Raw genomic sequence first — 576,716 nt, forward strand, 5'->3', positions numbered from 1 at the left:
AGCCCATCAAGAGGCCCGCAGGGGTGGGCAATCAGGAGAAGCACAGAGAAGCCGTACAGTAATGTGGGGGAGTGATCCGGGTAACCCACAGGCTAGCAGTCAATGTTCGTTCTCTGGGGCCGCATCCTCCTCATCAGGCCGGTCACAACGCGTTTTCCGCAGGGATTTCAAAAAGTCCTCCACCTGCTGCGGGTTCGTGAAGAAATGTTGCTTCGCTTGATGGGTGACACGCAGCTTCGCCGGATAAAGCAACGCATAGTCGATTTGGAGAGCTCGCAGCTTTTTCTTAACATCAACGAATTTACGACGCTGTTCCTGCACAACAGGCGTGAAGTCTGGGAAGACGGTGAAGCTGACACCTTCGCATGACAGATTCTGGTTCATACGCGCAGCCCGCAGCGCAGCATCTCGGTCGCGGTAGTTTAGAAGCCGCGCGATGATGGGCCGGGCTGGGGCGCCGGCACGCGGTCGCGGGCCAAGTGACCGGTGCGCCCTCTCCACGATGAACTGTTTAGAGAAGGCGTCCGCGCCAATAGAGGCAATGAGAATCCTCTCCACATAATCCTCCATGCGCCCTGTATTGGTGGACTCTGGCACACCCACCACGCGAATATTATTACGGCGGCTGCGGGCTTCTAACTCCTCATTCTTAGCTGCTATAATGCGCAGGACATTGTCCATTTTTGTGAGCTGTGTAGAGTGGGAAGCAGTCGTATCTTCGTTCTCCGAGATCCGCCGTTCGGTCTCATTAAGGCGCTCCTCATGGGCATCAATACTTCTGCTTGACCTCCTTAATGGGGTTATAAATACAGGTTTAATCCCTGAGTCATGGATGAACACCAATATAGTGGTGTTTCATAAAAAAGGTAAGCCCACGGAAAATCCGGGCTCATACAGACCCATATCCTTAATAAATGCCGATAATAAATTATATGCTAAGATCTTGGCAACCCGCCTAGGACGGATCGTTGGGTCCCTGGTCTCCCCTTGGCAGCACGGTTTCATTCCTGGTAGGGGAACCACAGATCATATAAGACGAGCTATTACGCTGTTTGATATCCATGCTGCCGGGGAAGGAGGGGTCGCAATGATCCTCCTAGATGCGGAGAAAGCTTTCGACCGCGTCAGATGGGAATTCTTGTGGAGTGTGCTCGTCGAATTGGGGTTTGGACCAAGGTTTATGAAGGCTATTCAAGCCATGTATGCCACCCCAGTGGCGAAAATTCAAATGATGGGCGAGAGTTCAGATAAGATCTTTATCACGAGGGGGACAAGGCAGGGCTGTCCATGCTCACCCATACTATTTGCACTATATATCGACCCCCTAATACGCCAAATAACCAACAACACAGCAATTAAACCGGTAGTTACAAATGGATTTCAAACAAAAATTTTGGCATATGCAGACGATCTTGCTGTCATTACTACTGATCCCGAAACTGCTATGCGAGAAGTAGTGGGTACCACGAGTAAGTTCGGCGAACAATCCGGCTATCGTCTAAATGTGGGCAAGACACAGGTACTCTGTTCCAAGAACATAAATAAGCTAGACGCCAGATTTGTTGACTCTGTGGTTTATTTGGGGATAACGATCAACGCACAGCCAGAGTTAATAATTAGAGACAACTTCATCCCTCTCATGGAATCCATGAAGGAGAATCTGAAAAGAATGGACACATTACAACTCTCAATAATAGGTCGCGTCAATGTAATCAAAATGACCATGCTTCCCAAGGTGTTATACAAATTTCGGTTGATTCCCTTTAAAATAGAGGGGAAAATCATTAAGGAAATAGAATCCATCTTTATGAATTTCCTGTGGCAATATGGTAAGGTCAGAAGATCTTTGAAATATATGTCACTACCTCAGGAAAGGGGCGGTCTGGGAATGCCAAACGTTAGATACTATCATTGGTCTTGTCTTCTTACACAGATGGCCATCTTATTTGAACCAGTGGGAAGAAGCTCAAACTTCCCGAGAAGACAAGACGCGATTCCATCTATCTTTGAATTATTACTTGGCAGCGAGGCCACTGGTGTCCTACTAAGAAGAACTGAAAGGAAATATTATAGTAAGTCGAGACTTAAGACACTCGAAGGAATATGGGGGGTCTGGGCCGCAACTCAGAAAGTATTTTCAATCTCCAAATACAATCACCATACCCCACTCTGGAATTCAGGCCTCTTTCCCAATCTAAGCAACGATGGGTCCTGGAGACACTGGGCAGGAAAAGGTATCCTGACACTGGGGCAAGTAATTCTCAGAGATGAGTGTAGAACTCTGGAAGAATTAAGACTTAGGTACTCCCTTCAGGGTATACAAGATTATAAATACGCTCAGGTGGTCAGCACTATCAGATCAATAAGGCCCTGAATCGTTTTAAGGGAGAGGTGTAAGGTATTGGATTAGCTGAAGGTTGATGATCCTAGTATCAACGGTGTGTACAGGCTGTTTCTGCAGGAATTCCAGGACGATATCGGTAAAACCGAGGCAGCCTGGGCTGCAAAGTTGGAGGATCCGGATATTGACCTGGATAGAGCTCTTGAGTTGGATAGAAGATTCTTACGCTCCTCTAATTTAAGAGCTCAACATTTTAAAACATTATTTAATCTCTATTACACCCCCTCTAAACTTCACGACTGGGACAAGAGGGAGAACAGCAATTGTCCCAGATGCTGTAAAGGCCCAGCCGACATTACTCACATGTTTTACAAGTGCGAGAAATTAGAATCCATTAGAATAGAGATCGAATCATTCTGGTCAGGACTGCTGGATGCACAGATAACCTTGTCTCCGACACTAATGATTATCGGATGTCAAAGTCAATTGAAACTAAATACTGAGACCGAAGCCCTAATTTTTATCTCTACTGCTGTATTTCGAATCTTAATCTCAGCAGCTTGGAAAGATACACAGGCCCCAACCTTTCAAATGTGGCTATCCAGATTTCTGGGTATACATAATGTGGAGGCGGCTCTGTATCAACTTAAGGGAAAAAAATTAAGAGAACTGGGGTTGAAGATTTGGGCACCAGTGGCCGCTTGGCGCACTAGTAGATTGTCGTAACCTCACCGATCTTCAGAATATGGCTATGACTATACCCTAATATTTATACTTTCATTAGCTATACCTTCATTCTCTCTCTCTTTCCTCCTTTGATTGTGGCAGCTGGCATGATGTTTATCATATGAATTTCAATTTCATTATCATATTTATGCCACACCATTTAATGATTTACAACCTCCAATTTCAATTAGATTTTAGAAATGTAATTTGTCAACCGACTTCCACATGCCTTGTTCTAGCTTTATCCATATTTTCTTGCTACTTCTGTAATCTGTTTATATGTCATTCAGCCTTCTTATTTAGTTAAATTTATTTCATTTTGTGTTGATATAATGTAACATGAATTCTCAATAAAAAATATTTAAAAAAAAAAAAAAAAGGCGCTCCTCATGGGCATCGATTTTCTGTGCGTACGCATCCATACGGGAAGTAAGACGGTCCACCTTATCCGTACATCAAAGAGAAGGGGGGGGACCGGGAGCTAGTTATGGTCCAGTGTCTGTGCTCCGTGTTATATCTATAATACTCAAATGGAGACACTGTTCCTAAAGAGGGAAAGGGCAAAAGAGACCAGTTCGGAAAGAGATAAGAAAGAGGAAAGGCCTAGGCTAGTATTAGGCCCAAACAAGTTTAGATCAGGAGGGAGGGCATACCTTAGTTTCTCTTGTTGCCCTCACACACCCCGAAGGATGTCATGCTTCATCATTGGGCGTTTGCTCCTCGTCGGGCCGGCGCTGCAATGCCCTACGGGTCCCCCGAAGGGTCACTTTAGCGGAGATCTTTTAGAGAAAACGCCGTTTGGTGCATGCGGGTGTGTGGTTTGGGTCCTAATAAAAAGATATGTGGTGATGGGGTGTGTCAGTGACGAGGTAGCCTAAAAATGTCTAAGGGTTGCTGAAAAAATAAGGTTTAATGTAAATAGCACCCTTGACATACTAAAAAACCCGTAGGTTGGGTGTTACCTTATTGGAAATAATGTGCCATTAGGTAACTAGTGTGTGGTCATGTGGTCGACATGTTTCGCGCCCCAATGGTCCAAAAAAGGATCCTTGGCGCTTCCTCAGGACCAAAAAAGAATAATAGTGAATGTGGACTGAGGGATACTACCCACAGTTACTATCCGGGCGTACAGGTCAAGATAGTGCTGCTCTCTGTGTGAGAGTCTAGTCGCTCCAGGATAAAAGCCTAGGTAAACATAAAGAGAAAGAGAAAGGAGAACATCCTGCATATTAAAGAATGTTCACCTGTCCAAGGGATTCTAAAACGAGTACATAGTAAAATCATTCAAAAGGGATGTCACCTCCACTCACGGGTGGTGGCGTGATGGGGTCTCAACGATAAGCTGCCGGGCGCCTGGGCCAGGGAAAGAGACCTGGAATGGAGACAGCCCGTCGCCGATCGGAGTCGCCCATTAGTCCAGGCACTAACCGTGGTAGAGATCAAAACAGATGTACAAGTCCTCATGCGGTATACAGTGAGTCGGTCTATATCATTAGGGTTCGTACACTAGTATGTTACAACACTCACCTAAAAACGGGGAGAATAATGCTCCATAGATTAGGGGACGAGCGTACACACCTTCTAGTGCTGTAAAGAAGGAATAAATGACAGGCAACTGCTAGTAAACCTTACTCGTAATAATTCCAAAACTCGTCTGAGCTGTCATATAAACTTTGTTTGAGTAAAAGGCCGCTCTCCTCAGCACCTATACATGCGTTTTACTTACAGTTTAGCTCCGGCGTGGCCTCTTAACCACCTACCCCAGTCGTCCTCCTATCTGGAATGGAGACGAGGACTTCTCCGGGTTTCTTTTGTAGTTCCCGCGTAGGCTAATTGGGGCGATACCCGTGTCCGGTCATCTACGAGGAGCAGCTGTGTTTGCATCGTTATTGTGTGTTGATGCGCATGTGCAAGAGATAGACAGGCGAACTACGCGCCTGCGTGTGTCAAGTAATGGCTCCGGCTGGCGTTCTGCTGTTGCCATGGTAATGTGCCTGTGCAGTTCTCAATGGTGCGTGCATATCGCTGAGTAATGTGAGCAATGTATCTTCACAGTTTGAAATGGCTGATCTCGCGCGGTAAATGCGGCGCTCTATTGTGGAAAGACTGTGTAATTGATGAATCAATGTGGTGCCCGTGTATGTACACTCAATCGTAGACTCGTAGGAGTGTTTCTTGTTGGATGAGTCTCGGGGGCATCGGGGAGAGGGGGGGAAGAAAATACGTAACCACATAACCAACCCTTAATGATTTATCGGGTCGTTGCCTGCCCGATTGACCAAAGCTTCGGAAGGGAAGGTAGAGTTACGTGAGTAGGGTGCTCCTAGTTACGACATACCCCCATAGAGAGGGGCGGATGGTGCCTCAGTGTTAATGTCATTGTATGACAGGTGACTCAGGGAAGCATGTGCTAGAGCCTATTGTCTTTTTAAATCAGAGTTACTCAAAAAGGGAGGCATTACAAAGACAAAGGTGGCCCTGGGCATGTTATGGCTTGGTATGAACTCGTTATAATGTAGGTGGGGGTGTGTGTTGATTATTTGACTCTCATCCCCTCAAGCTGGGTTATAATTCAGTCCATGGTATATCATCGTTCAAGCCCACCTCATTGGTCCGGAGACGATGTACCCAGCGTTGTTCTCTGCGCAGTAGGGTGTTGTTATTCCAATGCTGGCTGTTTTCCAATACTGTCCACTTGATATCATCACATGTATGCCCTTTTTCAATGTAATGATTCGTTAGTCTGGTTGCTGTTCTCCCCCGTCGGATCGTACTCCTATGTTCGCTTATCCTCAGTTTCACTTGTCTTGTGGTCATCCCCACGTAGCGAAGTGCACAGGGGCAGGTGATGAGGTACACACAGTTTTTTGTGTTGCAGTTCGTGTGGCTCCGTTGGTCCCACGTGATCTTGTCCAGCTCCAAGTGTGTAGTGTGTTTGGTAAAGGGACATGCACTACAACTGCCACATGGGTAATGGCCTTTCACAGCAGGGAGGGACCATAGCGTGGACTCCCGACGATTGGTCTTCGCGCGGGGTCTCGTGTTGATCAGTTGGTCCCGTAAGTTGGTGGTCCTCTTGAACGCAAACCTGGGGCGCTCTAACATGAGGTTCCCCGTGTTCAGAATTTTCCAGTTACGGTTCACAATGTTTTTGATTTGGTTTGACAGAGGGGTAAAGGTAGTGACACAAGTGATGGTATTACCGGTTTCCTTAGTCTTGTCTTCTAGTAGCGCCTGGCGGTTGTTGTTCCTGGCTCGTTTGCATGCTCGTTGTATAATCCTCTCTGGGTAATGTCTTTGTTTTAGATTTGATGTGAGGGAATTTGCTTGAATGTCATATTCATGGGTGTCACTACAATTCCTGCGAATCCGCAGGAATTGTCCGAAGGGCAAATTTTCCCTCAGTGCTTTGGGGTGATGGCTGTGAAAATCAAGTAGACTGTTGCAATCAGTCGTTTTTCTGTAGACGGTAGTGTTGAGTTTTCCCCCTTCAAGGGCGATCAATAAATCCAGGAAAGGAATTTCTTTTTCACTCTCTGTTTTGGTAAAGCGTAGATGAGGGTTCAAGTTGTTTATCCATGTGTAGAATTCCTGGCAGGTCTCCACACTACCCTTCCATAGGATGAGCACATCATCGATGTATCGTTTCCAAGTTACCATGTTCTCTCTGTAGGGGTTATTCTCAGTAAAGATGTTATTAGCCTCAAAGTGCGCCATGTACAGCCCTGCCAGACTCGGCGCGAATGTACTCCCCATGCTGGTCCCTTGTATCTGATGGTAGATGGTAGTCTTGTACATAAAGAAGTTGTTCTTAAGGGCCAGCATGATAAGTTCTGTGATGAAGCTCGCAGGTGTACTGGTGGGTAGGTCTGTCTCGAGTAGGAGTTGTTCTACTACTTCAATCGTAGCATCTTGCGGGATATTCGTATACAATGCCTCTACGTCTAAAGTTAAGAGGAGGTTGATGGTCTCGGTATTGTTGTCGTTAATCTCTTGTATCAGATTCAAGACGTCCCTGGTGTCTTTTAGATAGGCCGGAGTGGCTTGGACCATAGGGCGGAGGAAGAAGTCACTGAACTTGCCATTTCAAACTGTGAAGATACATTGCTCACATTACTCAGCGATATGCACGCACCATTGAGAACTGCACAGGCACATTACCATGGCAACAGCAGAACGCCAGCCGGAGCCATTACTTGACACACGCAGGCGCGTAGTTCGCCTGTCTATCTCTTGCACATGCGCATCAACACACAATAACGATGCAAACACAGCTGCTCCTCGTAGATGACCGGACACGGGTATCGCCCCAATTAGCCTACGCGGGAACTACAAAAGAAACCCGGAGAAGTCCTCGTCTCCATTCCAGATAGGAGGACGACTGGGGTAGGTGGTTAAGAGGCCACGCCGGAGCTAAACTGTAAGTAAAACGCATGTATAGGTGCTGAGGAGAGCGGCCTTTTACTCAAACAAAGTTTATATGACAGCTCAGACGAGTTTTGGAATTATTACGAGTAAGGTTTACTAGCAGTTGCCTGTCATTTATTCCTTCTTTACAGCACTAGAAGGTGTGTACGCTCGTCCCCTAATCTATGGAGCATTATTCTCCCCGTTTTTAGGTGAGTGTTGTAACATACTAGTGTACGAACCCTAATGATATAGACCGACTCACTGTATACCGCATGAGGACTTGTACATCTGTTTTGATCTCTACCACGGTTAGTGCCTGGACTAATGGGCGACTCCGATCGGCGACGGGCTGTCTCCATTCCAGGTCTCTTTCCCTGGCCCAGGCGCCCGGCAGCTTATCGTTGAGACCCCATCACGCCACCACCCGTGAGTGGAGGTGACATCCCTTTTGAATGATTTTACTATGTACTCGTTTTAGAATCCCTTGGACAGGTGAACATTCTTTAATATGCAGGATGTTCTCCTTTCTCTTTCTCTTTATGTTTACCTAGGCTTTTATCCTGGAGCGACTTGACTCTCACACAGAGAGCAGCACTATCTTTACCTGTACGCCCGGATAGTAACTGTGGGTAGTATCCCTCAGTCCACATTCACTATTATTCTTTTTTGGTCCTGAGGAAGCGCCAAGGATCCTTTTTTGGACCATTGGGGCGCGAAACATGTCGACCACATGACCACACACTAGTTACCTAATGGCACATTATTTCCAATAAGGTAACACCCAACCTACGGGTTTTTTAGTATGTCAAGGGTGCTATTTACATTAAACCTTATTTTTTCAGCAACCCTTAGACATTTTTAGGCTACCTCGTCACTGACACACCCCATCACCACATATCTTTTTATTAGGACCCAAACCACACACCCGCATGCACCAAACGGCGTTTTCTCTAAAAGATCTCCGCTAAAGTGACCCTTCGGGGGACCCGTAGGGCATTGCAGCGCCGGCCCGACGAGGAGCAAACGCCCAATGATGAAGCATGACATCCTTCGGGGTGTGTGAGGGCAACAAGAGAAACTAAGGTATGCCCTCCCTCCTGATCTAAACTTGTTTGGGCCTAATACTAGCCTAGGCCTTTCCTCTTTCTTATCTCTTTCCGAACTGGTCTCTTTTGCCATTTCCCTCTTTAGGAACAGTGTCTCCATTTGAGTATTATAGATATAACACGGAGCACAGACACTGGACCATAACTAGCTCCCGGTCCCCCCCCTTCTCTTTGATGTACAGATAATTAGCACGGCAGCGTAGCCGAGGGACCCAACCTTACTTTTCTTTCCTACTCCTTTTTCCCATTGAGTACGTAAAATGTCAACCTCTAACATGGGGGATAATCTGGGACTCGGGTTTGATGATGACATCGTGGCGGAAATCCTGAGAACCCCCTCACTACTGGATAGTGAGGGTAATATGGCCAGTACGTCATCACAAGGTGACTGGAACTCCCTGGCATCACTTAAGAAATTACAAGTAAAAGTTGCCATGCATGGCACAATCATGACTGAATATTTGAGAGCAAATGCTGCACCCAATGGTCTGGTTGTTCGCACGGCACCAAGAATCTTCCTGGAAGATCTCATTTTCCGCAAAGAATGGAGCCAGATCGCATGGAAATGCTCCCGCGACTGGCTCATCCTGATTATTGGCACCGCTAAACGTCTCTCCGAAGCATTAATTATCAAGATCAATATCGCAGAGAATGGACTGAAAACTGGGATCAGTATTTCAGCCTACAAAACCCGTCTAGCAGAAATTAACGCGGAGATGACTGACCATCGAGATTATTTATTACAGCAAAAAGTGTCGAAACTACAAAAAGATATTAAAAGATTCGACAGAGAGAAGATATACCCGTATATCAAAGAGGAATACAGACCATCAGACAGTGATGCGGGCTCAGATGACGGCTCTACATCATCTACGAACTCAGGACGATCCATGTACAGCAATTCCAGCAATAGCAGCTGGGGTAGGAACGTTAACAAACCAGGCCTACTCCCTCAACCTCCGATGCCACCTATGTACGGCTATGCACACCAACCTTTTCCTCAACAAGGCCCGATGTGGTTTCCAGCCTTTCCGGGTCAACATCCAGGTTTCCAACAACCATTCTTCCCCAATGCACCTCCTCCTTTTCAGAACAGAGGCAGGGGACGAGGCAGAGGCAGAAGAAGAGGGCAAAAACAAGTCCAGTGGCAAGATCAAGAGACACAACAGAGAACAACGAGGAGCTCAACACTCCCAAGACCCTGATAGTGAACCTCACAGATAGACACCTGAACACAGATGAAACGGCCGTCCTGGAACTGGGCTTAGGATTTGTACCCACCCCCAAGGAGGATAACTTCCGCTTGAACGAGGAGCTACAACAACTATTCCGAAAGATCCGCATCAAATCCTTTTTCAACAATAACCCTACTCCTGACCGCCAGGATACTGGACTTAGACCACCGTCCAAATTTACTCCATCAGCGGGCATGGTCCCAAGTGAAGTACTGACATTTGAAAAAGCAGTCCTCAAGGAGGCCAACAACCTGAGAAGTCAGCATGTCTTTGACAACTTACCCAAGAAACTCCGTGAGGCAGTACTGTCACTCACCGATGACGAAACCATCATTATAAAACCGGCGGATAAGGGTGGAGCCACCGTCATACTGTCAGTAGATGACTACGAAAGAGAATGTGTAAAACAACTCGGGAGAACTGAGTACTACAAGAAGTTGGAGACTGATCCCACCGAGAGACTTCTATCACGCATACGCATCCTTGTCAACGAAGCTACCAATGAGGGCTGGATCACATCTCACGAGGCGGCATTCCTTATTAATGAGAACCCCAGGATGCCGTACTTCTACCTACTACCCAAAATACACAAGGGCATCACTCCACCACCAGGACGACCGATCGTCTCTGGAATAGGCTCGCTATTGGAACCACTGAGCAAGTTCAGTGACTTCTTCCTCCGCCCTATGGTCCAAGCCACTCCGGCCTATCTAAAAGACACCAGGGACGTCTTGAATCTGATACAAGAGATTAACGACAACAATACCGAGACCATCAACCTCCTCTTAACTTTAGACGTAGAGGCATTGTATACGAATATCCCGCAAGATGCTACGATTGAAGTAGTAGAACAACTCCTACTCGAGACAGACCTACCCACCAGTACACCTGCGAGCTTCATCACAGAACTTATCATGCTGGCCCTTAAGAACAACTTCTTTATGTACAAGACTACCATCTACCATCAGATACAAGGGACCAGCATGGGGAGTACATTCGCGCCGAGTCTGGCAGGGCTGTACATGGCGCACTTTGAGGCTAATAACATCTTTACTGAGAATAACCCCTACAGAGAGAACATGGTAACTTGGAAATGATACATCGATGATGTGCTCATCCTATGGAAGGGTAGTGTGGAGACCTGCCAGGAATTCTACACATGGATAAACAACTTGAACCCTCATCTACGCTTTACCAAAACAGAGAGTGAAAAAGAAATTCCTTTCCTGGATTTATTGATCGCCCTTGAAGGGGGAAAACTCAACACTACCGTCTACAGAAAAACGACTGATTGCAACAGTCTACTGGATTTTCACAGCCATCACCCCAAAGCACTGAGGGAAAATTTGCCCTTCGGACAATTCCTGGGGATTCGCAGGAATTGTAGTGACACCCATGAATATGACATTCAAGCAAATTCCCTCACATCAAATCTAAAACAAAGACATTACCCAGAGAGGATTATACAACGAGCATGCAAACGAGCCAGGAACAACAACCGCCAGGCGCTACTAGAAGACAAGACTAAGGAAACCGGTAATACCATCACTTGTGTCACTACCTTTACCCCTCTGTCAAACCAAATCAAAAACATTGTGAACCGTAACTGGAAAATTCTGAACACGGGGAACCTCATGTTAGAGCGCCCCAGGTTTGCGTTCAAGAGGACCACCAACTTACGGGACCAACTGATCAACACGAGACCCCGCGCGAAGACCAATCGTCGGGAGTCCACGCTATGGTCCCTCCCTGCTGTGAAAGGCCATTACCCATGTGGCAGTTGTAGTGCATGTCCCTTTACCAAACACACTACACACTTGGAGCTGGACAAGATCACGTGGGACCAACGGAGCCACACGAACTGCAACACAAAAAACTGTGTGTACCTCATCACCTGCCCCTGTGCACTTCGCTACGTGGGGATGACCACAAGACAAGTGAAACTGAGGATAAGCGAACATAGGAGTACGATCCGACGGGGGAGAACAGCAACCAGACTAACGAATCATTACATTGAAAAAGGGCATACATGTGATGATATCAAGTGGACAGTATTGGAAAACAGCCAGCATTGGAATAACAACACCCTACTGCGCAGAGAACAACGCTGGGTACATCGTCTCCGGACCAATGAGGTGGGCTTGAACGATGATATACCATGGACTGAATTATAACCCAGCTTGAGGGGATGAGAGTCAAATAATCAACACACACCCCCACCTACATTATAACGAGTTCATACCAAGCCATAACATGCCCAGGGCCACCTTTGTCTTTGTAATGCCTCCCTTTTTGAGTAACTCTGATTTAAAAAGACAATAGGCTCTAGCACATGCTTCCCTGAGTCACCTGTCATACAATGACATTAACACTGAGGCACCATCCGCCCCTCTCTATGGGGGTATGTCGTAACTAGGAGCACCCTACTCACGTAACTCTACCTTCCCTTCCGAAGCTTTGGTCAATCGGGCAGGCAACGACCCGATAAATCATTAAGGGTTGGTTATGTGGTTACGTATTTTCTTCCCCCCCTCTCCCCGATGCCCCCGAGACTCATCCAACAAGAAACACTCCTACGAGTCTACGATTGAGTGTACATACACGGGCACCACATTGATTCATCAATTACACAGTCTTTCCACAATAGAGCGCCGCATTTACCGCGCGAGATCAGCCATTTCAAACTGTGAAGATACATTGCTCACATTACTCAGCGATATGCACGCACCATTGAGAACTGCACAGGCACATTACCATGGCAACAGCAGAACGCCAGCCGGAGCCATTACTTGACACACGCAGGCGCGTAGTTCGCCTGTCTATCTCTTGCACATGCGCATCAACACACAATAACGATGCAAACACAGCTGCTCCTCGTAGATGACCGGACACGGGTATCGCCCCAATTAGCCTACGCGGGAACTACAAAAGAAACCCGGAGAAGTCCTCGTCTCCATTCCAGATAGGAGGACGACTGGGGTAGGTGGTTAAGAGGCCACGCCGGAGCTAAACTGTAAGTAAAACGCATGTATAGGTGCTGAGGAGAGCGGCCTTTTACTCAAACAAAGTTTATATGACAGCTCAGACGAGTTTTGGAATTATTACGAGTAAGGTTTACTAGCAGTTGCCTGTCATTTATTCCTTCTTTACAGCACTAGAAGGTGTGTACGCTCGTCCCCTAATCTATGGAGCATTATTCTCCCCGTTTTTAGGTGAGTGTTGTAACATACTAGTGTACGAACCCTAATGATATAGACCGACTCACTGTATACCGCATGAGGACTTGTACATCTGTTTTGATCTCTACCACGGTTAGTGCCTGGACTAATGGGCGACTCCGATCGGCGACGGGCTGTCTCCATTCCAGGTCTCTTTCCCTGGCCCAGGCGCCCGGCAGCTTATCGTTGAGACCCCATCACGCCACCACCCGTGAGTGGAGGTGACATCCCTTTTGAATGATTTTACTATGTACTCGTTTTAGAATCCCTTGGACAGGTGAACATTCTTTAATATGCAGGATGTTCTCCTTTCTCTTTCTCTTTATGTTTACCTAGGCTTTTATCCTGGAGCGACTTGACTCTCACACAGAGAGCAGCACTATCTTGACCTGTACGCCCGGATAGTAACTGTGGGTAGTATCCCTCAGTCCACATTCACTATTATTCTTTTTTGGTCCTGAGGAAGCGCCAAGGATCCTTTTTTGGACCATTGGGGCGCGAAACATGTCGACCACATGACCACACACTAGTTACCTAATGGCACATTATTTCCAATAAGGTAACACCCAACCTACGGGTTTTTTAGTATGTCAAGGGTGCTATTTACATTAAACCTTATTTTTTCAGCAACCCTTAGACATTTTTAGGCTACCTCGTCACTGACACACCCCATCACCACATATCTTTTTATTAGGACCCAAACCACACACCCGCATGCACCAAACGGCGTTTTCTCTAAAAGATCTCCGCTAAAGTGACCCTTCGGGGGACCCGTAGGGCATTGCAGCGCCGGCCCGACGAGGAGCAAACGCCCAATGATGAAGCATGACATCCTTCGGGGTGTGTGAGGGCAACAAGAGAAACTAAGGTATGCCCTCCCTCCTGATCTAAACTTGTTTGGGCCTAATACTAGCCTAGGCCTTTCCTCTTTCTTATCTCTTTCCGAACTGGTCTCTTTTGCCCTTTCCCTCTTTAGGAACAGTGTCTCCATTTGAGTATTATAGGTCCACCTTATCCACCACGGTGGCAAAGCCCTGCCTCATCTCCCGCATCATCTGTTGCAGATCCAGTGGCGGCGGGGCCGCGTCCGCGTCCGGCACCAGGGGGGCCCGCGCGCCCCCATCATCCGGCGCACTCCGCAGCCCGGTTTTCGCAGCTGGGGCAGCAAACGACAGCTTCGCCTGTTTAGCGTCATGCTTGCCCATCTTGGGCACTTGGTAGGGGGCCGCCACACACCCCAGAGTAGCCAAGGTCGCCCCCGTCGCCGGCAGGTCAGAAACAGGGGCTTGCAAAGGGCAGTTCAGCCCCGGTCGGCGCCGGTGCAGACGACGGACCCACCCGGCAACGCAGGAGCAGCCCAGGAAGGGAGCCTCACGACAGCCCGCACCGTCCCAAGGGCGGAATCAGTCAGCGCTCCGCTGCGGGCCCCTGCCGCCCGTGCACAGGAAGGAGGCAAGCCCACGAAGAGTAATCCCCACGTCAGGGACACCAGCAGAGCACCAGCAGGGGGGCCTCCAGGCCACAGCGAGGGGAGGCGAGGGGAGTCGTTCAGGAGCAAGCCCTAGGGGTCTCCAGCAGCAGTGAAGTCTCGGTCCGTGCAGCACTAGGCCATCGCGGCGTATCACTCTTCCGCCATCAGCCCCGCCGAAGTCACGGCTCAGCGCCACCTCCGTCAGGCCTCAGAGTCCCATCGCAGCGAATTCAGCAGGAGGGATGCGGGGAGTCCGGAGCACCCTCGGCGGCGAGTCAACAGGGCCCAGGTAAAGCACGGGGGGGGAGGGGGCATCCATCCGCCACAGCCCCAAACAGCGCAGTCCGTCCAGTCCACGATGGGGGGGGGGCGGTTCACCTCTGGCGCCACGCAGAGAGACCCCTCCGGCCACCAAAGCGCAGGATCACTTCACTCCGCCGCCGGGCACAGGCAAGTCACACGGCAGCGGGGGGTGGTGGGGGGGCCAAGCCAAGTACAAGAAGAGTCCGGAGCCCCTCCGCTCTTCACCGCCTCTGTCCCCCGTGCAGCCTCCTCGATCCCCCCCGCAACGGTCGCCGCAACAGCCAGGGGCAGGCCGGGGCCTACCTGCCTCGTGGACAGCACCGGGAGCGCGTAGCTCCAGATCCCGGCCGCCGCCACCAACACGCCTCAGCCACTGGTCCGGCGGACCTTGCAGCACCTCGCACTCAGTCCTCGAGGGTCTCTCGGCTCCCAAACTTCCGTCGGGGCCGCCGGGGACCAGCAGCCACAGGTACACCCGGTCTCGGTCCGGCAGGCGATCAGTTAAGTAGGATAATTGTAGGATAGTGTGTCCAGGCAGCAGGAGCCTCACCGAAGTGCGGCCATACTGCGTGCGCACCCTCTAGCGCCCCCCGTGACCGTCAATATCTGCTTCCACAAAGGGTCCCCTCTGATCTACCTCTAGGACAGCTCCAAGCGCGCAATCCTCTTCCCCTCTCGAGCAGGGTCGTGCCAATTGGTCTAGATCATTTTCCTCACTCCCCTCAAACATAGGCATCTGCAAATATGTCCGAGCTCCCTGTTGCATGTTCTGTATCTTGGGTGGTTGGGGAATCTGCATCTGCGGAACACCCGTCCCCCTTTGACCATCTTAGGTCGAGTCACTGTGGGGACCACGTCCGCCACCGGAACCTGGTCTAACTCTCCTTCCTGTTGTATCTGGTTCAACGGGTTCAGAGGACACTCGCGTCTCCAGTGTCCAATCTGGTGACACAGATGACATGCTATAGTCTTTTTCAATGTCGCCACATCCATTCCTGTCTTAGGGTCTATTGACTTTGGCCTTCCCTGACCTTGGGCATTCTGCCCTCCCCCTTGATTATTTCCCTGTCTTCTTCCCAATGTTCCCCCATTAGGCTGTCCCTGGGCTGTTTGCATCTGCACTAGCATCAATTTATCCTTCAACTTCCTGTGCTTGGATTCTATTTCATCACTACAGTATCTGGCATATCGTAAAATCTCATCCACAGGCTTGTTCTGCCAACAAATCAAATGCTGCTGTATCATGAGACTAACCTCTGGTCTCAGTCCCAACACAAACTTAGAGACAAACTGTCCCATGTCTTTCGTATCCAACACATCTAGACCACTGTACTGTTTAAAAGCCTGCAAAAGTCTCTCATAAAACTCATGCACAGTCTCCTTAGGCTCTTGCAAGGTCCTATCTATCTTCACCCAATCGATGTCCTGAGGTGAGATCTTCGACTTCAACCAAGTAATCACCTTGTTCAAACTTTTTCATCACTATAGGCGACGGACCATTCGAAACCGGGTCCCTGCCAGGCTCCGAAGTCGGCCACTCAACAGCAATTTTGCATGCCGACCACAAATCACCCGGAACCACAATGTCAAACAAAGTGTTCAGATCAATCCACAATACCTTTGAAATTTTGACAAAGCGATCAACTTGCTTATACCACTCTACAGGTTTCTCCCTAAGTCGGGGAAAATCATTTGTGAAGGCAGCCAAATCACCCCTACTCCAAGGTACATGGACGTATCCTCCATTCTGCACCTCCCGTAAAGGGTAATTCCCTATCTCCGTAATCCCTCCACCCGGAGGTGGGGTCTCTCCGATCGTTCTCTTAGAGCTTTTCTTCTTGGACCATCTTTCCTCCCACTTGTCAAGCATAACTCATGCACGCATTGCTATGATGAGATCCTTGATATGGGTTCTCAATCCCATAATTTTTTTCTCTTCCAGTTCCATGTTCACCGCACTGCAACCTATGACTTTCTTGTTTTGATTTTGTGATTTAGACAAATACACCTCAAACCGCTTGGACAAATCTGACAATTTCTCATGAGCAGTTCGTGCTTTGCGAGTCACATCTTTCGCTACAAAAAGTAGTTCATCTTGTTCATACATTAAAATTCTCTCAAGAGGTAGATTCCCACTTATTATCTCGTCCACCTCTGCCTTCAATCTTACAACATCTAACATCCTCCCTTTCAGGGCTCCCTTCAGTACTTCTCGACAAACCACGCCATCCCTTTCGTCATACCTACATTCCCGTTCCGATGACCTACTCTCTTCTGACATACTCATAGGAACAGAACGATTCACTATTGTGTCTCGTTCGCTCTCTGCTGTCATCACACTCTGGCTCTGGTTTCTCACTGGTGGTGTCCACATTCGCAAATCGGTCTCACTGGTCTCGGCTCTCCCTGTCCCCTCGAGGAATCTGCTGTGGCTGGCAGTGGCGTACTCCATTCTATAGGCTTTGGAGTCTGCTCCATCCCACTCACTGACCCACTTCCCTCGGTCACACTCCTCACGCCTACATCTGACTGTACTGAGCTTTCGACCTTCTCTTGATCTGGGTCGTAAACAGAAACAATGGGTCCAATAGTGACCGGTACCCTTAGAGCATCCGGCAACCTTGCACCTCTCTCAACCTCTGCGCTAGCCACAGACTGATTTCTAGTGCCCTCAGCTCCTGTCAAGATCTTTCCTTCCACTCTCACCTCTGACTGAGTTGGTACTCCCCCAATCCCTTCCATCGGGGCTGACCTCCCTTTCGGGGCATCTGGGTTGTATGGAGGTGGTCTCTCAGACAATAACCTATCTAGTAGGCTATCATCAGTGTCACTGTCATCCTCATCATCCGCTGGCTTTACCTTTGAGCCATCAGTCTTTACCAATAAGGGATACAATCTGTGTCCTTCTATTGCCTGTACTCTCCATCTTTTCTCTTCTGCATCCCATCTGGCATCCTGGAACGCCTTAATTGACTTTTTCACCCTTTCCTGGCTTCTATCTCGTTTCCTATAATGCGCTGCTCTAATCCACGCATGCAATGCCTCAAATTGTGTTGGCCTCGGCAGAGGTCGTAAAGCCGCCATAACGGACTTCAACTGGTACAACACGTCCAACTTGAATGAACCATATCTCGGGAAAGCTAATTCTCCTTCTCCTTGGGTAACTTTATGCCAATTTTCAAGCCAAATTATAGTATGCAACCCCACATTTCTTGCCATATAATGTGCTGGAGTATCCTCCGGAGGGGCTTCTTCTCCCCCACGAGTAACCACATGTTTGTCACCTCTACACAACTCTCGGAACACTTTAAAGTACTTCATTATGACCAAATTTTGAATGCACACAATATTTTCGTTTACTTCCTGGTATTAATCCACCAATGACAACGCGGCTCACCCCAACCAACCTATCGCAGCGCGACACCCTCTGACGTCACTTTTTCCTCCACTCGCAGCAGCTCCCCTCCTTCACAACTCACGTCTCACCCTTGCATTCGTCCCATTCATACGCTGAAATAACCGTTTGTCCCAAACAATTTACTTCTCTGACTGTACGTCCACAGTCTCTCGAAGTTGTCGACCTTGGTTGGCAACTGTCTGTCCCCGTCCGGCCAAACAAATCGCCTCTGATAGGTTACAAATACTCAAATCCACATACAACAACCCACGACCAGCGTCGGTTTGTCATGCACTCACACAATCGCTCCCCCTATCTCGGTCCAGGTGATCGATGGCGCCTCACGATCTCCTTAGGGTGGTCAACAAAATCTACTGCGGGTGTCTTCTACACCCAATCGCTTAAGCTACTCGTCGAGCCTAAGACTTTCCCGGGCTGCGCGCGCTCACAGCCTGATCTCACAATCACTCAACATTCGCACCAACTCTGTCAGACATCACACAACAAATCAACACCGCAATCTACAACATCTCGCCCTGTTCATACTCACTCCTCGAACCGATGCTTTCTGCCGCACTGCTACCCTCCGTCGATGTCCATCAGCCGCCGCCGTCCGCTGCTCACCATCTGATGATTCACCATCACTTAGCGTCTATGGGCCTCAAGGATCACTTATCCTAATCTAGATCTTCCCTCGCTATCGGAAATAACCATCCGTCTCTGCTACCAACTGCTAGGGCCGGATTTTTGTCTACCCAATTATCTACAAGAACCCTTTCTGGTCGCCAGGATCTTTTTACTTGCCAAATAGCGTAGAGGGAATAAACACAATTATCAACAGATAACTACCACAGGTTGACATCATTAAAGGACTAAGGACTCAAGATCTAAAATGTTGAGATTTTATTATGAGCAAAAACATCTGAACATAAAGGCACCTTAATACAAGGCACAAAAGATAAATGGGCACTAACACAAAAACTAGCCTACGAAGAATTCGCATTCGACTAAAATTTACAGATTCTAAAAGCATCAGATAGAAAATCGAAACACTTAAGTCAATACTGGGAATCATCAGTCAAAGTCTTTCTGTCCCTACTCCATTCTAAAGTGGCATCCCTACTTAGCATTCCCTCCCATGCAAGAGAATCACTGGAAAAAGGTGTCAGAAGTGAAACTCCCTAAGAAGTCCTCACTTAGTGAGAGCTCGATCTTCGATGCTCCTTCTAGCTTCCCATCGAAGCCTCGTCTGATCCACCCACGGGGCACTGTCCCTAATACAAAACCCCAATAATTCAGAACATGCCCTTTGACACCCCTCTTCAGCCAGGTCTTCCTCCGGTAATTTTCCATCCACAGCTGTCCATCTTCCATCGTCCGTTAGCTCGTCCTTGGGTCCCAGGCACCTTCCATACCAAGAGTTACAGTTGCACATTCCAATGCACTCCCCTGTTGGCTCCACACCGTATCTCAACTCCTAAAACAAAGACTTATTCTCACTAACGAGCTAAATGTCCTTGCACCTGCAACAGAAACATGGGAACGAAAAAGAAAACTCTTCGCATCTTGAAGTTTTACTCTTCGCTGCAACTCAAGCCTTAACCAAGAAAACCCTGCAGGCCTACAACATAGCTAAAAAAAGAAATAAACAGGCCTTCTCTTCTACATATGCGGTTAGGCCTTACGAAATTAAACACACTACGAACTTACATTCTAGGCATTAATTCGACATTACCATCATGTAAATAAGCAACCTACTCTTTAATTCTAACATGACACACATTAAATTTGCGTTACATTGATTGTGAAACCTAATCAGCTACGCTATACTGAATACATTCACGATAACTTGCAACGTTAAACTTCACAAAACGTTATTACATTCTAACACTTCTATGTTATATGATTATAGCAAATACATTTCTATAACGCTTCTAAATATACATTGATTATATGCGGGTGCCGACTAACAGTGAATATGGTGCACCCCTACAAATCTTAGAATCACATGGCGCTCTATCAAAGACGTACCCACTGAATGTACTCCGGGCCAAGTCCCAGTTTCGCCAGAACTGCTCACAAGTATGGCCACTCAATGGTATCGAAGGCCATGGTTGCATCCAACGACACAATCACAGCAGGCTCCCGAAGGGTATGGACTCTGTCAATCACCCCATGAACTCTGCACAAGTTCAGGGCTGTATTTCTATGCGGCATAAAACCGGATTGATCCGGGTGCACTAAGCCACCAATCACCTTCACCAAGCGGTTAGCTAAGAGTTTGGCCAGAATCTTAGGTTCGGCGTTTAAAAGAGAGATGGACCTGTACGAGACACAGTCTGTTTTGGCCTTCCCTTCCTTGTGGATGGTAACAATAGTAGCCATTCTTTGTTCCCGGGGCATTATTCCCACTTCCCTAGATTCTTCAAACATAGACTTTAAATAGGGGGCTAGTTTATCGGGTCTCAGCTTGTAGAGCTCAATGGAAAGTCCATTTGGGCCCAAAGCTTTCCCAGAATACAAGGAGCGGATCGCTTGTGCGATTTCATCGTTTGTAAGAGGGCTATCCATATATTTCCGGTCATCGAGGGAGAGACAGGGAAGCTTGATATCTCGCAGTAGGTCCTGAGAGTCTGCTTCAGTGTGGGAGGACACCGCCGTATCTACGGAGTGGAAATGTTCCGCAAACCTGTCTACTATTTCCTGTGGCTCCGTGATTGAGATACCTCCCTGTATTTTGAGCTCCGGAACTTGTCGACTCGCCCATTCCTTTTTGTCCAGCCACGCTATGAGCTTCCCGGCCTTGTCTCCCAAATCATAAAGTCTGCCCTGCTGCTCTCTACTCAGAGTCTTGGCTCTATCTGTGGCCAGTGCTTTATAGTTGTGCTGTTGCAGACTCAGCAGATGGAGCTTCTCCGGCGTTACACCCAGCTCCAGTTCCCCCTCCAGTCTATATATGTCTGCCTCAAGCTCGAGGACCTCTTTTTGTTTGTCTCTCTTGGAGCCAGATATCAATGACAGGGCTTGTCCCCAAATTACAGCTTTAAATGCTTCCCACAAGGACTGTGAAGAGGACATTGACCCCTCATTGTCGGAAAAATAGTTGTCAATAGCTTTAATTAGCTCTTTACGAATCTTGGGGTTACGAAGATACCAAGGGTTAATTGGGGCCAATCTACCAACTCCACCCACACTTACGAGCAGGTGAACCCAGACAGGCAAGTGGTCAGAGATACCTCTAGCTAAGTGTTTAATTTCATTGATATATGTGGCATGCGCGACTGGCACAAGACAATAGTCTAGACGGGAGAGACTGTTGTGAGCCCCGGAGTGAAAGGTGTGCTGAACCTGATCTGGATGATATACTCTCCAGCCATCGACCAGTCCCATCGCCTCAAGGAAGTCTGGAAGCCAACGGGCAGACGGTCTCACCTCTCGAGGGGGATATCTATCCAATGTACCCGAGACCACTGCATTAAAGTCCCTCCCCCAGGACCAGAAGCCCATCCGGAATAGTGAGCAAGGCCGCGCCAAAATCGGCAAATGTTGTACCCTGTAAGCCCGGGGGAACATAAACAGACATAAAGGTGATGAGCCGGCCCTCCCACATCCTGGATATACCGACATATCTGCCTCTATCATCCACCCATGTGGAGTCAACTGCCAATCATAGTGATAATGTTGAAGCAAAAGAGCTTGTGAGGAAGTTTATCACAGCTGCATAACCCAGACCGCTGCACACTGACACTGCAGGGATGGCCTTGTAGCTGAGCAGTAACTCTCACACTACAGCTCTCGGCTCCTCTCCGGCAAGCTGTGCTCTTTGAAGTTGTTGTAGGGCTGCTGGCACCATCTTGACAGGCAGCCTTTCTGCTGTGGTGTCTCTCTCCCACATCAGGTAAGGGATGCAGTCACAACCCGCCTATTCTCCAGGACGGGGACAAACGACGTGGCTGAAGGGTTTCAATGGTAAGTGTGAAATTCAAATCCCTCCGTCCGGTCGACTATGTCCACATGGGCTGAAGGGGGCAGCTGCAGGTAGGGAGAACAACCTGTGCCCAGTCGGCTCCCCCTACACAAACTCGCAGCTCAGACCAACGTAAGTGTCATGCATGGCGGGTCTATTGGCAGGCACCAAGGGGAAAATGCTAAGTATTGTTTTCATATACATTGCCACCACACATAATGAAAAGCGACGGCATGCCAAAACTAGCTCTGCATGACGATTGCACAGGACCAGTAACAAGAGGACGAGGCATTTGTTAATCGTCATTCAGCATTCCCGAAGCTAATGGCCCTACCGGGAAACGCAGCTGAAATGAACTTTGTGCAGACTGAGTGTGACTCTTCTGCACATCGCTCAGGGCTTAACTTTTACTTGAAGGGGCTGAATTAAATTAGGAAGCAGATTAGTACAGTGACACTTACTTTGTGTCAACGAGCGCTATGAGGGTACGGGCGGGACCAGCAGCGACAACTCCTCCTGGCTCTGACCCGGGTGGTCTGGGGCGGGCAGCGCCATGGTCCAGGACACTGACTAACTTGCACAACATTGCTCTTTATCACAGCTGCTGAGTACTGCACCATCACTCTCCTGCGGCTGCTGCAGTCCGGGTCAGTCTGCAGCATGATTACACCGGGCCGCCCCGTGGACGCTGCAGCGGGCGGTTACTGGCTCACACTGGGTCAGGCTACGCAGCCAAAGAACTTAAACTGTGGTGCGCTTGCACCACGGGTGACCAGGCCCGCCTATTGTTGATTGCTCAAAACAACATGGAAGGCTCTCGTGAGGTGACGTCGTTAGTCAAATTTAGTTTATGGCGGTATCGGGTGAAACATTGTAGCCACTGCTGCTAGCCCAGAGCTGAGCCAGCCCACATCCTGCCTCAAGCGGCACGCAGATGTCAGTGAAAGCTTTGCCTACTAGTGGATATGCGAAATAGCAGCGCTCAGGCAGGCAGCTGAGGCGCTATAAATGTGTGACAATGCATTTCAGTGTGGTGATGTGGACCACCACACCATGGCAGTGAGGCCAGGGGAGGGGGCCCCGTAAATTGGCGCACTTGCAAGATGGCACCTTTCATGCCGTGGCCGGACTGTGTCGCATTGCTGCGAGGCCCCAAGTTGGAGGGCTGACTGCGGGCCCTGGTCAGCGGTCAACACTGCCCATCCCCAGCGCCGGCCCTGGAGATTAAGGATATTGGGTTGTAATGCGGAGGCCGACCCGAACAGTCTCTCGCCAATTTCACTCTCCTCCACCTGAGTCATTCTATTCTACTGTATGGAGACTCGCCGCCAGCACCCAGGCTCCTAACTCCCTCACGCCAAACGTTTTCACTGCAACCAGGGTCAGACTGTTAAGATGGGCACTCAGGAAATGGCCGATGGCCGATAGCTGAGTTCTAGCCGTGGGCTGCTTTTATGGGCAACCTGGGGGATCTCCGTGCTGTTAGGATGCCGCCAGCGGCCCAGTGGGTGCTTGAGTGGCTTTTCTAGAGGTAGATGGGCAGAGGTATCACTCCTTTTCTCTCGCTGGGCCGGCCCATTTATGTATGCTCATTGAACGGGGGCAAAGGGCCTGAGCAGAAGTGGTCTCACTTGCATTCATGTGTGGCTCAGCAATGTGAACTAATCTGTGCATATTTTTTTTTATCTAAGTGAAGTTAATAAAACATGCCCCCACCCCCTTTCTTTCCATAAAACTTCGCTGAAGCAGTGTTTTGCGGAAATGCGACACGCAAATGTGGACCACTTTTTTGGGTGTGCCGAGGCCGATTTTTGATCCCAATCCAACCCTGACTGCTACCCTGCCTTCTCATCATGGCACCACCCGCTTGTCAAAAGCATGGATTCCGCTATTATCTCCTTAGTCAACTTAGAGGGAAAGGAGAACTGTTCCATGTAGGAGGCCAGCCTCAGGTGAATGAGCCAGAGGGAGGGGCAGAGTACAAATGATGGCGCAGGAATAAAGACGGCGAAACTCAATGAGATCTGGTTAGGCCAATGACACCTGTAAAGAGGTACAGGGGGGGCTCTCACACGATTATGTGGAAAATGCCATGCCAGAACCATGCTGGCCTTAGAGAGGAGGCGAGCTGAGGTACAGGAGGCCGGGCCGAGGTACTTGATGCCGCCCCGCGGGGGGCGGGGCTCCTCGGCCTAGAACGGGGGCGGTCCCGGGCTCCGGGACACTCAGTTCCGGACACTCGCTCCCCGGAGCAAACGTCGCAGCTGGAGCCTAGCGCTACGGCAGTGCCCGGGGGACAGCAACATGCAGCCTCCACCAAGAAAAGTAAGTCGCGAGGAGGCTCGGAATCGAGGGAGTGAGTGGACCTGCGAGAGTTTCGGGAAGAGAGAGGACGGGAGAGTTATCTCTTATCAGCTTAGAAAGACGCGAAGAGAGGTGTTCCAGGTGCAGTCCCAGTGCAGAGGCAGCGCGAGGGAGAGATAACACGGGCTCCTCTCTGCGGACGCAGGGAGCCCTTTCCCCAGCTCCAGAGTAAATACAGAGGCATGGATGTCCCCAGGGGGAGAGAGCTGTCACAGAGTGAAGAGACTGGTTTCGTAGAGAGGGACGGAGGTACACTCCTTTCAAGCCCTTGGGTTTATTCTTCCAGGGGCAGAAAAGAGACCATCTCGAAAGCATTACATACACCTCTGAAGAATGACTCACGCCGATCATTGCATTGAGAGAGAGCTGATCTGGAAGAGGGGGCGGGGGAGCGCGAGAGGAGGATGAAGAGAGAGAGAGATACAGGGGCTATTAACACAGAGGCACTCTGATATTACCGACTCCCTGAACTGAACCGGTAACATTTTTAAAGCTGAAAATCCATTCCACGCGACTGATGGCTCCTGTCCCAGCTTGAACATTGGGACACATTTTGCACATCTAAGTCAGTGAGGAGAGACGCCTGTCCGTACCTGGGCTGTCCGCTGCTCTGACGACCCCCTGTCTTAGTTACAACAAGACGGAAGCGGACTTCTCCTTCCAGACAGACAGGGACAGCCCACCTGCAGAGGCTGCTGGAAGAGACAGTACTTATGTGCACCTGCCACACTGTACGGTGGTAGGCACAGGGGGCTTACATCTTCTTTCTACCCATTACAAATTAGGCAGTTGTTTCTTTCTGAAGTAAGCGCACAGAAGGAACAAACTTGTTCTGTGGTTAACAAGAAATTCGAGAATCTGTCAATGTTGTACACAATAGGAGAATAATTTTCCATCCAAATAAGAAAGTGGCAGTGCAAGGAAGGTCAGGCGGTGCCGCTTGATTTCACTAACTGAGATATATGTAGGAGTGTAAAAATTTTGGATCAGGAGGGTAATTCGAAGGAACCCTTATTTACTAAGATATGTCAGTGTTAGTTAATGTTCTGCCTATTTCTTTAATGGGTTCGAGAGGCTCGGCCTGTTTCCTAGGGTGGAGGCCGCCACCACTGTTACCCTCCATCTTACATTCGGTGGGTGTCCACCTCTGAGCATCCCATCCATACTTGTGTGTTTTTTTTCTCCGGATCGGTTTGCTATGTACAAAACTCTCAGGTATAGTTTTGATTGTTTTTGCGTTAGTATTATTGGGCAGCTGTGGTGCCTGGCCAGAGGACAGAATGGGCAGGAGAGGAGATGACCTTCCATGGCTCAGTGAGCTCTTTCTTTCAGCCTTGCTTTTGTGTTTAAGGTGTACAGAGAGCTTTTCTGCAACGTTTGAGAAGGTTTACAGAAAACTTTGCATAGTTTGCACCGGTTTTACTCTGGAACACCCGTATGAAAATTGTGACCCTTGCAGGTATTGATGTTACATATAAGAGAAAAATATAGTTCTTTGGAAGATAGGCTTGGTAAAAAAAGTGAGGGCTTCATTACAGTATCCCTTGTACTTTCATTAGGGCTGGTAATGGGGGTTAGTGGCCCATTGCCATTATGACTCTACAAAAGTGGGGTCTTTCGCCCGAAGACTACGCCTGCTCAAAGCAAGTCGAGCTCTTGAGTGAAAATCTAGGGGGAAGTGAGGAAGGACAAACCGTGGGAACCTGCACCGAAAGAACAGAATCCCCAGAAATTGCTCACTTCTAAGAGCCCTCAGAGTCCCACTTGTCATAGTGAGTAAGTCTGCTCCCGCCTCCGGTGTCTGTAACGCTTGGGGGCTGGGGAGAGTTCCCAGCCGGGGGCCTCAGAGTGAGGTCCTTAGTAGTGTGCTCCTTCTCATTGCCTTGTGTAGGGAAAGGCTTTGCTAAACGTGAACCTCCAGAGAAAGCTTCATTTTGCAGCATGGAATTGTGAAACAAAGCTGCAGGTAGAGAATCGTATCCCTGGGAGGTATGTGGTTTGACTTCGCTCCCTATACAGAGATACAACTTTGCATGGGGAAAGCAGACGTTCACAACCTTTTTAAGGGCAAAAGTCAGTGCCATTGCAATTTTGTGGGCAGAGAAATATCTTCCTACACTCCGAAGGCCTTTAGCCTGTACTTACTATCCTCCATCCTCACACTCCCTTACACACCCCTGTGTTGCTTGTTTGCTCGTTAAGACCCAAGAACTATTGGGCAGTGGTATTTCTTATAAACAACAGTAGATGTCAGGCCATCCAAATTGACCTCATTGTGGTGCGTTTCTAGGGATGTACGTCTGCCCTATCACTATTACTAAACTTCCTACAAGCCTGAGGGTGGCAAAGGGAGACATCTGAATGCAGGAGAGGCCCCCTCTCTCTTCTGTGCCTCAGGAGTTTGAGATTTCAATCCTAGGCACCAAGTCAACTTGAAATAAAGGCAATGGCTAAAATGTGCTGGGAACTGTGAGTCAGATACACATGGGGCCATTCAGCATTGAGCTACGCAGGACATTTGTTCAACTTCTCATGACGTGAAAAGGTTCTATCAAACCATTTTTGAAGAGCACTATCTACACCAACTCTGGTGAAAAACTACAGCTAGCATTCAAGTAAGCGCAAACATTGTACTGCATTTACCATAATGCTAAGAGGCAAACTGTGCTCTGGTGTGAGGCAGTGTGCTCTCATCCCACTTGTGTTTAAAAAGGCTCCCTTGAGCCAGCGAGCTGACGAGCTTTTGGGGATGCACCTGTGTGCCAGTGAGAGGTACTGAGAACTGAGAGGACTGTGGTAGCATTCTCAGCATCCCCTGTTGTAATTCATTTTTCTGATCTCTACTGATGAAGGATAAAATCTAGAAACACGTGTCTAGAGATGAACAGCACTATCTGCACCAACTGGTAAAAAACTACAGCTAATACTGGAGTAAGCGCATGCATTGTACTGCATGTACCATAATGTTATGGGGCGAACTGTGCTGTGAGGTGAGGCAGTGTGCTCCCATCCCTGTTCCATTTTTAGTAGTTGTTTCATCTTTCTTTTGTATTTTCCCCACAATGCACAAAACCAAGTATGGTATTGTATTGTATTTGCATTTGTATAGCGCTTATTACCCCATACGAGGCGTCAAAGCGCTTTTCGGCGAGTAGCACGCTACTCGGGGACCCATAGAGGATTAATGTTGAATTAGTATAGTGAAACATGCAAGTAAATTTTAAGTGGTGGATATGTTAGTCAGTTATTTGGATTCGGAAGGATAGCAAAAGGATAGAAGAGGAAAAAAGGTTTGTATTTATATAGCGCTTCTTACCCCTGATGTGTTGTCGAAGCGCTTTTTTTTGGCGAGTAGCACGCTACTCCGGAAGCCCATAAATGATTAGTGGTGAATTAGTATGGTGAAATATGAAAGTAATTTGAGTGGTGGATATTAGTCAGTTATTTGGAGTGAGAAGGATAGTGGAGGGATAGAAGGGAAATAAAGGCTTGCATTCATATAGCGCCTGTTACCCCTGATGGGGTGTTGAAGTGCATTTCTGGCGAGTAGCAGGCTACTGCGGAACCCATAAAGGATTAGTGTTGAAAATTTGTATTGTGAAATATGAAGTAATTTGAGTGGTGGCTATGTTAGTCAGTTATTTGGATTGAGAAGGTTGGGGAGGGGTAAAAAAGGGAGAAAGGTTTGCATTTATATAGCGCTTGTAACCCTGATGATGTGTAGAAACGCTTTGTTGGCGAGTAGCACACTACTCTGGCACCCATAAAGGATTAGTGGTGAATTAGTATAGTGGAATATGGAATTAGAGAAGTGAACATGTTAGTCTGTTATTTTGATTGTAAAGGATAGTGGAGGGATAGAAGAGTGAAGGATTTATGTTTTTTCGGTCATAGCAGTAGGAGGAGGCTTTTGGATGAGTAAAAAGGGTTTTTGGAGGGGAAAAGTCAAAGGGAAGAGTTTAGAAAGGTTTGTTGTGGGGGATCGGTATAGTAAAATAAGTGTCAGATGATGCAAGGAGGGGTAGAGTATGAAAGAGTCAAGAAAGGGTTATTTTGGAGGAAATAGTAGTGGTATGGGGTTTGGGATAAATGAGAGAGTGGGTGTAGAGGATGTAATGATAGATGTATAGGGTGAGAGATAGGGTAGTGCATTGGAAAGAGTAGTAGAAAGAAGTTTGAGATGAGTCAGAAAGTTGGGCTAGCTTTGAACAGCGCCTGACACTGATTCACAGACCTTTTTGTGGTCATGAGTCCAAGTTCAGAGAATAGGAATTTGAGTCACTTTCTGACCGTAAATCACACTAACGGCCTTGGAAAATAAACCATTACAGCAGATTATTCACTGTCATAAGTTCATGGTCAGGGCTGGGTACATAGGTGTGGCCAGGAGAGGAGCCCTGTGGGCAGCGAGAATGTGATGAACAACAACACACTCTTCCAGAATGTATCGTGCTCTCTTAAATATGTACTGCTTTTCAGACATAGGCTATACGTAGAGTTTACTGCTCCCGGGCGTTGACATATGCCCCTTCGTATTACTTCATCTTCATCACGCAAAGTGTTTCTCACCTCTGTCCTGTTCATTGTCCAAGTAAGAACTGTGACGAGGAGGCAATAGTCTGATTACTTCTAAATAATCTTCATGAACCAGGTCTTCCTCACCCAAGTCTTTTTCATGCTTTAAGGGTTCGGGGCTCCAAGGGGCTACAGGTGGGCTCTGTCCCTGTGTGTGGAGATGGGACAGAGCTCTTGGAACACCCGCTCAGAGTACAGGCGGACAGAGCACATCTCTGAGTGTGGAAGTGGTGGGCACTGAGCCCTTGGGGATGTTGAGGCATCTGTTCTATTTATGAGGGATACTGAAAGCGACGGGACCCATGCTGGGGTCCTCATGACGAGGCACGCGACGTAGACTCAGGTGCAGAGTGAGGGCGGACCAGCAGTGTCCTGGTACAGGAGGAAAGGATTGACACGTTACGCATGGGTTACACAATGAGATATAATAATGGACACATGTCCTTCTGAAGAAAAGCGAAAACCAGCGACTTCGAATGAGGGGGGCAAAGCGGCAGACACCTGACTCTCGGGTAGGAGTAAGTAGATTAAGTAGACATACAGTGCTCAAACATACACGAGTATGCACCGGAAACAAAGACGTTTCCCCCCGGACCCGCATTACGCTGAAGGAAAATACCTCCACCTTTCATAGGATGAAGTAACATTAAACAGACACTTCTCCGACACTTCCCCTAGGCATAGGATGAAGTAACATGAAACAGACACTTCTCCAGGCATAGGATGAAGTAACATGAAACAGACACTTCTCCGACACTTCCCCTAGGCATAGGATGAAGTAACATGAAACAGACACTTCTCCAGGCATAGGATGAAGTAACATGAAACAGACACTTCTCCAACACTTCCCCTAGGCATAGGATGAAGTAACATGAAACAGACACTTCTCCAGGCATAGGATGAAGTAACATGAAACAGACACTTCTCCGACACTTCCCCTAGGCATAGGATGAAGTAACATGAAACAGACACTTCTCCAGGCATAGGATGAAGTAACATGAAACAGACACTTCTCCGACACTTCCCCTAGGCATAGGATGAAGTAACATGAAACAGACACTTCTCCAGGCATAGGATGAAGTAACATGAAACAGACACTTCTCCAGGCATAGGATGAAGTAACATGAAACAGACACTTCTCCGACACTTCCCCTAGCCATATGATGAAGTAACATGAAACATACATGCATTATCCCAGGCATAGGGTGAAGTAACATGAATCAGAGAGACATCTCTCTCAAGTGTGGGATAAAGTAACATGGAACATACAGACGCCACTCTTTGGCAGAGATCAAGAAACATGAAACAGACAGGCACCTGTCCCAGAAATAGGTTCAAGTATCAGAAAACAGACGGACAACTCCAGGAATAGGAAGAAGTAATATTAAAGAGACATCTCTCCCAGTAATAAGAGGAATTACCATGAAACAAACGGATATCTCCATGCAAAGGATGAAATAACATGAAGCATATATCCCACTCATGCATAGGATGAAGGAACATGAAACAGAAAAACACCCCTATCAGTCTTTGGGAAGAAATATGGAAGAGTCAGACACTTCACTGGTGCACAGAATGAAGTAACATGATAAAGACAGGCATTTCTCTCAGGCATAGGTAGAAATATCAGGAAAGCCAGACACCTCCCTCTGAACTAGAAAGAAGTAGGATGAACTACAAGACACACCCCACACACCAGACAGGGGAAGAAGGAATTACAGATCCCACTCCAGAATCTTGAAGATGTGGAACTGTCCTCTGTATCTGCAGAAGGGGAGTGCGTCAGTAACAGACAGACACCCGCCCTCGAGGGAAGGAGGGGAAGTGGCCACAGGCCCTGCTGGGGGCCCCTCCAGGCTGAGGGGTGCCCCACATCCCCCTGATGTGAACCAGACACGGCCTGTCCTTTGTGCTGAGTGCTGTTCATTTCCTGTGACTGCACCGTAAACAAGACCTGTGCATAACTGATTGAAATGATGTCCAATTTTAGCCCAGCGGCTTTTACCTTTATAGACCTCTCGAGCCGGCGGGATGCAGCAGAACCTGGCGTGCCAGTCAGCGCTGAAGGACGTGTCCTCCGCAGAGGCAGCCTCGGAGCCGGCCTTGGGTCGGGGAGGGGGGGGGGGGGGCGGGGGGGGGGGAGGGACGTATCCTGAGAGGTCTGTGGACGTAATACCGCAGGCCGTTCACCTGTGGCCCGGGCAGTGCAGTGATTAGTCTAAACCCCAATCCCACCTATCGAAGTCTTTTATTGTTTATTTAGTGGTAGATTAACAGTATTAACAATAGATTAACAGTATAATACATTTGTCACAAGGAGTGGTGCAAAGCAAGCTATAACTCTCCCCAAAATAACAGGTTTGCTAGGCACCAAAAAAAGACAACATTCATAAAAATTACTATTTACTCGAAAATCTTGCCCCACCACAGTTAGAGGACGATATCTATAAACTTTTTTAAAATTGCGAAGTAACAATCAATCAATCAATCACATAATTTGTAAAGCGCACTACATACCCGTAGGGTTTCAAGGTGCTGGGAGGGGGGAAGCGGGGGGAGGTGCTGCTACTGGTCGAAGAGCCAGGTCTTGAGTTGTCTCCTGAAAGACAGCAGGTCTTCGGTTTGTCGCAGGTCGAGGGGGAGGGCGTTCTAGTTCTTGGCGGCGTGATGGGAGAAGGACCTGCCTCCGGAAGTGGTTCTCCGGATGCGTGGGACCGTGGCCAGGGCGTGGTCAGCGGAGCGGTGGTTCCTGTTGGGTACGTAGAAGGAGAGTCGACTGTTGAGATAGGCTGGGCCAGTTTTGTGGAGTGCTTTGTGTGCGTGGATCAGGAGTTTGAAGGAGATTCTTTTGTCGACGGGGAGCCAGTGCAGGTTCCTCAGGTGGGGGGTGATGTGGTCACGACGCGGGACGTCGAGGATCAGGCGTGCGGAGGCATTCTGGATTCTCTGTAGTCTGCTGATGAGCTTAGACGGGGCTCCGGCGTAGAGGGCATTTCCGTAGTCGAGTCTGCTGCTGACTAGGGCCTGGGTGACTGTTTTCTTCGTGCTGGTCGGAATCTATCTGTAGATCTTGCGGAGCATGCGGAGGGTGTAGAAGCAGGTGGAGGAGACTGCGTTGACTTGTTTGGTCATGGAGAGTTTCGAGTCGAGGATGACTCCCAGGTTGCGTGCATGGTCGGTGGGGGCCGGGGGGGATCCCAGTGAAGTGGGCCACCAAGAGTCGTCCCATGCAGAGGGGTTGGATCCGAGGATGAGGACTTGCGTCTTGTCTGTGTTCAGTTTGAGGCGGCTGTCCTCCATCCAGTCGGCGACGGCCTTCATTCCCTGGTGGAGGTTGGATTTGACGGTGAAGGGGTCCTTTGTGAGGGAGAGGATCAGCTGAGTGTCGTTGGCGTATTAGATTATGTTGAGGTCGTGCTGTCGGGCGATGCGTGCTAGAGGTGCCATGTAGACGTTGAACAGTGTCGGGTTGAGGGAGGATCCTTGAGGGACGCCACAGATGATCTTGGAGGCCTCGGAACGGAACGGGGGGAGGCGGACTCTCTGCGTTCTGCCAGAGAGCTAGGAGGTGGTCCAGTCCAGGGCCTTGTTACGGATCCCTGCGTCAATAATCTAGAAATAGTTCAAAGGCATGACGTTAAAGGTCTTAATTCATTAAAAAAAGATACTTGATCGGTTAGTTGTACACATATAAAGTGCAAAGTGAAGAAATGCAATAAAGCCGCAGAACTGTTAAGGGCACAATTTTAACCTGCTCAAAATAAGCAGGGAAAGCTTTAACCGCATAGTCAAAATGTAGTCACTTTAAAGCAGTCGGGCACAGTGCAATGTAAAATGTGGAAAACTGCTTAAAAAGTACAAAAGAGCAATACAAAAATAGCTCGAAGCAGCTACCAGAGATAAAATCGCAATACCAACAAAAACCTATTTTAGTCTGTGCTCACATATCATTATCCCCCGCTGTACAGCGGTAAATAACAGCACAACTGCTCAAATTTATTGGTTTGGTTAATTCTCTTGGCATACATATATTCTACTTTCCGTACCCTGCTCATTTTGGTTTGTCATTGGCAAAACGATGGGCATCTTGAAGATTACCAGCACTGTAAAATGAGTGACTTAGCAACTGAAGCAGAGATTGAGATGAACTTCGCGTGAGAGCTTCAGCGTCAGTCAGTACCCCAAAAAGTGCCACTAATAAGCCTGGCTCCTCCTTTTAGATACTCTTAGAGATAAAAAAAACAAAAAGTACATATCTGGTGCCAAAACAAATACAGTGCTGTACAAGTAAAAAAAAAATGTGCCCTATCTACCTGTGCAATTATGGTGCATCTAAAGCAAAGCAATAGTAAACGCAAAAGCCACGGTTCAGTCATTCACATAGCCAGGCTGGTTGAGCGCCTGTTGCAAAAACCTTTGTCCAACCTGGAAGTCTATGGGCAAATCACCAAAGGCCAAATCAGCTCTTCCTCCTTCCGATGACAAAAGAAGACGTGCCATTGAGTTGAAGAATTATCTCACCAATAGTTTTAGCACCATAGTGCTGCAGTCGAGTGCTGTGAACTCTACACGTGATCTTGCATTATTTGGGGAGAATGTCTGCATTGTCAGCATTCCGTCCATCATTTGTTTGTTGTAACGCTTTTCGCCCTAAGTGGGATGGGTATTCCCACACGTGGGACCCGTGCTCACTACGCCACTGGAGTCAAGCTATCCTGGCTGATGACGGCTGATAGCCAGAAACCGGTCCTAGGATGCTTGATTCCGGTCCAGGTAAGACATGGCTTGGCAGTTCGGGCTGGACTGTTCCCATGAGGCACAGGGTCAAGACTGATTTGCATATGGCCATGTCTGAACTGGGGTGGCGTAGTGGGCAAAAGAACGATGGATTTAACCCAGATCTCTTGACTGGGGGAGAATGTCTGCATTGTCAGCATTCCGTCCATCATTTGTTTGTTGTACAGCGGTAAATAACAGCACAACTGCTCAAATTTATTGGTTTGGTTAATTCTCTTGGCATACATATATTCTACTTTCCGTACCCTGCTCATTTTGGTTTGTCATTGGCAAAACGATGGGCATCTTGAAGATTACCAGCACTGTAAAATGAGTGACTTAGCAACTGAAGCAGAGATTGAGATGAACTTCGCGTGAGAGCTTCATCGTCAGTCAGTACCCCAAAAAGTGCTACCAATAAGCCTGGCTCCTCCTTTTAGATACTCTTAGAGATAAAAAAAAAAGTACATATCTGGTTCCAAAACAAATACAGTGCTGTACAAGTAAAAAAAAATGTGCCCTATCTACCTGTGCAATTATGGTGCATCTAAAGCAAAGCAATAGTAAACGCAAAAGCCACGGTTCAGTCATTCACATAGCCAGGCTGGTTGAGCGCCTGTTGCAAAAACCTTTGTCCAACCTGGAAGTCTATGGGCAAATCACCAAAGGCCAACTCAGCTCTTCCTCCTTCCGATGACAAAAGAAGACGTGCCATTGAGTTGAAGAATTAGCTCACCAATAGTTTTAGCACCATAGTGCTGCAGTCGAGTGCTGTGAACTCTACACGTGATCTTGCATTATTTCATGGGTTACACTTGAACAGCTTCAATTCCCAGCACACTTCTAGGAAATATGCTCATGCCTCAGGATCCTCCAGTCCCAAACCCTATAGCGCCAAGTCTCCTAATGAGACATGTAAATGTAATATTGATAATAATGAAGTGGTGAACATTTCTTTGTTGTGCCTTTAAATTACACATTCTGCTGCAGTTGCCACCACAAGTGAAATGTGGTCCAATTAATAGGATCATATGTTACCCCTGCTTTGTGTTACTCATCAGTTGAGATCACGTGGACGCCCCAATAAACATTGCAAGTGGTAACAGACAGTGGGCATAGCCCTCAGATGTGAAAAATTAGGCCCTAGGTACTCTAAAATACAGTTATACCTTCTATGGAATTTTGAGGATTGCGCAGCCAATCGAGATGCTTATAATAATTGCTGCTGTTTTCCTACATTCTGAAACCCAAGTCTGCTGCAGGGATGTGAGCATACAGGCACAGCTGACTTGTTAGTCCGCAGAAGGTGAAATGTATGGAATGGATGTGAATAGCGGCATTCCCACACACTGTGGGCCATAACCAGCAGTTAATATCTGCATTTGCTCATTACGAGCCTTTGGCTGGTGATGAGATGAATTCATAATTGTGAGCCAGGCAATAAACAGGGATCTTACTCTTAACTACTCTTGTGTGCCCCCCTTCCAGTTTATGTAATAATGAGTAAAATTTGAAAAACAGAGATATCTTGAAATTGTGTGCTATGCATCTCTTAATACCCTCAACTGAGGGTTATTACACCTTACAAATCATATATGCCTCGACGTGGCATGATGATGTAAGTGACAACACTTGCAAGCCGAGATCACTTGAAGTAGCATTTTTTTCAACGCTAGACTAGGCACACTAGAGAATGCTGTGATTTTTTTTTTTACTCCTGTGAAACAAAGCATACAAAAGACATGACTTACGGTACGGTACACCTATGAGAAAAGACTCCAGAATAGCATGGTGTACAGGTTGGGGAAAATTAAGTAGTTGCTAATTTGAACTCAACTTGAAGGCACAAGCAACAAGTTCTCAATGGAAGAGTGCTCCAGAGGCCATGCTTCATGCATGGGTTGATGTAGGCAACAATGCCATTTTTGGAGTTTGTTGATACACCGATGGACATTCTAGTCACCCCCGATGGACATTCTAGTCACCCCCAAGTCATTAAGTTCTACTGACCATTGGTCAGAACCTAGATGATTTGTTAATGGTCCACTTTACAACTTGGTCTATTCCTGAAGCCTCATGTCACCAGTAACCTCCCGATCCACTTATTGCTCAGGATTCTCTGCCTTCAATAATCGACCCATGTTCCACCTGATTCCGTTTTCAAGTTGTCCTAAAAACGTTTACCCGCCTTTGTTAAGGTGAAGTTGCATGAACTTTTAGATTTTAGCCACTGGTCTAACCAAATGTCTAGTGATGGTGTTAGTTGAGTATTGATCCAAGTGGCATCAGTAGAGTTTTGTGTAGGGGCACAAGCAAGCCGATACCTTTTACAATGGTACACAGTTAGAGGCCCCCTGGCCACAATTGAAGGTCCTGCATGTAACCACAAATCTGCCTCTCTTTTACTCTCTTCTTGCTATAACATCACTCCTAGTTCTCCTGTTAATCCTGCATCCTTTCTAACATGTTGTTATAATTCACCACTGCAGCTTTTATACAGCCATTCAACCCACAATCAGACGTGTACAAGGTTGCATGGAATGTTAACTCTCCATCATTGGACGCAGTGTAGTGCGGTACATCCAGAGCATCTACATTTAAAACCTTGGCCTTGATACATCTGCTCATTAATGCTCTCTTTGAGCACTCTTTGCCAGACAGTTGATACTTTCAACAAGGCTGTTTGCCTAAAGGCTATGCATTGCACCCCGCCAGTGAAAAACATATGTTTGCATTTCCCATGAACAAAACTGAATGCAATTGTGCTTAACTAACTTCTCAGGCTGACTTCCCCCTCAAACATTTCCTCCAAACTCTGGTATTAAGCAGTCTAGTTCAACTTTAGAGACACTGGCTGGGGCACCATGTGAATATTTGATTGTCCAAGATGGATCATGAGCTCCGGATCCTACTGGAAAAGTGCACGGTAACCACTAGACTGGGTTGGAGAATGGGCTGGGGGCGGATCTTCCTTGATCAGGCAGGGGCTGGAAGATTCTGTTAATCTGAGGGAAGAGATTGCACCAACCCAACTCTTCAGCTAAGTATTGTCCATACAGAGACAAATACCAAAGTATGTGCAGGATGACGTGGTATCCAGGCCACTGTTACCGGCGACGTAGAGCAATATCTGAATTTGCACACGCTTTGCAATAATGTATCTGGGTTTTGCGGAAATGTGAATGTAATTTTGTAGAAGGGTAACTATTAGTAAATTATCAGTGCAGCAGGTGTGTAAATCATGAATGTAACATACAGAGAGAGAGTGGGCTACGCTGTGGTGTAAAGTGTCACCTGCCTCAGAGCATATAAAGTAAGGTTTGTTTGCATGCTTTGAGAAACCACTTCATGACGAGGGGATGCGCTCAAAGTGTTGACTCCTATTGAAAATGAACTAGGAGTTAATCTGTACACGGCAGCCTGAGTCCCATCTCTAGCAGCCCCAACAGGTACCCCCAGAACACCACGCCCAATCTGCATCTTAACTTTTATTACTCCCTTCATCTAACGCTCTATATGAAAATACAGATCTTGAACACCAGTCCCTCTTCCTGAACCACTCACTAGTCCTCATGAGCCCTTCACTGACCCTCCTTTGCACCACACTGTCCCTCCTGAGCCCCTCACTGGCCTTCCTGTACCCCTTGATACTCCTGTGCTCCACACTGTCCCTTTTGTTGTGCCTGTCACTGACCTGCCTCTACACCACACTGACTCTCCCGCACTCCTCACTTTCCGTCCAGTATACCGCACTGGCCTCTCGTTGCTTCTTACTGGCCCTCTTGGGCCCATCACTCACCACCTTGTGTGTCTCAATGAGTTTTCTGTGCTCGCTAGAGTAGCCCATATGGCTCTGTAGCATCTCAATACCCTCAGTTTGTCCTAGCTGGTCCTACTTAGGCCCCACAATTGCCCCTGTATCCTTCCAGTTTTTTGCTGTCACCCTATTTCCTTTGTTGCCCTTCTGGGGCCCCCTCCACTCCCTTCCCCCACTCCTCCTCTTGTGGCCCCAGTGGCCCTTTGGCGCTTCTTTAGCACCTTCCACACCATTGCAGATGCTCTGGCTGTCTTCATCTCCTGGTTTTAAGTGACCAATACCAGATTCTCTACCTCTGCAGGTAAAGGCGACACAAGAGGTGAAGCTGCGCTTCGCGGAGCAGATGTCAAGCCTCCAAAACAAGCAGCAACAGGAGACCGAGCTCTTGGAGGACATCAGGTAAGGGGGATAGAGCAGCCTCTCAGGAGGCAGGAAAATATTGAAAACTGGGTCCCTTAGGAGCAGAATCTCAAATAACTTAGACCTTCTGTGAGGAGGATAGTAAAGGACCTGGAGCCCTGTGGAGCAGCATAGAGGAAGCCCGGGTCCCTATGAGGTGATTACATGGGAAATTATTCTGGGTGTGTGTGATGAAGGATGGAAGACAGCCAGAGGAAAACATAGTAACATAAGAAGACATGGTAGCGAATCTCCCTGCAAATAGGAAAACAAGAGAGAACTGGGCCCAAGTTGAAGCATAGAAAAAAGGGAGGTCTTGTGCCCCTTTGTAGGGGTTTGAATGAGAACCTAGTACCCTACAGAGAAAGAGAATGGAGGGAAAGCAAGTCCCCAAAGGGGGTGGTTTGAAGAATTCCTGGGGCCTGGAAGAGGGAGGATAGGTGGGACCCACATTTCTGTGGAGTAAACGTAGGTGTAAGTAGGAAAACAACCAAAATGGCTACGAACAACTGGCTTAAACAGGGCAGTGTGCTGGCCCCTATCCTTTTTAATTTGTACACTGCGGACCTGGGGGACTCTCTGAAAGGAGCTAATCTAGTAGCACCTAGGCTAGGCAGTGTGAGGCTGTCGGTATTACAATATGTTGATGATACAGCTATATTGGACCATACAAAAGTGGGCCTACAAAGAGCCCTAAATGCACTAAATCGTTTTAACAAGGATAACTTTCAGACAGGGAACCAGGGGAAGACCAAGGTAATCATTTTCGGGAGCTACAATCTCAAAAGGAAAACACTGTGGCTATTGGGAGAACTGCAAATCAGCACAGTGGCTTCATACAGTTATCTGGGGGTTTTGCTCACAGAACGGGCCAAGGCAAACACCAATCAGAAACACCTGACCTCCAAGGCCAGCAACGTCACGCATCTGTTATAACAACTGAGCCAACACCTGATAAGCCCTTCCGCCGGACCAATATTGACTGCCCTAAAAGCGAAGCTGCTTCCAGCTATTAGATATGGCCACCCGGCCTTCCCAGAGTCGCTGGATACCTTTTTTAATTTAGCTCAAGCTAAAACATATAAATCAGTGCTCCATATCCCGAGGTCAGCCAGGAAATCAAGGATGAGATTGGAGCTAGGCCTCGCGAGGCCTGATCTGATGTGTCAGGGGGAGCTCATTAAGTTACATCTAAGGATCTTGAGGGCTCCAGTCGACTCTTTAAGACACCAGCTGAGATCTATCTTCGAGGAGACGGGTTCAGTTTGGCAAACCGGCCTTGGCAGCACCATCAACACACTGAAGATAGAGGAAGCAAGTCTACAGTCACTGGAAATTCCAATTAATGCTTTGAAAAAAGGGATAAATAGACAAGTGTTCGAAACATCGTTTGCTCAATACATCAAGTCTCTCCGCTCAAGCTCTAATCTTGATCCACTAAATAATTCATACACGTCAGGCAAAGCTCAACCCTACCTAAGCGAAGCCCTAACACCACAAGCTTGTAGCAAAATACTCTTCATGAGACTTATCACATTAGGTATCGCTGATTTTAATCCAGCATGGGCTCGCAAGGGGGAAAACACAAAATGCAGGGTGTGTTCCTACATGAGGTAATTCTGGTTGCACCTCCTATGCTGCTGCCCCAATTTTAACAATGAACGTCTGCAACTCCTGCGCCCAATCTGTGTTATTAACGGAACAAAGACCTGCAGTGAAGCGTCAGCCTTGTGCTTTTCCAAAACAAATGCTATGACCTTTAGCAAGACTGGGGAAATTTACGCATCTGATCAGAGTTGCCTTAAAGGCCTCGATTGAATGTAGTCCGACTTTGGCGATGGGTACACCAAACCCTGCCGAAGCAAGCGGACTGGCCCTGACAGGCACTGAGGAAAGTGTCCCCTTTTTCTACAAGTCATTTGAAGACTGTGTTTTTAAATTTCTAATGAGGTGTTTTAATCAATATGAGTTTTAAAGAACATTGGGGACTGCAAAAGTGTGTTTAAGGACACATGGTCAACTACAAATCCAGGTATGGGTTGGATCGGGAGGGTGCCGGGGAAAGGAGGGTGGTATTTTAGCTAAGTACAATTACGATCCTTTTAATGGCGTCTGTTCTTACTGTAATGACTTTAATTAATCAAGCAGTTAATGAATTCATTCAAAAGTAGGAACCTGGGCAAGGCGGAGGTGGAAGTGAGCCCCCGTGAAAGAACAGGCATGAACATACGCACTTGCACATATGTTTTGTGAGGAAAACCTGGGAGCTGTGGATGGAGGTTATTGGGAATCAGTTCCCTTGTTGGAGTGGGATGGGAGCTCCAATCCCTTTGGAGAACAGCAAGAAGACCTGATGCTCCTGTTTTATGCTTTTCTTTCCTTTGGTGCCAGCTGCCCACCCTGCTGTTCAGAGTGGGTTCAGCCTCCTGGGGTTCAAATCAATATATTCCACAGTTGAAATTCCCAGTCTAGTCATAGGGTTCCGTCTATCTTTCTCCATTACCCTCCTTGCAGAGACCCACCAGTTGTCCATCAATATTCCTGTGCCACACTCACACTTATTCCTGCCTATCAGCGGCATTATACGTAACTCATGCAGTCAGGCCACGAACCCCTTCTTCTGACATTGCTGAGACAGCTTGTGGAGTAAAATAGCTGCAGATTTTATCAATAAAAGCCCAATAAAAAACTCTGGTCACAGGCAGTAAATCATTCAGCAGTTTTCACAAAGTTCACATTATTCAGCTAAGTCGCTGTCATTTAGCCTCTTTTGCTCCATAGTCTTTCAGACCCTGATCTAAGGTCCTTTTAGGGTCACTTCTCCCTAACCGATTCCTGTATTAACTTGCGATCCAAAAGCTTGTCTGGGATTGCCAGCCTCTAGCAAGGCCTCGGCTGCAGGTCCTGCCTCTACTTTGGAAAGTAACCCAGTTGTCTTCTCCAGAGTCCTGCCATTGTGTGTCCCAAAGCCTGCTGAGTTAAAGCTGAATTGTTTTGCTACTGGCAGATCTTCATTTTGGGACATCTGATTGTCTCCTCTGTTACTAGGCTTCTGCCACGTAAAGTGCAGTATTTCATGGAATAAATGATATGTTGAACACCCAGCTAACAAGTGAGTGAATAAATGAATGAATGAATGAAATGTTTTTCTAGAGCACGCAAACGCCCAAAGACGTCTTGGCGCTTGGGTCTGTTATGGAACCAGAGTGAATCCTACTAGGGCGAAAAGTATTAAAACAACCAGGTCTTAAACAGTTTTCTAAATTTCGTTAAATTGGGCTGAGCTTTAAGGTGCAGACGCAAAGAGTTCCACATTTTGCAGGGGGGAGAAATGAAGCTTCTGCACTCCCAGGATGCCTTGTTTGGTTTAGGGATCCCAACGTTTTTGGCAGAGGTGGGCTGAAGCATTCTCTGGGGAGTGCACCATTGCAATTTCCTCCTTAGATATACTGTGCCAGCATCATGAAGGGCTTTGTGAGCTAAACAGAGCGCTTTAAAGGTGACTTGTTTTCTGACTGGTTGCAAGTGTAAATTAGCAATTGCTTTAGAAAGTGAGTTAAATGTAGGTATCCTCAGGAGAAGGCGTGCCGCCGCATTTTGGGGGACCTGAAGTTTATTCAACAGTCGGTGCTGGATGTTAACATAAAGGGCTTTACAGTATCAATCCTAGATATTACAAGAGCAATGATTACCTTTTTATTGAGCTCAGACAGGATAAAGAGGAAAGCTTTTCGCTGGGTTCTTAAAAGAAAAAACCAAGAGGCGGTAACGTGTTGGATCTGATCAGCAAAAGTTCGCTTTTCATCAAAAAGTACTCCCAGGTTTTTTTTCTTTTTTGACCGAAAAGAGGGAAGAGAACCGAGGTCCAGGGGCCACCAGATGGAGGAGGGGTTTCTGAACAGAAGAGCCTCGGTTTTATCACAGTTTAAGCTAACTTTCTCAACCATGCAATTGTTAAAGAGTTTAGCTACCTCATAGAAATCGCTAAAGACTGAATATACAGTCTGTGTACCACCTGCGTATGAGAGTATAGAAAGTCTGAAAGAGCTGATCAGTCTTGCCACTGGAGTAACATATATATTGAGTAGCGTAGGGCTTTAGAGAGGACCCCTGGGGGACTCTGCAGGGACGAGTGAAGGGTTTAGGTGGTCTCGCTTGGCCTAGCTGCAGCCCCACCAAATGACTGCAATACTGGACGCTACTGTGCCCTCTGTACTGCACTTCAGTGGGTGGCGCTAACCATGTGGGCCGTTTTGATTTGTTTGGAAGTTAGACCACCTGTGTGGGTCCAGTGGATTAAAGATCAGTCTGTCATGTCACCTCACAAAAACATCAAATATGAGTCTCACCTTGGAGGACACGACTACGCCGGAGACCAAAAACATCTGACTATCGGCGCGGGGTGCAGCCTTGAGGAGACCTAAGAAGGTGCTGTGCGCGGCGCCTTCAGGTGCACCTGTAGTCAGGATAGATACATGACTGTATCTCCGAAGCCGAGCGCACGAGCCTCTGGGAGGAGCAGCTAATCCGAGAGGGTAGAGCTCACTGTGGTGCAGGGGCCAGGCCAGGATATTTGTCCCTTGGGCCTATAAATCCCCCTCACGGTCAACAGCCTCCTTTCTCTGACGCTTATCAGCTCCCGCACGGTACCAGCATGGACTCTTGGCCAGGGCATGCTTTCACCCGAGAGAATATGCTTGTCTTTTCTTCTCCTCGTCTGCCTATGGTGGCACCGCCCGTATTCATCAATATCTGCCAATCTGAAGCTGCTCTAAGCCAGGGCAGTGGACGTCTCTCCTTTGAATGGGTGGGAGACAAATGGCCTCCGCAAGGGCCTGACGGTCAAACTCCAGTCCATCTTGGGGCTCCTGAATTCCTCTGGCTGCCTCCAGCCTTCCAGCTAAATTGGCACATTAAAAATAAACACTCGAGAATAGACACGCACGGTATTAGTCCGTTATTTGGACTGAGAAGGGTAACGGAGGGATAGACGAGGGGGAAAGGTTTGCATTGATATAGCGCTTGTTACCCCCGATGGGAGCTACGCCGCAGCCTCGGCCTCTGTCAGAGGAATGAGCGGGACAGGACAGCAGAGCTACCTCACAAGATTCAGACCTCACAGAGTACTCATTAAAGCTCCGCTTCGCCCTCTAATTATAAAACGCTGTCAAGTGAAACATAAATCTTGAACATAGTTCCTGAGTGGAATTTAAGGAGTGCAACAAGGCATCCCACGCGTAATTGGCGCTGTCGTTTCCTGTTTTTAAAGTAAATGAGATTCGTGCTTAAACAAACAAATACATTCACTGGATATTCCCTGCGAGTCATGAATGAAATGTCAACGCGGCTCCACAGAAACATAACAAGTATGTGTCCGTGAGTCCACTGTGGCTGCGGACGAGCGGGGGCCGTGCGGATGAATGGACGGGTCTGGGGGCGCGTGGAGACTGGTCTGGAGCGCAGCGTGTTGTAACGATGGAGGGGGGCGAAGGGTGGGGGGCGATATTTTCAGGCTCCTGCAATCCCAGGTCAGAGGTCCTGGCAGAGGTCCTGGTGCAAATATTTGGCGGGAATTCTCACTTCATTGCAGAAGGAAATGGAACTGAGAGAACCTCAGTCTGCAGGAATGAATGCGTGGGTGTTTATGGTGGCAGGGTGGACTAGGCGGGCTGGGTACCAGCCTCGCATCCGGGCAGCAAAGCTCTGGGGCTTGCGCACAGCTGGGCAGGGTGCCTCGAGTGGGTAGTTTTTTCTGAACGAAGAGTGTATGCGCCTACCAGGAGGCCTCTGGAGCTACTAGCACTCTGCACCCTAAAGTCTCACCACAAACGTGACCGCTTCTCATTCTGAAAGCGATTGTGTCCTTAACACAGCCTGTAAATGAGACGAGAACGTATGCGCATCCGATCCTTGGTCCCTCTGCTGAGATTGATAACTTGTACCTGGTGTGAAGAAGGTGTTTATGTTTAGTTGGCACAAGTCCACTTGCAGTTTAGCTAAAAACAGCAAACCATGTCATCCGGGGTACTGAACAAGTCTCCAGATGTAAATTATTCGAGTGAACGACCTGGCAGGGAAAAGTTCTGGGCCCCGTGCCGAACTGTTGCACAATCAGTTTCCCCATCCGTTCGGCATAGCATGGGATGCCAAATAAAGCGCTCTGGTTCTTGTGTTTTTTGTAAAGCTATCCGACCAGCAGGAGCAGTTTCCAAGATATTTCTGAATTAAAGGAAACTGGCACAAGATCACTCGGGGTGCACGTGAGAAGTAGACGCAGGCCGTCACACCAGACCTACAAATACACATGAAGGACGTCGAGCAGTGTACCGACTCAGTGTGTTGTTGCCAGTGTGCCACGAGCCCCAGGCACCGTCTCTCAAGCTTCAGGGAAGGATGGTGTGAGTGTGTGTGTTTTTCTTTACCTGCATAATCCTCTGGGGGATTTCGTTCTTCATTAAGATACCACAGCAGGTGGAGACGGTAGATGGGTGCAAACAGAGGCGCAATTAGAGCCAAATTTCGGGTGGGGAGGGGCTACAGAAATTTAGGAGGGGGGGAGGGAGGGGGGGGTTGAGCCTTCCAGCAATATGCAGAGTGGAGATGTAGGGGCTCTTAGAAGGGGTGAAAACACAACAAAGCCTCGCTAGCAAGTAAATGGTCTTTTAACCCCTTCGCTGCTAGGCCTTTTCCCCTCCTGTGCTAAGCCCTTTTTGGGCTATTTGAGGTAGTGCGCGCTTAGGCCCCTGTAACTTTTTGACCACATTAGGTATCCACGCCAAATTTGCGTCCTTTTCTTCCAACATCTTGGGGATTCTAAAGGTACCCAGGGTTTGTGGATTCTCCTAGAGGGGTCACAGAAATTAGTCAAAATACAGCAATTTTTTTTTTTTTTTGTGAAAAATGTGAAAAACGGGCTGCAAATGAAAGCTTCTGGGTTTTTCTCTGCAAATGGTATCAAAAAAGGGTTTGTGGGGCTGAAATCACAATTTCTCCAGCTTTTAGGGAATGACAGACTTTTGTTAGAAAACCAACATTTTTTACACAGTTTTGGCATTTTTCTGGGACATACCCTATTTTTGCTATTTTTTGTGCTTTCAACCTCCTTCCAGTTAACGGTAGAAAAGGGTAACAAAACAATAATGGATCCTGGAAAGCTATACATTTTTGAAAAGTAGACAAAATTCTGAATTCAGCAAGGGGTCATTTGCGTAGATCCATCAAGGTTTCTTTATAGAAATTTACAGGCAAATATAGGAGAAATTAAAAATTTGTTGAAAAAAGCAGCCTCTTGAGTCAACGTTTTTACCTGTAACTTCTTCGAATTATGACATCTCTTTGAAAGCAATGTACCGTTACATCCGGTAGACCTTCCTGGTTGTGGGGACATATAGGACTTGTAGGTTCATCAAGAGCCCAACGAACCCAGAGTAGAAAAATGAGCAGCATTTTGTAATGTTTTTTTTTTTTGGTCCGGGTATATAGCAATTATTGTGGGAAAATGTATACTTGGAAAAATCGGTATGAAAGTCACCTATGTATTTCTGAAATGGGAACAAATTACAGAGTTCAGAAACAGTGCATATTTGCACATTTTCGAAATTGGGAATACTCATATTTGCATGACAATTATTGGTCATTTTTCAAAATGACTTTTTTTTTACACAATGTCTTTCATTTGGAAGGGAGAAATGCATCAAAAATCAACAGGTAATAACAGTTGCTTTACAAATTTGAACTACCCTAAGTCTCCCGAGAAAAATGGTACCTCACTTGTGTGGGTAGGCATAGTGCCCACGACAGGAAGTGGCTCAAAACCTAAGGTGAACACACCACATTTTCACACTGAAAATTTACACTTTTTTTGCAAAGAGTCTAGCTGTAGTTTTTGAACCCTAGCCCTGCCGGCACCTAGGGAAACCTAGCAAACCTATACATTTTTGAAAACTAGACACCCAGGGGAATCCAGGATGGGGTGACTTGACTGCCTCCCACCATGGTCTGTTACCCAGAATCCCTTGCAAACGTAAAAAATTGACAAAAAAAACACATTTTCCCCACATTTCTGTGATGGAAAGTTCTGGAATCTGCGTGGATCCACAAATTTCCACCCACCCCGCGTTCCCCAAAGTCCTACGAGAAAAATGGTACCTCACTTGTGCGGGTCGGCCTAGTGCCCGCGACAGGAAACGGCGCAAAACGCAACGTGGTTTTGGAGTGAAAAATGACCCTTTTTTTGGCAAAGTGACTAGCTGTAGATTTTGTACCCTAGCCCTGCCGGCACCTAGGGAAACCTAGCAAACCTATACATTTCTGAAAACTAGACACCCAGGGGAATCCAGGATGGGGTGACTTGACTGCCTCCCACCATGGTCTGTTACCCAGAATCCCTAGCAAACGTAAAGAATTGACAAAAAAAACACATTTTCCCCACATTTCTGTGATGGAAAGTTCTGGAATCTGCGTGGATCCACAAATTTCCACCCACCCCACGTTCCCCAAAGTCCTACGAGAAAAATGGTACCTCACTTGTGCGGGTCGGCCTAGTGCCCGCGACAGGAAACGGCGCAAAACGCAACGTGGTTTTGGAGTGAAAAATGACCCTTTTTTTGGCAAAGTGACTAGCTGTAGATTTTGTACCCTAGCCCTGCCGGCACCTAGGGAAACCTAGCAAACCTATACATTTCTGAAAACTAGACACCCAGGGGAATCCAGGATGGGGTGACTTGACTGCCTCCCACCATGGTCTGTTACCCAGAATCCCTTGCAAACGTAAAAAATTGAAAAAAAAAACACATTTTCCCCACATTTCTGTGATGGAAAGTTCTGGAATCTGCGTGGATCCACAAATTTCCACCCACCCCGCGTTCCCCAAAGTCCTACGAGAAAAATGGTACCTCACTTGTGCGGGTCGGCCTAGTGCCCGCGACAGGAAACGGCGCAAAACGCAACGTGGTTTTGGAGTGAAAAATGACCCTTTTTTTGGCAAAGTGACTAGCTGTAGATTTTGTACCCTAGCCCTGCCGGCACCTAGGGAAACCTAGCAAACCTATACATTTCTGAAAACTAGACACCCAGGGGAATCCAGGATGGGGTGACTTGACTGCCTCCCACCATGGTCTGTTACCCAGAATCCCTTGCAAACGTAAAAAATTGAAAAAAAAACCACATTTTCCCCACATTTCTGTGATGGAAAGTTCTGGAATCTGCGTGGATCCACAAATTTCCACCCACCCCGCGTTCCCCAAAGTCCTACGAGAAAAATGGTACCTCACTTGTGCGGGTCGGCCTAGTGCCCGCGACAGGAAACGGCGCAAAACGCAACGTGGTTTTGGATTGAAAAATGACCCTTTTTTTGGCAAAGTGACTAGCTGTAGATTTTGTACCCTAGCCCTGCCGGCACCTAGGGAAACCTAGCAAACCTATACATTTCTGAAAACTAGACACCCAGGGGAATCCAGGATGGGGTGACTTGACTGCCTCCCACCATGGTCTGTTACCCAGAATCCTTTGTAAACGTAAAAAATTGACAAAAAAAACACATTTTCCCCACATTTCTGTGATGGAAAGTTCTGGAACCTGCGTGGATCCACAAATTTCCACCCACCCCGCGATCCCCAAAGTCCTACGAGAAAAATGGTACCTCACTTGTGCGGGTCGGCCTAGTGCCCGCGACAGGAAACGGCGCAAAACGCAACGTGGTTTTGGAGTGAAAAATGACCCTTTTTTTGGCAAAGTGACTAGCTGTAGATTTTGTACCCTAGCCCTGCCGGCACCTAGGGAAACCTAGCAAACCTATACATTTCTGAAAACTAGACACCCAGGGGAATCCAGGATGGGGTGACTTGACTGCCTCCCACCATGGTCTGTTACCCAGAATCCCTAGCAAACGTAAAAAATTGACAAAAAAAACACATTTTCCCCACATTTCTGTGATGGAAAGTTCTGGAATCTGCGTGGATCCACAAATTTCCACCCACCCCGCGTATAGCAAACCTATACATTTTTGAAAACTAGACACCCAGGGGAATCCAGGATGGGGTGACTTGACTGCCTCCCACCATGGTCTGTTACCCAGAATCCCTTGCAAACGTAAAAAATTGACAAAAAAAACACATTTTCCCCACATTTCTGTGATGGAAAGTTCTGGAATCTGCGTGGATCCACAAATTTCCACCCACCCCGCGTTCCCCAAAGTCCTACGAGAAAAATGGTACCTCACTTGTGCGGGTCGGCCTAGTGCCCGCGACAGGAAACGGCGCAAAACGCAACGTGGTTTTGGAGTGAAAAATGACCCTTTTTTGGCAAAGTGACTAGCTGTAGATTTTGTACCCTAGCCCTGCCGGCACCTAGGGAAACCTAGCAAACCTATACATTTCTGAAAACTAGACACCCAGGGGAATCCAGGATGGGGTGACTTGACTGCCTCCCACCATGGTCTGTTACCCAGAATCCCTTGCAAACGTAAAAAATTGAAAAAAAAAACACATTTTCCCCACATTTCTGTGATGGAAAGTTCTGGAATCTGCGTGGATCCACAAATTTCCACCCACCCCGCGTTCCCCAAAGTCCTACGAGAAAAATGGTACCTCACTTGTGCGGGTCGGCCTAGTGCCCGCGACAGGAAACGGCGCAAAACGCAACGTGGTTTTGGAGTGAAAAATGACCCTTTTTTTGGCAAAGTGACTAGCTGTAGATTTTGTACCCTAGCCCTGCCGGCACCTAGGGAAACCTAGCAAACCTATACATTTTTGAAAACTAGACACCCAGGGGAATCCAGGATGGGGTGACTTGACTGCCTCCCACCATGGTCTGTTACCCAGAATCCCTTGCAAACGTAAAAAATTGACAAAAAAAACACATTTTCCCCACATTTCTTTGATGGAAAGTTCTGGAATCTGCGTGGATCCACAAATTTCTACCCACCCCGCGTTCCCCAAAGTCCTACGAGAAAAATGGTACCTCACTTGTGCGGGTTGGCCTAGTGCCCGCGACAGGAAATGGCGCAAAACGCAACGTGGTTTTGGAGTGAAAAATGACCCTTTTTTTGGCAAAGTGACTAGCTGTAGATTTTGTACCCTAGCCCTGCCGGCACCTAGGGAAACCTAGCAAACCTATACATTTCTGAAAACTAGACACCCAGGGGAATCCAGGATGGGGTGACTTGACTGCCTCCCACCATGGTCTGTTACCCAGAATCCCTTGCAAACGTAAAAAATTGACAAAAAAAACACATTTTCCCCACATTTCTGTGATGGAAAGTTCTGGAATCTGCGTGGATCCACAAATTTCCACCCACCCCGCGTTCCCCAAAGTCCTACGAGAAAAATGGTACCTCACTTGTGCGGGTCGGCCTAGTGCCCGCGACAGGAAACGGCGCAAAACGCAACGTGGTTTTGGAGTGAAAAATGACCCTTTTTTTGGCAAAGTGACTAGCTGTAGATTTTGTACCCTAGCCCTGCCGGCACCTAGGGAAACCTAGCAAACCTATACATTTCTGAAAACTAGACACCCAGGGGAATCCAGGATGGGGTGACTTGACTGCCTCCCACCATGGTCTGTTACCCAGAATCCCTTGCAAACGTAAAAAATTGACAAAAAAAACACATTTTCCCCACATTTCTGTGATGGAAAGTTCTGGAATCTGCGTGGATCCACAAATTTCCACCCACCCCGCGTTCCCCAAAGTCCTACGAGAAAAATGGTACCTCACTTGTGCGGGTCGGCCTAGTGCCCGCGACAGGAAACGGCGCAAAACGCAACGTGGTTTTGGAGTGAAAAATGACCCTTTTTTTGGCAAAGTGACTAGCTGTAGATTTTGTACCCTAGCCCTTCCGGCACCTAGGGAAACCTAGCAAACCTATACATTTCTGAAAACTAGACACCCAGGGGAATCCAGGATGGGGTGACTTGACTGCCTCCCACCATGGTCTGTTACCCAGAATCCCTAGCAAACGTAAAAAATTGACAAAAAAAACACATTTTCCCCACATTTCTGTGATGGAAAGTTCTGGAATCTGCGTGGATCCACAAATTTCCACCCACCCCGCGTATAGCAAACCTATACATTTTTGAAAACTAGACACCCAGGGGAATCCAGGATGGGGTGACTTGACTGCCTCCCACCATGGTCTGTTACCCAGAATCCCTTGCAAACGTAAAAAATTGACAAAAAAAACACATTTTCCCCACATTTCTGTGATGGAAAGTTCTGGAATATGCGTGGATCCACAAATTTCCACCCACCCCGCGTTCCCCAAAGTCCTACGAGAAAAATGGTACCTCACTTGTGCGGGTCGGCCTAGTGCCCGCGACAGGAAACGGCGCAAAACGCAACGTGGTTTTGGAGTGAAAAATGACCCTTTTTTGGCAAAGTGACTAGCTGTAGATTTTGTACCCTAGCCCTGCCGGCACCTAGGGAAACCTAGCAAACCTATACATTTCTGAAAACTAGACACCCAGGGGAATCCAGGATGGGGTGACTTGACTGCCTCCCACCATGGTCTGTTACCCAGAATCCCTTGCAAACGTAAAAAATTGAAAAAAAAAACACATTTTCCCCACATTTCTGTGATGGAAAGTTCTGGAATCTGCGTGGATCCACAAATTTCCACCCACCCCGCGTTCCCCAAAGTCCTACGAGAAAAATGGTACCTCACTTGTGCGGGTCGGCCTAGTGCCCGCGACAGGAAACGGCGCAAAACGCAACGTGGTTTTGGAGTGAAAAATGACCCTTTTTTTGGCAAAGTGACTAGCTGTAGATTTTGTACCCTAGCCCTGCCGGCACCTAGGGAAACCTAGCAAACCTATACATTTTTGAAAACTAGACACCCAGGGGAATCCAGGATGGGGTGACTTGACTGCCTCCCACCATGGTCTGTTACCCAGAATCCCTTGCAAACGTAAAAAATTGAAAAAAAAAACACATTTTCCCCACATTTCTGTGATGGAAAGTTCTGGAATCTGCGTGGATCCACAAATTTCCACCCACCCCGCGTTCCCCAAAGTCCTACGAGAAAAATGGTACCTCACTTGTGCGGGTCGGCCTAGTGCCCGCGACAGGAAACGGCGCAAAACGCAACGTGGTTTTGGAGTGAAAAATGACCCTTTTTTTGGCAAAGTGACTAGCTGTAGATTTTGTACCCTAGCCCTGCCGGCACCTAGGGAAACCTAGCAAACCTATACATTTTTGAAAACTAGACACCCAGGGGAATCCAGGATGGGGTGACTTGACTGCCTCCCACCATGGTCTGTTACCCAGAATCCCTTGCAAACGTAAAAAATTGACAAAAAAAACACATTTTCCCCACATTTCTGTGATGGAAAGTTCTGGAATCTGCGTGGATCCACAAATTTCCACCCACCCCGCGTTCCCCAAAGTCCTACGAGAAAAATGGTACCTCACTTGTGCGGGTCGGCCTAGTGCCCGCGACAGGAAACGGCGCAAAACGCAACGTGGTTTTGGAGTGAAAAATGACCCTTTTTTTGGCAAAGTGACTAGCTGTAGATTTTGTACCCTAGCCCTGCCGGCACCTAGGGAAACCTAGCAAACCTATACATTTCTGAAAATTAGACACCCAGGGGAATCCAGGATGGGGTGACTTGACTGCCTCCCACCATGGTCTGTTACCCAGAATCCCTTGCAAACGTAAAAAATTGACAAAAAAAACACATTTTCCCCACATTTCTGTGATGGAAAGTTCTGGAATCTGCGTGGATCCACAAATTTCCACCCACCCCCCGATTTTTGGAGCAAAAATTGAGGTTTGCAGGGGATTCTGGGTAAGGAAACGTTGGGGGATCCACGCAAGCCATACCTCCCTGGAAGCCGCCGGGTGTCTAGTTTTCAAAAATGCCTGGGTTTGGTAGGTTTCCCTAGATGGCCGCCGCGCACCGGGCCAAAAACCAAAGTGACCCCCCTTGCAAAACCAGGTGGTTGGGCGATAGGCCATCTTGAGGTCGCCTCACTACGTTTGGGGCCCTTGCCTGCCGCGGGTACTTGGGCCTCCCACACAAGTGAGGCACCATTTTTACCGGGAGACCTGGGGGAACGCTGGGTGGTGGTAAATTTGTGTGAGCCCGGTGATGCCACTACTTTCCCACCCCAAAATGTGTGAAAAAAGTGATTTTTTGAGCAAAAATTGAGGTTTGTAGGGGATTCTGGGTAAGGAAACGTTGGGGGATCCACGCAAGCCATACCTCCCTGGAAGCCGCCCGGTGTCTAGTTTTCAAAAATGCCTGGGTTTGGTAGGTTTCCCTAGATGGCCGCCGCGCACCGGGCCAAAAACCAAAGTGACCCCCCTTGCAAAACCAGGTGGTTTGGCGATAGGCCATCTTGAGGTCGCCTCACTACGTTTGGGGCCCTTGCCTGCCGCGGGTACTTGGGCCTCCCACACAAGTGAGGCACCATTTTTACCGGGAGACCTGGGGGAACGCTGGGTGGTGGTAAATTTGTGTGAGCCCGGTGATGCCACTACTTTCCCACCCCAAAATGTGTGAAAAAAGTGATTTTTTGAGCAAAAATTGAGGTTTGCAGGGGATTCTGGGTAAGGAAACGTTGGGGGATCCACGCAAGCCATACCTCCCCTGGAAGCCGCCGGGTGTCTAGTTTTCAAAAATGCCTGGGTTTGGTAGGTTTCCCTAGATGGCCGCCGCGCACCGGGCCAAAAACCAAAGTGACCCCCCTTGCAAAACCAGGTGGTTTGGCGATAGGCCATCTTGAGGTCGCCTCACTACGTTTGGGGCCCTTGCCTGCCGCGGGTACTTGGGCCTCCCACACAAGTGAGGCACCATTTTTACCGGGAGACCTGGGGGAACGCTGGGTGGTGGTAAATTTGTGTGAGCCCGGTGATGCCACTACTTTCCCACCCCAAAATGTGTGAAAAAAGTGATTTTTTGAGCAAAAATTGAGGTTTGCAGGGGATTCTGGGTAAGGAAACGTTGGGGGATCCACGCAAGCCATACCTCCCTGGAAGCCGCCGGGTGTCTAGTTTTCAAAAATGCCTGGGTTTGGTAGGTTTCCCTACATGGCCGCCGCGCACCGGGCCAAAAACCAAAGTGACCCCCCTTGCAAAACCAGGTGGTTTGGCGATAGGCCATCTTGAGGTCGCCTCACTACGTTTGGGGCCCTTGCCTGCCGCGGGTACTTGGGCCTCCCACACAAGTGAGGCACCATTTTTACCGGGAGACCTGGGGGAACGCTGGGTGGTGGTAAATTTGTGTGAGCCCGGTGATGCCACTACTTTCCCACCCCAAAATGTGTGAAAAAAGTGATTTTTTGAGCAAAAATTGAGGTTTGCAGGGGATTCTGGGTAAGGAAACGTTGGGGTATCCACGCAAGCCATACCTCCCTGGAAGCCGCCGGGTGTCTAGTTTTCAAAAATGCCTGGGTTTGGTAGGTTTCCCTAGATGGCCGCCGCGCACCGGGCCAAAAACCAAAGTGACCCCCCTTGCAAAACCAGGTGGTTGGGCGATAGGCCATCTTGAGGTCGCCTCACTACGTTTGGGGCCCTTGCCTGCCGCGGGTACTTGGGCCTCCCACACAAGTGAGGCACCATTTTTACCGGGAGACCTGGGGGAACGCTGGGTGGTGGTAAATTTGTGTGAGCCCGATGATGCCACTACTTTCCCACCCCAAAATGTGTGAAAAAAGTGATTTTTTGAGCAAAAATTGAGGTTTGCAGGGGATTCTGGGAAAGGAAACGTTGGGGGATCCACGCAAGCCATACCTCCCTGGAAGCCGCCGGGTGTCTAGTTTTCAAAAATGCCTGGGTTTGGTAGGTTTCCCTAGATGGCCGCCGCGCACCGTGCCAAAAACCAAAGTGACCCCCCTTGCAAAACCAGGTGGTTGGGCGATAGGCCATCTTGAGGTCGCCTCACTACGTTTGGGGCCCTTGCCTGCCGCGGGTACTTGGGCCTCCCACACAAGTGAGGCACCATTTTTACCGGGAGACCTGGGGGAACGCTGGGTGGTGGTAAATTTGTGTGAGCCCGGTGATGCCACTACTTTCCCACCCCAAAATGTGTGAAAAAAGTGATTTTTGGAGCAAAAATTGAGGTTTGCAGGGGATTCTGGGTAAGGAAACGTTGGGGGATCCACGCAAGCCATACCTCCCTGGAAGCCGCCGGGTGTCTAGTTTTCAAAAATGCCTGGGTTTGGTAGGTTTCCCTAGATGGCCGCCGCGCACCGGGCCAAAAACCAAAGTGACCCCCCTTGCAAAACCAGGTGGTTTGGCGATAGGCCATCTTGAGGTCGCCTCACTACGTTTGGGGCCCTTGCCTGCCGCGGGTACTTGGGCCTCCCACACAAGTGAGGCACCATTTTTACCGGGAGACCTGGGGGAACGCTGGGTGGTGGTAAATTTGTGTGAGCCCGGTGATGCCACTACTTTCCCACCCCAAAATGTGTGAAAAAAGTGATTTTTGGAGCAAAAATTGAGGTTTGCAGGGGATTCTGGGTAAGGAAACGTTGGGGGATCCACGCAAGCCATACCTCCCTGGAAGCCGCCGGGTGTCTAGTTTTCAAAAATGCCTGGGTTTGGTAGGTTTCCCTAGATGGCCGCCGCGCACCGGGCCAAAAACCAAAGTGACCCCCCTTGCAAAACCAGGTGGTTGGGCGATAGGCCATCTTGAGGTCGCCTCACTACGTTTGGGGCCCTTGCCTGCCGCGGGTACTTGGGCCTCCCACACAAGTGAGGCACCATTTTTACCGGGAGACCTGGGGGAACGCTGGGTGGTGGTAAATTTGTGTGAGCCCGGTGATGCCACTACTTTCCCACCCCAAAATGTGTGAAAAAAGTGATTTTTGGAGCAAAAATTGAGGTTTGCAGGGGATTCTGGGTAAGGAAACGTTGGGGGATCCATGCAAGCCATACCTCCCTGGAAGCCGCCGGGTGTCTAGTTTTCAAAAATGCCTGGGTTTGGTAGGTTTCCCTAGATGGCCGCCGCGCACCGGGCCAAAAACCAAAGTGACCCCCCTTGCAAAACCAGGTGGTTGGGCGATAGGCCATCTTGAGGTCGCCTCACTACGTTTGGGGCCCTTGCCTGCCGCGGGTACTTGGGCCTCCCACACAAGTGAGGCACCATTTTTACCGGGAGACCTGGGGGAACGCTGGGTGGTGGTAAATTTGTGTGAGCCCGGTGATGCCACTACTTTCCCACCCCAAAATGTGTGAAAAAAGTGATTTTTTGGGCAAAAATTGAGGTTTGCAGGGGATTCTGGGTAAGGAAACGTTGGGGGATCCACGCAAGCCATACCTCCCTGGAAGCCGCCGGGTGTCTAGTTTTCAAAAATGCCTGGGTTTGGTAGGTTTCCCTAGATGGCCGCCGCGCACCGGGCCAAAAACCAAAGTGACCCCCCTTGCAAAACCAGGTGGTTTGGCGATAGGCCATCTTGAGGTCGCCTCACTACGTTTGGGGCCCTTGCCTGCCGCGGGTACTTGGGCCTCCCACACAAGTGAGGCACCATTTTTACCGGGAGACCTGGGGGAACGCTGGGTGGTGGTAAATTTGTATGAGCCCGGTGATGCCACTACTTTCCCACCCCAAAATTTGTGAAAAAAGTGATTTTTTTGGGCAAAATTTGAGGTTTGCAGGGGATTCTGGGTAAGGAAACGTTGGGGGATCCACGCAAGCCATACCTCCCTGGAAGCCGCCGGGTGTCTAGTTTTCAAAAATGCCTGGGTTTGGTAGGTTTCCCTAGATGGCCGCCGCGCACCGGGCCAAAAACCAAAGTGACCCCCCTTGCAAAACCAGGTGGTTTGGCGATAGGCCATCTTGAGGTCGCCTCACTACGTTTGGGGCCCTTGCCTGCCGCGGGTACTTGGGCCTCCCACACAAGTGAGGCACCATTTTTACCGGGAGACCTGGGGGAACGCTGGGTGGTGGTAAATTTGTGTGAGCCCGGTGATGCCACTACTTTCCCACCCCAAAATGTGTGAAAAAAGTGATTTTTTGGGCAAAAATTGAGGTTTGCAGGGGATTCTAGGTAAGGAAACGTTGGGGGATCCACGCAAGCCATACCTCCCTGGAAGCCGCCGGGTGTCTACTTTTCAGAAATGCGTGGGTTGGAAAGGTTTCCCTAGATGGCCGCCGAGCCCTGGGCAAAAAACCAAAGTAACCCCCCTTGCAAAACCAGATTACCTATTGTTACTACAGCGTGAGAATTTAGGAATAATACTGCAAAGAAAATGTGGCAGACAATTTGAGGTTTACAGGACAATGGGGATAAAAAATATTTTTCAAATCACTAGAGAGACATCACCATGAACTCCCAAAGGTTTTCGACAATATCTACAGTTGGTGGGTTATTCTTACATGGAAAGTGTACCTTGGCAGAGAAACAAAAAACAAAGATTCCTGCACAACCATCTATTCCTCAAACACACACACATACTGGTTGGATTTGGCACGAGGGCAAGTCATGGTTCAGTGTATTAAATTTTATTAACAAGAGATTTCACAAAAATGAAATACACTGTCAATAATTAAATTCACAAAAAACCAAACCAATGACTTGCAGCTCGTGAGCTGTAAAGCCACGTCAAGGCACCAACCGCTTTACAGGCCATTCACACACCTTTCATACGTGATACAAACAAGACCATTCGCACCACCAGGTACAAAAGCAACACAGTACAAAAATCACCAAAAAGGGACAAGGTACACCCTGCTTCAGAAAGACAAATATTACTGCACAGTCATCTAACCCGCAAGCACACACACATACTGGTTGGATTTGGCACGAGGGTGAGTGATGGTTCAGTAGATAAAATTGTATTACCAAGTGATTTCACAAAACATGAAATGCACTGGTAATAATTGAAAGGGCAAGAAACTGAACCATTGACTCACAGCTCGTGAGCTGTAAAGCCACGACAAGGCACCAACCTCTTTACAGGCCATTCATACACCTTTCATACGTGTGAGACATACAAAACCATTCACACCGCCAGCCGCGGGCCCATCACATAACAAAACTCACACCGGCACACAGCGCCATTCAAGGGCCCATCACTTTCACACGCCCACAATCCAGACACAGCAACTACACAGGCTGAAGGATTGCGTGGAGTGGCACTCAGCTAGCAGTGTGTGTAGTGACCAGCATAAAGTCACTACTCACACACAGCCAGCCAAGCACCGGTCGACACACACCGCTAGCCAAACGCCAGTCCACGCACACCGCTAGCCAAGCGCCAGTCCAGGCACACCGCCATCCAATCGCCAGTCCAGGCACACCGGCAGCCAATCCACCTACACCGCCAGCCAAGCTCCAGTCCACGGACACCACCAGACAAGCACCATTCCACGCACACCGCCAGCCAAGCTCCAGTCCACACACACCACCAGACAAGCTCCAGTCCACGGACACCACCAGCCAAGCTCCAGTCCACGGACACCACCAGACAAGCACCATTCCACGCACACCGCCAGCCAAGCTCCAGTCCACACACACCACCAGACAAGCTCCAGTCCACGGACACCACCAGCCAAGCTCCAGTCCACGGACACCACCAGCCAAACACCAGTCCGCACACACCACCAGTCCACACACACTGCCAGCCAAGTACCAGTCCACGCACAGCGCCAGCCAAGCACCATTCCACGCACACCACCAGCCAAGCACCATTCCACGCACACCGCCAGCCAAGCACCATTCCACGCACACCACCAGCCACGCACCAGTCCACGCACACCGCCAGCCAAGCACCATTCCACGCACACCACCAGCCACGCACCAGTCCACGCACACCGCCAGTCCATGCACACCGCCAGTCCACGCACACCGTCAGCCAAGCACCATTCCACGCACACCACCAACCAAGTGCCAGTCCACACACACCAACAGCCAAGCGCAAGCCTACACACACCGCCATCACATTTTGGATTTTTTTAGAAAAAAATAAAAACACAAACAAATTGCAAATAGATACAAATCTTCTAACAGAAAATCAGCAACTAAATACATTGCACTAACACCAACATTGAAACAGAATCAAATTATCCAAAGAATACAGACCAGGCAGTTCACTTTACCACTCAAGAATCCTCCCAAAAATTCTTTCGCGTGTGGTACGCTCTAAAACAAGCAGAGAGACACAGTGCAGGATGAGAGGGACAATCGGGGCAGTACATACGACTCTCCTTCCGCAAACCTCTTCGCCAACAGACTCTACATCTCCTACTGGGAAAATCTTTTGCGGGTGTGGGAGGAATGTGATCTGGAAAGTGGCGTTCTTTCAATCTAGCAACATCCTCCACCAGTCCAACTCTAGGAACACTTGCCTGTTCCACTACAACAAGGCTGCCTATTACAGACTCCTGAAACTTAACAAAAGTCATCTTTGACTCAGGGCAAGAATCCTGGAACACAACAAAAGCATTAAACATTGCCAAGTGGAAAAGATGGATAGCCAACTTCTTGTACCAAATGTAAGCCTTACGAAGAGCAGTGTAAGGTTCCAACCTCTGATCTACTCTGTCAACACCACCCATGTACCTATTATAGTCTAAAACACATACAGGTTTGCGCGCTTCAGCGACCTGACCCCAAACAGTCACAGGTGCAGTGCTTTCATCATGGATGGAAGTCAGCATGTAGACATCTCTCCTGTCTGTAAACTTCACAGCAAGAAGCTCCTGGCAACGCAACGCACTGCACTGTCCTCGCACAAGCTTTTGACAAACAAGTTCTTTCGGAAAACCTTTACGGTTACAGCGGACTGTGCCACAAGCAAAAGTGTCCACTTTGGCCAATTCCCTGAACAACCGTACACCAGTGTAGAAGTTATCTACATATAAATGGTGGCCTTTGTTAAAAAATCCTCTTCCAAGTTCCCAAACAATTTTCTCAGTCACTCCAAAAGTGGACGGACAACCAGGGAGGTTAAACCTAGATTCCTTACCGGTGTACACCCTGAAATTAGAGACATATCCAGTCCTACTGTCACACAGCATATACAGCTTTATTCCATAGCGTGCCCTCTTACTAGGAATGTATTGCCTAAAAACCAAGCGGCCCTTGAACAACACCAAAGACTCATCCACTGCAATTTCTCTACCAGGGGCATAAATCTCAGAAAATCGATCAACAAAGTGATCAAGGACAGGCCTAATCTTAAAAAGACGATCACAATCAGGGTGATCTCGTGGCAACGCTAAACCATTATCTACAAAGTGCATCATCCGAAGCAGAAGCAAATACCTGTCACGACTCATGACTGCCGGAAAAATAGACGTTGCCATCAAGGGACTGCTAGACCAATATGAAGCCAATGATGGCTTCCTTAGCAAGCCCATCAAAAAAGTTAAACCCAAGAACTTCTTCATCTCTTCAACATTTGTGGGAGTCCACCGGGTAGCTCTAGAGTGTGGCTTAAGACTGGCACTGTTGTCCCTCAAAAACTGTTCGGCATACAAATTAGTCTGCTCAACAATCTCTGCCAAAAACACATCGTCCATAAACAACTGAAAAAAATTTACAGGCAAAAAGTTCTCGGTATTCACTCTAGACCCTGGAACACCAGTAAACTCAGGAAATTCCGGCTGCACCATGCCAGGGGCAACCCAGAGGTCATCACTTTCAACGGGAAGACTTGCAGCCCCAGCCTGCAGCCCAGATGTCTCTTGCCGCACTACACCAACGGAAAGGCTTGCAGCCCCAGCCTGCAGCCCAGATGCCTCTTGCCGCACTACACCAACGGGAAGCCTTGCAGTCCCAGCCTGCAGCCCAGATGTCTCTTGCCGCACTACACCAACGGGAAGCCTTGCAGCCGCAGGCTGCAGCCCAGATGCCTCTTGCCGCACTATCGGCACATCAGTCTCCTCCTCTAACACAGGCACTTCATCCGCACTAAGAGTATCTTCATCATCCGATGACCCCATACGGAGAGAAAACTCACTGCCAGAATCGTCCCCTGCCCCCTCTCCCTCAGAAGCAGAGTCAGTCTCTGACCCAATATCAGAGGAAGACTCAAACAGCAAACCAACAACCTGCTGAGCAGTCATCCTGCGGCTAGCCATTATACCTACTAAGATGGAAGACTGCACAAACAAGTCAACAACAACCAACAATGTGCAAACCAAGTAAGTAAAGAAATGTGTACCTTATATCAATAAGATCAATGTACTCAAAAACTATACAATCCAAAATCAAAAGAGACAGCTACACTCACCAGAAACAAACTCTGCAGTGACACAGCAAAGACCAACGATATCAAACTAGAAAGAAGAAAAAAAAACAAATTACTCACAAGACAACAAAATACACATCGTGCACCAATGCAAAAAGTTTTTGAAACTCAAAAACCAAACATACTGCTATTATTACACCATTTGCAAAAAAAAACAGGCAGAGAAATCAAACACATTTGCATTGTACAAAAAAACAGTCTCTTACCAAACTACACAAACAGCAAAACCACCAGAACCAAAACGTCACCGTGAACAGAAGAAAAGCCTTCACCTAGAACAAAAAAGTAAACAAAAAAAACATTACAATTGGAAATCACAAAAAATATAACAATAAACATTATAACATGCCATGTCACTACCCAAATGGTCAATCGGTTTGTGTGCCAGGTCAGGCAGAAAACAGCAGGAAAAAAAAGGCTATTCAGTCCCGGGGCAGGTGAGCCAAATACATATAACAAATTGCACCCTGGAAGCGAGGGGTCACTTCTATTTCTAATTGAACTAATTCCCTGGTGTCTAGTGGGCTTTTCTGCCTCCAATGGGAGCAGAAACGGCAAAAAAATAAAACCGATCTGCCCACAGAGGGGGCAGAAAAGTCTTCAAAACATTTAGGGGCCCAAGGAAGCGACCCTTGCCCAAGGGGTCGCTTCCTACAATAATATTTATATCCCTGGTGTCTAGTGGGCTTTTCTGCCCCCCCCCAAGGAGCAGAAACGGACAGAAAGACGACCAATCTGCCCCCAGGGGGGGCAGAAAAGTATTCTAAATAATTAGGCCGCAAAGGAAGCGACCCTTGCCCAAGGGGTCGCTTCCTACATAAAGAAAAAGACATCCCTGGTGTCTAGTGGGCTTTTCTGCCCCCCCTGGGGGCAGAAACGGGCAGAAAGACGACCGATCTGCCCCCAGGGGGGGCAGAAAAGTCTCCTAATCACTTTACCACCCTAGGAAGCGACCCTTGCCCAAGGGGTCGCTTCCTACATAACGAAATAGACATCCCTGGTGTCTAGTGGGCTTTTCTGCCCCCCCTAGGGGCAGAAACGGGCAGAAAGAAGACCGATCTGCCCCCAGGGGGGGCAGAAAAGTCTTCAAATTATTTGGCCCCCCAAGGAAGCGACCCTTGCCTAAGGGGTCGCTTCCTACATAGCATAAACGATATCCCTGGTGTCTAGTGGGCTTTTCTGCCCCCCCCTGGGGGCAGAAACGCGCAGAAAGCGGACCGATCTGCCCCCAGGGGGGGCAGAAAAGACTTCCACAAATTTTGCCCCCAAGGAAGCGACCCTTGCCCAAGGGGTCGCTTCCTACATAGTAAAAACAACATCCCTGGTGTCTAGGGGGCAGAAACGCGCAGAAAGCGGGCCGATCTGCCCCCAGGGGGGGCAGAAAAGACTTTGCCAAATTTTCGTCCCCAAGGAAGCGACCCTTGCCTAAGGGGTCGCTTCCCAAACTCAAAATACAAAATCCCTGGTGTCTAGTGGGGCATCCCTACTCCACGATCGCGACGCTGTGCGCGATCGTGGAGCAGGAATGCCCTGTATTGAGACATCGGGGGAGAGGAAATACTCTTTCCTCTCCCCCGATGCCTCAATACTAGAGATTTCACCGCCGCGGCCCCCACCAGACGCCAAACACCTACCTCTGCTCCCCTTGGACGCGCTGGAAGAAATGGATTCCAGCGCGTCCAACGCTTCCTGATGACGCCGGCGCGCGCTGTGCGCGCTGACGTCATCAGAAAGCGTGGGGGGGCTCGGGGGGGGGGTCGGGGGTGGCAGCGGAAGCTCTTCCGCTGCCACCCCCGTAAAGGGGGGCAAGATCGAGGCACAAGGGGGGGAGCGCCAGCGCTTCCCCCGGGGGCTGTCCTCATGACGGAACGGTTCCGTCATGAGCACAGCCCAACCGATGCTCATGACGGAACCGTTCCGTCATGAGCATCGAAGGGGTTAAAGACCTGTGAAGTGCTCGGGTGCGGCTGTGTGTGTGCCCAGGAAGATGTCTCAGCCCAGGCTGCCACACACGATGAGGGGGGTGGGAGGTGGAGGGGGGGGGGGGTTTGGGGCTGAAGCCCTTTGAGTAGAGTGACCAGAATTTTAAAGCAAAAAACCGAGACATTTCTCAAAAATAGAGGAAGGACTACAACTTTACTTCAAGCAAGTGCACAGAATGACAGCGCTCCTCAGCAGAGAATTACAGAACAGGCAGTAAGAACATACATAAAACGCAATTTTTGAACCCAGAAGTTTACCTGTTAATTAAACTGCTTTCTTGAAATAACTGCTAACTATCCCTGCTTTGTAAAACATAAAAAAGCGCCTCCCTCCGTTTTCAGTTGACCCTCTTTAAAAACCCGGACATAAGCTAAATTTCTTGAAATCTGCCAGGACAGCTGGTGAAAAACAGGGACCGTCCTGGCAAATCCGTGACGCCTGGTCACCCTACCTTTGAGCCCAATGGGCATTGTGCGCCTGGGTGGAATACCGTTCCCGTGTCTTGAGCCCTCGCTGGCAAGGTAAGGTCTGTACCCTGCATGCAGTGGGACTCCGGATGCCCTGACTGTTACTTCAGGTACAGCATGGTTGGTTGAGCTGTGACCAAGGTCACTACTCTCCTCCAGGTCATTATGAACACTATTTCCAGTCCTGTGGTTTTCCGTGGTAGCCTAATGCATTCTGGGTGTTGCAGTCTTGTTTTGCTTCCATTGAACTAGTTAGATTAACACACGTCAAATGAATGATTAATAGGTGAAATGTTCAGGACTGGAGACTGACGAGGTCAGTGCCACCCTCTCTGTGGCCAGAGGAAACCTTACCCCTTGCCCAGCTCATCCTGTGCTTTTCACCCTGCAGGTCTTTCAGCAAGCAGCGATCAGTCATTGAGAAGGAGTATGGACAGGTATGTTCACTCTTTGAAGCCGCGCTCTCATCTCATGGAGGGATCATGCTGTAATGATGCATTGTCTGGTGGGGGCTCGGTGCTGTCCATTCAGTGCAGTGTATCTGAGAAAGGGTCTGTTACTTGTACTGAACATTCTTCCGCTCCTGGTGCTGTACACCAGCGCTCTCCACCGTAAAACCAGAAGCTGTTTCACACTCACCTCCGCTTTTCTCACACACATAACAACATATCGTACATATTATTATGAGAACTGGCCATTGACCCTACTGAAGTGCGTCTTTACTATTCTAACTCCATGCGCACTTTGAGAGCAGGGTAGCTTATAAAGCAGACCGAGGCAAATATAACTGCACTTTCAGTTTTTTGATGCACTCACTCGAAAGTACCTAAACACACTGCCGGTCCTACTAAAGCACCGGTCATCACAAAGATGGTGTTTGTCTGCTTCCGTCAGGGTTTACCCACGCTATGAGGACTGAACCGGTCCTCACAGAGTGGGTTCCTCTCCTTCCCTCTCCCAGGTCGGTTGTTATTGCGTTTGTTGTTGAAGAGATCGCCTGCTGTCTTCAGAGGCCTCACCGAGTTCATGGGTTGATAAAGTCAACGGTGCTGTGGGTTTCGTACATATAAGTGACTCATGAGCTGCAGCACTTCACAAAGTCCTTAACCGATGTTGCAGGAAAATGTGGGAGACATTAGCAGTAACTGGGTGTCAAGAACAGAACAAACACCGATAAGAGTAATCCTGGGTGGCCGGTGTGCTGAAGCAGTGGTAGGAAGGGATGGGGACTTGTAGACTTGAATCGCTTGTCTTCTTTTGGGGATAGGCAAGCTAGACACTATAATAAAAACGTAAGGATTTTCATGGTGCGATCATTGCTGAGAAATCCTTAAGTTGACACATGTGCTTCCACGTCATTACGCGGACACGTGGCCAACTTACATTGCTGGCGTTTTAAAAATGTGCTCCTCTGCGTAACAATAAAATGTCATTTCTGTGAGTTTCATCCCTTCCAAGTATATTCTAATCTTCCATATGAGTTCATGGCCTCTACAGCTTTCATTTTTCTGAACATAGGCTCTTGGCTCATCCTTTTGGGCGCAGTGCAGACCACGCCTGGAAAGGGTGCAAGGGTGATCTTTTCTTTCAAAGCCCGCACCTTAAGTTGGGAGGGTCTGCTCGGCCTATTTGCCATTGAGCGGACCAGCCACCACACCTGAGGAAGCGTCGACACTGGCTTCGTGGGTCTCCCGACAGCCCGTCCTACAATATTAGAGGTGCCTAAAGAATAGGTTGGACATATTCCCTGGAAGTATTTCCGCAAACACAGTAGGGACCCTTTAGGTGAAACTGCCTAGTTCCCCCTGGCCCACTACAACATGGTGGACCAGGAGGTGTTTGTGTTGTTTATTTTTCAAAGACAGACCCCCAAAGCAGGAGTTGCATTTTTGGAGAAAAGAATATTTGCCTCTGACGCACTGAGCATTTTCTCTCAGCATGTGGGAAACATTGTTTACTGCCATCAACTGCCATACAATGTGGTCCATGCCGGAAAAAAACACATCATAAGGCCCCATACACAGGGAGGGCTTTCCAACACAATGAACCCGCTGGGTCTCTAGTGCAGGCCCGCCACAAAGAGGTCACTGATGACGGAGCCGGCTGAGGCTCCACCCTAGAAACAAAGCGCTCCTCCGATGTGTGACGGCGGCGGAGAACTGAGAGGCGGGTGGACAGGAAATCCGTGATATTAGGTGAACATTCCAAAACGGCTGTCTTCTTAATAATGCCCAGGGCTTTAATTGGGGCGGGTCCCTCCGGGTCCAAGACCCGCTAGTAATTAAAAACGGACATTGAAGCGAGTCCTATATTCATGTCCTTAACATTACTGGCAGACTTCACTGACAACAACGCTCTCTCCCTTGCCTTCCTTTCTTCTTCCATTCATCACTTCTCTTTTCTTCGCCTTACTACCCCTGCCTCTTCCCCCTCCTTGTTTCCCTTTTCTGTTTTCTCGCTCCCTTGCCTCTTTCATTCTTCCTTTTTTTCGATCCCTATCTTTCCCTTTTTTCATTCTCATTCTCCTTTCCCTTTCTTGATTTCATCTAACGCCCTCCCATCCTCACTTCTTCCATGGCTTCCTCCCTTCCTGCCCTTTCTTTCTTTCCCTCCCTCCATATTTGCTCACCTCACTCGTTCTCGCTCTTGAATCTTTCCTGCCTGCGGTGTCCTCCCCAGCCTGCGCTCCGGCTTCATGTCTCTCCCTGTCCCCAGCCAGGGGTACTCGGCGTGTGCACGTTCTGTGCAGAGCGGGGCAGTGTGCGGACAAAGTGTTCCTGTTCTGTTACAGTGATGCGGCCCCTGATGGAGAAGCAATGAGGTCAGTCAAAACCCTTTGTAACTTCTCGCAGGACTGCGAGGGAATACAGAAGTGAATCCAATAGCCACAAAGTCTTTACTCGTGGCCCAGAGAGAACCCCAAAACCTCGCATATTCTGTCCCTCAGAGGCACCTTGTGTGCCCTGAAAATAATCCCTCTGAACCTCACACAACTTGTGTCGCCAGATGCAATAAAATCCTCAGACATGCTGTACCATCTGATGCTGTAGGAACTCACCCAGTCTGCGCTGTCAGGGACTGCAGTAGCATCTTCCATCAGATGGTGTGGGACCTCGCAGATCCTGTGTCATCAAATGCTACATAATTTTATTCACCCTGTGTCATCAAATACCTATACAACAGTACACACTGCACTGTCAGATGCTATAAAACCCTATTCAGACTGTGCCATTATATGCAGTAGAACCTCAAACATCCCGGACTGTCAGATGCTATAGAACTCTGCACATTCTGCACTGTCGCAAGCTTTAGAACCTCACACAACTTGAACCCAGAAGCTCCTTGTTTGCCATCTGATGCTATTATGACCTCACACATCCTGTGGCATTTGATGCAACAGAGATACTCCTGGAGTCTGTGCTACCACATACAGTACTCTATTGTGTCATCAGATGCTGTAGAACCTCACACATCCCGTGTTGTCAGACGCTATAGGATCTTACGCTTCCTGTGCTGCTTCATGCTATAGAATTTTATTCATCCTGTGTTGTCAGATGCTATAGGACCTCACACTTCCTGTGCTGCTTCATCCTATAGAACCTCACACATCCTATGTTGTCAGATGCTATAGGACCTCACACTTCCTGTGCTGCTTCATCCTATAGAACCTCACACATCCTGTGTTGTCAGATGCTATAGGACCATGCGCTTCCTGTGCTGCTTCTTCCTGTGCTGCTTCATGCTATAGAACCTCACACATCCTGTGTTATCAGATGCTATAGGACCTCACGCTTCCTGTGCTGCTTCATGCTATAGAACCTCACACATCCTGTGTTGTCAGATGCTATAGGACCTCCGCTTCCTGTGCTGCTTCATGCTATAGAACCTCACACATCCTGTGTTATCAGATGCTATAGGACCTCTGCTTCCTGTGCTGCTTCATGCTATAGAACCTCACACATCCTGTGTTATCAGATGCTATAGGACCTCACGCTTCCTGTGCTGCTTCATGCTATAGAACCTCACACATCCTGTGTTGTCAGATGCTATAGGACCTCACGCTTCCTGTGCTGCTTCATGCTATAGAACCTCACACACCCCGTGTTGTCAAATGCTATAGGACCTCACGCTTCCTGTGCTGCTTCATGCTATAGAACCTCACACATCCTGTGTTGTCAGATGCTATAGGACCTCACGCTTCCTGTGCTGCTTCATGCTATAGAACCTCACACACCCCGTGTTGTCAAATGCTATAGGACCTCACACTTCCTGTGCTGCTTCATTCTATAGAACCTTATTCATCCTGGGCTGCCAGATGCTTTGGAACCGCTGTAGAACCTCACCCACTCTGTGCTGTTAGATTCTATAGATCGACTGCTCTGCTCTTACGCCTGATGACATTTGGAACTTAAACTGTTAATGATTTCCACAGAACTTGCTGCTACCTTAAATTCCCAAGGGATCTTAGCAAAGCCCTCATGTACAACACAGGGTTCGACTGACACTTCTGGGCAAACTAAACTAGACCGACTTACACCAATTAAGTATTCGTTGTCCAAAGCGTTGATGAGCTTATTTGAATATATACTTCCTAATTAAACATAGACTGAAACATACATTGAGCGCACTAAACCAGACTTAATGCTGATTAGTGGTAGGTAGGTAGTTACTTTATTTGTTGATTAATTAAAATCATTACAATCAGGAATAAAACACAATAGGTTTAGAACATTATTGTTGCCGATAAAATACATATACAGTTTTATACTGGAAAGTTAGCAGCAATGATAAAAAGCAGCAATGAATAAAGTGCATTTGTGCTAATGGCTGGAGGACAATTCCAAAGATTATTATAAAAAAAAAAAAAAAAAAAATCTTCTTGGCAGGCCTACAAAATACAATTAATTGTGCATTTTAACCATTTATCTTAAATCTCAAATTTGTTTATCCAATCACTGTAACAATTTGAAACCTTTTGAAACTTCAATTCGGAGTTGTGTACAGAACTTTTAGGAGCAGATTATCATTTTAGCATTAAAGACTTTTACAACATGTCCCTGCAATAACAATCATTATCAGTTTTGGTTAATAATTTTTTTCCGACAATATAAATAAACGTTACAAATTGTGAGATCAAGCATGGCATATTCCCAGTGAGACAGATAATAATGGCATGTCGACCTGTTCTCAGCCCTACTTTATTAAAAATGGGTCTCAAAAGAGTCTTCCGCTCTTCTAACAGTTGAGTGCACATAGTTACAATATGTGTTAAAGATTCGTCATAGGAGCCACATAACCTACAAGTGTTGGTGGGCCAGTTTTTTCCCATTTGGGTATTCCGTCCTTTGTGGGGTATCTCCCAAACCGCAGTAACATGAATTTGTTCCTTAGGAATGGTTTTAAGTGGGTCATCCGGTATGATTGAGGTTCTAATTTATTAGATGAGTTGATAACTGACCAGGAGTGATTCTTTTTTGTGAGCTCATCCTTGTCTAGAAGACTCGATAAAAGAGTGACTGAACGATTTATTGTTTGTTTATAAACTGCTTTGCTCCTAACTTCTTCTTCAAAAGCTGGGCACTTAAAATTGTGTAAACTCTCTCTTCAATAGGCTCTCCAACTCCTAGCATGCTCATACCTCATTATCTCCTGCCAACATTGGTTTGCAAGGGTACCCTGTTCTGAGCGAAACAGAGAATATAGCATTTTTAAAAAGGCAGATTGCCGTACTAGAGTTTGCCTTTTCAGACCAAATTCTAATCTGGCATTAGCGTGTCCTATATACCTAGGGATCACAAAGACTGATTTGAAGACTTTTATTTTTAGGTCATCAAGGATTTTCATGTCTTTACCACGAAAAATCATTGAGCCGTAAGCCAAAGAGGGGATCAGCTTTGCTTTCATGACCTTTAATAGATGTTAATGGTTTGGACATGACAACTTGTCCCTCAACTTTCTAAAAGCAAAGGACAAGGCCGTTGCCTTTGCTTTGAGGTTAATGAAATGCTGTCTAAAGGACATATTATCGTCGAATGTTATTCCTAGGTATTTATAATATTTCACGGTTTCGATATGTAACCCGTTAATCTTCCATTCTTTCTTATCTGTTTTTGTACCACCTATCGTCATTATTTTTGTCTTTTTGGTATTGATTTGCAAACCATTAAGGGTGATATAATGATTAACAGAATCAACTAGTCTTCTTAGGCCTATGACAGAATGGTTTAACAATATGGTGTCATCAGCGTATTGTAAGTATTAGATGTCTTTGCCTAAGAAGGTAGGTGAGTGAGCATTAACTTCTTTAAAATGTATTGGTAGGTCGGCCATAAAATAATAAAAAAGGCATGGAGCCAGAACACAACCTTGTTTCAGACCACTCGTAGTTTCAAATCGGCGGATTGTACTTCTGATCTCCGACTTTGATCTGAACCCATGTGTTAGTATATAGCAATTTGCTCATGTCGAGCAATTTTTTTTTTGCATCTTTTATATAGCGCGAACTCGACCCGAAGGTATTGGAGCGCTGTACATGAGCACCGTATTTACATTACATATTCAGGCACGGGTAGATTAAGTGATTTGCCCAGAATTACAGGATGTGGACGCGACCTCGAGGCTCGAACCCTGGTTTCCTGCACCAAAGTCGGCAGCGCAGCCGACGGACCACATCCCCTTTGGTTTGGGATAACCCATTCCAAAAGTTTGGCCCAAAATAGATTACGGGGAACAGAATCAAAAGCGGCTTTAAGATCGACATAACAGATATATAACTTTTGCTTTCTACATTTTGCCCTTTCGGCCAATAAAGTCAGTAAGGTAAAATTTGTGCGAGTTGATTCGCCTCTTCTAAAGCCGGTTTGGAAAGCTGGAATTAGATTGTTTTTGTGGCCCATTCTTCCAAGTCTTCAAGCAGGCAGCTCGCAAAGATCTTTTTGCCTCCACGTCTGTTAGGGCGATTAGCCGATAATTTGTAGGATTGTCTTGTGGACCACTTTTGTATAATGACTGAATTATTCTTCCTTGTCATAACTCAGGGACCTATCCAGATTTAATAACATCATTAAATAAAATTGTTAAAACCTCTGGCCAATGCTCAAGTTTTGCTTTAAAAATTGAATTTGGAATTCCGTTAGTGCCGGGCGCTCCATTCGATCTGATCCTGCTTATTGCCATGTTTAACTTGCTCTGTAGGCCATGACTCCTTAACTTGTGGCTCAGCTTGGGCAATGTGCTGGACATTCCCATATTTTCTACCTTATTCTCTGCTTGACATGTATGTCTTTTGACAAACAGTATTGGTGTCAAGCTGTGGGTCCGAAGGTGCACCGTAAAGATTATAAATGAAAGATGCCCAGCAAGATTCAGTGATATTAGCACTATTCCCTCTTTTACTACCATTTCCGAGATTGTTTATTATGCCCCAGAATAGTTTTGGATTTTGAGTTTACATGAGAAATGTAGCTTGGACCATATTCCCTCATAACAGGATTGTTTGGCTTTCCATATTTAATTTTTATATTGTTTTCTGAGCCTTTTTAATTTATTAAGTTCCAAAGTTTAATGCTCCATTCTGCTTTCTGAAAGTCTCCCTTATAGCTCTATTAAGTTCTCTTTTTAGGTGGAGCAGCCAATTGGTGTACCATCCTGATCTTTTTGTTATCATGATGGAGCCTTTTGATGTCATAGAAGGGGGAAAACGATCCAAAAGGGAAACACACAAACAAGGCCAAATATCAACCAAGGACTTCCCTTCTTTTTTCTCCATCAGTGCTTTGGTGATTGTGAGTTCTAGGAAATTCAATATTTCCTTTTGGTTTCTCAGGTTCCACACTAGCCTTTTAAGGCTAAAGGCTGTTGGGACAATTTTCATGGATCTTGCTTCCGGCAGATGAACAAGTGATAAAGCCAGGGAGATTGATTGTGGATTGTGATCGCTTTCTATCCTGGGTATTACTTGATACTTGTATAGGGAGGATGTCGGGCCCCATTGAGATGATGGAATAATCAATGATGGAAAATTGGCCTGTTTTTTTTTTAATGTGGGTATTTGGCCGGCATCCTGTAGTAACACGAGGTTATATTATTAAGCTGGGAACGGCACATTTGTGTCAGTGCTTTGCTTGGTTTATTAACACAGCTTCGATTAAGGAGGTGCATATTAAAATCTCCTGAGATGATTATCATTGCGTCTAAGTGGTTTTGGTATAGCACTTTGACTATTTCCCATAGAGCAGTAAATTGAGAAGACTTGTCAAAGTTTTTTGAACTTAGGTAGACGTTTAGGAGTATTATGGGTTGTTAAAGAGCTAGTTTGATACACAAAAGCCACGCCAGTTGAAAGTCAATTTCATAATGTTTGACGTCCAAACTCAAAGAAACGTAGATAGATAGGCCTCCACTTGCGCGACCAAAGACTGCCTTACGGGTTGCAAGGTTCAAATACTCATAATAACCAATAAGGGGTTCCTTTTCCATGTTCCATGTTTCCTGGAACATTAAAACATCAAAATCCCTAAAAAAGGTTACTGTATCAGGATCCTCTGTAAGGGTTTTCAGACCGTTGGTGTTCCACGAGCAAATAATAAAGGGTTTTATGTCTTTATTTGAGCTCTTGCAGCATCATTCGTGCATGTCAGCTCTCCCTTTTGTTAGTATTTTAGGGAGCCAGCTCCAGTAATCACTGAGGGCTGTATCTTTCTTTAGCTCTTCACATACACGAGTGCCCGGGTTGCAGCTTGTAATCTTGATCCCGGATGACAGATCTAGATTTGTCAGTGGCCCTGAGGCTCCTTTCAAAACCCTGGAATGTCCTCTTAATCTTGAACTTGTAGCAGGATCCCTTGAGGCCGGACTGTTAATTGATAACGTCGGGATCAGCAGAGTAGGATATTGACTTTCGCTGATTTTCCATATTTGATGCCCCATTTCTCAAATTGTGATTTATTTGCTAACATTTTTCTAACTGTGTATTCTCGATGCCAAGTTGTAAGAGTCATCTCTTTGTTGGGGTTTTTATGATCTTATCTGAATTCAACTGAATCTAAGTCTTCTGATTTTAGATCTTTGAACTCAGGGATTGCGTTTACCAGTTTCAAAATATTACCGCGATTCAAAATATCATGTGGACCTCTTGAAGTATACCATGGGCAAAATGCTAATTTCATAGCTGTATCTGAGAATTCATTATTCTTTCTTTTCTTTTTTTATATTACCAGTGATCTCAGAGGACAGCTGCATGTCTTGAATGACCCCATTGCCTAGCACATTGTCATCCACAATTGTTTGTTCGGAGGATGCTGTACGCTTGATGTTAGTTAAAAGGATTTCTGAAAAGTCAACATTGTTTCAACTTTTCCGTTTAACAACATTTTGCTCTTCACATTGATGATCACTTCCTCTTTGGACCTGATCTTGTCTACTTACTTGTGTATTGGATGTTACAGTAATTTGCGACCTTGTGCAGTCATGGAACACTTCGGTGGGAGATCGTATTGGGGCTGGACCAGTTAGGCCAGCCGTAATTTCGCTCCGACGAGATTCCAAGGGTCTGAAGATTGGATAGATTTCTTTCGTAATGAGCTCAGTTGGCAAGTCAGTGATTGCTGATTTTAATTTTTTATTTTTATTTTGTTGTGAGCTTTCCTTAGTCTTTTTCTTGCTCTTTTAGTTAGACCATTTGAGTTTATATTAATAGTTAGTGCCTGGTTTGGGGTAATTTGTGAGGCATTAACTTCGTCTGCCGATGTTAGAACCATGGATTTGTTTCCTTCATTCAAGACCTGGGATTTCTGTGGCATATTTGGTGGGGTCTCTTCCTTTGGGGATTGGTATTCCCTTACTGCAACATTTCTTTTTGATGTAGCTATATTATGTTGCTGAGTTTTACTAATATTAGAGCTATTTTTATTTTTTATTGATTTTCTTCTTATCGTGGTTTTTGCCTTTGTACTCCCAGTTTCATCAGATAATCCCACAGTTGTGGCTTTAGTATCCGGGTGAGAACCATGCTTATGTTCGGTCAAGACTGTTTTGTTTTGTACAATTCTGTCTCACATCGCCTTGACCTCTTGCACCATGGATCTCACAATAGTCGGCAACTCTGAGATTTTATCAATCATTTGCACACAAGTGCATGTTAACAGTTGATTGTCTTTGTCTGATTGGGCTTTGGCTACCAGGTTTTATAGGTGAAGCAATTTAGCATCTATCCCAGATACGTAGAGAGCCAATGTGTTTAGTAAATCCACTTGAATGTTCAGTTTGACTGAGTGAAATGTGAGAGCATTGGTGATGTTATCCATTGTGTTAAGCAAACTACCCCATATTCCGCTTTCCGGGCTATTTAGTTTATTTTCTAAAGGACAGGTTCCATCCCGAAAATTGTCATCATATTTGGCTAGCAATGATAGGTCAGCTGAACTAAGCGGATTAATCAAAGAATCAGCTTGCACGAGCTTGCTTTGGTCGTTTAAAGAAGGCACGTTCTCCATGGTAACTTTGCCTGGGACCAGGTTTGACTTATTGTCGTTGTTAATGATACTGGTTTCCAAGATTATGCTTGGTGGAGCCATTTTAAATGAATTTTTACTGCCATTTGGGCTGGAGAATGCCTCTGATAGCTTGATTTGGCAACTCCTTGTGGTTTCTGACTTAGGCAGAGCAAGGTAGGGTATCCGAACGAGGGGGGAAATTAAGACCTCGTCACTTGAGTTTTGGCTAGGGCCAGACGATATATTGGTCACGAAATTGGTCTCGGTTTGACTAAAACCTTGTGGTATTTGCGTAATTGCACCTTTGCGCCCACCGGATATTGCCGTAGAAGCCATAGAAGCGTGAACTTGAGCTTTTACCAGAAGCGGGCAAATAGTTTGTGGTGTTGTTGATGAGAGGGTCACGGTAGCCACTGTAGGACAGATCCCAGTGTTATTGACTGCTAATTGATAATCACTGCTGACTTTTTTTGTCTCTGGGCAAAGTAGGGCGTTATCAAACATGCACCCTGAGTCTGGGCCTGAGCCATGCGTGAACGCTATGTTGATCTCAGTTATTTGATCGCCATTATCGCCAATGGCTGTTCCATTATCCTTATTTACAGATTTTTGCTGCTTGAAAAATCCTGTGATGGGTGGTTGACTAGTCCTACTACTGGGCCTGTTACGGGCTCCAGAGTATCGAGCGTCTGCAGGAGAAGTTGTATTTGATGAAAATACTACTAAATTAGCTAGTTCTCGAGCTTTATCAGCTATAGGATTGCTCAGACTGCTATGCAAAAGATCATCCCCAGTCTCTAGACTCTCCTCATTCTTTTGCCGTCGCTTTAATTGGGGTTGTGGCAATGTCCCACGCAGGCGACCTGACCTCATTATGTGGCGTGAGAGACCGCACGTCTTATACTGCCTTAAACTGCCTTATACGGCGGCTGCTGCAAGATCTCTTATGAAGTGACGTGCCTGTGTTACAGCGCCACTCACCTTTTATTTTGTAAAAATTTTTTTAGCTTCTGGAGCGGCGGTCAGGTCAGTAGGTATTAGCAGTGTTTCTCTGCTTCTTGCTTCTTTCCTTGTCTCTGGGTACAGGGTTCTTTCCTGGGTGTCGCTGGGTACTGGGTGCTGAGAAAAGCAGGGTGCAGTTGAGGGGGAGCGCCGCTCACCTCTGCTTCCCTCCTTATCACTGAGTGTTCAGCTGTCACTGGAAGCAGGAGCAGAACTCAGGCTCTCACCGCTCACCTCCGCACCCCTCCTTATCCCTCCTTATCTCTGCTCACTTCTGCTGTTGCTTGGTGCTGGGTGCTGGGTGCTAGGTGCTGGGTGGTGAGAAGGCAAGGTGCAGTTGCTTGGGAGCAGGAGCAGAAGCGGACTCACCACTGTCACTGCTCACTTCTGATTTTCCTCCTGCTTCTCCTTGTCGCTTCTGCCTTGGGAGCCGGCCTCTCAACCACTCGGCCGCTCACCGCTCTCCCATCTCCAACAGGCACCAGCGGTGTGAGCAAAAAAACCACAGCTGTGACCACTGTGCACTGAGTTCTGAGAAACAAGGCTTGGTCGCGTGGAAGCGGGAGTGGACTCAAGCTCTCACCGCTCACCTCTGCTTTCCTCCGAGCTCACCTCTGCTTCCTCTGTGCCGGTGCCTGGGGGCACTCAAAAGATCAAGAGCTTGGACTCTGACTTCACTGACCGCATGCCGCACACTTCCACACCGCCCTGCCTCGCCTCCGTCGGTATGCTTACCGCTCAACGCTGCTCAATACTCAATGCTCAATCGCCTGGAGCATGGATCACCGCTACCGCCGCTACCACTGTCTGCAGTCCACGGCCCACCGCCGACTGCTAATGAAAGCGGGGGCCTAGCTGAAGCGGGCCTGCGGCAGGAATGAAGCAGGTTGCCGTTAGCCGTTAGCAGGAGCGGGAGCAGGGAGCAGGGGCCGGCCGGCGTCTTCCGCGTCTTTCAGCTGCTGCTGCTGCTACCAGTCACTGCAAAACCACGAACTGGATCCAAATTCCATTTATGTAATGCCGTGGTTCCCAAACTGTGCGCCGCGGCACCCCGGTGCGCCGTAATTAGTTGCCAGGGGCGCCGCGGCACGATGTGGGAAATTGCAGCCGGCAGCGCTAGAAATGCCACCTGCATTATCATGGAAAATCCGCCGCAAGGCAGAGTGAGACAGGCGTACCAGGGCAATAGACAAGACAATCCCAGCACACAAGAAACCAGGCCCGGCATAGAGACAGATGCAGGTGAAGTTACACATGACACAGGGATACAGGCATGCACAAAGACTGACAGGCACGTGGAGCTATGCATGGCACAGGGATACAGGCACGGCACAGCGGGAGTGGAGGTTCTGATTGTCCTCTTCGGTCTGCCACTCACTCATCATTAAACGCAGCAGCACCTGTGCAGGTAAGAGCGGTGGGGGTGGGGGGGTTCGACAGACAAGGACGAGTGGAAATTATTAATTTAAACAGGCTCTTGAGCTGTTTTGTGCCGACGTAATTGTGTTACTCTCATATTCAGCTCAGGCATGGAGGAAAGGGGCAGTCTTAGGGCACGAAGGGAGAAGGTATGGACAGACTAGGTAGTCTGAGAGCACGAAGGAGGCTGGGATGGACAGAAGGGGAAGTCTGAAATCACGGTGGGAGCAGGCATTGCCAGATGGGTCAATCAAGGGGCACAAATGGAGCAGTCATGGACACAAGGAGCAGACTGAGTGCGCGAAGGGAGGAGGCATGCACAGAAGGGGCACTCTGAGGGTGCGGGGGCAGGCATGGACAGAGGGGGTAGTCAGGGGGTTTGGGGGCAGGCACGGACAGAAGGGTAGTCTGAGTGCGCGAAGGGAGCAGGCATGGAGAGAAGGGTAGTCTGAGGACACAAAGGGAGCAGCATGGATAGAAGACACAGTCAGAGGACACGAAGGGAGCAGGCATGGGAAGAAGTGACAGTCTCAAGACACGAAGGGGGACAGACCTGGGTAGAGGGGGCAGGAGAGGTCACGAAGGGAGCAAGCATGGGCAGAACGGGCACTCCTAGCGCAGGGCCAGCCACAAGGCATAACACAAGAGACAGGGGAGACATCTGCGGGCAGGGGGAGAGGGATGGCAGGGTTCTGGCAGGCAGGGGGAGTGGGTTGACAGGGGTGTATTAAATGAATTTCGGCATGCGTGTTTGCCTGTTGGGTGCATTTTTCCTCCAGTATGCAATGATAACACCGAGTGGCTCCGTCTTAACTTGGTGGAATTTAACTACAGATTAACCGAGAGTTCTACTGGGTTTGGTCTAGAGTAGATTAGAAAAATGACGATGGCCCTGTCTGTAAACGCACATTTGAAGATGTTTTTTAAACGAAATACACTTTTTTTAAAATGTCATTGTAAATGCATATTCCATATATTCAATAGAGAATATGCATTTACAATTAAATTAAAAAAAGTGTTTTTTGTTTAAAAAACATCTTCAAATGTGCGTTTACAGACAGGGCCATCGTCATTTTTCTAATCTATTCTAGACCAAACCCAGTAGAACTCTCAGATGGTCCCTGAAAGGGGAATACATTCAAATATTACTGAAACATCAGTATGGTCACTGGCTTCAATACAGCCTCCCACGCCTGAGTTCACGTCGCATTTACATTCTCGATGAGAGAAAACGTATCAGCACATAAAACAAAAGTGTGTTTTTCCCCTTTTACAACTGTTATCTTTTTATTTTGTTACAACTATGATTAAATAAATGCCTTCATTGCATGCCAATTAATTTAAGGAAGACAACAGGAAGTACTCCTGCGGTCGGGCTTACATCCCCACCCACCCGCCCTACGGTAAAAAAAATGGGGGGGAGCCACGGTCGACAGCCAATTAGGTCAAGGGAGCCACGGGTCAAAAAAGTTTGGGAACCACTGATGTAATGGGATTAGTGAGACTTGGTTGATAGAATAGTCCACACCTGAATTGTGTGAAGCAATCTCATAAGACTACTTACTCATTCACAAAAATTAGATTAAGACAAAAAAAGGGGCAGCGTCGCTGCTATTGTCAATAAATGTTTAATGATTTCCCAGCTGCTGTGTAATTTAACTGATAATGTGGATTTTCTATTACTTAAAATTTAATTGAGAAATTGCACAGTGACTTGTTTATTAGTGTATTGGCAACCCCAATATATGTTAAACTTCAGTCGAGAACTATCGAGCTAATCTGCCCTCTTTCGATCCAGTTCTCAAAATTAATGTTTTTTGTCCAGCGCCTTGAGACCCTAAAGGGTGAGTAGTCGTGTTTTACAAGAACCCTGATTGATTGAAGGGCCATCTACTAGATCGAGTGCGGACACTAGAGTTAGAATTAATGGATCTTAATTTACAGCCTTGCATTTGTTCTGATCATACATAGATCAAAGGTAACCCCTAAAGTTAATTATGAGGTCTGAGAGAAAGGGTGAAAAAACTAAAATGTATATATGAAAAAGCCCCCCACTCGACCTGCATTTGTACATCAATGGCGAAAACTAGCTCGATGGGCCATCCCATGCTATAAGAATCAGTGAATTCAACAATAATGCAATTATTGATATCTTTGTTTATTGCAGATCCTTTTTTAGGTATAAAACATTTTTTGTCATATATTTTTATATTTTAAAGCATGAGGACATAACTTTAGTGTTCAATACAGTGCAATTCATGAATAATTCAACATGTTGCTCTGATCATTACATGACTGAATTTTCTACTCCCAGTCGGAGAAAATTTGGCACGCAGCCTACTGAGGTTACAATATTGAGAAATTGAGACCATGGTTTCCCACACAACCCGACTGTAGGGGAATGAGTGTTGGCGGCAGAAAGAGAGTACAGTCACCGGCTAAAAGCTGCAGCAGATTACTTTGCACAAGTGCAAAAACAACGCATAGCTAAATGAGCAAAGTTGACTCTCTGATTTAATAACTACAGGAAGCTAAACCTAAACTGAGTCAGAGTGAGCACCAGTGGCATGAAGATTATATGGACGAGCTTAAAACCAAATATAAAGAGGGGCAAAAAGAATATAAATTCAAGCTTCAATTGGTAAAATCCAAATACTATAGTGACCGGATTTCAAAAGCTGCCAATAATCAGAAGGAAACTTTCTGATCTTAGATTAGCTTATCTCTTTGAAGAAAAAGCATCCCACCAACCTATGAGTCCAGCTTAACATTTTTCCATAGAAACAATTAAGTCCTCATCACTGTTTGGAGTTCAAGGGCTAAACTATTGGCACCATTTTAACTGCTTCCCAGATCTCGATGAGCCCAGACTAATGGCACTTCTAACTAGAGTCAAATCAGGCTCACCTAATAATCCTTGCCCAACAAGGGCCATATTATGTATGCGGCGCATTCTCCTAGAGTGCGCTGGGCGCACCTTTCAAAAGGTCTGCAATCCAGGAAAATGCGCCTCATTATAGTAAATGCACTGCCCCCAGGGCAGCCACGAATTTGTGCTGCCCGGGGTCAGCACGTTCAGGTAAAAAACAGAGCGCCTGCTTTGAAGCTGCTCTTTGTTTTTGCTGTGCAGGCGGCAACTCGCCTGCCCTTTTAAAGGGGATTAGAGATCTGCTTGCAGACGGGTGCAGTGAGTGACTGCACCAACCTGCAAGGGGATGTTTGAGGGGTCCATGCCTCCCGGCCGGGTGGGCTGAAATCAGGGGGCGCACTGACAGTGCGCCTCCTAAGGGCTTCTTTGCCTCCACGCCCGCGTCTGTAATACGTCCATGCCCCCATGCAAATGAGGGAACGCCCTCTTGAGGAATCGCTAGCGCTGTTTGTTCTCCACAGCTTTCAGTATTACAGAAGGGGACGCACAAGCATCTTCGGCCCCCTCTGTAATATCAAAGAGCCCCTGGGGCGTGCAAAGCGGGCACAAACACCTTTTGTGCCCCCGGGGCACCTTGTACAATCTGGCTCCAGTTATTTTAAATGGCATGCCTATGACAATAATTGCCCTTTTACAATTGATACTGAACAAATCACTTCAACAAGGTCTGGTGCTTACCTCTGCTGCAATATGCAATATGCTATAGAAAATTATTCATTCTGCACCATCACATGCCATAGAAGCTCCCATAACCTGTGCCGTCAGATGCTGTAGAACCTCACATAGCCTGTGACATCAGAATCTATAGAACCTCATGCATCCTATATCGTCTAATGTTAGAAAATCACACACCACCGTGCCATCAGTCAGCCTGTGCAGTCAGCTACTGCAGGTCCATCCTGTGCTGCTAGATGCTGTAGAACTGTGCACCTATGATACACTATGGCAAGAAACAAACTCATCCGTGCCATAAGCTGCTAGAGAACCTCATACATCGCGTGGCATCAATGCAATAGACCTTCATTCCTTCTATATGCGGCCAGAGGCTATATAACTTCACACATCCTGTGATGTGAAATTCTATAGACCATCACACATTCTTTGCCATCAGATACTATAGAACCTTAAGTATTCTGTACATCATTTGCGATAGAACCTAAACTAACCTGCTCCGTCAGATGCTGTAGAACCTTGTACATCCACTGTCATCAGAAGCTGTAGAACCTCACTCTTCTTATGCCTTCAGAGGCTGTCGGGCCCTCACGCATCCTGTGCCATTAGATGCCGTAGAACTTCCTACATCCTGCACTGTCGGATTCACTAGAACCTCAGATGTCTTGTAGCATCCGATGTTATAGCAACCTTAAATTCGTACTTGCACCATCAAACATTCTTCCAAATCTCTCTGCTTGCAACCTATGTTTCAGGTTCTGCCCCTTCCAGTGCCACCAAAGGTCACAACTGTGTTCTCTGAGCTACCACCATAATCACTACCCTACACCTGCAGATTCCACTGAGCCTCACACATCCTGTGCCATAAGATGTTATTGAACCTTACACAGCTTCTGCTGATACCACAAAACATCACACATAATAACACCCTACTAACGCCACCGCTCTTGTGCCCTTGAAGAAAACCAAACATCACACATCCTTGAGCCATAAGAAGGCACGGATCCTGCTTTTCAAGATGCTCTGTGTTATCTAACGGCGCTGAACCCTCTCCATTTTTCACCATCGAATACAACAGAATATCCCACATTCTGGACCCACATACCACCTAAAAGCAGTACATTTCGGACTCTTAAAGAACCACCAAACGCCATGCCTCTTGTGCCCTCAAGTGCCACTGTATCCCATAAATTCTACACTCTCAGGTGCCTCGGATGTTAAAAAACACATGCTCTCAGAAGTACACTGCACGACTGACCACCTGTACACGAAATACTAACAAATTGCACGCACCATATTCGCTCAGATGTACCAAATATCAACCGGTCTCACGTCACAGTCTGTGCCCTCTAATGTCTAATACACACTAAATTCCAACCGTCTTCATATGGCATTACACATCAGGGCCTGCAGATGGGGTAGCCCACCATTGAGTGGACCATGAGACACGGGAAGCCGGTGGACACTAGGGGTACAACATAGGGTCTTTTGGCATGGATACTATGGCCCCAAAACCCCAAGACAGGAAACGCATTTAGCTTCTTGAGGCATCTTTTTCCATGTAATCCTCCTTGAAATTCATCGGAAGTGCAGCTGTCCAGCGGTGGAGGGCCATGACTGTGCCAGGTGTTCAGAGCAGCTACATGATGTTCTGTCTAGTTTTCTTGTGTGCACATCTGGCTTGTGGAAATCATGAAGTCCTGGCATGAATTCAGCCTTTCCGGACTAAAGTTCTTCATTCGTGGTCTAATGAGAGTTGCAACACAATCGAGCACTTGCAAGTTCAGCCTGCCTTGTACACAGGGCCACTGAAATTCTGCAGCATTCTTGGACAAAATGATGTTGCAAGGATACAAAATGATGTGACAATGTAAAGACAAACTGTGAGGAAAATGATACAAATATAGACAAACCTTACAGGCAGATTATGTGGCATTATCTAGCTAGTTTACCAATGTAACACCAATTCATGCAAACTAAAGCCCAGTCCTCTATTAAATACATAGGTTTCCTAAGAAAGAAAAATACATACATTCAGCAGGCCCTTTTAAAATATGTTATTCACTAGCAATTTGTATTGAATGGCAGACTCGGGAATGCCATTTTATTTACACTGCCTCTTTAATGAGGTAAATACTCCGTCTAAAATATATATATAATGTTGAACTCAGCAAAAAAGTACACATTTAGAAATAAAAGGTGTGCCTCTTATTCTGCACGTCCTGAAGTCATTTAAAATTCATGTTCAGTTTTGGATTTCCTCCATAGCCACACTATAAAGCGCGTGAGAACACCTGTTTCCAGTAGGTAGAAGCCTCACAAAATACGGCTGGAAGTTGCATATTAATTATTTACGTCTTTTGGGGAAGCTGGGTTGCTCAGAGGGCACATTCTACTCCTCTGTGAAAAAGTAGCTCCTTGTCAGTTAAAACACTTTTTCTTTAAAACAATCTAATAATCTATGGTAGTACAGAAACTAGACAGAAGACTACTTTGGAAAATGTGTGTATTGGCTTAGCAGTACCAAAGCGAAACCTCTATCAAGAAACAAATCGGTGAAGTTCCCAGACCAATGTAGTAAAAAGAATAATTATTGTATGTTCAAAATAAGGCCAAACCGACAAAAAGTGCACCAGTCATTGCAAAGTCATAGAACTGTATGTAACAGAAGGAACAGCTCAGCTCTACATCATTTATCTCTTCTGCATAGATAGTCAATGAAGGTTCCTCCATAGTACTCTCAAGTGGCCACTGGAGGCTTCTTCCCCCTTCCAGTCATGGAACACGCCTCCCAACTCCACGCAGCCTCTTCCTACAGTCGGGCCAGAGGGGCTGGGTGAGAGTCAGCCTTGTATTTTAGGCAGGCACAGTTTGCAGCTTCCAAACTTCACAAAGCTCCTGTGGGCATTTCTTTGGCTGGTGTCTCTAGGGCAGACAGAGGGCTCTAATGGTCCTTCCAAGTCTGTCTCAGCCAGCAGAGGGTACCTCCTCCTCCGTCTCAGTTATCAGTTCATTCCTTGGAGTTGACACCAAAGCCCTCTCCCTCTTCCTTCTGAATACCAATCAGCCATGAGTGTTAGATGGCGTTGTCCCTCACTTTCCATTTCTAACAAAGAATGTTCACCAAGCCCACTGCCAGACCAGTTACTGCTGGTCTGCTCCACAAGAGTGTTTCTGGGGCTCCGGTGTTACTCTGAGAGCTACCCGGAGATCCTGCGGACACTCATCCTTTCATAGAGCAAAGCATGCAAGGCTTGATCTGGGGGATCACATTCCCGCCCCCGCTTCAGCAGCCTCATCTGCTTCCAAGTCCCGCACTGCGCATGTTCACGGTTCTGTCTTTTTCCCTCAGTGGTTCTACCTCCAGCGGTGTTCACAAGAGGCCACACACAACCTTCCACTGCTTCTTTGATCATGAAGGCCTGTACCCCAGAGATGCAGGTGCCTCTGTAAACTCTTGTCTCTTTTAACTGAAATAGCATCAGATATAGCGCCTAGGACAGGTGGGAGGAAATGCTCCTACCCTTGTTCCCTCTACTCACACTTTGCCACGGTCTCTGTCTTATGCTGAAAACTCTGTTATGGGAGTGATCAGTTCGAAGATTTCAAAAGGTTACTCTAGTAACGTTTGAAAACTGGGCACCCTTGCATTTATTTTTACCTTCCAGGGTAAACCAAGAGTGGTCTTAGCCAAAGTGGTTTGGTGATGACTGATGTAGGCTTCCATATAAGAACAGGCCAGAACTATATTTCTCGTCTGGTCATTTGTAGCTTCCCAGGAGCAGTGGGTCTACGCCCTCCTTTCACATTTCCCTCTTCCTAGGAAGGTGGATGTCAGCCCCTCCTCCAGCTTAAGACTATTGACCCCTGTGAGGTCCTGCAAAGTGAATCAGCCCTTCGGCATCCCTCCCATGCAAGAAACAGTCTGGATACACATCAGTGGCTGAGACTCTACATACAATAAATGATGCACCATAAAGAAAACTCACGCACTTAGAAATCAGTTCGTGTTTCTTAATGGGTGGGGAATAACAGCAGCTGTAACTAGCAGTGGAGAAGGGAGAGAACTATGTGAAACAGTGAATTTCCTACAGTCTTATTGAGAGACACATGAAGATTCAAGACACGACCTCCAGAAGTGATGCAGAATGTTTGAAATTCTTCTCTCTGAGTCCTCTGGCCAAGTAACTGCAGCTTTGAGAATAGTGTGTGGGGAAAGACTGCAGCTTTGAGAATAGTGTGTGGGGAAAGACTGCAGCTTTGATAACAGTATGTGATGTAAACATGATTTTGCATAATTAGTGCACTAAAATTCTTTCATGTCAAAAATGAAGCCTTCGCCTGATGTATATAATCTACAGCAGATGAAAAGCCATGGCATGTCTATCATCTAGGAAATAGAATCACCGTTTTATCCCTAGATAGAACAATCTACAGATAGAAGGTGACCAGCTAACCTTTGTAACATTCTTGGCATTGTGCTGCACTCCTTGTATAACTTACTTTAATAATTTGTGATAAAGTTAAGCTAGAAATTGATTTTGCTTAAATCTCAATTCCAGTGGGCATGTCCAGGCAATATTTGTAGATATGAACAGAGGAAAAGCATGTGCCCGCCGTCGTGTATTACCCACAAATCCCACACTGGAGGGAGTTTCCTGTTTAATGTTACAACACACATCTGTTATTTCAATATCAACTTAAATATTCATTGTGAAATACAAATGTGAAACACAAACCATAACATATAACTACTTAGTTGCATAAAACTAAACATTCCTTTAATTAGTTATGGGTCACTGTTTACATGTGTAAAAGAAAAATAATAGCCAGTAACATTTCTTTGGTAGGATGAGCCTTGCCACAATAGCCACTTATGAATTCCATGGGCAAAAAATCTGCAGATTTGAGAAATAAATGATAATTCAAGAGCAAAATACAATTCTGGGATGTCCATAACATTGGTATTTATGCTGGAGAAAATTCCATTGGCGGATTCTCCTCTGTCTCTGGTTTAGCTAATTTTCCTGAAATGTGGATTCAGTACATTCCTAGCCATCTATAGACGAGGCCCTTGAGCTTATAAAATTTCCATCTATGTCAGACATGGTTGGCAGGATTTTGAGAATCTGAAATAATTATTGTTGTTGTGTTGTATTATGTTAGTGTTTTATTGTGGTGTGTTGGGGTGTTAGCTCGGTTTTCTTGGACATTTAAAAACGAAACAAAAAAAATGCCAGTGGCGCCGTGGTGGGAAGGAAATGCCTTGAGGCTGTGACCTTTTTTGGTGTCTATGAAGGAGGAGCATTGGCAAGAGTGGAGGGGTAGGTGGGGGGGGGGAGGGTACAAACTACAAAAAACACTTACCTCCTCGCTGCGTCTCTCCTGCGTAGTCCCTCATCGTCTCTCCGTGGCTACGACCAGGAGTGTGCTCATCACTCCTCTCCCTGTGCCACTATCCCTGCCCCACCCTCCCCCAGCCCTAAACCTACGAAAAATATAATGATAATAACGACTTTATTATCATTTTTGTTTCCTGCTGAGAGCAGTGGGGAGATGCTCCTCCGCCTTAGCGGAGGAGCCGGCCCTGATTGGACACCCTTAGCCTAATGCAGGCCATGCATTATGGTGGTAGTATTTTGAATACTCTGGAAACCCATGACATGATGGTGAACACTTTAGGGATTATGCTGGTCATGGCATTATGGAGTCAATTCTTGACAGAATGTGACAATCAATGGTATATTCAAGCCCTCCACCTGTACAATGTTGGCCATTGTGTGATAGCAGTAATTCTTGACGGTCTGTTGATACACTTAGCTTGCGGAAACCAATTTCTGCCTAATGCTTGTAATTGTAATTGTTATTTGTAAAGCGCGTTATCACCGTACGGTCTCTGAGCGCTTGTAGTGGCACAAGTGTGGCAAGCTTATTTATATTTTGAGCACTGTTCCCAGGCCTGGTGTATTGTTTTCACTGGTATATTATTATAGATTCTTAAAAAATGTAATAACATTAGGACATCTGTTGAGCCCTCGGTCTATAAAATTGGTGTCATCTTCTGGGAATTCGTGCATGCAATCCCTCATTAATTTATCAAGCTATCCCTCCACTCACCTATTAAACCATTTATCTATGCGATCACCCTTTCAACAATTCATCCATGCACTCAGCCATTAATTAATCAGCGACATATTCAACCACTCGGTCATCCAGCTATGCAAGTGTTTAGGCATTTTCACAGTTGCCCATTCATCTATTCAATGGATCTGTGCTGCAACGGATACTTAAAAGTGCAAGCCCAGCCCTTTACCTCCATGGTACGCCAAAGACTTCGCTGATAGCAAATGCTTAAATGCAGACATGAATTTGTAATTTTATTTTACATTTACATTTTATATTTTATGAATTAAAATAAATGTAAAACACAGCCCCTGACAACACACACTACTGAAGACCCTCTGCACATCATGCAAACAGCTCAACACATCAGCTAAAGTCAAGTAGTACTCTATCATCATCATCAATGAGGTTTTCAATAGAAGCAGAAAAAACTGTTTATAATGATCAAGCACTGCATCAATACACCGCCTGGCCCTCCTATCCCACACTCCAGAGACCAGTGCAATCCCATCAATCAGTTACTCTATGATAATTATAGAAGATAATACACCACATCACAACAAACCTGCTTCTCCTTTGACACCCTCTCCTTTGCATTCTTCAAACCTTGTTTCTCAACAACTTCATCAACATACTCCTCTCCCTCAAAGTCAGTGTCTATGAAGATGATGGCTTACCCGCATTCATCATTAGACCATTTCCAGATAAGCTCTCTCACCGGTACTCATCATCATCAATCCCTTCCTCAATTAAGACCTCTTCCCTGAAGTTGTCAAGACAAGTCAGATCCTCCAGATTTTGACTCTGCTGCCCTTGCCAACTACTGGCTGATCACTCAAAATCAGTTTATGCACAACTTCAAGATCACATCAACGCCATACATCTCCTGTACAACTATCAATCCGGCATCAGATCATGTTCCAGCAATGAGTCAGCTACCTTATGGATAATAGGTGATGCCCTCCTGACCACAGATAAGGAGGAATCATGTCTCCCGATATTACAAGACATCTCAGGTGCCTTTGACTCCGGCGCCCACCCCACCCTCCTCCACAGCGTGAAGTGTTGAGTGGGATTCAGTGAAAATGTCCTTCACTGGTTCACGTCCTAGATTTCCAATCAACACCAGTTCATTCCTATATGCACCTCCATGTCCCAGAACATCCAGATAACCTGCAGAGTTCCCCAAAGTTCCATGTTGCCTTCCGTCATCTGCCACCTTTACATGGATCCCTTTGGAGTTCTACTCACAGATAACTTCAAAATCCATCCATATGCTGACAGCACACACCTTTATCGAAAGTCTATTCTACTCCAGACATCCCGCCCCTCAAACACTGCATGCACTTATTCCAGGCTTGTATGTCCAGCACCTGAAGCTTAACCTCATCAAATCAAAATGTCTGCTATTCACCAAGAACAAAAAGCAATAACTAGTCTAAACCAGGTTCAATAGCATGAACCTGGGCGGATTCAAACACAAATTTTTACTCACAGCCAAGGCACTTAGATTTCCTTTGCTGCAGATCTCACCCGCAAGGAGCACATCACCAGCTAAAACCGAGAAGGCCTGGCACCAGCTCTTTTTACTTAAGAACGTGAAAATATTCTTCTCAGCAAGCACCTTCAAAACAGCTGTTCTAGCCCTCCCACTCTCACATATGGATGGTGGAAATGACCTTCTTTGCCTCCTAGACTCCACACTGGCCCCCCTCAAAGGCATCACACATACTGCAGCAGTCATCATTAATGGTCTGAAGAATTATATACACATCACCCCACCCTGATGGAACACTAATGGATCCCCTTGCCATCCTGCACCGCCTTCAAACCAGCTGCAACATCTACAAAGCCATGTCTAACTTGGCTATCAAGCTCACGATGTGTGGTTATCAGCACACTTGCAGCCAGGACACTATTAGACTGGAGAAGAATAAGGGCAGAAAAAATAAAATAATACAACAGGCCTATGCACCCAGATTTGGAAACTATATCCCTGAATCCATCAAGACTGCCCTGATCCTGCTCCAATTTAGGAAATAACTCAATATCATGATGCAGTAACAGTACACAAACTAGCTATCCCTCCTACCACCTGTTGACTGTCTTTAACCCTGTAAAGCTCTCTGGTGCCTCTTGGCTAGGCTTGCACTATATAAATACTGCACACAAACTTACTAATATATGAAGAAGTAATTTCACTTAGATTATAGACTGGCATTGGTGTGGCCAATACTTGTTCGCATGGGGTTATTGTTAATTAGTATTCGTGTGGCATACAACCTGCTCCCGTGCTCTCCATGCCACTGGAGTCAAGCTATCCTGGCTGATGAGGGGTGATACCCTGAAACTGGTCCTAGGATGCTTGTTTCCAGTCCAGGGAGGACCTGGCCTGGCAGTTCGGGCTGGACTGTTCACATTGAGTAGGGAGCTTGTGGTGTAAAGACAAAGTGTGAGGAGCTTGTTGCGCAAGCACAAACAGTGTGAATAGCTTGTGGCGCAAGGACAGTGTGAGGAGCTTCTATGGCAAAGACAGACAGCGTGAGGAGCTTGTGGTGCAAGGACAGGCAGTGTGAGGAGCTTGTGGTGCAAGGACATGTTAACAGGCTGAGGAGAACATTGTGCATGGATCCCCCGCAAGAGGCCTGAGACAAAATAATGAATAGAGTAGGGAGCTTGTGGTGTAAAGACAAAGTGTGAGGAGCTTGTTGCGCAAGCACAAACAGTGTGAATAGCTTGTGGTGCAAGGACAGTGTGAGGAGCTTCTATGGCAAGGACAGACAGTGTGAGGAGCTTCTGTGGCAAGGACAGACAGCGTGAGGAGCTTGTGGTGCAAGGACAGACAGTGTGAGGAGCTTGTGGTGCAAGGACAATGTGAGGAGCTTGTGGTGCAAGGACAATATGAGGAGCTTGTGGTGCAAGGGCAGTGTGAGGCGCTGGTTGTGCAAGGACAAACAGTGTGAGGAGCTTGTGGTGCAAGGACAATGTGAGGAGCTTGTGGTGCAAGGACAAACAGTGTGAGGAGCTTTTGGTGCAAGGAAAAAGTGTAAGGTGCTTGTTGCGCAAGCGCAAGCAGTGTGAGTAGCTTGTGGTGCAAGGACAATGTGAGGAGCTTGTGGTTCAAAGACAAACAGTGTGAGGAGCTTGTGGTGCAAGGACAGTGTGAGGAGCTTGTGGTGCAAGGACAAAGTGTGAGGAGCTTGTTGCACAGGTGCAAACAGAGCTTGTGGTGCAAGGACAATGTGAGGAGCTTGTGGTGCAAGGGCAAACAGTGTGAGGAGTCGGTGGTGCAAGGGCAAACAGTGTGAGGAGCTTGTAGTGCAAGGGCAGTGTGAGGAGCTTGTTGTGCAAGGACAAACAGTGTGAGGAGCTTGTGGTGCAAGGACAGACAGTGTGAGGAGCTTGTGGTGCAAGTACAATGTGAGGAGCTTGTGGTGCAAGGGCAAACAGTGTGAGGAGTCGGTGGTGCAGGGGCAGTGTGGGGAGCTTGTAGTGCAAGGGAAGTGTGAGGAGCTTATGGTGCAAGGACAATGTGAGGAGCTTGTGGTGCAAGGGCAAACAGTGTGAGGAGTCGGTGGTGCAAGGGCAAACAGTGTGAATAGCTTGTAGTGCAAGGGCAGTGTGAGGAGCTTGTTGTGCAAGGACAAATAATGTGAGAAGCTTCTGGTGCAAGGAGAGACAGTGTGAGGAGCTTGTAATGCAAAGACAGTGGGAGGAGCTTGTGGTGCAAGGACAATGTGAGGTGCTTGTGGTGCAAGGGCAAACAGTGTGAGGAGACTGTGGTGCAAGGGCAAACAGTGTGAGGAGCTTGTAATGCAAGGACAAATAGTGTGAGAAGCTTATGGTGCAAGGGAAAACAGTGTGAGGAGCTTGTGGTGCAAGGACAGACAGTGTGAGGAGCATGTGGTGCAAGGACAGACAGTGTGAGGAGCTTGTGGTGTAAGGACAGTGTGAGGAGCTTGTAGTGTAAGGGCAAACAGTCTGAGGAGCTTGTGGTGCAAGGGAAAACAGTGTGAGGAGCTTGTGGTTCAAGGACAAATAGTGTGAGGAGCTTGTTTCATATGAACAGGCTGTGAGACACTTGGAGCACACACATAGTGTGAGGTGCTTATGGTGCAAGGACAATGTGAGGTGCTTGTGGTGCAAGGGCAGACAGTGTGAGGAGCTTGCGGTGCTAGGGCAGACAGTGTGAGGAGCTTGCGGTGCTAGGGCAAACAGTGTGAGGAGCTTGCGGTGCTAGGGCAAACAGTGTGAGGAGCTTGCGGTGCTAGGGCAAACAGTGTGAGGAGCTTGCGGTGCTAGGGCAAACAGTGTGAGGAGCTTGCGGTGCAAGGGCAAACAGTGTGAGGAGTCTGTGGTGCAAGGGCAAACAGTGTGAGGAGCTTGAGTTGCAAGGACAAACCGTGTGAGAAGCATGTGGCATTTAACAGACAGCGTGAGAAGCGTGGCTGTCAGAAACCCGAGAGAAGTCAACAAACATTAGGCTCGTAATCCAAACAACACTCTTTTTGGTTGATTAATTCGCCAGATGCAAAAATCTGAAACTAAGCAAACGTTCAAGTATCTGGTCCAAATCCTGCTTATAAAATACTTACCATATACGTGGGTAATAATAATATTTATTAATCGTGCTAGAGACAATTCATGCTGTATCCCGTGTGGTAAATAAACAGCCTCTGTTAATGATTACCATCTGAGGCTGTGCACGACAAAGGTCTGGGCTGCCAGACGCCAGAGTGCAGTCACCTGTCTGTGTCTGAGGAAGGCAGGCCTGTCTGTTAAGAGGCAGGACGAGTCGCATAGCTCAGTGGGCTGCAGCACAAACTGTAGTCGTAAGCACCACATAGTGATCGAGTTATTGTTTTAACACGAGTAATCATTCTAAATTGATGCTATGTCAGTGCAGGTCCCTCTATTTCGCCGAGGTCGCAAAGCACCAGCTCAAGCTTTTGTTTTACAAATCATAGCCTTTAAGCCTTTTAGTTAATTTAAATCCGTTGAAGCATACCAAGACTACAGCTCCCAGAATGCACTTTTCTAACAAAAATTTCATGACAGGTAGTCATTCGCAACCTTAGATGCTGGGCACCTCCCTACATTCTCCCGATAACTTAGGGGCATAAAAAATTATCGCCGCTTTTGCGGCCGTTTTCGGCCGAAAAGCGGCGATAATTTTATCGCCTAATTAGCAAGGCCACGCTAACGCGTGAAACCTTGCTTTAGCGTGGGGATTCCTAATGCCCAGTTTTGCATCTCTAATGAGATGCAAAGTGGGCGTTCCTGACCTGACCTGACAAGGAGAAATGTCTCTAAGCGGCATTTCTCCTATCATCAAGCCCCACGCTATGAAGCATAGTGTCAGGAAAAGTAGCGATAACCCCTGTTATCGCTAATTTCCTTACGCCTGCTTCAGGACTGACTTAGCCATGATATCCTATGGAAGGAGGATATCATGGCTAAGTTTGTGAGTCCCTATCAACAAGCTAACGCCACATTGCGTGAGATTATCGCGGGGTTTCCAGCGATAATCTCACGTTAGGCAGTTAGCGGGAGGATTTTTATCGCTGAGGAGATAAGCGTTGCTAATAGCACGCTATCGCAGCGATAAAAATCAACGTTACCCGGCAATAATTATCCTCACACTAAGAGCGCTGAGCGGTGATTATCGCCTGTTGTTGCTGATATGCCCCCATGTCCATGAGGTGGTTGAGCGTAGACCGAGTGCTGGCAGCTGTGCATTGAAGCTGCAGGTGAGGGCAGCAGTGAAACCTTCTTACACCGCATTCCGCCAGGGGGCGGAGGGCTGTGGGCTTTTTGGTATCACAGTCTCCAGTGGCCTAACGCAAAATGACGTGGCCTCCCTGCAGAATGCGATGAGGGGCCCCTGAGTGTCACATGTCTCACAAATATTCATTGGCCTTGGCCTGAATGGGCCCCTCTTGAAGGGTTGGCCCCTCCCCTTCACCGCAGGGACGTCTGTTAGGGCCCTGCCAGTCCCATCCCCTGAAGACAGAGAGCCGCTGTCTCGTTGGACCTTTGAGCGCCGGCTTTCAGTCGGTGTAGGCAGGTGTGCGGCAGACTGCTTGCGGCCGTCTCTGCTTCCTGTGTGAGACAGGATGAGTTTGCCTGTGTCTGGCCTCCGCGGGAGGACGGGGGCTGAGATGATTTACAGAGTGCGCCGTTCACAGGCCCCAGAGAGATGAGCGCTGCATCGACCGCTGAAGGGAGCGCATTCAGACGCTGACAGCCATGATTGTTCTGACGGGAGTCTGCTAAAGGGCACCTGGAATGACCGCGGTAAGGAAACGGGGCAGAAACAGTGAGAGGAAGGACCAGCTGGCGGCCGTCTTCACCAGAATTGATTGATCTACCCATCTCAGTCACAGAGCTCCCACGTTCCCTGTTCCATGCGTGAATATCCAAGTCAGTCCCGGATTTTTTTTTAATTCTGGTACTCCGCCTCCTGTTTTTTAATATTGGTTAAACAGAACTACAAGTCCCAGCATGCAATGAAAAAAATACTGGCTGAGCTACTCACAGACGAACAGGGTTACTTGAGCGCTCTCTACATTTGTCATCCTTCACCACCCTGCTTTGAAGAAGAGTGCATACAGGCAGTCACCACATCAATTGACCCAATCACATGTGCTGTGTGTGCCCTGCGCTGGTCCCCTCGTTTACTTTTAGCACCGCAGCCCCAGCGTCACCCTCTATCCTCCTTGGATGATGTAATAACGTATCGTTTCTGGTTTCTCTTGTGTGAAAGGAAAGGGGATGGTGTAGTCATGTGACCTTTCTCTCTATGCAGGGGCATGCTGTAGAATGTTGAGTGGATGCTGTAAGGCTGTGATGATATATGGAATGTTGGTGTGTGTGTGTGTGTGTGTGTGTGTGTGTGTGTGTGTGTGTGTGTGCTGGGTGAAGCCCGGGAGTTGATTGCAGCTGAAGGGACAGTGGAGCCCCTTGCAGGATCTACCTGTGTGACTGTAAGTTAAGGCCCCAAAAAGGAATAACGAATGTACCTACTACTTGAATGACTCCAGACGCTTCTATGAAGGCCCTGCCGTCCAACTGCAACATTTTGGCGGTGAGGCTGGGATGGCGTGTGTTGCCCCTGTGGCCATGCGTGAGTTGCTTGTAGAAGAAGGGGCAGGAGTTTGCCTTGTCTCCGAGTCATCGATGCATCGCTTTGATGCTTGCCTTTTGTGTAAGGAAAGAGGATGATGTAGTGACGTGATGTGTGTCTGTAAACATGGGGGAGGGGGAATGCTGTAGAATGGTGAGTGTGGATGTTGTGTGAATATGATGGTACACGGCATGTTTGGGTTTGGTGAAGCCCAGGAGAGGATCACAGTTGAAGAGTGAATAGAGCCCTAACAGGACCCACCTGCTGTGACTGTACCCAAGAGGCACAGCACGGAATAGAGACACCACTTCCTGCCAGAATGGCCCCTGACTGTTGTGTGATGACGTTTCCCTCAAGCTGCAACTCGCCCATAAATTCTTCCTTGGGAATCGGGTACATTATCTCAGGACAGTCCGCTATACCTCTGTGACAGTGCTACTCTTCAACTTTGGTTCAGGTTCGTGACCATTAATGCTTTTATTATTCATGTAGCGTGCCTCTTGCCCACCCAGAGATTCGGGTCTCCCACATCTATGTGGACCATGGCATGACCCTGCTTTGTAAAAAACACTCCTCTCAGGGAAAAACAGTCCAGTCCCTGAAATGCTTTCTTGTTGAATAAAGAGGGAGGTGCATGAGAGTCACTCTAAACATGCCTGTGGTTTTAGGCCCTGCAGAGGCTGTCCAGCCAGTACTTGAAGAAAGATTGGCATCGAGGCAAAAACGAGACCAACGGAAACAGGTGAGAGCCAACAATATTCTCTTGTCTTTGTTGTGGTGGGTGCTTAGAGCTGTGTGTTGTGGTGTATTTAGGCCTCAACTTCACTGGAGACAAAAACAGGAATGAGTATTGCTACCCAGTGTCACCCCTGTGGATGGTGGGGTGATGCTGGTATGCCGACTCTCCCGCTCGAGCCTCATGGTGCAAGCTTCTTTAAGCCCTGCTATCCATGTTCCTTGCAGGAGTGTCTTTGCAGTGTGGAAATCGGTGGTAGAAGGCACAGCTTCCCACGGTCAAGCTAGAGTGGCTGCTTCAGAAAACTACCGCAACTTGACGACAGAAGCTGCGAAAACGGCGCGGACTGCGAAGGAGCACCTGCTGAAGAAGGTAGGTTGAGGTGAGCAGGAAGATGCTGGCAGCTGGCTTGGGATAAACCTGATGGGGAATACACCATTACATCTCAGAATAGACTGCTGACATTCTTCAGTTGAAATATAACCAGCAGGGTGAATAAGCTGAATGAATAATTGAACAGTGTCTGTTAGAGCATCAAGCGTTTCACTTTCCCTGGATATTACTAACTAGCTCCTATTTGGATCGACTGCATCATTGGGCGGAAAACTTCTCCATTGTATGTAATAGCAAGCAGATGGTAAATGTGAGAGTTCAGCGTAGAAAATGCGGGCTCCAGAGGGTGGCATTTTAAGGGACGCCCGCCCCAGGGTTGCCTCGGGCAGGTAGCGCAGTCTAGGCCATAGATGGCCTCGGATTGGCGGTGGGTCCTCAGGGAGGAGCTTAGGTGGCAGTTAGGCTGGTTGAATCCAGTTTGGGATTCCAGTGGCGTATGCTGTGGTCCTGTTAGCAGGGTAGTGGTTGGTCATATTTGGCCCCCTCCCTATGGTTTCTTAATATTAATGATGACTCTTTCAGGCACACTTTATTGGTTTGTGGGGTGTAGCTGGGGACTTTTGTTGTCACTTGGGACAGGTGGCATAAAATCATAGGGATAATGAAATGGGGTGCACGGGTTGGGGCATGGGAGGGCAGGCCTTGGCAGAGGGTGTACAGGGGAGTGATGGTTGAAGCTCGTGTGAATGGATGGAGAATTAAATGATAGGGGGATGGTGAGAAAGGTTTGGATGGTTGTTGGGGATTTTGTTCATGTTGGGGAGCCTTAAGGGTGTCGGGAGTTAGTTTGAATATTGTATTAGTGAGGTTGGGCAAGTTAATTTATATTGTAATATAAGTTTCTATCTGCATACCTGTCCCAATGAAGCGGCCTTTGCTCTGAACTGGCCTGATTATTGTGCCTTCTTGCCCGAGTCCCTTTGGCCATTTTGATGATGCCTCTGGTGCTTGCTTGTCTCCCATGTTGATGACTATAGGGCAGATTGTTGTTCACTGTCACCAGCCAGTACTAAGCAAAGCTCTTGAACAGATTTTAAGTTTTGGTCAAAGATTTAGACAACAGTAAAAAAAAAAGAAAATCAATTATGTGGCTATTCAATGCAAAAAGCTTTATTGCACAACATTGTGTGGTAAAACATAGGTTTGTTTGAGATAAGTGTTGCATGTTAAAATGTAAAACATTAAAGGCTGCTCTAAATTATTTGTATGTTTCGGATTCTAACACAGGTTTTAATTAAGTGTACATTGTGTTTACAAATTCATTTGTAATCATATTGTTTATGCTAAATAATTTTTGACTTACATAAAGTATGGTTCAAAACAAAGAAAGATTTGATGTGACCTGGAGTCGAACAATCTGTTGTGAAAAAACAGAATAGTGATTATTGTATGGCGGGATGGCGGAGTCTAGATCACGGTGATGCAGGCGTCTCTTTCCTCTGCCTGGGCCTGAAGGAGGTTGCTGCCTGGGGAGCCATTTTGGAGCCTTCCTGGGTCCTTTGGGAGAACTGGGGGCGGGTCCAGCATCGTGGGGCTCTTTCTGGTGGCCCCCTCTCGTCGCACTGATGGCACTACAGCACTGAGCACTGTAGTGTATATGAAGCCACTTGCTGATTTTTATTTGTTTTGTGATTTTTATATAGTGCCGACATGACGCATGACCCGGAGGCATCCGAGTGCTTTATTGTCTGGCTGATTTGACTGAGTAGTGTCGGCTGCAAACATTTCTCGGTCTCCAATGACGTGGAGCTGCGGTCTCCAATGCCGTGGAGCTGCGGTCTCCAATGCCGTGGAGCTGCGGTCTCCAATTGACGTGGAGCTGACCTCCTTCTTGGGATGAAGCCAGAGCAGACCTTGCCTGGAGCCCTGTAGACTGTCCCATTCCGGCCAAAGATAGGGGCAATGCCTGCCCCGGAGGTGGGGCCGGTGCCCCATGATAACGCGTCTAGGCCTCTGTGGGGGTGCCTGTTTATGAAAGGGTAGCACAGGTGTAAGAGTGGAAGGTGCCCCTACTGATTTCCTGAAGTAAAGGGCCCAATGAGGTTACTCTGAAGATCGGACCGTGGGTGAAGTGGAGCGACTCCTGTCCTTGAGAGGGGGGGCACAGGGATCTTTTGAGTGGAGCGGGGTTGGTTAGTAGGGGCGCTTGGACCCCTGGAGAGTGCTCCTTAGCCGGATTGTAGGTATGGCCGCATCTAAAAAATAAGATATTTAAACCCGTCAGATATTTTAACCAGCCTTTATTACTTCCGACAAAAGGAGGCTATTATGTCAGCACCCCGGGAATCGGGTCATATTACTTTCAAAGGGCATGTCATTAACATATATGGAGGCCTTTCTGCAGTCACCTTTCAGAAGAGAAGAGAATTTAAGTCAATTACTTCCTTTTGGAGAAGTATTGGGGTCAAGTACTCATGGAGCTTATCCCTTCAGAATAATTTTTCCATGCGAAGGATCCTGTCATCAAGTTTGCTTCCTGTTGGAAGTACAAGAAACATTGGGATTGGATGTTGCTGAGGGAGTTAACTGATCCGCTTCGCCGGGGATATAACGTACTGATTCCAGCAAGGCTAGATCCTCTAGATGGCAGACTGTGCCGCATAGGAGGAATAAGGTCAAACCCACAGCATAAGTCAGTGTGCCAGAGAGGAGAGCGGCAATCTCACAGCTTTTGGAGGCGTGTTTGTAACCAGATACCCAAGAGACATGAAGGACTCCACAAGTGTGTAAAGAACTATGCCTGGTGAGACGGCGAAGCGAGGCGGGGCTCTGTGATGGCATGATTCCTCCTTTTTTTCTTTACCGGTGCATGAGTCCGGGCATCGGTGGGGACCACTCATACGAGCATGATGCTGGCAGTGAAGACGATTCTTATTACTCGCAATGGAGAAAGGTTGAATCAACTGAACATGACTGAGCTCCCAATCCCATTGGGATGTGGACAGATTATGTTCACTGATTTTAGTTATGGGCTTACTTGAATAATGTTGTGGGAATTTGGGTTTGAGGGAAGGTAGGAGGCCGATGCGCACTTGTCGCTAGAATATCTGCATCCCTTACTCTGCCATATTTTTCAGTCAGCTGTGTTATGCGATATATCTAGATATACTGACTCTGCTCATTGGATAGCACAATGGGTGACTCAATAAAGATCATAAGCTTGAATATAAGAGGCCTTAGCGGCCTGGCTAAGAGACTTGCTGTGCTCTCTTTCCTGAAGGATTCGAAGAATCATATATTCTTACGGCAAGAGACCTACCTAATCAAAAAAGGCTTGCCCCCATTACGATCTAAATGGTTGCTGCATCAATACCTTTCCTTCTACCACATGAAGAGCGGGGCGATGGCCATACTCCTATCTTCTGCTTTTACAGGGGAGGTTAATGATATGTTTATTGATCTTAATTGAAGAGCTTTGGCTCTTAGAATGGTCATGAGAGGGTAAATATTTACAGTAGTCCATATATGCAACCAATGAAGGCCAAGATATAGTTTTGAGAACAACTCTTCCCCTGACGTCTTAGTCTCAGGACAAAGATCTCCTAACAGGCACAGAACTGAACACAGTCATGGAGAATAAGATTGATAGATCTGTGCCGAGAATGGATTACACTGCAGAGGTTTCACAGGGAACAAAAGCGTGGCTGCAAAACATTAGAGGAGACAACAAGATCCACATACTATGGGACACCTTAAGACCTTTATTCGAGGGCACCTAATTTTCGTTTCAGCTAAGCTTAACAAAGACAGGAAAGAAAAAAGAGAAGTACTTGAAGCACATATTCGAGAACTAGAAGAGGTCCACAAACGAACATGATCAAGAACTATCAGATTAACTAGAAAGAGTTGGTTTAACTTTAGAGGTTTAAAATTAAGTTCCAGAAATCCCAACTCGTGAATCTGACCACTCCAGTTGATCAGGAGACCTACCTACGTTTAAAGGTCCCTTTAGCCTGGGGAGAGAAACATATTACATATTTTGGGGTTAAAATATAGCCTTCCTTAGAAGACCCGGCCCATGAAACTATACCAAGCTTCTGTGCTCCCTTAGGTCAGACCTGCAAAATTGGCATTTAGCGGACTTTTCGTAACTAGGGAGAATTGAAAATGAATACATTGCCCAGAGATCTATATATATATATATTGTTTTTTAAACTTTATTTACCAGTTTGACTTACAAAAACAAAACAATATCCATAGGTACATCTTCATATTTCAACTAAATTCCAAAAAGAAATACAGCACAACACTCACAATTTGTAGTTAACGACGTTGTATCATAATTGCATCATCTCTGTCTTTAACCCTCCCCCTTGTTTGTGACTAACAACTGAACATTATATCTTACATATTCAAATGGTATTTCAGGTGACGGTGAAACTCTCACGCCACCCCTGTAGGGACTATCCCAGCTGGAGAGGGGGGGGGGGGGGGGAGAGGACTGCTCCAATTCTAACAGGTAGGCTTTCAGGGGGCCCCAAACGTCTCTAGGTCTAGAGGTAACCCGTAGTGTGGACGAATATATGTCACTGATTTTGTTGCAATAATTTAGACTATTTAACCAGGCTTTAACAGTAGGGGTACACTTGCTCCCCCAGACCACTGCCCTGTCCCTCTAGGCTAACAGCAATGCAAAAGATGTGTATCAATGAAGGAGCTTAGGAATATTATGAACATTCCCCAGCAGGGCTATCTGTGAGGTAGGCTGGAGATCCAAGCCCTTCATCCAACACAGTTCCACATAGACTGCCCTCCAATAATTAGCCACTGTCATGCAGTTCCAGGTCATGTGTGCAAAGTCTGCATATTGCGTCCCATATTTGGGACACTCATGTGCCAGACATTTATATTTGACTCAAAAGTTACTCCTCCGTCCCCCAAACGATCCCTAAAGGAAGTCCAACATATAGTTAATCATTTTATCTGGGGAGGGAAGAAGGCAAAATGTTAAAACAGACGACGGAGGAGTGCCTTGGTGTCCCTCACATAGTCATTTATTATCATGCACCACATCTGCACTACATCCTCGAGTGGGTTATGAAAGCGAGTGAACAGCTGCAGTGCTTCATGGATCAGCTGATTGCTGGGGAGCATATTTAGAAGGTTGTCTGACTACCCAAAAAATACAGATCGCATGGTTTGTATTCTTCACCTGTTAGGAGTGCTATGGTAGCCTCACCGGATCTAGTAATGGTGAAGAAGGGACTTTCCTCCTAATCATCCCCGCTTACTCCCTTCATAGGTAACTCTTACGTCCCTCTGAGTATTGAATAGGGTCAATGTTATAAAACACTGCTTGAAAAACAGTTCCTTGATGTCAATATCTCCGTCCGGGGCTATCACAGCGTCGTGAGCAAACAAATCCAAACCGTTCTGGCTGACCACGGTGTCGCGGGCCAGCTACGGTGTCGGGAAGACCCTCAAACAGTACCTTTTAGAAATGCAGGGCGTCAGCGACCTCTCGTTGAGCTTCCGAGAGCACGGCGTCCGCAGGCGTCGGTTCCGGAGGTTGGTGCAGGAGTTGTCAGGGCCCTCGAAGTCAACACGAGTTTCAGATCGAACTCCTCTCGGTTGAAGTCAGGAGCGCTGACGTCAACAGGCATCGGGGGCTGCAGTGAGAAGTGCAGTGATGCGGCGTGCCCACAGGTCGCGGTGCGAGCAGCGGCTCGGGGGCAGCATCAGCAGGCTTCGTCGGTGAGACCAGGGTTGTGGTGCGGCATTGCAGCGGTGCCCTCTGCGGTGCCTTCAGGCCACGAAGTCGGCAGCGGCGTCGTAGACGTCGCCGAGTTCCTTTTTCTTCTGTTGCAGCACAAAACACACAGTCCCCAGTGCTGAGGGCAGGAAAGCTTGAAGTATTTGCTGTTCCTGAGACTTCTTGAACAGTGGGCAAGCTCTACCTCATGCCCTTGGAGAAACCCACAAATATAGATTGCAGAAAGTCCAGTCCAGTCCTTTCACTGCCCAAGACAGAAGCAGCCACTGCAGGCCAACACAGCAAAGCACACAGCAAAGTGGTAGTTCCTCCTCACAGCTTCTCCAGCTCTTCTTCTTGGCAGTCTTCTTGGTCCCAAAGAATTCTAAAGTTCCGGGGATCTGGGCCCCAATATTTATTATCCCCAAATCCTTTGATGTCTTAGGCAGAGAGTTTCTGTGCCCAGCCAGAACCAGTTCTGCCTTCTCTGGTGTGACTTCCTGGCAGGAGGTGGAGATGGCATGGTCAGAGGCAGACCAGGCCCTTTGAGGTGCAAGGAATTCTCCCCCCCCCTTCTCCAATTGCAGCCCAGGTCTATTCAGCCCTTTCCTGACCTACCTAGACTATCGGAAGCCACTCCTGCTCCCCAGCTTTCTGTCATCCAAAACCCAGACAGGCAATCCATATTCCAGCAGCGGCACACGGGATGACTGAGCAAGAACATACCTACTTTCTATAAGTGGTATTTTCAAACACAGAATGTAAAAATCACCTTCATAAAAGATGCATCTTTAGATTCTGAGTTCAGGCATACTAAACTTTGTTTTCCTACCTAATTCCCGGGCCAGTTATGTTTATAAGATGTTATAAACAAACTCCCCATTCTGTCCTATGGAGAACAGGTAGCCTTGCAATAGCGAAAAACGAAATTGGCCGTAATTCGCTATCAGGACATGCCACACACACCAAGGCATGTCCTGCCTTTCACATTCACTGCACCCGGCCCACAGGGGTACCGTGGGTCTACCTTAGGGGTGGCTGAGATGTAAGAAAAGGGAAGGTGAGGGACTGGCAAGTGTGTGCACTGGCCAAGTTGACATGGCAGTTACAAACTGTGCGCAGACTCCGCAATAGCGAGTCTGAGTTACCTTTTCAGGGCTACTCACGTGGTTGACAGAATCAGTGCCGCAGGCCCACTAGTAGCATTTGATTCACAGGCCCTTGCACACTCCGTGGACTTTACTAGGGACTAAGAAGTAAATCAAATATCCAATCATGGAAACACCAATCCATAACACAATTTACCACAGGAGCACTTGCACTTTACCACTGATCAGCAGTGAGAAAAGTGCGCAGAAACACTACGCCAGCAAAAACAGAGTCAAAACCGGGAGGTCAGAAAGCAAAAACTCAGGGGAAACTAGATCTTCCAACTCTAATGGGTGACCCGGTGTTATTTCTGTAAATAGCGTAGTTTTTCATTATCAGGAATTATCAGGGGAAACACGCCAAAATGTCAATATGTACCCTGGCACAAGGAAGGCTGTAAGAAAGTGGGGAGCGTTTGTGAAACTGAAGGTCTTAAATAACTCGAGCTAGTTATGAATGAATTTGGAGTTCCTGATAATGAAAAACTACGCTATTTACAGAAATAACACCGGGTCACCCATTAGAGTTGAAAGATCTAGTATGCAGATCAATGACCGTATGCAAGATCGTTCCTGACCATATCTGATGATAACCACTTCCAAGTCTACAAGGTCCTTATTAGGGAGACCTTCCATCTATGATGGCAGGCCAGACAGGACAGGACGCTGAGCTTGGAGAGCACTGAGGGGAGAGTTTCTCTAGACACAGAACAGTTGTGTTTAGCTCAGCCATGAAGGAAACATTGATTGAAATAGTTACTTATTGGTATTACACGCCAAGCAGGATATTTAGTTGGGACAGTCATACGGCTGAGGTCCTTTGGAGGATATGTGGGAATATTGACTCCTGCCTCCATTTATTGCGGCATTGTCTCAAACTCCTGAAATATTAGTAGCAAGTTCTAGATGACATTGACCTGATGTTCTACACCAAGTTTACTAGAATCCCGGCATCATAATAGGAGCGGCCAATCAACTTTCATTTCTTGTAAGATCACTGAAGGATCATCAGATTACTGTGTGCCCCCAAACAAGCGATTCTGAGACTGTGAGATAAAGAAGGTGTACCCAGCAACACAGCATGGCTTTATCACATGTGGGTTCTGTTGAGTATGGAAAGATAACAATGATGCTGGCTGGACGGGGTGAAAACTTTGGACTAGTATGGAAACTGTGCTTGTCCCTGTGAGCATATGAATATAAGAAATCACCCATATTACCAAGTACTTGTGAGTGTTACAAATCACGTATCTACTCTCACAACTAAATTTGGCTTGAAGGCTTGTCTGACTTTACGCACTCTTGGGCGGGGAGGTGATGGAGGTACACATACTGAGCTGCTATCTGTAGGAAGAGATCTGGAACTAAGAAAGAGCATCTTTGTTGGTGGGAGGGTTAGGGGTATTTCATGTTGGATGTGTTGTTTTTTGTTTTTGGATGGACTGTTTTTATGCCTCTTGTTGGAGGAGGCCAATGGTGGTTTCTCCAAACAGCAGGCAAAGATGCTTCTTAGCGCTCTGATTGACCACAGGATGTGCGGAGGTGTATGTGCTTTCTTTTAAACATAAACATAATGGATCTCATAGAGGAGTGTCCGCATACGCATTATAGTAATCCTTCCTATAACAAAAAGTGCCAGCAAGACCGGAGTATCAACACATCTGTGCTTTCAAAAGGACCCCAGACACTTGATTAATGCAACCATACTCTGTTATCAATGATAAACTACACGAAGAGGGGTCAAGTTAAACTCTCCCCATAGCAAACAGAAAGAAATCTATATATATTGTAAGGAGTAAGCCCTAAGGTACCTGGCTACACAAGAGGAGCAGGGTAGTAGGGTGGGAGGCCACCTATAGTCTCTGGTATTGTTTTTCCCTGAGGTCTCACTAGGCTAAGCAGCCTTCTGGTCTCTGTAGTGTTGATGCATCATTGTGCGGAGGGAAACCGTGCTTGTAAATCAGCATAAGTTCCCCGCTGCGTTATAGCATGCACCACTCCAAAGCGTGCAGGTGTGTCCCAAGCCTTGTTAGCCTCATCACCCCCAGAGGAGCTTTATTGATACTTGGGGGAAATTGGCAGGTGGGGGGGGAGCACAATGCTGGCAAATCAGCATTTGGTCCCCATTGCATTATGGTAATATATTTAGCCACAATCAAGGAAGTGTTCACCATCAGCTGGGACCGCCAGTGCTGGTATTTCTGTGTATTTCTTGACATGTGTTTCTGGGTCATTGTTGGACGTCAACAGGAAGTAGCTCAGATTGGACTGCTTGAAATGCTGCTTGTATTTCATCAGGTTAGGACCACTGCAAAGGGTGTGGCGGCGTCCCAATGCTCGTCGGTTTAATCACTACCAGCAATACTTTAACAATACTTGTGAGGAGGGAGCACACTCCTGGCAGATCAGCTTAGGTTCCCCATTGTTCCCTTCCCCCACTGTTGACATTTCCAGAAAGATGTTGGGTTGGCAAACTCTGACTGCATCTGTGGGCTTCGAGTGGTACCATATCTGAGCTACTGAACATGGCTTGAAAAGCACCCCCAAACTAGTAGACTGCTAGTTAGCACAAAACACGCGTCCAAAGATATTTAGCGCTAGATGTTCCAATACTGGGTGGCAAACACTTGCTTAATTGAGAATATGAGCACTACTGAAGACTCAATCTACCACAACACACTGGAAGGACTCATGCATGCATGCTGTGTGCTCCCTCCCACACCGTTGACATCACCTGAAGGATGTTGGGTTGACAGACCCTGTTGGTGCACCTGTGAGGTTTGAGTGATACAGAACCAGATATACTGAAAACTGCTGCTAAGCATCTCCACGCTAATAATTGCTCCATATCAATGAGTGGCGACTAGCACTAAATACATCTCAAGGACAGCCAGAAGCTGTGCCAATACTGGGGGGATATGCTTGTGTAATTGTCAGTACAAACACTATGGAGGACCGCATGTACCAGAACGCATTGATGGAACTCTTGCCTGCAGGAAGGTAGTATGCTCCCTTTCTCCACTGTTTAAACTTCTGTCTGGGCACACCCACAAGTTAGGCCTGTTTGGGAAAAATCTCGTGGAAGATGCAAGGCAGGTTTATCCACACCTGCAAGGAAAATGCTTTTCCCATCTCTAGTGGTCTGACATTTCGGAATAGGCTACCCGATGGACGCAGACAGTCAGGAGTGGAGATGACATCCATTGTGTGCAACATTTATCTGATCTGGTTACTGACCCATGAGCAGGGTTTGTGGTCCTAATGGCAAACTGCATGTCTGGGCCCCTTAATCATCTCTTCCTGTGGTAATTGGATCGTGGTGTTAATCAGATCTGGGACCTTTTCTACTCTGAGAAATGAGGAAGAGGACCAAACCACCACAAAGAATCACTCCCCAGGAGAATCTGTCCAACTACCTTCGCATACCACCCATTGGCACCCATCCCAGACAAGCTTACCCACAAGGGTGCGCCCCTTGGAGCAAAGAGCACCTTACTGTCTAAAAGCGTCCGCTCATCCCAGCCATGAGATGCAAACTCTCTCCACATGACTCATTTTCACAGGCACATCTGACTCAGGAGGGCGACAGGCCAGTGGTGTTACAAAAGCCCCCAGGGTGCAGGGGCCCTTGAGCTCCAGGCGCCCCCCTGTGGCACTGTGCATGGGTTGGGCCCCCCTGGCCAGAGAAATCCTGACTAGGTCTGGAGTGTGGGGGGCCCCCGTCCATGTACTTTGCAGGAGGGCCCTCAAGTTTTGTTACACCACTGCTACAGGCACATTCACCCACTTGCCCAGTCACACTCTGATATCTGTCCCAGTGGCCCTCTGGCATGCCTTGCCCACACAGACCATCAGAAAACCCTCTGAATGCTACGGGAGGTCTATCAGTTATCTCTGCTCCACTTGGCCTTGTACTGCACTGCACCTCTGGGGATTTACATAAGCACGCACCCCTCTTGTGAAGACATGCCCGCAGTGATTCAATCACAGCATGTAGTCGCTTAATCATTGTTTCAGAAGGCACCCCTTCTGTATGTTTTGTAAGAGAAACCAGTCTCTTCAGCCTTCTTTGGTGCTTCAGTTGACGTTGTAGTGCCCAACAGCACTACTCTTGCTCAATAAATGCAAGGATATTTCTCCTCGTTATGCCTAACCTCGGGAGGCTTAAAGATTTGGCGCTTCCTAGGTTTACATGATCTTCTAAATCTGGAGCAGCGTCAAAATCCATGGGTGTTGTGTGGGAAAACCCACCGCAGTGCCTCCTGAGTGCAGAGTAAGGCAACGCAGCGATTTGCGCTGCCTTGTTTTACTCCATATCCATGAGGCTATCCAAAGCCATACATAGTGGCTTTACCTGGCCTCCTAGATATGGTTAGTATTCTGCACTGCCGAAGCGTCACAAAAAGTGATGCTCCGGCAGCACAAGAGGCTCGTAAATAAGCCCATTGAAGTGCTAGTTTTATCCCAGTGTTACAGCCACTTCAAGATCACATGCCTTAGTGTAGGGGTGTGTAGAGACTGACTGAGAATAACATCCGACCCTGTATATATCTTACTGCCAACCACAGTGATTTACACAGTAGTTTTTTGTGCACATTGTATTTGTAGTGTCCCGAGTGATACCCCTTTGGAGCTCGACGAACATCACTACAGTGTGTGCTGCTGTTTTTCAGTCTATCAGCGCCATAATGCTTATGTAGAGCTGTTTTGATTTTCTTGGCGGAACCTTTATGAACCTAATTCTTACAAAAGTCTGTGCCTTTCCGCTGATCACATATTGGTAGTAAATTCAACCGGATTACGCAGAAAATGACATTAAGGTCTGCTGACTCGCAGTGCAGAAACAGCTTCCCTGTCTCAGAATCTGAAGAGTGGGTTCAGTAATGCAAGATTTTCAAAGTTCTCCTGAACGCTGCTCAATGAGATAGTAACATTGACAGTAGGACTAGAATGTAAAGTGGCCATACGCGCCTATCAATCTAAAACTATATAGATCTCAACGTAGCTCCTCTCCACCAACCTCCTCATCCCAGCCACTCACTCCTCTCACAGTTCGGAGCTGCTATTTACAAACTTTCTCCCATGTTCCTATGTTGTAGATATTGAGTCTGGTAAACCAGCCTTCATACTCTCAATGTCTATGGACAGGGAAGGTTCCTGTGATCCTTATTTAGATACCCAGTCGCCGTACCCTGTACCTTCTGGGATTTCACTTGCTTTTCGCCCAGATCAGAGGCAAAATTTTAACACCATAGTAAACAACATGGTCTTTGTAACCAGTGGAGACGAGTTAGAGGTTCCATTTGGCCCCAGTGTGACTGAATCGTAACTTTGGCCCCTAGAAGTAGCTGAGATAATATTCATCCTCTTGTAGTGTGAAGAGGGTATGCGTTGTCGACTGGCCTGCACAAGACGATTGTTGCCGGAGTTATTCGAGTTATGCCTGTCAATACTTCATCCCAAAAGTGTATTGTTTGGGGCATGCCCCCAATAAGTGTGAGATTGCACCTGCCTCCCCGCAGAACCTCCAGCATTCTTGTTGCTTTTTTTAGGGCTAGGTTTTAGAATATCTAGTGCATAGACACAATAAAAATATGTCGGTGATAGAAACACCTGTGTTTTTGTTGTGTGTCATAATTATAAATGTTCTGTTTGCTGATTGGGTAAATGCAATTCCTGGTCTTCTGTGAAGAATAAACACTTGTTGGACAATGAGTTTGGGTGCTATTTACATTATGATGCTGTGTAATAAAACTGCGTCCATGTCCTTGCATAAGCCTTGACCGTTCGACCTCGTTACCCCGGAGAGTCAAGAACCTAAATGAAGTGACTTGGTTGTCACAAAGAGCAAATTGGTCACTGAGTCAAAGACAGAGATACTGCAGCTGACGGTGGATGCACTGTCCTCACTTTTTCTTTTCTTGAAGTAATTGGACAAACTCCACAAATAGCAGTTTTGGAAATTCAATCATAAGCACCTCCTGAAGAAAACAATTACTGAGGTGGCAAAAATCTGCAACTGTCTATGTAAACTGGCCAAGAACATCTTGCCTTAACTTGCCATTACACGGAGGTTGCTAAAAGTGGTGGCCCTGCCCATATCAAGGTGTCTGATCATCGAGCTAAACAAGTATTGGCATAGCCAATAGGTCTCGCCTTTGGGACCTTATAAGTGTTTTGCCATGCAACAGTTGTTGTTGCACTAAGGATATTGTGCTGCATAACTAAATACTTATAAGGTCCCAAAAGCGAGACCTATGCCAATGCTTGTTTCTCAGCTATTCATTTTCAGGCCACAGGGCAGAGGTTATCGCTGTTCCTGTAGGGTTCCACAGATATGTTTTCAAGCGTGGGCTGGGCCCGCTTTATTCTGTGTTGGCTTTAATTGCAGGGGAGCATCAAATGTTTTGGGTCGGATGTGCCCGCTGGCTCCAGGCAACTTTGTGATAAAAAATCAACCCAAAGCCTTCTGATGTGGGAGGCAAGCCACAGAAACTGATCTCCCATAAGGGAATGACTGCCTTGAGAGCAAAGTCCCCGCGCAAACCCACAAACTAGTCTTCTATCAAAATAAAAAAAGACATTTTCTTTCAGTTTTTATTATAATTTAGATGAGATTCTAATTGCAATGCAAGAGCCAAATATAGCCAAGACCGGAAGTGTGCAAAAACGCACAACACAGACAAAAACACCATCTACTCCACACAACTCTGGTTTTTAATGTGACAGTAAGGTATGGGGAGGAGGGTGTTAAAAATGCTGGAGGGACAGCTCAGATGCTAAGAATTAAAGGCCCAGATTTATTACGGATTTAAGTTGTCCGTGCAGGACGCAAGTCGTCACAAGGCGGGGGGAGGGGCGGAGGCAGGGAGCAAGCAAGAGGAAAGACAGATGGCTCGCGTGAACACAAGCTTGTCGCCAGCCAGCAGCACTTTGAAAACTCACCTACTAAAGTCTCTCCGAGCAGCGCATGCGCGCTGACTCAGCGAGACCTAAAAAACACAAGACCACATCAGGCTGTCATTAATCAGGCTGCATTGCCTGCCTATGAGGTCACAAGCAAATTCAAGGTATTCGTCTTGGATTATTGTCACTTTTAAATCATGTTCATTGTTACATAATATACAACTTAAGCAGTAACAGGCCAAGTGGAATGTGGAGGTCAAGTTCTAGAAGCAAACTTATCTTGGGCACGCAGAGTGGTCCCATTTCGCCAAAGACTTCAGCTTTGGTCTACCCTGTTTCTTGAAGCAACTGGTAGGACACGAGGGCCCCATGTACAAGTTCCACGGAGCGTATTTCCCATGTGGACTTCTGCTCCTCACAGTTATCAGTGGTCTGAAACTGATTTTACCGACTGACAAATCTGTCTGGTAAAATCTCTTCGACAAAGAGCTGCATTGCAGCCCAGACCTGTTCCCTGCCCGATGCCTGCCTTTCTGCCAAGGAATAAGGGGGGCATTTAATGTTGCCACCATGCTAGAAGCATCTTCCCCTAACCTCTTCCACCCTCCCACCAGACTCGTTCTCGCTACACTGCACAGAAGGGCTTTCAGACCTTTATCACCTGGTCAGAAAAGGTGATAAATATCCACGTTAAACCCCCCAGAATAAGGAACATTTTGAGGTATTCTGCAGAGCAAATTCCAGCCTTCAGTCATTTTCCATTTTGAGGAGTCTAACGCCAACTGTTATCAGTGATTCTGTCCACCCAGAATCTTCACGTTGATTCCTCACAACAGTGTATCAGTACATATTAACACGAGCACAGTCGCATTTAGTGACAGTAAACTCACTGCAGCAGCAGACTCATCACGGTCAACTCAACACAAAAACAGATAATGACATTATACTCCACACCTCTGCACTCAGTGAGAAGGAGCTCAGCATATCAGTAACACAGAGAAAACAATGACAGGCCAACAGCAAATACTTGTGCCCTTGGCTCAGCAATAGGTCAGACGTTGCATGTCAGTAGCCGGTGAGATCAGGTTTAACCTCTGCTCTTACCAGCCATGACTCTAGACTATGGCCTCCATTGTGGTCCTTCTAGTCCAGCACACTCTGGAAGGCTTGACCATATCACTCCCAGTCATTTTTATTACTGGTCACATTTAGGATTTTGCTTTAGCTCACATTTAACTCTTTCTGTCCTCAGAGTATGGAACAGCTTCTGAGGGTGCAGGCAGAACTTCTTGAGACTGTAAGAGAAGTGACCAAGAACAAGAAGCGCTATGGACAGCTGGAGCGTGTCAGCGAAGTCGCCCGTGAGAAGGCTTCTGATGCTGAGGCCAGGTGAAGACCACCTTTTCCACGCTATTGGCCATCACAGACTAGTCGAGGTTGATTTTTCAGCATGAAACTTTTATCATGTAGTGGCTAATGATCTATGACTATTTCAGAACGTTGAGGTGCATGGTTGTGTACTTGAATGTGGAGGGATTCAAGGTATGTGCCCAGTATCAGAATGTTGTTGTGTATAAGCACAGTATCTGAATGTAGAGAAACTAGGTACCCTCACATAGTATAAAAACATGATGTTAGGATGCAGTGACCTGAGTGTAGAGAAATAAGTGTCCTCATACTGTATCAAACCCTTGTGGTTTATGTATACAGTGTATAAATGTTCACTGTAAAAAGAAGGTTGTGATGTATGAATGTAGTACCTGAATGTAAAGGCACTACAGATATTTGCACAGCATAAGTCAATTGTGGGATATGGGTGAGATACCTGAATGTAGAGGGAGTAGTGGTCCATGAAATGTATCAAATATTGTGGTGTGTTATGCAAACAATTTTTTTCTTTGTAAGTTGTTGATGTACTAGGTGTTGAAAAGAATACTCTGAATAAAGTTCTCTCTATCTCTCTCTCTCTCTCCCTCCCTCTCCCTCTCTCCCTCTCTCTCACTCTTCCACCCCCTCTCCTTTTTACCCATAGGCTGAAGAAAAGCGATCACGGAATCTTTCACTCTAAAACCAGTCTGCAGAAGCTGAGTGCCAAGGTAGACACCTGAACGCCACAATAAAACATGCACCAGTACAATGGCGATAGGGGACGATGATGGGACTCTTGCGGAATCTCACTCCTCCCGCTAGGTGCAGGGCACCTGGCTTTGTCAATCCTCTGTAGAGACACTATCTTTCTCTATGCCATACCCTCAGTGCATGCACGCTCTTGTTCACTTGGGTCTCTCCAAAACTTGCTCCTGCTCAATCCTGTTATGAAAGAGCCCTGTATTTTTCTGTTCCTTTCTGTTCCTGTTGTCTGTTCTACTGATTCAGGCTCTTATCCACATTGTTCACCGTACTACAAAGTCCTGCACTTTCTCACCATCTATATCATAAATAATGTCTCAAATCCCAGCACTTTCCCACTGCGCTTCTTCCAGGGATCTCTTACTCCGTGTATACTGTACCAGAAAATCCATCACATTCCTATCTTGTGTACTCCGCAATGCATATCCTGCACTAAACTATCCTGTGTGCAAAGTATGACCAATCCTAACACGCTCTCACCTTGTGTAACATGTACTGTGTATTCTACAACGTTAGCACTCGATGTGCCCTGTACTGCTGAGTACCAGACGTTCCTGCCTTGTGCACATCGTCTAGTTTTATGTCACCCAGTGTGCAGAGTTCTTCAGGTTCCATCACTTTGCCATCCTGTGTATGCAGCAGTGAGATGCAGATTTTAGCACTTTAGCACTTTAAGACTGGGCATACACTAGACAGCATGTTCTTGTTTATTTCCACACATGAGCATAATACTGCATGACACGCCTTTTTCCACCCTTGCCACACTTGAGTACTAAAGTCATCAGTTCGATTTTTCTCACCGATTGCATGCTGTGGTGTGCATTTTAAAACTGTCTAATGTAGAGCAGCTGCTTTCTAACAGCCTGTGACATCCCCAGTTGTTTGGTGTGGTGTATTTTCTACCATTGGCTTCCAAGGTAGCTGCAGGTGGTGTATTACATGTGTGCCCTGCACTTTTACAGTGAGCCTATTTCAAAGGGGTACATTTTCATGTGATCAGCTGTATCACCATGCACAGCCAAGTAGAAAGCCAGAGTTTCAGAACGTATCCAGCTAGAAGATTGTACACCTTAACACCTTAGTAGGTACACACGGAGATAGCATGGGGTCCCCTTTCAGCGCTGCACACTGCGGTGTATGATATCTGTTGTTTTTCATCTGTCTTCGATGCGCTCCAATGATGCTATTATAACTGACACTAGTAGTATTGAGTAGTAAGGAGCACACAGAGTCTATAGGACTAAGTAGTGGACCCAAACACGCTATAAGAAAGCATCGTGATATGACTGTTAACTGAGCGTTTATACTTGTTCCTAGTTATTTCCAGCTGCATCTTCTAGCGCTACAAACTTACCCGTTTTCCTGCTTCATTCTCATATGGGTTCAAAATGAGCTTACAGGGAAACAAGTCCATGCCCCCAAATGCAGAACACCCGTTTGTTAGTGTCTTTTGAGAATATTGTTCAGGGGTGCTTGCCCACCCCGAGCAATCCATCACTGCTGGGGCACCTTGTGAAGTCCTGCCCTGCGATGGACGATTGTCGAGAAGCCCTGTGCTGATTCCACAACCAGCAGGTGTATCCTATGGCGTGATAACAAAGTGCACTGTAATGATCAAACCTCAGCAACATCCATTCAGTGATTCACGTAAATGTTCACATATATCAAGAAGAATTTAATAATCCTCAACGTGACGGGTCGGGTCTCAAGCATACACGGAATCTAATGGTCTATGTTTGGAGTATCATTGATATTGGACTGCAGACTGGTAGACCCTCCAAACGAGGAATTCTCTCTCGGCTGTAGAAGGGATGCACTTTTCTCAGCAGATCTCCACCTTGATGAATTGTCTCGCTACACTTCTACAGAACCCTTAATTAGGGCCAATTGCTTTCCTACAGACTTCATATTTAAAATGTTTGTCTCTTCAAAACTCCCCAAAACCTGGAGCAGTGTGCACATACACAATGCATCGTAGTGCCCGTGAACTACAGTGAGCGCACTCTTATCGTCCTCTATGCCCAGGTATACTCTCACTGGAATAGTTTCTTCCAGCAGATAAGGGCACCAGTCTTGTTTTCCTGTTACACCCTTGTGACTGTTTACTTTCCTGATCAATGTACTCCCTACCATGGCACTTGCCCTCTTTACACCTGGCATTCATAATCGCACTGTCTGAGCAGTGGGCATCTCAGGGGCATGGTTGTAGTTGCAAAGGAACACTCTTTTTAAATGTATCAACATTTCATACATTTTCACCATCATGGGAGCACTGGTGGAAGTAGTCCGAGCACAGTAGCCAGCGCACACATATGAACACAAAGATCTATGTGGTGTGCCTTTTGTTCTGTTGCACAGCAGCCTGGCTTTACACCATAAAACGCTAGCAGCTACTCACAAAGTCTGTGAAGCTCCATTAAAGCGAGCCTCTGGTCTGCAGCCTCGGGAGCATCGTTTAGTGATCTTTGCTCAGAGCTGGTTCGCACCTGAAGAACGTGGTCCCCAGGAGACACAGCAAGAAACTTCCCCTCATTCATTGCCACAGAGAGAGGAGGAGGGCCCACTCCCACACCCCACTCACCGTGCCCATGGGACTTTTTAAAACCCAGCTCCCTTAAAATAATTCTATCCTTTCCCTTCTTCCTATACTCCATGTGGGACACTCCGGCTCCCCGGGCTGCACTAAGGGGGCATCTCTGGCTCCACCTCATCCATTTATCTAGAGGTCAATGGGAATTTCTTCGCAATCTGCCGTCCCTCCTCTCCATTTACCCTCCGCTGCCAGTTACCCTTCCTCCAAACGAGTCTTCCCTTGACTGTGGGTGAAGTCACCTTTGCAGCAGATGGGGATAGATATAAGACAATGCTAAGCACAATTGCATGCCATTTGTGCTGCAAATTTCAATCATGGCAAGAAAGAAGCATGCCAAATTCTCCTAGCGCGGCTGCTGACTGTAATATTCAATATCACAGGTTTTCTCTTATTTCTTACGCCGACGAGACTCAAATAGTAGTGTCGGTCTCATCTAATGTCAAAGAGGTGGCCAATAAGTTTAACGACTGCTTGGCACAATAGTGATATTGATGCAGGAAAACTGTCTTAAATTAAACTCCGAGAATACGAAGGTGCTCCTATTGGGAAATAATGCCACCTTCTGGAACATCTCCTGGTGGCCTTCTAATCTTGGCCCACTCCCCACACCAGTGGAGAAAGCTAAGAATTTAGGAGTCCTGTTCCACGGAAAGCTCTGCTTTTCCAATCAAATTAATCAAGTTACATCTTAATACTTCTATCTGCTCAGGATCCTGAAAAAGGTTTTTCCCAACATTCACTCAGAATTTCAGAAAATGATCATCGTGGCTCTTGTCATTTCAAGGATCGACTATTGTAATGCATTGTTCAATGGCATACAGCAGTGTTTGCTGCAAAAGCTTCAATCCCTTCAAAAATGTAGCAGTGAAGCTGCTCGTGAAAATCCCAAAAGTTAGTTCTGGTTCTCAAAGCATCTCTGGCCTTCACTGGCTTCCAATTTGCAAGAGGATCAAATGTAAGGCCCTCTGCCTGGTCCACGAAACGCTTCATAAGAATGGCCCTAAATACTTCCAAAAAATCTTCTGTTGGCATGTGCCCAGCTGTGATCTTCGGTCCAGCTCAGCTAAGCTGGTAGCCATCCCTAGAATTAATAAAGAGAGATTGGTAAGTAAATTGTGAATTGTGGAGCTCTATGTCCTCCTATCTAAGTTCCTAACCAAAACTGACAGAATTCAGGAAGATGTTAAAAACCTGGCTTTTCTAACTCCTTTCCAAACAGGGCTCTACTGTAGGGCCTCTTTTCAGGGCGTTAGCGCCAAGACACCATCAGGCATTCGCATGCTGTATAAGCTTTTACTGACTTACTTACTATTGAGGTGTGCCCAGACTCATTTACAGGAGTGGACGACTCTCTTCTCCTCTGCTCACTGACTCTTCTCGATCTCATAGGAATGTCTGGATATGTTTATATATCTATATATATATATCTTGATAAGACAGCTCCATATATAATGCCCTTGTCATGGAAAGGTTCTACACGAGCCCTGGCAGCTTGGTGCATGCCCCTGAGCAGTCGCAAATGGCCATCTTCCAACATGCAGACACTGTTGGCCAAACCACCATACTGTAAGTGTACATTACTCATCCATTAGTCTAAACAAAGTGCAGCAAAGTATAGTGAGGTACATAGCAACACAATTCAAAGGGAGCAAAAGTGACAATATTAACCTTTGTACATGCATTGTCTGCTCCAGGTAGTAAAGTGAAGCATTTCACAATTGGCGATAGATCTTACAGAATCACAGACCTCATGCCAATTCCAGCCTTTGGGTGAGATGTGGCCATCATGTATTTTTCTGGAACGTGCTGACTTCAAACACATCAGAGACCCAGATCTACACCATTAATGTTCTGTATTGATATATGTGAGTGGTGATGAATGTGACCTTCTTTCTAAGAAGCATGCAAGGAGCTTAGCAAGGGAATGATGACTTTTGAGTGAATCTGTGGTTCAATGCGAATATGTATTCCATGGCAACGAGTTCACTCATTTGAGAGTCATGTGATGCTTTCTTGTACTTCACTCTCAGTGTGGTGATGGCTGTCTCTTCTGTCACCCCTAGTTCTCTACACAGCTTGCTGACTGCACCCAGCAGCTGACAGAGGCCCGGAATGAGTATTTACTGACCCTGGCAGCAGCAAACGTGCATCTGGAACACTACTACCTCACAGACCTGCCTGCAGTGATGAAGGTAAATGCCTTAAAATGCTCTTTCACTAAAGTGACATTTGAATGACTGAATCTTCCTGTGGCCAGAGGCCACCAGTGATCTGGACTCTCGAAGGTCAGGCCAGCTGTTGTACTGCATGGATGACGCCAAAGCCCACACTGCCACAGTACAGAAATGTGAGCAAGCAGTCGTACCAGCAATAAAGAGCCCACCAAATCCCTAAAGCTTAGCCACAAAGATGAGGGACCTGACATGACCACTGCAATGAGGGTAAACACTTGCTTCCACTCTAAGTGCTTAATTTGAGCTGGTGTTTAAAGGTTGTGCTGACCAGCACTCATTATTTGGGACCAACACATATTTTTCTTCATCAAACTTTGACCCAGAGCAAGAGTGAAATCACAAGGGGGGGAAGGAGGAAGATAAAGATGTAAAAACCATGACAAAGAGAGAGAGAGCAGGAATCTGTGCTGGAGGGGTAGGGAGTGTCTGCAGAGGATTAAAAAGAGATGAGTTGGGGTTAATACTATGCAGCCTTGGTTCGACATGCTGACATTCAGTAGCACCCACTGCCGGTTTCTGAGTAAAACACTGGGCTTCAGCACTTATTCTTTTCCAAATTTAGCACTGCTCAGACTGTCTGTAGTAAGGCAACAGCTCAGGGTCTAGCCACTTCCCTGCCCATCACATGTCTAAAGTGCTGGAGTAGGTGAGAGACTCAAGCCGCTAACCTGCCCATTACGGAGCTTTAGCAAAGAGGTCTCACATATCTAAGTAATAGTTGTGATCATCCTACATTATAGCACCAGCACTTCTGAAAAATTGGATAGTAAGTTGGCTGTTTCTTCACTTCTATAGAAAATCAAAAGGAACTAGCCCCACGGGCGAGGGGGATATGTGTATGTAGATATGAAGAAACAGAATAGTCTCTTTATTCAAGGGAAACCATTTAGGTTTTTAAGAAAGGCCTCACCCACCAACCTAGTTGGTGGCATGCTTCATCATCGGCCCCCACTAGGGGTACCGAATGTACCCCAAGTGTGCTGCGACGCCTGCAATTGCAGCGGAGCTGGTTTATTGTCAAGGTGAGTGTGCAGTGATGGTGTAGTGCGTGTATATTTAAAAGCTGTCCCTCTGGTCTCAAAAACCAATTAGAATTATTTAATAATGGGCCATGGGCAGCATTAAAAGGAGGCAGGGGATGGCTAAGGAGGTATCAATGGCCGCCACCATCCAGTGGGGTCAACATGTTTCAGCCAGTGCCTGGAAACTGGGGCTGGCTTTCATCAGGACCAAGAAAGTGGAAGGTGAGAGGACAGGTCTAACAGAGTGTGTAAAGCCGTCTATGTGCGGCGCACACTAATGCACCTTAACTGGCAGAGGGGGTATTCCTCTTATTTCCAATCACCAAAGATTAAAGGGACAGGCTTCATGAGTCAGGAGTAGGGGTTTTCTGTCACAGCTACCATTTGTAGCTGACAGAGCTCATACCGCAAACCTGTATGGCCTCTCTCTGACTCCGTGGTATGTGACAGAATACCCCTAATCCTGACTCATGGAGCCTGTCCGTTTAATCTTTGGTGATTGGAAATAAGAGGAATACCCCCTCTGCCAGTTAAGGCGACTTAGCATGCGCCACACATAGACGGCTATACACACTCTGTTAGACCTGTCCTCTCACCTTCCACTTTCTTGGTCCTGATGAAAGCCAGCCCCAGTTTCCAGGCACTGGCTGAAACATGTTGACCCCACTGGATGGTGGCGGCCATTGATACCTCCTTAGCCATCCCCTGCCTCCTTTTATTGCTGCCCATGGCCCATTATTAAATAATTCTAATTGGTTTTTGGGACCAGAGGGACAGATTTTAAATATACACGCACTACACCATCACTGCACACTCACCTTGACAATAAACCAGCTCCGCTGCAATTGCAGGCGTTGCAGCACACTTGGGGTGCATTCGGTACCCCTAGTGGGGGCCGATGATGAAGCATGCCACCAACTAGGTTGGTGGGTGAGGCCTTTCTTAAAAACTTAAATGGTTTCCCTTGACTAAAGAGACTATTCTGTTTCTTCATATCTACATACACATATCCCCCTCGACCGTGGGGCTGGTTCCATTAGATTTTCTACATTTGTACTCAGGGGAATTGAACCAGCTTCCTTTTTTCCTCTCTCTCTCTTTGATTTATATAATGTTTCTTCACTTCGCCAGTCCCTTTCCTTCTTTCAGCTCTGACGTTCTGGACCCATATCTGTCACATCCAACTTTCCCAGAAAGAGTGCCTACTTGATTCACAAGTTCTATACATTTAAAAAAAAAGATTTCTTTGTATAGTTTTTTAAAAAGTGTTAAGATTTTTCTTTTTTTCTGCGAGATTGATTCACTAATATTTATTTTGAGCAATCACTGAAGTGGTTATTTTTTCAGCACTTTAAGATTTTCTCGTCTGCAAAAATGGTAAACATACTATGCAGATGTGAAGTTTTTAAAGGTTGAAGTGTTCCTGTAGAAAATGCAGTTTTGGTCATGACAATAGTTGAAATCTGCAAACAAGAAAGGCGACCAAACTCCTTCACATGAGGTCCTTTTGAGAGCTATACCTTGTCTGTCTCTTGCCGAACAACGTTAACAAGTTCTGGAAAAACCAAGCTTATTTTAAGGTTGGTTTGCTACATTGTGATATATATTTAGGTTTTGCTTCCACTTTGTTATTAACCGTTGCTTCCAGTTTTCCTACTACCGCCATTAAAGGCAAAGTATACATGAGTGTTTTGATGCTGCTGTCAAAAGGACATTTCTTGTGTAGTCTAAATTTGCAGTCTGCCAGCTATTGCCCTCTATTTGATCTGCTGTGTGTTGTAGAATTGTGCGATACATTTTGTCTCGTTAAGCACTAGGCACATGCCATGATGGTTTGTTTTCATTTTGTGATGGTGGAATTTTGCTACTTTTTCAAGTAAGCTTTTAGGCCTTGCACGTGGTTCGGATATTTAAGGGGACTGGTGAAGTGAAATAAAGTGAGCTGGAAGTCAACTAAATGTTGGGTATATTGAACTGCTGCATGTTGGACTGGAGATGTGAAGTTTGATGGTGTGGCATGCAGATGAAGATCGAGTGGAAGTTTTTATCACTAGTATTGGTTGTTCCTCCGAGGTTCAATGTCAAGGGATGCTACATGCAATTAGATCTAATCAGTGATGTCATGTGCTGACCACAGATACAAGATGGGCATTGAGGATGATACCCATGTTTACTGTTTGGCATGGCTGTTGGGGCATTTAGAATAGTATTTCTGTTTTGGAGCAGATTAGTTTCAGGTAGCTTGTTGTTGTTAAAAATGTGTTGGCAGACAATCTACAAGAGGATGGTGTGGTGGAGACTGGCTTTTTGGAAGGAGAAAAGGTACACGTTGAGTGTAGAAAAATGCCCCATTTTGCGTGGTCAGACCCACGTTTTGCAAAATTTTCTTAGCTGGAATTTGGTCTCTGCACACTGGGACACTATTGTCCAGTGTATGGTATCTGACTCCTTAAAACACGTGGATCTGGTATACAACTAATGAGCTTATTTAAACTAGCTCTAAGTCCCTAGTACATGGTACAAAGTGTACCCAGAGTCTGTCAGCTAAATGTCACGTTTAGACTGGAATACACTTTGTGCCACCACTAGAGTGACTGTGTAAAATATGACTGCAGGCCTACTAATGTAGCCTGCCTGAGTAGTTTTAAAACTAAAAATTGGACGTAAACCCTTGTTTTAAATATTAGTAAATACCCTTAAGTAGACCCTATTGCCAATATGACAGGGTGCATTGTATTTACAAGTAGGATATGTAAAGGTTTCATGCAAAACATGCCTTTACAGTGACATTGCCCCAAAAGCTATTTTCCCTATAGCAGTGTTAGCTGCTACATAGGGAAGTTTTGGGATATAATATTAAAATTAAATAATGTTATCTCTACTTAGGAAACAGCTACAAAGTTCATTTATGGACTTTTTTACATTTTTATTACACGCCCAATCCACTGTTAAAGTTGGATGTGTAATAATTATTTTACTAAAGATACTTTAAAAAAGTCACCTTTGTGCTATCTAAAGCCTCTATACGCCCATTTGCATGAACTTCCAACTGCTACCCAGAAGCTGAATAGGCTCTTTGATGAGGTATGTACTGGCTCTCAGAGCTGAAGACAAAGGCTTTGGATGTGGGGAGGTGATCTGTTCCTCTGAAAGGATTGCAGTGTCCAGGAACGTAATAAACTTCAAAGAGGCATACTCTGTCACAGACAGATGTAGCTAACATATTGGCCAGCCACCTGTCTTGTCCCTCTAGCCAGCCAGGCAGCAATCCCAGTGGGAAAGGCGTTGTGCTGCCCCTAGAACCGGGATTGAATGACCACAGAGGAGGGGTTGCTCATTTCCCTGGCCACACTTCTGAGGGGCACATGGGCTCTACACATGGAAGCAAAGGTTCTACCATGTTGGAATTATGTAGTGATGGGCATTGTTGGATTGTTTGCATTAGAGCACAGGGATTGCTCCTCTGTTATGGTGGAGGAGCGTCTCCCCTTGCTGAAAGCAAGCAGAGGCAAACGAGAAAAATAAAATGATAATAAAACATTTTTATTATCATTTTATTTTTCCTCCTGCAGGCTGCGAGCCGAGGGAGGGGCATGGCCAACTACACTGACGCTGCAGCTGCCGCACCATGGAGGTAGCGGGAGTGGTGGGCACTGCTAAATGTGCACAACTATTTGGCTAGCCCCCTGAGACGGGCCAAACTGTCATGTGTGCTTAGCCTTTCTCCAACCCAAGCTGTGTTGTACAGCCGGGTGGAGAGCCAACAAATGCTCCCAGTAGCTGTCTGAGCACCGAACCATATCGCTTAGACCAATCCCAATATTGATGTCATGCTGGGAATACTATTCCCAGCAAAGTAATCCCAGCATGAGAGCAGCACTGGAATTGGAATTTGGGAGCCTGCGCAGTGTGCAGCAGTTCCTGGACGGAGGCGATCGGGAGGAAGGCGGTGGCAGTCAGAGCGGGTAAGTCCAGTTATATATATTTTTTGTCTTCTGTGCTGTTTTTGTTTTGTATTACCCCTCCCCTACCCACCACTTCACAGTGCAAGGGGCTGCTAGTGTTAGAACAGACAGGAACTGCTGCAAAAGTTGGTAAGGTTACCTCTGGGAATTTTTTACCTAATTGTTAGGGAGGGGCCAGGAGTCACCATCCCCCCCAAAGCTAGTGTCAGGCATAAATGTGGCCTTAGGCACCCTCTTCCGAACTCCACTGGACTTGTGGAAGACAGAAGGACTGCACCTGCTGTTAAGACCATTGAGTAGATCTGAAAGGCTAGACCTTTTCCAACTTGTACCCTGGACAAAGACATGGACTCCAAGGGTCAGTTGACTGACTTCCTGTTAAGGGACACAACAATCTACTAGAAACCTCTTTTGCTGAAGAGCCCAGCTCACCATTTCCAACTGGACCTGCCCAGGACCCCGCCTCTTGCTTCTGCTGGAGTGAGTCTTTAACCTCAAGTGCTGTTCCTGAGGTCCTAAGACGTTTGGTTGTGCCAAAGTGTACTCCTCCTAACATCCTGAGAAACCTGGGAGTTAGAAAAGTTTTGGCTCCAAAGATCCAAAGGACGGGGCAAACCTGTCAAGTGAAGCTGGAGAAGGAGCAGTGGCACTGGGCCAAATATTCAGATTGCTCCCATTCTGAGCTTTTCCACAGCATCAAATCTGTTTCAGCGGGACGACACGGAAAAAGTATCTGGTTTTGTGGAGCCCTGCTTGGCCACATCTTTCATCCATTCCACGCTGGAGGAATCTGAGTTCCAAAAAAGTGACTTAGCCCAAAGGCAGAAACCTTCACTGGGCAAAGGCACCAAAACTATCCAGTCAGCGAACTATCCAGTCAGCGAGACACCTACGTCATGCACAAATTTGAATTTCTCTCATGCCAAAAGTTGATGGCTTCACCGATTCTTTGTCCGACGGCTATAAAGCCTTTTGGTGCCCATCTGGGCCGGAACCTGCTGTCTGAAATGGAAGTAAAAAATACTCAGTAGGGTAAGAGACTAAGACAGCTAAAATGTCCGACCAGAACAAACTTGGTTTCGGTACCCAACCTGCGCTCCATCACAGTTTTCCTTAACTAGTACCTAGGTAACCATCAATCACATTCAGATGACCATGGTTGGAGCTTAATGCTTTTTGGTGTTAATTTCATTTAAAAAAAAAAAAATATTCATATCTTGAGTTCTCCTTATTGCATCTTTGGCATTTTGGTGTCAGTCTGTTCATTAAATTATTCTCTATTTTCACAAATGGGAGTGGAATTTTTATTTTATTGTGTTTGAGTTTTTAACTGATTTGGTACTTCTAAACATTTTACGTGTTTGCTTAAGTTAAGCCTGTGTGTTCTGTGCTATGTCTATCAGTGGTTGAGCTGAGGTTTAAATTACTGAAACATTTATTAGACCTAACAAGAATAGTTACCTTAATACTCGTGGTGGACTACCATCCACCCCGGTTAAAATGGACTTTCTCACAGAGTATTTCTTCCTTAGGAGCAGGGAGGAATGCTTCCTGAGACCTACTGATGCGAGAAATCCTGCAATCTATCTCAGTAAAAAAGATTCAATTTGAGACGGTATGCAGGCATAAAGGTACGCAACCATGCTTCAAGAGCTCCGTACAGACACAAAAGCACTCTGGTGCAATTGCTTTCTGTTAAGTTAACAAATTACAAACCACAAGTTGCTTGGAGTGAGCCGAGGAAATTGCAGAGAGTGGATGATAACATCATTCTGATAGACCACATTTAAGAACCACTGTGTATCCGCTTCTGCTGACACCCACGAAGAGCTCTAAAGAGCCAAGTTATTACCACTTGCTAAAGAGCTCCTGCATCCGTTTGACAACTTGGCAAGCTTATTTCAGTTTTCTATTGCACTCAGGTCTGTAGTTTGATTTTTCTGTTGGCTTTTTTCATTTTTGAAGGCAATTGCTGTTGGAAATAATGCTGTGCCTGCTGCTCTTTCTCACCGCAATTCAATTCTCCATATCTATTGTCTTGGGTATATAAAAAGAACTCGCTTCTTTTTCTAGCAACTGTCTGCTGTGGTGATGCATGTCAAAAGGAAGGTCTTGCCTGCTTAGATACGGTTCATGGGGCAAAGAAAAAGTTAATATTGCAAAGAAAACCCCGGCAACCTTAATCTTTTTATTCACACATATTGTTACTCATTGGAAGAATGTATGGCCCAGAGAGGAAAACAATTGTTTTACATTTGCATTTTTATTAACAATCACTTTATCAACATTCTTTTATTTATTAATATTAATATTTTATATTCCCTGTGAATGGATATTATCCTATACATCAGGATTGCATACCCCTAAATCCAATAAAAACATTAATTCAATTGAACCATCCTTCTCATTCTCTTTCATAACCTCATTCATTCTGCTTGCAAACCCACATCCAACATTTAAAACCTATTCATGCATTACTGAATTTCTTATATTATTGATGCTGTTGCTACTGTTAATTCAAGTTCTCTTAGAGAAGTTGAATGAACAGTAGCCACAGCATCATTAAAATACAGAACATTTGGATTTGCAAAGTTGTAATAACAAAGATTCTGGATGTATAATAATGAACGATAAATTGAGAGATTAACTACAAATGATAAATTGCGAGAAAAAAAAATGTAACTGATTCCTAAGAGAAGGCATATAAGTAGTATGCATAGATGATATTACAATATCCAAGACCAATCAAGAAAGAAATTCCGTGATGCATTAATAGGTTTTAAATGTTGGAAGTGGGTTTGCAAGAAGCATGAATGGGGTAATGAAAGCATGAGAAGGATGATTCAATTGAATGAATGTTTTTACCGGATTTAGTGTCATGCGATCCTGATGTATAGGATAATATCCATGCACAGTGAAGATAAAATATAAATGTTAACAAATAAAAGAATGTTGATAATGTGATTTTTGATAAAAATACAAATGTAAAGCAGTTGTTTTCCTCCCTGGGCCATACATTCTCCCAAAGAGTAATAGTATCGCTGTGGTGATCCATTCATGTTCATCCCTGAAAAATAAAGTGAAGTCATCAAGATATGTAATGTGAAGCTGCCCGGTCAGTGATCTTTGGTCATCTATTAATGATTGACATGGAATTTCTTAAGAGGTCTAAGCATCTATATGCGTGGTAGGGCTGAGGCAGCTTCGCTCTTGGTTAACATGTTTCTGAAATGTGGCTTTGCCTGTTGTAGCCCATTTGGCATTTGATCGACAACCAGGTGCGAGAAATCTGAAGTTTTCAGTGTTGGCCAGTCAGTCAGAGTGACAGTGTAGCATTGTTCACTTGGAAATATTAAAAGATATCACTGGAAGTGGTTCACAAGCTTGATGTCTTAGGATTGCCACAGTTAGTTCACATTTTACATTCAAGACACTACGGCCCTCCTTCTGCGAATTTCTGATAAAGCCTACTGATGTGGTCAATAAACCTTGCCATTAGGAAAATCCAGTGATGATGAGTCAAGTCTTGCAGCAAGTGAGCTTCTGGTCATCATCACTGGTGTGCACAACCTCGTTTGCATGGAGGCATGGACCATAAAGCCAGACCACTAACCCTGATGCCAGACTGGCAACTCTGAGCCACTTGTAGAAGGCAGGAGACTGCTACAAAGCTTCTCAACACTATCCTGGTCTAATCTGGAGCAGTGTCTGGGGAAAGGCGGTGGGTGAGAGCAAAGGATCTGCAACTCAATAGGTAGCAATGAAATATGTACAGAAGGTGGATGCCCCTTCCCTGGGATCGATGCACCACATAGCTTTCCTTCCTGCTAAGTACCTATATTGGTGGAATATTCACTTTTTGTATTCCATCATATATTTTTTCTTTATGTCCCCGCTAAAGTTTTCATGCTGCAACTCCTTTACTCCTTGCTGGAACCAAAGGTCAGTGACCAACCGACCTCCAAATGTTGGGATCTCTGCTGATCTGCCTTTTCTTTAAACCTATCCAATCCTTGAAAGGTTATTGGTGCAGGTATCCACTGCTATTGGTAAACGGGATCCTTTCCCAGCTATTCCTCCATAGAGGGTGTCTAAGTGCCCGTGTACCTTTTGCAAAAATATTTTCACTTCTGGAAGTTTTGCTTTAAAGTCTTGCTTATTAGGAAGATACTCTCATGCCTTTTGGGATAAAGCTTTTTTGCTCACTTATAATTGACCAGGACATATTCAGAAGAGCACAAGCTTGCAATTCATGAACTTCATTCAGGATTCGGTGGCAGCAGTTCCAAACAAGACACGCAAACTGGCTTAGATACTTTGGAGGCAAAATTTGTGGGCTTCAGTGTGTCTTGCAGATCCATGCCTGGGTTCGCTCCACAGATTTCTTATGTGACGTTCGTCCCAGTTGGTGGACATGCTGTTTGCTGGCGAGAGACATTTTGGTGTAAAGGGTGTGAAATTGTTGCCGAAATCACTAACCTGAAGTGATGCCCAATCCACAGGAACGAAGAGAAGATCCCCAAACTCCCCAAGACAGCCCCCAATATGGTAGGTGGTGATTCTCAGACAGTAAGGCTAACCCAAGGAGATGTGGGGATGGATTCCAAAACAGGTAGCCACTTCTTGATTCCCCAAAAAGGCTTAAGGGTTTCAGGTCAAGGAAACCTTCAAGGAATGACCCTAGAAAATAAAGCGAAAATGACTTTACTTAAGATTCCTTTCCCTCAACATAACCACAATAAACTCAGTCAGAAATAACATGTCTGTCCTGCAGAAACAAATATTCCACTTACCAGCTAGGATCTCCAAAGCGTCATCAATTTAGACTGCCAGTAAACCAGGCTAAACAAGCCAAGCATACTATGCGTTTCACAGTCCACAGAAGTCTGTAGAAGTGGCAGATAATCTAGTCTTTTAAATTATTCAATCTTCTGAAGTGATGAGGCGTTAATTCATGCACAGAATTCCGGTATGCTGCTCTATTGGTATCACACGGGAGAGTTAATGAACAGCATTTGATTGTGCACGGAAACATCCAAAACACAGAAATAATAAAACTTAAAAAAAAAAAAAATGAATAAAGACGAAAAATAGCTGGTACCCCAAACAAAATAAACAAAAAAATATATACACGGCCGCAATTTTTACTTCAAGTGTGGCCACTAATACTGGGGCAAGACGCGGTCCCTCGCAAAACGTAAATGCGATCGCGCGTTAAACAAAAAAAATACGCGGTCACGAATTTACATCAAGCGCGGCCGCGGGTACAGAGAAGTCAAGACGCGGCCGTGTAAACACTTCAAACACGGCCGCGGATTTTAATGGTGCCGCAATTTGAAGAAATGGCAGATGCGGCCGCAGGTGCAAAAGTCAAGACGCGGCCACGTTTTCAAATGTTGCCGCGATTTTATAACCTTGAGGGAGCGTGTATAAACTCCATTTCTTCAACCAGCAAGGCAAGGGAATCTCAAAAGCATTATCTATCTCTGCAGGACGGGCATTCCCATCTATGATGAACAATGGGGCCATTTAATAGTACAGGAAGCTTGAGCTCTGACAGAAATCCTTAGAAAAGTTTAAGTAGAATCGTGTAATTGCTCGGCTTTGGGTTTGACTCTCCTGCACTGAAAATCCGTCTGCAGTACACAGCATTTTAAAAGACTAGACTTACCAATTCTCTCCACCAATACAGAGACTTCAAAGTCAGCAGCAGTCCAATCTTTTTAACCCCGTAATGACAGAGGTGGAGCTCATGTCTTACAAGCCGCAGCTTCTTCCTCATTTACTTCCTACGAAAACAAAACTGATCTGAGTTCTCTCCTGCCTCCCCTGAGGTGACAGGTTGGAGATGGGAGTCGTTATTCTTTCGGAAGTGTTCAGAAATAATCTCAGACCACTGGGTCAAGTTCTCCATTCTCTTTAAGAAACAGGAAAACCAGAACTTGTTCATCCGGGCCAGAGAATTCAAGGTTGTTTCTTCCGTTACTTTATTATTTCCAAGACGAACAGGGTTTACATCCAATCTTGGACCTTCTAATTCAAGCATCTGAAGCAGGTAAGGTTGAAATTCCGGATCTGCAGGAAGGGCGCTTTCACATCACATCTGCGGAGAAGCACAGAAAAAATACCTACGGCTTGTTGCCGGTGAGGTTCATGTACAGTTCAACGCTCTTGCATTCAGGCTTCCATCAGTGCCCAGATAGTTCAAAAAGGTAATGGTGGTGGTTGGTGCACTGCATGGGCAGGGTCAACTTCTTTACTCTTCTACATCAGGTTCTTCTTCACCATCTTTCCAGTATAATTCCCACTATGCCCAATCTAGGGTTTCATTCTGTAGAGCTACCGTCTGCTCAGGCAATTCCTCTTTTTCAATTTGTAGTCTCTTTTGCGAGAAAATACCACAGCATCGTCACGATAATGGGTTATTGGCAGTGATTTTTGCCTGTGTTCTTTTTTTTTTTAATTGCTGAATCAATGATCTTTACATAAATTACTTCTGGTTGCCAGATTTTTTAAAGGTTTACAGGGTAGATCCCATCCCACTCTTTTAATAGTTCTAACTTGGGATGACAATTTTGTATTTGCGTTCTTATTGAGCCCTCCTTTTGAGCCCCTTCGTTCTTGTTCTTTCAGGTTTTGGTCATGAAAGACAGGGTTTTCATTTTAGCCATCAAATCTGCTAGGAAAGGTAGTGAATTTCAAGCTTTGGTTGTTCTATCCCTTTCACAGGGTTCACTAAGAATAGTGTTACATGGCGAGCAAAGTCTTTTTACCCAAGGTTGCTACCAAGTTTTATTTGAGTCAGGTTAGCTCGTTGGCTTAATTATCTTTCCTCCACCTTATGCTTCTAAGAAGGAGAAGCATTTGCATTGGCTTGGCCTGAGAAGGGAGATTAGGCATTACATCCATAGGACTAGTCCATTCAAGGTGGATTATAACATATTCATAGTTATGATGATAGGTAGATATGCATAGAAGCAGATTATTTCTATATGGATTTCCTTATCAGTCAAACACTGTTGCCAGCTGGCTGTCAAGGTCCCTCCTGAGTGTTTCAGGGCTCACTCAACAAGAAGTATTGCTGTAACTTCTGGCTTATTGAGTGGGGTGCCTGCTGCAGAGGATTTATGAGGCAGCTACTTGGTTTTTTGTGCAATCCTTTGTGCAGCATTATTGCTTGCATATGGCGAGAAAAGATGCACCCTTTTGTAGAAGGGCTGTTGTGCAATCGTTCCTTGTGTGACTTAGTGCGCGTCCTCAACTCACCTCTTGGAGGGATAATAAGGTATCTGGAGAAGCAACCATCCATGAGAAGAACAAGTTACTTACCTTTGGTAAAGTTTTTTTCTGATGGATTGTACATCTCCCACAGATTCCTTACAGCCCTGCCCTCTTGCCTCACTTAGGTTTGGCTGCGCTTTTTATGTTATTGTTTTCTGTGATGTGTCCATCTCCTGCATCTGGGCCTCGGTATCTGCACAGAAGTTAGTTTGGAATTGACATCAACAATGCAAGGTGAGGTTTACATTGCTGGATAGGGACTTAAAAACAAAGACCTCCTGGCTTCAAAAACAACACTGCGTGGTGCTACCAGGTGCCAGTTGGATGATAAAGCACAGAAACGGTCTGGATCCAGTGTCACCTGTATGGAAGATTCATGTAAGGAAACTGCAGGAGCTGGACCATCTATTAGAAAGAATGTTGTTTAAATGAATCCTGCAAAATGTACTGAACTAATGTCTTCCTTTTTTATTTTAACTTCTTTTAAATAATTTTTTTCCTTCTTTTATATTTGATTTCTCTAATGTAGTTTATTCTTTTCTGTTTTCATGTGCTTTTTTATACTTTCTTTTTTTTTTAAATATACAACTTTATATTAGTATTTGCAACATACATGCATCTGGCTTGCCCCCACCTCCCTCCACCCCTCTCAACACAAACTTGTCCAGACAGTCCCTGTTAAAGTGCAAATAATAAAGTCGAGTATAGATATCGATCCTCTGTCAGCGGTGTGGCTCTTCATTCCTCTAGGGATTCTAGACGCTCTCGAATTTGAGGGGGCATCTTCTGGCTTTGTATACCAGCTCCTCAGCCCTTTTGCACTAGTCAGGGTTTGATTCCCACTCCTGCACCATGAGCGTAGAGGGGCTGCCCCATTGTTTGGCTAAGTTCATTCAGGCAACTGCCAGGGCTATTTTTCAGAAAAACACTGTGTATCATTCCATTGTTTGCTCATCCCATATACCCAACGTGCCCGACTGGGGCATGAGGTGTAATTGCACCTCTATCAGTTCTGATATTCTCTCTCCAACTCTCTCTCAGTACTTCCTCACTGGTGAGCACTTCTATATGGTATGTAACAGGGTGCCTCTCTTGCCGTAGCCCCTCAAGCACAAGTTGGCCTTGCAACGCTCCATTTTGTCACCCTCATGTAGTACGCTCTGTGTGACATATTTAAATGTACCACGTGGAAGTCCGCTCATATGCCACCCCACGGGGATAGCTGCAGGTCTTGCTTCACGCGTCATCCTCCAATCTGCCTAGATCCCGTTGCCTCCTGTGTCTGAGTGAGTCTAGCGGATGGAGACTATGAGTTAGGAGTGTTGTGTAGACTAGTGAAATGGCGTGGTTGTGTAAAGGAGAGACCAGTACCCTATACTCAAGGGTTGATTCTCCGACAAGTCCTCCAGTCGGGTATGCTTCATGAGGATGTGCTGCATCTGCAGGTATCTCAGATACTGACTGCTCATCAGACTGTATTCGGTACGCAGCTCTGCGAAGGAGATCAACTGTCCTTCCTTCCAGACATCCCCCAACAGCTAGATACCTAGCATGTCCTATTTTTTATAGCCCTCAATCTCCCAGAGATCCTTTAGGGGCTATGACTCCCACAACAGTGTCATCATTGTTAGCTTTCCTTGTTAGCCCGTGGCTCGCACCGCCCTCCTCTAGGTATCCACCATTATTGCTGTTTGTGATGGGAGACCTCGAGTCTTCCCTCCCCGGTATAGGTAACCGAGCTAGCCCATCGTATCTAGGGCCCTTTTATCTACTAGGCGGGATTGCTCACACTGTTCTGAAAAAACTCAAACATTCACCACCACCATCGGTGCCACCCAGTAGTACAGCTTCAGAGTCAGCAGCACTATGCCCCCTGTCCATGTCTTCCTCTTCAGCGTTGCTAGGGCAACCCATGTGGCCCTCTTCCACCTGCCAGAAAATCCTATCCTGAACTTCATAGAGTGTATTGTGGAGGCCGTAGAGGAATTTGGGCATTTATATCATTTTGTACGGTGCCACTTGGCCAGCAGAGACAATGGAAGGTTCTGCCAATGGCCTATGTCAGGCCTATAACCACCCAGGATTTTTTCCATGGTCTCCCGGAAGAACTGTTCCCGATCAGTTGTGATATAAATACCTAGGTATTTGAAACCAGCTGACTCCGAGAGGACCGAAAGGTTTCCGCGATGAGGCAGGCACCCATCTGTCAGGGGATAGGCCACCAATTTGCTCCAGTTTATCCGGAGCCCTGTGTATGTTCCAAAGACCTGCAGAATCTCTCGTATATGAGGGAGGTATGCCCCAGGTTTGCCAGATATAGTAGAAAGTCATCCGTGTATAGGGAGAGTACGCCCTCCCAATCTGGGTCTTACTGTAGGCCCCGAAGTTGGTTATCGCTGCGTATCCAGATCACAATTGGCTCGAAGACCACCGCAAACAGTAATGAGGATAGTGGGCACCCCTGCCGTGTACTCCTTTCTATTGATATTTCCTTCGATAGTGTGCCATTCACCCGCACCCAGGGCATGAGGTCTCGATAGAACAGTTTGACCGAACCTAGAAAATTCCGGCCTAAGCCCATTTTCTCTAGCACTGTCATCAGGGAGGGCCATTCCATGCTTCCGGTCCAATCTATTTAAGGAAGCACTTTATGTTCTACACCCCAGGAAGACTGCTTCGTTCAGCTTCTCAGCTCCTAGCCCATATACCTTGCTTTCGTCTTCAAAGAATGGGTGGCAGCTCTCTTGCTTTTAGGGCTGCTACGCCCTGGATCTCTCTTTCGTTTGCTCTTCGCAGCATCCAGGACCCCACTCTTTACAAAAAAAGGCTGAAAACGTTCCTTTTTATTTAAACCAGTCCTTCTTCACTCCTCAAGGTTCGCGCCTGGACACTCCTTGGAGAATCCGTGTGCGTTACAAGCCTCAATAACATAACATAACATTGACTAAAACACTTTTTCTGCATCTAGTGATAAAATCCCCGCTGGTTCCTCAATTCTCTCTCCACGTGCCAAGCAGCCAAGTAGGTGCCTGAGGTTTGGTCGTGTTGCTCTATGTGGCCTGAAGCCCAACTGTTCAGCTTTCACCAAGGATTCTATTGCTTGCAGCATGCAATTCACGAGAACCTGCGCCAACACCTTCACTTCCACTTTGAGCAGCAAGATAGGCTAATGGGACACACAGTCTTCCCTCGGCTTCCCCTCCTTATATAAAAGTAATCTGAGGGCCAGGCGCAGGTCGTCCAGCAGTTTCCCTTACCCAGGTGGAGTACTATCTGAGAGCACTTACAAAATGTGGGTGTAAAGCTGTTTGGACCTTGTGCCTTCCTACTCTTAAAATGGGTCAGGACCTCCACTATCTCAGAGTGTAATATCTCCGCCTCCAGTGTTTCTCAAGCTGTTTCACCCAGGGTGGGTATTGGGAGTTCGTCACAAAGTCTAGAAGCTTCTTCTCGCCGCATGAGGTGTGTGAGCAGTACAAGTCCTGCAAATGTTCTACCATCTCCCGGGCTATGCTCGTTGTCGTCTCTACTATCACAGCATCCCTCCCTCTCAGTCCTTGTATCCATTTCTCTCCCTCCTCTTGCCTCGCCAGCCAGCTAATAGTTGCCCTGCCTTATTACCATAGTCGTAAATCCGCCCTTGTTTTGCCCGACAGCAGGCCCTAGATTCCTGCTATGCCAGGTTTCTGTAGTCCTCTCAGATCTTTTCGATCTTAATCACCAGTTCTGATGTTGGTGAGGTTATGTACACTGCCTCCCCTATGATAGGTTTGTTTACAGATCCAGACACTCATGCTCTTTCCTTTCCCCCCCCCCCACCATGTGGGAGATCAGTTGCCCTCGGATTACCATCTTGTATGCTTCCCACACGAGCACCTTCAAGTCCACTGACCCCTTGTCTGCAAAGTAGCTTTTATATGCATCCGTTAGGTATTTTTGGGTGCCCCAGTCTGTGAGTTCCCACAGGTCTAGTTTCCATCCTGGCCTCTGACTTCCCTGGTGCATTTTGGATGTCGTGATTAGCTGATTTGGTACTGGAGGACTAGGAGGTAGTACAGACTAGATAATGACCACATGGCATTGGCCACATATGAGTACTGTTGTCGGTCAGGGTGTTGGACCCGCCACAGGCCTACCAGCCCAGGTAAACCTAAGAAGGTCTCTAGGAATGTGTCAATGTTGGGTATAATCTGGGTCTATGTTACTCTGTCCTGGTCTCCCTGTGCCTTCAAGTTGAGGTCTCCCCCCTATAATTGTAAGAGTGTCCTGTGTGGTCAACAGCCATTCACCTATTTTTTCCAGCCTGGCGATTTGCAGCCCCGGCAGGAGGTACCAGAATGCCAAGGTTATGTGCAACCCATTTCAGGTGCTTGCACCGGCGGCCCGACAGTCCTGCATTGAACAGGTCTGTGTAAAATGAAAGGGAAAATGTTTAGGTATGAGGATACCAAACCCTCTGGTGCCCTAAGTGTATCCTGCATGAGCTGCCATTGTATATTTCTCTCCTCTCGAAGAACCCACATTTGTTGCCCACTGAGTGTTTCTCTTTCATCAGGACTATGACCAGGTTGTTTTGGGATATACATTTTTGCCACTATTCCCCATTTTACACTATTACTTAAACCAATGACATTCCTTGAGAGAATCTGGAGGTTGTTCTGGGGCCCCAGTCTCCCTATCCCGGGAGTTGTGCCTTTAAATGGTCAGTGTCAGCCCGCTCACATGCTCATCCTGTATGCCACCATCTGGTGTTGAAACGTATCCCCTTCCCAACTATTAAAACCACCCCCACTCCACTTACTTATGTGATTAACTTAGAACTACCCACCCCCTCAATGCTCGAGACGTCTGTCCCCACCCCCAGGTAACAGTTGTCCCAGCCTGCCCATTTGGCTCAGTGATAGGTTGTGGTAGGACAGGCAACGGTCCCGCAGGAAGTCTTTAAGTCTCTCATCCGAGAAGGTTGGCCATCTCTGTGCATTAGCCACGGTTTTAAAGAAGTGGGAGCCTGCATTGTCCATTATGCTCAGTTTGGAGGTATACAGCAGTGCATATTTAAGGTTTAGGTGTCTCTTTACCACAGTATAGCTGCCATGATGTGGTTCTTGATGTGGAAATTGAGGAGCTGCACCACCACCGCTTTTGGAGTGGGCCCCAGGGGCAGAAGCCTACCCGGTACCCAGTGTGCTTGCTCCCCCATAAATAGTTTAGATTACTGCCCCTCTAACACCACTGCACTCAGTTCATTCCTCTATATATAGCTCGAGTGACGGACCTTCTGCCTATTCGGGGATTCCCACTATACGGACATTGTTGCAGCATGAGTGACCCTCTAGGTCGTCCAACTTCGCGGCCCGCATAGCGCTGTCTGTTTCCAGTTTCTCAAGGTGACTCTGGGTGCCCATCACTGTGGGTGTTAACTGCATGATGATGATCTCCATGGCCCGACCCTTTCTACCAATTTTCCATGGTTCGCCTGCAACTGCCCCACCTCTTGGGTCATTGTCTCTAACTGGTGCTGCAAGGAAATCTTGGTGTCCTTATGAGTGCTAGGATGACCGTCGTATGGTCCTTCAGACTGTGTTCCCCAGTCTCTGACTGGCAGGCAATCAGCCCCCGCTGCTGTGGGGAGTCTTCGTGGTGGGCCTCTTTTGTGCCTTTTACGTAACACTCTGCACTCTTGGCATGGTGTAGGCTAGGCCCAAGTAATCTCCACGCCTTTTTTGGGCCCTGGACAGCTCCCCCCGCTATGGGCCGTTCCTTCTCTGTGCAGCACTCAGGCCTCGTCTTCCGCTGCAAGTCAAGGAATATGGCTGCTTACAACAGATATGCCGCGGCCCTCCCTAAGAAGTCCAGGCTGCCCCCCACCACACAAGCAGAGTTAGCACCCGACTGCGGCCTGGAGGGCTAACTGGCAGGAGATGCGCATCACTCCCCATGCGGTGCCGCAGTGCACGAGCACCCCACCACACCTGCCCTTTCCTGGCACTCACCAGTGGGATGCGTCAGCAGTCGTTTATGGATGCATCTCGTACCTTTTACCCCTGAGCATCACCATCACATGCTCTCTCTTAGGCCTCTATGTCTTCACTTGCTTCTGCGGCCGTCTGCCCAATGCTCCTCCAGTCCCTGAGCAATCCATCTCTTTGGCTTCTGGCACCCCAGCGGCATCTTACTCCATGGGGTGTGCCTGCTGCAGCACTTCTTTCATCCCGAGCTCCTGGTTGAGGGAGTCTCCAGCACTTCCGCCTGCAGCCACCTCTGGGCTAGGTTACAAGGCATCGCTGCTGTCTTGGTTTATGACCCCTCGGTCCTCGCCGCTGCTCTCTGTCTGTAGAATCCTCCCCCAGTGTCGGGGATGGTGCCTCCACTGGTCTCTTCAGCGTTTTAGGGTCCCCACCACTTCAGCTGGGGTCCCCCCTAGAGCCAGGATTACTGTTGCTGGGGGCTAGTAGTGCTGGAGCTCTGGCTTTACACCTCTGTCTCCATGCGGCTCCAGATGCCAGACCCTTTTCCTATACTTTCTGTTCCTCCTTTTATTTTCTTCTTTCTTTCCTGATCCCCTTTTCATCTGCTTTTCCTTTTTCGTTATTGGTGTTTCTTCTTTTTATATTTTCTCTTAAAATTGTACAAATATTTTTTAAATCTCTATTTGAACTGTTTAAGCCTAACATTGCCATTTAATGTAAAAGTATTGTGAGGTTCTAACTTACGTTTCTTTTTTAGATCTTTTGTAGGTATAATGTTAGTAGGTAGAGCTTGAGTAGGGGTTAGTGTGACAGAGAGAGAGACCACATGGAGTATTTTTTTGTATTTTGTAGTGCACCAGCGTGTCTTCTTACACAGTACAGGGACACCGTAGAAACATTTGAAATTATGTCCAGTATACAGGTTGTCAATATTTCTTGGGTGGTAGGCCACCCACCCAAGATGTTGGTCTGTACCATTAACCACTGACGTTACAGCTGAGATATAATTAAGACAATGTCCAGATGAGAAGGAGCGGTCACTCAACTTAGAGTTTGTGGCTGGATCAAGTAACAGAACAGCATTTCAGAAAAGCTTCTTTCACCAGGGTCATGTTGAGGCCTGAACCAAGGTCGTGTTGAGGGTCATCCTTCATGGCCTGAACTGTAGTATTACAGAGTATTGCTTCGTTGTCGCTTGCGGAATCATTTTTATGCATCTTCCATTTGACCTTGCTGTGTGAGCAGTCTAGTGCTAACCGATCTCAGGTTACTCCATTAAATAAAATAGGAGAGTCTTTTTGTGGAGGTATTGTGAACTGGACTGACTGTTAATTAAATATGTCATTCGATTATATTACCCAAATGGAGTGATGTGGAAGAATCTATTTAGCTTGAAGCAGGGTTTTGTTTCATGCTGAAATATTGGTTGGTTCTGCTGAAGCTTTTTAATATATTTTATGTAGCACCCCTTGCTCAACCGTGATAGTGCCGAGCTGTATTGAGTTGTCCATTAGCAACTGCAGCAGGACTCTCCTGAGCAGCATGCTCTGGGTGTTTTGTGTACCCCACGGAAGGAAACGTTGTTAAATCATGATACACCTAGGATCTTGCATTTTACTTTCCTATTGTATACTGTGGCCACCTCTAGTTCTTGAAAGTAATTGAAGGGAAGAATTGTTTCATCTAGAGGAAGGAGAGGATGCAGCCTTACTGCTCAAGCGGTCGACTTTGAAGCTGGGGAACCGGGTTCAAGTCTCGGCAACGACGCTCAACATCCTGTGATTCTGGGCAAATCACTTAATCTCACCGTGCCTAACAGAAATGAACGTACCCATGTGTAGTGAAACTGGTGCTCGTGTAAAGCGCTCCGATACCCGATTTCTCGGGTCTAGTTCGTGCTATATAAAACTCTTAAAAAAATAAATAAAATAAAAAATGTTTGAGGCCCTCAAAAATCATCATCCAATGCTCAGGTCCACGTCCTGTGCTGAACAATATCCTGTACCAGGGAAAGTGTTAAGAATAGTTGGTGGTGGGGTAGATATAACAATTCAGGAAATAGATGCCTCAGAAAGCACATTTCATATAAATGGTTCAAATACACATCAATATTCCAATTGGCTCCACTTGGGCAATTGGTGTGGTTTCGAAAAGAATGTTGGGGCTTTTGTTCCAGAAGATGAAACTGTATTGGGTAGCAACAAAATTAAGTCCAATATTTAGAACAAAGTGCAATCGATGCACATTTTGTCCTATTATTGAAGGACTTCATCAAGGCTAGTACTTGCAAGTAAAAGCCTTTTTTGAGTGGTAGATGTGCAAATTCCATAACTGTGTTCACACCATCGTATTGAAATCATTAGAAAATGGGTAGTATATAACAAACCACTATTAAGCAGTGAGATTTTTTTTATTTTTTTTAAAACATGTTTTTATTGCAGAATTAAGAATGAGAACTCCATAAAAGCGACCCAGCTCACAAGGTATCTCAGAGCCCCCCCCCCCTCTCCATAGTGCTGTACACAGCCATTCAGCCCATCCAGCCCACATCCCGGAGGCCGGGCGGCTTATCGTTGCAAGTCTCTGAGTATCCTCTCTACCCCGTCACAGAGATTAAGCAGTGAGATTATGTGTGCAACAAATGCCGTGCGGCTTTACTGGTATGCTAGAGTGTAGTATGCTGCTATGCTGTTTCAGTTTGTCACATGATAAAGGTCAGAAGTTTTGATGCTGAAGTTTGTGGGTGTGATTCTGACACCCTCAAAAGATTGTCATGCCAAGTAGATGTCTTCATCTGGTCCTAACGACTTAGACACAGTGGGGGCTCCTGAGGACGACACTCCCACCCTCGGTGAATCCAGCCTTCCATCTGAGCTTCACCAGTGCACTAGTAACTTCATATATAGACCCCTGCTTCTCACTCAGAATTGAGCATTCATTCTCCAGGATACAATACATCTGTGGCAAGCTGCTCAGACCCTAGCATCCCTCCTCCTCAGTCTAAAAATAGAGTTCTTATTTCCTCTTCTGTGCACACCACAGTGGTTGATTGTGCCACAATGGAGAGGCTCACATCCCCTGATTGTAGAGATGCCTTTCAGACTGTTTAGCTCTTTGTTTCTTAAACTTCACATGGTCAGTGAGGCAAAGACTTCTTGTGCACAGGTTCTTTAATGTTCTCCTGGTGAACATGCTTAGGTATGAAGCTGGGCCAGCTAATAGTTTGCAATTTGGCTAATGTAGAATAGATTCTAAATAGATTCTACAAAACATTTCCTTTGTGTTCTTGACATCTCTGGCTGTGTAGGTAATTTCTGCCTGAATATGCTAATTGTTTACACTGCTGGACTGAGTATGGACATGTTATTCATAGAGTATAAAGGGTCTAAAAGTAATTTAATGGACCTGAGCGTGGTTGCATTATTGTCAAGGAAGGGCAGCACTTTAGCCTCGATTTCAGAAATGCACTTTAAGACCTTGCTGATTTACTCACATAAGAGAGGTAGTTATACTTTACATATTGGATTGCTGAGTTAGTGTTCAGGAATTTAACAGCGTGTAAGACATACTTTTAACCCCAAATTAGCATCTAAAGCACCTGCATGCTGATATTTTCTATTTGTTAGTTGACAATGACTCTTCTTTAATTAAGGGTGACATAGATGTTCACTCTGGGCTGTACAAAAAAATCTAGAAAGTCCAATATGCGAAGTATTCCTGAGATTGCCCTGTATCTGACGACGATGCTTACATCCAGTATAGGAGGTATGAAAAACCTTGGAATCTAGGAATAGAACATCCAGTCCAGGGTTATTGACTAGGCTTCTGTTGTAGAGACAGCAGACTCTCCTCCTTCTTGTGTATGAGGCAGCAGACCGAGTGAACAGCTCGTCCTCACTCGGCTTGTGGCATCGCTTCTGTAGTTCAATGTTGGGTTCTAATTGGGTTAAGAAGAATACGACCCCTTGTAGGAGTAGTAATCGTTGCTCGCTGTGTAGACATTCTCTCTGTGTGATTTCTTGCCTTTTGATGTAAACTTTATGTAGTACTCGTGCCTGATTGCCTGCAGCACCACTTCTTCAACTATATAGTGTTCCACACCTGGCATAAAACACCAGTCTCGCCCTGACTGGAGTTATTTAGGAAGTGGACATTAACCTGATGAATCGAAGTGTGGTGGGGCTTGTTGTAAACCAATGGAGGACTGTCCCAGTGTATGAGTAAATAAGTTATAGTAACCTCACACTGGTATTTGTTGGAATTATTTCAAACAAAGGCCTGATGCCGGTGGAATATTTGCTATTTTGGTTCACAATTTTAGACAATATTTTCAAGACATATTTGTTTTCTTTCAGGCTAATGACGCATTTATGAATACTTCACTTCATAATATATTTAAGCCATTTGTCATACTCGTCCCATGACTTTGCCTATGCTTATATCTTCGCGTGGATATTGCTTACAATCCTTGTTGACGTCTTTGAGACGTATGCCTAACTTGGAGGTGTTACATCTTTGTAAAAATTGTTTTTTTGCTGCAGAGTTCTGTAACACTTTCCAGTCTCCATAGCTCTCTGTGTTCTTCCTAATGCTTATCCAGTCCTTGTAGATGATGTTCACAATCCATCAACATGTTACTAACATTTGCTTGCGCTTCTTGTCAAAAACAGGCATTTTTTCTATTGATTTCTGAGGCTGAGGCATATAACCATCTGGTGGCAGCCGATGTTACTGCTTTGTCCAAACAAGACCTTCTAATATTCACGGGACATTGCCTTCCCTTCATGGAGAATGGTGCTCGCTTTGTCCCTGTGCTATGCTTGAAGGAGTGCTATCAGCCATGTATATCATCTGTGGAGGAATGGTCTATCTAAACAATAAACACTGTCAAATTGTCAGTGTGCCACATCACTGTGACATAAGTGTCGCTTCTCATCCTACTGTATTTTGTGCTGCATTTTGTTACCGCCTCTCCTTATATGGAGGCGGTCCTTTAGCAGCTCCTGTTCTAATACATATTGTCGCAGATGTTCTGAGCCAAGTTCTGAGTGTCTCTTGATACAGACTGGGTATTGAAAGGCCAGCTTATACTTTCTCTGTATTTACTCTGTGTCTCATCCATAGTATTTGAGTTTACATGTCCTGAACTGTCAGGTGCTTGGAAGGGTCTGATTCTGATGATAAAGATCGCATGCCTAATGACTGTCATTTCACAGGAAACCTCAACTTCACTTGAGGCAAAAGTTCAATATATTTTGTTAAAACCCAAAACGTGTAGAAATGTCCAAAGCTTTGTGAAGAATGGAGACATTGTCATTACACTTTATGATCTAAACTCGAAGTCTAAAGCCCTGATTGATTCAGACAGCAGTCACGGGTGGTGGGGCAGGGGCAGTGGCGGTGGTAGGGGGAGGGGGAAACAATGAACAAAAAAAAAAAAAAACACTCACCTGTGACAGCCGGCCTGGTGGTCGCTGCCTCTCCTCTGTCGTCTTCTTCCTGGCACCAGTCCAGGAAGCAGAAGGAAGCACCCTGCTCCCAGCCTCCCAATAGCCAATCACAACACTGCAATGCAGCACTGTGATTAGTCTGAGTGCCGTGGATCGGCGCTCAGCCAGGGAATGGTGGCCTGGGCATGTTCTCCACACAGGCTGTAATGCAGCCTTCATGGAGAACATGCAAAGTGCGCGTGATTGTGCACTTAGGAGTGACAAACCACTCCTCCCCTGCTCGTCTGTCGTTGGAGCAGCCCTGGCCATGAGTTATCATTTTAGGTTTCCTTTACTTCACTGATGCGAAGCAGGGGGGCGACGCTCCTCCGCCTTAGCGGAGGAGCTGTCACTGCAAATGTCACTCGTCATATAATGCTTGCTTGCACGTGAGTCCATGTGTGCGTCCCAACCAATTGGTGGATAAAAAGCAAAAATGGCATTCACAGTGTCTGCCTTTGTGGAATTTGGCTCAAGATCATAGTGAGTCTCGTTTATTTGATAGTTCAAATTAAAATTTCATTATCAAGAAACATAAAAAATCAGAATAAAAACTCCAAGAACATTTTTCAAATGGCACAATCATGAAAACATCCGTAAATAATAAATCTAAAACCAGATATGCAGCAAGATTCATCAAATGTTCATCAAAAGATCACCAGATCCGTTAAAGTGTGAGAATCAATCTGGCCTGCTATCTTGTAACTTTTGCCTCAATGACCATGCTATGTGCAAAAACGTAGACTCCGCCACTTCCATTATCGATGAGGTGTTACTTTTAAAAATTCTATAGGCTTCTCCTCTTTCTACTAAATTAAGGGATCGACACAAGGACACTATCCACCTGTTTCTAGCTGTAGCATAAGGGGGCAAAAAATAACAATTGTTAATCTGTTTCCACAGTGGTTTTACAATAGAAACATAAGGGTGACCTCTGGTGCGCCCCCCCCCACCCCCACATTGCAGTGAAAGCTGGTACTGGCAGTATCCCGTAATTAAATTACAATAATACAGACCAGGGCCGGTCGTGTGTAATCTAAGAACTCCACAGTCTTGCTTGTGGATTAGTGTAGCAAGAAAGCACTTGTCAAGGTACCCGTGGTGGTTCGATGTTCCGTGGGACATTTTCTTTTACTAGTTGTGCATCTCCTGGGCGAATGGAACAGGGCTCCTGCCAAAATGTTTTCAATCCCAGATCGGTTCAGGTCCTTTCTATAAATCCTAACTGTTTTGTCTGTACCACTGAATTTGTTCTTATAATGTCTTGCAGACCATCTCTATAATGGGACAGTTTACGGGTGCTCCAGATGCGCATCCAATACAGCAATGGTCTTAGTATAACCAAGACTTCTATTTCATGGATCTCCCAGTCCAGGCGTAGGGTTTCCAGTAGAGTTCCCCTACCTAGACGGGTAAGGGATCTGATGAAATTGTTTTCTGCCACACTCAAAGAATCAATATTAGAATGAACCCATAGTTCTGCACCATAAAGGGCTGCTCCCCTTGTTTGAGCCTTATAGATCTCTGCAGCTGGTAATATGGGAGTCCAGTTGGCATTTTTTGCAAATTTAGATATTGCCCCTACCCTATGCTTCACCGCAGTTGTATTTTTGAAAATCTGTGGTTTCCACGACCCGGTTTCAGCTAGTCATATAACTTGGTAGTCGAACTCTTGCACTTCTTCCAAGGGTTTGTTTTCCACTTTGATCACCCCTCTCACCCTGCTTCTCCTAGAGTAGGCCATGTATTTGGTTTTGGTGGTATTGATTTCGAAACCATATTCTACACACAACTGGTTGAATCTGTCAATCAGGTTTTGCAAGTCCCTCCTAGTTTTGGACAACAAGAGTGTATCGTCCTCGAAAAGAAGTGGCAGGATTTGTTTTTCCTGCCAAGGTGTGTGCAGGGATATGTAACATGCATAACATGTATCGACCTTCCCTAGGCCCTAATCATATGCACAATGTCAAGCACTAAGTTGTTCGTCCTTTAAAGCTCTCCATGTATCATCACTGTAGAGAGACTTTCGTTCCATTGGCAATTAGAGCGACCTCATGATGGTTTTGAAGACTTATAAAACCCCATAGTACTCCATATTAGGTTTCCATGTTATAATAATTACAATTAGTCATTTTTATGTTTGCTACTTTTCATTATTATATCCCACCAAGGTGCTCTTTTGTGTACATCCATTACTACGGACTCTATATGTATATGTGTGTGTATATGTGTATATATATATATTCACTGAAAAAACCATAGGTTTCACACATGTTATAGTTAGCGGAAATTTTACTGATAAAAAACCAATGAAATTCCCCCGTTATAGTTACTGTAGGCAACTATAACTCACGCGACCGCAATCCTCTGCTGATGCTAATACTGTATTTAGACACTTATTTGCCCATGTCTTCTTCCATACATTTTTAGCTATACATATATTACAAATATTTTTTTTTTCATAAAGACACATATGTCATCAGCAGAAGATTGCGGTCGCGTGAGTTATAGTTGCCTACAGTAACTATAACGGGGGAATTTCATTGTTTTTTTATCAGTAAAATTTCCGCTAACTATAACATGTGTGAAACCTATGTTTTTTTCAGTGAATTTGCAAGGTTTTTTAAATGCTAATTCCTAACTATAACGTGTGTGAAACCTATGGTTTTTTCAGTGAATTTGTACGGTTTTTTAAATGCTAAGTTACTTTACGCCATTCGTGGCGTGCGCGCCCACTTAACGCAGTTCGTTCCGTGCGCGCGCGCTTCGCGCACCGCGCGGCCACTTTACGTAGTTAGTGCCGTGCACGCACGCGGTGCGCTACGCGCACCGCGTGCCCACGTTACGCTAGATGGGCCATGTACGCACGATGCGCTTCGCGCACCGTGCGCACATGGAGGACATATGATGCACTTCGTTTTGAAAGGTAATATTTTAATTTTTCGTAATTTTTATAAGCCATGCACAAATGGTGCCCTTCGGGCACCATTTGCACACGGGGTGGAGAGAGTGTGGATAATTTTTTTTTTTATTATTTTTTTTTAAAAATATTATACTTTTTCGACATCTGTAATAAGCCATGCACAATTGGTGGCCTTCGTCCACCAATTGCACACGGGGTGGGGAGAGTGTGGAATTTTTTATTTTTTTTTATAATTTTTTACCGTACGCGTACGGTAAGCGTAATCGGCGAAATTAGCGAAAAAATAAAAATTCCGTTTTTGCCCTTGAGGGATCTTTGGGGAGTCCCTCAACATGGCTATGTGTGTGGGAGCTGTCTAAACAGCCCCTTTACATGTTTTTGTCCTTTATATGTTAAACATCACTCTCAGTGCGAGAGAGAAAATGGCGGCCGCCGCTTCCTGGTTTCGGCCGATTCGAATGTTTACTAAGATCTAAGAGCCAATCAGAATCGCGCTCGCGCACGCCACCGTACGCGTACGGTAAGCGTACCGTAAGCGGACCGTAAGCTGGCTCAGATATATATATTGATTTAAAGGCTATTTTCTCAGAATCTACTGAACAGATTTACACCAAACCTACAAAAGGCACTTCCTTGACCTGAGGACTACCTCTCTGCCAAATTGCTAGTAATTCTGTTCAGCCGTTCGGGCTGTAGCCCTGTCTAAAGGTCCTATGGAAAAATGCATGGGAAAAACGCGTTTTGGGACCCCCCTTTTATCTCAGCCCCCGCTTGACGAATCCCCCCGAGACTTTCAGGGTAGGAGCGGAGCGTAGCACCCCACCTATTTTGAAAAATTTGCGAGGATTCGTCGACCGGCGCCAAAGTTATTCAAAATAGAATGTTGCGGATTTCCTATGGAAACGTGGTCCTAACTATAACTACCTACTGGCGACCGCCAGTAGGTAATATATATATATATATATATATATATATATTATCTACTGGCGGTCGCCAGTAGATAGTTATAGTTAGGACCGTGTTTCCATAGGAAATCCGCAACATTCTATTTGGAATAACTTTGGCGCCGGTTGACGAATCCTCGCAAAATTTTCAAAATAGGTGGGGCGCTCCGCTCCTACCCTGAAAGTCTCGGGGTGATTCGTCAAGCGGGGGCCGAGAAAAAAGGGGGGTCCCAAAACGCGTTTTCCCCATGCATTTTTCCATAGGACCTTTAGTCGAAGGTACAGCCCGAACGGCTGAACAGAATTACTTGAAATTTGACACAGAGGTAGTCCTCCGATCAGGGAAGTGCCTTTTGCAGGTCTGGTGTCAATCTGTTCAGTAGTTCCTGAGAAAATCAACAGTAAAATCATATACATATGTGGGCGGAGCCTAACCACACATCTCATCCTGAGATCTGATTGGCTGTCAGCACTTCATCCAAGAAGTGTTGGCAGCCATCTTGGGACCAATATACATAATAGCACCTCATTAAAAAGCATTGCAGTTAATAGAAGGTTTTAAGACTTTAGTTACATCATAAATCATTTGTTGATGGTACCATACTCATTTTAGGAATTGTGGTATGTTCTAAGGTGATTTCACCATGTGAAAAAGCCTTCTGCTGGGATATCATGATTGAGAGAAAAATATTTTCTCATGCTTTTCCCACAGAGGTTTGGAAAGTGATCTATAAGCTAAACTGAGAGCTTATTTTCTGTAAATTCACATTATCTTTCTCAGTCATGTGAGAATGAAGTCTGACATTCTCAGTAAAACATGTACATCCAACAAGGGCAGAGACTGTCAGTTGATTCCTTTGTGTTCTACTGCAGCTTCCCAGAGTGTTCCAAAGAACAACTAGAGCGCTAACAGTCCTACTTATGATAAACGTATGGCACACCTGAAGCCATCTTGCTTGGATTAAAGTGGTAACTCTTAAAACATTTAATTTAAAAAGGAACAAAATGAGGGGGTTCATTTTTCCATAAAAAGTATGATTAGTTCTGCAGAAAGAAAAATTAGGGCACATTTTGAGTGACTTCTCAAATCCTCTTCTTTTTCATTAAAAAATTCTGACATGCAGACTGAAACATGCACTTTCAATACCAGCAGCAGTTTTCCCTGGTGAGCAGTAGCTTTACTACAGTGATCTAATGAGCAAAAAGAGTGCTAACATTCTGAATTCATGGCAAATGTGTGACACATCTGAATGCCTTCTTGATGGAATCAAAGTAAAAAACTGAAAGTATTTCCTACTGAGGAGACTGCAGTAAATAAGGAAATTAGGAAATTTCATAACAAATAAGTCTCCCCAGATGGCCACCAGAGACAAAAGAGCCCAAATGTAGCCCAAATATCACCCAGATGTAGCCCAAGTATAGCCCAATGACAGAATGTCCCAGAGTGTTCTTAAAAACAACTAGAGCGCTTACTGTCTTCATTATGACAAAAGTATGGCACACCTGAAGCCATCTTGATTGGAATAAACTGGTAACACTTAAAACATTTAATTTAAAAAGGAACACAATGAGGGGGTTCATTTTGCCATAGAAATTATGATTAATGCTGAAGAAAGAAAATGAGGGCACATTTTGAGTGACTTCTCAAATCCTCTTCTATTTCATTAAAAAATTCTGACATGCAGACTGAAACATGCACTTTTAATACCAGGAGCAGACTTCCATGGTGAACAGTAGTTTTACTACAGTGATCTAATGAGCAAAAAGAGTGCTAACATTCTGAATTTATGGCAAATGTGTGACACATCTGAATGCCTTCTTGATGGAACCAAAGTAAAAAACTGAAAGTATTTCCTACTGAGGGGACTGCAGTAAATGAGGAAATTATGAAACTTCATAACAAATAAATCTCCCAAGATGGCCACCGGAGACAAAAGAGCCCAAATGTAGCCCAAAATCACCCAGATGTAGCCCAAATATAGCCCAATGACAGAAGCGTGCAAAACACTTATTATTTTGTGTTTTTGCAGTGTTATATAGTGCAGACTTGTCAGGTATTGGAGTGCTTTACATGAGCATTGGTTACATCACACAAGAACAAATTCATTTTGGTTGTAGACATGGGGAGACTAAGTGATTTGACCAGAATCACAGAATGTCGAGCTGAAGCAGAAACTCCAACCTGGTTCCCCAGTTGCAAAGTCTGCAGTTCTGGAAGTAACACCACATCCTCTCCCCTAAGTGCAACATTTAATCAAGTGGTCAACTGGATAAAAAAACATAAAGATAACAAATAATTTAAAAGTGCTTTGTCGCTATTTGACAACTCAGAAAATATGTCCTTATTTTAGTCTTTTAGAGCACTAACCATAATTTTGATGCCAATAAGACCCTCTCATATATGTAATTTCTAAAGGAAATGCTCTAGGTATTACATTTTTTATTACATCAAGATGACGTCAGGCGTTCCACACTTTTGTAATAAATATAGAATGTTAGCAAACTAGTTGTTTATTAGGATACTGTTGAGAGGCAGAGGCCAGGGGCACGGACTCTGAAAATTGAAGGCAGGTAGGAGGGTGCAAAGGCAACAATGTAACCACACTGAGCAGGCAGGAAGGGCCGTGGCAGCACAACAGATTATGGAGGGCAGTGGAAAAAGGGGCAGGGGCAACAAACCAACAATACAGGACTTGCAAGAGAGGCTGTGGCAATGTAATAGACCATAGTGGGCAGAAGGAAGAGGCAATGGTAGTACAACCATACATGCCAACAGACCCGATTCAGCCAGGAAACGTCCAATGTTTTTAAGCTCAAATGGGCTTTATTTGATCTGTCTCCCGTCTACAATCTCCTCTTTTTCAATGTAACTCAAAGGGGAAAATCAATACCCCAGTTTTTTTTCAAAATCTCCCTCTTATCAAGTTCAAAATGTTCGCAAGTATGGTACATTGGATCATGGAAGGAAATGGGGTAGGGACATGGACTTGGATAACACAGGACAGGAGGGACATGGAGAGGTGCACCAAACTGACCCTGCAGGGCAGGCATCAGGGTTTGTAGCAGCACAATACACCACACAGGGCATGCGGGACGGGAGTGCAGCACAACAATCCATAGAAAGCAAGAGGGAGGGGACAGGACCATGCACATGGACAACAGAGAACAGAGGGGCAAGAGGCAATGGTAGCTAGCTGACCATAATGGACAGACAGGAGAGAAAGCTGCAGCATAACAGACCATAAAGGGCAGGAGGGACGGATCAGGGGCATTACAATGGAACAGACAAGCCAGGAGGGAGTAGGGGTCTGCACATGTAAATAGAGGGCTGGGGGCAAGGGGGCAGGGCAGGAGCAGCAAGATAGCCATGGAGGTCAGGCAGGATGGGCACTAGAAGCAAGACACACCATGAAGAGCAACAGTGAGACTGTGATGGCATACACACAGACCACACAGGGAAGGTGGGAGGGGCCATGGCAGCACAGAAGACCATGCATGGCAAGTGGGAGGGTTAGTGGCAGCACAATGGCTATGATGGGCAAGAAGGAGGGTGCAGGGGCATGCACAAAGGACGATGGAGGATAGACGGGAGGGTCAGGACCTGTGCACAGACAAGAAAGTTCAGGGGAAGGGGCCTCACAACAGACCGCACGGGGCAGGCAGGAGGAGCAGTTGCAGCACAACAGACCAGGGAGGGCAGAAGGGTGTGGCAGTACAATGGACCATGTAGGAGAGGAGGAAGAGGATAGGGGCATGGCATGTGGACAGGCAGGGTGGAGGTGGCAGGGACAGGTTACAGTCATCTGAGAATGCTAGGCAGGTGGGAGGGGAGTGGCAGCTCAACAGAACACTCAGAGTAGATAGGAGTGGCAGGTCCATGGAACATGGTGGGCAAAAAGGATGGAGCAGGGGCATGCACAAAGACATCGGAGGGCAGGGGGAAGGAGAATAGGGGCAGCAAGCTAAGCACAGAGTTTAAGCAGGAGGTCAATGATGGGGCATAGAATTGGGCAATGGAGGGCAGGAGGAGTGGACTGGTACATCATACTAAATTGAGGGCAGTGGCAGCACATCAGACCATGCATGGCAGGAGGGAGGAGGCTAGTCCATGGATTCACACAACAGAGGATAGGGAGGAGGGGGATGGGGCAGCAAGCTAACTGTTCTGAGAAGGCGGGTATTAGGAACTTTATTGTTTTTAAAACGTGTGTCTGTGCGAACTACTTAAAATATGAACAAGTATGCAGCATAATCTCACTTTTATTCAGGAAGAAGAGGACGTTTGTGACTGTGACTCCGGGCTCACTTGGCAGAAACACCCCCTGACCCTCCATCCCCTATCGCAAAATGTAATGCCCGTAAAAAGGGTAGGTGAACACAGTGTTATATAGAACATAGTCCTGAGAGCACGATTGAAAATGAAAACTAGATATAGTGTATGGTATAAACTATGCACCAAAAAGTGTGATATAAGATGAACCGGGCGTGAAATATAATATGCAATACATTGTGCGCAATTACAGATTCATTGGAGAGCGCGAGATAGCACAGGCACTAGCGCGTGCTATGCGATATGCGCCTTGGAGTGTAATATGCACAGGGCAGTGTTGTGTAACCTAACTAGTCTCTAAAGTTGTAATATAAAATATGTGCTGGGGAGTGTAACGTTGCATATGCACTGTGACAAAGATATGGATCCCAGATTGTAATATGTATGGCATAGCACTGTGCTTTATAACATAGGCATCGAGGAAGGCACGTTAGATGGGGCAATATAACCCGTGCGAAGACAAGTGTGGCATGACATATTCACGGGGTGGTGTTACAGTGCACATGGGCTAGAGAGTGTCATAGCGTATGCACTAGCTAGTGGAATACAACACAGAGGTGTGTGGCACTCAGCAGGCAATGGTGGGTGTAACACAGCATTGGGCTCTGCCAGGAGCGCGCTGTGACTCTCAAGTGATGTTCGTCCCCTTTCCAGAGAGTAAAATAAAAAGTATTACACATCCGGCAGTGGATGTGTGTTTTATTAACCGTGAGGGGGGTTTCTTGCATAGTTTTGGTTGAATTTTTGTCGAATCCCCTTTGAATGGCTTGGTGTGCATGTGTATTAAATGTGCCCGTCAATAGCTACCCATGTTTGTATAAATAAATTACAAGGGTGTCTACCGGGATTAGGCACGGTAGGGCATCAGACATGTCAGAGCTTCACTAGTGGTGTAAATACATTCCACGTGGATTCATTGTATGCATAGTCGCCTTTTAATGAATATCACGCAAATTGTCATGGTGATAGGTACGTACGGTTTGTCCAGCATGTCCTAGGTGTGTCTATAAATATATATTTTTTAAAAATAATAAAAAACAGTGGCCGGCCCTGGGGATTGGGGTCAAAAAAATATAATTAGGAGACAGGCCCTGGGGGATGGGGTCATCAGGGCCAATAAATTAGAATAAGAAGGGGAACCACACAGCCCCCCTTCTTAAAAAATTTAAATAAATAAAAGACTGGCATCGTGCCGGAGGCCACGCCCCCTCCTTGCAGCACTCTGCAAACGCGCCCCCTGGCGAATTGTAAGTTGAGGAATTAATTCCTCTTCAATACTGAGGGTCCCTGAGGGCCAACTAGCCCAACAGGCATCTCCAGTATGCGCCAGGGAGCTGCGCTGCAGACAGGTGTTCTGAGGCCAAGCCCCTTTTTACACCTCTCTGCAACGCAGCTCTGTGGCGCTTACTGGAGGTACCTAGTGGTCTAGTTTGACCCTAGGGACCCTTAGGATTCAAGGGGACTTAAACTCTCAACTTAGAACAGCCACAGGGCGCGTTTACACAGTGGTGAAGGGAGGGGACGGGGCCTGAGGTGACGTGTGCAAACACGCACTATGGCACGTTTTAAATTGGGGATATAATTTCCCTTCAATACTGAGGGCCCCTGGGGGCTAACTAGCCCACCAAGTGCTTCCAGTAAGCGCCACTGAGCTGCATTGCAGAGAGGTGGTCCAGGCCGTGCCACTTTTTACACCTCTCTGCAACGCAGCTCTGTGGCACTTACTGGAGGTACCTAGTGAGCTAGTTGGACCCTAGGGACCCTCAGGATTCAAATGAACTTGATCTCCCAACTAAAAACGGACACAGGGCGTGTTTACACAGTGGTGAAGGGAGGGGACGGGGCCTGACTTAACGTGTGCAAAAACGCCCTGTGGCCTGTTTTAAGAGGTAGTTTTAATCCCCCTGCCCTATTATATACTAGGGGCTTACAGAGGAGGTCATGCTAATCACAGGGGGACCCCAATGCATAATGTTCCCTAGTGTATGTAGGTGTTTTCACTGTATTCTAAGTGTATTTTAACAGCACTGGCTCTAGGACTGGTTAGTCAGACTCAGTTACCACCAGTATCCGTCTGAAAAAGTTGAGGGTACAGGATGATTTTGCAACAAGGCTTCTTTCTGCTCTTCTTTTTGTTCTTTCTGCACGTTATCCTTCTTCCTGCACTTTTCTTCGTCTTTGAGGACTTCTGTTGCTTCTTTCTGCACTTCTTTTTTTTCTTTCTGTGCATTTTTTCTTCTTTCTTCACATGTCCTATCTCTGTAGGCATAGTTAGAAATTAGCATTTAAAAAACCTTTGAAATTCACAGAAAAAACCATAGGTTTCAGGCACCTTATAGTTAAGAATTAGCATTTAAAAAACCTCAGAAATTCACTGAAAAAACCATAGGTTTCAGGGTGTGTTCTAGTTAGCTGGACTTTTCACTTGTACAAAACCATTGAAATTCCCCCGTTATAGTTAGTTCAGCTAACTATAACTCGCGCGCCCGCAATGCACTGCTGATGACGCCACATATTACATCACTCATGACATGGTCAGTGACATCACTCATGACATCACTGATGACATCTCAAATGACATCACTGATGACATCAATGATGACATCATCCTTGTGATAGTGGCAGACCTCCTCTCACCCTAATATAACCTTTGATACACACATTCAAAAATAGAGACTATAATTTTCAAAACAATGGACATACCAATACCAGTTACAACAACCTCTTCAGTAATTCTAAGATCCACATACACATCCACTCATTCACCAACGGTCCTATACAGTCACTCATACATGTACTCACTCATCATATGTACTCATACACCTATACATCCTGTTACACAATGCCACTCATCCATAGAGTTACTCACACACATAGTCACTCATGCTAATAAAGAATCAAACATACATTTACTTGCATATACAGTTATACACACACCACCACACTTACTTCTACGGAAACTTACACATACTTAGTCTTTTAAACAATCACTTATAGAAACACATACTTATTCATACAGGAACTCTTTCAATCTCTCACTCTCACATATACTCACTTATATACACCAATAGTCACATATACTAGTTTAAAACATATGTAGTTACTCATAAAGACACTATTGAGACAGTCATTCACTCACTAACACACCCATACACACACTCATCCACACATACAGTCCTGCACACATGCTGTCTTCAACACATACAAACAGTGAGTCACTCATTCATGCACCTATGCACTACGTAATACCCCCCACCGAACCATGCAGACACTCAGACTGATACTCAAAAAAACAACTAATAACCTATATAGACACCCATGCAGCCACTTATACACAAAGTGAGAGACTGATACAGATATTTACATATTTAAACATTACTCACTAAGCCATGTATTCACAATGATACACTTAATCAGTCAGTTACACAATCAATTTTTCAAAAACAAATCATCCATTTAGACACTTATATACCCATTTATTCTTCCATCGACCTTGAGATATACATATATAAAACATATTTAATTTTCAGAAAAACACACATTCACTGGATGATGTCATCAGTGATGTCATCAGTGATGTCATTTTAGATGTCATCAGTGATGTCATGAGTGATGTCACTGACCATGTCATGAGTGATGTAATATGTGACGTCATCAGCAGTGCATTGCGGGCGCGCGAGTTATAGTTAGCTGAACTAACTATAACGGGGGAATTTCAATGGTTTTGTACAAGTGAAAAGTCCAGCTAACTAGAACACCCCTGAAACCTATGGTTTTTTCAGTGAATTTCTGAGGTTTTTTAAATGCTAATTCCTAACTATAACGTGCCTGAAACCTATGTTTTTTTCTGTGAATATATATATATATATACAATAAAAAAACAAAGATTACAAGGACGTTATAGTTAGGCTCATATTTAATTTGTACAAAACCATTGAAATTTAGCAATTATAGTTACCTCCGCTAACTATAACTTGCGCCCGCAATGCACTGCTTATGACCTCACATGTTACCTCAATCATGACATGGTCAGTGACATCACTCATGACATATCAAATGACGTCACTCCTGGGGGTACAGACGTAGGGGGCAGTAAACCCAAAGGCTGGGAAACAGTTCAGGAAATGCTCGGCCAATTAACGCAGGAAATCAAACATCGTTTTTCAATCTCTGGGGCACATCAAAGAGAGATACAGGTGACTTGTTCATGCCTAGAGGAGAAGGTAGAGGGCTTAGCCCAGCACGCTCAGGAGCTAGAGAGTAGAATGCAGGATCATTGCTCAACAGTCCAGGGGAACTCACAAGAGGTGGTACCTCTGAAGCAAAGAGAGAAAGAACTGACAGACAAACTGGAAAAAATAGAAAATAATTCCAGGGGGAGCAATATCAGAATTTTGGAGGTGACCGAAAGTGCAGAGTGGGCAGACATCACATTTTTGTAATAAGCTGGCAGGAAAATACTTTTCCGCAAGATGTCACCTCAGTCAATCTTGGAGCAGAAATCCAGCAGGTACATAGGGACCCTTTTTAAATGAACCTCGGGCGGAAAAAAAAGTGGAAGCTCTTAGTGTATTTTCTTTATTATATTGTGAAAGGGACAATTCTGGGCCTAGCTTTGAAGGAGAAGTCACTGCAAGCAATGGGTGTCACCTTGAAGATCAGATCAGATATCTTCCTGGAAGCAGTGGACAGGCAGTGGGAACTGTGGAAGCGAAATGGAGGAGTTGAGGGGGATGGGTGCTTGTGTCCAACTGAAATTCCCTGCAATTTTGAAGTTCGTATGGCAGAATAAAATGCACAATTTTTTAGACCCAGAGGAGATAGACAAATTTATAGTGCAGGCCAAGAAAGGGGAAGAACAGACCAAATTAAATGTTCGAGGTGAAACAAAGTAGTATTAATCGACACTCCTGAGGGGACGAGCTCAAATAGGCAAAAGGAATACCTAGTAACAGAGTTGGGAGGGCTCCCATGAGAGGGAGCACACGAGTTGGGGGGCATAGGGAAAAAAGTTTTTAAGCCCTCAAATTATAGTAATGGTATTGTAAGACAAGCACCATATAACATCACCCAGACTGAGTCCAAGTATGAGCACAAGGATGTCAGTGGAGGGATAATCAGAGTAAAGGGTAGACCCCCTGGCTATCTTATGTTGGGATGTAAACGGTTTACGAGTGGAGAAAAGACAACGGCTGGTTATGCAATACCTAAAAGAGAATACATCTCAAACTATCATGTGTCAGGAAACCCACCTCCTAAGACAGGAATGTTAGGATCATTTCTTAAAACAAAGATAGGCGGAGAACTGGTTCTCTGCAGACCAGTCACATTGCATTAAAGGCATAACTATGTTATTCAAGGTAAACTCGGATGTGGAGTTTGTGAGAAGTTGGCCTGGTATATGCTGTCCACTAATTAAAGTCTGCACCGTGCACCAGTCCATACGACCCTTATGATGTATGAGGTCAAAGATAACCTTTAGGAAGCTATCCTAGTGGTAGCTGTGGAGAGCAGCCTTCAGGCTTAATCTTGAAGGAATGTAAAGCAGCTTGTTTTACCAGAATATCACCTCCTGAATGAATTAAATGAGCGAGAACCACACAGTAGTTATATAAAAATATGTATTTATTAATATAACACTCTCTAGTATCCTCTACGAGGATAGAACACAAATCGCACAATACGAGATCAATAGAACAGTTGTAAGTAGCACAATACACAGTGGGCTCCAGGAGGAGACTATACCATATACTAAAATAGTGGTATAACAACGACGACTCGGGTCAAGACAAGGTCTGGAGCATGTAGAATCGCTGGGAGCCCAAGGAACCACCCAAGGTGAGTAGATAGGGACCCTAAGGAGGACGGGTGCAGCGTGCTAACACGACCGCGGGTTCCGTACAATTCTATGGTGAAGTCGCTGTTGCAATTTTACAGTTTAAGGACACTTCTAGGAGGACTTCAAGGAAACCCTTTGGAGCTTAAGAGGTTGGAGAGTCACCCCACTTGTGGATACCGTAGTACCCGAGTTACCTATCCCAGAGGAGCCGGATGTATAGGTCTGGAGTGGTGTCGGAAACCGCCGTCGTTCTCAATTGAGGGCTGTGAAGAAGTACTGCTGCCTTGAAGGTGAAAAGGGTCCGGTGGAATCCAAGCCTGGATTCTGAAAGGGAGGAACCTGAAAGCAGAGGGGACAGAGTCTGGGTCACTTCAGAGTGACCATGGGCTCGGTAGACGAATGCCCACCGATGTCGGGTGCTTCAGGTGCGTTAAAGGGATGCTTGACTCTGCAGCCACGAGGACCAGGAGACGTCGACGACCAGGAGCCAGATGTGAGCTATCCCACGAAGGATGTCGAGTGCTGAGGGGTCGGTGTCCGGCTGGAGCACCAACAAGCCTTGACAAAAGCAACCCATTGAGGAAGGTCAAGCAGGTCACGGTGTGGACCAGCAAGGTCCAGGGGATTCACCAAGCAACAGGGAGTCAGGACACATCTGTAGCAACCAGGAAAGCTCAACAGAAATCAAGGTGACCCTCAGGAGGACCTACAGCTTGAAGGATCAGGAGTGGTGAGGGGACCTCGAGCAAGATCACAAGGTACCATCCCACGGAGCACTCGGTGCAAGGAGGCTGGAGTTCTTTGGTAGAAATACTGCTATGGGTCAGGAGTCCAATGCACAAGCTCGGGAATTGCCAACAAGCATATGCACTTGCAAATAGACGCGGTGCACAGGGGTTCAGGTTATACAGCCCCCACGAGGAAAACTCGCCTCAAACTAGCTGAGAGGGTAGATCAACCTCAGAGACCTTCAAAACCCACCTCCTGACAGTAAAGGTGACAAATCCCATGCCACCATCACAGACTAAAGTGGCCTGTGTGGGGGACCTGGCTAGTCCAGGGTCCACCTCAGTTCCCCAAGAAAACCCAACTACATTTTTGGGTGCACTACCACCACCTGGGGGATTACTACCTGTAGTATCAGGAGGAGTAGAAGTAGTGTTTGGAGGAATATTTTCCTTATTGCTGACCTTGGGGCAAATGGCATCATTTTTCATATGGCCTGGCTTCTTTCAGACAAAGTGATAAAGTTTCTTTTCAGGGGAGAAAGGAGTTTGGGACCCACCCCTAGAAGAGGATGTTTGGGTCCCTTCAGAGGACGTATCTTTTGATTTATCCCCACCTTTCTCTTGGGTCTTGAAAGAATCTTTCTTCTGGTCACCACCCTGGTTCTTTTGTTTCACCCTGGATATGACCCATTTATCTGCCTTTTTTCCCGAATCTTGGGAAGAAGTCAGATCCGAGTCCACCAGGTACTGGTGCAAAAGCTGGTTTTGACAATTCTTAAGGATCTTCTCCCTCATAATCAAATTTTACAATTCTAAATAGTCATGCACTTTGCTGTCAAGTATCCAACCTTCCAGAGCATTTGTAGCACAATCTAAAAGGTCTACCCAGTCCTGACTTTGTGCTTTCTGGGTGTCTCAGAACTTTTAATCCTATACTGTTCAGTGGTTAAGCCAAACCCATCAATGAGAGCACTCTTTATGACTGAATAGTTGTTAGCATCCTCTTCTCTAACCGTGAGGAGCTAATCTCTACCTTTGTCGGCAAAGGAGAGCTGCAAGATAGCTGTCCACTGCTCTTGAGTGACCTTCTTTACTTTACAGGCCCTCTCCAAAGCAGTTATCCATTTGTGGATGTCATTCCTACCATGGTAGGGAGGGGCTATCTAGCTAAGGTTCCTATGATTGATCATAAGTATACTCGTTAATACTAGGGACACTGTTGCTGCCACCATGGGACTCTAGTCCCAATCTTTTCCTTGCCTTCCGGAGTTCTAGGGATTCCTTATTTAGGGCCAATTTCTCTTGCCTGAGCCTAAGCTTAACTTTCTCAAGCTCTAGAAATTGGCACTGTCTGTCATAAGAGGTATGTCTCCTATGAGATATGGAGGTCCCTGCAGACTGTCCTGAATGGTAAGATTATGCAGAGGGAGATCTGGATTTCCTAGGTAAACTCTGCACTCTTCCCGGAGGAGTAAATAGAGGGCCATTGAGGCCTTCTCCACCCTCCTCCTGAAGATCTTAGTTGTCCAGATGGGGATCATCTTGATCCTCCTGGCCAGGGTTTGAGTTAAGGTCAAAAAAGGTTTCACCTCCTGGCCTGTCCTCATTCCCTGCCCCACCCACTCTTTCTACCTCATCTGACCCTGGGGTCTTCCTAAGGTCATCTAAGAGTAACATCTCAATGAGACGTTGGGTGTTGGCATTTCTACCTGTCTTCAGTTTCCTAGAAACACACATGGTTTTCAATTCCTGGAATGCCAAACCATTGTACCTAGAAGGCAGAGAGCCACTGGCTTCTCCTTTAGAAGACATCATTAAGTCTGGTGTGGTGTGTGCACCTACCTAACCTAGTGGGAACTAAACTCTCTTAGGTTGGAAAAAGGTTGTGCTAGACCCTTAACTTACCCAACCCTAAGTTCAGTAGAATTTACTTATTCTAAACCTAAGTATTATATGTGGCTAATACTTTAGTGGTTTTCAGTTAATCAATACCAAGAGATTTATCTGGTAAAACAATGCAGGCTTGCATCCCAACCGCTGCACACCAATGTGAGAAGTTGGCGTAGAATATGCTGTCCACTAATTAAAGTGGGCACCTTGCACCAGTCCATATGACCCTTATGATATATGAGGTCAAAGATAACCTTTAGAAAGTTATCCTAGTGGTAGCTGTGGAGAGCAGCCTTCAGGCTTAATCTTGAAGGAATGTAAAGCAGCTTGTTTTACCAGAATATCACCTACTGAATTAATTAAATGAAAGGAGAACCACACAGTAGTTATATAAAAATATGTATTTGTTAATATAACACTCTCTAGTATCCTCTACGAGAATAGAACACAAATCACACAATATGAGGTCAGTAGAACAGTTGTAAGTAGCACAATACGCAGTGGGCTCCAGGGGGAGACCAAACCATATACTAAAATAGTGGTAGAACAACCACGACTTGGGTCAAGACAAGGTCTGGAGCACGTAGAATCTCTGGGACCCCAAGGAACCACCCAAGGTGAGTAGATAGGGACCCCATGGAGGATGGGTGCAGTGTGCTAAAATGTCCGAGGGCTTCGTACAATTCTGTGGTGAAGTCACGGTTGCAATTTTGCAGTTTAAGGACCCTTCTAGGAGGACTTCAAGGAAACCCTTTGGATCTTAAGAGGTTAGTCACCCCACCCGTGGATACTGTAGTACCCGACTTACCTATCGCAGAGGAGCCGGGTGCATAGGTCTGGAGTGGTGCCGGAAACTGCTGTTGTTCTCAGTGGAGGGCTGTGAAGAAGTACCTCTGCCGTGAAGGTGAAAAGGCTCCAGTGGAATCCAAGCCTGGATTCTGGAATGGAGGAACCTGAAAGCAGAGGGGACAGAGTCTGGGTCACTTCAGAGTGACTAGGGGCTCAGTAGACGAATGCCCACCAATGTCGGGTGCTTCAGGTGCGAAGAAGGGATGCTTGACTCTGCAGCCACGAGGACCAGGAGACGTTGACGATGACCAGGAGCCAGATGTGAGCTGTGCCATGAAGGATGTCGAGTGCTTAGGGGTCTGTGTCTGACTGGAGCACCAACAAGCCTTGGCCAAAGCAACCCACGCAGGAAGGGCAAGCAGGTCACTGTGTGGACCAGCAAGGTCTAGGGGATTCACCAAGCAACGGGGAGTCAGAGCACATCTGGAGCAACCAGGAAAGCCCAACAGAAATCAAGGTGACCCTCAGGAGGACCCACAGGTCGAAGGATCAGGAGACGCGAGAGGACCTCGAGCAAGATCACAAGGTACCAACCCGCTGAGCACTCGGTGTGAGGAGGCTGGAGTTCTTTGGTAGATATACTGCTCAGGGTCAGGACTACATGGAGTCCAATGCACAAGTTCAGGAATTGCCAACAAGCATATGCACTTGCAAATAGACCCGGTGCACAGGGGTTCGGGTTATACAGCGCCCAGGAGGGATACTGGTCTCAAACTAGCTGAGAGGACAGATCAACCACAGGGACCTTCAAAACCCACCTCCTGTGTTGCTAGAGTCTTCAGAGTCTGCAGGAGCTCGGGTGCAGCAGACCAGTCAGTTGCGATGAGGTGCTTGCGAATGCAGGGGAGTGACTCCTTCACACCAAGGGAGATTCTTCAGTTGTCTTTAGTGCACCACAGGTCCTGCACAGAACCTGTATAGAGCAAGGACCTAGACAAGCTTTGGACGGAGAGGGGGCCCAGTCGAAGTCCAGCGAAGTCCAGAGTGTCCAGACCGTCGAAGGTCAGTGGTTTCTTCTTGTAGAATCTTGTCCATGTATAATCTAAAGAGCTACAGTCAGGTAAGCCCTTTTTTACCCACAGGAAAGGGTTGGACAGATTCAGCGGACCCTCTTAGGGGAGGGGCAGGACAGAGGGGAGGTTACTCCCATGTCCTTTGTCCAATATCGCACCAAAGCTGGAGCCAATGGCTCCCAGAACTGGTTTTAGCTGGACTATGCACAAGAACACCAAATATGCCCCAGGTGCAGACTTTCAGGCACTCTGAGTGCACCCACCCAGCCCCAATAGACTAACTCCTGTCTGGGAGGTGGTCACACCTCCCTGTGACAGGATGCCTATTGTGCTGCCTTCCTCTGCTCGAGTTTGGCTCAGCAGCAGGAGGGCATAAATGTGTCTCTGGTCAGCAGCATCCATTTTGTGTTGTCCGGGTCGAGAAGGCTGGCACCGGATGGACCTGTGACCCCACGAACCTTGCTTCAGAAGGGTGGAATCATACCTCCCACACTGGTTACTGGTGTGGAGGTATGATTCCAAGGTGTTTGATACCAAACACAACATGTTTTATTTCAGCCGTTTTTGAGATGGCATTTACTGCGAGGTTATAATGCACCTCTACCTATATGTCTGGGTGAGTCACAGACAACCCGGGAGAATGGTCTCTGAAGGCTGCTCATGCAGGGGCACCCTCTCACATAAAACCCAGCACCATGCCTTCTGGATTGTTAAAGCCTGCTATAGGGGTGACATATGTTTTAAGTGTAGTGACCTATACATAGAGTGAATCAATATCTAAAGTATGTGGTGCAAGCACCAGCATACACAGGTTGCAGTAGCAGACCTGTAGTTCCATTTTGCATGGCCTCTCATGGGTGGCATAATACATGCTTCAGCTCATGGGAGGCCTCTGGGGTACCTATGCCCTGGGTACACGGGTACCATATACGAGGGTCTTATAAGGGTACCCCAGTATCCAATCTGGTGTGTACCAAAGTACATGCATAACAATTTTAAAGGAGAAAGCAGATCGAGTGGGGTCCTGATTAGCAGGATCCCAGTCAGACTTCTCGAAAACTAGCAAAACACCAGGCAAAAAGTGGGGGTAACTATGCAGTCAGATCCTACATTCCTACAGAGTTAGTACAGTATAGAGCAGATAAGGGAGGTTGTTGGATAAATGCTAAAGTAAAGGTATAGCTAAATCTCTACACCTTAGTGAGTTATTATGGCCCAAACATAGATGATGTCACCTTTGTGACCCAACTTTTTTCTAATTTGTTGGATTTTAAAGCACCCCTCATTTTAGGGCTAGGGTTAAAATCCAGTTGGATAATAATCTTGATAGGTCTTTGACACGTATTCAGATTAGCTCTCCAAAAATGAGGGCTTTTCTGCTAGCCATGGCAGAGAATTTCAAAATTTGCAATGTATGGCGCAGAGTAAAAGGAGGTCGCAGAGATTATACATTTCATAGCAAAAAAAATGGTCACTAGTCTAGACTCGATTACTTCTTTATAGATATTAAGAAAGTGGAGAAGGTAGTGGGGATTGAGCATCTTCCCATCCACTGTCGGACCATGCAGCCATGCTCTTCAACGTCGAGTTGAAAGGTTGTAATCATATCAGGAGGCGGACGGTCAATCAGAGAATCCTGCTACTGCCTGAGATTATTACAGAGATAGTGAGGGGCATAGAAGAATTAATCACCTGGAACATGACATCTACACCCATACACATAGTCTGGGATGCTTATATGGCTTGGTTAAGAGAAACTCTTATGTTTGAACATCTGGCATCCAACACATTTGGTATATCTTAACCAGAACATGGCATAGTCACTGAGGCGTATTACCTCAGTAAGTAGAGCAAGGTGCACCAAAGATCATACCACCCGGCCAAGAACCAGTAACTTGTATATGTTCTGTAAGGCGCAGAGGCACACCAGCATGCTATCAAACCTCTGCCCCGGACCTGTTGGGTAGTCAGGCCTCCATTAATGGGCTTGTACAAGTCATGGAAGCCAATCTCTAAAGCAAGGAGTTACCCAGAGTTCTATTATTTTTTTAGGCCTCACTGCAGAAACTAATTCTCATCTGGGAGCATTATTCCCAGCTGCTCTGGCAGACCTGGTTACTACGTCCTTTAAATATCACTCATCGACTTCACTGCAAACAGACCCGAGCTTTATCAACGTGTCAGACTGTTGTGACACAAGCTGGGTTGTCTGCCTGCAGTGATGTGTGGTGGCTCAGCACGCAGTTGTAAGAAATTCTGAAGTACTGACAGGATTTTTCCCCTCCTCCCCGGGCATTTCACTTCTTACCAGCACAATAAGCAGAGTCCTGAACACCTTGTACTTAATGCAGCTAAAGAGCCCATTTGCTCCGGGTCTTGTGGTGAAGGAACCAACTGGGCGTGCTGAGGAATGCATCTCATTTTGGCCGCCATTTTAATGAATCTCTCCCCTCCCATCAGGCCATCACTTAGTATACTTCTTAATGAATAAATCACAGGCACCGCACCACAATGGCCTCGTCTCCAAGATGTAATGAGTGCCTAGGACTAATACTGCATGTTTATTTTATATCCGACATTTGCCCTTCTCCTGAATGCCCCTTTCCCGAGCTCTGATGCCAGAGCACTTTACAATCAAGCAAACCGTGTTTTACACCAGTGCGCAATAGATTCGGATGATTTGGTTGGGTCGAGTATGGCGTCCTTTACAGTGGTAACAGTTATGCAAAATACTTTATTAATATCTAGGGAACGTCCCTGCTCCATTCAGCATGTCTTCCTCGCCTATAGACAACAGAACAGCTCACGTGTATTTATATGTATACATTTGTTTCTGTCACATAAGAAATGTGTCAGCTGACAGACAGCGAAGGGCAGACTGCACTAGAGTCGAACAGTTGGTAGAACTTGCCCAATTTCCTCCTCTCACTTCCGTAGCTTCTCACCTCAGCTCGTCACTTCCTTTCTGCTGTATCAGAGTCTGGCCTGGAATCAAAGACTATTGTTTTTCAAACTCCCTGCTTGGTTGTGTTTCAAAGAGAACGTTCCAGGTTCACCAACTCCCACCCAGAAATTCTTCATACCAATACCAGAGTTGGTAGCATTCCGTTTGTAATATGAGGGACCATTTTGCCAAACTGCTGATGTGCGTAGGTTAGAGTTGCTGCCACACAAAACAGCATCTTCATTAGGAACTAGCAGAGCTCGATTAAAAATATCTAGATCAGCCGAATGCTCCAGCACAGATGACATTTATTACAGTGGGTGATATATAGTACAGCTGTATGGATTTTCCGTAAGAATATATGTTAAGTAAGGCACGTAAAAAGGTTTGTCTATAACAGTGTCATGGGAGCTATAGGGGTATGCCATGCGTACTCAAATAGGCATAATATTGGGACACAAAAACGTGCAATACCCTTTCTCTAGCTCATTGCCCTTCTAAATTTACATATAATACAGATATGCATGAGTCATGCAATATGTGTGCGAAACAGCACTAAACCACCTCCGTTTTATCAAAGTGTCTAGAAGGAAGAGTTGATCTAGATTTGGTGGACAGGGACTCTGTCACAAATGCAATGGAGTACCCTGCTCCCCGAACCCCTAGTCTGCTTACCCTGCCTTCAGGCAGGTGCACCATCATTATTATGTCGACTGAGCTCCCCCTGGCTCCTTCCTTCGGTCCCCCGACAGAGTTGGGGCTGTCAGAAGAAGGTCTTTACACAGTCTATCCTTTTTAGTGTAGAGGATGTAAAGGTTTTTTCCCTTTCCATCACCACTAGGAAAAACCTGGTGGTAAGTGAAGGGGGGAACAAGCGTTGGCAAAGCCAATAGGTTTTGCCTACGCAAGAACTTTTGACTTGGCCAATGTCTTTTAGCCATGTTCTACAGCAGCGTGGAATGGAGTAGAGTAGAGTAGAGTGGAGTGGAGTGGAGTGGAATGGCATGGCGTACAGTGGTGTGGAGTGGCATAGAATGGAGTTGAATAGAGTGGTCTGGAGTGGCGTGGAGTGGCCTGGAGTGGCGTAGAGTGAAGTTCTGTAGAGTCGCATAGAGTAGAGTGGATGAGAATGGACTGGAATTGACTGGCATAGAGTAGAAATGTCTAGAGTGCAGGGGCGTAGGGTGGAGTGGCATAGAGTAGAGTTGAATAAAGTAGAATGGTGTAGAGTGGAACGGAGTTGACTAGAGTGTCATAAAGTGGAGTGCTGTGGAGTTGAGTGGAGCAGATTGGATAGAGTAGAGTGAAGTGGCATGGTGTAAAGTGGTGTGGAGTGGCTTGAAGTGGAGTAGAGTGAAGTGGTGTAGAGTAGACTAGCATTGTGTGGAGTGAAATGGGACAGAGTGGTGTAAAGTAACAGTGTGTGGTGTGGCGTAGAATTGAGTGGCATACAGTGGAGTGGAATGGCGTACACTGGAGTGGCATAGAGTAGAGTACCATAGAGTAGAGTGTCCTGGTGTAAGGATAGAGTAGAGTAGATTAGAGTGGTGCAGAATAGAGTGCAGTGGTGTATAATAGAGTGGCATGGAGTAGAATGGTGTAGAGTGGTGTAGATTGCAGTGACATAGAGTAGAGTGGTGCAGAGTAGAGTACAGTGGCATAGAGTGCAGTGATGTAGAGTAGAGTGGTGCAGAGTAGAGTGTCAGAGTGCATTGGCATAAAGTGCAGTGGTGTTGAGTGCAGTGCGGTAGAGTAGAGTGGTGCAGAGTGGAGTGCAGTGGTGTAGAATGTAGTGGCATAGAGTGCAGTGGTAAAGAGTAGAGTGGCATAGAGTGCAGTGGCGTGGAGTAGCATGGTGCAGAGTAGAGTAGAGTGCAGTGAAGTAGAGTAGAATAGTGCAGAGTTGAGTGCAGTGGCATAGAGTACAGTGGTGCAGAGTAGAGTGCAGTGGCATAAAGTAGAGTGTTACAGAATAGAGTGGAGTGGGGTAGAGTGCAGTTGCGTAGAGTGCAGTGGCAAAGAGTACAGGGTTGGAGGTGGGAGGGAAAAGAAACAACATGGGAGGGAGATTAGTGGGAGAGAGTAGAAGCTACATTTATGGGGAAATTTGAGACAGACTGCAAACACAAGCACTTAAATCGTTTAATTGAACACAAAAAAGTAGCTCCAAAATGGGAGCAATTGATGGCACAAGCAATTGGCCCATGCTCCAGAAGAGTGCCAAACACAAGAAAGGGGCATGGTGCCTGCATCCCTTGACAAACTGGGACGAAGGAAATGAGAGCGACTCTGAAGCTAACAAATGGTAAGCTATGGGCCCACTGTTTGTAAACAACATGTCTGGCAGAGACAGCACACACGCGGTCTAGGTTTAACCTAATAAGGTCTCCCACACCTGGGAGAAAACATTTGTTTTTATAAAACAAACTCCCGCTTTGGGAAAACCAAAACGTTTGAAAATGTTGCTGTCAGCCATCTTATACGACGGCTCTGTAAAACTTTTCCTATGTTGACAGAACCTCCATGAGGGCGGTTCCTGTCAGCGTACAGAGTTGCCCGCTGAGCCAGCTGACCACTTTATATGTGGTGTGCAGAGGTCCCTTGGGATAGGGAAGCTAATGTCATCCAACATGGCAACGGAGTACCCTCGGCTCTCCAAACTCTAAATCAGGCCAATAGTTTTCATTGGAGTGTATCTGTGTAATTTGGAATCATCAAAAAGAAGGACAATTTGGTGGTCGTAGTAATATATGTATGCAAATGCAGATGTTCTCATTTTCTTTGAAACAGGCCATTAGAAAATTGCTGAAATTTGTGTTTTGCTCACCAGTATACAAAATAGTTATCTCAAAAGTATGGGAGAAGCACTTCGTACGTATCAATACAATGTCCAATCATTGCAGAACAAGAAAAAAAAATTATACAAAAGTCAGTCTTATCAGTCAAATATCCATGGACTTCTATTCTTGTGTAATCAAAAAAGTTATTTTTTATTTTCATTTTGATAAATACGAGTAGGACCTGTACACAGCCAGTTCGCAAATTTTCGCTTTGCATGTTGTAAAGTTGTAATTTGTCATTCAAGTTCTTGTTGCTGCTCTAAATAATAAACAAGCAAGTAGAAGTGCCATGGGCGCTAGACCTCTCTTTCAAGGTCGTGTTGAGACAGACTTTGGATAGCAGCGTAATCTTTCAACACTGTTCTTAGCAGGTTTTACAAGCTCGGAATTGCAGACTTCAGACAGCTGTACTATTTGTGTGGAGCCTATGGGCTTACCCCTTGAACAGCAGAGCCACATATTCCCACCTCCCTGGTTTCCGCCTTGGAAAATAGAGATATCTATCTGTATCTTGGAAAATAGAGATATCTATCTGGATCTCACTGTGCCAGATCCATGCGGAATTTGTGCCCAACTCAGAATCCAAAATAGGGCACGAACACTGTTTGTCCCTGCGTCCATATTAACCATAGGATTCTGGGTGAGCCCATAAGGCTCTTTTTGTTTTGCATAAATTCATTGTGCATACAAAACTCGGCAAACGGTGCACTTCCAAAAAGCGATTCTGCAACAATGTTCTTGTGCACCTAGAAAGGTACATTGGCAGACAAGGCTTGGGCAACGGCGAAGGTAGAGTGGTAAACAGAAAGTCGAAAATCAGGATCTTCCCAATGCTTCACTAGTGAAAAGAAAACGTTGGACTACTTAATTTGTCATTCTTCTACCGTGAAAGGAAGGGGCGCCTAGCATACGGCACGCTGTTCTTCCAGGTCCATTGTGGTAGCTGTAGTGCATATTTAAAGTCACTTTAGTTTACTCACAAACTAATGAAGTGTTTGTCAGTGTTGGTGCAGCCAGGGCTGCTATCTCTGGCAGCACTAAAACTGACGAGCACTTCCTACACCCGGTAATCCGTGGTGTGGGATCATCAGACCAGCTGTGATTGGTTGGAGAGGTACCCACCCCGGGGTTACCGCTCCGGCCGACATGGAATCGGGTCCTATGTGTATTGTCTTTCACTGTATGTGGATTGCGTGTGTGTGTGTGTGTGTGTTTTGGTGCCTCTTTAATTATCGGTAGCTGCATGTATGTTGGCCTGTGTGCCTGTAATGATGTATTTTAGTGGCCCTGGGTCCTTGTCAGTCTTCAAGCCCGTGTGCACGGGTGTCTCTATTTCTGTTGTCTGTGTTTATGAATATCTGCATGCTTCTTGCCCTGTGTGTGTTGCGTCAGTCACGTCTGTCTTTTCGCTGGGCACATGGGTGTATGTGTGCTTGTTGGTCTGTTTACCGGGGTACTTGAATTTTTAGCGACCCTTGTTCTGTAAATGTGTCTGATCAATGTGCTTGGGACATGTATGTATGTCGGTCTGCTTCGAGGATGCATTACTGTTCTCTGCAAATGAACCAGTAGTCTTCATTTGTGCATGTATGTATGATGTGTCGTAAACGTTTACACTAATGTTATATGTCTCACTGTGCAAGAGGCAAGGCTGTTGGCTTTTATTAATTCTTGCTGCTTCGTCTTTCTTTTCCTGTAGTCACCCGTCATCTGTTCGTACAACTCTTTCCTCCACCGTTTCTGTTTTACTCTTTTTTTTCCCTCCCTCTCACCATCTTCCTGCTCCATCCCAGCGCCTTATCTCCTGCCATTTTTCTGTCTGTTTCATTTTTCAGTCTACACGAGTTCGACATCCCTCATGACCTCTAAGAGGCCGGCTCTGACAGCAGGATGCTGGACTCTGCAGGCGAGGGCCTGGGGTGTGTTCCAGCCGTGCAGGGCCCACGCTGTACTGCACTCCTGGCCACACCCCGACTGAAGGCTCGTGTTTGCAAGCCCCTGTTGCCATGGAGGGCGAGTGCGAGTCATCCTCACCTGCAGACGGCGTAGGTCAACCGGGACAATCTCGCATCGCCTGTATCAGATTACACGTCTGTGTAATGTGTTTATTAATAGGTGACACTTCATTCAACGGAACTGCCCAGATTGCATCCCTCTTTCCCGGGTTCTTATAGTTTGCGTTCGTTCTCTTTGAGCCCATTCATACTTGGCAAGAAATCATAGGCGGCCCAAGTGTGTCGAGAGACGGGTTCCTTGAAGCAGATATGGTCTCCTCTGTGTCCTCTGTCACATTTATGGCTGCGAAGGCCCCCGCAAGGCTTCGGGATAGGCTGTCTGGCAGTGCAATCTGTCTCAGTGGCCGACGCGTAAATTATTAACGGGGTACAACCTTGTACAGGGCTCCGATGGCAGCGCCGTTACTGGCACCGGGTCCTTCACCGGTAACTGCTTCCAATATTGTATTTATGTTTGGGTAGGGCGGGCCAGGTCGGTGTCCCTGAGCGCGGGGCTGCTGCCACGTGCCCGCTCTTCGCCAGCCTCTGGCACTGGAGTGATTCTGACAGGAAGCGATGCTGCCCGGATTAAACCTCCACGGGAAGCGGGGCACTGGAAGGAGGAGGCCGGCTGGGTTGGCCCCAGATCCAGTCCTGAAGCAGGGGTTGGCTGCTTATCATTGAACGAGACGAGCCCTCAAGTGGGACTAGTCACTAATAAACTACCGCCACCCTCACGGGAGATATTGAGACCCTAACATGAGGCAGAGGGAGGTCACAAGCCAAGTTTCCGGGATTGCATGTTTCTTCCATTGAGTGGCTTTACTCCTAATTCATTCTTCTCCGAAGGTTCCAGTTTTGAGTCACATTCCGACCATTGACTCGGTACAAATCCACCCTGTGTTAGCAAGCTGTTCACCTCTATCTACCGTATTTGAATCCCACCCTGGGTGGTGATTGCGGTGAGTACTCTCTGTAATATTGAGGCCTCTGCCGAGTTTATAGTGGATGTGCTAAGCATGTTTGGCCATCACTGTCTCGCTAAATGCACAAAACATCTACTAGCAATTCGGCACAGCCTGAAAATAAGTTTACTTGGGCCCCACTGGAGAAGCTACGGATACTAGAAATGACGGAACCAATAAACCATTATTCTTGCTCCTGAATACCTCCTTTTTTTTCACTTGTAAGGTATTTCTTTCATTCTTGGTTGTTTGACATTGAGAAGGTAGGGCATTATGTTTCAGGGCCATTTACATTGCCAGATGAAATGTGCAATAAATGTGCATGATGCCATGATGTGGCAGTGACATTGTTTCTCATTTTAATTTCCTGGCTCCTCTCCAGTCCCCACAAAAAGAAAAAAACATATTAATTTCAAACCATTTTAGTAACTAGATTAATACCAGTGGTCATATGTTTCCACTGAGCAGGTTTTCAAAGGCTTTGCTCTGACCCATTTTGCACAAAGCTTCTTACACAAAACTTATGTGGTGCCTTTAGTGATCTTTGGTATAGTGAACAATCAATCAATCAAGAATTTGTAAAGCGCACTACATACCCGTGAGGGTTTCAAGGCGCTGGGGGGGGGGGGGGGGGGGGAAGCTGCTGCTATTGGTCGAAGAGCAGGTCTTGAGTTGTCTCCTGAAGGTCAGCAGGTCTTCGGTTTGTCGTAGGTAGAGGGGGAGGGTGTTCCAGGTCCTGGCGGCGCGATAGGAGAAGGATCTGCCTCCGGAAGTAGTTCTACAGATGCGCAGGACCGTGGCCAGGGCGTGGTCAGCAGAGCGGAGTTTCCTGCTGGGTACGTAGAAGGAGAGCCGAATGTTGAGATAGGCTGGTACGGTCTTGTGGAGTGCCTTGTGTGCGTGGATCAGGAGCTTGAAGGAGATTCTCCTGTCGATGGGGAGCCAGTGCAGGTTCCTCAGATGGGGGGTGATGTGGTCGCGGCGCGAGACGTCGAGGATCAGGCGTGCAGTGGCGTTTTGGATTCCCTGCAGTCTGTTGATGAGCTTGGACGAGGCTCCGGCTTAACAGGCATGCTTTGTGGTGGGCGATGAAAGGCAGGGTGTTGGCTCCTCTCCTCATTAGACTCATTGAGTTATTTATTCTACTGTTCGGATTTTGATTGGATTGTCTAGAGATGGGTTGACAACATACAAGGTAGGCTGTTTGTTTTTTCAAGCAGGGATGTGTTCGTGACTCAATGCTTCTTAATGCATGTGTCACTGATCTTCTTGAGATGCTTGATTTGGAGTAGATATATTGTTCCCACAAACCGAGTTGAGAACACATCCGTGCAACATATTTGAGGAGTCTACTTTCTGTGGCCGCACCCATGCACAGAGTCCTCATGCATTTGCCTTTTTGAATCGGCACTACTCAGCTGAAGATCAACTTGGAAATACTTCAACAGGTTGCAATTGATGTTCTACTGGCAAACTGAAAGGACGGCGCTTGAGGTGGTCAAGGAGTAATGTTATTTGTACATTTAGAGAAATAACAACTTGTCCACAGCCCATGAGTGGAAGTAAAGAATGAAGCGGTGAACACAGATACAGTGTTTCTATCCTGCTTCAATGCCAACTGTAGGGGACAGTCACTAGCCTATCCTTGAAAACGTGTTCGCAGCCGGGATTCTTCCCATATTCTTGTATGGTGCCCATGCTTTCAATCGGTGATGGTTTGTTCTGAACACGATAGAAGGTGTTTTGTGGAATCAAGTATTCTTGATGAGAATTGAGTATTCATGAAGAATACTTTGGCTTTGCATTTGGCAAGGTCAATGGATGATTTGCCAGTAACATGCCCTTATTTTATCTTCATGAATCGGGTAATGCTATCTGGGGTAGTGACCTTTGACAATGGAAGATCTGGGTCCTGTATTGATTATATACTGGTTAATGTGGAGTTGTGGTCGATGATTGATGATATGGTGGTTGTATGTAGACCAGAAAGCGACCATAACCCCCTAGTTTTGTCCATGCTTGATAACAGTTTTATTGATATTGTTATGGATGATGTCCCTACTGTTCAGGCAAAAGTATTCTTAACTAATGATGAAAGAAGGGTACGCTGGCCTAAAATAGTTATTAATGAGGGTTTTATGTCCATGATTAGGATTTTGCTTATTAATACATTAGACAAACTCAATTGTTCTGAGTCCCAGGTTGAGATTAATGGAAAATTTCCCGGTATTCATATTGGGTTATTCTCGGAGCTTAAATCCTTCTTTGTTAAGAGTTTACCCCATAACTCCAAAAACAAAGAGTTGAGATCCCGATCCTGGTACGACAATGGTTGTAGACAGGCTCAAAGAGCCTTGCTTGTTGCCATTAAATCTAGATTACCAGATGTTATTCGTAGCTGTAGGGCTATTTATAAACGTGCCCAATTATCAGCTAAAAGGAATTGGGACGAGGATCGCTGGAAGGGGTTACTACAGGCGTGCGATGGGCGGAATATGACTGAATTTTGGTATCTCCTTAAGTGGGGTAACCACCCACAAGATATGGTATCTACCACCCACGTGGAGCCACAGCAGTGGGTTTCGTATTTTGAAAACCAGTTCAAACTTAAGAGTAGGACTACAGCTGCGACACCGTCTCTTATGTGTGAGGAACCCTTGGTATTTGTCCCCTGTGAGGTGAAGTCTATTTTAAAGGCCATCCCGAGTGGCAATGCACCGGGCCCGATTCTATCCCCTCAGACCTATTTAAACATGAGCAAGACCTATGGGTCCCATATTTGACCATGCTAGCCAATGCCCTTGCTAATGGAGCTTCAGTTCCTGATTCTTGGTTAGGGGCAGAGATATTGCCAATCTATAAGAAGGGCGATCGCTCTGCCCCGGCCAATTATCGTCCAATTAGCCTTATAGATGCGGTACAAAAGATTGTTGCCCGCCTACTTTTGGGTCGTATACAGGGCTGGATGGCCGATTTTGATACATTAACACCACTCCAGGCGGGTTTTCAGTCGCATATTGGAACCCTAGACCAAGCGTTCAGGGTTATGCTCCTGTATTGGAAAGAGGTTATCCTTGGTGGTGGCATGCTTTTTGCGGCATTTGTGGACCTAAGGTCCGCATTTGATCTTGTTCCAAGGATTAAGTTGTGGGATGTTTTATTGGGGATGGGCATGCTCTTCTTATTAAATTGCATGAACATACGTATGCTAAAGTTCGATGGGGTAAACCCGGGGAGGTGACGGATAGGTTTGAGGTTTCTAAAGGGGTTAGACAAGGGTGTATTTTGGCTCCCACCCTGTTTTCCCTGTTCATTAACGGGGTTATGAACTACTTTACTAACTTCCCCACTGATGCACCTTCCCTTGCTGGCAAGAAAGTCCCCTTGCTAATGTTCGCGGACGATACGCTCTTAATTTCTAAGACGAGACAGGGGTTACAGCTTGCTCTGTCTCGCTTTGAGCTTTTCTGCCGCGACCATGAGCTGGAAGTTAACGTAGGGAAAACCAAATTTATGGTCCTTCGTGGTCCAAGATCAGTTAAATCAAGGGTTAAAATGGGTGGGGTTATCCTTGACCAGACAGCTGTCTTTACTTATTTGGGAGTCACATTTAGTGAAAATTTGAGTTGGAAACCCCAGATAGATGTCCTTACTCTTAAGCACGCCCAACTTGGCGGAGCTCTGTTGAAGGAACATAGAAACTCTCTAACAAAACCATTGGCTCCACTGATTAAAATCTATGGTTCCAAAATTCTTCCAGCCATTATGTATGGGGCGGAGTTGTGGGGCTTTAGTGATATGTCTAAACTTAAGGTTGCTCAGAACAAATTCCTTAGGTCAGCAATAGGGTTACCGCTATCAACTCCTCGTATTCCCCTATTGTATGACCTAGGCTGTAACCCGGTGGAGGACATGGTACGGTATAGACCACTTGCGTTTTGGCGGCGCCTGTGGACGACACCGGAACTGTCTATGTATGCCGAGGTCCTCTTGGAAGTAAAAGGGCTACGGGGTTCGTCGGGGATTCCTTGGTTATCAGCAATAAAAGCTTCCCTGATTGATATGGGGTTAGGGTCCTTATGGGTTGATCCTGTTACTGCTGTTTTCCCCTCAAAGAAGCTTTTTAAAGAAATCTATTGGTGTAAGATTAAGGAAAAGAGATTAGCAGCTGCTCTGGGTGGCCCCATGACGGTATTATTCCTTGTCATCAAGGATGTCCCCACTTATGATGAATATTGGGACATCATAACAAAGCCATCTGATCGCAAATTGTATCATCAGTTAAGAGTTGGCTCCCTCCCTCTTCGTGGGGTAACGAGTTCATGGAATCTATGTGGCAGTGATAAATGTCCCTTTTGTGTGGAGGAGGTAGAAACTGCTGATCCCTTCCTTTTTTGTTGTCCAATGTACACTCAACCTAGATGTGTATGGCTAAAGCCTGTATGCCGTTCACTGGGAACAAGATCAGCACAGGTTGCCAGTCGAATCCTAAAATCTGACACCACTAAGTATATTGTCATAGGGGTATCTAAATTTGTTAGTTGGGCTTGGTCAATTCGGACCCGGAATTTGAGTCTATAATTCAGTAGTACACATAATGTTGCAGGTGGTTTAGCATATTGTTCATTATTATTGTTCATTATATTATGAAATTTGTTCTTATTTTTTTTTTTTTAGCGGCTATTGATTGTATCAGTCGTAAGTCTTTGTATTGTATTTAATAACTTTTTATTTTGTTTTTAGTATGTATTTATTTATGGATTTTATGGACTATACTAGGACAATTTATTATGGATTGTGTTTTATATGAAAAAGATGCTGAATTCGTCCCGGTCTAATTTGCAAACACCGGGACACTTTAAGCAGCGCCTGCACGTTGTTATCTAATTTCGATCTACAACAACGTGCAGGTGGGGACGGGACGGGGCTCTCTTATTTCTGACTCCTGCTGGGCCCATAACAAAGGCCGAATCTCAGGGGTCATTTGGCCTCCTTTTGTTGGAGTCTCCTGGCTGGCTGGCAGCAGTCAGGAGCCTCACACCTGATGCAGATGCAGCAGAGGGGAAACAAAGGCTCACACCTTGTTAGCACTCACACATACTTGAGAGAGGCAGCTTTTCACTTAGTTTAGGCACTGTTCAGGAGATATGCATTCACTGTAAGAACATCAGATGTGTTGATCTTTCCCAGTATTTGCACAAATATATAGCAATTATATAGCGCTTACTACCCCTGAGGAGGCATTGTAATAATTTAAATATCACTATTTCTTTTAAAGCACTATGGCTAGAGAAAGCTTAACACTGACAAAAGGTAACGTTGTTTTATGTGTAGCGTACAAAAGTGTGAATCTTCTGCCTAAATCAGGAGGGTTTGCAAGTATACTCGAAATGTACTCAAATGTACTAATAACACCTGCTAAATATATATGTGAGGGCTTAAGATCTAATGTCACTTCTTGTGATGCCAGTTCCTGTGATGTCACGGGCCGCGATGTCACACGCCGCGATGCCACGCTCCGCAATGCCACTTGCATACTGATTGACCAGGTTAGTCCCCCCACTTCTGTTTTTTAGGACTTGTGCCTGAGGAAAATGTTCCCAGTTTGCTTCCAGGTCCTGCATTGCTGATGGAAGGACTGTCTTTTGCTCTAAGCCTTTGCGGCCCAGTGAGGACTGAACGCGACCCCTTTAAGCTGCTGCAGACTGGCAGGGCATGTTATAGTGCTGCCTTTCACGAACCAATGGCATGTCTGTCCCTACTTTCACCTTCCTGCATCCGCGCCCTCTCGTGGTGAACGTTAACCCATTTCAGTCGAGACTTTGGGTCTTATTTAGAGTGAGACAGATGAGAATCTCCGTCCCAAACATGGTGGAGGTCCGGTCCACCGTATTACAAGTAACCCTGGGCGGACAACTACGCTACGCTCGCGTAGTGTGCATAGTTTGTGCTACTTTGCGCTGCGAGAAGTGCACGTAGCACAGTGCAAAAATGCGTAGCATAGTGTAGTTGGCATTTCATGCTCACTCGCGGTCCTCAACGTCAAGCTGGCGACCGCGAGCCAGCAAAATGACATCCCGGCGAGACTTTTTCCTCGTTCGCGATCAGCAACATCAAGTTGCCGATCGCGAGCGTGGAAAATAAACCTCCCGGCGAGATTCTCAATACGGGGAGGTCAGGTTTCTCATTGCAAGTGGTCGCGTATGCTCTTGACCGCTCGCGATGAGAAACTACCAGTCCGCGTTGAGAAACCTGCCCCTCGAGTAAAAATCTACTCGAGTGGCAGAAAACGACAGCTCGCACTGTGCAAGATGCCGTTTTCAATGATTGCACAGTGCGGACAAGCATCCGGCACTGTGCAATCATCGCGAACAGCGCACTACACAGTTCGCGTAGTGCTACGCGTATCTCGCGTAGTGCGAAGTGCACTTTGCGTAACTACGCGTAGCGCTACTACGCGAACTACCCCCAGGATTAATTACAAGTGCATTACAGCCCGTGGCACTTGTAATACGACGGACGGGATGTACGCCACATTTTGACGGAGTAGGCCATCTGCCAAGCTCTAAATGAGGCCCTAGGTCCTCTGTGGCAATGACTCTGAGGGCGCTAATAGACCGGTTGGCAGGATATGCTGAGGAAATGTTGCCTTGTCTCAGTAAATCAACATTGGCACTCTATAAATGTGCGCTAGATAACTAAATGATATCATTACTCGACCCATCCATGCTCCTCTTCTCTTACTCTTAAGAATGAAATGCAGACCTGCCCCTTGTAGGATTAAAACCTGCAAACATGGATTTACTCCCAGCTGTCTATGGGAGCCATTAAGCTCCCTGGTCAGCTTTCCACAGCATCCTGGCATCAGGCCCCATTGATTGTTTACTTTAGAAGCCTGCCTGACTACAAGGGACTGTTTAAGTGGAAAAAGCTATTTACGGATTCAGTAGCTTAAAAGTCTGGGATCTAACAAAACAGTACAATTGGGCTATGTAATATTAAAATCTAATATACTATTTTTTTGTTATTCATTGATGCAATACAGCTCCCATGTGATAAAAAAGGCCCTTCCTTTTTGTGACAGTAATGCTTGTCATGTGTTTCTACATACTGATGCCCTTTGCGTTTGTCATTGATGCTTTTCCAATCCAGTAAATTACTTAGCGAGCTAAGCACGCACCTTGAAATCTCTGGGTATTCTGTGCACACTACCCTGAGGTCTGTGTGTGTGTGTGTGTCACAAGTTTGAATCCTGGCAGGATCTCATGCTTCTGAGGTTGATAAATTGAGTAACATTCAGCAGGGTAATAATTACACCTGCTACTTACCATACATGTGTGCTGTCCAGGTCTTCCTTTGTGCCCTTAAGATATTTTCCATGAAACTCTACACCTTTGTGCCAACCCATTGTTTTTTAAATGTCCTCAGTCTCCACCTGACAGTCGATTACTAATATGAGAATGCCAACCCCACTGGACAATACTGCTGTGTAAATCAGACCCTTAAAATTTGGGAAGAAATTGTCAAAATTGATAGCTTGAAGGTGTTTTTCATGGGACTTTTTAGGTGGAGTGTTACAAAAAGCATAGTTGATGGATTTTGTTAGCTCCCAAGACACCCCCATTTAGGAAAAGCATTGTAGTGAATATCTGGATCAAAGGAAACAAAAAGGAGTATAGAAAGGGTCTAAGCTGATTTTAGTGTTAATATAAATCAGGTGTTGGCGGTATCCTGCCACTCTTAGTAACCAAGGTGTGTTCTAAGGTAATTTTAACTAGCCCTGTGTGAAATTTTAATTACACTGGAGCAATGGGAGTCATTTCTGCAATTTTGCATTACTCTTTTTAGTGAAATTACCAAAAATGTTGAGATTTACACCCCTTTGCATAATTATGAGCAATTGGCACAAAAGCACTACTGTAAGATCATAGGAACAGAGAACGTATTGAGTTTAAGGGCCTGCTGGCGGCGTGTGTTTATTTTCTGTTGCATTTAGCCCTATTGTCTTAGCACAAATGCATCCTCAGGTCCATTTTGGACGCAAGAGTGCATTTTGCTGTAGGAAATTAGCACTAAGTGCTGGGTTATGCTCCTTGTGTAATTCTTCATAATCTTGCTTGATTTTGCTGTAATTTCCATAATTACGCTACAGCAAATTATGCAAGTTACGCCCAGCCCTAATTTTTAACTTATGAAAAATGTTGATCCTCTTCTGTGCCTTTATAAATACTGTTTCAAAGAAAACTGTTTTCTCTCATAATTTTTTCAGTGAAGTTATGGAAGGTGCTATAAAAGCTAAAGTGAGTGCATGTTTTCTATAGGTTTGTGAATGTGAGTTAAATGTCTGACTTGCTAAGTAAAACATTACTTCAAATAGCAGCAGCCTCAGTTGATTCCCCGAGTTCTACTGCCTTTTCATCACAGTGTTTTAATGAACAACTAGAGCGCTAACATTCTCTCTTGTCGACAAATGTGAGGTAACTGAATGCCGTTTTGCTTGAATTAACACTGCAGAACTGAAAGTATTTTCTGTGGAGGTGACTGTAGTAAATTAACAAAATGAGCATGTTGCATCTTCTCATTGAAATTATGGTAGGTGCGATAGAAGGCTAAATCGAGGACTCATTTCCTATAAATTCTCAAATACCTTCCTCATCCATGTTGGAAAAAAGCCTGCATGCTGAGTTAAACATGGACTTCTAATACTAGCAGCAGCCTTTCCGTGGACTCCTCATTGTTCACCAGAAAGTTCTAATTTACATCTAGAGCGCTAACATTCTCTATTTAAGACAGAAATGAGGCACTCCTTTACAGCATCTTGTTGAAATAGATGCTGCTCAATGTACAGGCTTTGATGTGGAGAAGGATCAACTAAATGAGCTTCCAGGATTTAATAAAGGCCTAAAACCAGCAATTTAAAATAAACCTGAAGGGTAATCTAGGTTCTGTGTCATTTAAGGTGTAATATATTTTAAAAGGGCTAATAAAGGAAGAGACCTGACATCTGCCATGTTTGCAACAGAGCTTCTGCCTACCTAAATCCAGCTTCTCCGTTCCAGTCTGTTTACTCGAGCTATCAGTTGTCTTTGTTTTTTTTTTTTTTTTTTTTTTTTTTGTCCTCATCTGCCAAGCAAGTTTCAATATGCAATCTTGTAGGTTTACACACATTGTACTGCCTCAGTAGCCAAGACTGGTTGGGGCAGTAATAGAACGGAAGGCTCACCCCTCAGCAACATGTTTCAACCTTCAATGATCACTAATTTGCTACCAGACAAGCAATTGCTAAAGTCCAGCCAAGGTACTAAACTTAGCACCATGAAACAAGTGACCCCCGGAATGAGGATGATGGCATAATCATTGGACCTGGGGGGAAAAAAAAAAAAAAAAAAAAAAAAACCCCAGATGTTCAATGATCCCAATTCAGGAGGTGCCAGAAAGATCTTGTATCTGGATTACCAGATCTAGCCAGGTCCAGCTTGGAGACAAGCAAAGTAGAAGCATACCAGTCATTAATGGAAGGAGGTGAAGAATCCTTCCATTTTCTGCATATCTCCCTCCTGGCTAGCAGGATAGCATAAAAAATAAGCTTTTTTGCCAAGGAGGGGACCCCTTGGTAGCAACCAAAAATTACTGATGTTAAATCTAGGGTAATGTTAACTCCAACAGAAAGTGAAAGAGTCTTACTAATGGCATCCCAAAATGAGGACAAATGTGGGCAATCAAAGAACATATGAATGTCAGAAGCAGCCACCAAACCACATCTCGCACAGGCCACACTACTCCCCTCAGAGAATTTAGAAAGACGAAGGAGTGAGTAGTATGCTCGATGAATGGTGAAAAGATGGTTCCTGCGTAACCATGCAGGCTTGACAATATCCCACAACATCTTACAAGACGAATTCCAAAGATGTTGCAAATCGGAATTGATGACATGTTGAAACCAAAGATCCTCCGGCAGTGAAAAAGTTCCGTCCATTTCCTCCAAGATTAAATTATACCACAGTGAAATTTCCTTTTTGGCAGGTGGCTTATCTGCCAAAAGCGTTATAAGATAGCTATATACGCCCAAGGAATATTTAACACCATGTGGAGGTTGAGCAGAGTATGCACGAGACCAGCTCAACATCTGAAGATATTTAAGCCTGGAGAAGTGTGGACCAATTTTTGTACAAAGATAATCCCAGGGTAACAAGTCCCCGTCAACAAATAGGTTACCCCACTCCTCCAACCCTGCCTCTCTCATAGGTGTAGCTAGTGCATCCCTTAACCATGCTGGACCATCAGGAAGGCCCCACAAAGGTGTCCTACTTCCATAGTAACCAACTTTAATTGCTTTAGACACCTGGGCCCACATTCTTGCCATACCCCTTAAAATTTTCAATTTAATTTTTTTGAAAAACTTGGGGTTTCCAAATTTAAAAAGAAACCCTGACTGACTTACACCTTCTACATCCAATTACATTGAATAGAGGGAACCCACTCCAACCCCTACTGGTCTTTTTAATAGAATCCTAGCATGTGAAAGCTGGAAAGCCCAGGCATAGGCCTGGAGATCAGGAGCAGCAAGCCCTCCTTTTTCCCTACGTCTCCTAATTTTTTTCCAGGAGATTCTTGGCAGATGTTTATCCCAAATAAAGGTGCTAATATCCGACTGTAATTTCCTGATAGAGGCGGGATCAAAACATAGAGGTATCGCATTAAACAAAAAAGAAACCTTAGGCAGGATGGACATTTTGACAAGGTTGACCCTGCCCAGTAGGGAGAGTGGAAGATGGGCCCAGGACTGGAGCAACCTACGACAATCCTTTGCAATTTAAAAAAAATTAATAATAGTAATCTGATCGAGGTCAGATACAATATCCAAACCTAAGTATCTCATCCGACTCGCCGGCCGGATTTCAGAATCGAAGGTACTTTGATCGATGTTCCAGGTCATCATCTCAGTCTTTAGAGCATTAATCTCATAACCAGAGACCATCCCAAACTCCGATGCCAGCCTGAATATTACTGGGAGGGCCTCGTGCGGGTCAGAGGTGAAAATGAGAATATCGTCGGCGTAAAGTGCCACCTTTCTCTCCCAACCCCTGTACGCAAATGCCTTGATGTTAACACTATCCCTCAAAATCTGGGCAAAGGGTTCAGCATATAAATCGAACAGGAGTGGGGAGAGAGGACATCCCTGCCTAGTACCCCTCGAGATGTCAAATGAGTCAGAGAGTATACCATTAACCAAGATACGGGCACTAGGGTTACTATAAAGAAGACTAATCGCCTGACGAAATCTACCCCCCACGCCAAACTTTGCCAAGGCCTCCGACAGATACAACCAATTAACTCTGTCGAAGGCCTTGGTGGCGTCCAGCGTGAGCACCGCCAAGGGCAAAGACTTCAAACATGCCATGTCTATTGAACCAATCAAATCAAAAGTTAGTTCAAAAAGCTGTCGCCCCTTAATAAATCCCTTCTGATCGACATGTAAAATGGAAGGAGCAACCAAGGCCAATCTATTTGCAAGAATGGAGGCAAAGATCTTATAGTCTCCATTCAAAACAGAGATCGGCCTGTAGGAGCCACAGGCGGTTGGAGACTTCCCTGGTTTCAAAATAACAGTTATGGATGCGTTATCCCATGACACAGGTGGTCGTACTCCATCTAGCAGTATCTGATTGAACAATATAACTAGGAAAGGAACAAGTTCCTGCTCCAAAGATTTATATATTTCAGCAGGCAGCCCGTCAGGCCCAGAGGCCTTGCCTTTCCTGGCATCCCGAATGGCTTCCCTTACCTCCTCTTCCGAGATTTTACTATCTAGCATTGCTGACTGATCAACAGAGAGTTTTGGTAGATCTATTTTCCCAAGCCATTCATTAATCATATCAGTATCCAATATCTTATCTTCATGATAAATATCTTGATAGAAATCTTTAAATGCTGCTCTAATATCTGCATCAGAAGAAAGAGGGACATTATTGACATAGATCTGGTTGATGTTGTTACGAACCTGATCAGTTTTAACTTTCCATGCCAATAATTTACCAGCACACTCCCCATACTGAAAATGTGCAATTTTGCTGGCCTCCCATCTTTCCTGAAGCCGCCGGTTAAGGATCGAGGTCAGTTGGCCTCTTAGGGTCAATAGTTTAACCCGCAAAGGTGCCAAAACAGCTTCCGTGGAAGCTAAGTTGGCATCAATGTCGGCCTGTGCACTAGTCAGGTCCGCCTCAACTGAGGCAATAGCCTCTCTATATTCCCTCCTTCTATATGACATCTTACTTGTAATAAGACCCCTCAAAGAGGCTTTAAGTGAGTCCCAGACCACACCAGGTCCAGCAGAACCCACATTCATCTCTAAGAAAGACCTCACTTCAGATTTTAAAAAAGAGACATCTTCAGGGTGAGAAAGTAGAGAACGGTCAAAAGACCAAGTCCTTACTACATCAGAGGTAGGTACCATAAGTTCCAGAAAAACTGCAGAGTGGTCAGATAAATGTGACGGGAAATAACAAATGTCCCTAACTGCATCGGATAAACTATGGTTGATTAATATAAAATCTATCCTGGACTGGTGATTATATTTATAATTTCTGAAAGAAACACCCTGCTGCTGCCCGGCTCTTAACCTCCAAATATCGATATATCCGTATTGTTTCATCTCATTCAACAAGAAAGATCTTGATTTTGAAGGGACACGGGATCTACTGTTATGAGATTTATCCAAGACTGGATCTAAAACAATATTGAAGTCGCCGGCTAATATAACTGGTTCCGGGAAGGACAAAAGGTGAGAAAAAATCACTTCCAAAGATGTAGGGTCATCAAGATTGGGACCATAGTATCCAACAATAGTAAAACAGGCACCCATAATTACCACAGAAGCAATAACCCATCTTCCCGCAGGGTCGACTTTAAACTCTAATACCCTGGCCCTAAGCTGTTTTCTGAAAATCAGTGACACTCCTCGGGAAGTCATAGATTGTGAAGTTGATATCATAAAATCAATCCATTTATTCTTTTTAGCCAAGGTGTCAATTTCAGACTGGATCAAATGTGTCTCTTGAAGGATGATGACCTGGGCATCAGAGTCCCGGAGATACTGCATCAATCTTCTAGCCCTAGGATTAGTACGAGCCCATTGACATTCCAGGACATAATCTTAAAACTAGACATCACTACTGAACCAGAGCACAACCAGTCTTGCCTTTATAATGCGACCAGATATATACCAGATATATACCGACCCACCTCCAAAAGAAGACTCGCAGAACAACATAAGAGACTTTGACAAAACCTACAGAAAATAGAAAAGATGGCTGATGAGGAATTTTTAAATTTTGCCCGTGAACCCCCCCCCACCCACCCTTCACCCTCCCCATGTCAGTTGTCTCTGTTGATTAATGCCTTCCTAATTTTAAAATAGTAAAGTGTTGGTAGACATCAAAGGTTGTTTAATCTTCCCTTTAAATGTATGTGTTTTGATTTTTTAGAAGAACTGGCAGACAGATCTCATATTTAAGTAGAAGAGCTATACACAGACAGATTTCCTATTTAAAGTTGTGCCCTAGTGGGTAGTGAGAATTTCTGCATGATTGATGTTTGTTATGTTATTTTAATACATTTCTAAAGCACATGAATACCCATGGGTGTCTTGGCGCTGATATGGTATAGCAGTTTGGCAATGAAAGCACTAAAGACTAGATGTTAAAGAGTCAAGTTTTAAGTAGTTTCCTAAAAGTCAATAGGGGTGAAACTGCTCTGATGTTTATGGGCAGACTGTTCCAAAGTGTGGGGGCTTCTGAGGAGAAACAGCTGCCCCCCATTTGAGTTTCTTGAATCTGGGGTGGGAGATCATGGAGCTTTTAGATCTTAAGTCTCTGCTGGGAACATACCAGGTTAGAGACTGTTTGAGATGGCGGGGATCTAAGTCATGCAAAGCCTTATAGGTAAGGCATAGAGCGCCTTACATTTAATTTGGTTACTCACTGAAAGCCAGTGGAGTCCTCTAATGGGAGCGGAAACAGGTTGGAACTTAGGAAGATCAAGAATAAGTCTTGCTGCCACATTCTGCACGCTCTGTAACTTTTTCAGTTACTGTTTTTGAAGCTTTACATAAAGTCCATTACAATAATCAAGTTTGGTGAGAATTAGTAATGTAATGACTGTTTTCCTTGAGTTGAGTGGAATAAAAGGAAGGATCTTCATGATAGTTCTCAAGGTGTTAAAACTACAAGAGACAACTGAGCTAATATGTTTATTATAATTTATCTTATCATCTATAAGTATTCCTAGATGTTTCACTTTTTGATCCAGAATGGGGAGTGTTCCGAACTCAGATGGCCAACACAACGGTTTCCAGAAATGTGGTCTATTAACGAAAAGAATGACCTTGGTTTTATCTGAGTTCAATTTAAGGCAGTGTTTGCCCATCTGGTTGCTGACAGCTCTAATGCAGTTATGAAACTGGGAGGATAGTGACATTTACGTCGACGGAAGCCTACACAATGATCTGCGTATCGTCAGTGTAAGAAGTGGGGGAAAACCCAAAAGATCCAATCAGGGAAGCCAGTTCGGTGACATAAATATTGAAGAGTAATGGGCTCAATGAGGATCCCTGAGGGACCCCACAAGGAAGAGAAAAAGCCGTAGATGAAAAATGTTCCAGCATGACTGAGTGTTATCGGCCCGTCAAAAAAGACTGAAGCAAAGCAAGAGCTTTGTTGGTAATGCCAAGTTTTTTGAGGCGAGCAATGAGAATGGCATGATCAACTATGTCGAAGGCTGCCGACAAGTCGAGAAGAATAAGTGCTGCCTCCTCTGTCCAAGTTCTTAACTCATCTGTGGTCTGTATTAATGCTGTCTCTATACTATGCTCGGCTGTGAAGCCAAATTGTGTAGGGTCCAGTAAATTATTCTAATGAATAAACTGTCAGTTGTGTATTCATTAGTTTTTCCACTATTTTTTGCCGGAAATGGTAACTTGGAAATGGGACGATATGTTTGCTGTGTTATTTGGATCTAGGTTAGGCTACTTAAGAAGTGGCAGAATAGAAGCCTTTTTCCACATGTTAGGAAAGATCCCAGTACTAAACAGTACTAAACATCCCATTAAAAATGTTGGTTAAGTATGAGGCAATAGGAACAGCGATCTGTTTAAGAATGTGGGGGGGGGCAGGGGTCGTAGGGCGACTCCGATTTGGTGGAATTGATCAAATTAAGGGCTTCAGATACCATGGTAAAAGAAAAGTGACTGAGATTAGATAGGGAGCTGCTAACAAGAAGGTCCTGAGTAGGAGATTGAGCTGTGGGGTGCGGGGGGTGGTAATGCTAGAGTCAGCAGAGCTGAAGGAAGTGAATTGATTATAAATATATCAACTTTGTCACAGAAGTGGCAGAAGTTACAGAAAGATTGGCTATTAAATCCTTTAGCCTCTGGTGCTTTGATAAGTTTATTTATGACCTTGAAGAGTTCTCTAGTAGAATGCTTTGAGGCTTCAATTTGTTGCGTGAAAAAGATAGATTTTCCATTGATGATGACTGCCTTATACATGGCAAGGGAACTTTTATAGATTTATTTGTCATAGGAGTTATAATTAGATCACCATTTCCTCTCGAGCCTTCTACATTTTTGTTTTTCAAGGCAAAGTGTTTCTGTGAACCAAGGTGCAGATTGTTTCGATCTGTTTCGGGCAAGATTTTTATTAGGGACTTCTTTGGATATGGCAGAGTTTAGCCAATCTATATAGTCGGCTGTAGCCTGAATTGGGTCCAGTAATATAGCGTTTGTTCCGTGTTTATTTTAGAAAAGGGTACTGGGGTGAATACAAAGTTTGAGTTTGATGAAGAAATGATTGTTGAGATGTCTTAACTGTTTATGTATGGGTGCATTACGCTCCAGTAATAGAGCGGATCACATGTTTGGACACGTCTTCGAAATATTTTTATTGTGAGTTATAGGAAATTATAAAAACATATTTTAAGCATATTTTTGCTATTAAAACAATGTTGCTCTGGATACCCTATAAATTATTACTTTCATGGTTAATTAATTAAAACGGATTTTAAAATAAGTGACATTGTAAATCAGACAGAACAATGAGGTTGCTATTTTAAAACACAGTGAAAACTGTCATAGACTACACAATTTTCAGTGTGCAAAGAAACAATTCATCTAATACCAGCTAATGGAAAGCAACGTTTTCAGGGGCTCTTTTATGTTGGAACTTGTAGCAGTAGAGTAAGAAATGTTTTCATGTATATATTCACCCTCCTGCATCGGGAAGTGAATGGCCCTAACGCTGTCTACTGCAGCAGCATGTTTCCCAGTGCAGGCACATTCTGCAAGCTCGGTGAATACTTCATCTCTTTATTAAAACTCTGTGATCTTAACAGGCAGCTCTTATAATAAAAAGGCATAGGGATGTATGAGTTGACAATGTAATGAGGCACATCTCATGGAAAAGCTATAAATTACATGGGTGCATATTCGCCAGCGAGGAGCCAATCAAAATGCAGTATTTTGGTAGTGTGCAACTGCCTGATTTACAATTATTGATAATACATTTTAGTTGAAACACAAGCTTGGAGTTTGAATGTGTTATTGTGTTTCATATATGGCAAGTAGTGTTTGCAATTCAGGTTTCCACAATTTAAATTATGCTAGCATGCTTTTGTGTGCACACATACTTTTTATTAAAAAGCATTTAGTTGTTTATTTTTCTTTCATATATCTGCAATTTAATACTAGATGTTTTGTCATCCTACATTTTCATTTGAATCGATTCTGAATTATCATGGTAATAGTTGTTTTACAGTTTGTAGTAGCCTTTAGCTGCATTGTACATCGATTGCAATGTGATGCTAACTTATGGCCATTTGCATAGCGCATTGAGCCCTTATCGGGCAGTAGTGCAGTCTTCATCTGGATGCCATTTCGTATGGAGTTGGATGTGCCATCATTTGTTAGTGGATGCTGTTAGTTGATGTTTGCTTGTGTGCTGGCACTAGAGCATTTGTTCCGTGTTTATTTTAGAAAAGGGTACTGGGGTGAATACAAAGTGAGTTTGATCTAAGAATGATTGTTGCGATGTCTTAACTGTTTATGGATGGGTGCATAGACTAGGTATGTGGGTTGCTATTATGCTCAGTTATTATATATAGTCGTATCCTACTGTATTTTCTTTTGTTTCATTGTTGTAATAGGTACTTGTATCAGTCAACTTGAGTTGTTCTACTGTGTTAAATCTGCCTAGCAAACTTAGTGAACCGATAACATATTTAATTCATGACGTTTTAATTGGAATTCAGTTGCTCTCAATATATGATACTGCATACAGTTTCCCATATTTATGTCTGCCTACAGTGTGGCCGTTAAGTGGACAATGGAATGTGGCTCTGGTTTGTGATACTGTTCTGTGCTTTTGTAGAAGTCTGTAAAATCTTCACTAATGACATCTTTCCTTGCAGAGCCTGGATGGAGATCTCTATGAGCGGCTGAGAGATCACCTGATTGTCATCAGCAGGACTGAGCTGGACACCTGTCACTCTCTGCAGGAGCGATCCCGTGCCATCCTAGAGGCTTCCAATCAGGTACCTTCTTTGAGTTTCCTGCTATTGAGATCTGACAGTCTCCTCGTACGCACCCCCTTCAAACGTTGTCTCTTGTCCAGATTCCTGTGTGGATTTGTTATTGCATTTTAACTTTTGCTGCTTATTGGCATGCATATTCAAATGAGAGATTAATTTCCCTTTAAAGGCCACCAGTAAAGGCCAAAAAGAGGTGCTTTCAATGTATTCTACCCACCAGTCCAGGCCTTTCCCGTGGTGCTGCATCATTCCGGCTGCTAGATCCCACTCCTGTTTTCCTAATTCAATTCCCCTCAGTCTGATAACTCACAACCTGAATAAATGCTTTGCATACATTTTAATTAATTGCCATTCCATCAGGAACTTGAATCGCATTTCTTGGCCAGCGGCAATGAGCATGTGCTCTCAACCAGAAACGTTGTAAGAGATAATGTTTTTTTTACAGATGTATCCCATTCTTTTGCGCACCAAGTTAACAAGATAGCCCACTGCTTTGTTGCCTTCCTGAGATTAAAACAAATTCATACCTTTCTTGGACTCGCACCTTCATGACCTAGTGCCCAATGCATTATTCCTGCCGAGACTTGACCATGGTAACTCGGTTTATCTCGCATTACCAGCCAATCTTATTTAACCTCTTCAGTTGTTTCAGAATCAGGGGCGTATCTCTAGGAGGAGGGTTTGATGTGTGAGACCCCACTAATGAATCCATTCCTGAGTGGGTGTGCCGGAGCCTCCAGTGAGGTAACAGTGTCTGTGGTTACATTTCCTGTGAGATTAGCAGCTGTCATGGCAGAGACAGACGGCTCCATGAAAAACATGTTTGCAAACACACAGACACCCACGTGCATTAGCCCATACAGCTATCTCGCTGGCATTGCAATAGCAGCTACGGTTGGGAAATCTGTTTCACAACCCCCCAAATCTGAACGACCGTACATTATTGGGTTGCCGCAGGCATGAACACCTCCCTCTAATGCCAGCATTGCTTCACTGGGTGCCCTATATGCACAGAATCTCCTTCAAATCTAGGACTATTCTACACACAGCCATTCACCAGCAGATCCTCCCATTTGTAGCTTGTAAATTCTCCTGGGAGACTCCGGCATGATCATTGCATTGTATTTTTTTCCCCTTCTTTCTATCCCTAAAACAAGGACAGTACCTCATGGCGACAGAGTTTTTCTGTGTCTAGGCCCAGGACTGTGAATTCCATGCCATTTTCCCTTTGATTTGAAACCTCTTTATCTGTTTTTGGAAATCATTGAAGACCTGGCTTAATAATTGATAGTTTGTGTGTTTGCTTTTGGAAATAGTAGTTAGGTTGTTTTTCAGTAGAGCGCCAAGATGCCTCCGGTGTTTGTGCACTAATAAATACATTTATCATAACTTCTGCGAACGCCCTAAACAATTCCAGCTTTCTAACAATTTGGGCACCTTAATGTGCACTGATTGTTAGAAATTAGTGCGCACAAATGTGTTGATCTCTTAGACTAACATTTGAGTATATCCCTAATTTGCAATGTTGCTCGGTGTAATAAAAATAGAAATTCCTGTCATTCTTTCACATACAAAAGCTCCTTTTCCAAATTTGGCAAGTGTTTTTCTAGTTGTATTCATCTCGGGATATGATTAGTAAATATGTATTTATTTACTTATTTAGGGTTTTCAACCCGCTAACATGCAACCTGATTGCAATGGTTTCTTTAGACATTTGTTTAGGTTATTATAACATTGTTTGCATAAATATCACTTTGGGTTCCCCCTCACAACTGCTTTGCCATCCTGAATGTCATGCTGAGCAATGGAGGCTGTTTCCTCTAGTGACATGACATCACCTATTGTCACACATGGTCATTGATCTCAGTGATGAATGGAGGCATGGAAACCGCAATGCAGGCTTCCAGGAGTATACAATACAGAAACATTAAGGAAGGTCAGAGTGCCTGGAACTATACAAGTTTTTCTATATTGTAACATTTTAAACGTTGTTATGCAATGTTATCCTGTGCAGTTTTTCTGTAACTCAGCATCTGCTATTACATAATGTCTTGGTGGTTGTAGTGGCCTCTGCATATAGACGGTTGACTGCTGATTGTAGGTATTTCCTTCAGTAGCAGTTCTGTCTTGCCAAAAACATGTGGCAGTGTTTGGTTACTGTGACCACATCCAACAAGTATGTAAGTGTTTTCAGTCAGCAGTATGTTCAGCTATTTCATGGTTCCAGAGTCTTGTCTTCATCTAAGTATGTATGTGTCTGTATGTGCGTCTGCATGCATACTTGTTGTGCACATGTGTGGCATCTTAAACTTGTGTTGCACAACTTGTACCGTTTGTGACAGTGCAAATGGTACACATAATGGTGATTCCCCTCGGTTTGTCTTTGTTTTGTGTGTATAAGTGCAAAGATAAATACTGCAATTTTTTTAGACTTGACCTTGGAGGCCCTATTAATGTTATTGTTTGGTAGGTAGCATACATCCCTTTACTTCCAGGGACCCTGCACCCGCCCCCCAAAAGAAAACCGAAACAGCATCTGAGGTTCCCTTCCCTTTGTGTTGTGCTGAGTGTCACATAGAAAAACATAGAGGCTTAGCACTGCCCCAACTAGTCCCATGCCTTCTATGATTTTGTGGGGGACTGTATTTATACATTTCTAGCCTGTGAAAAAAGTCTTACGGTATTGTTGAGTTGGCTTAGGTCAGACACCCAAATTCTTGAATTTTTTAACAAATGTTGTAGCCATTAAAGTTCTAGAGATATTGTGATGTGAAGTTATTATTGAACCCTAAGCCTAGATTCCATTACCCCACCTCCAGCAGGTGAACCAGTGGATCTACAGGGTGTCCTATGCCCTGAGGGTGCCCTCACCATCTGAAAATGATAACTACTGCTGGTGTGTGTCAAGACTGGACAATTTAGTGTGATCGCCTAACTTCATCTCCTTCATCTGAGTATTGACTCCTGAGTCCAGTTGGGATACTAATGGGGTACTAACTGTGTTCAAGTATCATGAAGAGTGTGTTACTACAGCATGCAAGAAGATCAACAGAATAGGGGGGGAAAAGAACTTATGACCGAGATTTGGGAGAGGGGCAGAAATCATAAAAGGTCAGAATAATAACTTCATGTGTTAGTGATACACAAATATAACTAGAATGCTTAATAAACACTTGTATATACTGACCCAGCACATAGAGATCTCTAAATTAATTATGAAGAAGCCAAGTATGACTTTTAAATGGGGTGTGACTCTCAGAAATATACTGAGCCGTAGTTAGCTAGTAAACCGAAGAAAAATGGCTTTTGAATAACAGTAAAAAGACTTCTACAAATGTAGACAATTTGCGATTTCTGGAATTGTCCTGGATAAAATTAGTGCATTTAGATATAATACAAGCATGATTTCTTAAAATTAACAGTTGTATGTCATGCTATACAAATGGGTGACGTATGTACTAATATGTGGCTGCAAAACAATTTATGTTGAAATTTAATGCAACCGGTACGATACAGGATAGCAGAACATGTAAGAGCTATGAGATACCAGGGTATGAGGTTTACTACAGCAAGGCATTATGTTTAAAAGCACTGCAATAAACCTGACTTTGTTTGAAATTCCACAACCTTGAGCAAGCAGCTAGAAATATGAGAGGCAGAAATACCAAATTAAGACTGCGTATGGTGGAGACAAATTGGATTATGAGATTAATAGCAGTTGATCAAGGACTAAACATTGACTAAAAGTTCATTATATTCTAGGTGAGTCAATGACAAATTTCATGCTTTGAGTAACATCGTCTATTGGTGCTACATGTTGTAATTTACCTGTTGTCATGCTGAATTATTGACAACATTATACCATAATATGTATTTTATAAGTGAATCTCAAACTCTGAGACAACAGAGATTACATGTAATGTAATGGATACAATTTACTGATCTGATGATGGAAACCTTATTATCATATAATAAACATGAATACATTGAAACTAGCCATATAGCAATGGCTGTTGATGCTAGATAGATTATCTAGTGTAGAAACTATACTGATTTGGAAGTAGGTACTGAGATGTATAACCAATGTAAATTACCCTTTTTAGATAATCCATGGCATCAGCACTAGTTTGTGAATGCGGAAGGATGGTCGTGTTCACTGAATTTTGAATGTGGATCCACGTATAGGTCCCCTTACACATTTGCATGACAAGAGCTATGTCCTGAGGATACGGTTATATATTGTTTTCCTGTCGATTGTATAGTATGGTTCTGGAGTTTGGGAAAACTTTGAAATATACTGATCTTCATTAAGTGTTTGTGTAGCTAATTGTTGAGATGAAGTGCACGCGTGGCACACGTGGCCAGTATCGGAAGGACATTTAAGGAGAATATATACTATTGAAATGGATGATTTAGAGATGATGGTTGTAATTTTATATATCTATCTATCTATCTATCTATCTATCTATCTATCTATCTATCTATCTATCTATCTATCTATCTATCTATCTATCTATCTATCTATCTATCTATCTATATATATATATATATATATATATATATATATATATATTTATATATATATATATATACAGCTTATGATGTAGCTGTAATAATATTGTGGGAAATAACTTAATTTGCAAACTGTGTGTTTGTGTTTCTAAGATGGCGCCCATTGTTTCATTCACCTCACCTTCAATTTCTCAACATGTGGAGTGGGTAGGTTGGCAAGATATATAGTATAACACATATGCATTTATAACCACACTGATGCAATGTTCATACATGTGGAACTTTAATCTAGTGTTGGATATAGTTTTAGGGTTTGCTTGTACTAAATAATGGATGATTTGATTATTAGGAATGCTGATTATAATCTCCTATATACATCATCATACTTATTGCACATAATATAAACTTCCCATAGCACGTTTTATATACTTACTGCTGCCATAGGCAGCACGCTACCTTAGAATGTGTGGGTGTGAATCCGATACACAGTGGTCATTGATGCTATCCATTGCTTTAATGTTCCATTCATTAATGGATCAGATGGTGTTTATCCAGTGCATGGAAAGTGACCATATAAAGTGAGGACTTCCTAGTTCAAGACTGTGGTTAATTTTACATGCACACCTTGAACATGTTCGCCATCTTGATGTCACGGCATAACCACAGAGATCACCGTGTATGAAAGTAACGAGGGTGTGATCAATGAATATCGTGAACACAAGCCTTTCATTTGGGATACTCTTCCTAGGTAGAATTAGGGGTGATAATGAATCCATAGATTGGATATGATGAGTGCCAATGGTATAATGGAGGATACAGATAATAAATGCATAACTCCTGTGCTTCTAGAACACACCATAATTTGGATTATGCTACTGACTGTTTGTATTATTGCTTGGAAATAGGATCATACTGAGTGATAAGAAGACAGTTGTAAAAGTGTAGTATTCTTTAAGTCAGACACTTACGGTTTAGTAATGATGTAGGGTACTTAGGCTTGTCGTCCTTTGCATTGTCTGTAAGGCATGATGCTGAATATGCATTACTTTGATGTACATTGACAGGAATAATTGAAGGGAAAGATTTGGAATATATATTATTTTATTGTGAGAGACTATTAAAATGCAAGATACTGGTTCCTAGTAAAGATGATGCTCTGTCTTTTGGTATTCATAAATGGTGCTGGTACTAATTGATTTCATCATAATTCATTTTTATCAGGTTTGGCACACTATATTTTGTACACATTTTTACGAGGTATTAATGACATTACCATCACTGAAGAGATATGTCTGGTGGACATTATGAATCATGCCATGGGAATTTGATGTTGTGGATATTGTAAATTGAGAGGATATTTAGGAATGGTTTTAATTAGTTCGAGCCCTGATGAAGTTCTGTGGAAACATTTTTAGGAATGGAATGTGTTGCCAACAAGTGTTTTAATGATTATGTGGACTTTTGGATATGGAATAAATAATAATTGAAGAAGAAAATATAAAAGTAAAACACGAAGAAAGATGTGAATATTTAATTTTGATCTGCGATAGGAATAACTGATACTTATCTAGAGTAATAACTTTTAATCCGCATGAGTGTTCTGATAGATTCATGGAACACCAGAGCCCATCAGTCCCCATTGAAACAGACATCAAGGCATTGGACAGCCACACCCGTGACATTCTAATCCATCCTTTTTCACTTTAATATGATCCTCTGCTAGTTGTGTGGTGGTAGGATTCAGTACCTGTGTTGATGCACATGCCCATGAATGAATCCAGAAACACGTGTCTAGAGTTAGACAGCACAGGCTGTTCCAAGAATGGTGACAATTTTAAAACTGCTACTGAAATAAGTGGTAGCATGTACTGCATTTCAGAAATCAGCAATTCGAAAATAAAAAAGTAAAAAAACTTTAATTTACCTTGGGACAATGGTAAAGATGCGACTGATTATGTTAATCATTTCCACCACCCTCCCCAACATATGCATCCTCCAAGCTTGCTGAAAACTACGCAGCGAGTCCCTCCCCCTGTCTGTGTAGGAGTCCTCCATTAGGCCAAAGGCTGGAGTCAGATTTGAGGCCCCTGTTGTGTCTCCTCCCATCCAGAACACTGAGGAGCAAGGGCAAAGCGCAGATTCATCTTATCATGCACTATGACGTGCCGTCTGTCAACTTTGCCATACTGAATGCGACTACCAAACTAAGTCATTAGTTCACTCCCTAGACTGTGCTCGAGCCTTCAATCCGAGGACTGGAAAGCAGCAAGTTTCCCCACAGGGTCAATCTATAGGCTTCCACTGCAAAACAGTGAACGAATAGTTTATTAAAAGGCTCCCAGGGATTAGGCTCTTTTATCTGTTTGTCATTGTATCTCTGCTCGACAAAGAGCTAGGACTTTCTATTCGTTCTTTCTTTTACCTGCTCTACTTTCATACGTGTCAATAAAAGAACTATCGTCTTTCTAAGATCTTGGTCTGGCTGGAGATTTCGGTTGTGTGTAATCGCTTTTGTCATATTGTTTCTGAGTTAGAAACTCTTATTCGTCTCCTGGACTAAGCCCTGATGCTTAAAGTGCCGACTATACAAAGGTAGTACCTTGGTTTTCTAACTGGCGCGTAGTCTTGAAACTATAACGTTATATGGCGTTGCCCGTCACAGATACTTACTGGTGTCCAATAACTGCCCACGAACCAGAGGAAAGGCCTCACACACAACCTACATAAAGAACATGCAGTCCTACACTAAACATTCCTCCATGTCACATGTGCATTGCCGAACGAGTGAAGCTCCTTCTTTCCATGTGCGTGTTTCCAGTTTGGGTAATTGTTTTTTGTTTCACCAGTGGATTAGTCTTAACTCCTTAGCTGTATTTTTTGTCCCATGCCCATTTTCCTTTTCCAGTTTCTGCAGCCTGGTCGTCCTCTCTCGGGAGATCTATCTTCCTACCCCAGTTGCTTTTACTTCTGAAAAGACCATAGCTCACTGTTCTAGCTGCCGTGTTTGCTGTCTTGGAGGCTGGCTGTCCCTCCTAGTGCAGATGTCTCCCTGGCCTCACACCCTTGTTTCTGTATTCTACATTTGTCTCTTCGCCACCATGTCAGAGGGAGGCTGTTCCAATATCTGTTTCTTCCTTACCTAAAGACAGTGGAATCTCTAACCCATGATCAATATTTTGTTGAGTCTGTGCTAGTGCCTCTCTAACCCCATGACTTTGTCTCTTGAACCCGTGTCCGGGGCTCCTGGACCCAATCTGTGTTTCTGTCGTGACCTAGCGTTTTGTGTTTAGAATTGGTCTCTGTGGCTCTCTGACCTTTGATCTCATCTTTATGTTGTAATATATGAGTTTCTTGTCCGAAAGGCTTGAATTGCTCTAGCTATGTGGTCTGTCTTATCATTCAGATTTCCTACTCCCCGTGCCTTGTACCCAGTTTCCTTGGCTCTTGGCACAAATAGTTAGAGGCCAGAGCAGTCACAACTGTATGTGTAGCGGGCCCGACTGACGCAGCCAAAGCATCTGTTTTACTAATCACCGGCCAGCAACAACAGAACAAGGGAGAGAGGTAAATTCTGCTGAGCAGGGATATCCTGCTCTAGACATTGAAAGGGACTGCGAAACATATCTTAAGCCACAAATTAAATCAAGCTTTGGCGATAGAAACCCTAGTACAAGGAACGGGCAAACTGTTGCATGCATCGTGGCAGCCTGAAGAGAAACCTACAATCTCAAGCAGTCATCCATATCAATATCTGCATATGAGGATAGTCAAGGAAACTCAGTAGTGAGGGCTTTTGTAACCCTTATCTGATAGAGACTTCCAGCTGCAGATTGCATACCATAGAATTATCCCCAGGCAAAAGACTGGATCCGAATTTTTGGGTGAATAGTACACCTGCACGAAAATAGGTGGCACAATAGGTTCCATGTGGCATTGTCCATGCCGGAAGCGGCATGCGCAGTGCCTTTATAGGCACCACCCCAGCTTGCTGATGTCTATTGTTTCCTTTCCACGCTCATCAGCGGAGATCTGGATTGGGCTACCCCTTAGTAAGTTTTTGACTAATTTGTTTTGACTTTTTCTTGAGTCTTTTGGGGATTTTCCTCCTGGTGTGGCAGGGATGTCCTCTTGGAAAACCATTTTGAAGCCCTGTGGTGCCTGGCACCACTTGATGTTGGTGACCATGCCCGTATCTTGTATGTCTTTGGTACCTCAAGCACGACCCGAATGCCTACTCCGATTGCCGTGCCATGTACCCAAAGGTATTGAGGGAGTGATCACTCAACCTCCTGGTGGCTATACGTGCAATGTAGATCTCCAGATCCCGGTCAAGAGGAAGGTACTGGGAGTGGTCACGGAGTTGGAGATCCTCGTTGCACTTGAAGTCATTGAGTCATTCGGGTAAGTCACGCAAGAAGAAGTCAAAGACTTCTTTGACTTCTCCTCGTCCGTGGGCCGACAAGACGAGGGAGCATTGATATTCGAGGCCTGACTCTGCCGTTGAGCCAGTGTCTGGGCCGACGCTGTTCCTTCCTGTGTTTCCAGGAGCTGAATCGTCCCTTAGCCAATTGAGAACATTTTATGAGGCTACGCACCTCATATTTGGGTGGCCCATTCAATCTGGCATGCCTTTGACCCACAGGTTCAGTAGGGGCTCCTAGTGGCCCCACGCTGGCGGCTCCGGCACCAGTCAGTTCCTTGGATCTGGACCGATGCCAGTCATGCCACCTCAAACTTCCCTGATGCAGCTGCTCCCAGTGCCGCTGATGCTGACTAGTGGCGGCATCCCCATTCTGATCCCCAACTCCGACATGGAGCTAGATGGGTGTCTTCAAACGCCGACTCTGGAGCCGACTGGAGCCATGCCTTCCAGGCCGGAACCTGAGCACTATTCTTATGGGCTAGAGCTTGGGGAGGAGTGGGAGGGGTAGCTGGAGCCTAAAGATGCCAGCTTTATGACCCTAACATGAACTAGTGTGAGGATTTGGTGGACGCCAGTGGACTGGAAACCTTTCCAGATCCTGGCATGCTTTCTCCCCCTACCAGGGCTACAGAGGAGGGAGCGTGTTTTGCTACAGAGGTGAGGAGGACGGAAAAGGTTTTTAACCTTAGCTTCCCCTCAGTGGCAGTCAAGATGAACGTCTTGATAAAAGTGCTTCAACTGGTAGTGCCCCCTTCTGAACCGCTTCCCCGTTTAATGAAATGAAGTTAATGAATGTGAGTCCTGCTTGGGACTTGGTCCAAGTCCACAAAAGGGGCTCTTGCGAATAGGACTGTTGTCTGCTGCCCTACCACTGGGGACCCCAACTTCCTCACTCAACACCCTGACCTGAAGAACTTGGTGGACTAAGCCTTCACTTAACACATAAATCCTTGCGCATTCTCAACTGCACCACTGGATCTAGGATCCTAGAGGCTCGACACCTTAGGCAAGAAGATGTTTTCTTCCACCAGCCTGGCACTGCAGTGTGTGAATACTGCTTTCTCCTTCCTCTCCTCCATTTTTATAAGTGCTTTCTCCTGCTGTCCCTTGTTTTTATCTGCTTCTCCTTGCATGTTCATCATTTGCTGCTTCTACCTGCAGCCAGTTTTCCCACCTCCTGCATAGCCCCACCTACTGCCTCCCAGCACCCCTTCCTACTCCCAGGACCTACTTAATGGAGGCGGCAGCACAGCCGCGCATAGCGGGTGCTCTACCTGCATGCCGAGACCGCACCCAGCACCAGGAACTCTTGTTTTTCCACCTTGCGCTGTTACAGCTCCACAAGCCTCTTCCTTCCCCGTCCAGTCATCTGGGAGAGGTGGAGATCAGAGGCCTCTGGTCCCAGCGGAATCCGGACTTCACATCAACCTTCTAGAGGGCTGGGTGATCCGGCAGGCATTAAAAGCCTTTCTATTTTCCATCAAGGGAAGGCTGGTGCAGGTATTCATGAACAACACCACTGCCATGTGGAACTGCAACAAACAAGGCGGTGGGGTTGTGGACCCTTTGTCAAGAGGCCCTCCGTCGCTGGAACATCAGGACATCCCTGGTGGTTCAAAACCTGGCATGCTTTCAGAACACCAGGGCAGATTAACTCAGCCAAAGATGCCTAGTGGATCACATATGGCATCTTCAGCCAGATGAGGTGTAAGGTCTCTTTAAGCAGTAGAGAGAACCTTGGTGAAATCTGTTCGCCACTGCCAAGTATGCGCAGTGTCAGAAGTTATGCGCACTGGAGTTTCCACTGTGGCTTTTTATCTTGAGTGGAGCTCAGGCCCTCCTGCTCTTCTGCCCATATCACTCCTGCATAGAGGTCTCAAGAAGATCAGGATTGACCGGGCCCAAGTCATCCCTGTGGCTCTGGACTGGGCTTGGGGAGTTTGATATCCTGAGCTGTTGAGCATGCCCATTGGTCCTTCGATTAGGCTGCCCCTTTGGGAGGATCTTCTGTCGCAGCGGCAGGGGAGAATTCTCCATCTGAACCTGTCAACATTCCGCCTTCTTGCATGGAGATTGAGCGGCGACTGTTGTCGACCTTACGCCCAAAGTCTCCAATGCTATTCTGCCAGCCAAGCGTCCCTCTACTAAAATGATATACGCCTGCCGTTGAGGTAGGTTTGTGGCATGGTGCGCAGAAAAGCAGGTCGACCCCCTTTCTCTGGTTTGTCTTTTTATTCTTTCTCTTGCCCAGCAGGGCTCAGCTCTGGGCACCTTAAAGAGTTATCTTTCTGCTATCTCAACCTTTCTGTGGTTGCCTGACCAGCCATCCCTCTTCAAATCCCCTATTGTACATAGATTCTTGAAAGCTTTGCAACATATGTTCCCTTCTTCTCCCTTTATCATGCCTCATTGGGACCTTAATCTCGTTCTGATGTTTCTGATGTGTGCTCCCTTTCAACCCTTGCACAACTGTCCTCTCAGACTCCTTATCATCAAGACAGCCTTCCTGGTGGCAATAACATCTGCCAGTGAGCTTAAGGCAATGTCATCCAAGCCTCCATACCAAAACATCTACCCAGACAAGCTTGTTCTATTAACTAGATCTTCATTTCTGCTGAAAGTCATCACTCCGTTTCGTGAAGTCACCCTGCCTACTTTTTATTCTTCGCCACATCCCTCTAAAGAATAGGAGAGACTTCACTGATTATACCCAAAAAGAGCATTGTCGTTCTGCCTTGACAGCACAAAAGAGTTCCGGGTGGATGACCAACTCTTTGTGGGATATGACAGAGCGAAGAAGGGAAAGGCTGTGATGAAATGGACCATCTCCGTATGGATCATGCACCATCTCCGTATGGATCATGCTCTGCATTAAAATCTGGTACGCATTGACCAAGTAGCAACCCCCTGACGGTTTGCATGCTCATTCCCCGAGAGCCAAGACTGTGACCACTGCACACGGAGTCCCGGACATCTGTCAGTCAGCAATGTGAGCTTCCTTGCACCCGTTCACAAAACAATACTGCCTGGACAGTCCGGTCCATTGGGATGAGCCCTTTGCCCATTCGGTCCTGCAGGAGTGAAACTGAATACTCCCCTAATCACACGAGCCAATCCGAGCGTGGTCTAATAAGGTAACATTGGCCATATTATATATGTTACAGAAAATATAGCGTCTCAGTGGATCATGTTTTAATTACTTTTGGTAATACAAGCATTATTTCTCCTTTAAGATGTACTACAGGACTGAGGACTGATATTGAGTTTGAGGGTTGTTTACTGCGTCATGCTGCATTTGAGGGTCTAACGCATAACATCTCCTAGAGTGATTCTTGTTATTCCTGTTGAGTTAAACGCATAAAGGGACAAATCTGGCTATCCAATTAATGTGCAGTCGCGTTGTTGATCTTGGATCATCAGCGGTAACTGGCATCCTTCATACAGGATTGTACTGACTGTCCTAGATGGCAAGAAAAGGCCTCATACTCAGTAGGGCAAACTGTTACTATATGTTGTAAATGAGAGTGTGAGAGATTTACTAGTATGCACAGATTTTGCTTCAATATGTGAATAATGTATTATTTTGATGTTTAGAGGGCTTTAATAAAAGCTTTGGCAGTCATAACCCTATATACTACGGTTAAGAAAGCACTGGTCTCACCAAGGGAGGTGCTGATGTTGGAGAAGTCTTACCGCCGGGCAACCTTAAGAAAGCCCGTATAGTGTTAGTCCCCGTAATATAAACGCATGTGAAAAAATGTGAACAGAAGATGAACAAGAACTGGAAACTTGACTGCTAATGCTCTGGTACTCAACCACTACCGAGCACTCGTAGTTTTGGTGAGTGTTAGGCTTCTTGCCCACATATTTATTTTAACATATTGATAGGAATTACTGTCTGGAATACAAACAATGATCTGTCTTATGTGGTTTTAACCTCAAAGTTAGCATCTCATAGTGACTTACAATGTCAGAAACAACATGTAACAAGTGCCCAGCCACCACTGAAGTGTACCTGACATCTGCATACATGAGATTGTTTCAAAGATACTCAGTTTCTCAGTAACCCACACTCAATGCCAGCACCTCCTGGTGTTACTATTCGAATCCTTGTTTATTACCTTCTGCAGCGACAGGAGAAGCCAATGTGGCTGGGGACCTAGGGAGGCACTAGCATGTCTTTAAGTGCTTGCTTGTTGACAGATCTGACAAATGGAAGCGCCCACCACCCTTCTCCGTATATATCACAGCACTAGAAATGTCAGTGTGGCAGGTGGAGGTGGTTTAAGGTGGTGGAGGCATCTCTCAGTGTCTAGCTGTAAGAACCAGGACTGAATATGTAAGTACTGCCCAACAGAGGAGAGAAGTGCAGCTGCGCGTTATCTCATCGGAACCCTTAGCTCGCCATCATGCATCTTTCTGCAGGGGATCCAGCACGTTTAAAATCTGCTGCCAGGTTCTTTGAACGGCCCATGTGGGTCTGCAACCTGTAGCTAGTGGCAGAGCTGTGTCAAGAACATAAACATGCTTTCTTACACAAACACTACTTTTAACCAAGATGTGTTTGATTACTGCACCAAGAATCCTAAATATACATTCCTAACTTATTTAGTTTTTGTCCTCTTTCATTTTCTCTCCTCTGTCTTTCATTCATGTTTCTCCCACGCCTCATCCATTAAACACTATGATGTTATTTTCTTCGTTCTTGCTTGTTTCTTCTTGTTCTTTCTTAAATCTTTTCACGTTGCTTATGTTCAACCACTCCGTTGTTTTGTGATCTCTTTACACATCCCTCCTAATTCTTGGCTTCTTTTTGTTTTCACGCTCACCATTTTCAGGTGTCCCGGGAGCAGAACCTTCAGCTTTTCCTGCAGGACACCACACTCTTCTCTCCAACACCAGCTCATCAGTTCCAACCTACAGGGGCTGACAAGGTACGTCTACATGGCAGGATCCGAGAAATAGTGTTTTTTTCAATTAGTTGTTTCTGGTGCTGTGTGTTAAAGACTGATACACCCAACAGTTTAAAACATATCCCCCCTGGGGTGAAGAGCATGCATTGCATTTACTCATGGGACAATGAGACTAATGCCCACAATCTGAGGTTTTCTCAGTGACCATTTGGCCATTTTTAAAATGCTTGCTCATTGCTTTTGTATGCTTCAGCAAGTCATTGTCACAAATGGATGTGAGCGAAGGGACTCTGTCGAGCTCCAGGACCAACGAAGACATACATAGTTTATTTGCTGTCGTTATATGTTGCCCAGGGCGTGGTCAGGTTGGATCAGAAATAGGGAGCACTTTAACCTAGCCAATGCAAATCACTACAGAGTCACTTAATCCACCTTTATGTTTTGCTCTATTTTAAACCCTTTCCAATTCTTCGATTGTAGGTGTGTCACCTGGAGAACCAGTCCAGCAGCCGGAATGAAGAGAGTGGTCTGGATAAAGAAGCTCGGAGATGGGCAACTCGAGCTGCCCGGGATTACAAGATGAAAGCTCATGGGGAGCGGGTACGTGCTTGCGGAACTCTGGGGACAGGGAGATGCTGGCTGAACTCTAGTAGCCATTAGCTGAACTCTGGAAGCAACTATGTGCCAGCTGAACTCAGAAAGGAGGCATGGCAGTGCTCTGGGAGCACGTACACATGGATGGTTCTGGAGGTGCAGCCAGAATACCTCCATGGTTGTCTTTTGTCGTTTTATGTGAACTCTATAAAAATGCGGTTTTAGTTCCTCAGATGAGGTTTCATGATTGTCAAGCTGAGGAGCATTTTAGCCTCGTGAATCCTGTGGATTTGCTGATCTAAAAAGAAGCCCACTCTGTATATTGCAAGTGGTAGATTTAGTTGATGACTGCACTGTTAAAACCCAGCTTACAAACCCTACCTCCTTCACTTTAGGAATAATACCATCAGAGTATTAATCCAGTAAGAAAGCAAGTGAGTCACTGATTGTGAAGAATGAGCAGCCATATTACATGGTGCCATCTCTGCATCACCACTAAGGCGCAGTTGGGGGCATGCATAGTGTGCACTTCTACATCTGTGCTGCCAGTGCTGTATCTCTTCTTTTGATACAGGCCTGCCAATAGCATTGTTCTCTCTTTAGTTTGGGTAAAATATGCCACTTTCTGATCTGTTTATTCAGCAAGACAAATGGTCCTAAGTAAAAAGTGTGGATGTGCATGGATTAGGTTGCAAATCTTGAGATTGGGGAGCATGATTTGTCCATGTACAGAGTTTGGTATGAGTCAAGAAGTGCTTGGGACTTGCGATTGCTAGCTCAGGATTATTTGCACTGGCTAGCAATGAAAAGCTCTTATGGCATATGATAGAGAGTGCCTAGACATTGAAGAGCACGGTCTGGTTCGCATTTGTTGCAGAAAGGGCATGGGAAAGTGACTTGAGGTCGTAGGGCCTCGATTGGCTTCTGCTGAGCCTTTGTTATAAATGGTCACTTAATTCTGAAGTGGCGGGTAAGAGTTACTGCCCACTCTGAAATTATGAGATCCGCTGAAACGCTTTAGATATGTTTTAACTGGAGATTTCAGCAACTGGAAGCAGCTAGAATCTCTGGCGATAAGTCTAGTCCAAAATGAGGAATTACCGAATCTGACACACAATTACAGATTCCCCTGGTCATTTCTTATTTCTAAGTGCACCCCTAGGGGCTAGATTTTCTGCTGCCTGATAGTTTCTCGTAGGAACGGTATCTGTAATATTGAGGGCAGAAAGTATTGCAGTTTCCCGGGCCACTTGTAATGAGGGCCTGAGTAGCATATGTCTGACTATATACAAGTCCAGACGCCCTGCCCTTGGCTAGTACCTTTAAGCTCTTCGCCAGCCGTGAGGGGAACGGCTCAGTGGCGACGACAGCGGACCCTGTTTTCTTGGCGCTTTCCAGGTCAAACATCGCCGTGAGGGGAACGGCCTACATTTCCCAGCATTCTTGGCGGCCGCGCACGCCAGTGACGTCACGCGGCCGCGCCGGACCTCTTCAAAGCCTGCCAGCGGCCCCCGCAGCGCGGGACGCCCTGCCCTTGGCTAGTACCTTTAAGCTCTTCGCCAGCCGTGAGGGGAACGGCTCAGTGGCGACGACAGCGGACCCTGTTTTCTTGGCGCTTTGAAGGTCAAACATCGCCGTGAGGGGAACGGCCTACGTTTCCCAGCATTCTTGGCGGCCGCGCACGCCAGTGACGTCACGCGGCCGCGCCGGACCTCTTCAAAGCCTGCCAGGGGCCCCCGCAGCGCGGTACGCCCTGCCCTTGGCTAGTACCTTTAAGCTCTTCGCCAGCCGTGAGGGGAACGGCTCAGTGGCGACGACAGCGGACCCTGTTTTCTTGGCGCTTTCCAGGTCAAACATCGCCGTGAGGGGAACGGCCTACATTTCCCAGCATTCTTGGCGGCCGCGCACGCCAGTGACGTCACGCGGCCGCGCAGGACCTCTTCAAAGCCTGCCAGGGGCCCCGCAGCGCGGGACGCGCGCGGGCGTAGCCCGGGCCAAGGGCGGGCCCGTCCTTGCCCGTCCCCGACCGGACCACACTGGGCTGGGCCACTCCCCTAACATCGGTACATGGGTCCTGGCCACGCTGTGCTTGTGGATACGGACGCTGTGGCCCGAGGCAGGTCTCCAAAGGACTTTTGCTGCTGTGTGACGCCTGAGAGCGCCCTGTAGGCGCCCAAAGCATTCATCAGCCTCCTGTAGTGGACTCGCTCAAACCCGCCAAAAGTTCGGGTAAGACTGGTTTGGACTCTCTTCCTTGAACTTTGCCCCGTAAGTATCCATTTTTACAACTGTTGCCTTTTGTATCGCTATCTTCTAACTGGTGAACTGTTTTCCCTCTTTTCAGTTATATTTGTGCCAGCTTATATAAGTGAAGTAGCACAATGATGACGAGGGGCAGCAAAAGCAAACCAACACATGGCTTAACACATGTGTCAGGCCCAATTGACCAATATATCACCAGGGCGAACGAGGCAATTAACCAAGGCATATCACTCTTAGAACGTAGGGTGTCTCAAGACCTGGCCTTGGCGAGACGTTCTTCTATAGGCACTCTAGCACTATCTAAGTCACCCTTAAACCCAAGGGAGTCCAGGCCGTTAATTATAGTCCAGGCCGAGACGCATGGAGTGCCAAACATTGTCGCTCTTTCGGCATCTTTACCCTCCTCAGATATACAATCTAGCGAGACCCTCGAGAGGACGCCAGCCCTCTTTAGGAGCCCAAGGCAGGTGTCCCCCACTACTGACGTATTAAGGGGCAAGAGGGAAGGTGCTATCCCCAAAACCAAGAAGGCTAGGGAGGCGAAAAAATGCAAACGTATACTTACTAAAAAAGCCCCCACCAGTCGGCCACAAAGCAAAAGTACTCTCGCACAGGGAGGGTCTAGGGATAACCCTGCCTCTTCCTTGAATCCAATCTGCTAGTTTGGGGGAGGGATGCAAGACCTGTGAGGCTAACAATCTTCTTTTGTCTAGAATAGATGAACTTATTAAATCCTATATTCATCCCATAGAACTATCGCTTCTAAACATCGAAAAATTATTAGCATCTAGGAATATATCTCTCTTGACTGTCTCTCCCAAAGAAGGGATGGGTATGGAGCTGATTACACCTGGGGAGCCTAATAACGTAGCTATGAGGACGGAGCCAATACCACCCAAAAATTGGAACAAAAAACCTAAGCCACCCGCAGATGACTACAAGAAGGTTGTGGAGCTTGCTAAATCCCAATCCCCAGTTGTAAACTTGAATCGCATACTACCTAAATCTCCTGGGGCAATGAATAACATCGATAATGATAGGGATGTGAATGACCAGCGTATACACTTACCACCCGAAGCTGGCCCATACGTTGTAATTATGACAGGTGTCCCAGGCTTAAGGCCCAATATAAAGGAGCCTTTGGGGTCCCTAAAAAACAAGGTGCAGCATTGGCTCACTATTAATAGACCGCTCCCACCCTTTTGTGCCAGTAAGATTCTAATGGTACGCAGGGTATCCTGGTTAGGTAGCGAAAAGAAACGGACCCGGGGGGATTGTGTTATTGTAAATTTTGACAACCCACACACGGCGGACTATATTTGCCGCCGTGGTACACGGGTCAAGCATGATGGAATAGAGACGAGAAGGCTTTCCTTCTTCTACTCCTCCCCTAACTATTGTCCTGTTCCAGGAAGGGGTGGGCCCCAAGATGCCAACTGGGTCGGTAGAAGGGTGCGTGATGGTTGGCAGGACTATGGGAGTATGGTAGCACCTTTTACTGTAGACTGGAGCGATATACCTCTGACCAACAGATTTAGTTGCCTAGACACAGTAGACTGACCATTACCATGCACAAGACAAGATACGGAGGTTGCTGACTATATTTTTTCTAACCAGCCTCAACCTCCGGATAGCCCTCCTAAAATTGCCAATGACACTAACCCTATTCCTTCCACTCAGAAGCCTGCCGTCCATGAATTCCTGCAGATTCCATTTCCATGTCTATGTCCGACTCCTACTTCAGTTGTATCCCTACCTCCTAATGATTGCGTTAGTTCTCCTAAAATTTACTGTTACTATTCTTTGGACACGGTAAAGATCCTAAGCTGGAACCTAGCGGGCCTCCAAAGGAAACTGTGCTCATCCGAGTGGAATGCCCTAGTGGAGGATCATATGATCTGCCTATTTCAGGAGACATGGTCTCTAGAACCGATTTACCGGGTTGGATATGTCACGTATTTTGCCCCAGCCAATCTCCCCAGAAATGGCAAAGGTCGGCCATCTGGAGGCTTGCTCATATGGGTAAATATCGCCCTGAATTGTCGAATAGACCGGAAAAAATTAATTCCCCTGATATCTTAGGAATTTCTTTAAGAGGTCCCCATATGGGTCCTACCCTCGATCTGTTTAATGTTTACGCTAGAGGTACCAAACTTGGCTCAATGTCCTCGACAGTGTCTTCCCTCGAATGGGAACTTAGGAATAACTCAGCTGTAGCCCAAGTCCTGGTTGCGGGAGACTTTAACTGTACTTATGAGCCTCTCACAACGGTCGATATTTCTGACCCAGGTGAGGATGATGTTAGATGGGGTATTCCTACCCTAACCATCCCCCGATTAAAAAATGGTCACGAACAGCGATCCAGCTGAATGCTCTAACGTTAGAGTTTGGCTTAAGAGCTGCCAATGGCCGCACAAACTCTGACCCTATGGGTGCGGTCACATTTAATAGAGATAACCGCACCTCAAGGATTGACTATATTATGCTTGATTTTTTTCTTTGGGGCTTGGTTCAGGATATGATAGTTTTGCCTACTATCGAAAGCGATCATAACTCGCTTTCCTTGTCCCTTAAGAATCCCTGGCCGAATGAAGTGATTAAACCATCTTCCAGGTCAACAGACACTATCTCTGTCTCCTCCTGCGGGAGACGTTTGAAGTGGAAGATGGTCGCAGGGGATGAAATCAAGCTCAATACTATTAACACAATCCTTATGGTTTCCCAAATCGAACTGGACAATATTGACTTAACCCCTCCCCTCATAGGAAGGACTACATCCATCTTCGAGGGAACTCTTGAGACCATCGGAAATGTTTTCCTTAAAAAAAAGTGTGGGAATAAAAAAAAAATGGTAGCTCGAAATCCTAGGGGCAAGCAGGAGTGGTTCACACCTGCCTGCAGATATGCTAAAACCATTCTGATTCGGGCCATTAAAAGCAAAATCCAAGTAGCGATCCAGGGAGCCAGGAAAAATTATAAGGAAATCCTGGCAAATGCTAGAAAAGAGTGGGACATAGAGTATTGGTGTACCCTAAAAGAGGCTAGCTCTGGAAAGGACCCTAGACGCTTCTGGGAAATAATCAGAACCAGAAGCAGACCGGATAATGAGCTCATAACATGCAACATCACTAGCCAGGCGTGGGTCACTCACTTCTCCAAATTATATTCTAACCAAGCCAGTGATATTGCTTTAACTCCCTCTAATAAAGAACAAGCCTGGTTGCCGGATTGTACCAATTCTGTTGTCCCACTTATGAGAGTCGATCATCCCGCTGGCAACCCATGTTTAATTGTACCTCCTATTGCCTGCGGGTCATAGTTGGTAGATTGCATATTTGACTTCTTTGGTAGAAAAAACGAAATCGGCACCATTAGGCCTCAAAAAGCCGCTGGTCCTGATTGCATTCCTGGGGACTTGTTGCGCTCCGACATTTTGAAATGGGGAAAATTGATCCATACTCTCCTTAATGCCATTAGCAGGGGTGCACCCATTCCCGCATCATGGAAAGGCGCGGAGGTTGTGCCTATCTTTAAGAAAGGGGTTAGGGACGATCCGTCCAATTATAGACCCATAAGTTTGCTCGATGTAACCCAAAAGGTGGTTGGCAAGGTCCTGTTGGTCAGACTACTCCAATGGATCGACGAAAACAGCATCCTTTCCGACCTCCAGGCGGGTTTTAGAGTAGGTACTGGCACAATCGAACAAGCCTTTAGGTTGCTGCTTGTATACTGGAAGGTGGTGGTCCTGGCCAAGGGCAGTCTTTATCTCGCATTTATCGACCTGAAGACTGCCTTTGACCTAGTACCGAGAGCGACTCTTTGGAGAGTACTCACTGATTTGGGGGTACCGCATTATTTATTATCCCTAATCGTAAGGATGCATGAAAACACCTATGCGCAGATTAGATGGGGCAGGGAGGGAGAAAAAACTGATAGAATTCCGGTGGAGAGAGGGGTCCGCCAGGGCTGTGTGTTGGCTCCCACCCTGTTCTCTCTTTATGTTAATGGTGTGGTTGAGTTCCTGCTGAAAGATCCTTCAGACGAACCATCCCTGGCGGGGGAACGTATTCCCACCCTCCTCTTCGCGGATGATACACTCTTACTCTCCAAATCCCCAATGGGCCTCCAAAAATTATTAAATAACTTTCAGTCTTTTTGTGCAGAAAGGGGCCTAGTAATTAATACGGACAAGACGAAATTCCTCGTGATGAACCCCCCCAAGAAACCTGTGCGTCCTCCGAGGTTGAATGCTGTACCCCTAGAGAGGGTGGATGTGTTCGATTATCTTGGTATTCGCCTTACACACAATATGCTCTGGGCCCCCCATTTATGCAAAATGTTGCTAGCACATAAAAGGGTGACAGGGGCACTCCTAAAGGAGCAGCGCTCCTGTGCAATTAGACCCATAACCCCTGTTATGGAAATTTATACAGCAAGGGGAGTCAGCGCTGCTCTCTATGGGGCAGAGCTATGGGGCTCATGTAACTCTAGTGAGTTGGCAAGATCTGAGAGAAAGTTTTGTAGGGCTATTATGTCACTACCTCAGAGTACTCCCACGACCCCATTGTTGCTTGATTTGGGTTGCCGTCCAATTGATGAGTTGGCGAAATTTCGCCCTTTACTGTTATGGGCTCGGTTGTGGCGTGTCCCGGAATTAGCCAAATACGCCAAAGGCCTCTCTGAAGTCATGTCACTTCCCGGGTGGTATAAGATTAAATGGTTGAAAGATATGAAAACCCTCCTTTGCAATCTAGGTCTAAGCTCTGCATGGGAAAGCAGGTCTTCCCCACCGAAAGCTACACTTAAAATTTTATATTGGAACTGGATTGCATCCCAACAGAACTCTAACTGTATATTGGGCAGACTCACGGAGGATTTTCTGAGTTTTAAAGACCTGCCCTTCCGGGAATTATATTTAGATATTATAGAGAGACCATTTGATAGGACCCTTTATTTTAAATTTAGGACCGGGACTCTCCCACTCCATGCTTTCACATCTGGATGGAACCTTCCTGCACAGACGACAGAATTTTGCCCCTTCTGTATATCTAGAAGCGAGACTGTAGCACACTTTCTATTTGAATGCCAAGTGTATGCACTCCCAAGAAGTAGATGGCTTAAACACTTATGCCGCTCATTAGGTACTAGGCAGCACGTTGAGGCGCTACGCATTCTAAGGTCTGACTCCCGGCCATTGTACGCTTGTGCCCTTTCTAAATTTTTATCTTGGGCATGGCGCATTAGAACTAATAGGCTTAAAATAATTGTTTAATACGTTTTTAAAAAAACGTATTTATGATATTTTTCATTTTTATTGTAAAAAATAATTTTAAAGCTAAAATGAATTATTATTTTTATTGTAATGCTTTTATGATATCTTTTTATCGAAATAAAGCCTTTGATTGATTGATACAAGTCCAGACGCTCAGTAGTAGCAAAATGTACATAAGGTGGGGGTTGTGAAGTCATGGAGAATGGTTGAGTTGAAACTGTTTAGCAAAATGTGCTCCTTCCTGTTTCTTTATAGATTCTGCAGAGGCTGGAAGCCAGAAGGCTGCAGGCTCCTGAAGAAGAGATTTCCAGCATGGAGCAGAGAATGGAAGAAGTACGAGAAAGTATTCGGAAGGCTGAGGTAGGTTTTTTTTTTTTATTTATTTCCCCTACCTCCTTACTTCTTCTGTCTACCTCTTCACTTTGATGTCATGGAAAAGTCATAAGTAGATGGGTCTCCAACCAGTGCCACGTTGCTGGGTGTTCTGCTTATGTTGTCTTTTCTTTCAATGTAGATATTTCTGCCTAAAGGGTGGGCTCTGCTTGATTGCAGACCCGCTCCACTCTGATCATTAGCTTGATAAACAAGTTGGGGCAAATCTACTGTGCATAGATAATCATAGGCTGTCTCAGGATGGTGGCTAAATGAACATGTATCATGGTTGTCATTAGTGTCGGCTGAATGACCAAATGCTACATTGATAGTGTAAGTAAACAACCTGCCCAACTTGGAAAATGGAGCACACAATTTGTAAAAATAATCTGCCCATTTGTGACCTAGAAACGTCTCTTTTTTTATTCTGATACTGCTTCTAGCCAAGATTTATCCTAGATTCCACAAGTTCCTTCTTTCCTTCTGACTCTGTTACAGAGCTGCTCTCTTGAGGCTCCGTAAGGCAGCCCTCTGGAAATATAGATATTGTTGCAAACAGCAGCTATTCAATTACAGATGAAGGTTTCATGTAGTACTCCGCATTCAGTGGTTTATCTTGGAAGTCAAAGACAAAGTCCAAGGACAAGTTGTGCATAAGGACAAAATTTGGAAGCATGATTCATCACTGACTCGCCCTTCCCACGACGGGGAGAAGCCATGCAGTGGACGCTCCAAGGCATCAACCCTGACACGATTTTAAACTCCAAGCCGAATCCACTGCTGGTCTTGGCATGCCCCTAGTTCTCTGGGCCATCATCCACCCGCAGCAGATAGAGGTCTACAGGGGGGACATGCTGCAACTGTCCAGAATTGTTCCCACTCCATCTGGAGTGCCTTCTGAACCTATGGAGCCCTAACCTTGAGGAGCTCACATCCTTAGCCATTGACACCAGTACTAAAGAAGGCTAGAAGCCTTGTTTGGGCCTGAATCTGATACCATTCAGGGGCTTCAACATGTGTCACTTGACAAAGATGACACTGAGGAGGTGGATAACTTATTCCCCCCCCCCCCTCAATATACAGATGCTGACCTTTATCTAGATTTGCAGAATGCCCGCGGACTTGACACTTGCTCTGAGACAAACCTGGACTCAGACTACAGAAGATGGACAGGGTGCAGCCAAATAAAGTTTGAGAGCAGGACTGGACACTACGCAGTGTGTTGTCTGTGCCATGGGAAACAGATTGGTGATCTGGTAACATGCATAGATGTGTGCCACAGAATTATTTGAGGATGTGCAGGCATCTCTGATGGCCATGCCATTCGATGGCTTCAGACTTATCTGTGAAAAGACTGATTCCACATTGAAATGCATGAAAGATAGCTGGGTTAGGGCATGTTATCTGGGTCTGACCTCTACAGCTCCCCATTTCCACTAGCAGTACTGCTTGGTTTCACCGATCACCAGAGACAGCCTTCGCCACCTGTGCAATAGCCCGCTCAGCCATTTTGTGGCTCAAGGGAGCCTGGTGAAGCATGCCGCCAAGAACAACAATCATCCTTGCCACAACTATGGCTAAGCTGCTTTGATTTCTCAAACTGTATTCAAACTCAAGTAGTAGACGGTTCAGGGTTAATTTTTTCTTACCTGGCAGTCGTGTCATAACATCAGATCGATGTATGTTGCAGATTGTTTTAGAAAGGCCATGTCCTACCCTTCACATCCGGCAGTTTTCACTCATATTTCAACAGATTATGCCACCATCCTTCTGCAGGAGGTTCAATCACTTTTGTCCATAGGGGCCATAAAGAGAGTCCCAGAAATGGTGAAAGGTGAGGGATGTTACTCCTGCTATTTATTTGTCCCCAAAGGAGATGGAGGGCTCAGACCAATTGTAGATCTTCGCCTCTGAACCCCTTATCGAGGAAGGAGAAATTCAAGATGTTAACTTTGGCCTGGGTCCTTTATTTTATTTTATTTTTTTTAAATATCTTTATTGACAGTTTGTTATTTTTCCATTTTTCATTAATCAACATTTTCAGTTGCGGAGAAGTGAATAGGTACACATTCTGATACAGCAGCATGGGCAACCAGTATGACAATCTGTACAGGGCTTACATCAGATATTGCCGGAAGGGAGTACAACAGGTACACCCAACGATTGATCAAGCATTCAGGTCCAAAAATGCCCACAATTTACCATGCAATGGTGGTATTAAGGAATACATGACAGATCACCTCTTGTGACACAGTCCATCAGGTTCAGCCTGGCTACATGGGATGCCAACGCCGACGCAGCACCCACCACCTCACACATGAGGAGAGTTTAAATGTCAATAATTAGCATAGTGGACTGAACCCCAGTGATGGGCAATACAGGTGGATGCTGGCAGTGAGTTGTACTAATCTCGCCATGAAGCTATATGCACATACCTGATCGAGTGCCAATAAAGAATCCAAAACACAAACTAATTAAATTAAAATAAAAACGGCAACCTCAACAGAAGGGGAAAGAAACAAAGAATAAGACAACTGTAACGCAAAAGTAGCCTTCCAATCCTCAGCCCCCGGGTATCCCGGTAAGTTATTGCTGACTTCCAATTATCCACCCCTGCTCCACCCCAACAAGAACCACAGGGTACAATGAACCCAAAATGCACCAGTCAGGACCCTCAGCCACACGGCACATTCTACAGGCCAACAAAGGAAAAACAGGTAATAATCGCCAGGGACACTATCCTTGCATTACACACAAGTGTTATCTATATGTCAAGCTGCTGGCGCACAAAGCTTAAGGGTTCGCACTGGCGAAGGGCGCATGCGGGGGCCGACCATCTGCGCTACTGTGTTGTGTGAAGCTATGCAGCAACGTATCCCAAGGCTGGGCTGCTGGAAACTTGCGGAGACCTGCAGTCTCTTCTCTGTGTAATGCTACACTCTCTGCTCGTGCCCAGTTAAGAAATGACTTCTCCCAACTAATTGCGACAGGGGCTTCTCCTCTTTTCCAGTTCTTGGTGATCAGGCGCTTCGCAGTGATATAGCCTAAGTCTCGGAAGCGGGAGGCTATCCTATTCTGCCTATTCCGCTTGTAGAGGCCCAATATACACACCTCCCATGTATGCTGATCCGGCACGCCGGTGCACTGCTCTAGGAGAGCCGTGACCCTCCGCCAATACAGTGCCAGCACCGTGCAGGACCAGAGCACATGCAACAGATCCGCACCACCGAGTCCACATCGCGAACAGGCAGCTGTATTATCTCCAAAATATTTGGCTATGTTGTCTGGGGAGAGGTAGGCGCGGTGCAGTACAAACGTCTGGATCAATTTAAAGCGAGAGTTTCGTGGCACGTTGACAGGCCCCGCTAAAACCACATCCCATTCTCCATCTGACCATGGGCGCCCCCTGTCTGCCTCCCACTTCGCGCGGAGCCTCGCCAGCGGCAGGGTAGTGTGTAGCAAAAGTGCGGATACCAGCCAATTGGCCTGGGTCCTTTATGCCCTGGATGCGGGGTATTGAATGGTGTCCTTGGACTTGCAGGATGATTTATTTCATGTGGCCAATCTGCAGTCCCACAGGGGTTGCCTTCAGTTCATGTTGGGGTGGGGCATTTCCAATTTGCCATTCTACCCTTCAGCCTCACCTCTTCACTTCAGGTGTTTAGGATGGTGAAGGTGATGGTCGCGGCCAACCTTTGTAGATCAGGGATGCATGTATTCTCATCAGTGGTGACTGGTGACATTCAAAAGTGGTGAGGCGTAAAATTATTGCCGTACTGCCCTTTGGCGAGCAAGCATAGCGAGCTAGCCCAAACAACTTAAGGGGGAATCGGTGGTGTAAGCAGTGCTTCAATTGTGCTAGTGGTTGGGGATTGTTTCGGGCTAAAAGCTATATATTTTTTTCAATCTGCAGATTATGCCGCTGATGCTGGATTACGGTGCAAATGTGTCAAATCCATAATTATGAAGAGAAAGTTGCACCCACAAAACCATATAATTCCAATGGTTCTGCCCGCCACTGATGCATACAAGTGAAAGGCTTGAACCATCAACTCATTCTTTAAAGGGTGCATAAAGTTGTTCTGGAAATACATGTGAATTCTCTCTATGCTGACTCACCTTTCTATTAATCTAGATTCCACAGTGGGGTGAAAGGAGGTGTGAGCAGGCCCTTGCATTCTTTCCTCCCAAGATGTGGCCGAGTGTGGTACAGATAAATGTCCTTTCTGAACTCTGTACCAGCCACCACAACAAGCAGGGCCGGACTGGCCGTGGCGGGCACCGGGCAATCCCCCGGTGCGCTGCACGGGTGGGGGCCGGTTTTGGGATCCTGGGGGCCGTTTTTGTTACAGGGCCGTTTTTGCAGCATAGCTGCAAAATCGGCCCTGTAACAAAATCGCCCGAAAACCGGCCCTGGCAAAGAGGTCGGCGGCACCCCGAAGGCCGGGGGTGCCGGACGAGCACTTTGCCAGGGCCGGTTTTGGTTCCCAGTCCGGCCCTGACAACAAGCACACAATCGCTGGTCCCATCAGAGAAGCTTTTATAAATCTCAAACACCAAATTACAGACCAAAGAGCAAATGTTGCCCAGATTCGAAATGCCTCAGAGCCAGAGGCTGGAAAGCAAATGTTAGCCACAGAAAATAAAATGATGGAATTAATGTAGGGTCATACACTAAGCGATTTAAAAAATCTTGTTTCACACAGACGGGAAAGAAACTTTAATTTTCTCAGAATGCAATCATTAATTTGGGGAAATGGAAGCTAATTACTGAGCTGAAAAGACAACAGCAGATCTGGGCAGCTCGGGAGCAGCTTGCTCTCTGCGAAATTTAACTAGCAGCTTCCCAAAAATGTCTCTCGACAGAAAACTGCAAATGACACCGGAGCTCATTGGATTATTGTGCGTGTTACTGATGTTGGGTGAAGCCTGCAGGTTACAAGGGTGAGCCTCAGGCCGACTCGTCTTTTGGCGCCTTGGTAGTGTGTAAGAACAGTGCCACAAAGTTAGGCTGTGCTACTAACAGCACTCTGACAATCTGATTATATTGATTAGGAGAGCTCACTGTGTAACATGTAACTTTGATATTATTATTGGTTGATTGCTCGTCGTTCACCATAGAATCCACATGGCCTTCACCTCTATCTAACACACTCACAGCTCTGTCTGCTCCGGGCATTCTGAATTTAAATAAAAGTTGATTTCACTCACCGCCATGACGAGCTCGAAGGCTCGAAGAAATGGTTGTACACCTGCACCGGGGACTAGAACTTTTGGGGAGTAGGGTGTAAATGGGGTCGTCGCGGAAGGGGTATGGGGGAGAGGTTCGTTAAAAAAATTTAATTAAAAAAATAAAATACATAAAACTTACCGTCCCGCTTCTGAATGGGTCCCGGCTCCCGCCGTCCTTCGTTTTTTCACTGCCTGCAGCTCTCGTCATCAGCAAAGGCAGCCTGAGCCTCCCTCCCCTTCAGGCTCCACCAATCACAAGTGGTGAGGCGCATTGGATCGCGCCCAACCTGGGCCATTTTCTCTATGTAGGCTGTTTGGTCCGCCCTGGGCCGACCAAACAGTCAGTATGCACAACAGTGGGCAAGCCACTCTCCCCTGCCCTGGAGCATGACCGCCCACCCCCAACCAGGCACTTCTGCTTTCTCGCCATGCGAGAAGGCAGAAACATAAAATGGTAGTTATTACCATTATGTTTCTGTCTTCTCACACGGCAAGAAAGCAGGGGGGGGCGACGCCCCCACGCCCCAATGGGGGAGCCGCCACTGGTTCTCATTTCTCATACCTCAACAGTTAGCTGCTAAAGGCAATCTTACCACAGTTAGTTGTGAATCGCCTCCAAACAACAGCCACCATTCTTTCATTTCTGTGGTTCTCATTCAGTGATCCAAAGCCCCATCTGGTACCTGTACATAGGATTCCGCTAACGTGATGTCTTCAGCCCTGTAAAGTGCCTCAAGGTCCTCCCCTTCATGATGAAGGGGCACATCACAGGTAGATTTGGGCTGGGCACTTCAGTTTTAAGCCCTGAAGTGTCCATGGCCAAGTGTTTATCAGCGTCGCTCATCATAGAGTGGAGTGGGGTCAGCAGTCTCACTGACCCCAAACACTTTGCGGCGAGTAAGGGACTGCCACCTTCTCTCATTGGCTAACTCGGGGACTGCTGCTTTTTCTCATTGGCTGACCTTTCGTGAGCCAATCAGAGGTGGCAGCAGTTCTAACCCTCCAGGAACATTGGAGGCTTCCCTCTTGCCACCCGAGATCACCGATGCATCCCGGTAAGTTTGCTTTTTTTTGTAATGTTTAGTTCGTGCACTTGAGTATGCATGTATGTATGTGTATTAATGCATGCATGCAGCCTCAGCCGGCTCAGGTAAGCGCTGTGGGGCGGGGCAGGGTGCGGCATGGGGGAAGCCGACAGACAGATTTGATATAATTAAATGAATAAATAATATTTATCCTGTCGTCTGTCGGCTTCCCCCCTGCTGCTCCCTGCTCCACTGCACTTACCTGAGCCGGCCGCCGTTGCATGCATTCTGTGAATGGGTATGTGCTTGTGATTGGAAGGTGTATGTGTATGTGTGCGTGCTTGTGAATGTATGGGTATGAGTGCTGCCCTGTACAGTCGGGGTCCCAGCTATTTGCAGAAGAGGTTCTCTTTTTATTTACCGTCAAGACAATTGCGTTCCGCCTCCAAATTGTTGGTTCAGATTCCCCGTTTTATCCGTCAAAGGTTGGGCAGCTGCTCCCTTGTTCGGAAGGCGGCTCTTGGTTGGAACGCATTACCTTTGGCTTTACGTAGTATTCAAGACGCTCGGATGTTCAAGAAAAAGCTGAAAACTTTCCTGTTTTAATCTCTAGAATTACGATCTATTTCAGGTTTCGCGCCGGAACACTCTCTGGAGTAGCTGTGCGCGCTATAAATACATATAACAATAACAATTGCAGTGGGGCGCAAGTCTCCTATACACCTCCTCTTGGCTATCCCTCCTGCCCAGAGTGCTAAAGAAGACCAGGAATAACCAGTCTCAGATCATGTTGATGGCCACAAATTGTGCCAGGAGAGTGTGGTACCCCAATCTGTTGAGCTTGAGTATTTGCTCATTGATCCCTCTTACTCTTCAGGAAGAACTCCTGTCTCAGCAACAGGGCAAGGTCCAACATCCACATTTCCACATTTTGCATCTCCCCAAGTGAATATTAAATTATGACATCTAAGCAGTTTTGATTTACCTGATGAAGTACTATGTTATTCTTGTGTCTAGATACCCATCTACTAAATCTGTTTATTCTGGTCATTGGATAAAATCCTATGGCTTGATGCGGAGAAATTCAAATTTACACTCTGCAGGCCAAGTTGTCTGAAGATTTCTTGTTTGCGCTATCTCTGACCCACCTTGTTTTTGGAGGGGATGCTGTTTAAGGTTATTTGGAGGACATTTTAGACTTTCAACATTTGCCTGACCAACATTTGTTACTTCTGTTGTGATACGTTTTCTAAAAGGCCTTGCATACTTATTCCTGCTAAAATCTTTTATTATGCTCTAATGGGGCCTTAACTTGGTGTTTATGTTACTAATGTGCTTTTGAGGTCATGCACAGCTGTATTATGCAACTGCCAACTATCAAAACAATGTTCCTCATCGCAGTTACTTCTGTGCGCCACGACATTGAGCTGAAGGCACTGTCCGTACAATCCCCGTATACCACTTTCTTTCCTAACAAATTGGTGTTGCAGTTCCATACTTCTTTTGTGCCGAAATTCATATCATACTTCCACGTGTGTCAATAAGTTTCCCTCCCTGCCTTTTTCTTTCCACCACATCCCTCTAAGGCGGAGGAGAGGCTTCTCTAGCTGGACTCAAAAGAAGGTTTTCAGCTTTTACACTGAGGGGATGAAAGAGTACTGAGTCAATGACCAGCTTTTCGTGGGCTTTGCCGGTGCTAAGAATGGGAGTGTTGTGCAGATAATAACTTTGTCCAGGTGGATCTTCTCTGTATAAAACATGCTATGCCCTGGTGAAGAAGAAACCCCCACGGGACGTGCGTGCTAATGCCGTAAAAGAAAGAGCTATCACAATGGTATTGGTGAGTGTTGCTATTTGGATGTCCATGCAAATGTTCACCAGACACTTCTGCCTCAACCGTCAAATCCACAGAGAGGGCTATTTTGTTCCCTCAATTCTGCAGGACGTCTTTTGCTGTGAGTCCACTCCTCAGACCATCCACCTTTGGGAGGTACTGTTTGGTACCTATTCTAAATATGTAGAATCTATGGGTGGAAATATCCATCAGACAAACATGTTACTTATCTTACACTCTTTCTGGTGGATACCCTGCTTAACCGCAGATTTCACACTGCCCTCCCTCCTCCATGTTCTGTGGCATGGATTCCTATGGTTTTAATATTGTGCCAAGTGAGATTTGGCACAGTATCCGCTTCAATTGGTAATGGATTATCCACATCTGCGGGCAAGGTAGAGTTCAGAATATATTGACGTCTGCTCTTGGGGGATGTGCTTATATGCGGCTCCCTCCTGGAGATGATGCCAGACTGCCACTGAGTCAGATGGAGTCACCTGTCGGTATGGGTAGCAATTAATATGGATATTAAAGGGGTGAGGAAGCTGCAGTTTGAGTATCCACAAGAAGGATTTTTTTTCATGACTCGTACATGCGTATATGTCATGATGCATGTGTGCATAAATATTATCGCGCATTTTTTTAACAGCATCAACACAGAAGCATTTTTTTCTTTTGCTGATGGACAACAGCATTGCAAAAAACATTGCCAATATGTCTGAGACTGATTGGCTTTGCTAATGCTTGTTGCATTTGCTTTGGTACTGTGACAGATTTGCAGTAGCTGTCCATGAAAGGGACAGGGGTGCATTGATAGAAAAAGGTCCACTGAATGGAAACTGAGGGGACCATGCAGTGGGCCATGGCACCATTGTCTGCTCCCTGATGCTGGCAGCTTCCGCTTAAGAAATGGTAAATGACTGTCTTTGGCAAGAGTTACCACAAACCTTTGAGATGCTTATTTGCGAGTGACAACGAAAATGCCATCTCATTTTTCTTGTGACTTTCCAGGACTCTCAATGAGCAAATTGTGACTCACAATAAAAATTGCGAGCCCCACTTCACTGTAGTACATTGTGTTTTGGGATTTTATGTTAACAGAGCATGCCACTTTGAGCAGTGTAAACTTTGCAGTCCTAAAATCCTTCTAATTCATTTGGCCATGGATCTTTTAAAATGTTATTCCATTTTTTAAGGATGACTTTTAATTTTGACTGACTTTTAATTTTTTTTTTTACTCTTTTCTTCTATGATTCCATAAGGCTCCTATTAAATAATTTTAAGATTAAAATAAGACCTATGCGATGGAGTTTATTAATATATTCATTATCAAGTGTATCTCGCTTGAAACCTACTTGTGTATTGACGTTTATATCTGTAATAATAAATAATTTGTAAGAAACTACGCATGGAGCCCAGAAAAGAAGCCACGTTAGTTTCCCATCTCTTGCCATTTCGCCTGATTTTGCAATGATTGGTAGACCTAGCTGAAGGTGATGGGACAAATGCTCGTAAATAGTCTAACCACTGGCAATCCCTTGGTGTAGCACTCCGAACCATTGTTTTCCACCCACTGTACCACTCTGGATTGAAGTCTTGATTTAGGATTCTGCAGATGGAGGAAGGACAGACAGGATGACAGAGAACTTTGCTGCTTTACTCAGCCTGCCAAATGTAGAGATGTGTGCTAGCCCCGTGATCATCTTAATACACTGGCTGGAATCGCCATCCTGGCAGTTTCTGTCAGTGTAGGAAAAGTCTGACAGACCGCTAAGCCAAAATTTCCAAAGTTTTTTTATTTTCAAAAACAAACTTCCAGAGCAGGAGTTTGCTTTTGAAAAATAAAAAAAGAGCAGCAGTTTGTTTTTGAAAAAAATAAAATTAAATGATTGCCTCCCACAGCATAGTAGAAAATGTCAATGGTGAAATTAGTTTTTATCAAAGTTTGAGTGAGTTGTGGTGATAACCACTGTGTTTATGGTGACCCGAGAGCACCAGGACTCTGGTTTCTTGCTTATAACATAGGATGTGGATCCCAAGTAACCAAAGCTGGTCAGTATTCAATTCTTACAAAGCACAGTTGGGTTTTTCCAGTGCCTGCCATAAACTAGTGCACACAGAGATTAAGCTATTACCCAAGATTTATTCAGTTTGTTCACATTGGGAGAATAAGATAGGAAAACCCATCTCTTGGTTAAACAACTGGTGACTTAACTCTTAGACTCTTTGGAGAGATTCTTATTAAGGTGACTGTATTTGCATTTTACTGGATTAGTGAAGCAACATTTCTGTTCTCCGTAGGGGGAGATGAGGATAGCTTTTGAGTATTGTTAAACCTTTTCTGGTTTGCTGCTCCCCTAGATATGACTTGCACTTGTTTTCTCCTTCTGCAGATCAGTAAGGTGAAGGCCGACGCTCGAGTAGCGCTGCTGCGCCAGGCACGCGTGGACGTTGACATCTGGCTGGCTGGGGCAATGGTGCAAGCTAATGAGGAGCTGGAGCAGGAGAGGCGGATGAGCGAGGCGCGAATGTCCAACGGAGATGGGTCGCCCATGGTAAGAACCTATATTTGTTTTTTTCTTCAACAGTTCCTACTATTGTAGGACGGGACACAGTAGAAATGGGATAGGGGGAAGGCTGAAGCATGTCAGTAGATGGTGATGGGAGAGCCTAGAGACTAGATGACCCTGCTGGAAGGACTGTGCAATGCTGCAGACTTCCAATGGCAACAGTTAACTGGTGCGTTTGTAGTGTGTTTGGAACTGCTGGCAGTCTTGTTTTTATTTTTATGTATTAGCATAAAGATACTATTGATTGCAACTAGACAGGGGGATATGCGTGCTGTTTCACAGAAGAAGAGTTATGAAAACAGTCCAAATACTAATCAACCTTAAAGTGGCGACCGAGTAAAAACAGTTGTTTGCCCAATGCTACATCTCTGCCAATCACCAATAATAAGCATTCTAGAATGTCTGTTTGTGTTTTTGATAATATCAGCTAAGGGTTTGAGATATACTGTGACATTCTTCACCATGCGGCTCCTTTAAGAGAGGAAGGAGCTACCACCTGCGAGCTAAGGTACATAAAGGGCCGGACGGTTGGTATAAGCCCATGGGCAGGGTCCCTTGTAAGGAATTTACTGTTATTAAAAGTGCACTTTTTAATGCAGCTAGTGCACGTAACCTGTCTGCTGTGGTAAATGAGTATTTTAGTTTTCAGGTTAATCTTTTGGAAAATGTTCAGCAATCTCCTTTTTCCATGTTTTTTACCATTCTGTTGGCTCTTGGCAAGCTCAAGTATGCGTGTGATATCTACAGGTAGTGTTTGCAGGTAGCCACATATTCAGAATTGCCTGGTGGCCCCGGTGAGGCTTACGAAAAATGCAATGTAATTTGTGGTAACTTAAACAAATTTGATATTCATTTGGTGATTTAATGTTTCTAAATCTATATTTTATACAAAGATACACTGCTTAAAAATGAATGTGGCTCCCGCTAACACACAAACAGCTATGTGCAGCTGTGGTGGCCTCCTGTGAATGAGATGGACAGAGAGGTAAACACGTGTTACCGGGTCTTTTTGGGAAAGTCCAGATTTCGCCTAGGAAAGGTATCTCACACTAATTATGCAGGTAAGTGATATTCTGTGCTCACTTTGAGCAAGGCAGACTGTCGTGCCTCAAGCCCAGCATGGGGCCTCTTCCTGTGCTCTCAGATCTCATTGATGCCCTCGTGGGGCAAGGGAGCTCTTACCTCTTACCTTACTCAGAAAAGACGGAGGTCCTCATCCTCAGCTCCAACCCTTCAGCCTGGGTCGACACCTGGTGGCCAACGGCACTGGGAGCAGCCCCGACACCCACCGACCACGCACGCAACCTGGGAATCATCCTCGACTCAACGCTCTCAATGACAAAGCAGGTCAACGCCGTCTCCTCCTCCTGCTTCAACACCCTCCGCTTGCTCCACAAGATCTACAGATGGATCCCGACAGATACAAGAAAGAAAGTCACCCAGGCCCTCGTCAGCAGCAGACTCGACTACGGAAACTCCCTCTACGCGGGAGCCCCGACCAAGCGCATCAAACGACTACAACACATCCAAAACACCCCGGCAGGACTGATCCTCGACATACCACGTCACGGCCACATCACCCACAACCTGAGGGACCTGCACTGGCTCCCCGTCAGCAAGAGGATGTCCTTCAAGCTCCTCATCCACGCACACAAGGCACTCCACAAGACCGGCCCAGCCTACCCCAACAGACGGCTCTCCTCCTACATCCCCAACCGCCAGCTACGCTCCGCCGACCTCTCACTCGCCTCCGTCCCACGCATCCGAAGAACAACCACCGGCTGGAGATTCTTCTTCCACCTCGCCGCCAAGACATAGAACACCCTCCCACTGAGCCTACAACAGACCCAAGACCTGCTGACCTTCAGGTGGATGCTCAAGACCTGGCTGTTTGATCAGTAGCGCCCAGCGCCTTGAGACCCTCGCGGGTATTTAGTGTGCTTTACAAATGATTGATTGATTGATTGACCTAGGGGTTTAAGCCCTCATCTACTTAAACTACAGGAAACCACGAGGACGTTTACTGGCTTGTAGACAACTCTCACTACATTTTGCTGAGGTAACCTTTCGGTAAAAGTGAGGGTGCATTAGTTGAGACAGAAGGTAAGAATGGCTATCTTTAGGTCTAAAAACTGCACCTGTGGACGAGAGGACAGGGAAGCCTGCTCTCCTGTGCAAGAATCCCTCTGGAACTAAACCTGTTTACCAGGACTGACCTGCCAGCTCAGCATCTTCCTGTGCACTCGACCAGTAATGTAGACTTCCTGTGGGCGCTCCTTCTGCAAGAAAGACGGGTGATAGTAAGTGGGACCCTAGGAGAAACAATCTCGTGACTGCAGTGCAGCTCCCCAGTCGCCTGCAAGGCTTTGAAATATGCCTTCTTCCCTTTGCTTGGCTTTCACGAATTGATATTGGCACCTGGATATTTATGCCTGTTTTGTAGGAATTACAGTTTGTGAACTGCAGATTTTCTTGGGCTGAAATTGATAGAAGCTAACCATTACTAAACGTAGAAATAGAACAACGTTTATTGGAAGAAAAGGGTGATGTGCCACAACAAGATAAAGATGCTTGCTCCTGCACTACCCACCAACCTGGATTGTTCAACTTTTACAAACACCAGTATTCCGGGATGATGTTTAATGAGAGGGCCCCCTCCAACCCCCCCTGCAGAGGATTGATTAAAGTCTCAGTTCCGTCACTCGTCGAATTCAGTGCCAGAGCTTGGATTCAACCCGCGCATGGCTGCTTCTGGCTTCCAGTCCAGCCCTGCCAGCCTCCACCATCTCCAACAAGAACACAATTCTTAGCTCTCACTGGAGCACCTTGTTAGGGAGACTCATTACCTCCTCGTTAGTCTTCCTCGCCACATGACTAACAAAGTGAGCTTCAGCTCCACACCAGAACCCTCCAAAGCAAAAAAGTCAGCCTCCCATGCCTCCCATCCTTTCCCAATATGGCCGACCCATTACACCCATGACCCCTATAAGAGGCGGGCCGGCCCAACCCATCAGCCTGTTTTTTTTGTTCTGCGCACGTCTCTCCAGATGCATCAGGTAAGTGGTGCCTGCGGTAGCAGGTACATGGGTCTCAGGTTGGAGGTCCTGCTCTAGCGGACCCTAGGATCTTGGGCTCTTTTTCCCCCCGTTCCCCCGGTGTTCTGGCCGGTTGGGCCCTGCTCCAGCGGGCCATGGGTTTACAGGGGGGGTGGCCGGGGTACGGATTTGGATGGGGGCTGCCTCCGCTCGTTGGAGCTCTCTGTGCGGCCTGTCCTTTGGGGGTACTCCTAATGAGTCACTCTGGCCTAATGGTGGAGATCTTGGTCTCTTGCTCTGAAGGTTAGGTGTTCCATTCCTGGTCTTTTAATGTCACTGTTTGCTTGGTCTCAAGTGTGGGCAATGGTGTTTCCTTCAGTACAGTTGGGAAATATTTTAAGCTCTATGGCGCTGTGGCAGCTGTGCTTGTGTGTTCCGCCCGCCTGCCCCTCGAGGCGTTGTGGCTGGCGAGGGCGGTGCTTACGCCGGTGGTTGGATTTCTGCCGTCTCTCTGTTTTCATATGCACACTACCCATCGGAACAGGGGCGGTGTGGTGCAAGATGCATTCCCGCCCAGCCTAGGAATTGGCGCTTGCAGGCATCGATATGGGCTCTTGCCTTTTGCCTCTGTTGCAGTCCTGGCGGGCCTCGGTGGGCCACCTGCATCAGCATGGTTCCAGCCCCCGGGGCCGGGTGCGAGAGGGCTTCACGAGAAGTGATGTTTAATTGGCGCGCTGCCCTGCTCGTTCGCTTCTGTTGCCGGGGTGGGCGCGCTTCCTCCCGGGTTCCGCGGTGATTCCGGTCCCGTGGTCACTCACCCGTTCCTCGGTCCGGATGCAGGTTGCAGGTGTCCCTGGAGTGGCACCAGTCCTCTCACTTTCCTGCAGGTTGTTTTTGGGATTGTTGGTGGTTTGCGGTGTCTCTCCCTCACGCATGCGCGCTGGGTCCTTCTCGCGCTACGACACTGTCGACATGGTTTACGGCAGTGTGGGGGTGCTGGTTGGGTACATCGCCTGCATGTCCCGGTTCGGCCATTGGGTACACTGTACTCGGGGGGGGGGGGTTTCTTGGTATGGGCCTGGGGCCCGGTCTGGTGGCTCGATGGTCCCGTGCTTCCCCCGCAAGGGCCTGGGTCTGCCCCCATGGTCGCAGGTTCGGATCCCAGGGGTCCGCTCAGCCCTTCGTACTTCTGTGGTTGTTGGGTTGTGTGCCTTTGTGTTGGGTTACGATGGCCCTCTGTTGCTCTGCGCCTGGGGCCATCACGGTTTCCCTAATCTTTGCTGATGCACATGCTATGTTCCTGGTGGTTGGGGGTGCAGGCTCTTGCTCCTCCGGTTGTGTGTTCCTGACTAATGGCTGCTGTACCAAGCAAGTCATGTCGCTCACTTGGGCTCTTCTCACTCTGTCCTTGGGCTGAGGGTGCGTGGTGTTCCTTTGGGCTGGTGGCTTGGTGGTCTGTTGCGTCCGCTACGGGTGCCTGTGTTTGGCCTCTTGATCAAACTGTGTGTCTCTGGCATTCTGGTTCAGGTTTTATACTCTTACTCTGAGGCTTGGGGTTCATTCCCTGGTTTTTCCATGTCACTGTTGCTCACTCTACAGGTGTGGGCATTGGTTTTCCTTCGGTTCGGTTGGGGCCTATTTTTGAATTCGGAAAGAGTCCCTCTGGCCTACTGGTTACGGTCTTTGACTCTTACTCTGTTGATTGGGTGTTCAATCCCTGGTCTTTCAATGTCACTGTTTACTCGCTCTACCGTCTATTCCCTTCAGTATGGTTGGGATATATTTTGAAAATGGGAATTATTCTTCTCCCAGCGGGTCCGGTCATCCTTTTCATCCTTCTGGGGGATGCCATTTTGTTGGGTGTCTGTGGACGTCTGATTTTTGCCGTCGAGTTACTCATGGGTGGTCTTGCTCTTTGCTGTGACTCTTTGTGGTTCTGCGCGTTTTGTAGGGGTGTTTCCCTTTCATGTACGTGCTGGTGGTCCATTCTGCGGCTGTTTGGGTGTTGCAGGGCCACGGCTTCGTTCTTTGCTGTGTTGTCCCTGTCTCCGTCGTCCCTCCCGGGCTTTGGGCCTGCGGTCCTTGCCTCGTGTGGACTCCTGTTCCCTCCTTCATTGTGTGGGGTCTGTCCCGGTCCTTACCTTGTTGGACGTCCTCCGAGGGTTTACGGGGGCTGTGGGCTTCGGCGTATCTGATGGGGGCGGGCTGCGGTTGGCTCCTGTCCGTCCGTCTCTGGGCTGCGTCGGTGGTCGCCTGGTGGTCTCGCCCTGTCTTGCCGGGGCCGCGGCTTTGCCGCTCCCTCCTCTTCCTGCTCCCTGTCTGCACAGGCGGCTCCTGCTCCCCCTTCCTGTTGGCTTCCTGCTGTCGCCATACTTCTCCTCGCCTCCTGGGGGTTGGAGCTTTGTTGTGGTCCTTTCTGTTGCCTCTCCTCACGTCCTGGTTGGCGCGGTTCCTTGGTCCTGCCCTCTGCCTGGCCACTCCGGTTGTCGGTTGTGGTGCTCCCCTGCTCCTGTCCGTGGTGCTGTGGCTCTTCGGTTGCTCTACTGCCTTTGGGTGGTGCCTCCTTGGTCGGGCCGGGAGTTCAGCGCCCGCCTCTGCTGGGGGTGCGTTCTAGCCTTTGGTTGCTGGCTCGCAAGTCCTTCTCTGGCGGGTCATGTTCTTCCAGGTTTCGTTTTGTCCCCGGCTGTTCTGTTTGGGGTTGTCTGCCTTGGTGGGGGCCTTCCTTGGGACGTGTTTTGGGTCTTGTTGCCTGGCGGTGTGTCCGCTGTCTGTCCTTAGCGGTTCTGTTTTTCTCGGTGCCGCTGGCCTTTCCGTGGTTCCTTTCTGTTGCCCCGGTGACTCCCTTCCCGCCCTGTCTCCTGGTGCGGCCGGTGGTCTTTCTGTTCTGGTGCCTCCTTCCTGAGTGTTGGTGGCGTTTGCCTTCCTGGGGGGCATGCTTGGGGTCCTGGTCTGTTCTGGGTCGGTGGGTCCCTCTGATGGCTGATTTCCCGTCTGGCTTCTGTTTGCCGTTCCTTGGCTTTTCTGGGGTTTTCCCCTGCCTTGCTGGGGCGTTCTTTGTTGCTTTCTGGGCGTTTGAACGCTGCCTCGTGCTCCGAGGTGTTTGCGGGATTCGCCCCTGTTGCCTTTTTGGCACAGTGGTGCTGTCCCTGCCTGCGCCGCTTTTGGCTCCGGCCATACCTCCCTGACTGCTCGTGTTCTCTTCGGCTCTCGTGCAGTGCTTTGTGGGTCAGGCCTCCTTGGTGCCTGGATGGGAGTTCTCCTGGGAGCATCTGGTGCTGTCTGCTTCTTTTGGGTCCCCGGTGTTGGCTCTTGGGCTTTCTCGTCCGGGCTCCCGGCGTTGTTTTCCTGGGGTCCTTTTTTTCCAGGGGTTCTGTGATTGTTTGGCCTGGCCTGGGCTTTGTCCCATTGGTGGTGCTCGCCTGGGTGCTGCGTATGGCCTTCCCGCCCTGGCGACGCCTGTCCTCGTCTGTTCTCTGTTGTTCAGCTTGTTCGGGCCTGCTTGGTTCCTGGATGGGTGACGGCCTGGGTCTTCCGGGTGCTGTGGGATTTCTCCTTTGGCATCTGCGTCTGCGGAGGTTGTCTCGGGACCTGTTGCTTATTGGTCCGTGTTCTGCCTCTGTGGGTGCGAGTTTGTGTCCTGACCACACTTTCTGGCTTTCCCTTGCTGGTTTTTGTTTCCGGCGGTACTGTTCGGTGTCGGGGGTGCTGGGTCTCCTGGTTTTCCGCTCCCTGGTGGGGCCCTGCACTTCCGGTGTGGATCTGTGTCCTCATCTTTTGTCCCTGGTTTTGGGGTCGCGGGGCCTGTTGGCTCTGGTGACTCCCTGGGAGTCTTGGTGTGGCTCGGGCTCGTTTCGGCCTGCCCTTCTGTCCTCCCCGCCCTTGGTGGGTTTTTGCCTGTGGCTTTTTTCTCCCTGTGCGCTCCTGTTCCTGTCGGTCCTTCTTTGTTGGGCTGGGCAGGGCCTGGTTGTTGGCTGGCTGGCTGAGTGCTCGCTTCGGGGGCTCGCTTCCTTCTTTTGCGACATTCCTGGGTCGGATGGCTTGGTCCCTGTGCGGGGTGGTCTCGGGCAGCCTCGCTGCGTTTCCCTTCCTGCCGGGCTTTTCGCTGTTGGCTGGTTGGGTTCCCTTGGTGGCCGTGTCTCTTCGGTGTCGCTTCCGGCGCCTTCCTGGGTCCCCTTGGCCTTGTGCCTGCCTGGGTTCTCTCCTTGGTGTCGCGATCCCTTCCAGGGGGTCCCTTGCGTGACAGGGGTCTGTGTCCCGCCTGTTTCTCTTCCTGCGGCTTCTTTTCGTTGTTCGGTTGGCGTGCTGGTTTCCTTTACACCCCTTACCGTTCTTGCGGCTCTTCCCGGTCTGTTTGTTTGCATCTGCTTCCGTTGCTCCGTTCCTCTGGTGGTTTCGGTTCTCTCGCGGGTGGTGCTCATCCTTGCGGTGTTGCTGTGTTTGTCGGACTGCGTCTCTTTCAGTTCCTCTCTGGGTTTTTGCTCCCCTCTCACTTTTGGCTCTGTCCATTGGGCGGTCTTGGTGTGTCTGGGCCGGCTTGCTGCTTTCTGTTCTGGGCCCGGTTTGCTGTTGCCTTTGGCTCCGTGCGGTCTGGTTCCGTGCCTTCTCTGGCCTCCTTCGGCTTTGCTTGGGGCGGATTTTCTGGCAGCACTTCGGGTCTCTGGGGTCCTGGTTTTCGGCCTTCCCAGTGTCTTTCTGTCCAGGGCTGGTTCTTCCTGCTCGTGGTTGCCTCTCTTGGGTGGTCCTTCCACTCTTCGGATCTGTTGGGTTTGCCCTCTTTCGTGAGCGTCCCTTTCTGGTCTGTTGGTTTCCTGTGAGTTTCCATGAAGCCGCTTGACTTTTATGTGCTCACTTTGTTAGTCATGTGGCGAGGAAGACTAACGAGGAGGTAATGCACCGATTACTTACCGGTAATCTTCATTACTCCGAGTATAGTCTTCCTCGCCACATGAGTTCCCATCCCTCCCTCCCTGTCTGGCTATCGGCTTCATGTTTGTGCTTGGTAGTTTCAGGCTGATGGGTTGGGCTGGCCCGCCTCTTATAGGGGTCATGGGTGTAATGGGTCGGCCATATTGGGAAGGGATGGGAGGCATGGGAGGCTGACTTTTTTGCTTTGGAGGGATCTGGTGTGGACCTGAAGCTCACTTTGTTAGTCATGTGGCGAGGAAGACTATGCTCGGAGTAATGAAGATTACCGGTAAGTAATCGGGGCATCAGTCCCAGCCTCTTCTAAATGAGTGACGTTTCGTTTGAGGATTCAGTGCTGACATGATGGAACTGCCGAATGACCCTGAAAGCGCCCAGGAAAACCCATGCAAGCGTTTCAAGGTTCCTCCGATCAGGACTTTGTTTATTAGTTCAGCAATGTCTGCTACTCGACAGTCCATTGAGCCGGTGGTTGCAAGGGGAAGGAACTACCAGAGCTGCCGAGTCTCGGCGTTAGCTCACCCTCCTGTGATTCTGAGCAAATCACTTAATCTCCAGCGCTTTAAAAATGAATCTGACCATGTGTGATGTAAGTAGGTGCTCATGTAAGGCTTTCTTGTCCTTGGATCAAGTTAGCACTATATAAAAACTGCAAAAGAAATCGAGGACAGGTCTTTAAATACAGGTGTAGGTTGCGTAGAGTGTGAGCGACTTTAGTTAGGCTAAATTGAGTGTTGTTTCTCGTGGCACCGGCAAAGGGAGAAAAGAGGAACTAAGGAGGAGAGCTGTGCAGTACCTCTAAAGGAAATTAAGAAAGACATTTCACAAAGCCACCGATTATCTCCCTTTTCCTGTGCTAGTTAGATTGCCTAATACACAGCAAAGTATATGAAAAGTGACGTGGTTGAAGCATTTTTGGCTCTACTTCGCTCACTGCATGCATGTTGTAGCATATGTAGAGTTTTGTTTTCTATACTAAAGGCAGGATACAAACAGAACATTGTTTACAGTCAGTGTATCTACTTATCCAAGGCACATGCTGCCATTCTGCAGCGTTGCATCACAAAGCGGTTGTGATGCGCATACTTTGCCTTCGTCTGCCATCTAGTGGTAAGATGAAGAAAAGGTCAAACAATTTTGTGAAACAACCTCTGCGGCATGAACAATTATTTATATTCGAACCTTAACATCACATCAGCTATAATTTCTTCTGATTCAGCACCCTCTACATATTTCTGTATCTGCCCAGGAACTCGCACGTGCTCGTATGTTGTTGTTTTTTTATAGCTGGAGCAATATTATTTATAGTCTATTAAAGTATTACCAAAAGAGGTTGGTTTCAGTACACCCTCACATCTTGAAATTAATTATTTGAAGTCTTTCTCAAATTAAGTTATCAAGGAAAAGGAGGCACCGTGAAGTAAAGTAATTGCCTAAGATCACACTGTTTGAACAAACGGGGAATCCGTAACATTGTGTGCAATTAGAGACCACAGGGATATGATGTCCTTTAGCCCTATCCAACATCAAAGGACAGTGCTTTGTGTTTACATTTTAAGGAGCCAAAACAATGCCATGTGTTAAATAAATACACCTATCGTATGTAGGAAATCTACTGCATGGTCACCATGGATTTTTGACTTTACTGGACACCATTTTTTTGATGGATTTAGAACTCCATGCACTTTACCCCTACTAGGCAGTAGTAAAGTGCCTGCTTTTCCCCTTTAAACATGGTCTTATTGGCATATTATTATTATTATTATTATTATTATTATTATTATTATTATTATTATTATTATTATTATTAATATTATATTATTTATTGGTATATTTAACTTACCTATATATACAAGTCTCAGGTATATGATGCAAGGTGTACCTGGTCCTGGAAGTTAATTTCCTCTAGTGGACTGCAGCACCTATTGTGCCTTTCACTACAGTGGCAGTGCGAGGATGGCTTCAGGCCTGCTATTGTAGCCTGATTGCTGCAGTTTTGAACCTGCAGGTCAACCTGTAAAACTGGCCCTTTTTGACAGGAGAAAGCCTTCCTTTTAAATTTGAATAAGTCACCCTTTTGTAAGCCTTGTAGCCCAAAAGGTTGGATGCATAAAATTTAAAAGTGAGGCATGCAGAAAAAATTAATATTACCATGTCTCTACAGTAAAAAGGCCCAACAACTATTTTCACTGTGGCAAACATAGTTGTTCTATGTATAAAACCAGATAACATATTAAAATACTAATACTGTATCTCGGGAATGAAACTAGCTAGGAAAATAATTAAACAAATATTTTAATGTTTATCCAATTAACTTATAAAGTCGGATTTTTAGTAAATATTAAGGAAAAGTAACTTTTAAAAAGTTACCTTTTCTCTGCCTGAAGTTCCTGGAAGTTTATTTGCACTTGATCTTAAACTTCTCCCAGTTAGAGATTAGCATTTAAATTGGTGTAAAAACAGTTTGAAATGTCATCCCAGGAACAAACTATAGACTGATCTGAATGGGAAAAAAGGACTCTTCTGACTTCAGCAGAATTAGCAGAGTGGGATCTGTGGGCCTCCTTTTGACACTATAGTGTCAAATCCTACTTGGCAGGACTGTTGAGCCGCAGGTAAAGCATGGGGTGCTCTCGAAAGGGAGTAAACAGGATTTCAAGACAATTCTTATGGGTCCCCTTTGTAGTTGCTGAAGGACCCTGCTTGTGACCAACCAGGCTTCTGTCTCTGGGTTTCTTTTGGGTACAGTACCTGCTTCAGACTGGATTTTAGCATTAGATGTGGGCAGACTCTAACCTTACTACATTCCCCATAGTATGACCGAAAACATTTGCCATCTCAAAATTGCCCTCACACATGGCATTTTGAGCCTGTTTGCACCAGGCAAACAGGAACTACTGAAAAAGAGGGTAGGGTTGGCCTCTGTAACTTTTATTCAATTGGTTAGGGTGTGTCCCGTAGTTATCCCACCCCCTAGCTGGCCCCAGGCATAAATATGGCACCGCCAGGCACCCACTTCACAACACTTTATAAACACGCAGAAGTTCAAAAGAGGACTGCACTTGCTGTCTGTGACCTGAGAGATGCCCTGAAGAGCTACACCTGCTCTCTCTTGTAGCCAGGCAAAAAAGTGGTCTCCAATGGTCAGTGGGCTGGCCTCCTTTGTGGCTATAGGGAGACCACAAGCTGCCAAGGCCTTTTCCTGAAAGTACCCAGCTCACCACAAGCAACTGGACCTGGACTAGACCCAGCAGTTTACCTGTGCCTGACACCCTGTGGTACTTTACGTGACTCCCCTGAGGTCCTGGGGGCTTTAGAAGTGTCCTCATATGGTGAAGTGAGACTTAAAAGACAAAGTCAGAAGGTAAAATCTTTGATCAAGACAAACCAGGTTGATGTATCCAACCTGCACTTCATCATAGTGAATCTGAAACTGTGCCTAGGTCCCGGTCTACCACGACCGTAGACTATAATTGGTGCTTTGAGCTTTTTGGTACTATTTTGCCTTAAATCTTTAAAAGGTCATATCTCCAGTTCCCCATATTGGCGTTTTGTAACTTTGTTTATTGAATGTTATTCTGTTTTTTAAAAATTTGTTTGGGATTTTTATTTTGACCACATTACTGTTTTGGTACTGTACAAATAATTGACACATTGTCCTAAGATAAGCCTGCTTGCTCTGTGCCATTGCTACCAGGGGGTTGAGCTAGGGTTAAGTTAGTGACTTTGTGAGCTCACCCTGACATGGTTTGTGATTATTTTTTGAAATAATAGTCCAATTTCTTACATCACACTTTACATCAAGCTGGCGCAAAGACTTTCTAGAAAAAAAGTACAAAGTTATGTTAAGTCATTTATGCTAATATCACCACGGCTTCCTCAATCTTAAAAAAAAGAGACTGCTGTCAGGACAGACTCAGCACTTCAAAGAAGGCAGTTACACAAATAAAAAAAAAAGAATTGGACATCAGAGAGCCCAAGCAACAGGTCTTGGCTGAGGATAAAGTGAAGTATAGAGCTCTGTTGTAGCCAGACTTTAAAACAGAGCTCATGTTCGTTTTTTTTTTTATTTTATTTATGGGGCATGCTGGAGAGAGGGATTGGTCGGTGGCTCTGTTCAAATGGGCTAATCGGGAATATACTGTTTAATGTAGTGAAAGTGCTAGAAGAGGGACATAATGCGTTTGAAAAATCACTAGCAAAACATCCCTTTCCGTCCTCTTTCACACCACAAAGTCCATACGATCAACCTGGCTAAAACCCTCCACCACTCAAGTGAGAATGCCTGGCAGAAGCCGCATGAAGTCTTGGTTCGTTTGGCACCTTGGGGAGCCAAACAGACTTTGAACTGAGCCAGACGAGCTTTCAGTGCCTCTCCAACCTCTGTACAGCAGTTATGCAGAGAATTTGTACTTTGCCAGAATTTCATTCTCTCAAATGACTGTTTCAGCATGAGAATAGATCCATTATTCGAGGAAGATTCTATAACATTTTGTTATTTTGTGATTTATTTCTTTTCTCAGGTTCCATGAAGTTTTACACTTGAACACATGGTTCAAGTCTTGTTCTGGCTGTAATTCTAAACTGGAGAGTGATACGAGGTGCCCTTTATATTCCATTTATCACTGCCCTTTACTGCCCAACCGACAAAGGGCCTATTAGCTTGTTTGTATTTGGTCTGTGGCACTACTGCTCTGCCACTCTATGGGTGCAGTAGTTGAGAGTCACAACATGTTGGTGCACTACTAGTGATCAGATTATGATGAGAGAACTAGTCTCATTTGCAGTAGGCTCCAGGTATAGGTACTACTAGGATGTAGAGAAAGTTGATTGGTAAGGAAAAAAATGTTGAGGCTCCACTGCATTAAGATACCACAAAGTTTATGTGGTTTGTGCAGCAGCTTACTACATTTGTGCCAAATCTTTAAGGGCTACCAAATCACCATGTCACCAAGGATGCGGTGATCCACTGTTGGGCTTTAGATTAAGAACCACATGCGTTCTCGGAGTTGTAGTTCTTGTTCAGCTAAGTTAATTCACTTAAATAACTCACCTGAAAGCAGTGACTTGTAAATGAAAAGCCCAAGATGTTTGGTTATACTCCTACTTGGGGCCTGCCTTTTCACTACCTGCTTTGAGAGCCATCACCTTGCACAAGGACTTTCTGCACTACAGCTGGAAAATTGAATTTAAAAGGGAACCACCCCAAACCCATTCCAGAACCACGGACAGTGGATCCACATCCCCTGTCTAGAAAATGAGTTATGAAGATAAGAACATGCCATCTCACCTTGTTTTAGTTCTAAGTTCTTCTTGACCAAGGAAAGGAGTTCTCTGTCAAGTACTTTAAGAGATGCTGTGATCGTGGCTGCTATCTGCATGCCCCTCAGACTCCCTGATATGAGGGGACATCACCTGAAGTCTGGGCAGCTTTCTGGAGAAGCTGCAATTCTTTCTAATACTTAGAAGCCTGCCTGCCTCGAAGGAGATACTCTCTGGGAGGAGATGTCAACCATGTTCCCGGCATATGGAACACCTATAAAAAACAACTGATATCAGGAGCAGTGTAAGAACCAATCCAAACAGTATGAGGTCACCTGATCTCCCTGCACACTTCATGTAGTGAACTGAATGAAGAAACCACAACACCAGTGAAGCATGCCCAAAGGACTTATGCTGCTGTTGCCTGATATGTGGCGTGTCTTGTGAGACATCTTAACCACCATAGAAGAGGATCAGTCCCATGGACCAGAGGCAGCAGCTGCCGCAGACTAGCACCTGTCAATTAGGTCTCCCACTTGTTCCTCCCAGGGGCCAGATTTCGTGGCCAGGCCACTGCCCGTAGTCATTGAAGACACCACCAGTGCAGTCCTGCTGAGCGCACCATTGAATGCTGTGTCTCCGCAGAGCAGGTAACATGAGGCCTAAGACTAGGGTGACTATGACGAACACACAAGGATAAACCTGCTGTTAGAAAGTTGCCATTAGCCAGTGTGAACTGTTTAACTCAATAACTGATTTAACTGACCTATTAATGATCTATTGTGATAATAACTTAGTGAATTTAGACCTGTGTCTAACCTTTGCTTATGACCATATCTTTGATAAGTCACTGTAGGTAGTGGTGGCACCTTACAAGTGTGATAGGTCACTGTAGATGATGTGGCGGTAACTAGAGCACTTATACATTACCGTAGAACGCTGTGCCTGAACCCTCCATCAAATCATGCAGTATTTTGGTTTGCTGCCACATTAAAGTACTTTGTCTTTCTAACATAAGAACTGGGTTGGTCGGTGTATTTTCGTGTCTGTTGTTTGATTGTTAGAGTACTGGGTGTCTGTCCTACTCACTGTCCCCCTGAGAAGTGTTTTAATGTTGACCCTCATTATCCTGAGAGTTAAGTGCAGAAATTGTGTACTTGGCCCAGTTTACAGAGTCATAGCAGAACAGACCCTAGGACACAAGAGGCAAACAACCCCAGCCACTATGGTTGTGTCGCAGTAGCCCTTGCTTGCCCTGTGGCTCCCTGAACGAAGTCTTGGGGTCTGACATAAACTATTAACATTTACTTCATTATATATATATATATATATATATATATATATATATATATATTACCTACTGGCGGTCGCCAGTAGGTAGTTATAGTTAGGACCACGTTTCCATAGGAAAACCTCAACATTCTATTTTGAATAACTTTGGCGCCGGTCGACGAATCCTCGCGAATTTCTCAAAATAGGTGGGGCGCTACGCTCCGCTCCTACCCTGAAAGTCTCGGGGGGATCCGTCAAGCGGGGGCTGAGATAAAAGGGGGGTCCCAAAACGCGTTTTTCCCATGCATTTTTCCATAGGACCTTTAGAACGAGCTACAGCCCGAACGGCTGAACAGAATTACTCAAAATTTGGCACAGAGGTAGTCCCTAGGTCAAGGAAGTGCCTTTTGTAGGTTTGGTGTAAATCTGTTCAGTAGATTCTGAGAAAATAGCCTTTAAATCAATATATATATCTGAGCCCGCTTACGGTACGCTTACCGTACGCTTACGGTAAGCGTACGGTGGCGTGCGCGAGCGCGATTCTGATTGGCTCTTAGATCTTAGTAAACATTCGAATCGGCCGAAACCAGGAAGCGGCGGCCGCCATTTTGTGTATTTCACTCTGAAAAAAAAGAGTGAAAACAAGGAAAGGGGGCAATGAGGAGAGTTACAGACCCCCTAACATTTGTAAGGGGGTCAAAGAAGGACAGAAAAGTACAAAAAAAACATTTATTGATTTTAAAAAAAATCACGGGGTACGCGTACGGTAAGCTTACGGTAAGCGTACGGTAGAAAAAAAAAAAAAAAAAAAAATGAAAATCAGATTTAAGTGTTTAGATATTAGGGGGCTCTAAAAAGAGCCGTTGTGTTTATGAAATGATTTTTTAGTGGTACCTACAAGTAAGTACCGATGCAGAGTCTAAGGTTCAAGAGGAAGACTCTGTTCCCTTCATCATTGAAGTGCACACCATCTCCTCTATAAATGTCTTGCATGTCATAACGCAAGTTGTTGTGGTAAATGGCACCCATACCATAGTCACGGAGGAAAGCAGAAACAGATTTGTTGACGTGCTTTCTTGCTTTGTCATCGCACCGCGTGCCCACCGTGCGTGCACGGCACTAACTGCGTAAAGTGGGCGCGCGGTGCGCGAAGCTCACTGTGCGCGCACGGTGCGCGAAGCTCACTGTGCGCGCACGGTGCGCGAAGCGCACCGTGCGCGCACGGAACGAACTGCTTTAAGTGGGCGCGCACGCCACAAATGGCGTAAAGTAACTTAGCATTTAAAAAACCGTACAAATTCACTGAAAAAACCATAGGTTTCACACACGTTATAGTTAGGAATTAGCATTTAAAAAACCTTGCAAATTCACTGAAAAAACCATAGGTTTCACACATGTTATAGTTAGTGGAAATTTTACTGATAAAAAATCAATGAAATTCCCCCGTTATAGTTAGTGCAGGCAACTATAACTCACGCGACCGCAATCTTCTGCTGATGACATATGTGTCTTTATGAAAAAAAAATATTTGTAATATATGTATAGCTAAAAATGTATGGAAGAAGACATGGGCAAATAAGTGTCTAAATACAGTATTAGCATCAGCAGAGGATTGCGGTCGCGTGAGTTATAGTTGCCTGCACTAACTATAACGGGGGAATTTCATTGGTTTTTTATCAGTAAAATTTCCACTAACTATAACATGTGTGAAACCTATGGTTTTTTCAGTGAATATATATATATATATATATATATAATACCGCAATCCTCTGCTGATGACGTCAGATATTACATCACTGTATTTAGACACTTATTTACCCATGTCTTCTTCCATTAATCTTTAGCTATACATATATTACAAATATTTATTTTTCATAAAGACACATATGTCATCAGTGATGTAATATCTGACGTCATCAGCAGAGGATTGCGCTCGCGTGAGTTATAGTTGCCTGCAGTAACTATAACGGGGGAATTTCATTGTTTTTTTACGAGTGAAATGTCCAGCTAACTAGAACATGTGTGAAACCTATGGTTTTTTTAGTGAATTTGCAAGGTTTTTTAAATGCTAATTCGTAACTATAACGTGTGTGAAACCTATGGTTTTTTCAGTGAATTTGTACGGTTTTTTAAATGCTAAGTTATATATTTATTAATATTTTTTTTTTCAGGTTTTTCACCGTGCGCGCACCATGAAATTATTATTTTTTTTTTAAATCGCGAGGTGCGTGCACCCTGCGCGCACGGTGCGCTTCGCGCACCATGCACGCGCTGTGGGCGCACGGAGCACTTCGCGCACCAAGCACCCACGGTTCGCAGTGCGTGCCGTGCGCGCAGGGTGCACGCACCTCGCGATTTTTTAATTTTTTTAATTGTTTTTTTCTCCTTTGAGGGTCCTTCTGCGACCCCCTGACCAAGGCTAGGGGGTCAGGAACTGTCCACTCTGCCCCCTTGTCACGTTCTCCACCTTTTTTTTTCACCCCCTCAGACTGCGAGAGACAAAATGGCGGCCGACACTTCCTGGTTTCGACCGATTCGAATGTTTACCAACATCTAACAACCAATCAGAATTGCGCTCGCGCACGGCAGGGTACGCGCACAGTGCGCGCACGGTGCGCGCGTATAGATATTGATATGCTTTTAAATGCTATTTTCTCAGGAAATACTGAACAGATTTACACCAGACCTGCAAAAGGCACTTCCTTGACATTATGGCTACCTCTCTGCAAAATTTCACGTAATTCTGTTCAGCAGTTCGGGCTGTAGCTTTGTCTAAAGGTCCTATGGAAAATGCATGGGGAAAACGCATTTTGGGACCCCACCTTTTTCTCGGCCCCCGCTTGACGAATCACCCCGAGACTTTCAGGGTAGGAGCTGAGCGGAGCGCCCCATTAGTTTTGAAATTTTCGCGACGATTCGTCAACCGGCGCCAAAGTTATTCAAAATAGAATTTTGAGATTTCCTATGGAAACACGGTCCTCACTATAACTATCTACTGGTGACCGCCAGTAGATAATGTATATATCACCATAGAACGCTGTGCCTGAACCCTCCATCAAATCATGCAGTATTTTGGTTTGCTGCCACATTAAAGTACTTTGTCTTTCTAAGATAAGAACTGGGTTGGTCGGTGTATTTTCGTGTCTGTTGTTTGATTGTTAGAGTACTGGGTGTCTGTCCTACTCACTGTCCCCCTGAGAAGTGTTTGAATGTTGACCCTCATTATCCTGAGAGTTAAGTGCAGAAATTGTGTACTTGGCCCAGTTTACAGAGTCATAGCAGAACAGACCCTAGGACACAAGAGGCAAACAACCCCAGCCACTATGGTTGTGTAGCAGTAGCCCTTGCTTGCCCTGTGGCTCCCTGAACGAAGTCTTGGGGTCTGACATAAACTATTAACATTTACTTCATTATATATATATATATATATATATATATATATATATATATATATATATATATATATATATATATATATATTCACTGAAAAAACCATAGGTTTCACACACGTTATAGTTACGAATTAGCATTTAAAAAACCTTGCAAATTCACTTAAAAAACCATAGGTTTCACACATGTTATAGTTAGCTGGACATTTCACTCGTAAAAAAACAATGAAATTCCCCCGTTATAGTTAGTGCAGGCAACTATAAATCACGCGACCGCAATCCTCTGCTGATGACGTCAGATATTACATCACTGTATTTAGACACTTATTTACCCATGTCTTCTTCCATTAATCTTTAGCTATACATATATTACAAATATTTATTTTTCATAAAGACACATATGTCATCAGTGATGTAATATCTGACATCATCAGCAGAGGATTGCGGTCGTGTGAGTTATAGTTGCCTGCAGTAACTATAACGGGGGAGTTTCATTGGTTTTTTACGAGTGAAATGCCCAGCTAACTATAACATGTGTGAAACCTATGGTTTTTTAAGGGAATTTGCAAGGTTTTTTAAATGCTAATTCCTAACTATAACGTGTGTGAACCCTATGGTTTTTTCAGTGAATTTGTACGTTTTTTTTAAATGCTAAGTTATGTATTTATTAATTTTTTTTTTTCAGATTTTTCACCGTGCGTGCACCGTGCGCGCTCTGTGGGCGGTCGGTGCACTTAGCGCACTGAGCACCCACGGTTCGCAGTGTTCGTAAAGCCGCCCCTACAGATCCCGCCTACATCAGAGGGCCAGCACCACTAGATTCCCTAGTAGTGTCTTCAGCACGAAACCGGGCCAACTCCCAAGCGTCAAGCGAAGCACCACCACCTGACAAAGAGTCAAAACTCTTGGATGCATCTGGCAAGCGCACTGCATCCCAAGCTGCCAACATTATGACGAACTAGAAGCCATAATGCAACACCTCCCTGACAAATATAAAAATAGGGCAAATGAGTTAATTCAGGAGGGCAAAACTATTACCAATACCTCCATCCGCTGTGCCCTAGATGCAGCTGACACCGCCTCTAGAGCCATTAATACCAGCATCCTCCTCCGTCGCCATGCCTGGCTAAGGATCTCAGGTTTTAAACCAGAAGTGCAAGCTTCCATCCAGAACCACCCCTTTAACCAGGTACATCTGTTCGGCCCAAAAGTGGATGAGGCCCTAGAAAAAATGAAAAAAGACACCGATACGGCGAAGTCTATGGGAGCCTTACAATCACACCCTCCCAGGCGCTCCTTTCACCGCTCTTCCTTTCGGAGCACATCCAGAGGCTACTCCTCTGACACCGCTTCCACTTCATATAAGGCCCCTACCCAATCCACCTTAACAGGGGGTTACCAAAGAGGCGGCTACAGAGGCAACAATAATAAAGGCAGAGGCAAAACAAACACCGCCCGCTCTGCCTCCGCACCTACCCAATGACTCCCCTCCACTCCCCCCAGACCATCTCACTCCGGTCGGGGGAGACTCCAAAATGTCCTTCCTGTCTGGACTACCATCACCTCAGACAAACGGGTAATACAAATAATTCGGTCAGGCTACTGCCTAGAACTAATATCTACCCCCCCAAACATTCCACCCAGACAACGCCCAATGTCACAGGAACATCTAACACTACTAAAGCAGGAGGTAATCTCCCTCCTACAAAAGGGGGCGATAGAACAGGTTCCTATCAACCAACAAAATATGGGGGTCTACTCCCTATATTTTCTCATCCTAAAAAGGGACGACACTCTACGGCCCATCCTAGACCTCAGGCCCCTAAACCGATACATACACTCAGACCATTTTCACATGGTAACACTTCAGCAGGTACTTCCACTGCTCTCCCACAACGATTTCCTGACCACTTTAGACCTCAAAGACACCTATTTCCACATTTCTGTTCACAACGCTCACAGGAAGTTCCTCAGATTTGTAGTGGACGGCCAACACTACCAATTCAAAGTACTCCCATTTGGAGTCACGACAGCACCACGAGTATTCACCAAGTGCCTAGCAGTAGTGGCAGCACACCTGCAGAGACAACACATCCATGTCTCCCCATACCTAGACGACTGGCTAATAAAGGCCAGTTCATACAACCAGTGTGTACAACACACGCACGCCACTATCCAGCTACTTCACCAACTGGGCTTCACAGTAAACCACGCAAAGTCCCATCTCCAACCGTCCCACGTAAAACAATATCTGGGTGCCACTATAGACACCTCAAGAGCGCTAGCCTACCCCACTCCTGCCTGGATAGCAAGCATTCAGACTCTACGCACAAAATTTCAGCCATAACACTCTCTTCCAGCTCGAGTGTTCATGCAACTAATAGGGATGATGGCCTCTTGCATATTCATAGTACCTCACGCAAGACTCCAGATGCGCCCTTTCCAAGAGTGCTTAGCACGCCAATGGAACCAGGCCAAGGGTAAATTAACAGATCGGGTGTTGGTAGACGGTCGTACCCATCGCTCTCTGCAGTGGTGGATCACCACAAACCTTTCCAAAGGGTGACCGTTCCTGGACCCGGTTCCTCAGATAATACTGACAACGGACGCATCGCTCTTCGCCTGGGGAGCTCACCTATTACATCACACCATGCAGGACAGATGGACACCTCAACAAAAGTTACTCCACATCAACCATCTGGCGTTACTAGCCATCTTTTTAGCCCTAAAATCATTTCAGACACAGAATTCAGGCAAGGCAGTCCTAGTCCGCACAGACAACATGACAGCCATGTACTATATACAAAAACAAGGCGGCACACACTCTCCACAGCTCTCTCAGCTAGCACAGAGCATATGGAGATGGGCCATACCCCAGAAAATCTTTCTCCTAGCCCAACATGTCCCAGGAGTCCAAAACACTATGGTAGATCTGCTCAGCAGACAAACGCAACAACTCCACCCGCGAGTTCTTCACCCGTACTTTCAAATGTGGGGGCATCCACAGATAGACCTCTTCGCCACCCACGAAAACGCCAAATGCCCAAGCTTCGCGGCCAGATATCCACACCCATTGTCCAAAGGACGCATCGCTCTTCGGCTGGGGAGCTCACCTATTACATCACACCATGCAGGGCAGATGGACACCTCAACAAAAGTTACTCCACATCAACCATCTGGCGTTACTAGCCATCTTTTTAGCCCTAAAATCATTTCAGACACAGAATTCAGGCAAGGCAGTCCTAGTCCGCACAGACAACATGACAGCCATGTACTATATACAAAAACAAGGCGGCACACACTCTCCACAGCTCTCTCAGCTAGCACAGAGCATATGGAGATGGGCCATACCCCAGAAAATCTTTCTCCTAGCCCAACATGTCCCAGGAGTCCAAAACACTATGGTAGATCTGCTCAGCAGACAAACGCAACAACTCCACCCGCGAGTTCTTCACCCGTACTTTCAAATGTGGGGGCATCCACAGATAGACCTCTTCGCCACCCACGAAAACGCCAAATGCCCAAGCTTCGCGGCCAGATATCCACACCCATTGTCCAAAGGACGCATCGCTCTTCGGCTGGGGAGCTCACCTATTACATCACACCATGCAGGGCAGATGGACACCTCAACAAAAGTTACTCCACATCAACCATCTGGAGTTACTAGCCATCTTTTTAGCTCTAAAATCTTTTCAGACACAGATTTCAGGCAAGGCAGTCCTAGTCCGCACAGATAACATGACAGCCATGCTCTATATACAAAAACAAGGCGGCACACACTCTCCACAGCTCTCTCAGCTAGCACAGAGCATATGGAGATGGGCCATACCCCAGAAAATCTTTTTCCTAGCCCAACATGTCCCAGGAGTCCAAAACACTATGGTAGATCTGCTCAGCAGACAAACGCAACAACTCCACCCGCAAGTTCTTCACCCATACTTTCAAATGTGGGGGCATCCACAGATAGACCTCTTCGCCACCCACGAAAACGCCAAATGCCCAAGCTTCGCCGCCACATATCCACACCCATTGTCCAAAGGCAATGCGATATGGATGAACTGGTCAGGGAGTTTGCATACGCTTTTCCGCCTCTCCCACTCATTCCATTAGTGGTGCGCAAACTACAACAACACTCCCTCAAGCTAATGCTAGTAGCTCCAACTTGGGCCAGACAACCGTGGTACACCACACTGCTGGAACTATCTGTAGTACCGCAACAAAAGTTACACCTTTCTCCACACCTCTTAACCCAGAACCATGGAAAGATCAGGCACCCGGACCCAGCTCAGCTCAACCTTGCGATCTGGCTCCTGAAATCCTAGAATTCGGGTATCTAAATCTTCCCCCTGACTGCATGAACATCATTAAAGAAGCTAGGCGACCCACCACTAGAGCGTGCTACGCAGCCAAGTGGAAACGTTTTGTTGTCTATTGTCACAACAATACCATCAATCCCCTAGATGTGTCCATTCAACACATCATAGGCTATTTACTACACCTACAAAGATGCAATCTAGCCTATACGTCCATTAGACTGCACCTTGCAGCCATAGCAGCTTATCTACAAAACAGGCAACATCTATCACTTTTTAGAGTACCTGCCATTAAAGCCTTCATGGAAGGCCTCAAAAGAATAATTCCCCCCAGAGTGCCACCCTCACCTGTGTGGAATCTAAATATTGCTCTCACCAGACTAATGGGGCCTCCCTTTGAACCTCTACACAAATGTGAACTTCAATTCCTAACATGGAAAACCGCCTTTCTTGTAGCCATCACTTCCCTCAGAAGGGTCAGTGAGATACAAGTATTTACCATTCAAGAACCTTTTCTCCAAATGCACCATAACAAAGTTGTTCTCCGTACCAACCCAAAATTACTCCCTAAAGTCATTTCTCCTTTTCACCTAAACCAATCTGTAGAACTACCAGTATTCTTCTCGCAACCACAAACCGTTGCAGAAAGAGCTCTTCACACATTAGATGTCAAATGAGCCTTATTCTACTACATCGAGAGAACACAACCTTTTCATAAGACCAAACAACTGTTTGTCTCTTTCTCACCACCACACAAAGGCAACCCCATCTCCAAGTCGGGGATAGCTAGGTGGATTGTCAAATGCATTCAGATTTGCTACCACAAAGCAAAACGAACGCTATCCGTTCCCCCTAAAGCCCACTCTACACGTAAAATAGGGGCTTCAATTGCATTTTTCGGGAACATCGCATTAGATGATATCTGTAGAGCAGCTATATTGTCAACACCGCACACTTTCACTAAACACTATTGTGTAGATGTGCAAACTAAGCAACAGGCTAGTGTGGGCCAGGCTGTACTCAAAAAATTATTTCAAACCACTGCAACAGATACGAGTGGTCGCCGCTAAGGATTGGTACTTCTATATAATCTATGAACAGTGTGTAATCTGCAGCTCATATGCATCGAACGGCAAATGCTACTTACCAGTATGCATTTGTTCTTGGCATGTAGAGCTGCAGATCTACACACGCCCACCCGCCTCCCCGGCTACCTTTATCTGTTCCAGTTTATCTTATTTAGATACAACACACATGGGCATCTTCACTGTTATTACTACACTCCATCTTTCCCTGCTGGCGAAAAACAATCTGAGGATGGAGCCGAAGCCTATGCGCAATACGATCCAAAGGAGGAGTCACATACCTCGTGACTTCCATAGACTTTCCAAGAGGAAAAACAACTGCAAACATTCGGGTCCAACACCAGATGGCGATCTATGCACAGTGTGTAGATCTGCAGCTCTACATGCCAAGAACAGATGAATACTGGTAAGTAGCATTTGATTGAGATGTATATATATATATATTACATTGAAGCCACCTAATGAAATCTTGATGAACAAAACACTGCAACACAGGGCAGCAACAACAGCTACTTTTGTCTCAGAAAATATCCAAATGCACAGAGGGATCCTTTTCTAAAGCTTATTATGCTTTATATGAAATCATCTTTATCACTGTTTGATAATTACTTTGGGCCAGTAAACGACATATGCCTTACACTATACAATAGAAATGGTTAGACCAGTGTCACTGAGGAATGACAAGGAAAACGCATCTACACATCAAGGCCAAGCAATATGCCAAAGAAACGCAGAATCAACACAGGTAAAGAAGGAGAACTCTATGTTGGCTTCTTTAGCCTTAAGAATATTATTCATAAAGTCGTAGGACAAACAAGTGTTAGAAACTCTTGAAATGACTAGAGTTGCTGCCACAAGACCTGAAAGAGGAAGCCGCTGCTCTCGTACAGTTAGAACAAGTAGTTTAAAATAACCGTATTAAAGTGGCATTATGAAGATGGAAGAACCATAGCAGATTTCGACACCGGCACCACATTGCCCAACCATACTTGGTTAAGGATTTCCAGATTTGGGCAGCAGAACAGTCATATGCATAAACATAACATTTAATAGTAATATGCTACTTAGTTTATGAGGCACGGCCCAAGATCAGGGCTCAGATTTATATGGCCACGCCTGAGCTATTTAATCATGGGTATTGTTATAAGAAGTTCTGGTTCCCTTTACAAAGGGTGCTACATGCCCATTGTAAGCAGAATAATAAAAGCAACAGAAGCACTATCTGTATTTCCTGTTACCAAAGAAATATGAAACCAAGAAACTTGAAAGAGAATGCTTACATTGAAGATTGCTTCTTAGGTCTGAAGATGTTTATTTTCACATCCCAGACACAAGAAAATTTTGCTTTAATATCTCAGGAAAATACTCTCTATGCATGATGTTTGCATGAATGCCATACTGTTCGTGGGCCCGTAATACAATATTCAGTATCAACAATAGAGCATTGATAGTTCTGTGTTGCAGTATTACCGAGGAGTAGGAAATTGGGTTACTGGTTGAGGGGGGTGAAACCCAACTCAAGCAGGTTGAGGGGGGTGAAACCATACTCAAGCAGCAACCACAATTCTTACCCTGTCGTTCTAATCAATGTCTATTCCCGTCCAGTTAGCCATGGCCAGTAGTCGACAACCCTCGAGCAATTGACAACTTTTTTGCATACCATTCCTGATAACACTCTGGTGATTCTTGCCGGTGACTTTAATTGTCAGTTTGAATCCCTGAAATTGTGGTTGATGTCAGTGAAGAAGAACAGCATTGAGCCATTCCAGAGCCGAATGCCCCTGCAACACAGGCCTGGACTCCACTGGTACTTCAAATGCACACTCACATTGATTCACTCCCTTAGGGCCTGCAATGGGCGTACAAAATCTGATTCCCCAGCGAATCATACTTACAACAGACCGGGAAGTTCTTCCATTCTAGACTATATCTTGGTGGGCACCAAATCTTGGCACTGGGTGATCGATTTCAAGGTTGTGCCTCGATATGACAGTGACCACAATGCCTTGATTCTCGAGATGGTACCGCCTTGCCCCAGGGATGTTCACACAGGCCAACCTCCAACCAGCCCTAGGTTAACTCTATGTAGTTGCAGGAGGAGAGTTAAATGGGGGGCACTTTGTAAATCTCTGGAAAAGCTGGCCTCCCTTTACCAAACTGTCATCCCATATCTCGAGGCTGCAAATCAACTTAGTGAAAATGCTGTCTCTACCGCTGCCTTACTTGAAATTGCGAACAACCCCCAAGGTCTAGTATCTGATTTGGCAAATATGTTTTTCCCCATTACAAAATCTAGGGAAAAGGAGTCCCCGGGTCACCCTTGGTACAATGGCAATTGCTGTAAGGCCAAGCAAGCACTAGTTTTAGCTATCAAATCCATTAAAAGACAGACCTTTAATAAAAGACAAGCGGATAGACCAACAAAATCATTATTAATGTGTCACAGAAACAATGGGAGGGAGATAAATGGGAAAGCCTGAAAAGTGCCTTATGTTCCAGGGACATGAGGACGTTTTGGAATTTAGTAAATTCTGGCTGCACAGAAGGTAAACTGGCAATAGAACCAAACCTGGGGGCAGGAGTTTGGAAGACCCACTTTGAACCCCTATATGCAAGGGTAGAGGGCGTAGCAGGGCAGGCCATAAATGAGTGCCCCCACTCGCAGTCACCCGTTTTTGATGCTCCCATAATTTCTTTAAAAGAGATAATGGATGCCCTAAGTAGGGTAAGCCCCTCTAAGGCACCGGGACTAGACAGGTTCCCAGGCGACCTCTTCCGTAATGAGCTTAATATTTTGGCCCCATATTTATGGACCCTGTTCAATGTTATCTTGTAGGGAATTTTAATTCCCACGACCTGGCTGGGTGTGGAAATTATTCCAATTTATAAAAAGGGCTCACCACTCCTCTCCGCTAACTATCGCCCAATCAGCCTCATAGATGTCACCCAGAATATATACTCACGAGTGCTGTTGGGTCAATTAGAGAGCTGGACGGAGGAGTATTCTATACTTAGCCCCTACCAGGCAGGTTTTAGAGCCATAATGTCAACAATAGATCAAATTCTTAGGCTGCAACTATTGTACTGGAAGACAGTGCTTCTGGAGGGCGGCAGTCTTTATTTGATCTTTGTGGACCTAAAATCGCCATTTGACCAGGTCCCCAGGGACAAACTGTGGTAGTTTCTACTAAATTTGGGGGGCCCTCCCTACCTCTGCCACCAGATAAAACGGCTCCATGAATGTAATTACGCCCACATCAGGCACGGGGAAAATGGCGAGCTCACTGACCCCATTTCCATAGATAGAGGGGTACGACAAGGGTGCGTGTTGGCCCGACCCTTTTCTGCTTATTTATTAACAGCCTAGTGGAGACCCTGATTGCTGGGAGGGACATAGATGCTCCTAGGTTTGCGGACCTCAAGGTTTCTGCCTTGATGTTCACCGACGATACCCTCTTACTATCTACGTCCCCTATGGGAATACAGAGGGCCCTAGATATCTTTCATTCATTTTGCAAAAGTAGGGGTTTAGAGATAAGTTCACAGAAAACGAAATGCATGGCTTTTAATGCAGGAAACATCACACAACCAAACCCTCAGCTAGACGGGAAACCATTAGAGAAAGTGACCGTCTTCGAATATTTAGGATTAACACTTACTAAGAAAATGGAGTGGAGCGCACAAATAAAGAAGACTAGCCTAAAGTTGGGCCAGACAACGAGGGGTTAGCAAAGATGCTCAGGAAGTGTACTCATAAAATGGTTGGACTGGTGATGGAAATTTATAAAGCCCAAGTAAGGGGGGTGCCTTGTATGGGGCAGAAATCTGGGGCCATCGGCCATCCGACCCCCGATCCAAGAATGAGAATTCCTTTGCCAGGCAACTCTTAGGTCTCCACATAAGTACACCACTAACGCCACTTCGAATGGATCTTGGGGTCAGCCCAATTGCAGAGAAAGTTGCTCTCAGACCCCTCTTACATTGGCAACATTTATGGAGTACCCCAGAATTAGTGGCTTTTAGAGAAGAACTGAAAGAAGTGTTAAACTTTCAGGGACCTGGTAAAATCCCATGGCTGATTACATCAAAAACTGTTTAGAAGCTATGGGGATGGGTGACCTAAGGGCTAACGCTGAAGGAAGCTGCATGTCAATATCCAGAAAGACCCTGTCAAAGATCTTTAGGGAATTTAAACTTCATCAGATAAAGAGGAACACCGCGACTGGCATATTGACTGCATCCTTCCTAGAGGTTAAAGAACAATACAGGCTAGAACATGCTCTTGATGTCATCTAGCCTCCCCTTGCCAAAAAACGTTATCTACAATTTAGGCACGGAGTATTGTTGTTTCGTGCCTTTACAAACAATTGGAGGGACACTCTGACTCAGGGTTGTCCGGTCTGCAATAATATTTCAGAGACGGACCAACACATATTATTTTTCTGCCCGGCATACAAGAAGGTTAGACACCGATGGTTACTACAGGTATGTAGAAACCTCAGAACATATCACTGTGCGGAGTGCTATAGGATACTAAAATATGACACTAGCATGCCTATTGTGTATTCAGTCACTCGATATTTATTCTCTATGTGGTGTGTCCGCTGAGCCATTTTAAAATTAGGCCCCTCCTAATTCGATTATTTCACCCCATTTCTGTGATTATAAACATGCCACCAATCTCACCCTTTTTAAATTTTAAATGTCACAAATGTGTATTTTTATGTATTTATCACATTTTAAAACTTTTATTTTGAATCCTGTGATACGGCAATGCACATGCACTTTACCTTTGGAACATGTAAATGTATGAACTGTGCCATACTTTTTACTTGTGCTTTTATTGCCACAATGGCCGAAATAAAGAATTCTTGACTTGACTTGTATTATGCATAAGCTTTGCAATAAGGCAACCATCAGTCATACATGTGTAAAATCACAATTGTGTACAAAATTTCCATTGGCAGATTATACAGCTTCTCCTAAGTGGGCCTAACACGGATTCTCACAGTACAAATCTTCTACCATGAAGGTTTGTCAGATTGGGTAACCAACACCAAAATCCTTGGCTCCCACGTTTTTCGGTGAGATTTCATGTAACAAAATGCCTCTTCACAGGCTTTACCACAATATAATAACAATCCTCTCTAAAACACCTATTAAATTTAACATGTACTTTTCACAATGAATAAGGAAAGCCTACTGCCTTTGTTGTAACTTTTCATAATAAACCAATCAGACATATGGTTAGCTTTTCCATATGAACTAATGAGGCCTATGGCCTTTATCATAACCAACTCAGCCCTACTGTATTTAACATAAGCTTTCCCACAAAGAAACCATTAGTATACAGTCATACAATTTTCTGTACAAAATTACATGAGGCAAAACAGTATGCAACCCCCTCCTGAGAGGGCCGGACAGAAATGTTTACAGTGCAAATCTTCTACCCCAAGGGTTTGCCAGAAAGGGTAACGAACTGCACAGTCCTTTCCTGCTACGATAATCTGTGAAATTTCATGCAACAAAATACTTGTGTACAGATTTTACCACAGTGTATTTACTATACACTGTTACAGGCCTATTGATTTTAACAAATGCTTTTTAGGGTAAATAAGTCAGACCTACCACTTTGTCACAGCGTTTCATCATAATTGATCTATAGCATCGGACAAATGACGTCATTGGCTTGTCACCAAAACCAGTGGAGGCCTACTGTGCTGAACATAAGCTTGCCAACAAAACAAAGTGTAATGCAAGCACTCGCTACAGTGGAAGCATAGAAAACCTGGCCTATCAAATGCTTTCTTTATGAGAGTCGCTCTGTAGGAGGAGCCAAAGCCATTCACTGCTTCTTGAAGCTCTTTTTTCTGCTGAGCACTTAAGGTGTTTAAAAGTAGGATATGCTTTTCTTATCCAGCAGCTCACAAAGTCAATCTGAAATGAAGAAGATATCAAGGCATTAATAATATGGGGTCTCTTTTGATGAGACTGAGATCTAGTCCTGAATGTTTTCTCAAGATGAAATGCATACGTGTGCCTTTCATGCCGTGCTTGTTCTTCTGTATATGAGAACACACGGTGAGATTTTCCTAGCAGCAGTTATTATGATATGCTGCACTCAAGTGTGTTTGAAGAGGCGGAGTTTGTCTGAAGAGGGCATTAATGGAGTTGTAACAAGGAGGCTGGTACATTGGTGCTTATGATTTGGTACTAGCTTAAGGTTATTATTTTTTGGTGATTCGTTTTTTGAAACTCAGGCTAGTGGCGGTCTCTAGTAAAACAAGCAATTGCAATGCAATAGGTCTCGTATTTACACGAGTTTGAGCTATTGGCATTGTAAATGACAATGCCTTTTATTTATGTTTTGGTTTTTAAAACAAAAATAAAAGGCATTGTCATTTACAATGCCAATAGTTTAAACTTGCGTAAGTGCGAGACCTATTGCATTGCAAATACTTGTTTTCTGTTTTTGTTGCACGCGAGGAGGGGGAGGGGCTGGGCTGTAAATCCACACTTGCCGGCCGGTGCAGTGTAGAAACAAAAGCGTATGTTGAAGCACGGCTCTCACTTCGGCTTCTTAAATTTAAATTGAAAGTGCGACATTTATAAATAAATAAAGGCCCACACTTTAGCAGCTCTGTTCATAAATACATAAAACGGCATTAGACTTGCTGCATTTGACCGAGCAATGAAAATTCAAAACGTGCAGTGCTGCATCCATGAAGCGGCCGCTGTGCTCGTACACGAGCAGAGGCAAAGGAAAAGATTTGTGCTTACAAGACTTAATAACACATACTGTGTAACAACCAAAGTAAAATGGCCAGTCGCCATGGGAGGTTACAAATGAAGACAATGCGGTACTAAGGAGGTACTAAAAAGCCTATTTATGAATTAGAAGCCAGCATTTACGAAGTACAATGACACAAGCCAATGACAAATATGGGCGGAGAGTGGGCGGGGCTTTTATTCCATACTCTACTACAACAAGTCTCGTAGAGCAGCGCATGTGCGCTGACTCTACGCTTAACCTAAAAGGCTTGACGATCTGCGGTTTCATCTCTTCTCGACTGTTTACAAGGTATTATATCTTTTTTCTTGTCAGAGCATTATTTGTGCCAAATAAATCAGTGTTAATGTTTGTGGAAAACGAGGTGAAAATCCAGGCCTGGGTGGAAGATCTGGGTGGGCTTGCAGCTTCTGAGAAAAGCCTTGCAAAAGCATCGATCAATTTTTGCTAAATCTTACTGTGCAAGGAGCTGTTGGGATGATTTTTCTCATTAAGATGTATGGACAATCCTTTAGTGCCTAAATTAGAACAGATGAGTTGTTGACAGATAGTTGTTTGTGGTAATTTAATTGGTTGGATACATTGGGGGCTTCCTGGGTATACTTTTCCCTATTCTTTTTTACGGCAGTCCCTCTCTCTGTGTATATGTTTTTTGTGTTTTCTATTTTCTGGGTGTTGCTTTATGGGGGCTGTTTGGGGTGTGACACCCCCCAAATAAATGCATTTTAAGATTGGCAGTTGTATCCGGGAGCCTGAGTCGGGTCGACTTTCTCTGTGTCAGTTTTTCTTTTGTTGTGAGCCAAGAATGAAAGACAAAACAGTGACCTTTGATGGAAATCGAGAGAGAGAAAGAGGGAAGGAGACAGATATTCTCATCTGCTGGCTAAATTTCAAAAAATGAAATCAGATAACCTGGAATCAATACCGGCTACCCTGTGTCTCAACTGTGTGATCCTAGGAAAATATTTTATTTCCCATAGCTTCCTTTTTCTTTATTGCCACACGTGACCACCCTTTTAAAGACTTGAATTCGGGATGTGTGCTGTACAATCGCCTCCTATATTGGATTTAATAGACTTGAAAACACTCCATCGATAATGAGAATACAGGGCACATTTAGGGTTTACATAACTAATGACCTGCCTCCTGCTTGACTAATGTAATTGTCTCTGTTGGCAAACCATGAATGTTTCTAAGAATGATCACTTTTCATAAATGCCTGTAAAAGGAAGTGAGATAATCTGATGTGCTAACGTGAAATGTTTCTGCATATTAAAATAAATACACTTTTTTGAATTCTGAAGGGATTGTATCATATTTTTACATTACGTTTGTTGCACAATATATATACATATATGCTAAATGTTTTTATGGTTCGGCTCTTGCACGGACCTTTAGAGCCAAGCCAGATCATGGCTTGGCTTGGCTCGCCCTATGAATTTGCCTGCGCTCCGCCCTCTATTTTGGAACCCAGAATTAGTATAGGGAGCTGTCAGTCACTGGATAAAATAATATGTGAAAGGTGAGTACTAGAAATATGAAGCCCTGCTCACATGCACTGATTTAACAACTCTACCATCAAGGGTCCTTGAGAAAGAGACAAAAAAGAGTGCCTACAGTGAAACTACATTTAAAATAAGTGATCCCTGGGCAGTCTGTTGCATTGTACATGGCTGTGGTCATGAATTCCCAGGGAGGACTACCAGTCCCAGGTTGGACAGGCAGGGGTGCAGCTTCAGCAGGAGTGTTTGGCATGTGACACTCCTCAAATGCATTCATGGATTAGTTATTGTGTCTGGAGGCCAAGAGTTAGGTCTGCTATGACTCTTGGTTTTTCCCGTTGTTCTCATTTTACTAATATGCTTTAACGTGTTCATTTTTTGGATCAGGATCTCAAATGTATATAGTGAGCAGTTTACCAAAAAAGTAGTAAATCTTCACCCATAGACGTTTTCCTTCAATGGGTGCAAACGTACTACTTATTGTAATTCCCAGACATTGGCAGTATTATATTTGGAAAGCTGCGCCAGCCTCCGGTTTCAAGCATACTACTGGCCATCAACACCCAAAAGATGATGAAATGAATGCCTACAAATAGCCTAACTACTGGCAATCCCTTAAGGTATTATTCCAACTCATCATTTTTTCACCTACTGTATCACTCTAGACAGAGGGCCACCTAATGCATATCAATCATGACTGTGTTTCTTTTGGAAACAGTCCACCGGGAGCCTTGGTCATCTCACACCTCCACGCTGCAGCCCACTGCGTTTTTTAGGAGGGAAATTTGAGATTAAGACACCCCAATCTCACTGACTATGCTACGCCCCTGGCTATTTTGTCTTCTAGGTCCCCAATATCCTATATAAACAACGATTGAAAGTTTTGCACCTGACTCTTCATGTTGGTGTAATTGATGCCAGGTGTTTTCTTGTGCATTGCTAAATCAATTCACAATAGCAGAGATAGAAACAGGGCCGACTGTAGGGCAGTGCGACTGGTGCTGCTGCACTGGGCGCTGACCTGTGGAAGAGGTCGCTGTGTTTAGCAATATCTTGTGATTCGAGAGATGAGGGTCACTTTTGCCCAGTGGTAGTGAGAGAATCTGAGGAGGAGGTCATGGGGGTGGGGGCGCCAAAAACAATTGTCGCCCTGGGCGCCACAAGTGCGAAAGCCGGCCCTGGATAGAAATGTGCTTTAATTTTAAATCATATACAGCAAGGCAACACTGGTATAAATAGAGGCTATGTTAAGCCAGTCAGGATTTTGCATATGTCTGTCTGGGATCTGCGTTGATTCAATACTGATGTCTAAGGTAGCGTGTCGAAATGTTTCGATTGATATTGGACCCAACTGCTAGAAGACAGGAGTATGAAAGCAAACAAAATCAAGCTGTAACCCCAGTGTTAGAGGCAAGTAACTTATTTTAACATTCTGTATTTCTGTATGCAGTAAGTGCGTTATGCAAGTCTGTCTTTATCTAGTCTGTACTATAGAAAGAGGAAGCCACAGACCGCTGTGCATGCTCTTTTTGAGTGAATAGGATATGGAAATAACCACAAAGGATTCCTTTTTTTAGGAGCACGAGTGCCCTGTCTCTGATGCTATGTTTTAATGAGCTTGTTTTGACTATTTTCAGATAGAAGAGTTTGAATTTGAAGATTTCGATGACGGCGCTGAGATTTTCGAGGATTCCGGCCTCGGCCTCAGCAGTTCCCGCTCCTTTCCATCACCCTGCTATGTGCTCTACAGCTACCAGGTGAGCCTGAGCGCCTGGCCGTGTGAGCCCTTGTGCATCCTTCTCCATATTGTGTTCTGCTTTTTGTTATATCTCTCCGTACAGTGTGTTGTGGCCCTTGTATGAACACTTCTCTCTTTTGCACTGCTTCACAGACCTTTTAGGTACACTCTTTATTTCCTTACTTTCGTGTGCATGCCTCATTTGCAAAAACAATAGTTGATGGACAGAATGCAGAACAATGTCATACATTCACCCCAGTACAGAGATCTGGGCCTAAATCCATCGTTTTTTTGCTCACCATGCCGTTCCAGTTTGAACCCAGCCATATGCAAATCAGTCTTGACCCTGTGCCTCATGGGTACAGTCCAGCCCGAACTGCCAAGCCAGGTCCTCCCTGGACTGGAAACAAGCATCCTAGGACCGGTTTCAGGGTTTCACCCCTCTTCAGCCAGGATAGCTTGATTCCGGTGGCATGGAGAGCACGGGACCCACGTCTGGGCATACCCTTCCCACTCATTTGCTCCATTTGACTAATTTGGCATGTGCTCTTCTCCCCTGTGCACTGTTTCACGTCCTTTGTGTGTAGGGTGGACACTTATTTCTCTTGCACCGTTCCACAACATTCTTACATGCACATTCCTTGTTTTCGCATTCCTTTTATGGGCACATCTTTCTCATGCTCTGTTCACTCAAGTACACCTTATTAATCTCACACATTTTCTTAACGCTTATGTGCACACACATTCAGTCCACTACATCATGGAACTTTTTTTTACATTTCTTTTTCTTGGAGTTGCAGTATTACATGACCTTTGGGCATATATGTCCCATTCTTTGTAATCTATCAGTGTCCTCATTAGTCAAACTTCCATTTTGCATGTATCTTGTCAAGATAACTCTCATCCACCTTTCCAAGATCCATCTCTTACTCTCATTGTTTCACAACTCATGTGCGCACATACATCACATTCCCCTCTTTGCACTATTTATTATTTCTTTCTGTGCTTATTTCACTACATGACATTGTTTTACACATATTCACGTCTCACTTAGAGTTTGTGACGGTCTGTATGCATATTCCTGCAGACATGACTTTTCATTTTACGCTACTTTTTATTCATAATGGAAAGGATCAAGCAAAAACAATGAATATGAAGTCTGCATGTTTGACCTAGCAACAAAATGTATGTCTCTGCTAACGGAAATCAAAATCCACATAGCAAACGCCCTACTAGCAGCTGCTGATTACACCTTTTTTGCCTTAACTTCGCAAGAAACTCAAAAGGAACTGGAGGAAACCCTTGTCCCCACACCTTAAGTTGGGATATAAAAGAGGCATCAGACAATATCATGATGACATTAAGCTAGCACAGGCAACATTTTATGAGGAGAGGATTAATATGGCCTCCAACTACCCCAAGAACTATTTAAAATTGTGAAGTTGCTTACCATGATTGAACAAGGCTCTCATACACTTCATTCCTCCAAGGAGAGATGCAATGAGCTAGCCACTTTTTTCAAAAACAAAATGGAAAATATATTTACCTTGCTGCACACGAGCCCTATGGGTGGCCCCGAAGTGTGGCAGGTCACCTTTGTTAGGAAAAGCCAACCCTCTAGCTTAGGCCAACCCGGCCCACCAACACTTCTAGTATTAGGTACCTTCCCAGTATGGATCAAAGAACACACAAGACTCCTTCTGAGTAACATTAAATCTGGCTCTCCACTTGATCCCTCCCCCCTCACATCTTACTTCAGGAAGGGACTCCATCCTCCCCACGAGGGCAGACCTTCTCTCGCTATCCCTGAGCACCGGGATAGTTCCTAAGAGGTGGAAACATGCCATTGTGAAGCCATTGCCCTAGAAACCTCAACTCGATCTCACGGTACTGGGAAATTTCCGCCCTATCTCACTACTACCCATTCTGGGTAAAGTAGTGGAGAAACACGTCAATAGCACCACTTTACAGTTCCTGGAGGAGAATAACATCTTGCATCAGACGCAGACAGGCTTCCGCTCAGGACTTAGCACAGAGTCGTCCCTCCTAGTGATAACCGAAAAGCTGAAAATGGTACTAGACCGGGGGGGATCTGCAGCCATTCTGCTCCTGGATCTAAGTGCAGCTTTCAATACCGTGGATCATAATATCCTAATACATAGACTAGGAGAGATTGGGATCCAAGACAAAGCCATGCAATGGCTTGCCTCTTTAGTAAGTGACAGATCATTCCAATGTATGGAATCGGCCACCCTTTCAGACTCGCTCCAGGCTCCTTATGGAGTACCTCAGGTCTTGACACTCAGCCCTTCAACGTTTGAGTGCAGTAGCACAAATTGTGCAGGAGTTTGGACTATAAATTGTGTCCTACGCTGATGACACACAATTAGTAGTCTCAGTGTTGGATGAGATTAACTAAATCATCTTCAGATGGTACCGTGCTTGGAAAAGATAGCAAAATAGATGACCAACTGCAGCCTAATATTGAATGGCGACAAAAGGGACCTGATGTTCCTGGGCAACTGCCAAGGGCCATGGGCCAGGATCAGCTAGCCAGAGGACTGGGGTGCTCCCCCACTCCGAAGCCATCCATAAAGAACCTGGGGATGTGTTTAGATCACAACCTTTCCATGGAAACTCAAGTTAGAAAACAATCAGCAACCGATTTGGCATACTGCGCATGATCCGCAAGATCATAGACCTCCTCCCAATACAGGCACGGAGAACGGTGGTCAAGGCTCTAGTGGTCTCAAGATAGGACTACTGCAACTTCCTGTATCTGGGAGCCCCCAAATATGTAGACAGGCTACAGGTTGTCCAAAACAGATGCTCCTGAAGATCCCTAGCAAGGAGTCAGTGAGATCCTCGCTGAAGAAGCTGCACTGGCTGCCTATTCAAACCAGGGTCAGGTTTAAAGCCCTCTGCCTAGCTCACAAAGCCATTTATGACAGGAGTCCAGCCCTGCTAAAGACCCTCATCTCCCCATATGTCCCCACAAGGTCCCTCAGGTCCTCATCCGACTTCCTTATGAACACACTAAGGATAAAGAGATCAAGATGGGGAGGGTGATCCTTGGCATACCTTGCCCCAAAGCTCTGGAACTCAATGACCATGGAACTGGAACTGATTAAAGATGAATGGAGTTTCAGAAAAAAACTCAGGACTTAGTTGTTACCTTGATTTTCTCTTCCTCCACACCTTGACTTCTTTCTGCAGTGCTGGGAAGCCCCCGGGCAGCCATGCGCTTCATAAAACCCATAAACATAAACTAGTGCGGCACTGATTCCCACGTTGACCATCACTCAAAAATGTGAATATTGCAGGACAAGCAGGGAAAGTCACCTGCCACATCAGCGTCACTTTCCATCACGGTACATGACACTCCAGACTCAAACAGCAAGCACCTGTGTACACTTACCTGCAACAATTAGAAATGCACAGCTGATACCATCATCACCAACACTCCCACCCAATCTCGCAGGCAAAGGCACATGCTGTAGACTATGCAGACGCTGAGAACCTGTGCCAAGACTTCACCTTCAGTAATATGCATCTAAGTCTAGCATGTATAGTTATGGAAAACCTCAGGAGGAGATTCAGACTCAGCAAAGACATCAATAGAGCCTGCTACACCTCCTCACAAATGTGAAAAAATGCCTCATTTTATGACTGAGGTTGTCATGCCACTATGCACACTACACTACAATGGCACTCTGTTCTCATGAATTACCAGAAACATATTTGGCACTTAATGTTCATCGGGCTGAGAGGCTGTATGTCCAATCATTGATACTCTCAAAAGCCAAATGGCAAACAGTGTTATCTTCGTGCAGACACCAACAACAAAAACATATGGACTACTATGACATCAGTGACATTAGTGACTTCACCTTAGCCATGAAGCCATTGTGGCAAACACGCGGCCCCAAATGTGCCCATATGTCTTTATCAGTGTTAATGAACGCACCAACCGCCACAATCAATCACTTGGTATGCGATGCCACCAAATGTTTCACACTTGTTACACAATTGGTTCCCTAAGATTATCGTTTATCAATATAATGCGGGCTATCTCTTCTAAGGCATTTGTTGCAGAGTGAATAATAAAAGGATAATACTTGGATTTTCAGGATGTATTTTTTTACTCAGTTGTGGGTTTTAAATACCTTTGTCAAGGGCATCCGTGGAACGATTTGCAGACATTTCACCTCAGGGCAAACACATACAGACTCTCAATGTCTGTGTTTGCCCCACAGTGATTGCTGTTTTTGTTGTATTCTTATTTTATTTATTTAACAGGGGTGCCGGCCTCACCCCCTTGCCACTACTGCCCTGCTCACCCTGCCCAAAGGCTTTTTGCCACTTTCAACTGCAGCACTGTTTAATTAGGCGTTGCCGTGCAGGCAGTGAAATGTCCATCGATAATATGAAAGCTACACATTTTCCGCATAGCATGTGAAACATACTGTTGAAAAGTTGACAACCATCCATTGTCAGCGAAAATTAAGTATATCAAAAATACCTGTGTACTATCATTTCTCCCTATGTTTTGAATAATTACATCAAGCTTTGTCACTGTACACTCAAGATGAGTTATCTTTTCTACTCTGTAGAATTGTAGAATAACCAACACTGTTAACATCCTTTTGTTCCTTACCCTCTACAATCATATGTTCATATTAGAACTATGATACATTGCATATTGTATATACACATACAATATAGTCTAATCTAAGAATGAATAGAATACACAAACCTAAATGTGTTTGTACTTATATAGCGCACAGATACCCCATTTCGGGGTTTCCCGGCGCTGTACTCATACCGCTAGGGAACCCTTCCTGGTTTTTCCCTGTGAAATGTCCACTCCTGTGCATTCCCAGGGTGAAGCCAGGCATCCCAGCGCTGTTGGGGCCGTTGTGGAGATTAAGCAAGCTATTGCCCAGAGTTGCAGCGTGGGACCCATGATTAGAATAGGCACCGAGGCGAGAAAGCAGGTCCGAGGAATTATGAGCCAAGACCCGCCGAGGCGGGATTTGAACCCTGGTCCCGGGCCAGACCTCTGCATCAGGGTCTGCCGCTCTAACCATTGAGCCACACTTCTCCACATTAGGCCATATTATGCATTTTCATTGTGTGCCTCGGGCCACCTATTAAAATGTGCGCCGGGTGCAAACAATTAAAGTGTGCCCAATTACAGAGAATGCGCTGCCCCCAGGGCAGCCGCGAACTCGCGCTGCCGCCAGGGCAGCGCATTCATGTGGAAACACAGAGCGACTGTTTGCAGCCGCTCCGAGTTTGCACAGAGCAGGCGGCAACCGCCTGCACTTTTACAGGAGATTAGAGATCCGCCTGCAGGCAGGTGCAGTCAATGACTGCACCTGCCTGCAAGGGGATGTCTAGAACCCCATTTCTCCCCTCCAGAGGGCTGCTCTCAGGGGGTTCACTCAAACTGTCTTTGCATCTTCAGGTAAATGCATATAAAATACAAGCTCACACTTTAAATTAAAAATAAATGCAAGGTAAAATAACGTGCGGAAAATGCATTCTTTATTTTAGGGCAGCTCAGTTAGTTAATGTGATCGGTGCAGATGTCTGTGTGTGTGTAACCACACAGTCACAAAGCTATATTCTGGTGTACTATGGAATACTGTCCTCTGTATTTATAGTGCTATGAGGTCCCAACTGGTGACTGAAAGCACTATGAATATGCCAGTCATTATTTAAATTTTTTATTAAACTAACGGTGAGCGAGCCACTGAAGGTTTGATCCAGGTTCGAGCTAGATGCCTGGCTCTGGCTTGGTTCAAGGTCCTCTTGGACCCTCGAGCACAAAATGAGCCGAACTTTCATGTGTGCTCAAGCCTCCTGTGTACGAATAAAAGACAAAGCATTGACCTTTTATCTAAAACATGAGAGCGAAAAGATACAATATTGTGGCTGAATTGTAAAATGTGAAACCAGGAAAGCTGTTCCTTGCTTCTTCACTTTGAAATACGTGAGTTCAAAATGCTTGCTGTACCAAAAACAACTCACTTGTGTTTGATTTAATACACTATAATGTTGATCCATGAATGATAAGAATCTCAGCAGTGTTTAGGGTGCACATGTCCACTAATTTGCCTCTTAGTTCCCTAGTGGCATTGTTGTCCAGCTGAAGAACCTAAATGTTTCTAAGTTCCTGTTTAACAACTATCAATTTTAATACATATGTCTCAATGCAGTGATATAATCTGATGTACTAAAAGGAAACACTTCCTTGTGTTAAAAATAGTTTTTTTTAATTTAACAAGACTTTAACATATTTTTACATGATGTTTGTTGCACGTTTTACATGTCTAACATTTTCATGACTGATCATGCACCAGATCTTTGAGCCAAGCAAGCCTCTTGCTCGGCCCGATTTGTCTCTGGCTTGGCTCTAGTTGTTAATTTGTGCCTCGCAAAACTCTGTATTACACACAGTATAAGATAGGCTGCTGCATTAAAAATCATTTAAAAATCATTTACATGTAGAGGAGGCTTGCTTTGTTTTTTTCAATGCTTATCGTGCCTCATGATGTCATGTTACCTCTGCCTTATCAGCCCACTTACAAGATGCCCATAGAAGACACAGGCCCCGATTGGGAATTATGAGGAGCGGAATTACTGTGTAGAATTCAATTCCTCTCCATTATAAGAGGTCCAGTGTTCCTACACAAGAATTTACTTGGTGTGGGTACAACTAACCAGATTTTACCAGCTGAAAACTTCAGCAGGTAATATCACTGTGGGAAAAGTCTGCATTGCAGCCCAGGCCATTCTATGAGCATAGCTCAACCTCAAACAAGACAGCCAACATTCTCCACTCCTTCCTGTCCCTTCCTTTCCCCTTCTCTTTAACCACACATTACAAAACATGTTTACAACTGCTGCCTGCACACGTTTACCACCTGCTCAGAGCATGTGCTAAATGTATGTGTTAAACCCCAGAGAAAAAGGATTACCATGCAGCATACCACCTGGTAAATCCAGGTCCTCCCAGTAATTCCCAATTCCTTGAGGTGTATCTAGTAATTGCGCAGTTCTGGTGGGTTGTTACCACACAATACTGGTAGTTACTGGTGCTGTGCTGCCGGATGCCTAGCGCCCTGAGTGTGGTATTTGCCAAGAGCGGCAGGAGCCGCGTAAACCTTTCCCGTCGCAGCTGAAGCCGCAAGTTTCTTTGCAAGGCGGCAGGAGCCGCGTAAACTTTCTGCATCATGGGTGAAGCCGCAGAGAGTATTTCCGACAGCGGTAGGAGCCGCGTAAACTTTTCCTGTCGCGACTGAAGCCGCAAAAAAGTGTTTGCCAAGCGGCTGGAGCCGTGTAAACTTTCTTTGTCGCGGGTGACCCCGCGAACTGTGTATTAAAGCGGCAGGGGCCGCGGGGGATTGTCTTTGTGGTGGCTAAGTCGTGAACTGTGTTTCACAATGGCAGGAACCGCGAAGCAGTTCCTAAATACGTCTGGAGTCGCAACACCCTTTTGTTTTCTACGCTGCTATGCATGACTAGACCCACGAGTGAATTCTGCATATTGTTTTCTCCTTAACATTCTTATTTAGTAGAGGTGCACAACAGGAGTTGGCGGCACCGCCTCCAACGTGAGGATTCTCTTGAGTTTGTTTTCTTGCATTACTGCCCAATCATATGAGGAGGAAGTGCTGGACTTAGTGACTTATTCCTCTGTTATGGATTAACTTACCTTACCATGAGAAGTTTCCCGTGGTAAGTGAGAAGTCATAACTGCCACAAGTCAATTTCCAGCGCGACAGGAGTCGCAAAGCCCTTTCTTGGCGCCGCAGAAAAGTGGTGAGTGCAGCGGAGGCCGCGAGTTTCTGTCCAGAAGCGGCAGAAGCAGCTCCTTGACAAGTGACTGGTGAGTCGATAACCTTCCGGCGATTTATTGGGGACGCGCCAGTAATCTGGTACTGCTGCTCACTCACCTGTTTATTGCCGTGAGGGAAAAGGCCAGCAAGGGGGTCCACCAGCTATCCACCCGTAACCTGTAACCCGCCGTGAGGGGAACGGCCAGCGTTGGTGACTACACCTCCCAGCAGCCCCACGCTCACCCCAGGCGCGTGCCTTTGTCAACAGCAGGCAGCGCCGGGGGAGCGTAAAGCCGCTCCTGGAGCCCCACAGCGCGGGACACGCGCGAGCGAAGCCCAGGCCAAGGGCGGGCCCGTTTGTGCCCGTTAGAGACCGGTAGGAGGACGGGACGGGGCACCCCTCTGCGGTGCGCTCCACAAGGTTAGTGCTCCACAGTTGGGAACAGTTGGCGAACAAGGGCGTGGCTCAAGACTGGGGCAAGCCCCGCAAGGATATCTGTATATCACGGTTTCCCCTATTTTGCTAGCAAGAATATTTGACCATGGCCCAACAGAAAAAAAACACCGGAGGTTCTGTGTTGGGCACTTTAGACCAGTTTATTATACGTGCATCATCGGCACTGGAGAGAGAAATAGTACTGACTGAAAAAAGACTCTATGGATCCAACTTTTGATAGAAGGTCCTCTCTGGGCAATTTGGCGCAGGCAAAGTCCCCCCAAGACACTCTCGCTGTTCCCCTGAATACAGTGCCCGAAGTTACCCGAGGACAAACCAGCGCAACATCCGCGATTAGTTTATCTAATCTGGAGGGGAGTGCTAGCAGGGGCTCTATAATAAATTCTGTGGACAGCAGCATCCCGACTGAGCCTACACGAAGATGCATACAAACTCGTAGCGCAAACTCTGCTTCTATAAATAGGTTAACAACGGAATTAAAGAGGAAACGGGTAGATGTACACCACAAGGGAAGGAAAACAAAGGCAAAGAAGCTTAATCCGGAGATGGACGATAATGGTCCTCCAGCCAAGACAATCCTTGAAGTTGCCCACCCAGAGGCAGGACTTGCCGCCCCAATAACAGGTCTTAGGGAGGAGACATCATCCAGTTGGGGAGAGGACATGTGGGTCAAAATGGAACATCTGTTCATTAAATCTTGTGCTCCCATATATGAAAGGTTGGACAAAATAGATACTAGGTTGAGCATCCTCGAGGCCGAAGTAGCGAGGGTCCAGGATAGAGGGGCCTCAATCCTAGGTGCAAAGGGATTAGAGAAGCAGGGTAGGCCAACGACAGAACGTGTAGCTGGGATATCCCCAGCTTCCCGAGGCGAAGTAGGAATGTCTGGCTATGGCCTTTCACAGATAACTCATTTAGATCACCAAGGGCAGGATAGAGGTTCTATGCCAACTGGGAGTGACCTAGCACCTCAACAATGTACAAGGGGGGAGGGACCTTGTAACACTACCTTGATTACGAACCTTCCTGAGACAAACATCACACCCTCTAGAGACCGACCGCGGAAAATCACACCATGTATTAACCTCCCCCCGGCCTGTGCACCATATGTGGCAATACTAGTGGGGGTACCAGTACTAAAATCGGGTCAATGGGAGGACTATCCCGCCTTGAAAAGAAAGTGCATACAGTGGTTGAATGCAAATCGCCCACTCCCCCCTACGGCATCGGCCGAGATTTTATTTGCCCGAAGGGTAGAGTGGGTAGGGGGCGGAAAAAAACTAGACAGGGGTATTGCATAATAATCAATTTCAAGGATACTAGAGCTGTTGCGCACATATGTGGGTGGGTGCAGGAAAGGCCCAGGCCTCAAATAAAAGTTGTGCCCCTTGATTATTTCTATTCAGAGGGGAATATGTCCCCAGGTCATGATTGTTCAGGAGTAGGGGGGGGCTCTTACAGGAAATTCCTGGGGCATTGAAACCAGGAACAGGTACGATGTACTTTTGGGGCTCGAGGAATGTGATTGATGCCACCCGCCCCAGGTACAGACCGGAAACTTGGATGGCCGTAGTATACCTACGATGGAGGGTATAGGGATAGACAGGGGTTCCCAAAAAGATCTATTAACTGGTTTGCATGTTCAAACCTTAGGGGGAACACAGGCATCTCATGCGCTGCTAGATCCCGATGTTGGGAATGTTAACTTACTGCCTATCATTAGGGTGGGTGGATTGGATTCCCGAACAGATTTAGGGATAAATATGAGCGCAGTACGGTCCCAAACCATGGACTGGGAGGTTATTACAGAAATCCTTCCTTCTCCCTTTTCGAGCGATCTGTCCTTGCTGTCCTGGAACATTGCTGGTTTAAGCTCTAAGATATCACAGGAAGAGTGGGCTGATTTTATTGAGGGATACAATATATGTTTGTTCCAGGAGACGTGGGCAGTGGATCATGTTTTCCGTCAGGGCTATTTGAACTTTTATATTCCCGCAGAGAAGAAAGATAGGTGACGGCCAGCGGGTGGTTTGGTAATTTGGGTTAGGCAGGCGTTGTCCTGTACTGTATCACAACTACCTACAGCAAGTAGTGACATCCTGGTCGTAAGAATGATGATGGGGTCAGGGATGCAAGTAGATATATATAATATCTACGCACGTTGCCTTCCTGGAGGGTGTCGTTCTGAGGTAGTGACAGCAATGGAACTCATGCTAGAGTCATCACCTAGACAAAAAGGGGAAAAGCTCTTTCAGGACCTATATACTTTTAATTTGAGACTACAATAAGTTCTCACCTGCCATCATCAAAAAGATATAATTAAGCAAAAAGAAACATGTATTTATTAACAGTTTTTATTTATATTTTTTTGAATTTTATACATATTCATTAAAAAGAAAAAATTTTTCTATTACTATCATTGCTTATTCACATATATATTCGCATTGAGCAATTTACAAAAACCACCCTAACACATGATCCCGTGACTAATCATATAAAAATACAAATCATACTCTCACTCATACATCAATCATACTCATATTAAAATATAGCACTGATCATTTGGTTGTTTGACATAGTCTCCAGGACAGATAACAACAAAACAATTATGTCAATTATTGTCGAGTCTCTGGGGACCTCTCCTTTGGATGAAAAGGGGCCTACGCGCGTTTCGGTGACAAGACACCTTCCTCAGGGCCACCAACAGGAGGGGCAACAAGCCCTAAATGATGTAGGGGGATCTTGATAATCTGATTTCAAGAAAGTACTTTGGCAAAACCAATCATACTCGATTATTATTTTTCGGTACTTCTGCGTTTTTCAGTATATGCTCTTGGTTTCACTGTTTCAGAGTGCATAGGGAGAAGCAAATAAATTGCTATCACCTCTATCTTAGTGCAGCATCCAAATGAATCCGAGATGTAGATTTAATGCGTTCCGAGATGTGGATTTAATGCGTTCCTTAAAGGGGTTTCACGCATCCCAGAATGGAGATTTCTAATACGTCCTTGCGATGTGAATTACAGTGCTGTGCGATCGGTTTATTCAAAATCGCGATGTCTCTGGCTTCCGCAGAGCGTGGATCTCACTGGTACGTCTGTTGCCGAAGAGCAATCATCACCTAGTAAAGTCTGGCCGATAATCGGGGGGGACTTTAACACTACGTTCGAGCCGATGGGGCCCGACGACGGGAGCCTTACGGAAGAGGAGGACTGTAAGTGGGGAATACCTATCCTTGAAATCCCACCGATAAAAAGATGGACAGAGGTGGCGATCCATCTAAAGGGTCTTTGTTTGGGCCTGCAGTTGAGGGCAGCTAACGGCCGCACTCGTTCTGACAGGACCGGGGCTGTAACTTTTGATAATGGGATCTCGTCAAGCCGTATAGACTACTGGCTGGTCAGCCTACATCTGTGGCAGTTTCTCAATGATATGGTTGTAGTAAACCGAGTTGAAAGTGACCACAATCCTCTTATTATGACCTTGATGGGGGTGTTATGTAAGGTAATCCCCATTAGGGATACCTTAGCTAATCATGATGTTGTGGTTAGTAATGATATGCGCCACCTTAAGTGGAACCACATCGTCGATCACCCGGAGATAGTGGCCAAAATGGAACTAGAATTAAGTAACACCATGGGTGTATTAGGTACCAAAGATGACAGCCAGGAATGTCAGACGATGGTGATGGAGGAGCATACAGCCCTCTTTGATCGCCTGACGTCTAATTTTCTCAAGCACGGTAGCACCAGGAAATCGAATATAAAGAAATCCCACAGGTCGTATAATGAGGAATGCCGCAAGGCCAGGGTCGAGTTAGGATCTGCCCTAGGAAACAGAGATGGGGACAGAGTAAGGCTGGCAAGGAACAACTATAGGAAAGTAGTCGGAGATGCTAAAAAACAATGGGACCAGGCTAGATGGGGTGACCTATTGGAAGCATGCAAGGATAAAAATCCGAAAGTATTCTGGGATAAATTCAAATGGGAGAAGGGCAGATGCCCAGATCCCCCACAGAATAATGTTGCCCAGGAGCACTGGGGGGAGCATTTTAAACCCCAGTACGCACCACCAACAGACGAATCCGATAGTAGACCCCCCGATGACAAACCCTTTACTAAACGGGTATTTACCTTGGGCGATGTGGCCAGGGTATTAGACACAGTGACACCTGGTAGAGCCGCGGGGCTCGACTGTGTACCCGCCGATGTGTTTTTGCACAATAAACCGCTGTGGTGTAGTTATATATGCACAATTGCCAATGCAGTCGCATGCGGTGCTCCAATCCCTTCCTCATGGAAGGGAGCGGAAATAATACCTGTTTACAAAAAAGGCGATAAATCGGTGGCAGGCAATTACAGGCCGATCAGCCTTATAGATTCCATCCAAAAGGTCGTAGGGCGGTTGGTTCTGCAGAAAGTACAGTTATGGATAGATGAACACCACATACTTACCCCATTGCAGGCAGGGTTTCACTCTCTTACAAGCACAATAGATCAGGTATTCCGTTTTATGACAATTGATTGGAAGACAGTTTTACTGGGCAGGGGAGCATTGTATGCAGTGTTCGTTGATCTGAAGGCAGCGTTCAATACTGTGCCACACTACAAGCTGTGGCACGTATTAGGAGAATTGGGCATGCCTCTGGAGTTGTTGTCCCTAATCGTCCGCTTACATGAGGAAAACTATGCTTGGGTGCGGTGGGGATCCAGGGGCGAGGTCACGGAGACCTTTCCTGTTGGCAGGGGAGTGAGGCAGGGTTGTGTGCTTGCACCTACCCTGTTCTCACTCTTCGTCAATGGGGTGGCCGATTACCTGGCCCTGGTCCCCTCCGACGCCCCAGTATTATCAGGAGTCCACATCCCTGTCCTCATGTTTGCGGATGATACCCTATTAATTTCCAAGACACCCAGTGGCCTGCAGAAAACCCTAGTGAGGTTCGAAGAGTTCTGTAGAATCTGTGGGCTAGAAATAAATATGGGAAGACTAAACTCATGTCATTTAATGAACATGGATCATCCCAGGGCAAAATTAGCATGAAAAATGTTATGCTAGAGCAAGTTAAAGTCTTTGTATATTTGGGCGTATCCTTACAGAAGGACATGGGTTGGAAACACCAACTCAACCTGACCACTCTCAAATTCAAACAACAAGTGAGGGTGCTTCTAGAGAAGTTTAGAACCTCTTGCACGAAGCCCGTTACCCCGGTATTGGAAATTTATGGGCTAAAGGTTTTGAGCTCTGTTCTTTATGGGGCAGAGTTATGGGGATTCGCAAACCTGAATCAACTGACTGCGGTCGAGAATTCATTCCTACGTAAAGTGATTGGAGTCCCAGTGAGTACCCCGATGTATCCTCTTCGGATAGATCTAGGTAGGAAGGCTGTAAATGATTCCGCAAAGCTCCGACCACTATTATATTGGCGAAGACTTTGGTGCACAGAAGAACTAGAGCATTACGCCAACGGTCTCAAGGACGTTATAGAAGCTGACATCTTCCATAAAATTCCTTGGCTTAAAGAGATTAGATCGCTCCTAGTGAGGATGGGCTTGAGTGCAGGAAACTTTAAGTCATCTATTGTTTTTCTGTCCTATTTACACTTCACCCCGAAGGGAATGGGTCATTCCCATATGCAAATTACTGGGCTTCAGAAAGCATGAGGAAGCACTTAGAGTTCTTCGATCAGATGCGTCTCCTCATATTGCGATTGCCTTGGCCAAGTTTTTAGGCTGGGCATGGTCCATACGAGCTAAGGCGTTAGAACAACACCCACCCACTCCCTAAGAGATAGTTGTTTACAGTTGGAAATATTGGGGAAGTGGAGGTAATCCCAACTCATGTATTGTCATCCATGGGAGAGAATATGTCTTATATTATAGGAATTGGCTGGGGTTTGCATCCAGACCATTCTTAGCATCATTCGACAAATGCTTTATATTTAATATATTTTAAGATCTTTTTATTATGTAAATAATTGTATTTACAGTTTTATATTTTAATCACATCAACATTGTCCAACTGGTGTAAGGTGTTTTTAAAAGCTTTTATGACAGAAATGTCGAATAAAGTTATTATGAGGTAGTTACAGGTGTGAAGTTTGCACCCCACCAGTACTGTGCAACTTGTATTCAGGACCATGGTGGGCTACTTGAAGTGCTTGGGTATAAGTGAACAGGGACAAAAAGGCCCGGTTATCGCTTCCCCAAAGTCTATGAAAACGTATTTTTATTCCTTGCCTCTTGAAAGCTTGTGTTGTTAATACTACCACTAGTTTTGGATTTAACTATGCCAGCCCTTGCTATGTTGGTCTTCTTGAATCAGCTATGCACAAGCTTCAAAGTATTCAGAATATGGCAGCATGATTTGTCAGGAAATTTCATAGGTTCTCCGAGGCTCGCCATAAGGTGCACTGGTTGTCAGTTTCTAGAAGGATGCATTATAGCACACTCCACTATGCCCACAGAGCCCACTATGCTGCTTTTGTGTTTGCTTCCAAATCTAAGTCATCCCTTCAATTTGGATCTTCCCTTCTGCTAACAGCCCCCTGATTTACGGAGGCTAGCTCGGTGGGGCGTAAAGAGGGATGCTTCTTCTCTTTTGTTGCTTCTTCCTTTGGAAATACGCTCATCTTGGCCTGTGCAAAATAGAGAACCTTTCTATGTTTAGGAAGCCTCTTAAAAGTAATCTCTTATTGATTATCTTCATATCATTCCTGAAAATTTTACACAATTTAGTCTTCGGGTGTTCGTTGCAGTTTATAAGTAACAACTAATCTTATACTTGCATGCATAGGTTTTCAGTATATTTAGTGGGTCATGCACTCGAGCACTAAACGTAGGACCGTTAGCATATTTAGAAGAAATTGAGCAAAAATGATGGTGATTCAGCATTGTCACCCGATGGAAAGTTCAAGTGTTGGGCACCTGACCTATGGGTAGACTAGGAGATCCCTCATCTATGTGATTCTTGAACTTATAATTTATGTCTAACCAGAGCATACCTCCGCTGCCTAAAGCAAACACCTCTGTGATTAGCTTCTTAGAGCGCGTAGTTAGACAGATGTAGAATTTGCATTAATGTATGCCTTGTGTGGATTTTCTCTGGGATGGTGTCTATGAAGAGGACAAACACCTGCACTCCCCTTGTTTAAGCATTGCATCACTGTGTCCTGCTTCTTCAAATTAGAGCAGCTTGACATAAAATGCTTGTAAAACTATATTGGGCTGTCAAACTAATCCTGGATCTGCTAAAAGCAGTATAACTTCGAAATTGAGTATAATAGGTTAGCAATGCAGAATCATTGCGCAATGAAAACACTACTGTGAACACTAATTGTACCAGTATTACAATGGCAAATGGGTAACCATGTTGTCTGTCTGGTGTACCTCTTGTGCCCCACACCATATTGTTTCTTTCTAGACCCAGGCCAGGCTAATTGATATAATTAGTGTAGACATTTAGGAGATTATGGTCATTCTTTTCAACGGAATTTTGAAGAAAGTCATAACAAAGGCATTTTATAATGCACATTGCCACCATTGGATTTAAAAACAACATTGATACTTTAGTGGGTGTCTCACTTTGGGGCCGATCACGATGCAGCTCGGAAGTCTCTGAGCGACGGTCGGAGCCTTCTGAGCCGGATTTTAACGGGCTCCTTGGTTTACTTTCCAACAGTCTAATTAATATATAGACGGTCGGAATGTATACCGGCGAGTCATTCCAGCTGGCTTCCGAAGGGCTTGGAGAGCCCGTCGGTCAATCTGAATCCGGCCAGTAATCTCAAGGGTGGGTCTTGGTGCCCTTGAGATTACAATGCACGGTTAACAACATGGTTTCTATGCCGGCCTATCCAAACCATGTCAGAAAGCGTGTTTGGGGGCCCCCAGCAGGACCCCATTTGGTGCACGCCCTCCGGTTAGAGGCCGAGGGGGCACCTATGGTTCCCCCCTGTTGATCCCTGCACCTTGTGGTAGACACCTTGAGGTGCCTGCCACGGGGTGCATGAATGAACCACACCTTTCATTTCACTATGGGAGCATGCATTCGGCCGTAATGCATGCTCCCATAGTGAAATGTAGGAATGCGACCGTACAGTGTTTGGTTCGCATCCTAATGAGTTGGCTGGTCGGTCCTAGGACCGAGTCGGTGTAGGGCGGAAGCAATTCCGCCTGACATCAAAATCAGGGCCCTTATGTGCTGCAGACTTCAGCACAGTATTAAAAGCAGGGGTGTTGTTTATATAACAGATGCTATTAAAAGGCACGATTTCGGTTGAAGTGGCCTCTTTGCAGGACATTGCCTATTTGCTGCACATTCTATGTATTCTAAAGCTTAAAAGAATACTTGTCTCCCTTGCATGCTAAAACACCATTCATTGTATAGTTATTGTAAGGCAACTACATTTTTTTGCCTTTTCTTTAGGTCTGGTGGGTGAGGTTCATTCATCTCACAGGAGACCTGCAAAACGTGGTGCTCTAACATTAACTATTCTATTATGATTTAGAATAGTGCAGTTTCCGAGCAGAGTAATTGACAGGTATTAATATTCTGATCTGATTGGCACTCACTTTTTCAGTCTCGGGAACAATGGAAGATGCATTAGGAATCAGACCTGAGACTTGTCAGTCACACATGCCAAAATCAGGTACGTTAATCCACTAAGCTCAATATCGTATGACCTGTAAATGTGTGCTGCCTCAAATAAGCATATATTCCACTGTCCCATTGAGCAGACTGAAAACTCACCGTTGGTCACCGCTCAGACGGAAGGGTCTTTCTAAAGTTCGAATTTTTAAAATATTGAATTGACTTGTAATTTCAGAGAAGGAATTTTCGGAAAATGGCCAAAAAGAGGCATCATCTTGCAATAATTTGGCAAAAACTGATTCTAAAGTGCTTTGTATTGAAATCTGTATTAGCTGCTTTTTACTTGTCAAATCACTCATTGCCCTGTTTAAAGATCTTTGTCAGTAGTCTGTAAATATTTTCAAAACCACTAAAACATGTTTATTGTTATCCTATCCGGTTTGATAAATATGTTTAAAATGTGCAATTTATCACTATATTTTCTTGCATTGGCAAGGATAGCTCCGTCCCCTTGCTTAAAGTGTTAGCCCCGACACCAATGGTTGACGTGTTAGTCCACGAAGGGCGAGTCTAGTTGTGCCCCTGGTCTGAGCAGTCACAGTAGCCATCTTGTCTAGCGTTCTCTGAGTGAAACCCTCCTTCTTTGGCAGTCTTATGTGGCAGTACCTGATCCTTTTCCTGTGTGCCACTCAGGTACAACATCATTTACAGAATTTGGTCCATTTGGCTTATTGGAGGTCCATGTTGCCAAAATGATATAACTGCTTCACATGTGGTTGTATCTCCTGAGCCATTTCTAGTTGTCTCTATGTGAGCAGTATGTTTGGAAATACCTTAATTCTGTTGTGTTGTGATGCTCTATAAGCTGCACTGAATGTGTTCTCGATGGTAGAGGTTTCTGGCTGCTGCTTGTTATCAGAGGTCCGTTCAGCGCCAGAGCTGCACTGCTCCCCCATGGGTCTTGACATTCTCGTCTTTCTTCTGTTCACTCTCCATAGAACTTGTGCAGTTAGTGGCCACTTGTGCATTTAGTGATGGACTCCTCTGGGTGGGGGCAGATGCCCAGCCAAGTTGATGAGCATGGCCTTTATATGTGGGTTCTGCTCAACGTGGCTCTCAAATGCAAAGAAGTGGCAGGTCTGTTTTCTGAAAGTGGTTGCCCCTTGAGCAGCTGGCATGTGTCGACCATGTCAATCTTACTTTTCATTTTCAGCAACTCGAAATTTGTCAAGGGCAGGGGCGCATGCAGCATTGAGGTTTGGTTCAGATGTGGTTTCCATTAACTTGGTTGCCATTCGGAGCCTTCCTTCTAGGTGAGTGTGGCCTCATGCTTGACTGCTGAGAGTTTTTGGATCTTGGGTAGTGTATCATTACAGGGGCAGGTGCAAAATGGTGCCACTGCAATGCCAGTGAACTCAGTGTAATCTGGTAATTTTCTATTTTGTCAGTGTATGGCACTTTTTTACAGGGTGTCACCTCAAATGTTGTATTTTTGGGTCATTGTCGTCAGGTGGGTTACAGTTGTATGAATGAATATTGTGGTTCTGTTCCAATGATGGGGTGCAGGGGTAGTTGCAGAATGTCCAGGTGGATGCCGGTCTAGGAGCCGAAGTACTGGGTGCCCTTTGTGCTCATATTTGTCCATGTGTGTCTTTTCCATGGTTGGATTTGTACTGTTTATGTGGCTTTGCCTGCATTGTAGAAGAGCTGGATATTTAGGGCCTGATTCACGAAGGGACTTCCAACCCGTAAAGTTACGTGTGCGGAGTCTCTGCATTCAGTCTGGAATCCCCTCACTTGGGGGGATATCTCGGCACTGCAGTGCTCGGGGCAGACATTCCACCCGACTGTGGAGACTCCGCACTAGTAACTTTACGAGTTATTAGTCCCTTCGTGAATCAGGCCATAAGTGGCTGTAATTCTTCTTTCCTTTTTTCTTGGCTTCACATTACATGTGTTGTACTTATTGAATGTTATATCATGTTCTTTGATGCTATGCCATGTGTGTACCCACGTCACACGGCTGTGTGAAATGCCTTTGTGGCACATGGACATGGCAATATGGTGGTGCATATAAATGGGCTTCTGCCTTTATCGGCTGCTGTCCATACACTCAGTGGTGGCTCCTCCGCTAAAGCGAGCAGTGTAAAATGGAAAACGAAAACGGTAACTAATGTTATTATAATTTTCGTTTTCCTTCCTGTGCCGGTGCGGGGCGGGTGGGCCAGGCTGGCCAGTGCACGGGGCAGGGGACGAGTGTAAAGCACACTCTAAAGTGCCCATGGAAGTTTGACGAGCCCCAGAGGGCAGGTCAAACCGTCATGGGCACTTTGCGTCTTCCCCACCAGGCTGCATTACACAGCCTGGTGAGGAACATGCAAAACCTCCAAGCCTCTGTCTGAGTGCCGAACCACAGTGCTCAGACCAATCACAATGCTGCTTAAGGCAGTGTTGCAATTGCACAGGGGCCTCTGGGAGGCTGGAAGCCTCCTGTTGCGGCGAGGAGATGGAGCAGAGGCAGCAGCACCTGATGGCATTCAGGTGAGTGAGTTTATTTTTATATTTTTTCATTCACCCCTCCGCTCCCCCACCCCACTACCCGTGTTTAGTAGCGGACGCTACTGCATACACTGCTTTCCATATATTGTTTTATGGCCCTGGAGTACAAAAGTTCCCTTAATACATGCACCTCTCATATCTCTTTTATATGATGTCATCTCTGCCGTTAACAGTTTCATGACTTTCATTTAGGTAGACCATCTACTAAGCTTTGCACTCATATCAGAGCATTGTGATTGGTATCACAGCTACCTTGGACTCAGTTCCCTGAAGTGCATATTTTCCTCCCTCTTACTATCTACATTTCACTTTATTCAGATCCATTGTCATAGCTGCTGCACATACATTAGCAGAGTAATAATTGCCTCTCTTCCACTTCAAAAGTTTCAGACTTAGAAAGGAGTGAGGGATATGGCAGCTGCAAAGTGGTAACTTTAAGCAGTTAAAGTTGAAAAAGTGAAATAAGTGATGTTGAGAAAAATGATTGAATAATTATTATTTGGTTAATTGTTTTTTTAATTTTTTTAGAGTTTTATATATCGCGAACTAGACCCGAGGCATCTGGTATCAGAGCGCTTTACACGAGCACCAGTTTTGTTACAGATGAACACATTCATTTTTGTTAGGCACGGGGAGATTAAGTGATTTGCCCAGAATCACAGAATGTGTAGCGTCGTTGCGGAGACTCGAACTCTGTTCTCCAGGTCCGAGGTCGACCGCTCTAGCCGTAAGGCTACATCCTCTTCCAATTCTTCCACATAATCACTTCCCTTGTGGCAGTTTCACAGTGCTTGGGGATGCACACTTCACTGTCCTCTTTATACTGTTTTATCCCACCCTTTATGCATACAGACATACAGATGCCCTCTTTTCACACAATCCTCCCGTTTTACTATACAGACCGTTCAGCAGTCCACGGAGAGCTTCTGCCTTAGTTTGCAGCATTATTCTCCTTGTATCCGCAAATAACGTGCTCGATGTTTAGAGGACTCATGTGCATATTGTAACATAAGAACAAACAACTTAAGAACTCTATCTCTCTTAGGACGTTCTTTTTTATATCTATAGAGGTGAAAAAGCATATCGAAGGCTGACATGAAGTTCTGATGATGTGATACCACATCAGAGTCCTGGGTTTCTTACTATGCTTTGGCATTTGCAGATTTAAATAAGTATATTCTTGTACCGTGGGCTATATTTAAAAAAAAATAAAAACAATTGACCCACTTTACTTCATTCCCTTTTGACACCTTATCCATTTTACATTGTGACTCATGGCTTTGTCTTTTTCATGCTATCGTACAAACATGCTACCCTACTGTGGATGGGCTGATGGGAGATCTATGTATTCATTTCCTCCTTGTGTCTTCGGTGCAGGCTGGCCTAGCAGACGAGCTGTCCATCACTCAGGGAGAGCAGCTTGAGGTGATTGAAGATGGAGATGTTGAGGAGTGGGTCAAGGTGAGTCCACAGTAGCTGACCTCTGAGAGACAGAGAGAGAGAGAGAGACCACACTAAAATACATGTGGCCCAATAACGCATATAGTTTAGAGCAAATGTACTAATAAAGGCACATTCATACATTTAATACTGTGCAAATGTCAAATTCGAATTTATTGACAAAGTACAGGCTAATTGACATGACAAAACATTTTTTACTGAGTCACAGATTACATGGAACAATTACTCTATACAAGGAAACAACTTTCCTAATAGTTTCTTCAATGTGATTTTAAGATACTGCACACATGTAAACACTTGCATCCTGGTTTTGGGTAAATACCTTTGGTCTAAACAAGTACACATCAAAGATACAATGACATAAGCCATATGTGCAGAGTACAATATTCTTTTTATTAACATTGTTGAGGGAGGGAATAGATCATGAGTCATGAGAGGCGTAATGGTACCAAATGGTAAGGGTAATAAATAGCATATTACACTGCATACATGCATAGAAGATAGATAGATCGAGTTTGACACATGGTTCATTCCAAATCGCAGTGATTTATTTATAGTGTGTAAATGTAATCTGTAACTTGCAACATATATAAGATGTAAATTAGTAATTGATAGCCAGTCACCTCTGTGGTTCAATAATGCATAAGCAATCACCTTTCAGAAGTTGCTTCCCCACATTCACTGATGCAACAAAAAATTTTGAGTTGCAATAAATTGTCAAATTCTCCCTCTCCTGTTGTGCTCAGGCAAGAAACCAGAGTGGGCAGATTGGATATGTCCCTGAGAAGTATGTCTCCTTCTTAAATGTCCACGGTAATAACCAAAAGATGACGGATGGAACTAGTGCAGCTCAATTTAGCAGCACCTCCTTGGGCAATGCAGCAGCAGACTGGGCTTTGGAACCGGGAGGTGAGCAACTGCATTCAGAATACATGGGTCATAGTTGTACATAAATTGGAGATTCTGTTTGGTATGTACTGCAGACTAACATCTTGTAATTGCCAGCGTTTAGAGTGCCTGTAAATGTCCAGTTCCTATATGAGATTTCATCATTATAATAGTACTCCTAAATGTGGTGGCCAAGAGGATGTATGAGTGAGCAATTTAGTTGGAAAACTACAGGTCTGAGGGAGCCGGTGTCCCACTTGGACAAGTGTGTATTTAAATATTTGTTGAAGCATGTAAATGTTGGGGGACTCCAAGGTGTTTGGTGGACACATTGTTTAGAGATCTCCCCATGTTCCTCTTTCAGATGAGGAAGTGAAAAGGAGCCGAGGGCAGCCATACTATTGATGAGCATAATAATACATTGCTATTTCCTCTACCATGTAAAGTGAATCTGTAAATACCCTCTCTCCCTTTAAATTAATTGTCAACCAGTCTAAGATGCTTCTAATGAAAAATTATTAGTTCTAAGAACTTTGGTGCCTCTGCACCTTCTCAGTAGTATCAAGTGATGCCACAGTAATACAACACTTGTGGCACTCTTACCCTCTCATGCGTGACGTTTTTGGCAATTAACTCACCCTTTTCACTCCCCACTCTAAGAAATGTGTTTTTTTCTATTGATAAAATGACTTCGCATTCAAAATGTATACTGTAAGTGTATCCGTTCTTTACTGATTCAACTGTGAGGATGCTCTTGACATAAACCTAACAGCCCAAGAGTTCACCATTCCAGGGAGTACAGCGCCAGGCAAGCGCTGGACTTCACACCATTTGGAAAAACCACTTTTCCAGTGTCATACTCCCATGCTTAAGGTCATGCCTTCAAAAAGGCTGTAGATGATACAGTATAGTTTTTAGAGTTCAAAAGCCCAATCCAGTGGCGGCCCCTTAGATATGGCGGAGGATCATTGCTCCCCTCCCCCCCCACCAGCAGCTGCAAAACCTGAAAAATAAAATGATAATAAAGCAGGTTTATTATTGTTTTATTTTTCTTTCCTTGCAGAGTCTTGGGGGGCAGGGCCTAATCCATGATCGTCATGGAGGAGGAGTGGTAGGTGCACTGCTATCAGTGTGCATTCGGGTTGGTTGGCCGTCTTGGGATGGCCAAACTGACATGCGCAATGAGCTACTCTCCAACCTGAGCTGCGTTTCCAGGTTAGAGACAGCAGGCACAGGCTCCCAGTAACTCTGCGAGCACAAATCAAGGGCGCTCAGGCCAATCCTGATGCTGCTGTTATGCGGCCAGCAGCATGAGAGCAGCATTAGGATTGGTCACAGGGGAGTCTGAAAGCCTGTGCTGCAGTGGAGCCAGGAGAGCGGTGATGCGGTGGGCATTGGGGTAAGTTCTTTTCTTTTTTTTGTGGTTGTGTTATTGTTGTCCCCCACACCTCCCCCCACCCCCTTTGCCCTGACACCAGCTGCGACTGGCCTAATCGTGACTGGTTCAATGTGTGAGGGAACTTCTAAACTCCTCCCTTTCTCAAGGAACTTTCTGTCAATGTATTACCCTCAATGCTACATATCTTTCCTATCTTTTTAGTTATAATATAAAGGACTGTTGTTGTGAACAAGCCTATACAGAAGAATAAAGAGACTACAAGTGGTCTCTGTGAAACCCTTAAAAGCTATATTTGTCTTCTTCTGTTGAAGTTGATATTGCAATGGCTCCTTTTTTGGATCCAACTGTGAAGGTCTTTCTCAGTTCGTCATCCCCTGCAGCGTTCCTCTCTGAGGAGTAAGAATATGTGCTCTAATTTCAGATAGCGCAGGTTGCGATTGCACCTTCTTCAGAACTTTTTGGTTGTTTCCACAGCGTGCACTGGGTAGCTAACCCTGCCTACACTGTCCGCTCCCATTGGTTTGTAAAGATAGGAAGAACAAAAGCTGCATCGCTTTGGAGGGAAGATTTGTAAAAATATCTGGGTCTTCTGCACTGAAAACTATACTCAATGTAGCAGTTCTGCTAGATGAGTTTGAGATAGAAAGGACAATTTTCTTGAGTTTGTTCCAGGTACAATGACAGGAGATGATGGAAAGTGCTCTTCCCTACATAATTTGGGTATGAGTAAATAACAAGTAGAGAATGATTTTGTTATTGCAGATGCCATTTGATGATTTAAACCTATTTATTGAGCCATATTACCGATATGCTTTTGTTACTCTCAAAGCATATCCGCTGAGTTGCACAGAGCAGGTTGAACCATGTCTATGATAATTTAGCATCTAAGAGATATTTCCTTTTAATGGCAAAGTGAAAGATTGTAACACTGGGCCTGATTATGATGTTGAATGCAAAAGCAGGAGCGCCCAATAGAAGTCTGAGTTCCACTGGCTGCATTACCTCCGTGAAAGCGGTCGCAATGTCTATTGTTTGTATTGCGGCGTATACTGTGGGCTGCAGCACACGCCGCAACACAAAATAATCCACATTTCAAACATCCCTGCACTATGTGGCAGGCACCGCATGGTGCTTGCCACATACTGCACTGATATATAGGGGGGCACCATAGGTGACCCCAAGGCCCATGGTGGAGCACCAGGGGGGAAAGGGGGCCCGCTAGGGGCCCCCAAAGTCACTTTCCGTCAGCCTTTTCATGGCAGGTTCACCGCCATAAAACGGCTGGTGGAAAGGCACATTGTAATCCCTATGGTGGTGCCTAAGCAGGCACTGCTACCATTGTAGGGATTGTAGACCGCCCGACGGTCCCCATCGGATGTGTGGCGGACGGAATCTCTGCCCGCCATCCATCCACCCACCATCCTAATGCGGCGAGCAGTCCTGCATGGGTCGATGGTGGTGGGACGGCCATCAATGGCCTGGCGGTGACGGTTCCACCGTCATCGTAATCGAGCCCACTGTTCTTGAAATCATTGAAGCACAAAAGTGGGTGCACCTTAGTGCTTCTGCTGGTGTATTGATTCTAGGGTGAAACACCTTGACAAAGAACTGTAGGAGCAAACTGCCCTTTAAAGAATGGATAATAAAGTGTCCCAAAGCACCACCAAAATCTTAGGTCTTGGTCCTTCAACTTCACAGGTCCAAACATTAGTCCACAAATAAGCTGCAGAATTAAACTTGTGCAAAATATTAATCAAAGTCCAAGCACAAGAAGTCTTTTGTGTCTGATACTTAAATTTTTATAGATGAACAATCTGGATTGTAGTGCACAGATGAGTAAAGCCAAAGATGAATACAGCCAACAGGTGTTTCGTTGTTTGGTGACTTTTTCAAGGCTCAACATTTTATTTATTCTAAATCAAAACTCATAGAAGTCAAAAGACGCGCCTCGGAGCCCGAGGACAAGAGTTAAATGAGTGGTAATAATCCCTAGTCCGTAATCAACACGTTACAAAATACTTAGTCTCAAACCTTACTCGATGTGCGTAAACATCGTATGTTTGCCTAGAGAAAATAGGGGCTATGATAAGCCCATCAGAAGTCCAAAGTCATGGCACTGCGTCGTATTCTGTTATAGTGAATAGAGAATGGGACAGTTTTGTGACTTGTGCACAGTGTATTAATGATTTAAAAAACATGTTAGGAGTGTGCTGTAAGAAAATAATTGAAACTGAAGAGGTCTGGGGTGTTCCTAGAAAGTGCAACTTTTAATCACATGTCTTTATCTTATTTCATCATCAAAACTAAAAAGGGAAAGAGTAAAGAGGTGTTCTAATCCCTGACTATGATTGCTCCCTTCTTTCTGCAGGGTCCCTTGCAAGAGCCCTCTATGATTATGAAGGGCAGAGCACAGAGGAGCTCACCTTTCCCGAAGCGGCCATCATACGAGTGTTGCAGAAGGAGGAAGATGGTGTGGATGATGGGTTCTGGAAAGGAGAGTTCAATGGCCGTGTTGGAGTTTTCCCTTCCCTAGTTGTGGAAGAGATGTTGGGTGATGGGCCAGAACCAAATGAGGTATGGCTCCACTCTTTACCCTACTGAGAACCCTTTTCTGAACTTTAACTGTTTTTCTTCTTCATATTGTCCATGCACGTTTCACTGAAGATTAAGGGTGGTAGGAAGAACAAATAAACTAGGGATGTTATGCTCAAGAAAGGTCTTTATAGTTCAGGTTTATTGACATAAAATGGCACATTCATTCTGTCACTTTACTGCCAAAAAGGATCTATTTTGGCAACAGACATACTTGAAAGTGATTCTTCCGTCATGTGTTTCCTACACTCATTGGAGGTGACTGTAAGTTTTAGCTTGCCTTTCAGGGGGAGTCAATGAGCTTGACTTATTGTTGAAGACCTGAGGAATTGTTTTGGAGCAATTATTCCATTCACTGTAGTAGGAACGTGCAATGGTGCCTACCTTTCCCTGATGCAAACTTCTCTCTAAAGAAGTTATTTTGGTGGTTGACCGAAGGAATGTGCAACTGATGAATGCACGCATAGAGGGGGTGTAAAATGACAGGTTAATGCGCCAACATCCATGGCTTTAAGGGTAAGGTCAACTTCATAACCCACAAGGCACTCCAACTGCTAGAAGGTTAAGTCGAACATTAACGGGTGCCCTTTATGGCTTACCCTACAAGAAAGACACTCAGCCAGAGAGCACACAAAACTTGAACAGCTACAGCAGTACAAAGAGCAAACTGGGAAGAACCAAGCTACTCCTAGTTTAATCTATTTCTGAAGTTGTGAACAATTTTATTGCATGCATGGGTTTCCCAAAAGGCTTGCATCTAAAAGAACAGTCTGACCTTTCGGAGCCTTCTTAATAGACCTGGCATTTCTTGGCATGGTTGCCCCTGACTTTTTGCCTCTACCACCTCTATTTTTGATGCTGTGATGGATTTCGTTTTGCTGGCTTAGATGCTTTGGGCACTTTGCCACTGCTGATCAGTGTCAAAGTGCAAGTGCTCCCTGTATAAAGTGTTATGATAATTGATTGTCCATAATTGGTATGTTTGTCTTACTAGTAAAGTGCACTATCTGTGCCAGGGCTGGTAATGCAAATGCTACTAGTGGGCCTGCAGCACTAATTGTGCCACCCACACAAGTAGCCCTAAAGAGAGATCTCCGGCCTGCCACTGCTGTGCTTGCGCGCAGTTTGTTAACTGCCTTGTTGTCCTGACAAGTGCATCTACTTGCCAGGCATGACCCTTCCTTCTTTATGTACATCAGACACCCCTATTTGTAGGCCCAAGGAACCCCCCTGGGCAGGGTGCAGTGTATGTGAAAGGTAGGACATGTACTGAGGTGTGTACTATGTCCTGACAGTGAAATACTGCCAAATTCGTTTTTCACTGTTGCAAGGCCATCTTGCCCATAGGAGAGAATGAGGAATGCTGTGTCACATGTTTTCAGCCTATCTTCCCATAGGCATTAGATAGAGAGATGGAGTTTAGTGTGCCTGAACTCAGAATTTAATAACACATCTCTTTGTGAAGATGGTTTTTAAATTGTGTGTTTAGAAACCACGCTTTTAGGAGTGGCTGGTTTCTCGTCGTAACCATCCTGCGTGCCTCTGCCTGGTTGTGTATTGACTGTCTAGGTCTGGATGTGACAGGGTCTAGGGAGGTGTCCTGAGTGACACCAGGGAGGAGTAGGTGAGACAGCACAGGCTGGCCTGCATTTGGTGTAGCGGGAGGAGTAGCCCCTTTGATGCGAAGAGGCCTGTGCTGCTGCCACAAAAGAATGGCTTCACCTCCTGCAGAGTGTCTGAGGCCCAGACCCTCACTATCAAAGAAAGAAGGTGTGCACTGGCAGGAAGACACCCAGAACTGGTTTGGACCAGGCTCAGAGCCCCCTGAACGCAAAGACTTCAAAAGCATTTAGGGGTATAAATGTGAGAGCTGAAACCCCTGAACTCAAGACTGAACTCAAGCCTGAAAAAGGATTGAAACTACTTTGTGATCAAGAGTAACCTCTGCCAAGGAAAAACAGCTGAAGAGCAGGACTGCTCTTGCTGTGTGTTCTGGGGCAGGCCTGCAGTTTGCTGATTTGACTAACGAGAGGAGAAGGGACTTTGCTGTGTGCTATATCCCCCTGCTTGAAAGGACTTTGCTGTGTGCTGTGTCCTGAAGTAACTTGTCTCCAAGGGCCCAAGAGGAGCTGGCTCCCTGTTGTGGAAACTCAGGAACATAAAGGTTTCCAAGTGTGTCTCCGTGATGCTGTGTGCGTGTGCTTTTTGCAGCCTGAGACCGCCGTGAGAATTGCCCTGTGACTGTGTGCCCCGGAGCAGTCTTGCGCTCTGCTTCGATCGACAGCACGACCAGAAGTGCCGTAATCGTTATCGCCATCAGCCGGGACCATCGTCCCAAAGGGGGAGCCGTGAGAAATCACCGCCCCCGGCCCGAGCCTGCCTTTGCCAAGGAGAGACCTGTGAACCTTCACCATCGTGGATCCGAGGTCCTGTGCCCAAGATCAACTGAGTCGCACCGGGAGCCAATCAGCTGCGAGGCCGTCGCCTAGTAGCCCGACTCTCACTGTGAGGAGCAGCCGCCGCCAACCCGAAGCCGCACAGCGTGACGCCCAAGCCGCGAGGAGAGGAGGGAGAGACTGCACCCCCCCCACTCCCCCAGGTAAAGCTCAGCAAGCGTGTGTGTCGCCGCCTGGGGCAGAGTGCGTGCTACGAGAGACCGCTCTCTGGCCTTCCCCATCTGTGCAGCGCAAGCCTCCGCTCAAGTCAGTATCGCGGCCCGTACTCGCCGAGGAATGGCAGTACCGGGGTCGGATTGTGGAGCTGCACTTTGTTTCCTTCTGTTAGACCTGGCACATTGGCGTGAGTCTCTCTTCCATTTTTCGCTGTTGCCTCATATGTTTTTGCTGGTGTTAGTTGCTCAGGGCGCTGTGCCACTGCTGTCCAGTGCCACAGTGCAAGTGCTCCCTATTGTAAATTGATGTATGATTCCATGATTGGTTGGTTTGGTTTACCTGTGAGACCCTAGTACAGTGCACCAGGAGTGCACAGGGCTTGTGAATCCAAATACTGCTGGTGGGCTTGCAGCACTGGTTGTGCCTGTCAGGAATCGTTCCCGGTTACGCACTGGCTGTACCGCTAGCGCGAACCAGGAAGTAAAGAATTGAGAACTACAACCCCTGGCATGCTCCCTGGGTCACGCCCCACGTGACCGCGAGGCAACGTCAGAAGTAGAGTAAAGGCGGCTGTCCGGGATGAAGACTCTGCCAATTATTTTGGTCGCTCGTGGGAAACGGACTTCTTGAGGACTTCCCTACCAGGCGGTAAGAGTGCTGTATAGCACATTCGCGGTACCACTTTGCTCTAGAGCAAGAAGCCGAGAGAGTTGGGCTTCGTTGCTCTACTAGACCCTCCTCCTCTGTTGGACGAGTCCTGGGCTGGGCTCATGCAGAGGAGGCTATAGGCACCCTCGAAAGGGTCCTTGCCAAGGGCTTTTCGTTGACCAGTATTCGACGGTCTCTTGTATGAGGAAATATGCTCATGGTCATTTGGTGAAATATTGTGTGAAACATGAAGTCTTTCTATTGGCAGAAACCAGGCATGTTTCAGCCGGACCCGGATAAAAGAACAGTATATTGAACTTCTTTGTAAGGGTTATGCGTGGCTGAATTCAATCTTAGCGACACCCTGCCCTGACATTCTGGCCGCTATTTGATTCATCCGAGAGGTTATGCTGGCGCCACGTTCTTTTTTTATGTGCATGTACTACTGCCACAGTGTATTGAGGAGTATCAATGTTCTGGGCTGCTTTTTTTTCTCAAAAACTGTGAGTGCACTGCTACCCTTCAGGATACTCAGCAACTTGGTTGTCCCATGTTTTTGTTCCTTTTTGTTTTCATCCAGAAGAGAGAGAAAGTATAGGGCGATGCTCGCAGTGTTCATCTAAGGCCATACCGACTTATCACTGTGGTACAAGTTGTTTGGGTTTCTGTAAAGTGAACGTTCTACTTAGGTGTCATGGGAACAAAGTGATGTTCAACATGTATGTTCTTCTTTGTCTTCCCTAGTGCCAGGTGGAGGAATATGCAAACACCCTCCTCTCTTCTGGTGTCCGTTCAGGTACTTTTCTTTTACAGATAGGGGGAGGAGGAAGGCTCTAGAGTCGATTTACAATCGTGCCTGTTTTGAAACCGCGTAGGGAGATTGTGATACGCCTACTTATATTATTTTTCCTGTGTCATTCCCAGGTCTCCCTCCCTGCTTTCCTTCCCCCGCTTGATAGCTCCAACAGTCTGAGAGTATCACATTCCAGACTTGGTGTTATCGGGAGGTGGGCCCCCATAGAGCATCGACACCACTCCGAGGATTTGGGAAGGAGGAGCCTGACAGTGCCAACCACAGAAGCAGCCTGTAAAAGTGTGTCTAAGGTCTGCCATTGCAGAGCCTGCGTGCAGTCTGGTACTGTCATGCTGACTGGGCAAGTGCACCCACTTGCCAGTCCCTAAACCTTCCCTTTTCTTCATATCAGACACCCCTATGGTAGTCCTAAGGGCAGGGTGCATTGTAAGGATAAGGTAGGACATGCCCTGGTGTGTGTTCTAATAGTGAATTACAGCCATTTTCGATTTTCACTATTGCAAGGCTACCTGTTCTCCATAGGCCAGAATGGGCAGTTTGGTTATTACATCTTATAATCCTAACTGACTCAGGGAACATGGTAGAAATTCGAATTTAGTATGCCTGAACTCAGAATGATAAAATACATCTTTTAGTGAAGTTAGTTTTAACATTCTGTGTTTGAAAATGCCACTTTTAGAAAGTAGGCATCTTCTTGTCTAACCATTCAAACCTGCCTCTGCTAGGCTGTGTATTCCCTGTCTGGAGTTTGAGTGACAGGGCTGGGTAATTCCAGGAGACAGGGTGAGGTGTCCCAGTGGTGAATAGAGAGATCTGCATCTAGATGGGTGGGAGTTGCACCTGGGACCTGAATAGGGATGTGCCTTCCCTCCACAATGCTGGCTCCACCTCCTGTGGTGCGTCTGATGTCTCTGCCCTGCACTCTGAAAGGAAAGAAGGAGTCAGGTAAACAAAGTGCTCCAGGACTGACCAGAACCGGTTTGAACAAGGCAAAGGCCCCTCTGCCCTCAGAGGACAAAAGATTTTGGGGTATAAGTATTGGGACCCATGATCCCAAGAATTTAGATCACTTTGGGAAACAAGAAGAAACCTCTGCTGAGGAGAGGAACCAAGAAGAAACTGAGGAGAGACTATCCCTGAAACTGGGGGATTGGCCTGCAGGGGTTGCCTACTGCCAAAGAGAGGAGAAGGGAACTTTGTGTGTACTTTTGCTCAAATTGTGAAGGATCTCCAAGGGCTTGGAAAAGAGCTTGCCTCCTGCTGAAGTCTCAGGAACAACAGATTTCACCCCCAGCTCCCCAGAGTTCTTTGGAAGTGCCTGCTGCTGTTGTTGGGCCTTCTGAGGGACTGCGTGTCGCAAGGAGCTGGAAGCGCGACTCGAGAAGGAGAAGCGTGCTGCAGTCGGAGCTGTTGTCGTCGCATCTCGTAAAGGGGTGTCGCCGCTGCAGCATCGCATCGAGCGGAAGTGTCTCGCAACGTCGGTGAAGAGTGCCACTGCCAAGGCCGCTGTCGTTGCATCGCGTAAAGTGTGTCGCCGCTGAAGCATCGAATCGAGTCTTCTCGCAACATCGGAGAAGCGTATTGAATCTGGAAGATCTTCACGTCTTTATTTCTTTGCACCAAAATTGTTGCAACACTTTCGTTGCCCTGCGTGCCCTGCGTGTCGCATCTAAAAGGTACATTGACTTAAAGTGTCGCATATAAAAACTTAAGAGAACTAAGCAAAATTCTACCATCTAAAGTAACAGTATTGTGTATTTTTGTCGTTTAATGGTCTTGTGGTAAATCTATATATAGAATACTTATTTTTTATATAAAACCTGTGTGGTGTCCATCTGTAGTGTTGTCACTTGATTACTGTATGCGTTCACAAATGCTTTACACACTGCCTCTGAGATAAACCTGTCTGCTCGTGCCAAGCTACCAAGGGGGTGAGCAGGGGTTATTTTAGGAGTGCACCCCCTTATCCTGACTAGAGGCGAGGGTCCCTATTTGTCACAAGTGCATACCTGTGCCAACTAGAGACCCCCAAGTCTAACACCTTCGTAACCGTATTGGGGCATATTTTGGCAGCCGCAGACCGCTAGTCAGCCAAGTGTGGCATAGAGACCTTCACTAGCACCGCAATCGGTGCCGGATTGTTTTTACGAACTGCATTATTACTTGCCTTACGATCCACATTAGTACTTGCATTACGAACTGCATTAGTTCTTGCTTTTACGATCTGCATTATTACTTGCATTACGAACTGCATTATTACTTGGTTTACGATCCGCATTAGTACTTGCATTAAGGATGGCCTTATTTCTACATTACGAACTGCATAGCATTACATTAAGACTGCATTAGATCATCGTGAACTGCTCATTAATTTCTCCAGAACCTACAAGTGATTGTAAACCGGCCCAGTGAAATATTACGAATACTCATATGCTGGATATTTTTATCGTTTGGACTCATCGTATTTCTTCTTGATAAAGATACTGCTATTTTCCTAAATCAGTGTGGTGTCCATTTGTGGTGTTATCACTTTGGTACTGGGAGTGTGGTTGCAAGTACTTTACACATTGACTTGGAGATAAGCCTGGCTGCTCGTGCCAAGCTACCGGAGGGTGTGCAGGGGTTATCTAAGAGTGTTTCCCTCCTTTCCCTGACTAGAAGCAAGGGTCCCTATTTGGACGAAGGTACCTACCTCAGCCAACTGGAGACCCCCAGTTCTAACACTCCTCGTTTATTTTGTGTTGCTTCACATCCCATTATGTGGCTGTGATATTAGGCCAGATGAATCCAGATATTGGGCTGGTTCCCCGTGCATTAGTATTGTTCCTTCATTAAACTTACAACCTGTTTTTGAAAGACTGTTCTGATCTCTCTGCCGCTTTCACAAGATGGCAGAACTGTTCTTTTTAGTATATTCAGTTAATTATTATAATTATAGCGAGATAGAACAACATTCTAAAATGCGCACACTTTTCTGCCACCCATGTAGTTTTTTCTCTTAGAACATTTGAATTCCTCTCAGTATTTTACAACCCCAAGTCACCTCATGCATGCAGCGCACTTTCCCCATGCATCTAGCCTTCCCAGTTCACAGTTCTGTCTGGTGTAAGTCTGCTGCCGACAAGTCTTGATGCATACTTGAAGGGGACACAACCAGAGCACCAGCTAAGGCTAATTCTTGGCTAAATGGGTTTAGGATTGAGTTGACTGGACTTCCGTATAAACCAGGTTACTTATGTTTACAGGAACTGCCCTCCCCAGCACCTCCTCCTTTCTCACCACCTGCCATTGGTCAGAATGCTGGATCCAGGCCATCTCTTCACAGTGTGACGTCTGCCGCAGAAGTGTTCCTTGGAGGTGAGTACTAATCTAAAATTTCCACTTAACTTTCTCATTTTCTGCTATTTTACTCTCAGGAGCATACAAGGTACAGCACAATTGAAATGGTAATCATGTGGGTGCTGAGAATCTGCTTCTCTGCCATCCTGAGCTGTTCATTCTTTTATCTGTTTCCATCTCTCCTTCATCTTCTCCTAACATGTTCGGAATTAAATAACTTTAGCATAGTGACAGATGTATGGCTTGTTTAAAATCCAGGAGCTTAACGCAGGCCCCTGCTGCCCCAGTGGTGAAGGGAAGTCCAATATTTTTGAGGGACTTCCTACACTTCATGGGGGCCCAATTTAGCAGTGGCAGCTGGCATATAAGGAGGGTGGTGGGGGCAGGAGGGAAAAAAATAAAAGTTATAAATACAAATAATTACACTTACCTTCAATCCTGGCGAGACGTCCTCCTCGCTTCTCCAGGCAGGCAGGCAACGTGGGAACAAGAAACTGTAGCAACAAATCCTGGGGCTGCTTTCATGCAGCATGAAAGAAGTGCCAGGATTGGAGGGACGGCCTCCTTTGACGCTCCCGTGGACACTGGAGCCCTATGCGGTCTCTAAACCAGCTGTCTTAGACAGCTGTGTTAGAGAGGTTTAAACTGCACATGTCTGGCTGGATGTCGCAAGACGGCCGGCCAAAAAGGCATGCGCATTTTAAACTTAAAGTGCCCTGCCCATCACTGGTTTCTGCTACTGCCTCACTGGCAGCAGCAGAAACCAGAAAGCCCCCGCCCCCATCCTGACGCTCGGGACAGGGTTTGGAAAAATAAAATGGTAATAAATGAACTTGATTTCCATTTTATTTTTCCATGTCTGGGGGCAATTTGGTTAGTGGGGCAACGCCCCTCCCTCCGCCTCAATGGAGGAGCCACTACTGCAATTTAGCCCTAGACCAATAAATATCTTTGAGATTAAACAGCCACTTTTCTCTGTTGTGTAAAATTATAATTAATCTTGTAACAATAAAAGAGCACTGTTTACAGTGAAAAAGTGCAGACGATGCCGTGCTCATATAAGTGAATATACATATATACAAAAGTCCTTTATTCATCAAATTGAACCATCTGATGTATGTGAAAGATGTTGTTTGGTATGATTACCCTGGTCCTTGTTATAGTACACAGTTTGAATCAGATGACAATCTGCAAGGACCCACATTATAAAGTGATTTTTTTTATTTATTTAAAAAGTTTATACAGCACGAATAGGACGCCTGGGGGTATCAGAGCGCTATACAAATTGGCAATCACGAAAGGCACAGGAAGTAGTAACAGTAACCAATAGATCAACATATAGTTAAAATTGTCAAATATAAACAAGCGTGTTTTAGAGTGCCTGGAAGGCTGAGGATCTAGCCCAGAAATTTCTTAATCAGTATCGTTTTAACTTCCCTTTTGAAAGAAGCAGTCAAAGGATTCAGTCTGATTTCAGGGGGCAGGGAATTCCAGATTCTCTGTGCGATACCTAAGAATGCTCGATTGTATGTTTTATTTTTATGGAATTGCTGTGGCTTGAGCAGTAAGGTGCTAGCACCTCTAGAGGATCTAGAGCCACCAGAGAGCTCACGTTTTTGTGCGCGGTATATCGAGGTGTTGAAATGTAAGGCTTTGTGGGTCATGCATGCAATTTTTTGTTGTATCCTTGCTTCATATGGGAGCCAATTAAGTGATTTCGTCTCAGGCGTGATAGGTTCTAAACGAAAAAATCATGAGATGAGCCTTGCAGCAGAGTTGAGAGAGGCCCTTACTGGAGCTGGCTTAGATCTGAGAAGGCCGCTGAGGGTTGCCCATCCATAATCCAACTTAGAAATCACTAGGGCTTGCACCAAAACCTTGATGTCGTTGAGGGGTAGGAAAGGTTTTATTTTCCTTAAGATGCTCAATTGGAAGTTTGCTCCTTTGATGAGAGCACTGATGTACTTCTGCATGTTCAAACTCTTATCTAGCATTATTCCCAATGAGTTCATGGAATCGATGTTTGTCATGCAATTGAGAGCTGTTAGTTGATTAATCCATTCTTCGATGGATGGTTACTGTTTGGGTTGGGCGATTAGGAAGACTTCTGTTTTGAGAGCGTTCAATTTCAGGTGATTAAGTGTCAACCAACTTTGAGTTTTCTGTAAAGCTCAGTTGAGGGACTTGATGCTGTCAGGGGAGGAGACTTTCAGGTACAGTTGGGTGTCATCGGCATACATGTGATGGTGAATGCTGGATAGTGTCAGAATTTCTGTTAGAGACTCCATGAACAAGTTGAAGAGAGTGGGCGAAAGTGTGGACCCCTGTGGGTGCGTATTTTCGTGCGCGATCGCTATGCGACTGGTACGCAACTCCAGGCGCATATGCGACACATACGTATTACTTTACGCAACGCGACACGCTTGCGCGTGAAAAGCCCCAGGGGGTGGCGGTCCCCGGGGCGGCCGAGAGCCTACCCCCAATATTCTAAAGAAGCCCCGGGGGTGGCGGTCCCCGGGGCTTGGGGGGGGCCTTTGAGCCCCCCCACCCATGAATATTGAAGCCCCGGGGGGTGGCGGTCCCCGGGGCTGGGGGGGGCTGTGAGCCCCCCGTACATACATTTATAAAGCCTCAGAAGGTGGCAGTCCCCAGGGCCTCTGGGCCCCCATTCACATAATAATATTGCCCCCGGGACTTGGCTCCCCTGGGGGCTAATTACCAACGAAACGCGGGCTTCGTTTTTTTTTTAATCGGCAGGATTCGCGCACCCTGCGTGCATCTTCCTGTTTTTGTGGGACCCCCTAAGCAGGCCCAGGGGGTCAGGGTGTTTCTACCCTGACCCCTTTTTGCATTTTGGCACTTTTTTCAAGGATTTCTTGTGCCTCGGTTCTACCCAGGCACAAAATGGCTGCCAACACTTCCTAGTTTGGAGTGTTGACAGCAAGTTGACATCCAATTAGCATGCAGCTCGTGATCAGGAGGGTGCGCGCAGGGTGCGCGGATCCACCGCGCCCATAGATATATATGTGATTTTACTTTTGATTTTCTCAGGCACTACTGAACGGATTTACACCATTTAACCAAAAGGCATGACTCTGAACCAAGGGCTACCTTTTTGCCAAATTTGGTGTAATTCCGTTCAGCAGTTCGGGCTGTAGCTGCGACTAAAGGTTCCTATGGAAAATTGCATTGGGAATATACGTTTTGGGACCCCCCTTTTTTCTCGCCCCCGCTTGAGGAATCACCCCGATACTTTCAGGATAGGAGCGGACCAGAGCTGGCCAAAAGTTTTGAAAATTTTGCAAAGATTCGTCAACCGGCGCCAAAGTTATTGGGAATAGAAGGTTGCGGATTTCCTATGGAAAATAGGTCCTAACTATAACTACCTACTGGCGACCGCCAGGAGGTGATATATACATACATATATATATATATATATATATATATATATATATATATGTATATATATATATGTGTATATATATATATATATATATATTACCTACTGGCGGTCGCCAGTAGGTAGTTATAGTTAGGACCACGTTTCCATAGGAAAACCTCAACATTCTATTTTGAATAACTTTGGCGCCGGTCGACGAATCCTCGCGAATTTCTCAAAATAGGTGGGGCGCTACGCTCCGCTCCTACCCTGAAAGTCTCGGGGGGATCCGTCAAGCGGGGGCTGAGATAAAAGGGGGGTCCCAAAACGCGTTTTTCCCATGCATTTTTCCATAGGACCTTTAGAACGAGCTACAGCCCGAACGGCTGAACAGAATTACTGAAAATTTGGCAGAGAGGTAGTCCCTAGGTCAAGGAAGTGCCTTTTGTAGGTTTGGTGTAAATCTGTTCAGTAGATTCTGAGAAAATAGCCTTTAAATCAATATATATATCTGAGCCCGCTTACGGTACGCTTACCGTACGCTTACGGTAAGCGTACGGCGGCGTGCGCGAGCGCGATTCTGATTGGCTGTTAGATCTTAGTAAACATTCGAATCGGTCGAAACCAGGAAGCGGCGGCCGCCATTTTGTGTATTTCACTCTGGAAAAAAAAGAGTGAAAACAAGGAAAGGGGGCAATGAGGAGAGTTACAGACCCCCTAACATTTGTAAGGGGGTCAAAGAAGGACAGAAAAGTACAAAAAAAACATTTATTGATTTAAAAAAAAATCACGGGGTACGCGTACGGTAAGCTTACGGTAAGCGTACGGTAAAAAAAAAAAAAATAGATAAATGAAAAGCAGATTTAAGAGTTTAGAAATTAGGGAGCTCTAAAAAGAGCTGTTGTGTTTATGAAGTCATTTTTTTAGTGGTACCTACAAGTAAGTACCGATGCAGAGTCTAAGGTTCAAGAGGAAGACTCTGTTCCCTTCATCATTGAAGTGCACACCATCTCCTCTATAAATGTCTTGCATGTCATAACGCAAGTTGTTGTGGTAAATGGCACCCATACCATAGTCACGGAGGAAAGCAGAAACAGATTTGTTGACGTGCTTTCTTGCTTTGTCAATCTGTGGACAGAAATGATTGGACCAGTTCCATTTTTGCCTTTGGCATATGTTGGAAAACACAAAGGCAGTTTTAGGGAAAAGTGTAAACAGTTGTGCAAAGGTGTCCTTCATAAGCATTTCCAGACCTACCCCAGTCAAAGTTCCTAGGTCATTGCCACCACAGTGCACTATTATGAGGTCAGGGTGTTGGATTTGAATGAAGGATTTCACCAATGGCATCAATTGGTGCCACTTTAACCCTCTCTGACCAATCCATTTAATGTCTACATTTGGCAAAGCAAGGTCTCTCACCATATCTGTTTTCTCTGCAAACTTTTCACTCCAGAAGACATAGCTGTGCCCTACAATCCACACTGTGAACATCTTCAAAGGAGAACTGGATGCACTCAGGAGGTGTCTTTCAGTAGAATGGCAATATGAAAAGAAAGACAGTTTGGAAATGGAGGCATACATATTTTTTTAAAACAAAAAGAACTGATTGGCTGTTTCATACCATTCTAGAATAAAAACTAGGCTGTATGTGAAAATTAATAGAAGCATGTTTTGTATTGGTACAAAAAAATGTGTAACCAAAGAACAGTACTATGGATTTGCTGTAAGGTTTGAAAAGTCAAGCACTCTTGCTCTGTGGAATTGAAACATTGTGTGTCGAACTTCTGACCTAACTGCACACAGCAGTGTTCCATGAGCTGTTGCTATGGTAGCAGGCAGAAGTCAAGTTGGGGGAAGGGTACTAGGCAGAAGTCAAGTTGGGGGCAGGGTACTTTTGGAAAAGGGTTGGTTTTCAACCAATAGAAATGTGTGATTACATTTGAAAAAAAGGGGGAAGCACTGAGATTTGAAACTTACATGTATATGTGTGGAAAAATAGAGGGAAAGTTTGCCATTATCTGGTTCTGCTGAGAGGAGAGAGGTGAACACAACAGAGATCCTGGCTCTGATAATCTGCTGTTTGAGTGTCACATTTCTTTCACAACTAACTAATTTTAAAGGTGAGTTTACAGTTTGAGAGGGGATGTATGTGGTAACTTAAGAAATGAATAATAGAAATGGGAATTGTTTTTGTTGTAGTTACACATGGTGGTTTCATAATGTGTCAGTCTGTAAAAGTGATTTTCACTCGGCCCGAAAAAAAAAGAGCAGTAAATGTGCTTTCAAATTGGCAAAGAAATTTCGTTTTGGGACTAATGTGAAAACATGACTCTGTGTGCATAGAAGAATTATAGGCAGAGATTTATTGCGTCTTGCTCTGGTGATTTCACAGTTGCATTAGATGGAAAGGGGGAGCGAATTTTTTGGGGAAGAAGCAGAGGCTTAGCACACACCCATGTGCTTGCCATGTATAGTCATGCACAGTATTTAGAATCCACTGGGGTTTTCAGGTTTAAGTCTGTAATGCAAATACATTCAGCATCACTAAGGCTGGTTGCCCTTGCTGGAGTGTAGGCAGACACAGAGAATGCACATGGTGTTGGTCTGAAAAAAAAACAGCTTGGACACGTGCAATTAAATAAATCAAAAATAGTGGTTTCATAATGTGTCAGTCTGTAAAAGTGATTTCAAATTGTAAAAAGAGATTTTCACTTGGCCCTAAAAAAAAAGAGCAGTAAGTGTGCTTTCAAATTGGCAAAGAAATTTCGTTTTAGGACTAATGTGAAAACATGACTCTGTGTGCCTAGAGGAATTATAGGCAGAGATTTATTGCGTCTTGCTCTGGTGATTTCACAGTTGCATTAGATGGAAAGGGGGAGCGAATTTTTGGGGGAAGAAGCAGAGGCTTAGCACACACCCATGTGCTTGCCATGTATAGTCATGCACAGTATTTAGAAGCCAGTGGGGTTTTCAGGTTTCAGTCTGTAATGCAAATACATTCAGCATCACTAAGGCTGGTTGCCCTTGCTAGAGTGTAGGCAGCCACCCAGGTTACACATGGAGGTGGTCTGAAAAAGCAGTTTGGACATGTGCTGTTTTCAGAATCTGAAAAGTGGATTCATAATGTATTTTTCTTTTCCAGAGGGGGAGAAAAAGGTGAATGCTCAATTGGTCAGATGTATTTTGGAGTTATTTGAGATATAATATTGTGATTATAGTTCTGAAACAAACATATCAGACGGTATTTTAAAGAAATAAGTATTGGTATTAGATGATATTTTTTTACAATATTATGCATTTCTATAATGTTAAGTTTAATTAAAAAAAGAATCGGGGCTTTTTTAATACAATCTTTGTGATTGGTATTTTTTTTTGCCCGCTGTAAAATGATGAATGCAATTGCTTTCACAATTTATAGTGAAATGCAATATATTCTGAAAACAGCAAAAATAAGGCAAAAATATTTTTTTGAAAAAAATGTAAATATGTATACTGTATTATAAATTGTTAAAAAAATATTAATACTTTTTTCTTTTTTTTCAGATCGATATAGAAAATTTTCGAAAACTACAACCATTTTTAAAACTATTTTTTAAAAAAACAAATGAATAAATATTTTTTTGAGTGAGTATGGTAAGTCAATAATAATAATTGTAGTCTCTCAAGGACCTTGTAATTTGATAATTGATTTTTAGTGTTTTTTTTAAAAAATAAAAAAAAGGTACGCGCACCGTACGCGTACGGTAAAAAAAAAAAAAAAAGGTTTTAAAAAACATATGTAAAAAAAAGATGAAAGATAAGGTTGGCTCTTAAAAGAACCGTTGTGTTCATGCAGGGACAGAGGAAAGGAAGCATGGGAAAATCATTCAAAGCTACAAATGTGCTGATCTATTTTGTTGTTTACTAGGGAAACACTGGTCTCCCTATGACAAATTAGACCTTTACAAAATGTGCAATGAATATCAACCTTCCGAAATCGAAGGTTCATTTCCAGAGGGCCAGCAAAAGGCGATTCTCCCCCCACAGATGAAGGGCTCACCTGACCTGCAGAAGAAGGAGTCAGCCCTGCAGATGATGGTCCAGGCTGAGCTGCTGTGGATGTACTGGCTCGTCTTTCTGAAGAGTTACCTCCAAAAAGATGACCATGTGTCCTTCTGTGTACATCCTGGAGGTGTCTCTTCATGGTGTGATTCCCAAAGGAATACTTCCTGTTAGGATTACCTCTAGAAAGTACACGCTTACACAGCTTGCAAGTAACTAAGGGTGCATTCACCTTTTGCTGGCCTTCTGGAAAAGTAAAATAATCCCAAACATAAGAAGGCTTTTGTTTCCTCGATCTCTGCCTCAAGACAGTGCTGCTGGTGCTAGCCTCACTCTCAGAAGAGCTCTGCTGTTCTGCCATCGTATCCCAAAGACAAACCAGCTCCTTCTCCCAAGGGATCACAAGCAGAAATGAGGGGAATGGGTGTGGTGTAGGAGAGTTCTAGAACTGAAAGTAGTTTCAACCAATCAAAAGTTGTGTTTCAAGATCACATGACCTACCATACGCTTACGGTACGCTTACGGTACGCTTACGGCAAAAAGTACGCGTGCGCGTAAAAAAGACACGCGCTTGCGCGCATGCGCATAACAGTCACTCCCCGGCACTTCCGCGTAACGTGCGTGTGTGGCGTAAGTGCGCACGCGTCCCACGCGCAGTACGCGCGGCTACGCGAAGTGCGTAACTATACACAAGCAGCGTAGATAGATTGCGGACGTTGCGTAAACCGTACGCTTACCGTGAGCTTACGGTACGCGTACTATAAAAAAAAAAAAAAAAAACAAATCTGGTAATAAATTTTACATGTTTATTTTAAAAAATATATTAAAAAAAAATATTTAAGGATTTTAAAAATTTAAGCATAGTCTTTATAAAATGAAAGAAAATTAAATTAAAAATATGTTTGAAAAAAATGAAGAATAAAAAAAAAAATTAGCATTTAAAAAACCTTGCAAATTCACTGAAAAAACCATGGGTTTCACACACGTTATAGTTAGGAATTAGCATTTAAAAAACCTTAGAAATTCACTGAAAAAACCATAGGTTTCACACACGTTATAGTTAGGAATTAGCATTTAAAAAACCTTAGAAATTCAGTGAAAAAACCATAGGTTTCACACATGTTATAGTTAGCTGGACATTTTACTCGTAAAAAACCAATGAAATTGCCCCGTTATAGTTAGTTCAGCTAACTATAACTCACGCGCCCGCAATGCACTGCTGATGACGTCACATATTACATCACTCATGACATGGTCAGTGACATCACTCATGACATCACTGATGACATCTCAAATGACATCACTGATGACATCACTGATGACATCATCCTTGTGATAGAGTGGCAGACCTCCTCTCACCTTAATATAAGCTTTGATACACACATTCAAAAATAGAGACTAACATTTTCAAAACAATGGACATACCAATACCAGTTACAACAACCTCTTCAGTAATTCTAAGATCCACATACACATCCACTCATTCACCAACAGTCCTATACAGTCACTCATACATGTACTCACTCATCATATGTACTCATACACCTATACATCCTGTTACATAATGCCACTCATCCATAGAGTTACTCACACACATAGTCACTCATGCTAATAAAGAATCAAACATACATTCACCTGCATATACAGTTATACACACACCACCACACTTACTTCTACGGAAACTTACACATACTTAGTTTTTTAAACAATCACTTATAGAAACACATACTTATTCATACAGGAACTCTTTCAATCTCTCCCTCTCACATATACTCACATATATACACCAATAGTCACATATACTAGTTTAAAACATATGTAGTTACTCCTGAAGACACTATTGGGACAGTCATTCACTCACTAACACACCCATACACACACTCATCCACCCATACAGTCCTGCACACATGCTGTCTTCAACACATACAAACAGTGAGTCACTCATTCATGCACCTATGCACTACGTAATACCCCCCACCGAACCATACAGACACTCAGACTGATACTCAAAAAAACAACTACTAACCTATATAGACACCCATGTAGCTACTCACCAACCCATGCAGCCACTTATACACAAAGTGAGAGATACACTTAATCAGTCAGTTACACAATCAATTTTTTAAAAACAAATCATCCATTTAGACACTTATATACCCATTTATTCTTCCATCGACCTTGAGATATACATATATAAAACATATTTAATTTTCAGAAAAACACACATTCACTGGATGATGTCATCAGTGATGTCATCAGTGATGTCATTTGAGATGTCATCAGTGATGTCATGAGTGATGTCACTGACCATGTCATGAGTGATGTAATATGTGACGTCATCAGCAGTGCATTGCGGGCGCGTGAGTTATAGTTAGCTGAACTAACTATAACGGGGCAATTTCATTGGTTTTTTACGAGTAAAATGTCCAGCTAACTATAACATGTGTGAAACCTATGGTTTTTTCACTGAATATATATATATATATACACAGCTCACAGTTCCATCGGGTAATCGTACCCGTAATTCGGCACTTAGCCTTTGTCAATTTCTGCACGAAAACGCTGCAGCCATATTTTGTTTATAAAGAGTGCTTACATGATATCCGGTATAAAGACAGAAAAAGACTATTCATGGGACGGCAACAAATCTTGTCTTTCCGCCATCTTGGAATGTCTAAAGAGGAACGTAATGCAGTGAATATATAGCATTGCTTCCATAATGTCACATGGATTAATCAATCCTTGTTTACAATATATACAAACCTAAATAGGAAAATCGTACATAAGCTAAATCTTGCCCACAGATGGGCCAATGTTCTGCCTCCTACCAACGATACCAAGGCACCACAATTGGGCAAAACATGATCAGTCAACACCCGATATACATTTTACATATTGTACAGTTTTTGTGCTAAAAATGAGAAACCACAGAATGCAAAATTTAAAAAAAGAATTGGAAGAAAAAGATCCACATAGTCCACAATGTAAGCCTAATCATCCTAAATGTACAGCAAGTTCTTCGCTACTATTCAGACCCAGTGGATTCTTGCTTTGCAAATCTATAATATAGCGCGATTCTAAACGCCTTAATCTCTGTATCCTATCACCATCCCTAGGGTTTTGTGGTACATGATCTAGACAGAAATATGATAGGCGATCCCTATTACGGCAATGTATTTTATTGTAATGCCTCGCTACTGGGTAGGATTCATCAACATTGTTGATCGCCCTCATGTGTTCAAGAATCCGTATCTTAACCGGATGTATCGTGCTCCCGATGTAACGGAGCCCACATGGGCACACCAAACAATAAATGGCATAAGAAGTGGTGCACGTAAGGAACTTGGTAATCTTTCTAGGTGTACTGAGGCCAGGGACATCATATGTCAAAGTGCGCTTGCTCTTCTTACAGGCTTTGCACTTGCCACATGGATAGAAACCATTTAGTGCTTTAAAAGATACCTACTAGGTTCTACATTATGGTAGCTGTGGACCAAATGATCTCTTAATGACCTTGCTTGCACTAAATGGTTTCTATCCATGTGGCAAGTGTAATATATATTGACTGCTTTCTCAAACCTTTGGTAACGGATTTAAGCTCATATGTGAGGGACACTAAGGATTTTCTGAGGATTATTGCCAATATAGAATGGGAACCGGATATGCTATTGATAACGCTCGATATAACGAGCTTATATACGAGCATAGAACATCAGAAGGGACTGGAGGCAGTGGAGTTTTTTCTGAAAAAGAGAAATTTGAAATTTTATGAGCATAATATCATGTTAAAGGAACTCATTGCATATTGTCTAAATAACAATTTTTTTCTATTTTCAGGAGAAATTTACCATCAAAAACAGGGTACGGCGATGGGCACGTGCTTCGCCCCCAGCTACGCAAATCTTTTCGTTGGCTGGTGGGAGAAGCACGTGACCTGGGCAGGCAGTAATGAAATCTGGCTAGACAGAGTGATTTTATGGTCTCGTTATATCGACGACCTCTTTATTATTTGGAGAGGGTCGATGGAGGAGGCCTTGATCTATGTAACTGATCTGAATAAGAATGATCTAAATCTGAGATTCACGGAATGCATAAGTCCAACTAATGTACCCTATCTTGATCTCATGGTTTTTGTAAAAGAGAATAGATTGGAAACCACTCTCTACAGGAAGCCCACTGCAGGGAATAGTGTATTGCACGCCAATAGTTTTCATCCCCAGAGTGTTATCAATGGAGTACCATATGGAGAATTGGTGAGACTTAGACGTAATTGCTCATTAGATGAAGATTTTATGAGAGAGAGCAACAATGTCTACAATAGATTCCGCAAAAGGGGATACAGAAAAGAAACCCTCAGCAATGCAGAAAGGAAAATCAGGGAGGTAGAAAGAAAGGACCTCCTATTAAAGAAAACAGGGGGGAGTAAAACATCTATTTCAGAACCCCAGGGAAATGTGAGGATGATAACTGAACACACAACAGGATCCACAGAAATCTTCCAAATTTTTAGACAAAATTGGAAGGTACTTAAATCAGATCACGTGATTGGATCCATCATCCCACAGACCCCACTGATTACATACAGGAAAGGACCAGGTTTGAAAGAGAAGCTAGTGAGGAGTCATTTCTCAAAAACACCCAAAAGGAAGGATTTGATTAGTGGATTTTTTCCGTGCATGAACTGCAAGGCATGCAAGAATAGCTGTAAAGTGAAAGACTATAGCATACCAGGAAGGAAGTCTAGACGTAAAATCAACAAACTCATGAACTGCAACTCTGACTACATGGTGTACTGTTTACAGTGCCCGTGTAATAAGAGATATGTAGGAAGTACGATTCATCCCACAAAAAAGAGAATCTTGGAGCACATGCGTGCTATCAAAAATCGAGATGCAGCATATCCTGTTGCAAGGCACTTTGAAGAGAGACATGAATCAAATGCCAATCTACTCAGATTCTTTTGTCTAGACCGCATTCCTAAAACTGAAAGAGGGGGGAATAGAACTAGAAACCTGAGAAAATTGGAATCACGATACATTGTGGAGATGCAAACTAAAGCCCCAGTAGGACTTAATAATGAGGAAGAATTATGGGTCCACATAAACTAATGAACAGTTAAGAGGAGGATGGAAATGATTTTATGTAAATGATGGAATTTGCCCATCCAGGGCACAATTATGACGAGCCCATCCAGGGCTTAATTGTTTTTTGACATGCGATGTCCATTTAGGATTAAAATATGGTTATGTTATGTACATTAAATTCGCAGTCAATTTGAAACACAATGAATTGTGATGTTAGGAGCAGGATTGTATATATATTGTGATGGAACGAGGTACAATGAATCAATTGCTGACTTTGACCTTTGAATTCAATGCACTACATGTTGGATTTAATTTGGCACTGGCTTTAATGTATAATTTTTACATTGTTTTTCACATTGCTTTGGTCACTACATCATGGCCGCCAAAACCAGAAATGGCAAAGCACTGCCAGTCCTCTTTTGATCTCGACTGTTTTGGAAAGAGAAAAAAATGTGTTTGTTGTATATATGGAAGTGATCTAAAATCGTACTTTTGACATTGAGGAAGGCGTTATGCCGAAACGCGTCTGTCCATGTTCGTGTGCTTAATAAATTGAGTTAACATTAGTGCCAGAGTGCGCCTCGATTTGTGACCGCAGTTGGAGTTGAGGGTCACCCTGTTGGATATATATACATATATATACAATTATTATTTATTTATTCCTAATAAAATCAAAAGGTCTCGATCACCCACAGACAAAGTAATGCCTTTTAGTGTTGTGGGTCATTGTATTTGTGTATTTTACAAAACAAAATGATATTTCCGTGGTTTTTACTACTTTGAAAGTTTGCAAGGGCCTAGAAGGTGTACAGATACTGCTATCAGGCCCTTGTCACTGCCTGTAGTGCACAGCCGCCCGCATATGCACCGCCTGCACCCTCAATGTTTGCAAATGGGCTCTCAAGCCATTCTAAGACGGCCATTAGTGCATGCCCATGCACACACCTGCTTATGCACGATTATTCATCAAGGAATGGGTTTCCCTACCATTCCGAGACAGCCGCCTGTGCATGCGTGTGTAAGCACACACAAGGTCGGCCACCTTTGAAAGTTCTTTTGATGGTTAATCACCAATCATGGCCAACTGTGCATGTGTGCTTGCACTGGTGGCATTTTTGTTTATTGTTTTATTTACTAAAGAGTTAAAAAAAAAAAATTGACGAAGGCAATAGTCTGGCAGCCAACACCAGACATATTGGCTCTGCCAGTACTTTTTACATTAATTTCCTACTCTCCAACATTCGTGGTAGTACATCTGGGAAGCTGATCCAGACACAGGTTTCAAGGTGTACTGCTGTGAATGTCAGGAGACATGTCCCACTGAGATTTATACATGCTATGTGCAGTTCTCCACAGTGAATAAGTCCAGAGAGGGGAAATGGAGCCCTCTGTGCAAATTTCAATTTTTTTATTGTTTTTCTTTGTGTGGGAAACATATTTCCCAATGAAAATGCTCTTCCACAAGACCCCTAGAAATTTTGGTAGTAATCCTTTCCTTTTCCCATATTGGAGGGGAGCTACTTGGCTGGAGTAAATCTCCAACCATTTCTTGAGTGGAAAGGGTTGAATCGAAGTTTATGAATGCCTACAAACACCTATGTTTGTGGGCGTAGCAAAACTTCCAATGCAAACATACATAGCATATCATATCATAACATGAACTGCACCTCGGAACGCCCTTTTCCCACTCCCTTGAGTAGAATTTACTACTGTGGATCTATCAAAGGTTCATGGTTTATCAATCAGCATTAGTAAATACATTTAAACCTGTGAGAAATCCCTTTGTGAATTCCTGGCATACATTAAAAAAATGCCCTTTTGTTTGCCCCTTGAGTGGTATTTACTACTGCCGTTTTCCCTGTGCTTGCAAATGGGACTTGTTAATTCTGTAGAGCCAAGATCTCACCAATTGTATTGGTGAACTAGGAGTACATATTTCCATATGACATTTTCACTGATTGACATGTGTAAATACGGAAGGCCTCCCACACACTTTCTGCTGGTTCAATTGTAGATGAAACACTCGCAAGGGTGTGTAAAAATGGATGAATACACTCCCCATCATCCTCTGACAACAACCCCTGTACAAAATATCTTATTTTTAATGTTGCAACTGATATCTACTCCTGTGCATAAATCAGAGTGTGTGTGTTTGTTTGTAGCATGCATGGCTATAGACACTCATGCTTAGCACACTCCTGCCATCTAAAGGTGTGCTCGGATGTTTGCAAGTTGTTTTTCTTCAAAGTCTTTTCTTGAGTCAAAAGATGTGGTGAACTCCTCCTACTAGTTTACATTGCAGATGGGCACAGAATCCTAGTTACATTATTTTTTTCCACTATCTAGTTCAGATGTGCACAGAGTGGGCTTTGTGTTCGCTGTGTTCTCTACGTGCCCATTATCACCCGGTCTTCAATAAAACTCGTCAAGTCTTGAGACCATAGCCACAATACTGTACTCAATGCCAAACAAAATATCCATGGACTGACCAACATGAGGTGTGCAATCTTTGTCTATCCCCAGACCACGACAACGCCACCTGCTCCTCATGGCTCGCCTTCCAGTCAAAGAATGCGCACCGGTAGCGGAGGGAACTCTGCTGGATGCAGAGCATCATGCAGCAGTAGAAACTTTTTAGCACCCCGGATATATTCAGTGCCCAACTGCAGGAAGAAGGTGGCACCTCAGGACTAACCTTCATGCAACGTTGCCGAGCCCGGAACTTATTTCACTCAGCGAGTCCGAAGAAGACCAGCCAGTCTTTAGAGTGCAGTAAGCTTGCGACCAAGAGGGCCAATACCCACGGGCCAGTGCTGACACTGAAGTCTACCTCCGCTCCAAACTCCTCCATTGCGCCTCTCAGCACACAAGGCCATGACTGCTCTGAAGCCTTCATCAGTGTCCAAGTGACTGTCAGCTTTGAAGCTGGAACCTACTTTGGAAACGCAATCGGCTCCAAAACCTCATTGTGGTCCCAGGGAGAAGGATGGGCACGAGCCTCCAACAACACCCTCTGAGGACGATGATGAGGCCCCAATCCGTGAGCGACTGCAACAAGAGTTGGATGCTAGGCAACAATCCCTCTTTATTCACCTGCTCACTGGCAAGATTTCCACCAAGCTCTGTTCACCTTCAGAGCATAGGGTTCGCTTTCGGACATACATTATGGGCTCCAAGTTCACTGTGTTCTCAACGTGCCCATCGGGTCCCATCTTTGTCCTGACCTACCTTTTGCATTGGGCTCCTACAAGCTCTGTTATCACAGAGATCTTCAACAGAAACCCCTCAAGTCTCAAGGACTCTAGTTATCATCAAAAAACTTTTGGAGGCCTAACACACTTTAGAACTTTCCATCACCCTGGAATGCGCCATGTCAGGCTGCATTATTTAAGTCTCCTTTTTGATGCATCAGCCCAGGGGAGGGGAGGGGGGGACAGATGGGCTCTAGCCATTAGCAGCACAGCTACTGTCTCAAACTGCATCTCTTCACTCCCAACATCCCACCAAGGTTACACAAACTCAGCAACAAGCATGTCTTGCTTCTCCAGAGAGAGGTGTTTGCTCTTCTGCAAAAAAGGATCCTCAGTCATTACATCATATCTGAACATTTCTGAATGACAACCCTGCAGGAGGTCATAGCCCCTGTATTTGGCAAGGGGATTTCATGATGGTATTTGATCTCAATGACGCTTACATCCATATTCCAATCCGTCCCTCCCACTTGAAGTACCTTTGTTTTGTGGTAAGTGGACATCACAATCAACTCCAAGTACTCCCCTTTTGGGTCACCATGGCCACAAGAGTGGTCACAAATCCATGTGTTTCCCTACCTCAATGACTGGTGAGAACGTCAGCAGGTCGCATTGTCTCGTGCACATGCAGGTGTCAGTTTCCGTGCTTCGTGCATTGGGCTTCACTATAAGCACCATCAAGTCCCACCTTCAACGCCTTCAAATACAACCCTTCCTTGGGTTCATCTTAAATATGGTCATAAGCAAAGCATACCACAACCAGCAAAGGGATTTAGTTTTTCAGCACCTGCTGTCTCTCTTTCAGCCCAACCGTCTAGTCGAAGTTTGTCCAGTCATGCGTCTTTAAGGAAAGATGGCATCTTGCATTGAAGTCGTCCCTAATGCAAGGTTGCACATGCACCCTTTAAGAGTGTCTGGTAGTCCAGTGGTCACAAGCATAGGGTCATTGGGAAGATATAGAGTTGATTCAGGCCAAGGCGCACTGCTGTCTGCAGTGTTTGTCAGCCACCATCCTAATGCAAGGCAGGCCTTTTTCACACCCATTGCCACGTACACCTGTCTCAAAGGTTTGGGCGTGCATCTCACACAGTGCATAGTCTAAGGATAGTGGCCATCTCAGTACCAGGACCACTCATCATTTACTTGGAACAACTAGCCATTCAGCTAGCCCTCAAAACCTTTTTGCACCTTGCAACTCATTTGCGGCAAGGTAGCCCTGATATGGAAGGGCACCATGACAGCCTTGTATTACGTCGAGAAACAGGGTGGCGCACCTGCTTTTCCACCTCCCCCGCTGTTTTCATTTATGGTCAGGAAGCTCGAGCAAACACCTTTACCTCTCATGTTGGTGGCTACAACATGAGCTGGTCATCCTTGGTTTTCGACTCTCCTGGAGCTCTTGATCAGCCCTCAGGAGAGGCTTCCCCTCAAGCCGGACCTTGTCACTAAGACAAAGTCAGGCATCCGGATCCAGGGCAGCTTAGTCTTGTGATCTGGCACCTGAGGTACTAGAATTCAGAGACCTCCGCCCCGACCAAGAGTACATTTCCATCTTGAAACAGGCCTTCGCCCACAACATGTGCTTGCTATGCAGTCAAGTGGTAGAAGTTTGTCCTTTACAGCATTTTAAAAGAAAATCCCTTCTGTTAATCCTTACTGGAGATTGTCACCTACCTTTTGCACCTGCTGAAGGCAGGCCTGGCCTATACATCTATTCATCTCCACTTAACAGCAGTTGCCACTTACATGCAGAACAGACAACACACTTCTTTATTAGGATATCAGTGGTTAAATTATTATGGAGAGACTTATAACTGGCATACCCCTTCCAAAGTACCTCCTGCTCCAGTCTGGAACTCAATATAGTCCATGCTAAGCATATGGGGCAACTTTCACGCCTATGCCTTCCTTGTGGCCATTAACTTGCTTCAGCTGTTTAGCATGTTGCCATCATTTACCATTCAGGAGCCTTTCATAGAGGTCCATAGGGATAGGGTCATTCTTAGGGCCAACCCTAAGTTCTTCTCTACGTTAGTGTCACCCTTCTATCTTAACACAACCATTGAACTTCCGATATTTTTCTTGCAGCCCAATTCGATAACAGAAAGAGCAGTTCATAGGTTAGCTATTGAGAGGTCCCTCATGAAATGCATAGATAGGACCAAAGCATTCCCCAAGTCAAACCAGCTCTTTATCTCCACAGGAATAGCCAGGTGGATTGTTGAATGCATTTAGGCCCTCTACCTCAAGGCGAAGAGGGTCCTCCATGCCCCTCAAGAGCGCACTCTACTTGCAAAAAGGGGGTTACTATTACCTTCCTTGGCAACATCTTCTTAGTTGATATCTGCAAAGCAGCCATCTGGTCAACCCCACACACTTTTACTACACATTATTGTGTGGACATCTTAGTCCATCCACTAGCTCTAGTTGGCTGTGCCATTTTAACGCCATTTTCTGTACATCTGCATCATCCACAACCTTGCCACTGTGGCTTGGAGCATACTGCTATAAAGTCTATGCTAACCACACATGATACAAACAGAAAATTCTACTTATGCTGTAAGCATCTGTTCATAGCGTTTAGTGTAGTAGATTCACATGCATCCATCCGCCTCTCCAAATGTGTGTGCCTCTTGCAGAGCTTCTCATAGTCCGTGTATTTATTCTACGGTGCACTTTCGCACCATACTTGTCAATCACACTCCATATATCTGCTCACCCTGAATGGCGAAGTTAAACCACTTCTCATGACTTTAAAGGCTACTTCAAACAAAAACAACTTGCAAACTTCCCGAGCCCAACACTAGATGGCAGGAATATGCTAAGTATGTGAATCTACAGCACTACACACTACGAACAGAGGTTTACAGGTTAAGTAGCCTTTTCCATATACTTGTAGCTTCTGTGACTGTAGAAACATATGCTTTGCATGCCTGTGACTGTAGAAACATATGCTTTACATGCTCCTGCCATCTAATGTTGCAACATGTTTTCTTCCAAGAAGTCAGAGTCATTAGACCTGTTGTGATTCTATCCTTGCACCTCAATTTACCAGTGCACTGGCTCCGCCTCAGGCTTTGGAATTCTGGAATGCTGCTTTGGAATCAATGTGCTACGACGACGAAAAAAGAATAAAACCACTTACGGGAACGGCTTGCCACCACCTCTCCTCCGTCATCTTCCTTCTTCCTACAGTCCTGGCTGGCTGCAAGAAGCACCCGTGCTCCCCTGAGTCAATCACAACACTGCAATGCAGCATTGTGATTGGTCTGAGCACTGTGGTTCGGCGATCAGACAAGGAATGGGAGGCTGGGCATGTTCCTTATCAGGCTGTGTAATGCAGCCTGGTGTGGAAGATGCAAAGTGCGCATGACTGTTTGACCGGCCCAAGAGGGTCGGCCAAGCAGTTGTGCGCACTTCGGGAGTGTAAACCACTCCTCCCCCTGCTCTGGCCAGCCCCGCCCACCCAGAGAGCCACTGACTACAATAAGAAAATTAAAATGATAATAACAGTAGTTATTATCATTTTATTTTTCCTTTTGTTCAGTGGGGCGATGCTCCTCCATCTTAGTGGAGTCGCCGCTACTGATTACTGCATCTAAAAACAGACCCCTTTAAGGTTCCTGTACAGGGGACTGCTTCTTACCTCCAACACTTGTACAAAGTAGGCCTTGCCTATGATTACACTTAACCTCAGTTGTGATGTACCTCTAAAACAGACAGCAATCGCCTCTTTTTAAGTTCCCCGACATTAAGGCTTTCTTGGAGGGCATAAAGAGAGTAATAGCCCCAAAGACAACTCCCTGCACCTATATGGGATCTCAATGTGGTCCTGAGATAATTAATGCTCCCTCCCTTTGAGCTTGTACACTTGTGTGACCTACAGTTTTAGTCTTGGAAGTTGATTGTGCTAGTTACAAAAGCCATTCATTTAGGTTCCCATGGATGGGGTAGTCCTTTGTACCAACTCCAGCTATCTGCCCAAGGTTGTTTCACCCTTTCATTTGAACCAGACCATTAAGCTGCCTGTCTTTTCCACACAAACAGAATCAGTAGTGGAAAGGGCCACAACTATTCTGGATGTTAGGAGTGCACTTATCTATTACATTGAAAGAGCTAAGCTAATCAACTTTTTGTAGTCTTCGCTAAAACCCATAGGGGTCTTCCCATCTCTAAACCTGGCATTTCAGGGTGGATAGTTAAGTGCATTCAGACTTGTTTTGCTAAAGGAACACTCACAGTGCCACTTACAGACTACCTTACACAGAAAAAAGGCTCCACCCCAGCTTTTTTATGTAACATCTCTGTAACAGATATATGCAAGGCTGCTACTTGCTCAATGCAACATACCTTTACCAAGCATTACTTTGTAGATGTTGTAGCTCGTCCACAGGCTTTTGTTGGCCAAGCTGTCCTTGGAAGAACATTTTAAATATCTGGATTATCTGCTCAATAGCCGCATCTTTGGAGAGGAGCATTGCTTTATAATCTATGCAGACCATGAGTATCTATAGCCTTACATGCTAGATATAGAAAATGTTACTTACTCAATAACCATCTTTAACATGTACTGCTGTAGATTAATTTGCACTCACTGTCCTCCCTAGAAGTTAGCGAAAATCACAGATGATTTCTAATTCCTTTAACTTGCTTTACTATGCACAACACACTTTGGGCCCAATTCACAAAGGCAATCTGAGACAAAAGTCTAACTTTACGACTTTTGGTATTCACAAAGGGCATTTACGAGTCGTATTTTAACGTCTGCAGTCCGGCCGGAACCACCGTCTTAGGCCGTACTCTCCACACCCGTTCCGTACTCTGCAGCTTGGGTCGGATGAAGTGTAATCAATGCAGTCCACAATTTGCACTCCCCTCAGTGTTGACTGTAGTGTTACACTGTAGGGGAGTGCAAATTGTGGACTGCATGTACCATGATGCAAAGGAGCAAACTTTTCTTGGATACAATACACTGTCCGGTCACACCCTTTTGCCGGCCCAGACTGATTTTCATGATCTACTCTACCATTTCTCACACGTTCCTAATGTTCTTTTTTGTAAAAATTGCATTCCGGCCCATTGATTATACTTCATCCGGCCTGAGCCAAAGAGTACACAGAGGTAAAACAAGTTGGAAACAACCGGGTCTTACACTAGATGGCAGAAGTATTCAGAGCATGTGAACCTACAGCACTACATGCGGCAAACAGATGTTTACAGGGTATAATTTTCCATATAGACAAATCTATGTCTATATCTATAGGATTGATGGATGGATGGATGGATCTGTTTGTCTTTCTGTATTTGTCACGATCAGGTGAGACTGAAATGTTGGCTATTATGCAAGAAGCTCTGTTCTATTGTAAGGATGTAGGAGAGATGAACCAACTTGAGGCTGATGTGTAAAGATGTTTTCTGCCCAAGGCAAAGTGCCATTTCTCTACTCCATGTGGGCTGTCTGTTGACATCCTACTGCGAGCATCCTTGGGAGCTGCACTGTATATTCTTTCGCTGGTACTGGTCTTTTCTGATGGATACTTCTAACAGCAGATTCCATACCTTGTGAATATTCCCAGACGCAATACTGGATTTGGAACTTTTTCTCAACATTGCTCTGCATGCCAGCAGATAGTATGTGGGGCTCTGCATCGACTTTGAACCCACCCAGGAACTGACACCAGAGCCACATATATGCTCCACCCTTGTGTGCTAACATCAGGTCCTTTATTTCCATGTTATTGGACACGGATATGAAGCTCTCTCCCATCCTTTTTCACATCTTTTGATAAACGTTATTCAAATTCTTTCAATTACGGTATGAAAGGGAATATCTCCCCTCTGAAAACAACCGGGTTTAAACCTTGTAGAGACTGTCCCAAACAGATGTCTGTGACAGAACCCCACTAGGTATGTCTTTGGTGCCTGGAGTCCTCGTAGGACAAGTCTTGTGGGACATGGCCCTGATAAAATCCCAAGGCGATCGGGGACTGTGAAGTAAAGTTCTCTGTCACCAAACATCAGAATTTTGGCTGCTCCAGTTTGAAGTCGAGGATGCAGACCTGTTCCTGTTCTCGGTCATAAATCGAAAGATCCTCCTCAAATTCCAAGTTGGCAGGTAAATCCATGTCTGAAAGGAAACACAAGAAGTTTCTCCACATCACTCCACTTTTGTCCTGAGAATTAGCAGGATGTCAAAGTGTCTCTCAGTGTTGAGCTCCTACTGAAAGATCAATGCTGCAGCTTGTCCTGATGGACCACAAGCTTCCAGGTCTGTCAGTGATGGTGCAACACATAGAGACTTTCAAGGAAGCCATTTTGGGCATCGTCTGCACTCTTCTGCCTTTGGGCACCAAGGATCAGTGGCGGCCTCTCACTGGAATATCATCAGTAAGCCATCTGGACCTCTAGATTCCATTGCAGAGTCTGCTCAAACCTCACATCTGATGCCCTACTCAATTTCAAACCGAGCGCTGTGACCTATGGCGGTTTGGGTGCTTCAACGCCTGCTCCAATGCTGCTGACGCCAGAGGAGGAACCTTTAGTCTGATTGAGGTAAACTCGACACAACCTTGACTGGATTTGTGCCCCCCACCACAACCTTTGGCACAGTCATACTAACCGCATTCTCATTTAGACAGAACACTTCCATTGCCCAGAACTTGCCCACAAACACTACCTATTCCTTTTGGCTCAGACCTTGAACATACAATAGTCAGGAGGATGACTGGAGATGACTGGGATGATGCATCCTATTATTATGATTAAATTAATCTTTATGTAGTTCTTCAGGAGGCCAATGTGCTGGATACCTCCCCAGACACTGGGATGAAACCCCCCTCGGTTTTTCTACAGGGTGCTCTTCATCTTTCGCAGTGGCTATTTAACGGCTGCCAAGTATTAGACTTACAGCTGCAATCTCTTGAGTTTAAGACCAATGCCAAGACCTGTAGCCTGGACATGCTTTTACAGAACCACTTCTCCCCTTCAATGATTCCCTAATGGGTACAATATTGGGCACTTGGGCCAAACATTTTTTCTTTCCCGCCAGTTAATAGGCAAGAATAGCAGGAACAGAACTGCATCTGTTGATCCACCTTTTTTTACGCAAGACCTTTAGACTGAAAGTGTGGTGGTCCAGGCATCCACCAGTAGTCTAAACCCTAACACATTCCCTACTATACCTCCTGTTAGGGAATCAATGTATGGACCACACGGGAAGACAATGATTTCCCTGGTGCCCCAGGTGGCACTATTTTGGGGGTGGCGGCCGCGCTGCACTGGTGGCCCGCCACCCGTGGCCAGCCCAGGATTTATTCGGGGGGACAGGACAGTGATGACAGTACACCCGGCCACCCCACACCCACACGTGCAGCGGCCGGTTGCTGTCGCTGAGTAGCACCACACGTGTACGTAACTGCAAGCGAACCTGCTTGCAAACGCATGCTGCACCACCTAGCATAGTGGTGGTGAGGCGCGGTGCACCGTGTATGCGAACGCGCTACTAATGATGACCCTGGGCATCATTTTTGGCCAGCCCCTGCGCTCCTGCGCACTATCAGGCACACCACCACCACGTGCGTGAGTGGAGGAGTCTTGCCCTAGCCTTGACATTTCAAATTTGCTGCAGACAGTCGGACCGGAACCGGCCTTCTGACTTACTCCGAGTCGAGTCAGTCACACAATGTCTGGACTGTCTCAGTGTCTCTATCAGTGGAAACCGGCCTGCTGGTGGTGGTGCTTGCGTACACTGGGCCTGGCCTGTGCTGCTGTGGCCGCGGCACCCCCCGCCTTTACTTCCAGAGAGATACACTGACAGTCTCATTCACTCGTGACAGGTGTGCGCCCCCCCCCCCCCCCCCCGCCTAATGAAGGTAAGTGAAAATGAATTTACGCTATTTAGGAATGTTTTAGAAAAGGAATGGAGAAATATATTAAATGATGAGCATAGAAAGCTTGTCAAGTCTAGATTTATTGCCTTAAGTGTTGTGGTATGCAATTTTTAAACATGACACAGGAAGGGTTTATGTGAAAGGCTCTGTGCACATTTCATAATGCTGTGACTAGAACTTCTATAGTTCTTGAATCTACTGAGTGGTAAATGCCGATTCCGCTCTAGAATCCAAGGTAAGCGCTTCCTCAGTAACTGGCAACTTTCCCAAAAAGCACCTGTGATGTCCAGCCAAACAGGCCTCATACAATGAATATGTCTGTTCACCATTGATGATGACGGTGGTTGTGAATACTAACGCTTAGAAGTCATAAAAGTAACTCTCAGACATGTGCTAAATAAAAAGAAAACACCCAGACACAGAATTGTCATGGTTTCTCTTTTTCTTCCTCCCCCTTTCAAAGCAGAGAGAAACGTCATTATTTTAAAAGACCATTCAAACATACCCACCATTACAGTTCCCCTTAGACTTTTTCACTCCTGTATTTCAGAGATATGATTGTCCTGTGCAGTATATTTATGTATGGGAACATGTAGGTATAGTGAAAATACCCTCTCCATTTCCAAGTTAATTTGAAATACCACAGGCCCAGAACTAAATGTTCAGGATGTGAAATTCGTTTGCAGGATGCAGATTTTAATAAAGTGAACACACCTCAAATAAACATCCAGTTGCATTTCTCTTGGAAGTTTGTTTAGTGTACGTTTATTTCTTGCAGCTCCAGCACATGGAGGGGGCGGGGGGGGGGGCAGGGGACTAACCTAGTTAGTCAGTATGCAAGTGACATCATGGTGTGTGCCATCACAGCCTGTGATGTCACAATGCATGACCTCACATGTGGCTTCACAGTAAGTGACATCACATATCGTGAGTGCATTTAATCGCATTATGAGATTTAACAAATTAGATTTTGCTTTGGGGTTGTGCTAAAAAAGTGGCGCAATCTCAATGCAAAATCTGGGCCTCAACTAATTTTACACATTTTTTAAAACCCTGCCACAAAAAAATTGGCAACATGAAGGAGCATGTTGGTAGATCTTTATGCTTAATTGGTTACAAAGTCTGCGTTTTCTAATATTTTAATGCGGTTAAGACATCTGCTGCGGAGGTGCCCCGTAAATATCGGGGAATAATAATCGGTAAGATAGCCCAGGAGGTTAAAGTATTTCTTGGAGAGATTTCTGTTTTGTGTAGGCCCAGATCTGACTCAAAGTAGTAAATGTAAATGCTGTAGACCGCTGGGGAACCCGTCCTGGCTATCCCTGTGAGATGGTCCCTCCAGGAGTGTGGGGGGCCGTTGTGGAGATGAGGCAAGCTAATGTATAGAAGGGTAATGTGCCTGCAAAGCATGTAATATGCCGGAGACAGAATTCTTTTTTTTTTTTTTTATGTAGCTAGGTAAGTGGGTTACTGCTTTGAACACAGATCCTTTCGTCACTTGCAGTTCATAAATAGTAAGCCTTTTAATATAGCACAGTGAACTATGTAGGATATGTGACTGCTACACCTTTTAACCTTCACTGACTAATGCAACACATCTTGTACACTGATTTACACACTTGCATGATTTATTGTCAATCTGTATGTTATGTAAATTGGTCCGGCCCCCCTCATTGGGATGCGTAGCGCTATAAAAGAAATAAAATAGTGCTATTTAAATTGTGTGTAAATACTGGGACAGACCAACACATCTGACATTCTTACAGTTCATGCACTTACATAAAGGGACCTAACAACATCAAAAGCATTCCTCTCTTAAGTACCCGTGAAGAGATAACAAGCTGTGTGCTTTTGTCTCCCTCCATTGCATTTACATTTAAGTGTGAGGTTCCAGGCCACTCGTTCAAAAGGGTGGTTACTCAGTTGAGTATGTGCGCCTTGTCAGCGTGTGTTCTCTGGGAGCTGGGGGAGGTTAGTGTTGGACACGCAGCACCTCTGCTCCGACCTTTGCTTTCTCCCGCCTTGGAGTAGAGAGTGGGGATGTAACTTAAACCCTGCCAATCCATCCGCGCTGCTCGCCGTCCTTTTTCCTCAGAAACCCCCCTCCCCCGCTACCGGCCATGGGAAGCAATCTGAGGGATAGCGCCGGGCGCCAGAAGCTCTAGCTACACCACTGGGCATTCCTCATGATTAATGTAGTACCATATGTGAATAGAATCTGGTCATTCACCCTGCATTTTGTTTACAGTCCCTGTGGATGATCGTCCAAGAAGTGCACAGAGCTCACCAGACCTGGCAGCGGGGAGGATTCGGCCGGTAAGTCATGTCTCAGATCTATTAACCATAAGATGAGGAAGTGAGAAGCGACAGGTCATATCGGGAAGAGGCAAGAATGCCAGAAGAGAGAGCTGTATCCTTTCCTCCTGCATTTTGATATGTATGTTTGCCCAGTGGTGACTGGTGGCATTTCAAAGTGGTGTGCGTAAAAGTTGGGGATGAATTTTACGTAGTGAGCGAATACAGCCGACAAAAGGGCGTTCAGCCCATACATAATTCACCCAATCATCCCCATTCATTCATCATTGTTTCTATCATCCAGTGCCTTCATCTCTTCATGCATACATACACACATCCAACTAGATACTCTCCCTTTCACTCATCCACCCACCCATCCCCCGCCAAGCACCCTGCCAGCAGAAATTGAGGGCACTCTAGCCTTGAGTCAGGAGATGATTCTCGAAATGAGAACACAGCACCACAGGGGGATAGAACGCATTTCAACAATGCACTTAAAGGTGTCCCTGCCTCAGCGAGGAGCCTTATGCCAACTTGTAATGCAACTTTCATGTGTCCAGTTCACCAAAGTGTAGTCGTTCTGGGGTTAATTCAAAGCATATGTCCTGTGCCAGCACATAGAGCTTCCAAGGTAGGTAACTCCTCGTGCCTCTGTGATGACCCTCGAAACCCATTTGACCAGCTTTATTTTTTACAGTCTGGCTTCAAATTTTAATAGAAGTGTGTTTGTTTTTTCTGTTTTTGCTCGTTTTAAGAGACATCTGTCTGTGCTTTTTCTGACTACAGTGTTCTGTGATCTCACTTATTGTGGTGTCATTGGGAACAAATGATGCGTGATGTCACTTTCGTGATCCCTATGATATGGGTAAAATGAAACATTTAAGGGATGCATCTAACAGCATGTAGCAGCATCATAAACAACATGCGATCTGCTGCGTGAACCGAGTGTGCATGTCTTGTCACACGGCCCCAAGATAAAAAAACAGCACAATAAATAGGTGCCCAGTCCTAGTAAAGGACTTATTTCTACAAATAGGCACTGGGCACCTCACACGGTGGCGTACTGCCGCTTCGCCCCTGAAGAGGAACCGACCCTCTCTGGAACCAGCAGCGATAAGGACAGCTAAGAGTGTATCGAGTACCCCACACAGGGGCACCCCCACATGGTATCCATCTTTGTCAGCGCTACTGAACCAACACAAATCAAACAGAGACAATTTCTAGGCCTGACAGGTGGGCGTGGATTGCCCCAAGTGAATGCTCGGAGCGAATGATGGAGTGATTTCAGTCTGTGTGTCTGTCTTTTAGGCAATATGCCTTTTTGGGCTTCAGAGAAGGCTGTTGTCAGTTGGCAGCCACAACCCCGTCGTAGGAATAAGCAGCTTCATCTGGGTGGAGGCAGTGAGACTTCCCTGCAGTTGTTGCGGAAGCCCGGTGAAAGCATCCCCTCCCCATGCAGACACCCCGGGGCCGCCGGCAGGGTAGGCCGAGTGGAACCCTCAAGGGAGATGGTGTCTGCAGGCGAAGATGCCAAGATCAAAGGAGAGTGAGTGGAGATGCTAGGACTGAGGAGCCAGCACGCCTCATAATTTTAACCTCGTGTCACTCTCTTCTATTGATCTACTTTGGCTCGGCCTCTCTCCTCTCACCTACACTCTTAGGGTAAAGGGGGGAGGGTCAAAAGTGAGGGGTGTCCTGTAAGTTATCAATGTAGCTCAGTCTGGATTTAGCATGTCTGCAAACACCCTCTCATCTAGTGTTTGAAGCGGAACCCAGGCTACCTTACATGAAGGGAGAAGGGGCGGCAGACTCTCGTGTAGTACCGTCTGAGAGGAGAGGTGGATGAGGGAGAGAACCGGGAGAGGCAGCAAAGGTGGAGGGAGGAGGTGGCATGACGAGACTCAAATATCTAGTGACGAATGGAGGGCGGTAATAAGCAGTAGTGGCTTGTGTCAAGGAAAAGGGGTGGGGGAGAGGGGGTGGACAACAATTACAACACCAAAACATACAATAAAAAAAAAACTTGCCTGCCGGTCTTCCGCTCCTCTCTGTCTCCACTACAGCACAGGCTTCCAGACTCCCTACTGCCAATCCCGGCACTTCTCTCATGTCACTGGCAGCATGAGTGAATCTTCAGGATTGGACTGAGCTCCCTGGGTTTCCACTCCCAGAGAGACTGGGAGCCTGTGCCTGGTGTCTCCAACCTGGCGACGCAGCTCGGGTTGGAGACATCTGAGTGCGCTTGTCAGTTTGGCCGTCCCGGGAAGGCCAGCCAAACCCATATGTGCACTGACAACAGTGCCCACCACTCCTCCTATGCTGGTGTTCACGATGCCCCTGCCCCCTAAACTTGGCCCTTTGAAGAAAAATAAAATGATAATAAACCAGTTTTATTATTTTATTTTTCACACTTTGCAGCTGCTGGGGGGGGGGGGGGGGGCTCCTCTACCATAACAGAGGAGCTGCCGCTGGTTTTCATGATTAAAGACTTTCTCTTTCAGTTCTCTCCCTACACTTAACCCTCATCACTCTAAAGTAGGTGAGGGCACTCATTTACAGTCAATGCACAGCTCGTGAATTTATAATACTGAACGTATAACAAAATGAAAATAGCACTTACCTGTGACCATTAGTCTACAACTTGTTTCTTTTATAAGGTATCATGTGACATCTCACCTTCCCAGGTTGGGTCAGGCGAGGGAATCATTTTTGTGTTTGTGTGTGTATCTGTATGTGGGTGTATACGCGTACGCACACGCACCCTACTGAAATTTGATGCAAAGTTTCACTGCTTGCCTAAAGGTTGTTCCTGGCACGACCACAGAAGACTAACTCTGCTTCCATGTCTATTTCCTCACAGCTGAGAGCGCCCCCTCCACCACCCACAAAAACATCAGAAGCGGATGCTGAGGAACACTGCTGACAACCGAGCTGCTTGCATATATTCTAAGCTTCAGTATCTTCAGCTTGACTTCATCATGGACCAAACAAAGGGAGTCCTCAAAGCCTCCTCCTTGTGCTATGAATATGCGGACACATGTGTCAGGGGTGAATTGCAGACAAAGTTTGGTTCATTGGACGATCAAGCAAACCCTTTGACCTACCTCTGCTTAATGAATAAAAACATGAACTTTAGCTCTCATAGAGGTAGCCTGCTGACATATAAACTAGTGGACTTAATATGCTTCTCCTTCAAGAAGATCATTATTGAGAGGTGCAACTTTGTCAGGCTCATCGGCTTGTGAAAAACACGCGTCCAGATGGCGAAAGTTTACAAGTGCCCTAATGCTTCATCGTGAATGCACCTTATCTAAAGCCAGTCGCTGTGAGACTGACCGGCTCCATATTAGCTGTTCCTTTCTACTTTTCCTGGCTGTAAGATGTACACAATGACTGAACATGTCTTTATTTTATCTGGTATTGTTTCTAAGCATACTTCAATGTGCATCTCCTGCTGGAACAGGTCATTCAAAAACTGGAAAGTTTATTTAGCCAACCACCCACTTCTGTCATTTTCTCTAGGTCTTCCGATTTTCCTATCTTACACTTACCCCTTCACAAATATGTAATATAGCCCTCTTCCGCCTCTTATTCCATTCCCAGGCATGCATTCGTGTTTATCCCTTTTCCCCTAAATGCATTAGGCAAACTTGAAGAATATAAGCCGGAGCAACTGTTGATCTGACAGGCTGATCCAATGCTTGTTTGTCTCACAGCTTTAAATGATACGGGGGCTATAAAAATGCAAAATGTATAGGGAGCCAAATAATGGATTACTAGAGGTCAGCATGTTCTAGCATGTAGTGGTGTAATATGGAATAAGAGAATTTGCTACAGGAAGCTCGGGCTTGTCTTTGGCTCGTCATATACCCAAAAGCCAGCGCTAAATATTTTAGTTTGTATCATCATTGGTCTCCCCCCTTTACTCATCCCTGCAACTGGTATGTGCCGTCCTTGGCTCCCTTTCCCGTCTCAGTCCCGCCCATCTGCCTCGAGGGCACGTGGCGGCAGGAAGTTGCGTGGTGTTCTCAGTGCTCTTAAGGGCATTCTTATGCTTCTCTTGCAACTCCTTCGAGCATTCCTCTGAACTGTTTATGTTGGTTTAAATAACTTTTCGTTGCTGTTGTGGATAAACAAACCCTCCAAGAACCCGGGAGAATCAAAGCAGCTTTCCTCCATCCTTCGTGGGACTCGCTTGCATGCTGGTGCCCCCTGCCTACCACGGACTCCAGCACAGCGAGCGGAAATGAACCCTTCAGGATCAGGAACTGCTTACTCTGCAACCCACTGAACTGCACTGCAGCGGCCTCTTGCTCAACCCGCCCCGTGCCAAGCACGGCAGAACCTTTCACAGCCCGCCAGAGGGTTCATTTGGGAATAAGAGGCCAGCTGAAGGGTTCATTTGGGAATAAGGGGCCCCTCTGAGGCGAGGGCGGATCCAGACAGCCACCTGCCCCTCTCTGAGCTCTAATTTATTGCGTTGCTTTGCAAAACTCTTGTTCTGGCTGCATTTGGTAATTGAGGACATGAGTGCAATGTACTGTACACACTGTGAACTTCAAAGAAGAAAGTGTACACATGAAAGACCTTGACTCCGTGGAACTGTGACAAATAAAGACACGCGCACACTCTCAGGTTTACACTTTTAATGGCATTTGCTTGCTTTATTTACAGGGTAGTGATAATGCCCCAGCCTCATAGTATGTTGACCAGGGGGACATTGTCTGAGGCTGAGAGGAAGACGGCAGTGTTTGCAAGGAGTGGGCGCATATGTTGTAACGGGTTCGGAATCATCGCTTTCAAGGCACTTGCCTAACATACATTACAGGCCTAAAGGAGATTGCGGTTGCTGAATGCTTCGGGCTATCCCTTTCAAGGCACTTGCTAATCCATTGCCTGGGTTCAACAGTTTCAAGTTATCCGTCCTTCCCTTCCCAAACGATTAGGCCTTGGCATGGAGGGGTACAATGAGTTTTGGGGTGGCAGCACCAACACATGTTCCTGATTTCACTTTTCAGACAGTCACCAAAGAACCTTCCACTGGTCTGTAGGTGGGTGGGTTGTGTGCTACATTTTACGAATTAGGATGCTCATGACTACCGGACAGCCATTGGCCCAGAGCAGGGCAGCAACTCAATTTCAGGGTTTGCTTTTGAGGACTCTCATCAAACAAGCATTGATTGTTCCAAAGGAGGGTACAAGTGCACTACGTGCTTCAAATTCATGTTTTCAATGCACTCACCAAATCAGCCCTATTGACCCAAATGCAGCTGAGTTATGCAGTGCAGGCCATGCAGCAAGCAGGACTCTGGGATAACATATGTTGGACAATTGTTAGGTACGGAAGAAAAGCGGGAAGAGAAGCATGTGGCCTTGGTTTAGAGGAAGGTAGGGAAAAGACACTGCCTAAGATTAAAGCAGAACATCTCCAGTCATTACAGCTGGGAAGGGTATCGGCTGGGCATTGATTTTCATTTGTTGAGGACCTACAGAGGGCATAAAAGCAGGCGAGGTTAGTTGTTCAATTGCAAGGACTGCCTGGGATTACAGAGGCCTTTAAGGATTGCAGATGGCAACATTCAGACTCAGACAGGTGATGGCTTGACAATTTCAAGACGAAAATTACAATGTTTTGAGTGGTCCGAAGAACTTGTGTTTTAGAAAAAATAATAATAATAACATTTCCATGCATGCTGGCTGCTCCGAGAGTTTCCATCTAACTTTAGAAAATTGATTTGAGCTCAGTTGACCTACAAGGAATTGAACAGCAAGGAAGTGATGTCGTGACTGGGGCGACATTGCAGGATATTTGATCACATGAAGAAAGATGATGAAGTTTAGTGACGATCAGCGATGCACCAGTAAGGCAGGGGACTCGGGGTGTTATGGTAGCACAAACTTGACCTTTATGTATGAGTTGGACTTAACTGATCTGAATGCAGAGAAGGGCAGCTAGGAATATGACTTTTATTGCAATGAGTCACTTTTGGGGACATGGTGGAGGCAGTGGAGCTGTATACTAGGAATTCCAGATTTGGGATCAAAGTGTTTTTTTAAATTTGGTTTCAGAATTGAAATATTTGTAATATGAGACCCAATGTATCGGAGACGCTGCAAAATGTGATCACAAATTACTCACCAACTTTGAATGACCTGCCTTTGATTTTGCTATGTGACTTATGTGCTCATAGGTCACATAGCAAAATTTCAAGGGGGTTGCAGAATCACCTGCCTAATGAATTTTAATTGGGAAGGTCGCTATCTGTGACCCCTTGTGATTGCGTAAAAATATAGTGATGGTTGACTGCAAGGAACTGCAGACGACAATACCTGTATTGGCATTCCTAAAGAAAAGCAAGTCATGTTTCTTAAAGGAAACGGCACTGCTTTCAGCGTACATTGGGAGGGGCAGGCAGTAGTCCTATGGACTACTGCCTGTTCCAGTCCAAGGTCATCTAAGAGGATTCACAAAGGAGAAGGTGTCTCAAGAGGATGCATTCCTTTTTGACAATCATTTTCCACCTCCTTTAAGGTGTTAGTAAAGTATTGATGGTTTACAACTGCAGTTGAAACTAATTCATACATACCACTTTGACTTGTAATTGGGGGGATGCCACTTTCATGCCATCTTCTAATTGAAATTTTGAAAGCATTGCAAAACCCATTTGGCGAGGCGAAAAGGCTTGTCAGACTCACAAAATGGGCTCAGTAGAAACAATTGCGGGCACAAACCTTGTGATTTTGCGAATAATGGGATTTTGCGATGGCAACATGGCTATCTATGTACATCAGCCCCATGATTTTGTCTGAAGCACAGCGCAGTAGCACTGATTACAGTGGTGCTGCAAAGATGAGGCACAGTAGGGATAAAGATACCATATACAGCACAGAATGCAAGATTCTATTTTATTTATTTTCATTATCTCTACATATTCTACACCTTGTATAGGGTAGAAGTGTACATTTTCATAAAACTAGATGGTAGCAGAAGATCATCTTTAGGACCCGAAGGGATTTTATATTTTTACAGCCACAGGGAGGCAACTATATGGATACAAAAAACAAAAAATCATGTAAGTACAGATGGGCCCTTCATGAAGGCATAAGGTAAAACTGATAGGGGTAAAAATGGGGTATTGTCCTGAAGGAACAACAGATGGGGACATTGGTCCAGGCTGCAAAGACTAGTCCAGTGCAGGTGAACACTGGGTTGGATACTGCTGGGGATGAATGAGTGGTTACACATGGAAAGCTGCAGGAAAGGATTGCTGAGTACACAGGTTATCATCAGCAAATGATGGTTGGATGCACATTGACACTTTTAGGAAAGAATGATTGGGTAATTGGAGATGCTTGCTGGGTAGTTATACATAGATACATGATGAAATCTGCATGGAATAATGGCTGGGTACAGGTGAAGACACAGAGGGCTTGCACTGAGTACAAATGAACATCTGCTTGCATGATTAGATAGCGTCGTTAGTTGGGTGCTCGCAGACACATGCTTGCAGACATAAACCTGGAGTGTTGTTTGAGTACTTGACGCCTGTTCATGGAGGAAAGGTTTGAAGCCTGAACACATTTGTACTCAGGAATGCTAGGGTACATGCAAGGCAGAATGGTTAGGTGGATGTTAAGATTTAGCTTTAGGTGTGGTGGGGCACGTGGAAACACCTTCAGAACGTCCTAGTTTAGAACAATTGGCTACCTGCCTATAAGAAGTATAGATACACTTGAAATCTGGTTTAGTACATGAGGGCCTTTGCAGGTAAGGAAAGTAGGTTAAATTAGCATATTTTGGTGAAGGGTGGGTTTCTACATGCCGGCACATGCATTTTGAGGTTGTTGGGTATCATGAGCACATGGAGGGATAGTTAGGTGCTTATGAAATACTTAATTGGCTGTATGCGGACACTTTGAAGAGCAAAGAGCTTGTGCATGTTATGCAAGCTGTGATTGGGAGACTTGTGTATAAAGTGTTTTAAACTGATATGCAAATATATAATTTGGACTATGTAGGCACTTGAGAGAAGGACAGCTGTAGGCTTAAAGATAGATGCACATAGGTGTCTTGAGAAACCCAGATATTTGTATTGAGTGTCAGACAGCACTAGCATGTTACTGGAGATTGAGTTGCAGCCTGGCTAGAAGCAGGGGTGGGGGACACTTTGACATCTGCAGGCTGGTGATTGGAAATTGGACGTTTTGCCTTTTGAGGTACAACAATTTTGCATTAACTCCTCAGATCAATCTGTAAAACAAGGAATGTGATGCCATACGAGGAACACCAGACAAGAGCAACCATTTTCCCTGCCAACTCTTGCCTCAAAAGTAAACTCTTTGGAAGCATCTGTAGGCTGTGCAGGTGAGTAAACCCAACAAGGTCCTGTATACATGAGCAGCCTCGTGTGTTCTAGATAATAAACCCTATGCCAGTCTCATATTTCAAGCCACCGAAGCTGCTTCATCAGTGGGTCCGAACTCGTCTGTGTACGTCCTCTCCAAGTCCACGAAACGATTGTGCACAGGTTTAGGCTTTAACAAAAGCAACACATTTATTGGGGTTGGTTCAAGGAAGAGAGTCAGGTTAGACGGTCCTCGTAATACCTATTTCACCATGTAGGTGAGCAGGGCTGTGCAGATTATATTCGACATTTGTAGGATAACGTCATAGTGTGGAGGAAATTTGTTGAGTGGAATGCTAAAATACGCCGACATTTTATTGAAGCATATTGGTGCAGAAATGGCTTCACCATCTTCTGACTCAGGATTTGAAACCCCGTACAAGGCTGACATCCAGGATGGCCGTTTCATTGTGCTTCAGATCTCGTCTCATGGTGCAAATAGCGGCTCTGCTCCCAGATGCGGCTCCACGGAGGTTACATCCGGATGGTTCCATCGGTCTCTCTTTGACAGCTGTCCCAGCTCTCCTCCCTTTTCTCCAGACCAGACTCAGATTAAGGCTGGAAATACAAAAGGGAGGATTTAAGTAGAATGAAAGGATGGTCTAACTAGACAAGCCGTCTTAGAGATCACCACTGGCATAAGGAGGATATGCGTGCCAGTTTTTGAGAGAAGGCCTACCTCCATGATACCACGTTATTTGTATCCCATTCTTGCAGCACCTGTGCCTCTACTTATGGTTCTAGTCCCTGGAGGTAAAGTAACCAGCTCAAGATAACTCATGGTCTAAATGGGAGCCAATCCTTAAACTCACTGCTCTCCAAAGCACACTGCCTCATTAACTACAGTAAACGTCTATCATGAGATTATTTAATACAGTAGGATACAGCCTTTATCTTGTAGTGAAATTAAGCCAACCCAGTTTCGAGATGTTTGCGTGCTTCCTAATGTAGAATAAACTATGGCTACTGGTCAGCAAAGGGACACTGTGCTATATCAAAAACTAAACAAAATAAGTCCAGTCATCATCTCAGCATGTACAGAATCTTCGGGTTGTAACAATGTCATGGTTTGAAATTTGCAGAAAGAGAAAATGCCATGAAATGGCCTTAACATTGGGTAAATACCTTAGAATTGCAAATGATTTGTAGTTCTTGGTAAGTTAACATTTCAGCATGTTGGAAGATGTGTAACCCAAAATATTCAGAACTCTATTACTAGACTGGAGACGGAGAAGTACAGAAAAGGGACAAGAAGTGGCAAAACCAGTGGGTTTCAACAGTAAAACGTTCTGGCTTTTTTTGGTTTAAGGAACTGCCAAAAATGCATGCCATCTGCGGTGTCCATCTTGTAATGGTTTTTAAAACATTATCAAATTCATCAAAATATGCCAGTTGCTGATGTGCGTGTACCCGCAGCAGCCGCCATTCTGTGCATTTCTGTTTATATTAACATATCCCATTCAAAGGTGTCCTTTGTGGATGTGTGCAAGTCCTCAATGACCATCTTTGAATGTGATTTGTTAAAATAAAACAAAGCCATTCATAGGTGCCTCCCTCGTATGCATGTGCACACACGGATGTCCATCTTGAAATGGTAAAAAAAAAAAAATAAGATAGTGGGCTGCCAATAGTGTGCCTGGCGTCAAAAAGTGAAGAAAAAGAAATCAAGGGGGCTATGGGAGCAAGAGAACCCTGGGTAGGGGTGGAGAAAGGTGGAGGAGGTCCAGGGACACTGCACAGCAAGGTCTGATGTCAACAATTGATACATCTTTATCTTTCAGCCAGAGCACTGTGAGTTCTAAATGCTCCTCGGTGGGGAAAACACAATAATAGAGAGGAAAACCATGAAAGCAAGAGCAGGAAAGTGAGATACACAACAAAGCCATCCATTCATGACCCAGAGGCTGACCCAATCCCCAGGCTAATAACAGTCTAGGCATTGGAAGCAATAACAGACAGTCTGTAGCCAAGACTTCTAAACAAGGCCTTTGGCCTTCTCCGTTTATACACCCTGGATGTGGAGCGAAGTCCTCACATCCCTCTAGTCAGCCCAAGATGAGTTTCCAATTCAGGAAAGAGCTGAAGACTGCTTAATTTGAGACGATGATTGCAGGTGGGGCCCACTGGCACTCATGTTTGCAGAGTAGAATTTCTTTTTCATCATGATATTTTTACCCAGAAAACGAGAGCGAAAAGCAGAAATGGGACCAACAGGAATTAGATAAAGATAGCAAAATAGTGACAAAGGGAGAAAGCAGGTTGGGGCTGTTGTCCGCACTTCCACTTCAGTTGGCCTAATGGAATAAAGTGCCACATTCCTATATCTGGATGATTAATCTTTTCCTAGTTCTCTCGCCAATTGTGCCTTTTCGTTTCAACATTAGAATGGTTTCATACCCAGCCTCCTGATTACGTGTTTTCATGTTGAGAATCATCAGCTTATTTACCCATTTACAGTTTACAGTCAGTTTTCTTCTGTGCTGGTCATGTTGATCTTGGTAAATACTTAGGCTGCCATTTGACTCCATTCGCACGAGGGCGGTTTGTTTAGAATCCTAGGCTTCTATTTACCACTTGTAGACTTGGGGGCATATTTACTAGAAAATAATGCAGGGCTGCAAGCCATCTGGCTGCGCTGAGCTGCATCATTAGGAAAGTGCTGGGATGCATCGTATTTACAGCAATACAACGCATCCCTGTGCTTTCCTCTGCACTGGTGCACAATTGGCTGCCTAGCGCCAACGCAGGCAACGTAGCACCTTGGTGTAAGGGTGCCTGCGTTGCAGGGAGGATTGTTTTTGTGCAGGAAGAGATACCTTCCAGCACAAAAACAGTTTGTGATGGCGTTTTCCTCCTTCTCTGTGTTGCAGGATGCAGGACACATAGAAAGAGCAAACACCTAGAAGAAATAAAGGTATTTCTCCTTGTTGCACCACTTTAATGCCTCCCCTGGGGAGGCGCTAGAATCTGATGCATCCCCAGGTTTGCGAAACCTTGTAAATCTGGGAATGCATCAGATTCCATGAGTGTTGCGTAGAAACACCCACCGCAATGCTCATGGAATGCCCCTTTCACGCAGAGTAAGGAATGAAAGGGGGCTATATTTACAAGGCCATGAAAAGCCACGCAGGGTGGCTTCGCGTTACCTTGTAAATATGGTTCAGCATTGTGCACCACCGGAGCATCAAAAAAAGTGATGCTCTGGTGGCACAGGGCCTTGTAAACATGCCCCTTGGTTCAGATTAGTGGAGCACACTGCACCGTCACACCTGAAAACAATGAGCTTTCAAAGGAGAGCCCAGGGCTGTTGTTGCAGTGTCTTTGTGCCTTGATCTGACATGTTAACCTCAGCAGCGGGTGCACACTTAATTCACCATGGGACTTTAAATTGTGAGTTCACCTTTAGAGGAGGCTGCACTCTCCATACAAATAAAACTCGTGAATAGAGGGTGTGCTTGGTTGTGAACCTGCATCAGGTACCCCTGGGTGATCTTTCATAAGGCTGACCTGACAGTGTTAGGGACACACTACATGAGGGAGGACATTCTGAGAACAACGTCTATCATTAAAACCCTTTCAATAAATCCAAGCACTGGGGTCTCTGCATGTTGTGTCAAAGAGAGTCTGAGAGCATTGGCAGTAGATAGCCGGGAGTTAAGCACATGCCCATGCGGGCATATTTACAAGGGCATAGCGCCATAGGAACGTCACTTTTAACGATGTTCCTGTGGCGCAATGCCCTGTTCCATATTTGCAAAGTAAAGCCACTTTTTGTGGCTAAACGCCGCTTTGTAAATATGGTACACTTTCATGCAGGTATCTGTTTGAAAGGGACGTGCAATGGGTGTTGCTGTGGGCATTTCACCGCAACCCCCATTGCTTTTTGACACTGCCCCAGATTTTCGAGGAGGTGTAAATCTGAAGCAGAGGCAAAAACGAATGCCATACAAGAGCAGGCATTAGAATAGCGAAACGAGGAGAAATGCTTTCGTTTCTCCTTGTTTTTGCTTTTTCTACGTGTGCTGCATTCTGCAGCACACACAGAAAGAGCAAAACACCATTAATGGTTGTTTCTGTGTAGGTACGACTCCCTTCCTGCATATAAACAATCACTAAATAATGCCGATTTGCTAATTCTATGTGTGCTTCATTAGCGCTAGGCAGCTAATTTTAGCGCCAGCGCTAGGGAAAACACAGGGGTGCGCCGTATTGTAACTATCGCGCATCCCTGCGTTTTGGCAATGTCGGAGGGCGATGCTGCCAAATTTAGCATTTTGTTGTAAATCTGCCCCTAAGAGTGACTGCTGCAACTGTCTGAGTACCTTGCAGTTCGCTGGTTGCATTCCACTTGCAGTAAGATAGCTTTGGCGGGTTATTGCACATGTTATATAGAGTTGCAAGGAGATAGATCGATAGAGTGGCTTTCTCATTGCCACATAATAAATATAACTCCCAGCACTGGCACTTCGGGCATGACCACTTCCAGTGACTTCTTTTCCAATGACATGATAGACGTCAACGCTCGAGCTTTAGAACTACCCCCCCCCCCCCCCCCAACACACACACACCCACTCCCCCAGGGAAATATGGAAGTTGGCGCCTCTGAGCACTAACCAAGGTCTTTTTCAAAACAAACACTAGTGCTCCAAAGCTGAAAGGGTGGTATAAAAACACATGAGCCAAGTTCAGACATTAATATCTAAACCTTGTGTGCGCGACTTACCTTTTTTTCCTACTGAATTAAATTAAGACCATCTTCTCAACTTGCATATCTGAGAGGTTTCTAACCTGTTTAAGCAGATTTTTTAAGAAGCAGGTTGCGACCTAGAGAGCAGTGCGACTGTGCGCTTTGTCTATGATCACTGCTAAAACTAGTACGAGTTGTTCCCATCGTAACGATTTTTTTAAAGAAAGTGCAGAAATTTTGAACAATTCTGACTGTGTTTCTGTGATTTCCCGTACAGATATTTAAGGCTGGAAATAGAGTATTTTTTTCCAAGCAGATCTCCCTGGAACAAGAAAACTGGTAAGGTCTCTACACTTTAAACGTGGTTTCATAATGTTTTTCTTGAACTGAGCTATGGAATTCGACCATGTGTCCCTGACCTCAAAACGAGCTAACGTGAAGCACATGACGGGTGCCTGGCCGCTGGGGGGGGCGTGTTTCTCCACTGTTCGCCTCGCTTTATCTCCTTGGCTCCCTCCTCTTCCTGAAATGAATGAATGCTGCGAGAGGGGTGGTATGCTGGGGCCCATTTTGTTTTGATTAGGTTCTTCTGGATGGTGCAAATACTATTCTATATCAGGGACGGGCAACGTCCCCCAATGTCAACTTTAAATAGTGACTGCCCCTGAACGTGTGGTTGACGAGGTGTGGGGGCAGAAAGCATCTGGGGAACCCGAGGGCAAACTTAGAGGCAGATTTATTTATTTATTTAAAGAGTTTTATATAGCGCTGGCTAGACCCGAAGGTATAAGAGCGCTTTACATTAGGTTCCATAATGTAACAGAAAAAGATAACAATTACACATTATGATAAAAATTACTCCATACCGTTGAGAGAGGAGAGACATAAATAGTGGAGGGGGGAAAGGGGAAGTGTGAAGAGGGAGGATGAGGGCAGAGGCGACAGGAGAGACGAAAGGAAGTCTGTCTAAAGACCGACTGGGTAGGTGACGTCCAAGGAGGGAATCCACGGTCCGTCTCCCCTTTAGCTAAACAAGGTAGCTCTATCGGGCATCAGTCAAATGAGATATGGGGTTCTAAGGGCAATATGACCTTCTTGCAAAACCTACTCTTAACATAGCAATGATATGTAAATATAAGAATACTTACATTTTTGGTCACTCTGTGCTCGCAGACTTATTAGGGGTTCCAATCTGAAAGAAACAAACAGACAGAAATTATACAACAAATACAGAAACTGAACAGCATTCAGGTTTCTAGCGCTGCAAGAATATGGAAAAGGGAGTGTCTAAAAAGCATCTTCTCAAGGAAGCCTGATCTTCAGGAGAGGGCTGACGTTTTAGGAACAAGTTATTTTACATACGAGGAGGGATGTCCTAAGAGGAAGCCATTAAACAAATAGGATGACTATCATATAAACATTGGGCAGGTGAAGAGAATGTCCTAGGAGCATGCAATCGTACATCTAGAGTGCATGCCCATGAACATTCGTGGTACTCACATTTAGGCCCAGAGTTATCAAGGGATTGCCTTGTCATTTCGTCACTCAAGGCCACACAAAACCGTAAGTTAGATTTACTGTGCCACACATGGCTCGGCATGGCATAGTAAATCTGGAGTAAAGCAAGGCAGCACAAGTCAGGGAAAGCATTCCATGGGTGAGGCGTGGGTGTTCCCACGCATCCACCCATGGTTTTTGCCTCATTCACGGATTTACTAAGGCTAATAAACCTAGGAATGTGTAAAAATGCTACCCCTTCCTAGTTAAACTGTAACAAGGGGAAATATGTTTATTTCTCCTCATTATTTCTTCTTTCCAAGTAAGTGTGCGCCATTTCTTGGCACTTGGCAGCCACACGTGTGCCAGCACAGAGAGTGGGTAGGATGGCACCATATGTTAGTAATGATGGTGCATTCCGGGTCTCTCCATTTCAAGCAGTGCAGCACAGCAAGTTGTCTTGCTGCGTCAAATGTTCGTAAATCTGTGCAAAAGTGTGATGTTCTCCTAAGGTCACCTGGCAGAGAGGGTGCATTCTTAGGAGCATGCAATGTTACATTGTTTATCAGAGGAGCATGCAATAATCTATTAGAGCATATGCTTTACAAACATACAAAAGAGACTTAAACCGTGAATGTCCTACGAGTATGTAATTGTAAATAAGGAGTGCATGTCCTATGAAGATGCATGATACCCATTAGGTACAAGGTAGACATTCACAAGATGACTTTCCTACAAATAAGCCAGCATAAAGTGTATTAAGTGGGGGATGCTACAAAACACCAGAGTTGTGTGAGCAGCAGTGTGAGGGCAGAGAAGCTGCTCAGGCAGAGGTTATATTATTCCACTGCTGTCTCGTACACACACACACAGGTGTTGTTCTTGTATATGACCCCCCCCCCCCGTGTCCCCAATGTCTCCTTGAGGGCAGGTTCTATTCTCCCTGCTAGGTGCTGTTCCTAATACCGACCTTGGTTAACGATAAACACTTTAGAGCCTGTTATAGCTGCTGCCTAAACTTCAAGAGTGGCGTGAATGTGTAAATGGCACCGTGCAAGATTTAAATGTGCTCCAATGTCGTATTGATTGCAGATCGGTTTCCTACTTTCACCTCCTCTCCTTTGGGGGAGTCAATTAGGTGCCATTAGTGCCAGCCCACGGCCAGGGGGGCCGGCGCCCTTCCTGTCCGGGCTGGAGGCCAGGTATAGATGAAGTTTCTCACCACAAAGGCATTTAAAGGATTCCTGGCCCGGGTCCATGCCACAGGATCTATGCTGAGGGATTGTAGTGCAGGGAGGCAGGCAGCGCCACCTGCCTGCTCCCACTCGGCTTCTGCGAAGGACCTGGGCTTAGAACAAGTGGCCCATAGGGCTTCTGCGACGGAGCCTGGTCCAGGACAAATGGTGCACACATCTGCAACATTACCAGTCTCTATTCACATGGCCTCTCTTAGGAGCTGCACCTAGGATACTTGGTAAATACAGCTGCCACACCACCTCTCTGCACCCCATGTCCTTTGTAAAGAGCTGGCCCCTGGATCCGCGGTGTAGGGATCTGCAGCACCACCTCCTCCCACGTGACTTCTGCAAAGGAACTATGCCCAGGGCCAATGGTATGTGTATATGCAGCACCATGTCTCTGCAAAGGAGCGTTGGTTACGACAATTAATGCACGTATCTGCAGCACCAGCTGTCTGCACCCACCTAGCCTCGGTAAGGATTCAGGATACGGACAATCTGCACATGCACCTACAGCATCATTCCACCCATCCAAATTCTGCAGGGAATTCTGGCCTCAGGTAGAGTAACAAAGAGCCATTGGTTGAGGTGAGCACAGCTTAGACCCGCCTCACCATCTATCTGGACGTATACGGTGCTTCTGAAGGAGCTGGCTGCAGATGAAGGCGCACTTCCTTTTGAAGCACTCACATGGTCTCTTTGAGTGACCTGGGCCCAGGATAAGTTCTACATGCATCAGCAGCAGCTCCTAGCTCCACCTGATTGGTCTCTTAGAAGGAGATGGGCATGTTGCATACATCTGGACCCATATGGCTTCTGCGATGGTGTTGGGCTCAGGGCTGCAGCGCCACTGGCACCACCAAGGCCTCTGTAAGGCAGTGGCGTAGCTGGGGGGGGGGGGGGGGGGGCGGTCCGCCCCAGGCTTCACTATTTTGGGAGCGGACATAGGCATTCAGATAAGGCTCGGCTTGCTTTCGTGGACATTCGGGACGGGCAGAGAGGGAATAGAACTCGGGCAATGTCCTCTTCTTTGTTGTGCTGGCAGCTGTCCCCCCTCTCTTCCTATTATTCCCTCTCTTTCTGTCTTGCTGCTCACTTACTGAAAACCATAACTTGAAGAAACGGTTCACAACCTCTTTCCTTCTTTTATTTAGTTGCTTCCCTGTGAAATGGATCCAAAAAAGAAAAACAATCTTGCGGGAAATGCCCTTTTTAAAAACATTTTCCTATCCCAAAGTGCAGCGGGGTAGAGAGAAATAGAAGGTTTTAAATATGAAAAATAAATACATAACTAAATAAAGCAAGACAGAGGGGTTGCAAAGTGGCCAGATTGGTTTTATTCACATCCAAACACATCAGCCTCCCTTTACAGACTTTGCAGTGAAGCGCTACTTTTGTTTTCTCGTCTTTCTTTGAACAGCATTGTTGTCCCCAGGTGGGGAAGTGCACCATTCCTGGAGGTACTGCAATACAACCACTCGCTGATTTCTGAATAGTGAGTGAGAGATCGTTAAGGTAACCATGTTGTTTCTGCTTACATTTCACATGCTTTACTTAATATTGCATTCCCTATGAGTGTTTGCTTGTACTTTTTTTTTTTATAGGCAGCATATTACTCTTATCAAGTGCTTAATTTGAATTGAGCCACATCCAAGTGTTTATAGCGGGCACAATTAGATTGTAGCTGAAGGCAGTGAGAGTTTCTCTCAGTGGGGCAGTATGGTGTTCAGTGGGGGAGAGGATGTGGCACTATGGCCAGAGCTGTCGAATTTGGAACTGGGGAACTGGGTTCAGCCTTCATGACCAGTCCACCAGACCACTCTACTGAGGGAGCATATTCCCAGCTAGACCTTACAAGGTCCCACTAGACCTTAGACGGCTTGATGTCTTAGCACAAGCAGGTGTACCCTAGTGGTGTCAATTGTGAGTTAACCTTGAAGGCCTGTCCACCACAATCCATACTGAAGTTCATCTCCTGTCTTGCGGGCAGGCCTACGAAGCAGCACACCCTAGAGCAACAGTGATCCAGTCACTGTGACTCTGTCACTGAGGTCACATGAACCTTGAGCAGGTTATGGCGGTGCGAATGGTGTGACCGCACTGGGTACCTATTTCTGGTGGGTGCGTAGTGTTTGCAAGAATATTATGGTTTAAAAAAAACGTGCTGCCTCCTTCCTGGCCTCCAGCAATTTTCAGAAACAATAAAAATGTCATGATAACTTCGGTGATTAATGTTCTTCCTAGAGAGAGATCCGAGTTTTGTCTAGTGGCCTTCCACTTGACTCCTGGAAAGGTAGCACAGAGGGTTAATGTGCCTGCTGCAAAGAGCATGTACCATGTAGATCACAAAGTGCACTGCTTTAATGGGGGGGACCATGATGAATGGTCATTTAATGTCAGCTGTAGATGATGGATCCCTGAACAGTGTCATGTATGTGCATGTTTGCATTGTGCTGAGGGGATTACCAGGTAATTGTTCACACAGCTCTCTGATGGATGTCACATGTGGTTTTTCTGAGACTCCAGATAGATTATGCAGTCTGTGTGTTCTCTTTTGTACTGCCAGTCACCGGTGTATTCAACTGTGTAGCCTTGGACCGTCTCATGTATGTGCATGTAACTTGCATGATCGAGGTAACTATTAGCGGCGATACTACGTGTCTCTTGGTCCTCTTTCAAGTGCTTGCCGTCCTTTTTGCCCAGCAACCCCCCTCCCTGCCCCCCCCAGGGGCGGCGATCTGAGGGATAGCCCTGGGCGCCTCAAGCTCTAGCTACGCAGGTGGAACCACGAGTAGTGGTACCTGCATCTGCAGCACAACCTGTCTACACGCATGTGGCACCTGAATGGAGATGGGTCCAGGTTATGTGGTGGGTACATCTACAGCATCATGTGTCTTCACCCACATTGTCTCTATAAGGAGCTGGACTCAGGTTAAGTGGGTCTGCACCCACATGGTCTCTGTGAAGGACCTGGACCCAGGACAAGCAGCATATGCATCTGCATCACCACTTGCCTACACTTGCATGACTTCTGTACAGAGCTAGGACATGTGGTACATGCATCTACAGCATTACCGCACCAATTAATTATCCATAAGGTGCTCTGTGGCCAGGTGAAGAAATAAAGAGCACTCGGTTAAACAGAAACCCACACGATACCTCAGAAGGATCTGGAAACGGGGCAGGTGGTGCAGGCGTCTGCAGCCCTTTCATCATCTACATCTTTACGGAGCCCATAGCTGTGAAGAGTAGCACACAGCACTCTGGAAGAGTGCTGTTCAGCCCTGCAGCTTCCCAGCCCCGTCAGGCCCATCTCTACTCTTCCTCCCGACTCCCTCCCATCCAGTTGTCTCCCTCTCTTCCTCTCTCTCACTCTTTCTCGCTCTCATTTTGGGGCATATTATCAAGAGATATATCGCAGCTTTTTTGGCACGTAGCGCCGAAAAAGCGGCGATTTTTGTATCTCAATATTATCAAGGCGTCGCTAACATGCATTAGCGCATGTTAGCAGCCAATTTTGTAACGCATCTCATGACAGCGATAGATATCGCTAATGAGATGCAAAGTAGGCGTTCCCTCCTAAGACAACATGAGAAATGATCGCAAAACCAACATCGCGGTATTAACAACGCGGCCCCTGAACAGCAAAGCGATAAAAGGCACGCTAAGCCCCCATTATTGCATGATTCTAACGCCTGCAAAAAACCTGACTTAGCCTTATTGCCTATGGGAGGTGGATTGTATGGTTAAGTACACACTATCGTATCAGCAAGCTTTTCTATTATCGCTGCTCAGTTATCTCTGGATTTCTCACGATAATGGGTGTTTTCGCCGCTATCGCTGGATTTCTTATCGCCTTTGAGATGAGCGTTGATAATACCGCGCTATCACGGCGATGAAATCCAGCGATAGCCGTCGATAAGAAAAACAGCGCTGAGCGCGCTATGCGATAATTATCGCAACTCGTTGGTAATATGCCCCTTTGGCTTTCTCTTTGCACTAGTGAGAGTGGAATCGTGTCACCATTCACAGTGGTTTCTCTTTACAAACACTGACGCAGCCACGTCTTTGGTGGACTTCCAGTTCCACAGAACTATGGACAAGGTGATTTCACTTTATGACAAACGTAAATAGATAATGTACTTTAAAAAGGGCACAGGAAACGTCTAGTTTAACTTTCTTGCAATTTTCAACATCAATGCAATTTGTAGTGCATGGTCCATAAGAAATTAAATTTCAAATACAGCTGTATACAGCTGTAATCCCTACAGAAAGAGGAGACTCTACTGCAGTCCTTTCACTCTCTAACTATTATGCATTCCTATATGGGCACTTCCCAACAGTAATCCTTTAGTTCCTTCCTTGAATAAAGTACGAAGGTCACGTGTTGAAATTTATTTGCTCAGCTGTTTACACAGCTGTCAAATGGCCAATTGCCTTGTGTGACAACTTCAACTAGTCATGGTTTTAAGGCACTACATTGCTGCATTCTTGGACTCGTAGTTTTTTTGTAACACTTTGAGGGCTGAAAATCCCAACATGTAAAGTGGTTTTGGCTAAAAAGCCAGGAATGCCCGAAGCAGTCACGCATGGGATCATCTCAGTTATGTCAACGTTTGACCGACTTGTAAAACCAAATCTAAACCCTATTCACCTATTTTATTGAAATACACAATTTTATTCAATCATGCATAAAAACAGACGCTAACAACGCCATTTGTTTCAACGTTTGAGCCGTGCATTAACAGTGTTTTTACCAGGCTTCACAAACAAGCAAGACGGGCCCAGCAGGAGCTACAGCAGTCCATGCGTTTTCTATTACAACACTAACACACACGGGCATCCACAGACAAATTCTAGCACTAGCATATTAGATGTAATTCTTGGCACAAGGAGGCACCCATGGTACAAAGCGTGCCCTGGTATGATGGAGATATTTCATGACATATTGGGGTCTGTGTTGGTAGAATTCTGTGACCTACTGGAGATAATTCCAGATATATGGGTAGCACCCGTGTATATTTTGTTGACAAATTTATGTGATAATTGTGCTTTAAATGCACTGAAACCCAATTTGTTTCAAAATACTTTTGGGGGAGTTTAACCACCCTCCAAACCCTGACTTGCTGGAATTCAGGGCACGCTTTATGCCCCACTACTTTAAAAGCTCACCATCAGCCGACAGAAGCCGACCCCACTCGCTCCCGACCTACAAATCTTCCCAATTTATATTCAAAATTGGCTCATGTTACCGGGCCCCACCTATAATTCAGAGAACCCGGTTCTCCCATGGATTCAGGGTTCTGCATGTCCACAGACCTCGCAGAATTCGCCCTAATATAAAGACAGGACCATTGGTGGTCTTTATTGGCTTCGTGGAGGAGGACAAAAACCTCCAGTAATGTGGAGCGGGGATGGCTACTATCAGTGGCGTAACCAAACTTGAGGGGGCCTTCCCCATCCCACCACTTATTACTTTTGCTAAGGGGGTCCCCTGGAGTTGGTGCCTCCCCCCCCACACCTCGGGGCTGTGGAGGCTTATGCTATGCCACTGGCGACTATTAGGCACATGGAGACGCAGATCCAGACATACACCTTTGAAGCATCTGGTATTGAGTTTTATGGTATTATCGCTTATTAATATTATGAACCCTGAGGGGTCTTCCTGCAGGTGAACCTGAGGCCGTGAAATGTTATCGCTGCCATATGGAACCGAGCATTGGTACCAATTTTATGGCAGAGTAATGCAGATTACACTTGTAAGAAGCACATGAATTCACAACCAAATTACCACAGATATAATCGAGTACACCGATAACTGGATATTATTAGAAGTGCATCCCCCCCATGTCTCTAGTAGTTTCGGATCACTAGAGAAAATGGAAAAGTGATACAATAGGATAATATTAGATCTTACCAGGATGGCAGAATTAATAGGCAGCTAGAGTGTATAAATCGAGTTGTTAATGAGTCCACGCAAATGGCTATGCAATCGAGGTTGCCTTGGAAGCAAACTGTTCTATTGGTTCTGATTGCATGTGGATCAACATTAACTGTGGTCAGAACTGAAATAATCTGCACAAAGTGCTGTCTCTATAATACCTCATCGTTTCAAGGTAATTTTAGAGCTTCCCTAACTCCTCCCTTGTGTGCAGGAGAGACTGTGGGCTCATAGAGAGAAATGCAGCACATCTAGTGGAAATGTGAGAGAAAAAAAACTTAGCGCCAGATTTATCATGCTGTGTGATAGGGAAAGGGCAAAAATGTGCAGTATTTACCATTATATGGTGCGCTCCTGTCCTTGGCGCCCTTTTGGCTGCCTAGCACCAATGCAGTCACCCTTACGTTATGGTACAAGGGTGCCTGCGTTGTAGGAAGGATTGTTTTTGTGCAGGAAGGGCACACATAGAATTCAGTACACATAGAAAGGGGAAAAACGAAGAGAAATAAAGATATTCTTCTTTGTTACACCTCAGTTGGGGAAGTGTAGCATTTTAACGGATTCCCAGGTCTACCACTAATGGTAAATCTGAGAATGCACCAAAATCCATGGGTGAAATGAGGGAACATCCACGCTCCACCCAAGGCACGCCTCCCTGCCGCAGAGTAAAGCAAGGCAGCGGTTCGCGCTTCCTTGGGTCACTCTAGATCGAGGGAGCACCGTGGATATCTGCCACCACAGTAGCATATTCCAGAGTTCTGCTTACCACCTTGCCAGGAATGCGTGCCCAGGGACTCTAGAATGCCATCCCAGTGAGTGTGAGTAAGACTGACACAGGGCTCTGACTGATGCGCCCAGGCACAGGGACACATGGATTTTGCTAAAAGCCCTCATAAAACTTCTAAGACTTGAACTCACCAGTGGGGCCTGGGTTGGATGAGACCAAACGTGAATGTAGAATAACCATCATCCGTGGAAGGGGAAGTGGGACAGGAGCTGACCTGGGTAACGCTAGAGTGCCTCCCTTAAGATGACTGTGTATATTGTATGCACTGTGTTGTATTATACGTTGCGTTGGTAGAAAAATACAAATTTTTACATAAAAAGTAAATATTTGACTGGGCAATCATTCATTGGGGTTGATGGGTGTATTTTGAGTTGTGAGTCTATGCTCACCTTACACCTACCGCCACCCCAAGAAGCTTTGGACTGCTCAACCCACACTACGACTGAGTCAGGTGCTGAGGGGGTACATTTCTCAGTTACACAGAGCCCATATTAGGCCAGGGCCCACCATAACTGGACTTGAAGGCTTCAACCACCACGGTTGGGTCCAGCAGCTCCTGCTTGCCCATAGGTTTCTGAAACTGATCTTGTCGTCTTGCCTCCTGTCATTTTTTCTGAATTCACAAGCGCCCTTGAAGGCACTAATGCTCAACTGACGGCCTGAACTCGCTAGAAATGCTTGACGTGTTCCTAGCCGAGAAGTCAGAAACGTAGAGAAATGTATTGGCAGCAATTTTGTGCTACAAATATATTTCTTATGCTTTCTTTTAAAATAATGTATTTATGAGCGTAACTATTAATGCTGCACCAGGTGCAACGGCCTCATGGCTCAGAGTTATAAGGGGTCCAATGCACCCGGTTTATATCTGTTATGTCTGTTTATCTACCATCAAACCATGGGTTGTGGGGGTCTGTTTTCCTCCTTGCATTGTGGTTTACGGCACCCCTGCCACGTCACTGAAAGTATTGCTTTTCAACCCTGGGGGTTCCTCTGGCACTCGGATGACGTGAAGCAAATGGGCACACGATTTCCTGCTCAAGATTCTACTTCCTGTTGTGTTTGTGATAGGCTCTGATAATATACTAATGAAATAATCAAAATCTAAGGGTGACACACTGCAGAAAATATGCAGAACTGAATAGATCCTCTGGGGATTCTGGTACACGTCATCTTTATTTGTAGAGCAATTTAAATGAAACCGACCAGCCTACTAGCATCACCATGTTCTGCCCGCAAGTATGCCGACATTCTGTTAGTCTTTATTGAAATAATTATTATAGCGCCATCCAGGGCAGCAAACGACTTGACTATTGCAGAGAAAGCATTGCTAATTAGCAAACCATCCAGGCAACCTGTAATAGGTAAAAGGAACTCCGGCCACGTTTTGCTCTCGTCATAGCTCATAACAGGAGAAGGAGACCTGAGCAGATCACTCATTGATGGTTATCATACTATTGTCCAAGCACGGCCTGAACCTGGCAACATCAATCATTGGATCACGTGAAGTATTGCTGCTTTTGAATCAATGAACTACAATCCGAGCCCAGTCTGTAGAAGCAAAAGCAACTTCTGACGTGTGTTTCGCTCTCACAGAACCTCACTAGAGGAATCCAGCTTCGTCCAGCCACAATCCTGACCTTCTTTAAAGTCACTAAGGACGGACGGCCTGTGTTGTTCACTGTGGTGCTTCTTAGCCTCAGATTTGAAAGAGTTAACCCCTTTAGTATAAAGCTGGAGAGACACTCACTGCAAAGAAGCTAGCCCACCTACTACAGATGATAGCCCACTTACGTCAACAGAGCAAACCCACCTGCTACAAAAGTACCAACGAGAATGCAAAAAAAGCAGTTGCAGCTAAAAAATACAAGAAGAGAGAAATCTATCTGACTTTAAAAACAGGCGGCACTATGAAAGGCTTCAACCAGCTACGTAATAACAAAGGGGCCTATTCTTTAGGAGTTATCGCCAAGTTATCGGCACCTTAGCGCAGCCAAAGTCGCGATAAAGTTATCGCCCCATTCACAAGCTGGTGCTAACATCCGATATCACCGGCTTTCCGTGATAGCATCCTCAAAAAACATTGCCACGGATGACCCTGGCAACTATCCCTAATGAGATGCAGAGTAGGCATTCCCGAGCAAAAAGTCGCGACAACACCACTCCTCAACATTCTCAACGACCAGCCAGATCGGCGATAAGATCCCAAAACATGAGCAGCAGGAAAGTAACACCTGCTCTGACCTGGTGTAAAGTCGGACGACAACCGGCACCAGCCAAGGGAGCACAACCCAGAGCCAAACATGAAGAACAAGAGATGCCCAGGAACAACTGAACATGCAGCCCGGATCCCCAATAGGGCAACAACACCCACCGCCACCACCCCCAGGACCCCACCACCCACACCCCCTCCCTTTGGACAAAGAGAATGCACATCAACACCACAAAACCATGAACCAAACAAATCATCTGAAGTCGCACAATCACAACACCTAACATCACGGTGCAGCCAGAAAAAGGGAAATCATACATTCATATTATATAATCCAAATAAAAACGTTATTATTGATTAAACAAAAAACAACAATCTTGAAGAGGCACGGCAGTTCTTCTCAGGGCATTCTGTTAGTCACAGCCTGCAAGACAGAAATACAGATAAGAAGGTGTGTCATGCGCCCAGCAAAGTACAGAGAGAGAGAGCGAAAGAGAGAGAAAGAGAGGGAGAAAGAGAGCGAAAGAGAGAGAAGGAGAGAGAGGGCGAGAGAAAGAGAGAGAGGGAGACAGAAAGAGAGAGAGTGAGGAAGAAAGAGAGAGAGAGAGGAAGAAAGAGAGAATGAGAGGGAGAGATAAAGGGGGGAGAGAGAGGGAGATAGAAAGAGAGAGAGAGGGAGTGAGAAAGAGGGAGATAGAAAGAGAGAGAGAGAGAGAGAGAGAGAGAGAGAGAGGGAGAGAGAGAGAGAGATAGAAAGAGAGAGCAAGAGAGAGAAAGAGGGAGAGAGAAAGAGAGGGAGAGAGAGTGCCGACACTGCAGACCCAGGCCTCACTGCTCACCTGCAGCCACTGGTGTGTCTCCAACCACGTGCCAGTATACACTGCAGTCCCCCAGGTCCCTCATCTAAAACAGTTGCCAGAGACATGAATGGCAGAGTTCATACAGCAGCACACTCCATCCGCGCTTGCCCGCCCCTGCGCACACAGACTGATGCACCCCAGCCCCTCCCGCCGCCCAGCGGTGATTGCCATCCCTTGCGCAACCAGGCCTCACTGCTCACCTTCCGCCACCGGCGTGTCTCCAAGAGGGCCCACCACGTGCCAGTGGGAGCTCCAAGCCTGGGGTCCGTGACCATGGCACCCTCCACATCTTGGAGCTCCGCACCGCGGGCCACCAGGTCACACACCTGATTCCTGGTCTTGATTTCGCAATGGCAGAGAACATATCAGTGCACCAGGCCTCATGGCAGGCTGCCCACCCGCTCAGCACTAGAGGCGCCACTAACTCTGTAAACTGCGAGGCGACACCACATGTCGGTAGGCCCGCACCGCCCGCTGGCTCAGGCCTACACTGCGGTCCAGCAGGGCTCACACTAATGCCACCATTCCGGACCGCCTGGGCGGTGCTTCATCGCAGGCTGCACACCCACTCAGCACTTTAGGTGCCCCCACCTCAGTGCACCGAAAGACACCCGCCCATGGCAGTGTGCCTGTGCCTGCCGCAGTGTATCCGGTGCCACCAAGTCTGTGCCACGCAAGCCATGGACCCTTCATGATTGAGTCCCGTGGTGCGGACGCCATCATGTCACCCCAGGCACCGGGCAATGTGAGGTGGCAGGGCCCTAGGCCCTCATGCATAAATGATAACTACATGGGGACACCCAGTTAGAGAGTGGAAATGGCGTCCAACACATGCGCCAGGCCCTTTTTATTGGCAGGGTCACATGTCCTGTGACGTCGGTGCTGAATGGGTGTGGTGTGGGTGTGAACCAGCCATGAGGAAGTGGCTGTGGCATGCTAACAACTAGACCTGTGAGCAGCAGATCCTCACAGGGAAGACCTGGGACATGTAGCGTTGTCGTCCCCCCCTGTGAGCGTAGGTGGAGTGGGCTGGCCTGGTGTATGCCAGTCCAGCGTAAGGGTGTGAACAATGACCCCGGGGATCTGGATGTGCTTCCGTTCTGGGCTGGACATGGAAGTGACTAATGCGCGTGTCTCCGTTCTAGTGTCGGCGCCACCTGGACCACAATCGGCAATGTGTCACCCTGTGACCCAAGACCCACAACATGAGCAACATGAACATAAGGGGGAATCATTGACCCTACATCCATCCATACCTCCACACTTGCAAGATCATAGACATGACACATTGATGTGACAAAGAATGTTTAATGCACATTCAATGGAGTGTTGTAGCTCGAGCAGTACAGAGCCATGCAAACCCCACTTTACATTGATAGCCTGTGGAGGGCCAGCCAGAGTCCTTCAGGGAAGGACAAGTACATCAGAAGAGGAGGAGTTCAGTCCGCAGTCTGATAGCTGTGTCATTGGTGACCAAACAGAATATGGCAGTGCATGTCGAGGTACAAGGTGAGTGTCGCAGAGTGCATCGGGGGCAGTAGAAGGTGATGATGCAGAGAGCAGAACCAAGCAAAAACAGGCCATATGGCGGAGATGAATGCTACTGCGTCCTTCTGACCACGAGGGCAGATTCATCCGCATCTTCGTCCTCTGCTGTTTCAGGTGCCTCACATGTGGGTGGTGGTGTTCTGTCTCCAGCACTGTGTGGCACTGACACATCAGGGGCCGGAGATGTGGATACAGTGGTAGCAGCAGCATGCATCAGCGCCTGGCCTTGTGGCAGCAATGCCATGAGGAGGGTCTTGTTGCCTTTGAGAGACCCAGCTACCTCTCGCTGGTGTGCAGCCATGTCAGACGCTCTTTCGACACGCGTCCGCTCCGTGGTCTTCATGAGCCTCCGCATGAGTCCCAATTCCCGGGCAAGCTCACTGGAGCCTCTCTGACTAGACAGTCGATCTTGTCGCACAGTCAGGACTCTGGCAATGTCAACCATGGTTCTTTGGAGGACATGGAGCGGACTGTCGGTGTCCGTTAGGGACTGTGAGTGGTCCCAGATGGGACTTAGACACCCAAGTATGGCGTCCAGTTTGTCTGCCATGCGGTCAAACCCCACCTGCACCTGTTCAGTCAGCTTCTCCTCGCACCCCAACACACGGCATTAGAAGGCCATGTGTTCCTCGTGGGGGTCCTGGGAGGCAGCTGTGGTGGTGGGTGCTGCCTGCTGTGTGTTCTGTGCAGGGGGTGGGTTCTCCTCGTAGCAGCTGGGCGGCCCTGCTCCTGGAAGTGGGCTGCGGAGGCTGTCCATGAGCTGTTGGAGGGCGTCAGAGTCGAAGGTGTGGTGGTCCTCTTCGTCATCAGTGAAGAGAGGTTGGGACTGCTCTGCAGGAGGTGTTGAATTTCCCTCTTCAATGTGAAGGGGAGCTGTAGTTTAACATTGTGATCACATGTATGTCGGCGCATTGTACATGTTTACATTCAGACTGAATGACAGTGTACATTGTGACTGTTTGTGGGGAGCTGCCTATATGATGCGGGACAGTGGACATTTCGACAACATCACGGATGTGTGTTGGTACTTGTACATTGTCAACTCATATTTCACTGCGATGCCATGTGTGATTGGCCATTTTCTGCACACAAGCGGCACCAGTTGTGTCCTCTGTTCTGTTGTGGACGTGTTGAGGATTGTGCCACATCGTTGTTAATGTTGATGTGCTCTGCATGTGATGTGTGTGTGCCGCACTTTGGGGGGGTCGCCCCTGCAGCTCTGATGTGGCTGCCCCTTATCCCTTACATGCGGTGTGCCTCTGACTTCTGTGCTTATACAGTGCTGGGATGTTGCATACTTGGGTGCATTGGTCTCTTGGTGGGAGTTGGGGGTCTGGGGCCTGGTTTGTTAGCAGATGTGCTATGCTTATTTGTGCATGTGTGCTATTGTGCCCATCTCCTCCCGTCCCACCAGTCCCTGGTTGTTACTCACCCTGTTGCTGTTGTGTCCGGTCATGTTGAGCAGCGTCCGGGCCCCCGACTCCTGCCACTGGCTCCCCACTGATGACTGTGGACACCTTTTCCTCCATCTCGTCCAGCTCCTTCTGTGGCGCAGGACTCCCACCTCCAGTCTGCTTTGCTGCCTTCCGGTTGTTTGCGAGTTTCTGCATGGTTTTGCGCTTGACATCATTCCAACCCCTCTTGACCTCTTCCATTGTCCTCTTCAGCACTCCAACTGCATTCACTTTGTCCACGATGGTCTGCCATATTCCATTTTTGGTTCCCAGTGACACAGTGGCGGCGACGAACAGTAGTTGATGGTGTTCTATCACCTCTGTTATCAGGATCCTGTTTTCCTGTGGACTGAACCTTCTCTTCCTACTCTTCTTGTCCTTGCCCTTCCCTGACCCCGAGGTCCCAGGCTGGTCCTCCAGGGGGCTTGTGGTTTTCTGGTTATCCTCTGCTCTTGCTCCGGCTGACTCCATTGTGCTTCGCTGTTGTTTGGCTTTTGTATGTGTTTTTTTTTTACTTTTGTAGTGCTTTTTCCCGCATGTCGTGTGGGGATTGCAGGCCTGTGGCTGGTTTTCGCTGATTTTTGTATCGCGATTTCCGTCATCGCCGCTTTTTCCGCATTAGTGTTTCGCATTTTTGCGGCATCGCATTAATTTTAGCCCGTTCATTTTATGCGTTGTGGTGGGTCTATTGCACGGTGCCGCCGTGTTGAGATTACCACGTTGACACAGTGTTATTTTCCCGTGATAGACTGCGATGTGAAGAGCTGCGTTAAGCTACTTTTGCGGTAGTTATCACGTTCTTGAGAATATCCCCCAAAGTGTGAGTTCACAATCAGGCTCCTCTCTGATAACAAAAGAGGCAACAGCGCTCTGGCTACCAAAAAAACAACTCCAACTGTCTGGCAACTACGTGGCAACCTTCCGACTACAAACAGACAAGCATCCATTTGGGACTCAAAACAAACACTAGCAAAGCCAATATCTCTGATTTTCATTCTGAATCATAATTAAAACATTGAGGAAACACCTGCTGCATTTAAAAAAAGCATTTGCAATGCAATAGGTCTCACATTTACACGAGTTTGAGCTATTGTCATTGCAAATAACAATGCCTTTTATATTTGTTTTCGTTTTAAAAACATAAATAAAAGGCATTGTCATTTACAATGCCAATAGCTTTAACTCGTGTAACTGCGAGACCTATTTCATTGCAAATGCTTGTTTTTTTCTTTGAGTGGTACATTTCCTCGTTCCTCTTTCGTCCACCACCCCAGCTTATAAATGACCTGTGCACGCTTGCGCAACATCGCACCTGATGATGGTAAAAAATATTGGCACAAAACAATGGCCACGCTAGTGGGTCTGCATTCACATCCAAAAGGCGGGACCTATTGGCCATGCCACTGCTAGTTCTTATGTGCCACGCACTATCACCCAGAATAACAGGATCTTCCTCACACCTCAAACATCAAGTCATAGAAAACTGGTAATTATGTTAAACTGAGAAACCCCACAAAACGATATATAAAATTTTAGGAAAAATACAACTATAGCGAAAATTTAAAATAAACGTGAGGGATTTGTTACAGTAAAGACACGCTACCTGTTACAACAATTCCTTGTCTTCTATTTCCAACCAAGCCCTTGTGACGTAGCACGTAAGGATCGAGTGCGCCCGCCGTAAGGCGTGCCTTGCTCTGCGTGTGGCGCATGCGTGGTATGGGTGTTTGGGTACGCAGCTGACAGCTGGGGCAGGTTCAGAGACCCAACTATAGAGGCCCTAACGCTAGGGTGCAGGCCGGAACAGTGGAGAGGGCTTGTGAGCAGTACCGGGGCAAGTCAGATCGCCGTATTGGATTGAAGGAGGTAGCATCTGGGAAGCCTTCACAGTAGCGAGAAAAAGCAGACACAATACCGCCGCCATGTACGGGTACTTGGACCCGCAGCGCTCCCCATCCCGGGATTTTAACAGCATTGTCCAGATCTGCAGTGCCAATGTACAGAGGATCAGTGGCAACAGTGAGTATGATGGCACAAAAGTACTAGAACAGAGGGCTTCTAGCTTTTATTCTAAGGTCACACACCCTTCAAAGAACAAGACAGAGCCCCGCGTGTTGCTGCAGTGACCGGCTGAAGACACAAAACCAGCCGAGGAGCAGCACAGAGTCCCCACAAGAGCCGGTAAGTGGGGCATGCTGTACGTGTAAAGCGCGCCGCACTTGGAGCGCACGTGCACGTTCAGAATTGCAGTCCGTCCTGCACGTGCACATGTCCTGTCTCCCTTCCAAAGCAAATCAGTAACAATAGATCTCGCTAGCGACAGCGCTTTCGCGCTGCATCGCTAGGCGAGACCTAAAAAGTGATCACTTTCTGTATCCACCACATGTACCAAATAAACAACTGAATATGTGATGGTCCAGTGTAGTTTTGTTATGTAAAATTTTCCCATGCGCATTACAATGCAAGCAATCCATAGGGCCAGGAATTATACACCAAACAGACAATAGCGTGATTTGAAAAATACTTTGGTGGGTAGAGTAAATGAACACTCCATGTAAACTTTAAATAATTGGTAACAACAGGATATCAGATCACTGAGCTGTCCAGACACACCTAAAAGGAATTGGTATTCCAACTCCATTAATGACATTTCTCAACAAAAGGTGCTCCCTCTCTATGGAAAATTAAGTCCTATAACTGCAAAACAGTCAGTTCTGACATCAAAAAGGAAAGCTCTGACTACAAAAGGGACAGGATTCTCACAGCAAAAGATGCATAACCACAAGTGAGACATCCCACAGTCTTCAAAGGAGACAGACCATGGCAACAAAATGCTGCTACTCACTGTCTACTTCACAAAGTTCTGATTGCAGAAGGGACAGTTCTGCTTACAAAAAAATAGCTCATATATTGGAATACAAAAGATGGACTTATGAAATGAAAGACCAGCATTTGTAGAGCACACAGCTACCTCCGGAGAGGTGTCTTATGCAAGACTGATTTAAGCATTGAAAGTTTGTGTATTGCACCCTCACTCACATCTCACTATCCTCTCTCACATTTCATTACCCCTCCCATTCACTCTGTCAGGATTCTGTTTACAGGACTATACATGGATTAAAAATATGAGTGCTATAATAAAATAAAATCCTGGACACAGTCGGGGGTCATTCACATGCTCCTTACTGAATATTAAGATACTGTAGGGGTGATCAACCTTGCTAACACCATAGTATCTTGTGAAACCTTTCAAATCTTGAATAATACTAGACTAATTTGTAGTCCTGCATTCTAAAGCACCTGAAACTTGATACTTTAACCATGCTCGCCACTGCTTTTCTGCACTCTTTGCCTGACTACATTAAGGTGGTGCTCTTGTTGTGTGTACATTCATAGGTGCCAAGTATTGCATGACAAATGTCTCACTTTAAATTCATCCTGACACTTTAACAGACATTACATTCTATTCTGGGACTTGACATTTTCGAATTAACATTGTAACCATGGCCTTGAAAGCACTAGAGGTAAAATGTTTTGGAGTAAAAGGCCTGGATTATCTGAAGGTATCAAACATAATAGGGGACCTTGCAGCTGTGAATTTTGTTGGTATATGGAAAGCCATGTCCGGTTTTCACACTATCCCATGTGCCTGATGACAGTACGCTTTTCACAGGTGCCAGTCACTATACTTTGCATTGAATGTTTAATGCCTTGAGTGTTTGGCAGTCACCTGCTATCAATACTGACTTGCTAGAGAAGGGGCAGATGTATCCTAGGGTTTTACCCATTCTGTTGGTAAAAATGTTATACACAATGGCCAAGATTCTTATGAGCCAGCCATTTCACCAACCAGTGAAAGAATTAAACACTGCCAAAAACCAAATATGAGTAGACAAATCTTACTATAGTCTTTCTTGCTTCTACCTTGTATAACAAAGACTTTTTAGACAAGAGAGTAGGTTCAGGATTCAAAGATCAAGCCTTACTATTAACCAAAAGAACTATCAGATAAATGTGGAAATCTCCAACCCTTCTTCCCTTAAATAAACAGCGGTTTATATCAGTCCTGAAATGGGAAGAGGCAGGGAGCACTGCTCTCCACAGGGAGGGGGCCTGGGGCCTTCACAAACGCCCTATTGCGAATCAGTGGGACAACACAATATTCACATATAAGAACAAGGTCAGGGATGATACCAGACCCCCCTGAGTCCGAATCTGAATATAGATAACTGACAGGGCTATCTGTAAGCTCCTACATTGCCACACTACGTGGTGGACGAAATTGACTGATAATCAGTACACAGGATACAAAGCATCCGAAGCTGCCCGACTGTACTATATCCCATTCCCACCTTTTAATGTCCCAGACATACACATCATACATGCAGGCAGTTCTTCTCAACGCTTTTAAGGAACCTGATACATTTAATTCAGAGCTCTAATTCTGAATTTTGACATGTTTATTTGTTACTGGTTAATGGTTCATACATTTTGCTTTATGCAAAGATTCACCATAAATGCGTTGGCTTTCCTCAACACCAAGGGGTATATTCACAAGAACGTGTGCTAAACATCAGCAAAAAATGTTAATGCAACTTTCCACATCGCAGCCTATCGCAAGAAAATAACCCTGTGTTAACGTGGATTTCACAACAAGGCGGCCCCATGCGATAGTTTGCCGAAACCGCGGCCAATGCCCGCGATACAACCACCTCGACGGAGATAAAAACACAAACCCCAACTCCAAAAAACCTGCGATGGGCCGAAACACGATGAGGACATCAGCGATAAGCAGCGCCCGGCCTGCAACACACACCTGGCAGGTGGGAAATGCCACCATAAAAGTAGAAAAAAACACCCAAACACAAACTGACCAACACCGAAGCACCATGGAGGCAGCTGGAGCAGGTGCAGAGGACGAGCGCAACCTCACAAGCACCCCGGATGACCAGCCTGGGACCTCGGGGACAGGGAAGGGCAAGGACAAGAAGAAGAGGAAGGCGAAGTTCAGTCCGTAGGCGAACAGGATCATAGTCACGGAGGTGATGGCACACATTCAACAACTATTCGTCACCTCCAACGTGTCATTGGGCACCAAGAATGGAATATGGCGGGACATCGTAGACAAGGTGAATGCGGTCGGAGAGCACAAGAGGACAATGGAGGAGGTCAAGAGGCGATTGGAATGACATCAAGCGAAAGACCAAGGAGAAACTCACAGCCAACCTGAAGGCAGCAATGCAGACTGGAGGTGGGGGCCCAGCACCACAGCTCATGCTGGGCGACATGGAAGAGCTGGTGTCGACAGTCATCAGTGTAGATACTGTGGCCGGAGTAGGGAGACCAGACACTGCTCGACAGGACACAACACAACCACAACAGGTTGAGTGACCACCAGGTACTGGGGGGGATGGGTGGAGATGGCCACAATGGCACACATGCACAATCAAGCAGAGCACAGTGCACACCCTCAATGACTCTGGGTCATCACCCAGATCTATAGACTGTCACAATGTACAACGCCATGCTGTCTGAATGTCAACATGGACCATGCGGCTACATACATGTGGACACATTGCAATACACCATCTCCCCTTCACATTGCAGGGCCACCGTGAACACCCCCTGCAGAGCAGTCCCAGCTACTCTTCACTGATGACGAGGAGGACAACCCCAGCATTGACGCACAAGTCCTCCTAGACATCATTGACATCACCCGCGACTCACCTCCAGGGTCAGGAATGCCCAGCTGCTTCGAGTAGACCCCACCCACCACCCAAACCACTCAGCAGGAGGCACCCATGGCCCGGCAGTCTCCCAAGACCCCCAAGAACAACACATGGCCTTCCAACGCCATGTGCTGGAGGGCCAGAGGGAGACGGCTGAGCAGGTGCGGGTGGGGTTCGACCTCATGGCTACCAAACTGGACGCCGTCCATGGGTGTCTAGGCCCGCTCCATAGTCTCCAACGAGCCCTGACTGACATCGCTGGAGTCTTGACGCAGAGAGAAGAACACCTGTCCGCTCAGAGGGGCTCCAGCGATACCAGCCGTGAGCTGGCACACATGCGGAGGCTCATGGAGGACATGGTGCGGATGGAGGTGGAAAGGATGGCTGCCACCTCTGCACACCTGCAAAATGTAGCTGGGATCTACCATGCCCTGCAGATCCTCGTCATGGCATTGCTGCCACAAGGTGTGGTGATGATAAATGCTGCTGTCCCCACACCATCCACATCTACGCCCCCTGGTGTGCCATTGCCTCAGTGCGGCAGACGTATCCACTCCAGCACCTGATGTTTCAGTGGCACACAGTGCCTCAGACGGTACTGCAACACCCACAGGTGGGGCAGAGCACACATCCGGGGACGAGGACGTGGATGGGTTTGTGATCAGGAGGCACTAGCATTCATTTCCGCCACGTGGCCTATTTCTGCTTGGTGCAGCACATGGCCCCATGACCTTCCACTGACCCCCGATGCACTCACCTTGGACAGCGACATGGACTGCCATATCCTGTTTGATGACCAATGACACGGCGACCAGACTGCGGACTGTACCCTTCCTCTTCCGCAGTACTTTTCATCCCCGGATGGACTGTGGCTGGCCCTCCATGGGCCCATATTGTGTAGTGTGCTCGGCATTGCCCTGTACCGCTCCAGCTGCAGAACTGCACTGGATGTGCAATAAACATCCAGTGACGCACTGCTGTGTTAAGTCTTTCATCATTCATGTATGAATGTGTGGATGAATGTAGGGACAGTGATTTCCCTTGCGTCAATGATGCTCATCCTGTGGGATTCCAGTCAGAGGGTGCTACATTGCATATTGTGTACCGGGTGCCGTGGACACTACTACAGGGACACACACATCAGTCACTTCCATGTCCGGACATGGACCGAACCACGCCCAGAGCCCACGAGTCATTGTTGCAAGCCCTGAGCTGGTCTGGCTTACGGCAGTCCAGACCACTCCGCTTACGCTCCAAAGGGGGGCCCTCATTGCTACCCGTCGCAGGTATACTCGCTGGTGGTGTGCAGGTCTCTGGTCTAGTTGTCAGCATGTCACAGCCACTCCCGGAGGGCAGGTTTTCACGCACACCACACCCATCCGGCACAGGCGTCACAGGCCATGTGACTCCGCCAACATAAGGGGTTGACGACGTCACCTTCCCCTCTGCCGGTGGTGACTGGATGACGGACGCTCCACGGTTCCCAATCATAAAGGGCCTATGAGTTGTTGCGCACAGGGCTAGTGGCACCCGAGGCCTTGCGACCAGCACGGGCCTACCACCATGTGGCGCTGACTGGGGTTGCACAGGGTTAGTGGCACCCGAGGCCTTGCGGCCATCACGGGCCTACCACCACGTGGCACTGACTGGGGTTGCACAGGGTTAGTGGCACACGGAGCATTGCGGCCGGCACAGGCACCCCGCCACGGGATGGTGACTTTGGGTGCACTGAGGTAGGGGCCCCTTAAGCTGCTGAGTGGGTGTGAAGCCTGCGATGATGCCCTGTCCTGGTGGTCCAGACAGCTCAGGTTTTGTGTGCCCTGCTGGACCGCATTTTAGGCCAGAGCCAGTGGGCAGCGGGCGCCTACAGCCACATGGCGTCGCTTCCGGGATCCCAGAGTTAGTGGCACCTATTGGGCTGAGCGGGTGTGCAGCCTGCGATGAGGCTGGGTGCACTGGTATGTCCTCTGCCATGGAGTAATCAAGACACAGCACCAAATGTGAGACCTGGTGGCCTGCGGAGTGAGGCTGCATGGTGTGGAGGGTGCCATATCCACGGGCCCCGGGCTTGTGGCTTGCAGCGGCACGTGGTGGGACCTCCTGTCTGCACGCCGGTGGCGGAAGGTGAGCAGTGAGGCCTGGTGTGCATGGGCGGGCATGCTCCGATGGGCGGCGGGAGGGGCTGGGCTGCTTCTGCCTGGGTGTGCATGGGTGGGCAGGCGATGTTGTCTTGTGCAATTGTGTGTACTGTGCCAATCATGTATCTGGACTCTGTTTCAGATGACGGGTCTGTCTCAGATGTGTGACCTGGTGAACTGCTATACATACCGGCAAGTGGTTGGAGACACACCGGTGGCAGCAGGTGAGCAGTGTGGCCTGTGTGCACAGGGGCGGCACTCTCTCTCTCTCCCTCTCTTCTCTCTCTCTCTCCCCCTCTCTTCTTCTCTCTCTCTCCCTTTCTTCTTCTGTCTCTCCCCCTCTCTTCTTCTCTCTCTCTCTCTTTTTATCTCTCTCTCTCCCTCTCTTCCTCTCTCTCTCCTTCGCTCTCTCTGTCCTTTGATGTGCGCAGGACACACCTTCTCATCATGATTTTTGTCTTGCAGGCTGTGACCTACGGATTGTCCGGAGGGGAGCCGCCATGTGTCTTCATTTCAATTCAGTGTTCATTTTTTTTTGAAAATCTGTTTTTTTATTTTGTTAAAGCACGGGCATAGCAAAGTCATACATATGAAATCGTTATTTCAATGTTCATTTTAATAAAGTTTCATTTGTTGCTTCGAAAGTGAATGCTCATTTTTGTGACGACACATGAATGTCACCAGTTGTGATTGTGCGACATCAAGCAGATTATTTTTTACATGTTTAGGTGTAGCTGATGTGGCATGTCTTTGGTCGGGGGGTGCCGGTGAGGTGGGTCCTGGGGGTGGTGGCGGCGGGTGTTGTTGCCATTTCAGCCCTCCGGGCTGCATGTTCAGTTGCCCGGGTGCATCTGTTGTTCTTCAGGTGTGGCTCGGGGCTGTGCTCCCTTTTGTGGTGCAGGCTGTGGTCTGACTTTGCACCAGGTCAGAGCAGGTGTTATTTTCCTGCTGCTAACGCGCCTTATCGCCTGTTTTGTGTTCTTATCGCAGTTCTGGCTGGTCGTTGTGAATGTTGTGCAGTGGTGTTGTCGCAGCTTTTGACACGGGAACGCCTACTCTGCATCTCATTAGCGATAGGTGCGGGGGTCATCTGTGGGGATGATTTTGCGGCTGCTATCACGGGTAAACTGGTGCTGTGGGTTGTTAACAGCAGCTTGTGATTGGGGTGATAAGTTTATCGCAACTTTGGCTGTGATAAAGTGACGTTAGATCCTTGTGAATATCCCCCCAAGTGTTGAAGAATAATGCTATATCACCTTTCTACACAATTTGTCATTATATTGACACAAGACAAAAGTTGGTGTAAGTAACACGCATACATAAAAATATTCTGTTCCACGTATGTGATTAAAACACATGAAAAAACAATAAAGATGATTTTTAGAACGAGCTTGTGCCAGCATTATCATTTAGATAGCTGTTAATATGTTAGGGGACATGACTTTCGGCTTCTCCCATTAACTAGGATGGTTGGCAAAGATTTCACAATAATAGCCACGGTTCCAGTCTCTAACATTAAATCATTCAGTTCCATTCTTTTGGGTCCTGATTACAAGTCGGACAGAGTAGTATTTCCCTTGGGGATCCTACACCACCCAATCACAAAAGGCCTGATGTTCCTACACCTGTAATTACAGGTTTCTGGCACACCAGGTCCCATTTTACCAGTCGGAAACACAGCTGGTAAAGTCGAATGTGGGTCCAGTTCAGAGGCTGTGGATAGAGGCACAGACCAGCCTCACCCAACACCTGTCAACACCAAGGGAGATCATGGAATGCTCACCCCAGCTGACACAGACTGGCTCTGCATGCTCTCCCCATCCCCCATAGCAGCCGGATTTAGGTGTGAGGATACTTGTCAGAAACGTTAATTCCCCCCACCTGGTATTCCTGCACCTAAATCTGGGTGGCGTGTAATCGTCCCGTTCTATCAAAGCCCTATGTAAAAAAACACAACTAAAGAAGAAAAAGTAACATTTCCAAAAGGAGAGACAATCCAATGATATACAAACTGCTAAAGCAATAGGCTGGGCAATTCAGAAATGAAAGCCAAAACGAGAAGTAGATGAAGACGAAGGCAGGCTTGAATCATTCGTGCCCGAGGCTGCCAGAAAACGATTCATAACCAGAACGGCCAGAGTTACCCAGCTCTCATGACTGACTCCATCGGTGGCACGGTTGAACTGAGAAGCACTGGTGAAATGTAAAAACTGGCAGGTCGAGCAGGCTTTCCACAGCTACCGCTGACTGCACCAAATCTCTCCAGGCACTCTACAAACATTTTGCGTAAAACACAATCCAGAGTATTTGCAAAAAATACTGCAGCCTCAGCTCGTCTATCACTTGAGACAGGAGAAGGTTTTCTGTTGCTATTCTCGAGCCTAAACATCTTCGCCAGTGTCTGTGATGCACTGGAGAATGCACTAGTACTTTTACCTGCTCCTGACACCCGTCTTATAACCCTCCTGAAAATTTGCATACTTGGGGCCTAATTATGAGTTTGGCAGTCCGATGGACCGCCAAACCCACCTTGGCAGTGCGGCCACCTCCAAACCAGTGGTCAAACTGCCCTATCACAAGTTTGGCGGTAGGACAGCCATTGAACTGCCACAACTGCCAGGGATGCGTGATCGCTCGGCACTGGCGCAGCAGTCAGAGGCTCACAATATGCTGGTGGTGCCCCTGAGGCAACGCCAAGCATATTATGAGTTTCCTCACTGCTACAGTTTTCATGCCAGTGAGCCCACCATAAAACTTGTGGTGGTGAGGAAGCAAAGGGGTTCCTATAGGGCCCCCTGTTGCCTCAAGGTCTGGGGATGCATGCAGGGGGAGCACATGTGTGCACCTCTGTGTGCATGCACCCCCTGTTCCTGCATGGCATGGACTTCACAGTCCATGCCGTGCAGGAACAGGCTTTGGCACTCCCATGGAGCTACCTTGCTAAGGCTCACAAATGAGCCTTAGCAGTGCACTGCCGTAGGACCACAAAAGGACCGCCTACCAGACCAGGAGAAAACTCCTAATATGGGGGTGGTCAGTGGTCGAGTTTGGCGGTGTGGGAGCGGGGCGATGGAATAGCGGCCGGCACCCACACCACCAAACTCCTAATCAGGCCCTTAGTCACAGGAAACCAGTCATCTCAGAGGGCAGTGAGTTTGCATGAAAAAAGCTTTACTTATTACCCTACTGGTAGATGCAGTGGTCCGTTACTGATTTCTTCCACATGGCCTACAAGTATATGCAATGTTTTCACTTTGGTGAAAATGTTTAGAGCATTTGACTTCAAATCAACCAGCTTTACACTAATTGACTCAGCCACAAAGATTGCAATTGGCTAGTCAAATTCACCGCTATCTCTCATTACGACAGACAATGGGCCAAACGGAGAGGTAATCTTGCTCAGACTTGATTACTGCATTGCATTACCTGATGCCTCAGCCCTTCCTCAAAAGCAAGTATTAATAACAGGGAAGCTCAACATATATGTGGCCCCTGTGGTGGCTGACATGTGACACCATAACGGAAAGATCGCAAATAGCTCCTGGTCAACCAGGGAATTACTCTTAAGCAAATGTGTCAAAAGCCCACAGTCCTCTGAGAGCAGGGCCTCATCAGCAGCCGGAAACTTGTTAGGTATTACGGACCACCCAGCTCCCATCTTCCAACTCTATCAGTGACATAGTTCAACCCTAAACCCTGGTGGACAGCCTATGGAGACCACACACTAAGGAGCTTATTTATGAGAGGCTTGCACCACCAGAGCATCACTTTTTTTGATGTTCCGGCTGCATAAGCCTCTCAATCATATCTATGATGCCACGCAAAGCACTTTGTGTGGCTTTGCATGGCCTCATAGAAATGAAATAAGATAAAGCACCGCAATCCGCTGCGTTGCCTTACTCTGCGCCAGGGAGGCATTCCATGGGTGTTGCAATGGGTTTTTCCATGCAACATGCATGGATTTTGATGCTGCCCTAGATGGATATAATCACATAAACCTGGGGCAGTACCAAAACCTTACGCCTCCCCAGAGCAGGCATAACAAGGAGAAATATTTTTATTTCTCCTCGTTTCTCCTCTTTCCTTGTGTGCTGTATTCTACAGCACACATAGGAGGGTGACGCTTCTTGGGACTGTTTTTGTGCAGGAAGGTGCCCCTTCCTGCACAAAAACAATCTGGCATGCAATGCAGACACCCTTGCACCTTGGTGCAGGGGTGCCAGTGTTGGTGCTAGGCAGCCAATTGCACCCCAGCGCAAGGGGAAAGGGCAGGAATTTATTTCATAAATACGGTGCATTCCTGCCCTTCCACATTGCAGGAATGACAGGAAAACTTGCAAAGCTGCCCTACGCCAATTCCCCGTAAATAAGGGCCTAAATTGTCTTGACACCCTTCTTTCGTGTTCCTTGCCGAAGAACTCCTGATAGAACTCCAGATTTTAAATCGGTATGTTTCATACAAACTCTCTCACTGTTACCCTCTCATGTCTTCTATTACTCACTGTTCACGTTCCCTATTATGGTTGCCACGTCCTACCTCAAGCAGCTAGGCTTTCCAAAGAAGCATTACTTTTTTTTATATTTAATTATAATTTTTAAACAGTGTGAATGCCAGGTTCACTTTTTAAATATATAAAAGTGTCAACGCACTGTGCACTCGATTAAGTGCTATTTAGACAACTAACTAGGATATAACTTATTCAGCACCCTGGTTTGCTGGAAAGTGGACACATGTTTTATATGTCTACCTATGGAATCCTAAGGGTTTATTCTTCATGAACACTGAGACTGCCACAATAACGACAATTTTAAATAAATTAATACCCGGGTGCTCTGGAGGAGAATGGATATGGAGGCACAGAGGGGTGATACAGGTACTGACTCTAGATTTTCCTCTTGTTCCTTATTTCATTCATACAGTGGTAACCGCATTAAGTCAGCACACATGTGCACTCAACATCCCTTTCGGCACGGAGGTCCTGGGTGGGAGGGGCCCTTGATATGGACATTGGGATACACTGAGGTTATGGTACCTGGAGCTGTGTTCCTTCTGTAGATGGTCTTTGTCTGTTGTCTTCCAAGTCAGAAGCGGACACATTGACGCTCGGTGCAAAGCTTAACCCTTGAGACAAATTTATTTCCTCCATTTCCAAGACTACATTTTCCGTTGTCGGCTGCTGCGGGGAGCTCCCTCTCCTCTTCTGCTCATTAACAACTTTGGGCTTAGCCATCTTCCCTTGAGTTCTTGCTGTGCGAGTTCCTGGTGCCTGGAAATCCACAAACCGGATGTCAGTAGCCCCCCTGGTTCCCATTGCACCGTCGCGGGGACCGTTGTGCTGACATGGGTTTGAGTCTTTCCCATTGAGTTTGCGTCCCTCTGGCTGGACAGTTCCATTTTTGGGAGCGTCATCTGGGGACCTCTTGGTGCTCTGGCTTTCAGGGTCCTTATCAGCTGTGCTGGTGTCGTTGCTGGTGTCAGGGTGGGATTCATCTTGTGATCCCTGTATACTCGACTTCTTCCCGATATGAGTCACTCGAAACCTAGAAGCAGAAAATCAGAATATTAGTATTTAGACAGATCTTAGGGAATTCAACCGTGTACAGTGGAAATAATCATAAATTATAAAGCTAACCACTCAAATGGTGACATCTATCATAATGTATTTCCACATGTTCCTCGCCTTCATTAAAATTGTATGTTCTCAGAAACCTCAACAAAATTCCATGCTCATTTTGGAAGTATCAGCTTATTCTCCCTAAAACCCCAAAACCTACTTCCTTCCCCTGGTAATTCTCATATTGTAGCCATTGCTTGCTTGTGCCTATGCTACCACTGTTTACCATGACTTTCCCTATGGGTTTCCCCTCCTATGTTCAGTACACCATTACTTTAGAGGTATATTCGATGTACACAAATTCCTATACTTAAACACATGCAAACTTGTAGATGTTATAATGATCATGTCAGAGATAGGTAGCAAACCTTCAAGTTTGAGAAAGACTCGGGGGGGATGGGGAATTTACAACAAAATGTTGGAGCCTGGTGTTACTCCAAATGGTAATGTCGCGCTCCGAGATTTTTTAAATGCAGAAATGCACTGTATTTACAAACATACGGCGCACCCCTGTATTTCCTCTAGCAGTGGCGCTAATAAAACTGCCTAGCCCCAGTGCAGGCACCCTTGAACCATGTTGCAAGGGTACCTGCACTGCAGGGTGATTGTTATGTGCACGAACGGACACCCTCCTGCATATAAACAATCTTGAAAGGCGGTTTGCACTTTCTATGTGTACTGTAGAATGCCTCACACATGGAAAGAGCAAAGAACAAGAAGAAATTAATACTTTTTCTTTGTATCACCAGTCTATGACCAGGTATTCCCTGGTCTTAGTTGTTGGCACCTCCCCAGCCTTTTAAATATTGGGCAGCGTCAAAAGGCAAAGGGTGTTGCAGCTGAACTCCCACTGCAACACCCATTGCACGCTCCTTTCACACTAAGTGTAGCGTGAAAAGAGGCCTTATTTACAAGGCGGCATTAAGCCATGTTTAGTTGTTTAACACCACTTTGTAAATAAGGAGACAAGGGTTTTGTTACAAAGACACTTGGTCAGGTGAGTAAAGTTCAAGTATAACTTTTTTTCGGCCTCCACTCTGGAACCTCCAACAAGATACTATCACAGCACAGCACAAGAACTCGCCAGTCAGGAAGCCTCTGTCAACATTCTAAGGCAGCCTCTGGCTAAACTGTCAGAACATTCCAAAGGGCAGAAAAGAAAGGGGTGGAAAAAAAGAGAAACCAAAGAGGTAATAAATAAGACAATAGAGCAGAGGGTGAAAGATGGTGGATTATAGAGCAGAAGGTGAAAGAGGGTGGATTATAACAGGTATCTACACCAGAATGTTGCTAAAAGTAAAGTTGTGGGTGGATGATATCCCCTTGTAAAGATGCTCCTCTGTGTTACTCACATGGCACAGTATTAATCTCCAGTATTCATTGTGACCATAAAACGTAATGTGCTCAACAACTGTCGACAGAGGGAGTGATATTAGGAGAGAAACTACTGCTCAGGCTAGGAGTAGCAGTGAGGAATAAGAACATCCTAGATTACATAAGAGAAAACACCACCACCTCTCTGCTCCTTGAATTCTTGCAGTTGGAGAGCGAATCAGAATGTTTAATTTGTGTTTTTAACATGAATTTTAATTCAATTACGTTTCGAGTTTATAGAGACAAACACAAAGGCAGACATATTTTGTATAGGGATCAAACCGAACAATCGAGTCCATCAGTAATAGTGGTGGTCAGGGAAATTTGTGGACTGAGGTTCCTGTGGCTGTCCTCGCCCCTGTAAAAAGAGAGCGCGCTTAGGCGCACATACCGGGAGTGCCCTAGGGTGGTGGACTGTGATCAGGGATGTAGACAATTAAATGACCAACAGGTTATTTTGATTGGGCTAAAGAGGTGCTAGAGGCAGTTAACAAAAAAAGAGGTGGTGAGCGAGCATAGAGTCGAAAAGGCCATGGCACCTGCGTCACAAAAGGGTGGGGGGGGGTGTTGGCTCATTAGTTGGATAGTAAAGGTCAGTCGGGGTTCGAGAAAAGTATGGTTGGGAAAGATTACGGGGCAGGAGATTGGGAAGATAAAGCAAAACTTGTCTGCGGAGGTATAGGTTGCAATGAGCCATATAGTCTTCGGGCCCTCTTTGTTTCTGCCCCCTTTTTTATAAGTATTTATTTATACCCTATTAGTCACTTCTAGTACAGTAACAAAATACAGAAGGGAATTGGAAGTCTGCCATGATGGTCTATCAGGTACTGGCAGCTGAAGCACACTGGCACATACAGCTAAAAGTAAGTACAAACAGGCATTGACATAGCCAATAGGTCTCGCTTTTGGGACCTTATAAGTATTTAGTTATGCGGCACAATATCCTTGGTGCAACAACAATAACTGTTGCATGGTTAAACACTTATAAGGTCCCAAAGGTGAGACTTATTGGCTATGCCAATGCTTGTTGTTAAAACTATGAGGAACACATAATATCTTTTGAAGTAAGCAGCTCGTTTCGATCATGGCCAGTGGTGCTGAATACCCAGGTACAGTGTGCTGTTTTGAAGTCAGGTGGGAAGTTCGGGCCCAAAAATGCATTAAAAAATATCTGTACAAAGTTCGAGAATGTTGAGCCAGCGCCGCAACCTGTTACCTGTAGTGCTTATTTTGAGGCACTGATCAATGCCATTTGCTGAAGTAAAGTAAAGGGTTGACATAAAAAGAAAAGGCATAGAGGGGTGTGTAGTGATCGTCCGATCAGCATTCTAGTGGTTCAGCATGTTGTAACACACACTGAACACCCACCCACCACAGGCGTCACCAGTCAGGTGACCCTGACAATAAAAGGGGCCGAGCGCACATGCTCTGGGCCAGTTATCCACCCCATGCATCTGTGTCTGTGTCCATCACTTATCAGTATGTGGGCCTGAGGCCCAAATACCACATTTGCGACGAGGGTGGGATCCCACATGTGCAGGTGGTGAGGGGTAGAGCTGCCTGTGCGAGGGGCACCCCCTGTGAATCAGCGAGAGGTGGCTAATCGCCTGCGGGGCATGTGAAGAGCCCAGGCGTGAAGACGGTGACCGGGAGCCCACCCCGCATCGCCCCGAAGACCCGCGGGGCGTGCAACATGCCCCGGGGCGAAGGTGAGGAGATCGGGAGCTCACCCCGATCCTGAAGTGCCGACCTTTAATCCGCCCCCTGTGCAGATGTGCCCGGTAGCCCACTGGCATGTGTAGAGCCCCAGGGGTGCAGTCGAGGCGGCGGGAGCCCACCCCGCCTCTGAAGTGTCTGCTGCCAAGCTATCTGGCGTGAAGAGAGGCCCGGGATGGTGGAGATGCAGTCCGAACAGGGTCGGACTGCCAGGATTCCAGCCACCGCCACAGACTGCAAGAAGTGAGCAGGCCGGAGTGGTGATCGGGCGGAAGGTGAGCCCGCACGAGGAGGTGAACGTAAGCGCAGCGAGTGCAAGGCATAGCGCCTACATGCCAGCCCCTTGCCGAGACACACAGGGGCGAAAGCAATACTACCGGCAGGCAGTTCAGAGCATGGGCGAGGGGACTCCATGCCTCAAGAGGGGCATGTCAGCAAGGTTCGTTCCCACCCCGAGCGGCAAGGAGGACGAGAGCAGACCGTTGGCCGCTCCCTTCCACCCCCATGAAGACCACAGCAAGTAGCGAGATTCCGGAGTTTCCGTGCCGCAACTCCGGCCCCTCTCCCCCCGCGCAGCGTGAGCACCGAGCGAGACTGCGACGGTCGGGCAGAGGATGGGCACTTGTGGCAGTGCAAGAGGCGTGTGGTGGTGAGGCAACGCCAGCTGAGCATGCGAAGCGGTGGCAGCCATTTCTGACGCCGAAGGGGAGGCCTTCTAAGTAGCAGCTCCAGCCCCCGCGCAGCTCGAGTGTTAAGTGAGCCTGTTGCGAGGGGCGGAACACGGACAAAATCTCCATGCGGCCAGCGCCGTCAAGAAACAAGTTGTGGAAGCCCCATACAAGGACAATGGAAAGGCAATTGGGGTGACTGCTCTGCCCCAATAAAAAAAATAACAAGAAATCAACTCACTGCGGGGAACGCGGAGTCCTGCCCAGACAGCAAAAGAGGCAGCAACTTAGCCCGGGAAAGCCCCTGCTGAGGGGATTCAGACTGCATGTAGGAAGACTGTCGGTGCCGGTGAAAGCGATTCCCTGCCATCTAGTTGCCAAATTGCAGTAGTACGCCCAAAATAAATTAATACACTAAGAGACAGCTTGACAGAAACGGTGCACGTTAGGGAGTGCACTACAGAACGTGGGCTATGAAATTTGTAGGCAACATCGTGCCAGGAAGTGAGCAGTGTGGCACAGGGAAGACGGCTGAAAGAAAACAAAGGCAACCCCGGACGGGGGGGGACTGCCAAGTACACACGAGAGTGCGCAAGAGGCTTGCCATGCCAAAGTGGCACCAAGCCACTACACAGCTGTGAGGAGACAGAGACACGCAAGAAAGCACCAAGAGAATAAGGCCACAGCGCAGGGGCAACTGTGGCTATCCAAAGCAGTTAGAGCGATACCACAAGGAACCCCAAGAAGAGAAGAGAAGAAGTGGTTGCGTAGACCACGAGAAGCATGAAGACCGAGAAGATGGTCACCAGGAGGAAGAAGCCGACCAGCCGGATGGTCGCAAGGAAGAAGCCGACCAACCAGATGGTCGCAAGGAAGAAGCCGACCAGCCAGTTGGTCGCAAGGGAGAAGCCGACCTGTCAGACAGTCGCAAGGAGGACGGAGCTGACCAACCAGATGGTCGCAATAAAGAAGCCGACCGACCAGATGGTCGCAAGGAAGATGCCGACCTACAAGAGGTCAGAGAGCACAGTGACCTGCCAAGAGGCCAGAGAGAGTGAGCGAAGAGAATGGCCGAGGGGACGTCAATGAAGAGGACCCCAGGAGAGGTCCGCGAAGAGGACCAGATTGTGACGGACAAGGAGTCCGACTACATCACTTTGAAGTCAGAAGTAGTTGTGTGAAAGAAGGTCGCGACTACCGGTCCAGTCACAGAGTGAAAGGGAGACAGTGTCCTAGTACTGGGACAAGACTAGAGGGAAAAGTGTAGAGTGCACGCTACACGGAGAAGCCGGGTCACTACGAGCAAGAAGATGCGAAGACCAGACCGCGTCGCAAAGGCAGGAAGGAAAGACAGATCCTGAGTGGCAAGATGCCATGACGAAGGAAGAAGAAGAGGAGAGAAGAAGAACAAAGAGGTGTGCGTGACAGATCATCACAACACGCACCTGAAGGGGAACACCCGAAGAGGAAAGTGAAAGAGTGCATGAACATCCGAACACAGTACCTGGAAAACATCAGCACCACTGGGAGTACACGTCTGCGTGCAAATCCGAAGGTCACCCGGGGACGACAGAGGCGAGCAGGCCGTTCTGTTGGTAACAACCACCTCTGGGATGGAACGGACACAGGACCGTGGATATCCAAGGGGCAGAGGCCTCAGGGACACCGGTGGCAGGGGGTCCCAACATGAGAGATGGACTGTTGAAGCTTGCTCAGGAAATCCTGAAAGAACAAAGGTAGCATGCGAAGGAACAAGTGCCAACAACACCCTTTTCAGGTGGAGCTTCGGACACGGAGAGAGGACCCGTAGCGATTCCTCCAAAGCGGTTGGAGCGACAAGGCGGCAGTCCACCGGTCCAGTGGAAGCCTGGCAGCAAAGGGCCTCCGGGTCGTCCAGTGAGAGGGGACACCCACAAGAGAGGGGTATCCGTGAGAGGGATATCCTGCAACTGCAAATCCCGTTGGAGATAATCACCAGTTAGAGAAAATACCTCAACCAGGACTATACAGCTGATAGTAAGACACAAATGATCCACCATCGTTCCATCTGCACTTTTCACTGACTGCGGTACAGGAAGAAAGAGACTGTAGAGCACACTTCCACGGTGCAAGTCCAAGAGAGCACATCCACAGGGCTCCCGGACATCGTGCCAAGGAGAACAAGTGGTCCCGGCGGCAAGGATGCCCTCGTCGGCAGTTGACCAGCAGCGAAAAAGACTACATGGAAGTCGTTATCACTGAGTTATGTTTTGTTTGCATTTTGTATTCTCTCCCACAGGTTCGGACTTCTTTGTTTGGACCTTCATTAAAGTTTGGGAGGGATGTAGTGATCGTCTGATCAGCATTCTAGCGGTTCAGCATGTTTTAACTCACACTGAACACCCACCCACGACAGGCGTCACCAGTCAGGTGACCCTGACAATAAAAGGGGCAGAGCGCACATGCTCTGGGCCAGTTATCCACCCCATACCATCTGTGTCTGTGTCCATCACTTATCAGTATGTGGGCCTGAGGCCCAAATACCACAGGGTGGAGGAAGGAGAGACGGTGGAGAGGTCCAATGAAGGGCGGGTGGAAGAGGGAGGAAGGCAGGGCTAGAAACGAAAGAGGAAAATTAACACTGGGGTGGGTACAGAAAGAAGGCGGTATGGACGGCTGAATACGAAAGGCAGTGAGAGAAAAGAGGAGACATAAAAAGGAGAGAGAAGTGAAGGGGGAAGTAGAGAGGGAGTGAGCAGCGGATACGGGAGGGGTGGAAAGCAGGGTTGTGGCGTAGAGGGCACGCAGAGAAGACAAGATGAAGAGGGGGGTGGAGACAGTAAATGTGAGAGAGTCAAGATGAGTGGAAGGTGGTCAGGGTGGGGAGAGGTGGCATGATCGCGGAAGGGAGAGGGCAAAGCAGACGAGGGACGAGAGAAGATAGGTGTAGAAGAGAGGGGGGCTAGTTGGAAAAAAGGGGCTTGAGGGAGAGGGCGAGGTGAATGAGTGGAAAGTTCAGTTGATAGACACGTTGGAGGGCAGCTGAGTTTGGGAGTGAGAGAGGTGGAGCGGAGGAGGAAAGGGAGGCCCAGCCAGGACATGGGAGGAGTGGAGGAGAGCGAGCAGAGAGGAGTAAAGGAGGGAAGTATGCTGACGAGGGAGAGTGCAGATCAGTGAGGCTTATGGAGGGAAGGAGATGAAGAGGGAAGAGATGAAGAGGAGGGTTGAGGGTAGTGGTGATGAAAGGGAAGATGAAAACATTGGAACTCTCCGAAAAGGGGACAGCAGGGGAAAGAGGGAGCGTCGATGTGTAGCGAGGGGATGGGCTAATGCAGGGGGGAGAGTAGTGGAGGAGAAGAAGGCGGGATGGTAAGTGAGGTAGGAAAAAGTTGAAAAGAAAGAGGAGTGCGGGAGAGGGAACAGACCTTGTGGAGGTCACGAGATCGGAAGGGGGAGAGGAAAGGAATGAGAAGAGCTGGGTACAGGAAATAAAAGGACGGGGAGAGAAACATAGGAAATGACAGTAAGGGTGTCTAGTCAGGAGAAGGCGCGAGGGCGGTAGTAGAGGTGTAGGGAGACACGTCATAGGCAGTGGAAGGCGAAAGATCATTAAAGAGGAAAGAAGTGGGGGAGTTGTAAAGCACTCCAATACCTTCGGGTCGAGTTAGCGCTAAATAAAACTGCAAAAAAAACTCACACAAAAAAGCTGGCTGATAAATAGAGAAGAAAGTGTAGAAATGAAGGTAGAACGAGGGAGACAGAAAATGTGAGGGAGCGAAGACAAGAGTCGGGGAGTGGAGGGTGTGAGGTGTAAATGAATGAAGGAGGGATGGGACATGGAGACAGGACGTGGATGAAGGAGGTGAAAGAAATCCTACAGAATTTGAACAACAAACCCCAGAGAAAAGTGAGTCATTTATAGAGCGCTTTTTGGCCTCGAAAGGGCCCCTTGTTGCTACCTTTGAAATGCGGTTGAAGGGGAAAAAAATCGCTACTATTGAAAGCTATATCAGAGAGAGGGGGGGTTGAGTTATGCCAGATGAAAAGTGAGGGGAGAAGAAGGGCATCACGATGAGAAATGACAAAAAAAGTGTAAGACGGGATATAGGCAGTTAGTTTGTGTAAGAGGTCTGGGTGGGACAGTAAGGGGGTGTAGCGTGACAGGAAGCAAAGCCGAAAACGAGAGAAAAAAAAATTCCGAAAAGGGCCCCAGTGATCAGCAGTGAGGGGTCGGGGAGCGCCAACAGGAAACGAGCAAGGTAAAGCGGAGAAGAGAAGAGGCTGGGGTGAGTGCGGAAGTAACAAGCGCAGCAAACACGAACACACTAATTTAAAACAGCTGGTGACATGACCCCGAACAGATGGCGCCCCTGCTCGTAACCGCAAGCCGTAGGTGGATACATTCCCTGGGAAAGGTGGAACATGCACCCGCCTTTGCCCAATTGCGTACTGTCTTTTTATAAAGACACACGCAAAGCCCAATAGAAAAAAAATGCTAAAAAAAAAACATATGCACGAACGTGTGAAAAGTCCAGAGTGATTCCAAGAGGTCGTTTTCCTAGTGCAACGCATGAGCGCTCTGCTAGGCTCGACCTAAAAAACTTTCAAATGTATGGGTGAACATGTATGAGTCGGTGAGTAGAAATGAGTGAGAGTAATGGTGGGGAGTGAGTGAGAATAAATGATAGAATGACTAACTGTGAACAAAAATGGGTCACAATAATGTAAATGAGAGAGTGAGCACAAGTGATTGTGGTGAGAGAGAAAGAGTGAAAAATATTCTGAGGGAAGGTGAAGAAGTTTGAGAGTGTGTGTGACTGAATGTAAGTGAGCATAATTAAGTGAGCGTGTATACAAGAGAGAGCATGTGTATGTGTTTTAGTGGAAGTGAGTGAGTGAGGCACGGGGAGTACAATTCAGTGAAAGAGTGAGTGAGAATAAGAAAGTGAGACTGTGAGAGTGAGAATATGAGTGAGTGAGAATGAGCGTGAGGTAGTCTGAGGGAGTGTGAGTGAGTCTAAGTTTGAGTGAGTGAATGTAAGTTAGCATGAGTGAGTGAGAGTGTGCATGAGTGTGTTAGGCTTGTGAGTCTGCCACTGACTTTGGCATACAGAAGGTAATTATTGGCTTTAAGAGGCAACATTGACACCGTGGAGATGCTTCTTGGAATAAGGGGCACCCCTGGCAAAAATCTCGTAGTCGTACATGAGCGCTAATGTTTGGCATGTGGGACACCAATGTCAAAATGCTGATGCTTACATACTGGCGGTAATTCTTGGCATAAGATGCACCCATGGCAAAATTCTGATGCTGGCATATTGGAGAAAATTCGTTCCCATGGCAAAATGCTAGTGCTGACATACTGGATGTAATTCTAGGCATCAAGGGCACTTTTGACTGGATCATTGGAAGGAATCCTTAACATTAGGGAGAATAATCATGGCATATAAGGGTGATCATGCAATCATGACAAAATTCTGGCCCTAATGTATAATAGAGGTGATTTTTGACATATGGGACACCCGTTGTATATGGATCTTATCAATGACAAAATTCTGACACCGGCATATTGTATGCAATTGTTGGCATAAGGGGACTCATGGCATTATGCATGTCACATGCCCGCGCAGGGGCTAAGTCGTTTTCTTGCCTCGTGCCACGGTACTGGAATTTGCTTCCAATCACCATCCGGAAATGTCCTTCGTTCGCTGCATTTAAGAAAAAACTGAAAACCTTTTTATTCCTTGCTCCGTAATTGATAACGTGGAATCTCCTCCTCTCCCTATCTTTTCCGTCCTCAGAAACGATCAAAGCAAGCGCCGAGAGGCCCCCGGGTGATTCGCGTGCTATAGAAAATTTCGTAACATAACATGTGACAAAATATTTGCCCTGGCACTACTGATGTAATTATTGGCATACCGGAGGCACCCACTAAACATTTGGTCAAAAAGGGGTCGATTCCTGGGGAGGATCAGACCTCATTGGTTTGACCCATCAGAAAAGTGCTTGAATTTTTAATGAGTGACCTTTAGGAGCCCATGGCTTTTCAGCAAACGTATGTGAAAACTATGCTTTGAATGCACTGTTTCATTCACACTGAACCCACGCACACCTCTGCAGAGCCCCTTCCCCTCTTCGCGATATGGAAGGTGATACCAGACCTAGACCCTGGAAAGCCTGGACCGGTCAAACTCAGGGGACCCTGAGCTACCTAAAACATAAATGACCGGACTGAGTACTGGATTAGGCAGGGATGGGATTGTTGGGGAGTTCTGTCAGTGGGCGTTTCTTATAAGTTATAAACCAGATGTTTAACCCTGCTGCCTTGGACCCATTTGGATCCGCACAGTGTATATGGTATTGACTTATCTGAATTACTTTATTTGTGTAAAACAATAAAAGAGAATTGAACCATAAAATGCACTATTTGATTCAATTTCTTCAAACTTTTCTGGGGGTAGGCGTACCTAAACCCACCAAGAAAAAGTTGTGCTTGATCACATCACTCACACGCTGGAATTCAGGGCCAGTATTCTGCCCCACCAATTTGTAAGATCTCCAGTTACCACTGTTGATGAAAAATGAAGGTGGCATGGGGGGGGGTCTTGTCTTGCCCATATTTTATTGACAATCACCGAATTTAGGAGTTTTCTCCAAATGAGAGAGCATTAAAGCAGAGCGATTGTCTTTAATTGCCACTCTATACTGGGTGTGCTGTAGTATTGTTTTGGGACTTTTAGCACCAACTCTACCCAATGGTATTGTAGTACTTTATGTGGACACCAATTACATTACACAAGTCATATTCATGTTTTATTCACAGGGAGATTCAGTGATTTGCCCAGAATCACAGGATGTTGAGAAGAACTGGCCATCATGCCACATACTCTTGGTAATAGTACTGCATAGTTATATTAGGAGATCGAAAAACGTATTTAAGACAGTATTTTACGTATAGAGGTAAAAATGTACTAACATTCTCGCAGAGCAGCGTTGCACAAATATATGCACCACTATGATGTGGGGCGAAAAGTGTGCAATGGTATGCACCAATAATATCTCTAGTGGTATTCATGCCAAAAAAGGCATTTTTGTGCATTACTACCTATAGTGCTACGGTGTAAAGAGGAGCCAGCCCTACCTTGCATGACATTTTTTACTGACAATACTCCCATCAGTGAAAGTTCACACAAAAGGACAACCATAAGTCTTAGCTGTGTATTGTGGCGATTTCGCTGCAATTACATCCTGCGACATTTTACTTGCTTCTTTTCTGCACCTGGTTTCGTTTGGTGCAGAGATATAATGAATCTGGTCTTGTTAATTCATTGGATCTGACATTTTGTGCCCTTGCACCCCTTTGCATAGGTTACTGAGGCAGTGGTGCTCCTTGGTGCAAAGTCTTGTACATTTTGGGCCAAATGTACGACCGTTTTTAGCAGTTTCAAATGGGAAATCGGTCTGTTTGCGATCGCTAAAAAGGGTTGTAGCGAGTATCAAACCTATTTTGGGAATCGGTGACTCGTACCAACTCGCAAAATAAATTTTCGAGTCGCTAATAGTAAGGGTCGTGCCAAGGGTGTCCCTTCCTGATTGCGAGTCGCAGAGGGATGCAATATTGTTTTGCAAATGCGGTCGCAAAACAATGACATATTACCACCAAATTCAAATTGGTGTTAAGTCATTCACAAACACGAAGGGGTTCCTAGGGTGACCTCTTTCCCTTCGTGATTGGCGGCATAAATGTTTTTTAAGAGCAGGCAATTGTCCCATGGACCACTGCCTACTCTTAAATAATTAAACTGAAACGTTTCATTTTCATATTTTAAATGCATCCCATTTTCCTTTAAGGAAAACCGGCTGCATTTGTCTTTTTAAAACTGCTTTATTGAAAAAGCAGTCACAGACATAGTGGGCTGCTTACCCCAGCAGGCCACCATCCTTGGGAGTGCCAGCCATTCTGAATGGGGCGCAAAATGCAACCTGCTTCATGAATATTAATGAGGCAGGTTCTTTGCAGCCCATTTGGGAGGTACAGTGTCTCAGACACTCTTATTACATCAGTGTTTGCGATTCGCAATATGCAAGTCACAAAAAAGTGCACTTGCATCAACTTTTCAGTGCATAAATATTTTGCGCCAGAAAGTTGAGAGTCACAGCCATTTGTACCACTTTGCATCACAATACCACCATTACCACATAATAGTAAATCTGGGTCTACTGTGCATTCTTTCGAATCCTGCGTTTGCCCTGTCTTGTTTACATAAAGCATCCATTGCATTTCTACTCACACCTCCTCCACATCTTCCCATCATAACAACCTCCTCTTGTGCCCTTAAATTGTTTATTTTTCTACAGCATTCCTAGTCGAAATTCTTCAGCTCATGCATTCTGCTGAGCATTGCTAAAATAAATACATTTAAGAATAAATATGCCAATATTTTCATCCTTTTCTACTGTATGTGATAGGACCCACCTGTGTAAAGTAATCCGTGATACTAAATGAAGACATGTACTGCATGCTGAGGATTATATAGACAACGTGGCTGCACCATAAGGATGACACCAATGTCTCAAGGCGGTGGATAGGGCAGCTCTGTGGTTTGGGTGCCAGAAATAAGAGACACAATCTTACCAATATCGATTAGTATCCCAAAAATGTCATCCAGAACTTGCAATCCTATTGAGTTGCAGCTGGTACAACGTCTGGAGATGACCATTCTTTCGGTTAAGGCTTGCTTGGACTTTAAGAAGACAAACAAAAGGGGCGCCATGAAGTATTGCAAGCAAGATTCTTAAATAAATCACACTTTTGCTTAGAAACGAGAGAAGCCTCAGTAGGGATTTAGCTTTTATTAGCACTGCAGGTGCAGAGGCACCAGGTCCCAGATGTGACCCCAACCATTAGACCCTTGTTCCTTGCTTGCATTAGGTCCCGCGGCACCCTTTGTACGTCGTTGAGCCAGGGTCATGCAATTAGAAAGTGACTGTATTGTGTGTGTAATAATCTGCTACTTCAGCAGTAAGCCCGCCTTCATTTTGCCAACAACCAAAGCATGGGGCTGCCATTGTCAGCTCCACGTCACAGTGTTGCGTCTTTAGTGCCTCATTTATGAAAAGTGTTGCATTGCTTTGTGAAAACAGCGATGCAAGACTTTTCAGTGCACCCTCCTTGCGAGATCATGGATGCGCCATATTCCAGCACTCTCAATTTGTACGCCAATCCATGTCGCAAGGATTGACAGATGTGTGAGGAATCCTGACATATGTCGGAGCAGAACCCGCGCCTTGCTGGAGTTCTGCCTTAAGCATGATGCAACTCCAGCAATGCATGGGGGAGGCCTATACTCATTGCACTGAGTCAACCTTACGCCAGCTATGAGGCAGGCATAAGGTTTTGATCTGCCTAGATGCGTCACTTTTTAAATATGGCACATTCTTTACGCTGCTGCTGCGTAACAAAAAGTGACACAACGGCGGCACAAAAGTGTCCCAAGGGGCTCATTAATAAGGCCCTTAGGACGTGCCCTCCGACCTACATCTAGGGCACTTAGGGTAGTGAAGGGTTAAAGTCATGCAGTTTCCCTAGTGTGAAGCAGCTCCAGTGAAGAAACAGGGGTGAGGTTGCTGCACAAACTTTGCCTTTTGAGACTTGAGGAACAAATCACTTCTGTCCACGTAGGCCTGCCAGGCGTTTTAGCGGCTGCTCTCTAATGCAACACGAGTGCTTCCTATAATGAGATCAGATGAGAGAATAAGAGGCGAGATGGAGTCGGGGTAAGAGAATCAAAGTTCCACATTAGATGGCTTTAGCCTGTGCAAATTGTATTTCGTACATCAGGCAGTGGGGGTAAAGCAACGTGAGAGCTTCTGCTATAGCGGTACAATTAATGATACAACTGCCTCACTTGCCAGATATCCAGTGTTTTTTAAGGTATACAACTTAGGCCTTGTTTTTAGAAAAGCACAAACACTGGCTGAGATGAGGTGCGCTCACTCAGTCACTGAGGTACTGCTCTGCCACATTACAAGTGAGAATTGTCACTTCCCTCTTCTCAGCCTGGTATAACTCTAAATTAATGGATAGTTCAATAGCCTGCAGTGTCAAGGTTACAAAATAACTGTGTGCAACCGGCAGGTCATAGGTTGAATCCATTTTTCATCCTTCTGATATTAATGAAATGAGTGCCACATAGGGGTGCAGTAGTAACATCTCTTTTCTGTGCCATTAAGCCTTGGTGAGTTGGCATTGTATAAAAGACCCTTAGGGCCTCGTTTATGAAAAGTGTTGCATTGCTGCGGTAAAACAGCGATGCAACACTTTTCAGTGCACTCTCCTTGTGACACCATGGATGCGCCGTATTTACTGTACAGCGCTCATGTCTCAAGGATTGACAGATACGTCAGGAATCCTGATGTATCTGTTGGTGCAAAAATAGTGCATTGCTGGAGTGTGTCTGGAAACAGACACAACTCAAGCAATTTGTAATTTGATATGGGGCAAGCCCCATGTGAAAAGGCCTGCATCACCCCTTACGCCTGCTTCAAGCAGGTGTAAGGATTTGGCGCAATGAGGCCGTAGAAGTGTCGCAGTGAAATCTCATAGATTTCACTGTGACACTTCTAAGAGCCTGTTCTGCGCCAGAACGCCCACCCTGTATACATTATACCTGTTGCAGGTATAATGTAGTGCAGGGGTTTACAAAGTGACGCATCTGCCTAGATGTGTCACTTTGTAAATGTAGCGCAGTATGGTGCATTTTTTACGCTGCCGCAGCGTCACAAAAGGCGATGCAACCGCGGCATAAAGGTCTTATAAATAAGGTCTCAGTTGTTAGTATCACATATCGCCAGCTGCTCAAATCTCCCACATGTCTCATCCACCAATGATCGCTACTCGAGGAAACTTATCACTTGTTGTCCCTTTCACCCATCTAATTGCAGCTTGAGGTGACATGGCAGCCACTGGCCAATGCCCACAGCTGATGCAGGTCTGCGCCACACACTGACAGAGATGCAAAGGCTACAGAACAAAGTGTGCATGAAACACTGTGAAATAAGTAGTACTTAAACACAGGAAAAAATGTAAAACTATTTATAATTGGAAAAGTTCAGACTTTTGTATTTATAAATAAATGTAATACAGTAATAAAGCTGTCAACTTGCCGAAACTCACAATTATACTGTGCATTTAACAGTGCTTAATCTAAGCCAGTGGTTTCTGGTGCGCAGCACCAGCACTTAATTGCCAACACTGGCTTTTATGACAATCTGCCACATGATGGCGGGGTTTGCTTTATTTATAGATTAACACAAAAATAGCTGTTTATTAATTGAATATACATTAAAAAGGACTAATACCTGCCACCCAAGCCATTTATATAGCTCTGAGGCCCTGAAATAGTCGGAAGTTCTGCACTTGTAGTAATGTGATGTTAGTAGGTGTGTTTGTACTGTCACCGGCAGCGCTGGCCGGAGCAGTGGGTGGTTCAAACTGCATTGGTCACCTGACGAAGGCCCTGGCACTTATCTTTTTACAATTAAGCACTGCATTAACCCAGATAAAATAATCGGAGTGGACTGTATTCTGCCTCACAGGTCGTTGCTCACGGTTCTGTCAATTGGAGAATAGATAATACAGTCAAGTGATCCTGGACGTGCAGTAGAACGGCTGATGAATTTGAAGCCGAGTCAGCAGGAAGATGGAGATAATATCAGTGATGGAAAATGGCAGGCTAGATTTTCCTGACATGCTGAGCATTGCAAATGTCAAGTTGTATAGCCTGAGCACAAGGCTGGATCTGGAGTTTAAGGAAGTAAGCAAGTATGCTACCGCACCAGCGCGTGCATGCGCACACACCCACATACAGGCATGCACACATAGAAGCAGGCACTCACAATCGCATGTGAACAAACAATTCATTTAATATATGCATTGAATTCTAGGGCACGTACCAATAATACATTTGTCAAGACAAGGTACATGCAGATGTAAAAGCTCTGTTTATGTATTCATGTATGTTGGTGGACTTGTATGGATAGCATAAACGTGGCTACAATGCAACAGAAAGGACATTCAAATATAAATCCATTATATGGGCTTGTTTGTCTTGTCACTGCAAAGCAGACTGTTTGAGGTAGTACCAGAGCCTATATTTAAAGAATATTGTATGAATTTATGAACAATTATATACACAGGAATAAATATGAACATGTGTACAGTCCCCATGCTAAGCAGCAATGGAATGCACTTTAAGTAATGAAGAGATTGCCGTTAGAAACTATGCAGTTCTAGGCAGTACCATATCAAGAGTAAATACAAGATGAGATTTGCAATAAAGTAATGTATTTACTACTGCCTTCTAACTGCTTGAGTCCTATAACAATCAATAAATATAATTAACAGTGTAATTCACACAGAAGTGCACGGGGCAAAATGCTACATTTTGATAGGCCCATAGCCAGCAGCTACTACCCAGGAGATTCAGAGCTAGAACCTGATACAGGCCTCACTACAGCATCAACCTACATATCACTATGCCTCCTTTGAGGACCACACAGTTCTAATACAGAACTAGAGTGTTCACTTAGATCACATACATGTCTGCACTGAGATCCAAGATCCAGGAGAAGACACTTTAGAATCAATCACTTTACTATGCAGATGGCTGAATAAGTACATGAAAAGGGTACTATATGCTCCTGAAATAAAAGAGTCCCAGAAAACCTTCCTTTTAATTTGCTGGTATTATATATTTAAAGTGCTCTAAGTCTTGTGTAGCCTATAACAGCTTTGACTATGTTTTAAAATAGTAGCCTCACTGTTCTCTCTTACTCACAATACTATTCATTTTAAAATATGTTTTCATTAATTACATTTGAATATAATAATTTGTAAGGTATACAGTGCAGCATTGTTATAGATAATAATTATGTTTTTGTTAATGTATTTTACAATTTCCTCAGAGTAAATGTAAATATAAATATAAGTGATTTTGAGGCAATGCACCCTCATGCACAGAGCTGCAACTACTGACAAAACAAATTGGGGAAGAGTGAAAATAAAATTGTAAATGTTCGAACAGCAACTTATTGAGAAAGTCCTGTCACACATTGGAATACAAATCTCTTCATTTGAAATATGAGGTCGATCTGTAAATAGCTTTCTTCACCTCTAAAATATAAACTGCCATACATTTAAATGAAATATTAAAATCTTCTGTCTACCAAAATCTTACTATTGTGAAATTAAGAAGATATTAGGTGACAGAGGATACGAATATGATGACGAAACAGATGTAGAAAGGGTGTGCTAGACTTGGGTACAGATTTAAAACCTAGATTTCCACTTACATTTTTTACCCAGCTGCTTTCATATACACATTAACACATGTGGCTCATTTGCTCCAGCCTTGATAGGAAATGCTTTACATTCAACAGCTCCTGTTCAGCAAATTGTGTCCATTTTGTCATGAATATATAATGCTGGCACTCTTGTTGTTCATTAGAACTCTGTGGTGGAGCTGCGGGTGGAACACTGAGGAAGCAATTGACAGATGATTCTAATGTTGAAAGGTCGTTTCACTCAGCATGCCAGAATTTTTTACTGACAAGGAGTTATTTAAGAATTTATGGAAATTGTGTCAACATTTTAGTATTCAAGAGCATCATTTCCCCACATGGGAAGGGAGGATATCTGTGAATTTATAGAAAATGTGTCCTCCTTTTAGCTTCTGGCGCACCTACCATAATTTCTATAAGAAAATGATAAGAAAAAACTTTATTTTTCAAACATGTTTCAGCAAATCCCAGCAGAGGGTCAGTATTTTTCACAATTCCAAAAATTAGTATGGCAGCACCAACAAATGATTCATGTTGTCACAAAAATCTATCATCACTCTTTCTATTAGCAGCTTTTTGTGACCCTCCAAACCAGGCTTTCTCTATAGAGTTTTTAAAAAGGGATGAAAAGAGAGGAGCCTCATCACCAGATAAAATCCAGCGTCTCTGCTTATTGTAACCTTCCACATAAACAATCCCAAAGAAAAACGCATTAATAAAAACCTTGCAGATTTCATCCCATATTGCAAGGTTTGGTGAAAAGTAGCAGTGTTACCCACTCCCAGATAGTTATTAACCTGAATGGAGGAGGGCTTCACCTCGGGCACATAGATTCCACCTCAGTCACTAGCTACCTAGGAAGTATCGTCCACCGAGGAAGACATTAATTAACTAAAAGACGTAGAAATGAATGTGGAAACAATGTTTAGACGTAAGTTTCACCTATTGTGCATCACCTGTATCTCTCTAACATGTAAAGGGTGTCTGAGCTTAGATCTGACTCAAAGTGAAGGCAAACTAAAACAGATAGGAAATTGCCTTGGTTAATGCATTTATAACATACACTTTTCACTGACACTGGGTAAATAAAATGTACTACTTGTACTTTTTTTATGTTTAAATGTTTTATTGGGCTAAAATGCAATTAAGTAGCATTACAGCGGCTACACACAAACCAAAACAATGCCAAGTTTCAGTCCTAGGGCACAGGATCATATTCATGCTCTGATATAAGCCTTTCACAAATTTCCAACTATCTTGTAACAATCTATAAAGGGAAACGATCATAAGGATGGGATTGTGCAAGGACTAAAACTCTTTCCTAAGGGTATCAGGGCTGTGTTGGAACCTCCTTGAATTTCTTATGTTGTCTCTCGGGCCCAGATTTACTAAACAGTTATGTCAGATTAACCCAGACACAAAATCTATTTTGGTATTTACTAATCCACGCAACGCCTGATCTGTGTGGTTTGCGTGGCTTTGTAAAAAGGAAAAGGTAATGCAACACAGCACATAGTTCTGCCTTATGTTACTTGTGTAGTAGGTGCATTACATGAGTGGAGCATTGGTATTCCTGCGTATCCAACCATGTAATCTGATGGAAACCCATATTTACTAAAGTCAGGAAACATTGGTTTGCACCAGAAGGGTGCGCCTACCTAAGACTGGCGTAATAAGGAGAAATATCTTTATTTCTCCTTGTTACCTCCTCTTTGTATGTGTGCTGCAGAATGAAGTAAAAACCTTTAAGAATAGTTTTTGCAAAGGAAGGTATTCCTTATAGCACAAAAACTACTCTGACCACAATGTTGGCACCCTGTTTGATGTTCAGCAAGCAGAAGTCAGCCAATGCTGGGATTTTTTAGTGCACAATTTTGAGTGAAAATTTACTTTGAATATTAATGATTTTAATGATGGATTTTAGATGTAACTGATGAATTATTAATATTACACGTAAAAAGGTTTTGATATGTCATTTAGAAGTGTGTTGTAAAAACGTGGCACAGCATAATCAAGTTAATTAAGCACACCATTTTTATTAATATTGATGCTGCTCAGGTATTCTGTTCATCTTGCTCCTGTTAATTCCCCGTCCCATCATGTCCTCCTGCATGTCTCCTCTCCCCCCCATACTTTGCAGATCATAAGATATTGTGACGTAACTAATTATTTTCCTTAGAGGGCATGTATTGTGAATGAAACTTTTTGTCTATCAAATGTTGCAACCCCAAGTACATTTCCGTCGCAGTTCTGATGTGAGCCTGGTAGAATACACTAGTGTATGTTTTCTTGTTTCAACATTTTTTCATGTTCTATTGTTCATCTCTGGACAGCAATAGCGAAGAAGTTGTCGGAGCCTTTCTTAAAAATGCTTTAGTGTTATGTGCATTAGTGTAACGCTTTCACTTCTGATTTGTCCAACAGGTGTTATCACTAGTCATGTCCTGGTGAATTTGCAGTTTTTGCTTATTACCTATTTATACATTGTTTTATAAAAAACCCTGGTTTTGGTGGTGAGCCAGAGATTTTTAGAAAATCTATTAGCTAGGGATACTGTATGTTCCTTTCATGATTTTGCTTTTCATTAGGACTTAGAGCATGTCTTCTATGTATAAATAAACTTTCTGTTGAGAAACATGTCAGATACCTGTTCTCCGGGGGAGGGAGAGGGGGGGTGGGGGGCTGATGTGATGTAATGTAAAAAAAATTGGAAAACAAATAAAAAAATTGTTTAATAAAAAAGGACTTAGAGCAATTCTGACTTTCTGACTATGTCCTCTACACCTGAGCCTTCATTGCATATTTTTTGATTTCTATGTACAGCTTAGCTGAGGTTTTGAAATAACACCCTTTAACTTTTCTGTGATATAGAATTCAGTTATTGAGTGGTCTCAGTTACTTAGCGATTATGCAGCTAAATTATTGGTAAGTCTGATGTTAAGGAGGGTGCTCTTTATCGCAAGATCAAGGATTTCATAGCAGAATCTCTGAAATTAATATTTTGGGGTGTCTAAGATTTTGGGGATCATGGTCTGGTCCCACACAAAATGGTACCATAGGATGGTTGTATAAGAATACCTACTGTTTTGTAAGTTTTCCTGTAGGAAAGTAGGATCTGCTTTCATGGTCACCCCCATGTTTTGCTGGTGTCATTATGTTTTACTGACTAGTCTGACTGGGATCCTGCTAATCAGGAATCCAGTCTCTGTGCTTCTTCCCTAAATTGGACATGGTGAGTACTTAGGTACACCCCAGATTGGCTACTGGTATGCCCTTGCAAGTCCCCAGTGTATGGTACTAAGGTACCAAGGCATAGGTACAACAGAGTCCCCCATGGGCTGAAGCATGTATTATGCCACCCATGGGAGACCACTCAATGGAGACTACAGGCCTGCCATTGCAGCCTGTGTAACCTGGTGCTATCACCACATACAAAAGATATGCTTCCTTATATCTGCAGTCACTGCACTTAAAACGTATAAGTCACCCCTAAAGCAGGCCTTTAAATCCTGATGGCAGGGTGCTCGGTCTTAAGTGTGAGGGTGCCCCTGCATGAGCAGAACACCCCTACGACCTTCAGAGTCCATTCTGCCAGGTTTTAAGTGCATCAGCCATTAAGATACATAGAGTGGCCATGCGTCATTACGCGATGGCTATCTCTAAACTGGCTGTCACGAACCCTGTATTGTTTGGTATCAAACATGTTGGAATCATACCCTCACACCAGTATGATTCTATGCACCATAAAGCTCCTCCAGGAGGCCCCAAGTGCTCCCAGTACCAGTCTTCTATACCCCAGACAGCAAACTATGGCTGCTGCCAACCACGAGTCTGCCCTCCCGCTGCTGAGCCAAGCTCAAGCAGGGAGAGGCAGGACAATAGGTTTCCTGTCACAGGGAGGTGTGACCACCTCCCAGACAGGACTTAACGTACTGGGACAGGGTGGGGGTGTTTGCCAGCTAGATTGCTTTGAAGGGCACATTAGGTGCCCCCCTTTGCCTACTCCAGTTGAAATCAGTTCAGGATGCCGTTGGCTCCCGCTCAGGTGCGAAACTGGACAACGGACATGGGAGTATCCTTCCCAGTTTCCAGCCTCTCCTCTGGGAGGGACCCCTAAATCGTCCCAACCCTTTCCTTAGGGTACTTAAGGGCTTACCTGTGGGTGGGTCCCTAGATTCATTGTGGGACAAGATTCAGATCCGAAACCCCTTCAACTTCAACCATCTGGGCACTTTAGACTTTGCTTTGGGAACCAAGACTGCAACTTGTAAGACTCCTGCTACTCCTGGTCTCGTCACCCTGCTAGTCTTCTGCAACGTCTGTGCCTGTTCTCCATTCAGTGTTCAAGAGAAACTCACCAGACTCGAGAATTGAGTTATTTCCAGTTCTAATAAAAGAAGACCTGCCTCTGGATTTAAGAAATGCTGTCAAAATGAGGTAATGGATTTTACTGGAAAAGAGAATGGATTGAATAAAATAGCAGAGCCAGTTATAATAAAAGTCAAGCCAGATGCAATATTTCCTAGAACTAGACAATACCAACTTACGAAGAAGTCAGAAAAAGGAATGAAACCAGTGATTGAGAAGATGATCGAGCAGGGAATTCTCCAGGAGGTACTTGGTAGTCTTTCTAACTCTCCTGTGATAGGATTTAAAAAGACGAATGGCAAGGGGAAATTTGTACAAGATCTTCACAAGATTAACAAGATTGTTGCTCCATGCTGTCCAGTAGTACAGAATCCAGCAGTAATTTTGTTTCAGATGCCATCAGAGGCAGGATGGTATACAGCCATCAACTTATGTCAAGCATTATTTTCGATTCCTTTGCAAGAGGAAACACAATTCCTTTTTGTGTTTCAATTTTTGAATAAAGTTCTCATGTGGTGAAAATCTGACATGGATATACAGAAAGTCTTTCAAATTGTATTCAAATCCTGAAGAAAGATCTAGAGAGTTCGAGGTCGGCATTCAATTCAATATATTTATGACCTACTAGTCACATCAAAGACGAAAGAATAATGTAAACTTGCTACAATTGCTTTGTTAAATTATCGAGCTAAAAATGGATATAAGAGTTTCCCAACTAAAATGCAGTATTGAAAAAACAAAGTCAGCTATCTTGAACACCATATTGAAAAGGGTGTGAGAAAAGTCTTGACAGAACACTTTTCTGCAATTCTAAAAATGAGTCAGCTGACCACCCAGAGGGAGGTTCGGAAGTTTCTTGGAATTGTTGCATACTGTAGTCAGAGAATTCCAAACTTTTCCTTGATTTTGAAACCTTTAGCAAGGTTGGCATGTAATGATGTTCAATATCAGGTCACATTTGATAAAGAATGCTCTGATGCATTTGAGAAAGTGAAAGATAGTTTGTGTCATGTCTCACACTTGGAATGCCTGATTACAGGCTGATGTTTTTCCTGTTTTGCCATGAGAGAAATGGATGTGCACTTCCAATCCTTACACAGAAACATGGTGGTTCAATGCAACCAGCGGCCTACTTGCCAGCTGTATTGGATCCACTAACTGTAAGTCTTCTAGGTTGTTTGAAATCGGTTGCAGCTCTTTGCATCACCATTTTACAAAATGAAGAAATTGTGATGGGCTGTTCTTTAAAGGACACCACACTAAAGAGTAGGCTGGCTAATTATGATCAGGTCATACTTGCAGCAGAAAACAATTTATTAAGAGGTATAATATCCTATATTCAGCGACACTGCTTCCTATTTAAAAAAAATGTTCTATAGACATAGAAAATGATGGGAGTGATTATGAACCAGACCACAAATGCTTTGAAGTGACTGAGTTATGTACAAAACCAAGACCAGATATTAAAGAGACACCTTTGGAAATGACTGATCTGACATTATTTTTTGCTTGAGAGACCAATATGAATCATTAAGAGCTGCCTATGCAGTATGTTCCATTTATGAAACTTTAGAAGCATCTTCTTTGCAAAACGTAACTTCAACACAAGTGGCACAATTGATTGCTTTGACAAGAGCTTGCTGCTTAACAGAGAATTTGGTTGTGACTATTTATAAAGACACCCAGTGTGGTTTTGGAGTTGTACATGAATATGGATAATTGTGGTCACAAAGGGGTTTTATGACATCCTCAGGAGCTCCAATAAAAACCAGTGTTTGCATAAGAATAATTAAGAAAAACCAGTGTTTACATGTTGTATTTGTTGAACGACATACAAAAGCCAAAAGACATTGCTGTGGTCAAATGTATCACCCGCAAGGCTGAAAATTACATGATCATGCTTGGAAATAAATAATGTGAGCAGATGGCAATATATTGTGCATTGCAGGATGAGACAGTTGTATACGAGGGTAGAAGTGATGACTTGAGGACTAATCCAGTACAAAATGGAGAAAACATAAATTGTTTCTTTCTGAGTTCAATACAGACTTCTCTGGGTGAATTGAAAGGTTTACATAATGATGCTCCAGAAAATAAGAAAAAAATGGTAGAGGTTAGGCTACAAGAGAAATTATGAAGATTTATATGTGAAGGCTGAGCATAAATATGTGTTACCAGATTCAGTGTCATACCCAATGTACAAGTATTTGCACAACAGGTCTCATGCAGGTAGAGACCCCCTGATTTGAATATTCAAAAAGTACTAGGAAAATACAGGATTTCGAAATGTTGTTTAGGATGTTTGCAGCTGATACCTAATATGTCACATGAATAATCAAGTGAAAAAGACAGTTACTGTAATACACCATATTGGCAAATCAGAGGGCCCATTTACAAGACTACAAGCAGATTTTATTGAGATGCTGGATTGTAATGTTTTAAAGTATATCATGCCATTTATCTTCGTCTTTTCTAAATGGCTTGAAGCCTAACCCACCAGGAGATCAGATAGCATTACAGTTGCCAAATTGTTGTTGAGAGACTTGATACCATTTTTTAGTCTTCCTACTTCTATTGAGACAGATCGTGGGACTCATTTTAGAAATTGAATTTTGTAAATAATATATACAGCATTTGAAATCAATCAAAAGTTTCATTGTATTTATCAACCAATGTTTTCAGGAATTGTGGAAAGATCTAATGTCATTCTCAAGAATAAACTGGTGAAAGTCTGTGCTTCAGCTGGTTTAAAGTGGCCTGTTGGCCTTCCTCTTGTTTTGATGAGCACGAGAAGTACTCTTCACAGAAAGAATGGATTATCGCCTCATGAGGTTATCAGAAGAAGATAAATGAGACTTCCACATGTACCTCCAGCTGTACTAGTTTTGATAACTGATGACACTGTATTAGATTACTGCAAAGGTTATGCTGATCTAGTCTAATATACCTTTCATCAGGTGGCTTCAGACTAAACAAGATATTACCTGTTATGATCTCAGGCCAAGTGACTGGTTTGTAATTTGAAAACATGTCAGGAAAACCTGCTTGAGGACCCCTGAAGGGGTCCTGCCCAAATAATATTGGCAATAAAATGTGCTGTTGTGCCACAGTGGATCCATAACGTTCACATGAACAGAGTAAAGGTGGCAGAAACAGTGAAAGAATCAACTGATGAAGGAGATGTAAGTCCACAAAGCCAAGTGCAAAGTCAACTCAAAGTTGAGCTCAAGTTCACAGCATGAATCCAGAGGGGGGCGAACAAATTTGAAACTGGTGAAGACAAGAAAAAGCAATATGAAGTGATGAAGTTTCAGACTAGTGAAAGCTCTGCCGCAGAATCTGAAATTCATAAAGTCCAGTTTCAAGACATGTATCTGAGTGAAGAGCTGTTGCAGTGCAAAAGACAAATGTATGAGTGGCAGCAGGAAGAAGTAGTCTGTGATCCGAACAATAAAAAGTTGCAGTTGAAAATAAAAGTTGCACAGGCCTCTAGAGAAAAGAAGAAGTTCACAGTGAACAGAGCAGACAAAGTTGTTCAAAGTTCAAGCTGAAGTTTACATTTGAGCCAAGGTTCATTGGACAGTAAAGAAACTCTGATAAAGACTGTTGCTGAAAAAGGAATGGTTGAGGAAGATATTCCAAGGAAAAGAACTTGGGAAGAAAAACACTGTGAACCAGAAGAAAAGCCTGAGAGACAAATTGATTCTGAAACTAGAGGAAGTGAATCACCAGTGGTCAAGAGATCAACGAGAACGAGGGTGCAAATCGAAAATATTCCTAGCCTGAATTGGAGCATCTAGCTACAGTTTCAGAAGAATATTCCGATAACTCAGGCTCCCTGATTGCCAAGCATTCTAATGCCTTGTCGAGGCTCACAGCCCAAAAGTATACTAGGTCCCCTTGAATGATTTTTAAGAGAGAATGTTTTGAAGTTAATTTTCTGACAAGGCTGAAGGGTGACTATGGATTAGAGCCACATGTATGCCTCAGTGGCAGCCTTTAGTATTCCTATTACTCTATTTAACACCTTTATTTTTTATTTCAGAAACAGGCACACTGGTGAAGAAGTGACAAAAATAAATGTTTACTGGAACAAATGTTTTTTGCACGCAAGTGCCTGGATCTGCCAGACTAAAGGTCCATCTCTACCAGATTATGGTGTCCAAGCAATGTCCAATGTCCCAGAAGATGCAGTAAAGGACACTGAGTAATGAACTTAGAGAAGCATAAGATAGAAGTGACTAGACCCACTGTGCTACCTAGAGGTAAAATAAGAACGAGATTCATGTTTTCATATAGTCAATAGGCCCTTGCAAATATAGAACTAATAATCTGGGTTGATTAGCTGTTAGTGCAACCAGAGAAAAGGAGATGGTTCAGAGACTTAAGGGCTGGATCATGATGACACCTGGAGTGAAACAAAGATCATGAGTTTGAAAAATGGCAAAGCCAACATTGCCTTGCATTCCTTCCAAAGCCCCTGAAGTGAGTCCTTTTTAAACTGGTTTATGGAACACTAAAATTGAATTTGTGCTAAGAAAGCATAACAAGTGAAAATCAAATAGCTGGGGGCCCGCATGAAGACAGCACATAGCTAGCTAGACAAGACCTAATTTTTCGGGGCACACTAAGAACAAACAGTTTTTATATTTTACAAATTTCTGCATGTTCTGTTTTTGAGAGTTGTACCACAAGGAGCATCTGAGCAATTTTTGAATTGCTCTGTACTTGTTAGACATACAAATAACGTTTCTCCAGGGGGTTGAGAACCCTCTCAAATAGGATCAGAATCTTCAACTCATTGCTGAAGTATTTGTTGTAAATGTTATACTGACTCTAAGATACGAGTATGATAACCTATTTTTAAGTTAGATTAATTTAGGAAGAGTTTATTCAGCCATTAATATGCCCGTGCACAGTTAAAAAAGGTCCAGCTAGTTTTCCCCAGTGGTTTTAACGATTCCATCACAGACCAGGTTATAATTTGGCTTGTAAACTATATCATCACTAGTGTATTTGTGGCTTTTTTAAGGTTTCACATATATGCATCAGTGAGCGTTTGATGGGTGTGACTGAAGGTCTTACCATAAAATTCGGGTTCCATGTTGGTTATTCGGCATGCACATTGTCCAGGCATGTAATTTGAGTAAAGTAGGTGAAAATAAATAGCCCGGTTTGACAAGCATCATAGCCAAATTCTGGCTTATTTGCAATGTGTTGGATGGATGTTAAGAGTCATGTTGAATAGGTTATGGTGTGTTTTGTGGTTCTATAAGAAGGTGGGAGCTCATTGATAGCCAACTATATAATAAAGTTTGCCAATGTTGGGTATTTCTGCATTGTTCTCTCTAATGTCCACTTTGTTGTGTTGTTGGTGTTTCTTAATGGTTATGGCTGTTTTGAACACAGCAATAACCATTTATAGGGCATATTTCTGTTGTGTGAAAAGCAAGTTTGTTGATCTTTCTAATGCGTTCTGCAGGATGTTCTGTGCGTTTCATTCCTTGGCAGGAAATGTAGTCGTAAGCAAGGTGCAGCCCAGCTATATGGGATTTTCATGCTGTGTAAGATGTGTATGAGTTGTGCCATCTGATAATTTCTATTAGAGACAAGATAAATGAATGGAAGCATTGTAAGCATTTTCAGCTTACTGCATTACAATGTATATCTGGATACAATAAGCGTTGAGCCCTGAATGAAAAGTATAATATTTTTTTGCTATTATGTCAAGAGGGATAATGTTCATGAATAAGTGTAATCAGTTAGTTTGTTTTATGGCACAAAATTACTGTTACATGTTATACAAATTTGTAGAGCATGCTATCACCCAGGAGGGGTTCCTGGAGCTGCTCGCATCCTTTCCAAACCATGCCAACATCTCAAACCATTTCTATGCTGGTTTACCTGGAAAGCTCCTCCCTCAAAAAAAATTCACTCTTTGACCAGGCTCCCTTGGATAACCAATTCTGAATGAACCTCCATCATTTCAAGTTCAAATCTCTCAAAACAGAATACCTCCTTCCCAACCAAATACCTCCATTTCAGTCCAATCAGGTACAATTCAATAATGGGCGACAATGTCGCAATTAATCAAAAGTTTCCAAGAAGTTGAACGTAAAGTTTATTGAGAGGTAATCTTCATTGTAGTCATGAGATTCTCAATGGTGCAAACATTTCAGCAATTCAAATTGTTGTTTAAAGCAACTGAAGGATAATCCCCGATGCATTTCGGGTGTGAGATACCCTTCGTCAGGAGGAATCCTAAAAGAACGTAAAGGTAGGAGTGAGTTGACACGACCCGTAAAATAAAATGATAATTAGTCGGAAAGTGACTCCTAATTGAAAAAGAAAAAATCGTGTGTTATTGAAAACTGAGTTGAAAAATGTGACCGAATTCCCAGTAGATCAAAGATAAACGGAAAGTAGCCGAATAACCGTGTGAGTAAACAACAGTATGTGGCCTAATATCTTTATGAAAATGCTGTAATTACAAAGCATGTACCAACGGTAAAGTACCCGTGACTATGCTGTGATAAAAAGTACAGAGACAAGAAATATAATACCCATAAACCAATAAATTAACGTGATGTGAAAGAAGAAACGTAACCAAAGAAAAGGGTATACCTTGATCAAGCCAAAGTGAGCGTGTGGCGTGCTCCCGTTGGAAAGTGAAATTTCGTATGGCAGCCATTGGTTCCACCAGTTATAAACAGTGAAAGAGGGAAGTGCGTGTAGAGCCGTACCTATGGCGGCCATGTTGGAAAGGGTAAATGTATCACCGTAGACGGAGTGACAATAAAGTTACAAAAATGAAGGAGTAATAAAAATGTATGTTACACAGTACACGAAAATAATAGAATAAGGTTGCTCCCGTTGGAAAGTGAAATTTCATATGGTGGCCATTGATTCCACCAGTTATAAACAGTGAAAGAGGGGAGTGCGTGTAGAACCGTACCTATGGCGGCCATGTTGGAAAGGGTAAATGTATCACAGTAGACGGAGTGACAATAAAGTTACAAAAATGAAGAAGTAACAAAAATGTATGTTACACAGTACACGAAAATAACAGAATAAGGAATTAAAGCGGATGAATGAAAATAAAACGACAGCTAAGTCGAAAAGGTAAAACAAAATGAACGTGAAGGACTGGATGATGAAAGAACGGAATAATGAAAAGAGCAGAATAAAAAGGAAAAAAAAATCGGTCAAAGTGAGAAAATTGACAGAAGGGCATGACATTCAAAATATGCTTGAAGTTGCAAGAAAAAATCAGGATAATGCATGATAAATAAAAAGAGAAAACTGAAAGGTTAAATGGAACCAGAACATTGCACAAAGAGCTTTAGTTGTTTACATGAAACAACTCAGTTCAACACGATCATTGAGTTAGTGAGGTACCAAAGAGTTCATTTTATAAATCCAAGCTGTCTCTCTTTGGATTAAAATTTTTCGGTTGTCTCTGCCATCTTTAATGGGTACTATTTCACAAACCAAGAATCTTAATTGGCTGAGATTGTGATTATGATCATTGAAATGCACAGCCACTGTGGATTTGATGTTTTTGTTGCGGATGTTACTCTTGTGTTCATTCAAACGAATTTTGATCTTTCTTTCAGTTTTGCCTATGTATGCCAAGCCGCACGGGCTCTTCAACATGTATACAAGGTTTTTGGAATCACAAGTGGCTGTGACAAATAACTTGATATTGAACCCACGTGTGGGATGCTGAATGGTACTCCCCTTGATGATGTTATTACGATTCCCACAGTTATGGCATGGTACAGTGCCTTTATGTGTCAGTGTTGAATGAACAAAATTAGGCGGCTTAAGTAGTTTCATAAGGTTCTTGCTTCTCTCATTCAGTGGTCTGTCCGAAAAAAAAAAATTGAAATCAGGTTCCACCTGCAACATAGGCCAATGTTTTAAGATGATTTTCTTGAGATTAAAACTTTCAGTGGAAAATTTGGAGACAATGACTGCTCTGGAAGATGTTTTGATGTTTCTTTGTTGATCCAATAACTGAGATCTGGGTTTGATAGATGCTCAATTGATGGCTCTAGTGAGGGTTTGTGGAGGATATCCACGGTCAAGGAAACGACGTTCCATAATTGAAACGTGCTGTGCAAGTTGTGTGGGTTCTGAAATGATTCTTTTAATCCTGAGAAGTTGAGAAAATGGTAAATGACTCTTAAGTGTTGGTTGATGAAAACTGGAAAAGTGTAGAAGGTTATTCCTGTCAGTGTACTTTCTGTACAAGTTAGTTTCAATGCGATTGTCCTTGCTATATATGAACACATCCAAAAAATTGATTTGAGATTCATGAATGTTAGACGTAAATTTCAATCTTTCGTCAACATAATTAAGTTGGTCAATAGCATTTGTTAATAGATGTTTAGGACCGCGCCAAATCAAAAAAATTGCATCAATGTAACGAAGAAAAAGTAGTAAGTGTGATTTCGATGGATCGTTATTGATGATGTTATCCAATTCAAATTTGTGCATGAACAAATTGGCATAGATGGGAGCTACACAATTTCCCATAGAAGTACCATTGAGTTGTAAAAAGAAACGGTTGTTATGGCAGAAATAACTATGGTATAAAGTGAAATGTAGGAGTTCCAATAGGAAGACTTTCAAATCTTGTGATATTTGTGATTGAAGTAAAAAGAATTCAATGTCTTCCATTCCAAGATTATGTGGAATGGAAGTGTAAAGGGACGTAACATCAATGGTACAAAAATACATGTCTTCTCCCCATTGTGTAGTAAAGTTTAGAAGTGTGTTAAAAAAATCAGAGGTATCTCTAACGTATGTTGACATAAGTTGTACAAATGGTTGAAAATGTTTATCAAGGTATTTAGAAACAATCGGTCTCATAGGTGGATCCACGAGATTTTTGTGAATCTTGGGTAACATGCGTAAAGTCGGACACTTCGGAAAGTCTTGAATAAGGAATTTGCGTTCCTTTTCACCAATGGTACCTTCTCGGACTGCTTTATCCACAATATTTCCAAGTATCAGCTGAATCTGAGAAGTAGGGTTGCATTCAAGTATGGAGTAAGTCATGGTATCTAGTACATGTTCATCCAATTTACGATTGTAATGTGCCGAATCCATTATGACAAGCGCTCCCCCTTTATCCGCATTGAGAAATGTGATGTTAGGATTATTAGCCAAATGTCTCAATAAAGATTTGTCTTTAAATGTCATGTTGGGTTGTTTGATTTTGTTGTGTCTAAAAATGAGTTGAAGATCATGTTTAACCAAAGTTTCAAAGGTATCTAAAACTTTGTGGCTCACAGGGGCCGTAAACGTACTTTTAGACTTCAAACCTGCCAAAGTGTTAACTGGTTATGCAGACGGTTCAGTAAGAACGTTCTAAAAAAAATGTCTAAGTCTTAAGTTGCGCATGAATTTATGAAGGCTTACTTCCGCTTCCAAAAGATTAGAAGAATAAGTGGGAACAAAAGAAGATCCTTTTTGAAGTAATTTGGTTTCAAACCTATCCAAAGTCGTTGAAGAGATATTGATGACAAGGTTATCAGGATCGTTCATCGTTGACTCCTTGTAATCCTCTTGTCTATAGCAGGTTCGGAAGATGTTTCTTTTCTTGCCCCTCCTGGGTCTACGTTGTCTGGATGGCTTGCTCCTAAAAAAGGAACCGCAGAAGTAGATGTTGAAGAGGAGGTTGATGGAATCTCTGTGGTTCGGATTACTTCTGTAGGAGGTTGTTCCTTGCGGGTAAAGTTCCTGGGTCTATTTTTAATGTTGTCTGAATCGCTACTGACGGGTGAAGTATATGTATCAGATGTTTTGCCAGAGGATTTATTCTGCCGTTTTCGTGCGTATACTTCTGCCCAATTGTAAACTTCACCTAGTTTGTAGTCAATGGTGTCTCTACGGAACTTGCAAAGCTTCCTTTCGTTGATTTCTTGCGTATGTTTTTTGAGTTGTTCATTAATATATGAAAGTGTCTGGGTGAGTTCTTCTGGCGTCATCTTAGAAGATAATTCACTTTTAAGTTGAGTAATTTCAGTATTCAGCTCGTCCAATATATTCGATAGTTCTTCAATTATTAATAAGATGAGATCCAATGAGAATTTATTCAAAATTCCATACCATCTATCGATAAATTTGGGGTCATTCTTGCATAAGGATGGCTTTTATGAGATTCTTAAGCCTCTGGGAATGCGTTGAGCACGATGGTATTGAATAAGAGTGCTTGCGTGTAGTCGCTGGTTGATTTCACGTTTAGTGAGATAAATCAGTTGTTTAATATTGCTTTGTACAGTGCCGGTTCCAGTAGGGGTCGATTCAATCTCTCCTATCAATGAGTAGATGCGTTGTGCTTCTTCGTTGCCGAAGGCAAACGTTTCAGCTCGTTTATCTGTTAAATTGATAATATCTTGATAAGCCATGTTCACAATGGGTGCTGTGGTAGTGGTTTAGCGAATCAGAATGTCACATGTATAATATACCACGCACACCTTTTTTGTTAAACACTGTGAAATTGAAATCTGAAAAGTTCTAGGCGTGCTGCGAGGAGTCGTCCTCTAAACCAAGACAAAAAATACAGGCTGCAGTTGCACCACTCAGCAATGGGTGGTGTCCCTCTTATAGCACAGCCGTTGAATGGGCGACAATGTCGCAATTAATCAAAAGTTTCCAAGAAGTTGAACGTAAAATTTATTGAGAGGTAATCTTCATTGTAGTCATGAGATTCTCAATGGTGCAAACATTTCAGCAATTCAAATTGTTGTTTAAAGCAACTGAAGGATAATCCCCGATGCATTTCGGGTGTGAGATACCCTTCGTCAGGAGGAATCCTAAAAGAACGTAAAGGTAGGAGTGAGTTGACACGACCCGTAAAATAAAATGATAATTAGTCGGAAAGTAACTCCTAATTGAAAAAGAAAAAAGAGTGTGTTATTGAAAACTGAGTTGAAAAATGTGAACGAATTCCCAGTAGATCAAAGATAAACGGAAAGTAGCCGAATAACCGTGTGAGTAAACAACAGTATGTGGCCTAATATCTTTATGAAAATGCTGTAATTACAAAGCATGTACCAACGGTAAAGTACCCGTGACTATGCTGTGATGAAAAGTACAGAGACAAGAAATATAATACCCATAAACCAATAAATTAACGTGATGTGAAAGAAGAAACGCAACCAAAGAAAATGGTATACCTTGATCAAGCCAAAGTGAGCGTGTGGCGTGCTCCCGTTGGAAAGTGAAATTTCGTATGGCAGCCATTGGTTCCACCAGCTATAAACAGTGAAAGAGGGAAGAGCGTGTAGAGCCGTACCTATGGCGGCCATGTTGGAAAGGGTAAATGTATCACAGTAGTCGGAGTGACAATAAAGTTACAAAAATGAAGGAGTAATAAAAATGTATGTTACACAGTACACGAAAATAACAGAATAAGGTTGCTCCCGTTGGAAAGTGAAATTTCATATGGTGGCCATTGATTCCACCAGTTATAAACAGTGAAAGAGGGGAGTGCGTGTAGAGCCGTACCTATGTCGGCCATGTTGGAAAGGGTAAATGTATCACAGTAGACGGAGTGCCAATAAAGTTACAAAAATGAAGGAGTAATAAAAATGTATGTTACACAGTACACGAAAATAACAGAATAAGGAATTAAAGCGGATGAATGAAAATAAAACGACAGCTAAGTCGAAAAGGTAAAACAAAATGAACATGAAGGACTGGATGATGAAAGAACGGAATAATGAAAAGAGCAGAATAAAAAGGAAAAAGAAAATCGGTCAAAGTGAGAAAATTGACAGAATGGCATGACATTCAAAATATGCTTGAAGTTGCAAGAAAAAATCAGGATAATGCATGATAAATATAAATAGAAAACTGAAAGGTTAAATGGAACCAGAACATTGCACAAAGAGCTTTAGTTGTTTATATGAAACAACTCAGTTCAACACGATCATTGAGTCTGTGAGGTACCAAAGAGTTCATTTTATAAATCCAAGCTGTCTCTCTTTGGATTAAAACATTTCGGTTGTCTCTGCCATCTTTAATGGGTACTATTTCACAAACCAAGAATCTTAATTGGCTGATATTGTGATTATGATCATTGAAATGCACAGCCACTGTGGATTTGATGTTTTTGTTGCGGATGTTACTCTTGTGTTCATTCAAACGAATTTTGATCTTTCTTTCAGTTTTGCCTATGTATGCCAAGCCACACGGGCACTTCAACATGTATACAAGGTGTTTGGAATCACAAGTGGCTGTGACAAATAACTTGATATTGAACCCACATGTGGGATGCTGAATGGTACTCCCCTTGATGATGTTATTACAATTCCCACAGCTATGGCATGGTACAGTGCCTTTATGTGTCAGTGTTGAATGAACAAAATTAGGCGGCTTAAGTAGTTCCATAAGTTTCTTGCTTCTCTCATAAGCAAACAGTGGTCTGTCCGAAAAAATTTTTGGAAATCAGGTTCCACCTGCAACATAGGCCAATGTTTTAAGATGATTTTCTTGAGATTAAAACTTTCAGTGGAAAATTTGGAGACAATGACTGCTCTGGAAGATGTTTTGATGTTTCTTTGTTGATCCAATAACTGAGATCTGGGTTTGATAGATGCTCAATTGATGGCTCTAGTGAGGGTTTGTGGAGGATATCCACGGTCAAAGAAACGACGTTCCATAATTGAAACGTGCTGTGCAAGTTGTGTGGGTTCTGAAATGATTCTTTTAATCCTGAGAAGTTGAGAAAATGGTAAATGACTCTTAAGTGTTGGTTGATGAAAACTGGAAAAGTGTAGAAGGTTATTCCTGTCAGTGTCCTTTCTGTACAAGTTAGTTTCAATGCGATTGTCCTTGATATATATGAACACATCCAAAAAATTGATTTGAGATTCATGAATGTTAGACGTAAATTTCAATCTTTCGTCAACATAATTAAGTTGGTCAATAGCATTTGTTAATAGATGTTTAGGACCGCGCCAAATAAAAAAAATGTCATCAATGTAACGAAGAAAAAATAGTAAGTGTGATTTCCATGGATCGTTATTGATGATGTTATCCAATTCAAATTTGTGCATGAACAAATTGGCATAGCTGGGAGCTGCACAATTTCCCATAGAAGTACCATTGAGCTGTAAAAAGAAACGGTTGTTATGGCAGAAATAACTATGGTATAAAGTGAAATGTAGGCGTTCCAATTGGAAGACTTTCAAATCTTGTGATATTTGTGATTGAAGTAAAAAGAATTCAATGGCTTCCATTCCAAGATTATGTGGAATGGAAGTGTAAAGGGACGTAACATCAGTGGTGCAAAAATACATGTCTTCTCCCCATTGTGTAGTAAAGTTTAGAAGTGTGTTAAAAAAATCAGTGGTATCTCTAACGTATGTTGACATACGTTGTACAAATGGTTGAAAATGTTTATCAAGGTATTTACCCACAAGTTCATGAAAAGAACCCCGGGTAGAAACAATCGGTCTCATACCCGAAATGCATCGGGGATTATCCTTCAGTTGCTTTAAACAACAATTTGAATTGCTGAAATGTTTGCACCATTGAGAATCTCATGACTACAATGAAGATTACCTCTCAATAAACTTTACGTTCAACTTCTTGGAAACTTTTGATTAATTGCGACATTGTCGCCCATTCAACGGCTGTGCTATAAGAGGGACACCACCCATTGTTGAGTGGTGCAACTGCAGCCTGTATTTTTCGTCTTGGTTTAGAGGACGACTCCTCTCAGCACGCCTAGAACTTTTCAGATTTCAATTTCACAATGTTTAACAAACAAGGTGTGCGTGGTATATTATACATGTGACATTCTGATTCGCTAAACCACTACCACAGCACCCATTGTGAACATGGCTTATCAAGATATTATCAATTTAACAGATAAACGAGCTGAAACTTTTGCCTTCGGCAACGAAGAAGCGCAACGCATCTACTCATTGATAGGAGAGATTGAATCGACCCCTTCTGGAACCGGCACTGTACAAAGCAATATTAAACAACTGATTTATCTCACTAAATGTGAAATCAACCAGCGACTACACGCAAGCACTCTTATTCAATACCATCGTGCTCAACGCATTCCCAGAGGCTTAAGAATCTCATTAAAGCCATCCTTATGCAAGAATGACCCCAAATTTATCGATAGATGGTATGGAATTTTGAATAAATGCTCATTGGATCTCATCTTATTAATAATTGAAGAACTATCGAATATATTGGACGAGGTGAATACTGAAATTACTCAACTTAAAAGTGAATTATCTTCTAAGATGACGCCAGAAGAACTCACCCAGACACTTTCAGATATTAAGGAACAACTCAAGAAACATACGCAAGAAATCAACGAAAGGAAGCTTCGCAAGTTCTGTAGAGACACCATTGACTACAAACTAGGTGAAGTTTACAATTGGGCAGAAGTATACACACGAAGACGGCAGAATGAATCCTCTGGCAAAACATCTGATACATATACTTCACCCGTCAGTAGCGATTCAGACAACATTAAAAATAGACCCAGGAACTTTACCCGCAAGGAACAACCTTCTACAGAAGTAATCCGAACCACAGAGATTCCATCAACCTCCTCTTCAACATCTACTTCTGCGGTTTCTTTTTTAGGAGCAAGCCATCCAGACAACGTAGACACAGGAGGGGCAAAAAAAGAAACACCTTCCGAACCTGCTATAGACAAGAGGATTACAAGGAGTCAACGATGAACGATCCTGATAACCTTGTCATCAATATCTCTTCAACGTCTTTGGATAGGTTTGAAACCAAATTACTTCAAAAAGGATCTTCTTTTGTTCCCACTTATTCTTCTAATCTTTTGGAAGCGGAAGTAAGCCTTCATAAATTCATGCCAACTTAAGACTTAGACATTTTTTTGAGAACGTTCTTACTGAACCGTCTGCACAACCAGTTAACACTTTGGCAGGTTTGAAGTCTAAAAGTACGTTGACGGCCCCTGTGAGCCACAAAGTTTTAGATACCTTTGAAACTTTGGTTAAACATGATCTTCAACTCATTTTTAGACACAAAAAATTCAAACAACCCAACATGACATTTAAAGACAAATCTTTATTGAGACATTTGGCTAATAATCCTAACATCACATTTCTCAATGCGGATAAAGGGGGAGCGCTTGTCATAATGGATTCGACACATTACAATCGTAAATTGGATGAACATGTACTAGATACCATGACTTACTCCATACTTGAACGCAAATTTCTTATTCAAGACTTTCCGAAGTGTCCGACTTTACGCATGTTACGCAAGATTTACAAAAATCTCGTGGATCCACTTATGAGACCGATTGTTTCTACCCGGGGTCAACATACGTTAGAGATACCACTGATTTTTTTAACACACTTCTAAACTTTACTACACAATGGGGAGAAGACATGTATTTACGTCCCTTTACACTTCCATTCCACATAATCTTGGAATGGAAGCCATTGAATTCTTTTTACTTCAATCACAAATATCACAAGATTCGAAAGTCTTCCTATTGGAACTCCTACATTTTACTTTATACCATAGTTATTTCTGCCATAACAACCGTTTCTTTTTACAACTCAATGGTACTTCTATGGGAAATTGTGCAACTCCCAGCTATGCTAATTTGTTCATGCCCAAATTTGAATTGGATAACATCATCAATAACGATCCATCGAAATCACACTTACTACTTTTTCTTCGTTACATTGATGACATATTTTTGATTTGGCGCGGTCCTAAACATCTATTAACAAATGCTATTGACCAACTTAATTATGTTGACGAAAGATTGAAATTTACGTCTAACATTCATGAATCTCAAATCAATTTTTTGGATGTGTTCATATATATTAAGGACAATCGCATTGAAACTAACTTGTACAGAAAGGACACTGACAGGAATACCCTTCTACACTTTTCCAGTTTTCATCAACCAACACTTTAGAGTCATTTACCATTTTCTCAAGTTCTCAGGATTAAAAGAATCATTTCAGAACCCACACAACTTGCACAGCACGTTTCAATTATGGAACGTCGTTTCCTTGACCGTGGATATCCTCCACAAACCCTCACTAGAGCCATCAATCGAGCATCTATCAAACCCAGATCTCAGTTATTGGATCGACAAAGAAACATCAAAACATCTTCCAGAGCAGTCATTGTCCCCAAATTGTCCACTGAAAGTTTTAATCTCAAGAAAATCATCTTAAAACATTGGCCTATGATGCAGGTGGAACCTGATTTTTAAAAAAAAAATTCGGACAGACCACTGGTTGCTTATGAGAGAAGCAAGAACCTTATGTAACTACTTAAGCCGCCTAATTTTGTTCATTCAACACTGACACATAAAGGCACTGTACCATGCCATAACTGTGGGAATTGTAATAACATCATCAAGGGGAGTACCATTCAGCATCCCACACGTGGGTTCAATATCAAGTAATTTGTCACAGCCACTTGTGATTCCAAAAACCTTGTATACATGTTGAAGTGCCCGTGCGGCTTGGCATACATAGGCAAAACTGAAAGAAAGATCAATATTCGTTTGAATGAACACAAGAGTAACATCCGCAACAAAAACATCAAATCCACAGTGGCTGTGCATTTCAATGATCATAATCACAATATCAGCCAATTAAGATTCTTGGTTTGTGAAATAGTACCCATTAAAGATGGCAGAGACAACCGAAAATTTATAATCCAAAGAGAGACAGCTTGGATTTATAAAATGAACTCTTTGGTACTTCACGGACTCAATGATCGTGTTGAACTGAGTTGTTTCATGTAAACAACTAAAGCTCTTTGTGCAATGTTCTGGTTCCATTTAACCTTTCAGTTTTCTAGTTTTATTTATCATGCATTATCCTGATTTTTTCTTGCAACTTCAAGCATATTTTGAATGTCATGCCATTCTGTCAATTTTCTCACTTTGACCGATTTTCTTTTTCCTTTTTATTCTGCTCTTTTCATTATTCCGTTCTTTCATCATCCAGTCCTTCACGTTCATTTTGTTTTACCTTTTCGACTTAGCTGTCGTTTTATTTTCATTCTTCCGCTTTAATTCCGTATTCTGTTATTTTCGTGTACTGTGTAACATACATTTTTATTACTCCTTCATTTTTGTAACTTTATTGTCACTCCGTCTACTGTGATACATTTACCCTTTCCAACATGGCCGCCATAGGTACGGCTCTACACGCACTCCCCTCTTTCACTGTTTATAACTGGTGGAATCAATGGCCACCATATGAAATTTCACTTTCCAAAGGGAGCAACCTTATTCTGTTATTTTCGTGTACTGTGTAACATACATTTTTATTACTCCTTCATTTTTGTAACTTTATTGTCACTCCGTCTATGGTGATACATTTACCCTTTCCAACATGGCCACCATAGGTATGGCTCTACACGCTCTTCCCTCTTTCACTGTTTATAGCTGGTGGAACCAATGTCTGCCATACGAAATTTCACTTTCCAACGGGAGCACGCCACACGCTCACTTTGGCTTGATCAAGGTATACCATTTTCTTTGGTTGCGTTTCTTCTTTCACATCACGTTAATTTATTGGTTTATGGGTATTATATTTCTTGTCTCTGAACTTTTCATCACAGCATAGTCACGGGTACTTTACCGTTGGTACATGCTTTGTAATTACAGCATTTTCATAAAGATATTAGGCCACATGCTGTTGTTTACTCACACGGTTATTCGGCTACTTTCCGTTTATCTTTGATCTACTGGGAATTCGGTCACATTTTTCAACTCAGTTTTCAATAAAACACGATTTTTTCTTTTTCAATTAGGAGTCACTTTCCGACTAATTATCATTTTATTTTACGGGTCGTGTCAAATCACTCCTACCTTTACGTTCTTTTAGGATTCCTCCTGACGAAGTGAATCTCATATCCGAAATGCATCGGGGATTATCCTTCAGTTGCTTTAAACCACAATTTGAATTTCTGAAATGTTTGCACCATTGAGAATCTCATGACTACAATGAAGATTACCTCTCAATAAATTTTACGTTCAACTTCTTGGAAACTTTTGATTAATTGCGACATTGTCGCCCATTAAACGGCTGTGCTATAAGAGGGACACCACCCATTGCTGAGTGGTGCAACTGCAGCCTGTATTTTTCGTCTTGGTTTAGAGGACGACTCCTCTCAGCACGCCTAGAACTTTTCAGATTTCACTTTCACAGTGTTTAACAGAAAAGGTGTGCGTGGTATATTATACATGTGACAATTCAATAATGCACTCTCTGTGCTGTACTGTAGACCATGCATAGCTAAATGCACAAAATCCCTTGGATTCATTTTGGAACCCGAGTCTTCAACCATAAATCAATCAATCAATCAATTAAAGTAAGCTTTATTCGATTGTGAGAAAACAATCATAAAAGCACAATAGAATATAATTACAGCAACAATTCATATTTAAAATGAGTTCATAGGAGTTCATTTACTCGGAATTTATCAAATTTCCATAGATTAAAACTTTGCTAAAACCGACAAAACCCCCATTTAAATTGGAGAAACATTTAGGTAAACATTTGTTTCCTTTCACTCAGGACCTTTTTCAGGAAAATTGCCGTCCTGTAGACAGAATGTACATTGTCTAGTTGTTGTAAAGCCGAAATTGCACGTTGACATTGGTGAAGCCCAAACAGTTTTAATACAGGTACTTAATAATAATAATAAATGTTTTATGCGACTGATCCATGTGGAATCATAAAAGTCCAAAAATACAAGCTAAAACAGATTCAAATCAATTATAAAATACATTCAAAAAACGATTGTGCATTTAAAGAATTAATATCCATGTCACTTATCACCGGTCACCATACACCCCCCTCTGCTCATTACTATCCCAACGCATTGTTTTCCTGATTCGGAGTACTCTTTTAATGTATAAAGCAATCCTCCAGGCAATATGTGCATTTTCTAGGCATTGCAAGCGAATTAGCGCTATGCGACACTGTCTTAAACCATACGCTTTTAAAACGGGTACAAGTAATACTTTTCTTTGTGTCACATAAAATTTACAGAAGAACATCACGTGTAATGTTGTCTGAGTTGATTGGGAATCACACGGACAAACTGATAAATTATGCGACCAGTCATTCTTTATAGGAAATGACAATAATCTATGGATGGATCCTAACCTGAATCTAAAAAGCAACGTTCTGTCAAACCCACTAGATACAAAAGACAGGTATGGCTCCAACCCTCCAGTTGTAAGTGTTAACTTGTGTTTCAACACACAAGGTTTTGATAACTCACCTAATGCTCTCTCTTCAGCCAGGTACACAAGGCCTCTAGATTTTAACACCTTTCTAGAGATACCAATCATTGAGCTGGGGTTTGAGTAAAACTCTGGGTTGCCTAATAGTAATAAAAAAGACACAACATACTTCATCCAGGGGATCATACGAACCCCATCAAGTCTCATTACATCCAACATAATAGTTCTATTCAGTTCCGTCTGTTCCTTTGTCCATATCCTACGCCAGAGAAGTATGGGTTCTAATTTAGAAGATCCGATACACAAGCAAGACCCAATTCCTCATGTCAGGCATAAGTAGACGTGCTTTGTGGTACCGACAAAATAAAACGGCCGCTGAGAGACATTTTGCTTTATAAATTTGAAGAATCTCTCCAGGTGGCTTACGACCCAGTTTGATACAAAAAGTGGCAAGTGCGCTGGTGGTTCTCATAAATGCGAGTTGCTTGTCAAAAGAGCACAATGCCATCTGAGACTTCTACCAGAAAGAAAAATCTTATATATCAGAAGGTGGTTCCCAACAAGTCGTATAACCCTTAGTATTAGCCTCATTGTACTATTACTATCTCAGCTTTCTTCTGGTAGAATTTCCAAGCTACACCTGGACTCACTAAAGCCAGTTCAGCTGGCAAGCGCAAGGACGTTTTAGCACATTATTCCTGCTCTCTTCACTCTAAATTGGCTTTCTCTCGAACCAACAGCAGTTTCAAGCAAGCATGTAGTACACGCAACACCACTGATTAAGGTACTCCAAACTTGTCCCCTCACAAGTAGACCCATGCGAAACTGAAATTATCTGAGCGTAATTTCAGGAATTTCAGGAATTTTCTGTTTTGCTGATTATGAAAAATTCCCAAAATTACACCATTACGCCACATCGCATAAGTACTCTGGCATTTGTGGTAAAACTATAGCATGGCTGTGCAGAAACAACATGAACAGCCAGAATGCGAGCAACTGTTTGCGGCAATTGTGTTTTTTCTGCTATTTTTTTTATCACGAAATGCATCCTTGTGTCAAAAATTGATGCAGGGACGCATATTGCTCTACAATATAGCACTAAAATTTGCATAACCTTATTGAAATTCTGTATAATTATCCAAAAGTACATCTTTTGAATTTCACACATCCTTAATAACAAGCTAGTCCTCGCTGGCAGACAAGGCCACCTCGGCCACTCTATCACTCTCCTACTGGAAACTATTACTCTTAAGGATAAAAACAAACCTGAACCGATTCGTGTCAGGGTGTGCTCCCAAAGCGTGACAATAATTGAAGTCATAAACAAGTCCCCTCGGAAGCGAAGTCACCACTACTAACAAATTTTGTGTAAATTTACCATGGGGCTTCTTTACAAGCCCCTTGCACCTCTGGTACGTCACTTTCCCCCATATTAAAAGTGAAGCACCGGCGGCACAGGGGGCTTGTATATAAGCTGCATTCTACTTCACTCACCTTTATACAAGTTTATGGTGTTTAAATCGCTCTTTGTCACCCTGTCACCCAATAGGGTCTGATCCACGCTACAAAGCTGCTAATGAAAAAACAGTAAATAAATAATGGAATAACAAATTATTTGATGGCCATAATGCTTCATTAGACTCGTAATTCATCTGTGAGTGCTTGTGTTAAAATGGCTGGCCTATCAATTCAGGCTCTAATAGTCCTTTGTGGACCGTTAATCTGTTCCTGCAATGGCAAAGAAAAGCAGCTAAAAGGCAAAGGAAATAAACCCTAGCCTCTGGATTTGCCACTGATTAAGTGTTGACTCAAGTATTTTCCATCTATCATATTATCATTGTGCCAAACTTTCAAAAACAACCTTTTGAAGATACCTATCGTCAATATTATTTAAGTGTACAGAGCGTACTGCTACCTTACAGGCATCCTGGCGCTATAGGTAGAGGCTACAAAATCAACAGAAACTAGCGAGGAAAGAGGCAGTAAAGCACATTGTAACGCCATGCTTTTAATGATTTCTTGAAGTCAGGCATTTATCAGAGGCACGAGGAGCGGAGGTAAGGGTGTTTCAGAGGCACGTGGAGCAGAGGTAAGGCTGTTTCAGTGGCATGAGGAGCAGAAGAAAGGCTGTTTTAGTGGCACGAGGAGCAGAGGAAAGGCTGTTTTAGTGGCACGAGGAGCAGAGGAAAGGCTGTTTTAGTGGCAGGAAGAGCAGAGGAAAGGCTGCTTTAGTGGCAGGAGGAGCAGAGGAAAGGCTGTTTTAGTGGCACGAGGAGCAGAGGAAAGGCTGTTTTAGTGGCAGGAGGAGCAGAGGAAAGGCTGTTTTAGTAGCAGGAAGAGCAGAGGTAAGGCTGTTTTAGTGGCAGGAGGAGCAGAGGAAAGGCTGTTTTAGTGGCAGGAGGAGCAGAGGAAAGGCTGTTTTAGTGGCACGAGGAGCAGAGGTAAGGCTGTTGCAGAGGCACGTGGAGCAGAGGTAAGGCTGTTTCAGTGGCACGAGGAGCAGAAGAAAGGCTGTTTTAGTGGCACGAGGAGCAGAGGAAGGCTGTTTTAGTGGCACGAGGAGCAGAGGAAAGGCTGTTTTAATGGCAGGAGGAGCAGAAAAAAGGCTGTTTTAGTGGCAGGAGGAGCAGAGGAAAGGCTGTTTTAGTGGCACGAGGAGCAGAGGTAAGGCTGTTGCAGAGGCACGTGGAGCAGAGGTAAGGCTGTTTCAGTGGCATGAGGTGCAGAAGAAAGGCTGTTTTAGTGGCACGAGGAGCAGAGGTAAGGCTGTTTTAGTGGCAGGAGGAGCAGAGGAAAGGCTGTTTTAGTGGCACGAGGAGCAGAGGTAAGGCTGTTGCAGAGGCACGTGGAGCAGAGGTAAGGCTGTTTCAGTGGCACGAGGAGCAGAGGAAAGGCTGTTTTAGTGGCACGAGGAGCAGAGGTAAGGCTGTTTTAGTGGCAGGAGGAGCAGAGGAAAGGCTGTTTTAGTGGCAGGAGGAGCAGAGGAAAGGCTGTTTGAGTGGCACGAGGAGCAGAGGTAAGGCTGTTGCAGAGGCACGAGGAGCAGAGGTAAGGCTGTTTCAGAGGCACGAGGAGCAGAGGAAAGGCTGTTTCAGTGGCACGAGGAGCAGAGGTAAGGCTGTTTCAGAGGCGCGAGGAGCGGAGGTAAGGCTGTTCAGAGGCACGAGGAGCGGAGGTAAGGCTGTTCAGAGGCACGAGGAGCAGAGGTAAGGCTGTTGCAGAGGCACGAGGAGCAGAGGTAAGGCTGTTTCAGTGGCACGAGGAGCAGAGGTAAGGCTGTTTCAGAGGCACGAGGAGCAGAGGAAAGGCTGTTTCAGTGGCACGAGGAGCAGAGGTAAGGCTGTTTCAGAGGCACGAGGAGCGGAGGTAAGGCTGTTCAGAGGCACGAGGAGCGGAGGTCAGGCTGTTCAGAGGCACGAGGAGCAGAGGTAAGGCTGTTCAGAGGCACGAGGAGCGGAGGTAAGGCTGTTTCAGTGGCACGAGGAGCAGAGGTAAGGCTGTTTCAGAGGCACGAGGAGCGGAGGTAAGGCTGTTCAGAGGCACGAGGAGCGGAGGTCAGGCTGTTCAGAGGCACGTGGCCTGACAGGTGAAGGCTCTGCCATCCACCCGCACTATTCTGAACTTCGGAAGGCTAAGTAAAGTGGCGCTGGCAGAGCGCAGGTGTGGGGCAGGGGCCTACACCAGGCACATCCTGCTTACAGCGGCCTTAACTGTCCCGATCTTGTGCGGGAGACGGATACATTCCTGGAACCGTGCTCTTCCTTTGCAGGCCCTTACGGGATAGGGTGACTGACTCTTCCCAAGCCCCCCTGACATATCATATGACTAGCTCTTCATCGTCCTTCCAACCTGACATGTGACTAACTCTTCCCCAGCCCCTGGCTGCTGTGCTGCAGACTCGGGCCTAGCTGCACTGACCTGGCATTAGACTGATTATAGCTCTGGCCCTGCCACAGCCTCGCCGGCCTGCTATAGGAATGGCTCTGCTCCATCCCGGCTCTGCCTCAGTCCTGTCAATCTGACATGAGAGTTATACTTCCCCAGCCCAACTAGGTTGCCAAGCTAATGACTCAGCCCCAGCTCTACTAACCTGGATTTAGATTGCCTTTTTCCCACGATACCGACCTGAATCTGACTGGTTTTGCCACAGCCCGACTGATTATTGAGGCACACGACTCTGTACCAACCCTACAAACCTAACTTATAGCCGACTCTTCACAGTACGATTAGCTTGTCATGCATGTGGCTCTGTCCCTGCCCCCTTCAGTGGCAGGTGACATGGCTCTGAGTAAACCCTGCCAACTTGACATGCAAATGTTTCTGTCCTGCCCCAATGGTCTGCCATTAGCCTGTCTCTACTCTATATGTGCTCTCTCTCTTAATCCTACAACTACCCAACATACACCTGAACCTCACCAAGCCCTGCTGGTCTGTCATGTTTGATTATTTTGCTTCTCACTCCAAATGTCCTAATTTATGGATTTTCTGATGGACACGTTTTACATCAGATTCTTCACTTTTAGAATATCTGCTTTTGAAAACCTAACTTAGCCCTATTCATTAAGGGCCCTTCAAGGGTAAGTGACCTCTTTCTGCTCAGTACAAATGGCCCTGGCAAAAGGAGAGCTGCGTAAAGATCAGGGCAGCTCTGGGCATCTCTCTCCTGCTCTCATAGTTCCCGAACCAAAGGTACAGTGCACAGGCCAGGAAAGACCTCGCCTTAAACCACTCCACTCCTCCTCAGCCCCCCCACCCGCCCCACCCGGAGGGGATGACTAACTGCATCACTGACGAACACACAAGAGACGGCCCTCATGCCCAACACTCATCAGCTCTTTGTTGGCCCCTGGGAGTAAGGATTACAGACAGCTTGTCTTGCAGTAACCGCCTATGGCTGACTTAGTTCCACTTCTGTATTCCTTGTGCTGGGATTCCAAACTCCTCACCGAGACTTTCCTTTGCTGTCTGATTCATTGCATCTGGAGATCAGGAGAAGCAAACGTCCAGAAGCAATCTCAAAGACCAGACAAGTGGACATCCCCTCCTGCATGTTTATTGTGGGTTTAGATTTGTACTTGACAAAACAGTTTATTTTGTTTCATAGCTTGCTAGATTTATTCTGTCCTACTCTTAAGTTTGGTCTAACCTAACCTTAGTTCTAATAGCTATCATGACCTGCCAAGATGCTGTATCTTGGTGGATTAGGATGGCATGGCATGCTGAGGGCCAAAAGAATGAAGTCACCTCTATTGTGGAAACGGAAAGAGAAATAACATAATTTGCGGACACTGTGAAGACTTGGTGAAAAATAATTGTTCCTGAAAAACTTTGTTAAATTAACCGGCATGTCCAGTGGGTCGTTGCACCTATGGTATATATGCATATAACACATCTCAGTCTCATCTTGATCAAACTAACTGATTTTGGATATATTTACACTAGAATCACATGTTGGTGACAAAATACGAAATATAAAAACAATGGAACAGTCCTGGCAGTTCTGGAACCTTGGGCCATACAAGGCATTGCAATGTTCTTATATGTGCAAAATAATTCGGTGAAACGCCTTAAAAGCAAGTAAAATGTCAGAGATTATAAATGCAAGACCATCAGCAGACACAGACAAGACCTGAAGATCTTTACAACATGACAAACCTTCCTTTAATTCGGATTGATCATACAGATCTTCATACTAACCAACCCGTTCAGAGATTGGAGCAGGGACCAAAAGTGCTGCAGCACAATAAGAGTCCCAATAAAGAGCGTAGCAGCAAATGGTGTCAGTACGAAAATAGAGAGGAAAACCCTGCACCAAACCAAGTAGGCATCATGTGAAAAAGTTGGTATTTAAATAGGAAAATCCTGTCAGAAAAAAAATGTGCAAACTTGAAATAACCAGTCAGCCATAATGGTACCAGAATTGCCAAACGAAGGGCCTTATTTGGAGCTTGGAGAATAGGACTCTCCATAAGAAACATGGCATTATAGCCTGTGGCACTTGTGATACGGTGGGCGGGATAACTCCAAATAAGGCCATAAATCTCAAAAGCAAATAAACTGTAAATAAATCAGCAGGTCTGTTTATTGCTGATCAACCACCTAACCCAGTTTTTCTGGACATTATTACAACATTAATAGCCTCGCCCAGACACCAGGATAGTCTGATGTTGAATGAAGCAGCTCAACCCGTAATGCCACTGGGCCGAACTCAAGCAGGGCACGCCCAACCGCTGGGAATGTACCTGGGGCCAATTAAATGTTTGTCAAATTTGATAGGGTTCCATCCTACTCCTGACAGAAACAACATTGGGAGGGAATACCTTCCAACTGAAAGGACGGTGACTTCCCCAGGGTGAGGCTTGCTTCGGCCCTCCTTGGACCGGCCCATGCGTTGGAGAGGGTGCTTCCGCTTCCGGCTGCAGTGCATGCAGGGTGCAATTGCGGAGCCCAGGTGAACAGTGTGGTGATGAGGCGGTCCGCCATCCTGGCTGTTCCGATGAGGGCAGAAGCTGAGGAAGAAAGAGGAAGTTGGTGAAAAGGGTTGAGTTCACCATCGGACATTCACTTTCAGATGCCACATCCCAGTGGGATAGGGCCATAGACCAAAATGCAATGTGTTCATCTCTCATTTAAAGTCAAGTTTAGAGGTTGTAAGGTTTGAGAATACAAGTGCTCGCTATGCTTTTTTTTTTTTTTTTAACAATTTTATTAACATTTTGTGTATCACTACAGTATCTTTTAGTACAATAATTTTTCACGGTGCATTTACAAAGATGAAGCATGTTACATAGATTTTCGTGCTTTATATAAACATCGGATGCTAGTCCATCTCGGTTATTGGGACCAATAGTCAGACCATAACATCCTGCAATCATTGTATGCTAAGGTGTGTTTATTCACTGATGTCTGACCCAGACTCATCCTGTGGGGGCTCACATATATTTTCCCGGTAGGCGTTCCTCTTCCCCCATACCCTCGTCCATTTTTTGGGGCACCCCCGGTGAGTGTATACTGACTTCTCTGCCACCATTGCCATGTCCAAGTCGTTGCACCATTGACTGAGGGTAGGGTTAAGTCTGGACCCCCAACATTGCACAATATTTCATTTTGCCACTGTCATGCCAAGTGCTACCCAGCCCTGATCTGTATTGTTTAAATCTGTAGGTTCCCAGATATTGAGAAGACAACATTTTGGTTCTGGGATAATCGTGACTGTTGTGACTTGTGAAAGCGTGCGCATCACCGCTCTCCAATATCACGCTATCTCTGGACAGAGCCAGATAGTATGGTATAGTGTACCTGATTCTCCACACTGCCTGAGACAAAGTGGTGTATCTGTTCGGTGTATTTTGTATAATAGTATCCTAGTATAGTATGTGCGGTGCATAATTTTCAATTGCACCAATCGAAGCCTCGACGGTATCGCTGCCTCCCTAGGGGACGCCAGTGCCTGCCGGCAGTCAGCTTCATCTAGGTCACCTATTTCCAATTTCCATCTGGCCTTTAACGCTGCCGTGGGGTCCGGGCGGTTATTCACAATTTTCCGATAGGTTTGTGAGATTGGCTTTTTGTGGAGGTGTTCTGTGAGAAGCCTATCTTCTAATGGTGAGGATTCTTCATGTCGCGTTCCTGGTGGGATCAAAGACTAGAGTGCATGCCTGACCTGCAGATAGCGGAAGATTTCTGTCTTTGCTAACCCCTAAGTGGCCTGTAAATGAGTAAATGTGACCATTTCCCCTTTCTTCCAAATTTCGATATTCCTATCAAATCCCATTGGCTAAAACCTTTGGTGTTGCGCATTATGCCCAGTCTCTTTGTGTCCCATAAGGGCATAGCTTGTGTTATTACTCCCTCCCATCCCAGTGCTCTCTGTGCCTCAAACCAGACGTGTATCGTGTGTGCTGTTGGACCAGTGAGGTTGCTTCTTTTAACCCGGTTGTATAGCACTCCCTTAATACCAGTTGCGTCTAGTAGGTGTCGATCCATTCGGTATGCTGGGTCCTCTTGGGGTATATGTAGCCATTGGTTAATGGCAACCAACTGGGAAACCCAATAATATATTTTAATATCAGGGAGGGCGATACCGCCATGATTCCAGCTTCGGGTAAGTTTGTGCATTGCTATACGGGGAGTTTTCCCATCCCATAGCAGAGTCCTCACTTCTGCATTTATTGCTATGGGTGCCGCTCGTGAAAACTGACCTTTGGTGCTCCGGGATTCTCGTATCGAGGACTGCGAGGTCCAGCAGCCCTCCAACTTCCTGCTGCTGCCTCTTCCTCAGGACCCGCCCCTGGACACAGGACAAAACCTCGCGGCCCCCGCTTCGCAGGGGCCGCTCGTGAAAACTGACCTTTGGTGCTCCGGGATTCCCGTATCGAGGACTGCGAGGTCCAGCAGCCCTCCAACTTCCTGCTGCTGCCTCTTCCTCAGGACCCGCCCCTGGACACAGGATAAAACCTCGCGGCCCCCGCTTCGCGGGAGCCGCTCGTGAAAACTGACCTTTGGTGCTCCGGGATTCCCGTATCGAGGACTGCGAGGTCCAGCAGCCCTCCAACTTCCTGCTGCTGCCTCTTCCTCAGGACCCCGCCCCCCAGCGTGACTATATATTTCCGCGCACATATTTCCGCAGCGCGGGCGAAGCCCGGGACAAGGGCGGGCCTGTTTGAGCCCGTCAGAGACCGACTGAGGCCGGGACGGGATACACCTCTTGGTTTTACAGCTGACCAGGTGAGCCGTGTGCCTGTGAGACATTATGTTATATTGTGTGGTGGTCTGAGTCCAAATCTTCAACCCCGGGCCATTTCGCAGATACACCACAGTGCAGATTTGCTGCTCTTCTTTTAATCGACAACACCAGATAATGGCCACTGCTGGTACCAAGAAGGGCCGGAAGTCACTGAGCGGGTCCGGAGTGGTTGGGACTCTGGATAATTTTATAACTAGAGCTGCGTTAGTCTTACAGAGGGAAATCGAACTTACTGAGAAAAGACTGTCTCTTGATCTAGTGCTCGATAAGCGCTCTTCATTGGGCAATATTGCTTCAGTCAAATCACCGGTAGCTACAAACCATCTATCTACAATAGTCCATGATATCAATGTTTCATCTTTGAGCGGAAATGAAAATGTCGATGCTGCTGCAACCAGCAGCGTTTGTACTGTAACTGAACCCGGTGATTTCTCTTGCCCTGCCTCTTCTATACCTACGATCTTTGAAGGCACTACCAGATCTGGCCAACCCATACGCTCCGATGCTATTCCTACTAAGCCTCTGGAGAAGGCGGTGAAACGTAAAAGGGGTGGCCCAGTGTTGACCAATAAAAGACCTAAAATCCAAAAACGGACAAACGACGGGGCACCTGAACCTGTGCCTACCACAGATTTGATGGAAGAAGGCCCCGAGGCACCGCTGGGCCCCGTATGGAACAATGACTTTTGGCAAAAGATGGAACAGCTATTTACTGCGATTTGTCGCCCTATTTGCAACAGACTTGATTCCTTGGAAAATAGTCTCATTAATTTGGAATCAATGATTGTTTCATCTACTAGGACTAAGTGTATAGGGGATAGAGGGGGAAATATAGAAAGCTCTGCTGAGACCGGCGCCTCTGCTCCCAATCCATCTACTGCTCTGACAGTTACTGCTGAACAACCTATCGTACAGGGTCAGAGCCAGGGATTGCTCACTGTCCCACAAGCAGTCCCCTATGTCCCAGCCAGTATAGGGAGTCCCAGGAACAGAGCGAGCCCTGCAACTACCAATCCACCCAATATTTTATCAATAAAGCCTATTGGGCTCGTTCAATCTCCATGCAAGCAGCCAGGACTCTCCCTTGACCCGAAGTTACCCTGTCTGGATCTCCCTCCTGAAACTGCACCATATGTGGTGATCCTTGCTGGTGTTCCTACTTTGAACCAAGGATCAAGGGAGACATTTCTTGATTTAAAGAATAAATGTACGCACTGGTTAAACTGCAACAAACCCCTTCCGAAACAGTGCTCAAGTGAGATTCTATTTGCGAGGAGAATCAACTGGGTCGGACATAGAGCCAAAGACGTTCCAGGAGACTGTGTAGTCATTAATTTTAGGAACCCAAATACTGTTAGGTATATCTGCACATTCCAGCCAGGCCCCAACTTTAGTCCCCACTCAGTAATTAGAGCTCTCCCCCTTATCTATTTCTACCCAGGACCCCAGCACTTTAGTACTAATGATTTCAACAGGGGAAGGGTGGACAATGCGCGAATTGGTAGGGTTGGATTATCCCCTCTTGATTTTAATATAATTCAAGGCCAAGACCGACTCTGCCCACCCCCGCTTGAAGCTTTCCACCACTTCAATAGATATAGCACCCTTGATCAAGTGGATTGACGCTCGAACCCTAGTAATTTGAAACTGCCCTTAGTCCCGGGGAAACAGTTAGTAATGGAAGGGCTGGCAAATTGGCCTATGCGGGAAAGTATGGAAAGGGTAACTACTTCACCATCCACCACCAATTCTGTTGCTGACCAGACTTTAATTCTAAGTAAATCAAAGGCGAGTCCCCGTTTGTTGTCATGGAACGTGGCAGGTCTCAAGAGCAAACTGGATTGTGAGGACTGGGGTGCCTTTATAGACAATTTTGATATTTGTCTAATGCAAGAGACATGGGCATTAGAAAATTCACATAGGGTAGGCTTTGCATCCTTTAATACACTAGCTGTAACTAGTGGTAGGGGTAGACCTTCAGGGGCCTTACCACCTGGGTGGCACTCCATTTGGGTGCCTTGGCAAGGCAAATCCATACCAACTCAGAAGACATTCAATGTACCTTACTTGAGTTGCCAAATAACATCCACTTGGCTCTCCTGAATGTCTACTCAAGACCTTCTCAGGGTGGTCGGGAATCTGAGGCCATGGAACTGCTAAATAAATTTATTCTGACTCTGGATCCAGAATATTCTGTGGTTGTAGGTGGCGACTTTAATTGCCAATACGAACCACTCTGTGTGTCGATTTTGAACGACCCAACCACAGAGAATGAATACCGGAATATCCCCGATCCAATGATTCTAAAGGTTAAAGCATGGACCCCTCTGGTCCTCCAGATCTCCGCTCTCACCCTTTCCCTGTCATTGAGGGCATGCAACGGGAGATTTGATTCTGACAGACCAGGACGAGCTACTTTTAACAGGGCCGGACATACCTCTATCCTTGATTATATTCTCATTGAAACCATATCCTGGGACAAGGTGCTTGATTTCAGGGTGTTAGATCGAATTGATAGCGATCACAATGCTCTAGCTGTAACTTTCAAACCAGGCTGTTGGGGCATGAGCACTTATGATATACCATCATCCCTCATCGCACAACCCCTCATATTACACAATAACAAACGAAGGGTGAGATGGCCCCGCATCGCCGCAAGCCCAAATAAAATCTCAGAAATTTATAGCCTTGCCCTACCTCATCTTATCGAAATGTCTGAGGTGGGTTTACCTCGATCTCCACCAGAACAGGCAACTGGACCAACAGGCATCCACCTACAGCTAGTAGACAAACTCTCGAAGGCGTTCTGTCTGACTGGGTCCGCGAGGCCCCATCTGCCTAAAAGGCAATTGTGGTACTCTGCAAAGTGTAGGAAATCGAAGAGCGAGTTACTTACCGCCATCAAGGCCCTAGACAAAGGCAGGATCAAAGTATTGAGGGCTAAACATAAACAAACCTTAGAAAGGGCTAGAAAATAATGGGAGTTTGACATCTGGGAAGATCGACTTTGGTAGCAAAGGACTTTAGGGGCTTCTGGACTATCGTCAGCAAGGGCAGGAAAGAAGCAGGAACGATCTCATTCCCAAACATAGCCCCAGCGGTATGGGAAGCTCATTATGGGGGTCTTTATTCAAGCCCAAATGACAATGTACCACCTTTGCCCATTTCTCCTCCAAGACTCCCTAGTCAAGCTGAAGCCACAACGATGATAACGACAAAGGAGGTGGAAATGGCTATACATCTATTGATACCCAACAAAGCGCCGGGATTGGACAAAATCCCTGGCGACCTCTACCGTTCGGAACCAAAGATCTGGGCGCCGTATCTTTGTGCCCTATTTAATTTTATTTTGACGGGAGGTGATCTCCCAGAGTCCTGGCTAGGTGCGGAGATCCTGCCTATATTTAAGAAAGGCTGTCCTTCAAAACCGTCAAACTATAGGCCCATCAGCCTAATTGATATCACACAGAAGCTGTTTGGGCGTATAATATTGGACAGACTCCAGGCCTGGGAGACTGATAATAACATCTTAAGGTCCCTGCAAGCAGGATTCAGAAAGGGCACCTCCACTGTTGACCAGATCTTTCGACTCCAGGTCATACACTGGAAGACCGTGAGTCTAGAGGGTGGCAGCCTCTATCTCATTTTTGTTGACCTGAGGTCGGCATTTGACCTGGTCCCGCGAGAAAATCTGTGGAAGGTGCTTCGGGCCCTCAATGTCCCCTCATATCTTTTGGATATTGTGTGCAGACTCCAAATGCAAAACTTTGCCCAGGTTAGATGTGGCAAATATGGTGAGCTTTCTTCCCGCTTTCCCGTCAACCGTGGAGTCCGACAGGGATGCGTGTTGGCACCCACGCTATTCTGTTTATATATCAACGGGCTCATTAAACACCTGGAAGGTATTAGGGACACAGATGTGCCAAGACTTGCCACGGGTATTTTGCCAGCGTTTATGTTCACTGACGACACTCTTTTGTTGTCACGAACGTCAACTGGCATCCAGCGTATCTTGGATGGCTTTGTGGATTTTTGCGCAGAAAGAGGCCTAGAGATCAATTTAGCCAAAACTAAATTCATGATCCTCAATCCCCCCAAATACACACGGCCAAACCCAGTCCTGAATGGCGTTCACCTTGAGCGGGTAACTACATTCGGCTATCTGGGGATTTTATTACAAGAAAATTTTGGTTGGGGTGGTCAAATTGCCAATTCTGTGCTAAAACTTTCCCAAACTACCGGGGAAATTTCCCAAGTATTCAGAGGTTCGGTCTCCAAACCAGTGTCCCCAGCACTAGAAATCTATAGGACACAAGTAAGAGCAGCCTCCATTTATGGAGCAGAACCATGGGGCCACTCTAGAATACACAGCCTGATTGGGTCTGAAAATTAATTCGTGAGGAGTCTGCTGGGTCTTCCCTCTAGCACCCCGTTGACCCCTATCAGGCTGGACTGTGGGTTGCTACCCATGGAACAAGTGGTAATGCTGCGTCCATTGATATACTGGAAGAGACTTTGGTCCAATGAAGAGCTGGGATTCTACCGTGAGGAATTTAAGGGAGTCTGGTCTCAACTAAAGAGCAAGAATATCCCTTGGCTGAGATTCGTTAGGGATATCTGCACTAAGATTGGCCTTCCTGAATTATGGACCTCTCCGGAGGTCTCATGCCCGGCCCTATCTAAATTAAAATTGGCCGAACAGTTCAATAACTACCATCTTGCGTGTCTTTATGAATGCCCTAAGATCGGCAGGCTGACGGCTGTGTTCCTCCAAATTAAAGATAACTACAGGAGAGAGGAGTTTCTAGATCTGGTTAGTCCTCCGGCCGCGAGGAAGCTTTATTGCCAATTGAGAATGGGTTGTCTCCCGCTCAGATCATTCACATCCGGGTGGGATGTCAACAATACTACTGCCTGTCCGGCTTGTAGACATAGACTGGAGGATGAAAAACACGTTTTCTTTTTTTGCCCAATATACTCACCCCAAAGAAAACGTTGGATCAAGCCCATATGCAACAATCTTGGTTTCAGAGAGTGCGAAAAAAGCAATGAGAGTCCTAAAGTACGATACCAAACCCCCGATAGTCTTTGCAGTTTCTCGGTTCCTCAATGCTATATGGATAAGACGCAGGAAATTCTTGTAATTAATTACTTCGCTTAAATATTTCCCTGTTTTACTTGAATGTATTTGTAATATCCCTCAATTATGAATTGATTGGTTTTTCTTTTATTTTTCCTTTTATTATATTGTGTATTGTGATAATCTATGTCGCTTTTATGGCCACAGAGCCGAAATAAAGTTTATCAATGGCAATGGCTATGATATATCCAGCAATGTTAGTGGCAGTGTGCGACAGTGTTTAACATCTCCTTTGAATCTAGTCAAGGCCTGTGTTAGGTTTTGTGCAATGAACTGTGGTCGATCATGTGTTATAAAGATCCCTAGGTATTTGAAACTGTTGTCTGCTATCTGAAGTGTACATCCACATGGGAGCCGCGGCAGGGAACCATGTAAGATATAGAGAAGTGACTTTGCCCAGTTTATGGTATATCCGGAGACTCTCCCATAAGCCGTGCAGATATCTAAGAGGCAATTAATGGAGCGTGGTGGGGATGTTAGATATAAAAGTATGTTGTCCGCATATAGCAAGATACGGTCTTCCCAGTCTATTGTCCATCTTAAACCACGTATCACTGGGTCCTGTCTTATCCATGCGGCCAGGGGTTCCAGCACTAGCGCAAACAGGAGTGGTGATAGTGGGCAACCCTGTCTTGTCCCCCTTCCTAATGGAAATTCAGTCGATATATGGCCGTTCACCACTACTTGAGCTAGTGGCTGAGTATACAGTAATTGGATCCACGCACAGAATTTGGGCCCAAATCCCATGTGACCGAGGACTGCAAAAAGGAAGGGCCATTCAACTAAGTCAAACGCCATGCGTGCATTTAGTGAGAGAATAACTGCGTCCTCTTCTATGGTGGACCTACGCTCTATAACACTATTTAACCTCCTCAGATTGAGCTCAGTGTTGCGGTTTGGCATACATCCAGACTGATCCGGATAGATCACCGTGGTGAGATGTGGTTGTAATCTTGTGGCCAGTGTCTTCGCTGGTATTTTTGCTTCAGCGTTTATCAGGGAGATCGGTCTATAGGACATACACTCCTGTGGTGATTTGACAGGTTTGTGTATCGCGACTATGGTGGCCAGGCGCAGATCTCTAGGAAGAATCCCCTTCTCCAAACTATCTGTGTACATGGCTAGTAGGTGTGGTACGAGCTAGGGCTGCTGCTTTTGGCCATTGGGCCCTACGGCTTTCCCCGCATGTAATGCTCCTATTGCCTGTGTGAGTTCTTCCAGTGTTATATCTCCTTCCAGGGCCGCTACTGCATCTGGAGTTAGTGTGGGCATGCGTATATCTTGAAGGAATGTAAGATTGTCATCTTTCAAGGCTGTGGTGGTTGGTATATATATATTGCTTTATAATGGGCCGCCAACGCTTCGGTTACTTGTCCAGCATCTAATCGGATCTGCACCACCCATTTACTTGCCCTCTCCTTCTTTTCTAACCAAGCCAATAGCTTACCCGCTTTATCAGTAAATTCATAAACAGTGTGTTGTGTTTTTGTGAGTGTATTGTTAGTCTTCTCCCGTGTGTAGGCTTTATATGCCTGTTGTTGCAAGGTGTAGCTTATGTGTCGTCTCCTCATTAGTGTCTGCTATATGTGCTGCCTCTGCTAAGGATACTTCCAGGTCTAAATTATCAATGTGGCTTTGCTGTGTCCTTTTGTGTCCCGTACTTAGGGAAATTGCCCGCCAAGCACTGTCTTGTAAGCCTCCCACAGAGTCGTTGAAAATAGTTCTTTGTCACCTCAAGGAGTTCCCTACTAATTTTATGATTTTTGAGGTATCTGGGACGTATTGGGAACAGTCTTCGTTGTTGGGCGAAGGTTGTGTATGTAATGAGTATTGGTGAGTGGTCCGATATACCCCTGGATAGGTGTGTAATCTCTGTCATTCCTAGCATCCCTGTGGCTAAGGTAAAAATGTAGTCTAGTCTGGAGAGACTATTATGTAGACCAGAGTGGAACGTATATTGTCGTTCTGTGGGTATCTGGTCCTCCAGACATCCAACAAGCTGAGTGCGTCTACAAACTCTACTAGCTTCAGGTTGGCACCACTGGGGGGCTGTCTATCTATGGATACATCTTCAAACGGCTTCCAAAACTGTCTCAGCACCGGATGCTTGAACAGGTTATGCTCAACAGGTGCCAGTATCTGAGCTAAAATGCCATTTTATTTCTGCTTACACATATGTTTTATCTTGTTGAGCTCCTCATTCTCACTATCATCTGAGTTTCTTCACTCTGCGATAAATGTGATAATGAATTAAACTGCCTCCAGTTATAACTGCAACATTGGTTTGAATTGTCTCTTACCTGTGGCTATTCATGTCTTTGGCCAATACACATTGTAGGACTTCAGAAGACGGCAGACCATTCAGAACTCGGCCACCAGAATCACTCTCAATCTCCCATGCCACACTCCCATCACACCACACATGAAGGGGCTCCCCATTCACAAACAAGCACAATTCAAACTCCTCACTCACACTTTCAAGGCACTATATAACACTGGCCAAGCATACCTCAACAATTGCATCTGCTTTCACAAACCTTCAAGAAACCCCCGCTCGTCCAGACTTTTACTTGCACAAATCCCACACATACTGAACACCAGTTGCTGCAGTAGAGCCTTCTCCTACATTGCTCCTAAAGTGTTGAACGACCTTCTGCTACACTTAAGAGCCTCGTCGTCACTTCTTGAATTCCAAAGGAAGCTGAAGGCCTGGCTTTTCCAGTAGCCCCACTAGACCCTAGGTGTGGCTAGGCTCACACTCGCCAGGTATACCCTACTGGGTGACAGTGCCCTCTACAGATCTGCATAACATAACATAATGTTGTACATCACAGGAGATTCACAGCTTTGTGCACTATTATTGCATTCCAGTTAAATAAGGAGAATGGGAACCGTCTGCCTAAGCTGTAGTTCTCTGAATCCCTCTGTTGAGAGACAGAAGAAATTGCAAGGACATTCCTGGTAGGTCGGGTACATATCCTCATTCCTACATGTTAAGCATGTTCTTAGTTTCTTTGAGTGGACCGTGACAACAGAGCAATATCCTGTGATGGTACTGTAGTTTGACACTGGAACCCCAGGGCCACCAATACTATCGCATGCCAAGTGGTTAACAAAAGTGCACGTTTATGGTGCTTGTCTCTCCAGGTGTCCAGAAACTGAGCACTGAAGGCTTACTTTAGGAGATGGGAGGCGTTAGAAACTCATCTACAGAATGATATAGTAAATGGCACTGGGGTCATCTTCCATTGACACACCTCTTCTGAGTTCATACGTGGAGAAGGGATACACCTTTGACACCCTGTTTCAGGAGTCAGAATTAATTTCCTGACTCATAAGAGCACTTTTGTAAATAATTAAATTGTATTGTACGGTTGAAAACCATGTGAATTTGTGAATAATACCTTTATACACCAGGACCTAGATTTTGTAAAACATTTACATTTGTCCAGTGTTATGCAATGAAGCTGCACTCTGGTTCACTTGAAGGATCTACAGCATCATAAATGGTACACGTTCATACCAATTATCATGCAGGAAAGTGGCTCCGCAGTTCCACAACGCAGTGCACGCATTTTGTAGTGTTTGTCTTTGTCTTGCTTATTGTCCAGTTCTGCTGCAGGGATCATATGACTTTTGGGTGGTCTTGAGATGTCAACTACACATGTTCTTCAGTCAGCTGAAGCTGTGCAGATCTTTCAGCTCCTCTTCTTTCAAAGGTCACAGTACAAGGGTCTTCTGTAAGTCAGGCTTATTACCAGACTGACAGGACTTTAGCAGATGTTCTAACCCTAGCAAAATATTGGCTCTGGGTTGGTGCAGAGAGTTACCACTTAGTGTTTATAATGCATGGCTTACAGGCTCTTCACCGTTAGCTTTATGATGGACATATATCATTACCTCAGATCAGGTTCAGACTTGACAGTGATGAGATCACTGTGAGTCTTATTTAGAGTTTGACGGAGTAGAACACCTGGCAAAAACAGAGGATGTTCAGATCACTGTATTTAGAGTGAAAAATGATATCAATGTACTCTTAATGAGGCTAGGGCAAAATTTGAAGTACGCCAGCATAATTTGCGTAATTTCTGAAGTTTCCAGAAAAGGACCCATTATGCCACTTCATGTAATTATACATCGGTTGCGGTAATAAATTGACCACAAATGGCATAATTCATGACAATTTACTGTAAAACATTTTACGGAAATGCACAGGAACAACAGAACACGAATTGCTGGTGTTCGATGTGCTCTTGTTTAAATAAAACTTTGCACCAAAAATTGACATGAGGATGCATTTTATGTTAAAATATTGCGCAAAATAAAGGTGAGTTTGTATTTTGCGTTATTACAAGTAAAAAGAGTATTCGATGAAAAAATTATTGGCGATCATCAATTTCTGCCAAGAAAATTGCAAATTTTTCTCAGATTTTGACCTGCCATTTTGAGCTGCAAAAACTATTCTCATTCCATTCTGATTTCAGAAAGAGTTGAATTGGTTCAAAATCAGTTCATATTAATTATCAGCTAACTAATAACCATTGCTTACCTCAAAAACACAACTGTGGTGGCTAAATTGAAATTTACTCAAAAAAAGTCAGTTGTATTTAGTACTGGTATGCCCAGCCGTGGGTCCCGTGTTCACTGTGTCACAGGAACCAAGCCTTAACTGGCTGAAGGCCAATAACTAGGGTGAAACCGGTTCTGGGTTGCTTGTGTTGTAGTTCAAAGAGGATCTGGCTTGGAGGTTCGGGCTGGACTGTTACCATGAGGAGCAGGGTCAATATTGATTTGCACATGGCGAGGTCCAAATTAAGAAGGCATTTTGAGCAAAAGAAAGATGGGTTGGAGTGCTACCTCAAGCTATTGCCAGTAGTTAGACAAGTAGCCTCCCATCACCTCTTGTGTGTTTCGTGTACCTCCCTAAGTGGCAAGGGTATGTCCAGACTTGGGTCCCGTGCTCAGTGGCAGCTCCTAAGACGGAGGAGCATTGCCCCCCCCCCCCCCTGCCAGCATCAAAACTTGAAAAAGGAAACGATAATAAACCAGGGTTATTATTATTTTATTTTCAATATTCTAGTCTTGGGGGCAGGGCCATCGCGGGGCAGTCAGGAGAGGAGTGGAGAGCACTGGTATCGGTGTGCATGTGTGTTTGACCGGCTGTCTCAGGCCCACCAAACACACTTGCACACTGAGCTGTCTCCAACCCCAACTGCGTTGCAGGGTTGGAGACGGCAAAGCACACGCTCCTAGTCTCACTGGAACTGCAAATTCTCAGCGCTCAGAGCAATGGTGACGTTGCTTCCAAACAGGAGAGCAGCATCAGGATTGGCCGCAGGGGACACTGGGAGCTTTTGTTGTAGAAGCAGTGAGGTTCAGAGCAGAAGATCAGCGGGCAATTGTCTGGATTGATTTAGTTTTTTCATTTCTTTTATTCTGTTTTTTATCCTGTTCTCGCCCCCCTCCCCATGCTGTCGCTCCGCAAGCACAACAGCCGCTACTTCCCATGCTCATTTTGCCACTGGAATCTAGCTGTACCTGGCTGATGATCTCATAACTAGGGCAAAACTGTTCCTGGGTTGCTTGTGTTCCAGTCCAGGGAGGACCTAGCTTGGCAGTTTGGGCTGGACTACAGGGTCAATACTTATTTGTATATAGCCAGTTCAAAACTGGGGTTGCATGGTGAGCAAAAGAATGATGGATTTAACCCACATCTCTTGACTGGGGTGAATGTTTTGATTTGTTCTGAATTCCCTCTATCAATTGTGTGTCTTTTACTTTCTAAAAGTGGCATTTTCAAACACATAATTTAAAAACCATCTTTGATAAAAGATGTGAGATTAAATTCTGAGTTCAGAGAGCCCAAACTCCCTTTCTCTATCTTGTCCCAATGGGAAGTTATACTTGTAAGATGTTACAATAAATAGCCCATTCTATCCTGTGTCACAGGTAGCCTTTCAATAGTGAAAAATGAAATACACTGTATTTCACTATCAGGAAATGTCACACACATGTCCCACCTTACACATGCACAGCACTCTTCCCATGGGGGTACCTTGGGCCTACCTAAGGGGTGTCTTACATGTAAGAAAAGGGAAGGTTAGGGCCTGGCAAGTGTGGGCACTTGCCAGGTTGACATGGCAGTAGAAAGTGCGTGCAGACACTGCAGTGTCAGATCTGAGAACCCTTTGAAAGGTTGCTTGTGTAGGTGGCATAATCAGTGCTGCAGGCCAACTAGCAACATTTGATTTACAGACTCTGAGGACACACAGTGCACTGTACTAGGGAATTACTAGTAAATAGGCCAACCATGGAAATACCAATCCATAAACACAATTTACATGAGGAGCACTTGCTCACCAGTGGAAAAGTGCCTAAAGCATCTAGACCAGCAAAAACTAAATCCAACACACAGCAAAAATACAAGCGGCAGAGGCAAAATGACAGACCGGGCATCCTTGGCGTGATTTCTCCTAAAAGCCCCCAAAAATGATAGACAGCCCTCCATAACAACCCAACCACATTCAATATTGTTGCCTCCAAACAGAAGAAGAAGAGGAAATCAGGTGACATAGCAGATAACAGTTAGCCACTGGAATTATACTATTCTGCGGGCACAACTTTTTTCACATAACTAAGGATTCACTGCATTTGCAACATAATCCAACCTCTTCCGCATAATCTGCAGATTTTAACAAAAACATGTGTTTCCTGCTTAAATAGATCAAAGGTTACTGAGAACATGATGAGAAACATTGAGCGCATTGGAAGACCCTTCGCAAAGGTTAACTGGTCATCTTTCAGTTGCTTATTTATGTATTTGGCTGTTAAAGTGGTACTAATGTGTTCAAATATTTGCCCAGACAGTATTACCATGTATAAAATGGTCAAAATAATGAATTATTACTGTAAAAAATGTGCTGCATTATGGCACATAATTTGGATTTTCCTGCTGCATAATTTAGTCAACCTTACCACATAATTTGATGCTCTCCTGCCTCATAATTCCACTGACCCTGTCAATACTGCACAACAATCAAACACAGAGGTTGTGCTCTGGTACAGAGCAGCAGGTGCACTAGATAAAATAGTAAAATAAATACATATGACAGGCTTCAAATCCAGTCCTGAAGCAGACAGAACAAAGGGCCTGATTCACAATGGCATTTGTGGACCTAAATTGAGGTTTCGGGGTCAGACCCCATAATCTTCTACCATTCACCTGAAATGTCTGGTGAAGCCAGCAACATATTTCTTCCAGTGATAAACTCCGCTGGCCGCCCTCCCTGGCCATGTTAATCCAGTGGTGAGTGGCATAGGAATATGTATCTATTAAAAGTACAACTCCCCTCTACAGAATGTCCTGCAAGTAGTGACTTTTTATGTGACTCAGTTTAGATGATCAGGTTAGGCCGACTTCCAAAGACATAGGGATGCTGTCAGCGTCCGCCGCTTATGAAAATGAGTGTTCCTGTATAAAATGCTTCGCTTTATAAACGAGGACTTTATTAGAGAGGATCTTAATTATTTACTGTGCTTGTGAGTGGGGAAATGTGCCCTCCTTCAGTTATACTCTGTGCAGGACACGGTGTAGCCCTGCTGCCGCTGAGTGTGTGAGACCACTGAAGCTTTTATCTCTATTAATAGTCCGAGTTCAATGTCGCAAAGTAATTTGTGCGGGCGCGATCATGTTTTATGCAGCAGGTGCGTGGTTCTACTGTGTACGTTTGTCATATTCCAATCCCGGAATTTATTTGTATTTTTTCTGGTTATTTGGTTTGATTTTGGCACTCGGCCGTGCAGGACTCGATCACACACACACACATGCACACTCATACATGCCCTGAGTCCATATAGAGCAGATTACACAATCACACACAAGCCCAGAGTCAGTATTTCACAGAAGGATGTAAGACAGAGTGCTGGAAAGAGCCTTGTTCCTGTTCTGCATCACCCGTGTCCCAGAAGCCAAAGTATGCCCTATGAGTTATTCTAATAAGAGAAACAAATGGTGTCAGCTGGAAAGATTGTCTGGTGAAGAGCCAGATCTCCTATGTGGGAATCGTCCAAAAGCGAATGCCTTCTGCAATTGGAAATATACAGGCCTATCGCTCTTGGCACCACATACCTGGAGCCTTGCGGCTGTCAGTGGAACGCAACACAGTTTGCGAGCCTTGAAACAAAATGGTTGTATCATTGCGCGGTGCTTACCTTTGATGGGCAGTAGTAGCCTGGAAACGTGTGCTTGAAACAGATCACATGATTTTGTGCATTTGTCAATAACATGGTTGGGTTCTTAAACTCAACACAATTTGCTTTCATCATCTGAGGTTTACTACCTACATTGCTTTAAAGTCTTATTCAGCCTCATCCATACAGTGGATGGGCCAGCTGGTTCTGAAACACAACCACTGAGCTGTTACTCCATCCCATGGCCACAGAACCTCAGCTCTCATCACCAGTAGAGCCAACTCAAGGTGGATTGGCACATTCTGGGTATCGCCTTAGACCTTTGGCCTTAAGGTGATGAAGCAAGTGCGCCACCTATCAGGATCTTACATGACAATGCTATCTTTCCTCAGAAAGTGCCAAAAAGAGATTTGGACCGACCAGAAAATAATAGAAAGTATTATGCGGAGAAAGGGGTGGCGCTCTACTTCCTCGAATCATCTGTAGAAAGGGCTTGGAGTTGCCAATAAGGAACTCATCCCACTCTTCAGTTGAATTTGTGGAACATTAAGAGAAGTGCAGTCATAGACAACAATAACAACGTTAACAGTGAATTCTACCTTCAGAGATGAGCCAATAGGATCAGTCATAGAGAGAGGCCACTATCCCTATTTTCCTTAATGGAATGATTATAACAGGGTATCTAGAGGTAAAGAAAGGTAACTCTGTGGAGAGAGCGGCAAAACTTTGCACATTGCGAGGACAGCAGTGCCATTGCGCTGCTTAGGTCAACTTTCTGGCTGGTCCTACCTGTCCCAAGGTTGTGTGTTTGGGCTTACGGGTGATGTGAGTAAAGCACCATATAGTAGTTCCAGGCACAAGATAATACCACTTTTCTGTGAACGAAGCCTTGGGTCTGCCACTGGAAACCCCATTTCAGCCCCTCCCCCCCACGTGTCTTACAGGAATCAAGAAACAAAGAGAACAGGCTGACCTAAACAGGTTTCTACCCCTGGACACATCAGCTGGCTGGAGACAGCTTAACCTCACTTTGGATGCCTGGCTTAGTGAGGCTCATTGTACATATATTGGCCATCAGTGGCCTCCTACATTTAAGACCGGTTGACAATGGTTTAGAAATCACAGGTATCCCTGCTAAGGAAGTTTGCACTTCCTACCTGGGAATCATGGCCCACAGTTACTAACCTTTTACACCAGGTTTGTTTCACAAGAGTGATGCAAACTCGGCGCAGAGTGTTTTGGTGAGATTTTCTCCTCACCACAAATCATAAATTGCATTTGAAGCTGCCTAATCTAACACAAAATGGCTATGGGTCACTTCACGCTACTTTGTATCAAGGGGGAGTCCACAGGGTTGTACATGGGCATGTATAAGCGTTTGTAAGTAGGGATCTGTGCCACAGAAATGACGACTCATCGAAACAGGCGTAACAGAAGACCAACTTTTCAAAGTCTCCACATTTTTCTAACTTTGCATGCGTGCTGCACTGTACAGCACAAATAGAAAGTGGAAATGTATTAAAGCAGCGTTTCCCAAAATGTGGGTCAGGGCCCAAGGATTTTTGGTGGGTTGGGAAAGTGAGTAATAAATAAAGAACCCTTTAAATTCTGTGTTTATCTGTCACATTTGCAGTGCTTTGAAGACAGAGGTCAAATGTCAGGCTATGTCTTATGACAAATTGTTGCTTATTGCTTTAAAGTGAGAATTGGTGTTTATCTTTCCCTACTGCAAAGTGAGAGGAGTTTTTAAAGTGAATTACAGGATAATCTTGCTGGAGTACACAAAGGGTTAAAGTAAAGGTTATAGGAAGCCGTTTTTTGCAACAAACAACAACATGTTAAGTACTTGTAACTGAACTATATGCATTCAGCAGTTAGGAAAGAAAGAATGAAGCACTTTTTTGTCATTCTGAAGTGCAGTGGAAACAGAGTTTTAATAGTATGAAAACAAATCAAGCCTCTTTACTTGGTGATGCACACATGATAAATATTCAGATACACCCGATATCCACACATTATCATTTGTGTGCTATAATGTTTTATTAGAAAAACTGAATGCCTGTGCAAAGTTAGTGGCCATTTCAATAACAAATGTGCTGTTTATAAATGACAATGCGCTACTAGGCAGTGCTTTAGTTACATTCTGAAATCGCCTCATGTCCACTAAAGGTAGGTGTGTCGTGAAAGTTAGTCATTCTAAAAAGTGGGTCATGGTTCTAAAATGTGTGGGAAGCACTGTAATAAAGCCTTGTTTTGGTACTGTCACATTCTAGTACAAAAACTATGCTTGCCAGAATGTACACAACCTTGGTGCCAGGGTTTGTGAGTTGGTGCATGGCAGCCTAAAGTGCACCAGCGCTGGGAAGAGAAAAACAGCCCCATATCTCAGCAGATATAGCAGAGTTTTTCTTTTCCCTTTGAAGCAATACAGCACTGCAACTTTGGTTGCTAAAGAGCATTGTGTCAACACTAAATTAATCTAACCCCACATACACTTCACTAGTTGGTGCCTTCCCTTCCATTCCCTTCACAAAGTGTGCAAATTTGATTTCTACTTTGAATAAAAGTTTTGTCCACATCCATTTTTTGAGTGAATATGTGAAGATGGAGGTTCAGGGACTCATCTGCGGCACATAGGTAAAGGTGAAGGGCACTGTTTCTTTGACAACATACAGGTTAATGACTAGAGCTAACCTCGGGGGTCTTGAAGAAGTAGAGTGCTGTTTCGTGAAACACATGTTGGAACAAGCCTATGGCCCTGAAGGACTCCCTGATGTTGTGGACAGCTCTGGAAAATAGGAAACAGTGCTGACAGACATGTAAAGAGGAGCTAACTCCTTACAAGGAGGACAAAGAGCAAGACCCAGCGGACTGACACCTGCACAGAGGTTAAATCAAAGTAGTGAGTTACTCAGCAGATACAATGCAAGTGTCGCAGATGGGCCAATATGAAGACATCTGCCTCACCAAAGGGTTGAAGACAAGTTGTACACTGCTATTGTGGAAATGTTTCATTATCCTGATTCACCCTGTGCCATTACTGACTTTTCGGGAGCACACATCACACCATTTAAGCCTGAGAAAGGCACAGAGATGTGTTACTTTCACCTTAGACATTAGGGTGACGTCCTGTAGGCCATGGCTGGCCACCTTGTTCATCAGACTGTTCGAGCCACCGCTTTGTCTCCAGTTTTGAGACATTGTAGTTTAGAGTTCTAACTGGACCTTTTATAACCATCGATTAGATTGTGCCTATGTTTCTCCTATGTCTCTACTCCTGATAAGAGAACGCATATGGTCTCATATGACTATTTTCTTAGACGTCTCTGCACAAAGATTTACCTATCATTACCCTTCATCGGAAGAGGTCCCCAAACCACCATGACTTGTTAATAATGATATACTGTTGTTTTATATTTGTAAATATATATTTTCTCTTTTTTCTTTCGCATTAAATTGCTATCTTACTTTGTTAAACAGCACTGTCTTCCTTATATTGTTCAATATCTTTAAAATATATTAAGCTTTTTTACCTTCATGTGTGTTAATTTAATTGCAGTATTAGTATTTCCTTTACCCTTGTTTCTCCTTCCTCCTTTCCCCCACCCTTCTTACTTCTCTTTTCTCTCATACGTTTTCATAACAAAAGTTCTATATGGAACTATTTTTGATTCATTGTTTCTTGTTTCCATATTGCGTAAGTTTTCATTTACTTAATGTTTTTACTTGTCATTTGTTAGCTGTTTGATTGCTTGTACTTGGTTGCCTTTTTTCAAAAATAAAATCTATGATTAAACTAAAAAAAGCGTTCTAACTGGACCTTAGCCTTAAATTCCAGTTACACAGATGCCATCTAAAGCAGTGGGTCCCGAGCCCTTAGGTGCCCCCCCCCCCCACCACCTGGATATTTTTACTGCAGCCAATCATTGATAAAAATATGTTCCCCTAAAGTTTGGCACACTCACAGGACCTACTGTTTTTGCTAGTCCAGTTTAAGCACTAGAGGGTTTCATGTTTGAACTTTGACTTTGGAGACAGGTTGGAATGGTGGGCACGGTTACTTAATCCAGTGTCCACTGCCCCAGTCATCCAGCACCAGAGACCAGTTGTCTCATTAACTGGAAACTTCAACACATACTTTAGATCAGTTTTTTGACATCCAAAATCCGTTATTTGTTCTATGACAGGAATTCCATTTACTGTAAGGTGTAGATGTTTCAGTGTCCCAAGCAGTTGTGTGCTTGGTGACATTTTTGGCTGATTCTCAGCTGGCTGGGCTCAGAACCGACAAAATTGTCCCTACTTGCACCTACGGCTACCGAGAAACTAGGACAAAGATCACACTTATCAAAGTATACTTTATACATTGTAACATTTCTGTTTGTTGCTTTTGGCCCATTAACTGAGATCTCAAAACAAACCCACAGTAATAGCTGAGACCCAAAGGTTTTCTACAAAATCCACACACTCATAAACCTTACCCCAAAGGAGGCCTCTGCCCATAGGCAACCATGTTAGTAGCATTGTAATGCCTTATCACGTAAGTGCTATGTAAATGTTTGGTTTATTGTGTGTGGTTACTGAACTGCACTATATTTATCTGAGCTCCAATCCTGCTACCACCTCCTGGAGTAAGCCTCAGCTACTCAGCATAGCTATTTTTTGAGAGTCAATTTACATAGCGTATATACAAATTTATAACAGTTTGTTATCCATCTGGAATCAAATAGTACATGAAGCCGCGGATCAATTGTGGCATGTGACAGAACCCATATTGTATTTCCGAACAGTATAACTGACTGCCCCAGGACCCAGAGAAGAGACATCACATTCTGCCTCACTGTAGTCTCACCTGCAGAATGATCAGTAAGAGTTAGACACAGTCTAACTTAGACCGTACTGCAATGGTTAGGAATTGAAATGGGTGAGCCCTTAGCTTCCAGAATTACCTGAACGGTAGATAAATAAAACAGGTGACTTCATCCCTTCCAGAATAGCCCAGATCCTTCATGAATGGACAGAGTTTTTCTTTTGGAATGCTTCCAATAGGTAAGAGTTTGAAAGAGGTGACTTTCTTTCTCGATAGCTTCTTCTCTGACATGGCCAGAAAGAGGTAGAAAATGGGATGTAGTGGTGCGGTGGTGGTTGCTTTTTCTTTCTTGAATGTTACAAGGTGAAAAATAAAGACACTGGAGGCACTACCCTTCTGCAGTCCTCCTCTCTGGAATCCTATTGGCTACAGAATGTGGGCATGCATAGCGCCCGGTTATCTCAACCCTTACCTGGGTACAGCAGGCGCCTCCTTTTCACTTTCCCCCAGCATCTGCTTAAGGGCCTCTGTGTTTGCTAAAAGAAAGATAAGAGGATAAGTAATTTCCAGTAGCTCTCTTACTCCAGTATATTGGCAGTGGAGCAAAGACAGTAAGATGAGATGGAAGATGAGGCACATCTCTGACTCTCAGCATCACTCACCTTCATTCTGGATAATGCACTTCACAATCCGTTCCACAGTGTCTTCATTGGAAAGGTCTTCTTCATCTGAAAACAGAGCAGACACTGTAGGTGAGACATGTCCTGTAACTTTGTACATTCAGGGCACTTTTGAGAGAAGACAACTGGGCTCCACCAAAGAACTCCTTGTTATATTCGCTTTTCACAAGACCGTCAAGTATAGATTTAATTCATCTCGCAATCAGTGCAGGAACATTCAGTAACATTACAGCTTATTGAAACTTTGAGCACAGCAGGGACACATGACCGAAAGTTCTCAACTTATGTCGATAGATAAGGACACAGAAACAAATGATTGTATTTTTTTGCAGAGCAGCAAATAAATACAAAATAATAATTACGTGCAATGCTAGGAACAGTAGATAAATACACAATAAGAGTATAAAATACCCAAGAAGCAGAATACTCTGTACCATGATTTATTTCTGTCTTTATAATTTATTATCAGTAAATCCATCAATCACACGCTGGGATTGGACTATTTAAAACCACAAATAAATAAATAAATACCTAGTTAAATAATGAAATAAATGAGTAAGTAAATGAAAAGCCTCAACAGCCACATCCCACAAATATAGTTGGCAGAAAATTAGGTGAACTGAGCTCAGGTGCACATTAAACCACAGACACAAATCACTTACTCCAAACACCAAATTCTTACATAAGATCACATGACACATACAGAGGACTGATTTATCTTCATTGTGGCTTCACACTCCACCACAGCACATTACAGGCTCATTACAACATGCACCCATGTCTGCCTGTTGTGGCCACAACATTCTGGCATACAGCACATCACCGGTAAGAGGAACCTCATTTCTCTGGAGCACACAGTATGGCAGCATTACACACCAAGCAAAGCATGTCCCCGTACCACATCAAGCATTGATCAATTCTCATGATGGCTTCTTCAATTTAGTGACCAGCACAAGACAACTGTGTGCAACCACCACCACTAAGTAACCATTACACTCATGACAAACAGCAGTGCAACATGTGCACTACAATGCCCGGCCATTCCAGAAGCAGATGCTCACCTGAAAAATAATAAAAAATAAAAAAAAGACATTTGATTCATTTGTCCAGTCATCAAAAGACACCCACTATGTGTCAATAAAAAGAACAGAGGTATAATGCACCCAGGCAGTACTCTACTGGTTTAAGCACCGCAATTCACACTGAATCACTTATACGGCAATTGTGACTCTGTAGTTATAGTTGGGGCTGCATTTCAGTTGAAAAGCTGTCTTTTGTTTGCAAATCCCGTCAGGCACAGCCCCTTGAAAGAACACCAAAGAGTATATGGAAGTTCCTTATCCATCCCCTGGAGCAAGCTGAATGCCAGGAAAGTTACCTGCAAACTCTGTGACCTGAAGGTGCTCAAGGGACAGAGAGGAAGGAGTCTACTAATTTGGCACTTCGACTATGAGACAAAACATGTGAAGAAGTAATGGAGGTGCCAGCAGGAAAGCTCGACTGGTATAGCAAAGGACATTGAAACTCCATAAACGTCCCTGCAGAGGTGCTGCAGCAGATTGAGCTGAAAAACAATCTGCATCTCAAAATCTTCACAAAGTACTGTATGGAGTGCAAGATTAATTTATGGTGCAGAGAACAGAACCCAGAAATGGGGACTGAAACGATGAAAGGAAATTCAGCAAATTACATGAGTAAAAAATGCATCAGTGGTCATTTGCCACAACAGTTATTAAAAAACAGTAAAAGTACAAAGAAAACACAAATCTAAAAAAAATATGAAGACCCCAACAATCGGTTCTTTTGAATACCATCACCAACAAAACACAAATAGCTTGATACTGTTTACTCTTAGGCACTGCACACTGCCTGTGGCGGGATGGATTCGGCGGTGCACAGCGGGGGACTGCAGCCTGCTGTGGGTTCGATGCAGGGCCTGGCTGAAGGCCAAGCCCTGCTGCCAACTGCGGTGATGCACAGCCATGGGTAGCAGAGGTTGGTCACTTGCAGAAGATTGCTCCCAGGGCCTGCCTGAGCATAGCACGCTTGGGCACCTATGACTTATCGAAGGCAGGGTCTGGCTGAAGGCCTCGCCCTTGGTTATGTGCGTGAAGAATAGGAATAATTTCAAATAGTTAGATGTATAATATCATCAAAAAAGACGGAACTTCATGAAAAAGTTATAGTTATAGTGAATGTAGTGCTAAGATTAGTTATATCACCTTGACATATGGTTATAAAGCACAGCTAAACCACAGTTATGGTTACTATTTAAAACCAAAAAAACACTGATCTACGTCAGGTATAGTTAGCTCTGCAGTACATAACTTGCAAAACAACCATGCAACCATAACTCACACAGCAAATGCAAAGCTTACAACCACACAGTGCTTCGACCAGTAAGTAACAATACCTAAAAACAATATTAAATAACAACACAGTCTCAAACAGATATAATACTAGATTTGTAATTGTGTCATTTATAGTGTTGATGGTAAAGTAATATGCAAAGAGTGAGCTCTTTGCATATTACTTTCACAGTTTAGAAAAAATATATGTTAAGGTGTTAGAACCAATCCTAACCATTAGTTATTTTTAACTATATATATTTTTAACGAATATACTTAAACACATACACATGCACAGTTTGCTTTTCTCAAGCAATATTCCTATTTTAATGGGAGACAAAGTACTCCAAATGCTCTTTTAAGATTTTAATAGAAATATATAATTATGTGGGTGTGCCCTAAACATGATACCCTACCTCTATACATACCTCTCCTGCTGTTGGACCTGGCCATCTCTGCGGGTCACCCTACAATTTTTCCCTTCACTCTTCCTGCTTTACTGAATTTGTTTGTTGGCATTAGGACTCTGAAAATTACTAGTGCTAAAGTGCGTGTGCTCTCTCCTGTAAACAGGGTAAAATTAGCTTACACTCAATTGGCACATTTAATGTACTTATACGTCCCTAGTAAAGTGGTACTACATGTACCCAGGGCCTGTAAATGTAATGCTGCTAGTGGAACTGCAGCACTCATTGTGCCACCCACTAAAGTAGCCTTTCAAAATCTTTCTCAGGTCTGCCACTGCTGCCTGAGAGTAGTTTTAAACTGTCATTTCAACCTAGCAAAATAACCCTTTTGCCAGGCCACAATCTTCCTTCTGATTACATATTTCACCTCTAAGGTAGGGCCTGACCAGCCCTTAGGGCAGGGTGCATGGTATTTGAAAAGTTGGACATGTGCTGTTAAGTTTTACATGTCCTGGTTGTGAACAATTCTTACATTTGTTTTTCACTGCTGCAAGGCCTACCTCTCTCACAGGATAGCATTGGGTTAACTTATTACATTTAATAAGTGGTAACTTTTGTTTTGGAAGGGGTAGAAATGTACTGTTTGTTCTCCAAAGAATTGCAATTTTAAATCCTTTTTAATGGCAAAGTCTAATTTTAAGTCACAATTCTCAAAATGCCACTTTTAAAAAGTTTGTATTTTCTTACCCTAACCATTTGATGCCTGCAGCCTGGGTCCTGGGGTACGTGACTAGGCCATACTGTCCTGATGGGAGGGGCGGGGCTGTCAAATAACACACTTGCACCATAAAGGAGCTGCCTCAGCACAAACACAAAGAACTTCACTAGCATTTTGACTCCAGATAACCTGTGACCAGCACATGAAAAGGAAGGAAAGAAATTCCAGAACCAGGTGTGGGGGAAAGTCTAGAGGTTTCTCCAAACTCAATGCTGGTACCAGGTATAAATATTGGACCCTCTCATCAATTCTCCAGATCACTTCTGGACCTGTGCAAGACTCAGAAGGACTGTCTTGCTGCTGGGAGGCCTGCCCTGCTGCAAAGACTGCCTTGCTTCCTTGCTGCCCTGATGTCAGAGGAAGGAAGACTGAACCTGCTTCTTAACCCCATAACCACCACAGTGACTACAAGAGCTAGCTGATTGACCTTCTGTTCTGAGCTCCAGAGACATAACCAGCTCCAGAGACTCTGTCCTAAGTCTGCCCAGCTGCCCAGATTCAACTGACCTGCCTGGGGTATACTGCGGCCTCTGCTGGGGTGAGTCCTGGCCCCCAAATGTCCTGGACACTTTGCTATCATCAGAGTGTACTCCTCCTGGCCCAACTGTGGGATCCCTCAGAACAGACCCAGTATGACGCAACTTAACAAAGAATGACGCAGGTCCTTGCATCACAGTACCTCGTAGCTCCAGACCAACATCGGAACTGACGCAGCACGATGCATCTCGATACAGAACCTCGCATCGCAGCACCTCGCAGCTCCTGCGCTACGGCCTAATTTGAACCGGCGCAGTGCGATCCAACTTGTCACAGTACCTCGTCAGTCCTTATGGGCAGCCCCATCGGAAATTAAGCAATTCAAAGCAGTGCTATGCAGAACCTCGCATCTCAGTCCAATCACAACTAGGTATAGTGTCCATAGGCCGACCTTGGTCCTGAACTAGGACCGTGCTCCCTCGGAATTAGCATGAACTTATGAGTTTGCCCTGGTCTGGCATGATCTGATAATTGCAGCTGGCTCTTTGTGCTTTTTGGCGCCATTTTCACTTAAGACTGTGAAATTGCTTATATCCAGACAGAGGATGGTATATACCCCAGGGAACAGGAAGAGTTCATCGAAAGCAAATCATAACAATGTAATAAACCATTGCACATCAGATTGTCTGTGCACTGCGAAACCACTGAGGAGAATATGTGTGAAGGGGAGGGAGGAAGGGGTGATTAACAGAGTTGGAATCCAACTAGTCTAATATGATATTTCACATAGAAATGTGGCATAACTAAATCACACTAATATATCCATTACTACACATTGTAGGAAATTTGTTTCAATTACAAATATATCAATTAAGTCTATATATGCAAATTCATAAGTAGCAAAACACATTAATCACCCTTTTTAGTGTACGAAATAGAAAACCCCAAAACAATTTAACATTATTGAGTCGGTTGTTGAAGAGATATACATAAGTATAAGTTTAATGCAAAAAGTCATAATCCATAAGAAAATGTATAGATTTACATATAATGCGTCAAGTATTAATAGTGTCTCTGTTTTGGATATAATGAATAGCGGGACTGAAAAATTCTATAGTGGCCCCATCTTGAAGGCCACAGGTAGCAATCAACCCAGTGGTATAGACCATTCTGCCACAATGACATAAATAAATGTGATTTACTAGCAAATCTGGACAGAGCAAATGTCAATGGGTTACAAAATCAAGTATTTGAGAGCTGTGTGTGTCACAGCCACAAGAAAACGGGGAGAGTAATTCATTTCACACAAATTGTAGAGACAATTCAAAGTCTAAATACCTAGATTTCTCATTTGGGAAGTAGTGCTGCAAAGTGGAAACATAATTTGGAGGAAAATATAACAGAAATTGACAGATATGGGAGGTGGGTAAATGGGGCTGTCCCCAGATTGGATAAGAATATCATGTAGTAGTGAAGGCATAAAAGGCATGGAAAATCTTTGGGATAATACAATGAAAATGAATATGTTTATGTTTACTTAACATGCTGTTTACAGAATGATGGCCATAAAGGGTATTTAGATCAGCAAGGCAGGTATATATCAACAAGCCAACAAACTGATAAAGTGAAAAAGGTGAAATACCTAAATATCTGTGATCAAATTGAAGCAAAGTTCACTTCACATGGATTCACAGACAGCAAATGGCACTTACATGGGTAGAGAAGAACTGTAAAATAGGTCCAAAAATCGTCCGTGGAGCTAATGGGTTGTAACTCAGCGTACACGTTACTGAAAAGGCTACATAGTAGATGAGAGTGCCCTAGATGTAATAAACTTCTTATGCTCAACAGTATTATCGTTAAAACAAACTAAAATGGAAGCTCAGAGTGAATCCCCCAGGAGAATTGGGATTGCAAAATGAACTTGTGAGTTCTGTAAGAGATTAAGTAATGGCAGAGTGCAAGAGAATATGGAAATGTGAAGAACACAGAAGTAGGGGGTAGATGTACGAAGCATTTTTTAGGTCGCAAACGGCCCGATTCGCAGAATTGGGTCATTTGCAACCCCAAAAAGGCTTTTTGGGATATACCTAGCCCACATTGAGATTCGATAACTTGTTACCATATTGCAATTTGGGTTTTGTGATTTGGCATTTAAAAAGGGTGTGTTGAGGGCGTCCCTTCCGAATACCAAATCGGAATGGTATGTACAAATGTTTTGTGACCGAAATGCGGTTGCAAATAACTTGCAGTTCATTGTAAATTGAAAGTTCGTCGTAACCCATTCGCAAGTGGAAGGGGTCCCCAAGGGACCCCTTCCCCTTTCAGAATGGTTGGTAAAATAGCTATTCATAGGAAATCGCTATTCAGGACTTTTGTACATCTAGCCCTAGAAACCGTAAATGCTAAGGGGTAGATTTTCTTACATTTTGCACTGGGCTAGCGTCACACAAGTGATGCTAACCTGCACAAAATGTTTTTTTTCATAATTCATTTTCCAGTGTGAAACTTGTTTTGTGCTGGAAAGGACCCTGAAAGTTACACAAAGCAATACGATGCACTGCTTTGTGATACTTAGCGCCAAGGGGCGTTACATGAGTGGTACATGGGAATTCTTATGCTTCCACCCATGCCTTTTGATGCAAACCTTATCTACAAACAATAGTAGACGGGGTTTAGCACCACAAGTTAATGCCATTTAAAAGGAGGCATGAAGAGGAGATTTTTTTTTTCTCTCCTTTCTGACTTTGCATGTGTGCTACACTGTGCAGCACACATACCAAGTAGGAAAAGTTCTAAAGTGTCTCTAAGCGTAGTATTTTGTACTTGAATGGTACTCTTCCTGTACAAAACCTATGTTGGACTCAGGCACGCACCCTAGCGCTATGGTGCTAAGGCGTGTGCTTGGCGCACTGCAGCTGACATCAGCACCGGCGCTATGGAGAGGGGAGGAGAGAGACGTTTCTCAGTAGATATAGCTCACTCCTGCTCCCTCCCGGTCACGCAATGCAGTGCAGCATTTTTTGGCTGCCGTGCAGAGTCCCGTGCCTGGTCTGTAAATCTGGGCCAAAATGAACTGAGAAACGAGAGGCCCTTCTATGTAGAATCGGGATTTATCAAAGAAGCAAACTGTGTATTGGAGTCAATACAGCACATCACAGAAATACTGGAGGACAGCGTCATTCTTAATGAGCGGACACTGGCGGAATAATCGTTTGCCCCTCCCCGCATTATGGGAACGGAGCATGTCCTATCGTATTGCCTCGGAAAACAGAGGGTAATAATATTGAGTTGGAGTTAATCTAAAATGGAAGCCACGATTGGTGAGAATAACTTAACCAATTTGATATCTGCTTCTTTAAAGAGTGCAGTATACTGCATGCGAGCTTAGCTTTGTGGCAGGGTGGAATAATATACCCCTACACTGCACATTGAAGTTCCATTACCATCTGTAAGGCACTTGGCATGCTGTCATGTGTCTCTATATGGTCTCGGAGCTTCCAGCTGGCTTGCAGTGTCCGTATAATATGCAGTAGAGGGTACATCATTCCGCCAACATTGCCAGATATCCAAAACCATAAGGGTATGATATTGTGCACGGCAGACTGTAAGAGACTCCAATTTTCAGCATGCAGTCTTTTGTGCCAACCATCAGTAAAGGTAGGAAAGACAAAATTATCTAAAACTATTAGTTCGCTAGTGAATAAAAGGACAGTAAAAGGAAACTGTTAGTGATGGTGCTAGAGACAACAGCTGGATAGGTCAAGGATGAAGGCCTGAGAAAAATGAAGGAAGATTATAAGTCACTGAATAAGAGAACGGAATGAATGTGTCAGTCATAAACTGTGGGCTCAGGCAGTAAGGATACAAAAACATTCTAGGAATGTGTTGCAGCAAATGTAAACAGGAAAAAAGCTTCTTTGGGCGTTTGTATGTCAGGAGATGAATGGATTCGACATGTTCCCTATAAAAGAAGGACGTGGAGCAGCAGGGAGCAGGGAATAGTGCCATGTGTAACTTACTATATTTAGCCTGAAGGAGGTAAAACAAGCAACAGTGATGCAAAACCAATGTATGTAATGCTCCCATTCCAGATTATATATGAATTGAAATTTGTCTCCACTACCTGTGATGTGTCTTCCAGGCTTGTGAAAGGTTATGAACGTATAGGGAACCTACCAGTCTTGTTAAAATATGTGCTTTTATTCTACTGCTGTTAGAACAGCCGGGTGGATGAGCCTGGCAGCTATCGACCTGCTTCTCGGCTAATACAAAATTTGGCAGCTCATCTTAAACTGGAATATGATAAAAGTGTCCTGCCTGCTTGCCAAGCTGAATTTCGCAAAGGTATAGGGAAAGTGGACCAGTGCTTAAATTATTTACAACAATTTCCAAATATGTCACAATTAAAATCTTTTGGAGTTTAAAGCTAGCTTTTGACTCAGTTAAGTAGCCTTACATACATTGTAGCCAGCACTTGAAAAAAGCACAACTATGTTGAAATACACACATAATACTGCCTGCGCCCAACTGAAGGACAAAGGAGTTTTACCAAACCAACGCTAATTACCGCCACGCTTGGTAAATGCCCAGAACCTTTTTAGTTTATTTTTGATTGGCTTAAATGTGTTGGATTTAAAAGTTAATTGTCCCAAAACGATTGACAGATTTGCACCAGTCTTGCTGTTTGTAGACAATGCAGTGCCACTTACCAGCAGGGCATTAGCTACACGTGGGCTATTCATATGATTATAAACCAGGCAAAAACAAAGACTTTGATCATGGGAAGCAGATACAAACCAAGGAACCCATTTGAAATGAATTGTCAATCAATCAATCAAGGGAATTGTAAGCGCGCTACTCACCCGTAAGGGTGTCAAGGCTCTGGGGGGGAGGGGCGGGGGGGAATAGCAGCTCCGCTTAGTCGAAGAGCCAGGTCTTGAGTGTCTTCTTGAAGATGTTCTGGGAGGGGGCGCATCTGATGTTGATCGGGAGCTTGTTCCAGGTCTTGGCCACCTGTTCTGGCTTTGCGGATGCGCGGGGTTTCAGCGAGGGCAAGGTCGCCGAGTCGGAGGTTTCTCTTGGGTACGTGGAATGAGATTCTTTCGATGATGTATTGGGGTCCGGTGTTGTGGAGCTATTTTAGGCGTGGGTGAGTATCTTGACAGTAACTCCTTACTCGACGAGGAGCCAGTGGAGGTCACGCAGGTGTTGGGTGATGTGAGGCAGATACAAACCAAGGAACCAATTTGAGATGACCTGGGAAGCAGATACAAACCAAGGAACCCATTGGAGATGAACGGAGGACACCTAGAACAGATGGCAATGTTAGAATACCTGGGCACGAATGTACGAGTTTGATATCATGACTCTCTAAAACCAGAAATGTAGCCCCCACAAGGAATATGTTTGCTAACTAGGCATTCTAAGAGCCAACGTGGCTGTTCTTCCTTGAAATAAAAGATGTACACGGGGCTGCAGCCTTTGCAACAGCCATATATTGGAGAGAGTTGTGGACTCATCCCAATATGGAAAGGTATAGGGTGTAGAAAAGTTAAAGTTGAGTTGGATCTTCCTACTGGGACCGTGGACACCACAGAAACATTTGTCTCAGGCGCTGTCCTCAGTGCGCTCAGGGTTACTATTTCATTGTACCCAGTTCTATTTTGGGTAAAACATTTGTCACAGAGACAGTCTTCAGTTTGCACCAGCACTGATGAAACAAATTAAGGTACATTGGCCTCTAAATCTATCACAGTAAAACGAGATTTGTCACTGAATGGACCCTGAGCAGGAGTTTCTTAATTTCTCAGGATTGCTGAACTGTCTCACCAGAATATAGCTAGTTTTTGCATGGCCCCAATGGGGGCACGCAGCGGGGACCTACACATTTGCACACAAACAATTATGCATTAGTTAAGAGCGATGGGGCCTCTTAGCATCTAAAATGTATTGGGGCAGATTTATGAGCCCCTTGCGCCTCATTTACGCCGCTGTTGCGTCACTTTTGTGACGCAGCGGCGGCGCAAATCCTGCGCCATGCTGCGGGGTATTTACAACGTGACGCATCTGGGAGATGCGTCACGTTGTAAAGCCCTGCACCAGCAGTAGGCGTACCTGTGCAGGGGGGGGGGGCGTTCCGTCGCAGGAACGCCTCCCAAAAGTGGCTGAGTGAAATCTACAAGATTTCACTCAGTCACTTTTGAGCCCATGCTGCGTCAAAACCCTGCGTCTGCTTGAAGCAGGCGTAAGGATTGACGCAGCATTGTAATGATAGGGCACCCCCGAGCCTTGCTGGAGCTGCGTCGCGCCTGCGACGCAACTCCAGCAATGCGCCGCCTTTCCGACAGGAGATGCGTCACGCATCTGCCCATCCGAGTGCCACGGTGCGCCGCATTGTAAATGCGGCGCATCAATGGTGGCGCACGGGTAGGCAGATGCGTCGCAACTCTTCTGGCGCATCTCTGCTGATTAGCAGAGATGCGCCAGACGTCATAAATCTGCCCCAATGATTTTTAACTTCTTTGTTATTGCAAAAAGAGTTGGACCTCAGCTAAGGTGAGGAGAGAGAAGAGTGCATTTGGACGGAAAGGGAGCGGCATTTTGCATAGAGGGAAGAGGCAGTGGTGGACCGGAGCCAATTGCTAATATGGGTAAATGGCCTACAGAAATTGCACCCAGTCCTTGGGAGTAAATTGTTGATGTTGAGTTATATGTTAATTTTTAAGCCAATAAAAACATTTAATCCTAATACTACTATCATCTAGGTTTATGATCGTTAGGAAACTTTAAGCCTCGCTCTATTCACGATGAGATTATGAGTAGCTACGGTCGCTCTTAGGTATTATGATTATTTTTATATTGTGAAGTGGATACTACTTGCTTTTATAGGGTGATGCTTGTAGACCTCAGATGAGGTCAAAAATAATTTGGAAGTAAAATTTGAACTTGAAAAACCTCTGTTTTGTGTGACGACTGTTGGGATCCAATTTCCATAAACAAAGAGATAATAAACAAAGTGAAAACTCCATATAGGGCACCGAGATTGCAATGAATCTTTAATCACGTCGTGCGACAATCATAATTTTCTAAATACCTTGAATTTAAAGATGGTGGAACAACACCTGGAAAACATACTACCACTTCAAAGAAGTCCCATTTCCATGTGGGAGGAATGAAGGGAAACAGAATGTAGGAGGCCTGATGCAGTTCTCAATTCTGACTTATTTATTGAACTGTTATAAATTCGGACAACATTGTATTGGTTGAAAACTGGTGGTCTCCTTTGTTACGGTGATGGAAGCTTCTTCTTCTTTTCTCACAGGATGGTCGTCAGGTGAGGGATGGTTCCCCAGGAGGCTCAAAGAAAGTAGAAAATGGAGGTAAGTATTTGGACTTCCTTTCTTTATTTAGTAGAAGAGGCCTTCACCACACCCAGAGAAAATGTGAACAGGACTGGTTCTTGGTGTTTGTGGTTAAAGTAAAGTAGGAGAGAAATAGGGAGGCTCTGAAAAGACTCAAAAGTTATGCTCCATTAGGTTTTTAGTCATCCTCGTGGGAGACAATCAACCCACACAGAATGACTAAACAAAGGAAATCAGTATCCTTTTGTTGGGCCCCGAAAGTATAGAGCATGCTAAAAAAAGAAATGTTGAGGGACGCTTCTCTTTTATGAAACTGGCAAGCGTATTTGATTTGCATAAGTTGCCCTTCTTTGCTTAAAGTTTGGGTTGTATCGACAAACAAAGAAACAACAATGACACCCCTCTTGGATGATTCGTTGCACCTAATAAATTAAAAATATATAAATACAATATACCACAAAGAATAAACAATAATGGTGTCACGAAAAATAAACAGTAATGGTACCACGAAAAATAAACAGTAATGGTGCCACGAAAAAATAACCAGCAATGGTGCCCCCAGCTTACTAGTTTGGTGAGGCCTTTCGTATGTTTCCTCCTCCCACCACTCTGTTGGCCAGAGCTCCTGCCTCGATTAGATTTTCACTCCTATCACCCTCCTCCCAATCACTCACAGCCGTTGCCAATGCCGCAACTCTCCAGAGCTGCGCCGGCAAACAGGATTCTCCTGGGGGCGTCCACCACTCTTCACTCCAGTCTTCTGAGAGCATCATCCTCGGCTTCTTTTGACCTCCTCCTTCGTCCATGCGCTGCTTTCATCCTTCCCATGGGCCCTCCTTTTCTTGGACGTTACGGGTACCGGATTGGCTGCCCTCATCGGGCAGGTTCACCATTGGCCTGCACTGGAGAGTTAGTGGAGAAAGGTTTAACCCTTTGGTTACCTTGCTCTTTCCAGTCGTGACATCGCTCCATTTGTAAGCCGGGGAGGACGGCATGAGGTAGGTGCTGGGGTTCAGGGCTTGACCCTCCTCCACATCCCCTTCCCTAACTTTCTTGCTTGCAAGACAAGAGTCTATGGGATACCTAGATAAATAATCGGCATTGGTTTTTGGTCCTTTCCCTTTCGATGATGAGTGGTGAACCGAAAAAGGCAGAAGGGCTAAAAATCAATGCAGAATTCGATCGATATGTCCTTTATTTTTGGAGAGCCACTCCAAAGGGGCATGATCCGTGAATAAGGTAAATTCCCTGCAATCAAGATAATACCTCAGTGATTAAAAAGCCCATTTCGTGGCTAGAGCTTCCTTCTCTATTACCGCACATTTACTTCCTTTAGGAAACAGCTTTCGGCTGATATAAATTATCAGTTTCACTTGTCCTTGTGGATCAATCTGGGATAGCACCGCTCCTAAGCCATGATCAGAAGCGTCTGTTTGTAATAAGAAGGGTTTATTATAGGCTGGACTTAGGAGAACAGGTTTAGTCTTGAGAGTTTGTTTTAGCTGGTTAAAGGCTTGTAAGGTATCAGGGGATGGCTGTTTGAGCTCTTTCTCTGTTTTCACGTCATTCTTCAGGAGATTGGTTAGAGGAGTTGCTATCTCTGAGAAGGAAGGGATGAATCGTCAATAATACTCGAGGATACCTAGAAAGGCTCTTATGTATTGCTGCTATTTTTTCCTCTTGAGGTTTAATAAAGCCTTCACCTAGGACGTATCCCATGTATTTTACTGACCAGGAGGCTAAATGACTTTTGGCCGGATTTATAGTGAGGCCGCCTTCTTTTAATGCTCTGATTATGGCCTCAAGATGTGTTAAATGTTCGTCCCATGAATTGCTGTAGATGACTATGTCTCAATATGGGTCGCAGAAAAGGCTTGATGGGGTTTGAGGATTAGGTTCATAAGCCTTTGATAAGTCGCAGGAGCTCCATGTAAGCCAAAAGGGAGCACTCTGAAGTGGTATAGACCTCCAGGTGTGGAAAAGGTAGTCTTTTCTTTATCCTGTTCTCTTAGGGGCGCCTGCCAGTATCCTTTACGAAGATCCAGTGTGCTAATGTACTGGGCTCACCCTAACCTCTCAAACATCTTATCTACCCAGGGTAGTGGGTAGGCATCAAATCGGGAAAACTTGTTGACCTCTCTAAAGTCGATAGAGAACCTGATGGTTCCATCTGGTTTGGGGATGATTACAATAAGCAAATTCGACTCGATATTGGATGGTTCAATGATTCCCATTTCTAACATTTTTTTAAATTCCTTCTCAATAGCCTCTTGTCGAGACGCTGGTATATGGTAAAGTCGCAATCCTATGTTTTTTTTGGGGATCTGTATGGATGGCATGGCTGATCAAGGAGGTTTTCCCAGGGGTTAGGGAGAATACATCTTGAATGGGTAATAAAGGAGCACTCAACTCTTTTTGTTGTTAGACAGGTAAATAGGGGTCTATACTTTGCTGGAATAAGGTCTCAGTTTCCTACCTTCCTCAGTAGGGCAGGTTTGGCACCTTCCCATATTTTCAAAAGATTGATATGGTAGATCTGTGTATATTTTTTGTTTTTGGGATCCAACTCAAGATGGTAAGTAACAGGGGTTACACGGTCAATGATTCAATATAGGCCTTGCCATTGACCTAGCAGTTTGTGATCAGAAGTGGGTTTCATCACCAGAACCCAATCACCTAGATCTAAGGTTGGTTCTTTGTTTTTTTTTATCGTATTGCATTTTTTGGGCGTCTCGCGCCTGCTCTAGATTGGTTTTGACAATACTCCGGATTTTGTGAAAGTGGGATTTTAAACTGAGCACATAATCAGGGAGTGGTTTAGCTCCTTCAGGCTCTTCTTCCCATTCCTCCTTCACCATGTCTAAAAGGGTACAAGGTTGTTTCCCATATAGCAATTCAAACGGGGAATACCATGTAATTTTCTGTTGTTTGCAGCGAAGGGTAAACAGGGCCAAGGGCAGCATATCTTCCCATTTTCTTGTTTCTAATTCTAATAGTTTTTTAGAGTGACTTTCAGGGTGGCATTATAGCTCTCTACCAACCCATCTGTCTGGGGATGGTAAGCAGCAGTACAGATTTGCTGTATACCCAATTGTTGGCAGACCTGCTTCATTAGGCGAAAAACAAAGGGTGTTTCCTGTTCAGTTATGATTTCTTTTGGAAATCACACCCTTGAAAAGATGTTGATCATAGCTTTTGCTATTTGGGTGGCGTTAGGCTGTCTTAGCGCTATTGCTTTGGGGAATCTAGTGGCATAATCTACCAAGACCAGAACGAATTGACACCTGCTACGGGATGGAACAAGGGGCCCGATAGTGTCCATCCCTACCCTAGAAAAAGGTTCTTCTATTACCGGTAGAGGTTTCAATAGGACTCTTGCAGGCGGAGATGCAGTAAAAATATCAACTTCCAAAATATCATGAAGTTCAGTATGCATAGGTAAGTATTTGTTAACTATAACTTTATATTCCAATCTCCTAGGCATGTTGTAATTTGACTGAGAAAGTCGAAGGGCAAAACATGCCATATACTATGCCATATGACAAGACCTGTTTTAGTACAATGCATTGTATCAAGATCTATAGGCACAGCTTGGAAAATATGAAGGAAGATAAAGGCAACAAACTGATTTAATGCCCCTGTACTGCTAGTAATAAGAACACTCTTCCTTTTTTTTTAATCAATAACAGCCAATTGCAATCTCATTTTATATCTTTTGGATAACGCCCATAAACATTCCTATAAATGAATTGCTCTTTATTCTCTTTTCATGAATTGATGATGCAAATAAACAAGTTAAATGTTCTTGCCGGTTTCTAAGTGTAGCCTACAGTGAGATGAATTTTGATTGGCCAGCTCTAGTTAAAGCTGCTGCTCCTTGACCTAGGTGGTTGCTCCTCTCCTCCAAGCTCTTTGTCAGCAAAAGGATCTCTCCCACATAGTCTTCCCCTGCCTATGAAGGGAACACATGTGATCTATAGGTTCCACAGCTAGGCACATGCCATGTCTACAAATGCAACAATGGTTCCTTTGACTCGCCTTCACTGCAAAAACAAATGTCAAAATGCTTCCCGGCAGAGGGAGGTCTCCTGCCCGGAACCATGTGTGCTGAGCAGCCACTAGTTTCCACCTTTCCTTAAAGGCATGGGCATAGAAGCTGACGTCCATCTGCAGGATACCAAGGATAGCATTCAGGTTGTCCCTAACCACCAAACCTGCATGCAGTGGTGGTTTCAGGATCTGCATCCAGCAGGCACCCAGAATGCAACGGGTTCTTTGTGGTAGGACGAGCCATATGTGTTTGATAGTAAGACACCAACTTAACCTTTATTTTTATTTGGCCTGATTATCTGCTGCGCATCGATAGATGGCTTCTTTTATTGTCATGAAAAAAACTGGGCCATCTTTATTTCCATCTTCATGCCTATTGTACTCTTTGAAATATATTGCTGAGCAGCACACTCTGATTTGCCGTCATTTTGCAACAGTGACAATAGTAAAGAGATAAAAGCCAAAATCTGATTTCATTGATCCTTCTTCTTCCACAGGAGACAATTCTAGCTGACACAACTGAAAGCAGCAAATATACAGCAACGGTGCTACACCAAACAATGAAGCCACCATGCAGAATGCGATGAGGGGCCCTGAGACTCACAGATATTCATAGGACTTAGGCTGAATAGGGACACCAGGGATGGCGGGGGCCCTGTTTCCTAGGGGCTGCCGCTTCAAGATGATACTTTTTATGGCTGCTACCTGTCAGGGGCAGTTCTGAGTGTGTGAGGGAAGCTTGTACTGCTGTTGCCTGAGCTATCACAGTTCTGTTTCAGAGAGGCATACTTCTGCTGTCTGTGAGCTTTACCTGTTCAATTCCTGGGTTTGTAAGGGAGCTCGCACTGCTGCTGGCCATCCTGTACCTGTTCTGTGATTCTGAGGAAGGTAAACATCTACTGCTGAAATTGTTCTCTTTCTGGGGAATCCTGTTCTGCTTCCTGTGCAAGCCAAACAACTGGCTTTATCAATACTTGTTAGTTTTGGCATTGTAGTGTTTTAGCAATGATACTGTAAGTGTGAAGCCCAGAACACGAAGCTGCACAGAGATTTACATCTTGTACCTTTTTGCAAAGACTGCCTCTATTGCACTGCATCATTCTGCATTAAATATTGGTATCTAACTGCTACTCTGATCATATTGTATGCAAATTAAATGCAGATTCCACAAACTGCAAGCAACATGTATGTACATATGTGTTTCTGTGGACAATTCAGGGGTGGGTAAGGCTCAGAATATCACCACAGAAAGCCTTTTGATGGAGTCTGGGGATGTAGGCTGCCAGAGCAAGTAACAGTTCTTCTCTGGTAATTTACAGCTCATCAGTTACACATGGGAATGGGAATGGAATAGTGATGATTTCAGATGCATTGGCCTGACACATAATATGTACCTTCTCCCATCCCTACTGGTATCTCGGAGATATGCCTGACATGGTGACAGGTGTGTGCTTGCTGAGTGCCCCTGTTGCATGGATATTTGGACCCCTGGTCTTGATGCTTGGTCATTGGCATGCAGAGATCATGCATGTGATTCATAGCCTAGTTAAACTGGGGGTAGTGCATCATGTGCTGCCCTCAGATTGGGAGAGGGCTTCTGCCCTTACCTAGAGCTGAGTAATATGAGTGCAGTGGTGGCAGCATAACCATTGTGTGGTTAATAGTGATCAGTAGTGTGAAGAGGCCTTTTTACTTGTATCACAGGAGAGGTGCCTGCTGGCCCACTCGTACGATGTTTAGTGGCTGTGTACTTAACTCGCCCTTGGCCTACCTTGATTGTTTGTAGCAAAGTTATAACTTGAGCCACATCAGCCCCACAAGCCAAATATCTTCATTGATTTGTTAATTAGACTGCCTAAGTGAATTTTAAGGAGGTCCTGCATAAAATATACAGCGAGGTTAATCATTTAGTGTTAATCTACTGCCCGGTTATGCCATTGCCTCTGCATCTGCGTGACTCAGGCAGCAGACCTGCAGGTGCCCAGAGCTTGTACACAGCACCTTTAGATTTTTACTACCTAGATAAACATGTTTCTGCAGATGATGTTCAGCAGCTCAGTGGAACCCACCACATCCCCTTTCTGCATTACTCACTCTCCCGGTCCTCTGTCAGCCCTTCTTTGGTTTCGAAATCAAGTTCCTCTGGAGATGTACGACAGCGGTATCCCTTCTTCTTCAGAACATGGCAGATCAAGAACCCGAAGAGTCCCATGAAGAAGAAGACCAGCACAATCAGGAAGAGCATATACGGGTTCTGCTGGTGCTCTGTCTCCCCATTCTCCATAATGTCTTCGCCTGCCATGTGCACCTGGAATACAAGAAGGGACATGTCTTACAGTGTGCAGAATGCTGGCCTTTGTCTGATTTGCTTGCACCTTTAGTAACAGTTTTCAAGAACATCTCTAAGTCATGCTTCATTCTAGTATATTTCAAATGTTTGCTAATCCTGCTCTTGCCGGTTGCAAGCTACACTCTGATGCATCACTTCCCACTAATGTCCATTTATGAAGCTCAACACTGTGGCAACAGTTTTTTTAAAAGCTTTATTTAATTACTTTTCATTTTTCACAAACAACTGCAGTTGCAGACTTTTTTCAAGAACACCTGAAAAGCACAGACCATTATGACATATTCATAAATATCAACATTATTTTGTGACTTAAATCTCTCAAATGCGGCATTACTGTCCCAGCCATACTCCCCCAGTCTCCATCATCAATGTATGAAGCATTGTGGACCAAGTATCTAAGTCATCAGCTAATGTATCATCTGTACTGGCCAATTTTCATCATGAGTACTTCTGGAATCACCCACTCTAGTAGATCTTTCTTCCAGGATGCTGTGTGTGGTTGGGCTGTGTGATTTGAGCCAGTTAATGACAATCCGACGTTTAGACAATGCCAAGACCAGCAGTACAAATTTGTATTTAATCTGAGATTTCTTAGGTTTAGGGGTACGATTAAGTAATCAGTGCTTAATAGACAGTTCTCTAGACAACCCCACAATATCACATAACGTATTAGTTACAGTTTGACAGTACATTCGTAATTGGTCTTTCCTCGCTACACCTGGGGCATACTGAGAACCTATCCAGGTGTATTTTAATTCAGACAGTTTCAAATGCCTCAAGTGAATGTGATGAAGAAAGTTAAACTGTGTCAACTTGAACTGGGCATTATTAGAGATCTGTTGAACATGGGACGCCTTGTTCCATCCCATGAATTGTTAACTGAGATCCTAGTTCCCACTCCCATATCTGGTGAGCTGCAACTACTGCCTTGCTTTTGTCAGATATCAATGTTTTGTAAATCCAGGACACCGCATGAGCAGAAGGGTCCACCTCTAATAGCACAATGAGGTCAACAGAGTCAGGGGGATCACAGGGTGGCTTCCCTCGGTGTCCTGGACAGACAATTCTACTGTAGAAACTGTTTTAGTCCCATTACAAACTGGAGTTGTGCATCCTCAAAGGTCAAAATATTGGCTATGGTATGGTGGGAGGAGGATGGGTGCACCACACTAGGTGACCTCTAGCTTGGGGACATGTGGTCGGTCATCTTTCTGAATGGCTGCAACCACCTGATCGCCAGGATCCTAGAGAACAGTGTGTGTCTAATTACTCTATTCACCGCAGCATCCCACCCTGTGGCAGTGTGATGAACTACGGGGCACCACCCTGCATCACTAATACAGGGACCAGCTCTCCCTCACAGCATTCTTTCAGTTGGCTCTTCTCCCAATTTTCTCCAATGTGGCACCACTGTGCCACATGCTGAAGCTGCACTGCAATATTATTTAACTCCAGATCGTGATGTCCCTGACCACCCTCCATTCTGCCCAGCCGGAGTGTGGGTAACCTCACCCTAATCCTTTTGCCAGCCCAAACCAGTCCCACCGCTATTAACAAGGAACTAAGCAACACCTGCACCCCCGCTGACTCCCTGACTGCAGCTCACACCGGCAAGTACTCAAGGACTCTGATAAATCCCACCTCCCACAACATAAAGTGACTCTCCAATTCAGGGACACAGACTAGAAAAAGCTTCAACAAGGACCGGCCCACCTGCACTCCCTCCGTGCAAAAGCCAATGTTCATTCACAAAATAAATGAACGACTAACGTGTATAGAGAACCAACTAGAAAGATTACTACAAGGCAAACCTCATCACAAAAAAAAAACATGGGTTCTATTCCCACCCAGCACCATCACTCCCCCTACACGCAATGGCACACAACTCCTAAGTAAAGCGAAGGCACAACCAGTCAGGTGGACCACAACACCCCTCAACAACAAAGCCCTGAGACCTAAAAGAACAACCACAATGGCGTCACTGAGCGAGGCAGCGGAGCTAGCCAAATCCTATAGCCATGCATATAATAGGCATAACCCCTCATCAAAAATCCAAGTTATTACTGTACTAGGAAGAAACCCAACACCAACATCAACAACCAGGCCACCAGCACACCTCGTCAATATCCCACTGACCTCCTTCCCCCTAAATCTGACTAACCTCAGAGAGACCAAATGCATACCCATAATTTGCAGATCTGCAACCACGACGTTGATATCGCGTTCATAATAGATACATGGCTAAATGATTCCTCCTACTCGATCATATACATACTAGCTCCACCAAGATTCTCGATCATCAGGAAAGGCAGGAAGGACCACAACAGTGGAGGCATAGCTATTATCAACAACATCAACGTGAGTGAAACAGACACTTTCTCCTCCAATACATTCGAACATTTCAGCTCCACCATAAGGATGAAAAACAACATAAGAATGAATTGTCACCTACTCTGCCACCCACCGGGTAACACACTATCTTTTGGTGAACACCTAGCAGATTTGATTGCACACTGCTCAATCTCACATTCCCACATCATCATCCTAGGCGACCTCAACCTTCACTGGACCGATAAAAGCAACACCCTAAACCAATCCCTTAATGACCTATTACTCAGTAACAACCTCTCCCAGCATTGCAAAGGTAGATTCCCCTCCCCCCCCACCCCCACTTAAAGGTGCAACCCTGGATGCCATCATAGCTCCGGAAGATATACTAACCAATGAAAACATCCTCCCTGTCGACTAGTTAGATCATCACCTCATCTTATTTAACATCAACAAGGCATCTCCCCTCCCAACTCGTACGCAAAAATCCTCCAATGGAAGAGAAACAAAAGACAAGTTCCGCTACAAGACCTTGAAGAGAAAATGGCGTGTTAACTGCCCACCTCATCAGAAAACCTCTCAACAACTTAGCTCACCACCCACTACAGCTCAACAATGTCCTCCATCCTGGACCAATTAGCACCTCTGAAACTGAAAAAGGTGAGAAACACTCTCTCGAATCAATGTTCAACAAAGTCCTCAACACTGAAAGAAGACAGTTAAGAGCAGCCGAAAGACTCTGGCGAACAAATCCATCCACATTCCACCTGGACCAGCTCAGGAGGGAACGTGGCAACTACAAAAATCACATAATTAATGAAAAAGCCTCTTTCTTCAACAGCGCTCTAGATAAGGCCAAAAAACACCAAAAAGAGCACTTTAACATCATCAATCAACAAACCTCCAAGCCAGCCATAAAAAACCATCAGATATCCAAGGAACAATGTGAAAAATGTGCTACCTTCATCAATGATAAAACCACAAGGATAGAGCTCTCCCTCAATCACAACCAGCCCTCAAGCAGGGACCCCGCCCCCAGAAGTGAAGACAACAACCCCCTATCTCACCCCACTCCCTCCTCAGCAATGATCATCCCTCAGGACAACATCGAGAGCATCCAAATCCCAGTGTCCCAGATAAACCAGAGAAGCTGGAAGATTTTCAACCCACTAACTGAGGAAGACATAGCTTCTCTGCTGGCTATGTCCAAACCCTGCTCCCACTTTGAGGACCTACTCCCAGCCTCTCTGGCAAAAAAACTCAAACGTGCCCTAACACCCCTCTGGACTACGATAATAAACAGCTCCCTGAAAACTGGAGTAATGCCAGACTCGGTCAAGTCACGCCAAGAATCAAAAAAACGGGAGCAGACCTGAATGGCCTCAGTAACGTCAGACCAGTTTACAATCTCCACTTCCTAGCCAAAACTCAAGAGAGATGCACTCTCGCACAGCTTGGCCAACACATTGAAAACACCAATCTCCTGGACCTCCACCAATCAGGGTTCAGAAAAGAATGCAGCACAGAAACAGCCATTTGAAACATAATAGATGACTTACACAAGTCCATGAATAAAGATGAATGCTGCCTACTCATTCTCCTAGACCTATTGGCGGCCTTCTACACGGTTTGCATTCCTTTCATAAAAGAATTGGTGCAGAGGGCATTGTTCTATGCTGGTTTGCATCCTTTCTACATAACCATGCTCAAAAAATAAAAATAGACAATCAGACCTCGGATACGACAGCGATAGCCCGGGAGGTCCACCAAGGCTCTGTCCACTCATCCATACTACTTAATATTTACATGGAACCTCTCACCGCCATCCTCAACCAAGCTAAAATCCCCTTAAATTTTTTTGCAAATGACACCCAGCTCTACATGGAAATCTCCTCACTTGAAGACATTCACTGATTAAATGCCACCCTCAAAGAAGCCCAACACTGGCTATCTCGCAACCACCTAAAGCTCAACCAAAATAAGACAGAGATTCTACTCATATCAAATACAGAGCAGGCCACCCAGATGCTAGAATCGATTAACTCCCTAGACGCTCTCTACTGCTTTCTCTCACTAGCCAACTCTGTCAAATCTCTAGGGACCACTCTGGACTCCAAACTGACCATGAAAGATCATATTAAGAACAATGCGAAGGGTGCCTTTTACAACCTGAGACTTCTGAACACAATCAAACCCTTCCGACCGCAGGAAGATCTCAAATCAGCCACACAAGTGCTGGTGCTGTCGAGGTTAGACAACGGTAGTGCCACCCTCACAGGCTCTGCCAAATCCTACCTTGTGCCCATCAGAACTATTCTCAACGCTGCAGCCTGGTGACAGGAATCAAATAATTCGACCACATCTCCCTAGCCCTGAAAGATCTGAGATGGCTCCCGATTGAAGCTTGCTGCAACTTTATAACAGCCTGTCTTAGCCACAAAGCCCTACACACTGGAAAACCAACTTACCTCGCCGCTAAGCTCAAAAGCGCAGGACGGACAAGAAACCTCAGAAGCTCAAATACCATGCTCCTCATCCCACCCAAAGCCCACAAACAAAAAACTCTAGCTCACTCCTTTTCAAGAAATTCTCTTAAAATCTGGAACTCCATACCTCCATACCAATACATATCAGGACCAACCCCTCCTTCCCATGCTTCAAGTGACAGTTAAAAGATCTCCTAATAAACCGCCGCCTCAACTAGTGGATCATTAACCTCCCAATGAGATATCTCCACCCTCAGCCCTCCTTTGACCTTCCCCCGCAACTTCTCCTCACCTGTACTTAACCACTGACTTGACTTGATCTGACCTACCTGAACTAATTTAGCTCATTACCTTGATTTAAACATTTACTGATTTAAAGCGCTCTGATACACTTGGGTCCTGTTAGTGCTATATGAAACTCTTAAACATAAATAAATAAATAAATAAATAAATAAATAAATAAACAAATAAATAAATAAATAAATAAATAATGGAAGAATATTCCAGAAAGTAATTGACTTCCACGATCCCTGAAGAATATTTCCCATGTTACTCTTCTACTGGAGTGTCCGTGTAAGTGCTACCTGTACACCCAGACATCTAAACTGTTCCTATTCTCATCTTAGAGTAATATTCAGGAGTTGAACCAGTGTCATCCCAGCCAGCCATTCAAACAGAAAGACCCTTGATTCTGCCGATACTGTTGATACGCAGACCAGAAGCATCACAAAACTTCTCCAATTCTGCTGGGAAAATAGGCAACAATGTCTGCGGATCATGTAAATATATTAGTCGTTGGTGGATATTGAAATGGCAAGCGTTACCTCCGCTACCTTGATCCGACACTCATGCGTTAGTGCTCATAGTGTGATTGCTAAGGGTTCTAATATGAGGAAGAATATTAGGGATGATAATGGGCACCCCTGATGAATGCCGTGCACAATACTCCACCCATCCGACACCATATTACCAATCATCCCCAGGCTGTGGGTTCTGTGTAAAGGAGTTTCACCTATTTTTGAAAGATTGGCCCAAAATCTATTTTCTGCAATTTCTCAGACATATGATCCCAGCCCAACATGTGACAAGCCTGTTTTACATCTAGAGCCACTAGGGCACCATTTATATTCCTGTTATCAGTGAAATGTGGCACATACGTAAGCTGACGTAGGTTTTTGTAGTGTCGTCCTTTCCAGGATAAAACTACACTAATCCTCATATGCCAGTGTCCCCATCACAAAAAGTAGTCTATTGGTCAAGACTTTAGCTAGGGGTTTAACATTAGTATTAATCATGGACATGAGTCTATAGCAACCCATCTTTTAAGGATCTTTATAAGGTTTGGCTATTATAACTATGACAGATGCCCTCATAGTATCGGAAAACCACCCCAGTGTCATGGCTTCCATGTACATTTCTAAATGTTTATTAGGAAAGAGGTGTGCAGGGGTCTCGCCATCTAGCCCTGGCATCTTGCAAAGGGGCATATCCTTCAGCACTTTCAGAACGTCATCTTTCATAATATCCGCCTCCAAGCTTTCCTATTTTGTATCCATAATGTTCGGGAATGGAATTGTCAGATAGTCTGTTGGAGTAGAATGATGTAACCTCTAGGGTGCTTATACATGAGTTCCAGTTATTGTTGCAGAGCAATGATGATAATAGTCTGGGTGGAAACTCGTGTACTGTCAGGTCTTGCAAGTGACAATATGTGGGGGTGCGGTATCTCCCTATGGAGCAAGCAGCCTTCCTGATTTGTCAACATTTCTATGACGTTTCTATATATACTGTCAAAGTGTCAACCTGTCCAATATGTCCCATTTGTCTCGTAGTATTGTTTGGCAGTAATTAATTTAGCTATGGAGGTGGCATCAAAATGTTCTTTACTCTGAAGGCTGGACCTCGTCCTTTTGTGCTAGTTCTCTTTTCGATTGTTACTGCGCACCAAGGGGCAGATTTACAAGCCACTTGCGCTGTTGTTGCGTCACTTTTGTGACGCATCAGCAGCGTAAAAGTTGCGGCCCATTTACAACGTGACGCATCTAGGGAGATGCGTCACGTTGTAAAGCCCTGCATGATATTATACCTGCGTCAGGTATAATGTATGCAGGGTAGGCGTTCCCACGCAGGAAAGCCTCGTAAAAGTGACGCAGTCAAATCTACAAGATTTCACTGCGTGACTTTTAGGACGCCACTGCGTCAAAAATGACGCCTGCTTGAAGCAGGAGAAAGGAGTGACGCAGTGTATTGGGAATAGGCCGCAACATGCATTGCTGGAGTTGCGCCGTGCTTGCGACACAACTCGAGCGATGCGTGACTTTTCCATCAACAGATACGTCAGAATTTCTGACGCATCTGTCAACCTTTGCGCCATGGTGCACCGTATTGTAAATACGGCGCATCCATGATGACGCAAGGGTTTTGCATGGTGGCGCAGGGGAAGTGACGCATCTCTACAGATGCGTCACTTTCTTGTAAATCTGCCCCCCAACTATTTTGTTAATACTCTCCCCCCTCACCACCCCTTTAAAGACCTCCTATTCCTTAAGCCCTGGTGAGTGTCGAACCCCAATTAATTTAAAAAATACTGTCTATGCCGTCTCCTATCTCACCTCGAAAAACTAGATTTTGCAGGGTCACTGTTTCGAATGAACTAAGGCAATGTTTCATGGATGGCTTTACAAGCACCATAGAAAGGTGTCTATCCAGATCCCCATCGAGGGTACAGTTGAAATACACCACATATATATATATATATATATGTGTGTGTGTATATATATTCACTGAAAAAAACCATAGGTTTCAGACCTGATATAGTTAGGAATTAGCATTTAAAAAACCTTAGAAATTCACTGAAATAACAATAGGTTTTAGGGGTGTTATAGTTAGCTGGACATTTCACTCGAACAAAACCATTGAAATTCCTCCAATATAGTTAGTTGTACTAACTACATCTCGCGCGCCCGCAATCCACTGCTGATGATGTCACATATTACATCATTCATGACATGGTCAGGGACATCACTGATGACATCTCAAATGACATCACTGATGACATCACTGATGACATCATCCAGTGAATGTGGTTTGGTTCGTTATTTAAATATGTATTATATATATATATAGCAATTTGCATTGAAGAATGGGTGGATATATAAATATAAATATCTGGATGGAGGATTTAGTAGCAGTGTGATTGACTGTTTACTTGACTAATTTATAGTGTCTCACTAAATATATTGGATAGTGACAAAACTGTGTGAATATCTGTATCACTTTGTCAGTTGTTGTGTATACTGCAGCACCAGTTGGTTACTAGCTACGTGAAAGTCTATATTATTTATTGATTAGTTAACTGAGTATTTGTATGGGAGAGTGAATGTGTGTGTGGTTCAGTGGGGGTTGTGTGACTGCCCAAAGATGTGTGAATAGTTGATTCAGTAGGTATCTGAAGTTAAAACTACATGTTATAACAGTTGTTTGGGTGAGTGAATATCTTTATGGGTGTGGCGATGAGCCAATATATGTCTCAATGGTACATGTCCAACAAACTAGAAAAATAAAAGCCAGTGTATGTGCAATTGTTGTATATAAATAAGTATACATAAGACTCAGTGATTGTATGAGTGACTGTATGGATAACTGTATAGTTGTAATAGTGTTTTTATAACACACTAAGTATGGGTTATTATCTATATGAATAGATGAAGTGGTGTTTTATAAGTGTATAGCTAAGTAAAAGTAAGTATGATCCATTGTGTGCATAAGTGAGTAGGATGACTTCATAAGTGATTAGGATGTGTGCTGGTGTGTAATGTCGATATAGGTGTATAAGTATATTTGATAGTGTTCTATTGATCATTGACAGCATGTATGAGTGAATCTATAGGTAAGTGATTAGATGTGTGTATTGATCTAGGAATCACTGAGTGGGTGTTTAGAAACTTGTATTGGTGTGTCAATGGTTTTTAAATCTGGCACTCTCTATTTTACAGTGAGTGATGAAAGGTTATACTAGTGTATGATGAGGTGCATCTGATTGTCACGTGGATGATGTCATCAGTGATGTCATCAATGATGTCACTGACCATGTCATGAATGATGTAATATGTGACATCATCAGCAGTGGATTGCGGGCGCGCGAGATGTAGTTAGTACAACTAACTATATCGGAGGAATTTCAATGGTTTTGTTCGAGTGAAATGTCCAGCTAACTATAAAACCCCTAAAACCTATTGTTTTTTTCAGTGAATTTCTAAGGTTTTTTAAATAATAATTCCTAACTATATCAGGCCTGAAACCTATGGTTTTTTTCAGTGAATTTCAAAGGTTTTTTAAATGCTAATTCCTAACTATATCAGGCCTGAAACCTATGTTTTTTTTCAGTGAATTTCAAAGGTTTTGTAAATGTAAATTTTTAATGTATTAATTGTTATACTGATTTTTTTTATACTGATTTACTACATTGTTTAAACTGTTTATTTTAGATATTTTATTTTTTTAATTACATTATACATTACAATACAAAATATACTTTCTCAGAAGGAATTACTTTAGTTTAAATACTTTGCAAATAAGCAATAGACTTTTAAGTACAGTAGTTACAGTTGTTGCAATGGGCAACACAATTTCAAACACAAAGCAACATTGAGCTCAATGTGAATTTCTAGTCAAATGCAATTAGTTACTTTATGGATTACTTTTCTAACCACAGGACTGGATGCTAGATTCAGTCCTTGGACATCTCATGTAAACAGTTGAGTAAAAGCGTTTTGGTTACAGTAGTGATTTTTAAGGATTATTATTATATTTTAAAAGTTGACACTTAAAACATTTTTCACATAGAATCACCAATGTTATCCTATGGCAGAAAATGTACTTAGCAGGTAAGTACTGTTATCGCTACTTTTTCTTACTCAGTGGTGGATTCTGGATCCAGCACAGGTGAATCTCCTGTAAAAAGTTGAAAGAATGTGTTTAAGTCATACAGACGATTTTTTAGGAATATTTTTAGTTTGTGAAAATAGACAATTAGAAACTTTTCTACTTTTCAGGGTCAGTGCAGGTCTAAAAGATGCAGCACTGGGTTCTCTCCTGATAACAGGTGAGTAAATCGGAATTCGTGGTTCGGCTGATTTTAGAGGAATATTTGTACAATGGTAAAGGAAGGGGTCGGGCCTGAGGTGACGTGTGCAAACACGCCCTGTGGCGCCTTTTAAGTTGGGGAATTAATTCCTCTTCAATCCTGCGGTCCCATGGGGGCCAACTAGCCCACCAGGTACCTCCAGTATGCGTCAGGGAGCTGCGTTGCAGAGAGGTGTTCAGAGGCCACGGCCCTTTTTACAACACTCTGCAACGCAGCTCCGTGGCGCTTCCTGGAGGTACCTGGTGGGCTAGTTGGCCCCTAGGGGACCTCTGGATTGAAGAGGAATTAATTCCCCAACTTAAAACGCGCCACAGGGAGTATTTTCACACATATCACCTCAGGCCCCGCCCCCTACCTTCCCCACTGTGCAAACGCGCCCCGTGGTGTGTTTTAAGTTGGGGGATTAAGTCCCCTTGAATCCTGAGGTCCCCTAGTGGCCAACTTTCCCACCAGGTAATCATATACAATCTTGGAGCCCCGGGGGGGTGGCGGTCCCCGGGGAAGTGGGGGGGGTGGGACCCCCCCACACTTTTTTTTTTAATTATGCCCCCGGGATTTGGCCCCCGGGGGCAAATTAGAATAGAATATTTTTTTTTAATTCTTTTTTTGGCCCTGGGGGTCCTTGTGGGACCCCCTGAGCAGGCCTAGGGGGTCAGGATGTTTCTACCTCGTGCACGGCAGGGTGCGCGCTGGGTGCGGGGAGGGTGCCCGGATCCTCCGAGGCCATAGATATATCTATCATTTTAACTCTAATTTTCTCAGGAACTACTGAACGGATTTACAGCATTTAAGCAAAAAGCACGAGTCTGAACTGAGGACTACCTCTTTGCCAAATTTGGTGTAATTCCCTTCAGCAGTTCGGGCTGTACCTGCGTCAACAGGTCCTATGGTAAAATGCATGGGGAAAATGTGTTTTGGGACCCCCCTTTTTTCTCGGCCCCCGCTTGACGAATCACCGTGAAATTTTCAGGTTAGGAGCAGACTGGAGCTGGCAAAAAGTTTGGAAAATTTCGCGAAGATTCATCAATCGGCGCCAACGTTATTCCAAATAGAATGTTGCGGATTTCCTATGGAAAATAGGTCCTAACTCTATCTACCTACTGGCAACCGCCAGTAGGTTTTATATATATATATATATATCTATATATGTATTCACAGAAAAAAACATAGGTTTCAGGCACGTTATAGTTAGGAATTAGCATTTAAAAAACCTCAGAAATTCACTGAAAAAACCATAGGTTTCAGGGGTGTTATAGTTAGCTGGACTTTTCACTTGTACAAAACCATTGAAATTCCCCCGTTATAGTTAGTTCAGCTAACTATAACTCGCGCGCCCGCAATGCACTGCTGGTGACGTCACATATTACATCACTCATGACATGGTCAGTGACATCACTCATGACATCACTGATGACATCTCAAATAACATCACTGATGACATCATCCAGTGAATGTGTGTTTTTCTGAAAATTAAATATGTTTTATATATGTATATCTCAAGGTCGATGGAAGAATAAATGGGTATATTAGTGTCTAAATGGATGATTTGTTTTTGAGAAATTGATTGTGTAACTGACTGATTAAGTGTATCATAGTGAATACATGGCTTAGTGAGTACTGTTTAAATATGTAAATATCTGTATCAGTCTCTCACTTTGTGTATAAGTGGCTGCATGGGTTGGTGAGTAGCTACATGGGTGTCTATATAGGTTATTAGTTGGTTTTTTGAGTATCAGTCTGAGTGTCTGCATGGTTCGGTGGGGGGTATTACGTAGTGCATAGGTGCATGAATGAGTGACTCACTGTTTGTATGTGTTGAAGACAGCATGTGTGCAGGACTGTATGGGTGGATGAGTGTGTGTATGGGTGTGTTAGTGAGTGAATGACTGTCTCAATAGTGTCTTTATGAGTAACTACATATGTTTTAAACTAGTATATGTGACTATTGGTGTATATAAGTGAGTATATGTGAGAGTGAGAGATTGAAAGAGTTCCTGTATGAATAAGTATTTGTTTCTATAAGTGATTGTTTAAAAGACTAAGTATGTGTAAGTTTCCGTAGAAGTAAGTGTGGTGGTGTGTGTATAACTGTATATGCAAGTAAATGTATGTTTGATTCTTTATTAGCATGAGTGACTATGTGTGTGAGTAACTCTATGGATGAGTGGCATTGTGTAACAGGATGTATAGGTGTATGAGTACATATGATGAGTGAGTACATGTATGAGTGACTGTATAGGACTGTTGGTGAACGAGTGGATGTGTATGTGGATCTTAGAATTACTGAAGAGGTTGTTGTAACTGGTATTGGTATGTCCATTGTTTTGAAAATTTTAGTCTATTTTTGAATGAGTGTATCAAAGGTTATATTAGGGTGAGAGGAGGTCTGCCACTCTGTCACAAGGATGATGTCATCATTGATGTCATCAGTGATGTCATTTGAGATGTCATCAGTGATGTCATGAGTGATGTCACTGACAATGTCATGAGTGATGTAATATGTGACGTCATCAGCAGTGCATTGCGGGCGCGTGAGTTATAGTTAGCTGAACTAACTATAACGGGGGAATTTCAATGGTTTTGTACAAGTGAAAAGTCCAGCTAACTATAACACCCCTGAAACCTATGGTTTTTTCAGTGAATTTCTGAGGTTTTTTAAATGCTATTTCCTAACTATAACGTGCCTGAAACCTATGGTTTTTTCTGTGAATTTCAAAGGTTTTTTAAATGCTAATTTCTAACTATGCCTACAGAGATAGGACATGTGAAGAAAGAAGAAAAAATGCACAGAAAGAAAAAAAAGAAGTGCAGAAAGAAGCAACAGAAGTCCTCAAAGACGAAGAAAAGTGCAGGAAGAAGGATAACGTGCAGAAAGAACAAAAAGAAGAGCAGAAAGAAGCCTTGTTGCAAAATCATCCTGTACCCTCAACTTTTTCAGACGGATACTGGTGGTAACTGAGTCTGACTAACCAGTCCTAGAGCCAGTGCTATGTTAAAAGACACTTAGAATACAGTGAAAACACCTACATACACTAGGGAACATTATGCGTTGGGGTTCCCCTGTGATTAGCATGACCTCCTCTGTAAGCCCCTAGTATATAATAGGGCAGGGGGATTAAAACTACCTCTTAAAACAGGCCACAGGTCGTTTTTGCACACGTTAACTCAGGCCCCTTCCCCTCCCTTCACCACTGTGTAAACACGCCCTGTGTCCGTATTTAGTTGGGAGATTAAGTTCATTTGAATCCTGAGGGTCCCTAGGGTTCAACTAGCCCACTAGGTACCTCCAGTAAGTGCCACAGAGCTGCGTTGCAGAGAGATGTAAAAAGTGGCACGGCCTGGACCACCTCTCTGCAATGCAGCTCAGTGGCGCTTACTGGAAGCACTTGGTGGGCTAGTTAGCCCCCAGGGGCCCTCAGTATTGAAGGGAAATTATATCCCCAATTTAAAACGTGCCATAGTGCGTGTTTGCACACGTCACCTCAGGCCCCGTCCCCTCCCTTCACCACTGTGTAAACGCGCCCTGTGGCTGTTCTAAGTTGAGAGATTAAGTCCCCTTGAATCCTAAGGGTCCCTAGGGTCAAACAAGACCACTAGGTACCTCCAGTAAGCGCCACAGAGCTGCGTTGCAGAGAGGTGTAAAAAGGGGCTTGGCCTCAGAACACCTGTCTGCAGCGCAGCTCCCTGGCGCATACTGGAGATGCCTGTTGGGCTGGTTGGCCCTCAGGGACCCTCAGTATTGAAGAGGAATTAATTCCCCAACTTACAACTCACCAGGGGGCGCGTTTGCAGAGTGCTGCAAGGAGGGGGCGTGGCCTCCGGCACGATGCCAGTCTTTTATTTATTTTAATTTTTTAAGAAGGGGGGCTGTGTGGTTCCCCTTCTTATTGTAATTTATTGGCCCTGATGACCCCATCCCCCAGGGCCTGTCTCCTAATTATATTTTTTTGACCCCAATCCACAGGGCCGGCCACTGTTTTTTATTATTTTGAAAAAATATATATTTATAGACACACCTAGGACATGCTTGACAAACCGTACGTACCTATCACCATGACGATTTGCGTGATATTCATTAAAAGGCGACTATGCATACAATGAATCCACGTGGAATGTATTTACACCACTAGTGAAGCTCTGACATGTCTGATGCCCTACCGTGCCTAATCCCGGTAGACACCCTTGTCGTTTATTTATACAAACATGGGTAGCTATTGACGGGCACATTTAATACACATGCACACCAAGCCATTCAAAGGGGATTCAACAAAAATTTGACCAAAACTATGCAAGAAACCCCCCTCACGGTTAATTAAACACACATCCACTGCCGGATGTGTAATACTTTTTATTTTACTCTCTGGAAAGGGGACGAACATCACTTGAGAGTCACAGCGCGCTCCTGGCAGAGCCCAGTGCTGTGTTACACCCACCATTGCCTGCTGAGTGCCACACACCTCTGTGTTGTATTCCACCAGCTAGTGCATATGCTATGACACTCTCTAGCCCATGTGCACTGTAACACCACCCCGTGAATATGTCATGCCACACTTGTCTTCGCACAGGTTATATTGCCCCATCTAACTTGTCTTCCTCGATGCCTATGTTATAACGCACAGTGCTATGCCATACATATTACAATCTGGGATCCATATCTTTGTCACAGTGCATATGCAACGTTACACTCCCCAGCACATATTTTATATTACAACTTTAGAGACTAGTTAGGTTACACAACACTGCCCTGTGCATATTACACTCCAAGGCGCATATTGCATAGCACGTGCTAGTGCCTGTGCTATCTCGCGCTCTCCAATGAATCTGTAATTGCGCACAATGTATTGCATATTATATTTCACGCCCGGTTCATCTTATATCACACTTTTTGGTGCATAGTTTATACCGTACACTATATCTAGTTTTCATTTTCAATCGTGCTCTCAGGACTATGTTCTATATAACACTATGTTCACCTACCCTTTTCACGGACATTACATTTTGTGATAGGGGGTGGAGGGTCAGGGGGTGTTTCTGCCAAGTGAGCCCGGAGTCACAGTCACAAACGTCCTCTTCTTCCTGAATAAAAGTGAGATTATGCTGCATACTTGTTCATATTTTAAGTAGTTCGCACAGACACATGTTTTAAAAACAATAAAGTTCCTAATACCCGCCTTCTCTGAACAGTTAGCTTGCTGCCCCATCCCCCTCCTCCCTATCATCTGTTGTGTGAATCCATGGACTAGCCTCCTCCCTCCTGCCATGCATGGTCTGATGTGCTGCCACTGCCCTCAATTTAGTATGATGTACCAGTCCACTCCTCCTGCCCTCCATTGCCCAATTCTATGCACCATCATTGACCTCCTGCTTAAACTCTGTGCTTAGCTTGCCTGTCCACATGCCATGCCCCTATCCCCTTCTTCCTGTCCTACATGGTCCATTGTACTGCCACACCCTTCTGCCCTCCCTGGTCTGTTGTGCTGCAACTGCTCCTCCTGCCTGCCCCGTGCGGTCTGTTGTGAGGCCCTTTCCCCTGAACTTTCTTGTCTGTGCACAGGTCCTGACCCTCCTTTCTATCCTCCATCGTCCTTTGTGCATGCCCCTGCGCCCTCCTTCTTGCCCATCATAGCCATTGTGCTGCCACTAACCCTCCCACTTGCCATGCATGGCCTTCTGTGCTGCCATGGCCCCTCCCACCTTCCCTGTGTGGTCAGTTAGCTGCCCCTGACCCCCTCCCACCTTCCCTCCATGGTCTGTGTGTATTCCATCACAGTCTCACTGTTGCTCTTCATGGTGTGTCTTGCTTCTAGTGCCCATCCTGCCTGACCTCCATGGCTATCTTGCTGCTCCTGCCCTGCCCCCTTGCCCCCAGCCCTCTGTTTACATGTGCAGACCCCTACTCCCTCCCTCCTGGCTTGTCTGTTCCATTGTAATGCCCCTGATCCGTCCCTCCTGCCCTTTATGGTCTGTTATGCTGCAGCTTTCTCTCCTGTCTGTCCATTATGGTCAGCTAGCTACCATTGCCTCTTGCCCCTCTGTTCTCTGTTGTCCATGTGCATGGTCCTGTCCCCTCCCTCTTGCTTTATATGGATTGTTGTGCTGCACTCCCGTCCCGCATGCCCTGTGTGGTGTATTGTTCTGCTGCAAACCCTGATGCCTGCCCTGCAGGGTCAGTTTGGTGCATCTCTCCATGTCCCTCCTGTCCTCTGTTATCCAAGTCCATGTCCCTACCCCATTTCCTTCCATGATCCAATGTACCATACTTGCGAACATTTTGAACTTGGTAAGAGGGAGATTTTGAAAAAAACCTGGGGTTTTGATTTTCCCCTTTGAGTTACATTGAAAAAGAGGAGATTGTAGACAGGAGACAGATCAAATAAAGCCCATTTCAGCTTAAAAACATTGGACGTTTCCTGGCTGAATCGGGTCTGTTGGCATGTATGGTTGTACTACCATTGCCTCTTCCTTCTGCCCACAATGGTCTATTCCATTGCCACAGCCTCTCTTGCAAGTCCTGTATTGTTGGTTTGTTGCCCCTGCCCCCCTTTCCACTGCCCTCCATAGTCTGGTGTGCTGCCACGGCCCTTCCTGCCTGCTCAGTGTGGTTAAATTGTTGCCTTTGCACCCTCCTACCTGCCTTCAATTTTCAGAGTCCGTGCCCCTGGCCTCTGCCTCTCAACAGTATCCTAATGAACAACTAGATTGCTAACATTCTATATTTATTACAAAAGTGTGGAACGCCTGACGTCATCTTGAGGTAATCAAAACTGTAATACCTAGAGCATTTCCTTTAGAAATTACATATATGAGAGCGTCTTATTGGCATCAAAATTATGGTTAGTGCTCTAAAAGACTAAAATAAGGACATATTTTCTGAGTTTTCAAATAGCGACAAAGCACTTTTAAATTATTTGTTATCTTTATGTTTTTTTATCCAGTTGACCACTTGATTAAATGTTGCACTTAGGGGAGAGGATGTGGTGTTACTTCCAGAACTGCAGACTTTGCAACTGGGGAACCAGGTTGGAGTTTCTGCTTCAGCTCGACATTCTGTGATTCTGGTCAAATCACTTAGTCTCCCCATGTCTGCAACCAAAATGAATTTGTTCTTGTGTGATGTAACCAATGCTCATGTAAAGCACTCCAATACCTGACAAGTCTGCACTATATAACACTGCAAAAACACAAAATAATAAGTGTTTTGCACACTTCTGTCATTGGGCTATATTTGGGCTACATCTGGGTGATTTTGGGCTACATTTGGGCTCTTTTGTCTCTGGTGGCCATCTTGGGAGACTTATTTGTTATGAAGTTTCCTAATTTCCTCATTTACTGCAGTCTCCTCAGTAGGAAATACTTTCAGTTTTTTACTTTGATTCCATCAAGAAGGCATTCAGATGTGTCACACATTTGCCATAAATTCTGAATGTTAGCACTCTAGTTGCTCTTTAGATCACTGTAGTAAATCTACTGCTCACCAGGGAAAACTGCTGCTGGTATTGAAAGTGCATGTTTCAGTCTGCATGTCAGAATTTTTTAATGAAATAGAAGAGGATTTGAGAAGTCACTCAAAATGTGCCCTAATTTTTCTTTCTGCAGCACTAATCATACTTTTTATGGAAAAATGAACCCCCTCATTTTGTTCCTTTTTAAATTAAATGTTTTAAGAGTTACCACTTTAATCCAAGCAAGATGGCTTCAGGTGTGCCATACGTTTATCATAAGTAGGACTGTTAGTGCTCTAGTTGTTCTTTGGAACACTCTGGGAAGCTGCAGTAGAACACAAAGGAATCAACTGACAGTCTCTGCCCTTGTTGGATGTACATGTTTTACTGAGAATGTCAGACTTCACTCTCACATGACTGAGAAAGATAATGTGAATTTACAGAAAATAAGCTCTCATTTTAGCTTATAGATCACCTCCCAAACCTCTGTGGGAAAAGCATGAGAAAAGATTTTTCTCTCAATCATGATATCCCAGCAGAAGGCTTTTTCACATGGTGAAATCACCTTAGAACATACCACAATTCCTAAAATGAGTATGGTACCATCAACAAATGATTTATAATGTAACTAAAGTCTTAAAACCTTCTATTAACTGCAATGCTTTTTAATGAGGTGCTATCATGTATATTGGTCCCAAGATGGCTGCCAACACTTCTTGGATGAAGTGCTGACAGCCAATCAGATCTCAGGATGAGATGTGTCGTTAGGCTCCGCCCAAATATATATATGATTTTACTTTTGATTTTCTCAGGAACTACTGAACAAATTGACACCATATATGCAAAAGGCACATCCCTGAGCTGAGGACTACCTCTCTGCCAAACTTCAAGTAATTCTGTTCAGCCGTTCGGGCTGTACCTTGGACTAAAGGTCCCTATGGAAAATTGCATGGGAAAAACGCGTTTTGGGACCCCCCTTTTTTCTCAGCCCCCGCTTCACGAATCCCCCCGAGACTTTCAGGGTAGGAGCGGAGCGGAGTGCCCCACCTATTTTGAAAATTTTGCGAGGATTCATCAACTTGCGCCAAAGTTATTCCAAATAGAATGTTGCGGATTTCCTATGGAAACACGGTCCTAACTATAACTATCTACTGGCGACCGCCAGTAGATAATATATGTATATATATATATATATATCAATTCCTCGCTTCACCCACGCCATCGAACTCGCAGCGGGTGCCTCCGGACGGGGGGTGAGTCCGTCATTGTTGCACAACAACTACGATACGAACCTTCGGAGCACTCTCGGGAATTCAAGTAAGATTTATTCATTGTAAATGCATTTCAGCATCGGCCTTCATCAGTACAAAAAAAATTATATATATATATATATATATATATATATATATATATATATGTATGTGTGTCAATTTTCCAACTTTGAAGCTCATTTGTTCTCGGGAACTTGCAAGAAGAGAAACGGACTCCAGTTTATTTGTGCCATTGAAAATTTATTTGGTGCAAAATGCTGCCATGACGCGTTTCGGGCTCTGCAGCCCTTGATCACATATATATGTACTCGGTATAGTCACATATGGGGTAACAGGTTCTATTACTTCCCAAGAAAACGTGCCATCATTGACATCAAAGGCGTGTACACCAAGACATATCTACCCATCACATCCGTCTAAGTGTAACATTGCAGGAAGGGGACTTCTGAAGCGATCCATATCAGTACTGCTCTTGCATATGAAATATGAGTGGAGCACAACATCTGGCCTCTCCATTTTCAGCAGACCTTGTCCACCTCCGCATCAACCAGATGCGTTTTCTGTAGAAATCCTATTGTTATGGGCTGTCTCCGATGATATATTCTCTATATCCCTTATTAGGAACATTCAGGCCCTTTACATTCCATGTGGCATGTTTAAAGCTTTGATTTACTTTGGCCTTCTGGTCTCAAGATGTCCCAGGGAAAGGAGGTGGGGCCAGCCACCACCAACCAATCAATCGAGGCAGTATCTACATTGTGTAGGATAATAATCATTGGATAGTTCCACACTTTTTTTGATTGTGTATGTCAGGAATCCCCTCCCGCACATGGATTCCCTCCCACGATGCCACTTCCGTGAACCTGGTGCGCTTGGAGGAGAGCGGACTACAACTCCCAGAATGCCCTCCGGCAACAATTGCCTTATGCAACTCAAGAGTTCTGGTTACATAACACCAAGGGTAACGCCTAGTTTTCATGTTATGCAACTCAAGAGTTCTGGTTGCATAACACCAAGGGGAACGCCTAGTTTTCATGTTATGCAACTCAAGAGTTCTGGTTACATAACACCAAGGGTAACGCCTAGTTTTCATGTTATGCAACTCAAGAGTCATGGTTATACAACGCCGAGAGTACTACTTAAGGAGAAGATCACTGGGACTCGGCGTCGGATATTCTGATCTTTGCTGGAGTACCTGGTTGAGGTACACGGACCCGTTGGTGAGTTGAGCGGCGGAAGGAACATTCTAAGGAGCGGAGGAGAGGTGCTGGCGTGTGCTTCCTGCCCGTGTCCTGTCCCGTTCTGAGAGCCGTATTCAACGTCAATGGGCACAAGTCCCGTTGGTAGAGCCGAAGCTCCCAACGGCCTGACAATTTGGAGAAAACGAGGTTGGTGCGAGCCGAAGCTCCCAACCCTCGTTCCTTGGGTAAACCCACGCTTAGAGCTAAGACGCTATCCCGGAGGTGTTTCCGCGTCTTAGGCATCGACACTCGTAGGAGAACTGGGATAGGTAGAGCGGCTGCTCCCATCCATTCTCTGCGCCACCTTGGGTATCATCACTTAAACCCGGATACAAGAGACGCACACTAGGAGGTGTTCCCAGCGTCTTTGTGTTGTGGCAGTACTCAGGGGGATACTGGTAGAGCAGCTGTTCCCAGGTGGTAGAGAGCCCGGCCGGGTGACTCCCACGTGCCCCCCGTAGATTCGACAACCTTGGAACTACCCTTCACAGCGGTCGAGTGGCATTGTCGGCCACTGCTTAGCACTGTGCCCTCCGTTGGAGCATACCGGGTCCGGTGTGCATGCGGAGGACGGTTAGACGAGCTGTGAATGGGTATCGTACTTTAACTGGTGATTCCAGTACCGGTATTCTTTGTTGTCTGTAGTTGTTTATCTGTTTATTAAATCATCCTTAAACCTCCATTTCTCTGGTCCGTCGTCTGTTTGTCCCAACCCCGAGAAAGCCAGGACGTTATATAATATCCAACCTCTTCCATAACTATCTCCTGGTTGGGCGAACGACATGGCCACGATTGAGGATGTGTTGGCCGTCTTAGCCGCGATGCAAATCGAGCTCACCGCTTTCAGACAGGAAACAGCAGACGTTAAGGCTAGAATGGACGCTCTGCAGAACGATCCGCTACAGGCGGGTGCCTCTCACACGGCCACGGCTCCTGCGGTTGTGGTAGAGATGCCCGTAGCCATTCCTTTGGCGACACCAGAGAGGTACAGCGGAGACCCCAACACAGTGCAGGTATTCCTCACTCAAGTAGCACTGCATCTGTCCTGCAAACCAAAGGCCTTTCCTACCAGCCAAGCCAGAGTGGCCTTTCTGATCTCGTATCTTGCTGGGAACGCGGCGCAATGGGCAGTCCCACTGGTGAGCAGGGACGACCCTATCCTATGTGATTGGGGAGCCTTCCGCGAGGAATTCTTGAAGGTGTTTGATCGAAGGGCGGACTCGTATACTGCCGATCGAGAGATGTTGGAGCTGAGGCAAGGCAACAATGATCTGGTGCAGTACCTTAATGCTTTTCGAAGGTTAGTGGCCGAAACCAAGTGGCCCATAGCCAAACAAACCGCGCTGTTTCACCAGGGCTTGAGCGAAGAGCTCAAAGATGTGGTAGCACAAATCGACCCCCAACTCAAGACATGTGAAGACTTGATCAACCTGGTGCTACGGCTGGACCATAGATTGAACGAAAGAAAGGGCGATCACAAGAGGAAAGGGAAAGCGCTGCCATCGTATGTTTCAATGGGTGGCCCTGAGACCAACTCCTCCACCAGGACGGAACCCATGGACATAGGAGCTATAAGGGCGAGCCTTACAGCCACTGAAAAAGAATCACGCCGCAAGCGGGAAAAAGGGGCACTATGTACGCGGGTGTCCAGCCAAGCCAAAAACCTCACGATACCGAGCAAACAAAACGGTGACAGCAGAGGTGGAAGCACCGGCGGAAAACTGAGGGACTCCGGGTCTAGGGAAGGGGCATCTTGGAGTCACACCCACATCCCTTCCATGTTGAGCCCGAATCAAAAAGGGCGAAGACATTTGTTTATTACCTTACACGTAGGAGTGCAGGACCAGTGGATACCTGTGGTAGCCATGATTGATTCAGGAGCCACGGGCATGTTCATGGACTACAATGAAGCACGGAGACTGGGTCTCACTCTCCTTCCCAAACAGATACCAGAGGAGGTGTATGCAGTGGATGGGAGAAGTCTGGTGACCGGACCTATCGGACAGCACACAGGAGAAATACCGGTGAGGTTCGGAAAACTGCATAACGAACGTATCGATTTTAGCATAATCAGAGCCCCGCAGTACGGGGTCATATTGGGTCTACCCTGGCTCCAAAAACATAACCCAACGGTGGATTGGCCTACGCATCACATTGAGATGACTTCCCCGTTTTGTGAACAATGGTGCGGCATGCGGCAGGACCCCCACGAAGGTGAGGTAGGCGAAGGTCACACGGTCGCCACGGCAGCAGAAAAGGACGTAAAGCTGCCCAGAGTGTATCACAGTTTCGGGGACGTCTTCGATGAAATCCGAGCGGAGGTGCTCCCTCCACATAGACCGTTCGACTGCCAAATCGACCTGGTTCCGGGGGCTAGCGTTCCCAGCGGCAGACTGTATGCGCTCACAGAACCCGAAAACGTACATCTACGGGGATATTTGGATAAGTTACTAGGGCTGGGGTTCATCAGGCCGTCGAAATCCCCTGCCGCATCGCCTCTCTTTTTCATTCCGAAAGCGAATGGCGAATTGAGGGTCTGCGTGGACTTTAGGGCCTTGAACGCGATAACCATTAAAAAACGGTACCCCCTGCCTCTCATAAGCGTTCTCCTGGAACAGGTAAAAAAGGCCCAAATATACACAAAGCTTGATCTCAAGGGGGCATACCATCTTGTGCGCATGAGGGACGGCGACGAATGGAAAACCGCCTTTAAGACCAGGTTCGGTCTCTTTGAGTACCTCGTCATGCCGTTCGGACTATGCAATGCCCCTGCCGCCTTCCAATACTTCCTCAATTAGGTGTTCCGGGAGGTATTGGATATCTACGTGGTCGTTTACATAGACGACATACTCATCTACTCCAACTCAGAGGAAGAACACGTCAAGCACGTATCCGCGGTTCTCAAACAACTGAGGGAAAACATGCTATACTGCAAACTCAGCAAATGTGACTTCCACGTCACATCAGTGGAATTCCTTGGGGTGATGCTGAGCCCCAACGGACAGGAGATGGCGGAACGCAAGACCAGAGCGGTGGAGGAGTGGCCGGTGCCCCGAGGAGTAAAGGAAGTCCTGAGCTTCATAGGCTTCGCCAACTTTTATAGGCGTTTTATTGAGGGGTTTTCTGGCTTGGTTGCCCCGATCACGCAACTACTAAGGAAGTCTCAGGAGTTCGTGTGGGGACCGGAAGCACAAAAAGCATTTGTGGCCCTCAAGAAGGCCTTCAGCACCGCCCCGGTGCTAGCTCACTCGAATCCGGAATTACCCTATGTGGTAGAAGCGGACGCCTCTGATGTGGCGCTGGGTGCCATTCTATCTCAGAGGAATGAGGTGTCGGGTTTGCTCCATCCTGTGGCGTACATGTCTCGTAAATTGAACGACGCGGAACGCAATTACCATATTGCGGAGAAGGAACTACTCGCATTAAAGGACGCATTTGCTGAGTGGAGGCATTTGTTAATGGGGGCCAGACACGTTGTTACAGTGTATACGGACCACAGAAACCTCCAGTTTCTGACGGCGGCGCGGCATTTGGCTCCCCGTCAAATGAGGTGGATGATCTTTTTCTCCGGTTTCAATTTTCACATCACATACCGACCCGGTACGGAGAACAGGAAAGCGGACGCGCTTTCGAGGCAATCGAATGCCAGGGATCCGCAGCCGGTTGCCGAACATTCCATCATCCCTCCAGGAGTTGTGATAGGGGTGATTCAACCACAGACGTTCCTCAGGGGGGTCCAGAAGGGGACCCATACCTTCATGTGGCGGAGGTGGCTTCGCAGTCACAAGGAGTGGCAGATGAAGGACGGGATTCTGGTGAAAGGACGATGTATGTTGTTACCCACGCCTAGGCTTCGAAAACAGGCCTTCACCTGGTGCCACGTGTCTCCCTGTGCCGGCCATCTGGGTGTCGAAAAGACGGTAGCGAGCCTAGGACGGCAGTTCTGGTGGCCTGCCATGAGAACAGACGTCCGGAATAGGTGTTCATCATGTACCGTTTGCGCATCCATGAAATCGGACCACAGAAGATCGCAAGGACTCCTCCAACCCCTTCCTACACCGACCAAACCCTGGGAAAACATATCCTTAGACTTCATTGTCGGGCTACCAAAGGATCAAGGAAACACAGCCATACTGGTGGTGGTGGACTATCTCACAAAGATGGGGCACTTCCTCGCTTGCAAACAGGTACCTTCGGCAGGAGAGCTGGCGTCGTTGTTATTGAAGAATGTAGTGAGACTACATGGCCTACCCAACGTGATCGTGTCGGACAGGGGGTCTCAGTTCACGTCGCACTTCTGGAAAACTTGGTGTTCGGCGTTACACGTCAAGTCTGCCATGTCCACGAGTTATCACCCGCAGACGGACGGCCAGACGGAGCGCCTGAACCAGTCGCTCAAACAATATCTACGTTGTTTTGTAGAGCAAGGGAAGGATGAGTGGGTGGATCTACTTTGGATCGCGGAAATCGCGTACAACAACGCCACACATTGTTCCACCAAGGCCTCCCCTTTTTATAGTAACTACGGCCATCATCCCCGGTTCTTGCCGTTTCTGCAACCGGTCAGGGAAGACAGATTGCCGACAACAGCCAAGAGGGTGGCCCGCATCAAGGAGGCCTTGATGAGTTCTCGAGTTGCTGTGGAGGGGGCTAAGGCCACGTATAAAGCCTTTTCTGATAGGAGGAGAAGGCCTGGACCGGTCTACAAACCTGGAGATTACGTCTGGGTCTCTACTCGGCACATGAGATTCAAGAAAAGTAGCGTGTTCCATCCCCGCTTCATGGGCCCATATAGGATCCTTCGATGCATCAGCCCGGTGAACGTGAAAGTGTGCCTGCCCCAGTCCCTGCGGATCCATCCCGTGTTCCACGTTTCTCTCTTGAAACCCGCGAACGCGGTGAGGCCTCGTACGCCGGTGTCGGTGACTGTGGATTCGAAGGTGGAGTACGAGGTGGCTGGTATCTTGGATTCCAAGTGGCGCAGGGGCAAACTATGGTATCTGGTGGCATGGAAGGGGTACGGACCCGAGGAGCAGTCATGGGAACCTGCGGCGGGGGTTCACGCTCCTCGTCTGGTATCGTCGTTCCATCGTCGATATCCTTCCTATGCTGGTCCTGAAGGGGGGCGCTGATGGGAGGGGGATGTACTGTCAGGAATCCCCTCCCGCACATGGATTCCCTCCCACGGTGCCACTTCAGTGAACCTGGTGCGCTTGGAGGAGAGCGGACTACAACTCCCAGAATGCCCTCCAGCAACAATTGCCTTATGCAACTCAAGAGTTCTGGTTACATAACACCAAGGGTAACGCCTAGTTTTCATGTTATGCAACTCAAGAGTTCTGGTTGCATAACACCAAGGGTAACGCCTAGTTTTCATGTTATGCAACTCAAGAGTCATGGTTATACAATGCCGAGAGTACTACTTAAGGAGAAGATCACTGGGACTCGGCGTCGGATATTCTGATCTTTGCCGGAGTACCTGGTTGAGGTACACGGACCCGTTGGTGAGTTGAGCGGCGGAAGGAACATTCTAAGGAGCGGAGGAGAGGTGCTGGCGTGTGCTTGCTGCCCGTGTCCTGTCCCGTTCTGAGAGCCGTATTCAACGTCATTGGGCACAAGTCCCGTTGGTAGAGCCGAAGCTCCCAATGGCCTGACAATTTGGAGAAAACGAGGTTGGTGCGAGCCGAAGCTCGCAACCCTCGTTCCTTGGGTAAACCCACGCTTAGAGCTAAGACGCTATCCCGGAGGTGTTTCCGCGTCTTAGCCATCGACACTCGTAGGAGAACTGGGATAGGTAGAGCGGCTGCTCCCATCCATTCTCTACGCCACCTTGGGTATCATCACTTAAACCCGGATACAAGAGACGCACACTAGGAGGTGTTCCCAGCGTCTTTGTGTTGTGGCAGTACTCTGGGGGATACTGGTAGAGCGGCTGTTCCCAGGTGGTAGAGAGCCAGGCCGGGTGACTCCCACGTGCCCCCCGTAGATTCCACAACCTTGGAACTACCCTTCACAGCGGTCGAGTGGCATTGTCGGCCACTGCTTAGCACTGTGCCCTCCGTTGGAGCATACCGGGTCCGGTGTGCATGCGGAGGACGGTTAGACGAGCTGTGAATGGGTATCGTACTTTAACTGGTGATTCCAGTACCGGTATTCTTTGTTGTCTGTAGTTGTTTATCTGTTTATTAAATCATCCTTAAACCTCCATTTCTCTGGTCCGTCGTCTGTTTGTCCCAACCCCGAGAAAGCCAGGACGTTACAGTGTACATGAGTTACCTAACTGTCTAATTATGTAACTGTTTAGAAATCCCTTCAACTCCTCAGGTAAACGCTTACCTGGATTAATGGGTGTTAGCCCACCTCGTTCTACCCTAAACTGTATTTAACAATTATAACAGCAAAAAGTAAAAGTGAATTGAAACATAAAAAAAAACGATAATCAAAGTTGCTAGATCAGGTGATTACTCGAGGTTTATACCACTATGTTTAATGTATGGAAGATCTGAGCCCACGCAGGGTTGCCCACCCACAGAACGTGGGTGTAGGCTGACACCTACTTGAAGGGGGTCGCCCTCGAATGCCCTATGCTACCAAAGGCGAGCTATACTTGCCACTATATGGGGGAAGGTGTCTGAACAAGCACAAAAGTGCCAACTTCCATCAGGCCTCAGTTTATTACTTAATTAATACTAAGTCTTCAGAATAAGAAACGAGGGAAGGAGGTGATATCACGAATGCCTCTGACCAGCAGTCCACGCAGGGACGAGGGACAACCTTAACCTGTACCGTAATATCAAACATGCAAGTAAAATAACATAACAGTGAAATTGAAAACCACAATCAGTTCCAGATAGCCAACTTCAAACGTCGATGAGGCTATACTCTTGTAACAACGGTGTATCACTCAGAGCTACCCATGACCCAGAGGTCAAATCTGTTTTGGGTCTATCTGAATGTATACTCTCAGTTTCAGGGTCTGACATCTGGGCTCTTAGGGCGCCATCCTCCTGTGGAAGGGTCCTTCATTGTCAAAAGGCCCCCTCCAACCTCTCCGGTGTTCCACATATTTGTTTGTTAGTCCACTTTCTCTGTCTCAGGGGCCCCATTTAGTTACTAGTGCCAAAGCCTCTTTGCCCTCCTTGTCCCATCTCGAGGCAGTCCCGCACACATCAGCTGGATCTGTAAAGAATTGTGACATTCCATTATGTATCACACACTGTTTGGCAAAGAACAGTAACGTATATTGTACCCCCATTGATCTGAGCTTTTGGTTTACAGTGTTGAAGGATTTACGAGTATTTTGCACTTGTGTATAATCTGCAAAGCAGTGAATCACACGATGGTCATATTTATGGTCCCCTGTTTTGTGTGTATTCTGCAAACTAACATCCCTGTCTTTGTAGTTTAAAGTCTGTGCTATGATAGCTCTGGGGAGGAACCCGAGGGAGGTATAGGTGCCAGTGCTCTGTGGGCCTGTTCCTCAGCCAAAAGCTGTATTACCCTTCCGGGCATGAGAATGTATTAATCCAGTGCTCTATGAAACGTTCTGATACGTTATCCTTCACTCATTCCGGGAATCCAATAGGACGAATGTTGTTCCTGTGGGTTCTCTCCTCAGTGTCCTACAGTCTATTGCCTAGATGATGAGTTAACTCTGACAGAGCGGGCACAGTTATTTTTAGACCAGACATTTAAGTTTGTAGGATGGTCTCTATCTATTGTTGACTTTGTGTAAGTCAACACAGAGTAGTTTATCTCTATAGATGTGGTTTTGATTTTGTTCTCAAGCATGACTCTTGATCTTTCAGTAGCCTCAAAATGTGAGCTCCGGTCTTGTCAGAGACCTCATGTGGTGAAGCACCGTGCTTCATTACACCTGAGTATGTGTGTTCTGTGCCCCTCCAGTACATTGATTCATTTTGGTCTATTGGGAAGACCAAAGTGCCCTGCCTCTGCCCATCTCAGACCCTCAGATGATTGCCTGAAGACTCGCTCTTCATGCTCAATAGCACGTGTCCTCGGGTTAGGATTTGCAAGTGTTGACAGCCTCAGTTTCTGACCTCCCGCAGCATTCAGAAATCTTTTCCCACGGTAACAGGCTCAGTAAGAAACAACTTTATAGTGGGCAACACAACAGCCCCAGTCTGCATCTTCTCTGAGTCCCCAGTTTTATTTTGGGGCATCGATCAACATCCAAGGGGAGTACACCCACTGCACCGCCATTTGCTTCAAGGGGGTTCCTGCTGTGCCTTCAAACAGCCAAGTCACTCCTCACAAATGACTTGAACAGCATTGAAAAGGCCCATGCTTCTAGCTACCCAGGACAATCAACCCCAAGCAGTGGTGTATCTAGAGCTTTGGCTGCCCGTGGCGGTCCCTGCATTTTTTTTGGGGGGGGGGGCGCAGCCCCAAAACTCATGCCACCTGGGGCAGACCTCCTCCCAACCCCTTTGCTACGCCACTGACCCCAAGTAGGAAAGGCCAAGCCCCAGTTGCCCCAGCAGACTGGAGGACAGTGCAGGGCAAAGGCAGGGCCAAGTTAGGGCAGGAAGAACAGAAAGAACAAGACGCCACCCCCGACTGAAACTCCACAGCAGGTGTTAGCAAGCAGATGCAATGCTTCCAGGCATTGGGTCTCCACAGCTTACCCAGGGTTGAAGTGTCGGTGTCAGAATGAAAGATCACTACGATGAGTGCCGCACTCAAGCTGATTCGTGCAGGGTGAAATCCACAACGGCAGAAGCATTCACTGTGAGGGAGGAGTGGATCGCTGGCCTCCTGCGCCAACCACCTTGAAATACAGGTGGCGCCTGTCGGCCTCTTCAGGGTTTGCTCCTCTTCTTTAAGCGCAATAAAGCCAAAACACCAGAATCAGCAATGCCACCAACCTGCCAGGTAGGATGCTGTTTGGCAGCCCCAGCAGTCCTCGGGACACCCCGCTAACCCAAAACAGGCCCACTTTAAGGCTGCAATGGTCTCAATACCGCCATTCTAATCCATGCCGACATTATGACAACCCCAGGATGCAGCACTCTCAGGGGTACCAGAGCAGTCCAGAAACAGAATAGTGTGGTGCAGCACTCCATCCGCAATGGTGAATTATTTTGTTTATTTAGAGTCCCTTATTTCTAAGACGTTGAATTATTTTGTTGAGGCTGAGCAGAGCAGTTGTTCAGCACGTCCTGTCCACCATTTGGCAGACACGCCCCTCCCAACACTGTGGCAATAGTAAGATTTTCAATCAAGGCATCAGTTTGCCAAGGACTTCATGTGTTAAGAAAGTGCACTGCAGAGTCAGCAACTTTTAATCTATTGGGGGAATTAAGTGTAGGTATCTAGCACAAAAGGAATATTCCCCCTGCAGGCACTTGGCATTGCTCCCATGGACAAGCTCTCCAAGGAACTCCACAATCAATCTACCTGCCAGAGTCCACAGATAAACTCCAGGCTACATAGATGATATTAGAGAGTCTAGAGTTGAAGTCATTAATTGAGGAAAAATTATTACGGAAATCAAATCTTCTCAACATCCCAAGATATTTTATTTCATGCGCCACAGTTCACTTATCAGACTAAGCTAAGAGACTTTACAAGGAGACCAATTCTACTAAATTGCTTTATACATAACCTGGATATTCATTGTACATCTTAAGAGAGTGCAGCAGGCCCCACACAGAGAGGATGCACAGCAATGTAATGTTAACCATGAAACAAATAACATCCTTCAAAGTGAAGTCTATACGGCACACATAGGGAAGAGGCACTCAGTAGGTGGCATCAGGTAGAGTTTTCCTTGGGATACCCAAGACAATGAGCCAATGTCTATCTTCAGATTGTGGCTAGTGGAATGAGAAAACTTCAATTACACATGCATTGGGGTCACCCACACACTGGGAACTGCCCCGAGACCGCTGTCCCATCTCAATAGTAAGCAGTGAACATCGTGCTACCAGGCCACGAGCCTGGGTTGACAAATAACCCAGATTCAGAGGTGGGTGGAAACCTTTCTCATCACTTCCACTGGGCCCAAGCAGCCATTGGCAAAGCACTGTGCGGGCTGCAAGCATAGCTCTGATCTCCCCTGCTAGGTCAGTGATTGCACGACGCCACATGTGACCACCAGTTCTCGTCCAATTGCTGCATTGTTGCAGATACGACTGACAGCCCTGACCCACCAATGGTGCGCGCCAATAGTGATCCCACATCCTCTGCGATCTCCCGCTCTGGACCACTAGTGGGGTTTGTCCTTTTTCAGTCACTGTGGTTTTTAACATCTGAGAACTCTAATTAACTTGTTTTCGGGATCTCTACAATTCAACGTCATTGTTTAGCTCTTGTGAAACGAAGCCAATAAACAAAGGCATCTAATTATGGGACACAAGGAATAACTAAGAAACCCACAAGCGTAAATATATGTTGTGATTGCCTGCTACCTCATCCACTCATCCATAATGGAAGCTCAAATCAAATGAGGCGATCTGTGCATCCCCTCACTGTCCCTCTTACCCAAGATGTGCGCATCCCTGTCTTGGGGGTTATATTTGTCACTTGCCTTCCTCTTCTGGCCTCTCTCTCTGAGCACCCCAACTCTGTTTCTGTTTCTCTTTCCCTCTCTTGCCTCTCACTCTCTATAGCGCTGAAATGCGTCCCTCTCCCTCTGTATCTATCTTTGCCTCTCGCGCCCGTGCCCTCTCCCCGTCTCTTCCACTCTGCTTAGCTCCCTCCCATCCTCTCTCTGTTTGTCTCCCTTGAGTGTAATTATCATACGCAGTATTTATCGTGTTTGTTTTTACTGAACACGTCCTCAAGGATGTTGAGACAGCTAGCCCGTCCTCTGCGAGCCTCTCTGTCTCTTTCATTGTATACCCTCTGTTGAAGCGCTGTATAGCTATTTACCTGGCTGTGCGCCATCCTTCTATGTCGCCTTTATTTATTTACCTTCTTCCCGCTTTTCCTCCCACCTCCAGCATCTAAGGGTCTGACCGGGAGCTCGGTTAATCGGACCCTTCATTCTGCCAGTGTGTGTATGTAGTTAGGGTGGGCCGCTCGCAAATGTGTGTTTGTGATCTGTGTGTGGTGTGTTATTTACGAGGTGCATGTATGTGTGTTACCTAGGCGTATTTGTAACAAACCGTATGCCACCCGCATGATGCTGTTATTTGTATATCATCTGTGTGTGTGTTAAGTTGATATGTGGCTGTGTCACTAACGTTTATATGCGACTTGTGTGTCATTTGTGTATTTAATCTTTGTGTTGGCAGTGTGTATACTTATGCGTGGTCATTACATGTTAAAACGTTATTTGTACGTGCTCGTGTGATGTGTGTGTTTGTGTGTGTTATGTTGCCTCTTTGTAAAATGAGGTGAATACAATCCAGTCCATCGCCGCCCCTTCTTCCTAACGCCGCCAGTAGCTCCTACATTTTCTTGTATACATGTCCCCGGTTCGGTGTCCTTTCTCCGGATCTTTATCCAGGTACCTGCGTCCTTCCCCCCTCCTCTTACTATTCTATCTAGCCTACTATCCCGCCCTTTGCCTGTGTCTAGCTCCATGCTAACTAACACACAACCAGCAGGCTTACGGCTTCCTAGCATCCTCTCGTTGAGTGCAGGACACTCCCACCAGCCTCATAGACAACACATACCTTTGAGAAAAGTCTGTGACGAGAGAAACACACAAAACTACACACAAACATAAAACTCCCAAAAAGGGCGTCCTAACCTGTGCCGGGCGCTCCAGGCTGCGCCATTAAACGCGCCTCTGCTCGCCGGCGGGCAGCAGCCGCAGCGGACTCCGCCAGCTCTGCAGTGTTAGCATGTTCCTCCCAGTGTCATGCAGTGATGCAAAGCCCCGGGGTGTCGGTGCCCTGCCCGGCCGGGAATCTCTGCCCTCCCCGGGGCTTAGCAGGGCGCTGCCGATGTTCAGGCTCTTCTGCTGTGACCTTGGCTGCTGCTGTGTATCGCGCGTCGCCCTCCGCCGCTGTCCCAGTTTCTTTAACTGTGCTCTCCGGCTGCCTCCTCTTCCCCCTCCCTCTCTCCTTGCTCTGCCTTCTCTCTCTCTCCACTCCTGCCTTTTTGGGCTGCAGACCGTCCCTAGTGATGACACTTCTCATTCCCATCCAGTACGTGCAGTCCTATGTATGCTGCGGGCAGAATCGTGTTCCCAGCTCTCTCACCTGAGCCCTGCCCTGCAGTCTGCAGGGTCCGAGCCCCTGGATTCTCACCTGACTCCTGCAGCGTTAGCTCTCACCTGGCGCCCACAGCATCCTCCCCCGCCCTCCCCTAACTCGCGCAGCATTCTGTGGTCCCCACGCGCTCACAGGGTTGCAGCGTCCTCGCCCTTCATCCCTCACTCGCGCCAGGCGCAGCAGCGTTCTTGCTTCTCGGTACCCAGGACTGAACGTTGCACCATGGCGCCTATGAGTAGTTCATCCATTGATGGTTTCTGCTTTGCCCTCAGCTGCTTACAGTTCTGATCTTTCCATTAGGAATGCATGATTACAAGTAGCATAACGTAAGACCCAACAAAGCAAACATTTTTGGCTTTTGTATTATGAATACTTTCGGTGTTGGGCTAGCAATTCTTCAGTTTCAGCCCTAAAACAACTGCATTCTGATTAAAGATTGGGGGTAAACTTTGATGTTTTCACAAACTCCTGTTTGTGCTGATATCGGAATTTACAGATTTGCAGTAAACACTACCAAAAGGTCAATCCTTCGGAAATGTACTGTGTGAAAAAGGTGCTGTAAATTCAAAAACATGCAGACTATGTAGGCAATTGCTCATTTCCTAAAGTAAAACTTGAAATAGGATGCCTTTACCCCTGTTTACTGGTGTGATAAATATCTCACCCGTACCCTTGTACTCATGGCCTTGATAGGAATCATTATGTTCTCAGGAGACTGGCTATCAATCGAGTAGCATAGGAGTGTTCCAAGACATCGAAGTGATCTTCCAACTCAAAAGTTCCATTACCACAAATGGCCTGGTAAGGTAAACACGTGATAAGCCTTTGGTACTTTTAAGAATACAAATGTGGGTACAATGTAGAACCTAAATGTGAGCTATGCATAATAGTTGTGGTCTCTCAGACCTGTATAGCTCATGGCCTATTTTAACATGTCTAGCAGCATGCTTGTGCACTGGAATTTTCTCTTACTCCATTGGTTTGAGACTTATTTAGTTAGTGCCTCTCCAGTATAGTATTATGTTGCATTATTGTGCACATATAATACTTTCCAAACTAGTTTCCATCATAATAGTCCCTGCCCAGCACAGAAGAGACATTAAAAAGTGCCTGCTTGGACTGTGTAATGTCTACTGACCTAAACTCTTCATAGGTCTCCTCTGAGACTGCTTTTGAGATCTTTTGTTTCTTAAAAAAATAAAAGGCCTAGAGCCTGTCCATTACTTACCATTTGTTTGCTTCATCGTCGCTCTCAGTTCCTTAATCTCTGGGGTCTGCATGTGCCGGGTTCACTTTCTTCTTCACATGTTTGTCCTTTGATGGAGCAGGGACCAAGTGCTGATTAGTTGCATGATTAATGTCCTACAGCTTCTCCTGCTTGAATTCAGGAACTTTTTGTTTCTTTCTTCCTCCATCGTCATTGCTTCCTGTGTTCGTTGCTTGCTTGTTGTTGCTTGCACCCGGTCTCCTCCTGTCATTGTTTGCCCCCTTCCTCCCTACCGTCGCTGTTACACTCTATTTATACAGGCTGACGTCCCCCGGTTCTGACTGGAAAAATTGTTGAATATATTGCCCTATAATACTTGGGAGTCTGTAATCCCTGTATAAATGGAAGTCATTAATTTTTTTATAATCAGCAACTTACGAGGCACCAAGTCACCGATTATAAAGAAAAGACGCCAGAATTGGACTAATGTACGGTTATTGCAGCCAAGTTCTGACATCAACATCCTGCTGCCAGAGCCAGTAGCCGAGGTAAAAGGCAGGTCAGACCAGAGAACATAATTAAAGCAGCTGTTTAAAGCAACAAACAGAATGATACTTTTCTTGCTTCGGCTCCATTTTTATAGCTTACAATGACAAGCAGAGACAATATGCTTATTTTTTGCAATCCTTACATATGCAGAACGATTCTAGCTTTTCTCTGTTTCTACACATTCCGAGCTATTGCATCTTTTTTTTTAAAACTGACTTGTATTGATCTGTTACGGGATTTATTCTTTTACTTCATGTTTGCAAATTAGCTTACTGTTTCATATGAAAGAGCTATGCACCAAGGTTTTAAGGGGTTCGTGGAAAGGTGATGGTGTAACCATGTACTGTATGGGATAAAGTATCCCCTAGCACTCACATAAGGGTATATTGCAAGTCACCCCAGAGTTCAATAACCTTACAAAGGAACTCAGCCTTTGGCCTCGTTCCTCTATATGTTTATGAATCTCCTCAGCGACTTGCAATATTCTTATAATGTATGGCAGTGGATACTTTATTCCTTCTATAACACTGCAAATAAAATCTTTGATTATTGTTATACAAATGTACCAGTTATTTTGAAAAATATTCATGCAGAACACTTTCCAATCTAAACTTTGCGCAAATGTCTGAAACATGCACAGAAAAGTATAGAAAATACCACAAAACAATGCTGCCATGTCTAAAGAGAAGGAAGGCTTATGTGCAGTTGTTAGAAGATAGGGTCGTGGGCAAATGTCTTATCCACAAATCACGCATTCCTTTCCTGTTTATGGATTCAAAACCAACCTTCGTAGCTTGAATATATTTTTAACTTACTGTTCTTTTAAAGCCCTTCCTTACCCCTTGTGATGCCTTTGGTGTTTAATAATAATAAAAAGAGAAATTGGGAAAACATGTACTGGGTGCTTTTGGGTAACGTGTGAGCATCCACAACAGTGTAATGAACAACTGCCACAATGCTGTAGAGCTAATGTGTCCACCCCCCCCCTTCACCATTTCATTATTTTCACATGGCTTCAGACCAGCATAAAATGTTAATCCACTGTGTTGCAATAGCATTTATATATAAAACAGGCATTGGCAAAGCCAAAAGGTCTCGCCTATGCAAGATCAATTGGCTATATCAATGTTTTTTAGCCATGCTGCACAGCAGCATAAATGTTGTTCAGCATGGCTGAAAGTAAAAAAAAATGTTTTTTAAAAAGGGCAATGACGCACGGTCAACGCAGGCCACGTGATACCAAATTTTTTACTTTCCACCATGCTGCACAGCAAACATGTTGCCGTGCAACATGGCTTAAAAAACATATACTACATATGCTAATGTGTAATGTAATATACTAATGTGATGATAAATGGGCATAGGATTGTGATTTTTCTAAAGCAGGCTGGGGAACACAACTGTGTGTTGCAGACAACAGAATATTTGTTTAGGTTTGACCATCCGTAGCCTTAATTGGCGTCAGTGGGGCTCATTCTATCCCCACATTAGTGAAAAATGTTTAGCATTTCATCCAATATACAATTAGCTGAGTGCTAATTGATGCCAGTGTGACAGAGGAAGATGGTCAAATGTTAGATATGAGTCTTATTGCATATAAGAACTGGGCAACCCAGCCAATTGTGGACCTATTTCACTGGTGAACGACCTTGGTAAGAACTATGGCTGAGTATTGTTGAATTACAATCAGGGCTGAGTTTTCTCAGTAGCCATCTTATCTGATATCCAAGCTCCCTTTAGGGTGAGTATTGGAATCGCAGACAAGACTGTAAGTCTATATATTGTCTGCATGAAATATGTCAGCATATATAATATTCATAAACTTAAAGCTGACTTTTGACTTAGTCAAAAACAATCAATTTTGGCTTTCACTGAATCTTTGTGGACTATATAAAAATTAATAGCAGCTACACAGAGCTTTGACCTAGATACTACTACACTAATTTGGTATGGAATACATGAGGAGTGTCTTTAGAATGTTTCCCTTGTGGATGGTGGGTGCCAAAGGTGTGTTTTTGCCTGCTTCCTCTTTTATTCTGTTCTTGAAAGATGTTAGCGGCTATCTAGAATGGTTAAATCTAGATATTCCTACAAATTCCATCATCTGCTGTTTACAGATGACACTGGCGTGATTACATTGACAGGATTGTCTGTGCATCATCTAATCAAAGGCTTTGCTGTGTATTGTGCTATTAACCATAAATAGTCCGGGCCCCTTGATATACCTCTGTAAAACAATTGTTGTCCAGAGATTTTCATTTTTGATTTGTGTTTTTTTATCTTAGTGAAGTAATTTAGCTTGGGTAGTCATTGCTAATCCAAGCCGAATGTTTCTGGATGACATTTTTAAAAATGGCGAATGTGTTGTTGTGATTAAGTAATATTTCAGGACCTATAAGACCTTTATACTTCATTTTGGTGTCAAAACATGGGTTTTGAGGGCCAAGTAGTTTTATAGAGACAGAAAATAACTCCTCAGAGCAACCCTTCCGCCATTTTCCAAAATGGGACCTCTATAATGTGTTTTAGCCATAAATTGATAGTTAATTAATATTTTTTTTGTTTTAGATTTTTCTTGATTCAAATTTGTACACATGAGCATAGCAGGTGGTAGCAGAGGAGCTTTACCTCCTGACAGAGTGTTTCTAACTACAAAATCTGAGGATTCCTTCAACAAAGAAAACTGTGTCATATGCCAAACTAATTAGAAATAAAAGCTAACATCAACTTCACCTGGACGGAAAAGAGTTCAAGATGCTGCAGAAATACAGCAAGACAAATTTCACAAAACATTGAAACTGATGGATGGAGGGGATCAAATATTTTATCATTGTAACCACAAGTGCTACAGGTCATATACTATGGAAAAAAGCTTGGAAAAATTAATAATAAAATAGCAGAAACCAATGAATCACAACAAGAATCTGAGTCATCTGAGAAAGCGACCACAACCAAACCCAATGCCCATCCACCTAGAAGATCGATGGCTTCCCCTCGTACACCTCCAACAACTGATCTGAAAGTAGAGGATCTCCAATGTGTTCTATGTGATTTAGCCAGAACAAAGGCCAAAGGGATTGATGAAAGAACTAAGTACAGAGTATGTGAGTCTCAAAGGGCCAACATGTTTTCATCTGCAGCTAATTTCTTATAAGAAAAGGTTTTCAGTCAAGTAGCTGATCTAAACAGCGAAATTAATCTATTAGCAGCGGCTCTGTATGCCCACCTGAACTGCATGCATACATACATTTGAAAATATGAATATACAATGAGCTTCCAGCAGCAACGTTACCGCCGGCTTTCAGTTAAGTTTGCACTGTTTGAAAAATCAAAGGAAGTTTTAAATCCACTCTTGAGTCCTGGCCACAGGTTCACACTCAGAGAGATCAGAGAAATAATGGTCAACATTTATGAAACTGTATTGATCCATAATAATGAAATTAACATTTTTCTGGTGGGAATGTACGAAAGAATTCGATTTTGTTGGTCTACCAAAAAGAATGAGCCACTTATGGTGTTCTCAGTTGATTTGACTCCTGACGTTCTTGCTGCCAAAATAAGATCACAGAATACAGTAAAGGCAGCAGGAACCATTTTAAGGAACATTCTGAAAAATTTATATTTTGAATTTAATGACACATTTTGTGATTCCTCAGAACTCAGCAAACTATGGGAGTCAACAAGAATGCCTGATGTTGTCTTAACATGTTTTACATCATTGATTAATATCAGCAAAGCAAAACTGTTATAAACTAAAGTTCAATATCTTTACGCATATTACATTGCGTACCAATGCAGTTCCCACGTATAGGGAGTTTGTACCGCATCCACACAACTTCTCGAGGGGGATGCGTTTAGTCATTATGGTAAAAATATTTGACTATGGTGGTACCCCTAGAGGCCCGGAAAGGAGGTCCCCGGCTGTAACCGCCAAGTGGGAATGATGGTTGTAGTAATGGTCCATGACAACTGTAAATATTGCAGGTTGTGGTCGGAATGAGTCTGGCCAAAATAATCAGTCTGCAGAGCAGAAGTCTGCAAGTTAGTGGTACAGATTATTTTGTCAAGTCGGACATGCAATTGGTGTGGGCAGAATAAAAGGAGTACACCATAGTTGTCGTGTTACGTTGACGCCAAACGTCTGTTAACTGCCAGTGGTGGAGCCAGTCCCGTAGTACCTGCATTGTCGAGACCGTGAGTGCGTTGGCAAATGGGGGAATCGAACGGTCAATACCCTGCTCAAGAACACTGTTGAAGTCACCCCGTATGAGTCACAGTAGTCTGCTCCAGCAGGAGAGCGCTCCAGAAAGTTTGTCGAGGAAAAGGGTCTGTTCTGAATTTGGTGCATAGATGGAGACTATAGGTATCTGATGACCATCAAGGCGACCACGCACAAAAATATATCATCCCTCCGCATCAATGTCAGTCTAGCCTGTCATAAAGGGAGTCTCTGGTCTAAACCATACCAATGCCCCTCTAGCATAGGTGGACAAACTTGTGGCAAACAGATGACTGCGCCAACGGTTCTGAAACCTGATCGTCTCCTGGCGTGTTAAATACGTCTCCTGTAGGAATGCAATGTGGATGGAACGCCGTCAGAGGTAGGAGAGAATGGAGTATTTATGTGTTGATGTGTGAATGCCCTTCACATTCCATGTAAGAATATTAGTGGGAGCCATCAGTGCAGTGTGAGAAAACAATAGTTCTAATGGTCCCCTGACGACAAGGAGCGCAGCATGTCGACATTGGCCAATGTATATGGGTGTGGGCGTAGGGGCGGGCTTCTCTCAACAACAAAAAAGAACATATTTGAACAGTTAGAAATAACAGAAAAACAAAAGTCAAAAATGCCATCAGAGCAGAGGGACAACGAGTAACTATCTAGTTGTCTACCTACTATGTACTAGGTAGTTCAGTACCTACCTAGTTCAGTCAACTAGGGAAGAGGAAGAAAGTTCCCACGGGAGAGGCATGGCATGCAGAGCTCAATAGAAGGTGCCCCTGATATATCAAATAAAGGGACGTTAGTAGGAGATTTAACATAGTATTATTTGTAACATAAGAGTTGAGCACATCTCTGTATACCCCAGAAAAGAGAAGGGCAGGAGTAGGTAGATCACTACACATGCCGTTCACCAGCTTCGTACATATTATAACGTAGCACAGGATCGGCCATTAGACCGTTTATTTTACCAGTTAGACATTGTAAGGGTTCCTAAATGTTGCATTGTAAATAGGGCTCCCGGTTTTCCGTTTAAACGGATTTTTACATATAAATACAGACGGAAAACAATTTTTCCTTTGTCTGTATTTATATGTAAAAACGGCAAAATACTACAAAATTGCGGCGCTGCATTGCTCGAATCCAGAGCTTTCTCGCCACGCCCCCTTCCTGCTGCTGAAAATTCCTTCTAATCCTTCCAGCCAGGGTCTTTTAGTGACCTACTGCTGTGCCCTTGAACCAATCCTGGTCAGATTGAAGCGTCACTGAGTGGGCTCTGAGCGGCACTGGGTCGCTGCCCGAGGCTTGGAGCCCCATATTAAACAACCCTACATGGCTGAACGAGCCCCTCGCCCCGTCGTGTGTGGCAGCCCGGGATGAGACAGCTTCACGGGCACACACACAGCCGCACCTGAGCACTTCACAGGTCTTTAAACGACCATTTGCATGTTAAGGAGGCTTTGTTGTTTCACTCCTTCTAAGAGCCCCTGCAGCTCCACTCTGAGTATTTCTTTAAAGATTCAGCCCCCACCCTGAATTCTTTTCTTACCCCCCACCCCCCGAGATTTGCCTCTAGTTGCGCCTCTGGGCTGAACATTTTAGTACAAGGATTTGTGACATGTTCTTCATACAAACTCCTTATCAACAGAAGGTCCCGGATAAAATCATTTCATTTAATAAAAAAAGGAAACGCATCACTCTGACCGGGTTTTTTTACATAACTTTCTAGTCTTGGATTTAGAGTGTGAAAGGCAACAGAAATCACCAGCTTTTCAGGACAAGCGCAGACTGGTGGCGACACAGACGCACACATACTCACACACACCTCTACTAAAGATCTGATTAAGCAGTGACGGTCCGTGTAGGGCGTTTTACTGGGGCGGTGACGTGGCGCAGAGGAGGGGCAGGGTGGGGGGTTGCAAAATGCGGCAAACGGCCAATTTCAGGTAAGTTACGAAAAAAATTAATAAAACTAATTTTGTTGCGCGCGCTGCATCCCATTTGGCGATGCAGTGCGCACAACGAAATTCGTTTTATTAATTTTTTTCGTAACTTACCTGAACTCGGCCATTTGGCGCATTATGCAACCCCCCACCCTGCCCCTCCTCTGCGCCACATCACCGCCCCGGTAAAACGCCCTACACGGGCCGTCACTGTGATTAAGGGCAACAATGGTGCAAATAATAAATCATTACATAGCGCATGGATTCCACCCATATGCCCTATAGCGCTACTCGGGAACCAAACCGATTTTCAGCTAACTCCTTTGACCTGGACATTGGAACTATAAAAGGAAGTTAAAACAGCAAACTACAGTTTTTTGTGTAGTGCTTGCTGCCAGATTCTTACGGATTCATAGCACTGCAAATGGGATAATGTGCCGAGCTTTGGAAGGGTTAAAACCGAGACCGCACAGAGATTGAACGTGGGACCTGTATCTTGCACAATGGTTAATACCATGCGCGCAAAGCCCATTGGGCTCAAAAGGCTTCAGCTGCTCAGAAGCCAGTACTGTCTTGTTCTATTCTCTATATGAAGAGAAAAATATTTGGGCTCTGGAACGCATAGAAATAAATACAGCGATTCTTCACAACATTTAAATGTACACTCCCATATTTCAATGCACACTACAGAATCTTTACATACACACCGCATGGCTAATTCCAGTCTTTGCCAACTGATGGCACAAGGCTGGTGGCAGAGATGCAGAGGAGAATGCTAACATGAGGAATCAAATAAATGAGCAGAAACATTGTTACCGTAAATAACTCCCCATGTTAACTGCCGCAAAGTCATGTTCATATCTTTGGCACGCCTGCATGAAGTACCCGTATCATACTCTACATATATACACATAGGGCCTTCTCATACAATGTTAGCTAACGCTCCTGTTTTTTAAACCTGAAGAATTGCCTAACGTGTACACATTGATTGGAAAATAAAGGCATCCCATTCCATTTAGGAGAACCATATTTCCAGTCAGTGTGACGTTATTGAACAAAGACAGCTTCAGTTCCCCATATATTCTGAAACACATTTGGAATCTGTGTACAGGTAGGAGCATTTGTTGCTGCCCCGGCCCTTCGGAGAATTCACCATCTCCAAGGCTCTGCCTCTTAAGTGACCTCTGCGCCAGCCCTCCGCCATTTCAACTCAAAAGGTACGTGTATTTCCCTTATGTAAAAAGTAAATATCTGAGACTCCAAAAGAACCAGGGCACACCACCACCCACTCATCGGGCCGGCAGATCGGTACTTCCTCTCCAGTACTACCCTATTACGGTAACTAGTCCCCAAAATTCACACTCCCACATCGGTGCTGTCCGGGCTCTCACCTGCCCCTTCTCCACCTTGGTGTGCCAACATCATGCCGTAGCCTCCCCCAACGGCCCTGACTCCTCCTGTCCCAGGCCCCATACAGTTGCCCAGCCCTGCCCACTGATGCCTTTAGCCCACCCACCCCCCAGGCAGATGTGTTGTGTCTGCCTCGAGTGTCCATCACGATCGCCCACTCCCACCTGGCGCCCTAGGTTGCTCCCCCCCCCTTTCTGTGTTGCCACTCCGCATGTTCATGACATAATGACGTGTAATCCCACAGCCTGCAGATCCCGGCAGCTCAAGCTCACGGCAGGCGCCCTGGATTCCACGCATCTCAACCAACCTCCACCCCAGGGCTATAGATGGAAATACAGAAGCACTGGCACATGTTTGCTCCTTATAAGTGCTTGCACTCTATTCTAAAGTGTTTTATAGCAGAACTGAGAAGCACAGGTCCTCTCCTTTTCAAATTACTCAGTAACGGACCATTTAAAGCACTGCTAAGGCCACAACAAATCGCTAGTTTAAGTGAGCGCATGTGTGCATTGTCAATTTAAATAAATGTGGAAAAATACTAGCTGTAGCTTCGTCTTTTGCATATAGCAAAAATAAATGTGGATAAATACAGAAAAAATGCCCCAAAAATAAATATGGATAAATACAGACGGAAATGGCAAAAAAATAAATACCATAAAACCGGGAGCCCTAATTGTAAATAAGTTCGGTCTACAGTATGCCATCCACCGTCTGCGGGATTACATCAGGAGGCACAGTAGGATCAGTTTCAGAGGGCCCAATACTTGGGGAAGTATCTTCATGGCCGGACCTACTGGGATCATCACCCTAGGTACAAGGTCTGCACCTTTTTCCCGATGGCTGCTGCTGCTCTCAAGGCCCTGTGTTGGGCCTGTATCATCTGCTCTAGATCAGGGACATCATCTGACCATGAAGGGCAGTTCCTGTACCGCCTGCCTCTGCAGTGGTGGTTTCTTGATGCCTCCTGCAATCTGCTTGGGGCTCGGCGATACGAACCCACGGTCAAGGTCTGCCAACTCCAGCCAGTCCTAGGTTGCCTCAGGGGTGTCAAAGAAGAGCGTTTTTCCCTTTGTCACAACTCTGAGACAATCAGGGAAAAGGAGGGAATATTTCGGGTTAAGTGTGAGTAATCGATGTTTCACAGCCAGGAAATAATTCCTCTGCTTCTGCACTGTGATAATGTATTCCCTGACTCTATAATGTAGCAGACAGGACAACAAGGGCCTTGGATCTGATCTAGACGGGGAGTGGCCTTGCCAGGACCCGGTGAACGTGCTCTATGGAGAAGAATTGCGACAGTGCCTCTGGTGGGATCTGCTTGTGCATCCAGTATTCTGTGTAGATGACAGCGTCTTTCCCCCCCCATTGCTTCTGGCAATCCTACCACATAGATATATTTCCTCCTGAAACACCCTTCGGCGTCATCTGCTCTATGCTCCAGGGTGTGCACACGGTCAGTCAGCATTTGCATGGAGGTCACCATCTCTCGGGTTTTAGGAGTGATTTCATTTAGGGCGAGTTCCATGGAGAGAGTTTTTTCAGCAAGTTTACGGTGGTCTGCGTGTAGTAAGGTGAGGTCAGTTAGCACAGTATCAATCTTATTCAAGAGATGTCCTCATCTGATCTATTGAGGCTCTGAGTTGTTCCATCTCCTCGAGTATGGTGTCCAGTTTGCTCACCACGGATGCCGAAGGGTCCGAAGTTTCCTGCTTGTCTGGTTGATCTTGGGGTGTGAATGCACCCAACGGTATGCCACCAGTCCCAGACCTTTAGCGACCCATAGCACTAATCATTAAGAGTGTTCCATGTGTGGCAGCTCGGGCAGGCAAATTACAGGGGCCTGCTTGACTACTCCCTTGTAATCCCCAGCTGTGTCAGCCTGAGCAAATTCTGTATGTTCAGTGCAGAGTATTAGGAAATGTGCTGCCTGGGATTGGTGTTAACTAGTCACAGAGAAAATGCAGGGGCAGCACCAAATACAATTGGCTGCGCGGCAACTCATTCCTACTGGCCAGTATAAACAGAAAGTCCTTGAAGGGATTACATCTACAGGAGAATATTGGGGGTTGCTGTATGTCTCTATGTTTAGGGCCTGCTGTCGTACGCTATGGACCCCAAGTAAATGCAGCAGCACAAGAAGCCCAGCGCCGTGAAGTATCCGTGGGTATGATCCTCATCAGCAAGGACAGGATCGGAAAAAGTTAAGGCGTCCTGTGCTCATAGTAGGGAGTCCTATGAGTTTCCAAAAGCACTACAAGGCCACCTTAGTGATCAGGCACGACCTCGGCACCCACAGCTGCAGGACCCGCTGCGGGGCCACCCATTAGCATTTGGTGGCAGGTAGGGCTGCGCCCTCAGAGCCCTCAAAACTGAGGAGGTCCAAGGATGCAGCGGTGCGAGGAAGTCAGTAGAAAAGGGCAGCCCACCGTGCCCAGCGTGCGACACCTACAGCACCGTTAGATCACCAGTGGAGACCATTTTGAAAATTGTACAAATACGTTTACTCTGGGATAGGATTGGTATGGGGATCTCAGTTGTGAGTTTATCCTACTGTACTGTAAGATCTTGTAAATATTACCTTAAAGAAGCTACTGCTTACTGTGTACTGCTATGAGTATTCAAGCGGGGCATTTGGTGCATTGTTTGCGGAGTGTCTGGTCACCTTGCTTCTGTTGAGGACATCACAGGCCCCTGTAGTAAGCTGCCTAACTGTGGAACAAAAGCCATTTTTGGTATTTTGGTTATCTTGTTTGAATATACATTCGCTGCTGCTTCTTCTCATGACATGCAGTGGCTCATATGCTGTTGACTGATTATTGGCTGATCCATGGTGCTGAGTCTTTGGACTTTAGGGAGTAGGGTAGGAACCAGACACATACAATTGCTATCATCGGAAGGATATGGCTGAAGTTGATCAGTAAGATCTCAATGTCAGTATTTGGAGGCCAGGCCTGTCTACCAGCGCCTTTAAACTGTTGAGGAGATCATCTGTTGCAATATGTTTGAAGCAACTGATCATCATCCTTTATGACTTCTGTAGTTGGAAAATGTGTTCAACTGTATGAATGTCCATAATTCAGCATATGAATATCAGATTTTACAATGCATGTCTTTAACTCACATGCCTTTACACACATACATTACAATGCCACACAGGGCTTTTCTACAGCATTGCAGTGTAAAGGCATGTGTTGTAAACTTTATATATATATATATATTTACTATACAATTTGCCCGAAGCATTGAGAGAGCACTCCCAGCGCTCCCACCATCAGTAAGATGCAGCTCGTATTCGTATTTCCCCGTTAGCATATGGTGCCGACGCGTTTCAGGGCACAGGGCCCCTTCTTCATGGGCTGCTACGAAATTGCGCATCCAAAACCCACCAATCAATTTCAAACATGCTTTTATTTCATTTCCGAACCTCAGTGGGCGTCGCTGTATGCAAACCTTTGTAATTGCATGCTGGGACATGTGGTCACCAAGGTGAGTAAAACATTAATCTCCTTTTTTGTAAGTTGGGTGTGTAATTAAAGTTCAAGCCTGTTTCAAGTCCTTAGTAAGAGTGGGTGCATAGTTGACGAGTTCCATAGGCATCAGGAGCGCTGCGCTGGCATGGTTTTGAAAAATTTCAGTTCCACAGCCTCTTAAATATTCGATGGTGCTTCTCTCCACAGCTGGGCTGCCGTGTGAAATTTTATTATACAATCTTCCCGAAGCATTGAGAGAGCACTCCCAGCGCTCCCACCATCAGTAAGATGCAGCTCGTCTTCGTATTTCTCCATTAGCATATGGTGCCAACGCGTTTCAGGGCACAGGGCCCCTTCTTCATGGGCTGCTAAGAAATTGCGCATCCAAAACTCACCAATCAATTTCAAACATGCTTTTAATTCATTTCCGGCTCTCAGTGGGTGTCGCTGTATGCAAACCTTTGTAATTGCATGTTGGGACATGTGGTCACCAAGGTGAGCAAAACATTAATCTCCTTTTTGTAAGTTGGGTGCGTAATTAAAGTTCAAGCTTGTTTCAAGTCCTTAGTAGGATGCACCCATTCCTACTAAGGACTTGAAACAAGCTTGAACTTTAATTACGCACCCAAATTACAAAAAGGAGATTAATGTTTTACTCACCTTGGTGACCACATGTCCCAGCATGCAATTACAAAGGTTTGTCAATCACCTCAGCATCCACTCCATCCAAGGTCTCACATCAACCACAACATCAGGCCCAAAAGAACAATTATAAACACATAGATAGAATCCATAAATGATTCAAAATATTTATTAAAAATAATTTTCTAGAAGGATATCCATAATTAAAAGCAAATACAATATCAAAAAATATAATCAAAATAATTACTCACAACAATTGATCACAATGTAAAATACATGAGAGACAGCGAACATGTGAAACATACAAATCATCAAAGTGCGGTTATTTCAATAGAACCAATCAATTAGATCACAAATCCGTCAGTGAATAATATGACTTGACATGGACAGTTCTTTGAATATAACCTTAAAATCAAACAAGAGCGTCGACGCGTTTCGGTGGCAATGAATTATTGCGAAGCCAACTTCATCAGGACAGAAGTAATAATTGCCTCTCTTAATGGTACAATTTGTGGTGCACTTTCATATCACCTAGTCAAAGATACAAATATACACAAAATTACAATCATATATTTCATCATCAAGTATGAATAGATACACAACACACTAAAAACATTATTAAAAAAACGATGACAAAGTAGTTTTAACTTTAGATATCTTCTTACATCTAAGAACAGGCCTAAGCGATCAAAATTTATAATTGTTGATTGGGGTCTATATTTATCTAATCTTACATCTCACATTCATAACCATACCAGATGAGGCATACCCCATTCATTCATCCAGCCATGTTACCGTCTGTTCTCATCTTTTGAACAGACTATCTATAATGGCACTGCTAGGATAAACTTCGTGCAGTGTCTCATTTTGTTAATATTATGGATGAGGGAACACGATCGATGTCCCTCTCCTTCATTTCAGAAATAAACAAATGTATTTCTGAAATATCTGACTAAAGTAAGTTAAGTCAAATCTTGTATATTTATATCAATGATGTGCTGTAATATTAAGAACCATATCTATGGGTTTAAGCTATAACGACCTTTATATCCATAGCACCCACCTCTGCTTAAAAGGTGTATAAGCACCAGTCCACCTCGAAATCGGTAAGAAGACACCGTGACGATAAAAATCCTTCAGAAATCTTCTTAGGTCAATTGAGCTTCTATAAAAGAAATGAATATTCCTTAATGCTAAGTGCCTCAAAGGTTTGTGACCTACTAAGCCTACACCCAATCTAATACCAGTGGTGGCTATATATATAAATGTACCTACCACTCGTGGTGTTTTCTTGTATAAAGACTGAGGTTTCCTCAAATCTTAGGAGAGAGAAAAATACGTTGTTCTCCTCAGGTCCAGGTCAAAAAAGATCCCCTGTTATATCAGTGGGATCCTGAAAGAGAGGGACAGAGAATAATGAATATAAATATCGAAATGTCTATACTCATTCCCCTTTCCTATCCTGTTTTCGTAGGGCCCCCATTTCACCTACCTTTATGCACAGTTTGGATCCATGGTGATATTGGATTACAAATATTCCATTTCCGTCCTCGGGTACCGGGGGGCAATATCTTTATTATTGATCAAATGTATCCTGCCGCTGCTGGAGCAGGGTTTTCTGTTGAAAATGTATTGAGTTTTAAGCTCCGGTTTTGTCTATATGTCATAACTAAAATCATTAATCTGTAATCGATAATTATTTGTTTTGTGAGAAACTTTGGCTAACCAATATAACTAACAAGAGAAAAAAACTACACCTGGGAATGCATATGTGTTGCTTAATAATAATGTGCAGGTTTAATTAAATGAATGTTGCTAAGTGCTGTTTGTTTAAAGCACAAAACGCTTGAGAAATAACGTGTACTAATGCTTTATTGTGTTGCAAAAGGCTAGATAATTACATACACATAAGGGTATTAGTGGGGATTAACACTGTTTTATCATTATGCTGTGGTAACGTTGTTTTGTGACTCTTTTAATTAAGATGGTCTGTTTTGGCCTAAAGCAAGATGGCTGCCGTTTACAGCCTGCACTCGAGTGAATGTGAATATGTCAGAAGGCCTTGCTGAACATGGTTGGAAGTCACCTGACCATGGCTTCTGCTGGAGTTTTGAAAGTTTCCGTGATGACAGCGACTCCAGGCAAGCTTCCAACTGTCCTTGGAGGAAAAGAAAGCCACAATGAACTTTGTGATTACAGCGGTGGCTTCGCTATGGTTCTGAGGAAATGTATTCTTTTGCAAAACTCGAGTTTCCTTCTTCCGTCTTTTTATTTTTGTGATTTTTCTGAGCGGAGGTTCTTACAAATGTTGCGATGCAACATCCTTTCCTGCTCGTTTCGCTTGGTGACTCAATGAACATTTAGAATTTTTATGTTGCATTATTTTGCAAGTTATATTATAAATATTGTTAGACTAGGGAGGGTCTAAGGCCACTTCTTCCCAAACCTGCGTTGGTGAGGATCGATGCTGTGAGGACGGCGACTCGGGAGACTTTACTGAGAGACCTGTCCTGACCCATTTATGACATTTAGCTAGAATAGGTAACTATGAGAATAATGTTTTTGCTATTGGTTGACTTTCATTTGAACTAATTTTAGATAAAATATCATTTATGAATTACAGTGTTGGTGATTATTTCTTGTCGTTTATTGAATACTCTAATGTGATTATTGTTGTTTAAATCATGACTCAGGACTGTAACAATCTGATCGCATTGACCTTACTGTAGATACAGGGTGTTTAGGAGTTTTCTCTCTCCATGTTTAGTGCTGATAGAGTAATCGAGCGTATGTTAGTGGAATGGGCCCAAGTGTGTGATGAGTGTATGTGCGTGTATCTGTGAAATTACTCTATCCGTGGAAGTAGGGAGAATTTGTATGCCCTGATCTGCAGCAATTTCCTGGTAGCAGAGTAATGGTTTTGATTATTGTCTTGATCTGATTAGATTGCTTGTATATTGGCTTTTTGATTCATTGATTTATTGATTGATGTTGGTATATATACTAATACTATATGTTGAAGTCGTCGTATTGAGTTTTATGTAGTGCTTCTGGAACTTGGAAGCTGGTGGCAGTTCCGTAGTAGGGCAGAGGGAAGTGTATATTGCTCTCGGGAAAGACGGGATTGTTGGTCCTGTACGTATGCAGGAGAAACGTGTGACAATTGAAGTTGCACGTCACATTGTCTGGGTTCGGAATCAGTGACATCGTCGTGTGTTACTATTAGGGACATATTTTCGGTATAAAAGGAGTGCGTATGGTAGCGAAGGTTATCTGTGAAACTCTGGTCTTAAGTCCCAGGGATCCGTAAGGTTTGCCGTTAAAGCTTACCGCTGGAGAAGTAATAGGTATTCTCTGAGCTTGTTTGAAGGACTGGGCAGAGGTATACACTGCTTGGTTAACGTGTGTTTAAATTCTGTAGTGGGGCAGATTGTTTGCTGTTCTCGGAAAAGACAGGATTCTGTGTGAATGTACTACATTTTCTTGTGTGAAAGTGCGTGAATGTATGAGCATTTAATTGATTGTAAGACTCTTTGGAGCAGTCCTAGAGGAAACAGTTAATGGATGCATGTTAGAAGGGCAGAGTAGAGGGATGTGCTACTGTGTCAACGAGAGTATTAATTCCGTAGTGGAGCAGAAGTGAGTGCTGTTTCAGGGAAAGACGAGATTCTTGTAAAAAAGATTTTCTTTACTGTTCTGTGGTTAGCGAAGCAGACAATGGAGATTTTTATATGTTGTAACTAATAGATTTTGTGAAAATTTAAAACGAAGTCTACTGAGGAGGTTTTGTAAAGGAGGGGTAGACGAGTGACAGGAGACAGAGCAGAAGCTGCAGTCAGCGACTGGTGACGTCATAGAGACCGCGCTCTGATTGGGTAGTGGATCAGAACAGTGCTCGCGCTGGGATTGGTGCGTTGGTGTGAGCCGCGCAGGGATTGGAAGGAGTACAGGGTGACGTAGACGCTCCAGGATTGGTGCGTTGGTGTGAGTCGCGCTGTTATTGGACGAAAGATTGTGCCGCACAGTTGTGTTACGGAAGGGATTAGAAAGTTTTGGTAAATGCTAAAATGTATTACCAAGAGGAGAAAAAGAAGAAATCCTTGTTCGGTAAAATAAAAAGATGGTTCGACAAGGATAAAGACATTAAAACAAGAGAAGGTGAATTGTTACCTACCTACTGCCTGCATCCTTCATGGTTGCGAAATATGGGTATCATACCTGTATATGGTTAGACAATTGGGATAAGTACACAAGAGAGGATGGTGTTTTGGCTTTCCCGGAGCATGGTTCATTTAATATGGCCGTGTTGAGAAATTTACGGGAGAAGATGTTGTGTCTTGACCCAAGACCAAGGCCGTCACAGTTTGAGGCGTTGGTGGAATGGGAAGATGAAGTACATGAGCGAGAAAAACAGAGGTCTGGAGGCAACTATAGGTATATGTTTGGGAGGAAATATGATCGTGAAACTCATCATGATCGAATGAGGAGATGGCGAGATGCTAGCATGACAGAAGGATTATATCCTATGAGGGCAATTGAAGAGAAGGAAGGAAGAAAGGAAACAGGAAGGGTTCCTGAAGCAGAAGTGAAAAGGTATAGAGTTAATGATTATGAGGATGAGGTCTTGGACGACATGATTTACAAGAGACCACCTCCATATAGGCCAGAACCAGAAGAGAGCACACCAGTTGCTACTCCAATAAGAGATACTTTGCGTATCATTGAGACAGAAGTTGTGACACCTGATTTAAAAAGTGGTAGCTCTTTCAGAGAAAGAGAGTGAGAGAATCGGAGTGGTGACGAGAATACGAGAGAATTAGCCAGAACTACATCTGAGCTGACTGAAAAGATTAGAGAGCTGACAAAGAATTTGGAAGCTGTTACGGTGCCTGTAACCATAGGTCCGGTTATGCCTATTTTTGATAAGCAGAGGACGGGTGAGAATGGTTTGATGGTTCCATATGTTGGGAATAAATTAACGAGTTTGGCTGGTCCTTCAGGAGAGTCAGGAATAAAGACAGAAAGTAATGATTTGAGACAATCAAGACGTGACACATGTAGTGGAGGATTAGAGGTGCAGTCTAATTCAAGATTGGATACTAGTGATACTAGTTGTTCAGGGATGCCGATTTTGGAACCACAAAGGATGCCAGAGAAAGTGGTTGCAGTAAAAAAGTCTACAGAAATAACGTCTGAAGATTTGAATGATTGGTTGAAAATTCTTCAAAAGAAAGAGAAAGATTCTCAAGCAGTTGATGTAGCAAGGTTGCGCATAGAATTAGAGGAGCTTATTGCAGGGACAGTTACTACAGAAATACTGAAAGATCATCATGAAGGTGAGCTGTTATATATGTGTAAAAGCATTACTTGGAGGGCTAAAAGTACACATGACAAGTTGAAAGGAATAGCGGGTGAATTGGGAGTCGATATGGATAAGGTGAAAACTCTGCAGAGACCGTACCGAGTGGATTTTTCTGAAAAGGACATAGAGAATCTAAATAATGTAGGCAGAACAGGGCAGATTAAAGAAATGATTTCCCTGTTGCGGAAATGGGGTGATGTAGAAAGATGGAAGGACAGGTGGTACAAGAAAAGGGAAGAATCAGTGGACAGGACTTATTCAGCATTTCCTGTGAGAGAAAAAGAAAAAACAGTGGATAATTATCCTATGAGAGAAATACCTGGAGGAGGATATGTACATGTTCCATGGACCAGATAGGATATTTTATCATTTACGAATGATTTCCCTCGACTGAGAGAAAAGCCCGTCGAGTGGTATAGGCAGGTAGACAGATTTGTGAAATTGTCGAAGGTGCTGTGGATTGATCTGAATAGTCTGTTTGATATAATTGTTCCAGCAGACTTGTGGGCTGAGTGTAAAATAGTTGTAAATTGGCCTGCTGAGGAATATCCAAGAGATCAGAAAACAGGAGCAGCAGATCCAGAGGTAATGAAAAAATACGATCAGGTAATTGTATTCCTGAAAAATAAAGTACCTCCAAAAGAGACAGACTGGGTTAAGATAGATCGAACACATCAGGAAGCAAAAGAATCAGTTCATGCTTTTTATGAGAGGCTGATACTGGCTTTTAAACAATTCAGTGGGGATGAACACCTGGGTGACAAGGATTTGAGTCATTTTGTATACAGATTTGTATATGGCCTGAGACCTGAGATTAGTGAGAGAATTCGTGAGCATACAGTGGACTGGCAGAGTAAGAAAATAGATGAGATCCTGAGACATGCAAAGTACTTCAGTGATGAAATTGAAGCAAAACAAAGAAAGCTGAAAGAAAAGGCAATGTGGGCACAGGTGAAAGTTGCGGAGAGACAAGAAGCACAGTTGGTGGAACATGCAAATAATCCAGGGAATAGGCCCAGATATGTAGGGAAAGGAAAGGGGAATTTAGAAGAGGCGAAGAAAAAGTTCCCGTGCCACAACTGTGGTCAACTGGGACATTGGAGATCCGAGTGTACCAATCCACCATTAGTGAATAATGAAAGTAAACCATTAAATCAACAGGTGCAGACTGAGGGGTGTAATCATCAGCAGCAACAGCAGAAGGTTGTTAAACCGCAGAGTCAAGAGCCAAGACCGCCCTTGCCGCAGAATAGAGGGTCCCAAAAGTACAATCAGGACTCGGGATTCTACAATGATGAGCAGGTAAACAAACCAAGGCGTTCTAACCCGGTACAACAGTATTGGTTAAAGAATGAAGGGAGTGAGTCCGAAGGTGATTATTGACGGTGCCGAAGAGAGGAGGAAGAGTGCATACTTGGTGCAACTCTAGAAATAGACCAGGCAGGACCATTTGTAGATGGGAAAATAAATAAAGAAAGTGTTACTTTTTTAGTAGACACAGGAGCGACGAGATCAACTGTCAGGTCAGCAGATATTAGAAATCTTCCTCTCTCGGATGAAGCAATCCAAGTAGTTGGTGTAGCTAATACACAAATCAAGACACGTCTTACTGAACCAGTAAGGGTAAGAATAGGGACATTTTCAGACATGCACAGATTTGTGGTCTGTGACACTAGTCCAGTGAATTTGTTAGGTAGGGACCTGTTGTGCAAGATGAATTTTACAATTTTCTGTACTCCGGTTGGAATAGCTTTTGAAACACAAGATGAGGATGTTTTGTACCGAATGACTCTAGATAATAGAGAGAGTGAGATGGTTGGTACATATGCTGTGTTTAATCCAGAGGACTTGCCTCAAGAGCTGAGAGACACAGTGAAAACGACAGTTTGGGATTTTACTGGAGAAGATGTGGGATTGATAAATAATGTAGATCCTGTGAAAATCTCAGTGAAAGAGGGAATTACTTATCCTAATATTCCTCAGTACAAAATGACACCAGAAATAATCGAAGGATTAACTCCTATTATTGAGAAAATGATCCAGCAAGGAGTTTTGAGAGAATTACTGAGTAGCCCGTGTAATTCACCGATAATGGGGCTAAAGAAGCTGAATGGGAAGTTCAGGATTGTACAAGATTTGAGAAAGGTTAACAAAATTGTGGTGGCATGTTGTCCCATTGTGCCAAATCCGTCAGTAATTTTGTATCAGATTCCACATGATGCTGAGTGGTACACAGTGATTGATTTGTGTCATGCTTTCTTCTTGATACCATTGCATCATGACAGCCAGCCAATTTTTGCATTTAGGTTTGGCCAGCGTATTTTAGCATGGTGTCGAATCCCACAGGGGTACACAGAGAGTCCTTCGATATTTAAACAGTTATTGAAAAAATCATTGGAGAGTTTGATCATGCCTGAAAGCTCAGTACTAGTGCAGTATATTGATGACCTACTTGTGGCATCAAAGACACGTGAAGCTTGTGAAGTAGATACCATAGCTTTACTGAATCATCTGGCAGATGGAGGGTTAAAAGTATTCCCAGCCAAATTGCAATTTTGCAAGAAAGAGGTGCATTATCTTGGACACAATATTGAAAAGGGTCTGAGAAAGGTGACTGATGACAGGATCAAAATTATCAGGGGAATGAGGGCCCCAATGACACAGAGAGAAGTGAGGATGTTTCTGGGGATGGTGGGTTATTGTCGTCAGTGGATTAGTAATTTCTCCCTGATAGCAAAGCCACTGATTAAGCTGACAAAGAGTGAGGTGAAAGACCCATTGGAACTGGATGGAGAACAGATGGCAGCATTTGAGGAGTTGAAGAGCAGAATGTGTGAAGCCCCTGCTTTGGGAATGCCAGACTATGAAAAAGAGTTTGAGTTGTATTGCAGTGAGAGAAATGGATGTGCACTTTCAGTGTTAATCCAGAAGCATGGACAACTGAGAAGGCCTATTGCGTACTTCTCATCGACACTTGACCCTGTAGCTGTGGGTTTGCCAGGTTGTCTGAAATCAGTAGCTGCTATATGCAGAAGCTTGGAACAGAGTGAGGGTATAATAATGGGATATCCTGTAAGGGTATTTGTACCTCATAATGTGGCAATTCTTTTGACAAGAAGCAGAACTCAATATATGTCACATAGTCGGCTGACTAAATATGAGAAAATCATTCTGGGAGCATCAAATGTGACTCTTGAGAGATGTGTGAATGTGAATCCAGCAACATTATTGCCTGATACTGAAAATGTGGGTGTAAAGGATGAAGTTGATCATAATTGTTTGGATGTGCTTGATTACTGTACAAAACCTAGACCAGACATAAGAGAACTTCCATTGCCTGAGAGTGATCATGTGCTATTTGTGGATGGATCATGTTTGAGGAATGATGATGGTGTACTATGTGCAGCATATGCAGTGTGCAAAGTTTCAGAAGTTATGGAAGCTTCACCATTGAAAGGAGTGAAGTCTGCTCAAGTTGCTGAATTGGTGGCATTGACGAAAGCTTGCAAGATTGGGAAGAATCTGAGAGTGACTGTAATGACTGATAGTCAGTACGGATTTGGAGTCGTGCATGATTTTGGCCAGCTTTGGCTACAGAGAGGTTTCTTGACATCGAGTGGGACTCCAATAAAGAATGCTGAAGTGATTGGGAAATTGCTTGAGGCGATACAGCTGCCTAAAGAATTAGCAGTTGTAAAATGTGCTGCTCATGGACAAGGAGATGATTTTATTACCCTTGGTAATCGTTTTGCCAATGACATTGCACAATATTGTGCTAAAAACAATCATTCGATTAATAGGGCACGAGAAAAGGAAATGTCTTTTTGTTCTGTGATGTTTACTAATGTCCTAGAAACGTGGGATGAAGTGAAACAGTTGCAGGATGAGGCAGGAAATGAAGAAAAGAAAGATTGGATTAAGGCAGGTTGTGCCCCAAGAGAAACAGATCATGTCTGGATCTATAGAGATGGTAGACCAGTCATGCCTAACTCTATGCTGTCGACAATGGCAAGAATGTATCATGGACAGGGACATTTGGGAAGGGATGCGATGATTAGGTCTTTTAAGCAGACCTGGTATAATGCAAAGTTCAGGCTGATTGCAGAAAGCATTTGTCAAAGATGTTTGATTTGCCAGCAATTTAACACTGGGAAAAAGACAGTGGTGAGTCTGGGAACGATAGGTAGAGAAGGTGGTCCTTTTACGAGAATGCAGATTGATTTCATTGAAATGCCCCAAGTGAACAGATTGAGGTATGTTCTAGTGGTAGTCTGTTTGTTCTCGAGATGGGTGGAGGCCTATCCGACTAGGAGAAATGATGGAATAACAGTGGCAAAGTTACTGTTAAGAGAATTGATTCCTAGGTACGGGTTTCCAGTAACGATTGAGTCTGATAGAGGTGGACACTTCTATAATGAGCTCATGAGTTTAATTTGTGAAGCATTGAGCATACAGCAGAAGCTTCATTGTGCTTACAGACCAGAGTCTTCTGGTGTAGTTGAGCAGATGAATGGCACAATCAAAAACCGAATTGGTAAAATGTGTTTAGCCACTGGAATGAAATGGCCTGATGTCTTGCCTCTAGTGCTAATGACTATTAGATCTACTCCAGATAGAACTACTGGTTTGAGTCCACATGAGATTTTGATGGGACGTGCAATGTGACATGCATTTGTGCCTGTCAATAAGTTAATGACAATAACTGATGAAATGATTCTGGATTACTGTAAAGGCCTGGCTGACGCAGTTCATTCTGTGTTTCACCAGGTTGGAGGAGACGCTACAACACTTGAGAAGAAGCAAGCCCATGATCTGAGTCCAGGGGACTGGGTGAGAATTAAAGTGCACAGAAGAAGAAATTGCTTGGTTCCAAGGTGGGGAAGGCCAAGACAAGTTATTCTGACTACAACAACTGCAGTAAAGTGTGCCGGTGTGAAAAACTGGGTGCATGCAAGTCATACTCTGAGAGTTCCTAATCCAAAAGATGGGACTGGTAAGGAGTATTTTGAAGAGTCAGATTCCAGCGATGATGAAGAAGCTGAGCCAGTGAGAAGGAATCGGAATTCTGGAAGAGGTGAAGGAGAAAGAGAGTCAGGTGATTCTTTCTTTCCAGGGGAGGCTTCAAGAGAAACATTGAGAGTCTCAGAAGGGAGATCAGATTCTGTAAGAGTGCCTGAAGTTCCAACGAGCAGTGGAGAAAACAGAAGAGAAAAGAGCAATTCCACAGTGACTACTCCTGAATCAGATGAAGAAGTTGAGAATCCACTTGAGATTACACCTGAAGAAGCAGGGTCAGTAGAAGTTAGAGAGGGACAGATTGCGGAAGACCCCCGAGGAGGTGTAGGGAACATTCCTGATAAGTTAGGTGAAGGGACAAGTAGACAGCAAGAAGATTGCGTGTCGGAGACCCGAGGAGGGAAAGAGTTAGAGAAATCTCAATCGGTGGTGGAAAAAACTGTGGAGCTAAGGAAAACTGCTGAAGAACAAGAGGCAAATGAGACAGAATCAGATGAAAGTGAGAATGAGAAATCAGAGGGTCGAGTTCTGAGAAAGAGAACTTGGATTGGAGAGAGAAATAATAAAGAAGTAAGACCGGAAAAGGTTGTAAGAGGAGATCTTTGGCCTAACAACAGGATAAAGAGGCTGAGATACAGACTGACACGAGCAAATACATCAAAAGCTGAACAAGTGAACGAAGTGTCGAGTCAAAATCCAGCAAAGGGTGAAAAGCGGAAAGAGTCGAAAGGAACCAGAGGAGATCAAAAGAATCAGAAAACCTAACCAGAAGTATAGGTCGCCGGAATGGACGTACGTGGCACTGTCTGAAGGTGAAGAGGCAGAAAGTCAGGGAAATCCAGAGGAGACCATATGTGAAGTGGTTGAGGAAGATACAGGTGAAATCCTGAAAGTTATCTTGACTGACATTGGAGAAAAGTCGGATACTGAGGATGTTGTTGGAGATCTAATACAGTTTGATGTTGAAGAAGTTGAAGTGAAGAGCGATGAAAATCCAAATTGAGTGAACTGAAGAAATCACTTGGAGAAAAGTGAAAAGAAGAAAGTCTGAAATTAAGCTGTTTGAAGTAATCCAAAGTTCTAGAAGTTCCAGTAGTGAAATAATAGAGGCTAAGTCAAAAGACACGGTCAAAGTAGTAAAATGGCTAACATAGAAAATAATCAAAGTAGATGTGCCTTCTTAAAAAGATGGTGTAGAATGTGCTGCTGCTGTACTGGATTATTAATGCTATTATGGGGTGTACTAGCTTTATTAGTTACTTTTAGAGTTACAATAGGTACATTTGGGATACACACTGAGAATGTGACTAATGTAGAGAAGAGTTCGCAGAAAGTAGTTCCAACTAAAATTAGTAACACTTACATACATAAAGATAGGTCAATGAATGATTTTTCTAGCAATGTTTTTTCAAAGTTGTTGTATGAATATGTAAAGACAATGGAAGTTAGGGATTGCTACGTATGTATGCAATTACCTGCATCCGTTTCAGAGGGTGTTACATTTCACCATTTACCAGCTACGTATGGAATTTCATGTAGTGTGCTGAGTAGTGTTTTTTATTTGCTAGGGAAAATAGATTATGAGATGTCTAACAAAGATAACATTTTTGGGCAATTGTCTATGAATAAAAAGCTGAATCCAGCTAAAGAAGCTGACATTTTTGGTGAGATTTTTATTGAGAAAGAAGAATTAACATTAGATTACATTTTTAAGAACAATTTAACTTGTAGCTTGGAAGAAGAGGAGAAGGCTTTCCTAAATATGGTGGAGGAAAGGAGAATGAGCATGCATGAAAAGGCAGGGAAATATAAAGTGAGTGAGACAATTTGGGACATTGAGATGGGGAAAGAGTTGAAAAATGGGGCTAGTCCAACTTTGGCTTTAGATGCACAACAGAAGGGTAAACTATGCATTACTAGGAAGAAATCCCAATATGATACATATTTTGTTGGGACTAGTGAGTGTCATGATACATACTTCATTGCAACAGGATGGGGTTTCAAGGTAGGAGAGGATCCAGTTTTCCCAGGAGTGTATTATGTTTGTGGGAACAAGGCTTATTACAGGTTGCCTGACCATTGGTATGGCATGTGTTATGTGGGCTTGGTTTTTCCAAAGATCTTTCATATAGATAAGATAGAAGATGAAGAACATATTAATTTACTAACACGATTTAGGAGAGAAACTTGGTCAGAAATAGTTGGTGATATATTTGGAGCTTTAATTCCAGCAGTGGGAATTTCTTTAAATGCATATGGGATTCGGAAACTGTCAACAGTGGTAGATCGCTTATCGACAAGTACCGCTGGAGGGTTTCTTTTGGTGAATACGGAGATGATTGCCGTACGTGCCATGTCTATGCAAAATCGACTTGCCCTTGATATTCTATTGGCCAAGGAGGGTGGAGTCTGTGGAATGCTGAAGGTTCAACATTGTTGCACTTACATTCCTGACGAAAGCAAAGACCTCAAGGTCTATATCAAAAATATTACTGATTTGCATGAAGAATTAGTACCACTGGAAGCTGAAAGTATCTGGACTAAATTAGCTAATAAAGTGAAAGCTGTTAAGAGTTTTATAGCTAAGATAGGTAGTACTATTATAGGTAAGATATTGTTTCCTTTGACCTGTGTAATTGTTGCTTTGTTGATACTAAGATTGGTGTGTTTGTGTTGTAAAAACAGGGGAGGGAAAAAGAGAATAATTAGAAGCAATGCTGAAAAGAAACAAAAGAGGTCAAGGAGAGATCCACAAGAGATAGAATTAGAAGAGTTGAGGGAGAGTGTGTACTTGGAGGCAAAGAGGGATGATGAAAGGGAGTCTGGTGTGTAGTGTTGTGAAAAAGAAAAAAGACATTTTCAATTTCTCCTAAAGTGGGACTAAATCTTTTTTTTTGGGGTTGTTTATTTGGTGATGATATCACCAAAGGGGGTATTGCTGGAGCAGGGTTTTCTGTTGAAAATTTATTGAGTTTTAAGCTCCGGTTTTGTCTATATGTCATAACTAAAATCATTAATCTGTAATCGATAATTATTGGTTTTGTGAGAAACTTTGGCTAACCAATATAACTAACAAGAGAAAAAAACTACACCTGGGAATGCATATGTGTTGCTTAATAATAATGTGCAGGTTTAATTAAATGAATGTTGCTAAGTGCTGTTTGTTTAAAGCACAAAACGCTTGAGAAATAACGTGTACTAATGCTTTATTGTGTTGCAAAAGGCTAGATAATTACATACACATAAGGGTATTAGTGGGGATTAACACTGTTTTATCATTATGCTGTGGTAACGTTGTTTTGTGTCTCTTTTAATTAAGATGGTCTGTTTTGGCCTAAAGCAAGATGGCTGCCGTTTACAACCTGCACTCGAGTGAATGTGAATATGTCAGAAGGCCTTGCTGAACATGGTTGGAAGTCACCTGACCATGGCTTCTGCTGGAGTTTTGAAAGTTTCCGTGATGACAGCGACTCCAGGCAAGCTTCCAACTGTCCTTGGAGGAAAAGAAAGCCACAATGAACTTTGTGATTACAGCGGTGGCTCCGCTATGGTTCTGAGGGAATGTATTCTTTTGCAAAACTCGAGTTTCCTTCTTCCGTCTTTTTATTTTTGTGATTTTTCTGAGCGGAGGTTCTTACAAATGTTGCGATGCAACATCCTTTCCTGCTCGTTTCGCTTGGTGACTCAATGAACATTTAGAATTTTTATGTTGCATTATTTTGCAAGTTATATTATAAATATTGTTAGACTAGGGAGGGTCTAAGGCCACTTCTTCCCAAACCTGCATTGGTGAGGATCGATGCTGTGAGGACGGCGACTCGGAAGACTTTACTGAGAGACCTGTCCTGACCCATTTATGACATTTAGCTAGAATAGGTAACTATGAGAATAATGTTTTTGCTATTGGTTGACTTTCATTTGAACTAATTTTAGATAAAATATCCTTACATCATTTCTAGCCCTTTCATTTCATTGGCAGTAATATCATGCTAAATTTGTGGCCTCCTGACTCGTATTGAAGGAGTTCAAGAAAAGCCATAACGAGTGAGTAAATACAACCCGTTTCTAATATATTTCATTAAAAACTTTAGCTTCACTTAGTTTAAGGTGTTATACCCCAAAAATTGCAAACACTTCCTATTTTATCGGTAACTTAGTTCCTCTCTTTGAGACCCGCTATACGTTTTTTTTAGTCCCGTATTGTATTGGTTAAAGACGGCAAATCATGCATGGCTTACATTCCATCAAATATTTACTGTTAGGGGGCTGTTTCATGTTAAACATTGAAACGCTACCCGCCAGAACTAACCCTGTGTCCTATATAGGTATCTTACTCCGTGCTCTATTTTCTTACCTTTTTTTACAGGGATCCAGCGTCAGATATCTTGCCATACCGTTCTGCACCACGATCGAGTTGATATTAACTCATACCGTCGCCCTCTTTAAATATAATGAAATTGGTCGCACCTAGTGCGCTATGGACACGACCTCCATACTCGCCTAACAACGCCGGGAATGTACTATTAAAACGGCAATGCCTCTAAACTTCATCGGTGTGTGCCCCTGCCGCTCACGGATCGTTCAACTACGTGAGCTGTCTGGGAAACACCCTGTGCTTGTGTCACCGATAACTGTAAAACCCTCTATTTAGGAACTATTTTGTTGCTAAAACATGAGGAATCGCCTGATATGCGACCTCCAAGAGATATTATACCAAGTCACCTAACGCTATTTTCACCGCTTGTTAAAGCGCAACCCTGAAAATTATTTTTAATAAATATTTTGTATCATTTATGGATTCTATCTATGTGTATATAATTGTTCTTTTGGGCCTGATGTTGTGGTTGATGTGAGACCTTGAATGGAGTGGATGCTGAGGTGATTGACGTCTAGCGATTTTATTGTATCCAAGAGAATTTCTTCTTAATACAGTAATAAAATATATATACATATATAAATATATATTGCACAGCTTATCCTCCGATATTAGCAGAAAGTACTCGGACACTCCGGCATGCTCCAATAAAGTTTAATAACTTCAAACAATGCATTTCGGCTTACAGTTTGATCGTACTAGTGGAGGATAAGCTGTGAAATTTTGGGGCCCCCGGTAGCCCGAACTCAGACCGCCCGTTTGACAGCCTCGTTACCTAACCAGGACTGGTGTGGTGTATATGTATATATAAATATATATCATGTGATCAAGGCCGCATGTCTGGCAGCCGAAACGCGTCATTTGGACATTTGATGCTGGAATAAATCATCACTAACTATCAACTTTGCCTGCGGAGTCTGTTTCCTGGTGTTGCGCCGTTCGTGTGGATGGTTTTACCTCTGGGATCCTTTTGTGATATAAAAAGGATCCCAGAGGTACAACCATCCAGGGGGGACAGTTCTCAATTCTTCTATAAAGAGATATGAAGAATAATATACAGGTACAAAAGTGACTGAAAAGTATTTCCCAATTGAATTCTGGATTTGGGCAATGGCATGGCTCTTTGTTGAGTATATTTTAAAGTTTCTACGCTTGAGATAAATTAGCTTTATTCATTGAATGCAAGGAAAAACCATTTACTCCCAACATCACATGATATTCAGGGTTGCATGAGTTGATGCTTTTCAACAGATGCCAGAAGATAGCTTAGAAGGTTCCCATGTTGCAAATTACTTCTTAACCACACCAATTTCATTGGTGCATGATGAGCATTCAATTATTAGACAAATCTTAAACTTCAATATAGTTTGTATTCATTGTCCGCTATACATCCTCTTGGGAACATTGTGTGAAAAACGTTTAAAAGACAGGTCTGTGGAGGTGCATGGGCCTTAGGATAGGGGGCCCTGGTTATACTAGAGAAGGGGTGATGAGGCACCCACTACACAGGGTGTTGTAAATCACAAAGATAAATGAGGTGGATGGAGGTGTGCATGGAACTGTCACCAAAGACAAAAATGCATTAATCATATATGCTAAGAGAGTTAGTGCATCTTATGCGTGGTTAGTTCTCTTCACACATCTATGTATCACTTGTAACAGCCTATATGAAGGAATGCTCTGCGGAATGAGTTTGGCCCCACTTTAAAAAAATATAAATCTCAAGGGGGTACAAGACAATCCCCGATTGCCACGTGTTGGGAAACAGTCCCCGGGGCTGAAAATGTCTATGCAAAGTGAATAAAGGGATCAGGGTAGAGTTAGCCTGACCCCATGGGTGGTTTAGAGGGGGTCCCATAGGAGCCAGTAAAGGCCAATAAATTGCTTTATAAAAAATTGTTCTCGACTATTAAAATGGTGGCCGCAACTTTTCTGTGAAGGTGCGGCCAGCCAATAAGGACTTTGGTTTGGCGTGTACAATGTATTTTTGATTTAATATATATCTATAAAACTACTGAACGGATTTACACCAAATCACATAAAGCATGATCTGCGGAATAAAATCTACCTTTCTGACAAATATAGTGTAATCCCATCCAGCGATTTGGACTGTATCGATGTTCAAAACTTCTATGAGTATTAACATGGGGGAAACACATTTTGAGACCTCTCCCCTTTTTCTCAGCCCCTGTTTTACGGGCCACCCCGAAACTTTTCAGACACAGACACAAGCTGAAGTGAGTGTCGAAATTTTGGGGAAAATTGAGTGAAGATTTGTCAAATGGTACCAAAAATATAGGAGAATGAAAAACGGCCTTGTAATAGAAATCAGGTCCTAACTATAACTACCTACTGGCAACCACCAGTAGAAAAAAATATATATATATATATATATTCACTGAAAAAAATCATAGGTTTCAGGGACGTTATCGTTAGTTGGACATTTGACTCAAATAAAACCAGAGAAATTTGCCCGTTATAGTTAGTTGAGCTAACTATAACTCGCGCGCCCGCAATGCACTGGTGATTACGTCACATATTACATCACTCATGACATGGTCAGTGACATCACTGATGACATCACTGATGACATCTCAAATGACATCACTGATGACATCATCCAGCGAATATGTGTTTCTGTAAAGTTTAAATATTTTTCATATATATCTATACCAAGGTGTATTGAACAAAGAGTGAATTTACAAGTCCCTGAAGGGATTATTTAGTAGGTGCGTGACTGACTGTATAAGTGAGTGATTGAACATGTGTTACTGAATGTATGGGTTAGTGACTAAACTGTGTGAAAGTCTGTATTAGTGTCTAGTTGGTGTATAAGCGGCTGCATGGGTTGGTGAGTAGCTACATGAGTGTCTATATGGGTTATTGATTTGTTGTCTGAGTATCTGTATGAGTGCCTGAGTGTCTGTGTGGGTGGGTGGGGGGGTGTGACTCTGTGCATACATGTCTGAGTGGGTGATTCACTGGTTGTATGGATTCAAAAGTAAATCTGGGAAGGGCTGTATGGGTGAGTTAGTGTGTGTGTGGGCATGTTGGTGAGTGAATGAATGTTACACTGGTATATGTGTGAGTAAGTACATATGTTTTAAGGCATTATATGTGAGTGTTAAAGTATATAAATGACTATACGTGAGAGTAAGTTATTTGAAGAGTGGGTGTATAAAAGAGTGTCTGCTTGTATCAGTGATTGTATAAGACAGTAAGTATGTGTTAGTATCTGCATAAATAAGTGATGTGGTGTGTGTATAAATAGCGCAGTTGGTGTGTATAACTGTATACATGAGTAAATGGGTATGTGATTGATTCTTTGCATGACTGACTAGGTGTGTGAGTAACTCTATGGCTGAGTGGCAGACTGTGACTGTATGTATAGGTGTGTGAGTGCATATACTGTATTGATGAGTAACTGCATGTATAAGTGATTGGATGTGAGTGTAGACCTAGGAAATAGGGGGTGGTATGTAGTATCTGGCATTGTTGTTTGTATGGTTTCAAAAATAGTAGTCTGTATTTTAGAGTGCGTGTATCAAAGTGTATATTAGGCCATCAGTATGTGCATCAGATTATCAGGTGGATGATGTCATCAGTGATGTCATCAGTGATGTCATTTGAGATGTCATCAGTGATGTCACTGACCATGTCATGAGTGATGTAATATGTAACGTCATCACCAGTGCATTGCGGGCGCGTGAGTTATAGTTAGCTCAACTAACTATAACGGGCAAATTTCTCTGGTTTTATATGAGTCAAATGTCCAACTAACTATAACGTCCCTGAAACCTATGGTTTTTCAGTGAATTTCAAAGGTTTTATAAAAGCTAATTCCTAACTATAACGTCTGTAAAACCTATTGTTTTTTCTGTGAATTTCAAAGGTTTTTTAAATGTTAATTTCATATTTTAATATTTATAAAACCTATATTGTTTCTATATTTTTTTGTAATATTTTGGAACTCTATTATCCTTTTTTTTTTAATTTGAAAAATATGTAATGTTTTATATCTTCAAAAAAAAGTATGTATATTGTTTTTTTTTGTTTTGTTGAGAAAACTCAAGTCCCATTCCGGCAGTGTACCAAGCTGCATCAGCACGCGAATCCTATCTGCCATATTGCTAAACTCGTAAAGGATGCGCATTTCGTATCCAATGGGTTCGTGGCACCGCGTCCTGCGTAACATCATATACGTATGTGGTCGTGCCAGCTGCTACTTTGGTATGTGATGGGTACGCACTACCAACCGCCCCTTATGTCATGTACGTATGGGGTCACGCTCGCTGCGCGTTGCGTATGCGACGAGTGCACGCTGCCAGGCCCTGTGTTACCTCATAGGCATATGGTTTCGCCCCGGGAATGCCATTCCCTAATTTTTTTTGGCTCAAAACTATATCCAAATAAGTTTAAAGTGTATATGAGAACAAGCGATAATCTAAAATATTTTAAACATTTATATATTTCTAACTGTAATATTATGGTAAATATATTTTCTCAAAAGCACTTCGGGTGCGGCCTCCTTGCGCGCTCGGTGCGCAATTGCCATGTGGCCTTAAAGAAAAGCATTTGATTGGTTCATAACATTTCCCATTGTAACAGTTGGAGGACCCCACCCACTTTAGTCATTCTCTCTACAGCGTTTGATGAGAGACTCCTTTTCTGCTTACAAAGCTTTTTTGAGAACGTTTTGCTATGTACACATATCTGACACTACACACAACATGCAACCATCATCTTCATCAATATTCATGCTCTGTAAAGTAGCCTTCCACCTGTGATAGCCATGCATCTAAAAGCTACATAACAGAACTTTTCCCCACTGCCAGAGGTAACATGGTTGTATACGCTGTCCACAGCATAATGTAATGTTGTACGGCCCAGGGGCAGTATCATAAATAGATAATGAACACACGGACACAGATAGATAATGGAAGTGGGTACGGGCATGTGCGCTCGACTCCTTTTTATTACCAGGGTCACATATCCAGTGACGTCTGTGCTGAATGCGTGTGGGCTGAGTGTAAACCAGCCCTCAGGGAATGGTTGCTGCTAGCATCAACTACAACAGTAATCATTGGATCACACACAGAGATTGATTAATAAAAGGGTCAATAGTTTGTGCTGCAGTAAGGTAGGGACACTAGATGTGAAATAATACAGAAAAGATTCTAGTGTAAAAGAACCATAACTTGTGGTATACTGAGATACAGGCAGTGAAATAATACACAAAAAGATTGTATCATAAATGGTCCATCAGGTCTAGTGCACTCAGATAGCCACATCAAAAGCATTCAGCATGTGCACAGCCAGCGATGATGCGTGCTGCGGGCGGGCCGAACTAGGAGCAATGTCTGTTGCCTACAACACTACATCATCTGCAATAGCGACTCGATCTGAATTGTAAACACTGCTGTCTGCAGTGTAGGCCAGAGAGCGGTCAGCAAGGGCCCACAGCCACGTGGCGTTGACTTGAGCTGTCCAGTTTGCCGTACGCGAAGCAAGAAAAACCATGTGCGGACCCTGTGATGATGTGTATGCGTGGTGCGGACAGATCGCACTGGAGCAATGTCTTTTGCCTACAGGACTGCATCATCTACAATAGCGACTCGATCTGAATTGTGAACACTGCTGTCTGCAGTGTAAATTGAAGGCAGTATTGAGCACAGTCTTCCATGAATACTTGTTCTTACTTCCTCTTCACAAATACAACATAAATTACACAAAACAATAAACAAATCAAAACAATTCGAATTGCGATCTCTGCTGTCCACTGTGTACACTGTTATTCAGTGTTCTTTACCACTACCAAGAAGAATTTGGTCATTGTACTAGACCTGTAAGTCACCTTAAAAAAGTTCTTCAAGCAAGTATACTAATAGGCTACTGTGTATATTTCAATAAACGTTGTAGTTAGTTGCCTACTGGATTCTGTAATTAAACAATCACCACTCGATCTGAATTGTGAGCCCTGCTGACTGCAGCGTAGGCCAGAGGCAGTGGTCATTAACACCTCACAGCCATGTGCCGTTGGATTCAAAAGCACGGAGTTGGTTGCACCTGATCGGAGGGGGTACACACAAATCATCACAAACTTTAACTTCTGACATTCTCAATCACAGAATCAAGACCCCATTTCACTGTTCCGACTTGCTGTACCGCAGTGTACTGCACCGACTGCAGTCAGCCAAGCCTAATAATCATGTGGAGCAGTTAGCTACGGAAGCACAGAGTCTGATGCACCTCAACTGAGGGAGTTCTGTGAAAACCAAGCAGCACGTAATATCGTACATCGTCCATTTTGGGATCAGGACACCATTCCACTGTCGGGACGTAGAGTTGGTTGCACCTGTTCGAAGGGAGTACCTTCATCTCCACTCTCAGATGCAGTTCTAACATCGTACATTGTGGGATCAAGACCCCGTTTCACTGTTCGGACCTGCTGTACCGCGGTGTACTCCAGCGACTGCAGTCAGCCAAGCCCAATGATCATGTGCAGCAATTAGCTACGGAAGCACAGAGTCTGATGCACCTCAACGGAGGGAGTTCTGTGAAAACCAAGCAGCAGGTAATATCGGACATCGTCCATTCTGGAATCAAGACACCCTTCCACTGTTGGGACCTAGAGTTGGTAACAGCTGACCGAAAGGTGTACCTTCATCTGCACTCTCAGATGCAGTTCTAACATCGTCCATTGTGGGATCAAGACACCGTTACACTGTTGGTACCTGTTGGACTACTGTGTTAGTAGTATACAGAGCACTCCACGGTGCTGGGCCTCCGGCTGGGCGCCTGTGTCGGCTTAGCCAGCGTTAATCTCAGGAGCTTTCCCAGCTCGTAGACCTTGGCCCAGGAGCTTCCGCCGGCACGTGGTGGGCCCTCTTTCACATACGGTGGTGTCGAAAGGTGAACTGTGGGGCATATGTGCGTTGCATCGGCCATGATGGTTTGTGGGTACCAGCAGGCTGAGAGCATTATTTCCACAGCCACCTTCGCTCACTGCGTCAGCCTCGTGGTGGTGTAAGCTGCGCAGACCTGACAGACATGTTCGCCATTCCGGAGGGGAACCACAGCCAGAGAAACCTTTTATTCATACCCCTGCGCTAGCCTTGCGTACGCCGAGCCAGCCCACTATACTAAAGATTTGGGTGGGGGGGCACGCATGCGCTATGTTTTCGTAATCTTCCCTACTGACTGTACTATCATGGCTGCGTCCACTGTCCACTTCACTCAATAGACCATCAGTGTATGTTGACATATACATGTCTGTGCTCTGCATACTCAAGTCTGTCCGGCACATCCCCTCAACACTTTGCATTGTATACTTTTATAATCGAGAATCACTTGCCACCTTCGTACATACTTTGCTCCCATCTCTCTCTGCATTCTGCATTGTGTGGCAGAGGTGCTATGTTTGGTTTGTGTACATGACTAGCCACGGTTTCCACAGTACGTAGTGTCGTTGTGTCTGCTAGGTGTACATGTTGTTTGTATGTGATTATATAAGGTAGCGCGTTTATTTACGGCCAGTGGTTTCTCCCATTTACATATCGCTGTCTTAAAGAGGATACCGAAGTTTTTCTCACAGGTGAAAAGTGGGACCACAATGGCAGTCATTCATTACTATGCAAGAATGTCCAACTGCACAACGCTTCTAAGCTTACAGCCCCCAATCTTGCGTGCATTCTTAAAAGCACGCCAACTTCCACAATCAGACCCACATTCACACAGCTTCTAACGGCAGTTATCTGCTTCTTAATAACATGGACTGCTACGCAATGTGAGCTGGCATACCGTATGTCCTTACTGTTTCAAACCGGATAACTTCCTCTGGCAATCTCTATTCCCACCCACACAAAGTAACTCCCAAAGTTCAACTTGGCCTTCAATACCTACTTTGAAAACAGATTTTATTAAACGGGGCAAACTGAAAGCGCTTTTGTTTCAAACAGAAGTGTCCCTCACTTCTCCAAAAGTAATTTATCGACTGCAGATAGTACGAACTTCAAGTAAAATACACTCCCTTTTAAATACGAACCTCCCATTACACTTTGTGAATTGTTACACAATTTTCAACACATCTGACATTTAAGGTCTGGCACACTTTTTTAACACTGTCTCTTCCGCCCTTGTCACAGGCTTTCAAACTGTTTTTAGTCTAATACCAGACTTCATTCATTCGATCATCTCTGGAATAACAGGAACAGTGCCCATAATTCTCGCTCTGTTTGCAGCCATCCTACTACTATTCGGTTGTTAAAAATGGCTGCGCTCCCTGTGGTAACAAGCATGTCTGATAGAATACGCCTCTACACGAAGCTACATCAATACCGTGAAAAAATGGAACAACTTTTCGGGTGCCTGCCTCTATCTGTTATCGGAGCCAGCTACAACATGACATTTATTTACACATATACAATCTGCGTGCAGCCATGTTTTTATTGCAAAACTTGCCCAATCGACTGGCGAATGGATCTATGCCTTGCCAACATCCCAGCAAACGCTCCCGATATCCAGCAGGTAATTTGAGTATCTTGAAAACCATGAACTTGATTTTTCGGGCAGTGGAGCAATGGCGGATGCAACGCAAAAAGGTATCCTGGCGGAATGGGATTTCTGCGCAGCCGTGGAAGATCTCCTGCAACGTGCGACCTTTGACAACATCGCAGATTGCCTGCCAATTCAAATTGCCGCTCCAACATTCGAGGAACATTATGTCCCTTCGAGGATATGAATTGGATTGCTTCGCTTTTCTCACACAATGGCAACAATCGCCTCTTGGAACATTACGCATCTTAAGCTGCTGAAGAACTTCCGGACTGCAATCTCCAAGACTTGTAAGAAATTCACTTTATTCTTGGATTGATTTTTAACCAACTTTTTTGACTTTTTCCTATTAAATTTTTTAATACACTTCAATTGAACTATTTTCATATAATAACTTTCTAAGTATGCTTAGGCATTTGAACTCTGTTTTCATTATTGGCCCTTACGTCTCCACACTAACCAGCGATGGATGATGTATGGCCTATGCAAATACACTATTTACTTGCTAAATTAGCCTAAACCCGATATCCTTTTTGAAACTATAACTATTCTTTGTACACACGTCTCTCTCTGCCTGCCTGTTATCCACGAAGCTCTTTCACACAAATTAGCTCATCCTCAGCCTCTGCTCAGGAGCTGGCGATCAAGATCAAAAAACACGGCATTGTTTAGGAACTGGTTGGCACAGTGTGGTAATCGTATCCTACCTTTATTTTCATTCTACAATTTACAGTCATTCATGTCTAATAGGTATTGTTTATGTCACATGGAATTGTAACATGTAGTGTGGAATTGACTGATGCAGGAGCTTAGGTTTGAATACAGCAGAAGCAGTTGGAGTTTGACTCAGCTGGATGCCTTAGCTCTTGCACCAGTGGTTCCATTTATGGCACTTAAATAAAGACACTTTTTATATAGCTTGCAGACTCCATCGCTTTATCCCACACAGCCACTTTCTTAAACACACCTGATTTCACCATTTGTCTTCTGTGGCATTGCAACATTCTGCATTATATTCTTCACGATTATTTATTTATTCCTGCTTGCTAAAACACTCCAGTAGTTTTCTTCCCACTCCCGCTATAGTCAAAATCCATACTAACACCACTTGCACAGCTATGCTACAGCGGCCAGTATGCTAAAGTTCCCAGAGCACATCAGTTTACAGCAATCAGCTCACGGTTTCATCCCCGAGTGTACCGGCACCTCACCTCAGCACCATCTCTCTCTGGGCAAAACAGCACTTTCACACCGCTAGGGGTGAATACTTCGCTTCACACTCCCTGTATAGCACACCCTAACCACCCCACAGAGCTCACAGCTCTATAGTCTAAACCCATACTAACACAACTTGCACAGCTATGCTACAGCGGCCAGTATGCTACAGCGCCCAGAGCACATCAGTTTACAGCAATCAACTCACGGTTTCATCCCCGAGTGTACCGGCACCTCACCTTAGCACCATCTCACTATGGGCAAAACAACACTTTCACACCGGTAGGAGTGAATACATCGCTTCACACTCCCTCTGTAGCCCACCCTAACCACCCCACAGACCTCACAGTGCTCTTACCCTCCTCTTTTTGCCCTTTTTCCCCTTTACTTGCTTCAACGGAATCACAAAATGGCTGCCAACACTTCCTATTTGCATCTGCACTGCTCGCAGCCAATAAGCATCAAGCTTGTGCTTGTAACGCCTCAGCCAATCAGAAGGCAGAATTCCCAAATATCGATATCTGTAAATTTCGATATTTCTCCAAAACTACTGAACGGATTTACAACAAATAAACAAAAGCGTGCTTTCTCGACCAAGAAATTAACATGGAGAAAACACATTTTGGAAGCCCCCTTTTTTCTCGGGCCCCCTTGACGAATCACCCCCAAACTTTCAACATAGGAGCTGATATGAACAAAGAATTAGTTTGGACATTTTCATGAAGATTCATCAAACTATGCCAAAGTTATAAGCATAACAAAAAATGCTCTTCCTATGGAAACATGGTCCTAACTATAACTACCTATTGGCGACCGCCAGTAGGTAATATATATATACACACACACACACACACACACACACACAAACACACACACACACACTCACACACATTACCTAGTGGCAGCTGCCATTACTGTTACTGTTACTGTGGGGACAGCATGCCGAAAGGCATGCTGTCCCCCTAGATTTAGGGAGGAGATGTCTAAGTGATAACTACTGTCAAGAAAATAAACGTACATTTTTGCTAAGTACAATATACAATCTTGCAGGATTCATCGCGGGAACGTGAATAGTAAAAAAGAGTAGATGAGTTCTCAAAACACTCTACTAGCAGGAATGTATATTGTGGTCCTTGTTTTTGAGAAGAAGTGTGTTCCAAATAAGTACTGTGATGAGTGAAAGGGTCATTCTTTTTTTTTGTAAATGTTAAAATCTACCATGACTCTTGCTTGATCAGGAAAAGTAGGAAGGAGTAGGTATGTACACTTGTTACTGTAGATAGGAGTCTTAAGGAGATGTTATTTTCCAGAGTCTACTATTTGTGCCCATTGGCTTGGGAAGAGTTGTGAGTAGAGTTAAGGCACTTCACACACCCTGCTACACACACCCATCATTTGAGATAGAGGTGTGAAAGGAGAGGTCAGTCCCTCCCCTCACCAAATCACACACATCTGTCATCTGAGAGAGGGGTCTGAAAGGAGGGGCCAGTCCCTCCCCAGGCCAAAATATGCACACCAGACATCCGCGAGTGAGGCCTGAAAGGAGAACCAAATACCTCTCCACACCCTACTATGCACACCCATCTTTACAGAGATTGGTCTCAGCAGAGAGGCTAATCCCTCCACACACCCTACTTCACACAACTGCCATCTGAGAAAGAAGTCCGAAAGGAGAGCCCAGTGCCTCCCCACACCCTACTCCACACACTCATCATTACAGAGAGAGGTCTCAGCAGAGAGGCGAGAGCCGAACAGGAAGTACAGCCCCCTTGGACTCCAAGCAGGGGATTGTGCGTCTGGCTCCCGCAAGCGATTCACAAAAGCAATCACTTTTAAAAATAAATAAATAAATATCCAACCCTATTTTAATGACTATTCTGTTATAAATTACCATTAAATAATAATGAAAACATGATAAAGAACTGCATACAATAGACTGCAATGAAATCTAGAACATACACAGACACAGTTTATGATATCACTCATGACATCTCAGATTAACCACTGATGATATCATACAACTTCACTTTCCTGGATAATGATCTATAAATTTATATGGTATTAGAGGCCTGACAGTAACTACAAAAGAGCTAAGGAGAATATCAGCCATCTTTACTATCATCCCAGACACAACTCCCTTAGCTGTAGAAAGAATGTATTTTGTGCAACGTTGACCCTATACCATACACTTTACAGTCAGAATTGTTCACATTCACAATTAATTACAGATATGTGGGAAGCACTCATTGAGTACCATGTTGAATCTGTATATAACCGTTCAGAGAAAGCCAAAATAGCAACTGCCAATTCCAAAACAAATGCCCTACTACAGACAGCTTTTATCTGTATCAAACCGCTGACACACACCAAAGCTACTGAAAGAAATTAAGTTGATAACAGTAGAGAACTGAGTACCATAAACAGTTTTTACTCTATGGAGAGAGTTTATTCTTAGCACACTGTTTGCAAACAGTGAAACTCTCATAAAACATACACCACAGAGTACTGAAAAGAATATACTCAGAACAGTGTACATTCTATACAACAGTTGTCGAAAAAGATACTATTTGCTAATAATAACCAAGATCTGTAGGTACTAAAGATCATACTACTTGCAACCTTCATACTGTGGAGAAAGCTTTACAGATAGCCCCTCTTCTGAAGCAAAACAAGCATATTTACATAGGTTAGTACTTAGTGCACACTCTTCTATGTTAAGTATAAATTATCATGCTGACATCATTTTCTCTAATAACTCAAGGCTGCTAGAAAAAGTTAGCATCTACTATGTAGAATCTTTCTCCTGTTGAAAACTTCTTCTGCAGAACCAAAAAGTTATGAGGAGCAGATCTATAGTGCATTAGGAGCACATGTGTTGTGCAGCACTTACACCCATTAGCTAGGCCCGGGCTAAACAATTTTAAGTAGCAAAGTATTCTTGTGTATACCTGCCACTGTGTAAACTGTAAAACAAGCTAGCACACTCATCATTGATGACATCACTAATGACATCATCCAATGTCATTTGAGATGTCTTGAGGGATGTGATAAATGATGTCAATGATGATAAGTGACGGCATATGTGAGTTCATAAGCGGTGCATGGCGGGGATGCAAGTTATAGTTAGCTCTGCCAACTATAACTGGTAAACTTTTGTGTTTTTTAGTTCAAAACATTAATGTTGTCACTGAGAAAGTCATCTAACCATAACGTTACTTTAACATTTGTTTTTTTCAGTGATGGTAATATATCTATAGCTATATCTATATCGTTACAAGTGGTGATTGCCACTGGGTAGTTATAGTTAAGTCATCTGCCACATAGAAAAATCATTTTTGGGTTGTTAATAAATTTTAGGGGTGGGCGACAATTTCCGTTCCGCTCCCGGAAATTGCGACAATTCGACATTTCCGCGTTCCGACCGGAACGCGGAAATGCCGAATTGTCGCAATTTCCGGGAGGGAACGGAAATTGTTGCCTGCCAACCACAACAGGAAGCACTTACAGATATAAATAAAGCAGGGGCACGAGTGGAAGCTCAAATTCAGTAACGTGGCGACTCCTTACCTGATGTGCAGCCATGACTTTCTCGACACCAGGAGGTTCTGTCTCCTCGTCTGCTGCTCTGATCGGTCTCTGGCCCGCGGCATGTGAACTGCATGGAAGCCCCGCCCCACACACCAGCGGTGGGCAACGTCTTCCGCCCTTTCCCCCACTACGATGGACAGCTGACTCGAGGGACCCCAGGGACGTCGGCGCCGTGGCAAGTACGCACACAAACTGTAGCGGGCGGCAGCGGCAGGCCAGAAGCACCAATTTCCGGGATCACGGAAATATCGCGTGATCGCGGAAATTGCGTGCATTCTCGCGAGAATTGGCGGAAGTGCCTTCCGCCAATTCCGCCCACCCCTAATAAATTTGCCCCGTTTGACGAATCTCCACGAAACTTTCTAAAAAGGTGCTACTTTTTGACTAGTTTGTGTATGGAAACTTGTGGGGTGATTCGTCTAGCAGGGGCCAAGAAAAAAGGGGGGCCCAAAACACAAAATCCATTTGCATTTTTCATAGACTTCTTTCGGAAGGGCTACAGCAAAAACTGATCAACGGAATGAAACCAAATTTGGTAGGAAGCTAGATCTTGGCTAGTAGATTGTGTTTTTTGTGTTTTGGTGGAATTCAGTTCAGTAGTTTTTGAGAAATTAAGGTTAAAAAATACAGATATCTGGATGGCTGGGTCAAGCAGACGCTCAAGAGACTCTTGCAGGAACGCCAGTTTAAAAATGGAGAGTTCTGATTCACCCAGGGAGCTTTTTTTCCCTTTGGCCAAGGGAGCAAGCACTCTGGTTGGCTGCCAGCAACATGAGAAAAATATTGCTGACAGCAATTACAGGACTCAGGGACTTAGTCCTCTGTCCTGAGTTGTTATATAGAAAAAAATATAAGAGAGCACAATAGGGATACCCTGCCACCCTATACTCCATGGGAGATACCCAGAAGGGACCCCCACCACCCAGGCTCAAACAAAAAACATTGGCACATTTTCCCGTGGCACTCCATCAGGATCGGGGGGGAAATGGCAGCTGTGGCTCATTATTCAATTATAAGCCCTGAATATCCCACCCTTTGGGCAATATTTAATAAGGGGAGGAGGGCAACGTGGCCCCCCTGAGCCATTAAACACCTTGAGAAGCCCACTGAGCTGAAATGTTCAGAGGAGGGGTGGAGGGCCAAGTGTCCCCCTCCTTGAGCCATCAAAGGCCTTGACGAATTTTCAAAACGTTTACTTTAGTCAGTTCAGCTGCTGTGTTGAAAGTTTCGGGGTGATCCATCAACTGGGGGCCAAGAAAAAAGGGGGTCTCAAAATGTTTTCCCCATGCATTTTCCCATAGGGATTTTAAACATGATCACAGCCCGAACCGAATTAAACCAAATTTGGCAGAAAACTAGATGTTGGTCCAGAATGCATGCTTTTTGTGATTTGGTGTAAATCCGTTTAGTAGTTTTAAAGATATTTACGGTTAAAAAAGAAAGATATCTGGGGACGCAAATCCTTGCAGTGGACTAGCACATCCACAGTTCCCGTGCCAAAATTTAATTGGCTGCCAACACTTCAACCAAGAGGTGTTGGCAGCTATCTTGGGACTCCCAGGAGAAATGTGGAAAATAAAGAAAAGGGGATAAGGTAGGAATACCGTGAGTTCCCAGATATGCGCTTGTGGCTAAAGTCATTTTCTAAAATTCCAACTTGCTGTGAATACATGGATGGATCTGCACCAAAAATACGTGCGGACTCACGCGCTTCATGACTTATCGGTCCCCGGGTAGGACAGGCACTGGGGGCATTTTAATGAAAGGAGGATGTATGGGACCCCCCTATTGGGGCTTATTGATGCCCCAGGGACTACCACCCTCCTGGAGTTTAACAAAAAAAGCATGGGAGGCCTGTATGTCCCCTCCCCTGCCCTAGGGACCGGCACCTCCCTGGGGATTATTTATTTATCAATGGGAGAGCCTCTTGGACCACCCCCCCCCAGCTCTGGGGACTGCCACCTCCCCAGGGCTTTATGTTGAAAGAATGTATGGGTGCACGCGGACACCCCGCAGCCCAGGACCCACCACCCCATGGGGCTTTAATTTAAATTAATAGGAGGGGGCCACCAGGACCACCCCGCAGCCCGGGGGACTGCCACCTCCCAAGGGCTTTTGTCAAATTCAATGCAGGAGGGCCACGTGGCCCCCACAGCCCCAGGGACCATCAACTCCCCAGGGCAAATTCTAAGAAAGGAGGGGGGCTGCACAGCTCTCCTCCTGGAACCATACATGGCCCCCAACATGGCCACCCCACATGGTCGGCTCCTGATATGTCCTGGGGTGTCCACCCCAGGCATAGCTGTTTGCTATGGCTTGGCAGGAGCTTTACTGCTCCAACCAAGTCATAGCAAAAGGTGCTCTCCTAGCACGTGAGAACATAAAAAATGCTCTTGGTTGCTAGAAGTGGAGCATAATTGCTTTTACACAGAGGAAGATGCATGTTTAGCAGCTCCCTATCTGTAAAAGCAATGCCGGCTCCCGCAGGAGGCAGGGAGCCAGCAGGGACCGCGGGGCCCTTCAGGCTCCCACTGCAGTCCTCAACAAAAGCAACTCGGTGCTCTGGGAAGAGAGGCCGGGGCCGGGGGGATGGGGGATGGGATCCCCGAGGCCAAAATCGGCTCAGGCGGGGCCTTCACAGCCCTCCTCCCTTAATTTAAAGTTAAAAATAAATCAATCAAAAAAAAGGCCTGGCCCCGGGGGATGGGGTCCTTGGGGCAGAAATTGGCCCGGGGAAGGGGGCCATGTAGGCCCTTCCCTTAATAAATACAAAAGCAAATAAATTAATAAAGTGGGACCAGCAAGTCACCAGTGGTCCCGACCCCTTTCACCACCACTCTGCAAACGAGCCTCCTGGTGCACAACTGGTTGGATGAACTCTCCTTGGTTGCAGAGGGTCCTTGGGGGCCAACAAGCCCTTCTGTTACCTCCAGTAAGTCCCACAGAGCATGATTGCTGAGAGAACTTCGGAGGCCACTCCCCCTTAATCCACCATTCTGCAAACGCGCTTCCTGGTGCACTGCTTGTTGGGGGATGAAGTTCTCTTGCCTCTAAAGTATCCTTGGGAGCCACCAAGCCCTCCTGTTAACTCCAGTAAGTCGTACACAGTGGAATTGCTGAGAGGTGTTCGGAGGCCATGCCCTCTTTTCCCCCACTCTGCAAATATGCCTCCTGGCACACTGCTGGTCGGGAGATGAACTCCTCTTGGATGCTCAGGGTTCTTGGGGCCCAGAAGCCCTCCTATTACCTCCAGTAGGTACAACACAGCAGCATTCCTGGGAGCTGGTCGGAGGCCCCAACCATTTTTTCCACCACTTTGCAAATGCTACTACTAGTCAAAAAAACATAGAAATTCACTTACAAAACCACAGGTTACAGGGACATTATAGTTAAGAAACAGAATTTGAAAAACATTAGAAATTCAAACAAAGGTTACAGGGATGTTATAGTTGGGCTCAGATTTAACTCGTACAAAACTAGTGAAATTCGGCAGTTATAGTTACCTGATCTAACTATAACGTATGCCCCTGCAATGCACTGCTTATGACTTCACATATTACATCACTGATGGCATGGTCAGTGACATCACTGATGACACCTCAACTGACATCACATATAACATCACTGATGGTTTGAACAGTGGAGAGTATTTACATAATTTCTTATAAAATGAATGTTGTAACTTTTCCCTGCATGAAAGTTGTTTGAGGTTTTTTTGACAATGTACACAAACGCATATTGAATTTCTTTTGCACTTCTATTTGCGAAGTACAGCAATGCTAATATAATATGTTTTTTTAGACATTTGGTTACATACATAATGGTGTGTAGGATTGATCATAAGTCTTATCCGCTTTATGTTTAATTAGGTGTGATTATAAGGTCGGCACGTCAAATTTAATCTGTTAAACCCACTAGGGACTTTATGTTTTACACATTGCTAGAACACTGATACATCATATTGTTGTTATTGACACATTATTTGTTCACAAGAGAATAATAAAAAAAAAGCGTATGACCACACAGTTTGAGTTGTCTGTGCAGGGCACAACTGGGCAATGAATAATGTCATGGTGTGTTTTTAAAAGTAAAATGTACAACTATATACCACATTATATGAAAGTTATTCTTATATTACTCACATTATAGTTCAACATTCATTGAGATTAATACATTTGCGATTTTGTGTAAGTAGCAATTTACAGTGTTTTGTCTATGTTCATGCCAACTGTCAACATACAGTTCAAAAGTATGGCGCCACCACATTCATGTGATCAAGGCCGTGGCAAAAATGCGTTATGGCGTGCATTATTACTGAATACATTTTGTTGGAGCATCCTTGGTGATCTGTGTCAATTCAGATAAGTGAAGTATCGTGCAGAGGATTGAGGTAATCAAGAAAAAGCACTGTTCCGTAGTGAGTATTGTAAAGAGGCAACCTACACTACAAATGATAAAAGGTAAGACAGAGAAAGATACTAGGTCAGGGACTTGGTGATTGGGGTGGGGAGGGACACAAATTGTCTCTTGTTGCCCTCACACATCCCGAAGGATGTCATGCTTCATCATCGGGCGGTTGCTCCTCGTCGGGCCGGCGGTGCAATGCCCTACGGGTCCCCCGAAAGGTCTCTTTAGAGGATTGACAAGTGAGTGTATATATATATATATATATATATATATATATATATATATATGTATGTATTTCACACAATCCTTCTGGACGAAGAAAAACAGGTCGCACTCCCGGAAGGATGATTTATAATCCCTTTATTTCAAGAACATTTGGCAGGTTGAAAGCCACACCAACGCGTTTCGTTCTCCACTGGGAACTTGAGGAATTGTGTGAAATACAAATCTGGCGTGGCTCTGCCAAGGTTACGCACCGGCTGTGAAACGCCGAGGGTATCAGCGACTTTGAGCCAGCGCAGAAAGAGATATATATATATATATATATATATATATATATATATATATATATACAGTCCAATACTCAGTCAGAGTCCGAATGAGACTGCAAGTGCCAAGGATTTTGGACAACTGTATTTATTTCAGCAATTTATTGCAGCGCGTAGTATGCATAATTCAAGAAACGCTGTGGCAGGCGCGTTTCAGCCACTTCGGCTTTCATCGATGCCTGGTTTCAAACCTGGTTCTTGCACCTGGAGCTGATTTAAATCTCGTGGTGGTACTGTAGCCACTCCCATTGATGAGATGTTTTTAGCTCCTCCTCTGCTTCGCTGCGATGTTCCTCGCGCTGGCAATAGACCCGCTGCATGCTAGTAAACGGATTCCGATGTGGTGACCCGTTCAGTGGGGGGTTCAACCATTAACCTAGTGGCGTTCCAAATGCTGTTGGCATCCTGACTTCACTCACCACCAACCACGAATCATAGGAGAACAGGTATTACAGTTGAAACCAGTTGATTCCCCTGCAGTGAAATCTACAGCCTCTCTCCCCGTGCAGCCAGTAAAACAGTGTGGTAATGCATCCGCTTGGGGGGGGGAACGCGTTGTATTTTTGTACAACAGTCCAAAGTTGCTGGCTTCACGTATCACACCAGACCAAGAGGGGGTGTCGGAGACCAGTGCCTGCTTACTGGTCCAAACATACAGTCCAATACTCACTCAGAGTCCGAATGAGACCGACACATGCCAAGGACTTTGGATAACTGGATTTTTTTCAGCAATGCATTGCAGCGCGTGGTATGCATAATTCAAGAATGCTGTGGCGGATGCGTTTCAGCCGCTTAGGCTTTTATCAGTGTCTGGTTTCAAAGCCGGTTCTTGCACCTGGAGCTGATTTAAATCTCGTGGTGGTACTGTAGCCACTCCCATTGATTAGATGTTTTCAGCTCCTCCTCTGCTTTGCTGCGATGTTCCTCGCGCTGGCCTTTGACCCGCTGCATGCTGTTAAACGGAGTCCGATGTGGTGACCCGTTCAGTGAGGGGATCAACCATACACCTAGTGGCGTCCCAAATGCTCTTGGCTTCCTGACTTCACTCACAACCAGCCACAAATCCTAGGAGAACAGGTATTACAGTTGAAACCAGTTGATTCCCCCGTAGTGAAATCTACAGCCTCTCTCCCCGTGCAGCAGGTAAAACACTGTGGTAATGCATCCGCTTGGGGGGGTAACGCATTTTATTTTTGTACAACAGTCCAAAGTTGCTGGCTTCACGCGTCACACCAGACCGAGAGGGGGTGTCGGAGACCAGTGCCTGCTTACTGGTCCAAACATACAGTCCAATACTCACTCAGAGTCCGAATGAGACCAACACGTGCCAAGGATGTTGGACAACTGGATTTATTTCAGTAATTCATTGCAGCGCGTGGTATGCATAATTCAAGAAACGCTGTGGCAGACATGTCTCAGCCGCTTAGGCTTTCATCAGTGTCTGGTTTTAAAGCCGGTTCTTGCACCTGGAGCTGCTTTAAATCTCGTGGTGGTACTGTGGCCACTCCCATTGATTAGATGTTTTCAGCTCCTCCTCTGCTTCGCTGCGATGTTCCTCGCGCTGGCCTTAGATCCGCTGCATGCTGGTAAACAGAGTCCGATGTGGTGACCCGTTCAGTGAGGGGCTCAATCATACAACTAGTGGGGTCCCAAATGCTGTTGGCATCCTGACTTCACTCACCACCAGCCACGAATCCTAGGAGAACAGGTATTACAGTTGAAACCAGTTGATTCCCCTGCAGTGAGATCTACAGCATCTCTCCCCGTGCGGTAAGTAAAACACTGTGGTAATGCATTCACTTGGGGGGGTAACACGTTTTATTTTTGTACAACAGTACAAAGTTGCTGGCTTCACGCGTCATACCAGACCGAAAGGGGGTGTTGGAGACCAGTGCCTGCTTACTGGTCCAAACATACAGTCCAATACTCACTCAGAGTCCGAATGAGACCGACACATGCCAAGGATTTTGGACAACTGGATTTATTTCAGCAATTCATTGCAGCGCGTGGTACGCATAATTCAAGAAACGCTGTGGCGGACGCGTTTCAGCTGCTTAGGCTTTCATCAGTGCCTGGTTTCAAAGCCGGTTCTTGCACCTGGAGCTGATTTAAATCTCGTGGTGGTACTGTAGCCACTCCCATTGATTAGATGTTTTCAGCACCTCCTCTGCTTCGCTGCTATGTTCCTGGCGCTGGCCTTAGAACCGCTGCATGCTGGTAAACGGAGTCTGATGTGGTGACCCGTTCAGTGAGGGGTTCAACCATACACCTAGTGGCGTCCCAAATGCTGTTGGCATCCTGACTTCACTCACCACCAGCCACGAATTCTAGGAGAACAGGTATTACAGTTGAAACCAGTTGATTCCCCTGTAGTGAAATCTACAGCCTCTCTCCCCGTGCAGTAAGTAGGTAATATATAATTCCTATGCTCATGTGTGTGTGTTTGCACTAGTAATTTTAATAGTTCGGCCACATGAAGTTTGGCACTTGCACTTTAGGAGAGTTGGGCAATGTTTACTTAATGCACTTGCACTTTATCAGAATGAATTTTGAACACCAAATGAGTATTTTGACCTATGTAGGTGCTGAATTTATGCTTGAGCACTTTACTTTGACGATAATAATCAATGTTTGCAATATGATCATGTAAATATCTGAGATGCTGTCCAGGATGACTAATTTTAACATTATAGTCAGATAGTCATATGAATTTTTAAAAATAAAACTAATAACAATTTAAAAACAATAAATTAAAAATTAATACAGAAATTAAAAAGATAATAAAAACAAATAAAAATAACAATACCATGTCAAAAAAAGAAGAAATGCAAACAAGAGTCAGTGTGAGCAACTTATGTAGCATAATATATTTGCTATTTGTATGTTTTCTATGTTTACTGAGTGTGGCGCCATGTGATCTACTATTTAAATCATGGGCAGTAATGGCGTCTAGTGTGTGATCAAGGCAGTAGTTGACTGCCAAAATACATTACAGCTTGAAATAAACGTGCAGAGATTGTACCTTATCCTGCTGTGAGCTCTCCCTCAAAAAAGAAAAGGGGGCAGGGTACCAATACCCTAACCCCCTAGGCCTCTTCAGGTGGTCCCACAGGAACCCCCAGGGCCACAAAAGCATAAAAAAAAAGAAATTGGTAGGAGTCGCTGTGGATCCGTGAATCCCACCGAACATGGAAAACATTTTTACAGGCAGGCTTTCCCGAGTGGCCAGGTCCCGGGAGCAACTTAAAATTATGATGGTGGGACCACGCAGGCCCCCTACAGCCCCAGGGACTGCCATCTCCCTGGGCACACACGTTATCTTTTAAAAAAGCGGGGGTGGCCAAAGGCCTCTCTCGCAGCCCCAGGGACCGTCACCCCCGAGGGCAGAAATGGAATCACTAAGGGTGTCCGTTGAAGACCTCTGGCCCCGGGGACCACCACCTCCCCAGGGCAAATGTGATCAAAGGAGGGAGGCCGCCTGGCCACCCTCTAGGAGCCCTAGGTTGCCCTAGGGACCACCATCCCCCAGGACTGGCTCCAGCAATATCCCGGGATGTCCACCCCTGGGACACTGCAGTTTGCTATGAAAGCTATAGCAAACACTGCTCCACTTCATGGAGGCAAGAGCATTAAAAATGCTCCAGCTTCCACAAAGCGGAGCAGCATTGCTTTTGGACAGAGGGAGCTGCTAACATGCAGGTGGTGGACAGCCAGCAGAGACCATGGGGACCTTGAGGTTCCCCCGCGGTGCCCAACGGGGAGGCCAGGCCCCGGTGGATGGGGTCCCTGGGGCAGAAAACAGCCCAGGAAAGGGGCTGCACTGGCCGCCTCCCCATTTAAAAAAAACAAGAAATATAAAGGCCTGGTCCCAGGGGATGGGGTTCCTGGTGTGGAAATGTGGATTTTTCTGATCAGTTATGTCCCCTATCTTGGACCCCAACGGTTTCATGTATGAATCACAAGTACATGTATGCTCCCTCCAGTTCCAGTTATGAAGACGCAAACACATGTGCGTCCACCGTCAACCTGTCCTCTTTCAGATCCGCCATGAATAGGCCGGATATTCCATTCCTAAGTATGAAAGGCCACCGGCTTTATATGGTTCACTTATGCCATTTTACAGTCCAGGCAAGTAGGCCCTGATTCTGTCATCGAACTCTTCTTGCCTTCTGCCTCTGAAAGCTCCAGTTTGAGCCTGCATCTGTGACCATGAACTTTGTCTCATTCTCTGCGCGGCTCACGAAGCCTGACATCAGCCTGCTGTCTGCCAAAAACTGTATTTCACCTTCGAAATTATCTGCTCCGTTCCCTGCCCGATGCATTCCTGTCTAGCAGTTTAATTAAACATTCTTCCAGCTACCGAGCAAAGGCCCGACTTCTCTGTCTTCATGCAAGTAATTCATAGCCCTGTTACTATGGAAGATTCCTGCCCTCGCATCTAGTGTAGACACTTAGACGCTTGTACACGCACTAACAGTCAGTATAGTCAGTATAGAATAAGATTCTACTCTAAGAGACCTCTCTTTTGGATAACATAGTTCTTTAAACATAGGATGTTAGATATGATTTGGGATTAGGTTGACTTGACCCTCCAGACTTCTGTCGCCACATGTAGAGCTAAATGTCAAGTCCCCTTCACCCCCTAGTTGCACGTCAATCACACGTCATGCTGCTGCGTGCGCATATCTGCCAAGTATTTCTGCTGACATTGCGAAATTCTTTCATGTAACCACCCTCTTATGACATCACATCTGATGACGTTCTTTAAATCACTCCCAGTTACGCCTATTTTTGCTACGTACGAATATATTATCACCACTATCAATTGTTACGCCTCTTGTATTTGCTTCACTGTAATGCCTATTGTATAAAGGTAATTGATTGTCAATAATGTATGTACTTCACTTCCTGAACCTTCGTGGTGATGGAACCTGGAGCAACCGATTATAATCGACCATTGGAATAAAGCCCATTCCGAACCTCTAATACCACGGATTCTGCCTCTTATTTACTGAGCTATTTATTATGTTTCTGTATCAAATTAAGTCCCGGTAATTAAATTATTTACCACATGAATGGCGCCCGAACAGGGACACTTTCTCATCTCACGCGCCGGCGGTGCGTTGCAGGCCCGGTCTCCTGCCACAGCTGGACGGACAATAACGCGTACCAGCAGGATTTCCTGTATCTCCCTCCGGTCAAGCGGGGGCGACTGAGGCTGCGATCAACACCCAGACGAGGCGGTGAGAAGTGCGAAGTATCCCGACCAGAGCCTAGCTGAGAGAGCAAGATCCGAGGTATACAGAGGCCCACCAGTTTCCGAAGTCCCAAGTCGAGTCCAGTGTCCGAAGCATTCGAGTCGAGTCCAGTCCGGTTCAAGTTCAGTCCAGTTTCTGAGGCCTTCCGTTTCCGAGCTACCCGGTGAGTACCATTACTGGGGAGGCGTTCTGGCGTGCACATAAGTTGTGCCGGTCCAGACGGGTTTGGGTACACAAATCCGGTCTGCACTGTTTCAGCAGTGTATCTGTACTGTTTAGCAGTATATCTAGTATATCAAGTATATAAATTCAGAATAATTCAGTTCAAGTCGAGTATTATGTTTAGTGATTAAGTTTTCCTTAGATCGTCATCATCATTGTTGCTCAGTTAAATGTTAAATGTTAAATGTTTTTAGTACGTTCTGCATATTGTGGTATGAATGACTGTTCATTATTGTGATTACTGTATTAAGTTTGTTCAAGATCAAGTATCAGATCAGTTCTCAATATGCCGCTCTTTTCGAAATTAAGACAGATCACAACTAGAAAAGGGGTACTCGAAGAAGCTGTTCCTATTCCTCCTAGGGACACTCCAGGGTACTTCATGTATCATAAACACGGCTTAGACGCTATATTATTTCTTGATTTATGGGTAGACTACACTAAGGAATTACCAGAAAGTCAGAGGTGGCCCGCAGCGGGGACCTGGGATGCAGAGTGCATCGTGAAAGTAGAGGAAGAATTATGGAAAAAGAAAGCTAGACAATCACAGAAAGACGCCATTGAATTATGGCGTAAAGAATCGTATAGACGTACAGAAAAAGCACGTAGACAGGAAGAGAAGAGTAAAGAGAATTCAAATGAAGTCCGAGAAAATCTATTAATTGAAGAAGGTGCACGAGTGAAATCAGAACAAGTAAACAGACTAAGACATGCCCTTATGAAGGGTATGTATCCCCTTCTGGCCGAAGGATTACCTAAGGCTACTCCGGGGATACCAAAAGACTTGCCACCCCCGTTATTTCCAATAAAGATACATCCCAAGGGGCATCCTAGAACCGCAGAAGATGTTTTTCTTTCCTCATATTTAGATGACGCAGCTCCCGAGTATGCTAATCCCGCCCCACATAGACCGCCTGCCAGGGAGGTTCAACGCCAAGATCCAGTACCCGTATCCCTACAGCAACAAGTTCTGACACAAGTTCCGGCAAGCACATCTGTTTCTGCATCTGTTCCTACAGCTACTTCTATAGCTGTATCCACACCTATAGTTGCTGTATCACGTTCAACGAATCCTTTCACGCCCGATACCCCAGACGGGGCTACCGGAGGTGCTACCAATATCTTTTCTACGCCACCCAGAATAAATAAACTTACTTTTCAAGAATCTGCACATTCACGTACTCCCAAACTCATAAATGCCCGTACGCTTAAGGAACTTCTTATAGATTGTAGATATGACCCTGTGCCCGGAAAAGAGGACGAAATGACCCTGGCATCATTACGCATCAGACGAGCCGCGGTGTATTTAGGGAAGTTACCAGGAATGACTGTGCATCTAGATAATATATACCATTTTGTCCAAACAGGGCGAGATTCTGAATGTATTAACAGAGCTATGGAATACCAGAAAGTGGAAATACAGGGGGAACTGTTACGTTTCCTCATAAATTGTGTGATCAGAAATCAAGACCGACCGGGGGTAGACCCGGAAGCAATGCAAATTCTTACCAGATGGAGCCAGAATATATCAGAAGGGAGACATGATAAACAAAACTGTATAATAGCCATGTGCCGAAAGATCCGTAAAGAAATAGAACGCCTACATGAAGAAAGATTAGCGGTAGACCAGTTTGAACAAAATGAGGAGGAGGAAGGATCAGGACTGCCCACAGGACAGTCAGAAACTATAGCCTATGTAGGTAGAGGAAGATCTTGTAATAGTACTAGATGTCTTACTGATCCGATACGTCCGATATGTCTAGAAAATAACAGGAATTTTCAAACACCTATAATAAATATAAGGTCCCCCGAGCATTCATTCCAAGCAGCTGACAAATTACTCCGAGAACGAAGGGGTTATCATTTTCTCGATTCTATGGATGAACAAGAATTAGCCAGGTCAGCTGTCCATTGGGTTGACAGTCCCGGAAAGTATAGTGATGATACAGTAGCACACACATTTTTGAATCTCACCCCAGATGAACAGCGTTTAGCTGGGATTTATATGATTCAACAACTTCTTATACTATATAAAAGCCAACATTCAGATCCTGGTCCCTTACCTGATATATTGGCTGAATTACTCACGAATAGATGGAGAGGTTCAGGTACTAAGCTAATTAAAGAAATACTAGAATCAAGAAAGCAGTACATTCTTTTTATATGTCCAGAACATGTCTTAATGCCCATTAAGGAAAGAACCACGTATTACATGGACAGACAGAATCCCTTACGAGAAGTACACCCAATAAAAGGCGAGGACAATGAGTTTAAACGCGTATTTGTATATACGCCCATATCGAAAATAGAATTGTTAGAAATGAAGAAAGTGGTACCCAGTCATGACAAAGACCCAGCGGGTTTCCACCGAGAAATTAAAGACATGTTACTCATGGGAGAGTATACCTATCCCGACATTATGACCATATTAAAGGTATTGATGCCTACTGGCATTTATGAAAAACTCAAGGAAAAAGAGTGGGAGGTGGGAGACCAAAAGATAGACTGGACAGCATTAGAAAATGAAGAAAAGGCCCGAGGTCCAGGTTCGGGGCTTGGGGACAAAACTAAAGCACTACCAGGTTTACTAGTACAGGTACTGCCACGTTTATTAACCACGAAAAAGGAAGACTGGGGTGCAATTTCAGCCTGTAAACAAAAGCAAGATGAAGACACTAGTGATTTCTATGCACGATTTGAAAAATGTTTTGGTATAAATAGTGGCATAAAAGCAAGTAGCGAATCATACCCACATCTGTTTGTGACAAAATTAGTTGAAAATTCCTTGCCCCAAGTGAAGAATAGAGTATTAAAATTCGAGAGTACCTGGCAAGGTAACACCCCATCACAAATGTTACAAATGTTACAGTATCATCACAATAGGATTAGAGAGGAACAAGATCATGAACAAAGACGCATGAAAGACACGAAAATGAAAATGCTAGTCTCCCAGACAGTTCCAGCTGAAGGACATAAAAAGGGTACGACACATTCCGGTGATTCAGCAGGACCTGTAAAAGGGACATGCAACTATTGTAAACAACCAGGTCATTATGTACACGATTGTCCAGTCCTGAAGCGTAATATCGCCACAGGTATTACAAAAGAAAGACCACGGCCACTTAGACAGGATCAGAATGAACAAGGAGCCTTGCAGCATGCACAGTCCATGCCAGCTCCACAACAGTCTATACAGTTTGTGCCAGCTGCACCAGCGCTGCCTGTTGCTGCCACGCAAACCACGACACGACAGCTGTACCAGACCGCACAGTATGACTATCCTGATTATCAACGATACGCATGAACAAGCCTAGAGAGGGAAGTTGACTTACCCCTTATCGAGATCCCTGTAGATCAAGAAGGACCTTATGTACATAGTGAATTATTAGGCCAAGACAGAAAATTTTTACTCGATACAGGGGCAAGTCGAACAACAATAAAACGTAGTGAAGTTCCAGGGGCACCCCTCTCAGGCTCACAGAATATTTCCCTTGGTTTTTCAGGAAAACATATTGTTAGTGAAGTGTCACAACCTCTTCCACTTACGATAGGACCTTTGACCCGAACTACAGATTTATTGCTTACTAAATCATGTCCAGAAAACCTGTTAGGAATAAAAACACTGAAAGCTCTAGGAGCTATAATATGTTGTTCTCCGGAAGGAGTAAGATTGTTTTTACGTGATTTTAAAGGTCATTATGTGTCTAGAGACATGGATCCCCGATTGCAGACTTTACCTACACATCTATGGGCACAAGGCCCTACTGATGTTGGTTGCATGAATATTACACCATATCGAGTCACACTAAAGGCAGGAGTGGTACTACCACGAATGCGACAATACAAGTTACCACCAGATGCTGTAGTGGCTTTACTGCAAATCATTGACGAACTCATTGCCCAAGGAGTGGTTGTGGAAACAGACTCCAATGTATGTAATTCACCGATAATTCCGATTCTCAAACGAACAGATCCAAAGGCCCCGTCAGTATATCGATTGGTTATTGATCTGCGCGAATTAAACAAGTGCATTGTGCCACAATTCCCTGTGGTCCCCGATATCTCATCATTACTGACAGCTATTGATTCCGAAGCAACATTCTTTACTGTAATTGATCTCAAAAATGCCTTTTTCAGCGTCCCAATAGATCCGGAAAGCCAATATTTGTTCGGATTTAGTTTAAATGGACGTAGCTTTAAATTCTCCCGCGCACCTCAAGGATTTACAGAAAGCCCCAGCATCTATAGCCAAGCACTAAAACGAGAACTCGACAGTATCCGCATGCCAGTTAACACTGCTTTGCTTCAGTATGTCGATGATCTGCTGATCACCGCTAGAAGCGAACCCGAATGTGAGAAAGCATCACTGACAGTTTTACGATTTCTAGCCGAAAAAGGGCACAAGGTGTCCCCTTCTAAGCTGCAATTCTGTGTCCAGCGAGTTGTTTATCTTGGACACTCGCTGTCCAAGGAGGGAAGGTAGCTTACACCCGACCGCATTCAGTTAATAGCTAACATGCCAATACCCAAGACACAAAAGGAGGTACGGGCTTTCATATGGATTCCAGATGGATTATATCCAGATGGAACGATGTAGAGGATTCAAATATGTTCTCGTAGTTGTTTGCGCTCTTTCCCGTTGGACGGAGGCATACCCGGTTTCAGATTACACTGCCCCGACTACTGCCAAACAGTTGGTTCGAGAATTCTTCCCACGATACGGTTTACCACGTGTTGTTCACTCAGATAACGGCCAGCCGTTCTCGTCCGAATTAATGAAACACGTTTCGCTCTTGTTAGGCTATCAGTGGAAATTCCACTGTGTCCGACACCCCGAGGCAGCAGGTCTCGTAGAAAGACATAATCAGACTCTGAAAATTAGATTGTCCAAAATATGCAGAGAGAAAGGTATCGACTGGGTAGTAGCGTTACCAGTTGCACTCTTTTACACAAGAATGGTAGCACACTCTCGAACAGGGCTATCCCCGTATGAAGTGATCTTCGGCAGACCACCAAATATGTGGGGGACGCCTATACCACGTAAAATAACTGATATTGACTGTAATATGCTGACAGATTACTTGGCTTCCTTGATGTCTGCACTACAATCTTGTCGTTCACAGGTAGCTGCAGCCTTTCCCGACAACACTGAGGTGAAACCCCATGACATAATTCCGGGGGATCTCGTTTTAGTGAGGAACTTTGATCGAAAGACTCAGCTGGATCCTAGGTGGAGGTCGCCTCAGCTCGTGTTATTAACGACAAGGACAGCCGTGAAGATCGAGGGCAGAAAAGGCTGGATTCATTCAAGTCATATCAAGAAATTTCATGGACTACCAGCAGATGTGAATACCACACCTCGTGTGTCTTCACCCATTGACTCAAAACTCCCTCTTGTTGAAAGGAGTAATTCTGAACATTATAAACTGAAACTCAGGTCCAATCAGTCGAGCAATTTGATTGTTTAAGTCCTCTCCAAGGTGAAGCGGTTGAATTGTCTCTGACATGTATCCCTTGGACCTGAATAGAGAAAACACCCGAAAAATGTTGAAACGACAGGCGTACTGTAAATCACTGCGTAGTCATTGCATAGTGACATTAATAATTTTGTTTTTCTTAAGTCTTTTAATAATTACTGCAAGTATATTGTTGCACATATATTATCCTATTTCTAGACATGTTTACAATGTTACTGCCGAACATTCTTTTAGTGAATTACCTCCGCTTGACTTGTCTTATAGATTTGCGCTGCGCAATAACACGTTTATTAATATGTTACATCATTCCCATCAGGTTAGCAATGCTACAAATTGTTGGATATGTGGCCGACTCCCTCCCTATCAGAATTATAAAGGAATTCTACCTCTCTTTCCATACCCGTTCACACACAACGGCTCCTGTGGAGCATGGTTTAGCTTAATCAATTCCCTAGATTCGAATTCTGCAGTTTATCAAGATAACTGGGTATGGGGAAATTTGAATTTAGTTTTACTTAAGGTCTGCTATCCTAACAAGGAGGGACTTCCCAAAAGAACAGGAACTGATCTCGAAAATGAAGTGTATGGATTAGGTAATTTTACGCTTAATCTTATGATCCTAAATGTCGAATCAGAAGCTACTCCAATTTTGCCCGCTATGTCAATATTTCCAGTAAAAGGTGGATTATGTGTAAGAAAAAATGGTTCCATACATATGGGCCATAGTAGATGCACCACTGTAGTAGAATTTAGTGATCAAGGCAAGTCTACATTTAGAGCTTCCCGCCATTCCTATTTCATATGTGGTCAGACGGCATATGTACGTTTGCCTCTAGATTGGGATGGTACCTGCTACATTGGATTTCTTTTGCCACCTGTTTTTCTAGCTCCTCCTGATTATCACAAAAATACTCATTTAGTATATACTAGAGTAAGGAGAGATCTCCCGATAGTCGATTACACTGAAACAGCATGGGAAAAATACACTGATTTCAATAAAGGTCTCTTTCCCTATATAGGTACAGTTACTAATAGTAAGCTGATACGTAGATTAACCAGAACCCTTGAAGCAGTAGTGAACGAAACTATTTCCGCCTTAGGCAATTTAACAGAAGAGCAGTCTGCTATGCGGATTGTTGTGCTTCAAAATCGTCTTGTCCTTGACGTCATCCTGGCCGATAGGGGCGGAGCTTGTAGGGTCATCGGATCAAGCTGTTGCGTATTCATACCAGAAAATTCGCCATCTGTATATAAAGCTATAACCCGCCTTCATAAGATTGTGAGCCAGATACACCAGAATCCAGGCACCTGGACTTGGTCCGGTTGGTTTTGGAGTGTATTATCTACCTTTGGATGGAAGGTCCTATCTTTCCTAGGTATTGGCTTTCTCATACTATTCAGTTGCTGTCTATGCCTACAATGTGGACCAGCGATTTGTGGTCTGTGTGCCACATCGTGTGTCCCATCACCAAGATTTCATTCGTCCCAGAAGAAAAAAGAAGAACAAATGATGCTATATGAACAGATCAACGGATTGATGGAGATTGATATCTCTTGACGGGCAAGTAGGGGACAAGGAGGGAATGTGGAAATGTGGATTTTTCTGATCAGTTATGTCCCCTATCTTGGACCCCAACGGTTTCATGTATGAATCACAAGTACATGTATGCTCCCTCCAGTTCCAGTTATGAAGACGCAAACACATGTGCGTCCACCGTCAACCTGTCCTCTTTCAGATCCGCCATGAATAGGCCGGATATTCCATTCCTAAGTATGAAAGGCCACCGGCTTTATATGGTTCACTTATGCCATTTTACAGTCCAGGCAAGTAGGCCCTGATTCTGTCATCGAACTCTTCTTGCCTTCTGCCTCTGAAAGCTCCAGTTTGAGCCTGCATCTGTGACCATGAACTTTGTCTCATTCTCTGCGCGGCTCACGAAGCCTGACATCAGCCTGCTGTCTGCCAAAAACTGTATTTCACCTTCGAAATTATCTGCTCCGTTCCCTGCCCGATGCATTCCTGTCTAGCAGTTTAATTAAACATTCTTCCAGCTACCGAGCAAAGGCCCGACTTCTCTGTCTTCATGCAAGTAATTCATAGCCCTGTTACTATGGAAGATTCCTGCCCTCGCATCTAGTGTAGACACTTAGACGCTTGTACACGCACTAACAGTCAGTATAGTCAGTATAGAATAAGATTCTACTCTAAGAGACCTCTCTTTTGGATAACATAGTTCTTTAAACATAGGATGTTAGATATGATTTGGGATTAGGTTGACTTGACCCTCCAGACTTCTGTCGCCACATGTAGAGCTAAATGTCAAGTCCCCTTCACCCCCTAGTTGCACGTCAATCACACGTCATGCTGCTGCGTGCGCATATCTGCCAAGTATTTCTGCTGACATTGCGAAATTCTTTCATGTAACCACCCTCTTATGACATCACATCTGATGACGTTCTTTAAATCACTCCCAGTTACGCCTATTTTTGCTACGTACGAATATATTATCACCACTATCAATTGTTACGCCTCTTGTATTTGCTTCACTGTAATGCCTATTGTATAAAGGTAATTGATTGTCAATAATGTATGTACTTCACTTCCTGAACCTTCGTGGTGATGGAACCTGGAGCAACCGATTATAATCGACCATTGGAATAAAGCCCATTCCGAACCTCTAATACCACGGATTCTGCCTCTTATTTACTGAGCTATTTATTATGTTTCTGTATCAAATTAAGTCCCGGTAATTAAATTATTTACCACATGAATGGCGCCCGAACAGGGACACTTTCTCATCTCACGCGCCGGCGGTGCGTTGCAGGCCCGGTCTCCTGCCACAGCTGGACGGACAATAACGCGTACCAGCAGGATTTCCTGTATCTCCCTCCGGTCAAGCGGGGGCGACTGAGGCTGCGATCAACACCCAGACGAGGCGGTGAGAAGTGCGAAGTATCCCGACCAGAGCCTAGCTGAGAGAGCAAGATCCGAGGTATACAGAGGCCCACCAGTTTCCGAAGTCCCAAGTCGAGTCCAGTGTCCGAAGCATTCGAGTCGAGTCCAGTCCGGTTCAAGTTCAGTCCAGTTTCTGAGGCCTTCCGTTTCCGAGCTACCCGGTGAGTACCATTACTGGGGAGGCGTTCTGGCGTGCACATAAGTTGTGCCGGTCCAGACGGGTTTGGGTACACAAATCCGGTCTGCACTGTTTCAGCAGTGTATCTGTACTGTTTAGCAGTATATCTAGTATATCAAGTATATAAATTCAGAATAATTCAGTTCAAGTCGAGTATTATGTTTAGTGATTAAGTTTTCCTTAGATCGTCATCATCATTGTTGCTCAGTTAAATGTTAAATGTTAAATGTTTTTAGTACGTTCTGCATATTGTGGTATGAATGACTGTTCATTATTGTGATTACTGTATTAAGTTTGTTCAAGATCAAGTATCAGATCAGTTCTCAATATGCCGCTCTTTTCGAAATTAAGACAGATCACAACTAGAAAAGGGGTACTCGAAGAAGCTGTTCCTATTCCTCCTAGGGACACTCCAGGGTACTTCATGTATCATAAACACGGCTTAGACGCTATATTATTTCTTGATTTATGGGTAGACTACACTAAGGAATTACCAGAAAGTCAGAGGTGGCCCGCAGCGGGGACCTGGGATGCAGAGTGCATCGTGAAAGTAGAGGAAGAATTATGGAAAAAGAAAGCTAGACAATCACAGAAAGACGCCATTGAATTATGGCGTAAAGAATCGTATAGACGTACAGAAAAAGCACGTAGACAGGAAGAGAAGAGTAAAGAGAATTCAAATGAAGTCCGAGAAAATCTATTAATTGAAGAAGGTGCACGAGTGAAATCAGAACAAGTAAACAGACTAAGACATGCCCTTATGAAGGGTATGTATCCCCTTCTGGCCGAAGGATTACCTAAGGCTACTCCGGGGATACCAAAAGACTTGCCACCCCCGTTATTTCCAATAAAGATACATCCCAAGGGGCATCCTAGAACCGCAGAAGATGTTTTTCTTTCCTCATATTTAGATGACGCAGCTCCCGAGTATGCTAATCCCGCCCCACATAGACCGCCTGCCAGGGAGGTTCAACGCCAAGATCCAGTACCCGTATCCCTACAGCAACAAGTTCTGACACAAGTTCCGGCAAGCACATCTGTTTCTGCATCTGTTCCTACAGCTACTTCTATAGCTGTATCCACACCTATAGTTGCTGTATCACGTTCAACGAATCCTTTCACGCCCGATACCCCAGACGGGGCTACCGGAGGTGCTACCAATATCTTTTCTACGCCACCCAGAATAAATAAACTTACTTTTCAAGAATCTGCACATTCACGTACTCCCAAACTCATAAATGCCCGTACGCTTAAGGAACTTCTTATAGATTGTAGATATGACCCTGTGCCCGGAAAAGAGGACGAAATGACCCTGGCATCATTACGCATCAGACGAGCCGCGGTGTATTTAGGGAAGTTACCAGGAATGACTGTGCATCTAGATAATATATACCATTTTGTCCAAACAGGGCGAGATTCTGAATGTATTAACAGAGCTATGGAATACCAGAAAGTGGAAATACAGGGGGAACTGTTACGTTTCCTCATAAATTGTGTGATCAGAAATCAAGACCGACCGGGGGTAGACCCGGAAGCAATGCAAATTCTTACCAGATGGAGCCAGAATATATCAGAAGGGAGACATGATAAACAAAACTGTATAATAGCCATGTGCCGAAAGATCCGTAAAGAAATAGAACGCCTACATGAAGAAAGATTAGCGGTAGACCAGTTTGAACAAAATGAGGAGGAGGAAGGATCAGGACTGCCCACAGGACAGTCAGAAACTATAGCCTATGTAGGTAGAGGAAGATCTTGTAATAGTACTAGATGTCTTACTGATCCGATACGTCCGATATGTCTAGAAAATAACAGGAATTTTCAAACACCTATAATAAATATAAGGTCCCCCGAGCATTCATTCCAAGCAGCTGACAAATTACTCCGAGAACGAAGGGGTTATCATTTTCTCGATTCTATGGATGAACAAGAATTAGCCAGGTCAGCTGTCCATTGGGTTGACAGTCCCGGAAAGTATAGTGATGATACAGTAGCACACACATTTTTGAATCTCACCCCAGATGAACAGCGTTTAGCTGGGATTTATATGATTCAACAACTTCTTATACTATATAAAAGCCAACATTCAGATCCTGGTCCCTTACCTGATATATTGGCTGAATTACTCACGAATAGATGGAGAGGTTCAGGTACTAAGCTAATTAAAGAAATACTAGAATCAAGAAAGCAGTACATTCTTTTTATATGTCCAGAACATGTCTTAATGCCCATTAAGGAAAGAACCACGTATTACATGGACAGACAGAATCCCTTACGAGAAGTACACCCAATAAAAGGCGAGGACAATGAGTTTAAACGCGTATTTGTATATACGCCCATATCGAAAATAGAATTGTTAGAAATGAAGAAAGTGGTACCCAGTCATGACAAAGACCCAGCGGGTTTCCACCGAGAAATTAAAGACATGTTACTCATGGGAGAGTATACCTATCCCGACATTATGACCATATTAAAGGTATTGATGCCTACTGGCATTTATGAAAAACTCAAGGAAAAAGAGTGGGAGGTGGGAGACCAAAAGATAGACTGGACAGCATTAGAAAATGAAGAAAAGGCCCGAGGTCCAGGTTCGGGGCTTGGGGACAAAACTAAAGCACTACCAGGTTTACTAGTACAGGTACTGCCACGTTTATTAACCACGAAAAAGGAAGACTGGGGTGCAATTTCAGCCTGTAAACAAAAGCAAGATGAAGACACTAGTGATTTCTATGCACGATTTGAAAAATGTTTTGGTATAAATAGTGGCATAAAAGCAAGTAGCGAATCATACCCACATCTGTTTGTGACAAAATTAGTTGAAAATTCCTTGCCCCAAGTGAAGAATAGAGTATTAAAATTCGAGAGTACCTGGCAAGGTAACACCCCATCACAAATGTTACAAATGTTACAGTATCATCACAATAGGATTAGAGAGGAACAAGATCATGAACAAAGACGCATGAAAGACACGAAAATGAAAATGCTAGTCTCCCAGACAGTTCCAGCTGAAGGACATAAAAAGGGTACGACACATTCCGGTGATTCAGCAGGACCTGTAAAAGGGACATGCAACTATTGTAAACAACCAGGTCATTATGTACACGATTGTCCAGTCCTGAAGCGTAATATCGCCACAGGTATTACAAAAGAAAGACCACGGCCACTTAGACAGGATCAGAATGAACAAGGAGCCTTGCAGCATGCACAGTCCATGCCAGCTCCACAACAGTCTATACAGTTTGTGCCAGCTGCACCAGCGCTGCCTGTTGCTGCCACGCAAACCACGACACGACAGCTGTACCAGACCGCACAGTATGACTATCCTGATTATCAACGATACGCATGAACAAGCCTAGAGAGGGAAGTTGACTTACCCCTTATCGAGATCCCTGTAGATCAAGAAGGACCTTATGTACATAGTGAATTATTAGGCCAAGACAGAAAATTTTTACTCGATACAGGGGCAAGTCGAACAACAATAAAACGTAGTGAAGTTCCAGGGGCACCCCTCTCAGGCTCACAGAATATTTCCCTTGGTTTTTCAGGAAAACATATTGTTAGTGAAGTGTCACAACCTCTTCCACTTACGATAGGACCTTTGACCCGAACTACAGATTTATTGCTTACTAAATCATGTCCAGAAAACCTGTTAGGAATAAAAACACTGAAAGCTCTAGGAGCTATAATATGTTGTTCTCCGGAAGGAGTAAGATTGTTTTTACGTGATTTTAAAGGTCATTATGTGTCTAGAGACATGGATCCCCGATTGCAGACTTTACCTACACATCTATGGGCACAAGGCCCTACTGATGTTGGTTGCATGAATATTACACCATATCGAGTCACACTAAAGGCAGGAGTGGTACTACCACGAATGCGACAATACAAGTTACCACCAGATGCTGTAGTGGCTTTACTGCAAATCATTGACGAACTCATTGCCCAAGGAGTGGTTGTGGAAACAGACTCCAATGTATGTAATTCACCGATAATTCCGATTCTCAAACGAACAGATCCAAAGGCCCCGTCAGTATATCGATTGGTTATTGATCTGCGCGAATTAAACAAGTGCATTGTGCCACAATTCCCTGTGGTCCCCGATATCTCATCATTACTGACAGCTATTGATTCCGAAGCAACATTCTTTACTGTAATTGATCTCAAAAATGCCTTTTTCAGCGTCCCAATAGATCCGGAAAGCCAATATTTGTTCGGATTTAGTTTAAATGGACGTAGCTTTAAATTCTCCCGCGCACCTCAAGGATTTACAGAAAGCCCCAGCATCTATAGCCAAGCACTAAAACGAGAACTCGACAGTATCCGCATGCCAGTTAACACTGCTTTGCTTCAGTATGTCGATGATCTGCTGATCACCGCTAGAAGCGAACCCGAATGTGAGAAAGCATCACTGACAGTTTTACGATTTCTAGCCGAAAAAGGGCACAAGGTGTCCCCTTCTAAGCTGCAATTCTGTGTCCAGCGAGTTGTTTATCTTGGACACTCGCTGTCCAAGGAGGGAAGGTAGCTTACACCCGACCGCATTCAGTTAATAGCTAACATGCCAATACCCAAGACACAAAAGGAGGTACGGGCTTTCATATGGATTCCAGATGGATTATATCCAGATGGAACGATGTAGAGGATTCAAATATGTTCTCGTAGTTGTTTGCGCTCTTTCCCGTTGGACGGAGGCATACCCGGTTTCAGATTACACTGCCCCGACTACTGCCAAACAGTTGGTTCGAGAATTCTTCCCACGATACGGTTTACCACGTGTTGTTCACTCAGATAACGGCCAGCCGTTCTCGTCCGAATTAATGAAACACGTTTCGCTCTTGTTAGGCTATCAGTGGAAATTCCACTGTGTCCGACACCCCGAGGCAGCAGGTCTCGTAGAAAGACATAATCAGACTCTGAAAATTAGATTGTCCAAAATATGCAGAGAGAAAGGTATCGACTGGGTAGTAGCGTTACCAGTTGCACTCTTTTACACAAGAATGGTAGCACACTCTCGAACAGGGCTATCCCCGTATGAAGTGATCTTCGGCAGACCACCAAATATGTGGGGGACGCCTATACCACGTAAAATAACTGATATTGACTGTAATATGCTGACAGATTACTTGGCTTCCTTGATGTCTGCACTACAATCTTGTCGTTCACAGGTAGCTGCAGCCTTTCCCGACAACACTGAGGTGAAACCCCATGACATAATTCCGGGGGATCTCGTTTTAGTGAGGAACTTTGATCGAAAGACTCAGCTGGATCCTAGGTGGAGGTCGCCTCAGCTCGTGTTATTAACGACAAGGACAGCCGTGAAGATCGAGGGCAGAAAAGGCTGGATTCATTCAAGTCATATCAAGAAATTTCATGGACTACCAGCAGATGTGAATACCACACCTCGTGTGTCTTCACCCATTGACTCAAAACTCCCTCTTGTTGAAAGGAGTAATTCTGAACATTATAAACTGAAACTCAGGTCCAATCAGTCGAGCAATTTGATTGTTTAAGTCCTCTCCAAGGTGAAGCGGTTGAATTGTCTCTGACATGTATCCCTTGGACCTGAATAGAGAAAACACCCGAAAAATGTTGAAACGACAGGCGTACTGTAAATCACTGCGTAGTCATTGCATAGTGACATTAATAATTTTGTTTTTCTTAAGTCTTTTAATAATTACTGCAAGTATATTGTTGCACATATATTATCCTATTTCTAGACATGTTTACAATGTTACTGCCGAACATTCTTTTAGTGAATTACCTCCGCTTGACTTGTCTTATAGATTTGCGCTGCGCAATAACACGTTTATTAATATGTTACATCATTCCCATCAGGTTAGCAATGCTACAAATTGTTGGATATGTGGCCGACTCCCTCCCTATCAGAATTATAAAGGAATTCTACCTCTCTTTCCATACCCGTTCACACACAACGGCTCCTGTGGAGCATGGTTTAGCTTAATCAATTCCCTAGATTCGAATTCTGCAGTTTATCAAGATAACTGGGTATGGGGAAATTTGAATTTAGTTTTACTTAAGGTCTGCTATCCTAACAAGGAGGGACTTCCCAAAAGAACAGGAACTGATCTCGAAAATGAAGTGTATGGATTAGGTAATTTTACGCTTAATCTTATGATCCTAAATGTCGAATCAGAAGCTACTCCAATTTTGCCCGCTATGTCAATATTTCCAGTAAAAGGTGGATTATGTGTAAGAAAAAATGGTTCCATACATATGGGCCATAGTAGATGCACCACTGTAGTAGAATTTAGTGATCAAGGCAAGTCTACATTTAGAGCTTCCCGCCATTCCTATTTCATATGTGGTCAGACGGCATATGTACGTTTGCCTCTAGATTGGGATGGTACCTGCTACATTGGATTTCTTTTGCCACCTGTTTTTCTAGCTCCTCCTGATTATCACAAAAATACTCATTTAGTATATACTAGAGTAAGGAGAGATCTCCCGATAGTCGATTACACTGAAACAGCATGGGAAAAATACACTGATTTCAATAAAGGTCTCTTTCCCTATATAGGTACAGTTACTAATAGTAAGCTGATACGTAGATTAACCAGAACCCTTGAAGCAGTAGTGAACGAAACTATTTCCGCCTTAGGCAATTTAACAGAAGAGCAGTCTGCTATGCGGATTGTTGTGCTTCAAAATCGTCTTGTCCTTGACGTCATCCTGGCCGATAGGGGCGGAGCTTGTAGGGTCATCGGATCAAGCTGTTGCGTATTCATACCAGAAAATTCGCCATCTGTATATAAAGCTATAACCCGCCTTCATAAGATTGTGAGCCAGATACACCAGAATCCAGGCACCTGGACTTGGTCCGGTTGGTTTTGGAGTGTATTATCTACCTTTGGATGGAAGGTCCTATCTTTCCTAGGTATTGGCTTTCTCATACTATTCAGTTGCTGTCTATGCCTACAATGTGGACCAGCGATTTGTGGTCTGTGTGCCACATCGTGTGTCCCATCACCAAGATTTCATTCGTCCCAGAAGAAAAAAGAAGAACAAATGATGCTATATGAACAGATCAACGGATTGATGGAGATTGATATCTCTTGACGGGCAAGTAGGGGACAAGGAGGGAATGTGGAAATGTGGATTTTTCTGATCAGTTATGTCCCCTATCTTGGACCCCAACGGTTTCATGTATGAATCACAAGTACATGTATGCTCCCTCCAGTTCCAGTTATGAAGACGCAAACACATGTGCGTCCACCGTCAACCTGTCCTCTTTCAGATCCGCCATGAATAGGCCGGATATTCCATTCCTAAGTATGAAAGGCCACCGGCTTTATATGGTTCACTTATGCCATTTTACAGTCCAGGCAAGTAGGCCCTGATTCTGTCATCGAACTCTTCTTGCCTTCTGCCTCTGAAAGCTCCAGTTTGAGCCTGCATCTGTGACCATGAACTTTGTCTCATTCTCTGCGCGGCTCACGAAGCCTGACATCAGCCTGCTGTCTGCCAAAAACTGTATTTCACCTTCGAAATTATCTGCTCCGTTCCCTGCCCGATGCATTCCTGTCTAGCAGTTTAAGTAAACATTCTTCCAGCTACCGAGCAAAGGCCCGACTTCTCTGTCTTCATGCAAGTAATTCATAGCCCTGTTACTATGGAAGATTCCTGCCCTCGCATCTAGTGTAGACACTTAGACGCTTGTACACGCACTAACAGTCAGTATAGTCAGTATAGAATAAGATTCTACTCTAAGAGACCTCTCTTTTGGATAACATAGTTCTTTAAACATAGGATGTTAGATATGATTTGGGATTAGGTTGACTTGACCCTCCAGACTTCTGTCGCCACATGTAGAGCTAAATGTCAAGTCCCCTTCACCCCCTAGTTGCACGTCAATCACACGTCATGCTGCTGCGTGCGCATATCTGCCAAGTATTTCTGCTGACATTGCGAAATTCTTTCATGTAACCACCCTCTTATGACATCACATCTGATGACGTTCTTTAAATCACTCCCAGTTACGCCTATTTTTGCTACGTACAAATATATTATCACCACTATCAATTGTTACGCCTCTTGTATTTGCTTCACTGTAATGCCTATTGTATAAAGGTAATTGATTGTCAATAATGTATGTACTTCACTTCCTGAACCTTCGTGGTGATGGAACCTGGAGCAACCGATTATAATCGACCATTGGAATAAAGCCCATTCCGAACCTCTAATACCACGGATTCTGCCTCTTATTTACTGAGCTATTTATTATGTTTCTGTATCAAATTAAGTCCCGGTAATTAAATTATTTACCACACTGGGGCCGAAATCGATGGGTCTGTGGATGTCATGAGTGATGTCACTGACCATGTCATGGGTGATGTAATATGTGTGGTCATAAGCAGTGCATTGCAGGGGCGTACGTTATAGTTTGTTCAGGTAACTAGAACTGCCGAATTTCACTGATTTTGCATGAGTGAAATCTGACCCTAAATATAACATCCCTGTAACCTGTTTTTTAGTGAATATATATATATATATATATATATATATATATATATATATATATATATATATATATATATATATATATATATTCACTGAAAAAACCATGGGTTTCACACACGTTATAGTTAGGAATTAGCATTTAAAAAACCTTAGAAATTCAGTGAAAAAACCATAGGTTTCACACACGTTATAGTTAGGAATTAGCATTTAAAAAACCTTAGAAATTCAGTGAAAAAACCATAGGTTTCACACATGTTATAGTTAGCTGGACATTTTACTCGTAAAAAACCAATGAAATTCCCCCGTTATAGTTAGTTCAGCTAACTATAACTCGCGCGCCCGCAATGCACTGCTGATGACGTCACATATTACATCACTCATGACATGGTCAGTGACATCACTCATGACATCACTGATGACATCTCAAATGACATCACTGATGACATCACTGATGACATCATCCAGTGAATGTGTGTTTTTCTGAAAATTAAATATGTTTTATATATGTATATCTCAAGGTTGATAGAAGAATAAATGGGTATATTACTGTCTAAATGGATGATTTCTTTTTGAAAAATTGATTGTGTAACTGACTGATTAAGTGTATCATAGTGAATACATGGCTTAGTGAGTAATATTTAAATATGTAAATATCTGTATCATTTTTTCACTTTGTGTATAAGTGGCTGCATGGGTTGGTGAGTAGCTACATGGGTGTCTATATAGGTTATTAGTTGGTTTTTTGAGTATTAGTCTGAGTGTCTGCATGGTTCGGTGGGGGGTATGACGTAGTGCATAGGTGCATGAATGAGTGACTCACTGTTTGTATGTGTTGAACAGAGCATGTGTGCAGGACTGCATGGGTGGATGAGTGTGTGTATGGGTGTGTTAGTGAGTGAATGACTGTCTCAATAGTGTCTTTATGAGTAACTACATATGTTTAAAACTAGTATATGTGACTATTGGTTTATATATGTGAGTATATGTGAGAGTGAGAGATTGAAAGAGTTCCTGTATGAATAAGTATGTATTTCTATAAGTGATTGTTTAAAAGACTAAGTATGTGTAAGTTTCCGTAGAAGTAAGTGTGGTGGTGTGTGTATAACTGTATATGCAAGTAAATGTATGTTTGATTCTTTATTAGCATGAGTGACTATGTGTGTGAGTAGCTCTATGGATGAGTGGCATTGTGTAACAGGATGTATAGGTGTATGAGTACATATGATAAGTGAGTACATGTATGAGTGACTGTATAGGACTGTTGGTGAATGAGTGGATGTGTATGTGGATCTTAGAATTACTGAAGAGGTTGTTGTAACTGTTATTGGTATGTCCATTGTTTTGAAAATTTTAGTCTCTATTTTTGAATGCGTGTATCAAAGGTTATATTAGGGGAAGAGGAGGTCTGCCACTCTATCACAAGGATGATGTCATCAGTGATGTCATCAGTGATGTCATTTGAGATGTCATCAGTGATGTCATGAGTGATGTCACTGACCATGTCATGAGTGATGTAATATGTGACGTCATCAGCAGTGCATTGCGGGCGCGCGAGTTATAGTTAGCTGAACTAACTATAACGGGGGAATTTCATTGGTTTTTTACGAGTAAAATGTCCAGCTAACTATAACATGTGTGAAACCTATGGTTTTTTCACTGAATTTCTAAGGTTTTTTAAATGCTAATTCCTAACTATAACGTGTGTGAAACCTATGGTTTTTTCACTGAATTTCTAAGGTTTTTTAAATGCTAATTCCTAACTATAACGTGTGTGAAACCCATGGTTTTTTCAGTGAATTTGCAAGGTTTTTTAAATGCTAATTGTTTTTTTTTTCTTCTATTTTTTTAACATATTTTTATTTTATTTTTCTTACCTTTTATAAAGACTATGGTTAAATTTTTAAAATTCTTTAATATGTTTTTTTTTAATATATTTTTTAAAATAAACATGTAAAATTTATTTGCAGTACTTTTTTTTTTTTTTTTATTATTTTTTTAGTACGCGTACCGTAAGCTTACGGTAAGCGTACGGTTTACGCAACGCCCGTAATTTTTCTGCGCTGCTTGCGTATAGTTACGCAATTTGCGTAGCCGCGCGTACTCCGCGTGGGACGCGTGCGCGCGTACGCTACACGCGCACGTTACGCGGAAGTGTCGGGTAGTGTCTGTTATGCGCATGCGCGCAAGCGCGTGTCTTTTTTACGCGCATGCGCACTTTTGACGTAAGCGTACCGTAAGCGCACCGTAAGCGTACGGTAGGTCATGTGATCATGAAACACAACTTTTGATTGGTTGAAACTACTTTCAGTTCTAGAACTCTCCTACACCACACCCATTCCCCTCATTTCTGCTTGTGATCCCTTAGGAGAAGGAGCTGGGTTGTCTTTGTGATACGATGGCAGAACAGCAGAGCTCTTCTGAGAGTGAGGCTAGCACTAGCAGCACTGTTTTGAGGCAGAGAGCGAGGAAACAAAAGCCCTCTTATGTATGGGATTATTTTACTTTTCCTGAAGGCCAGCAAAAGGTGAATGCACCCTTAGTAACTTGCAAGCTGTGTCAGCGTGTACTTTCAAGAGGTAATCCTGACAGGAAGTATTCCTTTGGGAATCATACCATGAAGAGACACCTCAAGGATGTACACAGAAGGACACATGGTCATCTTTTTGGAGGTAACTCTTCAGAAAGACAAGCAAGTACATCCACAGCAGCTCAGCCTGGACCATCATCTGCAGAGCTGACTCCTTCTTCTGCAGGTCAGGTGAGCCCTTCATCTGTGGGGGGAGCATCTCCTTTTGCTGGCCCTCTGGAAATGAACCGTCGATTTCGGAGGGTTGATATTCGATGCGCCTTTTGTCAAGATCTAATTTGCCATAGGGAGACCAGTGTTTCCCTAGTGAACAACAAAATAGATCAGCACACTTGTCGCTTTGAATAATTTTCCCATTCTTTCTTTCCTCTGTCCCTGCATGAACACAACGGTTCTTTTAAGAGCCAACCTTATCTTTTATCTTTTTTTTACATATGTTTTTAAAAACTTTTTTTATTTATTTTTTTACCGTACGCGTACGGTGCGCGTACTTTTTTTTTTTTTTTTTTTTAAAACACTAAAAATCAATATTCACATTACAAGGTCCTTGAGAGACTACAATTATTATTATTGACTTACCATACCCACTCAAAAAAATATTTATTCATTTGTTTTTTTTAAAAATAGCTTTAAAAATGGTTCTAGTTTTCGAAATTTTTCTATATCAATCTGAAAAAAAAGAAAAAAGTATTAATATTTTTAAAACATTTTATAATACAGTACACATATTTACATATTTTTCAAAAAATATTTTTGCCTTATTTTTGCTGTTTTCAGAATATATTGCATTTCACTATAAATTGTGAAAACAATTGCATTCATCATTTTACAGCGGACAAAAAAAAATAACAATCACAAAGATTGTATTAAAAAAGCCCAGAATCTCTTTTTACTTAAACTTAACATTATAGAAATGCATAATTATCTAAAAAAATATCATCTAATACCAATACTTATTTCTTTAAAATACCGTCTGATATGTTTGTTTCAGAAGTATAATCACAATATTATATCTCAAATAACTCCACAATACATCTGATTCCATTTCCTTTAGGCCAAATAGTAATTTTAAATTTTTTTTGGGAATAAATTTCCAACGGTAATCCAATAAAATTCTAAAGTTTAATTTGTTCAGATCTCACTGATTCTCTGTAACATTTTGGTTCACGAAAATTTTTTGAATAATTTATTAAGTCCACAATAGAATTGGTTACTTTTCCACATGGCCAAATAGTATTTTTTTAAATCATTTTTGAAAAAATCTCCAATGGCAGTCCAATAACATTCCAAAATTTAAATTGTGCAGATGTTACCGATTATCTCTAAATTATTGGTTTTTGAAAGTTTCATTAAAAATTAAAAAAGTCCACATTACAATTGGTTATCTTTCCATTAGGCCAAATGATAATTTAAAAAATCTTTTTTTTACAAAATTGCAATGGTAATCCAGTAAAATGGTAAAATTATTTTGTCCAGATCTTGCCAAATCTCTCTAAAATTTAGGTTTCAGGAAGATTAGATAGGAATTTGCTAAATCAAAAGACAAACGTTGTTTGAAAATCAATTGGGAATCATTACACAGTGTCCAGCCTTTTTCACATTTAAGATAAACTGTGTAATGTCCAGAAGTAACAGTAGGTCCATCATGGAAAATTATTGCAACAGTTACAAAAGTTTTTCCTGAAATTGATAATTGCTGTCCTGTAAACTTCTTTATTAAAGTATCCAATTTTGAACCATCAGCTCTACATCGTTGCATCATTAAAATTACATACTGTCCATATTCCTTTAAAATTAACGTTGAAAACATGTCAGATTTACACTCACCACATTTCATGCTATGATTAGCATCTTTAACTAATTTTGCAAAAGTGACTGTTTTACTCTCTGGCAATGTCAAATAAATAAACCTTTCATTATCAACATTAGAGCCACATATATTATAACAATTTTCACAACTATGTTCCCATTTATAAGAGAGACCAAAAAAAATTTCAATGGGAACTCCTTCTTCTTCCACTACCTGAAGAAAATACATCAAAAATTTGTGTGCATCTTGCTGTTCATTTTGAGAAAACTGTGTTCGTCCTGAACATATATCTAACAGTTTTCTAATTTCAGTAGCACTTTCTATTTGAGTTTTATCTTTACTCAGCTTTTGAAAAAGGAGACTCAGCTCTGAACAGAATCTTTTTCCCTGATTTACTATTATCTGCTCTTGCAAACTTTCCAGATAAAATGCAACATTCAGCACTACATTTGCGTAGCAGTTGACACCAGAGCTATTTTCAAAATGACATCCTACAACCTGTTCTTCATTTTCCTTTTTCTTTTTGCTTGCAATTACATCACTCCTCTTTTTTTTCCTCTTCTCTACATCTTCATTACAGATATTCTCATTTTTTCTTTTACGAGAAACTACACATTTCTCCAACACAGGATACTGACCTAAATGAGGAGCATAGCTTCTTCTTAATCTATTATACTCCTTTACACAGTTTGTATCAGCACTAACTTTTGAATCATCAAAGTCTATCATGAATAAACCTGATAATGTTTTCACTCGTGACAAAGCAACATATGCCATACCTTCTTTGAACACAGTTGAACCAATGTTCACAAAAGCACAATCTACAGTCAATCCTTGAGACTTGTGAATAGTTACAGCATATGCTAGAGAAAACGGAAACTGCTTCCTACGTACATATAAGTCTTTCACAAGCATGAAACGAACTGTACAACGACAAATATCTTTAACTTCTTCTATCTGATCAAATTTTATTTTTAAACATTCAATTCCTTCTTTTTTCTGATAATTAATAAAACCCACAACTCTTCCCATAGCTCCATTAACTAAACCTTTTTCAACATCCAAATTTCTTCTTAAAAATACTCTACAGTTCATGCAAACATATAGATTTTTTTCTAATCCAGCTGTTTTGGAGATGTTCTTCTCTAGTGAGTCCAATTTATTTTTCAGTTTGCCTGTTCCTGTGACAGTAATTCTTCCATCCTCAATTTTGTCCACTGCTTCCAATTTCCTGATCTCTTCCTTTTCCAATTTCAAAAGCTCCTCATTAAATATTGAGCATTCACGTAGAGTTGGCATTAAGCAGATGACACTTTTGTTTTCTGCAATATTCTTGTATATTTTCTCTGCAACTATTTCTTCCTTTGGAAATAAATTATGTAGCAGCCGACTCTGTAATGCTTTTTTGCCAACTTCTGTGAGTAGTCCAATTCTGATATCTTTCAGAATACTTCCATATTCTTCATCGCTTGCTTGCCTCATATTAGTAGTAAGTTCCTTGTACTCAAAGAAGGACCAAATATTTGTATTTCCGATGCTTCCCAATGACTTCTTCGTGTCTTCATGTGTGACAGTATTAAATACTGGTTGTCCTTTAACTGGAGTAAGCTGCAGAAGATCTCCAAAAACTATGACGTGTTTTCCACCAAATAACATGTCATAGTCTGTCTTCAAAATTTGCTGCATTCTTAAATGCACAAAGGCAAGCATTAAGTTTGATACCATGCTCACCTCATCAATAATGAGAACTTGCATCTTCTTCAATACTCTTGAAACTTCCAAGGATGCTTCTCCAGTTAGCTTGTTGTATTGTATTTTGTTCTCATGCTCCACTGGTAACATTAGCAAACGATGTAAAGTGATTCCTTTTATGTTATATGCTGCTAACCCAGTTGGAGCAGTAACCACACAAGACAAAGTAGAATCCGTTTTTTGCTGTAGGTAGCTTCTGATGACTTTTATTAGGAAACTTTTTCCAGTTCCAGCTTGTCCGCTTACATACATCCTGATTGGATGAAATGATGTGCATGAGCACTCTTTTTTTTCATGTAGAAATCCGTGATCAATTTTGTTTTTGATCTCTTCATAAATTTGTTGCTGCTCTTGATTCAGTTGTCTTTCCAAATTTTCTAAGTCTATAAATTCTTCTTGAGCTTGATTCATAGCCGTTTCCACTTCATTCATGGCTATTGATGCTTCATTTTCAACGATTGGTTGTCCTAGGGGATCTTGACTGAGTGTTCCTGAACTTTGGCTGTCCTGAGAACTGTCTCTAGCTATTTCTGCTGCAATTGTAGTTTCCTGTTCAATTTCTTCATTTAACATTTGCAGATAAGTTGAGAATGTACTGCATTGTATGCTGTCTTTGCAAGCATTAAAAGAATCTTCATAGCTTTGAAATTCTCCCAGTAGTTCATCCTCTGTACGCCATGGTTTAAACAACTGTAAAAGAGCCAAGTAGTAAAATTCCTTCTTGTCAGTAGTGTCACAACTCAGCTTCCGGTGATTTATCAAACTTCCTTTTGTTTGCTTCACCAAACATCCTTCTTCACCAACGACTTTATATTTTCCATTGTTGATGTCTTCTGCGGCTTTCCGTGAATAAATGTAGTTCTGCAGCACTTCATAGAGACACATGTTCTCCAGATGATGACTTCTCTTGGGATAATAAGTGTCCAACATGTTTGATTTCAAAATATCTGTACTTTCTGGGTCATTCTCGGCCAAATATTCAATTTCTCCTACAGATTTCAGTACCCGATTTCTCATTGCTGCAAGGCCTAAACTTGCCCAAATTATTCTTCTTGACTTCGAGTAGAGACTTGCAGAAGATAACCTATCTGAACATTCGTAGGATCTAATTTCTCGATGCGATAACATCTTCAAACTGAAACTGTACAGCTTCTTACTGACAGTCTTCTCGTGAGAAATCTCTTCCCACATTTCCTTCAATTCTGTTTTTTCTGATTTCGTAATGTAAGACGTTACATATCGAGCAACAGCAATGGAATTGTCAGCTACATACTGTATATCCATGTTAGCGTTCCACATGGATAAAATGACTGGGTTGTAGTCATTTATATTTTTTGATTCTTCTTTTCTTTTAAGGTTGTAGGTATTCTTAGGTGATTTTCTTGTGATAGTATGTCTCACAGCTGACATAAAACTGTTAACTCTTCCATTTGAAAGAACAGGTCTAGGAAATCCAAATCGACATTTAGTGTAGTATTTATCTTTGCTCTTGTATTTCCGTCGACAGTATTTTCCACACCGATGACTTTGGAAACGTAAAACTTGCTCCTTTAACTTTTTCTCTTCTGTGCTTTTTGGTATAGCACATGTTGCATATTCTTCAATGTAAGATAACACTGCTTCATCAGTATCTGTTCCAAACTTTGGGGCATCCTTGATCCACAACAGCATATGAATATGAGGAGCACCTCTTGCCTGGTACTCTTTTCTCCAAAAGAAATCCACTACTTCTCCAAGAGGTGGATTTTTTTTATTGCAGATGAAGGACATCATAGCCTCAAATCTATGATTGAAATATCTGCAAACATTAACCGGATCCAATGAGCACAGTTCTCCTGCTGTCTTGTATTCGATGTTTTTAATGTTTGAATTTGCCTCTCGTAGAAAATCCAGTAAATCATCCCAAGCGTACTCGGCACAGCTTAGGGTAAGGAACCATGTTGGAGTTCCTAAATTCCGTAACATGCATTTTAATTCACCATGACGTCGGTACCAATATTCATTTGTCCCACGCTGACAAGCCATCAGATTGATCAGTTGTGTTTCCAAATGATCATCTCGGTGCTGCACTTTCTCCATAAAATCCTTAGCAGACACATTCTGTAAATGTACTCCACTTTTTAAAATGTGATTTACTGCATAAGACAGTGCAGACAAGTCGCTTTCAAATAAAAGATGGAACAAATAAGGAATACTTTGTCGAAATCTGGGATCTTCAGCATATAGTCTTGTAGTCCGATACTCAGAAGCTGGAATCTGTTCTGGACGTTCATCGTATCGTCCTCCTTTTCCTTTAGGAAACAGCTGGGGAAAACATCGAGCTTCCAAACTCTCCTCCCATACACTCACGGGAGTTCCTTTTGCTTTCTTCATCTGAAAGAGATCAATATTGTCTCCCATAACTTCTTTTGAATGAAGAGGATGTATGCTAAAATGTTCATAAATTTCTTCTTCCTTTGACTTGTCCACTTTTTCAATTTGTCCAGTTGGTGTTTCTGTGTCTTCTTGTAAATCTTCTTCTTCTTCTTCTTCTATATAAATTGATTCATACCATTTGTTATTCCTTTTCAAATACAAATTTGCTCTTTGTACTTTCCGTACATCTACCAGCTCCTGCCAAATCTTCTTATTCTTTGTAGGTACACCATTAACCAGAATAACTAATGGTTCAGTTTCCAAAGTATCCGCATCAATAGTTTCCATATTTTTTTTCAAATCCAAGGGCAAATACACCACTCTACCTTTTAAACCTCTCAGTAAATCAGAAGGAGGTAATTTACCAGTTTTGGGCTCCATACGTACTATGGTCTGGAACGGATGAACACATTGAATGAGTATAGACTCATAAGTATTTAATTCAGAAAGTTCAGCAGGAATAGCATCCAATTCTAAATTATTATGTACAGCTCTGGTCGGCATTCTATTTTCCTCTAACTTGTTGTAACAGTATTTACAAATACGCTGAACTTCACCCAATTCAAAACAATTTTCAAGAAATATATATGTGGCAAAATCCTTCCACTTATAATTATCTTCATTTTCACTCTTTCTGTACAGATCAACATACCTGGTTTGTTTTCTATAATGAGTTCTGCGGCAACAAATACAAGTAATATTTGGTCTTTCATTAGAGATTTTTTCAAATTTTGTTATGTGATCATTAAATGTCTTACTTACAGAGGGTTCTACATTCTCTTCCACTTCTTCCTCATTTACTGTGTCCTTCTCTGCACTGTTTTGTTCAGGACCAAAGTAACAAAACTGAATTTCATCAACAACCTTCTCTACATCTGATACCGTTCCTCGGAACAGAGCCCTATTCAATTCATCTAACTTTATTGCTGGACTTTTAGCAAAATACAACCGTCTCACAAACTTTCTCATTTCGGTATGATGAACAGCCAGCATCCTAAAATGATGGAAAACACTATTGCACACTTTTCTAGATAGACAAGCCAGAGAATGACCCTGCAAACCAGTATTCTCTCTCACTCTGCATGGATCCAGACTTTGAAGCACCTTAATCTTCTGTTTTATACTTTTTTTACTATATTCTCTTAGAAACTCTCGAAATTTGTCAATAGATTCCTGACGCACAGTGCAAATACTACTACAATTCCAAGTGTACACTGGGGCTTTAGGACGTCTCCCCATTGCCTCATCTGCCATCACTTGTACCTCATCTCTTGGAACCATTATCTCCTTCTCCATCATGCAACCATTTTTTACTTCGTATGAACGACCTCTGGTGTCAACTGCATGCAGCAAACTATTACTTTGAAAATAGCTTTCTTCATTAAAAAAAGGTTCACTACTTGAACTATGCATCCACTTGCCTAAAAACACTTTACAAAAGTTTGTTCTGTTCACTACTCTTTTCCTTTTGCTATGTGATTTCAGTACATTAACCATTTTGTCTAATGTACGCATCCTATTCAAAATTAATATGAATAGTTTCCTTTTTAATTCTAATGCCTTTGCTGCAATGGCTTCTATTTCTTTTTTTCTTTTATAAAACTTTGTCTTTTTCTTATATTTCTTCACATCCTTCATCAAATTAGACATAACTCTTCTCTGAAACATTTTTCTACGTATCTCTTTAAACGCTGTTTTTCTATTTAAATAAATCTTTTCAGTTGCTGAAGGCATATTTGCATTAACTAAATTGTCAATTTTTTCCTCTTCTTTTTTTTTAAAAACATCCTTTCGAGTACAGACATTTTGTACATTTTTCATTCTTTTGAATATATTTTTAAGAAATTGTTTTTTTTGCTTACCAGAAGATTTTTTCTTTTTCCCAACATCAGCATCTTCTACTAACTTTGGTCCTCTAGTTGTCTTCAAATATAGGTTTTTTTTTAGCGTTTTTTGAACTCTGGATTTTGTAGGCATCTTAAATTTTGTTCACTGCTCTTCAGCAATACCTGAAAAAAACTAAAAAAAAAATCCTTTATTTTATTTAAATATATTACTACATTTCTTTTCACAATAGTCACAAAACGAAATTTCTTTGCCAATTTGAATGCACACTTACTGCTCTTTTTTTTTGGCAAGTGAAAATCACTTTTACAGACTGACACATTATGAAACCACTTTTCAGATTTTTTAAAAAGCCCATGTCCAGACTGCTACACTCCAGCAAGGGCAACCAGCCTTAGTGATGCTGAATGTATTTGCATTACAGACTGAAACCTGAAAACCCCACTCGCTTGTAAATACTGTGCATGATTATACATGGCAAGCAGATGGGTGTGTGCTAAGAGTCTGCTTCTTCCCCCAAAAAATCGCTCCCCCTTTTTCCTACTAATGCAACTGTGAAATCACCAGAAAAAAACGCAATAAATCTCTGCCTGTAATTCCTATTTCCACACAGAGTCATGTTTTCACATTAGTCCCAAAACGAAATTTCTTTGCCAATTTGAAAGCACACTTACTGCTCTTTTTTTTTGGCAAGTGAAAATCACTTTTACAGACTGACACATTATGAAACCACTTTTTTGATTTTTTTAAATGCACATGTCCAAACTGCTTTTTCAGACCACCACCATGTGTAACCTGGGTGGCTGCCTACATTCCAGCAAGGGCAACCAGCCTTAGTGATGCTGAATGTATTTGCATTACAGACTGAAACCTGAAAACCCCACTCGCTTGTAAATACTGTGCATGATTATACATGGCAAGCAGATGGGTGTGTGCTAAGAGTCTGCTTCTTCCCCCAAAAAATCGCTCCCCCTTTTTCCTACTAATGCAACTGTGAAATCACCAGAAAAAAACGCAATAAATCTCTGCCTGTAATTCCTATTTCCACACAGAGTCATGTTTTCACATTAGTCCCAAAACGAAATTTCTTTGCCAATTTGAAAGCACACTTTCTGCTCTTTTTTTTTGGCAAGTGAAAATCACTTTTACAGACTGACACATTATGAAACCACTTTTTTGATTTTTTTAAATGCACATGTCCAAACTGCTTTTTCAGACCACCACCATGTGTAACCTGGGTGGCTGCCTACATTCCAGCAAGGGAAACCAGCCTTAGTGATGCTGAATGTATTTGCATTACTGAGTCCAACCTCAAACCCTTAAACTATTCTTTTTTTTTCCAGTACACCTTAATTAATCGTGAAAACATAGTCCATATTATTTTACATGTTCCTCACATTTAAATTTCTCCCAAAACAGAAAATGATAAACGCAACTTCAACAAAAAGAATTTCCATTTCTATTATTCATTTCTTAATTTACCATATACATCTCCTCTCAAACTCTAACCTCACCTTTAAAATTAGTTAGTTGTGAAAGAAATGTGGCACTCAAACAGCAGATTATCAGAGCCAGGATCTCTGTTCTGTTCACCTCTCTCCTCTCAGCAGAACCAGATAATGGCAAACTTTCCCTCTATTTTTCCACACATATACATGTAAGTTTCAAATCTCAGTGCTTCCCCCTTTTTTTCAAATGTAATCACACATTTCTATTGGTTGAAAACCAACCCTTTTCCAAAAGTACCCTGCCCCCAACTTGACTTCTGCCTAGTACCCTTCCCCCAACTTGACTTCTGCCTGCTACCATAGCAACAGCTCATGGAACACTGCTGTGTGGAGTTAGGTCAGAAGTTCGCCACACAATGTTTCAATTCCACAGAGCAAGAGTGCTTGACTTTTCAAACCTAACAGCAAATCCATAGTACTGTTCTTTGGTAACACATTTTTTTGTACCAATACAAAAAATGCTTCTATTAGTTTACACATACAGCCTAGTTTTTATTCTAGAATGGTATGAAACAGCCAATCAGTTCTTTTTGTTTTGAAAAAAATATGTATGCCTCCATTTCCAAACTGTCTTTCTTTTCATATTGCCATTCTACTGAAAGACACCTCCTGAGTGCATCCAGTTCTCCTTTGAAGATGTTCACAGTGTGGATTGTAGGGCACAGCTATGTCTTCTGGAGTGAAAAGTTTGCAGAGAAAACAGATATGGTGAGAGACCTTGCTTTGCCAAATGTAGACATTAAATGGATTGGTCAGAGAGGGTTAAAGTGGCACCAATTGATGCCATTGGTGAAATCCTTCATGCAAATCCAACACCCTGACCTCATAATAGTGCACTGTGGTGGCAATGACCTAGGCACTTTGACTGGGGTAGGTCTGGAAATGCTTATGAAGGACACCTTTGCACAACTGTTTTCACTTTTCCCTAAAACTGCCTTTGTGTTTTCCAACATATGCCAAAGGCAAAAATGGAACTGGTCCAATCATTTCTGTCCGCAGATTGACAAAGCAAGAAAGCACGTCAACAAATCTGTTTCTGCTTTCCTCCGTGACTATGGTATGGGTGCCATTTACCACAACAACTTGCGTTATGACATGCAAGACATTTATAGAGGAGATGGTGTGCACTTCAATGATGAAGGGAACAGAGTCTTCCTCTTGAACCTTAGACTCTGCATCGGTACTTACTTGTAGGTACCACTAAAAAATCATTTCATAAACACAACGGCTCTTTTTAGAGCCCCCTAATATCTAAACACTTAAATCTGAATTTCATTTATTTTTTTATTTTTTTTTCTACCGTACGCTTACCGTATGCTTACCGTACGCGTACCCCGTGATTTTTTTAAAAATCAATAAATGTTTTCTTTGTACTTTTCAGTCCTTCTTTGACCCCCTCACAAATGTAAGGGGGTCTGTAACTCTCCTCATTGCCCCCTTTTCTTGTTTTCACTCTTTTTTTTCTGAGTGAAACACACAAAATGGCGGCCGCCGCTTCCTGGTTTCGGCCGATTCGAATGTTTACTAAGATCTAACAGCCAATCAGAATCGCGCTCGCGCACGCCACCGTACTGTGGAAATATGGATTTTTCTGGTCAGTTATGTCCCCTATCTTGGACCCCAACGGTTTCATGTATAAATTACAAGTACATGTATGTTCCCTCCAGTTCCAGTTATGAAGACGCAAACACATGTGCGTCCACCGCCAACATGTCCTCTTTCAGATCCGCCATGAATGGGCTGGATACTCCATTCCTAAGTATGAAAGGCCACCGCCTTTATATGGTTCACTTATGCCATTTTACAGTCCAGGCAAGTAGGCCCTGATTCTGCCATCAAGCTTTTCCTGCCTTCTGCCTCTGAAAGCTCCAGTCTGAGCTCGCATCTGTATCCATGAACTTTGTCCTCATTCTCTGCGCAGCTAACGGTGCCTGACATCAGCCTGTTGCCTGCCAAAAACTGTATTTCACCTTGTGATTATCTGCTCCGCTCCCTACCCAATGCATTCCTGTCTAGTAGTTTAAGTAAACATTCTTCCAGCTACCGAGCAAAGGGCCCGGCTTCTCTGTCTTTATCCAAGTAATTCATAGCCCTGTTACTATGAAAGATTCCTGCCCTCGCATCTAGTGTAGACACTTAGACGCTTGTACACGCACTAATAGTCAGTGTAGTCAGTATAGAATAAGATTCTACTCTAAGAGACCTCTCTTTTGGATAACATAGTTCTTTAAACATAGGATGTTAGATATGATTTGGGATTAGGTTGACTTGACCCTCCAGACTTCTGTCGCCACATGTAGAGCTAAATGTCAAGTCCCCTTCACCCACTAGTTGCACGTCAATCACACGTCATGCTGCTGCGCGCGCATTTCTGCCAAGTATTTCTGCTGACATTGCGAAATTCTTTCATGGAACCACCCTATTATGACATCACACCTGATGACGTTCTTTAGTTACGCCTAGTTACACCCACTTTTGCTACGCATGTATGTTTTATCTTTACTATCAATTGTTACGCCTCCTCCATTTGTTTCACTGTAATGCCTATTGTATAAAAATGATTACCTATCAATAAAGTACGGTCTTCACTTCCTGAACCTTCGTGGTGATGGAATCTGGAGCTCATCGATTTAAATTGATTATGGAATAAAGCCCGTTCCGAACCTCTAATACCACGGATTCTGCCTCTTATTTTACTGAGCTATTGTTATAGATTTTCCGCATCAAATTAAGTCCCGGTAATTAAATTATTTACCACATGAATGGCGCCCGAATAGGGACACTTTCTCATCTCACGCGCCGGCGGTGCGTTGCAGGCCCGGTCTCCTGTCACAGCTGGACGGACAACAACGCGTACCCACAGGATTTCCTGTATCTCCCTCCTGCCGAGCGGGGGTAACTGAGGCTGCGATCAACACCCAGACGAGGCGGTGAGAAGTGCGAAGTATCCCGACCAGAGCCTAGCTGAGAGAGCAAGATCCGAGGTATACAGAGGCCCACCAGTTTCCGAAGTTTCCGAAGTTCCGAGTCGAGTCCAGTCCGGTTCAAGTTCAGTTCAGTTCCGAGGCCTTCCGTTCCGAGCTACCCGGTGAGTACCATTATCGGGGAGGCGTTCTGACGTGCACATAGGTTGTGCCGGTCAAGACGGGTTTGGGTACACAAATCCGGTCTGCACTGTTTCAGCAGTGTATCTGTACTGTTTAGCAGTATATCAAGTATGTCTAGTATATAATTCAGAATTTACCTAGTTAGTATCGAGTATTATGCTTAGTGACTAGTTCCCTAAATGACCATCATTGTTTATTCATTAAATGTTAAATGTTAAAATGTTTTAAATACGTTCTGTATATTGTGGTGTGAATGACTGTTCGTTATTGTGTTTTATGGTATTAAACGTGTTCAAAATTAGGTATCAGATCAGTTCTCAAATATGCCGCTCTTTTCGAAATTAAGACAGATCACAACCAGAAAAGGGGTACTCGAAGAAGCTGTTCCCATTCCTCCTAGGGACACTCCAGGGTACTTCATGTATCATAAACATGGCCTAGACGCCATATTATTTCTTGATCTATGGGTAGACTACACCAAGGAATTACCAGAAAGTCAGAGGTGGCCCGCAGCTGGGACCTGGGATGCAGATTGCATCGTGAAAGTAGAGGAAGAATTATGGAAAAAGAAAGCTAGACAGTCACAGAAAGATGCCATTGAATTATGGCGTAAAGAATCGTATAGACGTACAGAAAAAGCACGTAGACAGGAAGAGAAGAGTAAGGAGAATTCAAATAAAGTTCGAGAAAGTGTATTAATTGAAGAAGGTACTCGAGTAAAGTTAGAACAAACAGACAGACAAAGAAATGCCCTTGTGAATGGTATGTATCCTCTTCTGGCCGAAGGACTACCTAAGGCTACTCCGGAGATACCAAGAGACTTGCCACCCCCATTGTTTCCGATAAAAGCACATCCCAAAGGGCATCCCAGAACCGCAGAAGATGTTTTTCTTTCCTCTTATTTAGACGACGCAGCTCCCGAGTATGCTAATGCTGCGCCACATAGACCGCCTGCCGAGGGGGTTCAACGCCAAGACCCTCCTCCTCTGCAACAGCAAACCCCGACACAAGTTCCGGCAAGCACATCTGTTTCTACATCTGCATCCACATCTATGGTTGCTATATCCCGTTCAACGAATCCTTTCACATCCAGCACCCCAGGTGGTGCTACCGGAGGTACATCAAGCATTTTTTCTACGCCACCCAGAACAAATAAACTTTCCTTTCAAGAAATAGCCCACCAACGTACGCCCAAACTAGTAACTCCCAACACGCTCAAGGAACTTCTAATAGACTGTAGATATGACCCTGTGCCCGGAAAAGGGGACGAAATGATGCTGGCATCATTACGTATCCGACGAGCTGCAATATATTTAGGGAAGCTACCAGGAATGACTGCACATTTAGAAAATATATATCATTTTGTTCAGTCAGGGCGAGACCCTGAGAGTATTAACAGAGCCATGGAGTATCAAAAGGTGGAAATACAGGGGGAACTGTTACGTTTCCTCATAAACTGTGTGATCAGAAATCAAGATCAACCAGGGGTAAATACGGAAGAAATGCAAATTCTTACCACATGGGGTAAGAATATATCAGAGGGGAGACACGATAAACGATCATGTATAGTAGCTATGAGCCGAAAGATCCGCAAAGAAATAGAACGAATACACGAGGAAAGATTAGCAGTAGACGAACCAGAACAAACCGAGGACGAGGAAGAATTAGAACTGCCCACAGGACAGTTAGAAACTATGGCCTATGTAGGTAGAGGAAGATCTTGCAATAATACTAGATGCTTTACTGATCCGATATGTCCGATACGTCCAGATAATAACAGAAAATTCCAAACTCCTATAATAAATATAAGGTCCCCCGAACATTCATTCCAAGCCGCTGACAAATTACTCCGAGAACGAAGGGGTTATCACATACTCGATTCTATGGACGAACAAGAATTAGCCAGGTCAGCCGTTCACTGGGTTGATAGTCCTGGAAAATATGGTGATGATACACTAGTACATACGTTTTTAAACCTCGCCCCAGATGAACAGCGTTTAGCTGGTATCTATATGATTCAACAACTCCTTATATTGTATAAAAGCCAACACTCCGATCCTGGTCCCTTACCTGATATATTGACTGAATTACTCACGAATAAATGGAGAGGTTCCGGTACTAAGTTAATTAGAGAAATACTAGAATCCAGAAAGCAGTACATCCTTTTTGTATGTCCTGAACATGTCTCACTACCCATCAAGGAAAGAACGACGTATTACATGGATAGACAGAATCCCTTACGCGAAGTGCACCCGATAAAGGGTGATGACAATGAGTTTAAACGTGTGTTTGTATACACACCCATATCTAAAATAGAACTATTAGAAATGAAGAAGGTGGTACCCAGTCATGACAAAGACCCAGCGGGTTTCCACCGTGAAATTAAAGATATGTTACTCATGGGAGAATATACCTACCCCGACATTATGACAATATTGAAGGTATTAATGCCTGCGGGCATTTACGAAAAACTCAAGGAAAAGGATTGGGAGGTGGGAGACCAGAAGATAGATTGGACAGCATTAGAAAACGAAGAAAAAGCTCGAGGTCCAGGTTCAGGGCTCGGGGACAAGATCAAAGCACTACCAGGTCTACTAGTACAGGTACTGCCACGTTTATTAACTACGAAAAAGGAAGACTGGGGTGCAATCTCAGCCTGTAAACAAAAATCAGATGAAGACACTAGTGATTTTTATTCCAGATTTGAGAAATGTTTTGGTATAAATAGTGGAATAAAAGCAAGTAGCGAGTCGTATCCACATCTGTTTGTGACAAAGTTAGTTGAAAATGCCTTGCCCCAAGTTAAGAATAGAGTATTGAAGTTCGAGAGTACCTGGCAAGGTAACACTCCGTCACAAATGTTACAAATGCTACAGTACCATCACAATAGAATTAGAGAAGAACAAGAACATGAACATAGACGCATGAAAGACACGAAAATGAAAATGTTAGTTTCCCAGACAGTGCCAGTTGACGGTCATAAGAAGGGTATAACACAGTCCGGTGTTTCAACAGGTCCTGTTAAAGGGACGTGCAATTATTGTAAACAGCCAGGTCATTATGTACACGATTGTCCAGTTTTAAAACATAATATTGCCATAGGTAACGCAAAAGAAAGACCACGGCCACCTAGACAGGATCAGAACCAACAAGGAGCGCCGCAGCATGCACAGTCCATGCCAGTTCCGCAACAGTCTATGCCAGCTCCACCACCGCAGCCTATTGCTGCCACACAAACAACGACCCGACAGATGTATCAGACCGCACAGTATGACTATCCTGATTATCAACGATACTCATGAAACAGCCTAGAGAGGGAAGTTGGCTTACCCCTTATTGAGGTCCCAGTAGATCAAGAAGGACCTTATGTACACAGTGAACTGTTAGGTCAAGATAGAAAATTCTTACTTGATACAGGGGCAAGTCGAACAACAATAAAACGTAGTGAAGTTCCAGGGGCACCCCTCTCAGGCACACAGAATATTTCCCTTGGTTTTTCAGGAAAACCTATCATTAACGAAGTAACACAGCCTCTTCCACTTACGATAGGTCCCTTGACACGAACTACAGACTTATTACTTACTAAATCATGTCCAGAAAACTTGTTAGGCATAAAAACTTTGAAAGCTCTAGGAGCTATAATATGTTGTTCTCCAGAAGGAGTAAGATTATTTTTACGTGATTTCAAAGGGCACTACGTGTCCCGAGACATGGATCACCGACTACAGACTTTACCGACACATTTATGGGCACAAGGCCCTACAGATGTTGGTTGCATGAACATTACACCATATCGAGTCACACTAAAGGCAGGAGTGGTACTTCCACGAATGCGACAATACAAGTTACCCCCAGATGCTGTAGTGGCTTTACTACAAATCATTGACGAGCTTATTACCCAGGGAGTGGTTGTGGAAACTGACTCCAATGTATGTAATTCACCGATAATTCCGATTCTTAAACGAACCGATCCAACAGCCCCGCCAGTATATCGATTGGTTATTGATCTGCGCGAATTAAATAAATGCATAGTACCACAATACCCCGTAGTCCCAGACATTTCTTCATTACTGACAGCCATTGATTCCGAAGCAACATTCTTTACTGTAATTGATCTCAAGAATGCCTTCTTCAGCGTCCCAATAGATCCGGAAAGCCAATACTTGTTCGGATTTAGTTTAAATGGACGTAGCTTTAAATTCACACGCGCACCTCAAGGATTTACAGAAAGCCCCAGCATTTATAGCCAAGCACTGAAACGAGAACTCGACAGTATCCACATGCCAGTCAACACTGCCCTGCTTCAATATGTCGATGATCTGCTGATCACCGCTAGGAGCGAACCTGAATGTGAGAAAGCCTCACTGACGGTATTACAATTTTTGGCCGAAAAAGGGCACAAGGTGTCCCCTTCTAAGCTGCAATTCTGTGTCCAGCGAGTTGTTTACCTTGGTCACTCGCTGTCCAAGGAGGGAAGGCAGCTTACACCAGATCGCATCCAGCTAATTGCAAATATGCCGATACCCAAGACACAAAAGGAGGTGCGGGCTTTCATAGGCCTCACTTCATATTGTAGGCAGTGGATCCCTCAGTATGCATTTCTAGCAAAACCCCTCATTCAATTGACAACACAGGAGGCAGCCACATCGACTGTTCTCCCTTGGACTCAGGAACATACACAAGCTTTTGAAAGCCTAAAGAAAGCCTTATGCCAAGCACCTGTTTTAGCAACACCATGTTACAATAAACAGTTTACACTCTTCGTTACAGAACGCGAAGGTACTGCCCTGTCAGTACTCACACAGGAACAAGCAGGATCACACAAACCATGTGCTTATTTTTCTAGTACATTAGATCCCGTAGCTCAGGCTTTGCCTGCGTGCCTGAAATCAGTGGCAGCAACAGCTTTAGCAATCAGACAAAGCGATGCCATAGTATTAGGACATCCATTGACAGTACAAGTACCACATGCAGTAGAGGTTCTCTTGAACCGCACACAAACACAACATTTGACTATAGCACGACTTACTGGTTACGAATTAACATTGTTTCAGCCACATATAGAAATCAGACGTTGTAGTACATTGAATCCTGCCACACTGTTACCTATAAATGGAACAGACCCACTTGCACATGATTGTATTGAAGTTATCACTATCACGACGAAACCCAGACAAGATTTGACAGACGTCCCATTGTCAGACCCAGACCTGACGTTGTATGTAGATGGTTCATGTATGAGAACAGGTACAGGAGAGCTAGTGGCCGCTTACGCAGTCACAACAGACACTGAAATCATTGAAACAAATTGCATAAATACCTTGTCCGCTCAAGCAGCAGAGCTCATCGCTCTGACACAAGCCTGTATTCAAGCAACAAATAAAAAAGTCAACATATACACTGATTCACGTTATGCATTCGGAGTTGTACATGACTTCGGCGTGCTGTGGCGAGAGAGAGGTTATTTAACTTCTCACGGTGCCCACATTCAGCACGGACCCCTTATTCATGCCTTATTAGATGCAATACATCTACCCACTGCAATATCAATTATGAAATGTAAAGCTCATACGAAAGTTACTGATATCATTTCTCAAGGCAATGATCTAGCTGACAGAACAGCTAAACAGACTGCTCAAACTCAAACATCCGACATGACAAAGACAATAGTCCCGACACCAACACATTGCATGATGGTTAAGGATCCCGCTCTTGACGTAATCGACATACAGACACATGCTACACCAGACGAAATAAAGAAATGGACTGAATTAGGAGGGATCCAAACGGATCAAGGATGGATGACGAAGGAAAAATCTGTGTGGTTCCTTCCTGATTCAATGGTCCAAGTCGTTATTAACACTGTACATAGTCCAGCACATCTAGGAGAAAAAGCTATGCTAGACAGCATCCAACACATTTGGTTCAACAAACATTTACGAGCAGCAGCTAAACAAAAAGTCCGTACCTGTATGATCTGTTGTCAGTTTAACCCAGGTAAAAGCATTCCCGTAGAACAGGGTGGATTTCAACCTCCTGATCACCCTTTTGAAGTCCTCCAGATGGATTATATCCAGATGGAACGATGTCGAGGATTCAAATATGTTCTCGTAGTTGTCTGTGCTCTTTCCCGTTGGACAGAGGCATACCCGGTTTCAGATTACACTGCCCCGACTACTGCCAAACAGTTAGTTCGAGAATTCTTCCCACGGTACGGTTTACCACGTGTTGTCTACTCAGATAACGGCCAGCCGTTCTCATCCGAATTAATGAAACACGTTTCACTTTTGTTAGGCTATCAGTGGAGATTCCACTGTGTCCGACACCCCGAGGCAGCAGGTCTCGTAGAAAGACATAATCAGACCCTGAAAATTAGATTGTCCAAAATTTGTAGAGAGAAAGGTGTCGACTGGGTAGTAGCCTTACCCGTTGCACTCTTTTACATGAGAATGGTAGCACACTCTCGAACAGGGCTATCCCCTTATGAGGTGATCTTCGGTAGACCACCAAATATGTGGGGGACGCCTATACCACGCAAAATAACTGATATTGACTGTAATATGCTGACAGATTACTTGGCTTCCTTGATGTCTGCACTACAATCTTGTCGTTCACAGGTAGCTGCAGCCTTTCCCGACAACACCGAGGTGAAACCCCATGACGTAATTCCAGGGGATCTGGTGTTAGTGAGGAACTTTGACCGGAAGTCTCAGCTGGATCCTAGGTGGAAGTCGCCTCAACTTGTCTTGCTAACGACGAGGACAGCCGTAAAGATCGAAGGTCGAAAAGGCTGGATACATTCAAGTCATATCAAGAAATTTCATGGACTACCGTCAGACGTAAATGACACACCTTGCGTGTCTTCCCCGAGTGACTCAAAACTTCCTTTGGTTGAACTGAATAGCCATGACCTATATAAACTAAAACTCAGGTCTAACAAGTCAGGCAATTTGATTGTTTAAGTCCTCTCCAAGGTGAATCGGTCGAATTTGTCTCTGACATGTACCCCTTAGACCTGTATAGAGAAAGAAACAAAAGGATAAAGCTGAAACGACATGCGTACTGTAAATCACTGCGCAGTCATTGCACAGTGACGTTATTAATTCTGTTTTCCTTAAATCTTTTAATAATTACTGCAAGTATATTGTTGCACACATATTATCCTATTTCTAGACATGTTTACAATGTTACTGCTGAACATTCTTTTAGTGAATTACCTCCGCATGAATTGTCTTATAGATTTGCGCTGCGCAATAACACTTTTATTAGTATGTTACATCATTCCCATCAGGTTAGCAATGCTACAAATTGTTGGATATGTGGCCGACTCCCTCCCTATCAGAACTATAAAGGAATTCTACCTCTCTTTCCATACCCGTTCACACACAACGGCTCCTGTGGAGCATGGTTTAGTTTAATTAATTCCCTAGATTCGAATTCTGCAGTTTACCAGAATAACTGGGTATGGGGAAATCTGAACTTAGTTTTACTCAAAGTCTGTCACCCCAACAAGGAGGGACTTCCCAAAAGAACAGGAACTGATCTAGAAAATGAAGTGTATGGATTAGGTAATTTTACGCTTAATCTCATGATCTTAAATGTCGAATCCGAAGCTACTCCAATTTTGCCCGCCATGTCAGTATTTCCAGTAAAAGGTGAATTATGTGTAAGAAAGAATGGTTCCATGCATATGGGCCATAGTAGATGCACCACTGTAATAGAATTTAGTGATCAAGGCAAGTCTACATTTAGAGCTTCCCGCCATTCCTATTTCATATGTGGTCAGACGGCATACATACGTTTGCCACTAGATTGGGATGGTACCTGCTACATCGGATTCCTTTTGCCACCTGTTTTCCTAGCTCCTCCTGATTATCACAGAAATACTCATTTAGTACACAATAGAGAAAGGAGAGATCTCCCAATAGTCGATTACACTGAGACAGCATGGGAAAAATACACAGATTTCAATAAAGGTCTCTTTCCCTATATAGGTACAGTTACCAATAGTAAGCTGATACGTAGATTAACCAGAACCCTTGAAGCAGTAGTGAACGAAACTATTTCCGCCTTAGGCAATTTAACAGAAGAGCAGTCTGCTATGCGGATTGTTGTGCTTCAAAATCGTCTTGTCCTTGACGTCATCCTGGCCGATAGGGGCGGAGCTTGTAGGGTCATCGGATCAAGTTGTTGCATTTTCATACCAGAAAATTCGCCATCTGTATATAAAGCCATAACTCGCCTTCATAAGATTGTAAGCCAGATACACCAGAATCCAGGCACCTGGACTTGGTCCGGTTGGTTTTGGAGTGTATTATCTACCTTTGGATGGAAGGTCCTATCCTTCCTAGGTATTGGCTTCCTCATATTATTCAGTTGCTGTCTATGTCTACAATGTGGACCAGCGATCTGTGGTCTGTGTGCCACATCGTGTATTCCACCACCAAGATTTCATTCATCACGGAAGAAGAAAGAAGAACAAATGATGCTATATGAACAGATCGATGGATTAATGAAGATTGATATCTCTTGACGGGCAAGTAGGGGACAAGGAGGGAATGTGGAAATATGGATTTTTCTGGTCAGTTATGTCCCCTATCTTGGACCCCAACGGTTTCATGTATAAATCACAAGTACATGTATGTTCCCTCCAGTTCCAGTTATGAAGACGCAAACACATGTGCGTCCACCGCCAACATGTCCTCTTTCAGATCCGCCATGAATGGGCTGGATACTCCATTCCTAAGTATGAAAGGCCACCGCCTTTATATGGTTCATTTATGCCATTTTACAGTCCAGGCAAGTAGGCCCTGATTCTGCCATCAAGCTTTTCCTGCCTTCTGCCTCTGAAAGCTCCAGTCTGAGCTCGCATCTGTATCCATGAACTTTGTCCTCATTCTCTGCGCAGCTAACGGTGCCTGACATCAGCCTGTTGCCTGCCAAAAACTGTATTTTACCTTGTGATTATCTGCTCCGCTCCCTACCCAATGCATTCCTGTCTAGTAGTTTAAGTAAACATTCTTCCAGCTACCGAGCAAAGGGCCCGGCTTCTCTGTCTTTATGCAAGTAATTCATAGCCCTGTTACTATGAAAGATTCCTGCCCTCGCATCTAGTGTAGACACTTAGACGCTTGTACACGCACTAATAGTCAGTGTAGTCAGTATAGAATAAGATTCTACTCTAAGAGACCTCTCTTTTGGATAACATAGTTCTTTAAACATAGGATGTTAGATATGATTTGGGATTAGGTTGACTTGACCCTCCAGACTTCTGTCGCCACATGTAGAGCTAAATGTCAAGTCCCCTTCACCCACTAGTTGCACGTCAATCACACGTCATGCTGCTGCGCGCGCATTTCTGCCAAGTATTTCTGCTGACATTGCGAAATTCTTTCATGGAACCACCCTATTATGACATCACACCTGATGACGTTCTTTAGTTACGCCTAGTTACACCCACTTTTGCTACGCATGTATGTTTTATCTTTACTATCAATTGTTACGCCTCCTCCATTTGTTTCACTGTAATGCCTATTGTATAAAAATGATTACCTATCAATAAAGTACGGTCTTCACTTCCTGAACCTTCGTGGTGATGGAATCTGGAGCTCATCGATTTAAATTGATTATGGAATAAAGCCCGTTCCGAACCTCTAATACCACGGATTCTGCCTCTTATTTTACTGAGCTATTGTTATAGATTTTCCGCATCAAATTAAGTCCCGGTAATTAAATTATTTACCACAGTACGCGTACCGTAAGCTTACCGTAAGCGTACGGTAAGCGTACCGTAAGCGGGCTCAGATATATATATTGATTTAAAGGCTATTTTCTCAGAATCTACTGAACAGATTTACACCAAACCTACAAAAGGCACTTCCTTGACATAGGGACTACCTCTCTGCCAAATTTCTAGTAATTCTGTTCAGCCGTTCGGGCTGTAGCTCGTTCTAAAGGTCCTATGGAAAAATGCATGGGAAAAACGCGTTTTGGGACCCCCCTTTTATCTCAGCCCCCGCTTGACGTATCCCCCCGAGACTTTCAGGGTAGGAGCGGAGCGTAGCGCCCCACCTATTTTGAGAAATTCGCGAGGATTCATCGACCGGCGCCAAAGTTATTCAAAATAGAATGTTGCGGATTTCCTATGGAAAAGGGGTCCTAACTATAACTACCTACTGGCGACCGCCAGTAGGTAATATATATATATATATATACATATATATCCAAAAAGCACACACGCCACTCAGCAGCAGCGCGAAACCGACCACACCAGCGTGCTTTCTAAAATCCTTTATTCCGGGCAAAACAGCATGACGCGTTTCGAGGTCAGGTACCTCTTAATCATATGCACAGTTGGGAGGGTGGGATCGTCAGCTATTTCAAACGTAACTTAAAACATTGAAAAAGGACTACTGTCCATTCATTTAAAGAGGCAGTCTATTTTGGCATTTTCATTTCATCATTGTTGTCACGGTATAGAGTACTTGGCATATTCTTTAGTTATAATACAAGAATAGTTTCTTTTAAATGTTTCAAAGTTCACCGTGACATTAGTACATGGTTTTTCCCTCTATTATCGGACTACAAAGCCCACAATGCCTCTCTATTACTCTCCAATGTAGATTTTGGCAAAACTTCACAAGTGTCACTGTTTGCCTCCCAAAGCCTTTTAATTGGTCAAGTACCTTGTTATGGCTGCATCCGATGGCCACAGCGACACTGTAAATTTCACAACCACCCTAGTTCCAACATGTTCTTCCTTGCCTCTTATGGAGTAAAATTCATCCACACGACGTGCTAAAGGGAAATCCATCTTGCAGACTCTGGCTGATTTAAATGTTCATATCCTCGGTGAGGTGGGCCTCTCACAGTGGCCCTTCCATTTAACCTTTGTCCATGACACTTATTTCAGCCGGCGGGTGCCCCTTACGTAAATCCAAACAAAGTCTGACAGCTGGGGCTCCACAGCCTTCTGAGTCGGGGCCGGTTACAGGTGTGTCAGACACCTCACAAATCCAAAAAGCACACACGCCACTCAGCAGCAGCGCGAAACCGACCACACCAGCGTGCTTTCTAAAATCCTTTATTCCGGGCAAAACAGCATGACGCATTTCGAGGTCAGGTACCTCTTAATCATATGCACAGTTGGGAGGGTGGGATCGTCAGCTATTTCAAACGTAACTTAAAACATTGAAAAAGGACTACTGTCCATTCATTTAAAGAGGCAGTCTATTTTGGCATTTTCATTTCATCATTGTTGTCACGGTATAGAGTACTTGGCATATTCTTTAGTTATAATACAAGAATAGTTTCTTTTAAATGTTTCAAAGTTCACCGTGACATTAGTACATGGTTTTTCCCTCTATTATCGGACTACAAAGCCCACAATGCCTCTCTATTACTCTCCAATGTAGATTTTGGCAAAACTTCACAAGTGTCACTGTTTGCCTCCCAAAGCCTTTTAATTGGTCAAGTACCTTGTTATGGCTGCATCCGATGGCCACAGCGACACTGTAAATTTCACAACCACCCTAGTTCCAACATGTTCTTCCTTGCCTCTTATGGAGTAAAATTCATCCACACGACGTGCTAAAGGGAAATCCCTCTTGCAGACTCTGGCTGATTTAAATGTTCATATCCTCGGTGAGGTGGGCCTCTCACAGTGGCCCTTCCATTTAACCTTTGTCCATGACACTTATTTCAGCCGGCGGGTGCCCCTTACGTAAATCCAAACAAAGTCTGACAGCTGGGGCTCCACAGCCTTCTGAGTCGGGGCCGGTTACAGGTGTGTCAGACACCTCACAAATCCAAAAAGCACACACGCCACTCAGCAGCAGCGCGAAACCGACCACACCAGCGTGCTTTCTAAAATCCTTTATTCCGGGCAAAACAGCATGACGCGTTTCGAGGTCAGGTACCTCTTAATCATATGCACAGTTGGGAGGGTGGGATCGTCAGCTATTTCAAACGTAACTTAAAACATTGAAAAACGACTACTGTCCATTCATTTAAAGAGGCAGTCTATTTTGGCATTTTCATTTCATCATTGTTGTCACGGTATAGAGTACTTGGCATATTCTTTAGTTATAATACAAGAATAGTTTCTTTTAAATGTTTCTAAGTTCACCGTGACATTAGTACATGGTTTTTCCCTTTATTATCGGACTACAAAGCCCACAATGCCTCTCTATTACTCTCCAATGTAGATTTTGGCAAAACTTCACAAGTGTCACTGTTTGCCTCCCAAAGCCTTTTAATTGGTCAAGTACCTTGTTATGGCTGCATCCGATGGCCACAGCTACACTGTAAATTTCACAACCACCCTAGTTCCAACATGTTCTTCCTTGCCTCTTATGGAGTAAAATTCATCCACACGACGTGCTAAAGGGAAATCCATCTTGCAGACTCTGGCTGATTTAAATGTTCATATCCTCGGTGAGGTGGGCCTCTCACAGTGGCCCTTCCATTTAACCTTTGTCCATGACACTTATTTCAGCCGGCGGGTGCCCCTTACGTAAATCCAAACAAAGTCTGACAGCTGGGGCTCCACAGCCTTCTGAGTCGGGGCCGGTTACAGGTGTGTCAGACACCTCACAAATCCAAAAAGCACACACGCCACTCAGCAGCAGCGCGAAACCGACCACACCAGCGTGCTTTCTAAAATCCTTTATTCCGGGCAAAACAGCATGACGCGTTTCGAGGTCAGGTACCTCTTAATCATATGCACAGTTGGGAGGGTGGGATCGTCAGCTATTTCAAACGTAACTTAAAACATTGAAAAAGGACTACTGTCCATTCATTTAAAGAGGCAGTCTATTTTGGCATTTTCATTTCATCATTGTTGTCACGGTATAGAGTACTTGGCATATTCTTTAGTTATAATACAAGAATAGTTTCTTTTAAATGTTTCAAAGTTCACCGTGACATTAGTACATGGTTTTTCCCTCTATTATCGGACTACAAAGCCCACAATGCCTCTCTATTACTCTCCAATGTAGATTTTGGCAAAACTTCACAAGTGTCACTGTTTGCCTCCCAAAGCCTTTTAATTGGTCAAGTACCTTGTTATGGCTGCATCCGATGGCCACAGCGACACTGTAAATTTCACAACCACCCTAGTTCCAACATGTTCTTCCTTGCCTCTTATGGAGTAAAATTCATCCACACGACGTGCTAAAGGGAAATCCCTCTTGCAGACTCTGGCTGATTTAAATGTTCATATCCTCGGTGAGGTGGGCCTCTCACAGTGGCCCTTCCATTTAACCTTTGTCCATGACACTTATTTCAGCCGGCGGGTGCCCCTTACGTAAATCCAAACAAAGTCTGACAGCTGGGGCTCCACAGCCTTCTGAGTCGGGGCCGGTTACAGGTGTGTCAGACACCTCACAAATCCAAAAAGCACACACGCCACTCAGCAGCAGCGCGAAACCGACCACACCAGCGTGCTTTCTAAAATCCTTTATTCCGGGCAAAACAGCATGACGCGTTTCGAGGTCAGGTACCTCTTAATCATATGCACAGTTGGGAGGGTGGGATCGTCAGCTATTTCAAACGTAACTTAAAACATTGAAAAAGGACTACTGTCCATTCATTTAAAGAGGCAGTCTATTTTGGCATTTTCATTTCATCATTGTTGTCACGGTATAGAGTACTTGGCATATTCTTTAGTTATAATACAAGAATAGTTTCTTTTAAATGTTTCAAAGTTCACCGTGACATTAGTACATGGTTTTTCCCTCTATTATCGGACTACAAAGCCCACAATGCCTCTCTATTACTCTCCAATGTAGATTTTGGCAAAACTTCACAAGTGTCACTGTTTGCCTCCCAAAGCCTTTTAATTGGTCAAGTACCTTGTTATGGCTGCATCCGATGGCCACAGCGACACTGTAAATTTCACAACCACCCTAGTTCCAACATGTTCTTCCTTGCCTCTTATGGAGTAAAATTCATCCACACGACGTGCTAAAGGGAAATCCCTGTTGCAGACTCTGGCTGATTTAAATGTTCATATCCTCGGTGAGGTGGGCCTCTCACAGTGGCCCTTCTATTTAACCTTTGTCCATGACACTTATTTCAGCCGGCGGGTGCCCCTTACGTAAATCCAAACAAAGTCTGACAGCTGGGGCTCCACAGCCTTCTGAGTCGGGGCTGGTTACAGGTGTGTCAGACACCTCACAAATCCAAAAAGCACACACGCCACTCAGCAGCAGCGCGAAACCGACCACACCAGCGTGCTTTCTAAAATCCTTTATTCCGGGCAAAACAGCATGACGCGTTTCGAGGTCAGGTACCTCTTAATCATATGCACAGTTGGGAGGGTGGGATCGTCAGCTATTTCAAACGTAACTTAAAACATTGAAAAAGGACTACTGTCCATTCATTTAAAGAGGCAGTCTATTTTGGCATTTTCATTTCATCATTGTTGTCACGGTATAGAGTACTTGGCATATTCTTTAGTTAGAATACAAGAATAGTTTCTTTTAAATGTTTCAAAGTTCACCGTGACATTAGTACATGGTTTTTCCCTCTATTATCGGACTACAAAGCCCACAATGCCTCTCTATTACTCTCCAATGTAGATTTTGGCAAAACTTCACAAGTGTCACTGTTTGCCTCCCAAAGCCTTTTAATTGGTCAAGTACCTTGTTATGGCTGCATCCGATGGCCACAGCGACACTGTAAATTTCACAACCACCCTAGTTCCAACATGTTCTTCCTTGCCTCTTATGGAGTAAAATTCATCCACACGACGTGCTAAAGGGAAATCCCTCTTGCAGACTCTGGCTGATTTAAATGTTCATATCCTCGGTGAGGTGGGCCTCTCACAGTGGCCCTTCCATTTAACCTTTGTCCATGACACTTATTTCAGCCGGCGGGTGCCCCTTACGTAAATCCAAACAAAGTCTGACAGCTGGGGCTCCACAGCCTTCTGAGTCGGGGCCGGTTACAGGTGTGTCAGACACCTCACAAATCCAAAAAGCACACACGCCACTCAGCAGCAGCGCGAAACCGACCACACCAGCGTGCTTTCTAAAATCCTTTATTCCGGGCAAAACAGCATGACGCGTTTCGAGGTCAGGTACCTCTTAATCATATGCACAGTTGGGAGGGTGGGATCGTCAGCTATTTCAAACGTAACTTAAAACATTGAAAAAGGACTACTGTCCATTCATTTAAAGAGGCAGTCTATTTTGGCATTTTCATTTCATCATTGTTGTCACGGTATAGAGTACTTGGCATATTCTTTAGTTAGAATACAAGAATAGTTTCTTTTAAATGTTTCAAAGTTCACCGTGACATTAGTACATGGTTTTTCCCTCTATTATCGGACTACAAAGCCCACAATGCCTCTCTATTACTCTCCAATGTAGATTTTGGCAAAACTTCACAAGTGTCACTGTTTGCCTCCCAAAGCCTTTTAATTGGTCAAGTACCTTGTTATGGCTGCATCCGATGGCCACAGCGACACTGTAAATTTCACAACCACCCTAGTTCCAACATGTTCTTCCTTGCCTCTTATGGAGTAAAATTCATCCACACGACGTGCTAAAGGGAAATCCCTCTTGCAGACTCTGGCTGATTTAAATGTTCATATCCTCGGTGAGGTGGGCCTCTCACAGTGGCCCTTCCATTTAACCTTTGTCCATGACACTTATTTCAGCCGGCGGGTGCCCCTTACGTAAATCCAAACAAAGTCTGACAGCTGGGGCTCCACAGCCTTCTGAGTCGGGGCCGGTTACAGGTGTGTCAGACACCTCACAAATCCAAAAAGCACACACGCCACTCAGCAGCAGCGCGAAACCGACCACACCAGCGTGCTTTCTAAAATCCTTTATTCCGGGCAAAACAGCATGACGCGTTTCGAGGTCAGGTACCTCTTAATCATATGCACAGTTGGGAGGGTGGGATCGTCAGCTATTTCAAACGTAACTTAAAACATTGAAAAAGGACTACTGTCCATTCATTTAAAGAGGCAGTCTATTTTGGCATTTTCATTTCATCATTGTTGTCACGGTATAGAGTACTTGGCATATTCTTTAGTTATAATACAAGAATAGTTTCTTTTAAATGTTTCAAAGTTCACCGTGACATTAGTACATGGTTTTTCCCTCTATTATCGGACTACAAAGCCCACAATGCCTCTCTATTACTCTCCAATGTAGATTTTGGCAAAACTTCACAAGTGTCACTGTTTGCCTCCCAAAGCCTTTTAATTGGTCAAGTACCTTGTTATGGCTGCATCCGATGGCCACAGCGACACTGTAAATTTCACAACCACCCTAGTTCCAACATGTTCTTCCTTGCCTCTTATGGAGTAAAATTCATCCACACGACGTGCTAAAGGGAAATCCCTCTTGCAGACTCTGGCTGATTTAAATGTTCATATCCTCGGTGAGGTGGGCCTCTCACAGTGGCCCTTCCATTTAACCTTTGTCCATGACACTTATTTCAGCCGGCGGGTGCCCCTTACGTAAATCCAAACAAAGTCTGAGCCCCAGCTGTCAGACTTTGTTTGGATTTACGTAAGGGGCACCCGCCGGCTGAAATAAGTGTCATGGACAAAGGTTAAATGGAAGGGCCACTGTGAGAGGCCCACCTCACCGAGGATATGAACATTTAAATCAGCCAGAGTCTGCAAGAGGGATTTCCCTTTAGCACGTCGTGTGGATGAATTTTACTCCATAAGAGGCAAGGAAGAACATGTTGGAACTAGGGTGGTTGTGAAATTTACAGTGTCGCTGTGGCCATCGGATGCAGCCATAACAAGGTACTTGACCAATTAAAAGGCTTTGGGAGGCAAACAGTGACACTTGTGAAGTTTTGCCAAAATCTACATTGGAGAGTAATAGAGAGGCATTGTGGGCTTTGTAGTCCGATAATAGAGGGAAAAACCATGTACTAATGTCACGGTGAACTTTGAAACATTTAAAAGAAACTATTCTTGTATTATAACTAAAGAATATGCCAAGTACTCTATACCGTGACAACAATGATGAAATGAAAATGCCAAAATAGACTGCCTCTTTAAATGAATGGACAGTAGTCCTTTTTCAATGTTTTAAGTTACGTTTGAAATAGCTGACGATCCCACCCTCCCAACTGTGCATATGATTAAGAGGTACCTGACCTCGAAACGCGTCATGCTGTTTTGCCCGGAATAAAGGATTTTAGAAAGCACGCTGGTGTGGTCGGTTTCGCGCTGCTGCTGAGTGGCGTGTGTGCTTTTTGGATTTGTGAGGTGTCTGACACACCTGTAACCGGCCCCGACTCAGAAGGCTGTGGAGCCCCAGCTGTCAGACTTTGTTTGGATTTACGTAAGGGGCACCCGCCGGCTGAAATAAGTGTCATGGACAAAGGTTAAATGGAAGGGCCACTGTGAGAGGCCCACCTCACCGAGGATATGAACATTTAAATCAGCCAGAGTCTGCAAGAGGGATTTCCCTTTAGCACGTCGTGTGGATGAATTTTACTCCATAAGAGGCAAGGAAGAACATGTTGGAACTAGGGTGGTTGTGAAATTTACAGTGTCGCTGTGGCCATCGGATGCAGCCATAACAAGGTACTTGACCAATTAAAAGGCTTTCGGAGGCAAACAGTGACACTTGTGAAGTTTTGCCAAAATCTACATTGGAGAGTAATAGAGAGGCATTGTGGGCTTTGTAGTCCGATAATAGAGGGAAAAACCATGTACTAATGTCACGGTGAACTTTGAAACATTTAAAAGAAACTATTCTTGTATTATAACTAAAGAATATGCCAAGTACTCTATACCGTGACAACAATGATGAAATGAAAATGCCAAAATAGACTGCCTCTTTAAATGAATGGACAGTAGTCCTTTTTCAATGTTTTAAGTTACGTTTGAAATAGCTGACGATCCCACCCTCCCAACTGTGCATATGATTAAGAGGTACCTGACCTCGAAACGCGTCATGCTGTTTTGCCCGGAATAAAGGATTTTAGAAAGCACGCTGGTGTGGTCGGTTTCGCGCTGCTGCTGAGTGGCGTGTGTGCTTTTTGGATTTGTGAGGTGTCTGACACACCTGTAACCGGCCCCAACTCAGAAGGCTGTGGAGCCCCAGCTGTCAGACTTTGTTTGGATTTACGTAAGGGGCACCCGCCGGCTGAAATAAGTGTCATGGACAAAGGTTAAATGGAAGGGCCACTGTGAGAGGCCCACCTCACCGAGGATATGAACATTTAAATCAGCCAGAGTCTGCAAGAGGGATTTCCCTTTAGCACGTCGTGTGGATGAATTTTACTCCATAAGAGGCAAGGAAGAACATGTTGGAACTAGGGTGGTTGTGAAATTTACAGTGTCGCTGTGGCCATCGGATGCAGCCATAACAAGGTACTTGACCAATTAAAAGGCTTTGGGAGGCAAACAGTGACACTTGTGAAGTTTTGCCAAAATCTACATTGGAGAGTAATAGAGAGGCATTGTGGGCTTTGTAGTCCGATAATAGAGGGAAAAACCATGTACTAATGTCACGGTGAACTTTGAAACATTTAAAAGAAACTATTCTTGTATTATAACTAAAGAATATGCCAAGTACTCTATACCGTGACAACAATGATGAAATGAAAATGCCAAAATAGACTGCCTCTTTAAATGAATGGACAGTAGTCCTTTTTCAATGTTTTAAGTTACGTTTGAAATAGCTGACGATCCCACCCTCCCAACTGTGCATATGATTAAGAGGTACCTGACCTCGAAACGCGTCATGCTGTTTTGCCCGGAATAAAGGATTTTAGAAAGCACGCTGGTGTGGTCGGTTTCGCGCTGCTGCTGAGTGGCGTGTGTGCTTTTTGGATTTGTGAGGTGTCTGACACACCTGTAACCGGCCCGACTCAGAAGGCTGTGGAGCCCCAGCTGTCAGACTTTGTTTGGATTTACGTAAGGGGCACCCGCCGGCTGAAATAAGTGTCATGGACAAAGGTTAAATGGAAGGGCCACTGTGAGAGGCCCACCTCACCGAGGATATGAACATTTAAATCAGCCAGAGTCTGCAAGAGGGATTTCCCTTTAGCACGTCGTGTGGATGAATTTTACTCCATAAGAGGCAAGGAAGAACATGTTGGAACTAGGGTGGTTGTGAAATTTACAGTGTCGCTGTGGCCATCGGATGCAGCCATAACAAGGTACTTGACCAATTAAAAGGCTTTGGGAGGCAAACAGTGACACTTGTGAAGTTTTGCCAAAATCTACATTGGAGAGTAATAGAGAGGCATTGTGGGCTTTGTAGTCCGATAATAGAGGGAAAAACCATGTACTAATGTCACGGTGAACTTTGAAACATTTAAAAGAAACTATTCTTGTATTATAACTAAAGAATATGCCAAGTACTCTATACCGTGACAACAATGATGAAATGAAAATGCCAAAATAGACTGCCTCTTTAAATGAATGGACAGTAGTCCTTTTTCAATGTTTTAAGTTACGTTTGAAATAGCTGACGATCCCACCCTCCCAACTGTGCATATGATTAAGAGGTACCTGACCTCGAAACGCGTCATGCTGTTTTGCCCGGAATAAAGGATTTTAGAAAGCACGCTGGTGTGGTCGGTTTCGCGCTGCTGCTGAGTGGCGTGTGTGCTTTTTGGATTTGTGAGGTGTCTGACACACCTGTAACCGGCCCCGACTCAGAAGGCTGTGGAGCCCCAGCTGTCAGACTTTGTTTGGATTTACGTAAGGGGCACCCGCCGGCTGAAATAAGTGTCATGGACAAAGGTTAAATGGAAGGGCCACTGTGAGAGGCCCACCTCACCGAGGATATGAACATTTAAATCAGCCAGAGTCTGCAAGAGGGATTTCCCTTTAGCACGTCGTGTGGATGAATTTTACTCCATAAGAGGCAAGGAAGAACATGTTGGAACTAGGGTGGTTGTGAAATTTACAGTGTCGCTGTGGCCATCGGATGCAGCCATAACAAGGTACTTGACCAATTAAAAGGCTTTGGGAGGCAAACAGTGACACTTGTGAAGTTTTGCCAAAATCTACATTGGAGAGTAATAGAGAGGCATTGTGGGCTTTGTAGTCCGATAATAGAGGGAAAAACCATGTACTAATGTCACGGTGAACTTTGAAACATTTAAAAGAAACTATTCTTGTATTATAACTAAAGAATATGCCAAGTACTCTATACCGTGACAACAATGATGAAATGAAAATGCCAAAATAGACTGCCTCTTTAAATGAATGGACAGTAGTCCTTTTTCAATGTTTTAAGTTACGTTTGAAATAGCTGACGATCCCACCCTCCCAACTGTGCATATGATTAAGAGGTACCTGACCTCGAAACGCGTCATGCTGTTTTGCCCGGAATAAAGGATTTTAGAAAGCACGCTGGTGTGGTCGGTTTCGCGCTGCTGCTGAGTGGCGTGTGTGCTTTTTGGATTTGTGAGGTGTCTGACACACCTGTAACCGGCCCCGACTCAGAAGGCTGTGGAGCCCCAGCTGTCAGACTTTGTTTGGATTTACGTAAGGGGCACCCGCCGGCTGAAATAAGTGTCATGGACAAAGGTTAAATGGAAGGGCCACTGTGAGAGGCCCACCTCACCGAGGATATGAACATTTAAATCAGCCAGAGTCTGCAAGAGGGATTTCCCTTTAGCACGTCGTGTGGATGAATTTTACTCCATAAGAGGCAAGGAAGAACATGTTGGAACTAGGGTGGTTGTGAAATTTACAGTGTCGCTGTGGCCATCGGATGCAGCCATAACAAGGTACTTGACCAATTAAAAGGCTTTGGGAGGCAAACAGTGACACTTGTGAAGTTTTGCCAAAATCTACATTGGAGAGTAATAGAGAGGCATTGTGGGCTTTGTAGTCCGATAATAGAGGGAAAAACCATGTACTAATGTCACGGTGAACTTTGAAACATTTAAAAGAAACTATTCTTGTATTATAACTAAAGAATATGCCAAGTACTCTATACCGTGACAACAATGATGAAATGAAAATGCCAAAATAGACTGCCTCTTTAAATGAATGGACAGTAGTCCTTTTTCAATGTTTTAAGTTACGTTTGAAATAGCTGACGATCCCACCCTCCCAACTGTGCATATGATTAAGAGGTACCTGACCTCGAAACGCGTCATGCTGTTTTGCCCGGAATAAAGGATTTTAGAAAGCACGCTGGTGTGGTCGGTTTCGCGCTGCTGCTGAGTGGCGTGTGTGCTTTTTGGATTTGTGAGGTGTCTGACACACCTGTAACCGGCCCCGACTCAGAAGGCTGTGGAGCCCCAGCTGTCAGACTTTGTTTGGATATACATATATATATACACATATATATATACAGATTTAAATATATTTTGTCTGATTTTTAACATGGGAAAGTTCTACATTGTTATTGTATTCACAGGAACAAGGAGGGTAACTAAGTGATTCAGTGAGGATGGAAATCATTTTGAGAAACTCACAAGTAATGTCCACTTGCACTCTATTGCTTACGTAAGCCAACAATAAGGGAAGTTCCGATTATTAATTTGTTTATATTGAGGAAATTATAATATGGTCAGCAAACTGTTTCATACATCCACTGGAAATGAGATCTAATATGTTTATGGTGTCTAACTTTACGAAAACCAATGGCGAGTATTAACCAGACCATGTATCCTGAGATGTGAATGTCATTATGAAACTGGCAGCCTGTATTTTATGAATAGACATACATTATTTGTTCTATGTATGTGTAAGTACTGAGTAGCAGCAATCTGATTATCATGTGATTGAAGGGATGTAATTCAACATAATTATATGAAGTATAACTAGTGAAGATGAAACTAGATAGAACTCAAAGTATTAAGTTACAATTGGGGTTAACTCAAACTAACATTTCATAATACACCAGTCTTATCACCTGTGTAGAGCATTGAATGAACGATAGTTAGCCCACTTGGGCTTTATGAAAATTATGACACAAATGTATAAAACCTCTGCAACTTTATACATATCAGATTGTTTAATTATTGTTTATTTTTTTTCTAAATTAATTTTTAATATGGTTTTCTGATAGAAGTCTTTTTGTGATTAATGAATACGTATAGGATTTTACATGATGGCTGCCATCGTTTAGCATGTGAACCTGACATATAATATCCCATAGCTGATTACGTACTCACCACGTAAGTGTTCTAAATGAGTCACACAAAAAGGAGCACATTATCGCAATCAAGGCAATGGTGAGGATTGCAGAGGGATTGTTACATTTCAATATGGCGAAGGAAGAATATCGAACAAGGTAAAAAGTAGCGGATGGATATTTACTCTGGGGTCTCATACCTGCGCACACAAAGATGGTGCATCAGATACAGTGGGTCAGAGCAGCAAGACCTACAGCATAAGCCCTATGCATTGGAAACACTTTCTACAAATGAACTGTTGAAGTGATGGTAAAACACATCGTTAAAAAAATATATTGAGATGGGCATGGTGCAGAAGGGACTCAAGATTTTAACAACCCCGAGCAACGAGAAACCACACTCAGGCCTGATTATAGAGTGGGCTGAACACACCACTAACAGCTCCACAGGAATGATGAAGATATCGATAAAGTCAGCAGATCATCAACAAAAGGACATTTTGAAACCGCTAAAGAAGGTTAATCAGCAGATATGGAAGGAAGCAGAGACAGCTAATATAGAAACATTAAAAGAAGACATGAGAGAATGATTGAACAAATATGAGGATGACATCAAAAGGAGCAAAGTTTGTAAATTTGAGAGGGACTGTGTTGAATATGAAATGGGTCAAATATATACTTTTGCTAAACTCTTTGAGAGTCTCAGAAAGCAGAGATTGGATGAGCAAAACCGCGTGAGAGAAGTAGTGACTATGAGAGACATTAGCTCTGATCTGTACCAGGGTGAACCAATGAATGGAGGAAACAAGGAAATCACACACTAACCTTCTATAAGAGATTAATTTAGCTTTTTATGTGTGGACGGGAGAACCCACCACAGACAAGGGAGGGGTCGTGGAAAGCAGGGCGACAAAGGAAACAGGATAGGTGGCCAAGGTAAAAAGAAAACAAGAAGGAATGAGGGCAAGGACTACCAGGAGCAGCAGTCGTTAGCTGATAATGGCAACACAGTAAAGAATTTAAGACATGAAACATTGTTGGAGTTTGAGACTTAAATTTTTACACTGGAATTATCATGCTGTCAAGAATCGAATTTTGATTATGTACACATTAGAATCGTTGTATCTATGTTTATAAGGACATTTAAATTAATGAAATTGCATGAAGAAAGGAAGAGGAAAGAGTCTAAACAAGATACACCCAGGCAAATTGAAGCAGGGGTGCATAGGAATCCATTGGTTGAAGATGTGGATTTAATGGTCGATCTAATGCAGTCAGAAAAGGAATCCACAGGCAGCAGTGTCAAGTGTACATGTGGCAAATGCGATGGGAATTAACATTTCTGAGGAAGGAGGTTCACACTTTAAAGCCAAATTTAGGTTAATTCCATGGAATGTACATGATAATGTAGATACTTTCTCTGAGGTAGTAGTAGTGAAACTACGTAAGTTACAGGAAAGTGTAGCCAAACATAGTGCACATAAAAAATTATTAAGATAACAAGATTAATCAAGTTATGAAAAGAAAAAACCTGAGAATAAAAATTGCGTTATAAGGAATGGCAATAAGGGAAGAAAGGTGGTCCTTTGACCCCCTAGATATGTATATGGAAGAATCTTACCTGCAGTTGAACGACCAGGATTGTGATAAAAGATTGGATCAAGCACACTTTTTATGAGCAAAGTAAAATTACCACCAGGCTTTGAAGGAGTGGCATGGGGACGGATTAATCACTAATGATAAATTGAAGTATTTGAGAGTAGTACACCCTAAACTACCAATTGTTCCTCTGACACTTAAGGTACATACTGGCAGCCTGTGTTTGATTGCCATTATTTGTTCTGTTGATGCATTTTCTTAATTTTGTTTGTGGAGGATAAAGTACAATGAAGTACTAAGTAGCAGCAAG

The 576,716-nt window shown here is 44.6% G+C and overlaps 2 protein-coding genes across 5 annotated transcripts; one reads left to right on the plus strand and one right to left on the minus strand.

Annotated features, from left to right (window-relative positions):
* Positions 1-24,339: 24,339 nt before the first annotated feature.
* Positions 24,340-313,017, plus strand: FCHSD1 (FCH and double SH3 domains 1). 3 transcript variants are annotated; one of them, XM_085617778.1, is made up of 20 exons: positions 24,340-24,499; positions 38,008-38,105; positions 63,137-63,182; positions 93,178-93,251; positions 93,473-93,617; positions 108,637-108,773; positions 109,417-109,480; positions 114,171-114,299; positions 182,787-182,909; positions 196,680-196,775; positions 197,235-197,354; positions 205,138-205,242; positions 215,739-215,900; positions 249,124-249,243; positions 270,054-270,137; positions 270,884-271,046; positions 274,793-274,998; positions 282,336-282,447; positions 308,322-308,389; positions 311,229-313,017. In XM_085617778.1, exons 1-20 carry the CDS (start codon positions 24,479-24,481, stop codon positions 311,289-311,291), a joined length of 2,136 nt encoding a protein of 711 aa, XP_085473904.1. In that variant the 5' UTR covers positions 24,340-24,478; the 3' UTR covers positions 311,292-313,017. The 3 variants fall into 3 exon arrangements, with proteins under 3 accessions (XP_085473904.1, XP_085473905.1, XP_085473906.1); XM_085617779.1 differs by lacking the exons at positions 24,340-24,499; positions 38,008-38,105; positions 63,137-63,182 and adding an exon at positions 91,469-91,680; XM_085617780.1 differs by lacking the exons at positions 24,340-24,499; positions 38,008-38,105; positions 63,137-63,182; positions 93,178-93,251 and having other exon boundaries at positions 93,489-93,627.
* Positions 313,002-469,945, minus strand: RELL2 (RELT like 2). Of its 2 annotated transcripts, none has more exons than XM_085617782.1 (8): positions 468,154-468,427; positions 436,262-436,475; positions 418,726-418,791; positions 418,536-418,599; positions 397,498-397,686; positions 349,895-350,402; positions 322,609-322,652; positions 313,002-317,331 (listed from the first exon to the last, which is right to left on the minus strand). In XM_085617782.1, the coding sequence occupies exons 2-7, from the start codon at positions 436,467-436,469 to the stop codon at positions 322,617-322,619; spliced, it is 1,071 nt and encodes a 356-aa protein (XP_085473908.1). In that variant the 5' UTR covers positions 436,470-436,475; positions 468,154-468,427; the 3' UTR covers positions 313,002-317,331; positions 322,609-322,616. The 2 variants fall into 2 exon arrangements, with proteins under 2 accessions (XP_085473908.1, XP_085473907.1); XM_085617781.1 differs by lacking the exon at positions 468,154-468,427 and adding an exon at positions 469,848-469,945 and having other exon boundaries at positions 315,260-317,331.
* Between the last annotated feature and the right edge of the window lie 106,771 nt (positions 469,946-576,716).

The sequence above is a fragment of the Triturus cristatus genome, chromosome 7, assembly GCF_964204655.1.
Source record: "Triturus cristatus chromosome 7, aTriCri1.1, whole genome shotgun sequence".
Taxonomy (NCBI): Eukaryota; Metazoa; Chordata; class Amphibia; order Caudata; family Salamandridae; genus Triturus; species Triturus cristatus.

Bases quoted from the DNA above. Each gene is read 5' to 3' on its own strand.
- FCHSD1 (XM_085617778.1), top strand. From the start codon at position 24,479: ATGCAGCCTCCACCAAGAAAA. The intron at 182,910-196,679 runs GTACCTTCTTTG...CACCATTTTCAG, and splicing joins TCCTAGAGGCTTCCAATCAG to GTGTCCCGGGAGCAGAACCT. The intron at 271,047-274,792 runs GTGAGCAACTGC...TTCTTTCTGCAG, and splicing joins CTGGGCTTTGGAACCGGGAG to GGTCCCTTGCAAGAGCCCTC.
- RELL2 (XM_085617781.1), bottom strand. The intron at 418,600-418,725 runs GTGAGTGATGCT...TCTTTCTTTTAG, and splicing joins GTGCATTATCCAGAATGAAG to CAAACACAGAGGCCCTTAAG. The intron at 322,653-349,894 runs GTACCATAACCT...TGTTTCTTTCAG, and splicing joins CAGAAGGAACACAGCTCCAG to ATTGGAACCCCTAATAAGTC.